General features: G+C 30.9%; 49 protein-coding genes, 2 long non-coding RNA genes and 2 other non-coding genes across 66 annotated transcripts; 30 read left to right on the top strand and 23 right to left on the bottom strand.

The window, feature by feature from the left end:
• Positions 1–314: 314 nt before the first annotated feature.
• Positions 315–7,970, bottom strand: LOC129908127 (protein nutcracker). The gene is made up of 2 exons (XM_055984442.1): positions 7,175–7,970; positions 315–1,155 (listed from the first exon to the last, which is right to left on the bottom strand). The coding sequence occupies exons 1-2, from the start codon at positions 7,302–7,304 to the stop codon at positions 383–385; spliced, it is 903 nt and encodes a 300-aa protein (XP_055840417.1). The 5' UTR covers positions 7,305–7,970; the 3' UTR covers positions 315–382.
• Positions 7,971–10,140: 2,170 nt separating this feature from the next.
• LOC129908141 (citron Rho-interacting kinase) lies at positions 10,141–20,050 on the bottom strand. Its single transcript, XM_055984461.1, has 5 exons — positions 19,673–20,050; positions 19,370–19,614; positions 17,228–17,578; positions 13,123–15,135; positions 10,141–13,064 (listed from the first exon to the last, which is right to left on the bottom strand). The coding sequence occupies exons 1-5, from the start codon at positions 19,884–19,886 to the stop codon at positions 10,476–10,478; spliced, it is 5,412 nt and encodes a 1,803-aa protein (XP_055840436.1). The 5' UTR covers positions 19,887–20,050; the 3' UTR covers positions 10,141–10,475.
• A 4,525-nt stretch (positions 20,051–24,575) lies between these two features.
• On the top strand, positions 24,576–55,203 carry LOC129908132 (uncharacterized). Its single transcript, XM_055984452.1, has 2 exons — positions 24,576–25,634; positions 54,417–55,203. The coding sequence occupies exons 1-2, from the start codon at positions 25,441–25,443 to the stop codon at positions 54,763–54,765; spliced, it is 543 nt and encodes a 180-aa protein (XP_055840427.1). The 5' UTR covers positions 24,576–25,440; the 3' UTR covers positions 54,766–55,203.
• Positions 55,204–63,472: 8,269 nt separating this feature from the next.
• Positions 63,473–65,109, top strand: LOC129908123 (uncharacterized). The gene is made up of 2 exons (XM_055984438.1): positions 63,473–63,799; positions 63,862–65,109. The coding sequence occupies exons 1-2, from the start codon at positions 63,754–63,756 to the stop codon at positions 64,950–64,952; spliced, it is 1,137 nt and encodes a 378-aa protein (XP_055840413.1). The 5' UTR covers positions 63,473–63,753; the 3' UTR covers positions 64,953–65,109.
• Positions 65,110–69,854: 4,745 nt separating this feature from the next.
• Positions 69,855–80,735, bottom strand: LOC129908115 (FACT complex subunit spt16). Of its 2 annotated transcripts, XM_055984414.1 has the most exons (10): positions 80,451–80,735; positions 80,184–80,288; positions 79,962–80,120; positions 79,602–79,901; positions 73,497–74,677; positions 71,372–72,238; positions 71,047–71,312; positions 70,819–70,987; positions 70,656–70,724; positions 69,855–70,509 (listed from the first exon to the last, which is right to left on the bottom strand). In XM_055984414.1, exons 1-10 carry the CDS (start codon positions 80,517–80,519, stop codon positions 70,341–70,343), a joined length of 3,354 nt encoding a protein of 1,117 aa, XP_055840389.1. In that variant the 5' UTR covers positions 80,520–80,735; the 3' UTR covers positions 69,855–70,340. The 2 variants fall into 2 exon arrangements, with proteins under 2 accessions (XP_055840389.1, XP_055840390.1); XM_055984415.1 differs by lacking the exon at positions 70,656–70,724 and having other exon boundaries at positions 80,451–80,734.
• Positions 80,736–82,734: 1,999 nt separating this feature from the next.
• On the top strand, positions 82,735–90,228 carry LOC129908117 (protein arginine N-methyltransferase 7). The gene is made up of 4 exons (XM_055984424.1): positions 82,735–83,492; positions 88,592–89,598; positions 89,660–89,811; positions 89,868–90,228. Exons 1-4 carry the CDS (start codon positions 82,790–82,792, stop codon positions 90,124–90,126), a joined length of 2,121 nt encoding a protein of 706 aa, XP_055840399.1. The 5' UTR covers positions 82,735–82,789; the 3' UTR covers positions 90,127–90,228.
• Positions 90,229–91,556: 1,328 nt separating this feature from the next.
• Positions 91,557–93,241, top strand: LOC129908122 (tektin-2). The gene is made up of 4 exons (XM_055984437.1): positions 91,557–91,869; positions 91,933–92,364; positions 92,429–92,651; positions 92,705–93,241. Exons 1-4 carry the CDS (start codon positions 91,655–91,657, stop codon positions 93,137–93,139), a joined length of 1,305 nt encoding a protein of 434 aa, XP_055840412.1. The 5' UTR covers positions 91,557–91,654; the 3' UTR covers positions 93,140–93,241.
• Positions 93,242–97,264: 4,023 nt separating this feature from the next.
• On the top strand, positions 97,265–102,827 carry LOC129908134 (ubiquitin-conjugating enzyme E2 variant 2). The gene is made up of 5 exons (XM_055984454.1): positions 97,265–97,391; positions 97,518–97,702; positions 102,123–102,265; positions 102,338–102,463; positions 102,527–102,827. Exons 2-5 carry the CDS (start codon positions 97,675–97,677, stop codon positions 102,665–102,667), a joined length of 438 nt encoding a protein of 145 aa, XP_055840429.1. The 5' UTR covers positions 97,265–97,391; positions 97,518–97,674; the 3' UTR covers positions 102,668–102,827.
• A 4,546-nt stretch (positions 102,828–107,373) lies between these two features.
• LOC129908133 (cytochrome c1, heme protein, mitochondrial) lies at positions 107,374–112,933 on the bottom strand. The gene is made up of 6 exons (XM_055984453.1): positions 112,713–112,933; positions 112,228–112,275; positions 111,944–112,092; positions 108,434–108,566; positions 108,075–108,368; positions 107,374–108,014 (listed from the first exon to the last, which is right to left on the bottom strand). The coding sequence occupies exons 1-6, from the start codon at positions 112,782–112,784 to the stop codon at positions 107,787–107,789; spliced, it is 924 nt and encodes a 307-aa protein (XP_055840428.1). The 5' UTR covers positions 112,785–112,933; the 3' UTR covers positions 107,374–107,786.
• A 2,668-nt stretch (positions 112,934–115,601) lies between these two features.
• On the top strand, positions 115,602–139,104 carry LOC129908121 (protein LSM14 homolog A). Of its 8 annotated transcripts, none has more exons than XM_055984436.1 (8): positions 115,602–115,735; positions 116,170–116,393; positions 129,105–129,326; positions 132,501–132,997; positions 133,074–133,235; positions 134,920–135,170; positions 135,239–135,477; positions 138,253–139,104. In XM_055984436.1, exons 2-8 carry the CDS (start codon positions 116,267–116,269, stop codon positions 138,258–138,260), a joined length of 1,506 nt encoding a protein of 501 aa, XP_055840411.1. In that variant the 5' UTR covers positions 115,602–115,735; positions 116,170–116,266; the 3' UTR covers positions 138,261–139,104. The 8 variants fall into 8 exon arrangements, with proteins under 8 accessions (XP_055840411.1, XP_055840410.1, XP_055840409.1 ...); XM_055984435.1 differs by having other exon boundaries at positions 132,489–132,997; XM_055984434.1 differs by having other exon boundaries at positions 129,105–129,443.
• Positions 139,105–142,977: 3,873 nt separating this feature from the next.
• Positions 142,978–144,525, bottom strand: LOC129908124 (mucin-4-like). The gene has a single exon (XM_055984440.1). It carries the CDS (start codon positions 144,229–144,231, stop codon positions 143,188–143,190), a length of 1,044 nt encoding a protein of 347 aa, XP_055840415.1. The 5' UTR covers positions 144,232–144,525; the 3' UTR covers positions 142,978–143,187.
• Positions 144,526–146,154: 1,629 nt separating this feature from the next.
• LOC129908126 (pupal cuticle protein-like) lies at positions 146,155–147,556 on the bottom strand. Its single transcript, XM_055984441.1, has one exon. The coding sequence runs from the start codon at positions 147,232–147,234 to the stop codon at positions 146,218–146,220; it is 1,017 nt and encodes a 338-aa protein (XP_055840416.1). The 5' UTR covers positions 147,235–147,556; the 3' UTR covers positions 146,155–146,217.
• A 993-nt stretch (positions 147,557–148,549) lies between these two features.
• On the bottom strand, positions 148,550–149,657 carry LOC129908129 (fat body protein 2-like). The gene is made up of 3 exons (XM_055984445.1): positions 149,244–149,657; positions 149,004–149,177; positions 148,550–148,942 (listed from the first exon to the last, which is right to left on the bottom strand). The coding sequence occupies exons 1-3, from the start codon at positions 149,565–149,567 to the stop codon at positions 148,670–148,672; spliced, it is 771 nt and encodes a 256-aa protein (XP_055840420.1). The 5' UTR covers positions 149,568–149,657; the 3' UTR covers positions 148,550–148,669.
• Positions 149,658–157,447: 7,790 nt separating this feature from the next.
• On the bottom strand, positions 157,448–168,323 carry LOC129909344 (calphotin-like). The gene is made up of 3 exons (XM_055986430.1): positions 167,292–168,323; positions 163,853–164,029; positions 157,448–158,284 (listed from the first exon to the last, which is right to left on the bottom strand). The coding sequence occupies exons 1-3, from the start codon at positions 168,132–168,134 to the stop codon at positions 157,520–157,522; spliced, it is 1,785 nt and encodes a 594-aa protein (XP_055842405.1). The 5' UTR covers positions 168,135–168,323; the 3' UTR covers positions 157,448–157,519.
• An 8,072-nt stretch (positions 168,324–176,395) lies between these two features.
• On the top strand, positions 176,396–188,862 carry LOC129908130 (tubulin polymerization-promoting protein homolog). 5 transcript variants are annotated; one of them, XM_055984449.1, is made up of 4 exons: positions 187,151–187,273; positions 187,390–187,777; positions 187,837–188,000; positions 188,584–188,862. In XM_055984449.1, exons 1-4 carry the CDS (start codon positions 187,248–187,250, stop codon positions 188,597–188,599), a joined length of 594 nt encoding a protein of 197 aa, XP_055840424.1. In that variant the 5' UTR covers positions 187,151–187,247; the 3' UTR covers positions 188,600–188,862. The 5 variants fall into 5 exon arrangements, with proteins under 5 accessions (XP_055840425.1, XP_055840423.1, XP_055840424.1 ...); XM_055984447.1 differs by having other exon boundaries at positions 188,581–188,852; XM_055984450.1 differs by lacking the exons at positions 187,151–187,273; positions 188,584–188,862 and adding an exon at positions 176,396–176,586 and having other exon boundaries at positions 187,837–188,223.
• Positions 188,863–191,651: 2,789 nt separating this feature from the next.
• Positions 191,652–192,897, top strand: LOC129908128 (alcohol dehydrogenase). The gene is made up of 5 exons (XM_055984443.1): positions 191,652–191,866; positions 191,939–192,166; positions 192,224–192,397; positions 192,461–192,615; positions 192,677–192,897. Exons 1-5 carry the CDS (start codon positions 191,774–191,776, stop codon positions 192,810–192,812), a joined length of 786 nt encoding a protein of 261 aa, XP_055840418.1. The 5' UTR covers positions 191,652–191,773; the 3' UTR covers positions 192,813–192,897.
• Positions 192,898–197,574: 4,677 nt separating this feature from the next.
• On the top strand, positions 197,575–211,426 carry LOC129908118 (double-strand break repair protein MRE11-like). Its single transcript, XM_055984425.1, has 6 exons — positions 197,575–197,761; positions 197,872–197,995; positions 209,038–209,980; positions 210,049–210,317; positions 210,801–211,191; positions 211,256–211,426. The coding sequence occupies exons 1-6, from the start codon at positions 197,662–197,664 to the stop codon at positions 211,364–211,366; spliced, it is 1,938 nt and encodes a 645-aa protein (XP_055840400.1). The 5' UTR covers positions 197,575–197,661; the 3' UTR covers positions 211,367–211,426.
• A 128-nt stretch (positions 211,427–211,554) lies between these two features.
• Positions 211,555–215,726, top strand: LOC129908119 (double-strand break repair protein MRE11-like). 2 transcript variants are annotated; one of them, XM_055984427.1, is made up of 7 exons: positions 211,555–211,838; positions 211,899–212,098; positions 213,456–213,579; positions 213,635–214,577; positions 214,635–214,903; positions 215,117–215,489; positions 215,553–215,726. In XM_055984427.1, exons 2-7 carry the CDS (start codon positions 212,071–212,073, stop codon positions 215,661–215,663), a joined length of 1,848 nt encoding a protein of 615 aa, XP_055840402.1. In that variant the 5' UTR covers positions 211,555–211,838; positions 211,899–212,070; the 3' UTR covers positions 215,664–215,726. The 2 variants fall into 2 exon arrangements, with proteins under 2 accessions (XP_055840402.1, XP_055840401.1); XM_055984426.1 differs by lacking the exons at positions 211,555–211,838; positions 211,899–212,098 and adding an exon at positions 212,790–213,357.
• A 2,048-nt stretch (positions 215,727–217,774) lies between these two features.
• On the bottom strand, positions 217,775–218,976 carry LOC129908131 (prenylated Rab acceptor protein 1). The gene is made up of 4 exons (XM_055984451.1): positions 218,745–218,976; positions 218,368–218,574; positions 218,113–218,306; positions 217,775–218,045 (listed from the first exon to the last, which is right to left on the bottom strand). The coding sequence occupies exons 1-4, from the start codon at positions 218,819–218,821 to the stop codon at positions 217,948–217,950; spliced, it is 576 nt and encodes a 191-aa protein (XP_055840426.1). The 5' UTR covers positions 218,822–218,976; the 3' UTR covers positions 217,775–217,947.
• A 2,464-nt stretch (positions 218,977–221,440) lies between these two features.
• Positions 221,441–232,494, bottom strand: LOC129910434 (probable tRNA N6-adenosine threonylcarbamoyltransferase). Its single transcript, XM_055987815.1, has 4 exons — positions 232,262–232,494; positions 231,720–232,199; positions 221,810–222,009; positions 221,441–221,750 (listed from the first exon to the last, which is right to left on the bottom strand). Exons 1-4 carry the CDS (start codon positions 232,374–232,376, stop codon positions 221,508–221,510), a joined length of 1,038 nt encoding a protein of 345 aa, XP_055843790.1. The 5' UTR covers positions 232,377–232,494; the 3' UTR covers positions 221,441–221,507.
• Positions 232,495–234,002: 1,508 nt separating this feature from the next.
• Positions 234,003–244,174, top strand: LOC129909343 (coiled-coil domain-containing protein 186). The gene is made up of 11 exons (XM_055986429.1): positions 234,003–234,884; positions 234,943–235,155; positions 236,339–236,458; positions 236,518–236,581; positions 236,641–236,795; positions 236,861–237,003; positions 237,077–237,257; positions 238,542–238,781; positions 238,837–239,058; positions 239,119–239,472; positions 243,999–244,174. The coding sequence occupies exons 1-11, from the start codon at positions 234,003–234,005 to the stop codon at positions 244,065–244,067; spliced, it is 2,643 nt and encodes an 880-aa protein (XP_055842404.1). The 3' UTR covers positions 244,068–244,174.
• On the bottom strand, positions 237,313–237,385 carry Trnam-cau (transfer RNA methionine (anticodon CAU)). Its single transcript has one exon. It is a non-coding gene; the product is annotated as a tRNA-Met (tRNA).
• Positions 244,175–244,203: 29 nt separating the features above from the next.
• On the bottom strand, positions 244,204–244,979 carry LOC129910529 (uncharacterized). The gene is made up of 2 exons (XM_055987947.1): positions 244,673–244,979; positions 244,204–244,607 (listed from the first exon to the last, which is right to left on the bottom strand). Exons 1-2 carry the CDS (start codon positions 244,850–244,852, stop codon positions 244,236–244,238), a joined length of 552 nt encoding a protein of 183 aa, XP_055843922.1. The 5' UTR covers positions 244,853–244,979; the 3' UTR covers positions 244,204–244,235.
• Positions 244,980–249,126: 4,147 nt separating this feature from the next.
• LOC129909342 (uncharacterized) lies at positions 249,127–250,130 on the top strand. Its single transcript, XM_055986428.1, has 2 exons — positions 249,127–249,160; positions 249,238–250,130. The coding sequence occupies exons 1-2, from the start codon at positions 249,127–249,129 to the stop codon at positions 250,128–250,130; spliced, it is 927 nt and encodes a 308-aa protein (XP_055842403.1).
• Positions 250,131–254,071: 3,941 nt separating this feature from the next.
• On the bottom strand, positions 254,072–262,669 carry LOC129912163 (uncharacterized). Its single transcript, XM_055990298.1, has 4 exons — positions 262,588–262,669; positions 256,555–258,366; positions 254,768–255,075; positions 254,072–254,706 (listed from the first exon to the last, which is right to left on the bottom strand). Exons 2-4 carry the CDS (start codon positions 258,349–258,351, stop codon positions 254,103–254,105), a joined length of 2,709 nt encoding a protein of 902 aa, XP_055846273.1. The 5' UTR covers positions 258,352–258,366; positions 262,588–262,669; the 3' UTR covers positions 254,072–254,102.
• A 17,426-nt stretch (positions 262,670–280,095) lies between these two features.
• On the bottom strand, positions 280,096–280,652 carry LOC129908669 (uncharacterized). Its single transcript, XM_055985331.1, has 3 exons — positions 280,600–280,652; positions 280,296–280,538; positions 280,096–280,214 (listed from the first exon to the last, which is right to left on the bottom strand). Exons 1-3 carry the CDS (start codon positions 280,609–280,611, stop codon positions 280,164–280,166), a joined length of 306 nt encoding a protein of 101 aa, XP_055841306.1. The 5' UTR covers positions 280,612–280,652; the 3' UTR covers positions 280,096–280,163.
• Positions 280,653–295,409: 14,757 nt separating this feature from the next.
• On the top strand, positions 295,410–296,744 carry LOC129910903 (uncharacterized). Its single transcript, XM_055988499.1, has 3 exons — positions 295,410–295,749; positions 295,995–296,160; positions 296,260–296,744. The coding sequence occupies exons 1-3, from the start codon at positions 295,537–295,539 to the stop codon at positions 296,718–296,720; spliced, it is 840 nt and encodes a 279-aa protein (XP_055844474.1). The 5' UTR covers positions 295,410–295,536; the 3' UTR covers positions 296,721–296,744.
• A 10,514-nt stretch (positions 296,745–307,258) lies between these two features.
• On the top strand, positions 307,259–308,785 carry LOC129911442 (cuticle protein 19.8). Its single transcript, XM_055989254.1, has 2 exons — positions 307,259–308,119; positions 308,191–308,785. The coding sequence occupies exons 1-2, from the start codon at positions 308,108–308,110 to the stop codon at positions 308,713–308,715; spliced, it is 537 nt and encodes a 178-aa protein (XP_055845229.1). The 5' UTR covers positions 307,259–308,107; the 3' UTR covers positions 308,716–308,785.
• A 4,504-nt stretch (positions 308,786–313,289) lies between these two features.
• On the top strand, positions 313,290–313,796 carry LOC129909341 (adipocyte plasma membrane-associated protein Hemomucin-like). The gene is made up of 2 exons (XM_055986427.1): positions 313,290–313,331; positions 313,386–313,796. The coding sequence occupies exons 1-2, from the start codon at positions 313,320–313,322 to the stop codon at positions 313,794–313,796; spliced, it is 423 nt and encodes a 140-aa protein (XP_055842402.1). The 5' UTR covers positions 313,290–313,319.
• A 2,863-nt stretch (positions 313,797–316,659) lies between these two features.
• Positions 316,660–317,603, top strand: LOC129912327 (retinin). Its single transcript, XM_055990539.1, has 2 exons — positions 316,660–316,797; positions 316,862–317,603. Exons 1-2 carry the CDS (start codon positions 316,786–316,788, stop codon positions 317,519–317,521), a joined length of 672 nt encoding a protein of 223 aa, XP_055846514.1. The 5' UTR covers positions 316,660–316,785; the 3' UTR covers positions 317,522–317,603.
• A 4,442-nt stretch (positions 317,604–322,045) lies between these two features.
• LOC129909340 (uncharacterized protein K02A2.6-like) lies at positions 322,046–326,461 on the bottom strand. Its single transcript, XM_055986426.1, has 2 exons — positions 326,452–326,461; positions 322,046–326,226 (listed from the first exon to the last, which is right to left on the bottom strand). The coding sequence occupies exons 1-2, from the start codon at positions 326,459–326,461 to the stop codon at positions 322,046–322,048; spliced, it is 4,191 nt and encodes a 1,396-aa protein (XP_055842401.1).
• An 11,181-nt stretch (positions 326,462–337,642) lies between these two features.
• On the top strand, positions 337,643–338,334 carry LOC129912338 (uncharacterized). Its single transcript, XM_055990552.1, has 2 exons — positions 337,643–337,922; positions 337,991–338,334. Exons 1-2 carry the CDS (start codon positions 337,908–337,910, stop codon positions 338,294–338,296), a joined length of 321 nt encoding a protein of 106 aa, XP_055846527.1. The 5' UTR covers positions 337,643–337,907; the 3' UTR covers positions 338,297–338,334.
• Positions 338,335–341,843: 3,509 nt separating this feature from the next.
• Trnav-aac (transfer RNA valine (anticodon AAC)) lies at positions 341,844–341,916 on the top strand. Its single transcript has one exon. It is a non-coding gene; the product is annotated as a tRNA-Val (tRNA).
• A 378-nt stretch (positions 341,917–342,294) lies between these two features.
• LOC129912329 (A-kinase anchor protein 14-like) lies at positions 342,295–343,135 on the bottom strand. Its single transcript, XM_055990541.1, has 2 exons — positions 342,836–343,135; positions 342,295–342,763 (listed from the first exon to the last, which is right to left on the bottom strand). The coding sequence occupies exons 1-2, from the start codon at positions 342,845–342,847 to the stop codon at positions 342,296–342,298; spliced, it is 480 nt and encodes a 159-aa protein (XP_055846516.1). The 5' UTR covers positions 342,848–343,135; the 3' UTR covers position 342,295.
• Positions 343,136–343,295: 160 nt separating this feature from the next.
• LOC129912330 (histidine-rich protein PFHRP-II-like) lies at positions 343,296–344,159 on the top strand. The gene is made up of 3 exons (XM_055990543.1): positions 343,296–343,334; positions 343,397–343,625; positions 343,698–344,159. Exons 2-3 carry the CDS (start codon positions 343,614–343,616, stop codon positions 344,157–344,159), a joined length of 474 nt encoding a protein of 157 aa, XP_055846518.1. The 5' UTR covers positions 343,296–343,334; positions 343,397–343,613.
• A 3,276-nt stretch (positions 344,160–347,435) lies between these two features.
• On the top strand, positions 347,436–348,003 carry LOC129912334 (A-kinase anchor protein 14-like). The gene is made up of 2 exons (XM_055990547.1): positions 347,436–347,476; positions 347,545–348,003. Exons 1-2 carry the CDS (start codon positions 347,465–347,467, stop codon positions 347,953–347,955), a joined length of 423 nt encoding a protein of 140 aa, XP_055846522.1. The 5' UTR covers positions 347,436–347,464; the 3' UTR covers positions 347,956–348,003.
• Positions 348,004–354,490: 6,487 nt separating this feature from the next.
• LOC129912325 (alcohol dehydrogenase 1-like) lies at positions 354,491–355,762 on the top strand. Its single transcript, XM_055990538.1, has 4 exons — positions 354,491–354,739; positions 354,801–355,028; positions 355,121–355,294; positions 355,357–355,762. Exons 1-4 carry the CDS (start codon positions 354,647–354,649, stop codon positions 355,633–355,635), a joined length of 774 nt encoding a protein of 257 aa, XP_055846513.1. The 5' UTR covers positions 354,491–354,646; the 3' UTR covers positions 355,636–355,762.
• Positions 355,763–361,062: 5,300 nt separating this feature from the next.
• LOC129912322 (alcohol dehydrogenase 2-like) lies at positions 361,063–362,271 on the bottom strand. The gene is made up of 4 exons (XM_055990535.1): positions 362,105–362,271; positions 361,813–362,040; positions 361,584–361,748; positions 361,063–361,518 (listed from the first exon to the last, which is right to left on the bottom strand). The coding sequence occupies exons 1-4, from the start codon at positions 362,195–362,197 to the stop codon at positions 361,225–361,227; spliced, it is 780 nt and encodes a 259-aa protein (XP_055846510.1). The 5' UTR covers positions 362,198–362,271; the 3' UTR covers positions 361,063–361,224.
• A 3,025-nt stretch (positions 362,272–365,296) lies between these two features.
• On the bottom strand, positions 365,297–366,366 carry LOC129912323 (alcohol dehydrogenase 1-like). The gene is made up of 4 exons (XM_055990536.1): positions 366,212–366,366; positions 365,922–366,149; positions 365,685–365,858; positions 365,297–365,625 (listed from the first exon to the last, which is right to left on the bottom strand). Exons 1-4 carry the CDS (start codon positions 366,302–366,304, stop codon positions 365,341–365,343), a joined length of 780 nt encoding a protein of 259 aa, XP_055846511.1. The 5' UTR covers positions 366,305–366,366; the 3' UTR covers positions 365,297–365,340.
• Positions 366,367–367,649: 1,283 nt separating this feature from the next.
• LOC129912331 (uncharacterized) lies at positions 367,650–368,380 on the top strand. The gene is made up of 2 exons (XM_055990544.1): positions 367,650–367,775; positions 367,838–368,380. The coding sequence occupies exons 1-2, from the start codon at positions 367,764–367,766 to the stop codon at positions 368,294–368,296; spliced, it is 471 nt and encodes a 156-aa protein (XP_055846519.1). The 5' UTR covers positions 367,650–367,763; the 3' UTR covers positions 368,297–368,380.
• A 1,557-nt stretch (positions 368,381–369,937) lies between these two features.
• On the bottom strand, positions 369,938–370,683 carry LOC129912332 (uncharacterized). The gene is made up of 2 exons (XM_055990545.1): positions 370,524–370,683; positions 369,938–370,455 (listed from the first exon to the last, which is right to left on the bottom strand). Exons 1-2 carry the CDS (start codon positions 370,665–370,667, stop codon positions 370,162–370,164), a joined length of 438 nt encoding a protein of 145 aa, XP_055846520.1. The 5' UTR covers positions 370,668–370,683; the 3' UTR covers positions 369,938–370,161.
• A 31,955-nt stretch (positions 370,684–402,638) lies between these two features.
• On the bottom strand, positions 402,639–407,885 carry LOC129909339 (uncharacterized). The gene is made up of 5 exons (XM_055986425.1): positions 407,766–407,885; positions 407,253–407,704; positions 406,281–406,302; positions 403,189–403,299; positions 402,639–403,125 (listed from the first exon to the last, which is right to left on the bottom strand). The coding sequence occupies exons 1-5, from the start codon at positions 407,775–407,777 to the stop codon at positions 402,742–402,744; spliced, it is 981 nt and encodes a 326-aa protein (XP_055842400.1). The 5' UTR covers positions 407,778–407,885; the 3' UTR covers positions 402,639–402,741.
• LOC129912340 (uncharacterized) lies at positions 403,322–403,822 on the top strand. Its single transcript, XR_008771803.1, has 3 exons — positions 403,322–403,518; positions 403,595–403,693; positions 403,761–403,822. It is a non-coding gene; the product is annotated as an uncharacterized LOC129912340 (long non-coding RNA).
• A 4,183-nt stretch (positions 407,886–412,068) lies between the features above and the next one.
• Positions 412,069–412,649, top strand: LOC129912337 (uncharacterized). The gene is made up of 2 exons (XM_055990551.1): positions 412,069–412,176; positions 412,264–412,649. The coding sequence occupies exons 1-2, from the start codon at positions 412,165–412,167 to the stop codon at positions 412,594–412,596; spliced, it is 345 nt and encodes a 114-aa protein (XP_055846526.1). The 5' UTR covers positions 412,069–412,164; the 3' UTR covers positions 412,597–412,649.
• Positions 412,650–417,844: 5,195 nt separating this feature from the next.
• On the bottom strand, positions 417,845–418,379 carry LOC129912335 (uncharacterized). Its single transcript, XM_055990548.1, has 2 exons — positions 418,313–418,379; positions 417,845–418,226 (listed from the first exon to the last, which is right to left on the bottom strand). The coding sequence occupies exons 1-2, from the start codon at positions 418,322–418,324 to the stop codon at positions 417,864–417,866; spliced, it is 375 nt and encodes a 124-aa protein (XP_055846523.1). The 5' UTR covers positions 418,325–418,379; the 3' UTR covers positions 417,845–417,863.
• A 3,036-nt stretch (positions 418,380–421,415) lies between these two features.
• LOC129912336 (uncharacterized) lies at positions 421,416–422,045 on the top strand. Its single transcript, XM_055990550.1, has 2 exons — positions 421,416–421,548; positions 421,638–422,045. The coding sequence occupies exons 1-2, from the start codon at positions 421,537–421,539 to the stop codon at positions 421,968–421,970; spliced, it is 345 nt and encodes a 114-aa protein (XP_055846525.1). The 5' UTR covers positions 421,416–421,536; the 3' UTR covers positions 421,971–422,045.
• LOC129912339 (uncharacterized) lies at positions 421,876–423,836 on the bottom strand. The gene is made up of 3 exons (XR_008771802.1): positions 423,273–423,836; positions 422,685–423,216; positions 421,876–422,027 (listed from the first exon to the last, which is right to left on the bottom strand). It is a non-coding gene; the product is annotated as an uncharacterized LOC129912339 (long non-coding RNA).
• Positions 423,837–430,089: 6,253 nt separating this feature from the next.
• Positions 430,090–430,817, top strand: LOC129912333 (pupal cuticle protein G1A-like). The gene is made up of 2 exons (XM_055990546.1): positions 430,090–430,195; positions 430,264–430,817. Exons 1-2 carry the CDS (start codon positions 430,184–430,186, stop codon positions 430,672–430,674), a joined length of 423 nt encoding a protein of 140 aa, XP_055846521.1. The 5' UTR covers positions 430,090–430,183; the 3' UTR covers positions 430,675–430,817.
• Positions 430,818–439,311: 8,494 nt separating this feature from the next.
• Positions 439,312–439,735, top strand: LOC129909338 (retinin-like). The gene is made up of 2 exons (XM_055986424.1): positions 439,312–439,323; positions 439,388–439,735. The coding sequence occupies exons 1-2, from the start codon at positions 439,312–439,314 to the stop codon at positions 439,733–439,735; spliced, it is 360 nt and encodes a 119-aa protein (XP_055842399.1).
• Positions 439,736–444,661: 4,926 nt separating this feature from the next.
• LOC129909337 (uncharacterized) lies at positions 444,662–445,070 on the top strand. The gene is made up of 2 exons (XM_055986423.1): positions 444,662–444,673; positions 444,735–445,070. Exons 1-2 carry the CDS (start codon positions 444,662–444,664, stop codon positions 445,068–445,070), a joined length of 348 nt encoding a protein of 115 aa, XP_055842398.1.
• A 3,969-nt stretch (positions 445,071–449,039) lies between these two features.
• On the bottom strand, positions 449,040–449,660 carry LOC129909336 (cuticle protein-like). The gene has a single exon (XM_055986422.1). The coding sequence runs from the start codon at positions 449,658–449,660 to the stop codon at positions 449,040–449,042; it is 621 nt and encodes a 206-aa protein (XP_055842397.1).
• Positions 449,661–450,032: 372 nt separating this feature from the next.
• LOC129909335 (cuticle protein-like) lies at positions 450,033–450,656 on the top strand. The gene has a single exon (XM_055986421.1). It carries the CDS (start codon positions 450,033–450,035, stop codon positions 450,654–450,656), a length of 624 nt encoding a protein of 207 aa, XP_055842396.1.
• A 34,247-nt stretch (positions 450,657–484,903) lies between these two features.
• Positions 484,904–485,674, top strand: LOC129912328 (cuticle protein 12.5-like). The gene is made up of 2 exons (XM_055990540.1): positions 484,904–484,972; positions 485,051–485,674. The coding sequence occupies exons 1-2, from the start codon at positions 484,961–484,963 to the stop codon at positions 485,615–485,617; spliced, it is 579 nt and encodes a 192-aa protein (XP_055846515.1). The 5' UTR covers positions 484,904–484,960; the 3' UTR covers positions 485,618–485,674.
• Positions 485,675–487,587: the final 1,913 nt, after the last annotated feature.

Raw genomic sequence — 487,587 nt, 5'->3', positions numbered from 1 at the left:
ATTTCACTTAAGTTCGTTTTTGGTTTTTCACAATTAAACTACAGAGTAAAATCGTTTGATTCAATTGTTTAGAAAATGTTGGATTTTTTTGACTCACCCTAATACATATATGTGCATAGGTATAATTTTGATACCGAGTTGTATTTCAATTTTTTTTTTCTGATACTTACCTATTGAATCATCCATTTCAGGCACTTCATCTAGTTTTTCCTTGGCATCTGAAATATTTTTTTAAACCAAAATAAGTAAAATTTATGAAAAAAAAAATGTTCTAAATAATCTTGAACAAAAAAAAAATAAAACAAAAATCAATTCCATGTACCAAAAATATTCTTCTATATTTATTCAAATAAGTGCATATATCAGTATTTTATTTCAAACTTTAACATTTCATTTTCATCATTTTCTTATTTCTTTGATAAATTTGATATCGTGTAACAGTACTTAAAAGTCTTTTACAAACACTTGCAGTTTTATTTAAATTATTTCTATTCAAATAACCAAACAAATATATATAAAGTTCTTCTGGCAAAGCCTCCAGACTTGGATACAGAATAACAATATCATCTCCCAGTATCAATTGTTTTCGAACTGGAACTAATACTTGTTCGTGTAGCTTATAAGAGAGTTCTGGTAGCTTTCTTAATCGAGTTGGAAATGGTTTGCCATTGGCATTGAGAACGTATCGACCAATTGATAGACAAATACTTTTCCCAATAGCATTTCCACAGTCTGGAGTGAGAGTTAGTATGAGAAAATCTCCAGTAACTACGCCAGTCATTAAACAGGCAGTTTCAGTCGGGTCTAAATAGAGTTGTAATCGTAGGGTATATGACATTTTGTTGGCATCATAGACACCAGATGGCATATTTGACAATAACCTTACATGTTTACTATGAAAAGCAGATGCAATTTGATTCTTCGAAACTCCTTGAAGTGATGTATGTTTTTGATGAACTTCATCAATTGCAGCAAAGGAACATTCTAAGGCAATACCATAAATTAAGCCAATCAGCAAGTCTGCAGGTGTTGATTTTTCAACATCGAATGAGCGCAAAAGATTCGCCAAATGAATTGGAATTTTTTCGAGTGTTGAATCTTCTATAGTTAACATATCAAGGTCGGTATTGGTTTGGTGGTCATCTTCTTCAAGTTCTGAAAGAAAAAATTTTTTAAAAAATTTGGGTGATTTTTCACTTCATTTATATTTTGTCAAATAAAAGAAGTGAAAATGATATATTAAAATTCAAAATTCAAAAAATAATGTGTTTAAAACAAACCTGGTGAAAATAATAATGTTGAAGTATTTTTTTTGTTCATGTTAACACAATTGTAGTTCTTTTTGTTAAAACAAAAAAAAAAAAAAAACACAAATAAAAACTGATAAACGTGCAACGAATAATAAAATGTTACTAAATTTATTAAAAGTTTAATAATTGTACTGGTGAATATTTAATAAACAATTTTATTGAGAACCGAAAATAACATTTCATAAGAAAAGATACATGGTTAAATACTTAAATTACTGAAACAGAAAAGTGAGTTCATAAAATAAATTAAATTGTGTAAAGTTGTTAACAAATAGAAAATATAGTTTTTTTTAATGTTTTTGAAAGTATGAATTTTTGAAAAGTTTTTTACTACTGTAGATTCTGACATTTTATTTTTAATGCAGTTTTAGTTGAAGACAGGGTTTGTAAAACTATCAATTGAAAAAAAAAAATGTATTTGAAATAAAAAAAAATATATTAATTGCAAAAAAAAATGTTGCATTAAAAAACTGAAAAAAAAATTTTTTTTTTAAATAAAAATAATTTTTGCAAATGAGAAATTTTCTGCATTGAAAAAAAAAACAAAATCAATGCAAAATGTGTGCATTAAATATTTTTTTTTTTAAATATTCGTCGAATATCTTACAATTTTGGCTATATGGCCAAAGCTATTTTAACTATAATATTGAACCTAATGTAAGGCCAAATAGCCAAAATTCAACAAAATTGATTTTTTTTTTTTCAATGCAGCAAATTTTTTATTTGCAATAATTTTTTTATAACAAAATATTTTATTTGCAATAAAAATTTTATTTTTAATGCAAATATTTTTCATCTGCAATAACTTTTTGTTTTAATGCAATTTTTTTTATTTTTTTTTTTGCAATAAATACACTGAGGGAAAAGCCAACATAAAACAACATAAAATCAATGAAAACCACATTGATTTAACTTTTATTCGGAATGATTTTGCGTTGAAGATGAACATTTTAAAATCAACGTGGAAAAAAAGTTAATTTTTGATGGTTTCGTATCTTAAAGTCACAAAGTAGTTCAACTTTGAAACAACTTCAATTTATTTTGTCCCTCAGTGTATGTACTTTTTTTTAATGTGTAATGGAAAACAAATGCATTAAAAAAATTGTTTTTTTTTTATAACCCTGGTTGAAGACTTCATTTTGCGTGAATAAACTAAAACTTGAGAAAACGTTTGTTTTTTTTTCTTGTCTTGATTCTACTTTTTCAACCCTCTCATCCTCTCAACACTCTAGCCCTTTCTTTGTCCCTCTCTTTCTTAAAAGAACAAACGAAACAAGAATAGAATGTTGTCTGATGACTTCAACTATGACGTTTGGAAGAAAAGGTCATAAAATTAAACAAAAAAAAAATAATTAAACAAGATTTTATTTATTGTTTATGTGCTATTAAATGTTTTCTTTTTACTTATTTAATAAGAAACAATAGAAAATCGTTCAAAAGAGTATATTTTTTACTTTGTTTGCCATTAATTTGAAAACCTGAAAATTTCCGGTGGAAACACATTTCATGTTTTTAAATTTGTTTTGGCGGAAAACCGCGTTTTGGGTTTGGTGGGAAAAGGGTGATTTTCCCTTAATGTTCTCTAAATTTTCATGGAATGAGGCTATAATCTCAAAGGACACTAATTTAATAAAAACCAACATTTTGTAGCGTAGAGACTTCTCCAATTAATCTAGTACAATCATCAATTTCTTCATCAACAGAAAAACAAAAAAACACGATTTTGATGTGTGATTTTTGTACATGGGAATTTTGACTCTAATCAGCAGCATACTGGTTTTTAGTTTGAAATTTACTTTTGTTTATCACGCTTAAAAAAATCTATTCCAATATTATTTTTTTTTTTTTTTTCTGATAACTGTGATGCTATTTTATTTTTGTCGAATAAATATATTTATAAGTACTCAGCCATTTTTGTTAATACTCTCCCATTTTACGTTCATTTGGAGGTGGTAGACTACTCATTAGTTGAAATCTAGTAGGTACCACCACTATTAATTCGAGCCGCAGATCATGTGCCGATTTGTAGTACTAATCTACAATATCCAAAGGAATGTGGCTATTATTAAATTTGAAGTGCTTACCAGCAAATATTCACAAGATGCGATATGTTCTTGTTCACTTCAACAAAAGTATGTAACTATCCTTAATCGGATTAGATCATGGCTATATTAGTTGCGTTCTTTTGGAGGTGGTAGACTACTCATGAGTAGATTTTCCTGAGATAGGTTCCGTAGTACTAAATTTCTACTCATGAAGAGTCTGCCTTCTGCCACCTCCAAAGGAACGAATCCATTAAAATATACTTTAGTATTAAAATCTATTACAGAGAAAACAGCACTGTTTAGTACATGGACGTATTATTATAATATATGGACTGCCAGTTGCTCTTCATTTTATAAAAGTTGCGAAAAAAATGGTTCAACGCATTTCTGGTTACACTAGCGACAAGTACCCCCCTTGTGACAATTACAAGAAAAGTTTTTAGAGCAATATGTTGCGAATCTGGTTGAGAGCCAAACTCAACTCAAAGAAACTGGTGCCATCTACAGGTATTTTGTTGAAATGAAAGCACCATTTGTTGTTATATGAAGAGGAACAGTTTAATGCAGTGTTGAGGTAAAGGGAAAATTATATTCTTGTGGAAAATTTGTTTTGATCTTATATTGCATAGCAGATTTTGGTTTAAGCAACAATTTCAATGCTTTTTTCCACAAACCAACTGCACAAGTGAGTAAAATATTGTAACAAAATACTTTCTTAACCCCTAACTATAGTGGTGGGTCCAGGGGACCCACATCTACTTTTAAAAAGTTAATAAAAACCGATGAAAATGAATTTTCTCTTTTTTTCTGTTTTTTCTTTACTTCTTCTAAAATTGTTATCTTTTAATGCTTAAAAAAAAAATTTATAAAAAAATTCAATTTTGTAGAACGGTCACTTTTTGCAAAAAAAAAAAAAAAAAGATTAACTGAACATTTTCAAATGCAAGTTGTGACAGTTTTTCTGACTAAAATAATGGCGCAGGAATCTTAGTTTTTTACTTCAGAAACAATTTTTGTAGTTTTTTTTTCCAAAAACAAATGGCGCTAGAAAGAAATAAAATTTTTTACTTTTGTAAATTTCCCACTTTTTACAAAAAGTGGCCATTGTAGTTATAGGTACCTTAGCTGCATTGCTCAAAAAGTGGAAAAGTACAGAAGTAAACATTTTTAAACGTACTTTCCGAATGGAAAACTTCAAAAATTATGCAGTAAGCTTAGTTTTTCGTCTAAAAAAATAATTTGTATACTCTTTTCCACCAAAAATTGAGTAAGTGAGAAAAAAAATATTATTTTTGTAATAGCTTGTTTTCACTCGAGTAGAAAAATGTCAAATCGTATAGAAAAAAATATTTAATTTGAAATTTGAACTAACCTAACTTGCAAAATTATCTTATTTGGGCTGTGGTGAAAACAGGCTATAAGCGTAATTTGCATATTGAATTGAATTTTAGCTCCCATACAAATTTCTCTCTAAAATTTAGCCAAGCTAAAATCCATAAATTTCAGCAAAGTTGTGTGACATTTCTGCTAAAAAATCATAATTTCGTTTCCTTAACATTTTCTATGTCGCAATGAAGAGAAGTAAAAAATAGATTTTAGAAATTCTTAATTAGTTAAAACAAAAACATAAAGGAAATTTTCGTTTTTACATTGGGAATTTTTGAAAATCATCCCTAGAACACTATTTGACAAAATTTCTCCTAAAAGAAACGTCAAAAATGTTTTCCGTAGTTCCCGATAGATGCGAACTTGGAGCTAGAGTCGTTTTGTATTTGATTGAACCATTTTTATAACGCAACTAACAGAACATATATAATACGTTCACGCAGCCATTAAAAATATACTTTAAGCCAGAACTATAATTAGGTCTGTTTGGGTACTGCCTAAAACAGAAATATTTCAACTTTTTTCAACATTTTCAGCCCAATTCCTGTTTGGGTACTCTGAAATTGTGCATTTTTTCACAAAAAAGATGGCCGCGAGAGAGAAAAAAATTTCCCCTTCTTGCGAATTTCTGCCCAGAAAATTTTATCGGACAAAAATCTGAAATCTGTCAAACGTAGTGCTTTCTCTGTTTTTCTTTATTTTTTCTTGTCGCACAACATAAACAAAACAAACTACAAACATGGCCGTGTGGCTTTTTTCTTGTTTTTCTTTTTATTTATCGCGTTTTAGTGGTGTAATATTCAAAATAAATTAATATTTTATGAACAAAAAATAAAAAAGTGTTTTAAAAACAATACAAAGTGGTGTACCTACCTAAGTATTTTTCATTTCTTTATTTTTTTTTTCAATCGTGTTTATATTTTTTGAGGAACAAAGCAAAGTACAAGCATGGCTATGTTTTGTGCTTTTATATTTATTTATTGCGGTTTAGTGGTTAAGTGCTTCATTTTATAAATATTTTATGAAAAATTAAATAAAAAAAAGTGTTTGAAAAACAATACAAAAAGTTTTGATATTTTTCGTTTCTATATTTTTGTTTCAATTGGTGTTGTTGTTTACATTTTTGTTGTTGTGGAAAAAGTAGCAGAAAATTTTGTGCTAAAAGCGTTTGGGTACTTTTACACAATTTTTTTTTCTCTGAGAGGATTTCATCCCCACTCCATAAAATTTGACAGGTTTCATATTTTTGTCCAAAAAGAACCCAAACAGACCTATTGTCGGATCGTCGGATGAAAACGGAGGGGAACAGCGCTCGCAACCGCACTCGACGGATGAAAACTTGTCGAAAATACAAAGAAAACAACAACAATTGACAGTAGCTTCCGACTCCATCCGCCAATTATGGTTCTGGCTTTATAGCCTTTTCACACCAAGTCAAAAACGCGGTTTTTGCGAAAAACCTATATCAAAAACACAAGTTTTTCCATACATTTTTCATAAACCACAAGTTTTCGTAAAACACAAGTTTTTGATTAAACTTGCCAAAAACCTGAAAATGAAAACATTCAACTCCAAACGAAATAACCAAACAAACCTTTTCAGGAATTCAGCAACAATCCAGCAGACAAAAAAAAAAAGAACTGACAGCAGACAAAAAAAAACAGAACTGACAAGCAAAGATAACTAATTGTTTTGCAAATGCGGTTTGTTTTTTTTTTTTGATAATATGAATCAAATTTCTTTTTTTATTTCTTTCATTAATTATAGAAAATAGCAGAGCAGAAAAAATAGACAAAAAAAATGTGTGGGACCGAAGATGAAGAGTTCCTATTGGAACTTTGGGCTGAAAAGGAGCCATAGCTCAATGGCCATATTTACATCAAAATGTCTAAAGAATTTGAGGGGTGGCCAATATATTATTCTCCGGAAGAAATTAAAATGAAACTACACAATTTAACGACCAAATAAATAAAATTATATTTAAATTACCAGAGTTCATTTTATTTCATCAATTTTGTGATCTCAAGCTGATTTAAACAACAAATATTAAATCCCATCGAAAACTTGACATTTGGATGTCAAAAAATTTTAAACGTCAAACAAAAACCTTTAAATTTGTGGTGTGAACGCTTTTCAGGTTTTTGAAAACTTTTTGCCATAAACCGCGTTTTTTGGGTCTGGTGTGAAAAGGCTATTAGTATGAAAATTTTTTAAAGAGAAAACAGCACTGTTTAGTATTAGATACACTGCACTCGGCAACGCTGAACCGGTTGACATAAAAGAAAAATGACAAATGACATTCCGAAAAAAGCACACAAAACCGCATCAACAAAAAAAAAATAATCTGTTGATTTTTTGTTGTGGTTTTTTTGAATGGATATCTTCGTTTTTTTTTTTTTTGGTTTTTTTTCTTTCAAATTTTCTCGAACGTACCTTTGAACTTTGAGTCCTCCTTGGACTCATCCAACTTTGGGGAGCTATTCCCTGGAATATTATAATTTCCAGCTCCTGGCGAAGAAGGCGAAGTTGCTGCAGTTTGCGATTGCACGTTTGATGCATCCATTTTGACAGATTTTTTTCTTCTTTTTTTTAGAGAAACAAAATTTCACAAACTACTACTTTTTTTATTTATATTTTATTCACTCGTTACAAATTAAATTGAAATAATTATAAACAGAAATTAAAATATAAAAAAATGCATTTTGAACAACAAAAAAAAAAAAACGAGGACAACGACGACTCATAGACTCACGCAATGGAATTTCAACTTTCAACTTGGAATCGGAATTTTTTGTAGGATTTTTCTTCTACAAACTAAAAACTGATATGCAAATTTATCTTGTTGAATTTTTTCCGACTCATTTCTACAGAAACGCAGATTTGGGAAATTAGATAAAACTAATTTAATACATTTGTTGTGTATTTACATTCAAATTGGCGGCAAGATGAAGAGATATAAAAATTAATAAAATTAAATTTACAAACAAAAAATGGGGAAAATTAACGCGACAGACTCACAAAATTCATAAATTTTTTGACAGTCAAGCGGCTGACTGGTCTTTTTTTTTTGTTGGTTGGATTTTGATGAAGGAAAGAAAGCGGTTGGGGCCGGTTGAGCTTTTTTTTTTTGTTGAAAGCACACGAATGACACATGCAAATGGATTACAAAATTTGAAAGCTTTTTGAAAATGGGTTTGAGAGTCTATGGATTTACTCAGAACACTTTAAATTTAAAAGGGTGATTCATGCAAAAAGTTTTATATCATTGAAATATTTATAATTTTTTTTTGTAATTAAACGGGTGCTTTGAGTCACATTGAATTGATTCTTCGTGTTTTCGTGCTAACAAAGCTAGTTACCCCCCTATTCTGGCAAACACCAAAAGTCACAAAAACCTCAAAAGGTTATCATAACTGAATTTTGTGAGGAATTATTTCTCACAAACTTCTTACTTAGCCTTATTTTGACATTCGCTTCCATGCGAAAGTTATTCGATTTCGAAAGATTCGCATTTTCAGTTCCGAACGATTCGAAAGTTCATTTATCTTTTGAAAACCAAGCAAACCTTGACTTTCTAATCATTAGAATCAAATGTCATTTATTTGACGTTAAAATTTTTGTGAGTTGTGACTTGTGACCTCCTTCAGAGCAGATCACAAACTCGTAAGTTTTTGTGACGCGAATACCTCACAAAATCAAATTCAGCTCGCCTTGTGAGGTTCTCATAACTTGTGAAGTTTGCCAGAATAGGGCTGTTAAGTTAAGCAAAATGTATGGATGTTCTTTAGCTTTAAATTGTTTCAATAGCTGCGTTTTATTATGAACAATATCATCCATATGGATCAATATTATAAAATAAAACGATCTGGACCAATATGAATGACGGTTTGTATATCATCTCTTTTTTTTTCTTATCGAATTCATGCTCCATCTCTTATTTGTCTCTCTACCCACGTACAAAAGCCATCTACTTATCAGAAAAGGAACTAATTTTGGGTTCGATGAAATTGATCCCGATAGAAAGCAGCTAAAATTGATCCCATACAAATTATCGATAACTTGTATGGGAATTTTATCTCGGCTAAAATTTAGCGCGAACAGCGTACCAGGCTTTACATGTTCCAGAATGAGTTTAAGCTCTATCTCACTTTCAGTACATTTTCTTGAGATCTTTCTCAAGTAAAGAGATAGATTTCAAGAAAATGTACCTACTGAAAAGTGAAATAAGAGATTAAGCTCATTTTTATTGTATACGACCCTCTGTGTTAGAAATTTACTGACTAGACTAGAAGACTCCCCACGAAAACACGGCTATTATCCATTGATTAAGTTGGATTTATAAGAGACGATTTGGACTCTACTCCACTTTAAAATTGTACTAAGTCCTTAACAAATCCTGTGGCCTTGGAACAATTTTGCTTTCCGCAGGCGATATGTGTAAAATGAAATTGGGGCTTGGTACCTACACTTATTATAAGATCCATCACTTGATAGCTCTTTTTATTTTTTATGGATGAAGACTTTGTTATTTTTCTTTAAGTCTAGTTTCAAACACTGGAATTTTTACCAATAAATTGGTTCATACTTTTGCGTAAATTGTAGAAAATTAAGTCAATTGCATGGAATTACACAAGTTCTATTATTTTTTATTTATTTTCATTAATTTTCGATTTCGTGTATTTTTTTGCTGTTCCGATTTGTTCCTCCTCCTTATAACCATATTTCGTTCCTTTGATTTGCATGGTCCATATTGCACTCGCATATAAAAGTTCATTAATACCCACCATGAATTTTGGTAAAATGGACTACGAACGAATTTAGAATACAGTACTTTTTCAAATATTTACTTTTTTTTAAAACAAGATTGAAAAAATTCTAAGTTTGAAGAAAAATATTGATTGAAAAAATTACAATAAGAAGTACATTTGGCTCGTGATAAAGGTCCATAACGAACCGAATAGTCGGAGAAGTGACGGTCGAGTTTTGATATTGGGGGATTCAGGGGGGAATACAAAGTTCTTATTTAAACCTTTATCCATTTTTTTTTTCTAATAAAAAGATGACATTATGTGACAATCTTTTTTTTTTCTTTTTGCATAATTCAGTACTTGCAAGCAAATCATTTGAGAAAAGTCGACCAACTATCAGTTTAGTGCGCACTCACTTCCAACCTGACAATTTAATTGGCCAATAGAAAGTCTGTAGTGTGCTCGAGCTTTAGGTAATTGTTTTGGTTTTTGAAAAAAAAAAAAAAAAATATATATATAAATCAAACGAACCAAACAATCGGATCACTAGTGTGAACCAATTATGTAGGAGTTACGATCCCTTCGATATTGAGGTCATAACATCGCCGAATAAAGAAAGATTTTCTAATATAAAATACATAACAATCTAAGTTAATATATAAAATTTCTCTTTATTAATATTATATGTTATTAATATATAACCATTAAAGAATTACAATAAGAAATGACAATTCATATAAACATATTACACACACGCGTGTAATTAAATTCAAATTCATAGAATATAGTACATCAAAGAAAATCATTAATATCCAACGTAAACATAGTAATCTATGAAATTTAGTGGACTTTAAGATAAATAAAATTATTATTCTAACAATTATGTTAAAAATGAAAATCAAATACATAAAATATAAATAAAAAAAGAAAAAGAGTAATCTAAGTACACAGAAAAACATACATTTTGTATAGAATATAAACTTTTTTTAAAACGAATCCACAGTTGTAGCCATTGATCCAAGTGTAACACATGTAGCTAACGATGATATTGTTTCAATAGAAACATTCAAATTTTCCTTGAATGCCTTAACTGCATCCAAATGATGGACTTCTTGATGTCCCGATTGTTTATCTATTGCAACAACATATGCATTATATTTTTCACTCTCAGCTACAAGAGTTGGCATGTAGAGTGTCAAATATGTTCGTTGGAATGGAGGTCCAGCTTCCTCATCAGTTGTGTCTTGTTCTCGATCACCAATCTCATTTGTGTATGATCGATGCAAACGAAGAATCTGAACAGTTTGGAAATGTGAAATATACAAAAATGGCGCCCGGTACATAAAACCAGTTGGTGTGTATTCCCAATTGACATCGTATGGGCGAGATCGACAGCCATATTCATCGACAAAAACTCCACATTCCATAAAACATAGTAGAAATTCTTGTTGACTCACACGAATGGCAACAACTGGCTGACAAGAGCGGGTATGACTGAGAGTCTGATCGGAGAGATCAACAAACTCTTCGGCTGTGTAAGTACCAAAGTCGATTTCGAAAAACTTATCCGAACTTACAATGGCAGTATGTCGTGTGAATAAAATCGACGACACCGAAGTGGCCGTATCCAAAGCCCTTACAGGCTTAAACTTCTGCATCTTCAGATCATATTTGAGAATCACAATGCGTGTTGAAGTTGCAGCAACAGCTACAGTCTCTACAGGATTTTCTGCTTCACCAGAGATCTTCACCAATTGCCACTTTTCATTTGCAGCACGATTAGCAAATGGGAGATCAAGAACAGACGATTCCAAGACTGGTTTCATGCAAGCATTCGACTGAGATCGGGTTTGCAAGTGTCGCAAATCACATTGATAGAGATATTCTCCTCCAGAACCAACAAGAATAGCTTTAGCTAGGCTAGTTGTAATGGCAATACAGTTGACACTATCAATTCCACCTATATGAACTAAATTCTTCGAATCGATGTGATATGTAAACAATCCATTACTGCATCCTAGAAGAAGTACATTATCAATCATTTCAAAGGCACAATTAACCTCCAAAGCTGGAGTATGGAATGTTCCATTCAAAATCAAAGTTCCTCCATAACCAGTTGAAAAATTCGATTCACTTTGCTCAGGAGCAGTGGGTTCATAAGAAAATTTACTAGCCAACGATAGAGAATCAGTGTTTTCAATTTTTTCATTATCTGCGTCTTTTTCTGCTGGTACAACAGATGATTCAATGCCATCGCATGAAGTGCTTACGTCACTCCTGCACTTTCTATGAGTTGCTCCTTTACATTCTTTGCATTTCCAGTAAGGAGAACCAGCCATGATAGGTTCCTTGCAAGCAATACAATCTCCATTTGTGCCATTTGTCTCCTGAAGACTCAACTCAAATCGATGAGTTTGATATGTCCTGCGTTTTCCAGTGCTCACTCGCTTAACAGATGCGTTTTCTGATTTGTCTGTCTTCTCTTTGAGTGGCGACTTGTTCTTCGTTGGTGTTCCACTTCCTCCGTTAGTTATTTTATTAATTTGTTCTTGCAATGATTTAGATTTCTGTTTCTCTCGCTTCAACTCTTCTTGCAAAGTTCTATATAGAATCGATGCCTCCACAGCATTTGGAGAGATGTTTTCTTTTTTCCCAGATGTGGTACTTGTACCAAAGATCTTATCAGCTAGTGTCTTCTTCTTTTTCTGCAACAAATCTTCAACTTTAAGTTGCAAATAGTCGATTAGTTTTTTGTGTTGTCCCAAAGTCGCCTCACTTTTGATATCTCGCTGTACATAGTAATTCTGTCGTTCGGCAAGTGTTCCATTAAGTTCTTCAATTTCTTGTCTTAACTCAGACACTTCATTGTGAGCTTCCTTCAATTCATTTTGAATTCGATGACAATCTTCTTTGGATCTAAAGAGCTCAGTTAGAATTCTAGCATTCTCTTCCTTCAAAATTTGAATCTCTTTATCATAGTTTTCATTCAGAATTTGCAAATTATTCGAATCAGTTGATAGAACTTCAACTTTTTCTTGAGTTTCAAACAATTGATTTGTCTGTTCAATCAATTGATTTTGTTGGGCAATTAGTTTCTTTTGAACTTGTTCCAAATTCAATCTTAAATCGTCAGACTCGCCAACCAAATGATTAATACGACCTTCAGCTCCCAGCTTATTGGCATGTTCTTCGTGGATAGTTTTTCTCAATTTAGTAATGGTCTCGTCTTTTTCACGAACACTCTTGTAGAGAGCATCAATCTTTTCTTGATTTGATTGATTGCGTTTTTGTTCGGCTTCCAACATTGCCTCGACTTCGGTCAATTGATTATCGGTTATGGTGCAGGCGTATTTCAATCGTTCGTAGTTATCTTCAAGATTCTTTAATTTGATTTGAATTTCAGATGCTGAATCGATAGCATTTGATGATTTTTCTCGTTCTTCGTTCACTTCACGGAGGAGTTTCTTATTTTCCAAACTGAGGAAGTCATGTTTCTGTTGTGTTTGTAAGAGTTTCTGACGAAGCTCAGAAACACGTTCTTCCAAACGATGAACGTTCGATATTTGCTCGACAACCTGAGAAAAAAAGGCAAGTTAAGTTAAGTTTGGAAAAAAGAATAAAATAAAATTTTACCTCTGATTTCTCCTTCATTCTTTCCTGTTCGGCCTTCTCCCACATTTTATGCTCCTTTTGAATTTCTCGCTTCAAACTACCAATTTCATCCTTCAACTCATTAATTCGAGTTTCTTTATGTTTAACTTCTGCCAAAGCGTCATTCATTTTTCTCTCCATATTGTCCTTTTCTCCGACAATCTTCTTCATTTTCTCTTCCGTGAGTTCCATTCTTCGTTGAGTCAATTTCTTTTCATGTAAAACATCTTCCAGTTGCTTCTCGACCTTCCACAAATTCAAATTGGCTGTTCTTGCCGATTGACGTTCCACAATCATCTGTTCTCGGGCTGCAGCCAACTTATCTTCCAATTTTTCATTTTGCTTCTCGAGCATATCACCAACGCTTTTTGGTTGTTCACTGAATTTGGCAACCATTTCTTCAAGCTTCTCAACAACTTCTTGTAAATTGTCAGCCCTTTGGCGTTGAGTGTCTTCATTCTCTTTGGCAACCTGCAAATCTGATCGGAGTTGCTCTTCAATGGCACGCAAATCGGTGAGACTGCCATGGGCCGTTTGATAGGGTGAGGAAGCTTTACTTTCAGAATCTTTTTGAGCTTGGGTCAAACTTCTACTACATTCGGAAACTTGCAACTCACGTTCAAGTTTCTCAACGGCTTGCTTGAGCTCCACGACTGCTTTTTCCTTCTCAGCACTCTCCTTCTGGATACGAGCATTTTCGGAACGAAGATTGTTATTTGCCTCAATTTCACGATTCAATCGACGTTTCATTTCATCAATATTTCTGTCAGCGGCTATCTTCACTTCCTGGTTGCTTCGTGAGGAGCAAATACTGTCATTAAGTTCACTGCGAACATCACGGAGTTCCATAGTAAGTCGGGACTTGTTATCCTTTTCCTGACGGAGCATAGCTCTGAATTCTATCATCTTCTGTTCATAAGTATCTGTGAGTGTTTTTTTATTCTTTTCAAATTCCTCTTGATCAGACAGAGCTTGCTCTTTGATTGTGTCAAGCATTTTCTTATAGTTTGCCATTTTTTCTTGCAAATGTTGACACTCTTCTACTTTGGCCATTAATTCATTATCACGAGCATCCAACTTCGATAGAACACTGACTATTTCATTCTTCTTTTCAGCAATTTGTTTCTCATATCGTTGTTCTGATTGAATCTTTGCCTCTTCGTATTTTTGTCGATTCAATCGAAGTAACTCGGTTATGGTAGCTTCCTTCTTTTGCCACATTTCTTCTTCGATTTTAACTGTACTTTGCAGAGTTTTCATTTGTGTTTTACAGGCAGCCAATTCCATGGTTTTTTCCTTTAAACGATTCTTCATTTTTGTAATTTCATCTTTAGCTTCATTTAGAATCTTTCCTTGAGAATCAGAGTGTTTGGCAATTTGTTCGGCTTTGAGAAGACCTTGCTTCAAAGAGTTAATCTCTTCCATTTGGTCTTTAATTTTTATTTGGAGTTCTTTAAGTTTTAAAGTTAGTTTTGTTATTCTAGCATCGTCGTTGATCTTCGATAAGTTATCGACTTCGTCATGCCTTTCCATATGAATGAAACTATAACCCAAGAATGGCAGATCTTTACCAGAGAATTCGTTTGTTTTTACATTAGTTGTGACAGGTCTCTTCGAATAAGTACTAAGGCGATCTTTGTATCGTTCGATATCATCGAAATTCGATGTATCATCTTCGCCATTAACATTTGGTATATGAGGTGGAACTTGATGACGCAAGGAATCCCATTTGATATTCTCGAAATATGGATGTTTTCGGATTTGAGTGTAGTCAATTCGATTGGAGGGATTTGTAACTAATGAGAGAATGAGATTTTTAAAGTTGGTGCTGATTTTTAAGTCACTCGGGAATGATATGATTTCTTTTGAATGACTTTCTTCGCAGTGGGTTAGGATTTTGGAATAAGTCTCGTGAACATTATCTTCATGAAATGGTGTAACTTCGCAAATAAGCTCGTAACCAATAATTCCCATGGACCAGAAATCACAACTTACCTAAAATCGAAACAAATTCAAAAATTCAATTATGTTTTTGATACAAATTAGAAAAAAAATAAAAATAAAATGTTTATTAAAATTTAAAGCGGAAAATACATAAGCGCGTCTGAAATTAACTTCGAACATTGTTTGGATCCAAAACTTGATCAAAATTATGTACATAAACTATAGATACTACATTCCTACTGAAGACAGCTGAACACACAGTTGTTGTTTATAATTACCACACCACGGCATTAGTCAAGATGTCTTTATCGTAGACTTTTAGTTGATTTATTGGGGAAATTAAATTTTCCTTCTTTTATTCTATTAAAAACTAGTTTTATATATTTTTATTACGTAAGTGCTTTTGTGTTACGTTTTAAGTGTAGTTACTGTCTATTAACTTCGTTTACAAAATTCAAAATTGTATTTAAAAAGAAACTTCCTTCTTTCTGTATGCGAAATTATTAAATTTAAAAGTGGAAACTCAGTTTATTCAAATAAGAGTCTGTAAGAATATCCCAATAGAATCAATTGATCCCGTTTTAAAACCGTCAACTGCAATATTTTAATATTGTTTTCATTTACATATACATATGTATGTAGATTTGAGAATTTTTGTAAAACGAACATCAAAAGTAGTTGGAATTCAAAAAATATTTCAAATCAACCGCATTTTTCGAAAGTGGTTAACTAACTACTACATAATATTAAACGCTTTACACAAATTTATTAACTATAGTTTACTAATAAAATGAATCTATTATAAAGGTGAATTGAAATTATATAATTGTTTTATGTTGGTTTTGAAATTTTTTTTTGGTTTAACTTTGATTTTTTGAATTAATACAATGTAAGAAAATACTTGAATTTGATTTTTTTAATTTGATTAGAATATCAAAGCTGTTAATGTAAAAAATGCACGAAAAAATATTAATTTTCAATAAGCAAAAAAAAAAAAAAATATATATATATAAAATTTGTTTTTAAAATAATGTTCCAAACGATATATGCCAACTTAAGTCGTGTTTAATTGGGTTAAATATTTAGCCCGTGAAATAGTGTCTATTGAGTTGAAATAATAAATGTTCACCCGTCAAAAATTTATCCTGTTCTGGGAGCAGGTTAAATTTGTACCTTCGTACCTTTATTAATGTATTTTTCAAGAAAAAAATATAAAAGTTTTCAAAGTTGAACTTAGAACGACACATATTATAATTTAAATTCAACAAAACAGGGGTCGAATCACGGCACACGATTACGATCATACGTTAACATTTTGAATATTTATGTCTCTATTTAATCAGTAGAAAAAGATAGGGACGAACGTACACCGTAATTCGACCGCAGTTTTCCGAAAAAAAAAGTAAACACACAACAAAATATCTGTTATTCGAGTAAATATGATAATTTTTGTTGTTTTGACAAAAAAAACCCTTTTTGTTGTGTTCAAATTACAATATCTTTTTGTGTAAGGCTCAAATTTGAAAATTACAATAGCAAAAAAAAAAAAATATACCAGTGTCAACCCATATGAATTTTTGTCATGGTGTTTTTCTAAAATCTGTGAACTAAACGCATGACAGCATAAATCCACTTATGTCAAAATTGATTTTTTTTTGCAAATCTGATGCACAATAAGTGATTCTGTCTGCCATATTTTTTCGATCAACTCTGGAGTTGAAAATCGAAATTTGAACCCATCAACTTGAAGTCAAGAAAATCAAATTCGAAAGTTGAAGATAAAAAATCTCAAGTTATGTTCAGCTTCGAGTAAAAAAATTATCATAATTATATTCTATACAATTTTGAAAAAAAAAATTAGCTCTTGACGATCAACGAGAACCGAGAAATTTTCTTTTAAAAAACCATTTATGAAAAATAAATCATATTTCCCTGTCATTAAGAATTTCTTATTTGAGAAGAACCATTTATTGTTATTGTTTTTTGTTGGGGATTTGTCATGTTATTCGTTGATAGTTACTCATTAATCCACCCTTATTGCATTCGACTTTTTTTCTTTACTTACCTGTTTATCTGTTGCATATAATTGATTTACTAGAAATTCAAAAAACAAAAAAAAAATTGAAAGGTACAATTAACTTACGCTATGTAAAGACTTGGTCAGTCTGCATGTAGAAATCGTCTCCAACAGTTCCGGAGCAATGTAATCCGGTGTACCAACTGGTGAAGAACTAAAAACATTTCCATCTCGATTTAAAGCAGCAGCATTTCCAAAATCAGCCAATTTAATGTGACCAAAACGATCTATCAGGATATTCTCAGGTTTAATATCTCTATGGACATATCCCATTGAATGAAGAGCATGTATGGCTAAAGTTAACTCTGCCAAATAGAATCGAGCCAAATCTTCATCAAATGGTCCGTTGCGACTCATCAAACTGAGCAAATCTCCACCCGGCAAATACTCCATAACCAAATAGAGATATTCATTGTCCTAAGAGATTAATGGGGTAATTAGAAGCGAATTCAATATAATTTTTTGTTAAACTTAAATAAATAATAGATAAAGAATATTTTCTTATACTTATATAAATGTTGTTTATTTAACAAACTTTTTCGATAATTCTTCTCATCTTCAGGTTTAAAGCAAATTAAAAAATATTATTTTAAATTTAAATTTACACAAAAATCAATTTATACAATTTATTAAATTTAAAAAAATTAAAGTAATTTTTTTTTTAATATCAAATAACAATGTATGAATTTTTGTTTAATTTGGTTTTAATACAAAATAAGATCAATGAATAAATGCGTTTTGTCTCAAATATGTCTTTATTTGTTAATGGTTTCAAAAATGTAGGTAATTAAGATCGTTCAAATAACTTGAATTTATGTCTTCCATTTTTAAACCTTATGGTAAAAAAGAGTTGAGAGTTATATAGAATAGCTGTAATGAATGGTTATAGCATAAAAATTGTCAATTCTTTATTGAAAAAAAACATAAAAGGAAAAAGGAGTTGGGAAACTTAACAACGTTACTTTCGAATAAAGAAAAAGTTATCAGTTATCGCTTACATGGGTGGTACGTTTGTAGAAGGGTTGGCATATTCTTTGATGAAATTGCTTAATAATTATTCAATTAAAATATCACGAACAGTACTGGTGTCGATGTTTTTTAGTGCATGTCGTAAAATTTCCCCCTTTCTTAAACATTAGCATTTTTTCATAGATGTATGTATGTTTTTTTCATTGTATACGCGCGCATAGCCTTCTGTCACAACGAAGCGCACATATGAGCATTATGGCTATCCCATAACAATTGTATATGTTCGACAATTCACTCATGCGTCATGCTATTTTAACATAAGCCCATGCAAGGGCCGTGTTCAATATTATCGATCAATTCCAGAAAGTCAAAGACACAACACGCTAGTTCATATTCATTTTTAACGATTTATTTATTAAGATTCTTTACAGGATTAAATTTATTTTTGTAATTCTGTTTTTGTTTTTTTTTTTGACCTCATGATTTTTTTAATTCATTTTTATAAATATGACATATTAAATAAATTTCATTAGTTAAATAAAAAAAAACAGAATAGGCAAAGGCATATTCAATTCAAAAATTGTATATACACTGCCGCTCATCTGAATAGATTCACATTTTAGTTCATTTTACATTTGGCCTGTCTTGGTATTTAATGCAATGGCACATCTTTTTTATGTATGTAACGAGAGAACATCTTTATACGCTTAGTTTAGGAGAAAAAAAATTGTCTTGGGGCCTACCGTTCTTCTCACACGGTAGCTAGACCAAATCTAGTCATAAAATCAAGCATATTTTTTAGCTCATCTGAATAGGTTCAAAAGCAAAAATGTTAATAAATGATGAGTTGCATGGGTCTGTTGGACTCAAAATTGTGTCTGTCAATAAATCTGATTGTGCATAACCTGTAAGGATGAAAACGGGTCGTGAAAAATCTTTAGGCGCGGAAAAAATGTGGAAAATAAAAGAAGAATTTGAATTAGACTGAAACCAACGATGCATTGGGACAAAAACAAACACAAGTTAAAATTTTTCCTAGACTAGGTAAGTTATAGAATGTCAAAACGAAGGTATTGAGCAAAAAAATTCTATTAGCATTCATTCCTAGGTTTACCCTTTTTTTCCCCTTATTTGACTGTACTATTTGTTAAATTAACAGCATTTATATGAGTATAACAAAATATTCTCTTTATCTATTATTTATTTAAAGAACTAATTATTCAATTTTTTTAAATTTACCTGAAAAGCATATTGAAGATTTGTTATCCATTCGGAACTCCTGCGAGACATTATATCGCGTTCTTCTTTCACTTGCGATGTTGTCACAACGGATTTTTTGATCTTCTTCATCGCATAAACATCTCCCGAAGTCTTTTCAACGGCAAGATGAACATTACCAAAGTAACCCTTGCCAATCAAGGTTTTCACAGTGAAATCACTTGCACTCACACGAAGTGCATTTGTTTCATCCACAATTGGTCGATCTACATTCAAAATGTGGGAATAAAGACAAATTGTAGAATTTCAAAGATTTTAACTTACATTTAGCAACAAATTCTGAAATGTTTTTATCCCTTTTCTTAAGAGCATCTTTATCACATTCGTTGTATAGCAAACAAAAGGCATCCAAAAGACCTTCTCGTGAAATTGCATCTGCTACAGCGCGACTGTTTTTTGTTGATGCTTTCCAGTTGCCCAAAATTAAATTATTCAATCGAGTTGTGCGAACACTAATCGGTTCACGATTATCAGACATTTTGTTAGAGATTTAATTGAAATTGTAAAAGTGCAAGAATTATTAAATAGAAATTGAAGAAATTAAACACAAAATTAAAAAGAAAAATTTGGAGGATTTTATTTTAAACGCGCCATTTTTGCAAACGTCTGAAAATTTAAAATGATGTTTTGTTGAGAAGACGTTGCCAGATGTGAAATGAAAGTGAGAATTTTTGTAGAATGACCACTTTTTTCGGAACATTTTTGTTCGGAACAATTGTAAGGTAAATTCACAATAGATATTTGCAATTTATTTTGTTATGGTACGATTTCACTGATTTGATTATAAATAATTTTAACTGCATTTCACTCAATCTAGATAAATTATAGTTCTTTCATAAGCTGCTTCTAAACTTGGTAATAACTTTATATTATGTTTCCACCTACCCTAAATCTGACATATAGCTGAGTACATTTAGAACAAACCTCGAGTTTTATTCTAAATCTACTTAGCTAAATTTCGGATTTAGGGTAGGTGGAAACGTAGTATTACACTTTTAAAATATGACTATGAATACCCGACTATCAAATTTGCTTCTATAAAGCTTTACAGGTGATAATGTAGCTCCTGTAAAGCTTTATAGAAGGGATATCGTTTGTTGGGTATCGCCCAGTCTTTTTCTAACAGTTAATTTAATGATACTAACCAAAATAGCCTCGAAATGAGATAAATAACATGAAATTAACTAGGAATTAGGTTAAAAATCTACAAACACTCCCAATAGTGGCGTTTTATTATGACCAAAGTCAAAGATCCATATAATGTCATGAATATAAAATAAAACAATCTGGATCAAAACAGAAACAGATTTATATATTCATCTCTTTTTCGCTGATATTAATTTGTATATTCTCGAAATAATGCTATTTCTTTTATTTTTTTCCCTAGTGCCAAACAAAAGCCATCTGTTGACCAGAATAGGAACTAATTTTTGGTTCAATAAAAATGATTCCGATGGAAAACCGGATCAAGTATTATTTTTGTTTCACGTGTAGGTATAATTGATCTAGATCCACCATGAATAATAAAACACGACTATTTGGTTCTTCTTTACGGTTCAATAGGGAGTGAAAAAAGTTGCCTTTTTGATTCTTACAAATCTTAAACGAGTTTTTCATGATGAGAAGTGACTTTTCATGGAGTAACTTGATTTTCTATCTCATTTTGTGATTATTAACTCATTTCAGTTTTTATATATTTCTATCAAAATCATGGGTTGAACTACGGCATTTAACGTATTGATGTTTTATATCTCTATCATTTTCTTTTGATTAAATCAAAAGTCAAAACGTTAACGAAAGTATGCCGTATAGTTCGACCTCATCTTATTAGTTGTAGTTGAAACAGGCTGATGTTGTCATGAATTCCAAGATTAGATTAGATTTGTTGGAATCCGTGATGCCTTATGATTATTTTTACAAGGTACATGTAATAGCCTGTTTTCACTAGAGCAAATGAGATGATTTCGATCAAATTTGCCAAATGAGGTTCGAAATGAGATAATTCCCCATACAAATTTCAAATTTGAAATGAGATAATTATCATCTCATTTCAACGAAATTAGCTAGGAAATTAAGTCAAATCGCCTGAACGCACATAAAACTTCATTGTGAATAGGCCACAATTGTGGCATTTTACGAAACGTCAATCTAAAAAAAAAAATCATAGCGGTAAAATTAAATTTAAATTTGTGTATTTCGCGTCGGTAAACAATAAATAAATAAAAAAATATTATAAAGCATAATACTTTGATTTCCATCATTAGTTTCTACCTCTATTTCATTCTATGAAGCAATTAAATGTTAGAGGTAAGTTTTTGAATAATAGAAATTTGATGATTGAATAGAATTGACTTTGTTTTTTTTTTTTAATAGATCTTTGTTAAAAAAGCTGGACGTGACCGAGCAATTAACTAGGAGTCGAGACTATCCAATATCATCCCAAGGATGTAAAACGTGTATATTTGTTTTTCGCGAAATTAAAACAGAAATATTTCATTACGAAAAACTGAAAAAATTGTTTGCCGACAACAGTCCTCAGCTGCAAGTACTGCGCCACGACAAACCACTGAAATTGATGAAGATTCATTCCCATTTGTCATATGTACCGAGTATATTATTTCAAAAGCATTGAAGCACTTGGCGTGCAAAACAATGTACAAATCAACGAAGCTCCAAGCAGTTCAAGGGTTTTTTATGCGTGTTAGATCAACATATGAAACCAGGAGAAACCATTGCTCTGTTTGGATACTGACTACACCAAGAATCGTGTAAAAATAAAATAAAATCTTTTCTTTTAATTAATTTTTTATTAGTTTCAATTTTATTTTGTCAAAAATTATACTACATTTCGTTGGGCCTCGATTATTTTAAAAAGATTATTTTGAGGACATGTCTTGCTGCTGCGTTCTTCCCTTGGTCATCGCCGTCGTCGAACGTCGCCTCATTAAAAGTGATATACCTAGATCTGCTGTATGCTTTTCTTGTGTTTCTTTCGCTTCTTTGTGATTGTTTGTAGATTATCCTTGAGTTGGGTCAGTGAATGTTCGAATACAGCATTACCCACTTCTGTTTGTACTGTCGTCTGGTTGGTGAGCATGGCATAATAGGTTATATGTAGCTTCGTCTTCATTACCTGATGCGAGTTTTAACTTCAGGAATAGCGATGATGTGTGTCCCACTGACTACGATTAGTTTCTTCGGTGGTGGTTTTTGGGCTGGAGTCTTTTTTTTAGTTTTCTTTTTTTATTTTACTTCCAAGGAGTCGTATTAGTTTTTATTCTGAAAAACAATTTGTTTGTATTGCAATTATTTTTAATAGATCATTATTTAACTTACCATTTTTTGCTGGCATTTTGATTTCCGTTTTATTTTAATATTTTTTTTTTTCATATGAATGACAGGCCTGTCAACAAAACTCATACTTCAGTGTTGACACTTGTCAGTCCAAATGAGATAATTTGTAGTGAAAACACTTTTTTGGAAATTTGCTAAATTACCTCATTTGGGCTGTAGTGAAAACAGGCTATAACTTAAATACCGCTACACACTGTCGGCATACATTTTTACTAGTTTTACTATTATGAGAACTAGATGGTGCTACTTGTTAAATCCCTTTGACATTTCTTTTCAAAAAGTAAATTTTCATACCCCAACGCCACAAAAGAAATATAATTATAGAAAGGATGGTGTCGCATTTTGATTGTCTCATAATACCATTACTTTTTCAGTAATTCAATGGTTTCGTATCTTTTTAAATTATGCCAAGCAAAATACGTAGGGTCAATGTGGGTAAATGTAAACAGGGGTAAATGAGAACATGGCTCATAACAAGCTTCAGTTAAATCTCTTTGACCCATACATAAGTACAAATCGCGGACGCATGTATCTTTTAACATATACGTCAAACTCATTGCTGTCAAGGGAGAATTCATTCGACGAGCGTATTTTTCGTGAAAGATAATTTTTTAAAATGCCAAACAAGTCGTTAGTCTTTCAGAAATTAATTAAATATTTTTGCAGATTCAATTAAGTCAGTATAATTTGCAAATACTTTTTAGTTTTGAATTTTGATGTATATTCTATATGAAACAAACAAATTTTAAAATACAGAACATTTATGTCCATTTGCATGTGTTTACATTTACCCCAGAATATTTTTCATAATGGGTAAATGTAAACAACGTATTCTAGGGGTAAATATAAACACATATTTTTGCTGAAATTATTGGTTTTAATAAAAATAAATTATTTTTAGTCAATTACTATTGCTAAAAAGTGCCGCGGAGTCACATTTTAAAGTAGCCAACATCCATCATTTTCAGTGGATGATGTTGCAAAATCGGTCTTTAACGTAAAATGACGTTCAGAGCTGCTCAGGATGCATATTGGGTGGTTATATAAAGAAGCAAAAGAAGAAAACAAAAACTTTTATTGGAATTTAAAAAAGTTTTTGTCAAATACCTTCGTGAACGTTTTTCAACTCGTTATCCATATGATAAAGAGGAAATTCTAAATTTTAAACCACCGTTTACATTTACCCCGAATTTGTAAAAAAAAAAACACAAACATGATGGGGTATTTGTAAACATGCCATATTTGACAGTAATTTCAACAATAGCCCCGTTCCATTGGAGGTGGTAGTTTACTCATGAGTAGATCTCGTACTAGAATTAACACATGATCTTCTACTCGAGGAGATAGGAATGTGTAGTTGTTGTACTAGATTTCTACTCAAGAGTAAACTACCACCTCCAATGGAACAGGGCTAATTTGGGAAATATTTGTTTATATTTATAAAGAAGAATTGCCATCATTTCATATTTGCATTTTAAGATACCTGTCAAGTTGTTCCGTGAAAACATATTAAAATCTAAAGTGAAAGAAAAAAAAGACATGAAATTGTTTACATTTACCCACATTGACCGACCCTACAATTTGAAAAAAAAAAATCTTGACTGCAAATGCAAAAAAAGTGTGTTATCCGCTTAAATCCACATAAAAAACAAAATACAAACTTCTACCTATTGTGAATAGATCTTACATATTTCCATTCCTTTTTTTCTCACATCAAACAAAGTGAGACAACCATACTACACCTTTTGACATTTTAATCTACTACAATAATAAAAAATGACAAATAAGAACGAAGTCCAAAAATAAAAACAAAAAAAAAAAAAACGAAAAAAAACTCCACCTTCTTCTTCTTTCTAGCTTCTCTACATGAAAATTTCATCAAAATATATAATTTCGAGATTCTCTCTGCCCGACGAAGAACAAACGGTCGCCGTTGTTGACGATCCCCAAGCAAACGAGCTAAAACAACCAACAAATTAAATTGATTAAAACCAGTGAAAGAAAGAAAATCCAACACAAAAAGGAATACATTTTTTTTTCCATTCTTTGTTTATTATCTATATTCATTGTAAAATTGTAAATTTAAAATAAAAATTTTGTTCAATAAAAAGAATAAAGCGCACTTGCTATAGGAAGAAACGAAAAAAAAAGCAATAATACACACAACACACGCCTTTGCCCCACGACTCTTCGTTGTCGTCGTTTTTGTGTGTTCTCTGCCAAATCGATTTGTCGTGTCTTCTGCATGTTCTTGGTGGAAGAAAACTTGATTTTATTTTTCTGTCGTGTTACCACAGAAATCGCAAAATAAATAAAATTCATTTTTATTACTCGATCAAGACCTAGAAAAAGAAAAAAAAATCCCAAAAAAAAAGTGGCTCGAAAAATGATGAAAAATCATGATAATTTATCGACATAAGGAAGATTCTTGCAATCGTGGAAAATAATTTTTTTTTTTATAAATTAGGACAAAGTTTGTGTCCCTCCTTCGACTAACAAAACTCTGAAACCACCACAAAAATCCAAACCACCACAAAGTTTATAGAAGAGCCTTGAAGAAGGCTTTACCTTTTTTTTTATTGCAATATTGATTAAAGATTTGAAATTATTTTGTCTTTTTGTGAATCTCTTTATTTTAAGTAAGTTTTTTTTTATTAAAAAGAAGCGACCGTGAAAAAATGTCGCGAAATTTAGTTAATGGCAGTAATAACAATTCGGGTCGCAATAAGGAGAAACGTTTCTCGATTCATGATGCTTTTGAGGAGGAAACGGACGAGGCAATTCGAGTTTATGGCTCGACAGTGATCTCGACCCCGATGCGGGCTAAAACTCGATCTATAGATGATGTAACTATTCGGATTCAGGATCCTAAGTAAGTTTTTATTTCTTGATGATGCTGCTACTGCAGTCGTTTGTCGTCATGCAAGAATTTTTTATTATAAACAAATAAAGCGAGAATGCATGAGAGAATGAAATTATTTAGAATTAAGTCGCAGGAGTTGTTCTGGGAATTTGATTTGTAAATAAACACAAAGATTTTTTGTAAATAAATTCAAATGTTTTGTTTATGTAGCAGCTATACATTTCATCATCATTATTAAATTATCCCACGCCTCTTTCCCCCCCAGATACCGCACGCGCTGGGGTCCATTTACACCGAGTATGATGGCACTTGCGGTGGCAAGTCATATCGGCACTTAAATTAGAGTTTTTTGAAGAAAAAAAATAAACACGAGATAAGAACGGGGCTGCTTATTACAAGCAGATACAAAATGTAAAAATAAATATGTAACTATATGGGAGCATGGGGAAACATACAACCATATAGAAAAAGAATTAAAATAAAGTATTAAATAAAGTTAAAATTTAAAAATAAGTAAAAAAATTAAAAAAGTGTAGAAAAAAAAACAATAAATAAAATAAAAAAGCATGCTTATGCACTTGTTAGATCAGTAAAAAAAAAAATAAAAAGTCCAGTTTCAGTTTCTCTTTTACTATTTCACTATTTACTAATCTTTACTAATCTTTAGGTCCAAGAGGGCTATGAAATACCATATAGTAGGTTTTTTTGTGTGATCTTGCTGTTATTACAATCAAAAATATTACAATTTTTATTAACATTCCTTAACATTCTCGTAATCGGTTCATTTTTGCCATAATCAGTTCTATGAAGAGCTTGATGAAATTGCGGGGTCGTTCTGAGAGAATAGGAACTTACGTTAAAACTAATTTGCTCGAGGAGGGTGGAGTTTTCAATTACATTACATAAAACTTGGTGTATGAAAATAACATCGGCAACTTCGCGACGTTTTTCTAAAGATTGTAAGTTAATGAGTTGCAAACGTTCTTGATAAGGGGGCAAGTTGAAATTATCAACCCACGGAAGTCCTCTTAAGGCAAAACGGAGGAATCTACGCTGTACTGCTTCAATTCTCTTGATGTGGACTTGGTGATAAGGGGACCAGACTTGGCTAGCATATTCAAGTAAAGGCCTCACAAACGTGGTATAAAGTGATTTCGTAACGTAAGGGTCAGAAAACTCTTTAGACCAGCGCTTGACGAAACCTAAAGCAGAATTAGCCCTAGATATAATATTGTCATAGTGGGATCTGAAGTTAAGTTCATTATCACAAATTACACCCAAATCCTTAATGGTTGTTACTCTTGAAACAATACATTCATTGATAAAATAGTCACGTGGTGGAGGACGGAGTCGTTTGCGGGAATATGTGATTGCTTGGCATTTTTCAACATTAAGATCTAAGTTATTCTTCTGACACCAAACAAAGAAATTGTCTAAATCAATTTGCAAAAGCAAAGGGTCGTTTGACGATGAAATTGTCCTAAAGATTTTCATATCATCTGCGTACGTAGAGACTTCACAATGCTGAATGACTGATTCTACGTCATTGATTGTCAAAATAAAAATTATGGGGCCTAAATGACTTCCTTGTGGGACGCCCGACTTTGCAATAAATGGATCTGAGATTGAAGATCTAAAAAGTACTTGATATTTACGATTATAAAGGTATGAATTCATCCATTGAATAAAACCGGGAGGAAATCCTAGAGCTTTAAGTTTAAACGATATAATTTTATGTGATATTCTATCAAACGCCTTGCTAAAGTCTGTAGCAATGACATCAACTTCGTTCTTATTTTCTAATGATTTCAAAGTGTACGATACAAACTCGGTTAAATTAGTGGTCGTAGATTTGCCTTTCAGAAAACCGTGTTGTCTGGCTGAAAACAATGATTTACAATTAAAATATAGTGTGTCGAAGATAATACTTTCAAAAAGTTTTGGGATGCACGATAATTTGGCAATTGGTCTATAGTTAGCAATATCACTTTTGCATCCCTTTTTGTGAATAGGGATGATGAATGAATCCTTCCAGATTGATGGAAAAAACCCTAGAGTTATGGATTTTTGAAACAGAGTGGCAATAGGTGAGGCTAAATGGGCTACACAATTTTTTAGTACAATCGCGGGCAAGCCATCAGGACCCGATGAGAAATCATTCTTAAGTTTATGAATTTTTTGTATCACGTCTTCAACAGTAATATTAATTGATACTAAAGATGTTTGGTTACAGTTATTCATGTAGGTGAAATAGTTACTATCAGGCACAAAGTTACTATCAGAAAACGCAAGACTGAAAAAATTGGCAAATAAATTAGTTATAACTTTAGAATCACTAGAAGAGTGATTTAAATAATTTAAGGTATTAGGATAACCGTCTGACTTTCTTTTTAGATTAATAAATTGCCAAAAACGCTTAGGGTTTGAAATTAAATCAATTTGCATTTGATTGATGTAGTCATCGTAGAGAAGTTTTGAAAGGCTCGAAAATTCATTGCTTACATCCATATAAAGAGAAAAATCCATGTCTGATCTAGATCTTAAATATTTCTTCCATAGAGCGTTTCGGGAGTTGCGTAGAGAACGAAGCTCCTTTGAATACCATGGGGGTGAAGAAGACATATTTTTCTTTTGTGAATATGGTACTGACTGGTAAAAACATTCGAAAATGGCTACGTAAAAATTGGTGGTTAAACTATCGATACTATCGTTGACACTATTTAAAATAAGATCAAAATTTATATTACTTAGAAGCTCATTCAGTTTGTTAAAGTTAGCCTTCCGGAAATTAAAACAATATTGTTTTTCAGACTCTACTTCTGAGTTACAATGTTCATAGGCGAAACTTAAGCATAGTGGTGGATGATACAGGTCAATAGTTGAGAGAATAAGGTTACTTTCCTTTACGATGCAGTTATGAGCATCATTGGAGAAGATCAGATCGAGTTGCCTATTCAAGTTATTTTTTATATCGCTAATCTGAAGTAAGCCGCAATCAGACAGATTATCAGTGAATAAAGTTTCTTTTTCGGTTGTTGCGTTAGTTGCAATAAAATGTGAGTCATCATCGGACTTTGACCACGACAGATTAGGAAGATTAAAATCACCTAGGACCAATAAGTTATCATGAACTTCAATAGTGTCATCCAAGAAGTCAACTGCATTAATGAGATTTTGATAAGTTTCGATGGGGCTGCAAGGTCGCAAATAGCAGCACATAATATAAATGTTTTTTCGCATAAGTTTAATTTTTACACAAATCATTTCAATGTTTTCGGTATTAGGAATTTCAATCAGAGAACTGTCGTAACTAGTGTTAACAGCAATAAGAACCCCTCTTCCAGACCTATTCCCTAATTCTAACTGACCATCTTTACGGTAAACATTATAGTCTGATGAAAAAAATTCATTACTATTAAAATCATTAGTTAAATTAGTTTCGCTTAAAGCAAAAACATCAAAAGGAAGCTCTTGCGACTTTAAGAATACATCAGAAGCTTTGGAGCGGAGTCCCCTTACATTTTGATAATAAAGGGACAAGCATATTAGTTTTTTGGAGCTGCATTTAAATGGATTTTTGACCCTTGTGTGTTTTTGTTTACAAATTCTTGAATAAATGTGTTATCAGGCCATGATGAAGGGTGCATCAACAAATTAAACATAGGTTCGGGAACTGAAACTTTAAATGATGCTACTCTTCCATTAGACCTAGTAATGTTTTTACATTTCACTAAGTTTAGGTCATTAGAAACGTTATTTTTAATAAGGACAGACTTAATGTGATCTAAAATGTCTGTATGAGATGTTGAAATATCAAATTTAGAGATAAATATATTTTTGGGACAGGGTACAACTCTAGGTTGAAATTATCATTCATTCATTATCATTCATTTACTTAACTATTTAAAATTTTCATTTCACTCAGTTTCAAATCAATATTTATTTATCAATGTACATATTCGAATCACTCTATTTAAATGCCAAATTTTTTTTACAAAAGTTTTGATAGTAGGCATAAACTTGAAAATGTGCTACCTATTTGAATTAAAAAAATTAAAGTTTGTTCGTTTTGCATTTCGAATCGAACAGTTCCGAAGAGTTCTAAGAATAACCAAACAATTCGTTGTGTGATTCGTTTGCTTTTGTTTAGGGTTTAGCCTTAAGTCTAACCAATTAAGACCATCTTGTCCTTAAAGTACAGTGTAATGTATAAAGATAGGATTTCATGCACTTAAAAACGAAAAATATTCGCTTTAAATATGCTCTTAAAAATAGAAAATATGCATTTAAGGCCACATGAATTTGTAAAATATCAATATTTCTTTAAAATTATAAAAATATTTTACGGGTTTTTTATGAAATCTATATACAAAAAAATTTTCGAGTTCAAAGATGTAACTTTTTGGAAATATTGGGGTTTTCTTTAAAAAAAAAATAAATAAAATTGCCGAAAATTTACTCTTACGGCCAATTTCTTCACAGAGTCCTAACGCTAGTACTGGTCCTAGTCCTAAAGTTAGTACTCAAATCGGTATCAACTCATTTCTTGACTCAGGTACTAAGCCTTAGAACTGTCAATTTAGGACCCAGTACTAGTCAGGACTCGGTACTAGCTATCTCCTCAAAATCAGCTAGGACCTGGTTATTATACCAATCGTTAGTACTCAAATCGGTACCAAGTGATTTCTTCACAAAAGTCCTAAGCCCTAGTACTGTCAAACTGGTACCGAGTATTAGTTAGGACTCGGTATAAGTTAGGACCTCAAAATCGGTAGTCTAGCGCTTAGTACTTGAATAAATGCAATCGATTTCATTCTTTTTTAGAGATATCTGACAGATTTTTTAATTTCTTGGTTTTCGCTCAACATGTGATTAAAATTTTATTGAATTATTTTTTTTTTAATTTACCATAAACACCTGAAGTGAGAAATGCAATGCCGAAACGGGAACAATGGACAAAAGAACACTTTTTCATGAACAAGTACCAACAAAATATTTCCATTTTGTTCGATCTTTCCAAAATCGACAACCAAGTCAAGAAAGATGGTCTTTATGTAGACGTTCTGCATTAGCATTCCTCGACGTCCGACTGAGCTGCAAGCCACTTACGAATAAATAACAATAAGACATAAAAAGCAGAAGCCTACGACTACCTCGAACTTGCCTAACTTGCCCGCAATGTAGTAAAAAAGACACAGGACATGTTTTTCTTAAATTTTAGTTTTTATAAAAATATATAGTATGTACATGTATGTTTTTTTTGAAACTGACACCAACCTAATGGCTTTGCTGCATAAAGGTCGGAGATCCGTTTATACCTCGAGTACTTGAATGACACTTTTGTCGTTTTTGGGGACCTGTATCTCTGCATTGTCTGTTTACCAAATCATACATTTCTTCACTCATCAATTTATTCTTGACTGAAAGTTCTTGATAAAAAATCAAATTTCTTTTGCTTCTTGGCTTCTTGTTAAGTTAAGCCACATTTTTTTTTATTATTTTTTCAATATTCTTTTTATTATTTTTTACTTTTTGTCTAAATTTGTTTTGTTAAATTCCTTTAAATATCAAAATAAATTATTTCAAACATCAAAATATTGTCAAAATGACAGTTAGACCAGTTTAGACGTATTAATTCTTAGTACTGCTTTGTGATTTTAGGTCAGGTTCTATAAATGTGAAGAAATGCTCAGGTACTAACTTTTCGTTAGGACCGAGTAGTTTAGTTTAGATTAGATTAGACTTTATTGAAGCATAAAAAAAAATAAATTTATAAATACAATATTTAAATACAAGTCGATTACGACCTGGTATATAACCGTCGGTCAGATTGACAGAATATAATTTAATATTTTATACAATGCGTTTTGTGTTAATTTTTCAAATAGAATATAATAGTTTACAATATTAAGAACATTTTTTTTTTTCTTTGAATTTCTTATTTTAAAAATCAAAACTGATAGATCAAAAGCTTTCTGTTTGTATTTTCTTTCTATAACTTAGAGCCAAACGAACAAATTTGTACAAATTTTCCCAACTTTTTGCCCCATTTAAAATTTGAATAACTTCCTCTGATGTCAAATGGTTTTTTCCAAAAATATTTCGTCTCATTTCTTGGAGAATTGGACATGATCCTAGAAAGTGTGCCACGTTTTCTCTGGCATGCATGTTGCAGATGTCGCACTCGAGAGGCAAATCAGGTCTATGTGGAATGAAATTAAGAGGAAGGATTTCCCCTCTAGCTCGTAGTATCAGCGATATCATTTCTGTAGGATTCTTATCATTAAAATAACTAAGAGGTCCAAGGTCATACTGCAGGTTGCTGTAAAAATCTCTATATTGCGATGATTTGGCCTGGTTGATGAAACTCTGGTGAGATTGTTCATCTAATTTGGTCACCAACTGATAAAGAGATTGTTTTAATGCTGAATGATCGTGTAAATTGATTACCAGTGTTTCATTCACGGAACTCGAAATTTGAAACCAAGCTGCGACAAAGTTCAGTTTGTTTGTGATCAGATAGTTTAAAACTCTAAAGATCAGCCTTGAGGAGCTCATTTTAAGTACTTTGAGCACATAGTCGAAGTGGGTTTTAAGAGTATCAATAAACAGCGGGGGTAGCCCTGTTTCAATATGAAGTTAGGACCGAGTACTAGTGCTAGGAGCTGGTCTAGTTAGACCGGGTACTAGGCTGACTTAGGCCGTTAAATAACCCAATTAATCATTTGATCGTGTTTTTTATGAGTTTGGACAACGTTGGTTTGTCAGTTTTGCACAGCATTGGCTTACGTTTTTGACTTTTTTTTTAAATTGACTTTCAGTCACTTTTAGTCAAAAATTTCAAGCGTGTTATTTCGTTATTTTTGCCAATTTTTGCGAAAATATGCATGAAAAACATGCATTTATTTCCAAAATATGTCAAAATATTTTAAAAAAAAATGCAAATAAATGCAAAATATGCACTTACAATTGAAATCATTTTTATTTAATAACACTGGTAACTTTCGAATTAATTGTCTTCCTAACCTCAGGCAAACGAGTCGCAAAGTTTTGCAAAAAAAAAATTGCATTTGAAAATGTAATTTTTTTAAAATTTTGTTTTAAAATTGTACGCGAATTTGCTTTTCCTTTAGGACGGACGAAAGGGTTACAGGCTTCAAATAAATACCTCTGTCAAAATAGTTAAGACAAAAAATTATTTTTGGCGTAACAGAAAATATTAAACAAAATTATGTATGCTAGTTTTAGGGTAGATAACTTTTTCGAAATTTCAAACGGCAATACTAATTAAAGAACTGCTTTAGATCACTTACTAAGGATTTTACAATGTTCGGCTCTGATTTCGTCAGCTTTCAAGTATTTATCAGCGGTTTAAAATATAAAACACATTGAGTTATATTTATTAGATTTTCTAAAATTGATTTTGAAGCTTATTTTAAGTGACCTAAGCTTGCTTAAATATTTAATTTGCCTTTAGACAAGGTTGCTTATATTCTTATCTATTATTTATCGGTTTAGTCAAAATTAAAAAGAATATTTGAATATTTCGGGGTCATGACCCTGTACTCGACGCTGTAATAAAGTCTACATAGCTAATGTCACTCGATGGTGTAATTCTTACAAAAGAATCAATAAACACCAAGTAATCGTTTGGTTTGTTTATCGATTTCTTATCAACATTTTAACTTTACTATTTACTTCCTTATCGGCCAACAAACTGTTTGTGATCATTAGAAAAAGCTATTATTAGATCTACTTGATCCCCCATTTACTTGATTAGTTTTGTGGGTTTTCTAGTTAAACCTGTTGTACCTATGTTATCCATTTCAACATTAAATTTATATTATTTAGTTAGCCTATTGACTTGTTTCAAAGTGTCAGACTCATATAATAGTCTTGATGAGAAGAGAAGGTCAATTGATGAAGATCCAAACGTGTTGTATTTTAAGACCTTGAAACTCTTAATTGAGTTTAATAAATTACACTGGTTTACAAGGGTTTTGTTGCCGAAACAAAAATATACTTTTCTGGGGGTTTTTAGTGTGTGCTAAACACGAATCCGAAGTCAGAAAAAACTAATGAGTACTTCGGACCTTATTCTTTTATATAAGGAAAATTGTTTGAGCATATTTAGTAACGGTTTGTATAAGAACTGTGTTACATCTTTCAATACCTGTTTAAATCTTTTGAATATCTTTTGTACTGCCCGAGATATCTAAAAATGAAGTAAGTGGTTTGTTTGGCTTCATATATACCACAAAGGAGATAATGACTATATAAAATTTATATGGTAGATATAAAATGCCAAACAACTGAGGATATTGCGGGCAGTAAAAAAGATATCGGAAAGATTTAAATAGGTTTTGAAAGGTGGAAAATAGTTCTTACAAAAACCGTTACTAAATATGTTTTGTGTCATATTTTCAGGCTGTTAAAAAAAAAGATAAGACAATAATGGCTTGAAATTAATTTATACATGCATTAATTTTTAAATTCAACGGAATCATTAATTTGAAAAAGGATATCAAAGAAGAGAGGTAACATTTTTGTCGTGCTTAAGTGTTTTCTCACTTTGCTAGAGAGAAAGTCCATTTGTTTTATATTGGCTAAATAATTATGTGCTTTTAAAAAAGGTGCCATAGCCATTGAAAAACAATTGCTCCAAATATTATTTTTGAGAAAGAAAGGCGTTTATAACGATGCACAGAAAGCAAATTAAATGAATTTATGTAAAATTTGTTAATTTTAGAAGGCCGATATACATTCTCCTAGGTAAAATATTAAGTGGCCCAATATCTTTAAATGAGGGTCATATATTGTATTTACAATCCAATTAATTTGATCCCTTTATCACAAACTGCACAATTATTTGTCATACTTTTACTTATGCACCTCACTCCTTCAAAATGTTAATTTGTATGAAAACTCAATGAAAAATTAAAGCAAGCTCTTTGAGTTTGTTATGAAAATTAAATATTCCATGGTAAAAATAATTAAATCTTTTTTTATTTGTGGTTCTCATACTATGTATGACATCTAGTTAAAAAAAATGCATACATTTTCTATGTGGTGCAGTGGTACCATTTGAAAAGTGTTCTTTATCGTTAAAAAAAATACACATTAACCTGAAATATTTTGATGGACATATTTTATTATTTTTTTTTCTATGGTATATGAAACGTCCTTGCAAAATTTTATCAGCCTACCACTTTTTTTTCAAAGAGCAATTGGTAATATTCTGATTTTTGTTCTTTAATTAAAAGACTATTTATAAAGAGTCCAATAGCTTTTTACATGATGGTCGAGACATTTTGGTATTAATTTTATTCGATGGGGCGTTAAAAAATACCATTATAGGAATTTTGTAGTGAACTCTTCAAATAGTATATATATGAAAAACTTTAATGCAGGCTCCAGGTCAAAGTATCATATCAATGAAAATGTTTCATTACCTATACTTTGATATGCAACAATGCGATTGCAACATAGAAAACCTCTTGTATCTACCCTTCCAGATGGAATATAATATCTCAAAATAACTCTTATATTAAGTACTACCAACGATGTAAAATTCATGCTTTTATCACAAAGTGCACGATTTTGTTGCTAAGCCGCCTCAATAATACTAACTTCATACTCATTTAAAAGCTGTGAAATGCCGAAAATAAATCCGCTTATTTTTTTGGCCAGTGCTTGCATTATGACAGCTATTTATCTATTTTGGCTTCTACAGTAAAAGGGCTGTATTGAAAAATGATTGGTTAATAATTTTGCCTTACCTATTCATGTTTGGGTTATTTTCTCTGACTTTTTCAATATTTTTGGGAATAATGTTCTTGTGAGGTTTGCCTTATAGGTTTCCTCTCAGAAGAGCACGTTCGTTGATCGGTCAAGATTTTTTAAGAAGAACGAATAATCGTCCCTTTGACACGTACGACAACATTGTTACAAATTCATTTCAAACAATATAATTTTTAACGCATGGAACATTTAATTTATTAGAAGCACATACGATCTTATGCCTGTGATTGTGAAGCAACAAATTTTTAATGCGTAACTTCTGGGGGCCTCGTTGTGATCCATGTACATATGTGCAACCCCTGAAAGGATCGTTATGTTAAATAAACGAAAGAAATCTTTGACTTCCTTAAAAAACCACTCCAAACACATACCTATTATGAGTTTCACGTAGAAATTTTCCACGCGAAAGGAATTATCATTTTTCTCTTAACTGTTTTTTTTTTTTTTAGTTCTTTATCAAATATGCAAAACTGGAGCGAACCTGCTCGTGTAACATGATTCAATGGTGACTCCTTTAAATCGATACTAAATGCTCCTTCACTAACAATGTCAATTATAAACATTGTTGACTTACTTTCGAAAAACTCGATATTCATCTGCTTTTGTTATATTTATATTCTCAGCATTATACGAGTACCCAATGATTATGACGATGAAGTACTTTTATCTGAACAAAAAATCAAGATTCAAGAAACAACGTTGTCTAAAAATAGTTTCTCTCCTCTGTGAGAACGACCACCGAACCGAAGAAGTCTTAGGCAAAGAAAAAAATAAAAAACCTTTCAAATTTATTCACCCCAACTGCAGCTGGACAACACATAATATAAAATTCCCTCAGAACTCCAACTGGATCATGATGATAGCATGGTTGTGGTGGCAACGAGTGTGATTTATATTATTTGTTCAAAATATTATTAACAAAAAAACAATGTAAACCAGAAACATATATTCTCGTACAAACATACGACGAATATGTGCAAGTACAAGGGCAACAAAACAAAACAAGCAAAATAACTGGCAGGCTTTTTAAATGAGTCTTCTTGCTTATAATAAGCGGTTTTTTTTAGGGGCTTCCTCTTCATTTTTTGGTTTCTTGATTGCATTCCCTGGGCTTAACATTATTATTATTATTATTTTTGAGGCAATTTGTTGTTTTTTCTTTTTTTTTTTTTTTGGTAAAGTTGGCTTTGCAATGACCACCAAAAAAGCCTCAGATTTCGTCCGATTTATCGTTATTATCAAAATTTATTTGTTGAATTTTTAATTTGTCGTTGTAGTTGTTGTTGTCATTGCCGGGAGGCTATTCTTTTGTACTTCGTTCAACATGAACGGTTTTTTTTTTTTTGCTTTTTGAGTAAACGACCTTTAATTTTAAATGAAATTTTTTGTTGGAAAACATTTTTTAAAAAGTTGAAGGAGAACTTCTGTACTCTTGGCTCTTGCGAGGCGTGTCTGCTTTTGCTTCTGCCTGTGCCTTTGGTGAGAACACAGTTGATTTTCTTGTTTAAATGTAAATTTAAAACAAAAGAAGGAAAACAGAGAATTTATTATCGGGTTAAGTGGAGTGGATTTGTATGCTTGGATGAGCTGGTATGATTGTTTGCGTGATTTGTTATGAAAACACAGCCAGCTCCTTCCCATATACACATGTTCCTATAGGTACCTACCGACTTTTGTGTTGGTATTGAGATTTAAGTTAACGTTCTACAAAAGGGATGTTGTGTTAACGTTAAGGAAGGTGCTGGAATTTTCAGATCTATTGAATATAGCTATATACACTTATCAACACATGAATTTGCTCTTAGTCTCTTGGTATTAATATTATTGTTTAATTAATGAATGTAGAGTCTTCAGTTCAGAGAATATGTACCTGTTCCTGCCTATAGGTATTGCGTACCTACCTTAACCACATGAAAATTCCGTGTGGTATTATTCAATACTTTCAAGTAGAATTAAGTTGATTAAAAAAGTTTTGAGTTTGCATTAAGGATAAGCATCCCAGACCTCAAGATGTTGGTGTGGTTTACTGAGTGTGCATGGTGTTTTAGTAGATAAGGAGTAAATCCTTATAATGAACCTTATTTTGTATCTACTCAGTTCCTACAGTTACGGTTACCCGAATGAGGTGTTATGAACAATAAGATTTGCGTATCTACTCTAAAAATTAAAAACAAAATAAGAATATAGAAAAATGAAAAAGTTTTAGAACTTGCATTCTGGCAAGATATATAAACAAATTAAACAAATATAAAGGACTACTTCTACGGGACCTTGGAATCAGAATTTTGATATTTACTGTGATCTCCTTATCATGTTGAGTTCATGGAGTCTATCTTTTAAAAACAAGTACAATGGTATTGTACTTGAAATACTTGATCCATTTTGCCTATAATTTTGTTTGAAATAAATTGTTCATTATTCAGTTGAGTTAGTAGTTCTGTTACAATGAAATATTTATAAACCTCTCAACTTAATTTTTATAGATTTCCTTTTGACCAAAAGTCTGTGAATTGCGAGTTGCTCGTTAATAGGATTCCATTAGTAATTTAAATAGCTTTAAGTAGTTAAGTAGTTAAGTAGTAGTAGTAGTTTGCTTAAACGAAACTTAAGGAAGTATGTTCACAAAACCTTATGTGACAGTTTGCTCAGAGAAAACAAATTAGGGAATAAGAGTTTATGTTCTACATATAAATATTTATAGGTTTCATTACAGCAAATGGCCCTTATTTTATTCTTTTATTTACAAAAATTTAACTAAAACAAAATAAAAAACAAAATAAAAAAAAAAAAAAAACAAAAAACAATTATATTTTTTTTATATATGTATGTACTTATGTATGTATGTATGTATATTAGGGCGTTCGTTACCTAAGAATCAAGTTCCTAAGTGGAAAAATCATTTCAAAATAATAAACAAAATCCCCTAATTTTTTCCGATTTTTATTTTGACACTAGATAGCGCCCCACGAGGGTTAAAATTTTTCTCATTTGAAATTGATATATGTTGACTTTTGCGGCCATTTTTACTTGCTCTATAGGGCAAGTATTGGTTTCGGGTAGAAAAAAAAAATCGAGGTTTTAATCAAAACCAACATTACGATGATGGAGAAGATCAAAAAAGTGGTTTTCGTCATGCCGTCCGTCGGTCTGTGCGTCTGTGCGTCCATCTGTACATCGAGCTAGGGCCTAAACGGATGGATGGATTTGCTTGAAACTTGGTACAGATGATTTTTACGTAATTCCCTAGATCCGTTTTTTTTTATTTTTTTAATATCTCCATTTTAAGGCATACCTCCCATATAACGTTTTCGAGGTATTGCAAATTTCTCGAAAACGGCTCTAACGATTTCGATCAAATTTGGTGTGCGGAATACTCTTATTGATTCCAACAAAACTGCGTTTTTAGTTTTTCTCATAAAATGCGTTTTTCAAAAATTGACATATTTTTTAAGTTCATATACTTTTGATTTTTTTTCTACAAAATCTTAAATTTCCAATAGATATTTAAGATAAAGATACTGTGAACTACAAGAGCAAGTATACTTGCGTATACGTGCGACCCAGTCGTGCATTTTATTTTAGATATACCTAGCCTTAAAGTAAAAATGTTTGATGAGGTTCTTGTCCACATTAAACACCGTTTTCAAAAAGACATATAAACCTCTTTTCTAGGACCAGGTGTTTAGTCAGGGCATGCATGTTTTTTTTTTTAAGTTTATTGAAGCAAGCATGTTTTATTAAAACAAGTACATATGCAATGGCATGAAAAATAAATTAAAATTAACTATTTTTTAAACAAAAAAATTGAAAAGAAAATATTAATCGATACATAAAAACAAACTTCGTTTACAAATTACTTATTCTTTTATTTTTTCTTAGTTTTGACCCCTAAAAGGTTTTTTCCACAAAACTGTTCATTGAAATTCGTTAGGTCGTTAACGAGAAAGTTAGAAATCAAGAATAATATCAATATGGGCTCAACAGATATTTTTTTTATTTCAAAAGTACATGCAATGTTAATTGCCAGAGAACAAAAAATCTTTAGACCTGTTTTTGAGAAATTTTTTTTTCCAAAAATAAAATTTCATTTTCACCTCTTACAATCTCACAAAACTCACAACTACCGAGTTTTAAGAAAATCGCTATAGTAGTTTATACTGCAGTTCAAGATAGATACAGACTAAGAGACAGAATTGCGGAACCTCTATTTTTGCATTCTCTGTGCTCTCAAAGTGACATGTCTGATTGTTATTTCGAGTTCGCTTTTTCTACGAATCCTAACGTGCTTTATATAACAAGTAAAAAATATTTAGTGATCTCTAATGTGTGAATGGTCAATAACATAGGTACATTCAATATTAATAATTTTTTTCCCTGAAATAGAGAACAGCTATATTTTTGAAAACAAACATTTATTTGTATACATACTTATCAATCATTTCGTGACATGCTTCTATCTCAAAGTATCATTAAATCAGCGTAGCAACTCAAGCAAGACCCCAACACTAAATACAAGTTATCAATCACAAAATAAAAACTTGTTCGAAAAAGACAACCAACAACTTATATTTCCTCCAAGTAGGTACATAATTATTATACTCATACGATGTGTTCTTAGCTTACACCCTACTTTGTGGTGCGGACAGCTTCTTCTAGTTTCGCTGACCACAAATGAGACAACACGAAACCGCAAAGAAAACCATATTTTTTTTTTTTATTTTCGTTCATATGTATAATTTGTGTGAATGAAAAATCTTTACAGCGCATCAGATTGTTAGTTTATAGAATTCAAAACCAGATAAGTTTTAGCCTCTGATTGACCTGCAAAAAATGAGGGCAACGCGTGAACATGATATTACAGTTTTTGTTTTGTTTTTATAAATTTAATTGCATTTAGTTGAAGTTTGCATAATTATTTTAGTTTTTTCCGTAACTTATCAAAAGGGGGTAAATATGCATTGACTCGCATTATAGATTGCAGCAAGGTCAATGACACCCAATAAATGATTGTCGTCTATATCGGATACACTTTGACATTTTCATGGAAGACTGCACACATATCTTATTCTATCAGTATAACCAAAGAAGCAAATTCCTACTTCCGTAGAAAAAGAAAAACAGACACAAAACGTGACTAACGCACAACTTCATGACATTTTGCTATACAACTTGTGAATCTCTTGTATATAGATGGTATGCAACCAAGTTCAACGGATCAAGTTTACAAAATAAGAACAAGTGTGTGTACAGTGTATACATCGAGAGAAGCTATTTCAAATCATTCGTCGTCGTAGTCTAACATGTCGAATCCAAATAAAAGCACCTCGACACCAATCTACAAATCAATTTGTTAGATGAATCAACTTGTTGCTTCGTTCACTAATCGAATCGTCGTCGTGCCCACATGAGCTTGAGAAAACGTTTAAATACAAAACGAAACTAAAAAAAAAGAAAGAAAAAGTGGATAGCAAAACACTAAACAGATATTGTCACCAATTAAAATAGCACAACGCAAACCGGCAAAAACACACGCCGCAAAACGGCCCACAGACGACAATGTTGATTCAAACCGAGAATTGCAGTAGAGAAATTAGATCCATTGTCTTGAGTAATGAAATCGAAAACAATAATAAAAATGTGTGCGTTGTTTGTGATATGAAGGCATAATGTTAGTGTTTATTGTTTTATTTTTTATTAAGGCTTTTAATTGCAATGCAAGTTATGAACTTATATATCAATGCACTTTCTTTATGTAAAAAGTTTCACAAATATAACCAAATGTAAAGATTTTGATCAAATATTATCAAAACGAAAACTAGTCATTTAGTTCTTTGTCTGTCTGTTAGTTTGTTTTTATCGTAATTAGCCACTAATAAGCTGATTAGCTTTTTGTAAGTTTTTTTTTAAAACAAAACTCGCAGTGAAAACTAGACATCCAGCCAAATATCTGCAAAAATGGGTTTTGATAGTTACAATAATATCCGTCTAATAGAAACTCACTAGACCATTTTTGGATACCTAATGACAAAGTATATGTATTTAGAAAAACGCCATTTTCACCAGATTGATTTTGATGTAGGTAACTATTTTTTGTACCTATTTTTTCAAAGAGATTACTGGTACTAGTTCGAAAATTGAACTTTTTTCTGAAAAAACACTCCTATTCAATATGTACCTACACACAGTACTGTGGCCAAAAAAATACTTTTTTTCGATTTTTGGTCGGGCCACCCCCTAAATCTGTTCCACTTATCTATAACATTAACGTTGTGAAATTTCAATTCGCTATCTTAACCGCAAGAGGGTGCTAGTAACAGTTCAATTTTTAGGTTTTGTAGATAATCTTGATTTTTTTTTGAAAAGCAAATATTTTAGTTAAGTTTTACTTGTCCTTATGAAACATAAAAATATATTTTTTTTTTCGAAAAAAAGTGAGCAAAAATTAATAATAATAAATAATAAGCAAAATGTGCAAATAGAAAATCTGTGTACTACCTGTTGACGAAATTTATTTGGAAGTGGCCCCAGAAATTATTATTTCGATAATTTTCGGAATAAGTACAACAACCACAACTTTTATTCAATTTTTAACTTAAAATAAAAAAAAATGAATATTTTTTTTTTACTTTTTTCCATAAATGAGTTTTTCATAAAAACTTGGTCTCCTAATATATCTACTTTAATAAAAATATAGATTTATGCAGCTAGATACATACACTCAAAACTAGATGGTACTAAAAAAAGTGTTGTATCTTAAATCTCTCGTAGCTCAGAACTTAATTTTGTGGCTTACGCCACTATTGTTCTCGTAGCCTCATATAAGATAGGAGGCTAAAAATTCAAAAGTATGATACCAATAGGATGTGAAACCAAACTAGGTGGTGGCCTAACGTTTATTTGAAAATTTTATTTTTCACATACAAGCGTGGACCATCTTAACACACAGTCTACACATATTTGCATGGACTTTTTTAACTCACAATTTTCATGAAAAATTAGATTAGATTACAATTTTCGTAGTTGTTTCAAGTTTTTATTCATTAAAGTCATTTGTCAAAATCTTATAAAATGTTTGACAAAAAAAAAATTAGGTACTCACGAAAATCAAAATTGCAATTTGTATTTGAAAAACACTTTTAGTTTCGCAATCCGCATGAATGATGAATGAATTCTGAAACATACATAAATAACACTGTCCAACAATGTTCAACTTTTTAAAATTTTCCAGAAAGATTTATATCGAATTGTATGGATTTGGGTTCAGTAAGCTCAAAAATCATATTGGTTTCTTTCTGACAGCTCTAGTTTTTGAAATATTAATTTAATATTGTTGGGCATGTTCATACTATTTTTTAAGTTTTCCAACAATTTTCAACTTTTTAAAATATCCCAGACAGATTTATATCGAATTGTATGGATAATTGTATGAGTGAGCTCAAAAATCATATTGGTTTCTTTCGAGCAGCTCTAGTTTTTGAAATATTAATTTAATATTTTTGGGCATGTTCATACTATTTTTTAAGTTTTCCAACAATTTTCAACTTTTTAAAATATCCCAGAAAGATTTATATGGAATTGTATGGATAATTGTATGAGTAAGCTCAAAAATCATATTGGTTTCTTTCTAGCAGCTCTAGTTTTTGAAATATTAATTTAATATTTTTGGGCATGTTCATACTATTTTTTAACTTTTCCTAATTTTGAGCGTTTATTAAAATTTTCCGGAAAAAATTATATTAAACTTAATGTATTTGGGGTCAGTAAGCCTATAACACATTACATTTGTTTCTTTCGAGGAGTTCTATTTTTTTTTTAAATATTTTAGTTTACCACATTTTGGGGGTAATTTTGTACTTATTTTAAAGTTAACTGTTTGTTAACATTTTCCCGAAAAATCTTTATCGAACCTAATGTATTTGGGTTCACTAAGCCTTAAAATAATACTGGTTCCTTTCTTGGAGGTCTAATTTTTTAGATATTTTCATTTTTCACATTTTGGATGTAATTTCATATTTTTTTTTTTTTTTTGCTGGAAAAAAACTTATTTTGAATGTAATGTATTTCAGTTCAGTAATTAAAATTAAAAAAAATTATATGAATTTGTATGCTTTTTTATGTATGAATAATTTAAAAAAACTAGAGCTGGGGGTCAATTCCCGATCTGTGAAACTGTGAAGTGATAAAAATAATATCATTTTAATTTTCACAGCGTTTTTTCCTTTTATCACTTCACAGGCACTCCCGATGCGAATCTCAAACTCAATGTGATAAATGTGTACTAAAAAGTACTAAATGAGAAAAACATATCCTAGCAGCTTATATGAACAAAAGTTTTCCTATTAAATAAATACGAATTAACCTCCTAGTGGATAAGGCAGTTGCCTTTTACTCCTACCGGCCTAGGTTCGAATCTGGGTTTAGTTGAGAGTGTTTTTTTTTTTTTTATTATTGTGTTTTTTATTTGTTTATTATTTTTCACAAAAATATTCGGTTGTGATAAATAATTTATCATGTGAAAAGGTTTAGATATTTGTTTTAATTTTTTCACAAATCAAGAATCGAATTTATTATGAAAACGTGATCGGGAACTAATGTTTTTTTTTTTGAGTTAGCACCCTCCATTTAGTACCTATAAAATCAAAATTGAGACATTAGTTAGTAACAAGTTAAATACTTTTCATTGATTAAACTTATATTTCAATATACACTTCAAGATTTTATCAAAACTAATAAATCAAAACATCAACCATCATTGTTACCCTACAACACATTCAAATGGTGTTGTTTACATTTGTTTTTTTATAAAATCAACTTCAACATTCCATTAAAATTTATTGTGCAACTTTCCCACATCAATATAATTTTGCATTTCCGAACGTATAACGTCTTTGGAGCACGCGTTCTATTTAAACTGTAAATTGTGTAGAATGGGACACCATCATTATTATCATGAGTACTAAAGCTGTCTTTTCGCCGTTTTGATGATAATTTATTACACATGGCGTTGTTGGTTGTTATAAGAAAATAATCCGGAAACTGTCCATAATTATTATTATTATACTCTACTCTTAGTGCTACTGCTTAGAATACGAGAGCAATGGCAAGAACCTTAACTGGAAAAGTAATATAAACAAACGCAAATCCGAATAATCCCTTCCTGACTAGTACGTGTATAGCCGTCATTTGTATGATTAGAATAATAAAATCTACGTTACACCAGCTTGGCGGGCTTTTTTAAACGACTCGACGACGACACCGGCAAGATATGTATTCTAAATTACCATAACTTGAAAGGCAGTTGTTGTTATATCTTTCTGGCTTTGGGACGCACATTCCATACATTCTAAACATTATTATCAACCAGATGACTAAGTTTGTCCGGTTGACTGACAATGACACAACAAAATACGAAATAGGTACAAAAAAAAAAAGATACCCTCTTAAGTGACCCACCTGTAATTATATATCTTTTAATGATTATTATCTATTTATTATTACACCACATTTATCTGCCACAAACAAGTATTTCGACATCTAATTACCTACATGTTTGTTTGTGTATATTTTCAAACTTTGATCTGGGAGGAGAGTCATTCATTTTTTTTTTAATTACGCAAAAATCTTTTGAATCACAACCACAATAACCTTAATTGACGCATTCATCAGAAAATAAAATAATGACGCTGGCTCTGGAAGCCACACATAGTATATTCATTTCCATCAACAAGTGAACAGGTTTATAATGTCTCGACAATCGAGTATCATCTCTTCTGCCACACTTTGATTTTTTTTTTTTATGTTTTTGTTGTTCTTTCAATTTTTCATTTCATTCATTTGTTTTTACATTTATTTATAATCGTATTGCTATTGCATGCAAGGCGCAAATCTATTTTTATACACAATAATTGCATTGTGTTTTGTTTTTTGTGGTGATGGCAACAAAAGAAAATGAAAATGGCCTTACTTTTTCATGAGACTGATAAAAGGCTATAGGTTCCAAAAACCGGAAATCACTTAAAAAAAATATTGTGTGTTATTTTATATAAAGACGTATTGATTTGTTAGCATAATGGTTTTGATCCATAATACCTGATAATGTTAGAAAAGGTAAATTTATTGAATGGGTGTCAAGTTATTGACATAATGGAAATACCCATCAACGATTGGAAGGTTACTAACTATAGAATTTGACGTTGTTACCTAAATTTGCTAATAATTAAAAGTGCAAATTGTTGAACAAAAATTGCAAATTAAATATAGACTTTTCTTACTATGGTTGTTTAACGTAATCAACAGTCTTCACAAAAAAAATTTCCGACATCAAAGTTCATTCAACACTTTAACTTATATTTAAAAAACAAATTTTGCACTCAAAAATTGAAATTCCCCTAAAATCCCTTAAAATATCGTTTGTGTACCTCGAGTTCTTTACGCATATCAAAAATTATCGTCTGTCTAACTTTCGTTTAGGAGACTAGCAAAATTTTTTTTTATAGCAACTCTCATATAAATTAACATTTTTTTCTAAATTCCCAAACAATTATTTTCTTTTTAAAAATTCAAAATTCCATAGTTTGTCCACCTGGAGAAATGGAAATAAACAAAAAATCATCGTTTTTCCCCCCTACGTTTAGAAGATATTAAAAAAAAATATACTGAAAAATTCAAAGTCCCCTAAAATCCCCAAAAGAATTCGCACAATTTTTTATTTTCACATCTAAAAATTGATTCTCCCGTGGGCAAATAGAAAATTTTGCTTTTTGCAAAGTTTAGTGAAGTGAAACGAAAACAAAAATTAAGATTCTCTCCATAGTTCGAATAAGAATTGTTGAAAGTTGTTAGCCATATTGCCTTGGTTCTTTGCGAGCAAACTTTGTTTAAATTAATTTAACGTTTTCAAAATTCTATCATAGAAGAGTAGCCAGAATACAATATCAACTAAGTATTGCAAATAATTTCGAAATCCAAACGCGATTTATAGCTGCAGTTTGTTAAAACGAAATAAAGGATTTATGTTCTACATAAAACCTTAACCTTTTGTGTTTACAGAATTTTAGAATAAAGAATTTTGAATTTACAGAATTTTAAAATACAGAATTTTGGAATCCAAATTTTGGCACATACAGAATTTTGACCCCAACCGTATAGTGACATAATAGTCTCCTCTCCTATTTTAATCAAAAATATATTTCCTTCTGAATCTCAGTTTACTGTGAATTCTAAATATCAAGATAATGTCAAGAAAAAATAATCTTTTTACAAAATTACCCAACAAAAATTCATTATTTATTCTTAAATCAATAAACATTGAAGGATTTTCATTGACATTATAATAAAATGCATATATTTCAGTGCTTAAAGTCACAGTCTATCAAAAAATAGTTGGCACGACCTATTGGCCTACACCTATTTTGTTTCGTAATAGGATTACCATTATAACCATCAAGCGACAATTTCATTAACGTTCAAACATAAATACATACTTCCCCGAAGACGAAGACCCTTGACTAACTCAACTATGTACTATGTTATGAGTGTTGTAGGTTAGGTTTTCTTGATAGCCTGATGGCTTAAACCTATAGATTTTCCATAAGTTGTGTTAAATCTATTGATTGTTGGTTGTATGTGTGGTATAATGCAATTAAAAAAAAAAAGAAGGGACTTGAGAACAAATTGGTTAAATGCACTTATAACGAGTTAGGTTTTACTGAAATAATTGATTTTGTCATTGGGCAATTACTATATAGCGTGTGTTGTCAGCAGATATAAGGTGACTTTGTTGAAGGTATTATTCAACACCTTGTTGACAGTTTTACCACTATAGGTAGTAATATTGACATTTTCTTTTTATATTCAAGGTTAAAACATCACTAGCTTACTAACTGTTTGGGACAAATACTTGTACATATTGATTTGTGGGTCCTATATATGTGTTATCGCTAAAGCCGTCAATAATGACTATTTAAAATAGTTATGCCGGTTTTAACTATTAAAATAGTATTTTTTTCTCTGTGTGTAGAAAATTTCGCCTCTAAAAAAAATCACCAAAACTCATAACATGCAAGTTTGAGGAAAATCGCTTCAGTAGTTTAGGTTGTAGTTTAAAATAGATTCACACTGACAGATTGACAGAATAGTCCATTGAAATGTTACATTAACCTTGCATTTTGGGTAGGACAAGATTTTTTTGTTTTGCTCTGTAGGGGAGGTTAATGTGAGTATACAATCCAGTTTTCGGGGTTGAAAGCCCCCCCCATTTGGCCGCCATTTTGGAAAAAGGGGTGTAAACTGTTTTTGTCGATATCTTGCGGACCGTAAGTCCCACAAAAAAAATGTCTAAAGCGATTTTGTAGATAATTTATTTCTCTACAATTTTGATTAAGCTACTTTTTTCTGTAAAATTGCAAATAAAAAAGTTATACTTGAAAATAGATGTACATTTTCAAGAAAAAATTATTTGAAGGGCCATAGCTTTTTTTCTACAACTTTTATTGAAAAAATACTCATGACAGTTTTTAAAGATCATTTAATTTCCAACAATTTGACAGAAAAAAGGTAACAATTTATTTTCGTACTTTTATGTTTATTTAATTTTTTTTTTATTTCAATACAGACTGATTCAAAAGGATATGTAGGTTGGGTTGAAACAAGAAAAAAATCAAAGTACGGGGGGTCCATTCCGTACCGTTTAGTCAGGAGGGCAATTTTCTAAAAAAATGTCTTACTTTTGAAAAAAAATTACTAAATCAACGGTAACACCCATTTTAACGTGTTATATTTTTTTGTGAAGCCGAAAACCTTTTCTTTTATATTATTTTTAATTACAAAATTTAACAACAAAAATATTTTGAACTAATTTTTTCCAAAATTGTATATAATTAAGTACTAATTAAGTTTTCAAAATATGCTGTAAATATGCTGTAATGTGTTTTCAAACAAAAACCGGATGCAAAAAAGTCTTGCCGTTTTCCAGAAATTAAAAATTGTAGAAAAAAAGCTACGGCCCTTCAAAGAATTTTTTCTTGAAAATGTACATCTATTTTCAAGTATAACTTTTTTATTTGCAATATTACAGAAAAAAGTAGCTTAATCAAAATTGTAGAGAAATAAATTATCTACAAAATCGCTTTAGACATTTTTTTTTGTGGTACTTACGGTTCGCAAGTTTACACCTCTTTTTCCAAGATGGCGCCCAAATGGGGGGGCTTTCAGCCCCGAAAACTGGATTGTATACTCACATTAACCTCCCCTACAGAGCAAAACAAAAAAATCTTGTCCTACCCAAAATGCAAGGTTCGGTCAAATTTTTGTAACATTTCAATGGACTAGAATTGCGAGCCACATTTTGTTTGCATTCTCTATCATCGTAATATCAAATCTGATTGTTATCTGGAGTTCGATAATTGTTCTATATCGGAAGTAAAAATTACTAGACCAAGCACCACACACAAAATGGAATAAAAGGAGTCTGATGATCGGATTGGCATCCTTGAAACAGTACTGTAACTCTAGCCATAAACACTTGGTGGTAGCACCTTCAAGATGTTGTTGTTGTTTAAAAATTATTATAAAAGAGATTCCAATTTCGAGCGAAATTTTGAAATTAAGGTCTGATAAAATAAAGGAACCCATTAAAGTATAGCTTAACCCTTTCGAACCCAAGCTATGAAAATCAATATTAAAAAATGTTTTTTTTTCACTATTATCGTGTCAAAAACATAACAACTAAGAAATATGAATAGTAAAAAGTTATTTTCCAAAATAATAAATAGCAAAACTAATGTGTTACTCACTTAAAGTAACATGCACTGCCTATGACCACCAAAAAAAGACGGACAACTGAGGAAATAATTTTTTATAGAACAATAATGTATGCTACTTTTTCTAAGCCAAAAAAACAAAACACTTTCTGGATTAACATTTTTTATAACTTTTTTTTTTCAAAATTATGACCATATATAAAAAAAAAATATTTAGCAAAAAAAAGAAGAAAACTATGAATTTCAGTCCATTTTTCGATAAAAAAAATTTAAAATATGATATTTGACTAATTTTTTGTACTAATCCAGTAACCAGGCATTATTATCTTTCAATTAAGCCATCGAAACCTAAAAAATTATTTAATGTAATATTTGTTTACGAATTTTTAAATATATGTTACATGAGAGTAACGCTGGTACCGAAAGGGTTAATAAAAACGACAAATTTAAGAAAAACAGCACATCAATCAAATAACACTTTATTCATATCAAATTGAAGGCTAAAATTTTTTAAAATAATTTTTCGTCTTTACCAGGAATGCAAAGTTCGACGTGCGGACAATAATAAATAAATGATTGTGATTTATTTACTTTACGAAAAAAAAAAACAATTTAAGATCTGATGACAATAACAATAAGTCATAGGTTTTATTACCAGTCAATAAACTAATATATTATGGTTAACAATTTGTCAAGCTTATCACACGTTCATCTTTTTTTTTAAGCGTGAGTTTCATGTAAAACAAAGCTATACTTATTATGACGCCACTCAACACATCAATAATGAAATATAATTGTTTGTCAAATTTTTAGTAAGAAACTTATCTTAACTGAAGTAATTCTACTGAATTCTATTCATGTCTGCTATTTCAAGGACATACACGTTGACAGCAAAAAAAATTCCTTACTCTGGTCTTTGGAATCAAAACAAATTCACTTTTTGCGCAGCACCAAGATTTATGTGAACAAGTCACGCAGCTACAAAGTGTTGACAGATTTCAGTTACCATCTTAATCTTTAGCAAATAAAAACAATTTTGCATCTCTCTACACGCCCAAAAAATCCAACAATCAATATTTGATCAATTCACACAATCCAGTCAAGTTGTCATTAAAGAAGTAAGATATCAGAGGCTTGTATATTTACTTGGCTAACATTAATTGAGTTCCGATTGCCATCATCGTGTGAATCGCCCAAGCTAATATGTGTTTCACCACATATCGCGTGAGAAACTAATTGTACACTGGCTAAAACCAGACGAATTTATCAGCACACTTCATAAAAATATAGTAAAAATAAAAAACAACAACATAATCAATTAACTTTAACGGCCTGTTGGGCTTTAATTTCATTGCCAAGTTCAATTGGAGGAGTAAGTAATTTATGTTTACAGTACGGTTCGCTTGGATATTAGCACTCAAAAACTTATCAATTTATTTGATTTTATCTAACCAATTAGAGTAGGTGAGAAAATGAAAATGTATCTAATTAAGTGGACCCGAGTGTGTTATCTCAATGATGGCAATAGAAGTGAAAACGGTAACGTTTAATGGCTTATCCAGGGAAAATTAAATAATTATATATTTTTGTTGGTTTTTATTCTTATCGAGACTTAAAGACAATGACTATATTAGATTATTTTTAGATTGGTTGACTAGAACTAGAAATCTTCTTAGTGTTATTATTATTGGTCATGTTTGTTTAGCTATTACTTGCTAATTATTTCATATTTTTTCTATATAATTAGCTTCTGACGATGGTAAGAATAAAATAAACATTATTCTCTGCCTATTTAGTACCTAAATATGACATCATTCTTTCCAACTTTAATCATCAAAATCAGTCTTTTATTCCTTTGTTTGGTAAAAAGTTTCACCATATCATGCGGCCGGGGCGATTATAGTTTTTTTTTTTTTGTATGAATAAGTTGATGTACATGCCAGACAACAATCAAATATTTGTCTGTTCAAAGTTCAATCATCATTTAACTCTTAAGCTATAAAGAACATCAACCTCGACGGAATAATATTATGAGTAATTGAATTAAAAAAAAAAGAAGCTATTTCATAAAGAAAGAAAAATCTGACAGATGAGTGGCGTGAGTTCAAAATGATTTCAGTTTAAGTCAAGGTTAAAACTCTGAATTGAAAAGAAAGGAAAAAAAAACATTAATTTTATTTAACAACTTAACAATTAGCTTTTTTTAGAACTAAAAGAAGAGCATTAACAGAAATGGTTTAGAACTTTTTTAAATCTAAATTTACAAATCAGAAATTTAACTTTATTTTGAAAACAAGTTGAATAACGTGGAATTCGAATCTGAAGCTTAACAAATAAAATGCACTACTGGGGTCACACGTACTTGCTCTTATGGTAAAAGTGACTCAAATGTTAAGGCTTTTTACTGAACAAAATTAGGGAAAATTTAAAATTTGTTATTTTTAAGTAATTTCATAAATCATAACATAAGTAATGAAAAAAATAATAAAATCTGGTTTTTAAACACCATTTTAAATGATCTTACATAAAGAAAAGAATTTTTTGAAAAAAAATCGAAAATCGTTAGAGCCGTTTAAAAAAAAATAATTTTTTATATACACAAATTTTCTAACATTTAAAAAAAAAAGTTGGTATGGCATTTTTAAAAAATATTATAAAACATTTATAATCCAGTCAAATAAGGGTTTAACCTCGGAATGAATGTTAGTAGAAATTTTTTTTGCTCAATATCTTCCTTTTGCCATTCTATAACATATCTCAAAAGTCTAGAAAAATCTCATGTCCGCTTGTCGCGATTTCAAGGTCAAATCGCGAAATGGAGATTTTCAATATTAGCAAAAATAGGCTATGGTATTATATACACATATGATACATGATTTCAAGGTATTTTTTAATGCTGATTCCAAAAAATCCAAAATCAAGACAATCTGACGTCTCTGCAAACAGTTATACCTGTTTTTCATCTGTCAACTCATATTATTATAACAGTTGCAAACTTACTGCCGAAAAACCCTTAAAAGTTATGGTAGATGAACCAAATTTTGCATTAAGATTTTAGAATCCATCATTATTAAAAATCAAAACAATCCATTACAAAATATATATATACCTACGAAATAATGGTATTTTTTGATGGATGGGCAAATTTTAGGATATGCACTAAAGAAGATTCTTGTTCATCTTAGGAATAAGTGCTAATAGGCTAATTTTTTCATTTTAATCTTTGTTTGGATATTCTTTAACTACCCTCAAAAATCTAAAAAAATCTCATGTCCGCAAGTCCTAATTTTCTTGGTTTGAAAATAAGGTGCAGATTTTAAAAAATTAATAAGAATAGTTTAAATTTGTATATGTATACCAACATAAGCGACATGATTTAAAAGTATTTTTTAACACTTATTCTAACAAAACTCACAAACAAGTCAACCTGACCATCCCTGAAAAGTAATGCACCTTATTCATGTTGATCTGACACAAATATCTGAAGTGTAGTTTTTCAATTTTTTAAAATCTGCACCTTATTTTCAAACCAAGAAAATTAGGACTTGCGGACATGAGATTTTTTTAGATTTTTGAGGGTAGTTAAAGAATATCCAAACAAAGATTAAAATGAAAAAATTAGCCTATTAGCACTTATTCCTAAGATGAACAAGAATCTTCTTTAGTGCATATCCTAAAATTTGCCCATCCATCAAAAAATACCATTATTTCGTAGGTATATATATATTTTGTAATGGATTGTTTTGATTTTTAATAATGATGGATTCTAAAATCTTAATGCAAAATTTCGTTCATCTACCATAACTTTTAAGGGTTTTTCGGCAGTAAGTTTGCAACTGTTATAATAATATGAGTTGACAGATGAAAAACAGGTATAACTGTTTGCAGAGACGTCAGATTGTCTTGATTTTGGATTTTTTGGAATCAGCATTAAAAAATACCTTGAAATCATGTATCATATGTGTATATAATACCATAGCCTATTTTTGCTAATATTGACAATCTCCATTTCGCGATTTGACCTTGAAATCGCGACAAGCGGACATGAGATTTTTCTAGACTTTTGAGATATGTTATAGAATGGCAAAAGGAAGATATTGAGCAAAAAAAATTTCTACTAACATTCATTCCGAGATTTACCCCTTTTGTCTCCTTATTTTACTGTATTATTATGTATATCAACCCTTTTTCAAAAAATCGATTGTTCAAAAAAAAATTGAAATATTTTTTTAAAAATTCAAAAATGTGTTTTTAAAAAAAATTTGGTTGAAATCTGCCTTGTCGTTTACAGAAATTCATAAATTAAACAAACCCTTCTATAACAGGTACCGTTAGTTTGGGTCCTAAAAAAATTTTAATTTGTCCTCTAGGGAGTCACCCAAAACTGTTTACTACCAAGTTTGAATAAAATCGCCCCAGTAGTTTTGGCTGTAGCTCGAGGTACTTGAAGACGGACAGACACGGTGGGCAGGAAGCATCAATAGGTTGCACAAAAATGTCGACAAAAACTGCAATTTGGGTTGTATTTGTTGATGATTATACGTGCAAAATCCGTTGGAATTGAAATCCTAGCTGCTCCTTTTCAAAATTTATTCATATTTTTGTATTTCTAATCGGGAAAATTTGGAATAAAAATCAAAAGTTCTTAGGCGACAAGAATTGATAACGGTATTTTGTAGAGGAGTTTAATACAATAATTTTTTTTTTACTATGGGAGGTGGGTCCATCTCCCCCCGTTTAGTCGGGAGGGGCAATTTTCTAAAATAGCACGGTAAATACAAAAAAAAATATTAAAAAACAACGGCAACACTTACAGTTATGAATAATACCTTTTTCAAAAGCTAGAATTGTACACTTGATTCTAATTTTGAAATCAAGTTATTGCAATTAATTGTTCTCGAAATAATCAACTTCAAAGTCAAAATTTGGGAAAAAAAGTAAACAAAAAAACACATTAAATACTATTTTAACCAAGACTATAAATTTAAATATGAAATTAATCAATGAAATAAACTGCATCAATCAATTTCTTATCAAATACTGAAAACCATATGCTTCTATGCCTTATAATATCCAAGAAAATTGAAAATAAAAAAATTACCTTTTTATCAGATTTTCATTTTCTTAACTATTTTCGCTTATATTCTGAAGAATTCTGAAGAATTCTGAAGAAAATTTGCCTTCACCCAAAACTTTTATAACTTTTTTTTTCCATTTTATTTTCTTTCAGAAATTACAAATATGCCGACGATACGACATCCCGAGACAGTGACTCTCTAATTCAAGAATACGGCAATCTCCCAACAGATGAAACAAACACATATTGCTGGCGACATCCGAAAGTTCGTGAAAATTGGCGAACAGTTTTAGCAGCCGTCACTCTGCTTATCGTCGGAACTGGTCTCTTTGTGATGGGAATTTTTGCCGTACTTGATCCAACAAAAACCTCCCAAGGTGTAGTCTTTTTTGTAGCGGGTCTAATATGCTTTATACCGGGAGCATACCACGTAGTATACATTTGGTTAGCGGCAAAAGGCTATCGAGGGTTTGACTTCTACCACCTACCGTTATTTACATAAAATGATGTTTCGAAACTTCGCAGCTAGATGATGCTGGACCCATCATCACAAAACGAAAATGTTCATGTTTTTTTTTTTTTCTAATTTTGAAAACGTTCTCGAAACTAAAAAAAGAAAAACAATTCAAACTATTGTCTGAACAGTGAATGAAGATTTTATTAAAAACAAATCGAATATTTTTTTTTATTTTACACTCAAAATGTTCCGTCGGTGTTTTTTTTTTTTCAATGTAATTAGTGCATTATTATTTTTTTATTAATCCCAAAATTAAAGACTTTTTTTATTTATATAATTATATTATTGTATATGTATTTAGGAATGAATAAGTGATTGTGAAAATTATTGTTATTATAATTTTCGTAAACCTGATAACTTAACTTGAAAAGACTTAAGTTGAAACTGATAAGAAAAGAAATGAAGAAAAAAATTAATAAAAAAAAAAAAACTCTTTATTTATGAACATAAGATAAATATCTAATTGTAAGAGTTTATATAGAAACTAAATTGTACTTTTTAGTGTGTAAATTATTTTATATATAAATGTATGTAACTTATAGAAATAATAAAAAAAAAAATATATAATACAAAATGTAATTTAAAAAAACAGAGAGAATGAAAAAATCAACAAAATAACAAAGACAAAATCGTTTGTTAAATAAAAATTATACATGATTTCAATTTTATTTTTGTTTTAATTTAAAAATAAAAAATTTGAGATATTGCATGAAATATTATGAAAGCGAACAAAAATAAAAAAACAGTTAGTAAATGGTTGTAAAATAAATTAATTAAATTGAATTAAGTAAAATCTAACATAAAGAAATATGTTTTTTTGTTTTAATTTTCTTGTGTTTTTTCCTTTTTTGGTTTTTTGCTTGGCTCCATTATTCTTTTTTAAAATCCTCTTCATATTTTTGGGTTCTTTTCCAACAATACTTTTAGATAGCATTTTTCCAGCAGCTATACCACAATTGGATTCTGGAATGAAAATAAAATACAAGTCTATTCTGAAAGCCCATGTAAAATAATTCAAATTACCTACCATGATCTGTACATTGCATTGTACGTATGCGTACGTATACCATTTCTAAAGTCAATATATAGTCAACAGATTACAAGAGGTGCTACTTTTTATCAGAGTTATAATATTTTTTTAAAAGCTTGTAAAGTTTAAAGCCAAATGATCACTGCGGCGTATACGTAACCTTTTTCTCTCATATACATTTTTATATCGCTTTACCAAATAATGAAACCAATTGATCTTAATCGACCATCTTCTAGAAGGTTGGGTGAAGAATTCATGACACCGCACGAACGAATTTTGCGTTTGAACCTGTGCGGTGGTTAAAGTATAAGCGAACAAATCTGGACAAATTTTCTGCGAACGAGTACCTCGATATTAGTGATTTAGCTAGTACGGAATTCACTCGAACAAGAGCTAAGACTTCGTGGATTCTGTTCGAAACATAATTGTAAAGTCAAGAAATATTGCGAAACTAAAGCATGTCTAAGCAGGCAAACAAATTCAAGAAATCTCTTGAAAGTCAAACCCAAAGATTATTTGACAACTCACGAAATGGAATTGATGGGTCATCCGACTAGCAGTTCCGATCGCACTAAAAAGCTTTTTCTTAAGCTTAAGCATAAAAGATTAAATTCGTGGACAACGACTGATGCCATATAATGAAGCCGTTGAGGCTTTTATAATCTACGTTTTAGAGCTATAATCTTAAAATTGGCCAAAAATGGCTTGGAAAATCTGCCAGAAAAGCTTTCAGCTATGTGATTCGTCCGGAAATGCTCCTTCCCTGACACAGACAGAGACTTATGCCTAGACTACACAAAATAAAAATATTACATTCATCGGAACCATTCCAATGATAGAGGTCACTTTCAAAAAGCAATGAGGACCGTAAAAACCGTGATCATAAAAAGCCAATATTTTTACTGCACCTCTCATCCTCTTGCATAGAGGAAGGAATACCTAGAGAGCCGACTCGTACCCCCCTTACCTAAAACACCCGCAAATTTAATTTCAGATAATCTCTCTTATTTTTCTCTTGTTTTCCTATCTGTGAATACGTGTGAAAAGTACAATTCGTTTAATACCTTCCTTTCACCAGTAGATGTCCTCACAAATTTTGAATTTAAACATGATTTTGGTTTGTACATGAACTTGAATAGCTCAAATAGCTCACTCCAGACACCCACCTTTCAATAAATATGTACAGAAATAAAAAAAAAAGGTTCGTGTTTTGAATTTATTATATTATTTTTTTATGAATTTATTTCCTACTGAGCACTTAAATTGTTTTTAATTGTTTTGAGCTCAACTCCACAGTTGAATGTGTTGGTGCCATTTAAAATGCACGGGAAAACTACCACATTTAAGCACTGTGGAGTTTTTCCTCTCATTGCAGCTTGTAGGGTGGAAGAGAAAAACCAACCGAAGTCGCGTCTCTAGGTATTCCTTCCTCTATGTCCTCTTGCATGCTACTTTTTAATTTGACAAAACCTATCAATTCATTTATACTTCACGAAGTTAAGTTTTGTGTCAAGACATTAAGGATTAATTGTTCAAAAGCGGTACACAAAATTTGTCTCGTGGAAATGTTCTGTTTATGTGTTCTAAGAAACCATTCAAAGTATAGAACATAGAGGAAGGAATACCTAGAGAGCCGACTCGTACCCCCCTTACCTTAAACACCCGCAAATTTAATTTCAGATAATCTCTCTTATTTTTCTCTTGTTTTCCTATCTGTGAATACGTGTGAAAAGTACAATTCGTTTAATACCTTCCTTTCACCAGTAGATGTCCTCACAAATTTTGCATTTAAACATGATTTTGGTTTGTACATGAACTTGAATAGCTCAAATAGCTCACTCCAGACACCCACCTTTCAATAAATATGTACAGAAATAAAAAAAAAAGGTTCATGTTTTGAATTTATTATATTATTTTTTTATGAATTTATTTCCTACTGAGCACTTAAATTGTTTTTAATTGTTTTGAGCTCAACTCCACAGTTGAATGTGTTGGTGCCATTTAAAATGCACGGGAAAACTACCACATATAAGCACTGTGGAGTTTTTCCTCTCATTGCAGCTTGTAGGGTGGAAGAGAAAAACCAACCGAAGTCGCGTCTCTAGGTATTCCTTCCTCTATGGTATAGAAATCGAACCGTTGAAATTCAAGATACCTGTGAAAATTTTTGTTTCTTATGTAACACAGCACTTTGCAAAAAATGATGATTACTTCTTTTTAAGTTTATAGTTTGAGACCCGGGTATAACCCCATAGTTGTCGAGACTGGCTTATTTACCTAATTGGGAGTAATAAGATACCTCTATTAACTTATTTTGATTTTATAATGACCCAAAACATTTTATATAACTTATCAAGAAAGCATTCAAAGTAAAAGCAGACACTGTTAACATTTTACTACTTACCTCCATGAGCAAGTCAATAACAAGCCGTCCCTACTTTGTGGTACATTTTAAAAGACCAATTTTCTTGTTTGTGTATCTATATATTCCTTTCTTTTGTATACAATTTTTTTTTTCAGAATGTCAACATTTTTCCTTTTATCTGAGAGTAAGTATTTTGTTTAAAAAATAAAGATTATATAAAAAAAGCTAAACATTAACACCATATTTTCAGCACGTAATTCCACAAAAAAGTTAAATGACAAAACACGGTATTAAACAATTTTAACACTTTACACTCAACAAAAAAAAAAAAAATAATTAAAATCAATAATTAAAACTTGTTAAATCACAAAAAGTCACGATTTTCACATAAACAATATGAACAAAAAAAGAAATCATCAGAAAAAAATTAAATAAAAATGATAAGAAAAGATTTTTATACCAAAAATTTATTTGTTCAATTAGTAAAAATATTATAAAGAAAAAAGACGAATTTTTATACGAATATTTTTTTATTACAAAATGAAAAAAAAAAATATTAAAAAAAAAAAAAGAAATATTAAAACTCTTCTTTCATGTCTTTTACCGAAGTGTTTTATTTATTTAATAGTTTTTTTTTTCATTTTAATTTTCATTTATCTTTGAACATGCTCAAACTGTTTCGGCAGTTTTTTTTTATGGAACATTTGAAAACTAATTTTGGAAAATCAATCATTGTTATAAGTATAAATGTAAAAAATTATAAAAAAAGAAATAAAAATAAACAAAAAAAAACTAAATGTTCAAGTGCCAAATTTAAGCTTTTTAATTAGTAAAAACAAAAATTAACATCAGCAAAAACATCAATATTTTGCAAATAATTACCTGTTATGCACTTTAATTTGTGTCTTGTAGAATCTTAAGGCTAAGTGTAAAATTTAAAAAAAAAAACACATAATTAAAAAAAAAATAATAAACATAATAAAATGCAATCAAGTAAAATAAAGAAAAATATTTTCGCAAGCACATTTCGCAATTGCAAAATAATAATTCTTAAATGAAACATCTAATAAAATGCTCAAAACATTTATGCAACAAAGATGATTTTAATTTCAGGAGACAGTTCAATAGAGGTTTTTGGTAACCTCTAGTGGCCGCTCTTTTTATGAGAGCTTTGTTTAACAGTCAACACTTTTCTTGAGCGTTGTTGATGTGGATACCTAGATATTGACGAATGACTGTCTGTTGTGGTTGTCCACGTGTGTGTCTAAAGCAAAGTACAGGCGATTGGAAGATCTTGCAATATTTTCTGATTTAGTGCTCTTACAATATGTAGCTGCCATTTAACTGACAACTGAATTCATTAACGCATCAAAAATTTGCACCAAAAATATTTCTGGTGCAAACGTGATGCTTTGAAGGTAATGCCCGTCGTACACTTAGCGTTTAACGCACTCAACGCGAATTTAAAAAAATAATTATAAAAAACCACGCCACTATACGTATACTTTTTAATTAATTCGTTTAGAAGCGATCTCCAACTGTCTAAAACTCTTTGTTTGAATGTAATTGAAAGCACCATCAATTAGAATGTAAGGTTTTAAATTTGCGTTGAATGCGTTGAGCGCTAAGTGTACGACGGGCATAAGGTAATGTTTTCTTTCCATACAAAAAGTTGTGATGCAAAAGCAGTGATGCGTTTGTGAATTAAGCAGACAATTTTCAATTGTCTAACAATGGTTTATTTTCTGGTGATACGGAAGATTTTGTGCTAAAGTATTACAATTCGTCCCGTTTCTGCCTGAACCACGTATCTACACAGCAAATTTTGTTCAGTTCTTAAAATAAATATACATTTTTCTCAAAATTAAAAATAAGAATTGAACAAAGGGAAATTAATTTATGTTTAAGACATATTGATTAAGTTATTTCTACACTTAAACCTTTGTTTCTATTCTATCTGTAAGTTTTAGAGCAATTTTAAACAGAAAAAAAAAAATCTTTTAAAAAAATGTACTTACGAGGTTCAAGCAGAAACGGGACGAATTGAAAATTTTTGAATACCTTGTATAACATTTTAAAACACTCGTGAAATAAATTTTTTTTTAATTTCCCACAAAATGTTAAATCGGACTTGCACCCTCAAAATTTCATTTTTGGACAATAAAGGACAATAAAGGACAATAAAGGAAGCAGTCCCAATTTAACTTTATTTGGGAAATTAAAAAAAAAATCCTTTGCAAAATTAATTATTACGACGGTTTATTGCTTTAATTTCTGTATTATTTGGCTCAGAAAATATAAATAAAGTCTACTGTTTTTCAAGTGCCATTTTCCAGAAGCCGCCGCGCCACCAATACATCGAAAAATTCATAATCAGTTTTTGTAAGTTCGATATGAACAATATTGTGCCTGAAAAATTTAAATTCAACTTGCTTATGTTTCTAAAATTCCCCATATTTTGAAAAATTTTTCAGCTGAAAGCGAAAAAGGTGGCAATTCTTTTAACGTAATTTTAGAGGTGAACAAGAAAACCAGGTACAATAGGAAAATGTAAATTTAACACGGCTGAACTAACAATACTGCGCTGCTAACAAAAAGGGTGTTAGTCCAGTCATTTTATATATTTGGAAATGCAAAATGACAGAGAAAGCTAAATTTTGGATATGTTGTAGGGGATGCTTAAAAAAGCTTAACTTGAAGTTGTCGACCACGATTTCCTATGAGCTTTTTCCGCCATTTTAAAAGAAAGGATATTATGAAATTAGTGCACAAGCTTTCCAAATGCATTATTATTTTTTTTTTATTTTCAAAGTTAGAAATAAATGCATTTTACTATTTAATAGTATAGGAGAGTAATTTTCTTATGCCCATCTTCATTGACGATTTTGAGTTAACACATAGGTAAATGAGGCATTGATTCAGGATTCTAAATTGCTTAAAATTCGGGGCCAACAAACAATCTCAGGTAGGTAGTAAATTTTCTTCGTGAAGCTCACAATAGTGCTGATGTTGATTTCCTAAATCCATCAGGATTATGGCATCTCGGTCTACATTAAATTAAAACACTTCTTCGATTGAAATCAAAACTTAAACGAACTCACTAATAGTCCGGTCAATTTAGACATCCGAGGTTACATTAATTCCCAGCAAGCTGAAAATTGGTAGGATTGTTGAAAACACCACCATAAATTAAATCTAAAAAGTCCTCATCGATCCGAGGTCTGGAAAAAAATTTACGGGGGGTCAAAGGTCACAAAAACTGGTTTTTCACGATTTTCAGCAAAACGGTAAGTCTTAACAAAAAAATTTTCAATTCAAGAATTGTAGACCAGGTCATTATATATAAAAAGTGTCATGACACTTTTTTTCCTGAAACCCACCGTTTCTTAGGTATATTTTTAAAAAGATTTTTAAGAAAGTTGGCCACTTAGGTTTCCATAGATTTATTTTATACCACAGGTGTTCAAAATTTTTCATAAAATACTTTTTTCACATTTTGCATCAAAAAACAGATTTCAAAATTTTTTTTACGAAAATGTGCAATAGCTTTGCAGTTTTTAAAGCGTTTATGTACTCATCCAATTATTGTAGAAAATTATAAAAAAAAAAATAAATAAAATTCATTCATTCGTGGTTGTAGTGAACGAAAACATAAAATGATACTATTTAAAATACACTGAAAGAAAAAAAGCCAATATTTTATGACCTGGTTGTGATAGGACTTTTTTCTATCTGTTTTTAGAACAGTCATAAGAGTGGCTATCAGCCGTCTTAGGGTTGTCCATTCTCTATCGGACACCCTGTATATGTTCAGACCTATTCTAAACAAAAATTCCCTGGGAAATTTGTTTCGGAAGAAGGGCCCCAATCGGGCAAATGGTAAAAATTTCCATTTTTTTTTTGCTTTCCCATATTCTTAACCATTGAAGAACGAAATTAAAGCAAAAAAACATAAAGAAATTTCAAGATCTTTTCAGTTGGGAGTTTTTTTCAGAATGGGCCTGATTATGAGGATTACAACTCAACTTCAACTTTTTGAATCGTTATACCTAAGAAACGGTGGGTCTCAGGAAAAAAAGTGTCATGACACTTTTTATATATAATGACCTGGTCTACAATTCTTGCATTGAAAATTTTTTGCTAAGACTTACCGTTTTGCTGAAAATCAGTTTTTGTGACCTTTGACCCCTCGTAAATTTTTTTCCAGACCTCGGATCGATGAGGACTTTTTAGATTTAATTTATGATGGTGTTTTCAACAATCCTACCAATTTTCAGCTTGCTGGGAATTAATGTAACCTCAACCCCTTATTTTAGTCTAATTTGACCGGACTATAAATGTATTTTTTTAGAAGTTTCCTAGGCAGACAAAATGAAGAGGCAGTTTAATTTTATTTTTTTTTTTTTTCAAAATCGATTACTGACGTTGAACTTTTCTGATAGAAAATTAGAAACACGGGGAAATCCCTAGACACAATACTAATGCCCTGAAGAATATTAAGTTTTACACTAATTTGAAGCTTTTCGTTTCGACATGTGATCTAGATTATGTAGTCAAAATACATTTGGCTAATAACCTGCAAAATAAAAGTTCAACCATCAACCCCTATAATATACTAATGACCTTGAAACCGGCATTTTGTACCTACATTATATGTCTCTTGTTTATAAATCCGTACCATCACCTTTTGAATACCCCTATTCAATGTAATAGCCTAAAATGCATGTCAACAAACAATAAATGACCTAGAAGATAGCTTTTACCTCCAAGAAAGAATGACAGGATATAAAACCCTTTTTTATTAGGCAAATCCTATCGATTTGTAAGCAATTGAATTCTTTTTTGTTTCTGCGATTAATCCATCGAATAACAACCAATTTTTTATTACAATAGCATGTTTGACTTTGGTATCAATTTGTTCAAGAATGTTATTCCAATTAACCACAAGAGTAAATAGGTGCCACCTTTTTACATCAAACTTATCGTGTTATACTTTCTTCGATGACAATAAGTCAAATATATTTCTTTAACTTAAAGCCTTTCAAAACCCCCCTAATTCAAAACAGATCCAAGTCATCTATTCGACTTCGTCGACTAGTCTTTATACATGTTCGAATTAAAAGAGTCTAAATTCTTCAAAATACACTGAACCCTTTTAAATAGGGGAACATTTTCGTCAGTCACCTAGCCAACCGACCTATTAATCGATCCAACTTTTATACTTAATCCACTTAGTAACCTTCTAGGTGCGTAGTATATCCAAATGCCTTTTCATGATGTTGTATCGAAGAAGCTTCAAGCTGTTAAACTTCTAGTCGATGCATCCAAAACTTAGCTAGTAGATGTATCGGGAAAAAAAGAAAAAAACTTCATCAAAACTTTGGAATTTGTTTTTGTATATTTTGTTGATTTCATGGTCGTGCAATGTGGCATAGTAAATAGGTTCTATGGCATTTTTGTCAGAGCCATAGTGAGGGTATAGTACCTAGTCCTGATGAAACTTAAATCTAAAAATAGCTAAGGATATTTTTTTTTTCTACCACAAATCGTTAAATAAAAAAATATAAACGCTACAAAAATGTTCGAACACGATTGCGATACAGATGAGGACTGTGAAGTGTACTGTAAGTTTGTCCTTTCCCCAATAAGCTCTTAAATTAAAAAAAAAAATATACCTATTTTTTAGTCCTTAAACCAGTTAACGAATATAACATTGTGGATAAAATCAAAGAAGCCAACAAGGAGCTCTTCGATGACGGAGGAGACTCCACTGATACACCAGATGAACAGCGAAGAAAGGTTAAATTCCATCCGAATCTGGAAGAATATGAGCCAATTTCTGGAGAAGACGAAGAATCGGGTGAGAACGAAGACGGTTCCCTTAATATGGTTACTCTAAATGAAGACGATGAGATTGTTGTCAATGATGACACTAGTCCAAGAACTATTGCAACAATGGAAGAATGTGCTGAAATGTTAGCACTAGAAGTTCAGAAGAAAATTGAAGCTATCGAAATCAAAATGGCGGAATCTGAGGAAGAAGCTGATGAGATAAGTGAAGAAATCGTAGTAATGGATATGGAAACTGGGAGAAAATTAGAAGAAGATACAAAAGAGATGAATGCAAACAAAAAGGATATCCCTTCTTCAGAAGTTCCCCAAAAGGATGTTAATGTATCAAAAGAAGAAGCAGATACTGATGAAGAAGTCCCTGAAGAGCACGAAGGAGATGATAATCTTTCCATCATTGTGGCATCATATCTTCCACAAGATACTCAAAAAACATGTTGTGATGATGAACCAGAAAGTCCTTCATTGACCAAAACTCATTCTTTCAAAAGGAATTTCTCATTTCGTCGTAAGAATTCAGCAAGAAGAAATAAGTGTCGTTCCCCGGAGATTACTAATTTGAAACTCAACTATAAGACTTGTTGTGAGTACAGGAATTCGGATTGTGCTAAGTTACCGAAATATACAGGGTACATGTCTGAGTATGGTTTAAGTCGTGATCAATTGGAAAAACGTGAGCAGTCTTTGCAAAGTAAACACAAAGTGGTTGTGGAAAAGAGCTTAAAGGCCACTGAAGCTGAGGTACAAAAGATGCAAGACAATGAAAGGGCTTTTACAACTTGGCTTAAAAATAAAATGAGATTTCCAATAAATAGAACGAAGAATATGTTTGATGTGAAAAAGGCTAATAATAATAATGGTAATAGTCGGGGAGGAGTTTTTAGACAAAAATTGTGTGGTAGCAATAAGAATGGTGGAGTTTTGTAAAGAATTATGAGTTGATGAGACGGTTTGTAGGTACTTGCACATTTGAAATTAAAAAAAATAAACATGCAAATTAATTGATTCTTGGGCTTTTAATTGATTGATCCAGAAGTATTTAGCAAAAGCACTACGAAATAACGGTGAAAGTTCTTTTTCACAGGTTACAATTATACTGCCCTGGTCTTGTGATTTTTTTTATTTTAATTCGCTTTAATTATTCTTTATATACATATCGTCCCGTTTCTGCCTGAACCACGTATCTACACAGCAAATTTTGTTCAGTTCTTAAAATAAATATACATTTTTCTCAAAGTTAAAAATATGAATTGAACAAAGGGAAATCATGTTATGTTTAAGACATATTGATTGAGTTGTTTCTACACTTAAACCTTTGTATCTATTATTTCTGTAAGTCTTAGAGCAATGTTAAACAGAAAATTAAATCTTTTAAAAAAATGTACTTACGAGGTTCAAGCAGAAACGGGACGATATGTCAATGTGAGACAAAGACAGCAACTTTGTGGCAACTCTGAGAAATTTTTGTATGGTGGCCGGATATACACTTAAGAGCAAAAAAACGGAATCAAAAAAGATAATTTTTATTTAAAACAAAAATCTCGGATTTGTTAGTTCGTCAAATTTACTGCTAGTTCTACTGCTCTTATGGGTCTTATGGTTCGAATTGCTTAAAGGCACGGCACCGCCTCTCACTAATTAACTGTAACTGGGGTGCAGTGCCGCCATTTCGAAATTTAAAAAAACATGATAAAAAAAATTATTTGAGTTCAAAAAACATGATTTATAAAAAATCATGCTAATCGAAATGAGCGAGGAACTAAACAAATAATTTTGAATTCATTTTATAAAATAGTATTAATAAAGTATCTAAATCACAAAGATGGCAGGAATAAAACATAAATAAGTCCATAATTTGTACTCATTAAGGCATAACTACAACGAGCACTTTTTGTAAAAAGTGGGAAATTTACATAAGTAAAAAAATTTTGTTTCTTCCTAGCGCAGTGATTCTGTAAAAAAAAAACTACAAAAATTGTGTTTGGAACCAAAAAATAAGTTTTCGGCATAATTGTTTTTCATTTTTCGGTCGGAAAACTCTCACAAAATGAATTTGAAAATGTTCACTTTTTGCTGAAAGTGCTCGTTATGCCTTTAAGGTTAATTTCATATAAACGGACTTCAGGTATGGAGTTATGGCTTACAAAATGATTGTTAAGCCTGAACTACATTGGCTCTTAAAGCGCAAAAGTACAAAAGTGAAAATTTCCAAACGCATTTTTGTATAGTTTTTCGGGCTGGAAAATTAAAACAAATGATGCAGAAATCTTATTTTTTGGTTTAAAAAAAAAAAATTGTATATTTTTCACAAAAAAATTGCACTAGCCAGAAAAAAAATATTTTCACTTTTGTACTTTTTCAAAAAGTGGTGTATGTAATGTAGTTAAGCCTTCAAACGTTTTTCCTTGAATTAAAAAAAACATGATTTTGTACACGAAAACATTAAAACATGATTTTAATTCAAAAAACATGAAAATCATGGGAAAACATGATTTCTGGCAGCCCTGCTGGGGTGCCAGCACGTAACTTTGATTATCTGTAAAGTGGTTTACGGACGATAATTTAAACTGATAACGTCATAAGAAAAACAGGTTATCAAAAAAATGGTTTCAAATTATTTGTTAGCAAAAAAATATAAAAGTCTTGGAATTCGAACCATAGACCTCTGATGGAAAAAATAAATTGATATGCACATAGCTGTCTTAAGTTGGATTTGGCGTCATATGACTTAACTTTCAACATGAAATTGAAATCTAAATCATACCACACTTCTAACAGGTTCAGGTGGAACGTGAGCATGAGTCACGGCTTTTTATGCATACAGCCAACGTTAATCGATTTATAAGACGTTATCTCGTCAAAAAAAAAAAATATTTTTTCCTCGTCTCAAGCTAAAATAAAAGATGATAGCTGAAAAATTTCCGTCATTCAAAGGACTCGGAGTTTCAAATTATGAGCTTACTAGTTCGTACTTACATTTATACATTAGGGTGGTACTCATCGGGGACATGTAGTTGGATAGCCGCCATTCTTTTGGAAATGTTGAAAAACAATTTCCCTACTTTTTTTGATTTTTATTTGACCTCCTTTCTTTCTCGGGTTTCCTTCGATTTTTTTTAAAGGTTATTTTATATGAGGATTCTATTAGACTCGCGGATTGTACCGGGAAATTAAGCATTAAAAAAAACCACAAAATTTTTTTCTACTATTTATAATTAATTGATGTCCATCGACCATAGAGTTTCGGAAAAAACTATAAAATAACATAAGAATCATTACATTTATGTATGTACATTGTACATACTTTCAAATGAATAATTATTTAGTTTTGACAATATTGTTGTTGTTGTTTAGTTAAGGATTAATGTTTATTTATTTATTTTCTGTGGTTTAACTTAAAGGGTCACTGTGGTGTATGTGTAATTTTATAGTGAAGCATGTTTACGGTTACTGAAAATTTAAGTGATCTTAACGAAAGAACCTTGTTAACAAAAAAGACTTTTGAAGTTTAAATAGAAATTCTGCATTAATAATAATTAAAAAACTTTGCGTGCTAATTTTTATCAGCAAAACAGGGACTATAATATCAAATTATGCTGCATTCATACAAAAAATTAACTAATTAAATTAATTAAATTAACAATCATATATGACATTACTATGATAGAGAAAGTCCGTAAGTCTGTCTATGTGTATAAGGAAGGTCTATCCCTTGAAGAGAAAAGTTCTTTGTTTTTTTTTTTTTATTTTTTTCATATTATACATTTACCAAATTTGTATACAAAAAGTTTCAAAAAACTAAACTACTCCAACAGCAAGTTCGTGCGACAAAGTCATGCATTTTATTTTAATTTTCAATCAGCCCTTTCGTGAGTTTCACGTGAACAAGATTCCAAAAAAAAAATCAATTTCACTTTTCCCCTATTGTGAGTTCCGGGCTAAAATTTTTTCACTTTCGGACATCTCCCTGTATTTCAAAATGTTTCTTAGGTAATTTGGAGGGTATTCGGCCGCTCTTCTCTCACTTAAATTTTGATGCCGAACAAGAAACAAGTTAAGCGGAAAATATAAATTCCCTTCGGGTGAAACTCATGATAGCTTTTAAAATTCCGGACGAACAACATTTCACTATATAGGGCTGAATTAGTACAAATGTTTTATAGTCCAATTTTTTCTTTTTTATTGCAAAATATTTTTTTTTAATCCAAACAAATTGAAAATATTGATAAAGATTTCACAAAGTTTAGGTTTTTTAAAATATTAGATTTAAATTTATTATCAGCCCTATTCTGCTATTGGATTCACGTGAATCGAATGATTCCCTTTCTTAATCATGTCAAATTGGCTTTGAAAAACTTCTAACTTTCGATTGCAAAGTGTTGTTCCCGCCTGTTTTAAAAATTCTAAAGAAAAAAAAATTGTCTAGATTTAGATTTAATTTTTACCACCTTTTAAACACTTCTTATTTTAGAATTTTACGTGAATTGAATAAAAGAATAGGGCCGTATATTAAAAGTGAGCGACAAGTTTCAGAAAACTGGGTCATGCCACTTGTTAAGGACCACTTTTATTTTTACCTTACCTTAACCATACAAATTTCACTTATTACCCACAGGTTTCATGAGTTTTAGTATCAAAACAGCGTAGTGCGCGATAATTGGCCCATCACAAAGACGTATGTGAATAGAATTCCATACATCATATAAAAAATAATACTAAACATGTTGGCCCAAGGTCGTATTGAAAGTTTTGGGCGACGCACATAGGGACATTTGACCCAAAAAGGTGATCAAAATTATTTGTTAACCCTAGTTCACAAATTGGGGTTCGTGCGAACCCCAACGCATGTTTAAATGGTTATAACTTTTTTCTAAATCGTTTTTTCGACTTGGGATGAAAACTCAGTGAACGAAATTCATTTTTGTTTACGTTTTTTGTCTTTTTTCCATAAAAGCGGTTTTATATAATTTTCTGGAATTTTTTTCTGAAAAAAAGTCACAAACCAAACTTGGGGTTCGTGCGAACCCCAACGCATGTTTAACTTTTTTCTAAATCGTTTTTTCGACCTGGGATGAAAACTCAGTGAACGGAATTCATTTTTGTTTACGTGTTTTGTCTTTTTTCCATAAAAGCGGTTTTATATAATTTTCTGGAATTTTTTTCTGAAAAAAAGTCACAAACCAAACTTGGGGTTCATGCGAACCCCAAGACTTTAAATGGACTATTTTCAACAATTTTTATTAGGTATATTTTGGCAAAAATATACCTGTTATATATACGTGTTATCATAAAAAGACACCGCAACTGTCACCTTAATCAATAAAGGAAAGAGACAATGCATCAAATTGTTGATAATGAACAATTAGAGGTGCATAAAAGCTTTGGGGTTCGCGCGAACCCCCAAGTTTGGTTATTGCATTATTTTGCGTGCGGTAAACTAGGGTTAATATGTATTTTTAAATCAAAAAGTTTCTTAAAAAGTGTAACTAATAAATACAAAAATTACTTATCATATTTTACAATTTTTATATTTATCTTAATATAAAAAAGTTACACATACGCCACAGTGACCCGTAGTTAGGACGCAAGCAAAATAATTAAAGCAAATTTATAGCTGACTTAACAATTACACTAGTTCACCTTTGCTGACCATTCATTAAATGTCAAAATTGAGACCGTTTTATATTTTTTTTTATATAAAACAGTAGCAGGTTCTTATTTTTTAGAACCACGTCTTATTTGAAAAGAGCTCCTGCTCTGAACACGTGTTCGTTTTTATTCAAATCACCCAGTATCTTCTTATTCTTTTCATAAAATTAAACAATAACATTTACAAAAGGATATTTTTTTTTATTGTTTCTTTGTAATAATTATGTTTTCACATATTTTCATTTTTTATCTCACATAACATTGGAATCGATTGGTTTTATTTTATGCATTGTTTTATTTTTTTTTTTTTTTTTTGTTAACAGAAATTTAAAATGAAATGAGCAAACCCTTCAATCTTCAAGTAAGAAAAAAAAAGAAAAACTTTTCTCATATATCCAATACTTTTTTTTTGTGATCGAAGAGAGAAATAACAAACAAACTTAAATGTAAAACACTGCTTTAGATTTTTTTTCGGTAATAAAAGAAGATAATAATACAAACTGACTCACAAAAACATAAAAAAAAAGTCTCAGAAAAGTTATATTTTGAATGTTTTTATCCTCACTTTGATAATTTTGATAAATATTTGATAAAACTTTGCGCCAATAGACTCGGATTTCCACAAGACGAAGTCCTTCATCAAGAGTTTTTTGTTTTGAAATTATTTCAGCGCCTTGATTTTTTTGATTTGTGGCCATGATCATTGCTGTCGTCACGTGAACGTTTCTTATCGCTATGATGATGACTACTACTACTTCGATTCTTATCTCGACTTTTATCGTGGTGTCTATCCTTGCTTCTGTCGTGATGTTTGTCTTTCGATGATTTTGAAGGGCTATTTGGTATAAAATCATTTAGTAAAGAATCATTAGTTAAGGTTTCTTATTAAATAAAAATAATATTTTTAATTTCGAACAAATTTGGAAAAAAAGAGAAAACAAAATCCAATCAAAAGAATCGTGCCAAACAACATTTACAAACCTATGCGATGACATGTGCTTGTCTTTTGAGGATTTGCTCTTTTTTTGCTGAGGCATATCGCGTTCCCTTCTTGAAATATAAAATTCAAGTAGAAACATAATTAAAATACAAAATACATATTTAAGACTAAAATGGAAACTACATTTCCATCTGGAAACCTTACCTGTGCTTAGAGCTTTTCGATGAGTGTTTTTTGTTAAATTCACGACTCTTGCCGTTTTCTTTACCACCACCGCTATAATGTTGGTCTTGTTGATTTCGATCCTCTTCCGCTGCTTCCCTCTCCAAATCTGACCAATCTTTACCAGATTCTTCATCTGTACCCAATTCCTCTGTACAAAAAAACAAAAAATTAGTAAGGAATCATCATTTCTAGGTTTCAAAGCTTTACCATCACTCTCATAACTGTCATCTTCTGATGCTTCTGAATACTCAGAATCATCATCAGACTCATCATCATCATCCACATCGGTTGGTTCATATGCATCATCTTCTTCAGACTCAGCACTTTCATGATTTTCTTCACCATCCGATTCGGGATCCAAGAAAGTCCATCCACCACTTTCGAAAAAGCCATCCGGATCGTCTGTGATGGTTTTCATAATCTTTGTCCAGTTCAACGATTGAATACCTTCCGAATAACGAATGTCACACGAGCTAAAAATAGACAAATTCCATGAATAAAACAAACCCCCAATTATGACTCCAAAACTTACTTCAACCATTCCTTGACGTGATCCAGCATATTCATTGGAATTGCATTTACCATTGCAACCTTCTTATTGTAGTCCTTGAACACAAAGATCATATCGAAATTCCTCAAATGGAATTGAACTCTCTCAAAGTGCACCAATTCCACATCTTCCAAACTAATAACAAATGGCGGCCACTCCGTCAAATTGACCAAACTTCCAGAAGTTGGTTGCAGGAGTACAGTACTACGGAATGGCGCCCCGGGGAAGCCCAACTCTCGGAATGGTGTATCATATTCAACTTGTTGTTTGGTCATTGCTTCAACCTTTTCGCAGAAACTCTTGAATGCCGTCTTGAGTTTGTGTCGTAGCTCTCGTTCGGCTTGTTCGGCAGCCAAATCATCACGATCATGCATGTGTTGGTGCTTGCCCAAATCTGTTGTGATTTCACCCACTTCTGTGTAGAATTGAACATCGACATGCTTTTTCTTGCCAAACATAATCGCGTGTTTCAGATGGAAATGGAGGAGAATAATCATTTCACCATCACAAGGCTGGAAGAAGGCGCTCTTGATGTTATTGTATAGAATGTCGACTTTGTCACCTCGCACTGAGACATAACGAAAACCGTTTGTGTGTGCTTCCAAACTGCCAGTCATACGTTTGGTAACAATATTTGGACGAATGTACAAATCTTTTAGCTTGGGATTACCTTTGTTCTGTGACATAACAAGGGTATCTTGCTTCACAAGATCTTCTTTTTCACGTTCTTCAGCTTCGCGTGTTTTGAAGCGTTTTTGTACCTCTTTGATGAGACGGAACGCATTGTTAAGATTCGATGATGGAGCTGAGATTTCACCTGGTTCTTTTGTATTGGCACTGCGATAGGTTCTAAAAAACAAAACAAACAAAAAATGTTAACTTCAATTACGACTGTTTCATGAGTGAGGGTGTTTTCATAAACGTCTGCGGTCTGCCTAACTTAGGCCTGCGTTAAACGTGTTCATAAAGTCAAATCTGTGATCGTATTAACTTAGTCCAACTGCATTAGCTGCTGGTCAAAAACGTCACTATGTCGTCAACGCGGTCGGGCAGATTGCGCAGCCAAAATTTGATTTGCAGAACTCACGAAGAAATTTATTTGGCTCTTGATTCGATGTTTTGATTGTTTATGAATGTAAATATTGTTAAAAAAAAATTGGTAAGCAAATATATTAATTAGGGTGCTACAAAATTTATTTGGATGACGATGGATAATATTTTGACCAAATTATCGAAGTAAAAAAAAATGCCATTAGGGTGGCTCAAATTTTTTAACTTCATAATTGAAAAAAAAAATGATTTTCACTTCAGAGAAAGTTTGTAAAACAGGATTTAAGAAATATTATGTAAAATTATTTATTTTCGCATTAGTTGACTCAGAAGAATGCTTTATTTTACATTTACCCTTGAAGCAAACATTATTAACTAGGGTGGTACAAAAAAATTTTTCATTTTTCGAAAAATTCGAAATCATGTTTTTTGAGATAGTGAGTTTAAATTGAATTTTTTCGTAATAGGGTGGCTTTAAAAAATGTTATCTTCTCTAGTTCCTTATTAAATTTCAAAAATTTCAACGTGGATATTATTTTGACCAAATTATCGAAGAAAAAAAATATTTCCATTAGGGTGGCTCAAAGTTTTTTTTTTTATGTAATCGAAAAAAAAATTATTTTCACTACAGAGAAAGTTTGTAAAACATGGTTCATGAAATACATATAATGTAAAATTGGTCATTTTCGCCTTAGGGGGCTCAAAGAATCCTATACTTTAATTCATTTTTGTTTTCAAACACAAAAAAAAAAACTTTTTGAACACCCTAATTAAAATATTTTTTCCATCGATAATTTATTTCAAATGTTAACCACGCGGTTATTTTTTATTCCACTATCAAAAGTCGAAGAAAGTTTTTTTGCGCCACCCCAATGCAATGTGTTATTAAAAACAATATTTTCGGGAACTGAAAAAGGAAATATTTGTTTGCTCAACCCTTATCAAACAAAACTCATTCTATCGTAATTTTTAATTTTTTTTTCTTACTTTATAAACACTCAGTGACTAACGCAGATTTCCGACGTTTATAAAAAAAACACCCTTATTCTTAACTTACACCTCTTTGACAAATGTGGCTTCAGGTTGTGGATAAATGCCACCTTCATTGCGTCCCATTGTCGCACCTGGATGGAAAAAGTTAATACGCAAATACGTATACTCTCCTTCCACCGATTGCGAAATATTCTTAATCGTTGATATATGGAACGGCACTGGCAGACCAAATATTGGCATAATCACCGTTTCGTATTTTTTGTCCACATAGAGTTTTAGTTCCTTGACTTCGGGTTCTCGTGGAATTTGGCTGACACTTTTGTACGAAACTGTATTCTTTCTAACCTTTTCAATCTCTTTCGATTCTCCTTGTTTGGCAAGACGCTCTTTGGCTTTTTCATTGAGCAATTGAGCCAATTCCTTTTGATGTTGTTTACGTTTTTCTTCCGTACTGTGTTCATTTCGGAGTTTGTTCTCTAAAACAGCATTTCTCTTACTGCGACCACCTAGAATTTGTGTGCCATTTTCTTCAGCTTCTTCTTTCTTATCTTCTTCCTCTTCATCGTCATCGTCTTCTTTAATAAAGATTCCAATATTTTTGATTTTCTTCTTTGAAGGAGTCATAATATTGGCTGGCGGTGTATCGGTCACCAGGACTGTGTCTCCAATGAAGAGCGAATATGTTTTGCCTTCTTTGTCGGATGCTTCACTGTTGGTCAAATTTGCCAATCCAACATTTACATTGAAAATCATTCCCTTCTTTACAACTGCCTGACATTTGGGTCCAATAATGATGGAATTCTCACGGAATTCAATTCCCATTGCAAAACCAAAAGTTTTTGTTAGATTATCCAATAGTTTTGGTTTTTCTTTTTTCACAAATTCAATTGTTGTATCGAAGATTTGATTGAGTTTGGCCCCAGGTTTGAGGTTTTTGAGAATTTCTTCTTGTACTGTGACAAGGAAATTGTATTGTTCTTGTGTTTTTTCTGTTGGATTTACCAGAAGGGTACGAGAAATATTGGAACAATAAGATTTGTAACGGGCACCTAAAGAACAAACAATTGCACCAAAGTGTAAATAGTTTTTATCACTGAGGGCAGAAAATTTTAATGAATAAACTCCTCCTGATTGAATGATTGGTGGATAACACATGTCCAATTGAGACGTATCAACGCCGGTAACATATTTTTTGTCAGTTAAGGCGCCTTCCACACCTTCAGCAAGTTTGGAGTGTTTTACTTTCTGGAAAAATAAAAAAAATTGAAAAATAAAAATGGAAACTTTTGAGCACAGATAACTTTAATTTATCAGCAAGTTCGTATTCTTATGCTAAAAGGACTTTAAATAACACAGATCTAAAAAATTAAACTTTTGTTTGGTGCCGAGACTAAACTATACTTTTCCAAAAAATTTGGTGCGTTGAACTCGAATTCTGACTCGAGTCAGAATGTACCGTTTTTGAAATATTAACGTCAGAAAATGCAAAAAAAAGGTTTTTGAATACTTTTTTGGTTATGATTTAAAGTGGAAAAATTTGTGTAGTTCGGTAAAATTGTAAAAGTTGATAAAACACCAAAATTAGCAAATACAACAATGTTTACCTAGTTTTAAAAAAAAACTCTTCAATTTCGTAGTTTTCATGATGTTGGAGATATTTTTTACTAGCTCAACTTTTATAGTTTAAGGGGGGAAATCCCTCTGAAATTTTTTATTTTTGCATTATTTTTTTGTCGCCAAATTAATTCATTTTTCAACCGAAGAAACTATTTTCAGTAGTCTTAGCCTTAAATGATGCCTCAAAAGTCCCAGATAGTCCCTAAGCCCATGCGCTCCGAACCTACCACACTACGAAAACAAAAACTTTAGACGCATTTTTCTAGAAACGCGTTTTTTTCCGCGCCGTGCAACGTAACTCAAAAACTAATGAAGCTATCGACTTGAAATAAATTGTAAATTACTCGTTAATTTATTGGCCATTGCATGAACCTAAAACTTCAACAACATTTTTACAATAAATATTTTTTTTAACTATTTGTTTATAAAAAAACACATTGTTTTTTCTTTTTTTTTTTGTCTCTAATTTTTATTTTACACTTTTGTTTACTCAATTTAGGTTCATGCAATGCGTATAAATATATATTATTGGAAAAAAATATTGTTTTTGATTATAAATAATTTTCTGAACCTGGGCATTGCACGGCGCAAACTCGAGGCGTCAACTTTAAAGAGCTGTAGAGCCGCCATTTTGTTTTTTTTTACTTCAAAAAAATTGTGTCAATTCATAATGTGAGTAATATCATATACCTACTTTTCCAAATTTCAATAAATACTTTCGGTTCTCAAAAAAAAAATTATTGAAAAAGCTGTCGTCCAGAGGGATTTCACCCCTTAAATGATTTTTAAGTATAGCATTTCAAAACTACGTGTATGATTGTTTTAATGGAAACAATTAAAATTATTTCGGCGCGGGTAAATATAATTAGGTTTTGGGCAATTTGTTTTTAATTTATTGAGAAACTTCAATTAAAAGGACACAGTTATGTACATATGTATGTACATGTACAAAAACAAATTCAAAAACGAATTTTGATTAAGGTAGTCCTTTTTTTCTAGTAATTATTCAATTCATTTTACCGTTTTAAATAAAGCTGTTTTAAGGAATAACTTTTAATAAATTTATTTTCAAAGTCAAAACTGAAAAGAAATTAGCAAACAAAAATTTTAAACTAATTTTTTCAAAATTTTGTTTTGAAAATAAATTTATCAAAAGCTCTGTTTAATGAAGAAAAACCGAAACAGAAAAAATCAGAACAGGGCCCTATTTCATAAAACTATTAGTGTTGTACTTGTAGACTTGTAGTTACAAGCACAAAATTTTCATTTATTTGTAGTCTGGCGAATTCAAACTATTTTGCTTCTAAAAAACTACAAGTGTAACTAGGAGTAACGAAAATAAACAAATAATAAACAAATATTCGAACTTTCTGTAGCAGCAGCGAGAGATGAAATATTATGATGAATATTTGTGAAATATAATAAACATTATTGGCTTTAAAAGCTAAAAGCTTGATTTTTAAAGATTGGTTTTTGGTAGATTATGGTCTTAACATTTAGTTTGAATAATAGGCTATAGAAAAGTCTATGTTTCTTGAGAAAAAAAGATACAAACAAATGAAATTGAGCTTTAAAGATGAATAAGTGTTGTTTTGTTCGATTTTTTAATGGCAAAATGTTGTTAAATTCCTTTGAAATAAAACATTGATGCACTAAATAACTTGGCAAAACACATCATCTATTGCAACTTTTGTCAAAAAAGCTTTAACTCATAAATTAACTAAATATTAATCTATAAGTAAATTAATCTCTAAAAAAAAAATAACCAAAAATCTTCATTTTTTTCCGCGTCAAGGGGTGGAAATCCCTCGGAAACTCTTTGCACTTTTTGTTTAAAAAATTCTTTACCATCTAAAAAACTATTTTCACTGATGTTAGCGTTGTATGAAGCATCAAAAGCTCATAGATAGTCTTCAAACCCATGCGCTCCAAATCTAATGCAGTAGGTTACGAAAAATTTAAACGCATTTTTCTCGAAACGAAATTTTTTCAGCGCCGTGCAACGCAACTCAAAAACTAATGAAACAATCGAAATTTGGTGGAAATTATTCGTTATTTTATTGCATTTTTAAAATTAGTTATTGGAATTTATTGAAAGATCTTTAAATTGTATGTTTCAGATGTCCAAGTTTTGTAGTCTCTATAGTTAGGTTATATGGAAATTCAAATGCAATAACAACTCATTATTTTTAAGTAATTGAGATTCCATTTTGTTGTTGTCTAATTTTGGCAAAACATATAAGTTAAACATAAAAGTTAAGTTCAACTTGTTTCACTTATCTATATCCTTTAAAACGCTAAAAGCTACACGGGAAAGCTCCTATTTTGAGTGGTAATTGCAGGTAGATGAATACATACAGATTTGTAAGCCAAGACTATTTGTCACTAGACAAGGAAGATTGATTTTAGTGCCAACCACTTTTTTGCATCATTCAAATTAAAAAGACTGCATTGTTATTTCACTTTTACTACCTAATGTCCTTCATTAAATGTCCACATAACTAGTACATTTTTTTCTATTACTAACACCAACAAATTTGTGAGGATTCTTGATTTTAAAGCTTGATCATTTAACTTTATAACCTTATCCATAAAGCACATTCAAAGAGCAAATTAGACTCCATATTTTTCTTTATTAGTCTTTCTACTCTTGTAAGAAATTCGCTTGTAGTTACAAGTCTATCACTAATAAATTTTTGCGCAAATACTTTTATGAAACAGAAACATTCGCCTCATTTGTAAATTTGCTTGTAGTTACAAGTCTACGAAACTTGTAGTTATTAGTCTATTCGAATTCTTTATGAAACAGAAATTTGCTGATAATTTACAAGCTACAAGTAAATTCACAGATAATTATTAGTCTTGTAGTTTTATGAAATAGGGCCCAGCACATTCTTGAAAACTGTCAGAACAAAAAAGATCAAAAAGTACACCTTCCTATTTTGTAGGGTTGACTTTTGCCTATCAGTTTTGAAACTTAAAATTAAAATAATTTTTTTTGTTATGACTTTTCATTCAAATAAATTATAATCAATCAGAATATTTGTTCACATTTTGAATTTTTCTTCATATTAAGAAGATTCTAAACAAATTTTCATTATTTTGAATTTATTTTTGTAAGAATAAAACAAATCAGTTGCTGTTTGACATTTCTCACTCGTTTGCTCTACCTCAAAAGTAGGAGCAGAAAAACTTGAACTAATCTGTGCTGGAAAACTTCATGGAACAAAAAATGACAGTTTGTAGAACAGTTTAGGGCAAGGTTTTTCCTTGTGAAACACATAAACCTGTACTTTTCGGATCTTTTCTGTGCGGATCAGATTCATTAAACAGACCTTAAAGCTATTCCTTAAAACAGCTTTATTTAAAACGGTACAGCACGTCATTTTTGATGTACCCGTTGGTTTTTAATATATTTTTTTCCAAATTAAGTCAATTTTTTTTTAGAAAATTGACTAAATGGGGAAGAATAGGAATCTTTTGCATATTCCTCCAGAGTCACCTTATATCGTTTTCTCTCAATTGTTGCCACTTCAGACACCAAGTTTTATAGCTTTGGTATTCACAACTTCACAACTTTCATATCAGTGAGGCGCATAACTCTGGTATTCTCTGAGCGTCTGTACGTCCATTTGGACACATTTAGACTGTCTTGACGGGTGGACGAATTTTTTTTTAAATTTGCTACAGATTTTTATTGAATTTTGAACTTCAAAAGCAAGTATGTGCGACCCAGTCGAGCATTTAATTTTGTATGTGATCTTTGTTCAAAGAAGTGTAATAAATGACATATTCACACGACATGTCCTATTTGCTTTTTAAGAACAGTGTGCTTAAATCAATTCTATTTCTATTCGCAGGTTTTTTCAGTTTATGAGTGTTTGTTGACTACCGCAAACTTTTTTTTTAGGAATATAATAAACTATCTTTTTCTTTATAGTATTTTTAATTTCGCAACATTGCAAAAGCCATTACTCATTTTTTGCGCATAACCTTAAAAAACTACATACGCTTGAAATGCTGTTTTCAGAATCGGTGTTTCTTTCTTTTAAAAATAAATTATTTTATATAATATACCTACTACATATTCAACAAAAATGAACGATCTTTTTCAGCAAGTTATCGATTTTCTGATTTTTTTTTATCCAGGTCCTTGTCATGCATACAGTTCATAGTTGCGCTTGCCTAGTAACCTCGGTGGAAATTTCAACTAATAGAAAACATTGAATTCTTTAATTCTTTTTGTTTAGTAATGAGCAGCATTTAAAGGAAATTATTTTAGAAGACTAGAATAACCAAGGAAGTAATGTAATATCTTCAAAAATTGGGACATTTTAAGTAAAGCTGTTACAAATGAGATTTTGAAATAATTTTAGTACATAACCTCAAAAGAAAAAAAAAGAAAATGTTCGAAAACTTGATAAATTATCCCAAATTATCAAAACCATTCCAATTGGAAGTTTTTATTAAACCTTTAAGCAACTTTTTTGTTCATATCCTAAAACTTTTTACCTGAAATACAACTATTAAAAGAAAGTCAAATAAAAATTACCTTATCCGAATCAATAATATCCATAATCTGATCCTTCAAATACTTATTGAACAAATCAACCGACACCAATGAAGCTTTACGAATACTATTAATCTCGGGCTCATCCTTCGGGCACATGATATAAGCCACAGCTGCTCCAATATCAACATTTTCGAATTTCTCCTGCTTCAATGCTGCTTTCCAAGATTCACAAAATTCCCCCGGGAATCCATCTTTAATGAAAACTCCCAAAGTTTTACCAGCTTTGGAATCTTTCATCGCATTGATAAGTTTTGTAAAGTTTGCTTTATCTTTGTCATTCTAGAAAATATGAAATTTAGGAAAAGCCAACTTTGGCGAGATAATCTCGAAGAAACTCACCCTGTCACGGACCAATAACTTAATTGGTGGTATATCATCTTCTTTGCTATTCTCAATTTGTTTCAAAAATTCAATTTTCTTTTTGCTCGTCAGAAAGTAGACTGCTTTTTCAGATAGAACGCAAATAGTATCTGTTAGCTCATAACCCAATAGCCACGACTGGAAAATAATCTCAAGACTTAATAAAAGACTTTAAAAAAAATAAGAAAGATTCTTCCTAACCTGTAGAGCTGTTGATTTGCTGTAAGCTACATCTTCGTCCACGCCGACACAGGACAACATACAATCGACTTTTTTTAATGAATCATCATGATCAAATGTTGGAGCCTAGAGATTGGATTAAATTTTAAGTAAATACAAAAAATCCTTCTTAAAGAAAACACATTTGTCCAGCCAAAGTCAAAGAAATCACATTTTTTTGTCCATATCAACTTTGACTCGACTTCGGCTGTACATAATTTTTTTTTTTTTTTTGTCTTTATTTTTTACCTTCCACTCTGAGTATAATCGTTTTATTCGGCGGAAAAATGTTTCTTTATCTAGCGCTATATTTGACATCTTTGCGAAAGATGGTTATTTTGTTTTAATAAAAATTAGATTTTAATTAAGCATATAAAAAAACACCGGTGAAATTGTTGAAAGAAATAGAAATTCCTTAGCACAAGAGTAGTTTACAAAAAGTAATCTGCAAAAAACCACAAGATTTTTTTCTTCTCTCTAGAAGCCCGTTGCGCTGTAAATAACAATATGGCGTAGGTTTTTGCATGCGAAAAGAGCGCGACAAGATTTTTTTTTAGAGGTAGCATATACAACTGGAAGGAAATGGGATATTTTTTTTTTTGTAGCTGGAATGCAGCGAAATCAAAGTGCTGAATTTGAGGATTAAAATTTATTATTAAGGTGGAGTCTACATTTGTTATTTTATTTGGTTTATAAATTGCTTAGAGGATATAATAGCCCCGTTCCATTGGAGGTGGTCCCAAGTAACAATTTAGCTTTCATAAGGGTCAATGCAAGCTATTTAATTTATAACAAGAAGGACAGGTCTTATGCAAATCATTTTGGCGCATTTTACCGAAATTGCATAGGATTTTCCTTCACAGGTAATCCACAAGCTAATAGCTTGTGACAAACAGCTTAAAATGCCCTTACGGAGATCTTCCTGTAGATGCACATACCGGATTACTTGCGTAACATGTTATAATAAAGCCTTATAGAAGTTGTTGTAGGTGTTGTAGAAAATGTTGAATTTATGCATAAAAAAAAGAATTAATTGAATTTTATTTCATTTTTTTTATTTAATTTAGATTTTTTCTGTTTTGCATTTTCTACATATTATTTTATTTATTTTAATTTTTTCCTATTTTGTTTCTTTTCCTTTTTTATAAATTCCACTGCTTTTTCTGTTGTTCTGAAATGATGAGAATATTATTTTAATTGAAAAAGAACACATTTTTTATTTTCATCACATGGCCCGGCCAGGGATCGATCATACGTACCTCTGCATACTAAGCCAGCACCTTACCAGTAGACCATGCTTGAATATTAAAGATGAGTGGAAAATTGGGAGCTAATTGAAACCTCAAATTGAAATGCAATGTTTTTTTTCTAATGCGTAACAAACATATTGCATATCTGCAGGATAAAAACTTTGCATACTTACAGGTGAAAACATTGCATACTTACAACAACCTCTTGGAACAGGTCTTAAAGAGGCCTTCTGTCACTTGAAAATACAAGGCTTCTTTAGAACGGTTCAAACAGGTCTTATAAAGGTCTTCTTTAACTGATATTTACAAGTCTTCTTCTTAACACTTCTAGATATCCTTAAGGAGACCTCCTTTCTTTCCAAAATGGATGACTTGCGTAAGTAAGCCTTAAACTAAACGTATACAAACTATAGCTTGTCGAATCGAACAAAATGGACCTTATGCAAGTAAAATTGTTACTTGGGAGTAGCTGACATTGGTCGCCAAATTGTCATGTTTTGACAATCTGGCGACAATTGTCATGTTTTGACAATCTGGCGACCAATGTCAGTTCAGGAGATATTACCTTTTTATGTGTACTGTGGATTGCAGTCACGCTACGAGCTGTCAAATTACATATAAAAAGAAGCATTCAAAAAATCATCGAGTCGATTCACGAGTCGATTTTAGCCACACGATATGTCGGTCGACTAGGATTTTTCTATGGGGAATGTCACTTTAGTCACGACGACGTTCACACGAGTCGAAAAGCTTCGCAGCACGGCAAAAATTGACTCGTGAAAAGTCCCCAAGCGCTGTTCCTTTGGAGGTGGTAGTCTACTAATAGTAGATGTTTTGGTTAATCTAGTACTTTTATCTACTTATGTGCTTCCCGAGTAGATACGATTTGTATTAGGTCAGTTCAAATTCCAAATAAATTTTGTTTCTATCCGATTTGACATTCGAAATGAGATAACTTACGAAATTCTCTCAATTGGGCTCTTTTTTACTATTTCTCTCTCTAATTAATCAGTAAAAAATGATAGGGACATATAGCAACCATACGTATGCAATAGTTCGACCCCAGGCTCTAACATAGGTCAAAGTTTCGTATACGTTTTTAATATTTCGTTTTTGGGAGACCCTCTAGAAGAAAATGTAAGTATACCTTAAATGACTAAAAGTGTAGTTGCACCCTAATTGAAGAGTGGGAAATTTCCTCTTCGCTCACTTTCCATTCAGCTAAAAATTCCCTTGTACTAGTGTAGTTGTCTCTTTTCATACAGTCTATCTCTTTCACCACTTTCAATTTTGACATTTCTCTCAAAAACAAAAAATAAAAAAACTCATCTCCTCCGAATGCGGCAAATTTTTAAAAATCTCCCCAATTTTGTCAACTCTCGCACAATGAGTTTATTTACCCAAATTCTTAATCCCATCACCGGAAAATCCGAATGGCAATCCCAAACCGAAGACTACGATTACCATCAAGAAGTGGCTAGAGCAGCTTTTGCTGACATGCTTCACGATACCGAACGTAATCAAAAATACTACTCTGCCTTGCAAAAAACCATTAAACAACTTCATGACTCCGGCAAAGAAGCACATGTCTTGGACATTGGCACTGGAACAGGTATCCTCTCAATGATGGCAGTCAAATCGGGAGCTGACACTGTCACTGCTTGTGAAGCCTTTATGCCAATGGCACATTGTGCTGAAAAAATCATGTCAGCCAATGGAATGGGTGAGAAAATTAAGCTAATTAAAAAACGTTCCACAGAAATTGAAGTTGGCGATGGAAAGGACATGAATCGAAGAGCTAATGTCCTTGTCACTGAAGTGTTAGACACTGAATTGATTGGTGAGGGTGCAATTGGAATTTACAATCATGCCCACAAGCATTTACTTACTGAAGATTGTATTCTGATACCATCCAGAGCGACAGTGTTCGCTCAAGTTGTTCAAAGCCCATTGGCAGTTGCATGGAATCGTACCAAGATTATTGCCAATCTTGATGGGAATATACTCCTCGAGACACCAGACTCGATAAACACCTGCAAAGGTTTGATTTGATTATTTATTTATAATAATAATAATTTTAACTATATACCTATTTTAACTATAAGAAAAAACTAATTTACTAAATTTTGTTAACTATAGTTAGTCTTAACATATAATAAAGTTTTTTTTTTAAATATTATCATATCACATTGTGTTCCTTTAAAACCTTTAAAAAATAGCATATTGTAAAATCTGGATATAAAAAAGAACGGTAATCTAAAATCTCCTCTATTTCTTAAATTAAAAGGTCGTACATTTCTCCTTTAAACTGAAGTTTTTTTTTTTTTAGATATTCGTTTATCTCTTCAAAAGTATTTGTTCTAAAATCATCTGTTTTTAGTTTTTGAATTTACATTGATAATATTACAAATTCAAATTTAGATTTATTGAGACTTATTTTTGATTACATTAAAGTACTTATGTTTGAAATACATTAGAATATTAAAAAAAACTGACTTAGAATTGGTCTAGCTTTAACATTTCAATAATTAAATTAATAGACTTGTTAATTCTATAATATGTTAAGGTAAGAAACTTATATAGTATTAGGAATAATTTTAGTGCTGCTCAAAGGCACTTACAAAATTTACAAAATGTGTAGGTTTTCTTAAAACTAGATATAAAGACAAACGTATATACAACTTAAAACTAACAAACAATAAAAAAAAAAAACTAAAAAGTAATTAAAATAAAAAAAGTGCTTGTGTATTCGTCAATTCATTAAGTGAAATGACTAAAGTTTGACAAAAGGAACATATAATAATTTATCAAAAAAAATGTTTAATATCAGCTATAGTTTTAATCTTTATATAACATTTTTAATAAGGTTGAAGATAAAAAAAAGTATTTACAAAATTTTATGAATTGTTATCCTCTATCTATGACATGGCTACTTCTCCTGAAGAAGTCAGAAAGGGATTCGTTATTATTGAGTTGCAAAAGTTGCAAAGAGTTGGGATTGGCTAAACTAATTGGAGAAGCGTAGTATCTCTCTTCTAAATTAAAATTAATATTTTCAGAATACAAATTTCTTATAAGTGGGTTTTCGTGGTAACGAAATGAATGTATTCTTTTGATTGCTAATTCGGAAAGATAAGATAGCAGCGGTTTGATTTCAGATTCGTCATATATAATTGAGTTTCTATACCATTTTCCTCCAGGTCTCCTATATTTATGGACACAATTTCGTAATATGTATCGTTCGAAAATTTGACACTCCTTGGCTACTGTAGGGGAGATTTTGAACCAAGAAGTAAAGCCATAAGCAAGTATAGGTCGAATAAGTGATTTATACAAAAGAAGCTTCGTATTTTTATCGACAAATCTAGATCGAAATAGAAATTTAAGTTGAGCAGCAGCGGCCTTACTCTTGTTAAGTGAAAGCCGAGCGTGAATGTTCATTTTTAATCTATGGTGAAGGTTTATGCCTAGGTATTTTATTTGATTTTTTAGTGGAATTGTGTTGCCTTGTATAGAAAGATTAAGTTGCTTACTCTCTCTTACTGCCAGGTAATGACCTCTGGGAGAAGCATTTCTGAAACATATTAATTCGCACTTTTGGAAGTTGAGTGAAATGCCCCATTTATCAAAATAAGTAATCGCTTGATTAAGGTGAGATTTAATTAATTCAAGGCCTTCATGAGGTCTTTCATGAGAGGCAAATATTATTGTGTCGTCTGCGTATTGAATACTCCGTGAAGCACCTATCGAAGATGGAAAGTCGTGAATAAAAATGTTGTAAAGAAAAGGGCCCAGAAAGGAACCCTGCGGGACACCAGAATGGACTTGAACTAGATTTGAAAAATTAGAACCAATTTTGATTCTAAGATAATGGTTTGATAAAAAGCTGATTAAAATTTTAATAACATTGACAGGGAAATTTAAGGAGATCATTTTAAAGATGAGACCGTCATGCCACATAGAATCAAATGCTTTCTTAAGATCTAACGCGCATGTGACAGTACATTCTCGTCTTCTCAAATTTTCTAAAATGTGGTTTTCTAAGATCATTATTGCATGCTCTGTAGAGTGACCTTTTTTAAACCCAAATTGAGTATTTGGGATAGTATTATTGTCATCACAGAAAGGTTCAATTTGTTTGTAAATAGCGCGTTCTAAAATTTTTCCCAGATTTGAAATTAGTGAGATCGGTCTAAAATTATCAATGTTATTGCAATTTCCTTTTTTTACTTGCGATATAGGTACTATAGGGCAAGTTTAGGATTCGTAAAAAAAATCGAACTCGAGATAACAATTTTACATGACATTACGATGATGGAGAATGCCAAAAAAGTGGGTCCGGCAATTCTGTCTGTCTGTCTGTCTGTCTGTCTGTCTGTCTGTCTGTCCGTCTGTCTCTATCTGGAGCTGCAGCCTAAACGAGTGAAGTGATTTTCTTCAAACTTGGTAGTTAGCAGTTTTTGGTGATTCCCTAGAGGGGAAATTGAAATTTTTTTTTTTATGACCAAAACTAACGGTACCTGCCATATAACGGAAATAGAAAAGTTAATTTTTTTCAAAAACGGCTCTAACGATTTTGATTAAAATTTTTGTGTGTAATACTACGCATAAGGGCCAACTTTTTAAATAAAAAAAATATTTTTTGTACCGTTATTAACGGTACCTGTCATAGAACGGTTTTTTTCGTTTCTGAATATCTCGTACAAAATTAACCCGATTTAAATGAAAATTTTTATACAAAAGTGTGTAAGTAAAGATAATATTAAAATTTTAGAAAATTTTCAAAAAACGCATTTTTGGTTTTTTAAAAAATATTTCAAAGTTTTTTTTTGAAAAATCAATTTTTTGAAAACGGATCAATGAAAAATGTTGAAATTTAGTTTTTATGTGTAAATTAATTATTTCTTCAAAATGGCATACCAACTTTTTTTTTGAAAAATGTTAAAAAAATTTTATATATAAAAAATTATTTTTTTAAAAAACGGCTCCTACAATTTTCAAAATTTTTTTTCTAAAAATACCTTTTTATACGAGAAATAAAATGGCATATTTGTTTTTTTTTTTAAGATATTTTAAAACGGAGTTTTATTAATTATAAAAACAGATTTAATTTTATAACTTATGAAATTTCTTCAAAATATCGAATTTTAAATTTCTTAAATAAAAAGCTTTAACATTATAGTTACTTTAAGCATAAGAGCAAGTACGTGCGACCCCAGTCGTGCAATTTATTTTAATTGGAATTGATAATATTACAGAAAATAAAAAAAAATACATAAGAGCGTTAAATTTCGAAAAAATTGGGTTGAATTTTTTTTTTAAATTTTGTGTTTGAAAATTAATTTTTCGTAAAATAACTTGATTTGAAACATTAAATACAGAAGAAGTTTTTGGCTTTACAAAAAGATATGTATGCCATGATATTGTAGGTGATTCCGTTAGTTTTTTTTAGACAGAAGAATTTTTGGTAAAAAAAAAAAACGATTTTATATAAAAAAGTTATTTTTTCCTTCATTTATTATTTCATAACTTCTTTATTAAATGTTCAATTTAAACAAAATAATACATGTTTTCTTAGAATTATCTTTTACGTAAAAGCCTAAATATTTAATATTTTTTTGTATCCAAACGGCGCAACTAAAAACAACGTACATATATTTCAAAAATTTCAAAAAATCCAAATTTCTTGGATTTCTTCCTATATTTTGAGTGATAAAAGCTATTACATTTGAAAATTCCATAGTTGAGCATTTTGACACACCATATTGTACATCAGATAGATAGGTTATTTAGCCCTGATTTTTCAATCTTCAGTTAGACTATCAGAAGAATAAATGTCAATATAAAAAAAAACTTTTATTCCTAGGAATAAGCTCTAACTGAAGTTTATCTGACTATTGAAAAATTCGCTCTTAATTAAATAAGTAATTAGGTAACATATTATTTTTAATTTTAAAGATAGAAATAAGTGCATTCATGATTGTTCTTTGGTTTATTGTTAGCCATTTTAGGGTATTTATCATAAATCAACAAAATGCACATCAAAATACATCTTATTTGTAAATTTGTCAATCTTTCTGACATTCAATTAGATCCTAAGAAAAGTGTTGTTGAACAGTATTCGAAATGCGATTTAATCATAACATTGTATATTTTAATTGCATAAACTATCGAAACTTTACTTCTTATTCTTTGAAAAAATCTTATTTTCTTTGCTATAATGTAATTAATGTGTTTTTCAAAACATTTTTTTTTTTTTATCTAAAATAATACCTTAATATTTAATTTCATCAACTATATCTATAACCTCATTATTAATTAAAATATCTTAATTACAATTGCAGATCCTTAAGGTACTCCCAGTTTTACTGACAAAACCTGCGAATATTCGCTACTTTTGTTCTTTGGGTTCTGTTGGATTAGTTACTTTTAAACTATTCTAGTTCCACTCCAACCAAATAATACCTTTTTAACTTCTCCACCAATTAATTACGGTTAATAGTCTCAAAAACCCTTTGTAAGTCCATAAAAACTGCAGCAATTACTTTTTTTTCATGAACATCAGTTTTCCATTGCGCTACTACCAGATTGAGAAGAGATCCACAGCTGTGGTGTGGCCTAGATCCAGATTGGTATTCCGAATTAAAATGGTTAGCTTCCATATAATTTTGCAACTGTTTATGTACAAGTTTTCCTAATATTTTATTTTCGGTCATAAGAATGTTGACCGGCCGAAATTCTGCAAGATTTGGCGTTTTTTTTTACCGACTTCCAAAACTAAGTGAGCCAATTTTGATAATTCTTATTGCATTGGAAAGCATTGGTCCCATTTCAATTTCGTTCAGTTATGGTTATAGAAACTATGAGAAAACCCATTTTGATAAAAATGGTTTCTTTCCAACGGTCAGGTAAAATGCCTCTTCTCAAATCTCGCTTGTTGTTCATTTTCATCATGATATTTTTTAATTCACTCATATTTACTAAATTAAACTTGAAAGTTGATTAGTTATCTTTATTAATTAAATTTGTATTGCATTTGTTGTATTCTATCATTTAATTCTTTTACACTTCTCACAAAAAACTTATTAAGATATCTCACTGTCTCACTCTCCTATATTATTTCTTTTATTTCACTTTCAGGTGAAGCTGGTGTTCATGATATGCAATTAAGTCAACTGCCAATGAATCAAATCTGTCCAATCAGTAAACCAGTACAAATCTTTGACTTTAATTTTAGTGACCCGAATGGAATGGCCACTGATAGATTCAATAACTTGAAACTTAAATCTGAATGTCAAGGGTCGGCCGATATGGTATTATTCTGGTGGTCAATAGATATGGATCAAGAAGGAGAGATTGTTCTAAGTTGTGCTCCTTATTGGGCACATCCTGATTTTTCAGATCTCTCCAGCAGAAAGGAATCACAACTTCCAATACAGAATGTTATTCCTTGGCGAGATCATTGGATGCAAGCTGTTTATTATATTCCCAAGCCATTCAATTTACAATCCCAGGAAGAGTATATTCTCAGTTCAAATCATGATGAATATTCTTTTTGGTTTGATGCCTGGAAAGCTGGGGAAGAAGAGCGAAGAGTCAGAAGACACGCTTGCTCATGTAGTCTTCATATGACATACTCGCGAAGTAGAATTGGACAAATGAATCAAATTATTCGAAATAAAAAATACATGAAATTCCTTGAAGAGAACATTGATAAGTCATCTTTTGTCTTGTCGATCTCAGATGGGTCGCTTTTGGGATTAGCTTCAGCGAAGCTAGGAGCAAAGTCTGTGACTTGTTTCGAACCACACAGGTTTTCGAAGACGTTAATAGATTCATATATTAAACAGAACAATATCGAGAATGTTTGTATTGTTGGGAATTTGGATGAAGTAGAGAATCTTGATCAAGTCACACATGTTTTTGCGGAGCCTTATTTTATTACATCGATTCTTCCATGGGATGGTTTTTACTTTGGCACTTTATTGTCGAAAATCAAAGATCGATTGGGTGAACAAGTGAAAATTTGTCCACATTCTGCTAAGATTATTGCAGTTCCTGTGGAATTTATTGATCTTCAAAAAATTCGAGCTCCTTTAAGTATATGTGAGGGATTTGATTTGACAATTTTTGATCAGATGGTCGATGTAAGTATACTTTACAGGATTTATTACATTTATCTGTTTAAACTTTTCTTGGTTATTTTAGACATCTTCTATTCTTGCCGATGCAGTTGTTGAAGCTCAACCGCTATGGGAATATCCATGTAGAGCATTGGCCAAGGAGACCGAGCTTCTAAGTGTTTCATTTGAGAACTTTAGCAAAGATAAAAGCTGTTCGGGGGTTTTGACGATCGAAGAGTGAGTTTTTCTTCTCTTTTCCGTACATTTTTTTTATGAAGGAATCTTCTTAATAGGAATGGATTGTGTAATGGAATAGCCCTATGGGTTGATTGGAATATTGATGGTAGCAACAATCCTAAATCAATTGTGACAACAGGACCAAGTCAACCTATAATTGTTGGGGATTATGTGCAATGGGATATGTTTGTAAGGCAAGGAGTTCATCTGATACCTGAAGCTGACATCAAAGCGAAACAAAGTAATCAAATTGAATGGAGTGTTGAATTTCGTCCAGTTTCGGGAGAAATTAAATTTAATTTTAAAAAGGTTTAGACAATATGTTAGAGTGTAAGTAAAATTATAAAAAAAAGGAAAAAAATATAAATTTTTGTTTTAAAGTGATAAAATGTAGATTATGCGGGATCAAAATTTCCTATTTTTTTTTTTTTTTTGTTATTTTAAGGACTTCTCCTGGAATTGAACTTATTCGGTCCCAAAATTATTACGATTCATATTTTCGAGAGCATCGATCGAATTGATGAGTTAAGTTAAGAGAAGCCCTTGAATATCAAAAATAGCGGTCCACTCTACGCTAGGTGTCCCAAAAGTAATGGATCAAACGAAATATGCTGATAGGACAATTTAAGGGCTCTCAGAATTTAGTAACTTGTTCATACCAAATTCTTACGCCTTTCAATTAAATTCAGTTCTTGTAAAATTTCTAAAATTTCTTATTTTGCAACAGTATTTTGCTTCCTCCCCTATAATTGATTTTTGTTTTTTACAATTCTCTCATTCAAAACATTGCGCATTTTGGACGCGTTTTGGGCGTGTTTCGGTCGCATTTCGGACGCGTTTTGAAAGCGTTTTAGACGCTTTTTGGACGCGTTTTGGACGCGTTTCGGAGGCGTTTTGGAAGCGTTACGGACGCGTTTTGGAAGCATTTTGGACGCGTTTCGAACGCGTTTTAGACGCGTTTCGGACGCGTTTTATACGCGTTTTTGACGCGTTTTGGACGTATTTTGGACTTGTTTTGGACGCATTTTTGACGCGTTTCGGATGCGTTTTGGACGCTTATGGGAGCTTTTTGGACCCATTTTAGGCTTGTTTTGGGACGGTTTTTGATGGGTTTTGCAGATTTCAACTGAACAATTGTACAATTTTTGATACTTTTATCAACAAATATCGTCTAGTTTATTGTTTTTTTTTTAAGTTAGCAATTATTTATCTTATCAATAGGCGTTCACTGTGGTGTATGTGTAGCTTTTTGTATCTACACATTTGATTTGTAAATGCAAACTGTTTCTATTCTCGAGCATTTAATTAGAGTTTGGTTATGTTCTTAGATACTTATAAAGTGCACAAGATACAGCATAATTTGTAAAGAAAGTAACTTCAGTTAGGGAAAAGTTCAGTTGTAAGTCTCAAGTGCACTAGCTTCCATCAGGAAAAATTGCATTTCACTTTTCCCTAACGCAAAAAGTTGTTCGTGGCCGAACTCATGGGGAATTCCAAGAACATGCTATTTTTTCTGGTGGAAACTTGTGGAACTCCACAATATGGCTCGTGAGTCGTGATTTTATCAAAATTCGTATTGAAAGTTTTTCAATAGATTATCATATTATGATCCATGGAAACAGCTTTCTGAAGAAAATAACACTTTTATTATGGTTTCTATAGAATCAGCCCCCATGAATACCATACATTTTGTTTTCTATGAAGTTTACGCCTATATTGAGTTTTATCAATAAATTCTACTCGAATACTTTCTTCAAGTCGAGTATTTGAAAAATTCGCAGTCAGTTCTGTATTTTCCTTAAAATAAATTTTTGGATTTTTAAATAGTTTAAACCAATCTAAAATGGATTCTTCTCACCTTGTTACTATAATGGAAAAACCCATTCAGCATATTGGCTTGGCTGATTGGCATTCTCGGGTAAATCAATTGAGAAATGTTGCAAATGCACGACGAAATGATGCCTTTGATATAAGACACTTATCACGAACACTTCGTAATGAAACTAGAATTGAGGCTGATTGGAGTAATTATGAAAGCAATGAAGCCCTCTCCTCAAGGTATTTCTAGCTGAGTTCTTTTAGGGTCATATAAATATCATGGTTTTATTTTGTTGATTAAAGGATTGCCGAACTCAATCGTTGGCGTATAACAATTCAGAAAGCTTATGATAGAATCGTTCAAGAAGTTAATTTATTGAAGGAAGAATGTGCTTCAACGGAACGTGAATTGGAAGCAATGACTACACCTTTAACTGTCGTTGCTGAATGTTTGACTATGCGTGATAGTCGACTTGGTTCTGAGCTTACGAATGATGATGCTGATACAGAGCTTAAGAAGGAACTATCAGTTGTTGAGAATAATCATAGACTTTTGAGAGAGCAATGTCATGCTGCATGGGAGAAACTTATTCGTCTGGAAGAGGTTCAGCAAAAAATAGCCAACGCATTGGATCATAAGATTGATGCTGAAAAGATTGATGCTACTCAACTTGAGTTGAATAAACTCTCTTCGAATATTACTTTTAAAACTGATCCGACAAGGCATCCAAGAAAGTAATTGAATTGAATTATTATTCTATCTTTATCAATTGTTAGGTAATAATTTACATAAATTTAGTTCTTGCACTTATCAAGCTTGGCTTGAGTCCACAAAAAATCTCAAGCAGATGGCTGAAAATGAGCTAACAGATACGTATTCTGTCCGAGAATCGTTGTTTGTTGCTCGGGAAAAAGCTAGAAATATCTTGATTTCGCAACAAGATAGAACTGAACATACTATTCGAAAGAGAATCTTTGAAACTCAGCGAGCTCGTAACGAGCTTGAATGGCAAAAGCTTAAGGTAGGTTATTATTTTTTCTATTTGTTATTATTATATTAAATTTTTATTCAAAGATGAAAGAGGAAATGCAAAAAGTTCATGGAGAAATAAGAAATCTTGAACAAGCTCTTCGAGATAAAACGGATGCTTTAAAATTAGCTGAAACTAGACTTGAAAACAGAACAGAGCGTTTAGGGATTGAAAAATGTCTAGATGAGCCATATGACAAGTTGTGTCTTGAGGTCTCAGCTATAAGAACGATTCGGAGAAATTTGGAAGATCAGATAGATGCTGCAAGAACTAGTTACAATATATTAGAAGAACATGAACATAAAATTGATGAGGATCTTAATAATAAACAACATTCTCTTATGACCGATATTAAAGCTTTGGATTTGAGAGCCCGTTTGAGGGGAGGTGAGTTTGTGGAGACGATGAGTGGTCCGTCTGCGCAAACGGAACGGAATATAAAATTGACTAGAATGGAAGATGAAGTACCAAAAAATTGAATCTTTTGTTCCATGTTTGTAATTTAGCAATGAAATTTTAATAACTGTCTTGAAATAATAAGAATCATATACTACATTAAAATCAAACTTATTAAACTTAAACTTATCAGTTTATTTTTCGGTTTCATTAAAAAATAAGCTCTTTTCAGAACCGCAGTTTTATACTGATTTTCAGGGACTAAAAAAGTTAAAATAAAGATCAAATAATTTTTATAGACCAATTGTGAACCCTTTGGTACAATTCATATAAGTTCTTAACCATTTAATTAAAGACCGAAAAAAATATATTTTTGCTGATAAATCGATTCAAAAACAACATAAGCCGTGTTTTATTGGTATTCAGTATTTTACTGAGTAAACATTTTATGCTTTTATTTAATATTAATAGTCCCTTTTTGTTGAAGGGTCAAAAATGTATAAGTTTAGAAAAAAATTTCTCTGTAAAGGTATAACTAAAAAAAACTCATTTTGATACAGTTCTTCCGACCACAAAATTAAAAACAATGATTCAGAAAGCTTATTTTTTGGTATACAGAATACTTTTTTATTTGTAAATTTCTCACTTTTTGCAAAAACTGGCAGTTGTAGTTAATAGACCAGGAAAAATAGATTTTTTCAAGGAAAAAATTTGTAACAGGCTGATTTTTGGTATACAGCTTGTTCGTCTATTCTTACTGGGCTATAAGCCTTAAACCAAAAAATAAAAAACTTTGTTTATCCTTAGCAATCTTCTGTTGTTGTTTCACGTGCAAAATTTTATTGAGCTAAGTACTGAGTTACCAAAGAACTGCTATTATTGGCTTTAAGCCTAGTACGTTAAAAATTGTATAATCTCATTTGTTTCCCCAAGACAAACTTTGTGTCTAATATAAAAACAACACGGAACCTACTTTCTATCGGGATCATATTGAGTGAACCAAAATTTAGTTCCTTTTTTGATAAACGTTTGTAGGGAGAAAAGTAAGAGATGGAGTATGGGTTGGAAAATATACAAATATGAGCGAAAAAGAGATGAATATACAAATCTTTTTCTATATTGATCTAGATTGCGTTTTATTTTATCTATATTTATGGGTACAGATCATTGGTTAAGCCTAGTACGCTGCTGATGCGAAACGTAAAATCCCATACAAAAATGACACAACAAAATCGTAGGTAAACGAAAAATTTCATTTATGTCGAATTCCTTTCAATGCAAAAATCGAATTTTCGGCGATCTCTAAGCGAATTTTTTCTGAAAATCATGTTCCATAGAAAAAAAAATTCGCCTCAAACGAAGCAGAATTCGAATTTTTTTTAATCCCTCTTTTTTGAGAGATTTACACGGATTTGCACACACACTTGGAACATTTGACATTTCTCAAACGTCAAGCTGAAAGATTCCTTCGTGTTGTTTGTTTATTTGGGAATACCAACTTCAAATAAGGAGTAAATTATAATGGAATATCGTGTTTTATTGCGGAAAATTATGAAATAAATAAAAAAAAAACAATGTGCGATCAAAATATAATTTTTCTTGGCATAGTTCTTGTGAAAAAGTCAAATTACTGTGACTTTTCTTCTCGTGATTATCTTCAGGAAATTCTTTTCCTTGTAAAACCACAGCATACGGCCAAATAATTAACCTTTTACTTCATCTTCATTCAGATCTTAATAATATCTGCAATTTCCTATTGATTTGGATTAAATTAAATTTATATTACCGAAGCAAATAAACAAAATTATTGATCAAAGGAACCTTTGGTTTTATTTTACAGAAATTGTTTTGATTTCAGCTTGACGTTCGTGTAAAAATTGTTGTCAAATGACACACACACAATCGCAAAAAGAATTCGGTTTGTTTTCATGTTCCTTTTTAACACCAAAAATTCCATTTTTTTGAGGCGATTCTAAAAATTGAAAGGAATTCGACATAACTTTTCGTTCGACATAGCGAAATTGAAAAGTCTTCATTTGAGTTTTTTTTGTTTGTTGTTCATTTTGTCATTGCATGCTTTTCTGATATGCGTGTTTGCTTTTTTTTTTGTTATTATTATTTATGTTTTGCAGTTTGTGAATATTTTTCCGTCGAGATTGCGGAAGCGTTTTGTTGTCCTCGTGGATACCGACGAAAAATTTCGTTTCGCATCAGCAGCGTACTAGGCTATATAAGCCCTATTCCATTGGAGGTGGTAGTTTACTACTAGTACATTTTTTGGTTAATCTAGTACTATCATCTACTCATGCTCTTCTTCCCGAGTAGATACGATTTGTATTGAATTCGTTGAAAGTGCGTTCCATTAAAAATCGCTAGTAAACTACTAGTAGTACTTTGCCACCTCCCAAAGGAACAGGGCTAATAAAACGCTATTGCGTTTGCGGATGGGTGATATTTAAATTCGGCACATTGTACATATATTCTTATAGTACTCTCATGAAGTAGAATTTTCTATTTTGCGTCGCCACCGCTGGGATCGCTAGTTTATTTTATGTTTGAACCTTATGCAGAAAATTGAAGTGCAGATCTACCAAAAGATGTCGCTAAAGTATTTTCATGGATTGATAGTACTATAGAAATATATATACAATGTTCGGCACCTGATCAAAGTTTGAATTAAAAGTCAAGTAGTAGTAGACATACCAGCGCCGCGTTGTCGTGAGAAATCTCTACACAAATGAGAAAATGGATTTGACATTTTGGATTTGTTTTTCTTATCTTTGTGAGACCGCCATTTTTGTACACAAGAAAATTTAAACAAAAAACTATGTTACAATTTTTAGAACTGGATGGCACTGAGGTATTAAATGCATAGAAGGATGCATAAATAAAGTAAAGTTAGCTTAAGTTGTCAGCTACCGGTGGTCAAAGTTGGAATTAAAAGTCATGTTTAGTTTCACATGACAAATTGATCCTCTATTTTTTTTTTTATTGTTTTACATACAAAAACGATTTAACAATTGTGAGAACTAGGCAGCGCTAAGGGCACTACTTTACTTTTACGTCAAACTCTGACAACTAGCAACGCCAAACGTTTTTCTTCCAATCCTCAATCAGTCTCCCATTACTTGACATTTCATTCATATCCAAAGGGGTACTTTCAACGTCTTCACTCATGAGAGAGTCTAGAATCATCCTATTAAATTTTACAATCCTTAAAAAAATCTCTCTTAAATGAAGTTGAGCTAAATGTTTATAAAGTAAAGCCTAGTACGCAGATCGCGCTAAAATTTATCTTTCATACAAATTTCCTCCAAAGATAAATTTTAGCGAGGATTTTTAGCCAGGTAGTACGCAGTTCACGCGCTAAATTCGAATTCTCATCTACTACTTTTGCAAAAAGTCTCCACTCAATTTAGCTCGCGAAATAATGCTCAGCGCATTTTTTCACAGATAAATTTAGACATTTTTGTGGTTGTTTTTGTTGCTGCAAGGAATAAGAGGCAAAAAAACCTTGGAATTTATAAAAGAAGAGGAATAAAACAAAATGAGAGCGTAAAAAAGGTATTCTGCAGGTAAAAAAAATATGTAATGTAATATTGAATGTAAGCTGGTATAAGTAAATGAAACTGTGATTCAGCCGTTATTTTTAAATTTAAATTTATCTTGGCTTTTAGCGAACGCGTGTAGAGATAAAAATTGTCGAGATAAAATTTAGTTTAGCGCGTTCTGCGTACTGGGCTTAAGCGACGAGTTAAAATATAAGTACTTTTTTAAAGTATAAAGCCTTAACTACATTGTCTCAAAAAGTGAAAAAGTACAAAGGTACTAACATTTTCAAACACATTTTTCGGACTGAAAAATTGATACAAATGATGCAAAAAGCTTATTTTTTGGTCTAGAAAACAGTTTGTGTACTCTTCTTTTCAAACCGCGCTAGCGGTAATTTTGTTTTTTTTTTTCTTTTGTACTTTTTCAAAAAGTGGCCAATGTAGCTAAGGCCTTACAATTATCAACTTCCGCCAACCGTTAGATCTTCAAATAATTTATTTCAACTCTCCAACCATTTCCGGTTGTCAAAACACAATTCCAGTGAAAAAAATTTATCAGCTCCACACCCAACTTCACTCGAAATGCGAAGAATTTGCAAACAAAATACGGCGAATTCACACACACACACATTACTTTCCAGTTGCGAAAATTCGAAACCAGTTGACGAGTTGAAGAAAAAAAAAACTCACACACATCCAACATCCAACCAACTAGTCCAGTGCTCTGTTTGCCGTTCAGATTTTTTTTTCGTTGAAAGCGTACAAAAAATTACGCCACTTCAAAGTAAAATACTTGCATTATTTTAATTATAATTTCTTCTATAAACATTCTAATCCAATAATAGTGCATTGGAAAACATTTAACATATGATTTCAAATTGAATTTATCAAATTTTAATTTCCTTTATAGAAAATCGAAGGTGTACACGGCGAATAAGAAAAAGGGAATATAATTTTTTTTTTTGATTTGAAGGGCCACCACAAATTTTGCCAAGAGCACACCAAACTGCATGTGCTAGAAAGAGACCCGTCACATCGGCGAACGGAACAAAAATAGCAAAACCACAATGGCGAACCAACCTTTCACCGGTGTTGGTAAGAAATAAAATTTAATTTTTTCATCTTTTAAACAAAATTTAATGAATAATTCATTTAAAAACATAAACTTTAAAGTGTTGAAAAATGATTGATATTGCAAATGCATGGGAAAACCTGAAAATTACTTGAGAAAATCGTTTTAATAAAATCGAGCCTTCGCCATCGCCATGAAGTAGTCTTTCGAACAAAAACCCTGCCTCAAAGTGCAAATGTCAATTTTTCGTTCGTTTTCGGGGAAGATGATGATTTTTTTTTTACTTTTTTTTTATTCGATATAATTCATATATTTTCTTCGCTTTTAGTTTTTGCATTTTAATTTGTTTAATGTTTATTAGGTTGGAATAGTTTTTAAACTTTTGTCGAAATTTTGGTTGGATTTGTTTTTTTGGTTATCTAAAGAATGTTTTTTTTTGTATGGTCAAGTGATTTTTTTTTTTTCATTTTAGTTTTATGACCGAACACAATAATTGATGCATAGGTATATAATTTTTTTTTTTAATTAGATTAGCATCACAAATCGAAGAATATAGCAATCTGATTGCATGGTGGAAAATATTTGTATTGATATGTTTGTCTTGGTTGAAAAATTATTTATTAGATGATCCCAAAAAAATGTCTTGGTTTTTTTTGGGTTTGTGAGGAACGGGGAGAGATTAGTAATCAATGGGCTTTTTTAGTCATGTTGTTTCTTGATGATGGTGAATGTTTATCGTGACCTGAGGCTTATGTCATAACACGGCACAAGAATTTAGGAATTTTTGTAGAGAAAAGGATAGTTAATTTTAAACTTGTGAAACAGGAAATTTAAACCACACATTTTAATAAGTCTAGTCCACATGTTTGCTTTGTTGCTCAAAAATTTTAGTAGTAACGAAGTATTAAACAATTAATTTGTTGGTGTTTTAGATGCCTGAAGTAAGATTTTACTTAGTTTTATAGAAAGTGCATGTTCCTGTTTAATAGCACAACCCCACAAAAAAAAGTTCTGACCTGGGGTTGCGACTATGTTTTTCATAGGATATTTCAAAAACCTGACGTGATACGGCAAAATAGACTTCGAATTCGGTTTTAGCGACCCAAAAAACATACGACTAACATACTCGCACCCCCGGATAAAAACTTTTCTTTTTTTGATTTTGACATTTTTTTAGGATAACCTGACGTGATAGGGCAAAATTGACTTCGAATCTGGATTTAGCAACCCAAAAACTATATGAGAATCATAGTCGCAACCCCAGATCAGAACTTTATTTTTTTGTGTGGCTGTGTAATGGGTACATTTCGTCATTAACTAAAAACTCTATCATTTCGTATTGTCAGTTCAGGCTGGAGTCGCTGATTTTAACACTTAATTTTGCAACTCTAGCTTTTTCCGTTTCGGGGGAGTATAAAGGAATTTATATTCAGCCCGATTCTGACTTGTGGGAAGAAAAAAAAAAATCAAAAAATTCCCAGAGTACCTATTGTTCCTATTCCGTTCTAATTTTGTTCTCTTTCCTTTAATAATGATGAATAAAAACCCCTTCTTCCGAACATAAATCCCGGGACTTTTCATTGAGAATAGGGCCGGTTTCTTCTTTGATTTTAGAGACGAAAAACAATTCAATTAATTCGATTCCAGTGAAACACGCAGTGGCTTATACAATTTCTAAAGTTCGCTGCATGATGAAGCTGAAGCTCTAGCTTGTAGAACTGTTTAAAATTTGTATAGTTGCTGTTTTAAAAGTGAAGTCAACATTTCAATTTAATTGGTGTTGATTTGAGTGCAACACTTCGTACTTGTAGACTATAGACAAAATTTAACAAAGTTGAGTCAACTAGATGAAGAATACTTTACTGGGCCAGATTAAAAAAATATGTTTTCAAACGCTCTCTTTCCCCCTTTCTCGAATAAAGATAAACTTTTCAAAAGAAACAAAAACACCTTTAGTCATTATAGAAAATCGAAAATATTAAAAGAGAATATCGCTCATTTATTTGGTAAACGAGTTTTAAATTTAGTATCGATCTATTTTTGTATATAAAAAGTTGGTTTCTAAAACGAAACTAGTGCTCCTTCTCCGTCAGTTTTAAAAGTTAAGAAATGACTGTAGGATTAAAGATTACTTTATTCCAATAACTTCGGCATTAATATCTAAAAATTCATAATTTTAAATGAGCGATATGTATTTTTTCTTATGATTTCAAGTTTTTATCTATTTCCAGAGATCGGTTTCCAGGGTTAATTATTGTTTTCATTAAACTTTAGGTAGTTAATTTTAGCTTTGGGCTTTGGAAAAAAAAACTGCATACTTATGCCGACTTTTCACGAGTCGATTTTAGCCGCACGATATGTCGCACGGCTTAAGTCGACTAGGATTATATCTATGCAGTTTGGTATGAACAGCATAAGTCCATTTTTTTCGAAAGTGAGATAAGTATGCAGAACCATGTATGTATTTAAAAAAAAATCAATTTTCGTTTGGTCTTAACAGCATAACTCTTAGTAAAGTAGTTCCAAAGATATTCAATGGCCCTAACCGCACATAACTCATTTTTCTAAAATTATGTTTGATCATAATGGCATAACTCAAACTTGTGCTGTTTTGACCAATCAATAATGTTTAAACTTTTAAATAAGTGTTTGGTCAAAACAGCAAGCTCAGTTTCATTGCTTTTTTGATCAATGACGGAAATTACGGGAAAATATTTTAATCGATTGATTAAAAAAAAAAAAAAGTAAATCGCGGTAAGTCCGAAAGTAAGTTGTTAATACTAAACGCCATAGATATTCAATTCAAGGAAAATTCCTACAGGAATGAAAAGTTTTTTTATAACTCTATACACTAAAATTGTGCTTCCGGTGTAAGTCACTTACATATTATATCCCCTAGACAATATGGGTTTCTAAGTGTAAATCCATTCCCACGAACCTTATTAAATTCTTTTTCTTTACCTTTTTAGCAGCTTGAGGCTGGTTCGGAAGTCGATGTTGTTTTTATTGATTTTTAGCAAGACCTTTGACAAAATTTCCTAAAATCTCATTCTCCACTTGGCTTTGAACCTATCTAATGGATATCTTCCTAGTTCCTACCTTAAAACCCGTTCCTATAAGTCATTCCACGATATTACCATATCCATAATTCTTTCTCCATACCAAGATCTTCTGAAACTAATTCATTTCATTTAAACGCCGACTACTCACCGGATCTGTTGACTGTCAAACTCTATAATTCCTTTTTTTTTAATACAAATCCCGCAATCTGAGAATCCAATCTAGCTCCAGTGAACCTCTTACTCGAATGTTGCGGAGAATAAAATCGAACTAAGACTATTTGGATCAGGAAACCACATAATGAAATGCATTATTCTTTACACAAAATCGTTACCATTTTTTTTTTTTTTTTTTGCAATTTTATACCTTGACAGTATTACGACCTGCAGCTTCATTATTCTGATCACTGATCTGAAAACTCAAACAATTGTTAAAAAAAGTGATACAATGGATCAGATGGATTACGAATGCTAAAAACAAGCATTGGATCCGAAATACTGCGAAAATTGAGTTAGGTATGTGTTGATGTGGGATTAGATTTATTTACATTGTACCATTATCCTCCGATTAGAATAAAGGTTAAATCCAGCCGCGGATACATTTGTGATAATTTTTTTTTAGTTTTTATTTTCTTTATATTGGAATGTGCACTGTTCAATGTTGTTTAAACTATTACTGCATACGGGAAAGCAAATTTTGTTAAGATGTGTTTCAAATAGGAAAGCGACCTTAAAACCTGCTAAAAAATGGGATAGCTTTTTTAATTTTCCATTTGGCTTGGTGATTTATTTCTGATTTTTGAATTACTAATAATGAAATAGATTGGCATAAATTATAAAAATCAGTAAAATTGTGTCTAGATAGTGGATTTGTACTTTAAGAGACCGTCACACAAAGATAGTTTTTAACACCACGTTGAGCATATTATAGGTTTCGGCGTGATTATTTCTTTGCACCGCATTTGAACTTTTTTTTATTGCTGAAATTTACCTGTTGAAGCTATTCAACGTTATAGTTCAAACGATGAGTGAATAATAATCTTACCGAAAAATATCCTCTGAGAGGCTAAACATACGTATTCTATGTAACGCATAGTTTATAATGTTTTGATGGGATCACAGAGTCCCCCGAAATAATGGGGCCGAATCGGCTACGGTAATTTTGGATTGTTGACAGTTAAATAGCATTTTTTGTATGCTGTACAGCCCATTAAACAAAAAGAAAATTGTGCGAAATTTTACGCCATTGTATTTAAAATAAATATTTGCTTTAACTCGTCCCCGACGCTTCACTTAAAGCAGTTGAAAGGCATGCTCCAGTTGAATTTTTGACGCGATTTATGATCAACAAATCAATGAGTTTTTATTCTCTTATCATGTTTAGTGGTTCCAAGAAATTTTCGTTTACTCGAAGAACTAGAACAAGGACAAAAAGGCGTGGGTGATGGAACGATCTCCTGGGGTCTAGAAAATGATGATGATATGACATTAACACACTGGACAGGCATGATAATTGGGCCTCCCAGAGTAAGTTTGATAAACTTGATAATTGCCTTACTTTGTTTATTTATAAAACATTATTTTTATCAATATAAACAGACACCCTACGAAAACCGAATATATTCATTGAAAATTGAATGCGGTGAACGCTACCCAGATGATCCTCCAACTCTTAGATTTTTATCAAAAATTAATATTAATTGTATTAATCAAAGTAATGGTGTGGTAAGTTAATAAATAAAAAAACAAAAAATAAGTTTGTACAATTATTGAACTTCTCTATTTTAGGTCGACCACAGATTAGTTCCCATGCTAGCCAGATGGAATCGCGAATACACTATAAAAACAATGCTTCAGGAAATTCGTAGGATTATGACTTGCAAAGAAAATTTAAAGTTGGCGCAACCACCAGAAGGCAGCTGTTTTTAGTTGAACGTTTTCTCTTAAATAATATAAAACAAAACAAAAAACAAAAATCACTTATCCCCCAACAACAAAAAGTCTAAAAAAAATCTAAACAATACAAAAAATGTTTAAAGAGTAAAAAATCAACAAAAAATAAATGAATATTATGTAAAAAAAAAAAAAACAGATGTAGGAGGAACAGTTACACCCTGTAACACAAAAAAATTAAACAAACACAGTAAATTACCAATAATTATAAAGTAAATAAAAGAAATTATTAATTTCAATCAAAAACAGAAAAACCAAGCTACATACTATTCTATTCTTCTTCTTTGTCTTCTTTAATAAGAACCAACCATCAAAAACAACAACAAAAACAGTAAGCAACGCAAAAAAAAACCATTCAAACTTGCGCGCGACACCCATGCAAAGTAATAATTAAACTTAAAAAAACAAAATAAACGAAATGCAAAACACATAAGGGTAGCAGAGCAGCCGATTTTATTTCATAATTATTATTATTACTATTATAATTATTATATTATTGAATTCTCCAATTAATAAGCAAAGAAAACAACAACAACAAAAGAAATGGTTTAAATAAAAACAAGCATTGAACTTATAAAACAAAATATATTTATTGAAATAAAAAAAAAGAAAAAAATGCGTAAAAGAAAATAAACATAATGAATAGCATTACATCATTTTAAATGATTAAAAACAATTATAATTATACATTTATTTAACAGTAAACTATTATAAAAAAATGAAACTAAACAAAACAAAAACGAGAAGAAATTGTATAAATTGATTTGTGTATTTTTTTATAGTTTTTATTTTGTGTAAGCTTTTTTTTTTAATTATTTGTTTATAATATACTAATGGCAGGGAATAATTAAAAAAAACCTTGTTGGTATATTATTAATATTGATTTATTTAATCCACACACATACACACATTATATAATCTCTCTCACGATTTCTCTCCTCCTGATACAAAAATGCATTTCTCTCTTTCTTTTGTAGTTATTTTGTCGTTAACTATGAATGTCTTAAATTTATTTTTATTTGTTTGTTTTTAATATTATAAATATACTTTTTTTTTCTTTTTCTAAATGATGAGATTAAAGAATAAAAATTAAAAGTGATAAAGCGCTTGAAAACGAAAAATAAAATCCAAATTTAACCTAACAAAAAAAAAAAAAAAATTGGTGTAAATAAATGGTTTATTATTTTATTGGAGATGGAATATGTTATAAGAGGAAAATGTTTAACCAGGCGAAGGTTCAAATTGTGAAGGTGAGTATTTAGTTGAATTAAAAGAAAAAATAATAGAATACGAAACGAATCATTTTAGGTGTCGAGTTTAAAGTTTGGTTTTAGTGTTTTCGTTTTCAAAAATGCATTTCTCCATTTCCATGGATTTTGATGGTTTGACGAATTTTTATTTCATAAGATACGATGACGTATTTCAAGGTTATTTTTCCGAAACGTGCACGGTGCACGTTTGATTTTTTTTTAAATTTTACTTCGAAGCCGTCGAAAGGGATAATATTGCTGAATAGATCCTTATGCGATAGTTGATAATCAAAATCGACCATTTATGAAAAAAAAATGTAGATTTTGCTCCATGTGTGTTTAGTAGACGGTTACATTTCAACCAACCTCTCTTGCTGAGCCTTCTTCGTTGTTTTTTTTTTTTTTTTAACATATCGTCGCCATAAAGCAAAATTGTTGTAAGTCACAAAAAGCAAATTTTACAGGGGAAGATTTTTAAGTTTCAAATTGGTTTAAAGCGACAATTTTCTGCTCGTTTGCCATTTAAGTTATGTTTTTTATTAAGTTTGTTCTTTTCTCTTGAATAAAATATAAAAGTTTACCTTATTAGTAGGTGCATACTATTTTTAAATATTTTTTAAAACTAAAAACCCAAAATTGGACATAGAACAATTCCTATACAAGTACGTTTTTTCCTTAAATAAAAAGTGGACTTAGAACAAAATATTATGGGAATTTAGAACAATCAAGAATACTCGGGCTCATTTTCAAAAAGCTACTTCCCTGTTTTTATTGTCCCATTAGACAAAAACGGTTGTCAAATTCTGAAAGAGCACCTCCAAATTAGTAAAACTGCATCATTAACTCATTTTCGGTAAAAAGTGGATTTAGAACAATTTTGCTTTACGCCGACGATATGTCGATTAAGGAAAATGTTTAAGCAAAATCTTTTGGTGTAGCTGCATATTGATAGCTTGATAAAATTATTGAAAGCTGCGATGTTCGAACTTTCGAGCTAAAATAATCATTTTGTATTCTTTCTGGGGAGGGAAATTACTACTTACTGCGTGTGAAAATGAATGCCACGTTATTAGAAGTAATAAAGAAAAAAAAGGAATTAAAAACTAAATTCTAAAGAAAATCATCGAAATCTCTGCACTTGTAGGGTTTTGGTGATCACTTTACTCAGAGCAAAGAATAGGGAAATTCCAAAAACTATCTTTGTCTTTTCCTTTTCTAATTTGACATTTCTGGGCAGGGAAAAGGTAAACAAAAAACATAATGGTCACACACACTTAAAACAAACACTGTATGTGTTCGAATTCATTTAACCAAATTTTAAGTTGTTATTTCCGATTAATTAAACACAATCATTAATTTTACATATTTATTTTAGAAAGCACGAACCAAATTCACAAATTAACACTCAATCACAATTCGAGCCTTCTATTGTTTGTTTATTCCTTCACCAGCCCAGCTTTGTGATTGGTGAAAGTCACAAGAACCAAATTTGTACTGCGTAAATCATATTTTTCAGAGCAAATTGGTCTTTTGTGATTATCACAAATCAGAAGGCCGAATGCAATTATTTGTTTAAAACTTCCACAAGTGTCTTAACATCAGCCCTATTCTGCTATTCACGTGAATCTCAGATCCGATTCACACATTCGATTCACTTTAACTCTACCTTGCCATTCTGCTATCCATCGGTTGAACTGCATAATCATATCTGTATTTTTCGTCCACGTGAACGTCAACTTAAAAAAAAATGGTGACGAAGTAAATTGAAAGAAAAAAGAAAATATTAAAAAAACCAAAAGTGACAGATCCGCAACATTTTTTATGCGGATTGCAAATGTATGGAGCAAGTTTATTCACGTGAATAGTGGAATTCCGAACAACATTATCGATATTACCGACGTGAGTTTGGATTCTCCCCGATGAATAGCAGAATGGTAATTGGTGAATATTTAGAGATTATCCCCCCCGATGAATAGAAGAATAGGGCTGCATGTTTTAATAAGGCATCCAAGCCTTATTGAAAAACAAAAAAAAATCAATTTTATAAATTATTATGTTTTCTCTAAAACTAAATATATGTATGTATACATACCTACAATCTACATCTGAGTATTAGCTCAGTCCAATTCTAAGTGCAAATGTGAAGAATGTTCCCTTTTCGATTTTATTTTATTTTTCATCGTTATTAATAAAAGGGAACAAAATTAAAACGGAAATGGAAATGATATTCTAGGAATTTTGCAATTGGAGGCCTTGCTCCCGAACACATTTCCGCGGAAGTTTTGATTCAGAATAGGACTGATAAAAAATATATAGCTCATTCAGCTAATTTCCTTTGTTACTAATCGCTAAATTCTTCGTAATGTAAAAACCTATACTCATGCTCAAATTTAACGCACACCCTATTAAATCTACATAAAACCTGTTATTACCTTTTATCTTAGTATAATGTTTCTTGTCTCAGATTGGACAATACATTGTGAGCATAAATTCAAGGGATGGAAAGAAATGTGTGTGGAGAGATTTGCTGAAGTCTGTGCGTCATAAATTTTTTTACAGAAACATTTGTGTTTCAGGTATGAAAAAAGCTTAGAGACCTTTTTTTCGATGTCTCACTCGGTTAACATAGAGGTTATTTTTTTCAAATAGGTACATTTTGAAAAAAAAAAAAATACATTTGTACCTAATTTTTTTACCTAACTAAATGCTTAGCCCTGCTCACTGTGAACTCATATCTGTAAACTATAACTTGTTTCGAGACTTTGGTCCGCAGATATCTTCCTTCGAATGGATTCAAATAAATCAGCAACCAGAAACTATTGGTTTTCAGTCATGGATAGAGCTTAAAAGACTTTTCTTTTGGTGTCTCACTTGATTAAGAGAAAACTCTCTGGTGTAAACTCTCAAATGTTAACTAATTATGTATTTTTGAGAAAAAGTTTCCATTCGAACCAACTAACAGAAATGAATGCAAACAAACTTCCGGTTAACAATCAATACATAGAATTATAAAATCTGAGCAGTACAAGCTGCAGAACACTTTGGCATTAGTTATTAGTAGGTTGGTAGACAGGCGAACAAAATATTGCTATAATTTAATCATCTTCCACTGCTAGAAACTCCAACGATATATTATTATTCAATAGAGAATTCAGCGAAAAAAAAAAAATAATTAAAAAAAGCAATTTAATTTATGTTGTTTATTGCGCTGGTTGTTAATCCAACTTGTTTATATCGCACCATTAACTGAATACTTAACATAGTGTTTTTTTAAATTTTTGTTTAATTGATTTAAATTTACATCATAGCACAATTTTAGATGTGTGTAATTTTTTTAATCTTTTCTATCTTTCATTCGTTCAACCATTAAAAGTATTATTTTTTTAAATTAAATTTTTACTAGAGCTCCATTAAGGATGTGGCAAAGGACTGAATAAATACATAAAGGACTAACTTGAGGCAGGCATTTAAAATAATAAAAATCTACACGAGAGAGATACGAGTATTTTTTTTTTACGAACTTTAGATCTTCTCGTTGTGTTTTTCTTTTTATTTTATATTTTATTTAAACAAAACTCTGAGTTGTTATTTTATTTTTTTGTCATTAATGTTTCGATCCATTAAACAATAACATATATCTTTTGTTTAAGACGAAGATAACCTTTATTAATATTCATCTTAGCAATATTTGGTTGTAGTTTTGTTTAACTGTAACAAAGTTGTTTCCTTTTTTTTTTGGGTTTTAATTTTAGGTGTGGTAGTTTTTTTGTTATTGTTGCTGCTGCTGTTGTTCTTAATTAGCTGGCGGTCAATTATTGATGGTAGTTATGTTGTTGTGGCTTAGTTTACTTCTTCTTTGGAGCGAATACTATCTTTCTGGATTTAATTGATGACCATTGATGCCTCTTGATGTAGTAAGAAATTACAATCAAGAAGGTGAAAATGCCAAAGGCCTTGATCACCATGCGTTTGCGTTCGTCGTGTTCTGGCTCTGATGTCCATTTCAAGAATGTAGCAACATCCTTGGCCAATTGACTGGCAGTTGCTGGTGTACCATCTTGGTATTCAATAACCTAGTAAATGAAAAAAATTCCTAGTATTTTTATATTTTTAATAAATAAATAATTTCATACCTCATTGTATAGGACTTGACCCATACCAATAGCTCCGCCTGCAAAGTAAGGATTGAAGTATTGTCCTTCACGAAGAACTACTCCCGCTGGTGCCTCATGGTAGCCAGTAAGTAACGAGAAGATATAATCTTCTCCACCATGGCGAGCAGATACAATGTAACTTAAATCTGGTGGGTAAGCTCCATTGTTTGCAGCACGAGCAGCCTCTTCATTTGGATATGGACCAGGGATGTAATCGGAAAGTTTACCAGGTCTTTCAAAGTAGTTTCCAGCATCATCAGGACCATCTTTCACCTAATTAGAATACATAAAATGTTTCCATATATTTGTAAGGTTTGCTTAAATATTTAAGAATTTACCATAATTCCTTCAGCTTCAGCCTTAGCTTCAGCTTCGGTATGGGTGACGCCAACCAAGTTACGGTAAGCGATGAAGCGCAACGAATGACAAGCTGAGCACACTTGTTTGTATACCTCATAACCACGGCGAACGCTGCAACAAAAAAAAAAAATGAAAATAAATTTATAATTTTTTTTTTGCAGTTGAGAATGCACGATCTGTAACATTGTGATAAAAACGCAATCGAATGGTATAATAAAACAGAATTGAAGGTTTTTGGGGGAAAAGGTCCAGTGATTTACTTTTAAATTTCGAGTCTTGATTTGTTTGGCAATCCTCTATCAATCGAAGGATGAACTAAAAGATATTCTACTATTCTGTATTTGTTTCAACCTCTGGCTATTGCGCATCATGAGTTTGATTTCACAATCATTTGAAAATCTGCATTCTTATTGCACTTTTTCTCGGAAACGGGGCCGATACATGCCGGCAGACATACATATGTTTGTTATAGCTATAAATGGACCTCCTTGTCATATTAATTTGAATCAGTTAGCTACCGCGCAATGCTCTCTTTCTATACATTTTTACAGAGGATTTTTGGGATTCAAAGTTTATATTGATGTTCAATAATTTTGTCTTCGATTTTGTCGGAAAAAAATAATCTAACATGTAATTTATAATTTAAAAAATGTTTTTTTTTTTTTCTCCTTGACATGTATTTTTATCATTATTTGCATTCTGCCTTCTAATGAGCATGGTTGTCTCTGATGTTGTGGATGGGAAAAAGTATTTTTATTTCTGTTTGATAATATCATATACATATATGTATTATATAAATGAAAACTCGATTCAAAACTGACATACTTCACTTTTTGAAACTGAACATAATATACATATGTACGTTCAGAGTTGACTTTAAAAATCTGTTTTACAATTTTTAAATTAATATATGAGAGCCTTAAATGAAATTTACTCATTTTGGGCTTTGTATGACGCCGAAGCACAGTGGTCCGTTTTGTTATTTTTTGGTTGCAAAAATCGTATCTATAAAAGTTTGAAAAGAAATCAATAAAAAGAGTGTCCAGTGTGTAACAAACACATCATTTCTGGAGAGAACTGATATTTCCGTGACTTCGCAATTTTCTGGAACTAGTTATTTTTCGCAACTGTTACTGAATTATAGGATAGGAAAACATCTGTGTTGGTTTTTTAAGGTTGCTTTCAATTTTTTTTTATCTGATAATAAGTATTGACTTCTTACGGCAGATATAAACTCTTTACAACTCCCAATGTTGACTAGTAATTTTAACAAAATATTGTGTGATATGTATATCCATTTTAAATGAGTTGGTGACGTTTCCTCGAGACATAATCCCAAACTAAAATTAGCGAACCCAAAACCCCCAAACTGAAATCTCCAGCGGCGAAATTTCCATAGAATACCCATGGAAAAAATATCCAAAAGCAAATAAAATATTTTTTCTATTACCTCAGTTCCAAGCTTTTGTTAATTCAGTAACGTTAAAATCTTCGCATTAAAGATCCACCCGAAACATGAATTTTGCAAGTACTTAAAAAAAAAAAACGGGCTGGGGAATCCTATTAGACGCCGCTGTGTAACTTAAATTTTAACAACCAAAGTCAGTAATAATTTAACATTGTGTCCAACAGCAAAAACTAAATGGGAATAACTTTCTTCCAGTAAAAATGAGTTACGATCAATGCGTCAGGATCCTAACTCATTTTTACTGGAAGAAAGTTATTAGGGCTAGAAGTCTGATAGGCTTTATAGCTTTTGTTAACGTTAAATGAACCATGCATATGCGCATTATAGCCAGACTAATGGGATTCCGTTTTCGCTTTCACATACTTGTCGTTTTAAGGCCAATGTAAGTGTATGTCTAGTTCAGCAAAGATAAAATTAGATACATACGTACAAATCGTCGCTTACAGTAAAACATTTTGTAAGTCGAAAATTTTACAAAAATTTTAAAATTGAAAAAAAACCAAAACAAGGTTTTCTTGAGTAAAGTAACGTTAATAGATTTTCATTCATACTGTAATGAAAATTAGAAAAAAGTCAAGTAAAGAATGTCCAATAATCTTATTGGATGATTTCGCTTTAATAAATTGAATATTAAGTAAAAGAATTGTAAAAACGTGTCCATATATAAAGGGAGTGTTAAACAAAAGAGGGTGGTTGTGAATGATGAGTTTGAAGTTGCGGGCAAGCAAAATTATTGATTTGTAAAACATATTGCAACTTTCAAACCGTTTTAGAAATCTAAATGGTTTTTTTTTAGTGTTAACACTAAGTTCATAGGCTGGAGTTAGAGCTAATTCTGGCTTCGGACTCCTTTAGTGGTGCTATGTCGGTTAATATTCAATTCTTTCAAATTCGAGTTGAACTAGCGATTGGGAGGTCGACGCACTACGCATCACACCACCCACCGCTGCCACTTGACAAACTTTAAACCAGATTTTTTTTCTAATTTATCAACTTAACCCGCCTTGCATTTTAATAGCCCACTCAAGTTTATTGTTGTTTATTCTGTTTCTTTCGCTATTTTTCCGAACTGCATTTCGCTCATTTGCTGCAACAACGACTTATGTATCATTTTTCATAGATTATGTAGTGAAAAATAATACATAAGCAAATGGAAAATCGGAACAGTTGTGCCGATTTCACAGACAGATAGGCAATTGTATATGTAATCGAATGGTAATACTAACTCAAATATAATGTTTTTTGAGATATTGCATTGTTGCCTCAAATGAGCGATTTGTAGGCCATATGAGCCCCGTTCCATTGTAGGTTGTAGTTTACTGAGGAGTAGATGATCTAGTACATTTTCTACTACAACAACACATACTAGTTGTTTATTCAAAAACCTACAATATAAATGGTTTTACAAATCTTCAACTTTGAGATAGATAGATAGTGAGTTCGTAATCGTCGGGCTAACGCCTTGTTTATTTGTAAATATTTATATAAAAAATACACCAAAATCAAGAACTAAAACCAAAATTAAACTTTTCTAATTGGAGAAATCGGGTGTGTGACAACTCATCCATACTCTGTTAGAAAGATAGGCTCTAGTAATAAAACCGAATTTAGCAAAATTCGATTATAAAGAAAAAAAAAATAATGGTAATAAAACATACAACTTCTAAACTTGGAATTGGCTTATAGGCAGTTCAGCTATAACTTAGTCGATTTTAAAATCCTAGCACTTTTTTTACTTGGAAGTCAGATGTATGTTTTATTTTTTGTTTAAATCGAGTTTTCGCTAAATTCGGTTTTATTACTAAGGGCCAGTGTTTGCCAAGATGGTTTATATGTTTAAAAGAAAAAACAAACAACAAATAGGTATCTAAAACGTAAATAAAGTATACTTAAATTTATCTAAAATATCCATCGATTATATATCTATAATGTATTATTATAAAGGATATTAAAACAAGGCCAGTAACAAGTTTCTTGTCATAAACGAAGCCTTATTGAAACTATTAGAACAAAAACATACCTAGCATGATCCAGCGATGAAATAACACCTTTGTGAGACCATGGCATTGATGGTGGATGTACCTCAGTACCGGATGCCTGCACCGATTGTTCCAATGCATAAATAAGGGCTCCAATACCTCCAGTAACAATTCCTGCAGATGCAAGTAGCTTAAAAAAAATATATCAAAATTACTATCAAATTCATAACCTTGGTATAAAAAGAAATATTTTTTTTTTTAGGTTAGAACAACTCTTTGAAGAAAGAGTCATTACACAAGATGACGTATTTAAAAGTTATAATACCTTCTTTTGGCCACTGGTCCATGCTTTGCTGGTTGCAAAGTTATTTACCTAAAAAAAATAAAAAAAAAAAATATGTATAAATTCAGAAATTTAAAAATCGGGGAATTTTTTTACGAATTGTAATCAAGGGAGTAATTTTCCATTTTTCTAATGTTCGAAAAAAAATATCATTCATACTGGATTACATAATAAAACATTTCAATGAATTTTTGCACCTAGACATTGGACTGAAAAATCATGTTATTTTATTGAATGAGAACATTTTGCAACAATGTTGTTTTTGGCAAAGTATTTTATTAAATAAAGTTAATAAATTATTAAATAGATTTGATTGAAATATTGTTTTATAATAAGTGATATTTCGATTTTCGAAAATGTTATGCACTCTCTTCATTGGAAGGGAACAAAATCAGGTTGTAAAATTTGCACACGTTTTTTTTTTTAAGTAAATGAATTTGTATAGTTTGTTTAAAATGTTTTAATACCTGCTGCCGGGATAAACAGGAATTAGTTTTTAATAAATTAGAGCCACAAATTCTGCCTATTGTTGCCGCCATGGTGGCTGTAGAAGGTACACGACTTTTTGAAGGATGAAAGAAAATTCGAAACTGTGGTTGGTGCAGTTTTTTTTTGACTTTTCGAAGATTTAAAAGATTTTTCGTCGTCGTTCGTCGAGAGAGGGGGATGATGGGAATTTTATTTCTGCACGAGTGACAGTATTTTTTTGGTGTTGGTCGCTGTCAGTTCAAGTGACAAGTGGAATGAAGGCGTTCAGAGATATATTTCTAGGGTAATATTTTGAGGAGCAGTGGTGTTTTAAGGCAAAATTACAGGGTGCTGTTACAAAACAAAAATAAAATAGGATCGTAGTCAGAATCATGCGCACTGGTCACAAAACATAAGTCGGGTTTTATTATTCATGTGGATCTAGACCAGGATCAATTTTACATTTTTATAAACAATAATTAATTCAGCTTTCTATCGGGATCATTTTAATTCACAGTACACATATTTATTTTTCATGTGAATCTGGATCAGGATCAATTTTACATTTTTAAATTTTTATAAACAACGCCATGTTGTCATGTCGCCTTGTCGCCATGTCGCACAGTGCGGCGACTAGTGGAAAAAAATCAAAAAAAAGAATTTGCCAAAAATGTGAAGCAAGTATGCCAAATTCAAGGTAATAAGTCTGAATGAATAAATCGACAGTTAAATTATGATAAAGTTCAATTTTCTGTTGTCAGAGATCCTCAGAAGACCAATTAAAAAAAAACAAACAATTAGAGTAAGATTTGTAGTTACCGGTTAAAAGACCATTTACTGAAGAAAAAAGGAACATATGATATTTTTTTTGCTAGGTACACATTCAGGAGAGAATATATAATTATTCTAACTGCATGTTTTTTTTCTACATGTAAATTTAAATTTTTTTTTGAGAGTCCAAATCAAAGCTTCTTTGTTCGTGGTAAGTTCTAACTTTGATAAGCCATATATTTTGAGAGGGGTCAGATGGGAAAAAGTGTTTTTATTTAAAGAAAGAAAACAATTATATCTTTTAAAAAAAGTAAGTTTTGTCTGCAGAAACTTGCGCTTTCTCTTGCAACAAGTGTTTGTTTACGATTATTTTTTACATAATAATAATAAGCTTTTTGATGTTTGTTTTTCCAACCCAACAGCCCGATTGCGTGGTGTTTTGCAGTTAATGAAGTCAAAACTAAATATGCAATCAAATTTAGAGCCTGAAAATCAAGAAATCTTAGCAACACTTGTTTTTTTTATTTTTTTCCCGAATTCCCATACATACAAGTTCCTGGATCGAATCATGTATACAAAAGTAGACGTGCCAGGGGGCGAATAGGGTCGACACTATTTTGTACTTTTGAAATCGCCTAGATAATCAAATTTCTTCAATTTTATTCAAATTGTGCAAGCCGTTTTCTAGATATAAATATGCACACTCAGAAGTGGGCGTGGAAATTTCGCTAAAGTTTGTAAAACGTGTTGTTATTACATTTAAAAACAATTTTTTTTCCAAACTCAACTTTTTTTTTTAAATTTGATTTTTTTCCAACATCTCCATACAATCAACGCACTGTGTGTCGTCTTGTCACCATGTCACCTTGTCGCCAAGTAGGAATATCACCATGTCAACATGTCGCAATGTCGCCATGTCGTCTTGTCACCATGTCACCTTGTCGCCATGTCGCCTTGTCACCTTGCGGCCATCCCGACAAACAATTTTGGTTTTATAAAGCTTTACAGATGCAATTGTTGCTTCCGTAAAGCATTGTAGAAGCAAAATTGTTAGTAGGGATGTCGCCTTGTCGCTAGTCGCCTTGTCGCTAGTCGCCTTGTCGCTAGTCGCCTTGTCGCTAGTCGCCTTGTCGCCATGTCGCCTTTTTGCCTTGTCGCCACGTCACCTTGAACCTACAGGGTTGTGTGCCAAAATTACTAGCAAGTTGCTAGTCGTGTAAATGGGGCATAATAGGTGTGTTTTTTATTACCACCGGGCTTAACTGGTTAAAAAAAACGCCTCGGGGCTTAGCGAGAAAAATTGGCAGCACTGCATACTAAATGTTCCGAAATCAGCTGACACAAAAAAATATAAAGTTGTCATATTTTTCACTTTTGGGATTTCTTGTGTGTTTTTGGAAAAAAAAAGTTCAACTATCTATTAAATAAATATTTAAAATAATAATTGTCCTTCCAAACATCAGTTTTGATGTTTTTAAACAAATTCTAAACAATTTACGAACAAGTTGAGTTGGTAGCACAGATTTAAATCTGTTGATAAAGTTAAGCCCAGAGAATTCTCCGGGCTTAACAGTTAAGAACAAGGGACTTAAGTGTTGTTGCATTTAACATGTAAATTCCTTAGCCCCGACTGCGTTTTTTTTTGTCCAGTTAAGACCGGTGGTAATAAAAAACACACCTAATAATGCGCACAATGCCTTAAATGTATGAAGCGATAGTAACCTATTACACGACACCTTGTAGCTCCGCCTTACCATTATGTGTTGTAACCTTAACACCAACAAAAAAAGTCCTCATGGGAATTTAATTTTTAATAAAAATGTATTGCATTTTCACAGTTTATTAGAAATTCTTTTATATTAAACAATATTCGTTGACTACATCAATTATTATTTTATATATTTTACATTCCTATTCCATGCAAATAAAACAATTTTAAATATTTTTCTCCAAATTAAATTTTCATTTTTAAATCTCCCGCCCCTAAATTTCCCTCCACCATCTTTTTTTGTTCCCCTAAAATATTTCCCATAAAATCAAATTCTATCGACATCTCACTCATCCTATCAGCTGTTTACCCGTTTTACCAAAAAAAAAAAATATCCCTCTGGCGAAAGTACGACGACAACGATTTCATGAAACGCCATCATCATTCTTCGTTTTTTTTCTTCGCTGTTGGACCGTACCGAGAAAAGTAGAGTGTGTGAACGTCGACGACAAGCAAAAAAAACCTAAAACCTAAAAAAAAAAGGTACGCCATTATTAAAACTGTGTGCGAGAAAGGAACAAAGAAGATTTTAGAATTTTTTCCAACAATTATTTTTTGTAATATAAAATCGAAAATAAATTTAAAATTACAAATAATTTCGTAGTTTAAATTAATGAGAAAAACAAAATAAAAAAAAAGAAACTTCCAATTCGAAATGGTGGTTTTATAAAGTCGTTTTCCCTTGAACAAAAGAAAAAAAAAATAATTAAATTTCCATCCATCTCTATAAAAAATCGAGTTTCGGAGTTGGTCTCTTTTTTTTTTTTATTTTCTTTTCAAGTTTTTATATATTTTTTTTTATTGTACCTTCACTTGGTGATTTTTTGAGAGAAAAAAAGAAGACGAAAAAAGTTTCATTTTGTTTTATTATTTTTCTTTTTTTTTCCAATTTTTTTTTTACAAAATTTGTGTAAAAGTGGAAAGCAGCAGCTAAAGTCGCTTTTTGGAGGAATTATAAAAACTGCCACCATCAGAGAAAGATTTTTTTGAAGGAAAGGAATCATTGTGGCGAATATGACCAGTGGCGGCGGAATGCCCGAATTGGGCTCAAAAATAAGCCTCATTTCGAAGGCGGACATTAGATACGAGGGCCGATTGTATACCGTCGATCCAAATGAATGTACAATTGCATTATCGAGCGGTAAGTTTTTTTTTTTTTGTCTTTTTTTCATTTCTATATACTTGTTATATTTCTTACATATATATAAAGTAGACGTGCATATACATATATATTAAGCAGCATTTATAAATGCCTAGTTGTCTGCTTTTTTTTTGTGCTCATTTCTGTCATCACACACATTTTGCAAATGCGTAAAAATTAACTAAAAAGAATGCCCAACGTTGGTTTGGAGGAGATTTGTTTTTTTGTTTCTTTTTTTAACTTAAATGAGCAACGTTCTGTTTTTCTTGATGGTCTTGATGGTCTTGATGGCCCTTTTACCCCACTTTGAAGAGTTTTTTTTTTTTTTGGGGTTGTAATAATTTATTGTTCATAATGTCGATATTACAACAAGTGGTCCAAGTTGTTTGGCAAACCCGAACTTCCTTATGTTTGTCTTTCAACGTGGTTAAAAAAGTTTCCTTATGTTTTAATTTGCGTGGGGGATTTAGGATGGTAGAGGGGGGGGGGGGGGGGGGGGGGAGAAGGGAACTTTAACAAATCAGCAGATTTGCTGTAAAAAAAAACAAAGCGGTTTCTCTTTTTTCCGATCCGTTATAATGATTATTACACAGAAGAGACACAAGAACAATGGTAGGGTTGCCATACGTCCGGGTTTTTCTGGACATGTACATAACTACTCTTGTTTAGTTGTGTGGGGATGTCCGGGGATAGTTTCTATTAATTGTCCGGGATTGAACTCTTTTCAAGCCTTTAAGTATCTTACTAGTGATGGGAACTATAGAATAAAAACTATCAAACTATGGATAGTTTTTAAATATTCATTCATTTGATAGTTTTAAATCATTCATTCATTTATTTATTTAGTTACTTTTTTCATTCGAATAGTTTTTTTTTTTTCAATTTTAATATAATTCCAATTTATTTAATAAGCAATGTAAAAATAAGACTTAGGTCCAATTTATTCACGTTCCATTAAATTAAAAGTCTCCATTAAAAAAGGGAAATTTTAAAATTTGTATGCGATTTGACAGTTTTCAATTTTTTAATGGAGATTTTAAATATAATGGAGAGTGAATAAATTGGGCCTTAGAGCGGAATTCAGAGTCGTTACTCAAGTACAAATTTTACTCAAGTGAACATTTGGTCTTGCGTTTGGTCCACTTCAGCTACTAATTACGTTAAGAAAACCTAGGAGTGTCTTTACTTTAGCTTATGAATTCCAACTGAGGAAATTTTGAAGTAAATAATTGGTGAAAATTCATCTCAGACTTGTGCTTGAGAAAAATTTTTACTTGAGTAACGACTCTGAATTACGCTCTTAGGTCCAATTTATTCACACTCCATTAAATTTAAAGTCGCCATTAAAAAAGGGAAATTTTAAAATTTGTATGCGATTTGACAGTTTTATAATTTTTAAAAATTATAAAACTGTCAAATCGCATACAAATTTTAAAATTTTTAAAAATTATAAAACTGTCAAATCGCATACAAATTTTAAAATTTCCCTTTTTTAATGGCGACTTTAAATTTAATGGAGTGTGAATAAATTGGACCTTAGTCTTTTATAGTACCTTAACAATACGGATAATAAGATACAATTTTGAAAAATAATTAAACCTATAAAATACATTTTCTTTTCTGTTTTTAATTCAAAAATTAAAGTTATTTACTTAGGGCCAATTTATTGAGCCTCCATTAAATTTTGAAATTTATCGCTTTAGTTAACGGCCTCGTTAAACTATTGTCGCCTTTAAGTATACATCATTAAAAATTCATTTAATTCACTCTTCTTTAGTTAAAGTACTTACTTTTAATGGAAACTTTAAATTTAAAACTCTGTTAAAAATATCCTACGGATTTTTTATTTTGTTTGAAAAATAATCTGTCAAAAGCTACAATTTTGTCAAATCAAATAGATTTGAATTGGAAGAAAAACCAAAAAACGCCAGAAAATGCAAGAGATTAACGATATACCAGTGGTAACCAAAGAATGCTACAACCTACAATTGAAACCATGAGAAGAAGAAGGAGTTAAGTGAAATTTTTAATTTTTTCCATCGGTGTCAAATAACAACTTAAATTTAAGTGTTATCGGCATTCATCTCGTGTCATTGGTTTAGAAGTAAGCTTTCTATCTCTTCTTCTCATGGCTTCAATTGCAATGTTATGTATGTATTATGCAGCATCTCAAAAATGATTAGTTTTTAAGTGGAGAATATAATCTAGTAGATCTAGTATTATCTGTGCGAAGTAGACAAGAAATTAATTTATGGTACAAATGCATGTGTGTATACCTACACAAAATTCTAGTATGGACTTTTTTCATAATTGTGATGTTTTTTTTAATAATTCTTTATTATTATTTAATACAGTCAAATAAGGAGAAAAAAGGGGTAAATCTCGGAATGAATGTTAGTAGAAATTTTTTTTGCTCAATATCTTCCTTTTGCCATTCTATAACATATCTCAAAAGTCTAGAAAAATCTCATGTCCGCTTGTCGCGATTTCAAGGTCAAATCGCGAAATGGAGATTTTCAAAATTAGCAAAAATAGGCTTTGGTAGTATATACACATATGATACATGATTTCAAGGTATTTTTTAATGCTGATTCCAAAAAATCTAAAATCAAGGCAATCTGACGTCTCTAGAAAAAGTTATACCTGTTTTTCATCTGTCAACTCATATTATTATAACAGTTGCAAACTTACTGCCGAAAAACCCTTAAAAGTTATGGTAGATGAACCAAATTTTGCATGAAGATTTTAGAATCCATTATTATTAAAAATCAAAACAATCCATTACAAAAAATATATATACCTACGATATAATGGTATTTTTTGATGGAGGGGCAAATTTTAGGATATGCACTAAAGAAGATTTTTGTTCATCTTAGGAATAAGTGCAAATAGGCTAATTTTTTCATTTTAATCTTTGTTTGGATATTCTTTAACTACCCTCAAAAATCTAAAAAAATTTCATGTCCGCAAGTCCTAATTTTCTTGGTTTGAAAATAAGGTACAGATTTTAAAAAATTAATAAGAAAAGTTTAAATTTTTATATGTATACCAACATAAGCGACATGATTTAAAGGTATTTTTTAACACTAATTCCAACAAAACTCACAAACAAGTCAACCTGACCATCCCTGAAAAGTAAAGCACCTTATTCATGTTGATCTGACACAAATATCTGAAGTGTAATTTTTCAATTTTTTAAAATCTGCACCTTATCTTCAAACCAAGAAAATTAGGACTTGCGGACATGAGATTTTTTTAGATTTTTGAGGGTAGTTAAAGAATATACAAACAAAGATTAAAATGAAAAAATTAGCCTATTAGCACTTATTCCTAAGATGAACAAAAATCTTCTGTAGTGCATATCCTAAAATTTGCCCCTCCATCAAAAAATACCATTATTTCGTAGGTATATATATTTTTTGTAATGGATTGTTTTGATTTTTAATAATAATGGATTCTAAAATCTTCATGCAAAATTTGGTTCATCTACCATAACTTTTAAGGGTTTTTCGGCAGTAAGTTTGCAACTGTTATAATAATATGAGTTGACAGATGAAAAACAGGTATAACTTTTTCCAGAGACGTCAGATTGTCTTGATTTTAGATTTTTTGGAATCAGCATTAAAAAAATACCTTGAAATCATGTATCATATGTGTATATACTACCAAAGCCTATTTTTGCTAATTTTGAAAATCTCCATTTCGCGATGTGACCTTGAAATCGCGACAAGCGGACATGAGATTTTTCTAGACTTTTGACATATGTTATAGAATGGCAAAAGGAAGATATTGAGCAAAAAAAATTTCTACTAACATTCATTCCGAGGTTAAACCCTTATTTGACTGGATTAATTATTTATTAGCTCATTTGACATTTTTCAAATAAAATAATAATTCAAATAAAAAAAAAAAATGAAATGACATTTGACACTAATGGAGAGTGAATAAATAGAAATTCTGTTTAAAACCTCCATTAGCTCTAAAAATCCCTCTTAAAAGGTCGAATTTGGTGTTTTAACTAAAACTACTTTTAAATTTAATGCTCAATTAGTTAATGATTCCAAACTTCAAAAAAATCCTTAAAAGAGACTGAATTAAACGAAATTGGTTTTTAATTTTAAAATTCCCTTTTTTAATGGCGATTTAAGTTTAATGGAGAGTCAATAAATTGGGCCTTACTCCTATAATTCTTTTTATTGTCTTTGGAAGTGTGCTCCATAACTTTTTTCATTTTTATTTGTTAAATTTGACCAAATTTTTTTAGTGTAAATATTCCACTGTTGTTAGGCTGTTTTGGAAAAAATTTGGAAAAAAATGCGAATAAAAACAAGTTCTATATCACATTTCTTTTTTATTCGATAGTTTTTTCATTCGATTGGTTTTTTTATTCTATAGTTTTTTCATTCAAATAGTTTTTTTTATACGAAAGTTTTCTCATTCGAATAGTTTTCTTTAAACGATTGTTTTTGCATTCGAATAGTTTTTTCATACGATAGTTTTCTCATTCGAATAGTTTTCTTAAACGATAGTTTTTTCATTCAAATAGTTTTTTCATACGATAGTTTTTTCATTCGAATAGTTTTTGACAATAGCTGTGTTTTATTTTCCTCGTGATCCAGATCATTGTTTTTGTTAGCTTTACAACAAAAGTAGGATTTTGTTTTGTTATTGTTTCGCAAATAAATTCATGATCTGATCTGGATCACGAGGAAAATAAAACACAGCTAATATTGAGGTGAATTGGGCTTTTAAGCAATCTGTCTTTGTGTTTTCCTTTCTATCATAACTGTTTATTAAAGCAGTACAAGATCAACCAATCAAATCAAGTCAATTCTGAGGAAAACATGCATAATACACGCAACTTTTCCTCAGAGTTGAAATGTCAAAAGTGTTTTTTTCTGTTTTCTTTTTTTTATTTTTTCTTCGACACTGACACACACTGGGCTTAAAAGTCCAATAAAAAAATTTTTAGCTGTCAAAAATTTACCATGGTTTGGGGCCCGGTAAAATTTGTATCTTCAAAGAATAAATTTTTTGCAGAAAGATTTATGTATTTTTTTTTTTAAATAAATAATCAAAAACTGAAAATTATTAAAGAAAATTGGGAAATCAGTACAACATTATGAGTGTGTATTAGGGAAAATCAATATTTTCAATATACATATTTCACTTTATTGATAATCAAAAAAAAATGTTAACGATATTTATAAACACCATTTATAAAGATCATTATGTATTGCAACTAAAAAAAATATTTAGCCACGTCGAAGATGTATCCCAATTCACACATCTAAATTTAGCCGAAGATAAATTTTTTATTCAACAGACATTTGTATGTAGAAAAAATTATCTAAATATTTAGCCCAATTTACACACGGCCTTAGTTTAAAGTTACAATATTTCTGGGGGTCTTCCAAATTTTTCATGTAACTTTAAGTTTAGAGCTACAAAATTAACACTAAAAGAAAACAATTGTAATGGTCCTGTATAGAATATGTTAACATTTGTTTTTGTGAGACATGAGAAGATTTACTTTTGCAGTTTTATTAGTAATTTAATTAACCCTTATTGTAAAACATATTGGCGCAAAATTTTAAAAGATAAAGGAAAATGCTTAAGCCATTTAAGTAAGTTGTTAAGTAAAAAAATACTGTTTCTTAACTTAGTAACTAATTAAAAAGGCTTAAGCATTTAACTAAATCGTTTAAAATGTTGCGTGATTGGTTTTAATTTTTTTACATTATTTTTTTTTTACTATAACACTCATATACTATACAGAAATTTCAAACTTTGTCTCAAGGTTCTTTTATTTTTTTTTTGTAACAAGGGTAAAAAAAATGTGATTATTACTTTAATTTTAATAAGATTGTTCCGTTTTCTTTATTTTTTTTTCATTAAGATTATGCATTCGTTTTGTCCTACTCTTTTTTTTTTTTGTCTGGGAAAGTCCGGAATTTTGCATCTCAATTTTTTCTATATTTCGCCAAAATATATTTGGCAACCCTACACAATGGTAAAATGGCAAAAAACGGGGGAAAACAACTTACTAGTAGTTAATCACCCCAGCAACTTTTTTTTAGCAGTTGTTGGAGGAGGAGGCTGATGGTGATGAATCTCGTGATGGTTGTGATCTTGTTATGCCAGTTTGATCCAATCTGTTTGAAAATAATAATAATAAAAAAGAAAAACATTGAAAAACAAAAACATTTATATACACACAATACAAAATATTGTGCAATTTTTATATAGGAGAAGCTTTAAAAACGATAATAAAGGTTATGATTAGTACACGCATGTCTGTGCTGTGTGCAATACATTTCATCTCAAGCTAAGAGTTGTTTTGTATTATGTATTTATTTTTTTTGCGACTAAATTTAAAAACAAGGAAAAGCAGCAGCAGCTCTGCTCTATCATGAGAACATAAGAACAAAAAAAAAAAACGTAATCAAATTGGTTTGTTTTCAATAAATTTTTGTTTTGCTTTGCTCTGTTATACTAGTATCTTCATTCTTTCTATGGGATGGATGCTAAAAGGGGGTTTGGAATAGGCAGTATAAATACACATTTATATAGTAAAGGACACTTCAACTACGCAGTTGATGAATATTTTGCTTTTGCAAAGGGAGTTTTAGGACTATTTAGGTTTAAATAGTTTTTTTTTTCTTTTCTTTTAGGTAGGTATTTTTATCAGGCGGCATTTCAGAGTTTTTTTTATTGAAATAAAACAAAACTTTTAATAGATTGAGCGAAAGCATCTTTTTTCGGGTAAATTTTTACACATATGAGTTGATATTAATAGTCTTTACATAGTTGTTTTAAACAACTTAAACTACCTACCTACAAAATAATTTTAGCATCCAATCGCATATGATTTAAACACCATACAACTCTCAGAACATTTTACAACTCTTGCAATTTTGTTTTATTATGTAGTCTGACAGCTGACAGCAAATGTTTTTGGGTGAGATTTAACAAATTCCAAGAGAAATTGCAATATGGGATTGGTTATGGTTATCACGTACTGTGATTCAACTATGGCATACGTACGTTAACGTATTGAAGCTTTATGTTTCTATCTTTTTCTTCTAATTAAATAGAGAAAGCAATAGTCAAAACGATAACGTATGATCGTAATCGTATGCTATAATTCGACCCCAGATTTATACTTTCCTTCAAATCGACCAAAGATACCTACATATATTTAATTTGAAAATAAAAAAAAATCTTCTTCTTCCTTTTTCTCGGCGCTGTTATGATTTCGATGGCGGCAAGCCTCCCGATTTTGTATTGTTCCATTTCAAAGGCCAACTGAATGCTGGTGTTTTTACATTTGGACCAGGAGTTTTTTTTGCCTACCTTTCTTTTTATTTCGTTTAGGAAGGTTATATGATATTGCCTTTTTAACGGGGTTCTCAGAATCTCTCCTTTGAACATCGCAATACCAACTGAGTCGGTCGTGTTCAATTTTTTGGGAGATGGTATTTTTAACACAAAGGCTTCCTCGGATCTTCGTACTTCTAATTCTATCAAACCAAAAATAACAATTTTTTGTTTTATTTTAACATGCCATGAATTCTATTTCCATAGTTAGGAAATGAGGCAAACATTTGTTATACATGATTTGGAAGTTCTGTGACAACTTAAAAGCGATGGATTTAAAGTCATTGCGACTTCAAATTGAAAATTGAAACCCCATCTTTTCGATATTCTTTTTCAAAGTTGTATTTACCACTCGGGGACTATCGCTTTCTATCGAAAGTTTGACAAACAAATGGAAATCAAAGCTATGTGGAAAATGTTTTTTTTTTTTTTAAGTTAAAGATGTTTTCAGATAATACATATTCTGTTAAGGGGAACCCGTCAAAAGTGTGAAAACAAAAAGTATTCACGACTTTTAGTATTAGGTAGGAAAGTATGAACAGATAAAAGTATTCAAGGAAAAAAGTATGCGCGACAAAAGTTCGAAAAATGGAAAACTATTATTTTGACTGGGTTTTGATCTGGCAATAGTTACAAAGAGAAATGAGAATTTGCGAAAACAAATGTGGCGATGGACAATTCTGATTGGTCAAGAAAGAATAAATAGACGAATTTATTGTTAGATAGGGCTGGGGTCTCAGAAAAAAGAGAGTACCTATACAGAAATATTTATTCATATAAGGATAGGATAGGAGGGGAACCCGTCAAAAGTGTGAAAACAAAAAGTATTCACGACTTTTAGTATTAGGTAGGAAAGTATGAAACAATAAATGTATTCAAGGAAAAAAGTATGCGCGACAAAAGTTCGAAAAATGGAAAACTATTATTTTGACCGGGTTTTGAGCTGGCAACAATTACAAAGAGAAAAGAGAATTTGCGAAAACAAAATTGGCGGTGGACAATTCTGATTGGTCAAGAAGGAAGAAATAGACGAATTTATTGTTAGATAGGGCTGGGGTCTCAGAAAAAAAGAGAGTATACAGAAATATTTATTCATAAGGATAGGAGGTCTAAATTTAATTTTCAGTCTCGCAGCTGCGATGAGCGAGGCAAGGTTAAGAGTGCGCTCGATTATTTTTTTTTATCCGTAACAAAAGTGTGAAAACAAAAAGTATTCTCGACTTTTAGTATTAGGTAGGAAAGTATGAACAGATAAAAGTATTCAAGGAAAAAAGTATGCGCGACAAAAGTTCGAAAAATGGAAAATTATTATTTTGACTGGGTTTTGTAAGAGTGAGAATAAATAGACGAATTTATTGTTAGATAGGGCTGGGGTCTCAGAAAAAAAGAGAGTATACAGAAATATTTATTCATAAGGATAGGAGGTCTTAATTTAATTTTCAGTCTCGCAGCTGCGATGAGCGAGTGCGGAGTGTTGGAGTGCGCGAGATTATTAGTCCTTTGAAATGTTGTAAAATTTTGACCGAACCTTGCATTTTAGGTAGGACAAGATTTTTTTGTTTTGATGTGTAGAGTAGGTTAATGGGAGTATACAATCTGGTTTTCGGGGTTGAAAACCCCGTTTAAACTGTTTTTTAATAATATCTTGCGAACCGTTAGTCCCACAAAAAAATGTTTAAGATGGTTTTTGTAGATAATTTAGTTCTCTACAATTTTGATTAAGGTACTTTTTTCTGTAAAATTGGAAATAAGAAAGTTGTACTTGAAAATAGATGTACATTTTAAAGAAAAAATACTTTGAAGGGCCACAACTTTTTTTCTACAACTTTTATTGAAAAAATTCTTATGACAATTTTTAAAGATCATTTAATTTCCAACAATTTGATGTGCTCATTTTGCAGATTTCGTTTACATAAAGGTGCTGCAATGGTTCTACAACAAAAGGTAACAATTTATTTTGGTACTTTTATAACATATATTTTATTTTTTTTACTTCAATACGAATGATTTCCAAGGAATATGTAAGCTGGGTCAAAGCAGGAAGAAAATCGTATAGTATAGGGGATTTCAGGTCCTGGGGGACCAGGGCAATTTTCTAAAAAATATTTAACTTTTGAAAAAAAAAATTGTTTAAAACCAACGATTATTTTATTTTTAACGATTATTCTATTTTTAATTAAACCTGTTTTATAAAATAGTTAATGAAAAAATAATTTTCAAAATCAAGACTTTGAAGAAAAATTACGAAAAAAATATTTAGAACTAATTTTGTTCAAAATGTTATGTAATTAAGTAATAATTTAGTTTTCAAAGTTCAATGCTGTTATGTGTTTTCAAACAAAAACAAAAAACCGGATGCAAAAGATTTTTGTCATTTTCGAGAAATTAAACTACTAGGAAACCCCATTATTTTTTGTTTTTTTTTTTGTGACTGGATAAGAATATTCAAATGGAAGAAATAATTTTCTTGAAACTTAAGGATCAGAAAACATGGTTTAAAATTCTTTTCATTATTATCAACTGCTTGCTTACATACTTTGTGTTGTTTTCATTTGAAAAACTGAGATTTTATTGCTCCAAAGTATTTATCTCAACTCATTTTTAGTGGGGGAAAAATGGTTAAAGTTGATGGATTTAAATACTGTGTTTCATTCGTACAGAATATCCTTTATAAGATATTTTCGTGAAATTTCAACTCAGATAAAGATTGAATTTAATGTGTGCACAAGACATTTTTTATTTATGATGGTTTTGATTAATTCAAGGTTAATCGTTCGAACAAAATCAGTTCTAAATATTTTTTTTTCGTAATTTTTCTTCAGTCTTGATTTTGAAAATAATTTTATCATTAACTATTTTATAAAACAGGTTTAATTAAAAATAGAATAATCGTTAAAAATAAAATAATCGTTGGTTTTAAACAATTTTTTTTTTCAAAAGTTAAATATTTTTTAGAAAATTGCCCTGGTCCCCCAGGACCTGAAATCCCCTATACTATACGATTTTCTTCCTGCTTTGACCCAGCTTACATATTCCTTGGAAATCATTCGTATTGAAGTAAAAAAAATAAAATATATGTTATAAAAGTACCAAAATAAATTGTTACCTTTTGTTGTAGAACCATTGCAGCACCTTTATGTAAACGAAATCTGCAAAATGAGCACATCAAATTGTTGGAAATTAAATGATCTTTAAAAATTGTCATAAGAATTTTTTCAATAAAAGTTGTAGAAAAAAAGTTGTGGCCCTTCAAAGTATTTTTTCTTTAAAATGTACATCTATTTTCAAGTACAACTTTCTTATTTCCAATTTTACAGAAAAAAGTACCTTAATCAAAATTGTAGAGAACTAAATTATCTACAAAAACCATCTTAAACATTTTTTTGTGGGACTAACGGTTCGCAAGATATTATTAAAAAACAGTTTAAACGGGGTTTTCAACCCCGAAAACCAGATTGTATACTCCCATTAACCTACTCTACACATCAAAACAAAAAAATCTTGTCCTACCTAAAATGCAAGGTTCGGTCAAAATTTTACAACATTTCAAAGGACTAATAATCTCGCGCACTCCAACACTCCGCACTCGCTCATCGCAGCTGCGAGACTGAAAATTAAATTAAGACCTCCTATCCTTATGAATAAATATTTCTGTATACTCTCTTTTTTTCTGAGACCCCAGCCCTATCTAACAATAAATTCGTCTATTTATTCTCACTCTTACAAAACCCAGTCAAAATAATAATTTTCCATTTTTCGAACTTTTGTCGCGCATACTTTTTTCCTTGAATACTTTTATCTGTTCATACTTTCCTACCTAATACTAAAAGTCGAGAATACTTTTTGTTTTCACACTTTTGTTACGGATAAAAAAAAATAATCGAGCGCACTCTTAACCTTGCCTCGCTCATCGCAGCTGCGAGACTGAAAATTAAATTTAGACCTCCTATCCTTATGAATAAATATTTCTGTATACTCTCTTTTTTTCTGAGACCCCAGCCCTATCTAACAATAAATTCGTCTATTTATTCTCACTCTTAACCTTGCCTCGCTCAACGCAGCTGCGACCTGCGAGACTGAAAATTAAATTTAGACCTCCTATCCTATCCTTATATGAATAAATATTTCTGTATAGGTACTCTCTTTTTTCTGAGACCCCAGCCCTATCTAACAATAAATTCGTCTATTTATTCTTTCTTGACCAATCAGAATTGTCCATCGCCACATTTGTTTTCGCAAATTCTCATTTCTCTTTGTAACTATTGCCAGATCAAAACCCAGTCAAAATAATAGTTTTCCATTTTTCGAACTTTTGTCGCGCATACTTTTTTCCTTGAATACTTTTATCTGTTCATACTTTCCTACCTAATACTAAAAGTCGTGAATACTTTTTGTTTTCACACTTTTGTTACGGATTCGTTCTAGTGTGCGCACACTCATAGATTTTCATACTGATTAAAGTTTCGGTCGATAGACGTAGTGCGCGGAGCTATTAAGGTCATACATTTCTTGATTTTACTGAAACATTAGAAAAGGCTCAACGCATTTACTATAACTAAAATGAAAGGACATTTTTTCAAAGAAAACAATTTTGTATTATTTTTTTAAGTTGATAATAATTTAACAATACAATTAAAATATAAATTTCTCTGAAAAAGGGTGATTGAACGAAGTTATTAGGAACAAATTAAAGAAAAATAAATTGGAGAAGAAACAAGATAAGAATCACTGTAAAAGTAATAATTTTACTATAAGTACGTCTACTTGCAAAAAAATACTTTAGATAAGAACAATATAATTATTGTTAGTGTAAACAAATTTTTTGGTACTTGAGAAGATTGGATGATTAATTGTAGACTTCTTTCTTCTTGTTTGCTTATTGATACACAATTCCAATGCATTTGTTTCCTTCAAACTAAGATTACAAACAAAATTATTACTTCCAGACAACAAAAAAGTCTCTAAAACAGAATCACTTAAAAAGTTAAAAACTTTAGTTCTGTTAATGGGATATTCAAGTTTTAAGAAAACGTTTACGCTAATTGGAAAATTCACGTTTTAAGCATCCAATAGACGCGTGGTGGGTAATATTAGGCCAACCCATTTTTTTTAAAAGCCTTTCAAATAAAAATTAGTACCTAGTCTTTTTAAGCTTTATTTTGGTTGCAAGAAAGACCTGATCATGATTTAGATTTTAATTTGGACAAAAAGTAGAATTGTCCCTTATTACGACTAAGACCCTTCATTATTAAAAACAAAAATTACAACTTCTTTTAATTAACTTTACAATTATTGATATTAATTAATTTCGTATTATTTTTTTTTTTTCAGTGCGTTCATTTGGAACGGAAGATCGTGAAACTCAATTCCAAATTGCACCACAAAGTCAAATTTATGATTACATTCTGTTCCGAGGATCTGATATTAAGGATATCCGTGTGGTCAACAATGGAATGCCACATCCAAATGATCCAGCTATTATGCAAGTGCAATTGCCAAATGGACAACACTTGATGCCGCATTTTCCAATGCAAGCGATGAATCCACCAATGGGTAATTATGGAAATCCTTTTGGAGCTATGGGTGGTCTGGGTGGTATTGGTGCATCATCCGCGACAGCGACAGGATTGGCGCCCGGTTCGTTTATGCTCAACAAGCCGAAACAACCAAGTGAGTTAAACGACGCCCTTCCTCAAGAATTTAATTTAATGGCGATAAACAATTCATCAACGGCTGCTCCTCCTAATGCCCCCTCGACCTCTGCGGCTGAACACAAAGACCAAGGTGTGATGGTAATTCTTTGGCGTAATTTAGCACAAACAAAAAAAAAAACTCAAAAGTTCTTTCTTTCTTTATTTTTTTTTTTATTAAATTAATAATTCATTTTTATAATTTTTTATTACTTATCATTTTTATTTTTTTTTAAACAAAAATTAACAGAAAATCAATATCACAATTACACAAACACACATTCACACAATCACAATTATTTACAATTATGGCGCTTTTTTCTTACACACATTTTGAATAAATTCTTATTAAAATATTTGCATGGCACATTCATAATCATAATCAAATCATAAGTAAATGATGCCCGCTCAATAATAACAATAATAAAATTATAGGGACGTTTTTTTTTTGAAAATGAAAACAATAACTTGAATAATATCCAAAAAAAAATTGAAAGAAGATATATTATAATTGATTCCGCCGCCAAAACATGCTAAAATCCTTGGTCTGCAGTGTCTGCTATAGATATTATTACATGTTATTTCTTGTAAAAAATGATTTGTTTTTGTCTGCCAAATGTAAATGTCTTATTAACAAAAAAAAAAAAAAAAAACTGGTATTTGTGGTTAATGTATGGTTTTGGATATGTTAAAAAGTTCTTAATATTTTTTCTTATTAATCCTATTCTGCTATCTTGTTCATCACCTGAAATTCTTAAGGATGTTATTTGCCTATATAATTATGTATTCTATTCTGATCGCAATTTAAATACCATTACATTTGATAACTTAACGTGGATTGACTGGCAAAATAAGGTTATATAATAAAATTTCAATAATTGAATTAATAAGCGTCTTCGAGAGCAAAATAATATTTAAGAATTTCTTCCACGAGATTAAGAGAAAGTACATAACACGAAACAATGCAATATCAAATTATCAGCAGTTTTTATTCAATTTCAATCGAAAATGTGGATTAAATTATCTAGTTTGTAACCAGTTTAATGTTAGAATTTAGTAGACTTTAGGTTTTTAACCAGTTAGAGTCATTTTTGGAAAATATTTATTGAAAAATATATTTATTTATATTTTATTGAAAAATATATATTAATAAAAAGGGCTCGATTTTCGTTTGGAGAAACTTGAAATTTAAAAAACTAGACATGAGAGTATAAACTTAAAGAGATCTCTGCCATGTTTGTGTTCGTAAGCAAAAATTCAAATCTTGATAACGCAAGCCTAGAAATCTTTTTCGGTTTGTAAATAATAACAAAATTGGTAGAAATTATGTAAAATAGAAAGAAAATACCGCCTGCGTGCAGAGCAAAAATTCTGCTTTGCTTGAGCCAATCATGTGGTCGTACTTTCGAAAGTTACTGCATTAACAAACTCGTCTTAAAAGCAATTTGATAAATTATTTTTTGGACTTAATCAATAATTATCTACGCTATATTTCCGTTGAATAGCTTTCTAATTTAAGGAAAAGTTTTTTACGTTTTCCTTAACTTTCAATATAATGGAGTTATCCGGTTCTTGCACTGGATGCTTCAATTGTTCCTTTATTGGGGGCTATCGTGAATAAAAATTTCCCTGGGAATGTTTCCCTTGTTTTAAACATGGGAACGAAAATGATCATAAAAAGTTTCCCTCGTAATTTATTGGTATCGGCAATTACTTTTCCAGGGGAATTTAGACGTCAGTTCATACGATTTTTTTCCCTGGAAATAAATTCCGAGGGAAAAAAATATTCCAAGGGAAACAAAATTTCCCTGGAGATTCACGATAGGGCCCATTAAAAGAAGTTCAAATTCACTATCATTGCAGACGATAACTTTTTTTTTTATTTCGTAACTCGATTATCACCATGAAAACGATTGTGCTCGGACAGCTAAATAGGTATCGTCCTGGGCAAAACTATTGTAAGCAAAATAAATCCTTTTTTGTGAATTTTATCAAATTATAGAAACTGTTAATGTAAATAAACACAAATAAAATTTTCTCAAAAAAAAAGTTACGAATGAAGAATAATAAAAAAAAAACAATATAGCAATATTATATTAAAATTGTTTTCATAATGCACCTTCCTTAACATTCGATTTATATTTGAAAGCTAAGAAATTATTTCACTCAATTTCTGAAACCTAGCTGATAACGACCAACACTTACATATCTCATACTTATAAGATTTACTTTCCTCATTCACACAGTAAATAAAATCACACCGTCCTAACACGCGACAAAACTCAAATATTTGAAAACATTTTGAAAAATTTTGCAGGTTTTACCCGAATGAATTTGTTCGCCTCGAAAATCTAAGAAAATAAGGTGTCAATTTCCATTTCATGCGAAAAAAAGTTAAGCTAAGAGGAATCTTACGAATAAGAACAACCCTCCAGAATTTATAAAAGGGGGAATGTGAAATAAAATTTGGGTGGTCAATTCATTTAAGAACTGCATAAAAATGAAAAACATAAAACTAAAAGTTTTTGTTGGTATTTGTGCTCTTGCTAAAATTTTACTGAACCATCAGTGAATTAAAGTTTTTTCATTCAAAAATAAGTCAAAGGGATAAGCATTGTGTGGGTATCTTTCATTTCAGGTTGACGATTTTTTTTTTCATTTTCATTTTATCTCAAACTTTGTAAGAAACTAAACATCTTGAAGCAGTAATAATTTTTTCGCACATTCCAATTAACAATTATATTTTTTTTTTTCATTCTTTAATTATTGTTTTGTGATTTTTGTGTTCGTTGCGTTGCGTTGCAATTCGTTTATATTCAAATCTGAGTACCTGCTGGTGAACAGTGATAGTTCACTTTCACCAAGTAGCTTCTCTATAAAATTATATTTTTTTATTTATGTTATCCCTCAACCTTGTCTACGTTTTCCCCGTTTTCATTTCATTTATATGTGTTAAAAATCCATTTTTTATTATAAAGTTTTAATAATTTTAACAATGCGAACGCATAATTTCAATATTGCATAGTTTCCGTCATAGATTTGCTTGCTGGTGCATCCCGATCAACAACACCAATAAGTTTAATATCGAGAAAAAGTCCATCCGCTGACATGGCCGTCCAGGTAAATCAACAACAACAACAGCAACAACAACCACATAACAATAACAACACTGGTAATAATCGTGATGCTGGTCATAAGCGACAAAACCATCAACAAAGAGGAGGTGGCAACAACAACCATAACAATGCCGGTAATGGTAGTAATGGTGGTAATAGAAGTGATGGCGGCGGTGGTGGCGGTATTGGTGGCGGCGGCGGTGGAGGCGGTGGTTATTTCCAAAGAGATCGTCGCGACTCTGGCAGATTAGACAACCAACACAATAACTACAATAATCACGACAACCGAAACCACTACAATAATCAACGAAATCAAAATCAGAATCAAAATAGCCGCGGCTGGACGATGAACCGTGGTAACCAGAACAACCAGAACAATAATATGAGGAATCGTGGTCGTGGTCGTTTGCCAAATCAGGTAACTAAAAAGAGCTATCCTTAAACTTTTAAGATTTTTATTAATCATTAAATGTATTTTGTTTTGTGTTTTGCAGGGATATAGACAAATGAGCGGAAATCCCAGCAAAAATAATCGCCCCAAGAACACAATCAAGTTCGAGCAAGATTTCGACTTTGAACAAGCTAACAATAAGTTTGAAGAGCTACGTTCACAGCTGGCAAAACTTAAGGTGGGCGATGAACCCAAAGCTGAGCAGGTATTTTGTTTTGTTGCTTTTTGTTTTATTTGTCCTTATTTATTTGTCTTTCCTTTTTTTTTCTTATCTTATTTCCAACCATGCATCTCATTTCCCTTTTATTTATTCTTTACTTTCCAAATGACTTAAAATCTTTGTGGTATTTCAAAAAAAAAAAAAAAAAACGTTAATGAGCAAGATTGCGATTGAAGTCAATTGAACAAAATCCTGGCATCAGCAGAAGCGGTAATCTTCTTTAGCATGAAATGAAATGAAAAATGAAGAGTTTATTCACTCTCGACCGTATTTCCACTTTTCACGTTTTCCATTTTTGTTGTTTTTAATGGAAACTGCTAAAAAGCCTTGTTTCTTATATAAAATTAACCTTCAAAAACTGAAAATCATACAAACCGGACATATTTGTCACAGTTTTTTGCTATTTCTGAATAATTTGTTTAGATGGAAATATGGCCTTGTTTTTATTCACCTTTCAAATTTCATTTGACGACAGCTTTGTTCTCAAATCTGTTTCAATAATATTTCAGAGCGCTCAGAACACGTTTATTTCAGAGAATGTTCAGAGTGTGCCCAAAATGTTCGGACTCAATTAAAAGCTTTGTTCCGAACTAAACAAAAAACATATAATAGGTCCTATAATCCCATCGTATGCATCCCTTTTTACCAAGCAACTGATTATCTTAAAGACTTTCACTCCAAGTACATTTGTGCAGGACATTAATGTCTCAGATAAGCCTGAGTGTCTCAGCATGTATTTTTGGTTAAGAAAAAATCGCCAAGTTGCTGTAATACAATTAAAATGTGCTTTCCTCAGTATTCTACGGATTACATCTACATTCTTTTGCGGAAGAAAGACGCGTTGTTTTTCTGTCTCAATCTTCAACAATATTTCTGGTTCTTAATTTTATCGGAGGCGTCTTTCTCATTAGTAGCTTTAAGATTTTAAGCAATCTTGTCTGTACTTTCTGGGGAAGCCTTTCTGAATTGTACCTTGAGAAGAGTACACGCTGATATGTTCTTCAGGTTTCTTTCGAAGCACAGGTGCGCTTTGGGTGCGCTGCGCTTCCTACGTTTCTAGATTACTTAATCACCAGATTAGGTAAGTCTGCCTGGGGTTAGGCAAGAAATATTCTGCCAAAGTGCCGGAAAGAGCTGGTGAATAGCTATCTATTTTTTCGGCATTAATTATGTAAATTAGTTCACAATTCCACTCAACAAATAAGGACCCCATATCTGTAGTCAAACGCATTGCTGGTAGCTAAACATAGCCATAGTTCAGCCTGTCCTTTGCTGTTCACGGCCTTGAAATCAGAAAGGTCTTAAAAGTATGATCAGATCAGAATGTTCGTAATTAATCATTTTGTTCAACTTCTTTTGTCGATTGATCACAAAATTAATAGAATGCCATAGTTTTAACCGAACTTCCTCTTTCACTTTCAAAATATGTGGAAACAGGCTTTTCTTCATTAGATCGTTAAATTTACAAACCCTATTTCCTTATTCCCATTTATTCTTTTCATTTTTAATAATAATTTATTAATTACACCCCAATACAAAATTTTTATATTTCTTTTTGCTTTAATTTATTTTATTATTTATTAAAATTAATTTGAAATAATATATTTTAAACATATCCAATAATGTATATCGAATCGTTCCATGATGATCACTTGTTACTTGATTCAAGTGTTCTTCTCCAACTTCTCAGATCAATGGTGAAACAGACAAAAAAGATGATTCTGGTAATGAGACTGGTGCCGGCGAACACGAGCCCGAAGATGAAGAAATTACCGTTGGCTATGACAAGACAAAATCGTTCTTTGATAATATCTCGTGTGAAGCTGCACAAGATCGTTCAAAAAATAAAAAAAATGATTGGCGTCAGGAGCGCAAATTGAATAATGAAACCTTTGGTATCGCGTATACAAGACACGGAAGGTATTATAAAAAAAAAAAATACATATCCAGTGTATTGATTAATTTGTTTGTTTATTTAATTATTTTAGCTATCGCGGACGAGGTAACTACTATAATCGCAATATGAACAATTATGGTGGATACAATAGAGGATATAGGGGAGGTAATTACAACAATCGCAACCGCAACAACAATAACAGAATGGGACAACAAAATATCCAAAATCATCCACAAAAGAACCAAAATATGCAACAGCCACAAAGTCAACCACAAACTAAGAATTCACAGGAGACTAACTCACAATCTCAAGTAGCGGCTGTAGTTGCAGGTAATTTTGTTATTCATTTTAATTAATTTCTTTTTATAAAATCTTTTTAAGTTTATTTTGTTTGCAATATTTTTTGACATTCATTGAGTAATTTTGTTTTGCTAAATCATCCGAAAGAAGTTTTAAGCGATATTTTTTTTTTCTATCAGCTGAACCGCGACGTGAACTCACAAATGCAATTTTAGTTTAACTTCAACGTTTTTTCTGCTCTACACATTTTTTGTTTTACTTATTTGCATTCCGTGAATATAATAAACAAAATCTATTATTTGGCTTTGAAAATGGCTTTATTGTTCTTCTCCATAATGACCAATGTATTTAAGCTAACTTTATTTAATTTTTCTGAAGGGGCGCAATCATGTGTGAATTTGTCTTTGAACCACAATTTCACAGTGCTCAAAATTATTATTGTTGAACAATTGCTAAAACAAATAAAGTGTGACTGATATCAATTTATTTGTATGTATATTCAATATTATGTATTTTATTGGCAGGCAATGTACTGTACATTCTGAAAAAAATTTTCTTTAGCTTTTCACATTATCATTGAAGACAGCGTTTATGAAAAAAAAAAAAAACAAATTTGAAAATTATTACGTTGAATGCCATAGTACAACTCGGCATTACATTAAAAATATTTATAATTTTTAGTGTTTTGGGAGCATGACCACCGGTGGGTCAGGTTTGGCACGAAATTCCATATTTTTGTAAAGATTGGCCTTGATTTTCCGTTTTCACGTGTAACTCTCGAAATGGCTTTTCAGCACGATAAGTCAGAACAGTTTCAAGTTTGGGCCTTAAAATTAATAAAAAAGGTTCGCAATAGCTTGAGCGTGAATTTTTTGACTCAAGATATCAATTTTAAAATAAAAAAAGTAAAATCCAATAAAAGAAACCTAAAAAAAGAAACTTGCATTACATTACTTCTAAAAATTAAACTACTCGAAACCAAACACAGATTTTGAGAAAGTCTTTTTTCAATATTAAGGGGTAATAACACTTTGTAGACACGAAATCGTTTCACCATTTTCATCAGCGTATAATACAAAGGGGAATAATTATTTTCTTTTGGAGTTCTTTTAGTTTGTTAAAGTATATCAATAGGTACCAGAATAGGATAATGTAAAATTTTGTTTTTGATGTGAAATTTTTTAAGTGGCTGTGTAGTTCAGGATGATCGCAAACTCCTGTGCTCCCATCGGCCGACCAACTAACTCCTACAGTTACGTAGGATTTTTTTGAAATATTGATTTTTAAAGAAATGGCATTAGTTTGAAAAAACTAATTTATTCCAAAAACAAAATTCGGTGAAAAAAAGACCATAAAATGGTTAAATTTTAATATTTCAAAAAAATCCTACGTACTTCACTGAAGAATAGTATTGTTCTTCTTCTTCCTTTTTCTCGGCGCTGTTATGATCTCGATGTCGAGGGGATCATAACCTTCCCACGTTACTGCTTCACACTAGTGATCCGCCTGTGGGGTTCGCCGGGTTGACCTCAGAAATCGGCGGCAAGCCTCCCGGTTTTGTATTGTTCCGTTTCTGAGGCCAACTGAATGCTGGTGTTTTTGCATTTGCTTGTACCAGGAGTTTTTAGGCCTACCTTTCTTTTTATTTCGTATTGTTAAGCCCAATCAGTTAAAAACTGTAGGAGTTAGTTGGACGCCCGATGGGAGCACAGGAAGTTTGCGATCATACTGAACTACGCCTGCCACCATTTAAAATATTTCACATCATTAAAAAATTTCACATTAGCCTATTATGTTACCTATTTATATAGGTACTTTATCAAACACCAAAAAAAATGTTTATCCTTTGTTCTATACGCTAATGAAAATGACACTCGATTTCGTGCTTACAAAGTGTTATTACCCCTTAATTCCGTAAAATAAAACCAATCCATAAGGGATAGAAAATATTTTACTTAAATAATTTGAGTCATTTTTTCTTATTTCTTCAAAGAAAACAAGTGACGGTTCATTATTGACAAACCGAACAAAGGTATTTTGGAAGCATTGCAATAAATTAAATTAATTTATTATTCTTATTAGAACATTTTTGTGGCATTAAGTAGAGGTTTACCCAGAGACACCTGAAAGACGTAGTCTAAATACTTACCAACTATTTTTACTATAAAAAAAAATGGAGAAAAAAGCAATAATAAATATTACTCGCTAATACCCCACTACAATAATGCAAGTTATTTAATATTTGATTACAAAAACTAATGATGTACACAAATTCACACATACAAAATTCGCTCGGTCTAAAAAGATTATTCAGCATGAGAATAAATAAAACATATTATGAAAACTTATTGGACATTGGTTCCCTCTTTTAAATAAATACTGTGCAATTTTCTTGTAATAGAACAAAAAAAAAAATCGAACAATCGTGTTTGTGAAAAAAATTCAGACCCCTAAAATATGATGCTTATTTTGATAGAGCTGTTATTTTTTACTCATTTCCATTTTCGCTTAAATTTTTGTGTACTTAAATCAAAACAATAATTAAGCTTTAAACTGTAAAACAAACAAAACAAATATGTTAACTATTTTTAAATGCAGCTAAAAAGACCGATGGTGATAGGCGGAAACTATCGGATACCTTCTTTGACCATTAACAATAAAATTTTTTGAACACATTAAAGATATAAAAAATTCACAAAGTAAATATTAAAAAATTTCTATTTAATATGTGTTTTATATATTCTTTTTATTTATAAATAAAATCCTAATTTATCTATTTTAATGAATAAAATTTTCTTTTTTCAGGCCAATAATAGTAAAAGTGGATTACAAACAAAATAAAAAAAAAGAAGAAAAAAATTAAATATTTTTTTTTTATCTGCTGACGTTGTCCTTCCCTCCCCACACATACGAACTGAAGATACAAAGAAATATATTTAATAAACAAAAAAAAAATTAAGAGAAAGAAATAAAATAATGGTAAAAAAAAGTAGTAGAAAAATGCGTGTACACAAAACAAGAAGATTGTAAGAATTATTAAAAAACAAAAAATGATTTTTTTTTTAGATAAATTACTTTTTTTTCCCAATTTATATATTAAAGAAAAATAATAATTATAACAAAAAAAATCATTCATTATGTGTGGATAAAATTACAACAATGCGATTTATATATGTAAAATTATATTTAGGAATTATAAAAAAAAGAAGAAATATTATTGAAATTCATAAGCAGCAGATTCTATCTCTAAAATAAAATGAAAATTTAAATAAAAAAATATGAAAACAAAAAATCGCCAAGAAGGAGAATTAAATAAAAAGTAAAAATATATATATTTTTTAAATAAAAAAAAAATAAAAAGAGATATGGGGGAAAGGCTCTAATAAAAAATAAGACTTGAAGGAATCAATTTTCAACAACTTTATATAGTGAAACACGCACGCAAGTTATTAACATTTAGTCATGAATACTATCTAATAAAAATAAATTTAATAAAAAATATTTGCGCGAAAAAACAACAAAACATAACAAGTTTATCAAAAGAAACATTTTAAAAAAAATAGTAATAAAAACAAAATAAGCAAATAAATACAAATCAAAGAAAGAAATAAAATAAAATAAACATATAAACTTTTTACCACGAATTATATATATATAATTAATAAACAAGATAATTACAAATAAAAACAATACATAAATGCTGCTGCAAGGAAAAAAATAAAAGAGATAAATTTAAATATGTACACATAAGAAACAAACTACTTATTTAAACAGAAACTAGAGAAAGAAATTGTGGTTAAGGAAACAATCTAGAAACTTAACACAGTTTTTAAGGAAATCAAATATATATAAATATGTAAATTTGAAAATAAAAACAAATACAGTTTCATTTAGTTTTTTTTTTTTCTTACAAAAAGAAAAGAGTATTTTTTGTCCATGCCTCGAAAACAAATCACAATTAAAAAACAAACTCCGATCATCAATTCTAATTAACATTAACTTAATAAAAAAATAAAATCGGACTGTGCGCGCGCTCTAATAAGCATAAATAATGGTAGTTTATATTATATTTGATTTAATTTTTTGTTGTTGCAAAAAAAACCACACAACATTTTCATTTTGTTTAAATTTACCCAAAAAAAAAACTTTTAATTATCATCATCGTTATCAGGAACAAAACAATACAACGCACATAAAAATAATTTATTTAAAAAACGCAGATAAAGTTATAGAGAACAAATTATTCAAATTAGTTATTATTTACCATTACCATTATAAATTTATATATGAATTGGATTCTAATTGTTGAAGCATGTTAATCAAAAAAACGCATAATACAAAATAATAAATAAAAAAAAAAAAATGATGATAAAAAGAAATTTATAGAGATGTTTATTTTTTTTCTTTTAGTTGATACATTTTTTTTAACATTTTTGGAACAAAGAAAAATACATATACTTGGTGTTTTATACTTTTTAAACTTGCACTCTATAAAACAATGCTTCAATTTGTCTTAACATTGTTGTTGTTGTTCAGAAAAAAAGATTTAAAAAAAAATATCCCAAATTGCGCGCTTATTTCTGTAAAAAAAAAAAACATAATAATTCTAACTTATTTTATAGTTAAAACAAAAATTATACAAAAAAATAAATACATAATAAAAAAATTTTCCACATGAAAACCAAGTTCAAATTAAGAAATTTATTGCAAAAATAAATTTAATAAAATTCTTTTTTTCTTACTTACACATTTTGTTTTGGTTCAATTCAAAGAAAAAAAGAATTTCTAAAAAAAAAAAATAATTAAATAAAAAAAAGTTGTATTATTAAAAAAAAAAATTACATAAACATTTATATATCCAGTTTTTGATTTGATTTTGCATTCTTCTTTGATGAGATTTAATACTTTATTAGAAGAAGAGTTTGTTTTTTTTTTAGAGTTTAAAGTTTATTATCATACAAAAAAACAAATAACATCAAAGGAAAAAACAACATATTTATGTAGTAATAATAAATATAATAATGAAATTGTGTATAGAAATCATACAACATGAAAGTATATAAAAAAAATCGAATTAATTAAAACAAAAGAAAAAAAACTTAATTTAACAAAACAGAACATATATAAGTAATAATGATATTGTATTTTTTTTTTTGTTTGGACTTTTTTTTAAATGAAAGTCAAGCAGAATGAAGAGTAAGTTTTATATAAAAGAAAACATTATGCATACAAATGAAATGAAAAGTTGTTTTTCTTTATAATTTTTCTTCGTTGAATTGGCGTTTAACTAAATTTTTTTGTCGTTTTTGTAGAAATGTCGTTTTATCAGTGGTTTCCTCTGAACATTACAAAATACACTCACCGAAATAATTATAAAGGCAGTCGATTTTTTTCGTTTTTAAACCATATAAAGGATATTTAATTTTTACTCCTTGCACGAATAAGATGACAAGTATATACTGGATTGTTTGCCACCCTTTATTTTTATTTAATTCGTTAAACTTAATTTTAAAAATTATTTTTTGAATTTCTGGTGCGAAATAATTATAAAGGCACAGCTGATTTTCATATTAAAAGTGTGGTTTAGCGAGATCAAATGCAACCAAAAGTAAGAAAAACAGTTGGAAAATGAATTTAACCCATTATGAACATTTTATAAGTAAAATTTTTCGGTTATTTTTAAATAAGGCGTGAAAAACTCTTGACGCAGGCAGAAATGGGCAAAATTAAGGCTTACCATGAAAATTGATTGTCCAACCGCGAAAAATCTGGAGGAGTAGAAAGGTCCGATTGTGTAATTGATAATTTAATTTACAAAGATAACAAGTATTGTTACCTAAAACGATAAGGACGGAAGCCTTTGGGTCGAGTGAAAATCAGCTGTGCCTTTCGCACCAGAAATTCAAAAAATAATTTTTAAAATTAAGTTTAACGAATTAAATAAAAATAAAGGGTGGCAAATAATCCAGTATATACTTGTCATCTTATTCGTGCAAGGAGTAAAAATTAAATATCCTTTATATGGTTTAAAAACAAAAAAATCGACTGCCTTTATAATTATTTCGGTGAGTGTACGATCTATCAAAACTGATTACAAATTGAAGAATTTAGTTTCTGATTTTTCTTAAGATTTTTAAAAAACGGATTAAAATGTATAACAAATAATCTAATCACACCGATTCTCCCTTACGCACAACCCGAAAAGTGTATAATCCAACATTATGTTCCAAATCGAAATAATGGTCTTATTCTAAAAAAGAACAATTGAATGATGGTCTTATTCTAAAAAAGAACAATTGAATGAAAATAATAAAAAAAAAATATAAAAAATGAGAGAAAAAAATGAAAAAAAAAATAAAAAATGAGAGAAAAAAATGAAAAAAAAAATAAAAAATGAGAGAAAAAAATGAAAAAAAAAATAAAAAATGAGAGAAAAAAAATCAAAAATGAACAAAAAAATGAAAAAAGAACAAAAAATTAAAAAAACGACAAAAAATGAAAAAAGAAAAAAAAAATTTAAATACAAAAAGCAACTCAAAAAAACAAAATAGGACAAATAAAAATTGAAATACAGAAAGACTTAAACTTCGAGGAACTTTTATAACATTTTTCATTATAATGGCGGGTTCGCATTGGTGATTTGTTACAAATCTCCTATTTGCATAAGATTTATCTTCTATATGGATTTCTTGATAGTTCGTAACAAAAAGCGCTAAACCTTTGAATGAAAAAAAAAAAAAAAAAATAGAATGTTACAGGGGTTTGGGGTCATAATTTTGTCGGGACCGAAGTTCTTTTTACCACAATTTATGATTTTCGACATTCGTTTTATTTTCGAAATCTGCTTTTTTCAAATTTCTGGGATGGAATGGGCTAACGACACATGTTGTAGGCCCCGTAATTCTGTATTTCTCCCTTCAACGTCAAAATGGATCGATTTATTGATTCACTTTCAACTTGTTATGAAGCGTTTTTTTCGTACTTTTTAGAGGGGTTTTTGGAACAATTTCCAATCATAGCTTATAATTTTTTTCCTAAACGGTTCCCGCGATTTTGCTTAAAATTAGCTTTGAAGTAAATTTTATTAATACAAAACAAACATTATTTTCAAATATTTAGAATTTTTTTTAGGTCCTTTCATATCGAAGTGTGTTTATGTATGTATGTCGAAAATGTTTCGGTGATAGAGCATTTCGAATTCATGACAAAAAATTCTTCGGAAAATTGGAGATTTCAAACTTCCTCTTATTTCTTGTTCATTATAAAACCAAGTTGTAATAAAACCAAAACATACACGAACTAGAAGCATTCCATTTTCAACATTTTTGTTTTAATAGATTTTGTGCCTTGTATAAAACATGAAATAAATACATAATATAAATGACAATTAAAGTACATAATGTTTTTTTTTTTACCATAAACCATTTACAATGAACAGAGATATATTATTTAAAGAATTCAAAGGAAGTCATAGCTTAGAAAAGGATGCAAGAGAGGATACAACAAAGAACTTATAACTTAAACATTGATTATAACAGGTACGTATACGAGAGTTGTTTTTTTTTGTTTTTCTTTTTATATTAAACAAACATGAGGCTTAAAGTTAAAAATATAATAATTAAAAAAATTGGCAAAAAATTAAAATTAAACGAGTATTTTTTATGTTTCCTAAAAACTAATTGATTTCACAATTCCTTTTGATCACTGGTCGTTTGTTTTTTGTATAATGCTTTTTATTTCTCAATGAAGTCCTTGAGTCAGAAATGACGAAGTCAAAGAAATAGGCAGCGTGCGGCTTATTGTTTGACTTGATGTAGCTCGAAGAGTTGGCACAGCGGTTAAAATTGAAGGCGAAATGATGCTGTATCCATGAGTTGGTGTCGAAACTCTCAGATATGATGTCGATGGTAGACGAAGTGATGTCAGTGATAGTGGACGCAATTGAGATGTAGTAGCTGGAGTGATTTCAGAGAAACGCATGGCATCGTTGCTTGAAAGGTCTCCATTTAATTGGAGACTCCTTAGAGAGCTCAAGTCGGATAGAGTAGGAAGAGATCCCAAACTAAGACCACTATTTAGGTTAAGACCATTGAGATTGCTTAATCCACTGCCAATGGAAGTGAGACCATTTGTGGAAAGTCGAGTAATTTCAGCATTGCCATTACCATTTCCATTTTCACTAGTACTCTCCGAAGATGATTGCTGAGCTGAGCCATTGCTAGATTCTGCGGGTTCATTGGTTCTTTCACTTGAGCTTTCCAATCGATTTGGACTTTCAGTTTCAGGCGATGTAGCTGCTTCCCGAGAGCTGGCTTCTTGGGAACCATTAGATGATTGTTCAGCCTGACCTTCACCTTCTTCAGGTTGTTCAGCGGCTCTTAATTCAGCTTCTCTGAAAGCAGCTAAATGTTCAGCCTTGGCCATGGCAACTTCGGGAGTGTCCTCAACTGGCTTTGGAGCAGTCTTATCATCAATCGGAGCTTTGGGCAAATTAGTAGCTGAAGCCTGGAATCCATTTGCACTATCAGCTGTGTACTCGACAGTCTGTAACTCTCCATCAGCATCCACATAGCTATAAGATCCACGAGTCACTCCATCTAGGGATTTGTATTCAGCCTTCGCCGAAGGACCTCCACTATATCCATATGAATACTGTCCTAGGCCATCTTGAGCATGGTATTGTGTGGTAATTGGAATGGCAGCAGTGTATAATGTCGGTGAGAATTGCACTACCGATGCACTACCAACTGCCAAAATGATGGTCAGGACAAGGAATATCTTCATCTTTTCAAAATGAGAATCTAGAATGGCTATAGTTTATCAATATGAAACAAACTCTGAACTGATTGTGAGATGAGATCACAAAGCCAACTGATGTCTTTTTTCCAAGAGCATCTGACTTTTTATATTCCATCACTCTCGAATGTGGTATACTGGCTTAAGCCATTGTTAGATGATAGTTTCATTAGAAGCAAACAACTGACCTCGAATTTGTGTCCAGAGCTATAATGCTGGACCTGCATCGCAGATGATGAAGGTATCAAATTTCCATTCTATCCGCAATGCAAAATATGTGTCGCCCTGGCCGGCAACAACTGCGTAAGACCATATCGAATGGCGCGAGCAGAGATTTGATGAAATCTTTTTTGCTGGACAACGCAATATTTTCGTCTGGGATTGTGCTGTAATAATTTTGTCTGTGAATGAATTTGATAGCTAAGGATTATTAAGAACTTAAAAACGCATTTGACCTAGTCAATTGACAAATTCCAAAAAATAGATAAGTCAACATTCACTTCCTGCGTACCTAAGTACCTTTATTCATTCAAAAGTGATTTAAATGTAATTCGATACCGATTTGTTTAGTAGAAGTGACCTGCCTACATCGTTGCTACTTGGAACTCATGAAAGAAGTGCTCTACGGAAGAATTATAAAACAATAAGATTGTGTCTTAAAATTAAGTAGGTACATAGTATACAAGAATGCATTAACGCCACCTTGTATTTCATAATAGTTTGTGTCAAAGCTGGATTTAGCTAATGTATACAAAGTAAAGGTATATCAGGTTGTTAAAATACATTGTGTCAGTGTTCTTGCTTTTGGCGGAATGGAATGCTTTTGAAATAGGTAATTATTTTACAAGATTTGCTCTAGTTACTTGTTTTTTTTTTTTTATTTTATATTAATTCTTGTATCTCTTCTCTGCTTTGAAGAATAATTCTCATCAATGACCAGTTGGAAGGTTGTTGTCATAATAAAACATGTACTTTGACACCGGTATTGCGGTTGTCGATTAGCTATCGGATGAACAACGACAACGATACAAAAAAAAAAAAAACAATATGATGTACTTTTAAAAATGTTTTTAAAATGTGGGTACAGTTGAGAAGCATGTTATTTTTTTGTTGTAAAATAATGCAATCCAAGGCCAAGACTGAATTTTACTATAATTAGGATTATCATACAATTTTACAAACCGACTTCTATGAATCTAAACTTATAATATTATGGTTTTTATCATGGACGTTATAGTCAAAACTGGATGAAATTGAAATGGGACCACATTACCATTACCAGCTTTAAAATACAAAAAGAATCATCAAATCATTATGTGATAAAAAATGAACGATTAACGATCTTAAAAACTCGCTTTCTTTCTTATTCATTTTTGTTATGCTCATGATGTAATGGAATAATTTTGTTTTTATATCTTGTTTCATTTAACTACTTGCTCCTAGCTCCATTTTACTCAGAATGAAATATGTAATTCCAATGTAATTGATGAAATGTTTTAAAACTGAATCTTACTGGAAGAAAATTTCGTTCATTTTTGCCAGTGACTAAACTTACCTTCACTTTAAGCATTTTCTTTCGGTGCTGTTAAGAAAAATACACTCTTTAATCAGTATGAAAGATTGTCTTAAAAAAAAATTTTCTTTTAGCTTTTACTTGATCTAAAAAGTGAATATTTTCAAATTTATTTTTTTGAGGATTTTTCCGACTGGAACATTTACAAAAATGATGCAAATAGCTTAAAAAAAACTTATTTATTTTTGCAATGATTGGTCAATATAGCTAAGACTTAGCACTGTTTTTTAATTGCCTATCTTAAACCAAAGGAAAAGCAAATGAATAGTTTTTTTTGGGAATTAGAGATCGAAAATTTGGCAAAAAAATATAAAACAAAAAAGCGTTTTTTTAATAACAAGTTTTTATTAATATGTATATAAAAACGAATGCAGAGCACAATTATTTATATCAGCTTCAACTTAATAGTTAACTTGACCATATTGCCTTGTTGGATTGCTGAAATAATTATTACGTGGAGCTGAATTCTCCTCCTCATCTTCGAAAGCAGCAGAACCTGCTGCTATTTGAGCTTGACGGAATGCCTCGAAATGTGCCTTTTTAGCAGCAGCAACCTCTGGGGTATCTTCAACATTAACTCCGAGTTTGTGTTGATTAGTTTGTGGATAAGTGACAACTGGAATCATCTCAATATGTTGACCATATTCGACATTCTGTTCATATGTTTGTGGAACATACATAACTGCATGAGCTCTTTGTCCATAATGTGGAACACTTGGTTCAATAAATCGTGGCCCACCACGAACAGCTGGTTGAGCGATTGGAACTGGAACAATTGGAGCGATCTTTTGATAACTTGGAACCATTAAGTATGTGTCTTCATATTCAATTGGACCAGATACAGATGCAGCCTGCTCAGCACGACGAAGGGCTTCAAAGTGAGCAGCTCTAGCTGCAGCAACTTCCGGAGTTTCATGTACATTTACTCCAAGTTTATGTTGGGTAGTTTGTTGAACAATTGGTACCGATTGATGATGATGGACTGGAGTTGGTTGGTATTGAACGGTAGCTGGGCGACGAGTTGGTGATGGTGTTGCAGGAGGACTGTAAACAGCTGGGACATGATGTTGCTGATGTTGATGATGAACACCCGAAAACGAATCAGGATATTTTGATGTTGAATTTGCAATAGCTGTTGCTTCTTCAGCATCACGAAGAGCCTTATAATGAGCCGATTTTGCTGCTGCAACTTCGGGAGTATCATGAACGTTTAATCCCAACTTGTGTTGAGTAGTTTCTTCAACTGGTCTTCGTGTTTGGTTAAATGGTCCAGGATTATTTGCAATAATTGTTTCGGCACGACGAACTGCTTCGAAATGTGCTGCTTTAGCTGCTTTAACAGCTGGTGAATCTTGGTATTGAGCCTGTGATATACCAAGAAGGGCACACATTACCAAACAAGAAATGAATAATTTCATTTTTAAAAAGTTGGTGATTGATTTATTGAAAGAAGTGTAACTTTTGAAGAGGCAATTGCAACTGATATCGATAGAGTGTTTCCTAATGGTTTATATAGGACGAGCTATTCAGAAAGAGGAACATTTTACTAATGAATTCTTAATTAGTTACATTTTGACTTTGTTTGAAACTTGTTTTTGAACAGAATCTAGGTAAAATTCTTTCGAAAGTAGTGTTTCTAGATGAGGTATAAATGGCAGACATGAAAAAAGGACAAAGAAAATATGTTAAACGAAAATTAGAAAGGTGCTATATCAATTTTTTTCTTAAATGGCGCCCGGGTTCGACACTTCCTCATTTAGAATTTGTTGTTGTTTTTTTTTTTTTTTTAGTAAAAATTAAGTGTTTTTTAAACAAAAACAATTTTTTATTTAAATTTTATAAAAAAAATGTATGGAAGTGAGGGAAAATCTTCCATCGTTTTATCGATATATGCAATTTTCTCACAAATTGACTTCAAACACAAAACAAATATTTTGAACAACACCTACAATATTAAAATAGGTACACATTTTAAAAAAGTTAGAAATTCATTTATATCTGTTAAATTTAAACCAAATAAATTTAAGTAAGAGTTTTTGAAAAAAAAAATGTTCCCTAAACTCAGAATTTTGAAAAAAAAAAAAAAAAAATACAAAAAATTTAAACGACTTTTTTAAACATCTTCGTACTAAAATATGAATTTATTTAAAAAAATTTTGTTTGTTCAAAAATATTGTTAGCTGAATTCAGAAGAAAAAGGTAATATACATACATAAAGGTGGAGCGATTTTATTTTATTTTTTTACTTTAAATTACTATGCCAATTCGAAAATAAAAAACAAAAATAAAGTCACTCTACCCTAACATACATATCTATAACAAAGTTTTGAAAAAAAAAAAAAAAAATCAAAAATTACTTCAATTTCATTGGAAATAACACTTTAACAAACAAGACCTTCAAACTTTCTCTACCTTCAACAATAAAAGCTGTTGAATGAAGACAAATTAACTTACAAAACTTGGGTTCTGAAAAAGAATAAGTTAAAACATTTTTCAAAAACTTCTATTAAAAAAAGTTCTTGAAAATTAAATACTTTTTGATATTTTTTATGAAACTTGATTTTTTTAATTCAAACAAGAATTAAAATATGGGCAAGAAATTAAATATTTTTTTTGTGTTTGAAGTGAATTTGTGAGAAAATTGCATCTATCGCATGAACGCCGGGATCCCTAATATTGCCATTTTTTGAGCTTTAGTTACTCCACTATATAATTATAACAGAAAACAAAAAATTATTTCAAGAACATTTTTATTAAATAAAAAACAATGAATTCAGTGAGATTAAGTCCAGAGAATTTTCAAATGCCAAAGTCATTTTAAATTGAGTTGTATCATGATATCACAAGTTTTTTTTACAATTGCCAATGGGTGTTCAATGAAACTTCCTTGAGGTTGCCCAAGTTTAGAATGTACAAAGCACCATTTTTGTTCATTTCAATAGCCTTCATTAGATTAAGTGCAACATCTTCAGGTTTTTGTTGTTTGGCAGCCAACATTTGTTCAACCAATTCCTTGGTGGTATCCAAAGTTGTCTTATCACGCAAGTTCATCATGAGTTCTGATTGAGTTAAGCCTGGAAGAGCAGCAATCATTGAGACTCCAGTGCGTCGTTGAATGGTTTCGTCCTAAATTGTTAAAAATACTCATTAAACTCACTCAAATTTATTGGACAATTCTAAAACTTACGCTCATTGAACGAGTGAACCCAATGACTCCATGTTTGGCAGCTGAGAATACAGCCAAAGCTCCATTTGGTTCCAAACCATAAACAGAAGCAAGGTTAACAATAAGTCCACCACGTCCCATTTGGGTTTTGTCCATCAATGGCAAGGCCATAAGGCAGGTATTGATCAATCCGGTCTTGAGAAACATTCATAAATTTTACATTAGATATCTTAAATAGGTTTTGAAATCACTAAGTTTTACCAAGTTAACAGCAATAGTTGTTTCAACATCACGATCCATCAGCACTCCAGCAGAATTGATCAAAAGATCGATTTGCTTAATTTGCAAAGCGATATCTTTCATACCCTTTTCGATGCTTTGACGGTTTGTGATATCCATTTGAACCGATAGTACGTTAACGTTGGAAGCTTCAGCTTGAAGTTTGCGTAAGTTTTCCATGTTTTCCAAACGGCTGACAATGACCAGATTGGCAATCTTCTTCTTTAAGAGAAGGCGAGCAGTGGCCATACCAATGCCACCATATCCTCCAACGAGAACAACATTCTTTCCAGCTAGATCCATCATGATGAATAAAGTGTTTTATTTGTTTAACAAGTTTAAGGATTTAAAGAAGAAGATTCACTTGACAGTGCAGGACTACAACTGATTTTGATACTTGATGGAAGCTGTATTTATACGTGATTTGCTTTTTGAATGCAAATTTTGAAAAGTATCCATTGTTGATGATAATAAATAATAATTGTTTCTGTGTACTGATAAAGATGATTGCATCAAAATATTGTTGAAATATTAAGGTTGCCATGGCCTTTGAATAACGGTTTATCAGAAAACTCAAAAATTTATGCAAAACAAATATAACGTTTTGTTTTCAACTGCACTGCATCTTCTATTGTTTTGGTTTGTGATAAGCCTCTTTTGGGGATCGATGTTAGTAACCTTGAGTGGCTTTGTCATAGGGGAATTTGTTTGGTAGGTGTCAATTTATTGTATACAAAAATTGAGATAGCAAGAAATAAAAAAAAAAGTAATATAATCTAATTGGAGAAATCGTATGTTAAATATGATTTTAAAACCTGTGCTATTAGGCCTTCTCAGAGATAGAGATTTTAGTACTTTGTGCACTTTTAAGCAATGTAAAAAGAACCGACATAAATCAAAATTAATGCAGAAATGCAAATGAAATGAAATAATTGCATACCTAATCCATTCAAATTCTAAAAATTAATACCTATACTGCCCATAATTTCGTAAAGGCCCTATCTACAAAATTTTCGATTTTGATTTTTTTACATATTTGGAGTTAGGGCATTGTCTCTGATTTATCCTCATTTATTTTTTTAGCCTAGGTCTTCAAATACGTCAGAAAATTGAAAATGAACTTTTGATTTTTTTCATTTTTATATGAAATTTGCGATATTACATTTACTATTTCCCTCTATAACTCAGAACTAAGAAAAGTGTAGTTAGGGCCTTTACGAGATTATGGGCAGTATAGGTATCTCAGATCTATTATACAACAATCGAGAAAGGCATTGTAAATTCTGTAATAGAGTGAAATATTATAAAAGGTGTTCTATTTAATAACATTTTTTATTAAATTTAGACGATGATTATGCTTTAAACTTAACAACTAAAACGGTTTTTACATGTACTTTTACGTTTTTGGAAGTAGATTTTGAGGTTGTCTTATATTTTAGAAAAAAGTTGCTCTTTTAGTGAACTATTTTAAACGCATAGTTTGGAAGTATTTAGAAAAAAAATTTACTATAAACCTTCCTACATACAAAAATTTACTTTTAAACTTTTAAACCTGATGAGAGGAAAAATGTTCGAACTGCTAAACGCTTAAAAATGCTGTCATAATTTTTAACATTACCTTTGGAATAAGGCTATAACAAGAAAGTTAGTTCAAAAGTATTTCGATATGTCTTTCGTATGTCACATAATTTGTTATATACAAATATGTGACGTTACCAAAAACCGTATAAAACCTTATTTTGAATACAAAAAACATTAAAATGTAATCAAAAGTATTAAAATATAAGAAATTTGTATTTAAAACTAATTCCTAAGCCACATAACTTTTAACTTTATCTTGGTAAACTCAGAGAAAAAAATAGTCATTTTTAACTATTTTTTAAAAACTATTTTCATTGTTAAAATCGGGATTACTATTTTTAACCCTAGTTTACATCCCCAAAAAACTTACTACTTTTCTTGCCTGGGGTGTGTTACACCCCAACAGTTTTAAGCGCATATATTTGTTTAAATTAATGTTCTGGTGCCTTATTTACGTTTTTTTATCAATCGAGTTGACATTAAAATTGTTTTTGTTTGTGAACACCTATATTATCGGCAAAAATTTAATCGATGTTGTAGAGAAGTGCAAAAAGCTTTGGAATTTACCAAAATTAAGTATGAAAATATTGTTTTTTAAAAGTTAAATAACATTGTAAATGTACCTATTTTTTGTTTTAGTGTCTAATTTAGATAAATTATTGAAATAATATAATAAGGGTGATGAAAAAGAAATTGCAACACCGTTGAGAGCAATGCTAGACTTGGGTTCCAAAACCCAGGAAACAAGTTGTGCTGCTTTCAACACAGCACATTGTTGAAAAAGCGGTTTGCGTACCTCAAAATAAACCTGCCATGATATTGGACTATAACAAAACAAAAGGAGTCGACGTGTTTGACCAAATGGTATATTTATAAATTCATGTTCTCAGCAAACCAATCGGTGGCCCATGGTTGTATTTTACAATTTGTTAGATGTTTCGGCTTTCATTTTTACCCTCATTCAAGTTATATAAAGTTATTTAGAAAAGAAAAGTTTATCCAACTTGCAGAAGAACTAATGGAAATGGAGTTGGACAGTGGCGTATTGAGGGGGGGGGCTCAGGGGGCTCAAGCCCCCCCCAAGCCTTCCAGATCATGTTATTTTTTACATAATTTCATTGTAATGTATATGCTTCACTGAAACTTGTTCGTAAATCTTATAGATTTAGAGGCAGCTCACATGCTCGAGCCCCCTCCAAGTTCTGAAACGGCTATTTGTGTTTGTTTGAGTAAGAGCCTTAGCTGTAGCTGGGGGTTGGGTGGTTTTTTTCGGATTTAAGTCCAATTCGAAATTCTTCAGATCACTTTTTAATATAATACGTACGTCGAATATCATCACCGTGTAATTTTGCAAAAGTTCTTATGCAATCTCGATAAACACTTTTTTCAAAAATTATATACTTCTCAAAGCTATTGGAAATAGAAATATTTGATATCTCAAAATCTTAGTGGTCAACATATGTAACTAATGGTTTCTTTCAGCAAATGCCAGTTTGGACTTCGAATTCGGATTATAAAAGCAACATATTACGAAAAAATATATATTTCGAATTAAACATCTAAAATAATTTAATGGAAAATTAGTTTCTAGGCTTTCACTTTCTGCATTTTTCACTCATTTAGATTTTCTGATCGAATTCAATTCACATTATTTCTGTTTGTAAATTTGGTGCCTTTTTTAATGAATCTATAATTTTTAGACAAAATATTATCATAACTTATTTGTGTCTCCTTATTTTTTCTCTTGAATTCTTCTTTTTTTTTTCATTAAAATTGCCGATAAAATTGCATCCAGCAGTAATAATTTAACTTCAGAAACAAAATTAAAAAGGATGATCCTTCAGCTATGACAGTTCGAAGCAATTTCGAAGTTTTTGAAATTGATCCAAATGAAGAATATGATATTTTATTTCACGTGAAATCTAAAAGTGATTTCAATTCACTTTCGGTCGAATTGCGGAACAAGAACTTTAAAAACAGGAGACAGCAGTACGAAGCTGTCGACGTCGAGAGCAGTTAAATGCTACTATACCACTTTCAGTATCGCAGCACAGCGCTTCACTCTCGATCAAAGGTGAATAAAATAGAGAGAAAAATTTTTCGTACCCCTCTAAAAAATGTTTGAAAAATTTTCTAGCCCCCTCCAAATTTTTTTCTGGATACGCCACTGGAGTTGGATGATTGTTTGCACCCTTCTATAAAAAAAAAGTTTAGCTAGTCTTTATGCTCACCGCACTATGAAAAGATAGTCGCAGGTTTTTCGTTTAGTTGATAAGAAGCTTCCACGAAAACAGGTATTGCTTGTTATAAAAACATCGTTCGTAAAAATGCCACCTTTGTCCCAGAGCAGATGACAGGAAATCGAGATGCGATGTTTGTGAAAAAACACTTGTCATCGCCACATCAATACAGTTTGTACTAAATTTCTCCCAGAACTTCGATCTATACCAGAATAAGTTTACGCATCGAAATGTTAATTATAATTTACTTATAGTTCATGAAAAATAAAATAAACACTAAAAAAAGTTGATTTAATTCACATTTCGATCATTGGGGTGCAACACACCCCAGGCAAGTGTGGACGACCTTTTTTCACACGAAATTTCCAAAAAATCAAGTTGAAGCTCTTTGATAAAATGGAGAAGAAAACTATTCACAAAAAAGAATTTTGTTCACTGATTTTTTATCCCAAGTCGAAAAACTGATTTTCAAAAAAGTTGCAAGCATTTAAAAGTCGTCTGGGGTGTATCACACCCCAGGATGTAAACTAGGGTTAATAGTTAAATCTAGTTATTTGTGACTATTTTAATAGTCAATCGAAGTATTTTTCAAATAGCCAATTTAAACTATTAAAATAGTTATTTATGACTATTTAAATAGTAAGATGGAGGGAGGGGCTATGGGACTATTCAGTGCATTTTTTAAATTATTTTTTAATTATTTTTTTTACTTTGACATTATAATAGTTATTTATAACTATAAACATACATAATAATTAAAAATGACTATTTAAATAGTACGTAATTACTACGGAATAGTCAATTTACACTTTTTTAATAGTTATTTTAAACAATTTTGTTTTGGCATGTGACTATTAATTAAAATAGTCATTTTTTGACTATTTCGTAACTATTTTCTGTTAAAAAACAGTTATTCGCATAGTTATTCGTACAAAGAAAACAAATACCGAAATCATCCAAAAATTCCAAAACAAAGTCCTTCGTGGAATAGTTAATGCACCTTGGTACATATGAAATAGCGATCTACATCGTGACTTACAAATAGAAACGGTTACAGAAGTTGTTAAAAAATACTCTGTATCGCATAATCAGAGACTGCAAAGTCATACCAATTCTGAAATGGTGTCCGTCTTGAATACAAGAAACCATGTTCGGAGATTAAGAACCAAGCCTTATGGTCTAAAAAAAACATGGGCAAGTATTAAAAGTTTAAACTTCCCCCAAAGTGATTTTACAAAGTTAAGAAAGAAAAATCTGATGTCGATCTCTCAAGATTGGTCCTGATAAAGAAGTGGTTTTAGTGGTTAAGAGTCCCACACTTTTGAAGATTTCCTCCCTTCAAAAAAAAAAAAAAAAAATTCAAGGTAACACTTCTTTATTTTTTCTCTGAATGTAAGAATTGAAATTGAATAATCGTCTTCTTTTTTTAATACAAGAATATTAAATTAAAATCAAATTGTTTTAAAAATATAAACGACAAAGGAAGTAATTTTTAAAATAGAAATGAAATTTCTTGTGTATGTTTTCATGGTTACAGTAACCTGAAAAAAGTACCTAGTATTTTGTAAAAAAAAATGCATTTGGTAAATTTGTACTAGTTCGAATTCGCTTTTTAATATTATTACTTGAGAGTAATATAACCTTTATTAAATTGTTTATAAAATTTGCTTATATTATAGCATTCGCACTTTTATTTAAACTAAACACAAATTATTTAACCTTTTCACAAATATATTTCACCTTTTAGCAAATATATTTCACCTTTTAGCAAATATAATTAAACTAAAAGCAAATTAATTAAACCCAAAAGCAAATTTAATAAAACTAAAGCAAACTATTTAAACTTTTAGCAAATCTATTTAAACTAAACGCAATCTGATTAAACCTTATCTAGAAAAATCATTTGGTATCCAGCTATGAACAAGGGATTAGGATTTAGAAGCTGTCCGTAGCACTAAAATCAACGAAACACCCCAAAAACCACAATAAAACCCTATAAACAAAATGTGCATTTCAGTTAATATGGGAAAAATCTATATATAGCATTCGCACTTTTATTTAAACTAAACACAAATTATTTAACCTTTTAACAAATATATTTCACCTTTTAGCAAATATATTTCACCTTTTAGCAAATATAATTAAACTAAAAGCAATTATAATTAAACTAAAGCAAACTATTTAAACTTTTAGCAATTCTATTTAACCAAAACACAAACTTATTTCACCTTCTAAATTCTTATCCCTTCTTCATAGCACGATATCAAAAGCCTTTTCTAAAAAAGGTTAAATCATTTTGCGTTTAGGTTTAATAGATTTGCGAAAAGTTTAAATAGTTTGCTTTAGTTTAATTATAATTGCTTTTAGTTTAATTATATTTGCTAAAAGGTGAAATATATTTGCTAAAAGGTGAAATATATTTGTGAAAGGTGAAACTAATTTGTGTTTAGTTTAAATAAAAGTGCGAATGCATTATATAACAACAAAAGAAACTCCACCTAGGATTTGATGCAGTTTTGAAGAGGGGTTTATTTTCAGTGTAAATCTCAGTTTACTTAATTTTTTGTTGGTAGGGACATCAGCTATTTAAAAAATTGCGTTACTCTCAATACCCGAAAGCGACTTGTTGCACAGAAAATTTGCTGATTTTTTCGGTTTGAAAATACAATAATTATATAGTATAGCCCATTAAAGAAAAAAAGACATTTTCTTTAATCGAAACATAAGCACGACGGACGACTTAAAAGAAAGATTAACAGGGACCATAACTTGGTTGCAGTTATTGAAGTAAAGTTGATAAAAGTAGATTGCCCTAGCAATGTTATTAACATTATTAAAATAGTAAATAAATAGTTTGATTAAGTTTAATTATATTTGCTTTTGGGTTTAATTGATTTGCTTTTAGTTTAATTATATTTGCTAAAAGATGAAATATATTTGCTAAAGGGTGAAATATATTTGTTAAAAGGTGAAACTAATTTGTGTTTAGGTTAATTAAAAGTGCAAATGCTATATTTATAATGAATAATTATTTTCAATAATGTTTTGTTCCATTTTTACTAAGAAGTAAGAAAGTAAATGCCTTAAATAATAAATTATAAAAAAAAAATATATTTAACAGAACAACCTTGTAGACCAAGAGCCCCACAGCAAATTTTGGAAGTGGAAGTATAACCAAAATGTGAGTATATGCAGTTTTATAGCCTTATGTGCTCTAATTACGTATTCAAGGTCTTGCAGCTTTAAATCGCGGCTTTATATGGTTTTTGGAGGGTTAAACAACGCGAGTTGTTTCGAGTTATATCGTTTTCGAGTTATATCGGTTCTTGGGTGCAGTTTTCTTCACATTTCTCTTTCTTTGCCAAACTTCAAGATTCCAATTTTGTTTAAACAAGTATTACTATCGCTAATCGTTGGTTCATACTTATTTCTGTTTCTTTAAACTTTTTTTTTACTTTGATATCATTTTATTTCTAACATTTTGTTCTTTTGACTTTGAAAGAGTAATTAACTCTCTAAAAACTACTTGTCAGTCTTATCCGTTTTTCATTGACAAAAAAGTGTTAGATAATATAGGAGTACAATCTAAATTAAACTAAAATGTACAACACCTTAATGTTTAAAAAAATGTTCCACATATGCCACAGTGACCGTTTAAGTTTGAAACTTTGAAAATCGATACAAATTTGTTGTCAAAATGACTATTTTGCGTGGTAAAGCGTCAAACCATTTTTAAAGAACTAATTGTAAATATAACCTTGTTTAAAAAATAGATGAGTAAATTTTTTTTCCTTCATTAGTCAATTTAGAATTATTGCTTTTCATCTCATTAATTTTAAAAAACTAGATAATGTTTTTAAAAAGACAACTTTTAATCCAATTAGTACAAGAAGATAAGAAGAAATTAAAAAATTATATTCATCTTCCTTGGCAACAGCAATAAATACAACATTTTTTGATAATCTCTTGAATTGGAAAGGTATGATGCAATAATGCATTTCGTTTTCGTAACCCATTGGATGAAGAAAATTTTTTTTTAAATTTTAAGAAAGTCGCAAATACTTGAACTTTTGTCAAAATTTATATGTAGGTACATAAATGTAGGTGAATGTGCATTATGTGAAGAGACTAAAATTTGTCTTTAATATTTTTGCGCATATACAGGGTGATTTGCATCAAAACTAACAAAGCAAAACTTTAGCTTAGTTTCAAACCTTCCAAGCACACATTTGACGAAAAAACCATCAAATGCTAAAATAACAATTTTCGCTTTAAAAAAATGTTATTAATAACCTATGTACATTATAAACTACTTTAAACAATTAAACAACAATTTTTTAACAGATCTGCATGAATAAATTTTTATTTAGAAACAATTCCAGTATACTTTAACATCACATAAAATCAAACTTCCCAACATCGTGTTTTTGTTTTTTTTTAGTGAATAACATGCGAAGTCACAAAATGCGTATTTGATAGCAGAGGAAGAGCACCACTCAGACCATAAGTGTAAGAGAATTGATTTTGAATTGGATTTGGTAACAAAGAACGATAGGCCAATTGCAGAGGAGCCAATAATGGAGTACTGCGAATGATTGACAACTCTTTGTCGATCTTCTCAATAGCAGCATTTCTAATTTTAGCCTCTTCGACAGCATTCAAATGTTCAGCCTTGGCCTGTGCCACTTCGGGAGTATCCTCAACTTGACGGGGCAATTCAACAGGAGCAGCAATCACTGGCACTGGGGCAGGTTCTTGTTCACGATTTCTCAATTTAGCCTCTTCAACAGCAGCCAAATGAGCAGATTTAGCAGCTGCAACTTCGGGAGTATCTTCAACTTGTTTGGGAATTTCTTGGACAGGAACTTCAAGAGCTTCAACTGGCTTAGGCAAATTGGTAGCGGCAACTCTAAAACCACCTGCATCAGCTGTATAATCGACTGTTTGAATAATTCCATCGGAATCTTTGTAGCTGTAAGATCCTCGTGTGACGCCATCCAAGGTTTTCACTTCCTGTTTGGCTGACAACGGTTCACTATATCCAAAGGCATACTGGCCGAATTCATCCTGAGCATGGTATTGATGCTTTGTGGCTGGTATAACCAGTCCAGCTGGGGCGTAATATGATACACTAGCTGAAGCAATTGCTAACAGAGCAGAAAATGCAACAAATGTTTTCATCATAATGTAAAAGGTAAGTTGTGTGTATGTTTAAAGGCTTGAAAAGGTAGAAGACGCTGCTAGTGATGTGAACTAGTACTCGCTTCTCAGAATTCTGATTCAAAAAATGATGGGCACTGGATTTTATACCGCACTTTGATGGTGGAATGTCATCAAAAGTGGCTCAGACTAAGACAACATTATTGAAATCTACCCTGATGCTGCATGAGAGTGCACCTACCACAAGATAAAAAAAATTCATCTCGATGTAGGTACGAGTATGGCAGAAGGGAAAACGACCTTGACAGAGGTAACGTGATGAACGCCATCCATCGTGTCGGCGACAATGTAGTTGTTTATACTTTCAAAAGGTTTCATAGTGAATTTTAAGTTTTAGGCTCCGTGTTGTTGTATTGAGTTAGGTGTTTTGTGGTAAACCTGTAAGTTAAGAATAGTTTTAGTGGTTTATTGAAATAAATCTTAAACTTTTAAAATGGGGCCAATAGTTTTACTAAAAATATCATGAATATTGTATGGGAACGATCATGTTTTTCTTTGTTTTTATTAGTTTGATTCGAGCTGAAGTTAAGATGTTGAAAATATATTGATTTGCAACAAGTTCAATGTCTTCATTTAAAGCTACTTACGAGTTTTGAAATGTTTTCATATACATACATAATTATATTAAACAAGGGAAAAAATTATGTTTTTTTTTTATTTACAATGGGTTCCTTGCGTACCTCTTTTTTTAAGGCTGAATGGAAAAAGACCCTAACTGTGTGGCATTGCATTATTAAAAACGTCCGAGAAACTGGAGAAACTATCACCAGTATTGACATGTTTTGGATTGTTAACTTTTTTTGTTTTTTTTTTTTTTTTTTGAAGTGAAAACTTCTTTAGTATCTTAGTGATTTGAAACAAGATGAAACGAAAACGCTACACGACTTCAACTTGTTATAACTTTTTTGTTTCAATAGATAGATGAATGAAATTTGTACTGTAGATAGGTAATTAAATAAATTATAATTGTACAAAATTTCAATTAATTTCATATTCAAAATTCGGAGATACCGGTAAAAAGATGTTCTTTTCCAACTTACGTTATATCTTTTGATCTAGTGCACATACAAATTTGATTTAACTTTGATACGCATGCTGATAACAAAACCTTTTATTTGATATATCACACAGCACGTTACGTGCTCTACAAGTTACAGAATCTTTAATTGAAAAAAATTTAAAAATACCTCAAAACACCTGTGGAGATCTGTTGGCGATGACCAGCTACCAGTGTAGGAAGTACCGTAATCTCAGTCTGGAAATTCGACATGGTTGCCTTTAAAAAATTCTTACTTCTCTTGTAGACATCTTTGAAATAAGATTTATACATCATTATACAAGGTGAAACAATAAGCTTTCACATGGTATAAAATTTTGTATAGGTTGTCAAACAAAAAAATTGATTTAATAGCATGAGAACATAAAAATAAATGTTTTTTTTTGCTTTTTGGATGAAATTTCATCGAGTTTAAAAATTTCTAGCTCTTTTTGTAGATGTCGCATACACCTGATCGATATTTTGAGCTAATACAATAAGCTTTCAGATGGTGTAAAAATTTGTATAGGTTGTTAGGGAAAAAAAATGGATTTAATAGCTTGAGAAGATAAAAATACGTGTTTTTTTCGCTTTTTTTGATGGAAATTGATCGAGTTCAAAAAATTCTAGCTCTTTTTGTAGATGTCTCATAGACCTGATCGGTATATATATTTTGAGCTCTTACAATAAGCTTTCAGATGGTATAACATTTTTCATAGGTTGTTAGGGAAAAAATGCATTTAATAGCGTGAGAAGATAAAATTACGTGTTTTTTCGCTTTTTTTTGATGAAAATTGATCGAGTTCAAAAAATTCTAACTTTTTTTTTAGATGTCTGATCGATATATATATTTTGAGCTTGGACAATAAGCTTCAGATGATATAAAATGTATATATGTAGGGTGTTATATAAAAAACATGGATTTGAAGGTGATAGAATAAAAATAGGTAGATTTTTTCTATTTTTTTTTTTTTTGCAAGAAAAATGATTTTTTAAGGTTTCACTTCTACCACGTGTGAATTGCACACATGATTTTTTTTTTCTTTTATTAAGAGCAGCGGAAAAGACTGATTATTGAATTTAACAAAATAATATTTAATATTTAAATCATTAATCAAAAACCAGTACAATTGTCTTCTTTATCTCAAAACTTGGTACTGTGCTAAATGTTCGCACTATTTTTGGCATCACTTATCTTCCGCGGTTTTGCTGTATGATTTATTTTACGGATGGAATAAAAACTACATATATTACTAGTTTCCATTTACGTTAAACATAATGTACTCAAAATAATTTTGGTATTTTATTAATTTCGCCGGTTTAACTTCGAAGGTCACGGTGGCGTATGCGTAACTTTTTGTTTATTGGAAAATTGTATGGACTAATGCAAATATTCAAACTTATTGAAATTTTATTTAGCACTTTCAGAACTTTCATTGGGTATGAGAAGATAAACATATTTGATGCAACAGTAAAGACATGATTTTTGAATTTTGTGTTTTTTTTTTTTTCAAAAAATAGGTTTTCATTTCCAAAGTATAAAGGCCAGTTTGTTCACAGTCGATAAATCTGTTAATTATGGATTATTCCATAGAAAAATCCTTGATTAAAAGAGGATTATTCCATAGAAAAATCCTTGATTAAAAGATAATCGAGTGTGAACAAACCGGCCCTAAGTCTTCCATTTAGTACGTGACAATTTTGGACTTTAAGGAACCCTTTAAATCAATGAATTAACTGTCTTTGTCAAAGCATTCAGTATAAACAACCTTTTTAATATGGAGAATTAGTTCGCAACCCATGTTATAAATGAAATTGTATACATATGTATCTTTTTTCAGCTATAAGAAAACTTATGAACTTAACCTCAAAATCGTTACTCTTATGTCTTATTAGATAAGACCTTTAGCAAAAAAAAAAACAGACATGTCAATTTTTTGTATCCTTAGTTTAAAGGTTTATGTTGCGATATTGCATTATAGTTATAAGAAAATATTATACCAAATACCATAGCAAAATTATTATTTCCGCATTTTTTTTTTGCGTTTGCTGTTCAACACCAAGATAGCTCTCAGTATCAGACCTAATTGCAACTAAGGCCCAATTTATTCACACTCCATTAAATTAAAAAAAAATTCGTATATTCGGCTTGACAGTTTTTTACTTGCTCAATAGGGCAAGTATTGGTTTCGTGTAAAAAAAAAAATTCGAGGTTTTAATCAAAACTAACATTACGATGATGGAGAAGCCCAAAAAAGTGGGTTTCGTCATGACGTCCGTCGGTCTGTGCGTCGGTGCGTCCGTTCGTCCATCTGTACAAGTAGCTACAGCCTAAACGAGTGGACGGATTTTCTTGAAATTTGGTATGGATGTTTTTTTCGTAATTTCCAAGGTTGGTTTTTTTTTTGTTTTTTAATATCTCGCTTAGAACCTATACCTCCCATACAAAATTTTCGAGTTATTGCAATTTTCTCGAAAACGGCTCTAACGATTTCGATTAAATTTAACACACGTAATGCTGTATATAGTTCTAACATAACTGCGTTTTTAGTTTTTCTCAAAAAAATACGGATAGTGGAAATATGGTCTTTACATTTTTTTAAATCGCGAATGTCGGCTCTTCCCGTACATCATTATGGAGTTATTGCAATTTTCTCAAAAATGGCTCTAAGGATTTTGATAAAATTTTGCATACGTCATATTCAAAGTAATTGCAGTAAAACTGCCTTTTTAGTTTTTCTCAAAAAAGTCAAGTAAAAAAAACTTAGTTTCATTCATATATAAAGAACATAGAGATTCCTTTTTTTTTGCCGTATCGATGGAGTAAACTTTTAAAAATGCATTTTTTTCGGCAAGGGGTTAACCTTGAATTTTTTCAAAAGTCTAAAAACTAAAGATTTTTAATTTTTGTGCCTAAATTAACTATGAACTCATATCTTTAAACAAATCTTGTTTCAAGACTTGGGTCCGAAGATATCTGCTTCCAAGATCCAAATGTAAGAAAAACTATTTTTGACTGCAAATAACTCAGCAGCCGGACCTCGAAGCAACTTCTGGTTTTCACTTAGTAATAGAGCCTAAAGAGACTTTTCTTTTGATATCTAATTTGATGGATTTGGAGGAAATTTTTTAAAATGCATTTTTTTTCGGCAAGGGGTTAACCTTGGATTTTTTTTTTTTTTTCAAAAATCAAAAAATGAAATTTATTTGTAATTTTGGTAACTTAATGCATTAGGCATCGACACTTTGAACTCATATATTAAATTAAAAACTTGTTTCGAGACTGTCCCAAAGATATCTGCTTCCAAGACACAACTGTAAGAAAAAACAAAAATTCCATCCCGTTCACTGCAGCGTATACGTAACAAAAAATATTATGTGTTACAAATAACACAGTCGAACATTTCTCCCAACTATCCTTATGACCCTAGGTCACTAGAAGCCTAAGGCCAGCCCGTGTGGTCTGTGGATGGCAGGGTATCGAAGTTCTCTCAGTGCTAGCCAAATATAAGCATATGACAGTGTATCATGTCTTTCACATGGTCTTGGGTAATATTTTACCTATTGTATTAAAAAAAACGAGCATCCCCGTTCTAAATCGCCAATAACTTTTTTAAGAGTCATCCTTGGTTGTCATCAGATTCAGTATTTAAAAATACCCTAAAAACATTATGTCACATGGTTATATTTTGTATCCTTGTTTTGTTGGTCATCACCTTCTCCCTCTAACCTAAGAAACACCGTTTCACCCAAACAAATTTTATAGACCCTTTTGACCCTTCATCTTATTGTAGCAGGTAACTCTTCGCCAAGTTTCATGAGGGTATTTTTTCTGTAATACGTAATACTGTAATACGATAATATGTACGTATGAACTTTATAAAAAGAATCCTTAATTTTCATCAAATGTACAACATTAAAATCCATAAGATTTAAGTCAGACTTTATTGACATTATCACTTTTATTTTTCTAGATTTTATTTCAATTTCCACATACAAGACTTGTTGTTAACATTTATCAAGCTGGGAAATGTCAAAAAGTGTCAACATAACCTGCTTCGAAGTAGAACATTTATTCACACTTGTAATTCAATATAGTTTCAGATAAGCAAATAAAAATTCCTGGGTTGTCTGAGGCATAAACCACAACTAGATCACGTATTATGACTATTGCCACAGTTTCCTGCGACCAATCAAGGTCTCCAACTAAATCCAGATTCCATGAGAATCATATCAGGGGTGAATGCTCCCCCATAATAATTCAGTCAGCACCAGCAGCAGTTACCAACTATTGCGGCATCAAAAAAGCCCATCACTTTCAAGCCACAGATTTATATATTTTTTCAACTTCTTTTACTAACATAGGGTAGGTAAGTTAGATAGTGAATACCTACATAATTTTGTGGATTATAAATACGTGCGTTACTTGCAATTGGATCAACAGTAGGTAATTCAACACTTCGTCAGACAGATCTAGACAGCTCCCCAAGTAGCGCAAAGATGATGAGATTTACAGCCTTTTTTGCAGTCATTGTATTAGCCAATGCCACAGGGCTATATTCATTGGGTGACTTGGCTACGTACGGATTGGGCGATGGTAGTTTATCACGACAGGAAATTCGTTCTCCGGATGGAATAATCCGTGGAACATTGACATACATTGACGGAGATGGTACAATCAAGTCGATATCCTATGGAGGTGATAATGATGCCGAACTTTTAAAAGCAGCATCAACTGAAGCTCCAATGAAAGCTGAAGAAGAAAAATCAGAACAAGAAGAACCACAACAAAGTGAAGATTCATCATCATCCTCAGAAAGGACTGAGGAAATGAAGGGAGAAACAGTTGATGAATCTTCAGGTGAAAATCAAAATAAAACATCTGCAGAAGAAAATGGAGCAGCACAAGCAGCTCTTCCTCAACCAGTGGCATATACACCAGAAGTTGCTGCAGCTCGTGCTGCACATTTTGCTGCCAGAGATCAAGCTATTCTATTGCAACAAATTGCTGCAAATCAAGAAAAATTGGAAGCCAATCAACAATTGCTTCTGAATCAACCACAAATTTTGGAGTATCCTCCAATTTTCAGGGAATATTATGGAGCTGCTAAGCCTTTAAAATCCCTGAATCCTTATTTATACTTGTAAAACCAAAAAATGATTGATGATACCTTATGTGTGAACAAATAAATGTAATGTGATAAATGCATGATTTGTTTTTTCGTTTTGTTTTCTATTTTATTTCTATACTTTAAGTTTGGGTAACTCTGTAATTAATTTATGCAAAATCGAATATTATATATTACAACATTTTTCTGGTGACAGTTGCACTCAAACTTGCAAAAAATAACAAGGAGTTGTGCGCTTTCGGCTCAAAATCAACTAATCGAATGTAATGAAATAAAATGTTGCATATGCCTAGCAACTTGTCGAAATTTTCAAATATATTTAATTTTTTTTAAATTTGAATTGAAACTAAATGTGTTGCTTGCAATAGAAAACGCAAACGCTGCTTTTAAAAAGTTGCTGGTGCCTTTGAAATGTTGCAGCAACAAAACTTTATTGAGCGTTGATATATATTTTGGAAGTTGAAAAGGTTTTAACCACAAATTCACAGCTGAGCTTTTAAAGATTTTTCAAAATAATGAAACAGTTTTATTTTGTAAGTTTGCTTGAAAATCGTTTAACTAAAAAGAAAACTTAACTGACCAAATTACGGTTTTAATAGGAAGAAAAATTCAAAATGTTGCTCAAGCTAAGGCCAACTTTAAAAAAAATGGAAATAAAAAAATTAAAGTTTGTTGTAAGAAAATGCAACTAAAATTACAAAACTGAGTAAGAACTACTAACTTAGAATAAATTTAATTCTAGGTATAGAAAATTGAAAATTTTACTAGTAACTTAGGAAATTGAAGAACTACAGCCTTAAATTTTTTACTGATCTAACTAATTGAGATAATTCATAGACCCTATAAAAGCTCAAAATGTTTCACTGATAAGTAATTAATTGAAATTGCGGTATGAACTGCTTGAAACAGTTTCTTTTTAAGAATATACAAAAATGGATCCACTTCCCGAAAAATTAGCTGGCAACTAAAGAAACAAAAAATGTTGCAGCAACAAAATGCCGAGAGTCAATTTTTTTTCTAAAGAACATTGAAAAGTGATTTTATTGCTTTTGTCAACTCAAGAAACAAAAAGCGAAAGCAGCAAAATTAAAAACCGAGGGTAATTTTATAATTAAAAAAAAGAATAGAAAAAAGAATAGAAAAAAGAAAAATGTTGTCACACACAAGCTGTAAGAAAATAAAATGTTTAAGTAACAACATTATAGATTCTTCACTTATTTAGAAAAATTTGGTTTAAGAGAGCAGTGGAAATATTGCAACATACATTTTAAATAAAAAATATTTAAATTTTCCAATCAACTTCAAAAGGAAAATGTTTTACTCAAAAACACACAGCACTGTTAATAAGGTTACTGGCTACAGATTTAATATTTCAGCAACAATATTTTTTATTTGGCCATATTTTCCTCATTATGTTCATGATGTTCATAAAATTAATTTGAAGCTCGAGTAAAAGTGTCGCAATAAAAGATAAAACATTTAAGACTTCGAAAAGCTTAGGGAAAAAAATCTGTGTTGAGGCTGCAAAAAAATTAAGATAGATATGAAAAAATTGAAACAATCATTGTTGGTAAAAATAAAGTTATTCCACAATTTTAAAAAATACAACATACATTTTAAGGTTATTGAGGTCTTCAGAACGTAAAATGTAGCTATTATTTCCGATTTGTATAGATAAAATACCAAGGACATTTTTTAATTTAATACAGATAAAAGATACCTGATTTTCCATATTATCAACAAAACGAAAATATTGCAGGCAGCTGAGGAAGATCAAATATTAAAGCAATAACATGCAAGGCGACCTGGTGACCTTACTATCTTCACACAGAAATAAAAAGTTGCTACATCTTTTGATAAATTTTAAGTCTTCAGTGAGTACCCCAATTAGAAAAAAATCAGTATTTTAAATTAAAATAGAAAATATTTCAGGAAATTAACCCTCTGTCGGCACACGGGTGTGAATTTGGCAGGACAAAAATAAAATGTGGTCACAAAAAGTGTCTTTATAAGGGTGAAAATACAATTTTTTGGAATTGTGAATACAATATTCGAATTCCTCGGAAAATTCTAAATCAATTTCATATATGATTCTTTATAAAACAGTGAGACCGAAAAAAGTTCTAGCGACATGAAAAAGTATAAGCCAAATTCGCAAAAAAGAGGTGTGCCTACAGAGGGTTAAGGAAAAACTAAATTTGCGGTTTGACATATGTATGTAGCATGTTTTTGCTTGAAAAATTTGTTACCAAAATTCAATAAAAAAGGTTGCAGCAACAAAAAAATTTAATGTTCGTATCAATTGATATAAATGACGGGTTGATAAATCTTAGATTTTTTCTGCAACTTTATGAGACAAAAAGTGGCAATTTCTGTAAATATTTTCCTTACCAACTGAGGAAAATTTGACTGTCTGATTAAAAGTAACCAAATTGGTAAGCAAATTGAAAATTTTGCCACCAACACAAGGAAATAAAAGTTGCAGCAACAAATGTAGTAAGTTTTGCATTATTATAAAATAAAAAGTGGAACACAAATATTTAGTTTGACATAAATAACTGGTCGGATGACCGATTGAGGTGAGGTGAAATTCTAATATTGTTAGTGTTGCAAAGATACCTAAGCTCTGAAACAAAAATGAGCAAAAATTGTCTTGCTTATGCCTTACCAAGAAAGGAACCATTAGAGTTAAGGAAAATAGTAAAAATTCATAAGTTTTATACACAAAAGTTTTTTTTTTATTATTTCGGTATTCAAATTCGTTATAACAATAATTTTGATTCAAACCATTTGAGAGTTAACTAGTTAAATAATTTTTTCATTGGTGGATAATTTGTGAGCTCAAAAACCGACTGGCTGGGAAGATTGAACCATCTTGAAGTCCGTATGAGTAGGCAAAGCCAGATGGTAAAATAGCTTGGCTATAGGGAAGTGCAAGTGGAACTTGCGCACTGCTAATGTAACGTAATGGAGCTGGAGCAGCAACTAATGGAGCAGCAACAATGGGTGCATTATAAACTGGAGCAGCTGATACTTCATTGGCTTCCTTGACAATGGCATTTCTCAATTTGGCATTTTCAATAGCCTTCAAGTGTTCCTTCTTGGCAAGAGCAACTTCAGGGGTATCTTCAACTTGTTGAGGCAAATCACGTGGATTGAAAATGGCTTGAACTGGAGCTGGCATTGAAGCTGGGATTGGAGCTGGAACTGGAGCTGCAGCAACTGAGACAGATGCTTCACGTGCCTTAGCTTCTTCAATGGCAGCCATATGAGCTGATCTGGCAGCTGCAACTTCTGGAGTTTCAACGACTGGCATTGGTGCTTCAGCTGGCTTAATTTCTGGAGCTTCAACTGGCTTGGGCAAATTGGTTGCAGAAACACGGAAACCACCAGCATCAGCGGTATAGTCGACGGTTTGCAATTTTCCTTCAGCATCCACATAGCTGTATGATCCACGAGTCACTCCATCCAAAGTCTTGACTTCTTGTTTGGCTGACAGAGGCTCGCTGTATCCATAAGTGTATTGACCGAATTCGTCCTGGGCATGGTATTGCTGTTGCACGGCTGGCTGGAAGGCAGCACGAGCAAGGAGTGGTCCTGGTGCATAATACAAGCCACCGGCTGAAGCTACTGCCAATAAAGCGGAGAATGCAACAAAGAATTTCATCTTGATAATATTGATTTTGATTGGTTTTGTGGGTTTGATTAGTTTAAAACTTAAAAACGCTGCTAGTGATGTGTACTAGTACTCGTTTCTGAGAACTCTGTCTGTTTTCGATTCGATGTGCTCCTTTTATACCCACAAAACGACACAGTTTATAGATTGCTAGGATCAAAGTTGTCCCATCAACTTGGGATACACTCAAAATCAAAACAATTCAATTCACACACAAAAGACCTTGATGATGGGAATGGGAACGAGTATAGTGGCAGCCAAGACCTGTGCGCCAAGTTTGACTTTCAATTTCGTGTGCATTCGTATCCTCGCACAACTTCATATTGGAATTCAATGATGTGGTGCTGTTGGGAGTATGCGGAAATCCCTTTCACTAATTGACAATTGTATACGCACGCGGTGCTCCGATCAGGTCAATGCAAGGTAACCGAAGGCCAAGGGCCGGCTTGCTTGGGGGCATCCTCCATCAGCCAAACTAGTTCCCACTTTTGTTGTTGTTATTGTTATTGCTGAACGTAACCTTGACGTTACTAACTACCTATTTCACAGAGCTGCCCCGAACAGCATCATGAATCGGTCGAGGCACAAGCAAAACTCGTCTTGTTTTTTTGTTCGTTTGTCGTCACCTTCGATGTTGCGGGTTTTGTGGAGCATCCTCTTTCTGATATACATACAATGGCCGGCTGCTGCGCAACGATGGCAACGTTTAATGTCTTTGGCTATCATGGATTTCGATTACTTGCAACTTTATTACAACGATAGTGTGGAGCCTTTAAAAGTGCATTATCATATACTTTGTTACAGAAGTTGAATGTAATGATGGTTCCTTTGCTAGGTCTTATAGGGTATTTTGCATTTTCTTCCATAAAAGTACTTATAGGAGTGCTAAAGAAGAAGAGTGGTAATATGTTTCATCTACTTACAATTGTATTGTTTTGTATTTTTCTTGTAAAGAGACATCCCCAGAGTAAACGATAAACAACTTAATACTTTAGTTGGTGGAATTTGTCGTAAAGGAAGAATGTTGCTTCTTTATTTTGATTTTATTTAGAAGTTACTCTTAGCGAAGAAGAGGATCATTGGTTATAGGTGTTTGGAAGATCATAAATCTTAGGATTAGGAGTCGAGTAAGGTATAATGTTGTTTTGAAATCTAAGTGGCTGGTATATCGTGTTGTTGGACTATTTGTTTGGAAAAATAAAATTGTTGAACTGATAATAATAAATTAGCTTTGTTGTTACTATTGAATGGGTTAAGATTTATGGGTGTTTTTGCACGGACTTGAAGAATATTAAGTACTGCATTTAAAGTGGAATGAAATCTTAAGAACCAAGGTCATATGAAATAATTCTTTTGAAAATATTGAAAATTGTTTTTAAAAAAATCAATTTTGTTTTGTAACGCTAACATTTTGGATCAGATTATAATTTATCAACTTGAAAACAGGCGTAACCCAAAATAGTTTTTTTTTATTCTTCATCAAATGGCAACGTTAAAGATACTGTTGGAAATTTAAAGACTCGGCCTTAATAAATGGGTTGATAAAGTTTATATTATTAAATTTTAATAATTTTACTATTTTTATTAGGTTTTCTTCGTTAAAGTTTATATTATGTAACAACTCTGGAAAACAACAAAGTACTAAAAAGTATGTAACATAAGTATCATAACCTGAAAAACACAAGACAATGAGATTTCCTAAGTTATTGACATAATTTGGCTTCTTTCTTTTATCAGACCCCACACATTTTTCTAAGCTTTTTTTTACCACTTCACCCAGACTTGAAGTTCAGTTTTTGAAGATTGGAAATGTTCTTGAAATGATTTTTTTGGGTATATTAGATAGAGTAGGTATATAAAAATAAAAACTCAATATTTTCAAACTAACACCCCTATTACGATTGTCAACTATCAATTGGTAGATGATAATTACTGAAATTTGGTGTTTTAAAACCTAATTTGGGGGGAAAACTGGTAATTTTTTAATGGAATTTTTCAATTAAATTTCAAATAATAACGGTTGGCATCATTCTTTGTTTTCAATTTTTTTTGCAAATTAGATAATAAGAGATCGAAATTTATTTTTTATCAACTATCAATTGATAGTTGACAATCGTAATAGGGGAGTAAACAGGGTCAGGAGGCCATTAGCAATACTTTCTATTTGTTTATATCTTCTCGCAATCAGGTTACTTTAAATTTAAATTCCCCCACATTAATTACTTACGAGTTATAACATATTCAATGTTGTTTAAATTTACAATTAATGTTGTTAATTATTGTTAGATAAACGCCATTAACTAAAATACTTTTAATTATATACAAGATTATTTTTGCCTTTCGTGTACTAAACATAATTGCCATGCACAAAACAATAATAAAAAAGAATCTTTTTAATTTTCCTAAAGTAATTTTCTGTCAGTCCGAGGTGTATATGACCTACTTTAGTCAAATCTTTTTCTTTATTTCCTGAGGTTAACAAAATATTCATGTCATACATGCATTCATCATTATTTTTATTTGAACAGGTACATTTATTAACTAAAAAGTGTTTAGTTTATGTGGTGACAAGATTTCGAAGTTTTTTTTGTTGTTCTCTGATTTTTGTCATATTAAAATAATTTTAAACTTCACACGATTCAAATGTTAAATACTATACAATTTATTTAAATCATTAAAATCAATAAAAAGTGAATAAGTCCACATAAATAATTTTTCTTTTGGCGTCCTTATAAAAATACCTAAATGAAAAAAATATGTTTTACGACAACATACATGTGTAATTATTTTACAAAAACAATTCAAATCTTAAGAAATTAAAAATTTTATAAAAAATATTAATTTAAAAATCTATAATATCTATCGATTCCAATATCAATCTTGTTTCTATCACTTTTTGTTAAAAAAATAGCTTCAAAACTATTCAAATCTTGAATTACCTCCGAAATAATATTTTTTTTTAAATAAAAATTTAAAATAATTGTTGTAACAAGATTTTAAATAAATATTATCTTTAACAACAAAGAAAAAACATTTTTAATTCTAACCTTTTTATGATTAAAGCAAAAAAAAAAATTGGCCTTAGGCTAGGCGCACACATGCGATTTTAGTCACGCGATTATTCAGTCGCAAAAATGGATCACAAGGATTTCAATGGCTGTGAACACACATGCTTCTCGCGATTAAAAATTTGAAAATTGTGTCTACAGTCATTGAAATTGTTGTCATCTAATTTGCGAATGAATAATCGCGCGATCAAAATCGCATGTGTGCGCTTAGCCTTAAAGTAAAAAATTATCATAAGTAAGAATAAAAGAACAGCCTTTAAAAATTAAAATCTGAGGTACAAAGGATATTATTTTCCTAAAAATTAAAATATTAACGAAGTTTCGATCATTTTTAGTAACGGAGAAAGTAGCATTATCATGAGTAAAGGCTCACCAAAGTGAGCTTTCTCTTAAATCATCGCTAGGTGGCATCAATTTTTCAGGAATTTGCTGTAAATAATTTTTTTTAGAACATACCCAAGAATCACACCCTAAAATGCTCATATCTTATTCCGTGACACCCTGTATACATATATAAAATTAATACAAAACTTGTAGACACTAAGGGCCAATTTATTGAGCTTCCATTAAATATTGAAATTTATCGTTTTAGTTAACGGAGTTTTTAAACTATTGACGCCTTTAAGTATAAATCATTAAAAATTAATTTAATTCACTCTTCTTTAGTTAAAGCCTTTACCTCTAATGGAAACTTTAAATTTAAACTTTGTTAAAAATACCCTGATTGTGGTTTTTTTAAGTGCAGAAGATAAATTTAGGAAATCTAGTACTATATGTGCTCTTCTGAGCTCGGGGAAGTAGGTAAGAAGTGCATTAATTTCTTTGGATTTTGTGACTATTAAAAATCTATAATGAAGTGTTGTCTCTCCCCTCTAAATAACAATGATAGAATTTTTGGTGAACTGTAGTCATTTTATTTATGCATTATGTATAGCTTATTTATGGAATAAATACATACATACTTTATACATAATGTATATCTAAACTAAAAAAAAGTTCCTATCTGATATTTTTTGAGGATATCTCAAAAACCTGGCGTGATACGGCAAAATAAACTTTCGATTCGGTTTCAGGGCCCAAAAAATATATGAAAAGCCTAGTCGCAACCCCAGATAAAAACTTTTGTTTTTTTGGTTTTGACATTTTTTTTAGGATATCTCAGAAACCAGACGTGATAGGGCGAAATTGACTTCGAATCTGGATTCAGCAATCCAAAAACTATATGATTAACATATTCGCAAATCCAGATCAAAGAAAACATTTTTTTTTCGTGACATTTTTTGAGGTAATCTCGAAAACCTGACGTGATGAGGCAAAACGGACTTCGGATTCGGTTTTAGCGACCCAAAAACTATATGAAAAACGTAGTCGCAACCCCAGGTCAGAACTTTTTTTTTTTGTGTGGCTGTGTTATTAGGTAGGTATTTCTTAGTCGTAGTCGAAACTTAGAAAAAAAACATACCTACATATTCTCAAAAAAAAAAAAAAAAACACCCTATATAAAAGTTTACCTTGGAACATCAACAAACCGTTAAATATGATATCACCATTTAGCTTTATAGCATGGAAATTATAATAAATTTAAGATAATTTTGCCAAGAATGAATGAATGAACCAAGTAGGTTGTTTTTGTAAAGGCCCGGCACACACAGTTCTAGTCGTCGCTGTGTAGATCTAGATATATTTGTTTTGATGTAAACAAAAATAACGAAAATCTTACACGCAAGAGTTCCGCATTTCGTGTATAATAATTAATTATGTTGTCACAACAATATTTTGAAAACGCTTTTTCTTTAAGGTGACGACGAAAATAGGCCGTAAAAAAAGATTGTGTCATAAAAGACTGAAAAAACATAAACTGAAACTCCATTGTTGTCTGACGTAGAGTCCTCATTCTTCTGTCGATGTAAAGAGGAAGCTACACACCTCTAGAGTCACTTTGTCTAGAACAGAAATATTAATAATTGGTCCATTTTTTGAGGTAGTTTTTTTTTACTCAAATTTAACATTGAGTTTGTTTTTCAAACTCAAAAAAGCTTTTTGGCGCTTTATTAACACCAATACCAAATACTAAAAATGATACCACCGAATAGGTTGATGTCATCCCTTGTTTTAGGTTGACCATTGGATACAGTATAGAGTATAAATCACTATTCCGATTTGATTATTTTTTTAATCATCAATTTATAATGATAAGCGATTTAATATTAAATAGAAAAACGAAGAACCACTCTTATCAAATATATAATTTTGGTTTGTTTTTTTTTACGATTGAATTTAAACAATATTTGAAAATTTGAGAAACTGCAATTTGTGTTTAAAAAAAAGTTAAAAAAGTGCTAAGCTTTCTGTTTCACATAAAAACCCCTAACAAGATTTATTGCTATAGCTTACGTCTAAAAGAACTCAATTAAAAATGATGACTAACAAGTTATAGCAAATATTAAGTTTTTTAGATAACTGAAAGTTCATTGTCCATGTTAAAAGAAACTTATCAAATTCATGCTTCTCCATTTTCATGATATACAAGAAATCTATTCACTATAATAAAATTTATAAAATTTTCACGGATAAATATTATGAAATATGAAAATGGCTGCAATTAGTCGGACGTGTCTCTGAAAAGAAGTAGAATTGCGGTGCCCGTCACAACTTGTTGCTAGATCATCTAAAATCAGTCTTCGTTAATAGTTTTGCCAAAGTAACGCTGGGATTTTTTTACTTGTGATGTACACACGTACCTACTATAGGGCAAGTTTAGGATTCGTAAAAAAAATCGAACTCGAGATAACAATTTTTCATGACATTACGACTATAAAGATTGCCAAAAAAGTGGGTCCGGCAGTTCTGTCTGTCTGTCTGTCTGTATATACTCGACCTACAGCCTAAACGAGTGAAGTGATTTTCTTCAAACTTGGTACTTAGCAGTTTTGGGTGATTCCCTACAGGGGAAATTGAAAGTTTTTTATAACCAAAACTAACGGTAACTGCCATATAATGGAAATTGAAAAGGTAATTTTTTTCAAAAACAGCTCTAACGATTTTGATTAAAATTCTTGTTGTAGTATGTAGTATAAGAGCCAACTTTTGAAATAAAAAAAATATGTTTTGTACCGTTATTAACGGTACCTGCCATAGAACGTTTTTTTTGGTTTCTGAATATCTCGTACCACATCAACCCGATTTTAATTAAAAATTTTTATGAAAAAGCGTTTATATTAAAGTTATATTAAAATTTAAGAAAATTTTCACAAAACACATTTTTGGATTAAAAAAAAATGTTTCAAATTTTTTTTTGAAAAATCAATTTTTTGAAAACGGTTTGTTGAAAAATTATAAAATTTAGTTTTTTTTATGTAAATTATTAATTATTTCTTCAAAATGGCATACCAACTATTTTTTGAAAAATGTTAGAAAATTTGTGTACACAAAAATTTATTTAAAAAAAAAACGACTCCAAGGACTTTCGAAATTTTTTTTTTTTAATTCTTTTTTAAACAAGAAATCAAATGGCATACTTGGTTTTGTGTAAAAGATCCTTTAAAACATCCTTAAGCCAATTATAAAAACAGACTTAATTTTTTTTCACTACTTATAAAATTCCATAAAAATATTAAATTTTAAATTTTCCCTAATTTTGTTAAATAAAAAGCTTTAACGTTAGAGTAACTTATACCATAAGAGAGAGTTGGACACCAGTAGTGCAATAAATTTTTTTTAATTTCAATTTTTCCTTTCAAAGTTTTTCAGAAAAATTGAAATTTCAAAAAAAAAACCCTCCCACCATTTTTTGACAGGAACTAATTTATTTCAATTAAGTCTATCATCGTTTTCGATTGGCAGTCCGGAAGCGTGCGTAATCATTCAGAAGCCTTCTGAAAGCGTTTTATTCGCACAAAACTGACAGACAGAACGCTTCTCAGAAGAGAAATTCTCTTCCCGATTTAAATTCAGAAGCACTAATAATACTCAATCATTCTTTTTTTGTTGTCATTAAAAATGTTTTTGTTTGTTGAAATTAAAATTAATTAGATACATATAATTAAAATGAGGACCTTAATGCAATTGAATGATTTGTAGACCTCTTCTTCTTCGCCGTCTTCAGATTTATAATTTATTTAATTTAATTTATTTAATTTATAATTAAATCAATATTTGACATTTGAAATTTCACAAACACAAAAAAAAACAGAATTGAGTAAAAGCGACTTGACCTGTTTTATTCGATTTCAGCATGAGTGAATTCTTGAGTGGAACCAATCGAAAACGACATATGAGTCCAAAAACATTCCTTAATTTGCCAACTATGTATGGGCATAAATTCATATTTCAAACAAAGATTATTCTATTGGATTGTGGATTACTCCTAAAATGGTATGTTTTTGGACTTGAAACTATGTGGAACATTATTTTGAAATAAACTTTTAATGATAAGCCTTAACTGCTGGAGCAATGATTCTCTGATTGAAATTTTATTTTTGGGACCAAAATTAACGGTAATTGGCATATGCCAAAAATGGAAAAGTATGTTTTCCTCAAAAACGGTCCTAACAATATTTTTTGAACCGTTACTAACGGTTTTCGTAATTTAAAAATCAAATTTTAATACTATATGACATTTATCATAAAATTAAAAAGCATACGTTTATAAAAAGCTTCAAAATTTTACACAACTTTAACCAAACCTATCAATAAAGAAATTAAAAATAATAAAATATCCATTAGCCTGGTACTTAATACATATAACCTAGGTTTATGACTTTATTGCGGTTGACTTAATTCCATGCTACCCTCAAAATCACCGATGGTATGACGCATCTTGAAAATGTAAATCTTGTGCATTAAAAAATCCATATTTTTTATTGTTACCCTTAACTTTTACCACCTACTGTTTCCTTTTCTACCAACTTTCTTCTACGTATTTCACATCTTACTTGGAGAAAAGCTTTCAATATGGGGAGAAAAATTCACAACTTAAGGGTGACACTGGATACCTTCACAGTAAACTTCATATACAATCTCACTCAATCCAAAATTTCGCTCAAGTTTAAAAAAGTAGACAGAAAAATACACACATACAACTACATCAAATAAAATTCAAATGCTTTCTCACTTTTAGTGCTAGCAAGCAAAAGTGTATAGTAAAAAAATAAACACCACTCGTAAATTTTTGTCTGAGTTAAAGTTTTTTGCTTTTCGCAGTTGGATTCCGTCAACTGTTTAGTACGTTGTGGTACAGTGGTTGTAGTGCGTTTGTTCTTTTTAAAACAAAATAAAAATAAAAACAAAAAACATTATAATACCAAACACATTTATTGGATACATTCCCCATCATCAATTTTTGGATAAATATCTCTCTTTTAAAACAAAAAAAGGTAAAATAAAAATATTCTTGATTAAAATTTATTGCCACGGAAATTTTTCAACCCCTTCGATATACATAATAAGTAACAGTTGAGTAGATTTGTTAGATACACAGATCATTTTGTTTACAAACAAAACAGGGGTTACTTTTACTTTACGACGAATGGGTAACCAGGGCGTATACGTTATATTTTTGTGTGTTTTTTCGTTTTACTTTTATTTGTTCACTCCATCGGATGAAAATCTTATGTTAACCTAAATGCAATTTCACAACCCCCTTCATAAAGTTTAGCGATGTTTTTTTTCGTTTCATTTTGTTTGATGGTGTTGTTATAAATAAGTTTTCCATGTCATGGCATCATATTCGTTTCATATATTTATCCGAGGGCATCTTCTTCCGGATGATGACGATATTTTATATGGCGGGATGATTAATGAATAATAAGAACATGCGCATATAGACATTGAGACGCGACTCTCTTCTCTGGCGGGTGGTGATGTGAATAGACTTTGTTTGCTTCCTTAAAAGACGCATATAGCCGCCGTAACTGCTTGTTTTATCAAGTGAAAGTTGTATTCCTGTATGAATGTTTGACAAAAAAAAAAATCATTATAAAAGGGAAATCATTTCCCACAAGGATTTCTCGTTCCTCCCCAATAAGAATTGGAACGACTACAATACGTTCAAAGTTAAGGAAAAAGTAGGACATATAAAAACAGGCTGTTTTTTAGATTTTAGGTCATGATTTTTTCATTGTTTTGTTTTTGAAAAAAAATTGTGTAGTTTTTGGAACAAATTATTTTGATAAAGTGGAAATATTTTTCATTTTTTTTTTTCAATTAAGAATAGTTAATTAACTACCACACCCTAAAGGGGGGAAAAAGATGCACGCAGTTCTATTATAGTCAGCAATAAATTATTTCTAAAGCTGATTAGCATATAATTAGGAAATGTTTTTAATGGACAGCACACAATTTAATTTAACATTGCATAATATCCATCTTATAGTCGTGCCCCCAAAGCATTTAAGCAGCTTTGGCATAAACACACAGGCCTGATATACTTGATTAGCCTCATTTATTTTGTTTGGAACAAAAAAAAAAAAAAAACTTATACCTTCCACTTCAAGCTCGATTTGTTTTTTTTTTCTGCTGTAGCGATAACACATTAATTATTATTTTTATGCTGTCATTATTTATTTTAAACAAAATTCAAAAAAGAACAAAGGTGAACAGTATTTCTAGAGAAGATTCTATGGTTAATTTATGGAAATTATAGATGGTCTCTCATCACACTATGATGTCATGTCGCATGTCTTTCGTGTTATTATTGGGTTGGGGAAACAAGTTTTTTAAAACTTTAAACTATATTTCATATTGATTTAATTTTTTAATAAGGTTTAAAAATACATTTTAGAACTTAATAGTTTTGTATGGAATTTATAATTAAAATTATGGTTGTGACATTGAAAATTTTTTACCTCTTTAAGACGTGACTTTTTTGATAATTGAAGTTAATTTTTGTTTGTGGATTTTGATGTGGATATATATTTGTGTTTAGGTTTTATCAGACAACAATGCATTTGAGATTGATTGAGTGCTGATAAAGGCTTTGGTAGAAAAAAAAAAACACCTGTTGATAAAAATTAAATATTAAATTCTATAGAAAACTCTAAAAAAGCTGATAAGCTAAAAATTTATTTAGCTCTACATTATTATTAGGTAGAAAATATAATTTAAAAAAAAAAAATTGGCAATGACATCATTGCAATTCAACTTAAATTAAAGCTAATTATCTCATTTGTTTTTATTATTTCTATATGTTTAGTAAATTTCCGGGAGAGGGAAGCCTAAAATTGTGTGCCACAATAATTTGTTGTTTGTCGAACATACATATTTCGCGACCTCAGAACAACAAGGTTTTAACCGACAATTTTGAAAAAAAAATGAGTTATATATCAAATCTATTTAAATTCGTGGTGCTCTTTCGATTCCCGCTATCTATTTTGCTCTATCTCTCTCCGTTTCGAAAATAACCAGGGCTACAGAGTTATATCTGCATAATTTTCATTTGAGATTTAAACAATATGGTTCTAACTTCCACTTAGAACTTTGTTTCACAAAATACCCAGAGATACAGAGTTCTATCTGCCTCTTTTTCGATTTGAGTTGCGAGCAACAGGGTTCTAACTCCAAAGTTGCAGTTAGAACTATGTTACGTGTTTAGACGCAAAAACTGAATGCTGAGCAATTAGACTTTGTTTATTATTTAGAAATAGAATTTATTATCAAAACAATAAATAATTGCTGTAATCCGCTACTCTTAAACAAAAAGAAAAAAATTATTTAAATCTTTTTATTTCAACGCATCCCAATTCTTCAATATCGAATAACTAAGGTCACAAGAATAAAAATTGTACATAGAACCTTATTGTTCTAAATTTAACTGTCGCATCGTTGAGCAACGAAGTCCTATATGGTTTTTTAAAGTCAAATTTAAGGGTTAAAAATGTGTTTTTATTAGTTTTTTAAGCTAAAATTTTTTTTTTAAGCCAAAAATTGTAAACAAAAAATCAAACTTTTCCTACACAGTGACGGTATAAAGGTGTTTCAATATTCAGATGCGTTTTTCTCAAAACACACTTAGGTGTACTTAGAACCTTGTTGTTCTAGGGTCGCGATTTGTTTATCTCCAAATTAATTTAATTTGAATTTATAATAACCTTGAAAAAAGGATAACTTTTAAATGTTTCTATAGTCGTTTTATGACCATAAAAAATTTTGCAGAAATCAATTAAATCTCAACAAAAAATTGTCAAAGTACACCGAAAAAAAAATTTTAATAATAACAGCACCTATCAAATTAACATTTTTCAGTGACAAAAGTCGTCCAACAATTAAAATATCAATTTTGATATTTTATCATATCATTTTGACATTTTTTAGTTTCAGGTGGGACAGTGAAAATTTCACTTTGACAATTAAAATATCATTTTGACATTTTTTTAAGTTAAAGTGGATAGTGAAAATTTCACTTTGACAGTTAAAATATCAATGTTGACTAGATTTTACGTTTTAGTTTATTATTTTTCCTTTTCTTTTTTATTATTTTTATTATTTTAAGAATTTTCTTTCTTTTTTCAAAACATTACTGAAAGGGAATATTCTTTACAAAATAGTGGTTATATTATTTTTTCTATTATAAGTGATATAATTGTTTTCTTATTTTCTCCCAAACTATGTGAAGTAAAATCTAAGTGCCGATCAAATTTTCTCAGTAAATCATACATTTTACTTTGAAAAAAAAAACAAAGCGCCTTTAAATTAGTACACATTAAGAATTTTTTATTTAATATTTTTCAATAATTTGGAATGAGAAATTGATATAAAAAAAATGATAATAAAATATTAAAAAAAATTCCAAAATGTGACATTTAAATATCATCCTGATAATAAAAATGTTGTTTTAACATTTTAAATATTATAAAACACATTTTATAGAGCATTTTTGGCTGATATTTAATAAATGTTAATTTGATATTTAAAAAATGTAAAATTGATATTGGTTTTTTTTTCGGTGTATCATATCAGATGATTTTCATTCGTGTTCTTTTTTTTTTTTTTCACTTCAGATTCTTTGATGTAGTAAGCTTAGAACAAGCTTTTATCTACGATCAGAGGCTCATCATAAGTGCATGTTAGTGGTTAGTAAACAAAAAATACAACCTCCCTCTTATTCTTTAAAAAAAAGGAACTCTAATCGTATAACTTTTTCCCGCAGCGAAGATAAACACAACGTAAATAACTTCTACAATTCGTTCGATTCCATTAAAAGCTATAAATGCTGTCATTGGCAATTATTTAAACCATTTACTACCGATTTAAATAAAAATAAAAAAAAAATAAAAATAAAATCGCACAATAACAACAACAACAATAAAATACAATGATTCCTAACAAGTTGGCGTTATTAAAATCACCTACTTACATTTTTGTATTTAATATCTACAACTATATTGTAAGGCTATAAAATCAGCAAGAGGCCAGGCCTCCCAATCACATGGGTCAAATAAATAATTATTTATTCTTGGAATTCATAAAGAAAAATGTCCTCACTATATTAACACACCTTGTTTTTTTGTTTAGCTAAGTTTAATACCCCATTCGGTCGTATGTTTTTGTTGTTATTGATAGAAGTGTATATATAAAGACTTTTTAAAAAGGGCATTGGTGTTTCAAAGCAATTCTAAAACGTAACGCAGGTTTCAACACAAGTTTATAGTAATAAATTTACCGGTACACAAAATTAAATTGGTTTTTGTTACAGAAAACAAATTATATTTTTCTAAAGGATGCTGGTGTCAGGAAAATTCAATCACATCATTAATTTATACTGGCTTACAAAAGAACTAATCCTAGTAAATTTTTTCAATATCTCTTTTGTTCTTCGAGAAATCTTAAGTTGAAGTCAACGTGTTTGGTTTATCTTAAGTTCATTTGCTTTTAATAGCAAATCTGAAAAGTTCTTTACCGATCGCTTTCAAATTTTGACATAGGTAGTAAATATAATTTTTTTCTTGTTCAAAACAATATAAAATTAATGAGAATGTAAATGAAACATTCTGAACTTTTGAAAGTGATCGATTAAGAGCTTTTTCGAGATTTGCTATTAAACCCAAATGAAAATGAGATATACTAAACATAAAGATGTTGTTCCAACTTAAGATTTCCCAAAGAAAAAAAAAGAATTAAAAAAAGAATTAAACGGATTTTAAATAAAAATATAGTTCTTTTAGAAACCGGTACAAGATAATTTAAAGCAAATTAACACGCTCCTTTGCGCGTAACCTCAAAAACTGTAAAGAAATGCAATTTTTTTTTACAAACGGAAATATCTCAATAACGTGTTCACGTGTTGTGTAAGAATTTTTCTGATTTTGAATTCGAGATCAGCATACAAAAAACCTATGGGAAGTATGAAAGAAGAAAGAACTCGGACACACAAAAAAAATGATGGATTTTCCAAGTTTATTATATCACATTTAAGTTTTAATGTCAATTCAAGTGAAAAGTTCTGTGAATGTATAATAATGTCAATTTCGCCCCATTTAATAAAGAGTTTTTAAAAATAAAAATAAAAGTTTGAGCTGATTTTTTGTAAAAATTTTACATAAAATGGGTGTATCTAAAGTATTGATATAAATTCACTTTTTCGTTCACTGTGGTGTATACGTACTTTTTTTAAGAAAAAAATCTGGGATGTTTGTAAAGTCAGTTTACGGAAATGTTATCACAAGACTTGGTCTTTAAGATGAAATTAAAATCTGTACCACTCCTGCTTTTAACTCATTTTAACTTTTCAAAACAAACGATTTTAAAGGAACGGTTCTCAAATTTCTATATGACCTTAATTCTATATCTGAATTAAAGATTCTGTATGACATTATTCTGTATTCCATTAATCTACCTTTTTATTATTTTGTATTTCAAAATTCTGCAAATACAAAATTTTTATAATCCATTATTCTCCTTTTTCGAAATTCTGTAATTAAAATCTTATGGATACTTTATTGTAACCAGTTTTAATACTTACAGTTATGAATAGGTTTTTCGATTTCCTGTTGAAATTTTTTGCACAATTTTAAAATAAAAAAATTTGGAATCCGAATCTTGGCACACACAGAACTTCGACACTGATTCAAAATATTTTTTTTCAGAGCAAATCCTGCTGGGTTATTTAAAAAATGATAGATAAAAATCTAACATTAAAAATGGGAGAGAAAAACTTTTAACCTTCTTTAAAACTAAACAAAAAAAAATTTTTTTTGTGTAAAAATATAGTTTTTCTCAAGTAAATTGAAGACAAGAAAAGAAATAGGAAAAACAAATATAATTAGTATTTCATCAATTGAGTATTTTGTTGTTCAAAAACTGAGTTAACTTATACACAAAACAATTTTAAAGGAATATTAAAAACAAATAACTTCTAGAACTAAAACCCTTTGCATCATTGAACATTTTTCTTAAAATAAAATTTTTAAGAAAGACATTCAAATAAAAAAAATTACAAAAACTTTACTTGACCGTTAAGTTATTCATATCAAGCAAGCAAAATATATGATTCGAATCCAATTGATTTAGAAGTAAAGAAGCTGCTATAAAACCCCAAGACAGGACCTACACCAAAGGTTAATGATACTCATAAGATTTTTTATACCTTCCTTTATCGTTGTAGTGGATATTAGCTTGGTCAAAACTCAATCAAATCCGGTTATAATTTTGTTATTATTAATGCGATCAAGGACACGGATATTTTGTTCACCTTTTATATTTTGGTATATAAAACTACTTACATCGAAGTTATAACCAGTTCTTGAGATAACGAACTTCTTTTCGGTGAATTAATGGCTTATCTGTAGCATGTCACGGTTAAGAGATGTTTATTTGGTTTACACTCGCATTCGATGTGGGCATAAAAAAGTTATATGATAGTTAACTATAGCATTAAGTGTTATGGATGTGCAGAGTTTGAGTAATTAATTAGTTTATCGTGTTAAATTTAATGAGAATTCGATTTGTTTTCATGTAAAATGGAGATTTTAAGTTATGATACTATTTTAACATTATTTGGTTTAAAAAAATGAAAAGTCTAAAATTGTTGTATTTTGAAATTTAGAGGGTAGCCAAGGCAAACTTTAATGCAAATATCTTGTTTGTAGTTTTAGAAACTATTGGCGGATTTCATAAAAATTTACCAGGCTTTTAAATTTTTAAATGATATTTTTTGTATGGAACAAATATTCGGATGTAAATATTTAAAAGGCTTCATGAAACTGGCCATAAGAGATTTAAAAAAAAAAATTTTAAAAATAAAATACTGAGAGGATTAAAAGATATAAATTTTATTTTAAGGCTTCATTTTCTCAAAAAGCTACAGAGCCCTGTTTCTATATTAAACATTTTCCACCTACGCCACTGTACTTCAGGGAATTATTCTTGTAAGAATGACGTACCTACACAATGTACATAGATATTTAAAAACGATTAATCATGCAAATAAAAATATACAAACAAAGTCCAGTAACTTTGTATATTTTATCACAATGATGAAAGCCTCATTATATTCACAAATGAATAATAAAATTCAACTTATTTTTGTATGTCCAATAGTTTGCAATAAAAAAAAAACAATGCTTTTTTTTGTTTTTATTTTCTTATCACAAATTTGAATTAAAGTGAATTTTATGAGTTATTCAACAAATCGTCAGTAAATTTCGTACAATCTAGCGGTAAAGTGTTCCTACTTGTCATTTCTCATTACAATTGTCACACCTATAAAAAGTGTATATCATTTGTCACGGTGTCAGACAATATTGTTACACTTGAAATCAATATTAAAATTAGTGTCTAAGTGTTAAAGTTTTTCTTATTGCTGCAAATTACAATCAAGATATTTTTTTAAGAGTCAAGTCATGATTGTTAAGGGAAATGCTAAGGGGTGTGTAATGATTTGTTTAGATCGTGCAGTGATATCCGTATTTGATTAAGTCATTATGGGTTTTAAAGCATTTTTGTTGTAAAAGCAAATATATTTTATGCCTCAAGTGACAATTGAAAACGAAACATTTTGTTAAATACTCTTCGGTCACAAAAGATTGTGAACTATTCAATTAGCCGGTCCTTATTTGCATTTTTTTTTTTTTTTTTTCAAAAGACATCTCTAATTTTTTCAGATTTTTTCTGTACCCCTTAACTCGCCCTATATCAAAGAGAAATTCTAGTGCTTGGATTATTCCCATATATCACCTTTGAGGGTTGATCGATTTTGTTCTAATTGTACACAATTATTCCAAAAACTATACTTAGTTATATTGCATTCCAAGATATTATTAAAAATATATTCTTGAATCCCAAAAATATCGAAAAAGAAATCCATTTTTTTAGTAAGTAAAAGCCATAAATAACCAGCCTAAATAAAAAATTCTCTCTCGAAAAAATTCACATAATACAGAAAACCGGTACAAATAACCTTTGAAGGGTGTTTCCTTAAAAACCATTTTTTTTTTGTTTGTTTTCCATAGTCTCTTCAAAAATAGCATTGCAAAAAATCAATAGTAACGATGAATGCCAGTTACGACTACGTGTGACACTTTAAAACTCATGTCAATAAAAACAAAGTCAGGGTGATGCTCACAACATAATAGAATGTAACATTCATCTTGTTGTTATCTGGGACGCACTATCAAGAGTTTGAGATTGTAGATATCTACATCTATGCTACATACCTTTTTAATATCTAATGAGAAAGGAACATGAAATGTTCGTGAAAGTTGTAGATAAATACAATTCGATACACAATAAGAAAAGAAACATTCACCCCGAACTATTTCATCTACATACATGTAGCTATGTGTTTGTATATTCATGTGTTGTGTAGATATTTAACCTTATCATAAACAGAAAAGCATCATCAAGGTTGCAGACATCAGCATTGCATTATTTGAAAAAGATAGAAATCATAAGGACCGATAATAAGTAGATGAATATTTCCTTATAAGAACAATTACTGAAACATTCGTAGATATTGAGAACTTATGAATTTTTGCTAAAAAAAAAATTCGTCATTCAACGAAAAAAAATTTTAATATCTTTTGAAACAATTGTCGGAATATTTTTAATATTTCACCTGGGTCAGGTCAGCGTCAATGACCTCAAATTATAATCACCGCCCCAAACGGAAACCATGGATTCCTGAGGTCATTTTAAGTCGAAAAACTTGAGAGGTAATTTTCTCGTTTTCGTCCCGTTTTCGAGTTATGACGGTTTTTATAATTTTTGCTCCCTTTTCCTTTAACTATCTTTATCTTTCCCAAACTACGTCTGATATGAAAGATTTTTTTTTACAACCAATCAAGAATTTATTACAGTTTAAGTTTGTTCCGAAGCTTTTTTTTTCTTCGAACAACCGTTTCTCCACAATTTTGCATCAAACCCAATTTTCTTTGTTTTTCAGTTGTTTTTTTTTCACTTTCATATCATTTCATTGAAAAAAAAAACAAGTAAATAAGTATTAATTTTGTTCACTTATTATTAAAGCCTAATTTATTTTCTTAAAAAAATAACTTTTTTTCCTAAAAAATTCTACTGAAAGTAATTTAAAAAAATAAACAAACTGAGTGAATTAAAAAAAAAAATTTTGAAATAACCTCCAAATACTTTAGCGCCTCTTTTTTTCACCAAGTTCATTTCATTGTTCAAAAATGCCTCTTTTTAATATTAACCCCGTTTCTCTTTTTTTTCCAGTTTTTTCATTTAACAAAGTTATGTTTTAATACCAAATTGGAAGAGGTATTGATGAGAAAGGGTCCATTTCGGGTGCTACTTGCTACACACACATGCTTAAAGATCTAATCTTTAGCCTTAATAGCGTGTTTTTATAAAATGGCCCATAAATTATGTTTGCATTATTTAATACTGCATTTAAAAATCTAAATCACTTTGATGACATTTTTGAAGTCAAAACGTCTGTATGTTGGACCAACATAGTTGGTTAATAACTCGAGCAGCAGAAAGTTCTTATGATAAATAAGCAAGATGTAAAAAGTTTCATAATAACGGTTTCTCCCCTAGAATCGTTTTCTTGATTTCTGATTTTCTCGTAAACGATTTCAACTAAAACATTTATTTAAAATAAATAATTTTGAGTTTTTAAAACAATTTTTTTTTTAATCAATTTCTTGAAAACGTGAAAATGTATTAAAGAATTTTTTTAAACTGCGTGTTTTTATGTGTCGATAAGTTTTTCTGAAAACTCGAGTTTATAAAAATCTATTGAAAAAAAATGATATTTTAAAATTATTTCCAATTATATACAAATATGCATTAAATGGCATACTTTGGAGGTCAAAACTATTCAAAATAGTTTTTTTTTTTATTTACTATTTTTGATTTAATTTTTTATAACATTAAATTAAAAATTTTCTATTTTTTTTACATAAAAAAGCTTCAATATTCTAAACATTTTTCATAAGAGCATGCATTTACGTGCGACCCAGTAGTATATTTTAATTTATTTTACTTTATTTAATGAAAACTAACTTACAAAGACAGCTTTTTGAGAAGAAAAAAAGTTCCCCGTGTGGCAAATGAGAAAAAAATTATTATTTCAGAAATGTTTCATAATCGTGGACAACAAAAATATTTTTAAAATATTTCAGAAATATTGCCGAAATATTTATTCAATATATGTACATTGTTGCTTAAGAACTTTATTTCGTATCTGAATTATTTCAGTAAAATGCATATTTTTTTTTTTGACAAATATTTTCTTTTTTATTTTGACTGGACTTCTTCTGTTTTAGATTAAAGAAGCAGTTAATTCTGTTAGACATCTATTGAGCAAATAAGATTTCAGTGGCTACATAATTTGTGAAACACGATATTGCTTAGAATTTCAAATGAATTATTTCCCCCTCCTTAATTGTTCGATAAATGGTTGATTTCAAGTTTAACAATATTATTTTTTAGTACAAGTGCATTGCAATTCTTATTATATTTCTAATCGATAATGATTAATTTTCATACTGTGTAATAGACATTCATCCATACAAAATATCAAATTGCTTTAAACTTTATCATATAAAACAAAAAACTAAATAGAATTTAAGCTAAAATGTGTGCACATGCTGTCATATACAGGTGAGACTACCAGAGTCTTCATTAGAAACAATACCTCCTGAATAAAAATCGCCAATCCATACAGACTATGTTTATGACCAAATACCTAATATGAATTTTTGTTGTTGTATTTTTAGATCAAGAATGGCCGAAAGCACTGAAACAAATGGCTCCAAACCCCCAGTGGAAGAAATCGCTCAATTAGCGATTGAAGATCCACCAAAACCTGCAGCTTCCCTCCGCGATAGTTTTAAGGCTTTTTCAAAGTTTGGTGATACCAAATCAGATGGCAAATTAATAACACTTTCTCAGTCAGACAAATGGATGAAACAAGCCAAAGTAATTGACAAAAAGATTACCACAACTGATACTGGAATACATTTCAAGAAATTCAAAGCAATGAAAATCTCCTACGATGATTACAACAAATATCTAGAAGATTTGGCTAAGGCCAAAAAAGTCGATTTAGACGAAATCAAGAAGAAACTCGCTGAATGTGGTGCACCTGGAGTATCACAAGTTTCAGTAAATTGAAAAATGTTATTTTTTGGAAAAGTTCAAATTTTTTAAAGTTTAAATTTTAGGCTGGAAAGGCAGCTGCGACAGTTGGTCGTTTAACTGATACTTCAAAGTATACCGGCTCCCACAAGGAACGTTTCGATGATTCGGGCAAAGGCAAGGGAATTGCTGGACGTAAGAATCTTGTAGATGATTCGGGATATGTTTCTGGATACCAACATAAGGACACGTACGATAAAAGCCATTAAACCCTGCCTTCTTTTTTTTTTACTGTTCTTAATCATTTTTTAATTTGCTTACTTAAGAGGAGGTATATTCTCTCGTCGCCCTTTATATTTATACTTCTTTTTCTTACAAAACCAAAAAAAAAAAACAAAACAATCAAATAGCTTTTCATCAATACTTTTGTAAAATAATTAATTATATATAAAAATATATATTTGTGATATTAATTTTCCTTTATATCTTTTCTTTACTTCTATTACTTTTTTCCTTTTAAACGAGCAACAAAAACAAAATGTACAGGCTATTACAATTGAATTAAAATTAATTTTACTTTATTATTTAATAATACTTCAATGGTTTATTGTTGCTTAATTTGGGGTTTTTAATTTAGATATTCTTAGGTGTTAGTTTATTTCTTTCTTTTGCTTCTTTTCCGCTTATAGTCTTCTTGATTATATAAATTAAAAATTATTACGACAATTATTTTCATATTATACATAATATTTATGTTTTATATATGTCTTCCCTTTTTTAAAAAAAAACACGCATGTTTTCATATCAATTTTAAATTCATATTATTGCAGCAGTTCGACCAACAATTAGACGTACAAAAATCAATACAAAAACAAACAAAATCATTTATATATGTAGGTGTGTTATAGAAAAAAAAAACTTAAAATAAAAGTGTTCATCCCGCCAGAGACGAATTTTTAACATCCTTATATAAATCACATATATAAACGAAATATATTTAAAAAAAAAACTTTTTAAAAATTTAATGCAATAATATAATGCAATGAAAATTGTATCTTATGCTTATCTACTGAAGTAATTTCAAACTCTAAAAAAAAGTAAAAAGATATTTTTTTTTGTCTTATACGAGTATATTATAATAATGATAAAAAAAAAATAAATTATATCAAGAAATCATAGTCAGTAATTTGTTTTATTTAAAAAAACAAAATTTAGATATACGTGACCGCTTTTGAAGCAATGTTTTTGAAGCAAATGGTGCAATATATAAATAAAATTAAAATACATATAAACAGGAAAGAATTATTTGCTAATAGGTTCAATGAATTAAGCAAAAGCATTGAATAATATTATTCAATGGCAAAAGATGAAATATTATCTCATATATAATTCTAAGGGCGGCCTCCGGTTTAAGCTTCGATATAAATTTAAGAGTGTTGCCTAAAGTGGGACTTGAACTAACACCAACAGTTAAGCAAGCATCAAGCAAGCACTATATTTAAGATTGGTCGAAAAAAAAAATAATTTGGTCAAAAGTCAAAATTTGCTATTTTTCGAATGTTATTTATTCTATTTCTACAAAAAAAACGTAAATTTTGTGCAGGCTATCGTTCAGAAAATATTTATTTTTTAAGTCGATTCTTAAATCCTGAATGCTTTTGAAAAGTGTTTTCTAAAACTATTTGGAAAGTTATTTTCCCTTAAAACTAATATCAGCCTTTTTTTCCTTATATCTATTGCCTCACACTCACTTGCAGTCGGTTGCTCAGAGGTCAAAACACTGTAGAGGAAACCGTCTAACAGTTCAAAAGCTCACAATTTAATGTCGTTTTCTATTGACTTTTGCGATTTTTGTGTAAAAATCTCTGATTTTCCACTGCAAATAGAATATGAAATCTAGTTTTGTAATTGTGTACGAAAATAAAACAACAACAAATGTTTAGACAAATGTCAAACAGAGGAGTGTGTGTGAAAGTGCGTGTATGCGTGAATCTTGATACAAATGCAGATTCAGATTTCTGATTCTCAGATTAATTTTTTTGTCATTTTTTTTCCCCCTCTTCACCCCCCCCCCTTTCAGCTGTCAGATTCACAAATCTCATTCTGAGATTCGTCAATAGAAAACGACATAAGTTTGTAATCTGATATGAGACGTTCAAAATAATGGTGGATCAAGTCCACTTCTACTAATATAAGAAATAAATGAATGCTTTTTTAAAATGTCTCTTTATTTTTTTTATCACGATTTTCAAAGTTGTGTATAATGCAAGCATTACAATAGAACTGACCCATTTATTTTTCTGAAAGCTTCATGAACATCTTCAGTATTGGCTTGATTGTGATACTATATAAGAATCGAAAATATCAAAATCCAGTACAACTTTTGTAAGGAAAAGTCTTTAAATTTATTACGTATTTTGTGAAAAGGGCACATCAAATTACTTTGCGGTTATAATTTCGAAATAAAACATTTTGAGAGCAAATTTACATTTTTTTAGTAAAGTTTTCTAAGTGAGAAATATTTTTGGAATGGCTACGCTACATGCAAGAAAAACAAGGTACAGCTATGAATTTAAATATTTTTAAAATGTGTTATTTAATCTCCTTTAGTAAAATATAGTACTCTAGAGGGCCCCATACCCGACTAACAATTTTGCTTCTGTAAAGCTTTATACATGCTTCTTTTGCTTCTATAAAGCTTTATAGAAGCAAAATTGTTAGTTGGGTATTCAACTAAATTTATGATCGCCCGACAAACAATTTTGGTTCTATAAAGCTTTACAGATGCAATTGTTGCTTCTGTAAAGCATTATAGAAGCAAAATTGTTAGTAGGGCGCATACGCGGACAACCAAGTTGCCTGCAATCGCTTACCATAATTGAAGAAAACAAAAGAATCTCTTTGGAATAAGGGGGCGTATACGTACTTTTTAATTATTTATTGTTTTAAGAAGAATATAGGCAAAATGTTTTTGAACAACAACAAAATAAAATAAAATTATTTCAAGAAGGGTTCCATTTTTGAGTAGTAAGACTTTGTTTCTGAAAATTTAGTGAATAATTTATTACGCTTTAAAAAATATGAAACAGTTTAATACCTCGAATAATCAGGCATTCTAACCGAATACTTTAAAAATTTCATACACAAAATGCCTACTTACCAGGTTTTTTTTTTAACAACTTTGGGATTAACTTGGCTTAAAATAATTGGCTATATCACGTTCTGGGTTTATTTTACCCAGTCTTAGCTCTAAATGTAATATGATACTAACCAAAATTGTACCTATGATCGTTTTACTATTTTGTCTGGACATTTTTCTTTCCATTCTTTAATTTTGTTGATCTACCCTTTACCTACCTCAAAAAATTATGCAATCAGAATTATTCCCAATCAATAAATATTTCGCCCTCTACTGATTTATCATTTTGTAAGATGTAAGCTCTATTTGGTTTGGAAAAATGATCTAGATGTAAATGATAAATACAATATTTTATGCTAGCACTTTTTAAAATTAAGAACAAAAAATGAGAAATTTTTGATTCCAAAATCCAATTAGGTACTGAAATACTGGGTGTAAAACACCTTTTTAATTAAATTATTGACAAATTTACACTCTATCAACTTTTGTTACAAGTGTGCTCCGAATAATCCCCCTATATGATTCCGAGTTCATTTTATAAACCAACTGCAGGTAGTTGTTGTACTTCTTACCTACTATTACCTATTTGAAATCAGATACCTCTGTATCGTAATCCCATATTAAACTACAAAAATATCGTAATACTTTGGAGAAATCATTATTGATTGTATACCACATTATTTTCTTTAAATGATATCAATTTCCATCTACAATCATTATTATCTCTTCCATCTGGACGATATAAAATCAGGTGCAACTTATAACCTAAAACTAGTCGGTTAACTGAGATAGTGTGACAAGTACTTGAGCTCTTAACTCAAACTTGCTCCATATAAATATTTTTTTAAATAAAACATCCTTAAGGAAGCTCTTGATCTCAAAAAATGGCTTTTGCTGGAAAGAATGCTGTAATAACAGGTGGAGCTGGAGGTATTGGCCTTCAAGTTTGTGTGGAACTATTGAAAAATAATATTGCGGTAGGTCCAAATTTTTTTTTTTATTCAAACCCTTGAAAAAAATGAACTTAAATGTGTTGAGCCCTTTTTCAGAACGTGGCTTTAATTGATGTCCAAGAGAACCTTGAAAAAATTGCCAAACTTCGAGCTGCTCATCCTTCGCAAACAATACTTTTGATCAAAATGGATGTAGCCAATAAGAAAGGAATCGATGCAGCTTTTGAAGAAATTATCAAAAACCTTGGAAGCATTCACTTGCTGGTTAATGTGGCTGGAATATTCAATGATCTTGATGTAGAAAGGACATTGCAGGTTAATTTGGTAAGAAAGAAACCAATTATCAACTGATAAAGAATGTTTAACTGACATCCTAAAAAGGGTGGCATTATTAACTCAACTTTAGCAGGTATGAAGCATATGAGTAAAGAAAATGGCGGTCAAGGAGGGCTTGTAGCTAATATGTCTTCAGTAGTTGGACTTGATCCTATGTTTCTGTTGCCAGTTTATTCCTCAACAAAACATGCCATTATTGGATTCACTCGGTGTTTAGGGGTAGAATACAACTTTTATCATAAATTTTGTCAATAACTTAACTAATAACCATCCTATTTTTAGAATGACTACTACCTTCAAAAGACTGGCATCAAATTCATAACACTTTGTCCTGGTGCAACTATAACAGACATGTTCACAAATTTCACAGAGAAAATTTTATTTAGTGATATGGCTGATGAGTCTTATAACATTCTCGATAGATTAAATAAGCAAAGGTGAGATAAGACAGGATGACATGATGTCTTTTTTAAATAATGTGGAGACTTTTTTTTCTAGTGCTGCTGATGTTTCCCGCTGTATTATTCAAGCTATGCAAAAAGAGGAAAATGGTAAAGTTTATATAATTGAAGGTAAAAAGCTATTTCCTGTAGAGATGACACGTTATTGGAGTGGTATTGAGGATCAGCTGTAGATGATGGATTGGAAAATTTCGTGTAAATGTTTTTTTTTTTTTTGCTTCTATGATTGCAGTGTATCTAGAATTTAAAACTTATAGAAGAAAACATTTTTAATAAAATTTTTTTTTGGTTTCATTTTTCGTATTTTTCCATAGGTACTTGCAGTTTATCTGCTGTTTTAAGTCAATTCCATTATAATCTTTTTTTGGTTTATTAAAATTAATTTGTTTTAAATTATCGATTGGAAACACCCTGGAGAATGGTTTCTTAGGCTTTCTTCTAGACCGATTATACATATTTCTTTCAGTATACATACGTTTATTTAAAAAAGTATAATGTAAAATACAGTCAAAACTCTAGAGCCCACACAGCGAATTTTGCGAGTGTAGGTATAAGGTGTATCCTAGAGTGACCGCAACTCCCATAGAAAAATTCTTTTGTCGAATTTTTTCGGGGGAACTGTATACTGATGTATATAACCAATATATGTGAGTATTATGCAGTTCTATAGCCTTACGCGTCCTGATAACGAATTCAAAAGTCTGTCAGCTTTAACGTTTTTTCGAGGGTTAAACAACGCACTTCACTCTTTTTCTGCGACTTACCTTTAATCTGAAGCCCTCGAAGATAATAAACTTGCGTCGTGTTTTTGCGGTAGCTCAGTACTTAGTTCAGTAAAATTTTGCACGGTAAGAAAAAAAAATTACTTATTCACATTCAAGGACTTCCCTCTTACTGATTTATTAAACAAGAAAAAAAAAAAAAAACAGTTTAACAACTACAATGTATTGCAATTTGCAATGCTCACAAAAAGAAACTTTTTTTCGATGAGTCAATAGAATATGCTTTAGCAAATGGTCAAATCAAGGTCAATCCTACCAAAATTACCCAAACCATTGAAAATTAAATGAAAATTAAATAAAAATCAAAGAATTCAGAATAAGCACTTCACAATCATTATAGTGTGACAGAACTATGTAGAACTCCAGAGAATATTTATACAATGTTTAGAGAGAATTTTTCATTGCACCTATAAGGACCCTATAGGAGACTCCAGAAAATATTCTTAGAAGAATTATATCAGCGTTTACTGTTAATTCTTACCGTAGATTATAGCAGCTTTATAGGTGCGAATAGCACTTTGGGTTCAAAATTCAGAAGCAAAATTGTGATTTGGGAAGGGTATAGGTACTTTGTAGTGGAAGATTTAAATTAAGATACTGACCCAAAAGAATTGAAAAAGATGATTTGGCTCTCTTTTAATTTTTAAGCTTTTTTCCGTCTTTCTTTAAAAATCTTTACTATAGTTTTCTCGTAATTTGATATGTTTTTTTTTTTAAATGCTTTTGGTTAATTTCATGAGAGCGTATAGGCATATTTTTGTATGTTGTTTGTTCTTATTTATTTACCTATTCACTAAATAAAGTACCTATATTTTAATATATACACTTAGTATATTAATTACACGGTGTAACACTCAAAATATACGCGGGCGGAGACCTATCAGGTTTTGTAGAGCTAGTCGCACTGAATACGAAACGGTATTTTAAAATCCCCTAACACCCCCAAAATCTGGAGTTACGGGCAAAAAACGGTTTTTTGGACCTTCACCCATTGAAAAAATTCTAGCTTCGACAATTTTTTACCCATTTTCGATTTTTTTACAGTTTCTGATAGAAGATAAATATACCTTTTTAACAATGTATAAAACATGTAACTCGGTTAAACCACTTAGAATTTATAAGATGTCTAAGTTCAAAAATTAAATTTTTTTTGTCATTTGCCCAACTTCGGCATCAATTTAAAGTATATGTTTTCAAAACAACATGCTATTTAAAAAATATATTCTAAAACTATATCTATTTCCCAATTGATCGAGGTATTTTTTATGAAAATCACTTCAAAATTGGCTTAGAAAAAAAAAATTTTCGATTTCAACCCAGATACAGAAATTCGAACTTTTAGGTATAGAACAAAAATGTTGTTTCGGCACGTAGTAGGATAGGTTGGGCGCCAGGATTTGATGAAAAGTGTTTGTGGAGGAGCGCAATACAAACATTTTTTTTCTTTGGGAGGGTGGTCTATCTCCCCCCGTTTAGGTGGGAGGGGCATTTTTCTAAAAAAAAAAAAAATTATTAAAAAACAACGGCAACACTTACAGTAATAAATGATACCATTTCCAAAAGGCAAAATTGTGCATTTGATTCTTATTTTTAAATCAATATAATATTACCAATAGTTTTTGAAACAATCGATTTCAAAGTTAAAAATAGGGGAAACATTTTTTTAAAAACTCATTTTATACTATTTTTGTCCAGACTGTGAATTTTAGTAAATAAATTACTTAGGCCCAATTTATTCACTCTCCATTATTTTTAAAGGCTCCATTAAAAATTATAAAACTGTCAAATCGCATACAAATTTTAAAATTTCCCTTTTTTAATGGCGACTTTAAATTTAATGGAGTGTGAATAAATTGGACCTTAGACAGAAAACTGCCTCAATTAATTCCTTATCAAACAGTGAAAACTGTATGTTTCTATGTCTTCTAGTTTTTGGGAAAATTGAAAAATTATTTTATCAGATTTTTCTTTTTTCAAAATATTTTTTGTTCTTATTTGTTTTTATTTTTCAATTTTCTCAAAAACTAGAAACGGGGGAGATAGACCACCCTCCCAAAGAAAAAAAATGTTTGTATCGAGCTCCTCCACAAAAACTTTTCATCAAATCCTGGCGCCCAACTTATCCTACTACGTGCCGAAACAACATTTTTGTTCTATACCTAAAAGTTCGAATTTCTGTATCTGGGTTGAAATCGGAAATTTTTTTTTTTCTTAGCCAATTTTGAAGTGATTTTCATAAAAAATACCTCGATCAATTGGGAAATAGATATAGTTTTAGAATATATTTTTTAAATAGCATGTTGTTTTGAAAACATATACTTTAAATTGATGCCGAAGTTGGGCAAATGACAAAAAAAATTTAATTTTTGAACTTTGACATCTTATAAATTCTAAGTGGTTTAACCGAGTTACATGTTTTATACATTGTTAAAAAGGTATATTTATCTTCTATCAGAAACTGTAAAAAAATCGAAAATGGGTAAAAAATTGTCGAAGCTAGAATTTTTTCAATGGGTGAAGGTCCAAAAAACCGTTTTTTGCCCGTAACTCCAGATTTTGGGGGTGTTAGGGGATTTTCAAATACCGTTTCGTATTCAGTGCGACTAGCTCTACAAAACCTGATGGGTCTCCGCCCGCGTATATTTTAAAACCTCATTTTTGTAACACCGTGTTATTGTTTCATTGCTTCTAAAATTAAAAGTATTATTAAGTATTGTGCTGTCTGAGAATATCTTCAAATAAGATGTAATGGATGTGACTTTCTTTCGTCATTAATTAAAAAGTGGATTTTTTCGGCCGCCAGACTATGACCAGATCCCTCTCCGGGGTTTTCAAACTTTGGACCTGTTATGCTCCATATAATTTGAATTAATAACCCAGATATGTTTTGCATTTATTTTTCCTTAGTTCACTGGACTGCTAAAAGAAAAAAATTTATGTATTTAACAGAGAAGTGATGGCTGTTTGAATCTATAGCCAGCCTTTACTGGTTAAAAAAGTGAATATTTTCAAAGTTATTTTTTGTTTTTCAGACATTCAGTAAAGCTTTCAAAAATTAATGGAGAAAGCTTATACATATTTTGGTTTAAACAAAATTGTCTTCTATTTTAACATAAAATCACGTTAGTGAAAAAAGTACAAAAGTATTTAAAAGTAAGAATGCGAATTGTTTTTTGTTTTTGCAAAAACAAAAACATTAGTTTTCTGCATCACTTTTGTAAGTTTCTGCAATCGGAAAAGTTATCACAAAATAAATTTGCTACACGTGATTTTTCAATTGCCTAAGCAGTCAGTTTGTAGGCAAGAGGGATGAGGAGTGAAGGGGGAAGATGCTCACGAAGGGAATTGAATTTTCTAAGGGTAGTACAGTTCCATTGCTAAATTGTTTCTCTTTTTGACGTTTGTTATTAGAAAATGTAAAAGTGGAACGTGATTGGGCACAACAGTGTGTAGCCACAGCATGTGATTTTTCAATCGATTGAAAAATTACTGTGTAGCCAGGTACAAACGCTTTACGTTTGTCTCTTCTCCCTTTTGGCAAAAAATAAACAAAGTGGTAAACTTTAACATTGAATTTACAAAAAATCATAACGGTCGTTAGCCACAAAATTGTGAAAGGGGTGTTTATTATTTTAAATTTTGTTTTATGCGTCTTTCCATTGTAACGCAAATTATTACAGCTTATAATTTCATAAAACTCATGAATTTCCACAATTCAAAATCTATTCTTTTCAACCGTTCTATCTATACCGGATATCACGTTAAATTTCAAAATAAATTTACGCCATCTATTGACGAACACTTATAACAACCAAACCAATGCAAAAAAGCATGTCAAACAGGTTTTCTTTTCAAAATCAACAGTTTGTTTTCATCTGATTGGGTGTGTTCAGATTTCGGTGTTCTAATTAACCTCTCACAAATAGAAATGCTACAAAATAGGAATTCGCAATCTGCAATAATTATTTATTTTATACAATCTAAACAAATGATTTTATTAATTTTATGATCTCAAAGAGAAATTTGCTTAGTTTTATACCAATTGATATTTCAGTCTCAGGTAAAACAACAAAAGAGACAGGTCCGAATTTTGAGTCCTTGCACTTTACCAACTGGAGACACAAACACAAACATTAATTCGAACAAACCTAAAATCCATTGATTTGTTTGTTTTGTATTTCTGTCTACATTTCGTAGTTCTTTATTTAATAATTTATTTATTTGTTAATAACACTTAAAAATGTCCACTCCATCCGATCAATATGAAAGAGAAAATATTATTAATATTATGATTGCCACAGATAATCATTTGGGTTATTGCGAAAAAGATCCCATAAGAGGTGAGCAATGAGCAACACACAAATTAAACACCCGGCTTATCGACTTATGACGCACATGTTTGTGATGAAATTTGCCACTTAAAAATGCTTTTGTTTATGTTCTTTTATAGGAAACGATAGTTTCATTGCATTCGAAGAAATTCTTGAACTTGCCGTCGAAAAAGATGTTGATTTCATTCTATTGGGTGGCGATTTGTTCCACGATGCTACTCCCAGTCAGAATTCTTTGCACAAGTAAGTACATACACTGCACGTCACTTGAATAGAAACAATAATTTTTCTTAAGAAAATTGCGATTAGTAAGGTAACAAACAATGTTGTACAAACAAATAAATCCAAAACAGAAACCGGATGGGTACTAGTTGTGTTATTTCGCATTACTTTACAAAATACAATGTTTATATTGCGTCACTTGAATAGAAACAAGATCTTTAATTAGATAAAATAAAAATGATGAAAAATCATTAACAACATTAATTTTAGTAAAGCAATGTTAAACTTTGACATAACCAATTTATGGGCTAAAAGCTTCTATGCATAAATAGGAGCTAGCATTGGAAATGGAATTGAAGTGTACACAATCGTTGACCTAATTGGAGAAAATGCTTAAATTATAATTGTTTGGTACCTTCTTAAAAATTGAGAAAAGTAACTGGGTGACCTAGCTTAGCTCGGTGTCTTTAAAAATGTTTTATTTTTATTTGCGGCATTCTAAGGCTAAGCGGGTAACAAAAGGCTTACGGCCGATTTCTTCACAGAGTCCTAGCGCTAGTACCGGTCCTAGTCCTAAAGTTAGTACTCAAATCGGTACCAAGTGATTTCTTCACAAAAGTCCTAAGCGCTAGTACTGTCAAATTGATACCGAGTATTAGTTAGGACTCAGTATTTGTTAGGACCTCGAAATCGGTAGTCTAGCGGTTAGTACTTGAATCAAAACAATGAATTTCATTCTTTTTAAGAGATATCTTACAGATTTTTTAATTTCTTGGGTGTTGTTTCATGATTTTTTGGTGATTTGAATGATTTTTAAAATTTACCAAGAACACCTGAAATGAGAAGTGCAATACCAGAACGTGAAGAATGCACAAAAGAACACTTCCTGATGAAAAAGTAACAAAAATTGATATCGAACTTTCTAAAAGTGAAACCCAAGTCAAAACAGATGGGCTTTGCGTAGAAATTCTGCATTTGCATTTTTATTTCTAGAAATATCTGGAAAAGAGTAGGCTACGACTACTTAAAGTATGACCTTTCGGGTCCATTTTTTGGGTGCAACAATTTTTGAACCATAGTATCACAGATGAATATCCAACATCAATCTTCTAGTTTTCAACACAAAATATATGTTTGTTCTATTTACAAATAGCTTTGATGGCTATGTTGTACAAGCCATGGTTAAAAAATAAATGCGCCTTTAAGAACTGTTATTTTTATTGAAATATGTATGTACATTTACACATCTATGTACATAAATGCAAACTGTTTTTGTTATTTCTTAACATATAATTATTCTTCCTGGTGGTTCATCCGTTTCTAGCCCAGAATATTGAAGAAATCTCTCGTTTTTTGTTGGTAATCTGGTTATTAGCTTTTCCAATTTGAACTTTCCATTTTTGATTTTGACACTTCTTGATTAAACTTTAATTTCTTTTCTTATTTGGCCTTTTATAATTTTGTTTAATATTTTCTCAACGGTGATATCATTAATCTTGTGTTTTTTGTCTATTTGTTTTGTTTTATTTCTTGAAATATCGAGATATAATAATTTCAAATAACAAAATATTGTCAAAATGACAGTTAGACCAGTTTTATACGAATTATTTCTTAGGACCACTTAGATCAGGTCCTAGGTATAAATGTGAAGAAATGCTTAGGTAGGTACTAACTTTTTGTTAGGACCGAGTACCAGAGCTAGGACCTGGGGTCGTATCACCGCACACGATTACGATCATACGTTAACGTTTTTACTATTTCTCTCTCTATTTAATCAATCTATGAATATCCAACATCAATCTTCTAGTTTTCAACACAAAATATATGTTTGTTCTATTAGGCTATTGATTATGTCGAAAAAAACAGGGCGATAAGGAACTAAGACGTTCACGGGTTTTTATTGCAGGAATCGTTCAATGGGTTATAAAAGAACATAAAACCGCGGAGTGCTATTAAATGAGAGGGTGGAAACTGAAGATAGGGGTGTAAAAGCCCCCTTTTTGTTTTTTTCAATATATCTCGTAAACCGAGCAAAATTTTAGTATATTGCTCTCAAAACTTTTTGTAGAGAATTGAATTTCCTATTAGAATAATGTTTTTTAAAAATTGAAAAAAAAAATTTCCATACCAAAATAGTCGAAACAATCATAAAAAAAATATCAAAAAAATCGATTTTTTGAGTTTTTTTGCTTTTTTAGTTGTACATTTTTTTTGGGTTGAGATAGACTTAAACATTGCTCCAAAGAAAAAAAAGAAGATTAAATTTCCTTCAAAACCCTGTACTCACTAAATTTTTTCATTGAAAGTTAACCGAAGTATGGCCATTTTAATCTATCTTTTTTTCGCATTTTTAGTTTTACTCAAGTAAAACAGAAACATTTGAGGGGAAAGTACGATAACTTAAGCACCAAGAACTGATAATGAGATTTTGTAGAGGGGTTAAATACAATCATTGTTTACTATGGGAGGGGGGATCTATGTCCCCCCGTTTTGGAGGGAGGGGCAATTTTCTAAAAAAAAATACTTAAAATAAAAAAAAATTATTAAAAAACAACGGCAACACTCACAGTTTTGATTGATACTTTTTTCAAAAGCTAGAATTATAAACTTAATATTAATTTTAAAATGAAGTTATTTTAATCAATTGTTTTTGAAATAAACGAGTGATTCAAATAATGAAAGTATTTTGTCTATTTTTCAATTTTCTCAAAAAGTAGAAGGCATAGGAACATTATGATTTTCATGATTTGATAAGAAATCAATTAAGACAGTTTACTTTGTCGATCAATTTCGTATTGAAGTCCACAGTCTTTGTGAAAATTGTACTCAATGTGCTTTTTAAACTTTTTTTTCACAAGTTTTGACTTTGAAATCGGGTATTTCAAAAACAATTGATTAAAATAACTTCATTTTAAAATTAATATTAAGTTTATAATTCTAGCTTTTGAAAAAAGTATCAATCAAAACTGTGAGTGTTGCCGTTGTTTTTTAATATTTTTTTTTTATTTTAAGTATTTTTTTTAGAAAATTGCCCCTCCCGCCAAAACGGGGGGACATAGATCCCCCTCCCATAGTAAACAATGATTGTATTTAACCCCTCTACAAAATCTCATTATCAGTTCTTGGTGCTTAAGTTATATTGGATGTAAATTCAAAATATAAATATTTCAGTTGAGTAGGCTTTGCTTTCAATTCAAATTTGTAACGATATCGGGTAATTCCCCGAAAAAGATTTTTCTAAGAAATATACCATTGTGTTTCATTCTCATTCAATCTCATTCATTCTTATATTCATTCGCTGTGTAAAATTCAAAGAAGCAACATTAAAATATCAATGTCCTGAATGAAGTTTGTGTTTTAATTCATTATTCTAATAGGTTATGGGTCCAAGTGCGTTTTATTGATAAAAGTTAACAAATTAAAATTTATTAAATCTTTTTGTGTTATAAACAATTGAATAATTTAAAACGTGTAAAAATGCAAAATCAAAAAATGAAAAGGAATATTACCCCATTCAACGGGGAAAACTATAGCATCTGGAAATTTCGATTAAGGGCTCTTGTTGCCGAGGAAAACTGTTTGCCAGCTTTGGAGGAGACTCCAGGGTTGAACAAGGACACAGGAGAATGGCGAAGGATGGAACGAATAGCGAAAGGCTGCATTATAGAGCACTTGAGCGACACGATGATTGGAATGATTACCGAGGAAAAGACAGCTCTCGATATTCTAAGGAAACTTGATGAGATCTATGAAAGGAAGAGTCTAGCTACGCAGTTATCTGTGCAAAAACGACTTTTAACTTTCAAGTTCAAAGGCGACATCTCTCTTATGGAACATTTCATAAAATTTGATGAAATGTTAACAGAACTTCAGGCGGCAGGAGCTCAGGTCAACGAAATGAATAAGGTGGCACAATTACTACTGACGTTGCCAACTTCTTACGACGGTATAGTCACAGCTATTCAAACTCTAGCTGAAAAGGATTTGACATTGGCGTTTGTGAAGACAAGATTGCTAGATTATGATACAAAAATCAAGCAAGAAAACCGCGATACATCATCTAAAGTGCTCCAAATTGAGCACCATGCAAATAATAGACCATCAAATAAATTAAATTATGATCGAAAAGTTTTTAAGAACTATAAAAGAAATAAATTTAACAATAAAACAAATCGTATGAAATGTGACCACTGTGGACGTACAAATCACATTAAAGCTAATTGCTACTTTTATAAAAAGTTTATTGGCTCTAATAATAAAAACACATTCTACAATAAAGGACATAAAGATGGTTTGGTTCAAACTGTGAATACAAACAAGAAATTTACATTTATGGTTGGTCGAAAACAACATTTCAACGAAACTTCCATCGGTTGCAATGAAATCAAGTTTATACTGGATTCGGGAGCAACTGACCACTTTGCAAACAAACGTGAATACTTTTCTACATTCAAACAACTGGATCAGCCTCTGGAGATTGGTGTAGCTAAGGAAAATATTACACTCGAAGTAAATGCGAAAGGAACAATCAATGTGATGACTAAAGAAGGCGTTCGTGGAGTGATAGATAATGTTTTATATGCACCGGACATTCCATACAATATTCTGTCCGTGGGCCGGATCCAAGAAGGAGGGATGTCTGTTCATTTTGAAGACGATGGAGATGTGGTAATTAAAAGGAACAATGAGGTATTGGTAAAGGGTGAGTCCGTTAACAAATTAATAATAATTAAATTTAATTATATAAAACTGATAAACTCAGAAATAAACACATGTAACAAAACCACAAATGATGGTTATAGGCTTTGGCATCAAAGGCTAGGCCACATAAGTAAAAATAAATTTTTAGAATTAAAAGCAGGAAACATGGCTGAAGATAGTAAAGTCATACAAAATCTAACTCCTACTGATTTACTCTGCGAATCTTGCATATATGGCAAGCAAGCGTGCTTACCTTTTTCTAAAAAGAAAGACAAGTCTCATGTTAAACGTCCTTTGTTCATTATTCATTCCGATATTTGCGGACCAATTAGCCCTCAAACAGTTAATAACAAAAATTATTTTGTTACGTTTATTGATGAATTTACCCATTATGTTGTCGTGTATTTACTTACACATAAATCAGAACTCTTTGATACATTTAAAGATTTTGTAGCTAAAAGTGAGGTTCATTTTAATCTTAAAATAGAATATTTTTACTGTGATAATGGAGGTGAATATATTTCAAATGATATGAAAACATTTTTCAAAGAGAAAGGCATATCATATCATTTAACCGTACCATATACTCCACAACAGAACTCGGTCGCAGAGAGAATGAATAGGACTTTAACTGAAAAAGCTCGCTCTATGATTAATAGTGCAAATTTGCAAAAATGTTTTTGGGGAGAAGCAATTTTAACTGCTACTTATTTATTAAATATTTCCCCAACAAAAGCATTGACAACAAATAAAACACCTTTTGAAATGTGGCATAATAAAAAACCAAAATTACAGAACTTGAGAGTTTTTGGATGTACTGTTTTCATTCATAATAAAAACAGAAAAAGTAAATTTGATGAAAAATCATTTAAAGGCATATTTGTTGGCTATGAACCAAATGGTTACAAAATTTTTAATCCAAAAACAAATAAATTTGCTATAGCTCGTGATGTCATTTTTGACGAATTTAGTTTTAATACATCAAGGCCAAATTTGAGTTTTGATGAAGGAGTTGATTCAGAAAACTTCAATGAATTAAAAATGCCTAAATTTACTAACACTGATGACAGTAAACCTGTTGATAGCAAAAAAGCAGGTAAATCCGGTAAAACAGAAAAATCTGTAAATGAAACGGATGATGGACATGTTCCAATAGAACACTTAAAAACTGCAGAGGGAAACTGCAGGAAAAGTGAAAGAATTAAAAATCTTCCAAAAGTCTCATATAATGAGGACGAAGGAGATATTGAAAATTATTTATTACATGTAGAATCTATAGTAAATTCTGCTCCAAAAGACTTCCAAGATATCAATGAAAGGGAAGATCAAAGTAAATGGTTAGAAGCCATAAAGGAGGAATTGAATTCTCTGGAAGTAAATAAAACTTGGTCGATTGTAAAAAGACCAGTCGACAAAAATATTATTGACTGTAAATGGGTTTTTAACATTAAAAACGACGTAAGTGGAAATCCATGTAGGTACAAAGCTAGATTAGTTGCCAAGGGGTTTAGCCAAAAATATTTACAAGATTATAGTGAAACCTTCGCGCCAGTAGTTCGAATTACAACATTTCGAATGATATTAGCCTTCGCAAATCAATTCAATTTATTGATCCATCAAATGGATGTCAAAACTGCATTTTTGAATGGCTGTTTGAAAGAAGAAATATACATGCGTATTCCAGAAGGTGTACCAAACAAAAACACTAATTTAGTTTGTAGATTACATAAGTCTATATACGGCTTAAAACAATCGGCTAGATGCTGGTTCGAAAGGTTCGATGCTGTACTTAAAGGTCATGGTTTCAAGAATTCTCCAAATGATCATTGTCTCTATCTTTTAGATAGAGGAAATCCAAATAAAAATATATACGTTGTGCTTTATGTAGATGACCTTTTAGTTGTAACAAGCGATATAGATACAATGTCAAACTTCAAACTATATTTAAAACAACAATTCGATATGATCGATATGAATGAGGTAAAGTTGTTTCTAGGCATACATGTCGAAAGGAAAGACAATGAAATTTCATTGAATCAAATCAATTATTTGAAAAGCGTATTGAATAAATTTAATATGTCGGATTGTAATCCAATAAGTACACCACTTCCTATAAAATTAGATTCAGAAGCTTTAAATTCAAATGAGGAGTTCGCAGCTCCATGTCGAAACCTTATCGGTTGTTTAATGTACGCAATGCAGTGTACTCGTCCTGATCTGTGTACAGCGATCAATTTTCTAAGTAGATATCAAAATAAAAATAACAAAGAACTATGGCAGAATTTGAAAAGAGTTTTAAGATATGTTAAAGGTACGATTAATTTTAAATTAACGTATAGAAAATTAGCCTACAAAGAATTATTGGTCGGATATGTCGACGCTGATTGGGGTGGAAGCGAAATTGACAGAAGAAGTACCACAGGTTACCTATTTAAATTATTTGGTAACAATTTAATTTGCTGGAATACCAAACGGCAAACTTCAGTAGCAGCTTCATCAACTGAGGCTGAATATATGGCACTTTTTGAGAGTGTCAGAGAAGCACTCTGGATCAAATCTTTATTAAAAAGTATTGATTTTAAAATAAATGAATCAATAACAATTTTTGAAGATAATCAAAGTTGTATTTCGCTTGCTAATAACCCTGTATCCCATAAACGCTCCAAACATATTGACATAAAGTACCACTTCACGAGAGAACAAATAGAAAACAATAATATAAATGTAAAATATATTTCAACAGATAACCAGCTTGCAGATATATTCACCAAACAACTACCAGCTCCTAAGTTTCGGGAAATCATCTTTAATCTTGGCTTAGAAGAATAAAAATCAACTCTGAAGTTTCATTATTTTATTATTTATTCATCACATATTTAAAACATTCATTTCCATAAACAAAAAGCAAATTTAATTTTATTTATTTATTAATGAAATCAATTTTTAGTTTGTATTCAACAATAACATTTGTATTGTAAATTTTATCATAACATAATATTTTGAATTAATACTAATTTTGTTTAAGTTGTATAAAGCTAAAATGTTTATATTTTGAGGGCGGCTATTGGATGTAAATTCAAAATATAAATATTTCAGTTGAGTAGGCTTTGCTTTCAATTCAAATTTGTAACGATATCGGGTAATTCCCCGAAAAAGATTTTTCTAAGAAATATACCATTGTGTTTCATTCTCATTCAATCTCATTCATTCTTATATTCATTCGCTGTGTAAAATTCAAAGAAGCAACATTAAAATATCAATGTCCTGAATGAAGTTTGTGTTTTAATTCATTATTCTAATAAGTTATCGTACTTTCCCCTCAAATGTTTCTGTTTTACTTGAGTAAAACTAAAAATGCGAAAAAAAGATAGATTAAAATGGCCATACTTCGGTTAACTTTCAATGAAAAAATTTAGTGAGTACAGGGTTTTGAAGGAAATTTAATCTTCTTTTTTTCTTTGGAGCAATGTTTAAGTCTATCTCAACCCAAAAAAAATGTACAACTAAAAAAGCAAAAAAACTCAAAAAATCGATTTTTTTGATATTTTTTTTATGATTGTTTCGACTATTTTGGTATGGAAATTTTTTTTTTTCAATTTTTAAAAAACATTATTCTAATAGGAAATTCAATTCTCTACAAAAAGTTTTGAGAGCAATATACTAAAATTTTGCTCGGTTTACGAGATATATTGAAAAAAACCAAAAAGGGGGCTTTTACACCCCTATCTTCAGTTTCCACCCTCTCATTTAATAGCACTCCGCGGTTTTATGTTCTTTTATAACCCATTGAACGATTCCTGCAATAAAAACCCGTGAACGTCTTAGTTCCTTTCTAAATGACATAATCAATAGCCTATATTTACAAATAGCTTTGTACTATGTTGTACAAGCCATGGTTAAAAAATAAATGCGCCTTTAAGAACTGTTATTTTTATTGAAATATGTATGTACACTACACATCTATGTACATAAATGCAAACTGTTTTTGTTATTTCTTAACATATAATTATTCTTCCTGGTGGTTCATCCGTTTCTAGCCCAGAATATTGAAGAAATCTCTCGTTTTTTGTTGGTAATCTGGTTATTAGCTTTTCCAATTTGAACTTTCCATTTTTGATTTTGACACTTCTTGATTAAACTTTAATTTCTTTTCTTATTTGGCCTTTTATAATTTTGTTTAATATTTTCTCAACGGTGATATCATTAATCTTGTGTTTTTTGTCTATTTGTTTTGTTTTATTTCTTGAAATATCGAGATATAATAATTTCAAATAACAAAATATTGTCAAAATGACAGTTAGACCAGTTTTATACGAATTATTTCTTAGGACCACTTAGATCAGGTCCTAGGTATAAATGTGAAGAAATGCTTACGGCCAATTTCTTCACATAAGTCCTAAGTCAGCTTAGTACCCGGTCTAGCTAGACCAGGTACTAGCACTAGTACTCGGTCCTAAGGAAAAGTTAGGACCCGGGCATTTCTTCACATATATAGGACCTGATCTAAGTTCACAACGCAGTCCTAAGAAATAATACGTATAAAACTGGTCTAACTGTCAGTCTGACAATATTTTGATGTGTGAAATAATTAATTTTGATATTTGAAATAATTTATTTTCATATTTAAGAGATTTTACCAAAATAAAGAAAGAAAAAACGTAGAAAATAATAAAAGGAATATCAAAAAAATTTTAAAACAAATGTGGTCAAACGTAACAAGAAACCAACAAGCAAAACAAATTCGATTCGTTTATCAAGAAATTTCACAGTCAAGAATTAATTCATGAATGCTGTGATCTGGGTAATGTAAGCAATTCTGAAATGCAGGTGACCAAAAACGAGGAAGGTTTCATACAAGTACTCCGAAGTATAAACGGATCGCCAACCTTAATGCAGCAGACCTATATTAAGTTAACGACGCTTTCATAGAAGTTTGTACCTACATACATGTGTATGTACATAAATAAAATAATTTTAATAAAAAGAATAATTTAAAAGAACGCAGTCCTTATATTGTCTTTTTTTTTTTAATAAAATGCAACTCGCAATATTTTATCATGATTTATAGACAAGTCCGAGGTGTATTAGTGAGAGTGTAATGTGGCTAACAGGTCGAGCAATTTAAAGACCATCTTGGTTGTCACTTTTAGGAACATCGAACTTTTTTGGAACTTCTTCACCAAGAAGTATTCTCTTGTTTATTCCTCCGGTTCCGGAATTGCATTCGTCATTTCAGGTAATTTTGGTAATATTTTAAAAATCGCTGAAATCATTAAAATGACCAAAAAATCACGTAACAAGCGAAACAGCACCCAAGATATTAATAAATCTGTCAGATTTCTCTTAAAAAGAATAAAATCCTTTGCTTTTATTCGAGTACTAACCGCTAGACTACCGATTTTTAGGTTCTAACTTTAACGAAGTCCTAAGTAAAAATCGGTACCAATTTGACAGTACTAGGGCATAGAACTTTTGTGAAGAAATCACTTGGTACCGATTTGAGTACTAACGATTGGTATAATAACCAAGTCTTAGCTGATTTTGAGGAGCTAGCTAGTACCGAGTCCTAACTAGTACTCGGTCCTAAACTGACAGTTTTAGGACTTAGTACTTGAGTGAAGAAATGAGTTGATACCGATTTGGGTACTAACTTTAGGACTAGGACCAGTATTAGCGCTAGGACTCTGTGAAGAAATCGGCCGTTAGGTAGGTACTAACTTTTTGTTAGGACCGAGTACCAGAGCTAGGACCTGGGGTCGTATCACCGCACACGATTACGATCATACGTTAACGTTTTTACTATTTCTCTCTCTATTTAATCAAAACAAAAAGATAGAGACACATAGCAACCATACGATAACGAACGTATGCCGTAGTTCGACCCCTGGTCTAGCTAGACCGGGTACTAAGCTGGCTTAGGACTAATGTGAAGAAATCGGCCGTTAGATTTTTAATAAACGAGCATTTTGTTTTATTATTTCTAAAGCCTTAATGCCCGTCGTACAACTACTTTTTTAGTAGATTTTAGCTAGCGACCAAGTGAAGGAATTTTTTTTATATTCAATCACTAGGATACGTTATTTTCAAAATATTGTCAACCGAATTTGGCAAATTTTCCTATATCTTTCGCGATTTTGCATAGTGCAAGTGCATTTTCAATGTTAGATTCTATTTATGCATTTTCTGTAATGCCTAATGGCAAAAGTTCCTCTTTGAAAATGCAAAATCAAAAATCTGCTGAATTACCCCACCAAAGCGCCAATCGCTATTTTCTTAGCAAAATTGTTGTTTCTATTCAAGTGACGCGCAGTGTTTATACTATCAGGTTCTTAGTATCAGAGTTTGTTATTCTCATTGTATAGATGTTTAAAGCTCCTGCGACAGTATACGCTAGGGGACAGACCAATATCTGTTGAGTTCCTATCCGATCAGTCTCTGGCGTTCCATGACGCTCTAAATCAAACTGTTAACTACGAAGATCCCAACATAAACGTATCCATTCCAGTATTTTCTATTCATGGCAATCATGATGATCCAATTGGTTTGGGGAATCTCAGTGCCCTAAACATTCTAGCTACTACAGGTCTTATCAACTACTTTGGTCGCTGGACCGATCTCAGTCAAGTTGATATCAATCCAATTTTGTTGAAAAAAGGCGAAACCCAAATAGCTCTCTATGGCCTTTCGCACATATCCGATGCCCGCTTATGCCGTCTCTTCCAATCGGGTAAAGTTATAATGGAACAGCCTGATGAATCCGCAGGAGAGTGGTTCAATCTGATGGTTATTCATCAGAATCGTGCCGATCGAGGAAGGAAAAACTATATTCCCGAAGAGATTCTTCCAGATTTTTTGGATTTGATACTTTGGGGTCATGAACATGATTGCCGCATTGAAGCCGAAGTTAATACAAAGAAGAATTTCTTTGTAACTCAACCAGGTTCTTCAGTAGCAACATCATTGGCAGAAGGTGAATCTTTACAGAAAAATGTAGCAATCCTTCAAATTCTGAATAAGCAATTCCAAATTAAACCATTGCCTTTGAAAACTGTGCGTCCATTTATTTTCGAATCGATAACTCTGAGTGATTTCTCGGAAGAACATGGATTCGATCAGGCTGATGCCGCTGAGAAGGTGCAGAATTTAGCAAAAGAGAAGATGGAAGAAATGATTAAGCGAGCAGGAGAACGTCTCACTGACCATCCAAAACAACCCAAACTACCTCTGATTCGTTTAAGAATTATTTATAATGATGAAGCCCAGATGTTTAATGCCATTCGGTTTGGCCAACAGTACAATGAAAGAGTAAGTACTTTATAGGAAGAATGGGTATGGGTACCTTTAATGCTTCTCTTCTATTTTTTCTTCCATAGATTGCCAATCCAGCTGATGCTGTAGTCTTTAAAAAAATTATCAAGAAAACAAAGTTTGAGACTAAAGATTTTGATAAAGATGCCATGTCGAATGCTTTCAAAAAGGAGGAAGTTGAAAGTGAGGCAAAGGTCGAGGATGTTGTTGATCGATATTTTGATGAAGTCGACGAAGATAAGAAACTTCAAGTAATTAGTTCGAAAGTTCTGTCTGAAATGTGCTTCAGGATGGTTGAGAAAAATGATGCAAATGCAGCGGATACTATTCTTCAGTAAGTACCAATTTTTAAATCAGCTCTAATTTAAAATTTAGAAAATAAATTAATCACTATGTTTGATTAAGTTGTTGTTTGAAGAGTCTAGTATTGTCTTCCATCTGTTTTCAATATCATTTCAATTCCGAATGAAAATTTTCGGAGAAATAGCTTTTGAAAAACCCAATTTAGTTAAGGTAACCACTTGAAATTTTTCGAAAACCAATGCCACCAACTCGTTGATAGAAAATATATTCAGAGCGGTTCCGAAAATTCCTTGGTTAAATTCTTGCGACTTTTCATTGGTGAAATCTTGGGTTTCGATAAAAATAAGCATTTGACTGAAATTGTATCTCCAGATGTTTAGCATTCTTTTTGTAATTACAATAGTATTACCTTTTCAATCATAAAATGGTCCAAGGAGGAGCTAGATTCAACGTTTATGTTATAAGCCCTATCGACAAAAGTACCAATAGCTCACTTACTTCACTTATTCGATAGATTATTCCAAGAAATGGCCGTTGATCATTTAATGACCAAACTTCCCAATGAAGATAACATTGACGATGAACTTAAAGCGTGTCGCGACAATGGAGCGGAAAACCACGAAAAAATTATAAAATTGCTCGAAGAACGTGGTACTACAAAGAAAGTTAGAAACGAAGATGTCGATTCGATTTTTGGTTTGTCGGAAAAACTGCCCGAAAAGAAAGCCCCAGCATCTCGCAAAACTAAAGCTACATTTGACATCATTGACGATGACGATGAAAGCACACCACCACCAACAACTTCAACAACACGAGGAAGAGGACGAGGCAGAGGAGCGGCACGAGGTGGTAGAGGAAGTAGGGGTGCTAGAACCATGCCTCAATTGGATATTTCAATGGGATCAGTAAGATTAGAACTAAAAATCTCTTTCAAGATTGTTGAAAAAAAATTAATATTGAATTTTCTAGAAAACAAATACATCTACAAGGCAACCAACATTGCTCGATGCTATGCAGAAGTCATCTAGAATAAGAGCTGCACCTAAAGTAGTCTATGATATTTCTTCAGATTCTGAATAAGTTTTGTTATTTTTTTGTTAAATAAATTCGTTAAATAAAAAAAGTTTTCATTCCATTAAATATATCTAAGTTATTACTCGAAGTTACTTCCAAATTCAATCAGATTCTTCTCATATTTACATTTAAAATCTAGATGTTCTTAAAATTAAAAAAAAAAAATTATCTGAACAGTTGTGTTTTTTGTCTGCATTTCGTAGTTTTATAGGTATTTTCTAATTTGCTACCAACTTTTTCAAATTTTCACACTACCTGGAAATATTGGTAATATAATGATTGCCATTGAAGGAACAACGGATTGGTACCCTATGTATCGACTACTGATTCAAATTCTTGAAAATGTAAGAAGTGATTAAACGAGTATAGAACCTCTTACAAGTCTCAACTACCTCTAATCCGTTTGAGAATTATTTTCAATAATATAAATAAACTGCAGATACCATTCGGTTTTGTCAATAATATAATGAAAAAATAAGTTATTTACCTAAACGAATGAAAGAATCTGTTTAATTTGATTGTTTTCTATTTTTCTTAGATTGCAAATCCAGGTGATGCTGTTGAGACTAAAAATGTTAATAAAGATGCTATGTCAAATGCTCTCAAAAAACAAGTATTACAGAGTGGTGTGGATGAAGTCGAGATAAGAAATTTCAAGTAATTAATTCAAAAGTTCTCCAAAGTGTTCTACAGGATGGTTAAGAAAAATAATGAACTCCCTGGACACACTATTTCTCAGTAAGTAAAAAAATAGTTATTCAGCATGATAATATGATTGCGAAAATAGCAAAATCGATTCAACCTGTCGACAATATCGGTTCAACTTAGAATGAAATTTTTGGAGAGTTAAATTTGAAGGAGCCCCCCAATTAAAAATTTACTTGTAAAGGGTGGTCCAACGGAAATACAGAAAATTATCTTAGAATTTGTTATTATGATAGAAGAAGCTATGGCAATTAATGCTCGCCACAGCTTCGGGAGTATACCCCTATCAGATGTGTTGGAAACACATATCTGCCATGTCCATATTATCAATTTCTGGTCACAAGAAGGCCGTTATCTCATCGCGATAGCGAACACCATTCGAATACCATAACTGCTTGGCCGACTTCATTTTCGAAGAAGTGCGATCCTAACTCATAAACCGCACCAAATATTCACTTTTTGTGGATGCATCGGCTTTTCATCAATAAATCGTACGTGAAGGTCAATAAGTCAAGAAAAATTCTTGAGCTAAAGGATGGGATAATTCGTCACATTAAAGTCATTGAGAATATGGACCATCTTAGAAAGGTATGCCACCGAAGCCGTGGCGAGCATTTGTCCGTTATTTGGTCCCACACATAATTGCCACAGATTCTTCTATCATAATAAAAAATATTAACATAATCCTATGAAAAATTTTTGTTTCATTAAACACCATGCGATTAAGTTGGACCACCCTTTATTTTCGGAAAAAAGGAGTTACTACTGTTTTTTGGATTGGGAAACTCTTTTTTTTTCTTTAAATATTCAATTCCCTGGGTCTAACAAATCTTGAGACCTGAGCAAGAATCGACCTAAACTCAAGAATTTCTACATTTCAAAACTCATTTATTTTTAACAGTTCTATACCGGAAATTGCATTAAATTTCAAAATAAATTCCCGCCATCTATTGGGGGAGACTTATAACTACCAAAGCAAAATGCATGTCAAACTCTCTTAAGATTTTGTTTCGTCTATAATCTGTCATCTGATGCCCAGACAGCATGCGCAATATATTACATTTATAATGTCTGTGTATTGCAATTGTTGACAATAGTTAACATTGGTGCATAATAGAACGCACTTCAGACCTAGTCTATGCAGTTTTGTTTTTTGTTACCTGCCTGCATTTCGTAGTTGTTTATTTATTTGTTCAAAATGTCCACTCCATCCGATCAATATGAAAATATTGTTAATATTATGATTGCCACGGATAACCATTTGGGTTATTGCGAAAAGGATCAAATAAGAGGTGAACAGAATAAATTAACACTCGGCTTAACGATTTATGACTCATATTTTTGTGCTGAAATTCGCTATTAAAATGCATTTGTTTATGTTGCACTATAGGAAACGATAGCTTTATTACATTCGAAGAAATTCTAGAACTTGCCGTTGAGAAAGATGTTGATTTCATTCTTTTGGGCGGAAATTTGTTCCATGATGCTACTCCCAGTCAAAATACCTTGAACAAGTAAGTTCGCATGTTACTAGGTTTATAGTGTCAGAGTTTGTTATCCATTTTATAGATGCTTTAAGCTCTTGCGACAATATACGCTTGGAGATAGACCAATATCTGTTGAGTTTCTGTCCGACCAGTCTCTGGCGTTCCATGACGCTCTAAATCAATCGGTAAACTACGAAGATCCCAATATTAATGTATCCATTCCAGTATTTTCAATTCATGGATATCGTGATGATCCAATTGGATTAGAGAATCTCAGTGCTCTTAATATTCTAGCCACTGCAGGTCTAATAAACTACTTTGGTCGCTGTACCGATCTCAGTCAAGTTGAAATCAAACCGATTTTGTTAAAGAAAGGCGAAACCCAAATTGCTCTTTATGGTCTTTCTCATATATCCGATCCACGTTTGTGTCGCCTTCTTCAAGCGGGCAAAGTTATAATGGAACAACCTGATGAATCCGCAGGAGAATGGTTCAATCTCATGGTTATTCATCAGAATCGTGTTGATCGAGGAAGGAAGGAATATATTCCCGAAGAGATTCTTCCAGATTTTTTGGATTTGATAATTTGGGGTCATGAACATGATTGTCGCATTGAAGCCGAAGTTAACACAAAGAAGAATTTCTTTGTTACTCAACCTGGATCTTCGGTGGTAACATCATTGAAAGAAGGTGAATCTTTGCAGAAAAATGTAGCAATCCTTCAAATTAGGAAAAAACAATTTCAAATCCAACCATTGCCTTTGAAAACTGTGCGTCCATTTATCTTTGAGTCGATAACTCTGAGTGATTTCTCGGAGGAATATGGATTAGATCAAGCTGATGCCGCTGAGAAGGTGCAGAATTTAGCAAAAGAGAAAATGGAGGAAATGATTAAGCGAGCAGAAGAACGTCTCACCAACCATCCAAAACAACCCAAATTACCTCTGATTCGTTTGAGAATTATTTATAATGATGAAGCCCAGATGTTTAATGCCATTCGATTTGGCCAACAGTACAATGAAAGAGTAAGTTTTTAATAGAAAAAAAGGTCACTCTAATGCGTTTATGTCTAACTTCCCCAGATTGCCAATCCAGCTGATGCTGTTGTCTTCAAAAAACTTGTCAAGAAAAAAAAATTTGAGGCAATGGATTGTGATAAAGATGCCATGTCGAATGCTTTTAATAGAGAGGAAGTCGAGAGTGAAACAAAAGTTGAGGATGTTGTTGATCGATATTTTGATGAAGTCGACGAAGACAAAAAACTTCAAGTAATTAGTCCGAAAGTTCTGTCTGAAATGTGCTTCAGGATGGTTGAGAAAAATGATGCAAATGCTGCAGACACTATTCTCCAGTAAGTAGTAACAAGTTTAACCCAGCAATAAATTAAAATTTAGAAAATAACAAAATCAATAGCATCCAGCGACAAAAACTAATATATTAAGGCTTCATCTGTTGTCACTATCATTCCGATTTCATCATCATCAGTATCACATAATTAATACCATTAATACTACCAATAAAAGTATCAATAGCTTACTTCTTACTTCTTGAACTTCATCGATAGGATATACCAAACAATGGCCGTTGATCATTTGATGTCCGAACTTGCCAGTGAAAATGACATTGATAATGAACTTAAAGTTTTTCGAGACAATCAAACGGAAAACTATGAGGAAATTATAAAATTATTCGATAAACTTGGTACTACTAATAAAGTTAGTTACGAAGATGGCTTGCATGAAAATTTATTCAAAAAGAGAACCCCTGGATCCCGCAAAACAAAGGCAACTGACATGATGACTGACGATGATGATGAAAGCACACCTGAACCAACAACATCACGAGGAAGAAAACAAGCAAGAGGATCGGGAAGAGGTGGTAGAGGTAGAGGTAGGGGTGCAAGAGCCATGCCTCAATTGGATATTTCAATGGAATCAGTAAGTTAAGAAAAAAAATATCTTTCAAGATTGTGGAATAAAAAACATTAATATATCTTATAGGAAACATCCGCGAGGCAACCAACACTACTCGATGCTATGAATCAACGGAAGTCATCTAGAACAAGAAGTGCACCTAAAGTAGTCTATGATATTTCTTCAGATTCTGAATAAGCTTTGCTATATTTTTTTTACTGTTTTTTAAACGTTAAATAAAAAAGTTTTCATATCATTAAATTGAACTAACTTATTCGTGCAAGCGATATCCAGAATCAATGTTCTCATATTTCTGCTTGAAATCTAGAAGTTATTGAACTTTATTCATAGAACACAAAAAACATAATTTTGAACACACAATATCTATTCAGTTGCGTTTTTTTTGTATTTCTGCCTGCTTTTCGTTGTTGGTTATTCCGTAATTTATTTATTTTTCGTTTAAAATTTTAAGTAAGAAAATATTGTTTATATTATAATTCAATTGAGTTATTGCGAGAAGGATCCCAGCTAAGAAGCACAAATCAGTACCCGGCGGCGCTGCGTATCGACTAGTGATTCAAATTATTGTGGTGAAATTGGCTAAGAAAATGCTTTTCTGAATGCATGTTTGTTATCAATTTTGTAGGTGTTTAACCTCATATGGCAGTTAACCCAAACAACACAAACTATCTCTGATACGTTTGAGAATTAATTTTAGTGATGAATCCCAAATGATCCAAGCCATTCGGTTTGGTCAACAGTACAATGAGAGAGTACATACTCGGTAAGATATTATCCCGAAATGGAAGAAAGGGATAACTTGAATTTATTTGTCTTCTATCTTCCTTAGAATACCAACCCAGTTGATGTTGTCTTCCAAAAACTTGTCAAGAAAACAAAATTCAAAACAAAAGATCTTGATAAAAATGGTCTTTCAAATAAATTCAAGAAGAGGAAATCGAGATTGAAACAAAAGTCTAGAATGTTGTTAATCGATATTTTGATGAAGTCGATGAAATTACGAAACTTCAAGTATTTAGTTTTTCTCTGAAATGTGCTTCAGGATGGTCAGAAAAACATGAGCGAATGTAGCAGACACTATTTTTCTGTAAGTACATATTTAAAAACAAAAATATTTACTCAGGATTTATATTTTATCTATTATCGATTCTCCGCCAATTTTCTTTTTTTTTTTAAGAAAGAGAGATTTTCCCGTTTTGTTAGGAATGAAGGATCAAAAGGGAACAAAATAAAAAAAAAGCGATTCCAAACAAGTTTCGCTTTAGAAAATTGGTCTAGCATACCGTTGAAAATTTTATGGGCTGGATTTGTCTATGTTCATTTGTTCTGAGTGAAACGCACAAATATTTGTAATTTGACAAAAATTTGCTCGATGTTTTGCTGATTATAAAAGAAAACGGAACATGTGTTGTACTAATCAGCCCCATTATAAATAAAAACTCCTAAAGAAATGTGTTCAGGAGAAGGGCTCCCAATCAAAAATCTTCGGGAAATTTCTCTCTCATTTTGCTTTTTCATCATTATAAACGAAAACTGAACAAAATTAAAACGAAAAACGAACGATTTTCTGGGAAATGTTTCGATTGGGAGCCATTCTCCCGAACACCATTTTCCATCTTCTTCTTCCTTTTATTCGGCGCTATTATTATCGCTATGTAGCTATGATGATCCCCTAGCTCTCCCATGTATCTGCTTTACACTAGTGATCCGCCTGTGGGGTTCGCCGGGTTGACTTCAGAAATCCGCGGCAAGACTCAAGGTTTTTGTACTGTTCAATTTCTGAGGCCAAATTAATGCTGGTGTTTTTGCATTCGCTTGTACCATGAGTTTTTAGGCCTACCTTTGTTCCTACTTCGGTGGAGCGTTGCATGATATAGCCTTTTTGACGGAGTTCTCAGGATATCTCCTATTACATACCAACAGTTCGTGTTCTATTTTTTTTTTCAATCATTGTTACTTAAAATATTACTAAACAAAATAGGCATAGGGTGTATCCATTTGTGACAGAAAACTAACTAATATCGTTAAGAGCATACAAAATCATTTGACACAAATATTCTATACTTCTTCTAAGTTTATTCAACTCTAATACCTTTTCGCAATATAACAAATATATAGTTTAAACTATTTTGAAATTGGCAATCTAGATCCGGCCCAGTCAAAGGAAACGTTTATCTTAAATGTTGCTTTGTTACAAGCACTCTTGATAAGAGATTTATGCTTCTTTTAAATTGTATTTTCACCGACAAAAAAAAAACGAAAAACATTATAAGAAAAAGCAAATTGTGAATTTCTGTGGTTCAAAAGTTTTTTTTTTTTAATACTAAATTCTAAAGATAAATTTTTTGGGTGATGTAAATATTATACAGATTTATAGAATATAATAGGTTAATAGACAAGTACTCGTATAAAGTACGAGTATCTACATATAGTTAATGGAGAAAAAGAAATAAATTAAAATCTAAACAACTTCCGATAAGAAACCTTCTGTGTCTTCGGTAACAATTGCGTCAATATTGTAGAATATTGCATGCAAGGAAATAACAAAACATGAAGCTCCTAAAAAGAAAAAAAATAAGAGCATTATTACAAAATTTTTGTACCAGAAACGTTAGAAAAATTATACCCAAAGTCCAAAACATAAGTTCACCTGCTCCAGCTAAATAAAGAACCGGCATCGAAGCTAAGCTGATGATGATGTATTGTTGTTTGGTTGTTAATGTTCTATCGAACACTGTAAATTGTGTTGCAGCTTTGCGCACTCTATGGCAAATATAAGCAGATGCAGCTAGAACAATTAGTACCAATGGCGAAGTGATTCTATAAAATGAAAAAGTCTTAAGAGTTGCCCCTAATTTTTAAAAAACATTCATATTCTTACAAACAGTATATCATCAAAATGATAAAAATCAGTATGTAATTGCTTTGAAAATAGGAAAGATTTCTTAAGAATCGTGTCGATAGACGTGGCATACTAGCCACTGTCTTGAAATTCTGTGTATGCAAGAATTCCGACCATGGTCTTATTGATTGGCGAATCGTTTGTATTAGCTCTCCAATACTTGGAACTTTGCTGAATTGTGTAAAACTATAAAAATAATCAAAAAAACAAAAATAAATTAAAATACGTTTTAGTTTGGTATTTTTGTATTGTTTGTTTTGTAGACAGTTGAGAGGGGAGATGACTAATTGCTGTTGCTGCAATTATTGTTTTTTTTTTTTGTTTAATTAATTGTTTTGTCTACATGAATATTATACCTTGAAAAGTCTATTTGTGATTTGGAATCTTGATTTGGGACATTCATGTCGCCACTCATATCAACTTTTGTGTCCATTATTTTTTGTGATTCTTTTAAAATTATTATGCCTTTTCTTTACACGAATAGGTATATTAAAAATAAAATATTTATTTATCGAATTTTTGTCGTCTTGTATATTTACAAATCGGAGTCGAATGTACTATAAATTTGTTGAGTTGTCAAATTGTTTTTATAATCAGCAACCGGTGACACTTTGACGTGATGATTATGATGCCAGAGTTGTTATAAGAAAATTTTATAATCCAAAAAGTATTATACCCGTGACACACTGCTAGATTCCATGGTATAAATCTATACATGTGTTTCAGAGAATACCATGCTAGTAACTATCATGCGAACACCATGGTTCTAATACTAGGGTAGGTATCCTACGGTAGCATTATTACCCGTGACACACTACTGGTATAGATACCATGGTAGAAGTTATTACGACATGTGTGTCAGGAATTACTATTCTAATAAAAGGTACCATGGTATAGAAAGATACTAGGATTTTTAGCGTAGTATAGTATCTATACTAGCAGTAGTGTGTCCCATACAATTTATAGCGTTTTCGTTTGGGAATTCTTAGAACTGTCCGGGACTGTCCGATCCGGAATGCCAAACGATCAGAGTTGTATACTATTTTTTGATTCTGAAGTTTGGGTTTCTTTGCATTTGTGAAACATCAAATGCGAACGTCTGATGAAAATTTTGTTTTTTTTTATTTTTTTTTTATTATTATTAAGTTATCTATTTTTTTTTTTTTGTTTTCTTCACTTTATTTTAATATAGTTTAAAGTTTGTGCATAGTTAAAAATCTAAAAATTGAGAAATGAACAACAGCGTGATTCTGGTTTTGATTCTGCCTCAAAATTCAGAATCGATTTTCTCTTCTTTTCAGAATTAGAACTGTCATTGAGTGCCAAACGAACAGTTTCAGAATCGTTCGGAAGAATTCCGGAGAGTCCCGGAAGACCAAACGAAAACGCTATTAGTTGAGTCATGACAAATGTAAGGCACTGTCATGTTCGGTTAGTATAATTAAAAAATTATTAACAGAGTTTACATTACTTTCGGTTTACTTTCCTTTAAAGTAGGCAGTAGAGTATATAATCTTAAAAAAGTGGGAAAAAACATTATCATAGCTTTTGAAAAAAAAAACGTATAATTGAAAGTCTCCATAAAATTGAAAACTCTTTCAAATATTCTAGCACAGGTAATTTCGTTAATCAAACTGCGTACTGTGCAACGAAAGGCATAATAAAATTTTCGGTTACGATTTCGTTGTGCTCTGGGGGTCATTCCATAACTCGATTAATGAAACACGATATCGCTTCGACGATCGTTTGATTTTCGTAACTTCAATAAAATCGCTATCATCTCAAACGATATGGTTTTTTTTTTTTTTTGCTTTCGGTAACTCGATTTTCATTATGACAACGTTTTGTGCTCAGACGAATTTATTGGACGATAGCTAAATAAGGTATCGTTCTGAATAAATTTGTAAACAAAATGAATCCTTTTTGTGAATTTTCTCAATTTATAGAAACTGTTTATGTAAATAACCACAAACAGCCATATCGGGAGTTTCACGTGAACAGGATTCCAGCCGCGAAAAATTTAATTTCACTATTCCTCTATTGTGATTTCCTGGCGAATAGTTGTTTGAGCTCGGACATCTCTCGGTATTTTTCAGTTTAGTGGAAAATGTAAGTTTCCCTTAGGGCTGATTATAATCACATTTTTTTTTCATCTCCACCTTTGCTTCCTTCTCTTTCACTTTCGGCTTATGTATATTCCAAAATAAAACATATTTTTTTCTTTTTCAATTCCAAATGAAATGTTTTTAATTATTTTGGGCAGATGCCATTTTATTTTTCTCAACCAAATCAATTATTGCTTCAATAAACACCCTAAAGTATGCAATTTCATGATGACAAAATGAGACGATAGCGATTGAGTTATGTAGAGCAAATCAAAGACGATCACGTTTTCGATTATCATTTTTGCGATTATCGTTTTGATAGTTATGGGATGACCCTGTAGAAATAAAAAAAAGGTGTTTGTAACTGGCCAAAATTAAGAGGACTGCTTTAAAGTTAGAATGGTGTAAACAAGTCTCACAAAATGTTTTATAATTCAAGCCTAGTACGCAGCTGAAGCGAAACATATAAAAATATCAAAACAAAATCTGGAATAAAAAATTTCGTTATGCTTTTAGTTTTTTAGTACGGAGCTGCATAGAAAAATGTGTATTCATCGACCACAATGTTTGCGTCATAGGGTACAACTGCATTTAACTGATGAGCTAAACAGTTGCAGAACACATTTGAACTAAAGGTCACATTAACTTTTAAAATTGAACTGTAATTACTTAGTTCAATGCTTTCAAAAGTTGTTTTAATAAACTTTTGAGAGCCTTAAATGGAAAATACCCTGATCATTGATGAAGATGAAAGTCCATCTCCTATGAGGTCAAAAACAACAAGCCGAGGAAGAGGACGAGTCAAAGGAGCAGCACGAGGTAGTAGAGATAGATCAGTCAGATTAGAAGAAAAGTCCCTTTCAAAGATTCTTAAAAACTAAAACAAACTTCTTTCAGAAACGAATAAATCCACAAGGTCTAAAAATTTCTCCGTCATTTATTTAGATTCTTCTGAATAATTTTTTTTTTAATTTTCGTATATTTCTTATTCGTTAAATAAAAAAAAAAAAGAACTTAGTCATCTCTCCAAGTGACCTCCACTTCATCTGTTCGAAATCTTTGCGTGACAGAGGAATCCTCAAATTTCATTCTTGATCCAGATCCAAATTCTTCGGCACCCGCATGAGCAATCATCAGACCATTGTCGATACAGTATCTTTCGTCGATAGCAAAGAGTTTTCCATTACGTTCTTTGCACATTATTTCCATCATTTCTTGCAGACGCAAATTGCAACCAACTCCACCAACAATAAGAACCTGAATTTAAATTCTCAAATATAATAATAATTGGTTTCTCGTGTTGTACAATGTTTTACTTCATTTGATCCACAATGTGCCATAGCTCTTTCAGTAATCTCCACTAACATAGCAAAGATAGTCTCTTGCAATGAGAAACAAAGATCCTCTTTTGTGTATTCCTCTTCGGGATCTTCTTTTTTACGTTTATTTTTCCGACGACTTGGATCCGCTATGTCTTCAATGTTAGACAGAATTCCAGAGAAACTGACATCCATTCCTAAAATCAAAATTTACAATTAGGAACTGGTTCAATATTAGGCCATTAAAAAAAAAATTGTTTGGTTTTCTCGGAACCAGGTTCAAAAGTTTCGTTTAGACGAAAAATAGGTCCCAGAAAATTTGAACCCTTAATATTAATGTTAAGTAAGTACTTCCGCATCGCAATTTTTACTATAGAGCAAGTTTAGGATTCGTCCGGCAATTCTGTCTGTCCGTCTGTAAGTAACTTGAGCTACTGCCTAAACTACTAGATAAATTTTCTTCAAACTTGGTAGTTAACATTTTTGGGTGATTTCCTAGAGGACAAACTGAAATTTTTTTATGGGACCAAAACTAACGGTACCTGTCATAATCACAAATAGAAAAGTTAATTTATTTCAAAAACGGCTTTAACGGTACCGGCCATAGAACGGTTTTTTTTATTTATGAATTTCTCGTTAACGACAAAGCAGATTTCAACAAAAATTTAATAAAATTTTCAAAAAACACATTTTTGGAATATTTTCTTAAAAATGGCATACCAAATTTAAAAAAAAGTTGGTTCTTATAACTAATGAAGGGTGAACTCCACTGTCATGCGGAAACACTGTGTTACAAAATAAAAATCATGTCAATTGTAAAAAAAAAAAACGGTTGAATTATAGATAAATTTACCATTGACCTCGAATAACTTATGACTGATTTGATTAAATGAAAAAAAAAACACTGTAGGGTCAATGTGGGTAAATGTAAACAGGGGTAAATGAGAACATGGCTCATAACAAGCTTCAGTTAAATCTTTTTGATGCATACATAAGTACAAATCGCGGACGCATGTATTTTTTAACTTATACATAAAACTCATTGCTGTCAAGAGATTCATTCGACGAGCGTATTTTCCGTGAAAGATAATTTTTTAAAGTGCCAAACAAGTCGTTAGTCTTTCAGAAGTATTAAAAATTTTTGCAGATTCAATTAAGTCAGTACAATTTGCAAATACTTTTTAGTTTCGAATTTTGATGTAGATTCTATGTGAAACAAACAAATTTTAAAATACAGGACATTTATGTCGATTTGCATGTGTTTATATTTACCCCAGAATATTTTTCATGATGGGAAAATGTAAACAACGTATTCTGGGGGTAAATGTAAACATATATTTTTGCTGAAATTATTGGTTTTAATAAAAATAAAGTAGTTTTAGTCAATTACTATTGCTAAAGTGCCACGGAGTAACACTTTAAAGTAGCCAAAACATCGTTTTCAGTGAATGATGTTGCAAAATCGGTCTTTGACGTAAAAAAAATAAAAATATGACGTTCAGAGCTGCTCAGGATGCATATTGGGTGCCTATATAAAGAATCAAAGGAAGAAAACAAAAACTTTTATTGGAATTTGAAAAAGTTTTTTTCAAATACCTTCTTGAACGTTTTTCAAGTCGTTATCCTACTTGATAAAGAGGAAATTCTAAATTTTAAACCACTGTTTACATTTACCCCGAATTTGTAAAAAAACACAAACATGGTGGGGTATTTGTAAACTTGCCATATTTGACAGCAATTTAAACACTTTGGTTAATATTTGTTTAAATTTATAAAGAAGAATTGCCATCATTTCATATTTGCATTTGAAGATACCTGTCAAGTTGTTCCGTAAAATCATATTAAAATCTAAAGTCAAAAGAAAAAAAAGACATGAAATTGTTTACATTTACCCACATTGACCCTATACCTTTTTTGTTGAGCATTAAATTCTCTACAAAAATTTTTCATCTGCATGGCAATGGAGTTTGTCCTTCATTAGTTATACGAATCAGAAATAAAAAAAAATCCTGTGTTATTCTTATGGGAAGTAAAAAAGTGCAATGCAGAAGTACTTAACATTAATATTAAGGGCTCAAATTTTCTGGGACCTATTTTTGGGTCTAAAATCTGTGCCCTATTTCATAAAACTATTACGGCCAATTTCTTCACAGAGTCCTAGCGCTAGAACCGGTCTTAGTCCTAAAGTTTGTACTCAAATCGGTATCAACTCATTTCTTCACTCAAGTACTAAGCCCTAGAACTGTCAATTTAGGACCGAGTACTAGTTAGGACTCGGTACTAGCTAGCTCTGCTAGTACCTGGTTATTATACCAATCGTTAGGACTCAAATCGGTACCAAGTGATTTCTTCACACGAGTACTAAGGCCTAGTACTGTCAAATTGGTACCGATTTTTACTTAGGACTTCTTAAAAGTTAGAACCTAAAAATCGACAGTCTAGCGACGATTTGGTTGAATTTTTTGTATTTATTTCAAAATTTAATTAGCAGTTACGAGATTTGGTGACTTTTCAAATAGATACTTTTTGCTTTTATTGATTTTTATTCTGATTTTGGCATTTTTATAGAAATTGTGCCTTTTATATATTTTTTTTTTTGAAGAAAATGGATTTAATTTTTGATGCACAGCTGGAAAATGACATCTATCCCGCAATTCAAAAAGTTGTGGGTAGACTTTTTAAACAAATTCAAAAAGTTGTGGGTAGACTTTTTAAACAAATTCAAAAAGTTGTGGGTAGACTTTTTAAACAAAAAAGTCATAGCCTTTTATTTCTTCAAGTTATAGTTAATAACCCGACTCGCAACAATGACTTCTATGAGACATAATGACACAAAAAAAGACTGCGCTTTTAAAAACTGTTATTTTTATTGATATATATAAGTACAAACGTCTTAAACGCAAACTATCTTTTTTTATTTCTTAACTTAATATAATTCTTCTTCCGGCAGGCGACCGTCATAATTAATAGATCATGACATCCCATTTTTGATGGTGACACTTCTTGATAGAACTTGAATCTTGAATTTTAACTTTTTTTTATTTGCATTTTTTCTTGTTAGGTCTTCTTGCGTCATTATAATTTTTTTAAAATTATTTTCTGAATGGTGATATCACTAAATTTAAACGTTTTTTGTCTATTTTCTTTTGTTTAATTTGCTGAATTATCAAAATAATATAATTAAAACATCAAAATATTGTCAAAATGACAGTTAGACCAGTTTTATACGAATTAATTCTTAGGACTGCGTTGTAATTTTAGATCAGGTCCTATAAATGTGAAGAAATGCTCAGGTCCTAACTTTTCGTTAGGACCGAGTACTAGTGCTAGGACCTGGTCTAGCTAGACCGGGTACTAGACTGACTTAGGACTCATGTGAAGAAATTGGCCGTTAGTGTTGTACTTGTAGACTTGTAGTTACAAGCACAAATAAAGTATGGAGTTGTAGCTTTCTGTTTCATACAAATTTTCATTCATTTGTAGTCTGGCGAATTCAAACTATTTTGCTTCTAAAAAACTACAAGTGTTACTAGGGGTAACAAAAATAAACAAATATTCGAACTTTTTGTAGCAGCAGCGAGAGACGAAATATTATGAGGAATATTTGTGAAATATAATAAACATTATTGGCTTTATAAGCTAAAAGTTTGATTTTTAAAGATTGGTTTTTGGTAGATTATGGTCTCAACATTTAGTTTAAATATTAGGCTATAGAAAAGTCTATGTTTCTTGCGAAAAAAACTACAAACAAATGAAATTGAGCTTTAAAGATGAATCAGTGTTGTTGTGTTCGATTTTTGAATGGAAAAATGTTGTGAAATTCCTTTGAACTTAAACATTGATGCACTAAATATTACTTGGCAAAACAAATCATCTTTTGCAACTTTCGTCAAAAAAGCTTAAACTCATAAATGAAGTAAATATTTATCTATAAGTAAATTAATCTTTAAGGATAAATAACCAAATTTAATCTTCATATTACTTCGGGAACTTTTTGCACTTTTTGTTTAAAAAATTCTTTACCATTTAAAAAAATATTTTAGTGGTCTTAGCGTTATATGAAGCATCAAAAGTTCCTAAATAGTCTTCAAACCCAAAAATTGCGCTCCAAATCTAATGCAGTAGGTAACGAAAAATCAAGGGGCACGGTAGTGCCCAGCCAAGTTCTCTAGCAACTTTGGCACTACACCCTTATTTACAGGAAACAACTCAGGCCATTTTCGACCCCCCTCTAACTTCCACACCAAAGATGCTAGAATATTCAAACTCGCTACATTTATTGAGCTTGTCAAAACCAAACTCCTCACAAAATTTAAGCCTTTTACGATGAGTAGTTTCTGAGATATAGGGCTTCAAAAATCGCAAAAACCGTAACTGACTGACTCACTCACTCACTCACTCACTCACTCACTCACTGACAGATCATCAAAATTATGGAGAACTTCCCGTTAACGTAGAAACTTGAAATTTTACACGGTGATAGGGCTTGTGGTGTATACAAAGGGAAAAATCGAAAATTTGAGATTTTCAATTCAGGGGGCGTGGCATCCGCCCATTTCCGCTGAATTATCATCAAATATTATAGAGCACTTCTGATTATCGTAGAATCTTGAAATTTGGTAGAATGGTAGAGCTGGTAGTTTGTACAAGGGAAAAAATTTAAAATTTGAGAATTTCAGCCAGGGGGCGTGGCATCCGCCCATTTCCGCTGAATTTTCATAAAATATTATAGAGCACTTCTGATTATCGTAGAATCTTGAAATTTGGTGGAATGGTAGAACTGGTAGTTTATACAATGAAAAAATTTTAAAATTTGAGAATTTCAGCCAGGGGGCGTGGTAACCGCCCATTTCCGCTGAATTATCATTAAATATTATAGAGCACTTCTGATTATTGTAGAATCTTGAAATTTGGTAGAACGGTAGAGCTGGTAGTTTATAAAAAGGAAAAAATTTAAAATTTGAGAATTTCAGCCAGGGGGCGTGGCAACCGCCCATTTCCGCTGAATTTTCATCATATATAGAGATCTTCAATTCTACAGCCATACCTTGCAAAAAGTAGTGAAATCACAACAAAAACATTACTGTTAAAAAAAGAGCCAAGTTCTCCTTTGTTGAAATTATGCTGGCACAAAAAGTACTGAGATGTAAAAGTGTACCAAGTTCTAAAGTTTGGGTTCAAATTCGTATCAATAAAATTTTGATTGTTTCCTTGGCAATTTTTGAAATAACTTTAAAAATCGGTAATGAAAAGAAAAATTGTCAAGAGAACAATCAAAATTTTACTGATACGAATTTGAACCCAAACTTTAGAACTTGGTACACTTTTACATCTCAGTACTTTTTGTGCCAGCATAATTTCAACAAAGGAGAACTTGGCTCTTTTTTTAACAGTAATGTTTTTGTTGTGATTTATTTTTCTCGAAACACATTTTTTCCGCGCCGCCGCCGTGCAAAGTAATTCAAAAACTAATGAAACTATCGAAATTTAGTGCAAATTAATCGTTAATTCATTGCATTTATAAAATTAGTTATTGGTATTTTTTGGAAAGATATTTAAATTGTATGTGTCAGATGCCCAAGTCTTGTAGTCTCTATAGTGAGGTTATATGGAAAAAATTGCAATAAAACGCATTATTTACTTATATCCTTTAAAACGCTTATAGCTACACTGGAAAGCTTCTATTTTGAGTGGTAATTGCATTTTGTTGAATACATACAGATTTGTAAGCCAAGACTATTTATCACTAGACAAAAAAGATTGATTTTAGTGCCAAACACTTTTTTGACATCATTCAAATTAAAAAGACTGCATTGTTATTTCACTCTAACTACCTTATGTCCTTCATTAAATGTCAACACAACTAGTACATTTTTTTCTATCACTAACACCCAAAAATTGGTGAGGATTCTTGATTATAATGCTTGATCATTTAACTTATAAAACCTTATCCATAAAGCACATTCAAAGAGCAAATGACCCAAAATTAGACTCCATATTTTTCTTTATTAGTCTTTCTACTCTTGTAAGAAATTCGCTTGTAGTTACAAGTCTATTACTAATAAATTTGTGCGCAAATACTTTTATGAAACAGAAACATTCGCCTCATTTGTAAATTTGCTTGTAGTTACAAGTCTACGATACTTGTAGTTATTAGTCTATTCGAATTCTTTATGAAACAGAAATTTGCTCATAATTTACAAGCTACAAGTAAATTCACAAATAATTATTAGTCTTGTACTTTTATGATATAGGGCCCTGGGCCCTATTTCATAAAACTATTAGTGTTGTACTTGTAGACTTGTAGTTACAAGCACAAATAAAGTATGGAGTTGTAGTTTTCTGTTTCATAAAAATTTTCATTTATTTGTAGTCTGGCGAATTCAAACTATTTTGCTTCTAAAAAACTACAAGTGTAACTAGGAGTAACGAAAATAAACAAATAATAAACAAATATTCGAACTTTCTGTAGCAGCAGCGAGAGATGAAATATTATGATGAATATTTGTGAAATATAATAAACATTATTGGCTTTAAAAGCTAAAAGCTTGATTTTTAAAGATTGGTTTTTGGTAGATTATGGTCTTAACATTTAGTTTAAATATTAGGCTATAGAAAAGTCTATGTTTCTTGAGAAAAAAGCTACAAACAAATGAAATCGAGCTTAAAAGATGAATCAGTGTTGTTGTGTTCGATTTTTGAATGGCAAAATGTTGTTAAATTCCTTTGAACTAAAACATTGATGCACTAAATAACTTGGCAAAACACATCATCTATTGCAACTTTCGTCAAAAAAGCTTTAACTCATAAATTAACTAAATATTAATCTATAAGTAAATTAATCTCTAAAAAAAAAATAACCAAAAATCTTCATTATTTTTCCGCGTCAAGGGGTGGAAATCCCTCGGAAACTCTTTGCACTTTTTGTTTAAAAAATTCTTTACCATCTAAAAAACTATTTTCACTGATCTTAGCGTTGTATGAAGCATCAAAAGCTCATAGAAAGTCTTCAAACCCATGCGCTCCAAATCTAATGCAGTAGGTTACGAAAAATGTAAACGCATTTTTCTCGAAACGAAATTTTTTCCGCGCCGTGCAACGCAACTCAAAACTAATGAAACTATCGAAATTTAGTAGAAATTATTCGTTATTTTATTGCATTTTTAAAATTAGGTATTGGAATTTATTGAAAGATCTTTAAATTGTATGTTTCAGATGTCCAAGTTTTGTAGTCTCTATAGTTAGGTTATATGGAAATTCAAATGCAATAACAACTCATTATTTTTAAGTAATTGAGATTCCATTTTTTTGTCGTATAATTTTGGCAAAACATATAAGTTAAACATAAAAGTTAACTTCACTTTTACTACCTAATGTCCTTCATTAAATGTCCACATAACTAGTACATTTTTTTCTATTACTAACACCAAAAAATTTGTGAGGATTCTTGATTTTAAAGCTTGATCATTAAACTTTATAACCTTATCCTGTTACGGTAAAATTTACCGCAACAATGACTGGTCTTTCTGTCCCTTTCATCCCGTTTGTTTTACAGGTGTTTCCTTCGATTTACTGAGAGAGACAAGGGCAGCCATGGGTCATCAGCCATTGGTAATCTCTTTCAGTAAATTTGTAGAAACAATAAACTTGATCTTAGCACCTAAATTGGATTGGTGTGCGAATCGACGAAGTGCACTCTGCTATTATACCGAGGGAGTGTGAAGTAGTAAAATCGGCCGACAGGTGGTTGAGCCTTAATTATGTAAATATGCCGACAGATGGTCGTGCCTTAACTTCAAAAATCGGCCCAGAGGGGGTCAAACCAAACACATAATTAAAACTGCAAAAGATGGCCTAACAAAAACTGGTTGATGCAGAAGACTGACCAAAAGATGGTCGACATAAAAGTATATTAGTATACGAGCAAAAGCACGGGTTACATTTGGTTCCCGATTGCTGAAGACACTCAAATTTGAGTATGGCCGAGGGCCCAACATACCTATATATATTTTTGTAAAAGATGGAACGCTAAGGTTATTTTTCTATTCCCCTAAATCTAACAAAAGTCCACTGGTATTAATTTTAGAATCGCGGTGAAAAACAAGTGATTGCCAACTTTCCTACAAAAGAAAAAATGAATGGGGTTGGGTGCCATCTTTGCCAAGTTTTTCTCATTAGTTATCCTGGTGGGGACAAATGCATTTTGTTAGCCGAAATTAGCCGAAATTAGATTGTTTTAACTTTAATTCTTTTCTTTCTTTTTATCTTGAAAAAAAAAAATGGGGATGAATGGCTGAATGCGTTCATGGAATTCCCGCCACTGGAAACGATTCAGCTGCCGGCGAATTCCATGATGATAACGCAAAACCATGGGAGAACGAGAGTGCGAGTAGGTAGGACCGTTTGATTCCGACATGGGCGCTCTGCAGCCAATGAGCTGAGAGTTGCTGAATGACGTGATCGGAATCGGCTGTTCCGGATTGGCCGAAAGCACTGGGGGTATGAGAGCGAAAAAGGATCGTCCAGGAAGAAAAATTTCTGGCGTTCACTTTTAAACTGGCAAGCTCAGAAGAAAGATTAAAAATTGGAAAATTGTGAAAAAGATAATTATTAGAAAAATTTTAAAGTGATAAAGAATTTAATTTCGGCAGTATAGTTTTGTTAAATAGTTTTCGAAAATAAAAATTTTAGTGGTTGTTAAAATTAATATTTTTGGAAAAGAAAAATTGGGAGGAAAATTGGCAGAGTGGTCAAGGGTGAAATTGGGGTGGAAAAGTTACATAGGATCGTTGGCAATCCAGAAAAAAAAGATAAGTAGAATTTGAATATATATTTGGTATTATAACTCGTTTTATTGTTGGTGAATTTTGATAACCTTTTCGTAAAAATCCGTTGGCTTTTGTTCCGATTTATTTTCCCGAAATTGCGGGACACGCGACCCAGTTAGTTTAAATATTTAACAGTTCGAAAAACTGAACTTAGCGTTCCATTTTAATACGTTAAAACTCTTTGTTGAATTGGTTGAAAAGATTTTGGGTTTTTGCCCTACTTAATTGCAAGGTTTCCCAAACAAATAAAAGCTTTCAAATCTCCACTAGAGAAAGTAAATTCGTTCTTTTTATTTTTAATTTTCCATCGTCGTTTTTCGCTCCAAAAGGTTTGTAATTTCCTTTCCAAAAAAAATTGCTGGCGCCCTTTTCATTTTTAAATTTCAGCTTGCGACGCCCCTGGTGAAAGTAAGTTGGAATTCAAAAATTTTATTATTACCTTTTATTTTATTTTAATTCGCTCATTAAATTATAATCATCAAATCATAATATTCGCTGAACCCATCCCTTGCTGATTTAGCCGTGGTGGCAGCATATAAATTTGCTGTGTGTGTTACACTTTTTTTTTGTTGCTTTGAATTCGCTGAACAAATTCAGCTCATAGTCATCATACCGTCGTCGTCGTCATCGTCATCGCCATCAAAGTTGTCAGTCGCGATTTTAAAATTTACTTTAATAAAAATAATAATTGTAGTCGGAAAAAGTGTAACAATCCATAAAGCACATTCAAAGAGCAAATTAGACTCCATATTTTTCTTTATTAGTCTTTCTACTCTTGTAAGAAATTCGCTTGTAGTTACAAGTCTATCACTAATAAATTTTTGCGCAAATACTTTTATGAAACAGAAACATTCGCCTCATTTGTAAATTTGCTTGTAGTTACAAGTCTACGAAACTTGTAGTTATTAGTCTATTCGAATTCTTTATGAAACAGAAATTTGCTGATAATTTACAAGCTACAAGTAAATTCACAAATAATTATTAGTCTTGTAGTTTTATGAAATAGGGCCCTGGTTGCGAGAAAATCAAAAACATTTTTTTTTTAACGCCCTATACACAATTATACAATATTTAAAAACCTTTAACAACATACGGAAGCTTTATAAACTTCTTTCCGTTTTTAGCCAACTGTTCAATATTATAACCCGGACTTGGATCATTCGATAGCTTGATTATTCGGGCAAATTTATCCAAGCAATTGCCAACAGCAATATCAATAGTTTCCCCAAAAATTCTATACCTTTTGTTGGAATAGGCAATGACTTGAGTATTCCCGCCACTTACATACAAAACAATTGGATTCTGTGCTTTTGTTATTAAACGTCCCATTTCAATGTGACCAATGCAATGATTTACTCCAAGGATTGGCTTCTTCCAAAGCAATGACAATGTACGAGCGGCTAATGCACCGACATGTAAGCAAGCTCCCATTCCGGGTCCTTTTGTATAACAAATGACATCGAGTTGGGAGGGATCAATTTTGGCTTCAGCCAATGCAGCTTTGACGAGACCAGTTATATTTTGGCGATGGTGGGTGGCAGTTTCACGAGGTTGAAAACCTTAAAATGATATTAGATATTAGAGAACATTATAGATATAATAGATAGGAGATGGAAGGTACCTTCGCCGGGTGGTGTTATGTATGTCTTTCGTACGTTTGCCAGTACTTCACCATCTCGTATTATGCCAACACCAATTTTGTTAGCACTACCTTCAATTCCTAGAGCACAAACCATAATTAGTTATTTTGTTACTAATTAATAGTTTAATAAATTGGAGGCAGGAAATGGATAAATAAAAAGAAACTGCAAAAAAATAACCAAAACAGCAAAACACTTTTCGGTGCCGACTGCCGAATGACATATGTCATAAGTCAGCTGGAAGCGTTCAGGTGTTTAGAAATAAAAAAACAGAATTAAACTTATAGATCTGTTTGTTAACTTTTTGTAAAAGTAAACATTTTTTCTCACTAGCTGATTCACGACATATTCTTATTCCTATATGCAGATATAGGAAGATTATGGCGAAGACCAACATGTTCGTCTTCATCAATGCCTCTCCTTCATACGTATGGATTGCACGTATTCACGTATTGTATCTATCCCCCTTTACTTTTCAGCATGCAGACGTATGTAAATCCAGCATTAAGCCTGGTACGCAGATCGAGCTAAATTTTAGCCGAGATAAAATTCCCACACAAGTTATCGATAATTTGTATGGGATCCATTTTAGCTCAGATAAAATTTTTCGATAATTTATATGGGAGCTAAAATTTAGCGCGAGCTGCGTACCTGGCTTTACGGTACACGATTACAATCATACATTTTGAAAATTAATTACTATTCTGGTCAACAGAAATGGCTTTTGTTTGTCGGGAAAATTCAATTAAATTCAATTTTATTGGGCCTTACTAATAATCAAACGCTAATGTCGACTATTAGCTAACCAGAAGGTTAGAACAAAATGCTGAGCTTTTACAAAATACTACTGATAAACAATTTAACCCTTTCACTAACTTAAGCCTTAACTACATTGGCTCATAAAGTACAAAAGTGAAAATTTTCGGCCTGAAAAATTAAAACAGAAAGCAGAAAGCTTATTTAAACAATTTGTATACCTACTCTTTTTCACAAAAAATTGCACTAGCCTGAAAAAAAAAATATTTTCACTTTTGTTTCTAATATTTATATCCTAGCAGCTTATATGAACAAAAGTTTTCACAAAATATAAAAATATATCGAAGCTCTACCAAAGCTTTGAGATTTGACAGATAGCTTCGGAAGAGCTTGTAAAGCTCTTTAATACATGTCTTATCGAAATAAAAAAAAAAAAAAAACAACTACAAAAACAAAAAACAATTTTCTTTTTTAATTGGTTTCGATTTTATTTTAAATAACGAATTTTATTTTCAAATCTACATTTGACTTCATGGACTTTTTTGTGAAGGAAATTATATTTATTTACAAAAAAATTCAATAAAGTATTGTAAAAAATCACTAAAAGTGAATTTAAAAGATTGTGTTATTATTCTATTCATTATTTCGTATTACAAACACATGCAAAGCAAACGTCAAATCACTCCACTTGTCAAATTCTTCGTAAACAAATTCCAAAATTGCACGAAAAAGGAGTGATTCACTCCCATAATTTTGGAAAACGACATTAGTGCACTGTGTATAAAAACACGACTAAAAAACTGTGTACTTCATGAACACACCCCTACTGTCACTTTCTGTCAAAAATGAACAAAAAAAAAAGAAAATAGTTTTTTTGACGTGTAAACATGTAGACGTGAAAAAAATTTCAACAAAAAACTATTTTTAATTTATTTATTCTTTAAAATTACATATATATTTCAAAAAATGGAAGAAATAGATAATAATGTTTCCAATGTACCAGGAAATTCCAATCCTGAAGAAAATTTATCAAAAGAAGCGAATTTATTAGAAATAAATCCAAATGAAAGTCCACATATTGTCAAAGATACACCTCAAAGTGAAAAAGAATTTTTGTTGGCTGATAAAGATGTAAACAAAGGTTTCCATTCAATTGAGTCTGAAAATCAGACAAATATTTTAAATACAAAAGAATCAGAATCACAAGATAAGTTAGTTGACATTGATTTATTAGACAATTCCGAAATAATTTGCATTAATGATCAAAGTTCACAAAAAGAAGAAGGAACTTTGGAATCAAATAAAAATTCACAAAATGACACAAGAATCGAAAAAGAGAAATCATCAGAAAATGATGATGTTTGTTTGGTGTCAAACAAAACCACTGAATCATTATTAAGTAAACAATCAAATGAAACAAATGATTCTATAGGCCTTTTGCAGCTTTCCGACACTCCGTCCACAAATAATCTGTCTTCTTCTAAGGTTGATATTCCAAAGAATCCACTTGTAGAACCTTCCACTACAAAAGACCTTTCGAAAGATAATTCTGCTCCTCAGACAATTGAAGAGGTTTCAAAACCCACTGAAGTCTCTTCCACTCCAATTCACAATGTACAAACTCATCCAATACCTGCGTCACCCAAAAGCCATCCACCCCATTTAAATGCTACCCCAACACCTCCCCCAACGCCACCAGAAGACTCTGAAAAGTACAAACGCCTCCAAAACCAACTTCAGAATTTCGAAATCGAAATTGAACAATTGAAGAAAGCTCTGTCACAAAAAGACAACACAATTACCTTGTACCAACGCGAGAATAATCTTCTTGAAAAAGAGAAATCCGCAGTAAGTTCTTAAGATTCTCAATTCTCACACATGTCTTTCATTATACTTCTCATTTTAGTTCCGAAAAGAAAAAGAATTGGCCATGAAGGAAAAAGAAAGCATCGTTATAACTTTTGCCACAAAAGAAAAATCACTTATTGATGCTAAAAAGCAAAAGGAAATAGTGGAGAAGCAACTTGCTGATTCTCGCAAAGAAGTTAAAAATATTTCAACTAAATTCCATGCTTTGAATGAAGAGAAGTCAAGAATTACTTATATGTTTGATGAGAAGGTAAATCATAACAATGGCCAAAAATTTTCAACCTTTTAACATTTTCCAGAAAATTTAGGTATATCAAATTTTATGGATTTGGGTTTAGTTAGCTCAAAAATCATATTGGTTTCTTTCTTGCAGCTCTTGTTTTTGAAATATTGCATTTTTCATGTTCATACTAATTTTTAAGTTTCTCTTATTTTGAGCGTTATTAAAATTTTCCAGGAAAATTTATATTAAACTTATTGTTTTTGGAGCAGGGTTGTAAAAAATCATTTTATTACTAATGTATTTGCTCTCCATTACAAATTTTTAAAATAATGTTAATTGCAAATAAAAAAAATGTTTATTGTAACTGAAAAATATTTTGCATTGAAAAAAAAATTTTCTGCATTGAAAAAAAATGTATGCATTAAATATTTTTTTTTAAATATTCGTCGAATTTCTTACAATTTTGACTGTTATTCAAAAATATAATGACCATATATTAGCTATTTCAACTATAACATTGAACCTAATGAATGTTCAAATATTCAAAATTGTAGGAAAACAAAAATATTTAATGTACACACTTTGCATTGATTTTTTTTTCAAGTCAAAAAATTCTTAATTGCAATAAAATTTTTTTTTCAATGCAAAATATTTTTATTCCCAATAAAAATTTTATTTTCAAAGCAAATTTTTTTCTTATGCAATACCTACAATTATTTTTTTAATGCAAAATATTTTTAGTTGCAATTTGTTTTTTAATGCAAATTTTTTTTATTTGCAATAAATATTTAAAAAAAATTTTTTTTTTGGATAATTTTACAACCCACATTTGGAGTTAGTAAGCCTTAAAATCACATTCATTTGTTTCTAGGAGCTCTATTTTTTAAAATATTTTAGTTTTAAAGTTATGCTTTTCCCTGATTTTCAATCTTCAATTAGACTACCAGAAGAATAAATGTCAATATAAAAAACTTTTATTCACTAGAATAAGCCTTAACTGGGGCTTATCTGCCTACTGAAAAATTGGCTCTAAGCCTAAAAATCACACTGGTAAATTTTAAGGAGCTCTAATTTTTTTTTTTTTAGATATTTTCATTTTTAACATTTTGGGTGGAAGTTCCATACTACTTTTTTCAGTTCTCCTTATCACATGTGTTAGGCAGTATTTATAAATAAGTTCTAAATAAGTTCAAATAATTTATGCTTTTAGTGCAACGAAGTAAAGAAATTCCAAAAAGAGCTCGAAAAACAAAAATCCGATTACAACAATCTGGAAATGAAGTTGAAGTGGAATTCAGTTAAATTGGCCCAAGAAACTGAAGCAAAATTGGTAATGATGATTGATATGATTTTTTCAAGCCATCATTACAATAATTCTCCTTTTTGCAGATTGCTGAAAAGAAACTCGAAGAAGAACGAACTGGTCCAAAGCCTCATGAGGAATTGGCCAAAGGTAAGCATTTTCTTCTTCAATTCCTATCTCCATTTTACCATAATTTTTTGATTTTATAGAAAAATTAAAAATGGAATACGAAGCAACAGCGATTCTACTTAAACACGAAATCGAAAGCAAAGACAAGGCAATTGAGTCCTTAACCAAAGAACAAAAACAAGCCACAGAGAAGATAAACCAACTCCAGGAGAGTCTTGATAAGAAATCGCTAGAAGTAACACACTTTAAACCCACAAACTCTAATATAAATTTTAATTATATATTTTTTAATTTTCTAAGAACACAAATATAACACGAGAATTAGAATGTTTGCGACAGGAACATGTTGTTGTTCAAGGTTCTTATAGTGAAGAAATGTTGAATTCAGCTAAACTTCGTGGTCAGCTAGAGGAACTGCAGGTGTTACGAACACAGCACACTTTGTAAGTTTTTTTCTTTATATTTTTTGAACCATTCAAAAACAAATATTATCACATTTTGTTTTTATTCTTTAAGAAATGAAGACAAAATCAATACTCTTAATGAAAATCTGCGTCAGGTGGAAGAAAAACTTGTTGATTCGACACAAGACATGGAACAGTTGCAAGCTAAGGAACAGGAGTTGCTTAGTATCAATAAGGAGATGAGTGAAATGATTGTTGGGTTGCAAAATGAAATTTGTTTACAAACATCAAGGGTAAGAATGATTTTCTAAGAATAAATATAAAAAAATAAAAATATAAAAAAATTAATGCCCCGGGTGAGGCTCGAACTCACGACCTTAAGATTATGAGACTTACGCGCTGCCTACTGCGCCACCGAGGCTATGAAAATGTCGAACAAAAGTTCTTACTTGATTCTTGTTAGAACAATTCTCGATTTAGTTTTATTTTTGGTGAAAAAAATAAAAAAAGTCGATGATTTTACTAGTGCCGTGAAGCACATTCAAATAAGATGAAAAAATTCGGGTAAATCAAAAAAATTATTAGATACTGGACTATTTTTTGCATTTTACTGTTTCTTGAAGTTTTATGCATTGAGATACCTCCCGTCCCCCCGACCCCGGATCAATGATTTTTTTTTTTGAAAATTTTATTTTATATTCATTAATATTCCCTTTTTATTGGTACACCATTTTTTTTGGAAAAAAATTGAATATTTTAATATAAGGCTTTAACGATTTTCAAAACAAAACAAAAATATTTTAGCAATTCTAAAAGATTGATATTACCTTTAAATTTTAATTAAATTTCTTAGAAATTTTACATTAAAAATATTCTTATATGAATTTTAGTATTGAAGCAATTTTTGAAAAAAACAAGTTTGTGCATTTTTTTGGATAAAGAAATTTTTGTCAAGTTTTGCACTTTAAGCCTTTTGGATGCAAAAGTTACTCGTCTTGAAATTGCTTTTAAAAAATTGACAAGTTTACAATTGCATTAAAAATTTTGTGAGGAACATAAAAAAAAAAGAAATTGGTTTTGACAAAGGCCTTAATTCGAGTTTTTTTTCCTTCTTCTAATTTTCTAAATCTTCAGTTCTATATCTCTTAGAAAATTGTACCTGTAACTAGAGTCGATTCAAAATTCAAAATGTGTTCTCAACAATTTTAAAATTGCTTTTGGCTTGTCCAACTGTCCAAATATACAGACATCAAGAAGATGAACTATTTTGAAAACATTTGCATCGGTTTCGAAATGATTGTTCTTTTAACTTAAGCGGTCTTAATATAATATCTGATTCACCTAGTTCGTTTATTTCAATTAAATAATTAGGTACTTCATGTTTTTGTTTGAAAATATTCAATTGTTAAAGTGCACACCGTTGTTTTTGTTTATTTTCCCAATTTTTCTACAAAACTAATTGGTTTGAATAACTATTTAAACACTTTATTTGAAACATTCAGGTGATTCGGATAGGAGACTTTACTCTCTACTATTTTAAGTTTTTATTTTTATAACGAATTAATATTTACTTCCAGGTCAAAGGTATCGAAGCAGAAAACGAGATTCTTAAAAAAGAAAAACTCAACTTTGACACAAAATATGAAGAAATAGAGTCACAATTAAAACAAGAAATTCAACAAAAGAATGATGATCGACTGTTGCTAACAAAACATCTCTCCGAGAAAACAAAAATGTACGAATTAGTTAAAGTGAAATTGGAAAATGTCCAAGGAGATTTGGAAGCAACCAAAAAGAAACATTCTCAAGTAGTTAAGGTAAATTTTGTTTATCACACATTTAAACTTTTTCAAAGAGCAATTCTCTCCTTAGGAACTGCAAAGAGAAATCCAAAAGTTCAAAAAAATTTCCGAAGAAAATTCAACCTCTCCAACGTCAGCTTCGTCGATGGGTGTCTTATGCAGAAATTGCCAATTAAAAAGTACAAGTCAAGAACAACTTGCTTCAAATCATTCCCGAGGTAGCAATAATAGCCGAAGTGATAGTGAATCTGAAGCTCAAAGCAATTCATCAACTATGAATCGAGATGTTCAAGTAATAATTTAACCCATTTAGCAAAGAGAACTTAATATAACTATTCATTTTTTTTTAAAGGGTCCTTCTAAGCAGCATTTAGTTGAGAGAATTCTCCGACTACAGCAGGCATCAGCTCGACAAACGGAAAAAATTGATTTCTTAGAAAATCACACACTGTCCCTGGTAGCTGAGCTACAGAAGAAATCTAAAGTAGTTCAATATTACATGATGCGAGATCAAGCTGGTGCCCTTACAACCTCCAAAAGTGACCAGCATAAAACTGAATTGGCAAAGTATGGTGGAGTAATGTCGGCCATTTATTCGGGAATCAAAGGCCCGAACCAGAGTATGACTTTGGAGTTATCGTTGGAAATTAATAAAAAACTTCAAGCTGTGTTGGAAGATACACTGCTAAAGAATATAACATTAAAGGTGAGATTAAATGACCATTCACTGATTAAAAAATGTCGTTACGTTCATAATTTTGAATTAAGAAAAGACAATACCTTTACGTCCCATGAACAACATTTGATACATAGAAATTTTCTTGTACCGTGTATACATGAATTATATTTTATTCAAATTCAAAAAATGTTTTAAATTGATTCAGAATTGTCTCTACGTTCAGTTTATTTTATTTTGACTCAGATTTAAAAATCGTTTTTCCACCTATTGGGGTAAAAAGAATTTCAACTTGTGTTTATTTATACATATTAAAATATACTCTCACTTCCAAAAGTAACAGAGCCTTCAACTGCTTTATTTTGTGCTCCATTGCGATAATAGCATATAATGTCAACTTAGGCGGTCGAATGCCATGTCATCTTTTAGGTAATTTTTTTCTTTCTGTTGCTTTTTCAGCTACTGTTAAAGTATTTAAACTGAAATACTTGTTATGTTAATACTCTTAAACAAATATACTGCACATTTGCGCATTTTCAGAAAAAAAAAAAAAAATCGTAGCGCTTGTAACTTTATTTAGTCAGCAAATGCAGGGAGCTATGTCATCTTATCCGACTATGGTAGTAAAATGACGTTATAAGAGAGATGTATTTGTATTATGCCATCAGTAGATTTTTCTAGACTTCTAGAGTATAGGTCATATTAAGTGTCTAAAAAAAGATATTTGCAAGACTTTTAGTCTAAGCATTCAGATAGATAGATAGATCTTTATTCAATATAATAATTTTTACATAAAGTCATTGAGAAAAAAAACTTGAATATTTAAAGGCATGACATATATGTCGTCTGCCCGAGTGGCAAAATTGCTTGAATCTATTACAGCATTTTTTTTTTTTTTTTTTTTTTTTTTTTTTTTTTTTTTTTCTTTAAGAGTTAATAGGACTTTTAGTTTAGTTAAAACAAAATTTAAATATAATTTTTACGCATCATAGTAGATTAATAGGACTTTTAGTTTAGTTAAAACAAAATTTAGAGATACTTTTCAGCTTGCCAGAATTGATTTTAAATTGATTTTTACTATTTTAAAAGACTTCATTAATTATTTTGGATCTGTAAGTGCTGGCTTCCGTGTAATAATCAAAAAGTAGCTTCCAATCACCACCATTCAGAAATTCACGCACCTCTTCCATCTCTAAAACATTGTAAGTTACACAAGTTGCAAAGACCTGGACCCTCGTTTCGGTGCGGCATGGCATTCAGCTTGATCAGCTCACCTCTGATTTTGAAAATCGCCCCAATGACATAACAGGAATAACGACTGTTGAAATAGTTACACTCATTTAGATTAAGGTTAGCCTTTGAGTAATACACTCTTTCTGTCGACGCACGAGCTTTTGCCATAAAGGCATACCTTTCATTTTCGTCAGTAAGCATGATGACTTCGTATAAATCCTTTTTCCAGTTAGCTATGTTACTCTCCTCCCAGTTCATCGTAACACCACAATCGGCCGCTATTTTTGTCCATTCCTTGACAAAAAGAGTTTTATTTTTTATTGCATGGCGCATTATCAGCTTTGGCAGCCTGGAATCACTCATTTTTACCACTCTTAATAGATAATCAGCATTCAATTTTAGAGTTGAAATGAACATTGTTGGGAGACCAGATTCTAGATTATACATATACTTTGGTGTATTAATTGGTAAGTAAAAAACTTTTCTTAGAAAAAAACGTAACAGATATTCAACGATTTCGAATTTCTGCGCACCCCACACCTGCGCTCCATAAAAGAGAATGGCCTGTGCCGTAGCATTAAAGACATTATACTTTGTACTAAAAGTTATCAGTTTGTTGCAAAAGATCCTTTTCCAATTGGAGCAGATTGCTATCTTAGCCTTTTCCAATTTAGTTTTAAGATGTTTTTCCATTTTCAAATTAAATGTCAGGTCCATACCAAGATATGAATATTTTTTAACAACTTCCAGTGTTTGTTCTCCAAATTTCCATTTTTCACCTCTTGCTAACCTGCCAGCTCCTTTTTGAAATATCATCACTTTCGATTTTGCGACATTAACTTCCAAACCCCATAGTTTGCAATACTCAAACAGTTTGTTGATCATTAGTTGAAGCGCGCATGGAGTCTCTGCGAGTATAACTATATCGTCTGCGTACATTATTGCTTTTATTTTTGAACTTCCAATTTCAACTCCACACGTTAACCAATCTACTATATCATCTAAAAATAGTGCAAATAAAAGGGGGCTCAGATTACAACCTTGTTTAAGCATCTAAGCATTCATTTCGAGGTTGAATCCTTATTTGATTGAACTATACAAAAATTCCAGGGAAAATGGTTTCGGGAGAAGGACTCCTAATCGCAAAAAATCTAGAACATTTCGGTTTCTTTTTACTTTCAAGCTAAAAGATAATGAAACGAGAATGGGCATTTTAAACGTTCGTAATCTATTAATGAATTTGGTATCAAATGACTTTTCCGTCATGTTGGATGCTTAGGAAAAACTTTTGCTATGGAGGTTTGGCTCCATTGCATTAAGAATAATAATAATATTGCAATATTAGTAATGTTAATGCATTGTTCTGTGTATGAAGGCCAAATTGAATTATATTTTTATTTTAAATATAAAATATGATGCTCTGCCATTTTCCCTGAGTTTTAACACATTAATCTTGAATATATACGACTAAAAGAACTCATAATATATATTTTAAGCCAACAACTTCGAGATTTAGTTCGAGAATTTTCAAACGATTCAAACTAACAGAAAATTGAATAACAAAACTCTCAAAATTGACTTGAAATTATTGTTTTAAAAAGTTTATAGTTTGGGTTCTATTGGTTGCATTGTCAAGACAAAGGTCTTTAGGCTCAGAGAAAATAATAGAGGATTATATTTTGTACTTAAAACACATATTTAAGTTATAATATTGCGACAATCTACATTAAGTGTTGAATGCAATAATGCATTTTATCCGTTTCTGAAGTACGTCACAGGGATAAAACTTCTGCGCAACATATTTAAGACTTAATTACATGTGGACGTAGAGAAAATTTTCTACAAATTAGTATTGGGACGTAGAATAATTTTCGTTCAGTAATTACACGGTGTAACACTCAAAATATACGCGGGCGGAGACCTATCAGGTTTTGTAGAGCTAGTCGCACTGATTACGAAACGGTATTTGAAAATCCCCTAACACCCCCAAAATCTGGAGTTACGGGCAAAAAACGGTTTTTTGGACCTTCACCCATTGAAAAAATTCTAGCTTCGTCAATTTTTTACCCATTTTCAAATTTTTTTTCAGTTTCTGATAGAAGATAAATATACCTTTTCAACAATGTATAAAAAATGTAACTCGGTTAAACCACTTAGAATTTATAAGCTGTCAAAGTTCAAAAATTACATTTTTTTCATCATTTGCCCAACTTCGGCATCAATTTAAAGTATATGTTTTCAAAACAACATGCTATTTCAAAAATATATTCTAAAACTATATCTATTTCCCAATCAATCCAGGTATTTTTTATGAAAATCACTTTAAAATTGGCTTAGAAAAAAAAATTTTCGATTTCAACCCAGATACAGAAATTCGAACTTTTAGGTATAGAACAAAAATGTTGTTTCGGCACGTAGTAGGATAACTTGGGCGCCAGGACTTGATAAGGGGTTTTTAAAGAGGAGCTCAATACAAACATTTTTTTCTTTGGGAGGGGGGTCTATCTCTCCCCGTTTAGGTGGGAGGGGCATTTTTCTAAAAAAAAATTATGAAAATAAAAAAAATTATTAAAAAACAACGGCAACACTTACAGTAGTAAATTATACCATTTCCGAAAGGCAAAATTGTACATTTGATTCTAACTTTTAAATCAATATAATATAACCAATATTTTTTGAAATAATCGATTTCAAAGTTAAAAATTGGCGAACAAATTTTTTTAAAACTCATTTTATACTATTTTTGTCCAGACTGTGAATTTTAGTAAAAAAAAATACTCACACAAAAAACTGCCTCAATTGATTCCTTATCGAACAGTGAAAACTATATGTTTCTATGTCTTCTAGTTTTCAGCAACTCCAGATTTTGGGGGTGTTAGGGGATTTTCAAATACCGTTTCGTAATCAGTGCGACTAGCTCTACAAAACCTGATAGGTCTCTGCCCGCGTATATTTTGAAACCTCATTTTTGTAACACCGTGTTATTTTCAATCATATCGCTTGAATACTGTCGTAACTACGCATTTTGAGTTAATAATGCACAAGTTATTGGAATAAAGTAATCTCTAATCCTAAAGAAAGTCATTTCTTAGCTTTAAAAATTGACGGAGAAGGAGCACTAGGTTTGTTTTAGAAACTTACTTTTAACATAGAAAAATAAATCGATACTAAAGCTTTCGTTTCCTGAAAAAAAAAAACAGTTTTTTTTAGTCATGACCATATTCAAGTAAATGAGCGAATGTGATTCATGGTCGTAGGAAACACGCCCTAAAATAGATTATTTCATGAAATTGCTAATCTTTTTGATGTATTTTTCTTTACAGGAAAACCTTGACGTTCTGGGTTTGGAAGTGGATAAGCTAACAAGGAAACTTGCTCAAATAAAGTCATAGCGTATTGGTGCCATTGTAAATATCATATTTATCGTATACATTCCTCCGGGGAACCTTTATTTAATTCAACTAATCAATCTTATGTAAAATATTTAAACAAAAACAAAAAAAAAAGAAATATAAAAAAGTGTACTCGTTTAACTTTTCATCTTCATTTATTCAACAATCTTACAAACAATTTTCATACAACTTAGGACTAGCTGGTTTACCCAAACCCATACTAATGTCAAGTGTTGGCTTCTCTTCAGGTTTGGCCAAACGTGCCATTTTATTCATGTTATTCTTGAAATGTACCTTCATCATTGGATTCTGATTGCCAGTTTCTTCACTTACAAATTCCCTCAACAAAGGTGGGAAATTTATTTCACGTGGGACAATTAATTGCTCTTTGGTAACATTACATTTGCAGTAATCTGCTTCTTCATCTTTGGGAATAAGTCGATAATCAGCTTTGTAGGTTGAACTATAAAGAACAACTGGTTTGGGTTGTGTTACACCACGGAAGGTGCGTTCGATGGTTACTCGGCATTTGCGAGTTTCCTAAACCAAGACATTTCTTTGAGAATAATTGTACAAGATAAGAAATATGTGTACTTTCAACTCACTTCATTTGGAACAGCTTCAACTTTAAGAATTTTCATATAAGATGGTTCGGGATAGCGTTCGAACATGCTGCGAACAACAATTCGACCGACACCATGATTTTTTAGATTGCCGAGAATTTCCCATAGGGGTTTTCCACGAAAATCTGTTTTACGACCTATGTATTTTATAACTTGTGCCATTATTTGGTTTTTATTTTTATTAAAGAAAAAGAGAAATTGTTATAAAATAAAAATATTTCTCGTTTTTTTTTTCAGTAGAAAAGGCAAACAAGAAAGGTTAAGCAGGTAGATGACAGATGAATTTCGAAATTATCAGCTGTAAAGTGACAGATGGGAAAAGATTTTCAGAGTTCGAAGAAAATATAGGGTGCATAGTGCTACTTTGGTTTTTCTTCTTTTTTTTTTAATAAACGTAGCAAAAAAAATTCTTTAATTCTGTGTGTAGTTCGACCAATGAAATTGATTTGAATAGGGTGGATTGATTTTATTTTTGATTTCAGTCATTGATAGACAGTTATCATAGTGTCAACGAACGAATTTAGTATCAAATGAAAAGGGATTTTGAGCTTGTTATGTGTGATAAATATTATGTGTGTTTTTTATTACCACCGGTCTTAACTGGCCAAAAAAAAAACACCTCGGGACTCAACTTGAAATCTTGGCAACACTGTGTATTGAATGTTCTGAAAACAGCAGACATAACAAAAATTGAGAATTGTCATATTCTTCGCTTTCGGGTTTTTCTTGTATTTTTCATGTTTTTCATGTATGTATCGGTTAAAAACTGTAGGAGTTAGTTGGTCGCCCGATGGGAGCACAGGATTTTACTATCATTCTGAACTACACCGCCATTTAAAAAATTTCACATCATTAAAAAATTTAACATTAGCCTATTCTGTTACCTATTAATATACTTAATTAAACTAAACAAACACCAAAAAAAAATAATATTTCTTCTTTGTTTTATACGCTGATGAAAATGACGCTCGATTTCGTGGTTTACAAGGTGTTATTACCCCTTAAATAAAATATTTAAGTATTTCTATTCTATACCTCGATCATTTTGCTATAAACAGCGTTGCCAACCCATTCAGTCAAAATTATGCCTCACTTGAAAAAAAAATATGCCTTTTCAAATAAATTATGCCTCAATTTAAATTTCTTAGTTTATGCTTAAAAAATTATTATATACGAAATGTTTATTTAATCAATTTATACATTAAGGGCTAATTTTTCAATAGTCATATAAACCTCAGATAGAGATTATTCCTAGGAATAAAATTTTTTATATTGAAATTTATTCTTCTGATAGTCTAACTGACGATTGAAAAATCGGGGCTAAGCCAACTTATTTCTCACGTAACGGAAATTTATTTTCTTCGAAAGGAATATTTCAAGACGTTGCTTCATATAATTGGAAGAAATTAGCGGTCAATTTTTTTCACCAATAAAAAATATTAGCCTATTTGCAAGCTTTTTAGACCTTTTTAAAGCAACAAAATTAGATTCTTTTCTAGTAAAAGTGATTAGAGTGAAAAAAAAATCTTCGAAAAAATAAACACTACCAAGAGTTAAATGGTAAAAACAAATTCTCCAGATAAAATTTCGAACAACCTTTATTTAAAAGATATCGAAAATATTAGTTTTTAGTCTTTTTATCAAAATATTTAAAAATTATAAGAAACCTTTAAAACATAAATCAAGAGTAGAATGAAAAAAATTATGCCTTTTTTTCAAAAAATAAGCCTCAATGCCTTGGCTAATAAAATTATGCCTAAAAGGCATAATTATGCCTCAGTTGGCATCGCTGGCTATAACAGACAAATACAACACCCATATTGATCAGTTCGTCCGTGACCTAGTGATGGGTAGGTACCGATTTTAAAATGAGTTTGTATGAGGTACTCATTTTTCGAAATGAGGTGGTACTTTGTCCTACCTCAAATGTCCCATAGGACAAAAAAAATAAAAAAATCAATTTTTCTATTCTGCTAAGCATGACATTTTAATAAAAAGCTAATTAAAAAAGAAATAATATTATAACCAATAAAATATGAGAGTGAATTGATATATAGATAAAAACTCCTTCAAACAACAACAAACATCCTAAAAAAAAAACTATAACAATAACAAACCTCCTCCAATTTTCTTTCCTCAAAAAAAAAAAAAAAAATAAATATACCTACTTCAAATGTCACATTACTATACGTCCTCATTACTTCTAATTTTCTCTCCTCAAAATAACGTACGTACCTCAAATTTCACATAACACAAAACCTCACACATTCATTTATTTTTCAATTTAAAGCAATGGTACGCCTGGTTCTACACGAAGATGTAGTCGCACAAGATGCACATGAGAACAAGGGAGAGGGAATGATCGATTTCTCCTTTACTCTTAAGTGCATCTTGTCTTAAGACAAGAGTAAAGAGATAATTTTTTGTTGTTTTTACTATGAAGTGTGAGGTAATACATTTTTTTGCTTTGAGGTGATGGGACATTTCTGAGTGTTCTATGGGACATTTGTATTGCCTCATGTATGAGGTACCCATCCCTACCGTGACCGTCATCGGGTCAACATCGTTGACCAGCTCCAGGAAATTGTTGAGTATATAAATTTTCTCATGGGATGTCTATCATGGGAATTGTCTTCTGGGACATGTCTCATGGGATATGTCTCATAGGCTATGTCTCATGGGACATGTCACATGTCTCATGGTACATGTCTCATGGTACATATCTCATGAGACATGCCCCATGAAACATGTCTCATGGTACATATCACATGAGACACGTCTCATGGTAAATGTCTCATGGTACATGTCTCATGGTATATAATTATATCTCATGGTACATGTCTCATGGTATATAATTGTGTCTCATGGTACCATTAGACATTTCTCATGAGACATGTACCATGGGACATGTCTCATAGTACAAATGTCTCATGGTACATACATATGTCTCATGGTACATATGTCTCATGGTACATAAGTCTCATGGTACAAATGTCTCATGGTACATAAGTCTCATGGTACATAAGTCTCATGGTGCAAATGTCTCATGGTACATATGTCTCATGGTACATTATGTCTCATGGTACAAATGTCTAATGGTACATAAGTGTCATGGTACAAATGTCTCATGGTATATATGTCTCATGGGACATGTCTCATGGGTCAATACTGGATTACTAAATTTAATTGTCCTAAATGTGCCCTTAATCAAGCCATAAAAACACCAAAGTCAAAAGCCATGTTCTGCTTACTTTGGTTGGCTAACGCTTTAAAAAGCAGCAGCAAAAGTAAAAATTCTGGGTTATTCTTAATATATAGATTACGAAGTAATCAGGTACGCTTCAAAAAGGTTATGCTATCATATGAAAGTGTGAGTAACTTGTTGGACTTTTAAACAAGTAACTATAACTATGCCCATTATTTTTTTTAAACACCTCCAATTTAAACTACAACATCTTTTTCGACCTCTAATGTTAAAAGTTTTAAGGTAAACGAACTCCTTCTGACTTTAAGTCTGTTTCCGTTTACCATCTTAAAAAAAAAACTGACCAAAGCGTTTAATCACTGAAACTAGTTTCAAGACATAAATAAATAAATCATTGTTTTCCCATTTTCAATTCTCTTAAACAATCAAATCAAAGATTTCAAGGTAACATCCATCACCAAACAAGTACAATATATTTTCCTGACAATTTCCACTTCATTCGAATCACTTTTTGTCTGCAAACTTTAAGCCCAATCATGTTCATTCCTTTAATCAATATTTGTCTTCAAACAAAAGACTCCTAAATTTGCACAACAAAAAAAACTTGAAACTGGTCATGGAGCACAATTTCATGTTTGTAAACTAATCCCTAGAAATTTCCATCCAATATTATAAGATTATTACCTAAAGCCAAGTCAGTATTATGAGAGTTATAACAATTCAAAACCTGAAGAGCTTCCTCCACTCCATAATCCATATACAGCAATCGATTACCTACCAACTTAACCAAAATACACTTCCTCCTGCCGTCATATCGACAGCTAAAAACTGGATCTTAACGTTTGAATATACCTAGTCAATCTCCGGTGACTATACAAACCTCTCCAAATAGTTTTGTTGCACGAATTTACTTTACCCTTGCACAAAGAAGCAAATGGATATATTGCAACAATGCGAGTGAGTGTTTTTAAATATTGTTTGCACTTTCGTTCGAAGAGGCCGAAGTCGAAGTCGAAACTATGAGGCCGGACAAAGCTATCGTGGAAATAAAAGCATGGTCTACTAGTTTCTTCTCCCATACGAGAGACGCCTCGAATCAGGTTCCGTCTTTTTGGTTATGTGTGCTTGTTACCTATAAATTGCGGTTTAGATGCAGGATTGTCAGCATTAGTAAAAGTTACTCCATCGCGCATATCACAACCTGACAATAAGCCATATGGACGTCTCTAAGATGCAAATATTGACAATAGCTTTGAGCCTTGTTGGTAAGTCGCTCTTTGGCGAACTTGAACCTGATTGTGCGACTAGAAATTTATTGGATTTTTTTATTTTCGTGTTTTAGCTTTCTGTTTTGTACCTATCGAGGGTGGTTTGAAAAAACGCCACGGATACGAATATAAGCAATCACCTTCTGTACATTTTGAAGCTCCCAAAGAGGAATCATCACAGGGGTATTATGAATATAGTCAAGCCTCTCATCCATCTGGATCTGGATCTGGATCTTCATCATCGTCATCTGGTTCTTCAAGCAAACCCAGTGGCTACAGCATTGGCAGTGGGTTAAGGTCAATAGCTCAAGGATCTGCAAATCAAGCCCACTCAGCTGTAGCCAATCAACATGCTGCCGCCAAACAAGCCGCATTCATTGCCAAAAATACTTTAGCTCAAGCTGCAGTTCAAGCTGCGGCCACAGCCCAAGCTGCATTGGCTGGCAAACAAGTTATTTTGCAGGAATTAGAGCAACAATCTTCAGAGGCACACAGGTCTTTGGCCAGAGAGTTGGAACAGTTGCAATCAGCGAAAGTTGCTGCAAAATTGTCCCAACATACCGCACAAGTAGCCAGTAATCATGTATCTATTTTGGTGTCGGCTGTGAACGATGCCAAGACTGTTGCCGAATATGCTGAAAAGGCATCCTCAGAGGTGGCTAATCAATTGGCATCACAATCGTCTATGGTGGGGCAGGCAAAACAACGTCTTGATGCTTTGCAGGAACAACTTAAAGATGCCCGGATTGATTATGAAGCAACTAAAGAGGCAGCTTTGAAGGCATCATCTTCGGCTTCGGAAGCACAGGCGAATGCCTCACAAGCTGGTGCTAGAGCAACAATAGAATTGCATGAAAGTGTAAGCAACACTGATCAGGGGGGTGGTGGTTCGTATGAAGAATCACATCCTCAACAAAATGAACACGAAGCAATTGAGGTACCGAGTGGTTATAGTGGTAGTCATTAATTTTGTGTTAATACAATCAATGGCATCTCTTTAAGAGTGTAACAGCTTTTTCCTAAGATCTTTTAAATTTAAGGTTTTTAAACATGAATAAAGTATTTTACTAACCAAATGGTTGTTCTTTTCCTTCAAAGGGTCTCTCATAACCAATTGAATTTATAAACAACAATCGGAAATGTTAATTTTATAGGAAATCAAATTTGAAAGAAATTCATTTAATTTTATCACAGTTTAATACGAAAATGATCGAACGTAAATATTTAAAAGTTTTGTTAACTGTTATCTCCATTTAAAGGAAAAATATCTATCGCCTATCGAGTTTATCTCCTGGGGGGGAAATAAAATTGTATCGTAATCTACGAAGTCTAAATTTAAGAGGACACCATTTTTTTAATAAAAAAAAAAAACTGTTATAAATTGATGTTATCAAACGTAAAAGTATTTAATTTCACTAGTAATTATACAATCTACATTCCTCGCCGAACGGCATCAGAGGCGACATTTTGCCTAAATAAATGTGTAAGATTATATTAAGAAATTTTATAAAACGGACTTATTTAACCCTCTACACGTGGCAGGGGGAATTTTTTTTTCAGAGAGAAGTTACGCATACACCACAGTGACCCAATCGCTTTCTTAATAATTAAACCACTTAACTGATCGAAAAGTGTATGTATTCAAAATTGAATAAAGTTATGGGTTGCTGTTGGGTGGAGCTGTTTAGTAACTTAATGGTGCAAAAATCTTGAATTATCAAATTTTGACTAGTTTAAGTCTCCGTTTCTTTAACTATTACATTGGAGATAAAAAAATCTGAAATATTTTAAAATCCATTTTATCTAAAAAAAAAGGAAAATATTTTCGTTTAAATTCAGAATAAAATAAAAATTGATTACCAATATAAAAACTATCACGAATGCGATAGATGCATGTATTAGACAACGAATTAATTTTGGAGCTTAAAATTATTGCATAAGGAGTACAGCTATCGAGTTGATTTCAGATTTATTTTGTTGAAAAATATCTAGGTTTAATATTTGGTAAGTATAAGAAAGTCAAAAACCACGAAAAATCTGTAAAATTACCAGTTTTTCAAAAATAATTGTTTTTAATTCAGTGATAATTAATACGTACCTAATTTTTTAATATTTATTCAAAAACTACTATTCTTAAGCTTTAAAATGCAATTTCAAACAAAAAGATATCTTTAATAGACGCCAAACTATAGTAACATGAAAATGACGTTTTTGTCGAGAGCGGTGAAGTTTTTTTTTAACCCCTTGTAGCCCCATGTGACATTTCTGTAACAAACTGAAAAAGATCGCACAAAAGCTGTAGGTACAAAATATATTTCTTTCCTTTTGAAGCTTCTAACATAATCTTTAAGTATTGCTATTGCCAGTAGTTTTTAATTGGCAGTTAATGTTGAAAATTGTGCTTTTTTTGAAAATAAGCAAATTTATGTAAAAACTACGAAATTCAGAAGAAATAGTTTTTCTGTATAACCCAACGGGGTTTAATGCTTGCATTTTTTGTTTGAATTTTTGCACTTGTATATAAAAATAAATTATTTAAAAATCGAAATAACTAACTAAATAACTAATGAATTTATTGAATTTTTAAAAAATACGTGTTTTATTATAAGTAAAGGCCAGTCGATTGACATTATTAATTTTAAAGTTTACGATCTCGGGTTACAAGACCTTATTGACCTTTTAATAATGCAGCCCTATACAAGTTTTACAGATTCATCGACTTTCCCTGGATTCCGAGGTATAAATCTAATATGAAAAATTATAAAAAAATATTTTTCTATTAGAATAATATCGATACCTTCCCGTAAGAATTTATTAAGCGACATTTTTTTCGAAAATTACTTTTTGATGTGGAAATATACTATGAGTTAAGTGTAAGTACAGAAGAGAAACTAGAGAGAAAATAAAACTGTGCATCACATACATTTCCTCATTGGAATAATGTTGTTTTTTGCGTTTTCTGAATAATTTTAGAAATGTCGTTTAATACATTCTTACGGGAAGGTATCGATATGTATCTTGAAAACAAACAAAATATTGACAATTATTCTACAGAGAATGCCGTTATTATGATTTGGTAGAATTTTTATAAAAAAAAACAAAAAGAGTTTTTTTCTTTAGCAAAAAAATGCTACTGAATAAATGGTTTCCATCAAATTAAAAAAAAAAAAAAAAATTACGGAAGCTTTGAAATAACTTTTTTTATTATAGCATATAATAAAACAATGGCATAATAATACCTACTTACTTTTTTTTTACTTGGAACTCAAAAAAATTTAATTTGTTTTGGTAAGAACAAAAAGGTTTAAAAAAAAACTACAGTGAACTCAAAAACCAAATATGTAATATGAGAATATGTATTTTTTTTTTATGAAAAACAATTTTAATAAAAGAAGAATTTGAACTGAACAGATATCTGAAATTGTAGAACAATGTTTTATAACATGGAAATTCACCGAAAAAGTAAAAAAATGGGGTTTTCATCTTCATCATAATCGTATCATCATAAGAATATCCAAATAACATTTTAAATCTGTATATTTTCCTACAAATCTTAATTAAAACTCTAAAGACTTCTCTAGTCCTTAAAATTTTGAAAATTCTTATTATTAGGTCAATGGAAAATTAAATTTAAATAACCTTATTTAGTTTCAAAGAAATTTTACAGCGAACTAAAAAACCTCTTACTAAAGCTTGTATAATTGTAGCTGCTTCATCTGGAGTAAGAAACCAAAAGTATGGATAAAAAGTTCGTTCCCTAACAAAAAAAGATTAAAGAATTGCAATAGTCAATACAAAAATATTCACCAACTTATTTTCAAAAATTCTATGAATAGATTTCCAATTTACTCGTCTTTCTTGAAAACGTTCATTTGTGTTGTATAAGTATTCCGCTAAAGCATCTAGAAAGTCAAAAAATCTAACTTGGTAGCAATGAGCACCTTTTATTATTGTAATAGCACAAATTCTTTCAAAAGCTGGTATCAACTGTGGAAAAAGTTCCCGTTTAAGATAATTTGAAGCACATTCAAAAGCTGGCAAGTTTTTAAGTTTGTCCTTTCGTAAGAAATTTTCAAATTCTCTATCTTCGTAAACAATATCATCCCAAATTGTTGGTTTGACAGTCAGATATTGAATCTTTTTTAAAGGCTTTTGACTGGGATTAGTTTTTTTGAGTAAACGTTTCTGTTTGAAGGTTTTAGATTCCTCTTGAATATGTTTAAATTTATGACTTCTACGGTCTTCCATATTTGTTTTCTTATATTGAAAAAAATAAAAAAAAAGAAAATTATCTTAGAAATGAAAAGAGGAAGTGATTACAGAAGAAAAGAGTTACTTTGAAGGTTTTGAATTAACAAAAACATCTCTGAAAATAGTAATCGCACATATGTACATAAAAACCCTGATTGAAACCTGATAAAAACTTAAGGTCAGGGTCAGGAGAGATGATGAAACGTTGTGATTTGTCTTAGAAAAATAATCAAGACACAAGCCTGATTTGCTTATATTGAACCTTGACTGAAAAAAAAAAAATGGTAACCAATGATATCAACCACCTGACAGAAACCTGACAGGAACCTGATCATAACCGATTACTCATGTAATTTCTATTAAAACAAAGATTTTTCTTTATAAAATGTATGTATAATGATTTTTATTAAGTGAAATAAATTAAGGATTTCCTTATAAGTTAAAACCTTACTAAGTTCACATAAATAAATTAAAATAAAAAAAAAAAACTTCGGCTTTAAAATATGGTGCCTCTCACTAGATCTTTTAAACTTAAATTTTATACAAAATATAGGTAGGTACACATATAAATAAATAATAATTTAATAAACAATGACACGACTGAACGCACTCTTAAGTAAATAACATTTTTTGTTTTTTTTGTTTGTTAATAATGAAATACAAAATGGAATTCATCCATCACACAAAATCATTTATAATATTGCGTAATCTGTCTAATCCAATCCAAATAATGTGAAACTCTCACATAAACTCCGGGTACATTAACCTCACCACATCCAATACCCCATGAAACAACACCTACAACATTCCAATAGCCATTACGTTCACAAACCAACGGACCACCGCCATCACCTTTGCAAGCGTCTTTGCCTTCTTCTCCGCCAGCGCACACAAATCCAGGATTCAATTTGTAATTGAATCCAAGACGGGTTTGTCTAAGTTGATTTTGACACTGTTGTTGTCCAAGAATTGGCACGTCGACTTCTTTGAGAATGTTTTGATATTTTCCATGATCACCGAAGGCGTCTTTACCCCAACCGGTGGTCCAGCACCGGGCGCCAGTAAAATCGGAGAATTTCTCTGGCATACATGCGGGACTGATGTGGGGATTCTTGGTAAAGTCAATAGGTTGGTCAAATTTGAGAACAGCAAGATCGTTATCTAAGGTTCCAGCATAGTATTCTGGATGAACATGGACAGAGACTACATCACGTTCAATGTAAGGGAAGAATTCAACATCATGGTTAACATCCCATTCACCCATTCGCACACGCAAATCAAAACCTTGGTATCTAGAATTGAAGAAAGTTGGTTAAAGGCCGATCTAAACTTTGCAGAACTTAGCGAACTTACGTCTTAATACAATGAGCAGCTGTAATAACATGTTGACCATCAATCAAGGTACCTCCACAAACGTAGACCGATTCTTTAGGATCCTTCTTCAAAATAGCTACATGCCATGGATATTCACCAAATTCACTGTCTCCATCAATGTAAACGGGGTTCTTGATACGACCGGTAATACCAGCTGCATTGCGAGTACCGCAGCGTCCCAATTGTTGTTGTTGTTGTTGTGGTGGACGGAATGGACGACGGCAGCAGACTTCATTGCCACGACATTGTTGATGTTGAACACCACCTGGACGTCCGTAATAAGCGCGCTAAAAATAAAAAAATTCCCAAGAGGTTAGAAATTTATCGATCAGAGTTGATCAATTAGAAAGGGATAAAGGGGGACTCTATTACTCTTGTTACCTCTTGGGCTTGCACACTCTCTCTACCTTCATCGGCGCTACGACGCCTTCGATCACGAGGGAAGGAAATTTTTGCACTACCTTCAGCAGCTCCAGGAGCTTGTGTAGGGATTGGTTTAAGGGGATCAGGGTAGTTAAGTTGCTTTCCGTAACGGTTTTTTACAGAATAAAGACCGCTATCGGCTTGAGCACCGTTAAAAGTGATAGGCTTGCTGGAACGACTAAAGTTCGAACTTCTGTCATAAGCGTTATAGTTTGAACTGTAAATATCATGATAGCCACTTCCAGATGGTAAGGGTTGATAAGACGGTCCAGAAGATGGATAAGACGGGCCTGTGGAAGGATAGGATGGGTATGATGGTCCGGAAGAGGGATATGATGGTCCGGAAGATGGGTAAGACGGTCCGGAAGAGGGATATGATGGTCCGGAAGGTGAATAAGGTCCAGTTGATGGATAATGATCATGAACAGGAGCACCATGACCATGGTAATGACTGCTATGATGAGGCCCAGGTCCACTTGGATAAAATGGTCCACTTGGTCCTGTTGGATGGTGATCAACATAATGCTCGGGATGATCATGGTGTACAATTGGACTATGATGCTGATATCCATCATAATGATCATGATGATGATAATGATGGTTATGTTGAACCTTCGGATGCTTAGCCTTAAAGAGATCTCCAACTTTTTGAATAATATTCTCATTCGGAGTCACATGAAGATTAACCAAAGGCTTGACAACTTTGTCACCGAATTCAGTCTTGCTAACTTGCAGCGATACCAATGGATTAACATTGATCAAGCCCAAATTAAGACCGTTCGGACTTATCGAACCAAAATGTTGATTTTGTGCTGGAACAAGCCCGTTCTGTCCGATAACATTAACCGGATAAGCACCAGCAGGTTGTGGTAGACCAAATGATACTCCAAAAGTTGGTAGAACTTTCCTCTGGGTTAGACCAAATGATGGTAATGGACGATTGAAAAAATCAACCTGTCGCTAGGATGATGGGGAGGGGGAGAAATTTTTTTTTCAAATTAGAGACCTCATTCTTAGAGAATACAGAGGTTATGAGCATGCTTTGGTGCGTTTATATATAAAACCAAAAAAAAAAAAAACTTTCCCGGAGGGTGCTGTTTGGGTTAGTTTTATGTTAGTTACGGTTTAGAGCAGCCTTCACATAAACTAACCAAACAGCTGGGGGCCCACCTTTTTTTAGTTTTGACGAAGCTGTTTTTAACTTTTGCTTTGGTTTAAATTTTCAATGCAAGCCGAGAGGTGTAGAAAGAGAGAGATTATGTGAAAGCTAGACTTAGGGCTGAGTTAGGACAAGGGTTTAACAAAATCTTTAGAAAAAAAGGGATAACAAGTGTTTTTCTTACCCCTTCGGCATCAGAAGCTTGTGTATCGATATCATCTTGAGACTGCTTATCTTCAGCTGGAGCTTCTCGTTTGGTCTTCTTTGACTTTTCTTCTGGTTTGGAGTCTTTTTTGTCAGCAGGAACAGCAGATGAAGTGATATTTAAAGCTGCTTCATCACTCAAAGCCTCAATATCTTTACCAATGTTACGAGGATCAATAGGAAGAATAAGGTCATCTTTACGTCCGATTCTGTCAGCAGCGGGACATTGGTTAAATGGCACACAAACACAATCAATATCTTGCTGTCTTGATGTATCATAATTGCCTCCAAATTGAGAAGCTGCATATTTATTATCGTTGTAGCCTCCATTGAAGTTATTGCTACCGAATTGAGATTGAGAACCGGAATGAAGTTCCTTCTTAAAGTAGTCAGGGTTTTGAGAATGATAGCTTCCTGAGAGTCCATTCGATGATCCAAATCCAGATCCACCATTTTGTGCAAATCCTTCATTTCCTGATGAGCCGAAACTTCCAAGACCACTAGGAGGCTTGTAAAATTCACCTGTGTTAGGCTTTTGAGGCGAATTGAAACCGTTTGAACCAAAACCATCTGAACCAAAACCGTTTGCATTGAAGCCATTTGAACCAGAAATTAGACTTCCTTGGGAAGCCCCATTAAAACCAGCAGCGAAAGCTGAAGATTCTGAGAATCCACCGCTAGAAACAGGAGCAAAACCAGCTGAAGACTGAGCTAAGGCCGAAAATCCAGTATTGATTGTGTTTCCTCCACCAATGGGGACCGTTACAGATGGAGCCTTAGCTGCAGCACCTTCTCCTTCTACATGATGGTAATGATGGTGGACATGTTGTTGTAAGGTCGAAGCAGAAGAAGCAAGTGATTCATCCTTCACAGAACTTCCAGATTGATGAGCATAGAAATTATTTTGTTGCGAACTGGCTACTTGGATCTTTTCTCCAACGGTTGCTGATTCAAAGTTGTAAGGGGCATCAACACCTTCAAAAACTGGACCTGGAGGTTTTGAACCATAAATAATAGCACCTGGTGGAGGTTTGGAGAATGATACCGAAGAATCAATAGCTGATGGGGGTGGTGATTCAAGGAAAGGTCCATTATAAACTGGTCCAATACCTTGGGGACGTCCATAGAAAGGCTTTGACATTGGTCCTTCATAGCCGACTTTCCTAGGAGGTCCGAATTTGTTGTTATTCGATGGTCCAAATGAATTAGATGGAGGTGGTCCAAATGAATTTGGTGGTGGTGGTCCAAATTTATTCCCAGGTGGTCCATAACGATTTCCTGGCGTTGGCATTGGTCGTGGTGGTCCATATGGTCCTCCAACTCTATTTGGTGGTGGAGGTCCTTGAGCATAGATCGTTGAATAGAATGGACGTTTTTCTTCAGGATCACAGCTCATTAGACCCAATACACACAATTTCTCTTTGACCAAGTTCCTAGCTTGTTGATCATCACCTTGTTGCAAAGCTTTTTCAACATTTCCATCGGCATAAACCTGATCATAATCACCCAATTCACGACCTTCTCTACGTCCCATTAGAATATGTTCAATAATATCATTAACTTCAGTTTCATTGCTAAAGACAGGCTCTTGAACAAGGTATCTTCCTTCGACAGCTTCTTCTTTGTCTGATTCTTTTGTATCAGCTTCTGTTGATCTTCTGGTAATTGTTGATTTGGCATCTTCAGTTTTTGCACCACTCCATGACCAAGATAGCTCATTGGCAGTTGTGATTGTCAAAAGTGCGGCTGTTATAACAGCCAATTGAAAGATCCTCATTGTGTTAAGATTCTCCTAAAAAAGGAAATACAAACAAAATTTTATTTTAAGGTCAGCTTACAAAGTTGTGAAGATATTATGTAAAAGATTACTTAAGTTAACCTACAAAGCTCTGATCTTAAAACGGTCATTGTGCCCATTTCAAGAAGATTGCCCCCTCTTTCTCATAATCATCTTTAGTAACAACTTAAGAAAGATAAACAAAAAAAAAAAAATGTGTATCTTGTCTCAGAAAGAAGAAAGATCACTTTTACTTTCATCATCATTGTCGTTCGTTCGTTCGACTCGATGGAAGATAAATATTGGAGGGAGATATACAACCAATTTAAGGTCGTTACCACATTATTACCTTTCGTGCAAGATGCGCGCCATAAGCCGGTAAAGAAAACCAAATATAAAACAAAAAAAGAGTGAGAAAGACTTGAAAAAAATGACGAAGAAGAAGATATTATCTAATAAATGTATCTGCGAGAAAAATGACGCGCCAAGAGTTGTATATTCGGATTATGTGGTTTTGGTCTCTGGGTATGATCTTGGTAGCTTTGGCATTGTGTGGTTCCGCACAACAGTTTTGCAGTTAATTTCAAGCTGAATGTTATGAAATAACGATAACAAGTCTATATACTTGTTACCTTTTTTTGTGTTGAACGAATTTTATTTGATTTTTGGGGAAAAATATATGTTCGACGAGACAAAAATGGAGTAAGTCATTATGAACTTGTTGGGAAATAATCTTATTTATGTATTTCAACTTTCCAACATTAAAGGTTTTTCAAGGTTTAACGCAAACAATAAAGTGGATACCTTTTTATGTAAAAGTGTGTGTATTGTGCATTGAGTTAGCAATTTTGCTTGCTGCGCTTCGGTAAATAAGAAAGTTTGCTATAAGGAAGACAATAAAAAAGGGAGTGGAGTTTTGCATAACATTTGCATAGGCGAGATGATGTTTAATATAAGGTAGGGTCGTTATAAGTCGTGGGATCGTTTATTTTCCTATAAAGAAAAGGTTTTTAAGATGAAAAGTTTGTGTGCGAGAAAGAGGAAAAAATGACTTCCGCTGTCTTTAAGGATGACTTTTTGGGTGTGTGAATGAAATAACTGTTAGAAAAGGTTTGAAAACTAGTTAAATTTCTGTTCCAGTTGAACAAATTTTTAAAGTAATCAGACCCTTGATTTCAAAAGGGAGATATGAGTATTAGTGAATTGTCTATTATTTTTTCTCAGATCAGAGGGTTGTTATTCCAAATTGCAAATATGAAGGTTTTTACTCCATTGCAACTTATTTCAGTCTCTCTTTCACTTAAGCAGCTTTTTCACTTAAACGAACTCGGTTTAAAATAAGAAAAGTTTTTCAGATAAGCGGGTTTTCTATTAAGCGGGTTTTTCTCTTAATCCGGTTGATGTAAACAGATTTGTTTTATATTTAATCATTTGAGGTTGTTAGATTTTTATGTATTAATTTTCAATCAAAAACTGCTTATTGAGTTAACTGAAGTAGGTCTAACTAAATATGAGTCTACACTGCACCAAAAAACTAGTTCTAAGGAAATGGAAAAAAATTATCCACACTTTTAATTGGGGTGTAATATTTTTCATCTTAAGAATCTTTTAATTCCAAAGTTCACTAATTTTCAAACCTGATTTTAATTAACTAATCAACTAATTAACTTTAGAAACAAGTCTTAATCCCTCAAATCAAAGGAATTTGACAAAGTCCTCAGTACTAGTTCTTTGCTAGCGATTTTCAATGGAAAGCACTTTCAACGAAATCAATACAATTTCCATCAACTCGCCCAGAAGAGCATGAGCAGTTCTAGTAGTAAATGTACTAGATCATCTGCTCATGATTAGTCTACATCCTCCAAAAGAACGAGGCTATTGAAGGAAAAACTTTTTCAGTCTATTGGTAGTTTCTGCCTTGTAATGTAATGCTACTAGATTTTGTATCAAACTTTTAAGTTAAGGAATGACCTAAAAACAACCGAATTCTGTACTAAATTAAGCGAATATCTGCATGTTTTTTGTCAAGATGACTTCCACCTTAAATTAAGCGGACAAATCTTCTTAATTTCTTGAATGTACTAATTTAAAAGAAATCCAATTAATTGAAGTGGAAAATTCTCTTAATTTCATATGAAAACATTTTAATTAAAAAAAAAAAAAAACTGCGTCAGTCCTACAATTGTTGGGTCACTAGGCAAGTGCTATCTCACCGTTGGAAATTAGTATGATAAACTGCAACTAACTGAAGTAATAATTTTTAAATTTTTTTTAAAGTTGTTTAAAAAGATTTCCACTTTAATTTTAAATGGTTTCCCTTTTCTAACAAAATCTTATAATATAAAGTCGTATGCCACATAGAATAAAGACGGTTTTTTTAAGATTAAAATTCTTATTAAAATGATATGAAGTTCACCTTATATTAAAATAGAATTTTAAGCGGACTCCAATTATTTTAAGCGGAAATCGTATTGTTTTAAGAATGTGATATTTAAGGTGGGCATCATCTTATTTTGAGGTGCCTTACAGTACCTTGCCATATTATTAGGCCCAAGCGAAAAAAATACAATTTTTCGGTTCAGTTTTTAAATTTTTTGTAGAAATATCTTGAATTTTTTTGTCCCATTTACTTGCACATTAATGAAGATACGGATTGACTTGAAAAAAGTTTAAAAATTCATACTTTTTGATAAAAATAACGTACAAAAGGGGATAAGCTCCAAAAAACGTACCCTGTGAAATTCACGCCCGGATAATTACCAGACCGGTTCAATACTTAATTTCTTGTACCGAGGAATAACGTGACATTCTTAACTTTATGTCAAGGACCCAATCTTGCATAAATATAGAAGCTCTGATCGTCTGGAAAGTAAAAAATGTTCTTAGATTTTTGGTAGTTTTTTTTCTTTTTTATAAGACCAGACGAGCACAGCTATTCAAAGTACATTATTCTAAATAATAATATCTCAGGGAAAGGATGAAGTTCTTTTTATATTGTGAAAAACGCCATAACTCCGGACCAACACAAAAAGGAGCTTGGGAACGTTTTGATTCTACGATTTCGGAATAGGCTCGAGGCTCTAAGCTTCTATATTTATAAGTTAATCCGTATCTACATGAAATGTGCAAGTAAATGGGACAAAAAAATTCAAGATATTTCGACAAAAACTTTAAAAACTGAACAAAAAATTAACCGAAAAATTGTATTTTTTTCGCTTGGGCCTAATAAAATGGCAAGGTACTGTATATATATTTGATTTCCTTTTTTTTCCTTCTCTACTTCTCGAAGTCCCTATTTTTTTTGTTAGCTCTTTTTTGAAATTAACTCGTATGTACATCGATGGTCCAAGTGCAGAAAGTCTTAAGTGATTTCCAAAAATGTTTAAAAAGAAATCACCAAATAACCTTTTTATAGTTTACATTCAACTGTGACAAGTGTGAATTTTGTTTCATGTAAGGTGTTGAGAATTAAGGAGTCGAGGGCAAACTTCTTGATAGCAATCCATGTTAAGGTCTTCATCAAGAGATAAATACGGTTATCTGTTTTGAACATTATATCATTTGAAAAGCACCGTTATAGAAATAAAAAGAATTGATAACAAAATAAAAGCGTGAATCTAGTACTTTTTTTAAAAATTTACTTTATTCATAAGATCAGTTTAGTGCCAAATATATTCAAAACTTTTCGTGGAAGTGGCCAAAATGCTATCCATTTGGTGAACTTTTGCAAAAGAAAAATCTGAAACTCGTTAAAAATGTACTAGATTTCAATGAGATATTGATGGAATAGCATGCTATTAACTTCTATCACAAAGGCACGAAACGATTAAATGTCTTTCATTTTTTAAATCACACTTCGTTAATTTCAAGAAATTTGAATTCTTTATTTAAAAAAGATATTTTCGTATAATTATTGTCTTATCGGTTCCACTGGTTAGTCAATTGAATAATCATAAACCATACAATTCAAACTAACCGTCGTCGCACATTTCTTTCTATCAACACAAACAAAGTACTAGTTTGTTGTTAAACTATGTAACTGATGAATAAATCTTTGAAACACTTTTCTTTATTTTGCCTTTTTTTCAAAATTTGTATTTGTTTTTTGCTTTTTTTTTCAAAAAGTCAATGTCTTATTGTTCACTTTCGTTTTCTACTTGGCTTTATAAATTTTTGCACAACACAAATACACTCCAAATAATTGTTGCTATACACTATCCAGTCTTTAACACTTACCTTTCTTGTTTGTATTTTTTTTTTTTTAATATTTATCCACAAGATACTCGGTGAGATAATAAGTATTCAATAATCCGTTTTGTTGCAATCCTTATGTAATCCAAAAAATGAAATTCGAAAAAAATGTATAAAAAAAATTATTCGAACAAAACAGACGTAATGTTGCGATTCGAATGGAATTGTTGAACTGGCTTGAATTTTGGTTGAACCTCATGTTATATAGGATCCCACCCCAAAGCCAAAAAATTTCAGCTTAAACTGAATGCGAATAGTGTCTTGAGATACTACGTCACTTTGCTATATAGTGTGTAAGTCCATCTTAAGCTTTGTGCAGACGCTTATGGAAGTGATGGAGGTGAGTAATACTCTTTTTTTTTTGTTGTGTTTTGGTTTTTGGTCTACCTTCGGGTTTTTTGTTTAGTTTGTATACAAATTTGAATATTGGGGGTATCTTGTGGATATTATTATTCGGACAGAGTATAGTTTTTCAAGCCGGCTGACTTTTGGGTATCAGTAGAAAGGGAAGGAAATGTGCTGTGGTGGTAAGCTGGAAGAAAGGGTAAATGAAGAACTTTATGGGAGATACAATAATAATAAAAAAAAAATAATAAAAATAACAACAAAAATAATAAAAACATTACAACTATCATGGCTGGAGGAACTTTCTCTTTCTACACAGCAGATTGGTTCCGATTCGTTTGAGTCTGGAAGCATCAAAAGGGGGAGACTTGTGTGAGGGATCTTTGTTTTTTAAGTTTGGTTATGATCTTACTTTGGAAATTTTGTCTCTGAGAGAGAGAATAACTATTGTGTCTTTTAAGGGCTTTTTGATTGTTTTTATTTGTATTTTGTCTTTGTTATAATGTTGGTCTGATATAGAGGTATTATGTGGTGCAAAATTTTTTTGAGGTCTTTAGTTGTTATGGTCATTTAGGGGAAATGATGTCCAATTAGTAGTGTTTTATGTACCAATATCAAACATAATAATATGTTATGTTGGATAATATGGAGTTTTACGAAAAAAACTTACCTACTAAACAACAAAGGTTGTTGAATGTTATAGTAAAAAATACAAAGATCAGTTTTTTTGTAATTAAGCTAAGTATGAATAAAACAATTTAGCCATTTACTAGAAAAGTTTAAAATAAAAAACTTTCTTGGGTATCAACCTACCAAAATTAGGTATTGTGTTTCTCCAAAAAGGAGTGTTTCATTTTTTTTTTTTTCGTAGATATAAATCTGTCATTGATAATGGGGGACCGAAAGGTGTCCGGAAACCGGAGACGGTTGAAAATTAGGCACGTCTTACCCATTTCGGGACTTTGAGGTATTCATCTCAGACGTTTTTAATCCAGATGCATTTTTCATAAAGAGCGCAAAACTCATACTCATGTTTGTTATTTAAAATGAAAGTAAAGTTCGTCAGATAAGAAAAATTATATACCTACATCAATTTCGGAAAATAAACCAATTTCTATTTTAAAAATGTTTGCAAGTTTTTTTAAAAATATTTTTTTTATGTATAAAAGATTTCAAAAAAAAAAAAATTGTAAGAAATTAACAATCTACACGTAGTAACAATGTTTCAAGAAAATTCATCGACTCGTTTTCAAAAAAATGTATAGGTATTTAAATTCGAAGTGTTTTGTGAAAAATTTATTCATTTTCATTTTACTTTTGCTAACAATGTATAAATTAAACGTGTAAATAAAGAAAAATTGCATTGAAAAAATTGTATTGCAAGTAAAAACAATTTGCACAGACTTAACTTCTAATCCCCAATAATGTTGACTATCCGAAATAATTGTAAAAAAAATTGTAAATATGTAATAAAGTTTCTAAAAACTGAATTTTTAGATTTTTGAAGTTATACTACCTACTTATATCAGAAAAAAATTTACTTTTTTACAAATGACATTTATTATTATGGTGTTGAAAGGCTTGTTCACCTAAGTTGAAAACAAAATTGTGATAAAAGGAGATTTTTGTGAAGGAGAAGTAAAATTCCGATCGCGTGGATATACACAATATTTGTTGAGTTTTTTGAGTCGAATCTTTTGCATATTAATTTTGAAATTTTTGTAACCAAGACGCAATGATTAGTGTCAGAGGGGTATGGGTTCGTATCCTGGCCTCCACCAGCTAAAAAAATATTTTCAGGGGTACAGAGCCTTCAAGAGTATTATTGTCACGAAAAAGTGCATCGCTTTTTAGCCGTTCAGACTCGGTGGTAAATTGAAGGTCCCTTCCATTCTTGAAAATTAAACACACGCACACAAAAACGGTTGAGAGTTGTAAGTCACTAGGCCCTTCTTTCTTCATGAATTTATGTACATATTTATTTATTATTTGAGATTTAAAGCTGAGCAACAAATTCTTTATAATCATTTGTATCAGAAAACGAACGAATCTTGGATTTATGGTTTAGTCGAGTAACTAAAGCTCAAAAATATTAGGGAACCCGGCCGAACAGCTTAGATTTTGATGATCTTTTTTTTCAAACGTCGGTAATTAAAAATACTTTAAAGTCTATAGATTAAAAATTGCCGGTGTTGCCGTTTTGATTTTTTAAATTTAATTGAAGATTTTTGTGAACAAAAACAAATTTTTTTTAAAAATTTTTCTTAAATTTCATAAATTAATTGATGCCAAAAGATTGTCTAGGAAATTCAAGGAAAAAAAATATATGGGAGTGAGGGACAATCTTCCATAGTTCAAGCGATAGATGCAATTTTCTTATTAATTGACTTCAAATACAAAAAAAAATATTTGAACACAACTGCAACACCTACATTATTTAAATGTACATTTTTAAAAAGCTAGAGGCTTAATCATATTTGTAAAATTAAAATTAAGTTAATTGAATTTGAAAGAATGGTAACTCAACTCAGATTTTTGAAAAAAAAAAATTATTGAAAAAATTTTAACATGTGGTTTTTAAAACTTTTTCGTAATATAAAATGTATTTTTTTTTCAATTTTTTTGGGCCACATTTATTATGATTTGAAATTATAAAAGGAAATGTCAATATGTATTACGGTTTATGAAAAAAATTAAAAAGTATTTCATTTTCGAAGAACTTTTTTGAATAGAAGTTTTGGAAAAAAATTTAACTTATTTTTTGTTTAAAGTTCAACTTTTAAATATAAAATTATTTTTTATTAATTTAATAACCCTTACTGTTGAAAGTTAAATAGCAAAAATTTAAAGTTCTTATTTACCAAAGTCTTTGAGAAAATCAATTATTTCAATGGAAAAATTCAGTTTTTATCAAAAAAACCCATTGAAATTGAAGTAATTTTTAATTTTTTTTTTTAAACTGTAATATATATTACCTTTTCCTCTTAGGAATTCAACTGATAATATTTATGGCCAAAAAATTTTTTAAAATAAATTCATATTTTATTACAAAAAGTTTGGAAAAAAGTCATTTAAAATTTTTTTTTTAAACATTTTTTTTAAATTCTGAGTTTGTGGACCATTTTTTCAAAAACTCTTTCTTAAATTTAGTGGATTTAAATTAAAGAGATACGAATGAGCTCCTGGCTTTTTAAAAATGTATTTTAAAATATTGTAGGTGTTGCCGTTGTTTTCAAAATATTTTTTTTGTGTTTGAAGTCAGAATGTTAGAAAATTTCATTTATCGCTTAAACGATGGAAGATTGTCCCTTACTCCTTTATACTTTTTTTTCTTAAGTTACCTAAAGAATGTTTTGCTATCATTTGTTTTATGAAATTTAAGCAAAAAAAAAAATGGTTTTGTTCAAAAAAAATTTAATTTTAATTTTAAAAAACAATACGGCAACATCGGCAATTTTTAATCTATAGACTTTAAAGTATTTTTAATTACCTACGTTTGAAAAAAAATCGTCAAAATCAGAGCTGTTCGGCCGGGTTCCCTAATAATTTGCTTTAGTTACTCTACTAGTTTTCTCATGGATTTATAGTCCGAACTGGATGAAATTGAAATGGGACTTCACTGCAGGCACCAGCTTTTGAATATAAAATTGGTTCACTCAGTCCAAATTTATGAGGTTAAAAAAAAAAAAAATACAGACGAATTGATAAACGACTCTATAATGTAAAGCAAACACTTTATTTGACTGTTCCATTTCTCGTAGTTAAGTTTGACTCTATTGTGCTCTTTATTCAACTCTGTACAATATCAATTAAAAATTATTTATTACTTTTAAAAAAGCGCCATCTAATAAACAATACAATTTTAAAAATTATGAATTTTGTATAATGTTTGCATAAAAAAAAAAATGAATTTTAATTTAATTCTCTGGAGAGCACCACCTTACAATATAGACAATAAACATCTGAGTAGATGGTTTGACGTTTTCGTTATGGCATTAAAATTTTTAGTACAATCCTTAATTTACTGGTGTATAAGGGAAGCCTTCATGCTTTTGTGATCCTGTGCCCTGTTCTCCCTAGTAGCTCATTAAAAACTTTTTTTTTTTACTTTTAGCTTAAGTATTGGATACTGACCAGGCATGGAAAAGTCGATACAATTGTATCGAATTCCATACAAATGAGTTTGAAACTCAGTTTCAAATTGATCTCAAAAATAAAAAATCGTTTTAAGTTTATTGAAAACCATACCCACTGTTGTCATAATTTCGATCTTTAAAACAAATACAAACATTGAGTACACTACAAAAGACAAACTTCAGCTAGCACTTAAGTGCACGACTCTTTTGTTTATCAAATTTAGCTTTTTTGTTTTTAAATGAGCTTATTGCATTAAGAAATAATGTCACACTGTGTTGGCGTTCACGATATATGGACTTTAAAACTTAAATTGCGAGAGCATACTCTTTTCTGTGTTTGATGTATTACTTAATACCAAAGACCAAAATTTATTTTTTCTTTTGTTGCTCTTTCCATCATTTTGGACATGGCTGTTTATTTTCTGTGTCTTTAACATTTCTCCATTTTCATTTCATTCACTTTATTCGAAAGAGATGAAAACATGTCTTGTTTTGATGTTAATTTTCATAACATTTTACCAACTTTATACAATTATCTTGTGATATTATAAAGTTCCTTATTTATTTACTACTTAAAAACCGGCAACCATATTATTGTAAGCTTACTCATATACTGGTAATTTGTCTCTTACACACATTTGTGTCAAAACTGACGTCACAATATTAATCATACCATTCGCCATGTCTCTCCGATGTTGCAACATACCGGATTTTGAGAGGATTGAATTCATATGATTTAAACAAAAAACGTCTAGCACGTTTAATGTCGTTCGTTCGCATCAATTTTACCCCCAATGTCAGTTTATTTTGATTTCGGAATAACCGAAGAGCACTAAAATTGGAGGTTGACCTTGCAATCGCGTGTGCGAAGCTATATGAATAACGATACAAGCAAATCAAAAAGGCTATTTGAATTTTTACTTAGAAATTGCTTGGGAAATTTCATCGGAATCGGAACTAAAAATTGAATGAGAAACGACAGCTTCAGGGAAGATATCATAAATAAATCATAAAAAATGCTGATAGTAGTTTTAAATCTATGATTCGTTGAACTCTTTTGTTTTGAATATTGGTTTCTTGAAAATGACACAGTTCGTTTGAAATTTGAAATTGAGTATAAAGTATCATCATTGAATGCTTTTTTTTTTTTTCAAAACATGATAAGTCCATTTTGAATATTTTTCTTAAACCCACAAAAAGGCTTATTTTATTAATTATTTTGAATTTAAACCTTAATTAACAGATACTTTAATATATATGGATAATATTTGCATCTAAAGTAAAGCTCACACTTGTTAAATGCAAACAAGTATGTAGTCAGAATTTTTTTTTTAAGCAAATAAACTTGTGCTGTTTTGCAAATAAACGATTCAATTAATGTATGCACCAATTGATTTCCTAACTGTTTTTATTTAATAAGTATTAATATGTTTTATTTTAATTGATATTTAATTTTACTATGAATCATAAGTGAGAAAAAAAGTTATTTTTTTTTTTATTTTTTGTGTACACTGTGGTGTATAACGTACTTTTTTATAGTAATATTTTTACATATAGTAATTTTTACGGATATAGTAATTTTAATCGATATTGGTACACAGACAATATAAAAAACACAGATTATATATAAGTTTTTTGTTTTTTTTTAAATAAAAAAAGTAAATGTTAAGGCGATAGTAATATAGTTGAAAGATAAGAGTTTGCTCAGTACAATCAGATACAAAAAGTAAAAAAAGCAAAAAAAAATTTGAAATTAAACTGTTCATTTCATCCGCATAATTAGACACTTCAGAATGCTCAATTGCAGAATCTACATCATTGAATGACAAAATGAAGATGATAGGTCCCAGATCCTTGGGGGACGCCGGATTTTGCAATGATTTTGGATCTCCATAGGAATTTTTGGAATTAATTTTTTTGGACCAAAATAACGGTAGGTACTTGATTTTAGGAAAGTTGAAATTTCTTGAAAATAGCTCCAACGATTTTGTTAAAAAAAAACAATAAAAAACATTTGCATTTTTTGCTCGTCTAAAAACACATTTTTAGGTAGACTTTTGACCAAATAATGGTTTTGGAGTAAAATATTCCAAAAATTGTCTCTGTTTAATGAAAATAAAACAGTTTCATTATGCCAAATTTGGTAACGTAGTTCTTGTTCAAAGCTCTTTAAACCTCTTTCATTTGCATTTTTTTTGCTCGCTACTATATGTTTTAAGACAAGGTCTATCTTTTTTGAAAAGTTAAATTTTTGGATTTAAAAAAAAAATTTTGAATTTTTTTTTGAAGAATCAAATTTTCGAAAACCGGACATTGATTTTTTTATTAGATGTTGATTGGTAATATCTTCAAAATGGCATCCAAATTTTATGAAAAAAAAAATGTTTTTAATGATTTATAAAATGTAACGATTTATAAAATCTAACGATTTTGAATTTTTTTTTTTAATGCTTCTTAATATAATAAATGAAATTGCACACATGTTTTGGAACTCAATTTGATTTCAGATGTTGTTTTTTTCCTTTGAAAAACCTACGTCAACCAAATTTTCATGTAAAAAGTTTTAAAAAATTTTAGCAACTTTTACTTTAGAGCAATTCGTGCGATAATATAAAAAAATTAAAAAAAAAAACACATATCTGAAATTCGAATCGCATGATTTTTCTTAATAATGCGCTACTTCTGAAACTTTTAGAATAAGTATTTTAAAGTTCTATATTTATTGATATTACATTTTACTGTAAATCATAAGTGAAAAAAAATATCACTTTAATTTTTTTTGTACACTGTGGCGTATACGTACTTTTTTTGTAGTAATATTTTACTTTACTTGTTTAGTCCAGTACAAATGAATATGGTAATTTTAATCTATATTGGTAAAAAATATACAAAACCTCGTGCTATATATTAACAATAAAATTAAGAATGTACAAATAAATAATTATCTTGAACACAATCCTTGAACTGTAAATTTCTTAGTAAGAATCCTATTAAAAGGTGGATATAAATTTAACTTTAATCATTTGTGCAAACTGATTCAATTTAGAAGCAACCTTCAACCTCTTATGCATAGAAAACTTGATGTCTACTTACTTATTGTCATACTTTTTAGAATCCTTCAAAACTAAAATAAATCAAATTAATTCCAAATATGACTAAATATTACCTGAAATCGGAACAATACTCTAATTACTGACCCTCCCTCAGAAAAAAAAAACTTAAGTTCAAGTTAAACAAAAACATAGTTTTTGTTTTGCATAAGTAAATAAAACAAACAAATCAATCTTATTTAGTATTCAATTTATGTGCTCGTCGAATCGATTGACCTCATTAATAAATCGGCTTCTTCGAATTCATGATTATTTAAAGTTTTTTTTTTATTCGCTTAGGGCTAACTACTACTGACCGGTGTGTTGTCTGAGTCACCAAAGTATTATGATTTGCCAAAACACAGTACAAAGAGTTTGCATAGTTGGTTAGCAGCACTGCGATAAATGTTGTTGGCATGTTATTATGTAACATTTAAAAAAGCCAGGGAATCCCCAAGGCTGAGCTACGTACACACACTTAGTGAGGAGACCGACCACTGAAATGCAGCTGAAGCAAATTTTTATTATTTTTTGTCTTTTCTGTGGCTTTTTGGTACGTTTCCTTCGGGTTTTTCTTCAATATTTTTTTGCTTTTTTTTTGTTCAGAGATGGATGAAAATTTTATTTCTTTATTCACTTTTGCTTTTCCACTCCAATTATTGCATCTACGAGGGTTTTTCCAGATTTTCTTCATAGCATAATTTAATCTGCTGTATATTGAAAAGTGAGAATTAAAAAATAAAAAAAAAGGGGAGCTAATGAACTCCTGTCATCCACCAAAAAAGTAGTTCCAGTGGGTTGAGCATTATTGCACAATTTTTTTCTTTGCAAGAGACTTAACACGATTCCATGACACCTCCTAGACACAACATGCGTGGATTTTCCCAGAATCGATTTTGTAACAGATTCCAATAAGAGTCTTGTATGTGTGGATGGACGTCTTGAGTAATAGCAGTTGATTTGACTTGCATTTTATACTTGTTTTGTTTATTTTTATTTATACTTTTTTTTTGCGTTTTAATCAAGTCAAATGCGAATGAAAATGAGTTTAACTGTAAGTTGAATGAAATTATTCATGGAAAGTGAGTCGTGCCTCTTGATGCGTGTTTGTCTCATGATACAAAGAAAAGAGGAGGATGGAATATATTTGTTTGACTTTATAATTTGCCTTAAGATAACCGGAACTAAAATATTTACATACAGGATCAGGAAACAAAAATTCAAAATATCAACATAATACTGGAAATTTCAAATGTTTTTCTAATGAGTTTTACTTGAGGCAATATTTATAATATACGGTATTTTTGTTTGAAGAAGGTGGGGTGTGGGGAAGTTAACGTCTTTTATTAAGCTATTAACATTATGAGATGATCCTTTATGTTTGACTCTTCATTAACTAAGCAATTAGTGATTTTCGATATACTGGTATTCGATGACGAAATATTCGTATGCATTTGTTTGACTTAATTATTCCATAACCAAATATTTTAACTTGCAATAAAGGTAATATGGGACAAATTCGTAAAAAAATTTGAGCTAAGGATAACAATGAGACACATCAATAGTAAGATAGTCTGATTGTTAAGCACTTGCCTAGTGCCCCAAATATTATAGGATCGATTCTTAGTAGCTGTAATATTTTTTTAATTTCGTGCTGTAAGTCTGTCAGTCTGTGTAAAAAGCTTCAGCCTAAAAGGTTAGGCCGATCCATCAAACTTGGTATGTAGCAGTTTTTGGATCCTATACAGAGGAATTAATTTTTTTTTGACGAAAAAATTACAGTAGATACCTGTCATTTACCAATTTTGAAAAAAGTTTTTTTTTGTCTCTAAAACGATTTCTATGATTTTGATCAAAAAATTCAAGTATGTATTAGATTTACGACAAGGCCTTACTTTTAATCAAAAAGGTTTTTTTTTTCAAAGATCGTTATAGAAATTTATTCCTCTGATAGTCTAACTGATGATTGAAAAATCAAGGGCTAAATAAAAAAAATTAAAAAAAAAATAATAATTTTTGGTTTTAATAAAATTTTCGAAAAAAGAAAATTGATTTTTTTTTGAAATTTTAGTTTTAGATGTTTATTATTTATTTCTACAAAATGGCATAATCAACATTATTACTTTTTTTTTCGTTTTTTAGGTACCTATTTAAAAAAAAAAAACAGCAATAACGATTCTGAAAATACAAATAAATAAAAAAATAAAAACACAAATTGCATATTTATTTTCAATCCCAAATTCATTTAAAACATTTTGTTTAGGTACTTACGAAAAAAAAAACTTTTTATACATGAAACATTTTTTTTTTTCATATAATTTATATTTTTGTACAAACATTTACCAAATTGGTATTTAAAAAGTTTTAAAAATTTTAGTAGCTTGAACTCTTAGAGTAAAACAAAATTAATTATACTTAAAAACTACGAGCTGGAACTGTATAAGTCTCAATAAAATTAATTAAAAGACAAACTTCTTATACTTATACAAGAATACTACTTATTAACCCTCTGTAGACACAACTCTTTTTTGCGAATTTGGTTTATACTTTTTCGTGTAGCTAGAACTTTTTTCGATCTCACTATTTTATAGAGAATCATCAATGAAATTGATGTAGAATATTCCGAGGAATTCGAATATTGTATTCACAATTCAAAAAAATTTATTTTCACCCTTATAAAGACACTTTTTTGTGACCACTTTTAATTTTTGTCCTGCCAAATTCGCACCCGTGTGCCGACAGAGGGTTAATAATGAACGTTTTCGAGAACAACATTTGCCATCTTCGGATTTATAAGCAATTTTGGATTTTGCTAATAATCTGAAGATGGGAATTGTTATTAACAAAAACCTTCATTATTAATAAATAATATTCTTGTATGAGTATAAGAAGTTTGTCTTTTAATTAATTTTTAAAACAAAAATGTTTTAATTTTTTTTTTTTCAGAAAAACGTGAATATAATATCAGTCATCAAACCAAAAACCATACTTTTGACTTTAACCATCAATGCAACGCATCAATGTAAAAGAAATAATAGTGGACTTGAAATCTTTATTAAATTTTCAACAAAGATGTTAAACTTATTTTGAAAAAAAAAACATTTGTTTCTTACATCTGAGAATTGTTAAAAAAAGTTTTTTAAAATAGTCCATTTAACGGTTTCTGTTTTAAAATTTACCGCTATTTCTAAATACTATTTTTAAAAACAAAGTAATTTATACTTTTGCTGATATTGTACCCCAAAGTCGGTACTTTGACCTATGAATTACCTTTTATTTTGAAGTTAATGGTAAACAAAAAGAATATTGTTCACGCAAAACCTGTAAAAATCCAATTTTAGCTGACAAGTAACAAATAAACGATATAATTTGCTATACATGCTATGTATTATAAAATGTTCAAATGCCAATCGAACGGCCTATATTTCTTCGCATATTCCGTTACCTTCCCCTTTACGAAAAAAAAACTTTATTTAACACAAAACTCAGAATGAATATTACAAAATTGTATTTGCCAACATCAAAAACGCACAAATTTATGAAATTAACCATTTAAAACATTAAACAATAAACTCAAAAATGGATCCCAAATTTGGCAAAAACCATATTTGGATTGGACTTACAACAAACTTTTGTTAGTAGAAAAGCAATTGTAAAAAAGTTCAACCTTCTGCGTTATGAATAATTTTTGCGTAGCGTAGGTGGGTGTTCCTTTGTAATTATTAAGTCATTGCGTGTCTTAACTTTGTTGACATTGAAAACAAATTGTCACTTTAACAAGGTTATTAATATATGAACCATTCCATATCGTATATTTCATATAAAAACATTATATACGACACGTGCAAAAATAAAAACATTGAAATAAATTATTGATATTTGCAACTTTATATGAGAAAAAAATAAATAAACATACTAAACAATAAACAGTTACAAAAAACAAAATAAAACAATGTTTGTATACATATTATATCAATAAATAAAATTTATTTTTATTTAATTTTCAATATTATTAGAAAAAATATGACCACTCATCATAAATGTATCTGTAAAAATATTTTTTTGTTTTTTTTTTTGTTTGAAGTTATTGAACTTGAAAAAAAAAAAAATATATTGAACAATTCATGTGGCTTTAAAATGAGCAGAGTACCTACATTATATTTAAAATTTGTTTGGCATTGACACAAAATTAAAAACAGTATTGATTAATGCAGTCACATGAAGAAAAAATATTGGAAATTAAAGATTTTCGTTAAATTTTGAAAAAAAAAAAAAAAAAATAAAAGTAAAAAAATTCCATTTAAACTTTTTTTTTTCAAAACATTTTAGATTTTTTTTACATTTTAAACGCAGTTTTGTTAGACCCATTAAGACTATAACGAATACCAAATTTAATCGAAATCGTTAGAGTCCTTTTCGAGAAAATTGCAATAACTCATTAACGATACACGGGAAGAGCCGACATTAGCGATTAAAAAAAAAGAAATTTTCATATTTCCACTATCCGTATTTTTTGAGAAAAACTAAAAACGCAGTTATATTAGATATACGTACAGCATTACTTGTGTCAAATTTAATCAAAATCGTTAGAGCCGTTTTCGTTTTCGAGAAAATTGCAATATTTTGAAAAGTTTGTATGGGAGGTATACGTTCTAGGCGAGATATTAAAAAACTGTTTAGGCTGCAGCTTCTTGTACGCACCGACGCACAGACCGACGGACGTCATGACGAAAACCACTTTTTCAGACTTCTCCATTATCGTAATGTTAGTTTTGATTAAAACCTCGAATTATTTTTTTGACACGAAACCAATACTTGCCCTATAGAGCAAGTAAAAATATTTAGGTACTGAAAATAAAAAAAAAATTTCCTATAAAAAAAAATATTTGTTGCAACTGAAAAAATTTGCATTAAAAAAAAAATTTTAATTTTAACTGAAAAATATCTGCATTAAAAAAATATTTGTTGCAACTTAAAATATTTTGCATTAAAAAAAATTTTATAGCAGCTGAAAAATATTTGCATTGAAAATATTTTTTTTTGTTGCAAATAAAAATATTTTTCATTTAAAAAAATTTCTGCATTGAAAAAAAAAAAAAAAAATTCAATGCAAAATGGGTGCATCAAATATATTTTTTTAATATTCGACGAATTCTTACTACACTGGTCGGCAAAAAACTAAAAAAAGTCGGGAGCAAGAACTTTATAAGGTGATTTTGATTGACTTTAGTGAGCTGAATTCAAAACTGTTTACAGATTTTTTCTATCACGTCTAGTTTTTGAGCTATACTCATCACTTAACTCAAACTAGTTTTTTAATTGAGTTTTTTTTTATGTTTAGTCAAAAATATATATTTTCCGTAATATGTTGCCCTTTATAAGTCAAAATCAGAAGACGCAAGATGGAATTTGATTCAAAAAACCATTCATTACTTTGCAAAAAAAAAATCAAGATTTTGAGATATCTATCATAAATTTCTTTTTTCAATATCTTTGAGAAAAAAAATAATTTTGAAAAAATATAAATACCTTTAGGACTTGTTAATATGGCGTTTTGAGATTGCATAAGTAGTTTTACAAAAAAAAAATTAACGGTGATGTAATTCGATGTCAAATGTACCCAAAAAAACGCCGAATGCCGAACATTTTTTATTTGCAATAATTTTATTTTTAATGCAAGATATTTTTATTTGCAATAAAAATTTTTTGTTTACCTAATGCATTTTTTTTAATTGATACAAGTTACAATCAACAATCTTCAGTCTGCTCTTAAGAGTCTGCAATGTAAAGTTTACATTTTTACACTAAAGCCTGGTACGCTGTTCGCGAGCTGCGTACCAGGCTTAAGGTCTAAAGATCCTGGGACCCCAAATAGTCTTTGTAGTAGTTATTCTTAAAACTGTCAAATAAATGAAGTATCAAGGACCCTTTCAAAATTTTAAGTTGAATACTTACAATCAAACAATTGAATCGATTTAAAATTTGTACATTTAATCTCAGGTTAATTATGGTTCAGCTTCATTGTCACGCCTTAAAAAATAGTATGCAAAAGGAAATCCCAAAAAGACAGCGTGAGAAATTAAAACATTTCACAGATTCACATTTGTTGTGTCTACTCGTAAATTGCAACCAACTGTGACGACTTAATTGTCTTAATTGCAATATATACCTACAATTCCATTCCATTATTCACTATTATATGGATATAATACTGCATTGTTCCTCTACAAGTGAAAGTCTAATGACGTCAAAAAGCTTGTTATAGTCCATTCCATATAACGAATCATCACTGAATACAAAAAAACATCTAAAAAAAAACCTTCGGACTTAATTTTCCCGACAATAGGAGTCTACAGTCTAGATATATTTTTGTTTTCAAAGACTCTTCTCCTGATTTATCACTCTAAACCCATTATACCTAATTTTATATCAACGCATTAAAAACAAAAACATTAAAAACGAAGCCTCTACTAATTGGACTATATTCATAAACATATTTACGGTACGCAGTAGATTCTGATACCTACATTATGAAAATATTCCACATACAAAAATAATGAGAGGAAAATTTCCTGTAAAACCTTCGCATATTCTAGATTCCACAACGAAAACATTATAGCCTGCTGGTTTTTTTGTGATCCTAGGTCATGTCAATTTGAAAATGTAACATGGATAATGCAAATCTAGATAGATGGATAGATAAATGTATAGATAAGTGCATCCATATCGCCTCCATACTGTTTCGGCATTAACAATCGATGGAAGTGATTAGATGATTATTTGATTTTAATCAGATGAGGCAAAGTGACCGCATGACAAAACAGACAGTGGGATGTTCCTGACAAGTACAAATTTACAGGGGCGGAGGCTGAGTTTTTTTCGGTTTAAGGGATCAGTTGGTTTAGTGAACTTTCGGTTTACGAAAATTTAATTCTATTTTTTTTTACAGTTTTTAATTCATTTTGACAAAAATTGCTTATTTATTTATTATTTATTTATAATTTATTTATTATTTATTTATTATTTAATTATTATTTAATTATTATTTATTTATTATTTATTTATTTTATTTATTTATTATTTATTTATTATTAATTTATTATTTATTTATTAATTTATTTATTATTATTTATAAAAACAAATCAAATATAAAAAATTGCTTAATTTTGATGAAAAAAACACCAATACTTAAGTATCTTTTTCGGAAAAATTTGGAACAATTTTCCACTTAACAGAGTTTAAATGAAAATGACTGAGAGCTTCTGGATAAAGATATTCCTTTTAATAAAATATCACAAAATCCGCTCATGTTTAAATCCGATTGCATACAATTACTTCGGACTGGCATAGAGAAAAGTCCTGCTCTTTACACACCCATACAAATAATAACAACGTAATGAACTAATATCTGTCTCCATATTATTATACTAACACAAACAATTTAGGACCTTTCTCTACCTCTCAATTGAATAGAAATCCAGTTTAGACAAATTATATCCAACTGTGAAAATTAGTATTGTCGAAAGGGAAGAAATGTTATGGAAGGGATTTTTGAGGACAAAATGGTAATTGCGATTGAGCCTTTGTAACCCTGTATTTGAAGAGAAGATTGTTAAATTGTTATTTCCTTTTCTGTTACATAAATTAAATAAAAGAAAAAAAAGAGGAAAGTGATTTAAATTGTCCAAGTCAGTTAAAAGATTTATTTAACAATTCGGCCCTTTGATAAGGGAGAACATTTTTTTAAAGTTGAAAAAAATATGAAAAGAAAATAATAAAAAAAAAATCATTTTAAGGATAATTGTTTGATTAGTGTCCTTTTATAAAACTGTGAACATAGATATAATAATGAAATGAGAGAAACCATGAAATTTATTGTGTAGTGCAACTTATTGTTTAATTGACTCAATTTGGTTCAAAGGCTTCAGAAAAAATCAAAATCGGTAAGAATTTACTTCAATGCCAATTAATAACATCAATCACAGACCCAAATGGAGATGCCATTTAATTCAACAGTTGTAGGCTTATTTAGAAGGTTGCACCCAAGATTCCTAGACGAAGTAGGCACAAATCCATTTAAAGTACCGAGTTATACCAGGAATGGGTATGGTTCAGCAGCAACAATACCGTCAGTCAGTAGACAGCATAGAGTTCACCTGAAAGAAATTAGGAAATTAGAAACGACAAACATTTTGGAGCGTTTAATTAAAAATTTTGGTTTGCAGGGTGTTTTGGTTTGTGGAAATACAATTTCGAATCAGAGAAGTTAATTTGAATTCCAATATAAAATAAGGACTGGGAATCCTACTGTTTTCATGTTAATATCTGCTATAGAAATACATAGTTGCATTGAAGATGTAGGATGGAACAAGGAAAAACCAGTTTTTATGGGCCAAAAGTTAAAAAAAAAAAATACTGGTTGAATATGAATGATCACGAAATTTAGAATTAATGGTATAAGTGTTTTTTTTTTTTTAGATTTCTGGCAAAAATATTTGTATCGAAAAATTAACTTTTATTTTGGTCATTTTCAAAAACATCAAAAATATTGATATTTTTTTTTTCCTTTTCGGACTTTTTGTGGCGGAATCAAACAAAATTAATTTCAGTAATTGTATCTAATTAAATGCAAATTTGTATTTTTGGTTTTCCGCCAAAATAAGTCTGAAGTTAGTGGATAAAATCTGAAATGATTAAAAAAAAAGTATGATTAAAAAAAAGGTTTAGCTAACCACCAAATTTGTAGCTTTTCAAATGCTTTTCAATTCCACAAACTTGGTTTAATAACCTCAACAGTTTTTTTTTGTAATTCAAAATTTCACTAAAATAAAATTTAAGGTAGAGGACGAAAATAGGGAAGTTATAATTTTTTTGATGACATTTTGAATAAATAACTTTTACCAGTTTTTTTTGCCAGTAATTGTAGTTTTTCAAAACAAAATTTTTGGTGAAAATCCCAATTTTGTACCTACCTCAAACACTTTTTTTTTTAAAATGTAGGTTTTGTTAATAAAAGTAAGCTCAAGTAAAAAACGAGCTTTCAACAAGATTTTGTAGCTCGATCAGTTTTCTTTTAATTCAAGATTCCGCTAAAATAAGACAAAACCTCATATTTAATGGTCCAAAATTTCAAAAAAGGTGCATTTGAAATTTGTTTATTTTCTCGAAATTGTAGCTTTAAGCCTGCTACTGGTACGCTGTTCGCACTAAATTTTAGCCGACATAAAATTCCCATACAAGTTATCGATAATTTGTATGGGATCCATTTTAGCTCAGATAATATTTTTCGATAATTTGTATGGGAGCTAAAATTTAGCGCGAGCTGCGTACCAGGCTTTACAAAACAAAATTTGTTGATCAAAAATTAATTTTGTAGCTCCTCTCACTCTTTCAGTCATTTTAGATTTTAAATTTGAAGTTAAAAAAGTGCACACTAAACAAATAGGATAAGCAAAAGCAGGTAGTATAAAAGTTATGATTGCACAGAGGAACAAACATCTTTTTGATTATGGCATATTCAGTTCTATTGTTTCTAATGATTTTCGAAAAAAGCTTTTTTAACTAAAAGATAGAAGTTGTATTGTATGCACCATTACTTTTTTTTCAAAAACAAAAAAAATTGATTCTAAAAATCCCTCTTTATTTCAATTCCTATTATAGATAATGGGGAAAAAAGTGAGAGCAACAAATAAATAGATAATGTAATTAAAATTTTAAGCTGAATATTTGTTGCTTTCACATCTAACCAACCAACAGATATCAGTTCAAAAAGGGTACAAAGGTTTTAAGTAAGTCTTAAAGCACTACAACTTCAAAAAAACGTTGACCTTTAACATTACACTAAAAATTCAAATGAAACAATTCAAATTTATTCACCAATCGACTTTTATTTTCCGTTAAATTAAAATTGTAATAAACTAGAGAATGCTATCATTTCCGTATCAAAAAAAACAGTTGGTATCAAAAAACAGTTGCTGACTTTTAGGCGGTTTTAATAGGAAATCCGGTAATGTGAGGCTTCAAGTGGAGCTGTGTATGCCACCTGTTGGACAAAGGATACAAAAACAAAAAAAAAACCATATTAGTTTAAAATATTTAAACCAGAGCTTTGTTTTTTACTCACATAATTGCTAGCGTATGCCAAAGGAATATGTTCAGCTGAGTATACTGCTGGGGCAAGACCGGAATAGGCTAATGGCAACGATACATATTGACGAGCAACTGGGGTCAATCCACTTACATAGCCAGCATGTTCAGTGTTGGCTGGTGCCAATGAAGGCTGTGGAATCAACTTGCCCAAAAGTGGAGTTGAAATAGCTGGAACTAATGCAGCAGAAGCGGCAGCAATCACAGCAAACAAAATCACCTATTTTTTAAGATGAAAATCTTAATAGAAAAATATTCCAAATGTTTTTATGAAAACTTACAAATTTCAACATATTGATTGTTACTTCTTTAGTTGACGAACAGAACTAATTTGATATCAGCTCTAGAATGGTGCTAACTATTTATACCATTTCTTGAAGACCAACCAAGACCAAAATTCTTTGTGTTCTTGGAAATACAGGTTCAAGGGCAAAATAGTAAAGAAAAATTCAACAAAAAACAATCTTAAAGAATTTTAAAAGAAGATTCACACAACAATATCAAGTAACTGCAGGGCAATAGATGCAAAAACTAGATATTTCCAATGCAGCTGGGCATGCCTCTTTTTTCTTATTCTTTTGCGCATCACAAACTTTTATGAAAGACAAAGGGCAAGGCTGATTCTATCATCATCTTCATATAAACTGGCTTCACCATCATAACCAAAGATTCCAATTCCATCCATCGACGGATAGCAGTAAGTTGGTAGCAATGCAACCAACCGGCAGACTATACGATATGACCTTGCACTCCAAATGAAGGAATTGCCCATAAAAAAAAAGAGTCTTCCCTTTCACTTTTGATCACGTTCAATGGTTAAATGTTGTTATATGATTCTGGATTCTTTTTATACTTGTTTGTGGATCTTCTAAAAATAAAAACAATCAAACCAACTACGAACGGTTTTTCAGGTTTAATGATCTGATTGCAACCTTCGTAATACCGTTGGTAACTTCCTGTGACGTAGATTTATCTTTTTTTTAACGTTAAGAAGGCCAAAAGATTTTACAAAGGTATTTGGAATATTTTCGGCTAAACAAAAACTTAATAAGAAAGAAGATCGTTGGTATGCGAACAAAAGACTTGAATTAATTTCGTGCACATCTGAAAGGAAAACAAAAAATGTTTCTGAGTTATTTATGGGAAAATTACAATTAACTATAAGCAATGATCTGAACTACCTATGAAAAAAAAAAAAACTAAAACTAAAAGTTTAATTTTCGACAGTTTTTTTTCGACTCTACTTGAGAGGAATTTATTCTAAGGCTTTCTTAAACTTCTTTAACTACCATTTGAATTAAGTATTTTTCAAAAAATTAAAACAATTTTTTGTTCCAAAACCTTTAAAACCTTTTCAATTTATGTGAAAAGAGTCTTTCATCATTCCTATATATAAAACTGGTTGTAAAACTGGTATTAAAGACCTATAGAAAAACTATTGAACATCCCAAAAATCTTCGCAGGTACTATTTTTGAAAAAATTTAAAGTATCATTGCGTGTCATTATTTTCGACAAAATAACACGGCTTGATAGATAGTTAGGAAATTAATGTATTTAAAATATAAACGAGAATCTTCGAGATCAGATGATCTATGTACGTGAAATGGGACCTTTTATCTTTATTTTGTCAATCAAACAAATGTTAAATAGATGTTGAGCATTTTAAAATTTCTGCTTTCGTGGAAAAGATGAAATTCTTAAGCGAGCGATTTCTGCACCTTATTCAAACGCTGGATAATAACGTCATGAAAACTCTTCATAAAAGATTATGCAATCCCTTCTTGATCGCTTTTTTTTAACATGCTAGGCAGTGTACGTTTTTAGTAACCCAACAAGTGTTTTAGCTAGTAGCTAGTTAGTCAACTAACTGTTTACCTGATGATTAACATTCTATTTTAATTGCCACCTACACTGGTCAACAAGGCTTTCGCCACAAGAACCAAAATATATTTTTATAGTAGTTTTTGGGGTGCTGAATCAGAATCTGAAGTCAGAAAAATTTGATTGGCCTTCGTTTTTGAAATATTACCGTTAGAAAATGTCAAAACACGTAATTTTGGCTGTTTTCGAGGTTATGTTTTTATGTGGAGTAATTAATTGTGAATACATTTGTAACGGTGCCTATAAGAGCTAGTTTTATTCTTTCAAAAAATGGAAACAAAATTTTATTTATGAGTTAAAAATTTCCCATACAAATTTGTATGGGGAAAGTATGACCTTAGAGGCACGGGTTAATGACCTCCAAAAAATTTGTTTTTGTTAATTTCCCCTTATTTAGGCCCTAAACTTTCGATCTGGGGGGTGTCACCCCCGAAAACATCACTTTGGGAAATAACGGACACCCTAATGACATATCGCGACCTTAGGACAACAAGGTTCTAACTGACATTTTTTCCAAAATTGAGTTATATATTGCATTACACTAAAAAGGCTACGCTCTTTCGATTGCAGCCATCCAAATTTGGCTATCTCTTTTCGTTGATGAAATAACTCATGAAATATAAGCAAAAAAGGTTCTATCTACAAACACTGAATATGAATTTAAGTTCACAAAGTTCTAATAGCCAGATAGATCCTTTTGCCTTAAAAACCAAAATATATTTCGTAGATAGAACCTTGTTGAATTTTACGTTGTAGATAGAACCTTATTGCTGTAAATTACTATTCAAACATACCATCATTAGAACCTAGTACTCCTTGGAATTGCTGTTATATTTGAATTCCATGAGTTTGTTTACCGTCTAATTTTATCGTATTTGGTGTAAAAATTCATTGTGTAAGATTGATAATAATAATTTATCTTGTGTAAAGTGATAAATACCTATTGTTTTTTCGAACTCTTATTAATTATTATTTATCTGCAACCGCCATATTATTCACTAGTTTAAAAATACATCTGGATGTAAAGAAATGTCAAATGTCAAAAATAAATCCGAATCCATAATATTCACTACTTAAATCCAATCTTAAATCCAATTTTTTAAATCCAATCTCGGTAAATCCAAACAAATTTAAACTGCTCTCTGGAGGTCTGTTTAACTTTATAAATCCAGATTTAAAATTAATTTTCACAGTATTCAGTTGTTTTGTTAAGTATTTTGTGAAGGAAAATAAAGATAAATGCAAATTATACAAAATTTATTGAATAATCACATATTTTTTTGTTTTTTGAGTGAACAATATGAACAAAAAATTAAATCCATGGATTAATGAAATTCAGATTTAATGGATTTAAATAAACTTTAATCCAAACTAAATATGGAAGTAAGCAAAGTAAACCTTGTAAGACCAAAAACACTTGCTATAATATTCGCATCTTCAAGATAATGAATTCAGAGATCCTTACTATGAAAGAAGGCGATATTATTGATTTAGATAATATGTCAGTGGTTATTGAAGAATTCGTCATTTTGGGTCCTGAAGTTGATGTTAAATCTGAATGCAAATGATCCACCACCACAGCAAGGTAATTCTGAAACAAACAAAAGTCAGGTAGGGGCAGATCAGGATGAGATGTTGATTGATTCAAAGGTTCACACAGACATTAAAGAAAAAACGTAAACGGTTACAATAGTCGGAGAGGCGACCGTCGAGTTACTTAGCTCATAAGGTTAGAGGTTAAAATTGGTGTCAAATGAAAGATAAATTGATACTGAAAATAAAAAAATAGGGTTGCCACTTCTAAAATGGGAACTTCCATGTGGCAACCCTATTTGAAAGGAAAAATTGTCACATAACTAATACATTCATATCTTTGTTATTTGGCCAGATAAAAGTTTTTTTTTAAATGCCAAACGAAAGTCAAAATATTAAAAAAAAATAATAAAATAATATAAAGAACGTAACCCTACAAATGTGGCAACCCCATTCAAATGAATACAACACTGACAAAAATCTTCTTTGCAGAAAACAGTATAACTTTTTATGCACTAGAAAGCTAAACTATACGCCATATTTTAGATAATACTCCCTTCTATCTAAAAAATGTCGGGTGCCACCTCGCAAATGCAGACAAGTACTCGGCAACCCTACTCAAATGCTAAAAAACCCAAAAATCACTTGTTTTTTGGCCAAAGTGTATAATATTTGACCGAGTTAAAGGCTGTAAAATACATCATGTTTAGCTAAGACTCTCTTCTATCTAAAAAATGTCGGGTGCCACCCCGCAAATGTAGACAAGTACTCGGCAACCCTACTCAAATGCTAAAAAACCCAAAAATCACTTGTTTTTTGGCCAAAGTGTATAATATTGGCTAGAGTTAAAGGCTATAAAATACATCCTGTATAGCTTAGACTCTCTTCTATCTAAAAAATGTCGGGTGCCACCCCGCAAATGTAGACAAGTACTCGGCAACCCTACTCAAATGCTAAAAAACCCAAAAATCACTTGTTTTTTGGGCAAAGTGTATAATATTTGATCGAGTTAAAGGCTGTAAAATACATTATGTTTAGCTTAGACTCTCTTCTATCTAAAAAATGTCGGGTGCCATCCCGCAAATGTAGACAAGTACTCGGCAACCCTACTCAAATGCTAAAAAACCCAAAAATCACTTGTTTTTTGGGCAAAGTGTATAATATTTGATCGAGTTAAAGACTATAAAATACATCATGTTTAGCTAAGACTCCCTTCTATCTAAAAAATGTCGGGTGCCACCTCGCAAATGCAGACAAGTACTCGGCAACCCTACTCAAATGCTAAAAAACCCAAAAATCACTTGTTTTTTGGGCAAAGTGTATAATATTTGATCGAGTTAAAGGCTGTAAAATACATTATGTTTAGCTTAGACTCTCTTCTATCCAGTGGCGTACGTTGAGTCGCCGGGGCCCCGGGGTAAGACGAAATTTTGGGGCCCCTTTGATATTTGGGGGCCCCTTAGTTAAAAAAAAAATTACGTATACGCCATAGGTTTTTTTTTGTATGGCTTATTTATTTTTGATTTATTTTTATGTTTTAATATGTTCGTAATGCACTTTGCTATACTTACTTAAAATGGCTCTCATAAAAGTAGTTAACTCTTGTACTAGGGGCCCCCAAAATTAAATATTTAGAGACCCCTAAAATAAAAATTTTTTTAGCTTAGAATTGATAGTTCTTGGGGCCTCTTTTCTGAAGTAATAAATACATATTTTATTTTCCATCATTAGACATAATTTTTTTTATTTTGGGGCCCCTGAAAAATTATTTTTAGAGCCTCAAAATTAAGTGCTTAGAGGCCCCTAAAATATAATATAATTTTCTTGGAGCCAAGAATCTGTTCTGAAGTAATATTCGGAATGCCATCAATAACGTAATGTTTTTACTTTGGGCCCTGATGTATTTATGTTGGGGCCCCTGAATTTATATTTAATTTTCCATTTGATTGTTTTGAACCACTTTTGAAGATCCTCAAATAATATTTTTTTGCTTTTTTGGGGCCCCTAATGTATTATTTGTGGTGGCAAAGATTTTTCAAGTAATTTTTTTTTGGGGCCCTAAGATAAAATTATAGTTTTTTTCTTTTAAAAAAGCAGTTTATTTTTTTTTTTGGGGCCCCTGGGGTAACTTTTTTTAAAATCAATATACATATATTGTGTGGCTACCAATGAATTATACATTACACTGAATGACATAATTTGTCTCCCTGGTTACTTCGTAACTCAATTTATGCTAACAGTTTTTTTTCCCTGCATTGTCTCCAGTGGGGGCCCTGGGGTCGGTCGGGGGCCCCGGGGCACCGCCCCGCTTGCCCCAAGGGAGTGTACGCCCCTGCACCCAGAGAAAAAGTCGGTGTAAAATTGCCTTAGACGCCTAAGGCAAAATTTTTTCTATGAATGTTAGTTTTCGAGCATAACTTGCCTTAGTTCTAAGGCAATTTATGCTCGAAAATCCTAAGCTAAATTTACCTAGAATAGGCTAATTTGCCTTAGATAGATAAGGTGAATTTTTTTCTATAGATGTTATTTTTCGAGCATAACTTGCCTTAGGACTAAGGCAATTTTTGTTAGTTTTTTAACCTAGAACTAAGGTAATTTTACCTTAGGCCTAACAAAATTTTACCTAGGGCTTCAAATGTTAGTTTTCTAACACAATTTTGCTTAGGACTAAGGCAATTTATGTTAGACTTTTACCTAGGACTAAGGTAATTTTACCTTAGGCCTAAGCTAATTTTTTTTTTTGGGGAAAATTTTCCTCAAATGTTAGTTTTCTAACACAATTTTGCCTAGGACTAAGGCAATTTAAGTTAGACTTTTACCTAGGACTAAGGTAATTTTACCTTAGGCCTAAGCTAATTTTTTTTTTGGGGAAAATTTTCCTCAAATGTTAGTTTTCTAACACAATTTTGCCTAGGACTAAGGCAATTTAAGTTAGACTTTTACCTAGGACTAAGGTAATATTACCTTAGGCCTAAGCTAGTTTTTTTTTTTTTTGGGAAAATTGCTTTTTGCGCCAAAAAGAATGAAATGTTTTCCTTTTTTCTTCAATTAAAAAAAAAAGAAAACACTTCAATGACTAAAACGATTATTGAAAAACAATAATAAATTTGTGTTTTTTTTTTTCCTTTGTAGGTATAACGAAAACACACATATTTTGTTCGTTTTTTAATAATTATCAAAAAATGTTTTTTTTTTCACTTTCAACGAAATTTCGTTATTGTTGTTGATCGGCCATCATGGTTTGATTGAAAGAATTTTTAACCTAGGGCCTAAGCAAATTTTACCTAGGCCTAACGTAATTTTCCCGGCAAAAATTTCAAAATTTCTTGGTTACCTTAGGCCTAAGCTAATTTTACCTAGAACTAAGGCAATTTTCCCTCCAAAAGTGCGAAAATAAATAAATGTCTGTAATTAATTAAATTATTTAGAAATACAAATTTTTCTTTAAATAAATAATTTGTTTGATATGAATAAATCAAATAAATATATAGTTACACATTTGTATTTTAATTTCCGACAGAATATATTAAATAAGTTTTTTTGATTTTCGCTTTCGTTTTGAAGTTATAGCGACTTTTGTGAAAAAAAACATCTCTCAAACAAAGACATGAATTTTTTACTTTTTTCGTCATATCTTTTCTATTTTTGCTTTTTTTGAAAAATTGTCAGATATAAAAGTTGTAGATTTTTTAATTTCCGACAGAATATATTAAATAAGTTTTTTTGATTTTCGCTTTCGTTTAGAAGTTATAGCGACTTTTGTGAAAAAAAACATCTCTCAAACAAAAAGACATGAAATTTTTTCTTTTTTCGTCATCTTTTCTATTTTCTATCTCGCAAACAAAAAGACATGAAATTTTTTCTTTTTTCGTCATATCTTTTCTATTTTTGCTTTTTTTGAAAAATTGTCAGATATAAAAGTTGTAGATTTTTTGATTTCCGACAGAATATATTAAATAAGTTTTTTTGATTTTCGCTTTCGTTTAGAAGTTATAGCGACTTTTGTGAAAAAAAACATCTCTCAAACAAAAAGACATGAAATTTTTTCTTTTTTCGTCATCTTTTCTATTTTCTATCTCGCAAACAAAAAGACATGAAATTTTTTCTTTTTTCGTCATATCTTTTCTATTTTTGCTTTTTTTGAAAAATTGTCAGATATAAAAGTTGTAGATTTTTTGATTTCCGACAGAATATATTAAATAAGTTTTTTTGATTTTCGCTTTCGTTTTGAAGTTATAGCGACTTTTGTGAAAAAAAACATCTCTCAAACAAAGACATGAATTTTTTACTTTTTTCGTCATATCTTTTCTATTTTTGCTTTTTTTGAAAAATTGTCAGATATAAAAGTTGTAGATTTTTTAATTTCCGACAGAATATATTAAATAAGTTTTTTTGATTTTCGCTTTCGTTTTGAAGTTATAGCGACTTTTGTGAAAAAAACATCTCTCAAACAAAAAGACATGAATTTTTTACTTTTTTCGTCATATCTTTTCTATTTTTGCTTTTTTTGAAAAATTGTCAGATATAAAAGTTGTAGATTTTTTAATTTCCGACAGAATATATTAAATAAGTTTTTTTGATTTTCGCTTTCGTTTAGAAGTTATAGCGACTTTTGAAAAATAAAATATCTCACAAACATTGAATTAATGAATGGTTCATAGATTTTAGAGTGACTCAAGCTTTGGAACGATAGAGACATAACTAAATGAAACAGCGCATAATGTGTGCTTTTTGGTAATAAATAATGTGTTTTAAATAAATACGAAAATTGTATAATATTCCATAATATTCATCAAATCAGATGTTTGGGATCACCAAAATGTAACTAGGAAAACTTGAAAATATAATTTTTGAGAAATTTTGTTCACTCTAATTTTAACAAAGTCAAATAATAGTTCTAGTTAAAAGTCGCGTAAACTTTATGAATAATAAAGAAAACCAAAACAAAAATCAAGAATACATGTATTGAAAAATTGATTGTCAGAAATAAGATTTATGTGACAAATGCAGTAAAAATGTAAAATGATTATAATGATTTACTTTTTTCAATTATTGCCCCAAATACCCCTTAAGGATGCGCCCGTGTCTGATTTTCCCGCCACTATTATTCTATTATAACTTTTACCAAATCAAATTTTACCTAGGCCTAAGCTAATTTTACCAAGGCCTAAGCTAATTTTACCAAGGCCTAAGCTAATTTTACCAAGGCCTAAGCTAAGTTTACCAAGGCCTTAGGTAATTTTGCCTAGGCCTAACCTAATTTTACTTATGGATCTAAGGTAAATTCACCTTAAACTATTAAATTCATTTATCTGTTAATTAAAAGTAATTTACATTATTAGTTGACTATTTGACGCCTTTGTCCTACTTTTCGCAATGTAAATATAAACGAACGAAAATAACCAAAATATGCATTTGTTACCCTGCTTCACTTGCTTTTATTCTTCTTCACTTTATACCCAAAATGCCCCTTAAAGATACGCTCATGTCTTGTTTTCCCTCCAAAATTATTAGTTATAATTTTTACCCAAGCTAATTTTACCTAGGCCTAAACCAATTTTACCTTAGGATCTAACATAAATTTACCTAGATCTAAGCTAAATTTACCTAGGTTCTAAGCTAAATTTACCTTAGGCCTAAGCTAATTTTTTAGTGACGCCATCAAATCACCTTAGAACTAAGGTGATTTTGTGTTAGTTTTGTTAGAATTGCCTTAGTCCTAAGGTAAATTCTCGCTTTTTACCTAGGACCTAAGGTGATTTTGTGTTAGATTTTTGGAATTGCCTTAGGCCTAAGGTAAATTCGTTCTCAGATTCCGTTAGAAAGCGTGCTTGCACATGATTCTCTTCGTAAATTCATGGCGTGCAGTTCAGTTTAGTGCTAAGAAATATTAAACGTGTAAAAATTGTTTTAAAAAGTGAATTATAATATCAATAACCAAGGAAAAACAAAGAAAAGAAGACATAAATACTGTGAACCAGTTAATTAAAACAAGCGTTTTGGAAAATATATCAAAGTAAGTAAGTAAGTAAAGCAACAATCTTTTTTACAATTTTATCATTATATATTTGCATTTTTATTTCACTCGGAGTAAAGTACTTATTCAACATTTCTTTTTTATTTATTTATTAATACAAATCGTGTGAACTACTCCGTTAAATTAAATTTATCTTACAAAATAAGTTTTATTTTGGGCAAGTTTCCTTTTTTATTTGATCTTTGCTTCTGTCCATAAAGATAATTCTGTGATTTAAAATTATAGCTATGAATATTGCATTAAAGCAGCGCGGCAGCCGGCATGATTATACCTTATTTAAATAAAACGAAATCGAAAAAAAAAACTAACCAAAAAATCAAGAGGCAACGCACTGTTGTCCAAAATGACTTATCTCGTTGCAAAAATCATAACTTTTGAACGGATTGAGGTAGCGGTACAGTTTTTTTTTTAATTTGAAGGAAATTTCCAGGGCTGTTACACCAATGAATTTCAAGAAAATTGTTTTACAGGGTGTTTAGGAATCATCGGCCGAAAACCGATTTTCTTAAAAAAAAAATATTTAAATTAAAATTGGTATGCCATTTTGTAGAAATCACTAATTCACATCTAAAAAAAGTTCAGATTACACTTTTCCATGATATTACGATTATAGAGAATGCCAAAAAAGTTGGTCCCGGAAGTCCGTCTGTCTTTCTGTCTGTATAAGGATCTACATCCTAAACGGATGGACCGATTGACTTCAAATTTGGTATGTAGCATTTTTTGGAGACCCTCCAGAGGTGTTTTTGGAATTAATTTTTTTGGGCCAAAAATAACGGTACTTGTCATACACCAATTTCAGTAAAGCTGTAATTGCTCAAAAACGGCTCCAACGATTTTGTTTAAAAAATTCAAATGTAAGTTTGAAAACAAGGTCTATCTTCTAATGAAAAAAATTTTTTTGGAAAATCATTATTAACGGTACCTGCCATAGAACGGTTTTTTTTAAATCCGATATTCTCCGAAACGGCTTATTCGATTTCAACGAAACTTTTTTTGAAGAAGCACTTATATAACTCAAATATAAGCCAAAAATAAAATTTCAAAAAAAATAATTTTTGGATTTTTAAAAAAATTTTGAAATTTTTTTTTTGAAAAATAAAATTTTCGAAAACGGGACATTGTATTTTTTTGAAATTTTGTTTTTAGATGTGGATTAGTGATTTCTACAAAATGGCATACCAATTTTAATTTAAACATTTTTTTTAAAGAAAATCTGTTCCTTCTGCCTTCATTTTTTTTCAAAGTACAAAATCTCGGCAGTGCGCAAGCATGCGCAGCTAAATATTTTTATTTTGAATCAACAATTGATTGGTACACATACCCTATTCGGCTTAATGAATGGAACCGAATGGATTTTTTACGGTACCTGCCATAAAACCGTTTTTTTTCAAATCCGATATTCTCCAAAACGGCTTATTCGATTTCAACGAAACTTTTTGTGAAGAAGCACTTATATAACTCAAATATAAGCCAAAAATAAAATTTCAAAAAAAATAATTTTTGGATTTTTAAAAAAATTTTGAAATTTTTTTTTGAAAAATAAAATTTTCGAAAACGGGACGTTGTATTTTTTTGAAATTTTGTTTTTAAATGTGGATTAGTGATTTCTACAAAATGGCATACCAATTTTAATTTAAACTTTTTTTTTAAAGAAAATCTGTTTTTGGCCGATGATTCCGAAACACCCTGTGAAATAATTTTATTGAAATTCATTGGTATAACAGCCCTAGAAATGTCCTTCAAATAAAAAAAAAAATTGTACCGCTAACTCAATCCGTTCAAAAGTTATGATTTTTGCAACGAGATAAGTCATTTTGGACAACCGTGCAACGCTTGAAAATTGGAACAAAAGGTATGCTTTGTACATAATTACATATCATTATTTTGCCATTTAAGTACCAGGCATTTATAATTTTATGCCCACAGAAAGTATTTGCTCTGAATTTTGAATCTATATACTTATATGTTTGAATTCAATGAGTTTCTGGCTTCATTTTGTTCAATTTTAAAATACTTATTTTTTTCTTATCTATTAAAATTGTTTTTCTTACATATAGACTCATTAAAGCCGATCAACAATTCAAAAATCACCATTCCTTGACATAGAATAAGACCCAAAACTAGAGCTGATAGAAGAAACGTGAAAAAACGAAAACAAGATTGGTCAGGAGTCAAAGAAATAGGTATGATTTCAATCAATGATTAGATTTTTAAGTACTAGCCCTGTATATGTATATCTATGCCGCCGGGTACAAAGTGATTAAGTCAAAAAGTTGTAATCTTCGGGTTTTGAACAATAAACACTTTATTCTCTTTCATTGCGCATCAAAAACATAAAGCTAGAGCAAATCATTTCTATAAAAATAAACCGATCAGTACTGAAAACCCCTTTGTACCCAGCGGAAAAGTCATAAAAATTTGTCCACCGAAAAGTTTTAATTGTTTTTTTTTTACTTTTGGGAGCTGATAACTCAGCAGCTTCACAAAGTCCAAACTCATTTTACATGAACTCAATTCGAAGACCAATTTGACCCAGTTACTTACTTACGTGGTTCATTTTGTTCAATTTTAAAATACTAGTTTTTTTTTTAACTCTATTAAAATTTTTTCCCTATACTTTACATATAGACTCATTAAAGCGGATCAACAATTTAAAAATCACCATTCCTTCACGTAAAATAAGACCCAAAACAAAGCTGATAGAAGAAACGTGAAAAAACTTTAACAAGATTGGTCAGGAGTCAAAGGAGTCAAAAGGTATGATTTTCAATCAATGATTAGGTATTTAAGTACTATCGATATAGAAGAATATGTCCACAGAAAGTTTTTATTGCTTTTTTAAGTTTTGTTAGCTGATTGCTTTGCAGCTTAACAAAATCCAACCCCATTAAACATAATTTTTTGAATTTCATATCTAAATTTGTAACAAAACTTAGTTAAATTTGCAATCTACAATTTTATCTTTAACTTTAATCGCAATCGATTTTTTTGTATAATTAAAAATTACAAAGTTTGATTTGAAACAATTTAAAAGTAAGAAACTTTCTCACTTCTACTCGGCAGCTACTGAGTCAAGTTTGAAAACTTAATCATTTTGAATTAAACATTTCAGTTCTTCAAATCATTCTTATTCTTGATCTAAGGATTATTCTACTTTTTTTTCTATGAGCGATAATAATTTTTCAATTGGCACCGAACTATTAAATAGTGATGGGAACTATCCAATAAAAAGAAAAACTATGAATTTAAAATATAAATTTAAAACATTCATTCATTCGATAAATAATTCATTTATTCATTCATTCATTTAGTTATTATTTTCATTCGAATAATTTTTCATTTGATAGTTTTTTATTCGATAGTTTTTTCATTTGAATAGTTTTCTTAAACGATAGTTTTTTCATTCGAATAGTTTTTTCAAATGATAGTTTTTTCATTTGAATAGTTTTTCAAACGATAGTTTTTTTCATTTGAATAGTTTTTTCAAACGATAGTTTTTTCATTCGAATAGTTTTTTCAAACGATAGTTTTTTCATTTGAATAGTTTTTCAAACGATAGTTTTTTCATTTGAATAGTTTTTTCATTTGAATAGTTTTCTTAAACGATAGTTTTTTCATTCGAATAGTTTTTTCAAACGATAGTTTTTTCATTTGAATAGTTTTTTCAAACGATAGTTTTTTCATTCGAATAGTTTTTTCAAAACCGATAGTTTTTTCATTTGAATAGTTTTTCAAACGATAGTTTTTTTCATTTGAATAGTTTTTTCAAACGATAGTTTTTTCATTCGAATAGTTTTTTCAAACGATAGTTTTTTCATTTGAATAGTTTTTCAAACGATAGTTTTTTCATTTGAATAGTTTTTTCAAACGATAGTTTTTTCATTTGAATAGTTTTCTTAAACGATAGTTTTTTCATTCGAATAGTTTTTTCAAACGATAGTTTTTTCGTTTGAATAGTTTTTTCAACCGATAGTTTTTTCATTTGAATAGTTTTTTCAAACGATAGTTTTTTCATTCGAATAGTGTTTTCAAACGATAGTTTTTTCATTCGAATAGTTTTTTCAAACAATAGTTTTTTCATTCGAATAGTTTTTTCAACCGATAGTTTTTTCATTTGAATAGTTTTCTTAAACGATAGTTTTTTCATTCGAATAGTGTTTTCAAACGATAGTTTTTTCATTTGAATAGTTTTCTTAAACGATAGTTTTTTCATTCGAATAGTTTTCTTAAACGATAGTTTTTTCATTCGAATAGTTTTTTCAAACGATAGTTTTTTCATTCGAATAGTTTTTTCAAACGATAGTTTTTTCATTTGAATAGTTTTTCAAACGATAGTTTTTTCATTTGAATAGTTTTTTCAAACGATAGTTTTTTCATTTGAATAGTTTTCTTAAACGATAGTTTTTTCATTCGAATAGTTTTTTCAAACGATAGTTTTTTCATTTGAATAGTTTTTTCAAACGATAGTTTTTTCATTCGAATAGTTTTTTCAAACGATAGTTTTTTCATTCGAATAGTTTTTTCAACCGATAGTTTTTTCATTTGAATAGTTTTTTCAAATGATAGTTTTTTCATTTGAATAGTTTTTCAAACGATAGTTTTTTCATTTGAATAGTTTTTTCAAACGATAGTTTTTTCATTCGAATAGTGTTTTCAAACGATAGTTTTTTCATTCGAATAGTTTTTTCAAACGATAGTTTTTTCATTCGAATAGTTTTTTCAACCGATAGTTTTTTCATTTGAATAGTTTTCTTAAACGATAGTTTTTTCATTCGAATAGTTTTTTCAAACGATAGTTTTTTCGTTTGAATAGTTTTTTCAACCGATAGAGTTTTTTCATTTGAATAGTTTTTTCAAACGATAGTTTTTTCATTCGAATAGTGTTTTCAAACGATAGTTTTTTCATTTGAATAGTTTTTTCAAACGATAGTTTTTTCATTCGAATAGTTTTTTCAAACGATAGTTTTTTCATTTGAATAGTTTTTCAAACGATAGTTTTTTCATTTGAATAGTTTTTTCAAACGATAGTTTTTTCATTTGAATAGTTTTCTTAAACGATAGTTTTTTCATTCGAATAGTTTTCTTAAACGATAGTTTTTTCATTCGAATAGTTTTTTCAAACGATAGTTTTTTCATTCGAATAGTTTTTTCAAACGATAGTTTTTTCATTCGAATAGTTTTTTCAACCGATAGTTTTTTCATTTGAATAGTTTTCTTAAACGATAGTTTTTTCATTCGAATAGTTTTTTCAACCGATAGTTTTTTCATTTGAATAGTTTTTTCAAACGATAGTTTTTTCATTTGAATAGTTTTCTTCAACGATAGTTTTTTCATTCGAATGATTTTTTTTATGTGATAGTTTATTTGATAGTTTTTATCCGAATTAATAAATGAATGAATGGATGAATGAACTATCCGATAGTTCAAATCATTCAGTTCCTAACTATCGATAGTTCAAATCATTCGATAGTTTCCATCACTACTATTAAATGACTAAGATAATTCTTTTTGAAATTAAAATACTTAATAGATTTAGTTCCGAAATAAAAAAAAAAAAAACAATTCTTATTCTTATTACAGTCAACAAGTTGAAAATGCATTGCGTTATCTGCTCAGAAGAATTTAATTGCTTAGAAAAATTATTCATGCATTTGAAAATTCTACATAGTTGTGATAAAAAAAGCAATTTGAAATGCTTTGAAAAATCATGTCAACAAATATTTAATGGATTATCTTCATACAAAAGACATTTAGGGGTCGTACATGGCAGAGGTCGTAAAAATGTTTCCTACAGAAACCGAGATGCAAAGGGTTTGCGACGAGCTGAAACATAACCGGGACTGGGAAACAGTTACTAAACAATTGATACACACTATGCCATTCAGGAGGGATATAATTTCCCAAAGCTCTGACATTGACCTCCAGACAGTCCTTCAGGAGTGGCCGCTTTACAAATATTCACGAGCGCCAGAACTGGTAAGAACATTTAATAGGTTTTTATAAGATCAAGAGCGCATTTTGTTAAAACGCTCGACGCTTTCTGATGTAACCATTTTTGATATTAGCCAATTAAATTGGGATAAAAGAGTATTTTCAGTTATATAAACTGTGTATATATTTTATATCACTAAAAAATTTCTTTAACTTTAATTAATTACATTGATGTACACAATATCTATAATCTTCTACATAATAGTATGTTTTATTCTGTCTATTAACAGATTGCCATGGATTACAATTTTATAAAACCGAATAATGGGTTCGACTTCACCAAATGGGAACAATTTTCGAAAATAGCCCTAGAATTGTTCACAGCGAGGATCAAGTGCAGCGCTCTTAAATCATTCCTCAATGAATTCAGGGAGAATATTGACGACCTTGACATAGGTAGAACCTTGTTTTTATTTAAACTCTTTTTTTTTTAAATTCTGTTTTATTTTAATTTTTTAATTATTTTTTACTTATGACGTATTAATTTATTTTCAGATAACGTCAATATTGGCTATGCAACTCTGTTACATGGAGTGTTGCCTCCATCATCGCAGCAGTTTAATGGTAAATTGAAGAAATTTACAATTGAAGATTCAAAATCATCTTTCACTCTGGAAGTGGAATGTGCAGGCCAGGTCGAACCTATGCTAAAAATAAAAAGGGAGGAATGTTTAAAATCGAAAACAAAACTTCAGCCCCTAATAATTGTTGTTGGTGAGAGATTTCATTATAATAATTTTTATGTATCCTTGGACAATATTATGTTTAAATTAGATACTTATTTGGACTGCATTATTTTTTATTTAAAGCTCGTTTATGTATTAAATATTCAATACCCTCCACAGTGTTTTTCGGTATGGGTTTTTATACAAATGTTTTTCTTTAATATTCAAGACGGTAAAGAAATACCTTCTGTTTCAACTTTACTAAATGATATCAATGCATTAATTAATTAATTTATATCAATGTATTATTTTGTACAGTCCATGTTCTACATATACAGTACTGGACAAAATAAAATACGCACTATCCGAACTTTCTTATTTATGCTTTTCTCGCTCCCCAAGTCATCAATAAAATATTCTAAAGTAGTGATTAAGAAAGTCTAATACTATTCTTATACGGTTCTGTCGAAATAATGTAAAAAATGCTTGAAACGAGAGAGAAAATAATTTAAGTTCTTAATTTAAGTTCTCACTAAAGATTATTTTATTGATAACTTGGGGAGCGAGAATAGCATAAATGTGAAAGTTCGGATAGTGCGCATTTTATTTTGTCCAGTACTGTATTTAATGTATTGCTGAAGTGAGTTTGTAAAAAGAAAGCATGTTCTTCCATTAAAAAATCTAAGAGTAATTTATATTTAATCTAAGAGTAATTTATGTTTAAACAAACAAAACGAAAATAAATTATATTTATAATTATAAAATTACATGATTTTTTTCTTTTTATCAAAAAGGATTTTTTTCAGCTATGGATTCACCTAAGGAAATAGGTAAAAATTACCTAGGAATAAGGTAATTCACCTAAGGAAATAGGTAAAGATTACCTAGGAATAAGGTAAAATCTGCCTAGGAATAAGGTAATTCACCTTAGGAAATAGGTAAAATCTGCCTAGGAATAAGGTAATTCACCTAAGGAAATAGGTAAAAATTACCTAGGAATAAGGTAAAATCTGCCTAGGAATAAGGTAATTCACCTTAGGAAATAGGTAAAATTAGCCTAGGAATAAGCTAATTCACCTTAGGAAATAGGTAAAATCTGCCTAGGAATAAGCTAAATCACCTTAGAAACTAGGTAAAATCTGCCTAGGAATAAGCTAAATCACCTTAGAAACTAGGTAAAATCAGCCTAGGACTAAGGTAATTCACCTTAGGAAATAGGTAAAATTGAATTCCGAAAATGTAATTCACCTTAGGAAATAGGTAAAATCTGCCTAGGAATAAGCTAAATCACCTTAGAAACTAGGTAAAATCTGCCTAGGAATAAGCTAAATCAGCCTAGAAACTAGGTAAAATCTGCCTAGGCCTAAGCTAAATCACCTTAGAAACTAGGTAAAATCAGCCTAGGACTAAGGTAATTCACCTTAGGAAATAGGTAAAATTGAATTCGGAAAATGTAATTCACCTTAGGAAATAGGTAAAATCTGCCTAGGCCTAAGCTAAATCACCTTAGAAACTAGGTAAAATCTGCCTAGGCCTAAGCTAAATCACCTTAGAAACTAGGTAAAATCTGCCTAGGCCTAAGCTAAATCACCTTAGAAAATACGTAAAATCAACCTAGGACTAAGCTAATTCACCTTAGGAAATAGGTAAAACTTCGGAGGGGAAATTTTAAATCACCTTAGGAAATAGGTAAGATAGGTAAATTTTATGTTAGGATTTAGGTAAATTTGAAAATTTTCGATTTGCCTTAGGAAAATAGGCAGAATTAGCCTAGGACTAAGCTACCCCAAAATTGCCTTAGTCCTAAGCAGAGTTAGCCCCCGAAATAGGCTAATTTTACACCGACTTTTCTCTGGGTGTGCTTCTATCTAAAAAATGTCGGGTGCCATCCCGCAAATGTAGACAAGTACTCGGCAACCCTACTCAAATGCTAAAAAACCCAAAAATCACTTGTTTTTTGGGCAAAGTGTATAATATTTGATCGAGTTAAAGACTATAAAATACATCATGTTTAGCTAAGACTCCCTTCTATCTAAAAAATGTCGGGTGCCACCTCGCAAATGCAGACAAGTACTCGGCAACCCTACTCAAATGCTAAAAAACCCAAAAATCACTTGTTTTTTGGGCAAAGTGTATAATATTTGATCGAGTTAAAGGCTGTAAAATACATTATGTTTAGCTTAGACTCTCTTCTATCTAAAAAATGTCGGGTGCCACCCCACAAATGCAGACAAGTACTCGGCAACCCGAGTACTTGTCTGCATTTGCGGGGAGGCACCCGACATTTTTTAGATAGAAGAGAGTCTTAGCTAAACATGATGTATTTTACAGCCTTTAACTCGATCAAATATTATACACTTTGGCAAAAAAACAAGTGGTTTCTGCGTTTTTTAGCATTTGAGTAGGGTTGCCGAGTACTTGTCTACATTTGCGGGGTGGCACCCGACATTTTTTAGATAGAAGAGAGTCTAAGCTATACAGGATGTATTTTATAGCCTTTAACTCTATCCAATATTATACACTTTGGCCAAAAAACAAGTGATTTTTGGGTTTTTTAGCATTTGAGTAGGGTTGCCGAGTACTTGTATACATTTGCGGGGTGGCACCCGACATTTTTTAGATAGAAGAGAGTCTAAGCTAAACATGATGTATTTTACAGCCTTTAACTCGATCAAATATTATACACTTTGGCCAAAAAACAAGTGATTTTTGGGTTTTTTAGCATTTGAGTAGGGTTGCCGAGTACTTGTCTACATTTGCGGGGTGGCACCCGACATTTTTTAGATAGAAGAGAGTCTAAGCTAAACATAATGTATTTTACAGCCTTTAACTCGATCAAATATTATACACTTTGGCCAAAAAACAAGTGGTTTCTGCGTTTTTTAGCATTTGAGTAGGGTTGCCGAGTACTTGTCTACATTTGCGGGCTGGCACCCGACATTTTTTAGATAGAAGAGAGTCTAAGCTATACAGGATGTATTTTATAGCCTTTAACTCGATCAAATATTATACACTTTGGCCAAAAAACAAGTGGTTTCTGCGTTTTTTAGCATTTGAGTAGGGTTGCCGAGTACTTGTCTACATTTGCGGGCTGGCACCCGACATTTTTTAGATAGAAGAGAGTCTAAGCTATACAGGATGTATTTTATAGCCTTTAACTCGATCAAATATTATACACTTTGCCCAAAAAACAAGTGATTTTTGGGTTTTTTAGCATTTGAGTAGGGTTGCCGAGTACTTGTCTACATTTGCGGGGTGGCACCCGACATTTTTTAGATAGAAGAGAGTCTAAGCTAAACATAATGTATTTTACAGCCTTTAACTCGATCAAATATTATACACTTTGGCCAAAAAACAAGTGATTTTTGCGTTTTTTAGCATTTGAGTAGGGTTGCCGAGTACTTGTCTGCATTTGCGAGGTGGCACCCGACATTTTTTAAATAGAAGGGAGTATTATCTAAAATATGGTGTTTAGTTTAGCTTTCTAGTGCATAAAAAGTTATACTGTTTTGTTCAAAGAAGATTTTTGTCAGTGTTGTTTTCATTTGGATGGGGTTGCCACATTTGTAGGGTCACGTCCTTTATATTATTTTATTATTTTTTTTTAATATTTTGACTTTCGTTTGGCATTTAAAAAAAAACTTTTATCTGGCCAAATAACAAAGATATGAATGTATTAGTTATGTGACAATTTTTCCTTTCAAATAGGGTTGCCACATGGAAGTTCCCATTTTAGAAGTGGCAACCCTATTTTTTTATTTTCAGTATCAATTTATCTTTCATTTGACACTAATTTTAACCTCTAACCTTATGAGCTAAGTAACTCGACGGTCGCCGCTTGGACTACAAGGAAACAACCTAGAAGAGGAACGTTAGACAGAAAAAACATCTTCAGGAAAAGCAGTACCCAAAAAAGAAATAAAATCAAACAAGAATTGTCTTTTACATTGTAAATTTTATTGTGAATATGAAATTAATGCTGTGAATTCAATATAAATTGTTAAAAAATGCTGTGAACTTATTTAATTTTTTACTTATGTACATGAAACTTCATACTTTCTGTTTTTTTCTTTTATAATTGAATCATTTATTTGCAAAACATGATAAGTCCATGATTTTTAATTTTTTAGGATATGAAAAAAAACGTTCTATTTTCTTTTGATATGCGTAGCAAAATTTATAAAAAATATATTCTGTTCTGTAGAACTCTTGCCTAGCTACAAAATACCGTTCGTTTTTAATTTTTGGAGCTTTAGTTCAAAAGATAAAAAATAAAAACGCTTTTGGACTTATCATGCTTTGAAAATAAACGGATGTGAAATTAGTTTTAAAATGGATATACAATTTTGCTTTTAGCCCCAGTCTATCAAACAATTGTATTTCAGATTAAAATACAATGTCCGGACTTCTTTTTTAACTTTAAAGTAGCTTTAAACATAAGATTTTCAATCATAAGTCGAATATAGCATTTACACAAAAAGAACTGTTGTTTATTTTCAAAAGATGATAAGTCCGGGACTTATTCTGTTTTTGATACTAAAAAAATATTTCGCGTAGCTGTAAAATCTGATATAGTTGGAGTAGATACTTCATATTTTGAAGACAGACGTGGTTATCCCTGGAGTACAAATTTTTGAAAATCATGTTTTGAAAATAAATGATTCAATTATTATAAATAAAGATTCAAAAGAACGAAACAAAAGCATATTTCCTTACTGAATTATTTTTTTTGTATCTTAATCCATGCACTTTTTACCTTTACAAAAAAAGAAACATGGTTCTATCTGAAAAACTAAATTCCTTACCGTGACACAAAGTTCTATCTGGTAATTAGAACCTTCTTGTCCTACGTTTATTTACCTTATCGTTGAGCAACAAAGCTCTATCGATTTTTTTAATTATAAATTATTGATTAACTATTCTATAATACAAGTTTTGCACTTATGATTTGGGCATTTAAAACTTACATAAGTAAGTACAATAACAATTTAGTTTGGGAGTAAAATATAAACCAAAATTCGAACACTTTTTGATATCAACATTCGGAAGCAGATATCTGGAAACAAATTTCGGTTCACAGCAGAGTTGTAAAATTGAATGAATTGAAAAAAAAAAAAAATGCAATTGAAAAATAAATAAATTAAAAAAATATTTATTGCAACTGAAAAAAATTTGCATTAAAAAAAATTACTGCAACAGAAAAATATTTGCTATAGAAAAAAATATTTATTGCATTTAAAAAAAAATTTGCATTAAAAAAAAAAATGTTATTACAACTGAAAAATATTTGCATTGAAAATAAAATTCTTGTTGCAAATGAGATTATTAAAAAAAAAAATTTAATGCACACATTTTGCTTTTTGCATTGATTTTTTTTTCAATCTGGAAATTCAGGTAAAAAATTACAAATCTGGGGTCGAATTACCGCATACGTTCGTTAACGAATGGTTGCTATGTGTCCCTATCGTTTTCTAATAATTAAATAGAGACAGAAATAGTCAAAACGTTTTTACATAAAGGTCTCTTTAAGCTCTATTCATAACTGAAAACTAAAAGCTTTTTCGAGGTCTGGTTCTTGAGATATTTACAACCAAACCTTTTTTTTTTTCTTACATTCCGAAACCGAAATGTTTTGACCAAAGTCTCGAAATAGGTTTTTTAATTAAAGATATGAGAGTTCAGATTTCTTTACCACATTATTTCTTGAGGGGCCCTGGCATCCGTTGGGGGCCCAGGACACCATTTTTGGACCATTTGAAGCCGCCATTTAGAATTTGAAAAATGTTACCAAATTTCGTTACTTCGAGGCAAGAATGGGCCATGAAAATCCATGCTAATGATTTTTAACGTTAAAATGCGTGAAAAGCACTACTGTGCGGTGTTAACAATTAGTAAAAAAAATTATATTAAAACTCTAACTCTAACAATAAAAGCAAGTGCGAAAACTCATCAGTCGAGTATCAAATTTTATTGCAATTTAACTACTAAAAGTCGTTTATGAAAGAGAGAAGCAGTTTTTCTAAGAAAAAAAAATAAGTCATAAAATGCCTCAATCCTTGTCCTAGCCTGTTGAAAGTCAAACATTTAAGCTAAAGACACGAGTCTCTTCTTATTCCTAAGATTTGTCGAATAAAAAAAAAAAAAAAATCAATTCAATATTTTTGTGGCTCCTAATTGTATACATAGCTCTTTTTTCTATGAAAAGGAAGCTATCTCAATGCACAATTTGGTGTCCTCTTGATAGCCTTGAAAGAGATAAGAATATACACATGTGTTTCAGATCAAAAAATATTTATTTATTTATTTCTGAGTATTTATTGATATATCCGCAGACATTACGCAAAAAAATGGCATCCCTTCCAAAAAAAAAAAAAACATGAATATGAATATGACTTTTATTTTTAAGCATCGATTATCTCCATGGTTAAGGAATAAAATCTTGACAATTTTAAATTGCGTCTATTTTTTGATAAATTCTCAATATCAAACACACTTTTTGGCTTAAAAACTTGATGCAAGTAGTGAGTGACACAAGTACAGCTGCGTCATAAGTGTTCACAATATTATGCCACTCATATCTAATCGATAGAAATTTCATGAGAGCATCCTCTTATACCCTTGTCTGGTTGAATGTTTTTCAAAAAAAAAAAAAAAAATCACAACAACAAAATTATATTCATGAATGAAGTAATTGAAATTATTGTATAATAACAAAAGATCAATCGTAATAATTTCTAATAAACTAGAGCAAATATTCAATGTTCTTATACCCGTAAACTGACATTTTCTCTCAATTCAATTTCACAAATCGCCTACACAAAAGGACATACGGCATACCTACACCCTTCTCTCAGGATAAATTCAATCAAATAATTTCAAAATACAAGTATAAGATAGAGAGATAAGATGGTACAATTTTGTTGTCTTTTCTTTAATGAATGACCGACCTTTCTGCTACTGGACTGGAATTACAGCCTCAATTCAGTTGTCAAGTGCACTTTTGATAAGTCTCGAATAGGTTTTGTCTTTAAGCAAGGCATTTGCCTTTATTCGTTAAATTCAATAAGACACTATACAAAAGCAATTGTATATCTGATGGTGGAACGATTATTCAATGTAAACGAACATCTGTCTCCAGAAGAATAATAACAATAATATGAAGATCTGGTATCCGTTTTAAATGCGTAATAAGGACAAATTGTTGAAATTGTTGTGGTACAGGATTAATCTTTTAAATGGAAATAAGAGACAACCAGCAAGGGGATGATGATTCTTCAATGTGAATTAGTAATTGGTATTAAAAAATTTTGAATTGAGAGAAACTGTAGGAAGAACAATTTGGAAACATTTAAATTTAATAAATATTATTATTAACTGACTTGTAATCAACCAGCTTTAAGGAAGTGGCAAGTATTTGATGAAAATTTGATGGAAAATTGCATTTTGAGGGACGGATTGGCAAAATAATCAGCAATAACAGTAAGAAATAAAGTGAAGTATCATACGACTGACTGACAAGCAGCGAATTTTAACGACGCACAGTGCGGTATTTTGATCTAAAACCTGGCCAAAAATATTTGAGCACATTTTCCACATCAAAAAGGTACCAAATGACAAAAAGTTATTCCCAAGGAAAAATTTTCAGTTTTTTGGTACAGTAAAAGCCACTTAAGTGCTAACCCACTTACCTACCTCCCGATTAACCGGGAGAAAAAAAATATTAAAAATCATAAAATACTCGTACAACCCTGTGCTATAACTTTTCTTAAAGTTAGTTATTTATCCTTTATTTTATTTTTTGACTCAAGTTGTTTCATTCAATAGTTTTTGAGAAATTAAGTTTTAAAGATGAAATTTAGAAAAAAAAAAAAATGTTTTCGTTTTTTAATTGATTTTGGTATAAAATTTTGCAATATTATGGACATATTTGTACCATTATTTAATGACCTGGTAGTTTTTAGTCAAATACTAAAGACTACATTCTAATAAACATTAAAGTTCCTAAGAATAAAAAAACTGAAACATACTTTTTTCCCGGGAAACCCAGTTTTTTTTTTATTTGCATTAAAATGTTTTTATATCTCGAAAATATTGTGTTCAAATTGTAGGTCTAGTGGAGCCAAATTGACCAAGTTATGAGTATTTTAATATTTCGCTTACGAACGTTTCAGTGCGAGTTCAAAACTTTAAATCGTTCTCCCCACAACTAATGTTTTCAAAGCCGGTTCACCTCATCACTTCAAAGCTACTGCACCGATTCTTTTGAAATTTGGAATAATATTTCTTTCCATGATTTTAAAGGTACCCCTGGAGAAATTTTCACAAAAACATAATATTTATAAAAATCTATAAGTAAGGGTCGCTTTTGAGGAGTTTTTTTTCAAGGGGGTCTTTATTTTCGAGGGTGCAAACTTGGCCAACAAAACTTTTTTGGATTAAAAAATCTGATAATGACAATAAAATGTGAGTGAAAACTCTCCAGATAATCTAGTAAAGTTAAGAATATTGTTTGACGAGCTGCATATTATGAAGGTTTTGGGTTTTTATCCCAAATTAAACGCTATTTATTACCAAATTACAGTAGGGTTCACTATTGGTTTTTTTTTCAAATAAAAAGAAAAAAACACCCTTTTAACCATTATATTTTTAAGGGTACATATAAATATATTCATTCCATTAATTTTTTGGAATTTATCCCAAAAAACTGCCTTTTTGGAATATGTATTTTTGATATGACGTTTTTGATGGTAGGTAATAATTGTGAATTTTATCTTAAAAAAAAAAAAACATTTCACTCAAGATAATTTTATAGAGTCCTAAAATTTTAAGTTCTTAAACGAACTTTTTCACCAAGTTTAAAAAATAAACAAAATGTATGCCAGCTGCCTTTCTAACAAAAAAGTCAACCTGTTAAAAAAACACCCTTTCACCAAAAATATTGTTATGGTGAAATATGTGGAGTTTAGTTATACAGGGTGTCCCACAGTCACCGCCCCAAATGAAAACCATAGATTCCTGAGGTCATTTTAAGTCGAAAAACTTAAGAGGCAATTTTCTCGTTTTCGTCCCGTTTTCGAGTTACCACGGTTTTTATGATTTTTGCTCTCTTGTCCTTTAACTGGCCTTATCTTTGCCAAACTACGTTTGATTTGAAAGATTTTTTTTACAACCAATCAGGAATTCATTACAGTTTAAGTTTGTCTCAAAACTTTTTTTTCTGCGGATAACCGTTTCTCCGCCATTTTGCATCAAACACAATTTTCTTCGTTTTTTAAGTTGTTGTTTACACTTTCATATCAATTAAGTAAAAAAAAACACGTTAATAAGTATTAATTTTTTGTGCTTTTTATTAAAGCCCAGTTTATTTCCATAAAAAAAAATAAGTTTCATTTCATAAAAAAGGCTACTGAAAGTAATTAAAAAAAAATAAAAAAACTGAGTGAATAAAAAAAAATTATTTTTAAATAAAAAATTTATTTAAATGAATTAAAAACTTTTTCTGAGCTATTGTGGTTAAGAAAAGAACAAATAGACAAAGCTCAGAAAAAGTTTTAATTCATTTAAATTATTTTTTTATTTAAAAATAATTTTTTTTTATTCACTCAGTTTGTTTATTTTTTTTTTTTTATTACTTTCAGTAGCCTTTTTTATGAAATAAAACTTATTTTTTTTATGGAAATAAACTGGGCTTTAATAAAAAGCACAAAAAAGTAATACTTATTAACGTGTTTTTTTTACTTAATTGATATGAAAGTGTAAACAACAACTTAAAAAACGAAGAAAATTGTGTTTGATGCAAAATGGCGGAGAAACGGTTATCCGCAGAAAAAAAAGTTTTGAGACAAACTTAAACTGTAATGAATTCCTGATTGGTTGTAAAAAAAATCTTTCAAATCAAACGTAGTTTGGCAAAGATAAGGCCAGTTAAAGGACAAGAGAGCAAAAATCATAAAAACCGTGGTAACTCGAAAACGGGACGAAAACGAGAAAATTGCCTCTTAAGTTTTTCGACTTAAAATGACCTCAGGAATCTATGGTTTTCATTTGGGGCGGTGACTGTGGGACACCCTGTATATTAAAGTGAGCTTTAAATTTGATTATTAATAGGATATCTATAATATCTCCCGAAGGTTAACTAGCTTATATTCTTGATACTTTTAAAAATTGTCTGATAGTTCTGTCACAAAAAAAAAAATGTCCCACTGAATCTTTTTTTATAGCTGAGAGTTGAAAATGCTCAAAGATTTATTATCTATAATAACAATGCCAATGGTATGGTTTGAAAAAATAAAAATAAAAAAATCAATTAAAGTAAATAGTCAATAAATTTTAGCGGACCTTAAACAAAAAAAGTATACATTTTGGTTTACTAAGAAAATATCCCCATTTTCAAACGATATGCTAATCTATCCATATGTTCCACTCTTTACACTTTTGACCAATTTCAAAGGCCCAACAGGCAAAACATACATCTTCCAAATACATTCATATAATTTTTCCAAATGTCCTCATCTTTCAACGCCACACTTAATAAACAACCTAATGTCCAACCACAATCCAACCACAAACCACACAATGTATAACGTAACAAGATCCCAATCAGGACCTCAATCAACGCCACCATTAACAACTCAGTAAAAATATCATCATGAATGCACAATATCATCTTGATTCAATTTTTTCACTCTTTGCACTTTGCTTTATTCAAATGTTTCCATAGGACAGCTTTATACTAAAACCCAAAGAAAGGCTTAAAGGTTCTTGTATGTCTGTCTGCCCGCATGTTACATTTTTTGTTTGTCTACACAAAATGCAATTTCTGTGTAGGCTGATGAGATGCTGGATATTCTAGAGAAGTAGAACTATTCGATTACAACTTGAAATCCAAGACGACCGACGACGACACTATAAATCGATGTCAGTGACCCTACAAACCACACCTTTGGTCACAATTGAAGTGTAAGAGGCTTTTTGCAACCCTCGACAAATTCACATCTCACCCACCATTTGTGTATAGCAACAAAAGCCACTCTCAACAACGTCGTAAGCCATCGCCATCAGAGATAACAACTATACCTTTAAAAGTGTTCCCTCTCAAGAAACACATTAATTGTCACATTGTTGCCTACGAACTCGAACTATGAGTTGAAGCTGATGCGTGAATCTAATTGGACACGACTATCATCAACTCCTAAGTGGAAAGGGAACTCTCATTTAAACTAGATTTACGCACTCGGTAATGACACTTAACTTATAACGACATTGCATTTGTAAGGTGAGCTGAAAAGGGGGACCCTTAAAATGACCACAAAACGTGGTCTGGTCTAGAGATGAAGCTGAAACATCAGGCGAAAGTAAAATCTTGTTCATGGCCACCAAGACGATGCACGAAGTGGTGTAAACGATCGTCGTAAAACCATCGTATAGACATGTTCCTTTTTTTTGCCTACGAAGAGGATATAGAAAAGGAATAACAAGAAACTCACAAAAAAGAGAGAGGCAAACTTGGAGGGCTCCATAATCATCAGGGTTCTGATGGACAACAAAGTTAATAATGGTCCGAAACTGGAGTATATAAGAATCGATGCAAATCCATTGAAAGGCATCAGTCAGAATTGATAGTTCTATCAGAGTTCAACACAGACCTTCCAAGAAACCCTTTAAATAAAAATTTCAATATGTTCAAGTTGGTAAGTCTTCAAGATGTCACAAGATCCAAAAGTTTCAAATAACTAAAAAGCAACTTTTAATTTTTTTCTAGGTGGTGTTGTCTGCTCTCCTCGTTGTTGCCGCTGCTAAGCCAGGTGCAATCATCGAAGCTGTTTCAGCTCCTCTTCTCAAGACAGCCATTGTCCATGAGCCAGCTTCAATTGAAGTCCATGAACCGACTATTGCCAAGGTTGGTGATATTGTTGAGAGTGTCCCAACAGCTGTTTCCCATCAAAGCTCAACTATTGTCCATAGCCGGGCTAACCAAATTACACCAATTGTTGCTCCAGCTGTCCGCACCTACTCGACTCCAATTGTCAAGACTTATGCTGCTCCAATTGTTGAAAGTGCACCATTGTTGAAGACTTATGCTGCTGGTTCAATTGTTGAAAGTGCACCTTTGTTGAAGACTTATGCTGCTACACCAGCTTCAGCTGCTATTGTTCAGGGACCTTACTTGCGTAGCTTGGATGGCAGTTTGGCAAGTTATGGTTATGCTTATGCTCATGGATCACCATTGTTGTATTCGGCTCCTTATGGTTATGCTGCTGGTGGTGCCATCTACAGAAGTTATTAAGAGAGAGAGAGAGAGAGATTGGTGGAAATGATTGGGTGAACAAAATATTTGGCAACGATTAACTGACTGATGCGAGATGGTATCTATTGTTCCTAAATGAATTCAGGCTTTTGGAAAGATTAGAACCGTTTTTGATTGTTTGGAATAAATAAATTGAATAATTTTATTGAAACATTTTGTGGTTTTCATTTGACTTGGTCAAGCGTCAAGTTAGTAAGTAAAACTTTAAGCCCGATTGAAATAGTTAAAATTAAAAAGTGTTGGTACTAACAAGGGGTGTACTAAAGAACAGTTCTTAAAAAGCTGTGATAGCAGTGAGCAGGGTATAAAAAGAGCAGCCTTAAATAGCTGCTATTTAATCACTCTTTAAATAGCAGTTAACGCCGCAAATTATCCTCAAATTTCTTCCTGATTTGAAATATGAATGAAAATATAAAATACAAAATAAATAAAAGGAAAGTGAGCATTTTCGAATTTTTATAATAAGAAATAACTCTGTGAATAACTGACACAATTATATTGTAGTTCAAATTGATGTTCTCTGTTCTTCATCATCATGGTAATATTTTTTTATTTGCATCTCTGCTGTGAAACTTTAATAGTGGAGAACATTTTCTGAGCAGAACATTAAAGTTACAAAGAACAGAGAGCAGTTTTGCTTAAAGGATGCAGTGAGAGCAGTATAAAACATTTTTACTGTTCTCACTGTTCACTTTTGATGGCTTCATATTCATAATTGTGTATAAAAAAAAAGAACACAGCAAATTCGATTGGGTTGGATGCTTTAAGGCTGAGCAGGTATATTAGAGAGCAATCTCAACTGTTCTCTGCTCAGTGGAAGAGAATATAGAGATTGAAAGCAGCTATCGCAATAGCAGCCTCAGCACTAGTTACTAATTACGACCTTGCAGGTTGACAATTACTTGAACTCTCCATTAAAAACAAAAAAAGCTATTAAATCCCCCGAAAAACTGGTCAACACTTGCTGACACTTATAATTATGTCGCAACTTGGCTATACATACTTTACTTATACCATGTTAGCTTACAGTCAATCTTAATTTGAAGGGTTTAACCTTCAATGCATATTAATTTATCGTTGTCGTTGTAACTTTTAAGTTAAAATAAATAACTTTGAGGTAATCTTCATTATTACTTAATTTACACGAACGACGACAGCAACACTGCACCAACGGTAGCAGCAAAAAAAAGCAGTTTATCAAGTGCGACACAGTATAAGAAATATATATATAAATTGCATGTGTGGAGCTATCAGTCTTGATAATTAAAAGCTTTTCGGTATGACGTCAATTGAATTGAATAGTAGTATCTACCTTTTTCATTGATGGATAAGTTGATAAGCCACCCACCACAAGTGGAACTTGTATGAATAACGTAAGTGTTAGGTACTATATTTTTCTCACTGAGATTTAAAGGAACATTGTAATGGAAAAAATATAATATAAAACCTGTTTCACAAAGTTGTACCCATGCATGAGCAGATTGCTTTTGTTAAATTGATTTGGTTGATCAATCAAGAGAAAACGAAAATTAATCATTTAATTAAATTTATACAAGAGTCAGAAGTGAGGATTCATTTAGAGCTTTTAAAGGCCTTTATTTATGTTAAATAATAACACTGGTTTACAAAATTAAACTTTTTTTTTGTTGCCGGAATAAAAATATACTTTTCTGAAGGTTTTCGGTGTGCTGAACTTGAATCCGAAGTCAAAAAAATTCTAGCAGCTCCCGTTTTTGAGATATTACCGTTAGAAAGTGCAGCACTTCGGACCTTATTCTTTTATATAAGGAAAATTGTTTGACCATATTTAGTAACGTTTTTTATAAGAACTATTTACCACCTTTTTAAATCTGTTTAAATCTCTCCTATATCTTTTTTACTTCCCTAGATATCCTCAGTTGTTTGATATTTTTAAAAATTTTATAATGTCATTATCTTCTTTATGATATATGAAGCCAAACCCACTGACTTCAGTTTGAGATATCTCGGGCAATACATAAGATATTGAAAAGATTTAAACAGGTACCGAAAGATGGGAAATAGTTCTTATAGCAACCGTTACTAAATATGCTCAAACAATTTTCCTTATACAATAGAATAAGGTCCGAAAAACTCAAAAAAACGTTTTTTTGCATTTTCTAACGGTAATATCTCAAAAACGGGAGCTGCTAGAATTTTTTTGACTTCGGATTCGAGTTCAGCACACCAAAAACCTTCAGAAAAGTATATTTTTGTTCCGGCAACAGAACCCTTGTTAACCAGTGTAATAATTACATATAGAGCGATAGTGTTGGAAATGGGATATTATTTAATGTGATACACGAGAGAGTGTATTTGTTTTTAATGCTGATATAATTTATAACGGAAAAGATAGTTGAGTTTCTTATAACTTATAAAGTTATAAAGCCTGAACTACATTTAAACAAAAAATGAAAAAGATACAGCCAGTTTTCAAGTTTTTTCAAATAATTTTTATCTTTTTGTACTTTTTTACTTTTATTTTTCGATGTAGGTATATAGTTCAGAGTTAGAAGAAGAAGAAGAAGAAGAAGAGAGTTATTTGGTGTTTTACAGTCGTCGCCATTGTTTCAATACTTCAGTAAGTCTTAAACCCGGCTCTGTTCAACTAAATGTAAAGCAAAATGAAAGTAATTTTGCGAGGAAAAGGCTCTTGAAAGCTGGACTTACAGCACTCAGGCCGGTGCTGAAACCGAATATTCCATAAAGAGTCAGATAAATAAGATTGCTCATGGGCTCAGCTTTATTTTATTTGAACTCAAGACATGTGGAACAATATAAGAGGATTCAATCAAAGTTTAAGCTACATGAAATGGTACGATTGTTGTGCGAAGATAACCAAAGGAAAGACTGAGCTCTGAATGCATCTTGCATGTTTTTTAAAACTGAAGGTGGTCTGGGTAAATTTTGTTTTGCATTTATATGTTGGAAAAAAGGTACTTTGAAGAATAGTTTCGATATATTTCAATGGCCTCCCTACAGTCCAGATCTCAATCCAATTAAACAGATCTGCACTTTTCGCCTAGGAAAAAAGCTAGATTTAGTATGAAGAATTTTTCGGCATTTTTTCCAAAAATAAATTCTGGCGTAATTTCATCTGATGTAATTTCTGAGACCCATCTAGATAGTTATGAAATTTAATGTTGCGAAGAAGAGTGCAGAGTTGATAAAAAAAACCAAAAAAAAAAAAAAAAAAAATGTATCCGGACCTAAAACATGCATCTACAAGGAAAAACCTCTCTTAGTCAATGTTTCGAAGAGCCGCAGCTGTAATTTAAACAAGAGGAGGTCCAACAAAGTACGAATTAGATAAAGAATGTTTTTAATCTTTTGGTTAGCTTATGGTTTATGCACCATATAATATATGTAGTAAATTAAGTTTAAAAAAATCTTAAAATTATAATTTTCGAGTTGTAGATGACTCATCGGGTGATCAAATTACGAACTAAATGCTCTGATCTACTCACAAAAGTAAAAGTCGGAGGGAATATTCATGTTTAGAAAAAATGACTAAGATTAGATCTCGTAAGAAAAGCTTGCTCTAAATCTTCCCAATCAAAAGAGGATCTTAGTTAGGCGATCTTTTATCTCGAGAGGATAGAGAGTAGTTGAAAGATTGACCCAAATGGAAAATGAAAATCAAGGCCTTAGATTTTTAGAGTTCACATTAAATTAATTTTAAGCCTTTTGATGCTGGTTTGTACTTGCTGTAAATGTAATGTGTTTTTTCATGTAAAAATAACTCCGATAAAAAATTAAAATATATTTGGTAATCTTGGAAAAACAATTCGAAAGGTGCTTACACCAAATGATATGGTATTTCACGGACTATCAGACTCTTTTAATTTATTTATTTGTTGGTGTTTAATCAAGTAATTTTTCATTTTAATTAAAAAACTTTCTTAAATCACACTTTAACCAGACCAAGCGATTTCATGATTTTTAAGTCTAAATAAGTTGTTATCTTCATGCCATCTATCGTGCTGTATACATTTTTAGTGTCTTAACGAGTGGATAGAAAATGGTAACCAGAAAGCTATATATGTAGTAGATATGTACAGCGCTATGGAAATATTTTTGTTTTATTTTGGTTATTGTGGATTCACTCTGAGAGTTTAATGTCTTAATTGTATAACCGTCTGGATAAGTTGTTAAAGTATTTGCGGGAATATTTTGATACCGCCAGGTTTATGTGAGATTTTTAGTGAAAAATTTAAAATTAGGTATAGACTATTTAAAAAAAAAACATGCAACCGCTAATGTCTTTTCGATTTACACAATACGATAGGTGTCTTTCAATGCACTCAAATACAGAGGAATGCATTTATGTTTAATCCGTAATAATGACCAAACTGGTATTATTATCTATAACATAAAACCTAATCATGTAATTACCATTTCCATTTACACTTAGCATTATCTTGAAATCTTCAAAAAAATTTAGGCTATATAACGCAGGGTAAATTGGGAATTACCCATCATTCTTGTTAAAAATTCTTTTGTTCGCAGTTCTTTTGTTCGCAGTTCTTTTGTTCGCAGTTGTCAGATATACCTGTTTTGAAAAAATGACGAAGATAGTAAGTTATATTGTATTTATGTCAAGTAAAGTTATAAATCAATTCATCATGTAGGTGATTTTTCTAGCAATGCTATCAGTTATTGTTCCTATTGATGGTTTGTTCGGGTCATTTTTGCTGAACAGCCTTGGCTTGCCATCACAATTATCAAGAATTATATCTGAGAAGACTGGATTACCAGAAGGTACTGAGCCATCGACTGAAAAGCCTAAACCAACAACAACCACAACAAGCACATCAACAACCACAACAACAACAACGACAACTCCAGCACCAACTACAACAAAACCAACCAATTCCGTTCGTCCGGTATTCCAATCTGCAATTCCCTATTATTTTGTACCAATATCATCTAATTCAGCTGGAAGAACTAATAACTATGTAAATTATTATCCTTATCAATCTAATATTCAAACTAGCTCTTATCCTGAATCAAGTTATTTTTATAATTCTAATTTCTTGTAAACTATTTACAATTACAACCTTTATATGTAATTGGTTTTGAAAATAAACAATTTGTTTAAAAGAGTAATGTAAATTGTGTTTAATTTGAAATCAGTTTCAGGGAATGGTCACTTCTTCAACGAACTAGTGTTTCCGGTAGAACGGAAACTGCTATTGCGATGGCTGCTTTCAATCACTCTGTTATTTAACTGACCAGAGAACATTAGCGATTGCTCTTCAATATACCTGCTTACTGCTCTCTAATCAGTCTTACGAAAATCTAACCCAATCAAATTTGCTTTAATTTGTCTGTTTACAATGATGAACATGAAGTAGAGCTGTAGCAAATCGTATGTATTCGTTACTAAAATGCGGGTATTCACTTCAGTAACGAGTAACGAAACGTTACTTTCTAAACAGTATCGTTACTCGTATGTTTCGTTACTGGGTACTGAAGTAACGAAACATACGAAACGTACGAGATACGAAACATACGAGGTGATTCCAGTTCCAATACTAAATCCGATGAAAGAGATACGAAATGAAGTGATACACTCAATTTGTCGCATTTCGCATCTCGTGTCGGTATCGTAAAGATAGTCAGAATGCTGACTGCAGATAATTATCTGGAGTTTACTTTTGTGTCGATTAAAACAGTAGTGACAAGGTTCAATAATCATTGTGTTATCGATAATTTATACAGAAATATCAAAAGAGACGTTTTTGTATTTTCTCTAGGTATTTGGCCGAAATATGTATATCCACGACGCAACCAATCTGTTTATGGCCTTGGTGTTAATGGTATTGATATTTAGCTTAAGAATGTTCAAAAGTTTTTTGGTTTTTCAAAAAATTAGTTTATTTTCGGTGCAAAATTTTCAACACAAAAAAAAGCAGAGAAAACGAGGTTTGAAAATCACTCTCAATAGAAAAAATAAATGAAAAATTGTTCGACATGGTTGTATTGAAGTGTTAATATTTCGAGATCTGCGCGTTGCACTTTTGAAATAAAGGTCTCTAAAGAATTGTGATAAGATTACTGAAAGAATATAAACAAAAAATTACAAAAGTGTTGTCTAAAAATTTGGAAAAAAATCAAAAAAGTTTCCACGTTTGATTAAAAAAAAAACGAAAAAAATTCAATATAGCTACCTTTAAACTCTTATTACTTGAAAATGCCGCAACTAATTTTAATGTTTATGACCTTAAAATGTAGCTTAGATTATAGAAATTGTTTTTGGTTTTTTTCAAAAAAAAATTTTTTGCACCCTTATACCAATGTACGAAACATACTTAAAATACCAAACATACGAAACGTATCAAATACATGAAATATACGAAATGTACGAAACACACGAAGCATGCGAAAGTAACGAAAGTAACGAAACATGCGAAACACACGAAACATACGAAATATGCGAAAAATGCGAAACATACGAAAGTAACGAGTAACGATATTATTGATGCGGGTACTAGTATCAAAAGTAACGTATACATGCGGGTACTCATTTTGTCGTTACTTTTACAGCCCTAACATGAAGCGATCAAGTGAGTAGGGAGAGCAGAAAAAATCCTCTTAAAGATATTACTGCTTTTATGAGTAAAATTGCTCTCTGTTCTTTCTAACTTCGCTACTCTTTTTCAAAAAATTTTCTAGGGTCTTTTGTGAGCACTGCTTTTTTGTGAGCATTCTGTTTTTCATATCTTATGATTTGATTAACAATGAAAAACTCAAAAATGTGGACAAAAGTTTACAATGATGAGAAGTTCAATTTGAAATACCATTTTTTCAATGCAGGCGTTTAAGGGTTATTAATTTTATTAAACATTTTTGAAATAATAACTTTCTTTATATTTAATTTTTATTTGATAATCAAATTATGAAGAAATGTTAAGAGTAATTTGCGGCATTAACCGCAATTAAATAGCAGCGATTAATAGCTGCTCTTATTAAATGCTGTTCAGTGCTATCACTGCTTTTTCAAAATCACTCTTTTGCTCTATTAAAGAGAAATTAAATAGCAGCTATTAATAGCTGCTATTTTTAAATGCTACTCACTTTTATCACTGCTCTTTCAAAATCACTCAAAATCACGCATTTGTATCAGTGAAAAATTTGAAAAAAAAAATGTTGACGTCTGCAAAATCTAGATAAGCAGTTTTGAAGAGGCGTTAATTCTGAGTACAAAATTTAGTTCAGTATAGGTACAATAAAAAAATATTACCCTCACATTATGTTGTCTCTCAGCCGGAAGGAACGACATTAATCCACAATCTGGCAGCCAAAGCAAAGTGATACCTTCATCTAATGCCACAATTTCATCACAACAGACACGGAGACTTCCACATTTCACGATCGATTATTACATTTGCTATAAACACACTCGAAATTCCAGCACAGTGCCCTCAATGTGGGCGCCTGCCTTGCATATCGAATTCCCTATTTCAAGTTGGCTCTCTCGCAAAATCTAGCTGAGATTTGAGCAATAAGGTCTGACAAGAGGGTAACCTTTGTGGCACGGTGTAGAGTAATCGAAGCAACATCATCATCATCATCATCACCTCCATCAAACGATCGATGGCGGTAACGACGCGACGCGAAACATCGTTGTCATCATTGTCGTTTGGTTAATATAACATCGCAATATTACCTTTAGACTTGTCAATCTTGTTAGGGAGAAGGGAATAAAGAAAGAAAATCTGAGCATTGAATTTCACAATAAATGCACTCGCATCTAAACTAAACTAAAGTTGCGATTTTTTTTTTTTGCATTAAGGTTGATTTTGCATCTGGATGATTTCTAGAGATCTAGATTTTTTTTCATGGTTAATACAATCGTATAAAAACAAGATATTGACAGAAGTTAGGCATCAGTAACGCACTGAATCTTGCATTGGATTAATCATATACACAGGTTGAATTTTATATTCTTTACTTTATTGCAATCTGTCACGAGTTTCAAATAAGCTCTAAAGGAATTTTAAGACTTTTTTTTTAAACCACTGGAAAATGTTCAAATTGGTAAACTTATTGGATTAGATTTGTGTGGATATGAGCTTCTTCCAAGTTTAATCTTTCTTCACAGCTCATCGTCTCATCTGTGCTGATGGTAGTTGCTGCAAGTCCCTCATTTCAGCTGCTATCATCTCTACCACCGGAGGAAACCATTTCATTAACTTCATTGCTTCAGCCTGAACCGCCATCCGCTGGAATAACTTCTGCTTCTTCATCATCTGAGGAATCACCAGAGCCTCCAGCGTCAACTAGGGAAACTCCAGTTCCAACACAATCACCTCCGACGCCAAGTGAGACATCAACAACCACGACCGCTGCTCCAGAGCCACCAGCGCTCGAGTCCTTATCAGCAGACGAACTCGATCTGCTTTCGGCTGCTGCATTGGGAAGTTCTTCCCTCGGGCCAGCATCAATTCAACATCAAATATTGCCACCTGAGACAATCTCGCTGCCAATTAGAATTACCACAAGCCCAGGTCTGAGAACGGTCCTAGCACCAGAGACCATACGCATCCATCAGCCCACTGTAACTAAAGTCGGTGAGTTGGTACAAAAAATTCCCACAGCTGTGTCACATCAAAGCCAAACTGTTGTCCATAAACATGCCGAGATTATTACGCCAATTGTTGCTCCAGCTATTCGGACAATCACATCACAAGTGGTGCGGGCCTATCACACTCCGTTGGTATATGCTGCACATGCACCGGTTATTAAACTCATTCAGCATTGATTTTGATAACGATGAATTGCCAAAGGCTTAAAAATACTAAAATATCCTTTTTCAAAGACTTTCTGCATCATTGACTCGATAACTTAATATTTTTCTTCTTTTTTTTTATATATATGTAGTTTACTAACGTAAATGATTTTTGATGGTTTCATTCAATATTTGTTTTTGTTTTAAATAATTTTTAATGCTTAAAATTTGTATAATACTCGTATAAGATCGCTTTGTAATTGATTGGAAAAAAAAGAAAGAAAAACAATAAATGAGATTGAATGTGTGATAAAGATTTAAATTTAAACGATTTTACAATAAAAAATTACATCAAAAATGATGGTAAGAGAAAATACAAGTCTTAATTTATTTGAAAGTTTGTCAGTTTTGATGTATACAACATCTTGTTATTTTGATTTGAAATTTGAAACTATTTTTCAAGCTTCACAGACTATTCATATTAGCACGCTTTACTATTAAAATCGAATTGTGACCAGGGTTGCAAAATATCAATTAAAGAAAATTGCAATTGAAATGAATAATAAAATGCACGATTGGGTCGCACATACTTGCTCTTATGGTAAAAGTAGCTCTTATCTTAAGGTTTTTATGGAAATAAAAAATTAGGGAAGATTATTTTTTGATTTTATTAAAGAAAAATAAAAAGGTAAAATAATTAATTAATATACATTAAATCTGTTTTTTATGGTTTTAATCACAAAATGAAGTATCCCATTTGATTTTTTTTATGAAAAGGAATTTTTAGAAAACAAAATTTGAAAATCGTTAGAAACGTTTAAAAAAAATTATATATACAAATTTTCTAAAATTATCAACAAAAAATTTGGTATGCCATTTTGATAAAAATAATTAATTTGCACTTGAAAACGAAATTTTGAAATATTTCACTAGCCCGTTTTCCAAAAATTGATTTTTCAAAAAAAAAAAAAAATTTAAATATTTTTAAAAAATCCAAAAATGTGTTTTGGGATTTTAAAATAACTGCATCCCTTTCTTTATTTTTGCAACAGTAAATGGCAGGTAACATAAATTACTAAATTAAATTTTACCTAAATATTTTCAAATTTTTCCTCGAAATATTGAACAAATGTTTGGTAGCAGATTTTTTACATTTTTGGTTTGTATGTGTGGCTTATATAATTTAACAATATCTATCGATTCCAGTATCAATCTTTTTTCTACCACTTTTTGTTAAGGATATAGGTTTTTGACCTTTTTCTAAATTTACCTCAGTTTTCCCTTCTTAAATGTCAAATTTCTAAAAATCCTGAATATGCAAATTTTTAAATTTAATTTTCCTCTAATTACACCTCTAACACTTACCATATAAGCAGGGTGGCGTTGTCGAAAAAACTCAAAATATGAACTTTAAAGCGTGGCAACCCTATGCCTTGACAGGATGTCGCCAGGCAACCCATGTGCAAACTGTTTCTTTAGACACTACCCTTAGGAAAATATAGCTTTCAACTGGTTTAACGAGGTGGATAGGTCGTCCTATGACGGGATTTTTTCCTTTAATATATTAAAATACGAAAATAAGGACTTTTTCAAAAAATCCCTCCGCAAAAACGGTAAGTTAAATTAAAAATTTGACAGATACGTGTCAAGTTATTTTATTTTTTCTAACTTATAAAATAAAAATTATTTAAAAAAAACTTCTTTCTGATTTTTCGTGAATTATTTCTCAAATATCGAATTAGAGTGTCAAGATTTTAAAAGACTATATCTCGAGTTGTAGATTTTTTACATTTTTTATTTGTGTGTGTGGCTTTCATATTTTTATAATATCTATCGATTCCAATTTCAAATTTATTTCTATCACGTTTTGTTTAGAAAATAGATTTTTGCCCATTTTCTAAACTCACCTTTGTTTACCCTACTAAAACTTCAAATTTTAAAAAATCCTGAAAATTAAAATTTTCAAATGAAGTTTCCTATGACATAATATTTTTTTTATAACTCTTTGGCCTTCCATATAAGCAGGGTCGCGTATTCAAAAATACGGAAAAATAAACTTTAAGGCCTGGCAACCCTATGCCTTGACAGGATATCGCTAGGCAACCCATTTGCAATTTATTTCCTTAGACACTACCTTTCAGAAAATATAACTCTCGACTGGTATAACCATGAAGGTAGGTCGTGTTATGGCGGGATCTCCTACTATTTATAATGTCGGACTCTTAAGACTAGTGTCCAAATTATTGTAACGTGAGTTACCAACAGACATTTATTTTTTCTTATCAAATGCTAAAAATAAAGAAAGACATTCATAGTATTTTCGTATCAATTTATTTTAAAATAGACAAAAAAAATATATATTTGGAAATTTTTGTGAATTTAACGTGAGTTACCATGAAATTGCCCTGGTAGAAATTTTTACCCAAATTTTAAAGAAATTCACACACTCTTAAATCCGAAATTAAATAAAATGAAAAAAAAATTAAATTTCTCAAAAATGACTCCAACGATTTTGTTTAAAATTTGTATGTGATCTGTTAAAATTAATTCCTACCTTTCAAATAAAAAAATCTTTTTGAACTTTACTAACAGCACCTGTCATATAACCATTTTCTTCATTTATGAATTTTTCGTAAACGATTCAACTAATTTCAACAAAAAAATTTATGCAAAATTGTTATAGAAACCCTCAAATTAAAATAAATAATATAAATTTTTTTTTTTTTTTTTGAAAACAGGATTATATGAATTTTTTGAAACTTGTTGAAGTGAAAACTTCTTTAGTATCGTAGTGATTTGAAACAACATGAAACGAAAACGCGACACGAACATTCAACTTTTTATAATTTTTTTGTTTTAATAGATGAAATTTGTACTGTAGATAGGTAATTAAATAAACTATAATAGTACAAAATTTCAATTAATTTCATATTCAAAATTTTGAGATAAGGGTACAAAGATGTTCTTTTTCTACACACATTATATCTTTTGATCTAGAGCACATACAAATTTGATTTAAATTTAATACGCATGCTGATAACATAACCTTTTATTTGATATATTACACATAACGGTACGTGCTCTACAAGTTACACAATCTTTAACTGAAAAACATGAAAAATACCTCAAAACACCTGTGGAGATCTGTTGCCGATGGCCAGCCACCAGTGTAGGAAGTACCGTAATCTCAGTTTCAAATTTCGACATAGTTGGCTTTAAAAAATTCTTACTTTTTTTGTAGGCATGGTAGAAATATGATTGATACCTACGTCATATAAAAAGTGAAATAAGCTTTCAAATAGGGTTGCCAGATATATTTTGACGAAACTAGTAATCGAGATGTAAAATGCCGGACTTTCCCGGACAAATAAGGACACAAAAAAGAGTACAAATCTAGGACAAAAGGAATGCATAGTTTTATAAAAACAAAAAAAAGCGGAACAATCTTTTCAAAATTTAACTAAAAATCACATTTTTAACCCTTTTTTTCCGGTGCATTTTTTTCTTATTTTTTTCACAAAAAAAAATAAAAGCAAAAATTTTAGCTAATATTACAAAAGTTGGAATGTACATAGTTACAGTAAAAAAAAATTTAAAATTCCATTAAAATGCAATTGCTCAAAATTTTAAACGATTAAGAGCCAATTTTTCAATTTTCTTATAAACAGTCAGTTAACTGTTCGATGAATAAAGTTTAGGTTCATAAACAATCAGATAAAATCATTGAATTTTTCAATCAAGAATAATTTATTCTACAGAATAACAAAAAAAAAATTGTCAAATTCAAAAATATTTAAAATTAAACGTCATTTTTATTCATGATTGTTTTTGTTTTCTTGTGTTCCACTGTATTTTTTTCAAAATTCTTTCAAAACAGGTTTGACAACTGACACAATATTTTTGTTAAGATTATTCCTTAGAATAATTTTTATTCGTCTCTGAAAGAAGCAGATAGTTTTATTCTAAGGAATAAGCTATATTTGCTTGTTGAAAAATTGATTTTTTCTCTATCCTTAGGAATAAGTACTAAATGACTGTTTAACTGACTATTACAAAATTGGCCCTTAGTTAAATGCTAATAGAATTTTTAGTAAGTTACTATTTAAGTTAAGAAATGGTCTTTTTGACTTAGCAACTGTTATATTTTAAGTAAAAGGCAGAGAGATGTTCTTAAGTAAGAATGAGTTTATTAACTAACTTTATTTAATCAAGTTTCTATTCAATGACATTCGTTTTAGTGTAAGCATATATAAAGTATGATCACAAGAGAGAGAGAGATATATGGTATTTCATGTGTGTATAAGACATTACATTAGATATACAACATGCCCCTTTTTATGGTAAAATATAATTTCAGTAATTCAGATTTTTTTATTTTATTTTACTTAATACATGTATCTGGGCAAGTTTAATTAATATAATAACATTATATACCTATATATATATATATACTTAGATTCTAAGTTTCAATTACAATTATTTTTTTCAGATTTCAGGTTTAAATAAATATTTGTATTTGAGTTGTACACGAGATTGGAAACATTAATAAAAAGCAATTCAATTTTTTACTACTCGTTTACCGGATCTCAATGTCAATGTATCTTTGGGTTGTTCCGATTCGATCGCTGTTTGGCTCTTACTATTACTTACATCATCTGTTTTATCAATGATTATGTCTCTTTTATTGCGGCGATACTTCTTACCGTCTGCATCCTTTACTATGACAGATCTTGGCATATCCATGATCTCCACTACCTTGCCCTTTTTCCACGGTTCGTTAGGCATTTTTTTGAAATATACTGGTACTTTTTCCATAATTTCAGGACGTTCTTTGGCGTGTCTATCATATGCTAATTTCATTTTTTGTTGGTATTGTTGAGTTTGCTGTCTATACAGAATGTCATCTGTAAGCGATTGTTTGAGTTCCGATTTGTTCAATGGAATTCTGGTTCTGAGCTTACGTGCCATTAATAGCTGTGACGGTGAATACATAAGATGTTGTGTTGTTCGGAGGTTGAGGAGACCTAGGTACGGGTCCGTATTTGTTTCCCTACATTTAGTTAGGAGCTTTTTTACGGTTTGTATAGACCTCTCAACTAATCCGTTCGATTTCGGATAGTATGGACTGCTTGTCGTGTGATCAAATTTCCAATCATCTGCGAAATCCTTGAACTCAGCCGAATTAAAGGGTGGACCATTGTCTGATATGACTTGGGATGGTATTCCATGTCTTGCAAATATTGATTTGAGATTTACAATAATTTCACTGGCTTTGTATGACTTGAGTTTTGCAATTTCAATGTATTTCGAATAGTAATCAACTAATAAGAAATACAACTCTTTTTTCCATTCAAAGAGGTCAAGGCCTACCTTCTGAAATGGAAGATCTGGCAATTCGTGCGGTATTAGTGATTCTTTACGATTGTTGTTTAGATATTTAGTGCAGGTCTTACAGTTTTCGACAGATTTCTGTATGTCTGCATTCATGCCCGGCCAAAATACTAAACCTCTGGCACGGCGTTTACTTTTTTCGATTCCAGGGTGACCATCATGAATGTATTTCAAAATCACATCGATGAGTGCTGATGGAATCATCAGTGCTTGGCCTTTAAATATCATTTCATCGATAACTGATAATTCATATCGATAACCCCATAACGCTTGAATTTCAGGACTTAACTTTTTTCTATTTTCGGGCCACTGACTTTGAATTAATATTCGTACCTGCTGCATTGTTTTGTCTCGCGCTGTTTCATTTACAATTTGTTTCAACATTGGTTGTGATATGGCTAGACTCGATTTTATCAATCCGACGTGGATTTTAATTTCTCTATCCATCTGACTTTCCTCTTTGTGACACAGTGGTGCCCGCGACAACATGTCGGCTACTAATAATTTTCTTCCAGGCTTATATACCACTTCCAGATCATAGAATTGTAAGCGGAGCATCATTCTTTGTAACCTAGCCGGTACATGAGCTAGTGCCTTTTTGAAAAGTGGAATCAGTGGTTTATGGTCGGTTTCCACCAATGTTGTTTGTCCATATATGAACTGATGATATTTTTCGCAGCTAAAGAGAATAGCATATAGCTCCTTCTCAATTTGCGCATAATTTCTCTGACACTCTGTTAGAGTTTTAGATGCGAAGGCTAACGGACGGTTATCTTGTAAAATACATCCACCGACTGCAAATTGCGAGGCATCCGCTGATATAACAATTGGCTTAGACGTGTCATAGTATGCCAGGACAGGTGGCTCTGTGACTAAAGACTTGAGTTTAGAGAAGACTTTTTCCAAGGATTCATTCCATTGGAAGACTATATTTTTCTTGAGCAATTGTCTTAAAGGCTCAGTTTCGTTAGACAAATTTTGAATGAAAGATCCGAAGTATGTTATCATTCCCAAAAATCGATGTACATCTTTGACACAGGTGGGTGACGGCATGTTCAAGATTGCTTCGACTTTTTGCGGATCTGCATGAATACCAAGTTCATTGAAGACATGCCCAAAATATTTCACTTCAGTCAAGCCAAACCTACATTTGTCTTGATTAAGTTTAAGACCAGCTTTATCCATTCGTTCTAGCACCCTCATAAGTTTTTCATTGTGTTCTTGAATACTGTTGCCGTAGACAAGTATGTCGTCAACATAGACAATAACATCCATACCAATAAACATTTCGGTCATCACACGGTGAAAAATTTCTTGGGCTACTTTCACCCCGTACGGCATTCTAAGAAATCGATACCTCCCAAAAGGTGTGTTAAAGGTACACAGTTCAGAGCTTTTATTATTCAGTTTAAGCATCCAATACGCTTTACTAGCATCCAATGTAGAGTAATATTTTGAACCAGATAATTTCGACTTGATATATTCAATACTGGGGATGGGATAGTGTTCCCGCTGAAGGGCTTTATTGAGGTTTCGCGGATCTAAACAAAGCCGTAGTGAGCCATCTGCTTTTTCTACCAAAACTATTGAACTGACCCATGACGTTGGGCAATTGACTCTAGCTATGACTTCGTTTTGTTCCATTCTATCTAACTCCGTCTTCAGTTTATCGTGTAACTGAAATGGAATTTTTCTCGGAGCATCAATAACTGGCATCACTTCTGTATCAATTTTTAAATTAAACTCTCCTTCCAAACAACCTAACCCCTTGAACAATTTATTAAATTCTTTAGGAATACTTTTGATGATATGATCTGATTCATCTTGAATTTGATTGACGGTTCCTACGTTCCGATGTACCAATCCTAATCTGACGCAATCAAACTTTCCAAGCACAGTTGCGACATTTTCTTTTACGATAAGAAAATCTATGTATGTGCTTTTCTCCTCCATCTCGCTCAAAATGGCGTTGACAGAACATTGACCCAAAACATTGACAGTTGACCCTCCAAATGCTCTCAAGTTTCCAAAGCATTTGTTAAGAATTATTTGTTTGTTATAATTGATTGAACTAAATGTGCATAAAGACATCACATTTGCTTCTGCACCCGTGTCTAACTCTACTTTGATTTGCTTTTCATTAATTTGAATAAACTCTGTAAAATTTGTGTTAGTTTTACTGTTATCTACATTAGACTTAAATGATTCTTGTAAATTAAGTGTGCCTATAAAAAAATCAATATCTTCATTTACATCAACACTACTTTCTGATTTGTTATCAATATTAAGAGATTGGACTTTATTTGACTTACAATACTTAGCGAAATGATTTAAACCTTTACATATATGACATCGTTGACCAAGGGCTGGACATTTGGTGCGGTGGTACCAGTTTCCACATCGCTCACATCTCTTGCCTGATGACTCGTTTTCTTTCACGTTAGATTTGGTTTTGTTGCTGTGGTAACTGTTGCTCTTTCCGCTATTCCCCTGCTTGGACTGTTGCTGCTTGTTGTTGCCTTTGGATATTTGTGGCCTTGGACTGCTGCTGCTGTGTTTTTGTACGTAATTTATGTTGCTTTCCGAATGAACTGTGACTGTGGACATCTCTTGTGACTGTGATTGACTAAGAATGTACGATTTCGCACGTTTTTCTGTTTTTTCCAGAGTAAGATCATCTATATCGAGTAAAAGACGTCTTAACTTGTCATCAGTTAAACCAATTATGAACACATCTCTGACCATGCTATCTTGGAGTGTGTCATATTCACATGCTAGAACTAATTCCTTTAAATGAGTTAGGAATTGATCTATTGTTTCGGCTGTCTTTTGTCTCGCAGACAAAAACTTATAGCGCTCAAATACTATATTTGTTCTTGGATCACAATGACTTCCAAACTTCTTGACTACTTCGTCAAACGTTATACTTTTTGGAAACGTGTTGTATATACGCAGGCCATCATCTCCGATGTAAGAAAGAATAGCAGTTACTTTCCTTGCATCTTCTTTTATGCCCACTAGATCCAGAAAAATCTCCAACTTTTGTATCCAGAACTTCCACGCTGCACTCAAGTTTGGCTGATTGAAATTCATTTCTTTCGGTGGTTTTGCACCAAAAGAAAACTCCATTTTGTTTTGTGTCGTGTGGCTATTCGATGAATTTGCACTTCTTGGTGGAAGCGGCGGTGGCGTTGCTGGTGGTGGTGGTGACGGTGACGGTGGCTGTGGCGACGGGCTTTCTTCTTGCTCCCCTGGGGACTCCAGACTTTCGTCTATAATTTGGATGCTGGAATCCAATGATATCCCAGAGCCAGCTTCAGGATCTTTGACGATTTTATCCAGCTTTACTATTCAATGCACAAGCACATGTGGTTTTTGACAATTTTTTTTTTTTTTTTTTTTTTTTTTTGGTTAGGCTATCGAAATGGACTTTGTAAAACTGCTTGACTATTTGCTTTTACTTTACTTAATTTTTTTTTTTTTTTTTTTTTTTTTTATAGACACTTATTTTATTGTTTGACTATTTGACTTTTATATTTTTTTTTTTTTAGATTATCATTTCAGATTCACACCTGACACCATGTTATATTTTAAGTAAAAGGCAGAGAGATGTTCTTAAGTAAGAATGAGTTTATTAACTAACTTTATTTAATCAAGTTTCTATTCAATGACATTCGTTTTAGTGTAAGCATATATAAAGTATGATCACAAGAGAGAGAGAGATATATGGTATTTCATGTGTGTATAAGACATTACATTAGATATACAACAGCAACTTACTTAAGCGGCCTTATATTTTTCTTAATCGTTTAAAATTTTGCACCTTGAGTCTTACAATAAGGCACCTACTGTAATAAATAATAAAATTTAAATAAATTATTAAAATAAATTTTTGTTGGTCAGAGAATTCACTAACCAGTACCTCATACGCACATTTTTGAGTTTTGATTATATTGGAACAGAACACAAAAAAGAATTGAGCAGATAATACACCAAAATAAAAACTCCTCGCTTTTAATGAACTCGATTCGTTTTTTGAATAAGGAATGAATTAAGAGTAGCATACAAAAAGTGAGATTTTTAAAGGCTTCAAAAGAGTACAATCCCGGACAATTGATAGAAACTATCCCGGACGTCCCCCACACAGCCAAAAAAGAGTACATGTCCGGGAAAACCCGGGTGCATGGCAACCCTACCTTCAAATGACATAAAATTTATCATAGGTTGTCATTTAAAAAAATAGATTTATTGAGAGAAAAAAGATTGATTTTTGTAATTTTTTGATGGAAAAATTGATTGGGTTCAAAAAATTCTAGCTCTTTTTGTAGATGTTGTATAGACATGGTCGATATAAATATTTTGAGCTGAAACAATAAGCTTTTGGGTGATATAAAATTTATTACAGGTGATAGAATAAAAAAAGGTAGACTTTTCAATTTTGTTTGCAAGAAAAATGATTTTTTAATTTTTCACTTCTACCACGTGTGAATTGCACACATGATTTTTTTTATGTAACAAATTTAATTATCTGATTTGAATGGCATATTCAATTATTTTTTGAAAAATGTTTGAAAATCCCACTTGAACATTTTATTAAAAAAGTCTTACCGAAATTCAAATTCTACTATTGCATTAGTAAAATAAAGGGTCAAGTGCTTCGGTAAATTTTTTTGAGAATTTTAAAACAACTTTATTGAGCAATTATGTAAGGTAATTTTTTCCAAGATAGATTAGAAAAATTTATTTTTTAATGTTTGCCATACTTTACTTAGTACCAATAATGTGCGATTTATGTACCTGTTATAAATCACTTCATCAGCCTCTGTATGACTTGTAATAAATTGCTAAAAAAATCTAAGCGAAGCAAAGTCAAACTCAGAGCTTAAAAGAGCATTGTCAAACAGACCTTAAACTTATAAAACGTTTTCTTGAACAAAAACGTAATCAAGCCTTTCACTGAGTAAAAAAGGTTTGATCTACCTACTTTAGAAAAAAAAAAAATTGTTAAAAAAATGTAATTAAAGTTTATTAATTGAGTTGGTAAGGAAAATTTCGGCCTTCTGTGACTCTACCATAACTCAAATCTTTTATTCGAAATAGCTTTTTCCAGTAAGTACTTTCCAGAAATATCTTCTTTTTTTCCAAGCGACAATTAAATAAAAATAAATAAAGTGAAATTTAAAAATTGTTAATTTGATTCGTTCATCATTCTACGACCACTGATGGCAAAAATATATATAAAACACAATTTACTTTTACTTAAATAAGAGCACATTTCAATGATTTTTATAGGTTAAGAAGGCAACTGCTTGTATAATTCTTTATGATCGGTAGGAAAAGAACACTTCACACAAATGCGAACGCAATGAAATGAAAATTACTCATTTAACATATATGAGTATGTGCAGTAAGGTGGAAATATGATCTCAAATAATTTCCAATAGATTTTAGCTAAACAACTTTTTTATGTAACAAAAAACGGACTAATACTTTGACCAAGCCCAAGTAAGCAATAGTGAGTGCATTTTTAAAAGTCTAACTTTCAAGATCTTTTAATATAAAAGACAATAACCTACCCCAATCATTCATTAGTATTTTCTTATACAACGTATTCATCAAAACCTTTGAATAACGCAGAAAACAATGTTGAAAATTGTAAGTTAATTTAAAATTCATTTCCAACATAAAAATTAAGTGTATTTTCCCTTTTTTTAAAGGCTTTTCTTGTTGCCACTATTTTTGCAACAGTTGCAACTCAGCCAATGATGCAAGAAAACCAAACTCTTTCTAAACCAACCATATTAGTAAAGTTGGGACATTTAATTCAACGCATTCCAACAGCAGTTTCTCATCAAAGTCAAACAATCGTCCACAATCATGCAAACGTTATCCGAGACATTGTTGCTCCTGCAACAATTGTTAAAAATATTCAAGTTCCTGAACATGTTACTGTGCCCAATCAGCCTGAAACTGAAACCTACAATCCAATCAATCTTGAAAGAATTATTTGTTTGAATTGTTACTAAAAACGTATTTTACTGTAATCCTTTGACTGCTCTTAATAAATTAAAATATCTGTAGCAACATTTAACAATCATTTTTTACCTTTTTTTCTACCACGAAAAAGATTATAAACATTTAAGAGTAAATCTTCTTCGGTGGTGTTTTTTTTAATAATAAAAAATGCGTATGATCAGTTCTCGCAATCATTCAACTTTGCTCTTATTTTTTTTTCAATGTCGTGAATTTTATTGACAGCGTACTTAAATTTGTTCCATATTTTATATCCATCAAAGGTCCAAACGCATGTCACACAGAAAGAAAGATGTAATTGAGATTTGTTTATGTTTTAGCTATGAACTCGTACCTTTAGGTTCAAGACCAATTAACCAAAGTCGTTCCAATTTTGTTGGTTTATTACAAAAATAATTCATCTTTTTAATTAGGTATAAAGAGGGCTCAAAGCATCTTTAATTACATCAGTTGTATTAGGTTTGAGTTGACAGCAACATGAACATTTTAGTAAGAAAAAAAAAACAAAATAAGTCTTCTTTAAATTTTTTTACGTGACTTTTATTGTCTTTTAGATTATTCTTTTTGTACTTTTGGGAATTACTTTAGCCCAAAGAAATGAAAGAGATTGTGATCATGGTTCAGCATCAGGACGTGAATTTCAAGATATTTACCAAAGACCATCAGCTTATGACTCGCAGGTGGATTATACACCACAAACATCATATGGTCCTCCTGATCCAGTGAGACCTCCACTTCCTCGTCGTAACTATCCCCAGGATAATTCCGAAGGAGAAAATAATCCTCGAGCAACATATGTCCAACCTCCGTCGTATAATAATGATATTCGTCCAGCTACTGTTTATGGTCCTCCTCCATCACGATCTCGAGTTGCTGCATCAGCTGGTGTCTATGATGATTACGAAGACATCATCTATGCACAACCTGCCTCTCAACCACCTCGTCGTTATAATGTTAACTATGCCCAAAGAGAACCCTACTACCCCAGATACGAGGTCTATCCTCATGGTCGTCGTCCAGAATATCGTGTTCCAGTTTATTATTCTCCACTTCTTCCTGATGGTTTTATTCCAGTTCACTCACATTTACCAACTCCACCTGCGACAACTGAAAAATCTTCTACCACCGAGGAAACTAAATCTCCATCTCCATCAGCTCCTGAAGCATACCATAGTGAAACGCATCAACACAGCTCATCATCATCTGGAGAGCAGGAGAGTTATGATGAAGGACCAGTTAGGAGACAACAACCAGCAATTATTGCAGTTTCAGGTTCACAATTGCAAAATGACATTAAGAGGCATTTGTTTTGGAAGCCACTTCGAATTGTTAAAAATTTATTCCGAGGATCGATTCTTGCAAAAAGGAATACAATCGGATTGATTCCTTCATTAATTCAGGGATCAACGAATAATTTTTAAGAAATTTTGAGTATAAATATGATAATCAAGTACAAGTACCTAAATAAATAAATTAGAATTTAATGCTAAAGAATACATTTGTTTCTTTAATTTACAATTAACCTGAACTAAAAATTCCGAAAATTCGAAAGGGATATTGAAAAAGATATCACAACAAAAACCTTACTGTTAAAAAAAGAGCCAAGTTCTCTTATATTGAAATTATGCTGGCACAAAAAGTACTGAGATGTAAAAGTGTACCAAGTTCTAAAGTTTGGGTTCAAATTCGTATCAATAAAATTTTGATTGTTCTCTTGACAATTTTTTTTAATTATCGATTTTTAAAGTTATTTCAAAAATTGCCAAGTAAACAATCAAAATTTTATTGATACGAATTTGAACCCAAACTTTAGAACTTGGTACACTTTTACATCTCAGTACTTTTTGTGCCAGCATAATTTCAATATAAGAGAACTTGGCTCTTTTTTTAACAGTAAGGTTTTTGTTGTGATTTCACTACTTTTTGCAAGGTATGGCTGTAGAATATAAAATCTCTATATTTGATGAAAATTCAGTGAAAATGGGTGGTTGCCACGCCCCCTGCCTGAAATTCTCAAACTTTAAATTTTTTCCTTTGTGTAAACTACCAGCTCCACCATTCTACCAAATTTCAAGATTCTACGACAATCAGAAGTGCTCTATAATATTTGATGAAAATTCAGCGGTTGCCACGCCCCCTGGCTGAAATTCTCAAATTTAAAATTTTTTCCTTTGTATAAACTACCAGCTCTACCATTCTACCAAATTTCAAGATTCTACGACAATCAGAAGTGCTCTATAATAATTTATGAAAACTCAGCGGAAATGGGCGGTTGCCACGCCCCCTGGCTGAAATTCTCAAGTTTTAAATTTTTTCCTTTGTATGAACTACCAGCTCTACTATTCTACCAAATTTCAAGATTCTACGACAATCAGAAGTGCTCTATAATAATTTATGAAAATTCAGCGGAAATGGGCGGTTGCCACGCCCCCTGGCTGAAATTCTCAAATTTTAAATTTATTCCTTTGTATAAACTACCAGCTCTACTATTCTACCAAATTTCAAGATTCTACGACAATCAGAAGTGCTCTATAATAATTTATGAAAATTCAGCGGAAATGGGCGGTTTCCACGCCCCCTGGCTGAAATTCTCAAATTTTAAATTTTTTCCTTTGTATAAACTACCAGCTCTACCATTCTACCAAATTTCAAGATTCTACGACAATCAGAAGTGCTCTATAATAATTTATGAAAATTCAGCGGAAATGGGCGGTTGCCACGCCCCCTGCCTGAAATTCTCAAGTTTTAAATTTTTTCCTTTGTATAAACTACTAGCTCTACTATTCTACCAAATTTCAAGATTCTACGACATTCAGAAGTGCTCTATAATAATTTATGAAAATTCAGCGGAAATGGGCGGTTGCCACGCCCCCTGGCTGAAATTCTCAAGTTTTAAATTTTTTCCTTTGTATTAACTACCAGCTCTACTATTCTACCAAATTTCAAGATTCTACGATAATCAGAAGTGCTCTATAATATATGATGAAAATTCAGCGGAAATGGGCGGATGCCACGCCCCCTGAATTGAAAATCTCAAATTTTCGATTTTTTCCTTTGTATACACCACAAGTCCTATCACCGTGTAAAATTTCAAGTTTCCACGATATCGGGAAGTTCTCCATAATTTTGATGATCTGTCAGTGAGTCAGTGAGTCAGTGAGTCAGTGAGTCAGTGAGTCAGTTACGGTTTTTGCGATTTTTGAAGACCTATATCTCAGAAACTACTCATCGTAGGAGGCTGAAATTTTGTGAGGAGTTTGGTTTTTACGAGCTCAACAAATGTAGTGAGTTTGAAATTTCTAGCATCTTTGGTGTGGAAGTTAGAGGGGGGTCGAAAATGGCCTGAGTTGTTTCCTGTAAATAAGGGTGTAGTGCCAAAGTTGCTAGAGAACTTGGCTGGGCACTACCGTGCCCCTTCAGTGGCGTATTGAGGGGGGGGCTCAGGGGGCTCAAGCCCCCCCCAAGCCTTCAAGATCATGTTTTTATTTAGCTGATTTCATCATAATTTACATGATTAACTGAAACTTGTTCGTAAATCTTAGAGATTTAGAGGCAGCACAGATGCTCGAGCCCCCTCCAAATTCTGAAACAGCTGTTTGGGTTTGTTTGAGTAAGAGCCTAAGCTGACGATGAGGGTTGGGATAATTTTTGTTTTTCGGATTTTAGTCCAATTCAGAATTCTTTAGATCATTTTTTTAGTATTTTGACTTCCAATTACATCACTGTTAAATTATTAGGGGTATTCACAATTCGATGCAAATGGTCTTGTATCGTTGTAAAAGTGCAAAAGTGTAACATTTTGTTTACACATTTACACTTTTGCTATACCCCAACCCTATTGCAAAATTTGTCTATTGTGTTGTGGTAGTAGAAAACAAAATTTTGCATTTTTACACCTTTTTGTTAAACCGGGTCGTGAATACCCCTATTGCAAAACTTCTTATTCAATCTCAAAACGCCGTATTTGATCGTCTTAAGTATATTTACATTTTTTTTTTTAATAATATTTTTCTCAAAGAAATTGGAAATAGAAATTTTTGATATCTCAAAATCTAAGGCCCAATTTATTGACTCTCCATTAAACTTAAATCGCCATTAAAAAAGGGAATTTTAAAATTAAAAACCAAATTCGTTTAATTCAGTCTCTTTTAAGGACTTTTTTGAAGTTTGGCATCATTAACTAATTGATCATTAAATTTAAAAGTCGTTTTAGTTAAAACACCAAATTCGACCTTTTAAGAGGGATTTTTAGAGCAAATGGAGGTTTTAGACAGGGTTTCTATTTATTCACTCTCCATTAGCGTCAAATGTCATTTCATTTATTATTTTATTAAAAAAAGCTTCATTGTCAATTGACAATTAAAAATAAATAAAATATGCATAAATATGGAAATATTGAGATGGTGAAAAAGTGTTCAATCAATATCATAAGACCAACGTTTGGTAATTGTAATTGGTAAAAGTACCTACCTCAAATTATTCTAAAACTTTATTTTAAATTTTGTGATGTGATTTTAATGGAGCTAAAGCTGGGGTGAGATTCTGTATGGCGAAAACGAACAAACGTTTTCGTGTGTGCGAAAGGTTTGATTCACACAACTTGAAAAACGAAAGAATTTGTTCTGTATCTGTCGCAAATTTTCTTTCGTTTTTCAAAAACGAACGATCGTTTGCGTTTCGTTTTTTATAGAATGTACCCCCTGTTCAATAGGGCAAATCTTCATGGATTTATGCTTCTATGCACTTGCAAATATGCGAATCTTTTGCCTATTATATATTGGTATTATCATGCGAGCCGTTGCTAACTAAGAATTGGTTTATATTCAAAATAATGCCATAAAGGTAATATTATTTTAAATAACTGCGAGTCGAGGCTCTATTAAGGGAAGGTATGCGGGTTAAACAAACGAAAATTCACTTATTATAATTAGTCAATAGTCATGTACGTGGTCAATTGTCACATATACTATATCAACTGCTTCACCTCCAAAAAACACGGTTGTCGTGCTGCAAAATACATATTTTCAGTTTATGCTCAGCCTTTTGTTATAAGTTCTATTCGTGATATTGCATATCGTAACACAGTCTGTGGGTTTTTGCTTGGCGTTTTAGCTGCAAAATACTTAAGGGCCATCTTTTTTGAGTTTTTATATTGTTTATCCTTCAAATTTAAACATATTTTATTTGACAAAAATGTAGCTTTTGACAGTTTAATTTTTCAAAAAATAAAAAAATCCCTGGGATATTTTTAATGGAGTTTTAAATATAAAGTTTCCATTAAAAGTAAAGACTTTAACTAAAGCAGAGTGAATTAAAATGAATTTTTAATTATGGAAACTTAAAGACGTCAATAGATTAACAAAGCTTTTAACTAAAACGACAAATTTAAAAATTTAATGGAGGCTCAATAAATTGGCCCTAAGTGGCCAACAGGTTTCTTTAAGTAAATTGCAGTTTGCGCTTCCGATTTGGATTGAAACAGCAACATATTACGAAAAAACATACATATGTATATATTTCGGATTAAACATCAAAAAGAATTTCATTCAAAATTAGTTTTTGAGACTTTCACGTTCTGCATTCCACTTTTTGCGTATTCACTTGCCGAAAGTGAAATAGGCGTTCTGCATTTTTTTACTCATTTAGATTTTCTGATCGAATTCAATTCACTATGTTACTGTTCGTGAATTTGGGGGCCTTTTTCAATGAATCTGCAATTGCAGTAATTTCACTTTAGAAACAAAATAAAAATGGAAGATCCTTCAGTTTTGACAGTTAGAAGCAATTTCGAAGTTTTCGAAACCGATCGAAATGAAGAATATTGATATTTAATTTCACGTGAAATTGAAAAGTGATTTGAATTCACTGTCGATCGAATTGTGGAACATGGGCGTATATAACTAAAATATTGAAGAGTATAGCTCAAAAACTCTTGACGTGATAGGGATAAATCTGTAAACAGTTTTGGATTCAGCACATGACAAAGTTCGAACGAAATAAAGTATTTTTTTTTTTTAAGGATGACTCAACTCCTTGCTGTTTGTGTAAAATGTTTGGGACACGAGAACTTTGAAAAAACACTAGGTACTCTGAATGTGAAAGGAGGAGACAGTAGTACGGATCTGTCGAGAGCAGTATAATGCTACTATACCACTTTCAGTACCGCAGCACAGCGTTTAACTCTCGATCAAAGATTAATAAAAAGAAATGAAAATTTTTTCGCAAATTTACCCTCTAAAAAATTTTAGTAAAATTTTCCAGCCCCCTCCAAAATTTTTTCTGGATACGCCACTGTGCCCCTTGATTTATAAAAAACGGTTGAAAATGGTAAACAAACTTAGGAGAAACAAAACTGTTTTTGTCGTTATTCGCAAGTGTATTAGTAATACCTAAAAAATTTTTAAAATTATTAAAAAAAAAAAAATCAAAAAAAAAAATATGGGTTTTTCAAAAAGTCATAATTTCGAAATCTGGGGACTTTAAAACAAAATCCCTATTAGACGCCTAACTGTTTTTGTATTGTGTTTCATTTGGCATCTTTCAAATTGTAGAAAAAAATCCCTATCTATTATGTATAATTACAAACTTTGTCGAAAGTACGATAACTTAGGCGACAAGCATTGATAACGGTATTTTGTAGAGTTCAATACAATTATTTTTTACTATGGAAGCGGGGGGGGGGGGGGGGTTTCTATCTCCCCTCGTTTAGGCGGAAGGGCAATTTTCTAAAATTTGGCGAAACATAAAAAAAAATTATTTAAAAACAACGGCAACACTTACAGTTATGAATGATACCTTTTTCAAAAGCCAGAATTGTACACTTAATTCTAATTTTTAAATCAGATTATTTAAAAATTATTGTTCTCCAAATAATCAACTTTAAAATCAAAATTTGGGAAAAAATGTAAAAAAAAACACATTAAATACTATTTTGATAAGACTGAATTTAAATATGAGATTAATCGATGAAATAAATTGCATATTGAAGTAAATTGCCCCTCCCGCCTAAACGGGGGGAGATAGACTCCCCCCCTCACATAGTAAAAAATGATTGTATTGAACTCAACAAAATAACGTTATCAATTCTTGTCGCCTAAGTTATCGTACTCTTCCCAAGAACTCAGCTAAATTTCAAAACTTTTAAGGACATATTAAAAATTGAATTAAAATAAAACTAAAATGCTAAAAAAAACAGTTCTCACAATTTTGATTAAAAAAATATTTTTTAAGAAGTTTTTAATAGTAGCTATTATAAAACAATTTTCTTGATTTCTGACTCATGAAAACTCATTTCATTCTAACTTTTTTTTTCAAAAAAACAATGTGTTCAAAACGATTCAACAAATTTTGTATTTGTCCCGGATTTCGCTTCTAGAAATATGGTCACCGTAGCTATAGCAGATTCTTGTATCTCAAATATTTTATTTTTAATTTAGAATTGCAATCTATACCGCAATGCTAAAAATCTAAAAAATGACGTCACTTTTTCGTGATAGCAACCGAGGTTTATCGATTTATCACGTTATCACGTCAAAAAATTGAATTCTGATTGTTTTTTGTTTCGTTATTCGAAGTCTAGAATTCCCAAGAAACTTACGAAAAGTGCTAAAGGCTCAAAGATCGAAATTTGAAACCTTAAATTTCAAAAAACGTTTTCTTTTGAAATCTCGAAAACAAAGAATCCCATAATAAAACAAAAAAATTGAAAAGCAAAAATTGCGAGATTTAATAATTTCCAAAGTACTAGAGTTAAAAACATCTTCACAAAAAGCTTATTATCCAGAAAATAATTAAATACAAAAAAAAAAAAAAAACAGCGAAACCCCATTATCAAAAAAAAAAAAAAACGCGAAGACTAGAATCTAATAATCGTTAACTCCAAAACCTGAAAGCCTTAAATCTCCAGAAATGTTTAAGTAAAGAAAAACTATAAATGCCTCATGCTTTTAAAACTTTAAGCCCAGAAAAACTCAGAGCCCAAATAATAATCAGCACTTTCAAATCCAAAAAAATGATTTTTCCCGAAGGAATTGGAATTGCAAAGTTTTGCAACCTTAATTCCAATAAATCATTATAACTCCAAAACTAGAAAACACAAAATCAATAAAACAAAAAATGATTTTCGAAAAACTCGTAATAGTGGAAGTCGGGAATGCTCAAAACTCAAAAATTCAGAATTAAAAAAATAAACGAAATCATGGATTTCTCAAATTTAGAAAACCATTAGATATGTAGGTATTTAATTTAATATTGGAGTTTTTTAAATAATGCCAAGTTTGAAGGGTTTTTAATTCTATTTGCCGAGTGCCCTAAAGTACCGACACACGTTAACACATCAATCGCAGGTCGCAAGAATGTAATTGTTTAATTTTTTAATTAAATTAATATTTTATCATTTGATCTAAGCCGGTTTCAAGAAATTTCAATCTCATTTAAATCAGTTTTCTTTCTGCGACTTATTTGATTTAAAAGATTTCTGATATTATTTGTTTAAAAATATTCATAAACCACAATAAATAATTAAAAATCCATAATAAGACTCGAATCGATCGACGACCGACCGACACGGGGGCTTGCCGATTGGTGTCTTTTGCATATCATATCCTGTTACCAAAGTCTAGCAAAGTCACTCAACTGAAATGACTCACCGGTTTGTGTTGTTGTATATTATTTTTTTTTTTTAAATAATAAAGTTGGCAAAAAGTACAAACAAACTACCATGACCAGCAGACAACCCCACCGTCCTTCAGTCAATATTTTTCATTACGAACCATTCGAATGTAGGTATACACGCCAACTTCGAGCAAGTGCCAGCTTCGCACTGGTCCACAGTCGAGATTGTGGAGCGTTTCTGGTTTGTTTGCTTGGTGTCGCTGGTTTTTGCATAAAATTACATAAAAATATTCCATATTTACACCCAACATCATTTTTTTTTAATTAAACCGTGGAACGATCTTGTTTAGTTGACCTATATTCGAAAAAATAGAAATAAACCATGTTAATGTATTTAGTGAGTGTTATTTATCCATAAACTATTTCTGAATGAATTTTATATCTTTTTTTTCTATAATTTTATAGATTTATTGTGTGACACTATTATTAATTACAACAACAACTGCACGATCTAGTTACTTGGGAAATCTCAAGGTCATTGAACCATTAGATGCCAAAGCTGGCGTTGTGATAGATACAGCACCTTCAGTCGTCTACCATCAAAGCTATTCACAGTTGAATGGCAAAGTTGTAGTAACCCCATCTAGAGGGTCTGGACGTTCGTATAATGCCCCTGCAGTTATACCGGCTGTTAGAGATTTTCAAACTGTATCTGTGGGACATGAATATGCGGCACCATCTTATGGACCAGTATACCGGCCGGGCTTATGATGTTGATTTTGTTTAAAAATAAAATAGATGACTAATAAAATGTGATTGAAAAATATTTTAATCAAATGTTTTCGGTGTCCAAAGGCAAAAACATGAATTAATTATAAAAAAAAAATAATGTGTGCAATTCACACGTGGTAGAAGTGAAACCTTAAAAAAATAATATTTCTTGGCAAAAAAAAAACGATTAAATTTACCTCTTTTTACTAAATCAATTCATATTTTTTAAACGACAACCTATAATTAATTGTATATCATCTGAAAGCTTATTATTTTACCTATTATGTAACGCTTCAATCATATTTCTATACCATGGCTACAAAAAAAGTACGAATTTTGTAAGCCAACCATGTCGAAATTTTAAACTAAAATTAGGGTACTTCCTACACTGGTGGCTGCTCTTCGGCAACACATCTCCACAGATATTTTGAGGTTTTTTTTTCAAATTTTTCAATTTAAGATTGTGTAATGTAGAGCACGTACCGTTATGTGTGACATATCAAATGAAAAGTATTATTAACAGCATGCGTATTAAAGTTAAATAAAATTTGTATGTAAGATGAAAAGATATAAGGTGTTTAGAAAAAGAAACATCTTTTTACCGTTATCTCAGAATTTTGGAAATGAAATTAATTAAAATTCTGCACAATTATTTAATTACCTATCTTAGACTGGGCCAAAAAAATAAAATATTTTTTTTTTTGAAAGTTACTTCGAAAATCTTGTTCAGGATGATGAAAAAAAATTTGGTGAAAATTTGAGCCGTTAAAAAAAATTTTAAGAGGTCTATCATCGGTGTTTTTTATTTTTATACATGATATGATGTTTTACAACAGAACTGCTAGACGATCAAAGTAAAAAAAATTTCTGTTAATTTTTTCTTATATAAAATTAAATTTCCTACAAAAAAGATCTAAGTGAACATTTTCGTCAGACGAGCCGTATTCGAGTAATTAAGCTTTTAAAATCGAAGTGTTTTTTCAATTTGCCTGTTTCACTTTGGAATTTTGTGATGAGCAAATAAGTGAATAGAAAAATAAAACCTCGACAGATTCTTATAGGAAATTTAATTCTCTACAAAAAAGGTCTTGTAGTAATTTTCCCTAAATTGAGTTTTGAAGAAGTTATTCACGATTTAAATCGAGAAAAAAATTAAAAAATCAATTTTCAATTTCAAAATTTTCAAATTCACTGAAAATTCAATATTTTCAAATTAGCAAGATGTTTTCTTGTAGGGAATTAAACGTTCTATAAAAAGTTCCTTGGCAGCAAATTAATTGCTTTAACCGTTAAGAAGATATTCGTATCAAAACCAATGCCCACTGATTTCAATAGTTTTCTTATGACAAGTATGCATTTGCGATTTGAATACGATCCTATCTACAGCATACATTTCATTCATTTACCTATTAAAACAAAAAAGTGTCGCTTTTTCGTTTCATCTTGTTTCAAATACTACGATATCACTTTTTGACGTGATAAAGTCTTATAAATAGATGAACCATGGCAGCCACCACAAAAAAGTGACACCATTTTCTAACGTTACACTCTCGCACTTTCGCAGTGCGGCATAAAATTTCAATTCAAAATTAAAAAAAATATATTAGAGATACAAAGATCTTCTATAGCTTATTTGAAAGATAATAACCTAAAGCTTAATCCAAATGAAGGATTTTTAAAAATTCGGAAAGATAAAATTTGGGCTAGAATCTAAACGCAAAGTTGTAGAGAGTTGATTTTTGCTATAGATAGATGAGACTAATTTAAAAATAACTGCATTTAAGAAAAAATTCTAAAAAATTTTGAAACTAAGTTATAACGTTTTGTTTGAACGTTGTACACGTGATTGGGCTATGACAAAATGATGATCTTGGGTGAAGGAAATTTTTTTTTTACAATTCTAAAGATGACAGGTGAAAGATGAGGGAAAAAAATTAGGCGTCTGATACGGATTTTTTTCCAAAACTCTGCGTTTCGAAAATGAATTTTTGAAAAACACCTTGTTTTTTAGGGGTATTTTTGGGTAATTTTTGATTTTTAGCTTTTTTTTGGAGCGTTCAAAAAATCTCAAACTTATAGGACATGTAGGTTTTGAAAAACATGCATACATGTGCAAAAACTTGGAATCGTTTAGTGAGTTTTGACTGAGTAACGGAAGAAACAAGTTTTAAAAAAACACGTTTTTTGACTGTTTTTAAGCGATTTTCATGGTTTTTTATTTTTATCTTTTTTTCTTTAATAGATACAGGAATAAAGTATATGCAGTAATGATAGACCATGACTACGACTATATGTGTGCGAAGTTTAAATCATTATTGTAAACACAATTTTGAGATAACGGTAAAATAAAATTTTAGAATTCAACTTTATAACTTTTGACCAAGAGCAGATAGAAATTTTATTAAACTTTTATGAGCATTCTGATACAATTACCTTTCATTTGGTGTATCACACATAACGGTAAACTAACTAAAAGCTACTCAATGTTAAATCAAGAAACTTGCGAAAAACCTGAAAACACCAGTGGAGATCTGTTGCCCCCCCCGAACAGCCACCAGTGTGGGAAGTACCGTAATCTCAGTCTGGAAATCCGACATGGTTGACTTTAAAAAATTCTAACTTCTCTTGTAGGCATCTTTGAAATGAGATTGATACGTCATATGAAAGGTGAAATAATAAGCTTTCACACGGTATACATTTTTTATAGGTTGTCAAATAAAAAAAATTGATTCCATAGCCTGAGAACATAAAAATTAATGTTTTTTTTCTTTTTTTTTTATGAAATTTGATCGAGTTCAAAAAATTCTAGCTCTTTTTGTAGATGTCTCATAGACCTGATCGATGTATATATTTTGAGCTAAGACAATAAGCTTTCAGATGATATAAAATTTTGTATAGGTTGTTAGGGAAAAAATTTGAAAATGGTTTTTTTTTTAGCTTTTTCTTGTAAATTATGATTGTTTGAAAAAAGTAAACGCTTCAATTGACTCATTTTAAACAAAAGCACACAACCTGTTTTCTGACGACGTTATCACGTAAAATCATCGGCCGTAAACCGGCTTTACAGACAACCTCTTTTTTTTTTTCATTAGACTTATAACCAACGAACAGGATGTCCAATCGACTAAGACGATTTCAATCAAATTTGGTGTACATAATACTAATAATGTTATTATGAAAAGAGTGCATTTTAGTTTATCTCAAAAATATCTTATAGTGAAAATATGGTGTTGCCTTTTTTTTATTTTTATATATATATACATATATCGTGCAATATATTTTTTAAAATTTTGGATTTGATTTTGAACATTTTTGATTTGAAAAAAAAGTCAAAATATTAAATATTTCTATTTATTTGGTGTGAATTTGAATACTTGTGTGCAACCGATATTCAAAACTTTAAAGCAAAAAATGTCAAAGACGGTACTTTATTAATATTAATAAAAAAGTGAAAATTCGAATAGCACAGAAACTCGAAGAATATCGAGAAAAGTTAATTCAACTTTTAGAATTTTGTATGGAATAGCTTGTAAGTCATAAATCATGTGTTTCCGTGGTGTAGTGGTTATCACATCCGCCTAACACGCGGAAGGCCCCCGGTTCGATCCCGGGCGGAAACAGATATTTTTTTTTATCTTTTGATGAAAACGGTTTGGTTAATATTATTTTTAAGCTAATTTTTTTTTAATTACTGAAAATTTAAGTTGTTAAAATTTCTTTTTTTTGAGAGGAACAAAAGTATAATAACTTAGGTGATGAAAAAAAATTTAGGATTCTTTTCCTGATGGATTAAATACAATTTTTGTTTTTCAGTCTGTGTTGGAAAATATTTAACCTTTTTTTGTCTCAAGCTTTGAATCCATTATCGAAACTTGGTCTTGGTTCTGCAAAACTGCTGCGTTAAATAAAATGCTGTTAAATAATAAAATCAAAAGTTTTTTATCACATGCCGAGATTTATTAAATTTAATTTTTGTTTTCTTTTATATAAAAGTGTAATTTAATGATGGAGGGTGTAAGAATGAGGAACAGCATGAACTGAATGAACAACTGGAGCAGAGTGAACAGCGTGAACAACTGGAGCAGAGTGAACAGCTTGAACGATAGGAGCAGCATGAACGGCATGAACAGAATGAACAGCTGGAGCAGCATGTACAACTGACGAAGAGTGAACAAGTGGAGCAGAGTGAACTACAGCTGGGGCAGCATGATGAACGGAGTGAACAACTGGAGCTGAATGAACAACTGGAGCTGAATGAACGACTGGTGCAGCAACATATGATTTAACAACTGGAGCAACAACTGGTGATACTACAGCTGAATTGTGCACCCTCGTAAATGTTTGCGTTGATACTGCTGATGGCACTGAATGAACAACTGATCCCACATGAGCTGATTCAACTGTACTGTGTGTAGCCAGATGTCCTGGTTTGGCAGCAGCAACAGCGATCAAAGCAAGAAGTGCGACCTTAAATTAAAAAGAAAAATAAGAATAATAAGTTAAAATGTTCTAATTTGGTAGTCAATTAAAGAAACTTACGAATTTGAACATTTTGAATTGAATAGATTTGGTTTTGACTGCCTGATGACAAGAATTGACTGAGTTCAACTGATGTCTAATTCAAATGCCAACAGCAGTATTTATACCCGCCTCCATAATTAACCAACAATCAACACTCGAAGACAAAAAATAAATTTAAATCCCATTCATAACACTATCGCCAAGAGACACACCCATCAAAAAGATACTCACGAAAAAGTAAAAGAAAACAAAAAAAAAAAATAATTGACAAAGTACCAAAGTACAGATCCGAAAATAAAATTTCATTGACATTTAATTCCTTGTTAAACATTAGACAGAAATTTTGATGTGTGTTATGCAATACAAACGATCCTACATCTGATTTTGACAATAAACCTTAATCCGTCCTTCAAGCGAAAACAAAACATAAAAAAAATCTTTTTTCTTGTATTTTTTTTGTATTACTTTTTTTTTTTTTTTTTTGTTAATTTGATGGAACATTGAGGTAGCATTCAAGGTAAGTCGCAAGTTATGTACCACAATTGTTTAACTGACACTTTATGATTTTTACTGATGGAGGTGGTGGTACAGCAGTGTTGAAGCCGATTGCATGAGTGATATGGTCAAAATGAGAAGTTTGGTAAGATAATAATTTGAAAATTGTAAAAAAAAATCCATTATGCAGCTCAAATGTAGTATAAAAGTAACTGATTTCGATGAAGTCAGCATCAGTTATCTGTCAATTCGCTTTCAAGCAACTTTGTGCCTTTAACAAAAAACCTCAAACCACTTCAAAATGTTCAAATTCGTAAGTTAAAAAATTTGAATAGTGATAAGGATTTTTATTAACTTCTTCCTTTTTTTGTTTGTAATTTTGTAGATTGCCATCTTTGCTTTTGCCACTGTTGCTGTTGCAGCTCCAGGTCATCTTGCTACTCACTCTGTTGTTGAAAATGTTGTTGTTGGAGCATCAGTTCACTCAGCTCCAAGTGCTGTTTCTCACCAAAGCCAAACTCAATACCACAGCAAATCGGTTGTGACTCCAGTTCTTGCTCCAGTCGTTAAGTCTTATGTTGCTGCACCAGTTGTTCATGCTGCTCCAGTTGTACACTCTGCTCAAGTATTGTCTGCTGCTCCAGTTGTTCACTCTGTTCATCATGCTGCTCCAGTTGTTCATTCTGCTCAAGTTTTGTCAGCTCCAGTTGTCCACTCTGTCCACCACAGTGCTCCAGTCGTACACACTGTCCACCATTCCGCTCCAGTCGTTCACACTGTTCATCATGCTGCTCCAGTTGTACACTCTGTTCATGCTGTTCCTCATGCCATCAGTGTGCATCATTAAGTTGCCAATTGAATTTGTTGATTTTTTTGAAAAATTTTATTAAAGTTAAAAGCTAAAGAAAAAAATTTGTGCCTGCTTTTTTTTTTAACCGAAGAACTCTTTATCAGGAATACTTGATATGGATTGGTGAATAACTAAAGAAAACATCCCTTAGTTAAAAAAATCTTTTAACATAAACAAACTAGCAGCAACAAGGACTTTATTGATTTAGTTTTTCCTAAACAAAAGAGTTGATGGACGAACCTTTTTTTTTCAACTGAGTTTCATAAAAGACAAATGTAAGAAATAAAATGTATTCGTGATATATATTTCTTTTTAAAACAAGAATTTTAATAATGTGATCAAAACAAAAGACCTGATACTAGAACTCCACATTTTACAAAAATTCAAACAGTAATTTTAGCATAGTTTTTTTTTTTTTTATATTTGCATAATTTATTTAATGGTTTATCTGAACCACTTGAGCCATTTGAATTAAGTAGTTCATAAATCATTATTTATAAAATAAAATTGGAGTAGTACTTTCATTTGATCGCTTATCTTATAATTAAATGATTTTTAATTACTCGTACGTAGCAACAATTTAACTAAAATTTGTTTACAGTTATAATTGAGTGCAAGAACATAAAACTTGGTTTCCATTGTAGATAGTAAAACTCAACAATAAAATTGATATTATATTTACAAAACTAGGAACTGAACTATTATTAGAATACCTAACAATAAAAATAAAGGCTTGTCTTAGTTAACACTTGTAACTTTCTGTTTATACTCTGGAAATAATTTATCAGTTGTTCGATATCAGATTTTTTTTACTATGTATTGCTACATAGAATAACACCATTTAGTTTTAATTTTTTATCGAAAAATTGCCCACAATTTTGTCCCGATTGCTTAAAATGATTAGCTGAATACAAAATGTATCTTTTATAAATTTTGGGTTCATAGTTTTAATTGGATGGGATTTGTTATTTTGCAAAGTTTGACCCCAAAAATTTTGATGTCTATAAGTAACAAAAAAAAAATTGAATCCATTTAAAAAATGATTACTATTTAACTTTAAGAAACACCTACAATTATTTAACTTCTTAACTATCGGAAAGTATTTTGGGCGTCACTAATTTTCAATAAAGTATTTATTGAAGGGAAGTGTTTAAAGATTTAAACTGTTGTCAAAATAGAAATTGTTTGTCAATAAATTTTTTTTTTTAATTATAAATTGTTCGAATACAATTGGATTAGTTTTTTCATTACTTCCGATTTTAGTGGAGTAAAATATTAATATTAAAGTATGGCCATTGAACTTTTATTGTTATCAACTTTTTTGTCTGTTGTTGTTGGGGTATGCTTTGTTAGACAACCTTCACCTCGCAAAATAACTTGCGGTTATTAAAGCTTAGACGTAAAACGTGTCTATTGTTACTATATTATGCTTAAGGCACCTTAAATTGCTTTTGTGGTTCAATTGAAAGAATTGTATGAAAGTTGGAGTTTAAATGATGTTCATTACCAAACGAATTTTGTCACATCTGCAAACCAAAACCAAAAATGTTGAATTAATATGTTCAATTCGGTAAGTGATGGTCTTTGAAATAAAAAAAAACAAAGATGTCTTTTTATAATTCTTTTTTCAATTAAAATAAGTGAAAAACTAAATTTTAAGTCATGTTTAGGTATTTCTTCTCTGAGCAACCACTTAAACACAATATTCTTCTCGATTTAACATGTCTTGCCAAAAAATTTGTTTTTTTTAGTTGACGTTAAAAAGATTTACCATTTCAAACCCATAAAATTAAAATAAATTAAATTTATGCAACAAGTGTGCTTAAGTTTTATTGATAAGGAGCGATCATCAAATACATAATCGTTATTTCAGGAATGCTTGTTTTGGGATAGATTTAGATATAAATATATTTTTTGATGATACTATTATTAACAATCGAGACCATTTAAGAATAAAATTTGTATCATAAAAGAAAGTTAAATTTTTTTATAATTCAAACATCGAAATTTTTCACGCAGTTGATTTTAACCCTTCAAAAAGAAGAAAATACGAGCCGTATTTTAAAAAATAATCTTTTATGAATAATTCTTTGAAAAATAAAACTTTTTAAATAAAATTGCTATTCCATTTCCTAGTAATTTGTTAATAAAAATCTAAACTTATTATTTGCATTACAATACGCACATTTCAAAATTAATAATGTTTTATAAAAAATTCAATATTCATAATTATTTATTTTGAATTTTATGGATTAACAAGATTAAACAATTTATTTTTGAATATAGATAAGTGTGAAAAAAAACTATACAATATTTATTTTTAGTACTTTCCTAGAATCCAAAAATAAACCCCAATTAGTTTAGCGAGAAACAATTTTTTTCTGAATATCGTAGTTCTTACACAAATTTGTTTTTTTTTTCATTAAATTCGTGGACATTTTTTTTTTTGAAAAAGATAACAATAAAAAACCAAAAAACTCAGTTATTTGAATTTTTCACATAAATTTTGAGATTATGTGAAAAAATTTATAAGACAAAAGTTGTAGATATTTTTATTACCTACTAATTTGCCATAAAACATTTTTCCATAAGACTTGTAGTTTTGCCGGTAATTGAGATATACCATATTTTACCATTAAAAACATAACCCACCCACTTCCCGAACTCGGCTCGCCCTTTATAAAATTTTTTTTTGGTTTCAAAAATTATATAATAAATAAGTTACTTCACAATTCGGAAATTAGTTTCATTTTTAAAACTGTGCATATTATTAAAAAAAAGAATGTTAACTAAAATTTTCTTAGATAAATTTTATAAACTTTTGATGACAATATAATTACAATTTATTTTTAGAACTATCTTAACAAGTTTTATCACCTCGAAAATTCTTCTATAAGCTCAAACAAAAATAAAAGTGTTTGCTTGAAGGACAGAGAGTCTGGGTGGCTTAATGTCCAATGATCAATCAATAATATTTTTTTTCTATTCATTTGTCATCAACATACGGTAGGTACTTAGGTGATTAAAAATGATTATGCTTGGACCATAATCTCTGCTCACGACCGAAGCATAGGTGTATACACAGAAACCTATCATCTTAGAAGTGCGAGTATAATAGAGGTGTGTCTAGAGCATTTTGATTGATGGTTTTTTGGATTTCTCTTGAACTTGAAAATTTAAACTTTCGAAGGATGATTAGTAAGCATATCATCTACATATATAAATACTGATAGTTTGGAAATAATCACTCATCAGTTGAATTCTATTATTCAAACAGACAAAACCAATCAACCAAGAAAAAAATGTTCAAATTCGTAAGACCTTATCATTTTGATATTCGATTTCTTCTTCTCTTTAAATTTATAATTTATTTTCCAAACAGATTGTATTTTTTGCTTTAATTGCTGTTGCTATCGCCAAGCCAGGACATTTGGCTACCCACAGTGTAGTTGAACCAGCTCATGTTGGATCTGTTGTACACTCAATACCATCAGCTATATCACATCAGTCTATCACTAGAGTTCACAATTCAGCTCATGTTGCTCCAATTGTAGCTCCAGTTGTTAAGACTTATCATGTCGAGCCAGTTGTTCATGCTGCACCTGTAGTTCATGCAGCTCCAATTGTTCAAGCTCCTGTTGTTCATTCAGCACAAGTTCTTCATACAAGTGTACATTCGGCTCCAGTTGTACATACAGCTCAGGCTTATCATGCTGCTCCAGTTGTTCATGCCGCTCCAGTACTTCATTCATCAGTACTTCATGCTGCTCCTGCTTACCATCATCATCATTGAAAGTTAAAATTTGTATCAAATTTTTGGGCCATATTGAAAATAAATTGTATAAAACACTGTGATAAAACCAACAGTTATTAAAAATTTTGTTGTTTTTTTTGTTTTGGAGGATAATTAGGATAGTGCAAAATATACAGGTCCCACTTAACTGAAAAGTATACTACAAATTGAATCATTTATTTGCAAAACATGATAAGTCCATGATTTTAAATTTTTTAGGAGAAGAAAAAAACGTTCTATTTTCTTTTGATATGCGTAGAAAAATTTATAAAAAATATATTCTGTAGAACTCTTGCCTAGCTACAAAATACCGTTTCGTTTTTAATTTTTGGAGCCATAGTTCAAAAGATAAAAAATAAAATCGCTTTTGGACTTATCATACTTTGAAAATAAACAGATGTGAAATTAGTTTTAAAATGGATTTACAATTTTGCTTTTAGCCCCAGTCTATCAAACAATTGTATTTGAGATTAAAATACAATGTCCGGCCTGCTTATTTAACTTTAAAGTAGCTTTAAACTTAAGATTTTCAGCCATTAATCTAATATACCATTTACACAAAAAGAAGCTGTTGTTTATTTTCAAAAGATGATAAGTCCGGGACTTATTCTGTTTTTGATACTAAAAAAATATTTCGCGTACCTGTAAAATCGGATATAGATGGAGTAGATACTTCATATTTTAAAGACAGACGTGGTCATCCCTGGAGTACAAATTTAGTCAAAAAAACGAATTTTGAAAAAAAGTGGACTTATCATGTTTTGCAAATAAATGATTCAATTATAGGTAGGAAAAAAATTGATTACCTTTTCGATTTTTTTGTGGTTCAAGAATGTATTTTAAAAAAATATCTTAGAATGCAATATTACTAAGGATCATTGTAAGTATTATTGTACAAAATTAGAACAAAATCAAGTCGTCAAGTCAATCAAGTCGTAAAGGAGTTTTATGGAAATAATCCAAAAATCAGACGCAAAGTCCATGTACAAGAATTTCACCTTGTTGCAGGGCCAGTATAGATAAAAATCTGAAAAAAAATTAGAGGATTTTTACTTGCGATATAGGTACTATAGGTTTAGGTTTAGGATTCGTAAAAAAAATCGAACTCGAGATAACAATTTTACATGACATTACTATGATGGAGAATGCCAAAAAAGTGGGTCCGGCAATTCTGTCTGTCTGTATGTACCTCGAGCTATAGCCTAAAATGTTCAAGTGATTTTGTTCAAACTTGGTAGTTAACAGTTTTGGGTGATTCCCTAGAGGACAAATTGAAGTTTTTTTTTAGGACCAAAACTAACGGTACCTGTCATATAACGGAAATAGAAAACTAATTTTTTTTCAAAAACGGCTCAAACGATTTTGATTAAAATTTTTGAGTGTAGTATTACACATAAGAGCGAACTTTTTAAATAAAAAAAAATATTTTTATTTTTTTATTTTTATTTGTATATTAGTTATTAACTGTAACTGTCATAGAACGTTTTTGAATTTATGAATATCTCGTTGAAGACTGCAACGATTTCAACGAAAATTTTTATACAAAAGAGTTTAAGTAAAGGTAATATTAAAATTTTAGAAAATTTTCAAAAAACTCATTTTTGGATTTTTAAAAAATATTTCAATTTTTTTTTTTGTTGAAAAATCAATTTTTTGAAAACCGGCTTATGAAAAATTTTGAAGTTTCGTTTTTACGTGTAAATAAATTATTTCTGCAAAATGGCATACCAACTTTTTTTTTGAAAAATGTTAGAAAATTTGTATATTCGAAAGTTTTTTTTCTTAAAATTCCTTTTTATACAAGAAGTAAACTGGCATACTTGTTTTTTGTGAAAAATCATTTAAAACGGTATTTAATTAATTGTAAAAATAGATTTTATTTTTTTTAATTTCTTGAAAATATCAAATTTTAAATTTTCTTAATTTTCTTAAATAAAAGCTATAATATTAGAGTAACTTTAAGCATAAGAGCAAGTACGTGCGACCCCAGTCGTGCATTTTATTTTTATTTATTTGGAGACGATTGAGCGGATGTCTTCAATTATTTTCGAAAAAAAGCAAATAAGGACCGGCCTAGTACCTATATACCTACATATATGGAATTCTGAAAGACTTTTTTTCTTGTTAAAATGACAATAACAGCAATAACTTTCTTTGTCTAAAGCCAGAACTATAACTGTCGGATGCGTCGGATGAAACGGAGGGGAACAGCGCTCGCAACCGCACTCGACGAAAGAAAACTTATCGAAAAATCAAAGAAAACAACAACAATTGATATTAGCTTCCGACTCTATCCTCCAATTATAGTTCTGGCTTAAGAGTCATCGAAAATCTCATGAACAGAGCAGATCAGAACTTCACAATGCTATAAAGTTATTCTGAAAAAAAAAAAAATGTATATCTATATAAGATATATGTATACCTAACCTAACAATTAGAAATTTATATATCGACATATTGTCGAGTTATAGTCCAATTTGGACATTATGACTCATTGTCAATCAAATGATACCATCGAACAAATTGTTTTATTTACTATTGAATACTCTTGTACCAAACCTTCAAGTTACCGGTGGATGTGCTGAAATATTGGCGTTGTTAGCTAAATTAGAAAAATTTCTTTCCCTTCACTAGATTTGCGAATCATTCAAATCACGTTTTAAGGAATATTTTGAACAAAACTCTTGACTTTTATTAATTTAAAATCGTTGTCTCCAAAAGTTCTGAGATTGGACGCAACCACAATTTGAATTTCATCGAAAAATTATTTTATACCTGATATAGACTTAGTTAACGTCGAGCACATTCAAATTTACCATATTCAACGTATTTTGCCAACATATTTATTCTTGCATACTTTTAGGGAAACAGTTTAGCCACAATTTATGCAATGGTTAACAAAATAAAGGTGACTTCAAACGATCGTGAAAAAAAAAAAAATAAAATAATTCAATTTCTCTAAATACAACAATATTGGATTTTATACTAGTAATTTTTTTTAATGGGTATACGCCACAGTGTCAGATGTAATCTTTTTGCAATTTCTATAAAATGTTATGTTTTTGGTTCTGAGTATTATTTTTCGTACAAATTTATGTAGGGAAAATTGATTTGAAAGCTTTTTGTATATTTAGAGCGGATTTTTCAATCTTCTAATAAACAGTCAGTTAACTGTTCCACAAATAAAGTTATTAGGCTCATAAACAATCAGATAACAAAATTGAATTTTTCAATCAAGAAAAGTCTATTCTACAGAATGGGCACGTTCAGGAAATATTAGGGACTAGATATTTAGGCAACGTCATTTTCTGAACGAAAATTTGAGTAAATTGACTAAATTAGTTTGAATGTGATGCTATTGTCAAATTTCGAAATTTATTTAAGAATTTTACCGGTCGCATGGGTAAGACACCAAATTTAACTTAACTGTAATGAATAAATAAAATTAATTATAACCGATAATGCACTTTTTAGTTGTTTTTCACACTAATAAATTTAATTTTGCTAAATTAATTCTTTAATTTAAAACAATCTGCTGTCATGTTGACAAAAAAAACTTTCCTAAATTTTTAGGCAAAATTTTCTTGCCTAACTTTCCAGTTAGCTTTCCAATAAAATTACCTGAATTGGAAAGATATTTTTTGACAGCTGACCAATCAGAGACCGAGAAATTACTTAAATATTTAGTCCCTAACGTTTCTGAACCTGCCCAGGCAAGAAAATTTTCCCTAAATATTTAGGAAATTTTTTTTTGTCAACACGACAGATGATTGTTTTTAATTTTAACAGAATTAAATCTATTTGTGTGAAAAATGAGTAAAAAGTGCGTTATCGGTTTTAATTAATAATATTTATTTATTAAAGTAAAGTGAAATTTGCTGTCTGCCCACGCGATCTGTAACATTCTCAAGTAAATTTCGGAAATTGACAATAATGGTGTATCCAAACAAATTTAGTCAATTTACTCAAATTTCCGTTCAAAAAATTACGTTGCCTTAATATTTAGTCCCTAATATTTCCCGAACGTGCCCAATAACAAAAAAATGTCAAATTCAAAAATATTCAAAATTTAACGTCGCTTTTATTCACAATAGTTTTTGTTTTCTTGTGTCCCCTTGTAATTTTTTAAACGAATTGCGGCCTTTAAATTTGTGAAAAAAAGCATTTTTATAATTTATAATCTGAAAAAAATCGATTTTATTAATATTTTCTTAAAAACAGCTTTGACAATTGACACAATTTTTTGGGGTGCCTATTGTTTCGCCCTTTTTACTTCGATTTCTGTTATTTCGTTTTTGACACAATTATTTTTGATTATTTCGCCATCCTTTATTTGGTTTTTCGTTTACTTCGTATTTCGATCACTTCGCCCAACTATAACTTCGCCTTGTGTCTTCTTGATTTTTATTTATTTCGCATTTTCATTACAAGTCCAATGAGTTGTTTCGCCAAGGTTTATTTCGCTTTTAGTTTATTTTGGCATCTGGTTATTCCGTCTTCAGTTTTGTGGATTGTTTTGGGTTTTGAACACTTTTGGATTAAAGATAAGCAAATCGTTTTAATATAAGAGATCTGTTACCTAAAATTGTAACGAATTCGTTGTTTTTTTTATTTTTTGGGCATTTTTAAAATTAACAGGCACTAAAAATGACGCGAATTATTCGCCACCATTTGTTTCGCCATTTTTTTGTGGATGTTAATAGCCTAATGGCGTTAAAATTCGCGCGAATTTTAACGCCCTTAGGCTATTAACATCCACAAAAAAATGGGCGAAACAATTGGTGGCGAAATAATAAAAGTCCAAGTGAACTAAAGGCGACTTAATTCCAAAACGAAATAATGAAAAAACGAAGTAATCAATAACAAAATAAACTAAAAACGAAGTCATAAGAAAACGGAGTATAAGTTTGTCGAAATAAGGAAAAACGAAATAAATAAAAAAACTAAACAACAAAAATACGAAACAATAAAATAGCGAATCGACTAAAACGAAACAACCAAAAACCGAAATAAGAAAAGCGAAACAAACCATACCCAATTTTTTGTTGAGATTATTTCTAAGAATAAATTTTATTCGTCTCTGAAAGAAGCAGATAGTTTTATTCCTTTATTAAATGTTTTATTCTAGGAATAAGCTATACCTGACTGTTGAAAAATTGATTTTCTCTCTATTTGGGGAATAAGTACTAACTGACTGTTTAACTGACTGTTGGAAAATTGGCCCTTAATCAATTTTTGAAACAATTTTTATCTGGAGTTAGTTAGTTGAAAAGGTGGCAGTTGGCAGGATTACACTCTTAGCTGGACTATATTATTTATTAGTTACATTATGTATGAATTTCATTTTAAATTAATAAAAATAAAAATTTATTAAAAATCAGAAACGAATTGCTCGCTCATGACAAAGTACTAAACTTGTAGGTGCATTGCGGGCTGTAAAAGATTGAGAACTACTTTTGAAATCGATTAAGTTTATACAATTTTTTTTTGAATAATTTTGTTAATTTAGAATAAAATGCTAAAACATTTGGCGAAATTTTTAGAGTGTAAAACTATTGTCTTTCTATGTTTACTTGATTAGAATTTCTTCGAAGCTATATCAATTATTTGGCAAAACAATTTTCACTTTAAATAGGTTAAAACAATTCTCGTAACTTTTAGATTTTTTTTTATCTTTCTGAAGGCCAAATTTGAATTTCACAATATAAATGTAATATATAAAATCAATACCTTCTAAATCTAAACAAAACCACGATAATTAATTATAATTAATTGAGCTCCTGAATATGCCTTACCAGGTTGTTTATAATTTGTTTTTTTTTTTTTTTTTTTTTTTAATAAATTTTCAAATAAATGAATAACAACTAATAACGGAAGAAACAAGAAAGTAATTTTCAGTTGACCATCCTTGTTCAAAACAAAAATAAACAAAACACACTGATAAATCAGTTTCACAGATAAATTAGAAACACTATTAAGGGTCTCTGTGCACGAATTGTGATTTCATCAAAGTTTAAAAAAACTATCATTGAATTGCGTAAAGTAGCTATTCTGAATCCATGTTTTTTTTTTTGTAATTTACTGGAAATTATAAACAAATAGTTTGTTCTCCATCTTCATTTTTATAATACTCTGACACCTCGTCCGAATCTATTTGATAGAATATGCAACAAAAAATATTAAAAAACGGTTTCATTATTTTTAAAAAACTATATCTTCTTCTTCACATTGATTCTCAAAGTTTTGAATAATTTTTTTATTTAATTTTTATTTGGCTTGTAAAAAAAAGTATCGATTTTTTCACAAATCCATAAATAACGGAACAGGTACTTTATATATGTAAAAATGCACTGTCATGATATCAACAAGATATCCCCCCAATTGCACATTCAAATACTCAAAGTTGAAAAACTGATTAAGTTTTTATTAATAAATTTATTGTTATTTCCTGAACTATCTACAAACTTTAGACACTTCAAACTACATTTACTTGATAAGATATTTTTATATAAATACTTCTATCGCATTGTTAAGCCGGTCGGTCAGTATTGTGTAGCATTCAATAGTCGTCTTTATTCAAATTAAGTCATAGAAAAAATTCTAATCTAAGTTTGATTGATAGCTCTTAGTTGACTTTGAAATATCATCCGAACAAGTTCGTTACAAAATTTCAATAGAATATTTAGAAAACATGGATTTAAATGGAAAGAATGTCGTTTACGTCGGAGGCTGTGGAGGAATAGGTTCCGAAACTTGCAAAATTCTTGTTCAAAAGAAAGTTGCGGTAATACAAATATGAAAATAGTTAATTCAAAAGTATTTCTTAAAATGTTTCATTTAAACAGAATTTAGCAGTATTGGATGTTGTAGAAAATGCTGCTTTAATTAAACAAATTGCATCAATTAACCCTTCTTCCAAGGTCTTCTTCATGAAGATAGACCTTTTAGATCGAGAAAATATTGTCAAAGTTTTCGGTGAGGTTATCTCTAAAATGAAAACCATCGATGTTTTAGTCAATGGAAGTGGAATATGCAACGAATTTCGTGCAGAAATGCCTATCGGTGTTAATTTGGTAAGCAATTCACGTATTTGTCAGACTTATTGACAACACTTCAAGGTCAAGTTCAATCTGTTGTAACTTTTCATCTGTTTTGTACTTTTCAGTTGGGATTAATAAATAGTACCCAAATTGCTGTAGATTTGATGACCAAGACACAGACTAAACGTGGAGGACTAATTGTCAATATTGCTTCCACAGCTGGATTAGATCCATTTCCATTAGCTCCAGTTTATGGTGCTACAAAAGCTGGTGTAGTTTCATTTACTAGAGCAATGGCTGTAAGTTTCTTTAAAATAAAATTTTTCAAGACATAACATTTTTGTATCAAACAATTTTTTAGGATGAAGTGAATTTCTCTCGACATGGTATCTCATTTATTAACATTTGTCCTGGTATTACGACAACAACTTTCATGAATCAATTTACCACCGAAAAAAACACTCCAAATTCGAAGGCAACTCAAAAGGAATTCGATGAGGCTAAGAATCAAACCCCACAAGATTGTGCTAAGAATATTGTTGAAGCTATTGAAATATGCAAGAATGGTGCTTCGTATTTGTGTGATCTTGGTAAAATGACAGAGGTGAAATTTCCAGTCTTCTGGGACGTGCAAAAGTAGAACAATGCAGAATATCAAATTAATAGAAATGTATGTTGTTTATCTTTGTATGAACATCGAAATTTTGTATATAGGCTATTGAATGTAACGGAATTAAAGAGATGGAAAATAAAATGGAGTTTAGTAATTTTATTGTTCGATCATTTTTGAACCTTAATATAAAGTGAAACTAATATGAGAAATTGGCCACCATGCGATGGGAATTATTTAATAAGAAGGACGAGAAGATTATTTTCCTTTTAAAATGATCTTAATTCAACGTTTTAACATTATTTGAAGTAATGCCAAAATTTTGTTTAAAAAAAACTGCTATGGATATCCAAGACAAGTCAGCAATGCATCGTATGTTTTTTTTTAAATATAAAATCAACTTAATTATTTATTTTTTCTATATGAAAAACCATTACAATTACATAAATATTTAAAATTCAATATTTTACAGAATTGCCAATTAAAAAACAAAACACGTGAACTAGTCAATTTATTTGCTACACTTGGTGTGTAGAGACAATCTCTTTGCATACAAATATAAAAAAAATTGATAATAACAGCTATCAAATTAACATTTTTGAGTGACAAAAGTCGTCCAACAATTAAAATATCAATTTTGATATTATATCATATCATTTTGACATTTTTTAATTTTAGGGTATAGTAAAAATTTCACTTTCACAATAAAAATATCATTTTGACATTTTTTAAAGTTTAAGTGGATAGTGGAAATTTCACTTTGACAATTAAAATATCAGTGTTGACTAGATTTTAAGTTTTAGTTTATTATACACGGTTAAAAATTCTGGAGTATTTTTGAATACTTTTTGGGTTACATATAGGTCTACACCAGAAATGTATTAAAATTTAATACAAGACAAAAATAAAAAAATTTTAGTTAATAAAAAATGTATTAAAATGTAATATAGTTGTATTAAAAAATAATAGAGTTTATATTAGAATTTAATACCAAATGTATTAAATTTCAATTATTGCATATTAAAATTTAATCTTTTCATATTAATTTCTAATAAGAATTTTATTAAAAGATAATACGAAAATATTTCAATTCAATACCAAATGTATTAAAAGTTAATAATATGTATTCTTTTCCTAAATTCATTACTGAAAATAAAAATTAATCATAAATAATATAATAATGGTGATATTATTGTCTCTATTTTATCTGTTTCACAAACTGTGGCATGTAAAATCTTATTGCCGATCAAAATTCATCTGCAATGTATGTATCTTGCTTCGAAAAAACACAAAGCGCTTTCAAATTAGTACAAATTTACAAATATTAATTAATTTTTTTTTTTTAGAAAAGGTACCTCAAACAATGGATTTTTTTCATTTTTTTTTCCAAACTGACATTGGTCGCCAAATTGTCAAAACATGACAATTTGGCGACCAATGTCAGCTACCGTAATTTTTCTTTTATTTACCGACAAAAAACGCACAAAAACCGAAAAACCACGCACACCACTTATTTGTTAACAATTATTCACCATTTTCCGCGAAGAAACACAATTAAATTTGTTATTTTTTAATTTATAATTTTTTCCTGTTTACTGCGATTGAAATATAAAAATTAAAGGCCGACCTGACAGATTGGTTCCCATTTTTGACAAACAAATTTTGACAACGTTCGGAATATATGTATTACCTTATTATGAGTACTGTGGCTGCTGACGTTTGATTAAAATTTAATATTCTCGTATTACAATTTAATACTTTTTATATTAGTTTTTAATAAATTTGTGTTATATTTTAATACAATAATATTAAAATGTAATACAGTGGTATTAGAATTCAATACAAGATTAGAATTTAACCCACGGAGATTATTTTCTAATAATTTTTGTATTACAAGTAGTGAACTTAATACTTAAATATTGAAATTTTATACAAAAAAAAATTAAAAATAATTTTAATATTTTGGAAGTATTAAAATGTAATATGTTTTGTATTGAAAATTGCTTTAATACAAGAGCTGTATTTAAAAATACTCCAGAATTTTTAACCGTGTAAACCGTGAAACCTATTTCTTTCTTTTTCTTTTTTATTATTTTTATTATTTTAAGTATTTTCTTTCTTTTTTTCAAAACATTACTGAAAGTGAATATTCTTTAAAAAATAGTGGTGATATTATTTTTCTATTATAGGTGATATAATTGTTTTGTTATTTTCTCCCAAACTAAAGTAAAATCTTATTGCCGATCAAATTTTCTCAGTAAATCATACATTTTACTTCGAAAAAACACAAAGCGCCTTTAAATTAGTACACATTAACAATTTTTTATTTTATTTTTTTCAATAATTTGGAATGAGAAATTGATATGAAAAAATGATAATAAAATATCAAAAAAAATTTCCAAAATGTGACGTTTAAATATCATCCTGATAATAAAAATATTGTTTTAACATTTTAAATATCATTAAACACATTTTATAGAGCATTTTTGGCTGATATTTAAAAAATGTTAAATTGATATTGTTTTTTTTTTTCGGTGTACTTTGTTGCATTTCTTTTGTTAGTTTATTTAATAGAAGAAGAACGTAGAATACTTCTAGTATGTAGCTCAGTCATTTAGTAGTTTTACCTGGAAAGTTTTCTTAATTTGTGCGCTAGTTTTCGGTTAATTTAACAAAGAAAATTTAATGCAAAATAAAGCTCGAAAAAATGTCCTACAAATTATGTCTAGGCCATTTTTATTATAAAACCAAAAGAATTAGAATTAGGGGACTGCTAGAGTCTTGACGAAATGTATAAAAAATTTCCCAAAAAGACGCTATAGTTGAAAAATGATAGTAGCATGAAACATCAAACTTTACTGTAGTGTGGCATCGTTTAGTATTGCCACCTACGGTTTTTTTATACTTTTAAATTTTTTTTTGATTTTTTTTATTCAATTTTTTTTGATTGCTTTTAACGTCAATGTTTAATTTCTTACCAAAAAAAAAAAAAAAAAAAATTGTTGAAATCAGTAGAGTGGTTTACTAGAATTCAGAAATCATGAAAACGTTTTCATGACAGGTAGCCGTAATAAGGGTTAAAAAAAACATTGTTTTATGTTATGTACTTCTTTCATTATCAAAGAAAAAAAATTTGTTTGTTTTTACTGCTCAAACACATTATCTTAAGAAGCTTTAAAATTTACTTTAGACTTAAAATTTTGCATTATCTTTGTCATTATCTTTTTTTAACATACCACTAGCAACAGAATCCATGTTAATTATTTTTAAAATCGCCAAAAAAAATTAAATAAAAAATAAAGCAAACTACTTCTTATAAGAAACCAACCTTGCTACTGCACTCGTTAATTAAAATGTTCTACTTTGAAAGCATCTACTGATTAAACAGTTACAATTTGCATCGCATGATCAATCAGGTTCTAAGCTTATGTTATTTGTAAACAACTTGGCATTAAAAAAAAACAACAAATCGCAAAATTTTTTTTTGTAGTTTTGGCCATGAATTTGGGAAAATTTACCTGTGTGCGCGGGTTTGTGAAAATTAACTTTTTGACAAATAATGTTAAAGGGATTAACTAGTTACCTTAGCACTATCTAAATGTCATAATTGTAAAACAGTTTTTTTTTTTATTGTGTGAACTGTGAACCTTCTAAATTTTAAAAGTCATGATCACACGTGTACGAAAAAAGTTTTGAATAAAGTGAATTTGTGTGAGAGTGAAGTATAACTTCAATCACGTGTAGATACATTATGTACAACACACACTTTTTTATTTCAAAAGTTTTATAGAAATTGCCACAGTACATACAAAAATTTAATCCAAATCGTTAGAACCATAAAATTAAAATTTTTGTGGACAAAAACAATTATTTTCTAAAATTTTGAATAGATTTCATAAATGATATCCAAATTTTTTCAAGATAATCAAACAAACAAATTTTACAGAAGTGAGTAACAATTTTACAATTTTCCATCGTTAAAGTGAAAGAAGCATTTTTCTAAAAAATTGACATCAAACATAAAAAAAAAATATTTAAACAGAACGGCAACACCTACACTAAAAAAGTATACATTAAAAAAAAAGCCAGAAGTTTATTATAGCTGCGTTTTCCTTTGAAATATTTATCTACTTCTTAGTAGGGGAAGTGGGGGCAAGGCCGCCCACTCAGTGTTTGACTGTCTTAAAAACCAATAAAAAACATCTTTTAAATAGAATAGAGTTTTTATTCATTAAGTTTAATGTTTTTTTTTGCAAAAACTCTCATTATTATAAAAAAAAATTAAAAAATACTGAACAAAAGATAATACGTTTTAAAATAACATCAAACAAAAAACCGTCTTGCCCCACATGGGGGTAAGACCGCCCTATCAAATTTTGTTGGAAGAAAGACCGTTTCTATTGTTTTAAATGCAGCCTATTTGTAATAATAACACAATTATGCTATATTTTCATAAGTTCTCACTCCAGCACAAGCTTTTTCGTACCATTTGGTACACATTTTGCACTTAATACAACAATACTTTGGATTGGATCAAGACAACAGTTGCAGATAGAGGGTATAAATAAAATCTGCAAAGTCCTCTTCATCAGAATCATCAATTATAGTATTGTTTGGGGCCTGTTGCTTAGCTTTTTGGATGATTTAACGGTGAACTTCTTTTTTCACTTTGTTTAAGCTACCAGAGCTTCCAATTTCGCCCATGGGTGGTCTTGCCCCAGTCATATCATATTTGATGTTCTGTATTATTTTTTTTTTAATTCATCTTTATGACTATTTCTTTCGCAGAAAATACTTTTAAATATGTATTCACTTTCTGTTATAAAAAAAGGAAAAGTTAAAAATTTTAATTATTTCAGTGTCAAAAATACAAATGACTTTTCACATGAACAATAACAATTTGATGAAAAATCACAAAATTTACCGTACCTAACTCTTCGGGGTCTTAACCGAAATTGCTAAAACTTACAGACGTGATCGATCGTACCAAAGGGCACCTATTTTATATTGCAAGTGTTGCCAATTTTACCTTTTTTTCATACAACATAGTACGAAAACCGTCTTGCCCCCATAGGGGGTCTTGCCCCCACTTCCCCTACTTAAAGCAGCTTTGAACTACTTTTTCAATACAGCAAAAGTAGTTCAAAGTACAATAATACCTACCGAACTGTCTTTCACTGTCATGGTTAAATAATACCAAATGTCGAAATGCGTTATAATTTCACTTTTGTAAAGTGAATTTTGAAAAAATTCTTTTAAGATCTAAGTTATTCGGAATTCGTTAAAATTTGAATATTAGAAGACTTTCAGAACTATTATCTTCTTCTTTAAATATTTCTGTGCTACATTTATGGTTTTTAATAAGTCTATATGGATAGCTAGAATTTATTTTCAGACATTTTGATAACGATCTTGAGTTTGTGTAAAAACTAAAAAAATTAATTGAAAAACTCTGAGTGTTGTAATAATGATTTATTTTATCTTTAAAAATATAAAAAAACTCTCTTTAATTTTTTTACATTATCTTATCATTTGAGTACTCTTCAACTTCAAAATGATAACACTTTACACTATCAATATTTACTCTTAACAAGTTAAACTTGTTTCATATGATTAAATCTATTCAGGCTTTTGGAATACAGAAAATTGTTCAGCTCCTGGAAATGAAACCTCACTTCGTTTACCATAACGACACAAGTAAACGGTTCCATTTTTATTCTCTTCGACAGCTTCGATAACATTTTCAGCCAATTGATCACAAGTCTGAGCTGTTGTTTCCACAAAATTCTTCTTAATAGCAGCTGAATTTGGTGTCAAATCGTCAGAAGTAAATTGATCGATAAGTCCTGTTGGAGTCATTCCAGGACAAATGCAAATGAATGAAATGCCATGACGATTGAAATTTAATTCATCCTGAAATAATTTTTTAAAATCTATCAGAAATGTCCTTTTTTTATAAAATGAAAGTAAACACTTACTGCTAATGCCCTTGAGTATGAAACAAGACCAGCTTTTGTTGCACTGTAAATTGGAGTTGGTGGATAAGGTTCTAAGCCACCTGTCGAAGCAATATTCACAACCATTCCACCTTTTTTGCCTTTTGATTTTTCCATAAATGCCATTGTACAGAACATAACTCCTAGCTATTGAAAAATAAAGAGTTAAGGTATTCCAACTTTGAAAAATAGAATCTAAAATGGAACTTACTAAATTGACACCAACAGTAATTTCAGGCTTAAACTCATTGCATAATCCACTTCCATTAAACAAAATATCGATGTGTTTCAATTTGGCAAAAAGATCATCAAAACATTTGACTACTTTTTCTTTGTTGCTAATGTCGAGCTTGACAAAGAAAACATTCGTCGAAGGATTGCATGCTTTCATGGCTTTTATTAGCTCAGGTTTTTCAACTACATCAAGAACAGCTAAATTCTTAAATCATGTATAGAAATAGTCAAATATTTATCACACATAGGCTTCACTAAAAACGACTTACGGAAATTTTCTTTTGAACAAGATGCCTGCAAATAGCTTCACCAATTCCACCACAACCTCCTACGTAAACTACATTTTTATTTGTTAAATCCATTTTTAAGGTTAAATTTTTAGTAGAGGTAGTTTGCTCAAAGCGATATCAATTAAAACTGAGGCACAAGACTGTACATAGAGTTTTTTTATAGTGGACAATATTCTTATCTCTCTGTTTTCATAAAGTGCTTCTTATGTAGATCGCGAGTATCAATTGAAAATTATTTTGAAAACAAAGTTACTACGCATGTGTGTTGCACTTAAAATTTTAAATCGTCACTTTTTTGTTATCTTGTTTATAATTCCACCGGCCGGCTTGAACATTGAATATAAGATAAACATGGTTGTTTTTGTTCGAATAATAATTTCTGTGGAATAGTCTGAGATGTAGGGTTTCATTTCGATGAATGATCTTTTAAATCGTTTTTTTAAGATTTATTGTTGTCAAGTTAAATAAAAATAAAATACAAGTACTAATGGTAAAAGTAGGTTCGAATTTAAAAATTTTTATAACATTCACTCAAGAATAATTATAACACCTTCTCCAAACGAAGTACCATTTGCCATTTGATTTTTCGGAAAATTTTTGGTTTCATTAAAAATAAAAATAGAAATAATTTTTTTGTGTTACAAATTATAAATTAAAAAAAAAGTTAATCTGAAATTGATATTTTTGAATGCGTTTTCGTAACTGAAATAGTTGAAATCATGAATCGATACCTAAAAGTCGGTTAAAAAATATTTTTAGGTACATATTTTTGGTATTACCTACACGTATTTTTTTAAGGCAAATTCTTTATAGCCGTTTTTGAGAGAAATAACTTTTTACCAAATTGAGGAGTGAGTTTTCAAAAGGGTGTATAGTGAAGTTTATATATTTTTTTTTCAAACTAAACATGAAAAATCAAAAATGACCAAGAAAGCCTGATTTAACAAAAACATTCAAAGTAGGAAAACAAAAATAAAAGGAAGACAACAAAGTGATAAATCAATTTGAGCTCTGGAAATATAGTTATAAACTTGATTTATTGATGTGTTTTCAGGAAATAATTCTAAATTGTAAGACACGTTTTGTAAAAAAGGATTATTTTTTTGGCATCCCATTTTAAGTTAATGTTCAAAACCACCTTAAACAAAAATTTAAAAAAAATCTTCTTTATTTTTGGACAAATTGATTTTTCCACAAAAAAGCAGTTTTTTTTATGCAAAAATGTATTTTGTGAAAATTTGTATTTTAATTGTATTATGGCTATAAAAAGTACCTTTGTATTAATAAATCTTTAAAATAGACTAAGCCATTTGGGAAATCGTCAAATAAAAAAAGCGTTTTTTGACACGCAGTTAAATTAAGGTTGCTAAAAAATTTTTGAAACAAAATTCGTTGAAATTGGCTAAGTCCTTTACGAGAAAGTTATAAAAAGAAGGGTTCAAAACCTGTTTTTTTTTAAGTGAAAACTTCTTTAGTATCGTAGTGATTTGAAACAAAATGAAACGAAAAAGCGACACGAAAAATCAATTGATCATAACTTTTTTGTTTTTATGATAAATGAAATTTATACAGTAGGTAGGTAATTAAATAAATTATTATTGTGCAAAATTTCAATTAATTTCATATAAAAAATTTTGAGATAACGTTGAAAAGATGTTCTCTTTTTAATCACGTTATATCTTTTGATCTAGAGCACATAACAAATTTGTATAACTTTAATACACATACTGATAATATTACCTTTCATTTAATATATCACACATAACGGTACGTGCTCTACAAGTTATATAATCTTTAATTGAAAAACTTAAAAAATACCTCAAAATACCTGTGAAGATTTGTTACCGATGACCTTGACCAGCCAGCAGTAGAGGAAGTACCGTAATCTCAGTTTGAATTTTCGACATGGTTGGCTTTAAAAAATTCTTACTTTTTTTGTAGGCATGGTATAAATATGATTGAAGCGTCATATAGAAGGTGAAAAAATAATGATATAAAATTTATTATAGGTTGTCTTTTAAAAAATGGATTTCATGGCGTTAGAAGAGAAAATATATTGATTGTTTTGCTTTTTTTATGAAAACTAATTGGGTTAAAAAAATTCTAGCTTTTTTTGTAGATGTTGTATAGACATGGTCGATATAAATATTTTGAGCTGAAACAATAAGCTTTCAGATGGTATAAAATTTGTTGTCATATAAAAAAAGTGATGTAATACAAAAAAATTATATTTTTTTCAAATTTTTTTTAAATGATTTTTAAGGTTTCACTCAACCACGTGTGAATTGCAAACATGTTTTTTTTTTGTTTTGTATTAAGTGAACTCAAACCCAAATTTGATACCTCAACCCCTTGTACAACCCAAGTTATGGCACACTTTTCTCTATGCTTGTTTTTCGTAAACGGTGTGTAACCGATTTGTATAAAATGTTCAGACTTTGTTTTTGTTAAAAAATAAGTATTTGAACATAAACCGCCCAGTTTAAATGTTTTAAAAACTACTCGAACGATTTCGCCTGAAATACCCAAGGTGCATTGCTTTTGGAGAAAGAAATGTTTTTATTTTAATAATGCCAATTTTTCGGAAATTGTGTTCAAGATGAAATTTTCAGGATTTATTCAAAAAAGCTTAAAATACAGTTTTGTTAGAATAACTTAGACATTAACTTACATCAAATTCAATTGAAATCGTTAGACGCGTTTTCAAGAATATTGTAATACCATATCACGTATGAAAGGTGACACAAAAAACTGCAGAAGATGTAAAAAGAAAAACAAATTAAATATGTACACAAATCTGATATTAAATTCATGGAATCTCATAAAAATAAAGTTTTTCTTATTTTTCAGTGCATATATCCTTTATATGTAGCTAGCTTACCCCAAGAAATTGACATATGAATTTCTTCATTGTGGTTAAATGATTTTGTAGTAGGTATAAAAATTGCTAGTCGCAATTAATAAATAAATTGCATTACATCGCAGACCGCAGCTATGGCAGTCTTTCGTCTTTTTATTAGCACATATACAATTTCATTTAAAGATGTTGCTATGAGAAAAAATCTTCAAATAACTTTTAAAATAAATTTAAACTTTATAAAACAGTTGTTGAGATTTATATCAATCAATTTATCTTTAAAATATTATACATTTCATATACGTATACTCGTAGGTAGTGTTATTAAGAAAATATTTATTCGAACAATAAAAATAGTCTACAAACTTTGAGGGACCCAATATTCTGGAAAAGTGATTTCCTCAATTTCCCCAACATCACAAACATATACAGCACCATTTTTATTGAATGTTTCAATTGCTTTCATAATACTCTGAGCACATTCATCAGGAGTTTGTTTCTTAATTTGACTGAAAATGTTCTCAATAATATATGCAAATGAACTGTTGCTATCTGCAGTAAATTGATTTAGCATTGGAGTTTCTGTAAGTCCAGGACAAATTGTTAAAAATGATACACCATTTTTCTTCAAATTAGATTGTTCCTGAAAAAAAATAAAAAAGGTTAATTCTAATTTTTGAACAAAGACAAATTGGAACTTACTGCCATTGAACGTGTAAATAAAACAACCCCTGATTTACATGCACCATAAACTGGTGTTGTGCTGAGAGGACTGAGTCCAGCAACAGACGAAATATTTACAATCAATCCACCTTGATGTCCTTGTAAAACGTCCATTAGATTCATAGCTGCCATTGTGGTGGCAATAACTCCCAACTAAAAATAGAATTTTCAAAATATTTCAGAATTTTGAATTCATTAATAAAAATAAAATGTTACCAAATTGACTGCAACAGTAAGTTCGACATCATTTTCGTTAAACAGACCACTTCCATTGATGAAAATGTCGATGTGACCAATTTTAGACACTACCTCATCTAAGGAAGTTTTAATAGATTCCTTGCAACGAAGATCGATTTTTAAATAAAATACATTTATTGATGGATTGATAACTTTGATCTCTTCAATTAGATTGACACATTCGACCAAATCCAGAATTGCAAGATTCTTTTTAAAAAGAATACAAAATTTAAATAAAAACTAATTTTTTTTCAATTTATGCGACCTACAGCGACTTTCTTCCGGGCAAAAAGCTTACACATAGCCGAACCAATTCCGCCACTACCGCCAATGTAAGCTACATTTTTTCTAGCGATTTCCATCGATATCAGAGACTAATTGAGTTTACAAAAAGAAGATTCAAATAAGACTGATCCTCTTGTATTCTATTTAAGTCTATGTTACCTTCTTATTGTAATCAAGTTTACTGAATTAAAATTATTGAAATTTATCAGATCACTTGTGGTTTATAAATATTTAACGCAATTGGGTTGATATTATAAAATACACTGAAAGAAAAGGAAATTATTGGTCGAAAAAATAAAAAAAATATAATTAAAATTAAAATGAAAATGCAAAATGCAAAATCAAAATGCAAAATGCAAAATGCAAAATGCAAATGCAAATGCAAAGTGCAAAATGCAAAATCAAAATGCAAATGCAAAATGCAAAATGCAAATGCAACTGCAAATGCAAAACGCAAAATTCAAAATGCAAAATGCAAATGCAAATGCAAATGCAAATGTAACATGCAAATGCAAATGCAAATGCAAATTCGAATTCAAATGCAAATGCAAAATCCAAAATGCAAAATCCAAAATCCAAAATCCAAAATGGAAAACGCTAAATGCAAAATTCTAAAAATATAAAATGCAAAATCAAAATGCAAAATGCAAATGCAAAATGCAAAATGCAAATGCAAATGCAAATGCAAATGCAAATGCAAATGCAAATGCAAATGCAAATGCAAATGCAAATGCAAATGCAAATGCAAATGCAAATGCAAAATGCAAAATGCAAAAGCAAATGCAAAATGCAAAATGCAAAATGCAAAATCAAAATTCAAAATTCAAATTTCAAAATGCAAAATGAAAAATCAAAATTCAAAATTTAAAATCCAAAATTTTACATGTTAAATGCAAAATGCAAAATGAAAATAATCAAAAATGGATAGAACTGTAGCTGGCTAAGCTTTTTGAAATTTAAAATCTTAACTGTCAATTATTCATTAATGGCTTTTAAAACGCATCCCATCGCATACATTGTTGCAACATTAAGTTCTACTTTGATGAATCAAAATGCACTTTTTAATTCTGACTCATATACCAAAGTCATCGACGCACGACAGACATCAGCTTAAATGTTCTGCAATAAGCTTTATTGCAAAAGCGGTTTCTTTTTGAAACCAAAAACGCTCTTTAAGATGTCAACAACACTTGAGAACTTACATACGCAATTGTGGTTTTATATTGCATCAACTTAAGACACACTGCACCATAATATAGGAGTTAGACAAGTCTATGCGAAGTGGTACAGTGACCTTCTGGCAAGTGTCTCACAAAAGGTATCCAGTTCCATATGCAGCATATGGCGGAAGAGAAAGAAAGATTATGACGTTAGTGACGACAAATATGAAGCAAATATGAAGAAAGGGTGCAATACGCACTGTTTTGATTTGGTTTTATAATTTTTGTATAAAAGCAACCATTTGAGACATAATAGACATCAAACAATCTTCAAGCCTTGACAATTCAACAAGTCAACTAATCAAACTTTGCAAAAATGTTCAAATTGGTAAGGAACTTATAAAAAGAGTCCTTAATTAGAAAAGCCTTTTAACGAAAATCTTCTTTTAGATTGTATTGTCCGCTGTTCTTGCTGTTGCTGCTGCTCGTCCAGGTCTTCTAGGTCTAGGAGCTACTTCAATCCTTGAACCATCAGTTCAAGTTGGTTCGATTGTACGCACCATTCCAACAGCCATCTCACACTCTAGTCAAACCCAAGTTCACAGCAGCCCAATTGTTACTCCAGTTTTGCAGCCAGTCATTAGAACTATTGCAGCTCCAACCATCATTCGTAGTGCTCCCATCTTGACCGCTGCACCAGCCCAAACCATCATTCGAAGCGCTCCAATTCTTACCGCTGCACCAGCTCAAACCATCATTAAGAGTGCACCAATTCTGTCTGCTGCACCAGCTTCCATCCTTGGATCATCAACCCTTTTGTCAACTGGTGGACAAATCCTTACTGCCGGTTCTCCACTTTTGGGAAGTGATTTGGGTTTGGGCTTGGGTTTGGGATTGAAATTGCATTAGATTTCAAAGTAACACCGCCCATTCGGAGTTGTTGTGAGTGTGTTCTTAAGTAAAAAAAATAAAAGCGCCATGCAATAGATTTTGAACGAATTTGATAAAAAAAAATAATGTCTTTTAAATTTTTGTTTGTAACTTGCGACTTTCTTGAAGAAACTTGTTTTTCTCTTTCTGGAATTACTTCTGGGTGCAAACTTGTATAAACCAGAAGCAACCTTTCACTGAAAGTTAATTATTTGCATAAATGAGTGTAATTGATTTCCATAATCATATCGTTCGCTGGTAATTGCTTTGAATTTATGTGACTCTCGAAAAAAAACCTTGAAATATGTGTGTCATCCTTGGGAAAATAAATGAGAATGAAAGAGTTTTTGAATTTTACTTTATGAACTTTAATCGAAACCGATATTAAAACTGACAGAGTTAAAGATTTTTGCAGAAGGAATTATTAAATAAGGTTAGGCCTTGTTTTACATACAAATAGGAATGATAGTCTTCCGTTAGCCGTGTCCCTTTTTAACCCACCGATAGTTGCGTTCAACCTGATGAGTATAGTGTTTTAAAATTGTTCATTATTAAGAACCATTTTAAAAGCTTCTTGGCGTGTAATAAGCCTATAAATAAAATAGAAAACAAACTTACACATTTGTGTAATCTTTATTGCATTTTAGAATAATAATTACTGTAATTAAAAAATAAAACAAAATTTACTGGCAAAACTATAGAAAAAAGATATTTTTGATGCGTTTTGGACGCGTTTTAGACGCGTTTTGGGCGCGTTTTGGACGCGTTTTGGACGCGTTTCAGACGCGTTTTGGACGCGATTTGGACGCGTTTCGAACGCGTTTCAGACACGTTTTGGACGCGTTTCAGACGTGTTTTGGACGCGTTTCGGACGCGTTTTAGACGTGTTATGGACGCGTTTCAGATGTGTTTTAGAGGCGTTTTTTACGCGTTTTGGACGCCTTTCGCGCGCTTCTTTGACGCGTTTCAGACGCGTTTTGGTTGCGTTTTGGACGCGTTTCAGATGCGTTTCAGGCGCGTTTTGGACGCGTTTTGAATGCGTTTCATTCGCGCTTCAGACGCGTTTTGGACGCGTTTTGGATGCTTTTTAGACGCTTTTTTGACGCGTTTCAGACGCGTCTTGGACACGTTCTAGATGCGTTTTGTTTTCTACAAAATCGGTATAGGTTACTTAAAAATCTGCAAACAATTTTTTTAAAATTTTGAATTTTTTCTTACTTTGAATGCTAAATTTTGAGCTAACTTGCATTTACAAAACATTGAATATTTCAAAAAGTGTTGAGCTACTAATACTAACAGCCAAAAAAACTACAACTTGTGACAGAATAAAAAAAAAATTAATAAATCAAAACAGAATTTTTTCAATATTTTTCCACTTTCCGAGAAATGTATTCAATTCAAAATAAAAAAAAAACAAACATCTACAAATTCATTTTGTACCACTACAAATAAGCATTTAACTATCTACTATCTTCTGCCTCTGCGTTGCATGCTTGTGTCTTTATCCCAACACAGTTTTTAGTTAAACATACAGTTAAATAATAGTCTTTTTTTAAAGTTTTAATAAACTTACTTCTTTTTTAACAAAAAAAAAAAAAATACAATAAAAAGTCATTTAAATATTATTCACTTTGGAAAAACACATTTTTAATAGAACAACAAAAAAATAAAATATACAAAAAAATTATAAAAACAAATTTTTCAAATAAGAAACTGTACAAAAAATTTATAATAAATTGATCCCTTTCCTCTTTGCCAAGCTCAAAATCTCCCTTTCGATATTCTTCTTTATTCCTCACACCTTTCCTCATCTCTCGCTCACTCACATTGAAACACTACTCAATTTAATGATAATGTGGTCCCAAATGCAGACCATGATATGGGCTCAACAATGGAGCTGGATGATAAGCTGGAGCAATGATAGTTTTCACAGCTGGAATAACTGGTGCGTGAATAATAGTTGGATGGCCATGGACAATTGTTGAGCTCGAGTGCGAGATGGCTGGCGGAAGAACCTTGATGATGGGAGCTGGATGCACCACTGGAGCGTAGCTTAATAGAGGAGCATGCAGAGGTGCGCCATGCAGGTATCCAGGACGAGCTGCAGCCAAAGCGCAAAGTGTTGATATCGCCACGAACTACAAAAAGGGTTTTTAATTTTTATAAAAATCCAAAAAAAGGTTTTGTAATATATCCATTTCCTTACCAATTTGAACATTTTTGTTGTTTTTGTTTGTATTAGAAGCACGAACTTGAGGTAAGACAAAAGTGAACTGATGTCGTTGCATATCGAATGCAGCTCTTTTATATATTTTTTCAGATTCGCACAAATTACTGCAATGCGACTCATTAATCATTGCTCCACAATCAGATGCTGAGAGTTTACAAATCCACAGCTTCCATCCTCCAGAATTGCACCAGCATCTGTTTCTTGTTATTTTAGTTTTTTTTTTTCAATTTTTTTCTGTCCAAAGACCTGGTGACTTAGATTCAATGTTGCACAATGCTAATGCCAATATTACTATAGAGCTGGCCTATTAACAGCTAGCTCCGTTGCTCCTTTGTTAGATGACATATGGTGGCAATAAGGTGGTGCAGTGCAGAGCGGTTGCACGGAATGGTGTGGATAGCGCCGCCACTCGGCGGTGTAGGTGACTTCTTTGGCGCACGACCTTCAGGGAAAATTAAAACAAATATAAAACGATTTCCATGCCGTCGTCGAAGTTTTCCCAAACCAAATCAGTTCAAAAATACAGACAGACTTGCTGCACCAAAACATATCACATGCATACTTTTTATACATGCACAACATCATGACCGACTGGGCCACGAATATGCGGTGCAAGTCGAAGTAAACTCACACACATGGTGCAGCAGACCATAGTTAATTGTGTGATCTTTTGTATAAAGCTTATAAGTTTTTGGTCTGGGATAGACCCCCAAAGCAGCTACAAAAATCGTGAGCTCAAAATGTGACACGGAAAGAACTCCAGGAGGTTCAACTCTATCGTTCGACTTAAGTAGATATTGGTAATAATATGATTGCAAAGTGCAAAAGAATGTTCACCAGTTGTATAGTATTTTCTGTCTTCCTCTGGAGCATAGAATTTATGAGTTGAACTCTGTTTATGTTGCATAATTAGATCCGCTTATAAGTTGGAATTATATTGTATACGCGTGCAGCAACTTCCACCTGTTCACACCACTTTTTTTTTATTCATGATGATTGTTTAAGTTGACAGAAAAAATCTATATAAATAGCAATTATTTGTGAGATTCTGGCTTAGACCATTGGATTAGTTAGCTGAAAGCGTTTCGTTGCTGGTATTTTTAAGTTTTATTTTTTGTTTATTTTCTTTTTAAATTTTTTTAACTAAACCGGAAAAATAAATCAATTAACCCGACCAATAAAATTAAAAATAATTTGACTTTTATTTCCTCGAGGCTCATTGGTATGTGGTTGGATATAAAGTGATGGTAGCAACTTTTTTGTTTTGGTGACGCGAATCCATGAGAATTAATAGGAGGATTCATAAATAACAAAAAAAAAAAATTGTATTGCAAATGAAAAATTTTTGCATTGAAGTAAATTATTATTGCAAATACAAAATTTGCATTGAAAAAATGTTATTGCACTTGAAAAATATTTGCATTGAAAATAAAATGTTTAAAATAAAATTTATTGCAAATAAAAAATTGTCTGCATTGAAAAAAAAAAAAAAAAAAATCAATGTAAAATGTGTGCACTAAATTTTTTTTTTATACTCGTGGAATTTCATACAATTTTTACTATTTCAATAGTTATTTCAGTATTATAGTTGAAATAGCTAATGTATGGTCAAAAAACAAATATTAATCAAAATATTAATGCACATACTTTGCATTGAATTTTTTTTTTCAATGTATAAAATTTTTTATTTGCAATAAATGTTTTTTTAATTCCAATATTTTTCAGTTACTGTACAATTTTTTTTTAATGCAAATTTTGTTTCAGTTGCAATAAATCCAAAAATTTTTTCGTTGCAAAAAAAATATTTTTTTAAATTTGCAATGGAAAACAAATGCATTAAAAACTGATTTTTTACAACCCTGTTTTCAGCGTCTCCAAGCTGAAGATTTCGGAAATGAGTAATTCCATGTGAAAAGAATATACGAAAAATACCTATGTCATAAAATCTATTTGTGTCATTTTTTACCGGTTCCTGAGCTCAAAATATGAACTTCTGTATATAAATAATCCCCCAAAAAAATTAGCAAGTGAGTAGAATGAATTAATTCCCTAAGTCACTCAATTTTTGAGAGTAAAAAAAACCATGATCTTAAATTACTTTTTTGCATATTTCTTGCGACTTTAAACATAATTGAATGAATGTTTTTTTGCATTTGTAGGGTGATGTTTAGACCTTTCCAAAACCGTTATTAAAAATGAAATTAGTCCATTTTAAGCTGATCTATAACAAAAAAGGTGAAAAACACATTTTATTTTTTTTCTAAAAAACCCATTTTTTAATTTTTTTTTTTCAAAACTGTTTTTGAAGTAAAAAATTATGATCTTTTCAATAAAAATAGTTTCGTGATGATTTTTTGACTTTTAAGCTGTTTTTTTGCAATTTTTTATTTTGATGATTCAAATTTTTACATAAAACGATAATGAGCCTCGGCACGAGTACGATAACTTAGGCGACAAGAATTGATAACGGTATTTTGTAGAGGAGTTCAATAAAATTATTTTTTACTATGGGAGGGGGGGTCTATCTCCCCTCGTTTAGGCGGGAGGGGCAATTTTCTAAAATATGACGTAAAATACTAAAAAAATTATTAAAAATCAACGGCATTACTTACAGTTATAATTGATATTTTTCTGAAAAGCCAGAATTGTACACTTAATTTTAGTTTTTAAATCATATTATTTCAATTAATTTTTCTCGAAATAATCAACTTCAAAGTAAAAATTTGGGGAAAAAAGTTTTAAAAAAACACATTAAATACTATTTTTGCCAAGACTGTCATTTTAAATATGAAATTAATCAATGAAATAAACTGCCTCAATCAACTTCTTATCAAATACTGAAAACCAGATGCTTCTATGCCTTCTAGTTTTTGAGAAAATTGAAAATAAGAAAATTATCTTTTTTTTCATTTTTAGCTGTTTTCGTGTTTACACAAATATAATGCATGCAAGCAGTATGCCCCCTTGCAACCCCCGGCTTGGGCTCACTATTATAGGATTTGGGGTGGGTGCAAGTTTGGGTGTAGGCAAATTTTCTTCAGAATTTAACCCTAGTTTACGGATTGGGGTTCGTGCGAACCCCAACGCATGTTTAAATGGTTATAACTTTTTTTAAATCGTTTTTTCGACCTGGGATGAAAACTGAGTGAACGAAATTCATTTTTGTTTATGTTTTTTGTCTTTTTTCATAAAAGCGGTTTTATATAATTTTCTGGAATTTTTTTCTGAAAAAAAGTCACAAACCAAACTTGCGAACCCCAAGACTTAAAATGGACTATTTTCAACAATTTTTATTATATTTTGGCAACACCAAACACGTGTTATCATAAAAAGACACCGCAACTGTCACCTTAATCAATAACAGAAAGAGACAATGCATCAAATTGTTGATAATGTACAATTAGAGGTGCATAAAAGTTTTGGAGTTCGGGCGAACCCCAAGTTTGGTTATTGCATTATTTTGCGTGCCGTAAACTAGGGTTAAAAGTTTTTTCGAATCCAAAAGCAACTTTGTACTTACCCAAAACCCAACCTTGACCCCACCCCAAATCCTATAGTGTGCCCAAGCAGGGGCGTTGCACCCATCTCACTTTGATACGCCTTGAACTTCATACCTTTACCATTTTTATAAAAAAAAAATCCGAAGATTCTAAGAACCAATTTCAAATGGCCTAAGAGAAGCGGGACAGAGGACCCAAAAAGGAAGTTAAAATCCTGAGAACCCGCGAAGGGGGACAGGCATGATACTTTTAATTTAAAAAGCTGTTAATATTGGCGAAAATAGTCAAAAAAATGAAAATCTGATAAAAAGATAATTTTCTTATTTTCAATTTTCTCAAAAACTAGAGGGCATAGAAGCATCTGGTTTTCAGTATTTGATAAGAAATTAATTGAGGCAGTTTATTTCATTGATTAATTTCATATTTAAAATGACAGTCTTGGCAAAAATAGTATTTATGTGTTTTTTTAAAACTTTTTTCCCCAAATTTTTACTTTGAAGTTGATTATTTCGAGAAAAATTAATTGAAATAATTTGATTTAAAAACTAAAATTAAGTGTACAATTCTGGCTTTTCAGAAAAATATCAATTATAACTGTAAGTAATGCCGTTGATTTTTAATAATTTTTTTAGTATTTTACGTCATATTTTAGAAAATTGCCCCTCCCGCCTAAACGAGGGGAGATAGACCCCCCCTCCCATAGTAAAAAATAATTGTATTGAACTCCTCTACAAAATACCGTTATCAATTCTTGTCGCCTAAGTTATCGTACTCGTGCCGAGGCTCATTATCGTTTTATGTAAAAATTTGAATCATCAAAATAAAAAATTGCAAAAAAACAGCTTAAAAGTCAAAAAATCATCACGAAACTATTTTTATTGAAAAGATCATAATTTTTTACTTCAAAAACAGTTTTGAAAAAAAAAATTAAAAAATGGGTTTTTTAGAAAAAAAATAAAATGTGTTTTTCACCTTTTTTGTTATAGATCAGCTTAAAATGGACTAATTTCATTTTTAATAACGGTTTTGGAAAGGTCTAAACATCACCCTACAAATGCAAAAAAACATTCATTCAATTATGTTTAAAGTCGCAAGAAATATGCAAAAAAGTAATTTAAGATCATGGTTTTTTTTACTCTCAAAAATTGAGTGACTTAGGGAATTAATTCATTCTACTCACTTGCTAATTTTTTTGGGGGATTATTTATATACAGAAGTTCATATTTTGAGCTCAGGAACCGGTAAAAAATGACACAAATAGATTTTATGACATAGGTATTTTTCGTATATTCTTTTCACATGGAATTACTCAAATAATTTTTCATCTCTCTCAGTGGTGGCTTGGATGAAGCTGCGGAGCCAGTGGACGCTTATTCATTCTTGCAAAAGTATGACAACTTGAGTTGCTTCCAATTGCGTGGTATATTCTTTCTGCAAAATTATTGAACAAAAATGTTTCAGCAGAAATATAGCTGAGAAAACAAATAAATCAATGACTACGACTATGACACTGCTAATAGAAATTATTTTAAACTCCAAATGTAGTCCGTTTCCTACTTAAAGTCAAGAATATTTAATTTAAAGCAGTTTTCTACTCTAAAATATTATTGTTTAGTTTTTTTTTTTTGACGTGATAACGTCTTATAAATCGATGAACCATGCCAGCCACCACAAAAAAGTGACGCCATTTTCTAACGTTACACTCTCGCACTTTCGCAGTGCTGCAAAAAATTTCAATTCAAAATTAAAAAAAAACTATAGAGATACAAAAATCTTCTATAGCTTATTTGAAAGATAATAACCTAAAGCTTAATCCAAATGAAGGATTTTTAAAACTTCCGTCATTTAATAGGGTAAACAATGGTAAAACGGAAAGATGAAATTTGGGCTAAAATCTAAACGCGAAGTTGTAGAGAATTGAGTTTTTTGCTATAGATAGATGAGACTAGATTAAGAATACTGCATTTAAGAAAAAATTCTAAAAAAAATTAAAACTAAGCTATAACGTTTTGTTTGAACGTTGTACACGTGTTGGGGCTATGACAAAATGATGATTTTGGGTAAAGGAAATTTCTTTTGACAATTCTAAAGATGCCAGGTGAAAGATGAGGGAAAAAAAATTAGGCTTCTACTACGGATTTTTTTCCAACACTCTGGGTTTCGAAATATGAATATTTGAAAAACACCTTGTTTTTTAGGAGTATTTTTGGGTAATTTTTGATTTTTAGCTTTTTTTGGAGCGTTCAAAAAATCAAACTTATAGGATATGTAGGTTTATGGCTTAATGCATACATGTGCAAAAACTTGGAATCATTTAATGAATTTTGACTGAATAACGGAAGAAACAAGTTTAAAAAAAAACACGTTTTTTGACCGTTTTTAACCGATTTTCATCGTTTTTTATTTGTATCTTTTTTTCTTTAATAAAAACAGGAATAAAATATGTGGTGTAATGATAGACCATGACTGCGACTATATGTGTGCGAAGTTTCAATCATTTTCGTAAACACAATTTTGAGATAACCGTGAAATAAAATTTTAGAATTCAATAGGTTATAACTTTTGACCAAGAGCAGATAGAAATTTTATTAAACTCTTATGAGCATCCTGATAAAATTACCTTTCATTCAGTATATCACACATAGCTACAAGCTACACAATGTTAAATCAAGAAACTTGCGAAAAACCTCAAAACACCAGAAGAGATCTGTTGCCCCCCGAACAGCCACCAGTGTGGGAAGTACCGTAATCTCAGTCTGGAAATTCGACATGGTTGATTTTAAAAAATTCTAACTTCTCTTGTAGGCATCTTTGAAATGAGATTGATACGTCATATGAAAGGTGAAATAATAAGCTTACACATGGTATACAATTTTTTATAGGTTGTCAAACAAAAAACTTGATTCCACAGCCTGAGAACATACAAAAAATGTTTTTTTTTGCTTTTTTTAATGAAATTTGATCGAGTTCAAAAATTCTAGCTCTTTTTGTAGATGTCTCATGGACCTGATCGATATTTATATTTTGAGCTAAGATAATAAGCTTACAGATGGTATAAAATTTTGTATAGGTTGTTAGGGGAAAAAATGGAATTAATGACGTGAGAAGATAAAAATTCATGTTTTTTTTGCTTTTTTTGATGAAAATGATTATTTTCAATAAATTATTTTTATACTTTTTACGCATTGTAAAAATTTAAAAATGTTTTAATTCTTAAGAAGAAATACTTGGCTTTTAAATTGCATAATTTTTTTCGTAAGCTTTCAAAATAAAAAAAATAATATAATGAGAAAATAAAAAAGGTATTTTTTTTTAGCTTTTTCTTGTAAATTATGGTTGTTTGAAAATTCAATTGACTCATTTTAAACTAAAGCACACAACCTGTTTTCTGACGACGTTATCACGTAAAATCATCGTCCGTAAACCGGCTTTACAGACAACCTCTTTTTTTTAAATTAATTTTTGAGACAAACAGGCCTTAATTTCATAAGCCTTTTTATCTTCTTTACAGTAGGTAGAATTTTTGAGCTCTTGTTAATCCGCTACAAAAAAAAGTAAAATTACCAAAAATATCGAAATTTTATGGAAGAAAAATTTAGTTTATTCAGGAAGTTATCTTTCAAATAATCAAATCGGTGATTTAAAAAAAAAAAAAAATACAAAAGTAATATTTATTGATTTAGCCCTGATTTTTCAATCGTCAGTTAGACTATCAGAAGAATAAAAACTGCCAAATGTCAATATAAAAAAAACTTTTATTCCTAGAAATAAGCTCTAACTGAGGTTTATCTGACTATTGAAAAATTGGCCCTTATTGATATAGGATCAAAATCATTTATTTCTGATGAATAAAAACAACTTAACTTTTTTCTTAACTTAAAATAATATCATCTATTTAATCAGCGTATCTAATAGGCAAAAGGCTTATGCCTAGGCGTCTGTTGATTGTTTGATTCAAATTTACTATGTATATTTTTATCTTATCAAGAACAATTTTTTTAAAATGAGTTTTATTCAATTCATGTTCTTCGACAAAAATAATAAAAAAATTCGTTAAGGAGCCACTTGAAAATATGTGCTAACGTTTAATTATCAAAATATGAAACAATTAGAAAAGTACTTGACAATTTTGAATTTCGTGCGAATGCGAAATGACTTTGTTGTTTATGTTTTCTTGTTGTTGTTGCAATAGGATTTATTTTTTGATTATAGAGATTTTTAGTGTAAGCTGGGGTAACTTTTTGATTGGGAGCTTTTTGTCAAATTTTGTCTTGGTGTCCGTTTTCTATATTTTATTATTAATACAGATTTTTAAGTAGGAAAATGTGGGTCATTGGGGCGAATGGGTAACATTTCATAATGGACATATATTTAGAGTTAAAAAATTTCTGTGCCTAACGCGGAATATTCTGTTCTCTAGATATTTTCTAAGAATTGGGTAGAGTCTATTGGTAGTATTCTAGGAACACGGTAGTTAAATCATATCCTAGAAGGGGAGGAGAGAGGTGAAAAATTGTTGAAAATCAATGCATATGACTAAGTGAATCATAAAAAAAAACTAAATTTGCAAGAGTTACAAAATCGTAACTGCTGTAACTAATTACAGAAATGTTCTTTCCTAGGTTAATGATAATTTTTGATAATGCTGATCTGATTATGTTTAAAATTACCCAGTTCAGTTTTAGTTTTTATTTTGAAGGGACAAAAAATCCAATTTAAAAATTTTTTAAGATGTTTTGATTAGGAATAAATTAAAACTGATTTCATGAGATATACATACATAATGGCAATAACAGAAAAAAAATTACAAAATTTGAGTAAACGAAATACAAGACCAACAAAATCATTTCGCATTCGCACGAAATTCAAAATTGTCAAGTACTTTTTCTATAATTGCTTAATGTTTTGCACTTATTTTCAAGTGCCGCTCTGAGCTTTATTTTTATCATGAATTGTGATTAAATCTTAAATAAAACATTCTCGATAAGATATAAATATAAAAAATTAATATGATTTAAAGAATCGATAGACGCCATGACACATGTCTATCCGAAATATACGCTGCCTAAAGCTTTGATATGATGAAAAGTTAAGTTTTTTCGTTTACGGAAATAAGCGATAATTTTCAATCTTCTCTTATATTTCATAATGTGTATTGAATTAATATCGATAAATTTATTTTGATGATTTTATTTTTCAAAGATCATGGATAATTTCAAACAAAAGTGTCCCAAAAAATATAGGTAATTTGTGTTTAGCGCAGTCAAATTTATTTCTATGGAATGTTTCGAATACATTGAGTGCCTAGAGGCAAAATTGAAATTTAATGTGGCCAATACTGCCAAGGTCATACAAAGAAATTTTTTTTGAACTATTCTATAGACGGTACCTACTGTCATTCAACTGATTTCAATTTCAACCAAAATTTTATACAAAAGAAAACTGGTGGGTGAATTCTCTTGAAATCTTTAATTTATGTGATGTTTGGAATGTTCAACAGTTTTTTAGTACCTTTACAAATTTTTTTTATATTTAAATATAATTTCGTTAGTTTTCTTTAAAAACAAAAATGCGTTAAATATAAATCTTTTATAATTATTATAAAACGTCTTAAATAATAAAAAACCTTTGCTCAATGAAATATGAAACAAGAGTGATTTGTTTTTAATAAAGCTCTGCCTTTAATATGATTTTTGAATTAATTTTAAACCATAATAAAATCTATGATTACAAACATAAATTATTTTATAGTGATTAAACATAAAGTATTAATTTTGAGTAAACAATGATTTGAATGATTAATATTTACAATATTGAACACAGAAATGAAAATTATATGAATTAAAAGTATATGGATGTCTTATAACTGACCTTTTTTTCGATTTTATTTATAATATGAAATGAGTCATTCACCAAAAAATTTACCGATTCAATTTTAGATTATACTAGGTCAAAGTTTATGTTTTGCATTTCTTAATTCTTTATCATTTTAATAAAATTATTTAAAAATATTTAGCCCTAAATGTTGATAGAAATAAAATGCACGACTGGGTCGCACGAACTTGCTCAAGTTGCTTAATTTTATATATAGAAATTTGGAAAATGTAGGTACCTACTATATGGGTACCTACAACAAAAAAAAAAAAAAATAAATAAAATTCGTTTTTTAAAAAAATAAAATAAAATCTGAAATCAAATTGCCCTCCAAAACAAGTATGCAGTTTTGATTGATATATTAACATGCTTTTTTAGAAAAAAAATTTTCAAAATCGTTAGACCCGTTTCTTAAAAAACTAATTTTTTATAAATAATTTTTTGGAAAAAAAATTTTAAAATAAATTGGTATGCCATTTTGTAGAAATCACTAATCAACATCTAAAAACAAAATTTCAAACAAATTCAATGTCCCGTTTTCGAAAATTTGATTTTTCAAAAAAAAAAAAAAAAAATTTTTTTAAAATCCAAAAATTATTTTATTTTTCGCTTATACTAAAATCATATAAATGCTTCTTTACAAAAAGTTTCGTTGAAATCGAATAAGCACTTTCGGAGATAATCGGATTTGGTACCGTTAATAATGATTTTCAAAAAAAAATTTTTTATTAGAAGATAGACCTTGTCTTAAAACTAACATTTGAATTTTTTTAAACAAAATCGTTGGATCCGTTTTTGAGCAATTTCAATTTTACTAAAATCGGTATATGACAAGTACCGTTACTTTTGGTCCAAAAAAATTTATTTAAAAAACACCTCTGTAGAGTCGCCAAATAATGCCACATACCAAGTTTGACATCAATCGGTTCATCTGTTTAGGCTGTAGCTTCGTTTACAGAGAGACAGACTGACAGTTTAAAAAAAAACTTTTTTCGTCAAAAAAAATTATAATCTAACAGTAAATTTTCTCATCAAAAACTTTTCCAATATTCGTGTAATATGGTCCTTTGCAAAATAATTCCAAAAATCCGCCGGAGAGTCTCAAAAAATATATACCAAGTTTTAAATCCATTCCATTGCTTTGTCAAAAAAAAAAAAAAACAAATTCATTTTAGATCATTGTCACACCTCATTAAATAAATCAGGGTTCATTTAAATTCATATTGTTATGCATCTTTATGACATTAAATTCATCCATCTTTTACATTTCATCCACAAAAACAGCCACAAGAAAAAAAAAATTCATATCCAAGTTACCACAGCTACCTACTTAACATAGGTTAAAAAATATACCTACAATTTATCTGATACAGGAAGTACAAAATCTGAAAAAAAAATCTTATATTTTTTTTCTCTAGCGCTATTAACCTAAAAACCAACTTTATTTCCAACAGATCGCGCACAGCAGACAATATACCTTGTGTTATTATTATTGCCTTATGGCAAACAATTTACCGTGCAAATTGCCCCACACCATATTCCAATCATTTTCCCATTTAATTTACCATAAAGTCAAACACCCTGAGCTACCGCATATTCACAATCACAACATATCTTTCTTACCCAGCAGCGCCAGCAGCACTTTATATGGAGGCGCGGAATGGCAACTTAAAGTCTCATGCAAATCATGTTGCATACCACATTCATGGTGCATACACCATTAGGCCAAATGAATTGCTACTTTTCTGAAAAAATAATAGAATAATAACAAAAGGTTATGTGGAAAATTGTATATGAGGAGGGGAGAACGGGGTTAGTGTTGACTTAAACCCTTTTCCATCAGTCCCCACCAAATGTCCCATTGTAAACATAATTGAGAAATCTCCAGCTGCCGTCACTATATACAACAAGACTGGCAGTCAACAAAAATAACTCCCAACCAAAAAAAAATTGTAACTGTCTAATGCAAGATATCTGGGGCTATAACGTGATGCCCGTAAAGCCCCCTGTGGCGTTATGGCTTGGCGCATGCATGCTGCACAATCGAATTATGAAATCTCACATCGAATAGAATATGACCAAAAATGGTCGCTCGACATGCGAGACATGCCTAAACAACATGCTTTGAAATATTCAAATTTGTTACTGCAATGACCTTTAACAGGACGACAAGAGAAATAAGGGGGAGGGGCTTTTACATGAAAACACCTCAAATCCTACCGTGTAATCTGTGGATTTTCACAAAAAAATGTGTGTTGATTCATTTTTAGTGCGCGGTTAAAATTACGGTATTCGGTTAATTGGCACAAATGAATTTTGTTATTTTTTTTCTGGCTGTCGACATACGATTTTTAAAGGTGGTAAAAAACATGTTGTTAATAGCATTCCATTGGAAAATCCCGGAAATACTATACTGTCCCAATTCAGACGCGTGTGTCGCCTAAATCGAGTTCACTAAAAACTACCTACGTCACATTTAGACCCGACAAAAAATTCCTCGTGACCACAGATGTGGAACCGCAAAACATAATAAAATTTATTTGATTTTGTTGCATGTGCTATGATTAAATCGCCAAAAAACACTGCAGCAATATAAAATCTAAGTTCATTTGTGGCAGACCGCATGCAGCATGCTGCTGCACCAGCAGCAGCCAGCAGCAAATAACAATGACTGTTGTTGACTGCCCACGTCGCAATAAAACGTTTTTCTTTTGTATCTTTTTTTTTAATAGAAAAGTGCTGGGTAATAATGACACTATCAGTCAATTATCTGTGGTATGGCAGTGGCGGCGGTAACTATTCGATGGACGGTCCAATGTCCAACGGTAAAGGGTCGATATCGTAAATCTCATTAGTATGATGTCAGATGTGGACTGGATTATGTATAGAAGCTGCAATACGGGGAAATGGTAACATTCAGTTTCATTTGAGCAATCGCTAGCAGCTATATAGGGCCAGTTTTATGATCCCGAACGACGACGACGGCGACGTTCGTTCGGGTGTGATCGTTTTAATTCAGATGGATTTGTATAGCTCATTGTATAGAGATGTAGGTTGAAATTGCATAATTAGGTCAAGTAGAGTTGATATGACTTTATGTAAAAATGTGTCAGTATGTTAGTACCTCGATAACAGTAGATACACTTTCGTAATAAAGTAGATTTTATCAACAGGTTATTGTATTGTTTTTTTTTTTTTTGCTCCAAATAGAAGGCAAAGGGCAAACACTAACCTAAATATTTTTATCAAAATTGATGGAGCACCACATTTTCGAAAAAAAGGTTAACAACTTGCCGAAAAAACGTGCACTTTATAAAATTTCCTCCAGTTCCATCAAATGAGACATTAAAAGAAAGTACTCTTTGAGTCGATTACAAATCTATTATTTTTTGTCGATTTTCGAAAAAAATCCTAGGTTTAACCCCTTGCCGAAAAAAAGTGCATTTTATAAAATTTCCTCCAATTCCATCAAATGAGACATTAAAAGAAAGTACTCTTTGAGCCGATTACAAATCTATTTTTTTTGTCGATTTTCGAAAAAAAATCCTAGGTTAACCCCTTGCCGAAAAAAAGTGAATTTTATAAAATTTCCTCCAATTCCATCAAATGAGACATTAAAAGAAAGTACTCTTTGAGTCGATTACAAATCTATTATTTTTTGTCGATTTTCGAAAAAAATCCTAGGTTTAACCCCTTGCCGAAAAAAAGTGCATTTTATAAAATTTCCTCCAATTCCATCAAATGAGACATTAAAAGAAAGTACTCTTTGAGCCGATTACAAATCTATTTTTTTTGTCGATTTTCGAAAAAAAATCCTAGGTTAACCCCTTGCCGAAAAAAAGTGCATTTTATAAAATTTCCTCCAATTCCATCAAATGAGACATTAAAAGAAAGTACTCTTTGAGCCGATTACAAATCTATTTTTTTTGTCGATTTTCGAAAAAAAATCCTAGGTTAACCCCTTGCCGAAAAAAAGTGAATTTTATAAAATTTCCTCCAATTCCATCAAATGAGACATTAAAAGAAAGTACTCTTTGAGCCGATTACAAATCTATTATTTTTTTGTCGATTTTCGAAAAAAATCCTAGGTAAACCCCTTGCCGAAAAAAAGTGAATTTTATAACATTTCCTCCAATTTCATCATATGAGACATTAAAAGAAAGTACTCTTTGAGCCGATTACAAATCTATTATTTTTTTTTGTCGATTTTCGAAAAAAATCCTAGGTTTAACCCCTTGCCGAAAAAAAGTGCATTTTATAAAATTTCCTCCAATTCCATCAAATGAGACATTAAAAGAAAGTACTCTTTGAGCCGATTACAAATCTACTATTTTTTTGTCGATTTTCGAAAAAAATCCTAGGTAAACCCCTTGCCGAAAAAAAGTGAATTTTATAACATTTCCTCCAATTTCATCATATGAGACATTAAAAGAAAGTACTCTTTGAGCCGATTACAAATCTATTATTTTTTTGTCGATTTTCGAAAAAAATCCTAGGTAAACCAGTTGCCGAGAAAAAGTGAATTTTATAACATTTCCTCCAATTTCATCAAATGAGACATTAAAAGAAAGTACTCTTTGAGTCGATTACAAATCTATTATTTTTTGTCGATTTTCGAAAAAAATCCTAGGTTTAACCCCTTGCCGAAAAAAAGTGCATTTTATAAAATTTCCTCCAATTCCATCAAATGAGACATTAAAAGAAAGTACTCTTTGAGCCGATTACAAATCTATTTTTTTTGTCGATTTTCGAAAAAAAATCCTAGGTTAACCCCTTGCCGAAAAAAAGTGCATTTTATAAAATTTCCTCCAATTCCATCAAATGAGACATTAAAAGAAAGTACTCTTTGAGCCGATTACAAATCTATTTTTTTTGTCGATTTTCGAAAAAAAATCCTAGGTTAACCCCTTGCCGAAAAAAAGTGAATTTTATAAAATTTCCTCCAATTCCATCAAATGAGACATTAAAAGAAAGTACTCTTTGAGCCGATTACAAATCTATTATTTTTTTGTCGATTTTCGAAAAAAATCCTAGGTAAACCCCTTGCCGAAAAAAAGTGAATTTTATAACATTTCCTCCAATTTCATCATATGAGACATTAAAAGAAAGTACTCTTTGAGCCGATTACAAATCTATTATTTTTTTTTGTCGATTTTCGAAAAAAATCCTAGGTTTAACCCCTTGCCGAAAAAAAGTGCATTTTATAAAATTTCCTCCAATTCCATCAAATGAGACATTAAAAGAAAGTACTCTTTGAGCCGATTACAAATCTACTATTTTTTTGTCGATTTTCGAAAAAAATCCTAGGTAAACCCCTTGCCGAAAAAAAGTGAATTTTATAACATTTCCTCCAATTTCATCATATGAGACATTAAAAGAAAGTACTCTTTGAGCCGATTACAAATCTATTATTTTTTTTTGTCGATTTTCGAAAAAAATCCTAGGTTTAACCCCTTGCCGAAAAAAAGTGAATTTTATAAAATTTCCTCCAATTCCATCAAATGAGACATTAAAAGAAAGTACTCTTTGAGCCGATTACAAATCTACTATTTTTTTGTCGATTTTCGAAAAAAATCCTAGGTAAACCCCTTGCCGAAAAAAGTGAATTTTATAAGATTAAGATTAAGATTAAGATTAGGGTGAGAGGTGGGAATAATTCGCCTTATCACTGCGGCCTCTGATGGGCCTATTGTGATGTCCTCTTTTTAGAGTTCACGTAGAAATCCTGAGTTTAGAAAACTTAGTATGTTTTTGGGTGAACTAGCGGCAATGTTTTCCGCTTCGAGATAATACCCTCCGAGGTGACGTCGACGTGTATTGATTAAGCAATTACAGTGACACAATATGTGTTCTGCTGTTTCTTCGTCTTCGTTACACATTCTGCAGGTATCGTCTTGTGTGATGCCCATGGTCTTGAGATGTTTTTTTACTGAGCAGTGTCCAGTAAGGAAGCCTGTGGTTATGCGAATCTGACTCCTGGTGAGTGTGAGGAGTTGTTTCGTTCTGGCGTGGGAGATGTTTGGTATAAATTTTTTGGCTTGTCTGTTACCTTCCGTATGCGTCCAGTAATGATTAGCCATATCTCTTAGCCATTTATTAATGTAATGTTTTGCAGTGCTTGTTGGTATGCCACAGAATGGTCTTGGCATCATGAATGTAGATGCGGAACCTTTTCTGGCTAGTGTGTCTGCTATTTCATTCCCAACGTGACCGCTGTGACCAGGTATCCAAATGAGTTGAACTCTGTTTGTACTGGCAAGCTGGTGTAGAAGTTGTATACAGTCCCATACCAGCTTTGAGGTGACTTCATTGCTCCTAAGAGCTTGGAGTGCCGCCTTGCTGTCAGAGAGAATATAAATTTTTTTGTTTATTACAGCTCTGTTTAAGTTTTCTCTGAGGCAGAGTTCAATTGCGAATATCTCTGCTTGGAATACGGAATTGAAGCTGTCCATGCTCTGGTGCAGATAAGTTTTGGTGTTCATTCCGAATACTCCGGCCCCAACACCTTCATTTGTTTTGGAGCCGTCTGTGTACCATACATGAGACTCGCTATTGAAGATGGGTCTGTTCTGTTCCCATTCATGTCGTGAGGGGAATGTGACCTTATAGTTTTGGGTGAAGTTATATCTTGGGAGACAATTGTCTACTAGACATATTTTAAGTAATTCTTCCCTATTTAATTCAGTGAGAATATCAGAGTGGATTATCTTGGAATTAGAGTTATCTTCTGCGATGAGCCTGTAGCCGTTGACCATGGCTTCTTTCTTTAGTAGGAGATGGAGTGGTGGTAGATCTGTGATAACTTCTAACGCTGCTGTGGGGGCTGTTCTCATTGCTCCTGTAATATTTATACAAGCTAGTCTTTGTAGTTTATTGAGCTTGGCTTGTACTGTTTTTTGTTTTGTTTTATGCCACCAGACCGGTGCAGCGTATGTTATAATTGGTCTGGCAATGGCTGTATAGAGCCAGCGAGAGATTTTGGGGTTGGCACCCCAGTTTTTACCAGTTAGACATTTGCTGGTCCATAAGGCAGTCCTGGCTTTGTCAATGGTTTTCTGTATATGAGAGTTCCAGTTGAGTTTTTCGTCTAGGGTAATCCCTAGATATTTAACTTCCTTTGAGAATTCTATCGCTTCACCGAAAAGAGTAGGCTTTATAAGTTTGTGTTTATTTCTTTTTCTGGTGAAGGCGACTATGGTACTTTTTTTAGGGTTGACATTAAGTCCAACTTTTAGGCACCAGTTTGCGACTATATTGAGTGCTCTTTGTAGAAGATTCGAGATCGTGTCTTCGAATTTACCTTTAATGAGGATCACAATGTCGTCAGCATAGCCCTGAACATAAAATCCAGCATTGCTAAGTATGACAATCAGTTCATTAACTACAATGGACCACAGAAGTGGGGAGAGAACCCCGCCTTGAGGGCATCCTTTTGCAGCTGTGATTCTGATTTTGTCATTGCCCAATGTGGCATTAATTTTTCTGTGACTGAGCATATGTTGAATCCATCTGCATGTGGTAGGATCTACCCCTGTGCTGAGGATGCAGCGTTGTATTTGAGCATAATCAGTGTTATCGAAAGCACCCTCAATGTCTAGGAAGCAACCTATTGCAGTCTCTTTGTCGTTAAGGGATTTATCAATCCGCATTGTTAATTCCTGAAGAGCAAGCGTGGTTGATTTTCCTGGCTGGTAGGCATATTGGTTGTTGTGAAGAGGTGTTGTTTTCAATGGCCCGTCCCTGATATGCCTGTCTAGTATCTTTTCCATTGTTTTCAGGAAGAATGAGGTAAGACTAATTGGTCTGAAGGATTTAGCTTGGTCAGTTGGTCTTCGTCCTGATTTAGGAATGAATTTGACCGTTACTTCTTTCCAACTTGTTGGTAAGTAACCCCATGCGTAGCTTGTTCTAAATATGTTTATTAGCATAGGTGTAATTAACTCATTTCCTTTCTGAAGGAGTGCTGGAAAGATTCCATCTTCTCCGGGAGATTTATATGGGTCGAAGGAATTTATTGCCCATTTTATATTTCCCTCATAGAACATATCCCTTGCTCTTTTCCAATCCTCTCTGTTTGGTCTGGTAAGCCTGAACTGGGGAGAAGGACTAGATAGATCTGAGGGTATGACTACAGAGTTTGGAAAGTGAGTGTCCGTAAGGATTTGTAACGTATCTGGACCATTTTCCGCACGCGTGCCATCCGTGTTTTTTAAGAGACCAATATGATTAGTGTGCTCTTTAGCGAGAATTCTGTGGATGCGAGCGCTGCTTTGTATATCAGATAGATCATTGCAGAACTTTTTCCATGATTCTCTTTTGGCTCTTCTAATCTCTGTATTGTAGTTGGTTAGAGAAGTGCGGTATGAGGTCCAGTCTCCATTGCGCTTGGCTTTGTTGAATAGTTTTCTGGTCAGCGTTCTTAGCTTTGAGAGCTTGGCATTCCACCATGGTGTTTTTCGTGTGCCTGATTTCGTTTTCTCTGGGCATGCGTTATGGTAGGCAGTAGTGATTGTTGCATTAAGACTGTTGCAGCTTATTTCTAGGCTGTCAATGTCTCTGATGCTGTTTGGACAGTTTCTGATCGTTTGCGAGATTTCTAGGCAGTAGTCGTCCCAGTTCGTCGCTCTCGGTTGTCTGTACGTTAAGGGGAGTTTTGATTCTATACATATATCAAAGCAAATTTGCCGGTGATCTGACATTGATGTTTCAGTCGAAACATGCCAGTTTTGTATAGCATTACCTATGAATGAAGTGGATAGGGTGAGATCAAGGACTTCTTCCCTGATTCTGTTCATGAAGGTAGGGCTATTCCCATAGTTTAAGATTTCAAGATTATTTTTAAAAATGAATTCTAGAAGGTACTCACCCCTTTTGTTTATGTTGGAGCTGCCCCATACAGTGTGATGGGCGTTAGCATCACAACTAATGATGATTTGCCGGCCTGTTCTGCCACAGTAGTCTATAAGATCCTGCAGTGGTGTGAAGCTTAGGTCGGCAGAATCCCCTGCCAGGTAGGCTGAGCAGATGACAGCTTCTGACCTACCCTCCGAGGTCTGCAGCTGGATGATAGCTGCTACCATGTCCTTGTTGGTGTACTGTGGAATAGGAATGGTTATTATAGATTTATTTATCATAATGCAAGCTCTAGGTCTACCTTCACTACTAGAATCATAAATTAGCTCACCTGATAGGCCTTTTATCTGGTCTTTCACTATGTAAGGTTCCTGGATAAAGGCTATATCAAGGTGTTCCTTATTGAATCTGTGGCTTAGTACTGCCGAGGCAGCCTTCGCATGCTGCAGATTAATTTGGATACACCTCAATCCCATGTTATTGTTGAGCGGGTTTACTGGCAGGAGCGCCAGTATCAGTTCCAGGTGCCGCGATAGAGTTATCCCCAGGGGTCTCGTCGGTCTGAGATAAGTCTTCAGACGTCTTAGACTTCCTGGGGTTGGCAACTTCTACCGTTGACCCACTGATTGTAGGAGCATCTGTTTTTGCTTCCTCTGTTGTTGCAAGGTCCTTAGAACTATCGCCCTTGTTGTTTCCTTGCGTGCCAGTGCCTTCCTGTCTTGAGTTTGCCTTGATCCTAATTTGGATCTGAGAGAAATTCAAGAACAGTTTGCACTTTGACTTCAGAATGGAGTCCTTGGATTTCTCATCGACAGAGAAAGTGACGTGATGACCGCCACTTTTTTCTTTGATGATCCTGAGGACTCTCCATCCTTTGGTGTTTAAATCGGTGTTTTGTTTTCCAAGCCGATTTAGAAAAATGTCTTTGGTGAGATTTTCATCTTCCGGGACATAAGTAACGCAAACGTGTTGCTTGGGTATATCGTTGCCCTGAGTGACACGTAGTTTTGCGTCCTTCCATGGCTTTATTTTTTCTGCCGTAGACATGAGCCATTTTTTGGTCTCTGTGTCGTGACAGGTAAACGAGAGCCATCCGTCTCTGTCCGAGACGGCTACAAACTTAATTGCTGGACAGTTTTTGTCTGCTTTGTCCATTTCTTCCAGAACGCTTTTTCTGACCAGTTTGGTTTCGCGCTCCGTAAGTGTTTGTAAAGGATGGAGAAAGTGCATAATCGCGACCTTACATTGGGCTGTGGCATCCCGATAGGAGCCCCCTGATGTGCTTGGTCGTGATTGATTACCTTCTTTTCCATGGTTGGATCCAGTTTTGGCGGCACTGCTGGGCTTGTCTTTGCTGGTATTAGGGCTGAATCTGGTCTTCTCGTGAGCACGATGTTTTTCGAGGCTGCTCCTGCAGGGGAGTTGTCAGCTGACCGTTCCCTTTTGCCCTTGTTAGTTGGTTGCACCGATGTGCCAGCCTGCTTGTCTGCTAGTATTTTAGCATATCTAGCCTTTTCTCTGCGCCTGGCTTCTTCGGGCTCAATGCCGTCTCTTATCTGCGCAGCTATACGTCGCTTCTGAGCCCCAGTGAAATAATCTTTCTGCTGGGGCTTGTTGACGTGTTCGTTACCCTCAATCATAGAGCTTGGACCTTGTGGTGCCTGAGCATCTAGATTGCCCTTTGCATTGGGAACGGGCACGGCTCCTGTATATGGCGGTTGTTCGACGAAATCCACGTCCATATCAGTCCCTGGTGAGCGGAGTAGAGCTTCTTCATCTGACTCCGTTATTGCGTTGTCAACCAGTAAATGATTTTTGTTTTTGTTTTTATTTTGGTTTGTGTTTTTTTGTTTGTTTGTTTCCATTTGAATCCCACGAGTATGGCGAGAAATATAAGGTCAACTATCTACAGAGCTCCCATGTAGACGTAAGGCTAGTTACTATGCGAGGTCGCCCGGTATCGCATAGGGACAGTACGTTCGCGATGCACATGTTTTGTTCCCTGCACCATTCAGTCCTCGGCACGTATTCCAACTACCTTGACTTGGGAATTTTTGTTTGTGGAGGGTAAGGGAAGGTAAGTTGAGTAGGGAAATAGGAAAGAAGGGGGGAGGGGTAGAGGAGGGGAGGGGATGGCTGCATCTTAGCTTCGAATCTCCTCATAGGGAATGTTTTAGTCCCAAGAGTCATTGACCTCTACTAAGCCTCCGCACCGCGACAAGGTGTACAGCCCCGCCGAGGTGAATTTTATAACATTTCCTCCAATTTCATCATATGAGACATTAAAAGAAAGTACTCGTTGAGCCGATTACAAATCTATTATTTTTTTTTGTCGATTTTCGAAAAAAATCCTAGGTTTAACCCCTTGCCGAAAAAAAGTGCATTTTATAAAATTTCCTCCAATTCCATCAAATGAGACATTAAAAGAAAGTACTCTTTGAGCCGATTACAAATCTATTTTTTTTGTCGATTTTCGAAAAAAAATCCTAGGTTAACCCCTTGCCGAAAAAAAGTGAATTTTATAAAATTTCCTCCAATTCCATCAAATGAGACATTAAAAGAAAGTACTCTTTGAGCCGATTACAAATCTATTATTTTTTTGTCGATTTTCGAAAAAAATCCTAGGTAAACCCCTTGCCGAAAAAAAGTGAATTTTATAACATTTCCTCCAATTTCATCATATGAGACATTAAAAGAAAGTACTCTTTGAGCCGATTACAAATCTATTATTTTTTTTTGTCGATTTTCGAAAAAAATCCTAGGTTTAACCCCTTGCCGAAAAAAAGTGCATTTTATAAAATTTCCTCCAATTCCATCAAATGAGACATGTTCAAATGCTTTAGAAAAAGGAAGTGAAGTTGATTGCATATACACTGATTTTTCTAAAGCGTTTGATCAATTAAATCATAAAATTATTTCTTTCAAGCTAAAAGCTTTTGGTTTTCCGCCTTTTTTTATAGCCTGGATAGAATCATACCTTGAGAATAGATCCTATCAAGTTAAATTCAGGAACTGTCTTTCTGACCCCTTTATTGCTCGCTCAGGTGTACCCCAGGGAAGCCATCTGGGTCCATTTCTTTTTATACTTGCTATAAATGATGTAACTTCATGCATTAATTCAAGTGAAATTCTTATATTCGCCGATGATATGAAGATTTTTAAGACAATAAAAAACAACCATGACCGGATTCTTCTACAAGCTGACATTGACAGTTTTAGTGTTTGGTGTGGGAAAAACGGTCTCTCTCTCAACCCAGTCAAATGTCAAACAATTACTTTCTCTCGAAAACGAGTCCCGAATGCCTTCGATTATTGTATATCGCAACACAAGCTCTGTCGAGTATTTAGTTTTAAGGACTTGGGTGTCCAATTCAGTTCAAATTTAGAATTCACCGAACACATTAATTTCATAGTAAACAAAGCGAGCTCAATGCTTGGATTTGTAAAACGCTGGGCAAAGGAGTTTGACGATCCATTTGTCACACTTTCTTTATACAACTGCTACGTTCGACCCCACCTCGAGTACGCTTCCCAAGTATGGAGTCCTTTTTATGAGGTTCATAAGAATCGTATAGAATCAATCCAACATAATTTCATACGCTTTGCTCTGAAGGGTCTACCTTGGACAGATCCTTACAACTTACCACATTACGATCAGCGGATTCAACTTTTAAACATGCAAACTTTGCAACAAAGGCGTGTCAATAACGATATTATATTCTTTCATCAATTAATTAATGGCCAACTTGACGCTCCTGACTTATTAGGTTGCCTTGGCTTTAACTATCCGGGAGGATCTCACCACCTACGAAGATTTGAACTCTTACATATTGACTTTCATAGAACAAACTATGGTATAAACGAGCCTCTTAACCGAATGAGCAAACTTTATAATTTAAACGATATTGACTTTAATATGAGCAAGATGAAATTAAAAAATTTATTTCGAACCAGTGCTCCACAGACGTGATTGTCAGTTAATGTTTTAATTAGATTTTTAAATTGTAAATATGTTAGTATATTATTTTTAGCTAATATTAATTGTATATTGTGCATGTGGATAGTATTTAATTGTTTTTGTCCTACTAACTACTAACACATGCACTAATGATGAACCCTCTGATAGTAGTATACAGCTTGCTCTAAGCTGACTACATCAAAGAATCTGAAGTGAAAAAAAAAAAAAAAAAAAAAAAGAAAGTACTCTTTGAGCCGATTACAAATCTATTATTTTTTTTTGTCGATTTTCGAAAAAAATCCTAGGTTTAACCCCTTGCCGAAAAAAAGTGCATTTTATAAAATTTCCTCCAATTCCAACAAATTAGACATTTAAAGAAAGTACTCTTTGAGCCGATTACAAATCTATTATTTTTTTGTCGATTTTCTAAAAAAATCCTAGGTAAACCCCTTGCCGAAAAAAAGTGAATTTTATAAAATTTCCTCCAATTCCATCATATGAGACATTAAAAGAAAGTACTCTTTGAGCCGATTACAAATCTATTTTTTTTTCAATTTTCGAAAAAAATCCTAGGTTTAACCCCTTGCCGAAAAAAAGTGAATTTTATAAAATTTCCTCCAATTCCAACAAATTAGACATTTAAAGAAAGTACTCTTTGAGCCGATTACAAATCTATTATTTTTTTGTCGATTTTCTAAAAAAATCCTAGGTAAACCCCTTGCCGAAAAAAAGTGAATTTTATAAAATTTCCTCCAATTCCATCATATGAGACATTAAAAGAAAGTACTCTTTGAGCCGATTACAAATCTATTTTTTTTTCGATTTTCGAAAAAAATCCTAGGTTAACCCCTTGTCGAAAAAAAAGTGAATTTTATAAAATTTCCTCCAATTCCATCAAATGAGACACTAAAAGAAAGTAGGTACTCTTTGAGCCGATTACAAATCTATTTTTTTTTCGATTTTCGAAAAAAATCCTAGGTTAACCCCTTGTCGAAAAAAAAGTGAATTTTATAAAATTTCCTCCAATTAAATCAAATGAGACACTAAAAGAAAGTACTCTTTGAGCCGATTACAAATCTATTTTTTTTCGATTTTCGAGAAAAATCCTAGGTTAACCCCTTGTCGAAAAAAAAGTGAATTTTATAAAATTTCCTCCAATTCCATCAAATGAGACACTAAAAGAAAGTACTCTTTGAGCCGATTACAAATCTATTTTTTTTTTCGATTTTCGAAAAAAATCCTAGGTTTACCCCTTGTCGAAAAAAAGTGAATTTTATAAAATTTCCTCCAATTCCATCAAATGAGACACTAAAAGAAAGTACTCTTTGAGCCGATTACAAATCTATTTTTTTTTCGATTTTCGACAAAAATCCTAGGTTAACATCTTGCCGAAAAATTTCAAATTTATCAAATTTCCTCCAATTCCATCAAATGAGACACTAAAAGAAAGTACTCTTTGAGCCGATTACAAATCTATTTTTTTTTCGATTTTCGAAAAAAATCCTAGGTTAACCCCTTGTCGAAAAAAAAGTGAATTTTATAAAATTTCCTCCAATTCCATCAAATGAGACACTAAAAGAAAGTACTCTTTGAGCCGATTACAAATCTATTTTTTTTTTCGATTTTCGAAAAAAATCCTAGGTTTACCCCTTGTCGAAAAAAAGTGAATTTTATAAAATTTCCTCCAATTCCATCAAATGAGACACTAAAAGAAAGTACTCTTTGAGCCGATTACAAATCTATTTTTTTTTTTCGATTTTCGACAAAAATCCTAGGTTAACATCTTGCCGAAAAATTTCAAATTTATCAAATTTCCTCCAATTCCATCAAATGAGACACTAAAAGAAAGTACTCTTTCGATTTTCGAAAAAAATCCTAGGTTAACCCCTTGTCGAAAAAAAAGTGAATTTTATAAAATTTCCTCCAATTCCATCAAATGAGACACTAAAAGAAAGTACTCTTTGAGCGGATTACAAATCTATTATTTTTTTTGTCGATTTTCGAAAAAAAATCCTAGGTAATAAAATTTCATCCAATTCCATCAAATGAGACATTAAAAGAAAGTACTTTAGAGCCAGTTACAAACCTTTTTTCGATTTTCGAAAAAAAAATGTAGGTTAATTCCGTGCCAAAAAAAAGGAAATATGTAGGTCCTTTATTTAGCTCTATTATTTAGTGAAAACCGGAAGTTCCTTTGAGGTCTGGCTACTGAGTTATTTGTAATCAAAATTGTTATTTTTTAAGTTGTTATTTAATCTTACATTTGGATTTTGGGAGCAGATATCTTCGGACCAAAGTCTGGAAACAAGTTTTTCATTGAAGTTATTAGTTCATATCGAAAAGGCCTAAACATTTAGACAGTAAATAAGATTTTCGAAAAAATCCAAGGTCCCTTGCCGAAAAAAAAATGCATTTTAAAAAATATCCTCCAAATCCATCGAATTAAATATCAAAAACAAGGTCTTCTTAGGCTCTATTATTGAGTGAAAACCAGAAGTTTCTTTGATTTTTTCTTCCATTTGGAAACAAGTTCTGAAGTTCATACAATTAAAAGTTATATATGGTAATCTGTTAAAAAGTTTCAACCCTAAGGCCAAAATGTTAAAATTTCAAAAATAGAATCTTTTGTACAATCATCATTCCCTTAAAAAGGTGCCAACAATATACCACATGAAACCTTTTTATTGAACTCAAGATTCTATTTCAAGAACACCAAAAAGACATACTTTTTATTTTTTTTTGTTTTCATTATTTTTTTTTTATTCAATTCATATTTATCACAACGCTAAGTATCCCTGAATAAACAATTCTCAGTCCAATCTCTAGCCGTCCGGTAACGTCGTCGTTGTTGTCAGTTCCAATTTTTTTACCAAGCTTGATGATAAGCAAGTGGAGCATTGTAAAGGGTCTGTACCAAAGGTGATAGATGTGCCCTGGCAAGACCATTCAATGGAGCACTGACAGAAACATGGTTGGTATAGTCTGGAGCCTGGATTGTGTGAGTGTACTCGTAACCACTTGATGGCAATTCAGCGGAATAGACTAATGGAGAACCCAAGCTAAGATGTCCGGCGGCAGCAATGGCAAGAAGAGCAAAAAACACCACCTTTAAAAAAACACAAACAAAATAAAAAGAAGAATTAATTTTATCTTTTCAAAGTACAAGTTGAGATAGTTTTTTAAATTTTTTCTTGAACTTTGTGATACTTACAAACTTGAACATTTTGATATAAGTTTTTTTTTTGTTGTTGTTCTAGTGAGTCTGTGTTACTTGAACAGGGAACTTGGAGCGTATGATTCAGTTCCGAGAGCCTTCGTTCGTTTTATACCTCTCAGAAAATTGTAAGAATTACAAAATTGGATCAACCCACAGGGTGGACGTGCAATACCCACCTGTGTTTTGTTTTTCTTTTTTTTTCTCCCCACTTGAATGTATCTTGCAGAAATTTTGTGTATAACTTTGTGGTTTAGAATGTCATGGAAAATACAATAAGCAGTTACTAAAAGTTGCTCGTATAGACGCACTGAGCTACGACCACGACCTTCATTTTGTATACAACTTGCGTGTTGTTTGTTTACATACAAAAAAAGTCTGATGTTGAAGTTGATGTCGATGACGATGAAAAACAAAATTTTACTCGCTAGTTTTTTAGTGCCGGTTATTTCTTTTCAATTAAAAACAAAAAAAAAAAACAAAATGAAAAATAAAATTGATTCCTTGGTAAAGCTTAGTCATTGAGTTGTGAGGTTGAAGTACTCAAGTAGTTTGCTTTTGGTTCACAGTTTAATTTGAATAGATACAGTTCTAATTAGCAATCGAACTTGATCTCCCCCGAAAACCAGTTAAAACTATTTACCGACACCAAGTTGTAGATAATGTATCTATAGCTTGGTAATACAAAAATTCCTACCGGTCTGTCTTTAAGCCGGAGTTCATACTTTTAATCCGATTAAAAGGTGGAGATTTGATTTATTTTTTTTTTTTTTTTGGCTGACGTTTTGATTGAATTTCTATTGTTCATTTAACGTGACGGTGGTTCTTTTAGATTTTTGTTTGTTTCTTTTTTCCGGATCTAAATTTTTATTGTCAATTAAATATGATTGATAGTGCAGGGCATGTAATTGAAATTTATTTGTGGTTTGGTTAAATTGGAGGTGATTCTATTATTAGAACATTTAAACTTAAACTTTTTTTTTACCAAATCAATAGAAATAGAAATTTCAAAGTCAAATGAATAACATTATTTCTTACTTTTGTTTTTTGGTCTTCATTCATGTTACCTTAGGAATCCCTTAAAATTTGAATTCTGATGCTAATTTAAGCTTAGAAATAATACCAAAAAAGATAAAAAGAATGTAAAAGTCAAGGCATAAGTCATTTAGCAAATATAGGTCTTTTCGCAATTTAACATTTTTTTTAAATTCAAGACATTCTGTTAACCAACTTCTTTTAGGCATTCATATTTTGAAGTTATAATTCTTAATTAGCGTTTGTGTCAGAGTGAAATTTACTTTTTGACAAATGTTAAAATAAAATTTACCTATGTATATATTAACTAACCAAGCGTGCATCGGGAGTACGAAAAATTTTTTGATTAAAGTGAATTTATGTGAGTTAAAAGTATAACAAAATGTACTCACACACTATTTTTTTTTTTTTAAGAAAATCGCATTGCCACAAACATTTTCACAAATCATTTTTTCATCCTTTAAGAGTTAAGTACGAAAGACCAATATTTTGGACATTTAACTTTTTTGGAAGATGTGATTTTCGTTGCAAAAACTTCTCAAAATTACGTACCTAATAAAAAAAATTAAAGTTATTTTTCTCTGTAAATATTTATTATTTGATATTATTATTGGAAAATAATCCTATTTATTCTATTTTTTCATACATTTTAGATCAAAACGAAACGGGCAAAACGGACTTGAAATTCGGATTCAGCGGGTCCAAAAGCATATAGAAAGATAGGTCTGGTTCCTGCCTGGTACATGAAATTTTTTTTTTGTGTGTCGGGAATGACAGCGACATGTCGCGACAGTGCCAGCACACAAAAAAAAAGTTTGTATGTACCAGGAACCAGGCCTATCTTTCTATATGTTTTTGGACCCGCTGAATCCGAATTTCAAGCCCGTTTTGCCCGGTCACCCTTCAGTTTTGAGAAAATTCTAAAAAAGACCCAAAAAAAAGGCAAAAAACTTCCTTTTTTGAGTTTTTTGCATTTTACTCAAAACTGGAGGATGACCGGACAAAACGGACTTGAAATTCGGATTCAACGTGCCCAAAAACATATAGAAAGATAGGTCTGGTTCCTGGTACATGACAATTTTTTTTTGTGTGTCGGTGTTATTGAAGCTTTATATACCTAAAATAATTTTGCAAATTCAAAGATTTATTTAATAATAGTTTTTCTGTTTTGAGGAATCGAACTTTTGAGAGGAAAAAAACACCACATTTTACAGTTCTAAATGACATAGTGCTAATAACTAGTACATGGACAAAATCAAATAATCTGGAGTTTATTTGAGCATTTTATTAATAAATATCGTTCTAATTTTTGATAAACCAAAGAAAAATTATGTTTACGCCATTAAAAAAAAATATTTAGTAAATTTGTATAATTAGAATAATGTAGCTTTCACATGCACTTTGTTGTAGATTAGATTAGATTAGATTCTTCCTTTATTCATTAGATAAATTACAATTTTTTTCTATTGGAAATACGGACATGACAATGCTGCCGTCTGCCGGAAATGACATTTCAGTAAAATAAATAAAATTATATTAAGAGAAGATGTATCAAAAAGATTTACAATAAATTTGAAATAATAAATTACATAAATAAATATTATACAAAATATTAGACAAAAGCTTATATTAACATAGATATGAGGAATAAATTTGTATATAATTTTAAATTTTAAGTATTAAATATTTAATTTTAAAATTTTAATTTTTTTAAATTTTCAATTATTTTAAATTTTTAATATTTTTTAAAATTTTTTAAGTTTTTTTTTTTTTTTAATTTAAAAAATTTTTTTTTTTAAATTATGGAAGAGTGAGAAACGTTTGAGCAATTTTAATGATTTGCAACATAAAAACTAGTAATTTTAATGATTTAAAACATAAAAAAAATATAAAAAGAATATCAATTTTAATGATTTGAAACATAAAGATTTGATTAAAAGCAATAATTTGCAGCCCTTAAATTGAATAGAGACTTGTTGTAAGAACTAATTTAACAAAAAACTATTACGATAAGTCATAGCATGATTGCAATATTTATACAAGGTGAGCCAACCACGGGCGCCATTATTTAATATTTCGTAAAGACTATTTACGGACAGAAAACTTTCTTGGAAATGCAATCTTCGGATTTCTTGTAGAATTGGGCATACAGCAATGAAGTGGTAACTTTGTTGTATCATTATACGATAATTTTTTACTGAGATAGAGCCTATAGAAATTCAACAAATAAAAAAATAATATTTTTGTTTTTGGTCTATTGTATTTTAAATCGCCATTAAAAATGAGAAAACTGTCAAATTGCGTAAAAATTTTAAAATCACCTATTATTGAATGGCGATATTAAATTTAATGGAATTTGAGTTTGAATAAATTGAGCCTAAGTTTGATGTAAAACAATGGTTCTGAAATATATACACTGAGGTAAAAGCCACCATAAATTAACGTGAAACCAATATTATACCACATTGATTTAATTTATTATTCGGAATGATTTTGAGTTGAAGATGAACATTTTAAAATCAACGTGATAAAAGGGTTAATTTTTATGTCACATAAATCAAAGTAGCTCATCTTTGAAACAAAGACGTTTCAACTTCAATTTATTTTTTCCCTCAGTGTACCAATAATATAGCTGGTTGAGATTTTCAAAAAAATAGACATTTTCTGCCAGGCCAGGAGTTTATACGACGACGACAAGATAACGAACCCTGCAAACGGAATAGCTGGTAGAGCACCGAATCTTCCTGATCACGATCAGTCAGGAGAACGATATTCAGACTTTAAATAAATTCTGTACCCCAAGGTAGAGTGATAGGTCCCATTTTTTACCCACTTATACTAAAAAAATAGTTGATAGAAACAGAAAGACTCATTAGTTTGCTTTTGACACCTCAACACTTTTCAGTGAGTAAAGCGATTAACGAATCTTTTTAAAATTGTAGTACTAAGATGATGAAAGTGCTAAGTTATATTTTTGGTATTTTGCTTTTTTGTTAAAAATTATGGCCCACATGTTTACTTAAATCTTTGTCCAGTAAAAATTTAATTTATGCAACAAATATTTGGGTGAACTTTTAGTGGATTAGGGCTAAGTGTATAATTTTGAAGCATTTTTTTCAACTTTTCATGTTTCATTTTACTAATAGGGTAACTACAGTCGAGACCGTTTTAAGCGAAATGAATAAAACAACAACAATTTTTTTTTAAATCGAAATCGTTAGAACTGTTTTTCGAAAAAACAAGCTTTTCTATATTGGCTATATGGCAGATTAATTTTGGCTCTAAAATTTAAGTTTTATTTTGCCCCTCTGCTGAATCTATCTACAATTCTAATAATTAATCACGGTGACCATTATTTTTAATTTTCAAATAATAAACTAAAACAAAAAGTTAAAAGAGTTTCTAAGTATTATTTTTTTTATTTCAAAAAGTAACACCAAAACAAATTTTGCCGAAAATCCAAGTCAAATTCCACTTTTTTTTTAAATGTTGAAATTTTTGTTTGAAACTTCCCGTCCAACTAGCTACTGTTGTCCTTTGACTTTTTTCCCATAGTGCAAATTTCACAAAAAAAAAAAAAAAACCATTTTGAATGGTCGAATATTTGTCAAAAGCTTCAGGGTCACAAGAATTAAAATCGTTTCTCTTTTTCATAATGTAAATTACATTACGATTTTTGCACATTCAGAAAACTAGAACTCACATCCGCATAGTTATATTTAGCTCCAAAAATTAGTTTTTGCTTCAGCAAAATTATAAATGCTGAACAAAAAATTAACAACTTTTGAAATAATGAACATTTTTATGTTTATCCAAAATAATTTATAATGAACATGTCCTTCAAATAATGAACAGTTTATTATTATAATGAACGGATAGTCACGGTAATTATAATAGATTGAGAGAGACAGACAAAATTGCGGGGCACACTTTTTTTGCATTGTCTATCATCTTAATGTCATGTCTGATTGTTATCTCAAGTTCTATATGTCTTTACGGAAATGGCAACGGAGGCTCGAATAACAGAGTTACAAGCGACAGAGTTACGGCCGTCAAAATAACGCGAAACCGAAGTTACGAAAAACTAGAGTTACGAATTCTAAAGTTATGTTAAGCTATGACATGTGATTTTTGGGTTGGCAACAATTGCGAGGAACGGTATGGAATTATGGAAACATAAATAAGAGAATATCGATTCTCATTGGTTATTTTAATAGATTTTAATCTTTTTATGCAAAAAACAACCCTATTCCTTGTTTATTTATTTGAAACAGGATAAGTTAAAAATAAAACAAAAACCCCACCTAATAAAAAGAATTCTAATATACCTATATATTTGCCATATAGGCAGGTCTTTTGTGTCATATTTATGTACCTGCCCAACTATCAGAATTTTATGTTTTTTTTTTTGGTTCGTTAGAAGATTGTCACCCCAATTGCTATTGTCAACTATAGTTGATGTATATTAAAATTTAATAGTTGAGTTTAAAAAGACAACGAATTTCAGTATTTATTATCAATTAATACCTGACAATTGCAATATGGATGACCTATCCAATCAAAATTTTACAAGATTAAATAACACCCATTTTCGCTTTACTCATTTAGTTCTGACCAATGAGAAAAATGTTAATCTCTTGTTTGTATTTCCATAATTCTATATCGTTCCTCGCAATTGTTGCCAACCCAAAAATCACATGTTATAGCTTAACATAACTTTAGAATTCGTAACTCTAGTTTTTCGTAACTTCGGTTTCGCGTAACTTTGACGATCGTAACTCTGTAGCCCGTAACTCTGGTATTCGTAACTTCGTCGGTTTCCCGTCTTTACGAATTCTAAATTTGCCCTTCAGAGGAAAAAATTCCAATTCATATTTGTGTATATTTAGGAATATCAAATCAAAGTTATTTTTATTTTAAGGCTATAGTATTTTTTATTTAATCTTCTTCTTCTCCATTATCGACGATAGTCATGATCTCGGATGGGGTCACAACTCTCCCACTCTACTGCTTCACACTACGGCTCCGCATGTGGGGTTCGCCGGGTTGACCTCAGGAAACGTCGGCAGGCTTCTCGATTTTGAATTGTTCCATGTCTAAGGCCAACTGAATGCAGTTGTCGTTGCATTTGTCTTCTCCATGAGTTCTTAGGCCTGCCTCTTCTGCGCGATTGCGTTGGAACGTCGTATGCGATCGCCTTTTGAACTGGGTTCTCAGGGTTTCTTCTTTGTACATGACAGTACCAGCTTAAACGGTCATGCTGTATTTTATCCAAGACGGTATTTTTGACTTGAAGACTTCCTCGGATTTTCTTGCTTCTTATTCGATCAAGCTTTGTTACTCCTGCTGTATTTTTTATTTAATCAACAACAAAATATATTTTTTTCATAAAAAAATGTATTTGCGGATTCAGTAATTTACTCAATCTTATAGTTTGAAATATATTATCTTCAAGTCCTTATTTTCATTCGATCTGCAACATAAATGTTTCCATAATGGATGGCAGAAAACTCAAAGAATTTTTTTATAAAAAAATGTTAAATTATAACTATTTTTTTAAAATAAAAATGCACTTGTTGATTTTCTTGATGCAAATTAATTTTTCCAGCCAGCATAATCCATCCCAAAATTAAAAAACAAAATTATATTTTTTTCGTTTCTTTCAATGCAATATATTTTTTTTTTTTCTAAATAACTCTCATTCGTTTAACAAAAATAAATAAATTTAACTGTCCAACTACCCGTTTTCATCGTCAAAAATTACCATCCATGACCATAAGCTACTGGAGCCGAATGCAAAGAAATTGGAGCTGAATGCAGAGCATATGGAGATGCAGCAGCATAGCTTAAGTGAGCTGGAGCAGCCAAAGCAGAGTATGTCTGTACCAATGGAGCACTGTGAATGACAGGAGCAGCAGCATAAGTCTTCACAACTGGAGCAACAATTGGTTGAACAACATGAGCTGAGTTATGGACAACAGTGGAGCTTTGGTGAGACACAGCTGTTGGTACACTCTTGACGATGGCGCCAACCTTGGCCAATGAGTGCTCTTGCACAATTGGAGCTGAATAAACAACTGGGCTAGCTTCATGGTAAAGTCCTGGACGGGCAGCAGCTACAGCGAGAAAAGCAAACAACACCACCTGTTGATGAAAAAAGGAAATAAATAACAAAATTAATTTAGATGAAATTGACCAAAAACTTACCAACTTGAACATTTTGAAGATTTTTTGGTTTTGTTTTGGTTTGTTTAAGGAGGTCTGTGTTGACAGAAGAACAAATGAGTTGCTAATGCTTTTTACCACGGAGGTGCTTAGCTTTTATACTCAAATCTTTCAGTGTCAAAAAATTTACTTTTGCTTTCAAACTCAAGGAAATGGTTTTGTTACTAACGGAGGGGCTGATTCACAATTGATAATAATATTGTCCAAGTGCACAGAGGCACTGGCACAAAACACATGTGGTCCAATTTCTTGCGTCACAATACTCATAAAAAATACATTTATACCTACTCGACAACCTGAACTCTATTATGGGTAATTGTAATAATACCAACTTTATAATGACTTAATACTTGTTTTTTACTTTTTTTTTTCTCTGTGTATATTTCAGCTACCGGCAACAAACGGAGCGGGTTACGGCAATATGGTAACATTATTTTATTGGCCTTATATCAGGTGTGGAAGGGGATTTCGTGCGGTTTTCTTTGTGGTGACCGTGAAAAAGTTTTATTTTGTTTTTTTCGTTGAGATTTTCTCAATTGTCTTGCTTTTTTGAGATACGAACGTGCGGAGATGCAGGGCGTTTATTCAATTTTGATATAGTGTTGAATCCCAGGTGTTCTCTGTTTATAATCGCTTTATTGGATTTCCTTCAACATTTCAATTGAATTTGCTTGAATTTGGGACTTTAACGAGATTATGGAAAAAAATATCTTTATTTAATTGAGGATAATGGACGGTATGTTTGTGCATATAGATCTGCATGCATGTTAAATGGTTTGATGCAATTCTTTCATTTGAATGAAATACTGCAGTTTTGTTTTAACTTATAAATCACATTGACCTGATTGACATAAACATTTTCTTATTAGCTTTAGAGCGTTAGGGTTTAAATTCAGTCTTATTTATTTGAAACTCACTGCCTCAAGCGAGGAATTCACAAAGCTTACAAAAATCATCTCTTTTTAACAGAAAATTTTAAATTTATTGGTTGTGCTATGACGGAAGTGAAAAATTACTAAACCACTTTTTTTTGAACGAATGAACTTATAGCCAGATCAGATGCGAAAAAAAGTTTTTTGCACCCACAGTATTTTTTATCACTTTTGCATTTTTTGCGCCGTTTCTTGGCTTTTTGACATCAATTTAGTAAAATTTCTAATCTGAGGGCTAGTACGATGATCGACCTAAAATTTAGCATAAAATTTTTTACAAAATTAAGCAGAGCTAAAATTAGATCAAGAATTTCAGACCAGCTGTGCAAAGCTCCAGCATTAAAACACATTTTCGTTTCCAACAGTACATTTTTTTATGTGTCACAATTAAGAGTACGAAGAGTAAGAAGTGAAGACAAACGGCGATAAAAAATGTTAGTTAAATATTTGTGTGAATATCTTTAAATTATCCAAAAATGTTTTTGTGAACATTTTAATATTACGGTCGTTGACATCGGTTCAGCCATTTTAAGGAAAGTACAAATTCAACATAACGGTTCTATGAGAGATAATATTGTTCACGCATTGTGCGACAGAAACCGAATTTTTGGAAAATACTTTTATCTTTTGTGCGGTTTGTAGGTAGAACGTAGGTAGGTAGTCGAACCTCATATTTAGTTTTTTTTTTATATATACCTACGATATACCTACAAAATCTGGATTTAGGGACAAAAATCTTATCAATTTTTGAAAAAAAAAAAAAAAAAAAAAAAAATCAAAAGGTATCAACGCCTTCAAAATTTTAGGAAAAGACACATACAATCTTCTATAACGTCTTTGTCTCTGAATAATTTGGATACATAGTCTAATTCGTTTTTCGTGAAACTTCTAGGAAATCAACTTTATGATGAGCGCCTTTAAGACTCACCAGGTTTTTTTAATGAGATAAACTGGATAGCAAGCATCTATATGGTCCTCTACGGTATTTTGGAATTTCCGCCATTTAGAAATTCAAATATTTGGGAACAAAGGAATAAATGTTTTTCATTGGCTCGTTGAATTTGTAAAAAATTATATTTAAAACATATGATTTTAAAATAACGATTCTAGGATGTTTGCAATGGCTGAAGGTCGATATTTTGAGGGTTGAGTTCGACAAGCCTACAAATCCTACGCGCAAGTATTATTTGAGTGTTAAACAGTGTACCTAATGAACTTGAACTTTTTATTTTGTATTAAATATTACAAAAGATTAACTTTTATTACCAACGCTCTCAGATAAAATTTTGATAAAACTGTTTGAGGCGTTTTTAGAGAAGAACAAGCTTTTCCATATTGGTCGTATTGGCAGGTTCCGTTAATTTTGGTCGTTTCAATTTTCATCTAGTAAATGTCCCAAAACTACCGAGTTTTAAAAGTAGCTTGAGAGACAGACATAGTTGCTTGTTTGACTTTTTACTTTTGATAAAGGTACTACATAAAGGGTAAGTTTGGGACTCGTTTAAAAATGGAACAACAATGGACATCCAGGGCACATTCATTAATACGATGGAGAATGCCTAAAATTTTTTTTTTCAAACATTGAACATTTTGAAAACATGACCATGATTTTTTTTCGTTTTTTTTATGTTTGAATTAATATTTTCTTTTGATAGGCATATCATTTTTTTTTAAACACATCCATCAATCAATAATAAATCTTAAAAAACTTTTATTATGGAAGAGGTCCTAATAGTATATGAAGGTTAAGAATATTCGAAAATGTGTTTTTAAAGTTTTAAAAATAACTTTTTTTTATTTATTTTTTTTTTCATTTCTTATAAAAAATATGAAGCCCCGATAAATAAGGTTTCAACCTTGATATGTTTTTGCTCAATATCTTCATTATGTCATTCAATAACTTACCTCAAAAGACAAGAAAAATCTCATCGCCTTAAGTCGCGATTTTCAAAGTCAATGGAGATTTACAAACTTCGAAAAAATAGAAAATGGTATTAAAGACGCATAAACACAATACACCAGTTTAAGGAACTTTTTAATGCTGATTCCAAGAAAATCAAAAATCGAGGCACTCTGACGTCTCTGAAAAAATAGTATTTTTTTAGAGAGGGGGAAATTTTAGGATTGCACTAAAATACATACTTGTACAACTTCGGAACTAGTGCTAATAGGCTAATTTCCTATTTTAATAATTGTTTAGATATTCTATAACTTGTCAAAGAAATCTAAAAAATCAAATGCCATTTTCCAGTTCAAAAAGGTTAGGTGCACATTTAAGAAATTGAAAAACAATACTTCAAATTTTCGCTAGTTCAACAGAATTAATCGCTTAAAAAAGAACTGATTGAAAGTCAATATTTTCTTTTTCAAGGCTTGATAATAAACAAACAAAAAATTAAACACATCTTGGTCTATTTTAATGTACATATTTTCATGTGTATTGAATTTAATTTGAAGAATTGCAGTTCTGAAAAAAATTATGAACTGTTTATTTTTCAAAAAATGTTGTCAACAATTTATTTTCAGATCTTACAGATATTTTGAAAAAAAAAAAAAAAATGTTGAGCAGCAATTTTCTATTCACAACTGTGTAATATATTTGTAGTGAACAAATTTTAGACAAGCTCTAAAATTTAGAAACAAACTACAATGTATTTTAATTATAACAACATGTCAAATAAGAAAAACATAAATAATACAAAACAAACAAAAACGTGAGGATATTTCGTTCCACATCGTTATGCTTCAGTAAAATTTACGACCAAATATTTCACAATAGAATCAATATGACTTTCATTTATTTTACTTTGAAGATTAATAGATTATTATTATTTTATTGCAGTTGAGTGAAGCGTGGTATTTTTAAGTAAACAAAAACATATTGTCAGTTATTTTAAATTAAAATTCAAAAAAACTCTGTATTTCACCTTAATCTTCGATTTGATGTATTGCTAAGTGAATAGAGGCTAATTGATTGTGCCACTGTATTCAGGTGTTCATAAACTTTTTTAAAAAAATGCGCAGTTTAATTTTCGAGTTATTTATTTTTTCTATTAAAATTTGTACAAACGATTTACCTAATTACATTCCAACTATACCATTCAACTTCCTTACCATGAAGAAGCATACGAGAATGGTGAAGAATGTCCATAAGAATAATGAGATGGAGTTGATCCATGGAGTGAATAATGAGGTGCCGATTCGAGGTATTCATAGTGAGCTGGAGCTGAATAACTGTGATGAATTGGAGAACCATATGATGAAATTGGACTGTACACTGACTTCACAATGGGAGAAGCATAAGACTTAACAATTGGAGATGCGTAGGTCTTAACGACTGGGGCAACAATTGGTTCAACGTAATGAGTTGAATCGTGGATGACGCTTGAGCTGTGATGAGAGATTGTGCTGGGCAAAGCCTTGACATAAGATCCATAGCTGTGATCATGGACGATTGGAGATGAGTACGAATGACCATGGACAATTGGAGATGAGTACACAACAGGAGATGATTCGAGGTATCCTGGACGAGCAGCAGCTACGGTTAAAAGAACAGACAACACCACCTGTTTGGAAAAAATTGTATTTATGTCCACTGTAAAATTTGGGATTTTAGAAGCTACTTACCAACTTGAACATTTTGATTTGATTTGGTTTTTTGTCTTGGAGGTCTGTGTTGACTGAAAGATGCTAAAACTTTATTTGATGCCTCTTCTAAAATTGTTAAGATCTTATATAGTTAATTTCTATGAATTTCAATTCCTCTATAACTCTACAAGTCATTGAATTTCAATTTCATCTGAAAATTGTAAAGCTTCTTCGGATGTCGTTGGTAATGACCCTGAATTAAGAGCCATTGTTTTTTTGGGAGGCTTGTTTGCATTTTTTTTGTATTCGGTTTTGCTTTGTTTTTATTTTTTTTGTCAGAAATTGTGGCACGCAGCTTCATCAAGTTCATGGTTTTTCGGCATAAATATATCTCTGCTTAGGTTGAATGCGATTTTTTTCTTTTGTTATTATTATTAATCTTTTTAAAATTGAATTAACTTAATCATTTTTTTTTTTTTTTCATTCAATTTCAAAGAGATTTCTATAATGACTAAAGCTATAAATGACTTTTGTTTTTGTTTGTAAAAAGGCGTTTTTTGTGGGTTGTTCGCAATTTTAATTGCAAAGTAATTTGATCTTTTCAAGCGATTAATGTGTGGGCAAGGCGGTATTTATTTTTAAATTTAGTAATTTTCTTATAAAAAATTAAACATAATTTAAGTATCGTTGACCTCAAGCAAAATGTAAACAAGACAAATTTATAAATACTGATACATGGGCTAGTTTTACATGAATTTTCATCTTGCCTTTTAAGTAAGTTGTATAGGTTTTGATAAAGAATTTAAAATTAAGTTCAAATATTAGTTTTTGACTAGTTGTCAATTAGATTCTTACAAAAATGACTAGAGAATTTAATTTTTGTTAACTTTAAGTATGTATACAATATTTTAAAGAAATACGAATAAAATACCCGTTCATTTCTTTTCACTTCCACAGTTTCTTACAAAATCAGGTTCGCAAGTCAGCTCTTTTGTTTTAATTTTTAAAATCATTTTATCAAAAGAAAAGAAAGATACAACCATGTTCCTATTGAATAATTAACAATTATTCTTTAAAAAAAATTAACAAAATAAATAAAATTCTTGTTCTTTAAGACTTTTTAGGTTATGTCAATAGGAAAAACCACAAAAATATATTTAAGGAATTTCCAATTAGTATATAATATGTGCATTATTATAGCAGTTCGAAATAAGTCATATTATTTTTTCATTGAAAAAGAAACCAGATCAATGTTAGATCTAGTGAATATAATTCAGCTTCGAATTTTAATGACATTATGATTGACGATTTTTAATTGTGGGAAATTCAATCTTAAATAAAATTGCCAATTAAAATTTGCATATTTGATCAATGTTTGTTTCTTTTCCAAAAAGTCATTAGAGTGTTATAACTGTTATTATTAAAAATAATTTTAATTTTTTTTATTAGAGAACGTTAACCGTGATTTATGACCGTTAGTAGGTTAGGTTAATGTGACAGGAAGCAGGAAAGCTGATACACTTAGACCATGATTGGTCCGTTGTAATGACCGTAAGAATGAAGATCTGTAAAAATAAAGAAGTGAAGCTTCATGTTTAGTTTTCAATGCTGTATTAATTCTTAAACCTATAATTTACAATATACAGGGTGTCCCAAAAGTTACCCTGTGCAGGGACGGGTTAGAATATTCCTGTTAGAATATTCCTGCGAAATAGAAAGAAAGGTAGGCCTAAAAACTCCTGGTACAAGCAAATGCAAAACCACCAGCATTCAGTTGGCCTTAGAAATGGAACAATACAAAACCGGGAGGCTTGCCGCCGATTTCTGAGGTCAACCCGGCGAACCCCACAGGCGGATCACTAGTGTGAAGCAGTTACGTGGGATAGTTATGATCCCCTCGACATCGAGATCATAACAGCGCCGAGAAAAAGGAAGAAGAAGAAGACAGGGTGTCCCAAAAGTTAACGTCGAAACGAAAACGGTAGATAGAAAAATAAAAAATTCAATCAAAAAAATGGTCACCCTGTGACGGTTTTTCATGTGCCGTGACTACAAATCTTAAGTTTTCTCATTTTTTTCTTTAGCATTGGAACCTTGAATAACCTTGTTAACAAGTGCAATGAAAAATTTTAACTCAGCTGCATCAGATTTACAGCTAATATTGACCAACTAAAAATTCAAAAATTTTACATGACCCTCATTCAATGAACCGTAGTGTAAAAAAATGCACTACGATATTTCGGCAAGTTACCTTGAAAGTTGGTGTGTTCAAAATGCCATAACATTGTTGAAAATATTTCATAAATAACGGAAATAAAAATGTTTTACTTTAGAAATCCGACGTTTTTTATTGTGTAATTTTTCCATATTATTTAATTTTTGTGCCCTTTCGGAACTGAATTTGCATTTAGTAGTTTCAAAAACATTATTTGCTCCGTTTTTAAATTTCAAAAAAAAAATTGTATTTATGTTTTCAATTTTGACCTTAAAGCATCAAACTTTAAATGCAAGAAGAAAAACTTTTGTTAGCGCCTCTGCATTTTCCAGTCCATTTCTTTTTACTTTTTTTTGCAATGATTTCAATTTTCGAAGCAATACTTTTTATATACATACAATAAGCTACAAGACATCAAATGGAATAGTTAGAGATCATAATCATTTTAAAAAATGTTCTTATAATTTAAAAAAAACCCGTTTTTAATATATTTTTTTACATTTTTTAAATATATTTATTTTTTAAATTAAATATAAATTACTTTGTATACATTTTTCAAATAAAAACAAGAAATTTGGAACAAATTTCATTAAAAAAGCAAGTAGGTACATACGAGTAAATGCAACCGAATCGTGTATTTTACGTTTAATAAATTGTTATTTTTTTTTTTGTATAAAAAAACTATACCTTGTGGTTATTTTATTCACTGGTCTTTTTTTCTGGGAACCAACTTAATAGATTCATTATGCTTTTAATTACTTTCCCTTATTCTATTGTGGAAAGGGGGTTTAATAATACATTTAAGAAAAAAAGTTTTTGTTCGTTAAAAGGAGTGAACTTTAATAAAAATGTATAGGTTTTAAAACATGTGCTTAAGCAATACACATTTAGGTGCCTATTCGGCAGATATATTAAACTTTTTCATCGAAAACTTGAATACATACATGTGTTTATTTTAGTGATAAAATTTTACTCAAGACTTAGGGTATAATGAGTTAATGAGTTTTTCCATGTAAAAATTTATTAAAACATCTAAATAACCCCAATTAAAGAAAACTCACTTATGATTTTATGTATTGAAAAAAACACCGAAGTCAACATTTGGATAGAGCTTGCATTAAAAATGTAAGCTAACAAAAAAACACAACAGTTTTAGCGCAATTGGTAAGTCATCTCAAAGTAAGGTATGTTGCTCAGCTCTTTTGTTTAAACAAGAACAATTATGATTATTTATCTATTATAAATTTTGAAATTATTGATAATAACGTCGGTTAGGTGCAAATAATAGTGGTTATTTATATTTATTATTATTATTGTTTCTTAATTTTTTTCAAAAAACGTTATAAACATATTATTTATAAAAGCGTGGCTTCATGGGTAGTTATTGGGAATCCCACATTTTCCATTTATTCGCTTCACACTGAACAATAGTAAAAAAAATCAAACTCTGTACTACTTTCAGAAATTTCACCAATTTTAATTCCCATTATAAAAATATGATTCTCTTGCATCATATATTTTATGTTTAATTTTTATTAAATACATATAAAAACACATAGGTAGTATAAAAATGTCAAGTAAAGTCATTTAAAACACTATACAAACAAAAATGTTCAACTATTTACCTACCTAGTTGTATAGTAAAACCTAAATAATCCAAATTTATCTAAAAATCAAATTGATTTTACTCGAGATAAACCACAAATTTATCCAAGCCTTACGCATTAAAATTTACGTGATATTGAAAAAAGCATTAACCTTTAGCTCTCACATACATTCATGCCTCTCACTCGAAATTTCATTTATGTCTTCGGCAGCAAAATTATGGTTACTTTCTTGCATCATACGTGCAATGTCCGCAAAGATTGAACCAGAATGTACTTTTTTCACGGTCAGTAATGCTGTTACAACGCGTCGTGATGTCGACAAACTGTTTTTTATTTTTATTATTTTACTTGGTAGACACCTGGCTAACCAGAAAAGACCATTTTGTATATGGTAAATCTCTTGATACAATTTCAGAGTTTATGACTCAGCAAAACAAAATTGATGGATATTTCTTTTAAATTGAGTGGTGGTGTACTTCTTTTACTTGTTTTTTGGGTCATTTTACTTCAAACTAGTATAAAAGACTTTGTGCAGCTGCAAAATGGTATCAATTGAATTCAAACCTCATTCAACACAGACCTCCTTAAACAAACCAAAAACACAAACTAAATCAAAATGTTCAAGTTGGTAAGTGTTACACCGTCCACAACCGAAAGTTATATAAAAAAGACTTTTTATTGACATTGCATTTTTTTCTGTTTTGAAATTTTACAGGTGGTGTTGTCTGTTCTCTTCGCTGTAGCTGCTGCCCGTCCAGGACTCTATTCATCCTCCCCTCTGGTCTACTCTGCTCCCATTGTCCAGGAGCACAGTTATGCCAAAGTTGGAGCCATCGTCAAGAGTATACCGACCGCTGTTTCGCATCAAAGCTCAACTGTAGTGCATGACCAAGCCCACTATGTGCAACCCATTGTTGCACCTGTGGTAAAGACCTATGCTGCTCCTCTGGTGCAAACCTATCATGCTGCTCCAGTGCTCAAGACTTATGCTGCTCCAGCTCATTATTCATATGCTACTGCTCCATTAGCTTATGCTTCCGCGTGGTAAAAATTCCTGAGACGGGTTGTTGGACCGAACAATTGTTGTTAAATATTTTTTCTGACTGAAATTTATAAAAAAAAATAAAATAAAAATGTGTACATATATAAACATAAAACCTTTGTTTTTTGTTACTTTCTGGATGAAAATGTTCTTTTAAGTTTTAAAGTCGCTTTACAATATGTTTTAGAGAAAACTGGACAGAATCGAGATACACGTTTTCAAAAAAAGAAAGTTTTCAATGAAAGAAAGTCCAAAGTTTACTTTGGGTTGTTCCGTTAACTATCCTCTAAAAAATAAGCAAAAATAGGACTCTTTATATTTAAGTATTGAAAAAATTAGTTTATTTTTTTTTTTTCAAAAAATTCTATTAAAAAATGTTCTTTCAAAATGAAATATGTACCTACTTTTTAATTTTTTTTTTTCATAAATTATGATAGGTACAAATTGATAATTTCTTTTATGAATTCAAATAATTAATATGAACAGGAAATTTTGAAAAATAAATGCATATTTTATTACGAAAAGTTTTAAAAACGTCATGTTAAAATTTTTTCAATACCTACATTTTTTCAAAATTCTGAGTTTGAGGACCAGTTTTACAAAAACACTTCATTCAATTTACTTAGGCCCATTTGCTCATACTAGTCATAAATTCTCATCTTAGCTAGGTCGAACATAACTCTTGTGTTTTACTTAGTTTATTCTAAGTTGCTAAAAAATATTTATGTTTAACCTAGCAATGATTTACTTTCATGATATAAATCGCTGAGAACTTCAAATTCAAAAGTCAAATCAATAGAAACGTCAAATAATTTAAATAGATTTTGAGCAATTTAGCAATTAATATACAACAACATTGTTAAATTTTCAAGTTTGTGTCTTTATCTTGCGGAATAAAAGTGTAAAAAAGTATATTTGAGCCAAAAATAAGTGTTAATTGGTTAAACAAAAATTATTCGTGTGTGTGTGTAAATGTGCTGGTGTGTCAAAATTAGTCAATGAAATATGAAAGCAAAATAGTGCCTCATACAAAAAACTGTGGTGTAAATTGTACCATCTGTGGATGGTTTAAGTTAATGAATGTAAGTTTATTTTTATTAAATTGATAATAATTCATGTCCTTTGTACTACCGACATCAATTTTTGAGCGACATTCTTGCTTTTTTCATAAAATAAAAGTGCCTAGGTAGAACATAACAGCTTAAGTTCTACTATTTCTTCCCCCTAAGTTATGTTAAACTTAGAGGAATTTATGACACAGTTTGAAGTTCGTGCAAACCGTAATGTAGAACTTAAGGGTTTAGGTTTCACATAAATATTTAAGACTCGTTTCAGCAAATGGGCCTTAGTTTTAATTTTACAAATAGGAATAAGTTTCTGTTTTTTTAAAATGTATATTTAAATATTGTAGGTGTTGCCGTTGTGTTCAAATGTTTTTTTTTTTTGTGTTTGAAGTCAATTTTGTTCTTCCTCTAATTGCTTAGAAAATCTTTTAGCATTCATTAATTTATGAAATTTAAGCAAAATTTGTTTGTTAAAATAAAATAAAAATAAAATCAATAAAATTTCAAAAATAAAACCATACAGCGGCAAATCTTAACCTAGAAAGGTAAAAGTTTTTTTAATTACCGACGCACGTATGAAAAAAAAAGATAATCAAAATCGGAGTTGTTCGGCCGGGTTGCCTAAGATTGCCGTTTTTTTGAGCTTTAGTTACTCCATTATTAAACAAAATGAGTAGGTAAAAATTTGATTTTTTTTTTTGAAAAATCAAATTTTCGAATATTTTTACAATTTTGGTTTAAGTTGTTGGTTAAAAATTCCAACAAAATGGCGTATACTTATATTATTTTTACTTGCGATAAAGGTACTATAGGGCAAGTTTAGGATTCGTAAAAAAAATCGAACTCGAGATAACAATTTTACATGACATTGCGATGATGGAGAATGCCAAAAAAGTGGGTCCGGCAATTCTGTCTGTCTGTCTGTCTGTCTGTCTGTCTGTCTGTCTGTCCGTCTGTCTCTATCTGGAGCTGCAGCCTAAACGAGTGAAGTGATTTTCTTCAAACTTGGTAGTTAGCAGTTTTTGGTGATTCCCTAGAGGGGAAATTGAAATTTTTTTTTTATGATCAAAACTAACGGTACCTGCCATATAACGGAAATAGAAAAGTTAATTTTTTTCAAAAACGGCTCTAACGATTTTGATTAAAATTTTTGTGTGTAATACTACACATAAGGGCCAACTTTTTAAATAAAAAAATATTTTTTGTACCGTTATTAACGGTACCTGTCATAGAACGGTTTTTTTCGTTTCTGAATATCTCGTACAAAATTAACCCGATTTAAATGAAAATTTTTATACAAAAGTGTGTAAGTAAAGATAATATTAAAATTTTAGAAAATTTTCAAAAAACGCATTTTTGGTTTTTTAAAAAATATTTCAAAATTTTTTTGTTGAAAAATCAATTTTTTGAAAACGGATCAATGAAAAATTTTGAAATTTAGGTTTTATGTGTAAATTAATTATTTCTTCAAAATGGCATACCAACTTTTTTTTTGAAAAATGTTAAAAAAATTTTATATATAAAAAATTATTTTTTTAAAAAACGGCTCCTACAATTTTCAAAATTTTTTTTCTAAAAATACCTTTTTATACGAGAAATAAAATGGCATATTTGTTTTTTTTTTTTAAGATATTTTAAAACGGAGTTTTATTAATTATAAAAACAGATTTAATTTTTTTATACTACTTATGAAATTTCTTGAAAATATCGAATTTTAAATTTCTTGAATAAAAAGTTTTAACATTATAGTTACTTTAAGCATAAGAGCAAGTACGTGCGACCCCAGTCGTGCAATTTATTTTTTTAATGAATTTATTGTTTAAAAAATAAACGACTCAAGAGATTTTGAAAATATTTTTTGTAAATATTCGTCTCAATAAAAGAAATAAAATTACTTATTTATTTTGGAGATTAATTTGAAGTGTTATTTTATCCTTTGAAAAATAAGTTTTATTTATTTTTATGTTTTGTCCATGTCCTGGAACAGTCTTTACCATATCGAAAACAATCATTTTTGAAAAACAAGTACCTATCATGCTAAAAACTCATCATTTTACAATTTATGACTATTTTTCTACCTAAAAATTAGCTGCTTTGTAGTGTCCCGTCAGTAACGCATCTAAATTGGGTACTGAAATTTAATCAAGAACATATGTTTTGATTAAGTAGTACTTGTTGTTATAAAGAACGTCATACTTTTACTCAGTGGCGTACGTTGAGTCGCCGTGGCCCCGGGGCAATACTACATTTTGGGGCCCCTTTGATATTCGGGTGCCCCTAAGATCCAAAAAAAGTACGTATTCACCATAAATTTTTTTTGTATGGATTATTTATTTTAAGGTTTATTTTAATGTTTTAATATGCACTTTGCTATACTTACTTAAAATTAATTTTGGGACCCCCAAAAATTAAATATTTAGAGGTCCCTAAAATAAATTTTTTTTAGCTTAAAATTGATAGTTCTTGGAGCCTCTGTTCTGAAATAAAATGTACTCCTTTGATTTTCCATCATCGAACATAGTTTATTTCTTTTGGGGCCCCTGAAAAATTATTTTTTGGGCCTCAAAATTAAGTAATATAATTTTTTTGGAGGCAAGAATTAATAGGTGGGGCCTCTGTTCTGAAGTAATATTCGGAATGCCACCAATAACGTAATGTTTTGTTTTGGGCCCTGATTGTTTTGAACCACTGAAGTAATAGCTTTTGAGGATCCTCAAATAATATTTGTCATGCCATCAGAAATTTTAATGAATATTTTTGGGCTCCTTAGTAATAGATTTTGGGGCCCCCAAATTAATATATGATTGCCTCTCAACTAACGGGGTTCCTGAAAAATTGTTTTTTGGGACACTTCAAATAATATTTTTAGGGCCCCGAAGTCATATTTTTTGGGGCTCTTAAGTAATATTTAGTAGTCCATCAACAAATATAATTTAATTCAAAAAACATTTTTTTTAATTTAATTTTTTTTTTGACGCCCTGAAGTAAACGCTTTTGGGGGCCCTGGCCCGAAGTTGTTTGCTTTTTTGGGCCCCATAATGTATTGACTTGAAGTAATATTTGGTATGAGACTAACAAAACTTTTTTTGCTTTTTTGTATTATTTGTGGTTGCAAGGATTTTTCAAGAAATATTTTTGGGGGCATTAAGATAAAATAATAATTTTTCTTTTAAAAAAGCAGTTTATTTTTTTGGGGCCCCTGGGGTAACTTTTTTTTAAATCAATATATATTGATTTAAAAACAATGACAATGACATAATGTGTCTCCCTTGTATCCGAAATGATTCAAATACATTTTAATTTACTTCGTAACTCAATTTATGCTAACAGTTTCCTTCTCTGCATTGTCTCCAGTGGGGGCCCTGGGGTCGGTCGGGGGCCCCGGGGCGCCGCCCCGCTTGCCCCAAGGGAGTGTGAGTCCCTGCTTTTACTGAATATCGGCTAAATAATTGATAAAATTATGAGTATAACTGACACACCCACAACCACAAAAATCACCTAATCAATTTTTACTTGAAAATACCAAGTTTGGAGTTGTTGGCAACTCCATTAAAAATATAGCAAATGTACTATTAAAATATCATCTGTGATCTAGAGAAGATAGGAGACATGAGGTCTATTATAGGTCACAGTTCTAATATTCAATCTTATTAGAGGTAATCTAGTGCATAATCACATTCATTAAGTTACATTAAGTTACATGCAGAAACTATTCTAAAAATTACTTAAGTTACAGTATTATGTTATCAAATTAGGACTAATTTTTTCAGAGCAGGTGACGACGCGACGCACGGTGACGTCCAAAAACCGGCCTTTTTGACTTCTAAATTACCTACTTAGATAAGTTTATTGCAACTTGCAAGTCTTGGACTTGGAACTATTATACAATATAATATATGCAATCGTGGCTATTGTTTGTCGATACAAACATACTATACTGAAGGATAAAAATAAAAATTGTGTCATAAATTCCAAAATTTAACCACTAACGAAGATTTCTTCGCCAAACCTTTACTTTAATGAAAATACACATACTTTCCCTAACATTAAGTAAAATTTAATGAATTTTGTCTGTACAAAAACTAAAACACAGCTAAATGAAAAAACAACTTTGTTAATTTAAATATTTTTTGTTTTATTGTTTTCAGTCAGGAAAAAAAAAAAAATTTAACAACAATTGTTCGGTCCAACAACCCGTCTCAGGAATTTTTACCACGCGGAAGCATAAGCTAATGGAGCAGCAGCATAAGAGTAATGAGATGGATAAGCAGCAGCATAAGTCTTAATGATTGGAGCTGAAATGGTCTTCAGCACTGGAGCAGCATGATAAGTTTGCACCAGAGGAGCAGCATAGGTCTTTACCACAGGTGCAACAATGGGTTGCACATAGTGGGCTTGGTCATGCACTACAGTTGAGCTTTGATGCGAAACAGCGGTCGGTATACTCTTGACGATTGCTCCAACTTTGGCATAACTGTGCTCCTGGATAATGGGAGCAGAGTAGACCAGAGGGGAGGATGAATAGAGTCCTGGACGGGCAGCAGCTACAGCGAAGAGAACAGACAACACCACCTGTAAAATTTCAAAACATAGAAAAATGCAATTTCAATAAATAGTGTCTTATTTAACTTTCGGATGTGGGCGGTTGTAACACTTACCAACTTGAACATTTTGATTTAGCTTGTTTTTTGTTTGTTAAAGGAGGTCTGTGTTGAATGAGGTTGGAATTCAATTGATAACATTTTGCAGCTGCACAAAGTCTTTTATACTTATTTGAACTAAAATGGCTCAGAGTACATACTCCTTTTTGGGTCTCCGAAGACAAAATTCAACCACATTTTACCGTTGAGTCATAAAAGTTGAAAAATAGTGCAAGTAAAACATGAAAAAGTCTTTTCGTATACGAAGTTCGTGCTGTACACTCACATACACACATAACTTTATTAATCTCTTGGCCTAAAGAAAATCGAAAAGGCCGGCGACGCACGATGACGACCGACGACGACATGTTTAGTCAACGCATGGTCTATTACTTTCATTACGGCATAGGTGACCATGAAAAAAAGTCTTTTCAGGTACAAGTTCTCTGCAGACATTGCACGCACAATGTTAGTTGGTACACTTATTTTTCTATTACGGTGACCGGCAGTAAATGAAAAGTGAGAGGAATGTAACAAACTAAGGTTAATGTTTGGTTTTCATTATCACACGCATTTAATTCGATGCGTGTGTATAAGAACAAATTGTAGTAAACGTAATACGAGGGGCACTGACTTTAAATATTTTGATATCGTATAATAAGAAATGAGAAGAAGAAGGAAACTAAAATTTTTGTTGATAAAGTTTTTTTGTTACTTTTGACCTAATTTTATGTCGTTTTAATATAAGTTCGATACGTGCTTGTTTAAAATAGGTAGTATAATTCATTCATTGAAGAATAAAACCAAAAATTAAACAATTAGATTTAGTAGTTTAGCGAGTAATAGTTTGCTGAATGAACTTAAAGGTATTTTTGAATGGATACTAGACTAGTATTCATTCACATAGTATTACCAGCCGTAACTCAGAATAAAAAAAAAACATGTGTGCAATTCACACGTGGTAGAAGTGAAACCCTAAAAAATCAATGTTCTTGCAAAAAATCTACCTACACAGAGAAAAATAGACCACATAAAATAGAACAAAAACAATAAGATTTCTCTATGGTTTTCATCCAAGAAGGAAACCTTATTAAAACAATCGGGTTTTCCTTATTGTTTTAAAATCTGCAAAAAAATAAAAAAAAAGATGACCAGGCTGGGAATCGAACTGGAGACTTCAAATCATTAGTCGCCCACCTTACCACCTGAACCAACCTGCCATGAAAATATTGATCGCGATTTTTGTTCTAGTGCTAAGTTGCAAAAAAAAATCAACTTTTCAGTCAAATTTTAATAAGATTTTCTCTATAAAAATAATAAGAAATCTCCTTAAAAAAACCTTATTAATCGTTGACTTTAATAAGATTTCCTTATGAAATGTATGGACGGTAAAACAATATGGCAATCTATTAGTTTTTAGCGGGTCATATTTTTCTCTGTGTACCGTTATGTGTGATATATCAAATGAAAGGTTATATTATCAGGATGCATATTAAAATTAAATATAATTTTTATGTGATCTAGATCAAAAGATATAACGTGTTTAGAAAAAACGTTATCCCAAGTTTTTTTTATATAAAATTATTTGAAACAATTGAACAATTAAGAGTTTATTTAACTACCCATCTACAGAATAAATTTCATTTATCTATCTATTAAAACAAAAAAGTTTTAATCAATTGATTTTTCCTGTCGCTTATTTTTTTCATCTTGTTTCAAATCACTACGATACTAAAGAAATTTTCACTTCAAAAACTTTGATTCAAAATAAGTTCAATAGGTTTTTTAATAAATTTGGACTTTAAGTTGATAACAAGTTTACAAAAAAATAAAATTTTTGGACACCAAGTGCCGTTATACTTTTCGTATAGAAAACTCGAAAATCTTATTTAAAAAAATATTTATGAATAGGTTTTCGAGATATGGTCTTTCAAAGTTTTTTGTCGTTGTTTTTTCCAGCCTACTTAGTATTCGGGCTATATCTTGAGTAATAAACAACTAATCTGAACAGAATAGCGGGCGCCTGAAAGCTGAGTATATAAGCAACAAACACTAGAACAACTTTTCTGGGTCACTCCAGATGTTTAAGTGCAATGTAGTAAAAAATTTTGTAAACATTTTTTTATTAAAGAAAATTTTGCAAAAATTTTGAGAAAAAAAAAATCTTTCGAATCCTCATAGTACACTTTCTGGCAAGGATAACAAAATAATTTTCTTCAAAATCTATGGATAAATTATAAAGATATGAACATTTTTGTAACGATCAATATTTTCGATTTTTTCTCTTACTTTTTGAGTTTTTGTCTATACCTAATTTGAAAAGAAGGCCGAATTTGAAAATTTTTATAATTTATTTTTGACCCGATACATTATAGGTATTATTAAATTGCGGAAGTCTAAAGCAAGTCTGAAGTGATGACTCTTGTAAAACAAAAATCATCCTTTCGTATGTCTCGTTAATAATAATAATAATTGGCCTGATTGTGTTAGGATTCAGAATTCCATAGAAGAATATCTAAAAATGCTAAAAATTGTTCTTTCGTAAAAAGGACTAATGCTATAAAAACACCGTCGAAGAACTCGGTCAACGAGTTAACTTTCTCACGTTCCCAAAATCCTTAATTCTCTCACGCGCCGTCGAAAGGTATTGTTTTCAAACATTAAAAATTATAACTGAAATTCCCAAAAAAAGTGTTCGCAATTTAACTTAATAAGATAACGATTATCTCAATAAATAATACATTTTAATAATAAATAAAAAAAAGTCACATTCCAGCATCCATATTGCCCCACATTATCAATAGAAATGATAGCAACTAAAAGCATTATAACCTTTGATCTCGATAAAATCGTTTTACTTATATCATTTATGAATGTCTATAACGGATAGGCTTCTGCATTATTTTTGTGTCCAATGTCCGCAACTTTGTAAGTAAATGAACTTTTCACGGTCACCTATATGCTGTAATTTTGGTAATAGACCATGCATCTGGTTGGTTAGATTTCTTCATGTGTAAACCATCATGCAGACCAAAATACTTTGTATCTCGTTTTATTTTCCCCTGATAGTTTTGTATCTTATATGACTCAGCACACACAAAAAAAGTACTCATTGTTTGGGCTTTTTTTCGAGTCGATTAAGTATAAAAGACTTCATGCAGCTGCAAAATGGTATCAATTGAATTCCAACCTCATTCAACACAGACCTCCTTAACAATCCAAAAAACCAAAACTAAATCAAAATGTTCAAGTTGGTAAGTATTTTACCGCCCACAACCGAGAGTTACATAAAAAGACTTTTTTTATTGACATTGCATTTTTTTTCTATTTTGAAATTTTACAGGTGGTGTTGTCTGTTCTCTTCGCTGTAGCTGCTGCCCGTCCAGGACTCTACGAATCCTCCCCTCTGGTTTACTCTGCTCCCATTGTCCAGGAGCACAGTTATGCCAAAGTTGGAGCCATCGTCAAGAGTATACCGACCGCTGTTTCGCATCAAAGCTCAACTGTAGTGCATGACCAAGCCCACTATGTGCAACCCATTGTTGCACCTGTGGTAAAGACCTATGCTGCTCCTCTGGTGCAAACTTATCATGCTGCTCCAGTGCTCAAGACTTATGCTGCTCCAGCTCATTATTCATATGCTGCTGCTCCATTAGCTTATGCTTCCGCGTGGTAAAAAAATTCCTGAGACAGGTTGTTGGACCGAACAAAAATAATGTTGTAAATAAATTGACTGAAATAAAATAAAAAAAATGTTAAGAAATTTAAACAAAATGTTTAACTCATTAATAAATTTGGTTAGGAAAACTAGATTTTTGTACGATTTGATCAAAATCGACTAAGTGGTTAACAAGAAAATAAGAAATAGAAAATAATTTTACCTTGTTTTTTCGGAACTATAATGATAAGTGACCTTTTGGTAATAATTCACCAAATAGTTAGCAAACGAGCAACAAAATTTAGCCTAAAATTATATTTCCGCTTGCAAGGTTGAGGTTATTGGTGCGTGTAAAGTTCATAACTTCCACATCAATTAGATATTTAAAATGATTAAAAAACAATAATATAATTATTTTTCCCACTAATTCACATCTAATAGAGCTTAACATTATTTGCACGAATCTAATAACATTTAGAATGCTTTTCAAACACTGTCCAGAAGTACTGATTCATATTTCCTTGTTATTAATTCAAATTCCAAACTATGCAAAGGGTGGAAACAATTTCATTTGGCCGTGGAATATTTTTAAGAAAAAAGTTGATCATTATGATCGAGAAGTTGAAAATAAAGCTAAATTAAAAACTGTAAGTAATCTTTTTTCGTTAAGTTTTTTTGTTGTAAATTTTTGACATTTCTGTCAGGACGAATGGATTAAAAAGGCTAATTTACCATGTGAAACTTATGAAGTTCAAACTGAGGATGGTTATATTTTGGTTTTATACAGAATTCCAAAGCCAGGACATCAACCAGTTCTTCTGGTTCATGGTTTGTTCACTTCTTCGTTAAGTTTTGTAATGCTTGGACCTGAGAACAGTTTGGGTAAGAAAGGCCCGTTTTTTCTAACGTAGCTGTAAAATTTTTTAGCAATTCTTCAGCTTTTCAGCTAGCATCGAGCAACTATGACGTTTGGTTAATCAATACCCGTGGAACTATTCAAAGTCGAAATCACACAAAGTTAACGATTAAAGATCCACAATTTTGGCAATTTAGCTTTCATGAAATCGGAGTTTATGATATTTCAGCAACAATTGATAAAATTCGTGATGTCACAGCATTTCATCAAATAATCTACATTGGACATTCACAAGGTGCCACAGCACTTCTAGCACTTTGTACCACACGACCGGAATACGAAGATCGGATTTTGTTCTTTCAGGCCTTGGCGCCATTGGTTTTTCTGAGAAACCTTACAAAATTCTCTCTGGAAACAATGAATTTAGTTAAGCGGTTTGTAAAGGATAAAGTCAAAACTAATACATTTGAGGCTTTTCCACAAGGACAACTTTTGCAGAAATGTTCAATCAATTCAGAGAATAATCTAAAGTGTTTGGAAATTGTGTCGGATATTTTCGGTGTGGGGCAATACAATCAGGTATTATGATCTTTCCTTCGTCAAATTTAATATTTACTCTTGTTTGTCAATTTTTTTAACAGTCCATGGACCCTTTAGCCTTGGGAGCAATTATTGCTGGAGGTTCTGTTCAAGAAATTGAACATTTTCTACAAATTTTAAAATCTGGTGATTTTGTTTCTTATGATCGTGGTTTAGAAGGAAATTTACAATTTTATCACCGAGTTGAACCTGATGGATATAATTTAACAAAAATTACTATGCCAATTATTTTACATTATGGTCGTACTGATGCTTTAGCTACGCCAAAGGCTGTACATGAGCTTTATAAAAATTTACCATCGACAATCGGTGTTTATGGAATATCAGCGGACAAATTTAATCATTTTGATTTTATTTGGTCGCCATCTTTGAAAAATTTGTTAAATACAAATATTGTTAGATTGTGTGATGAATATTTAAATGGAACTTTGAAATATAGAATTGAGTAGAAATTTAAATTTTTTAATTGATTGTCTTTAATATTCTTAATTGGGTAGATTTCTTCAATCAAGATTAGAATTTATTTTCTTATAAAGTTCGTTTTGTATTGTTTGAACTACTAATTGGACAGCATGATTGTCGGTCTTTGCTTAGTGAAATTATCATGATCGTGATCAATTTGTGTCCGAAAATTTCATTCAATTGTCTTAAAATTGTCTTTTCTATTCTTTTCATAACTGAATAGAAATAATAGTGTTATCAGAATTATGTACAATTCTTATAAAACAAATTTAAAACAGAACAAAAAAACAGCAAATTGTACTTTTTGTATAGATTTAAGCCCAGAAAACTTGAAAATATTATCTAAAAAGATGTTTATGGAAAGGTTTTCGAGATATGATTTTTCAAATTTTTTCTTGGGTAATAAACAATCTGAACAAAAGAAAAGTGAACCGGCACCTGAAAGCTGAAATAATAAGCAAGAAATTCTTAAATTTTTTGTACTAAATGTACTAAAATATTTAAAAAATCGATTTTTAAAGGAAATTTTTGACAACTGAAAGAAAAATTCAAAATCTTTCGAATCCTCGCAGTTTTAAATTTAGTATATGTAGTACATTTTCTAGCAAAAAAAAAACAAGATACTTTGCTTAAAAATGTATACATAATTTATAAAAATATGGCTATTTTGGTAACGATCAAAACTTTAGACTGTTTTTGTTACTTTTCGAGTTTTTAGTTGGTTACTTGAAAAGCAAGCCGATTGTCAAAATTTTTAGTAAGAAACCTTTTGCAGATAATTACATTTCCTATCGATATGGACTCTTATAAAAAATTTTAAAATTAAAATATTATTAAAAAACTAATAATAAACTATCAAAAAATAAGAGAAAAACTACATTTTCAACGTTTTTACTAAATATGTAGTTTAATTTTACGCTTTGAGCATTAATAAATATTGAGCATGTGAAGGAGAAAATTAGATACTTTATGTTTTTTGGTCTTTCTGAACCAATTTTCTTTGACATATTTTACAAGTGGCAGTTAGTAGTTTTTAATTTTTTTTTATCGTTAGTGATTTAACCTCTGTTTTCGGGGAAAAAACTAATATTATATAGTTTATGCTTAATCCCAAAACTATTTTTTAATTTAATTAAATATTGCAAATAAATATAATTTAACTATTTGTAAAATATATTTATTTTGAAGTGAAATCTTCTTTAGTATCGTAGTGATTTGAAACACTATGAAACGGAAAAGCGACAGGAAAAATTAATTGATTATAACTTTTTTGTTTTGATAGATACATAGGTAAATGAATAGATATACTGTACTCAAGTAGCACAAAAATCTAAAATACACCAAAATATTTGGTGTATTTTTTGCACTTTCGTGATATACATTTTTAATATAAAAAATACACCATTTTCTCGTATATAATAAACTCCGGTGGTTAAAAAAATATACCGATTTTTGTGTATAAATGGCGCTAGTGGTATATTAAATGATCTGGTTTTTGGTGAAAATTATCTCTTTGAAATTGAAAAAATACACAATAAATCTATATATAAAATACACCATTTAAATTATTCTGATTTAAAATTTGAGCCAAAGTTTATTTTTTACCTCAAACAGTTTGATGAATTCTAATTCAAACCATTTCTTATGAAATAAATGAAAACGAATTTTTATTCACTTTCATAATATTGCCATAAGAAACTAATGGTTAAATATGAATTTGTTTGCCAAATTCTAAAACGAAACACATTTTGTCTACTAATTTTAGATTCTACCCCCTCTAAAATCGATCGCCTCAAAAATGTCAGTGAATTAATGATTTTTTTTTTCGATTTTAAAAATCAGTTTTTCAAAAATTATAATTTTTTTGTTGTTTTTACATTTTTTTAGAAGAGTTCTTTTATAATATAATATACCGAATCGAAAAAACCAAGAATGCGGGGTAATTAGGTCGATAAATATACTATTATAGTAAAATAATTAGTCGCTGTCTTCTTTTTTTAAATGGCGGCCATTGAAAAATATGTCGTCTCCCACTTTTGCATTCTGGTGAATTTTATGTCCACAGGGTGTACTTCCTACACCAAAGAGTGTGTACAAAATATACCGTTTTGGTTGATTTCAGAATCGAATAATTTTATGCACCATTAATGGTATATTATAAAAACAACTGAATATAGGTGTATTTTTTGCACTGAATCTTAAAAAAATGTTTAAATTTTTTACAGAAAAGACAGTGGTATAATTTTTATACCAATAATTTTGAGAAATACACCATATTTTTTCAATTTCCTCAATTTTACACCAAAATTATTGAATTTACACCAATTTATACACCAGTGTGCTACTTGAGTAGACAGGTTATTAAATAAACTATAATTGTGCAAAATTTCAATTAATTTAATATTCAAAATTCTGAGATAACGGTGAAAATGTGTTCTTTTTCTAAACACGTAATATCTTTTCATCTAGAGCACATAAATTTATGATTTAAATTTAATACGCATGCTGATAATATTTCCTTTCATTTGATATATCAAACATAACGGTACGTGCTCTACAAGTTCTACAGTCTTCAATTGAAAAACTTGAAAAATACCTCAAAACACCAGAAATTTCGACATGGTTGGCTTTAAAAAATTCTAACTTTCTTTTTAGGCATGGTAAAAATACGATTCAAGCTACATACAAAAGGTGAAATAATGAGCTTTCAGATGATATAAAATTTATTATAGGTTTTTATATAAGAAAAATCGATTTGAAGGTGATGGAATAAAAGTTAGGTTTTTTCGATTTTTGTTCAAGAACAATGATTTTTTAAGGTTTCACTTCTACCACGAAATTCACACATGATTTTTTTTATACATACTATCTTCAGTTTTATATTTTAAATTTATGAAAAAAAAATTAAATAACAAATGCATACAAAATACAATAACCCTGCTCACTATTTGTTAAAATATGCGTTAAAGGAAAATGGTTCAAAAAGACCAAGTAAAAGAAAATTTTGAAAGTCCATATATATTATCCAATTTTAGCCGAAGTACGTTAGAAAATAATAGTGTCTATTTTGACCGTTTACCAGTGTTATATAACAAAATTTTGGGCGTTGGAACCGTTTGCAGAGTTCCCTCTTTACACTTCAGAAAAAAAGCTCGAGAACGTCTTATCAGGAACCTACTTATTGGATACTGTAATTGATGGAAATTTGTCAATGCAAATGACCTCCAACTCATGGTCTATAGGGAGATAAATCCTTTAGTTTAATTTCAACTATAACAATGGTTAATTGTATTGATAAGCAACAAAATCAAAACTTACTATGGCCATTCATAAGATCCAGTTTAAGCTTTATAAAAATAACAATATTTTATCCAAATGAACCAAATTTATCAAGTTGTATGGCCGTGAAAAAATAAAAAAACTGAAGTGACTTGAAGTTTAAATTGATATCACTCTTTGTTATAATTGATTTGAGTTAACAACAAAAAAACGTGTTGATGGCTTTATTATATCCCTTCATTGGCAATTTGACATTCATTACAATTAAAATAATAGGTTTTTTATATATTATTTTAAATGAGGTCTAAATTGCGTATAGCTACCTACATCAATGCACAATATACAGCGATGTCTTAATTCAAGATAAACTCACTTAAGTGGAAAATGGATTGATGACCATTCAATTAGTTTAATATTTACTTGCTTGTGTAGGATATAGTGAATTGTTAACTTAATTAGCAAGTTGATTTGAAAGGTACTCTGGGGAATAAAAATTGGTGTGGGTTAGTAGTTACATGCATATAATGCAGGGTTTTATTGTTTTAGAAAGTGCATTATTTGCTTGAAAGTTGTTGAGGTTTTTGGTGATTTATGGGAAAGCCCTGGGAGTGGTTTTTATTTTTACAGACTATGCAATTATTTAATTAACTAGTGGATAAAATTGAGGGAAAGGTAAGGCAAAAATATAAAGGTCTCTATTTTGAAATGATTTTTGTTCTTAATGAAATCAAAATGCAAGAATAAAATGTTTTTTTTTTTCAGTTTATTTTTTGATGCATTTTTGATAAAAATGTTTGAATTTAAGGAAAATAATATAAAAAAAATAACATAATTTTTTGTTTTTTCAAAAAATTTGTTTTTCTTTTTTAATTTATCCAAAATATAAGGAACAATTTTTGAAATTTTAAACACTATTCTGGCGGAAGTTTACATAAATGTTTAATTTGTTTTGGAGTTATTTGAAAAAATGTCAAAGTTTCTGAATTTGTGTTTCTTAATTTTTAAAAATTATTTTCCCCCCATAAATGCCTAAAAGACGCCTGAAACTGAAAAAAAAATTTGTTTTTTCATGAAAAAACATGAAAACGCCTCGATGGATTGAATCGAAACTTTGTAGGTTTTTTGTGGCCATATACAGGGTTTCCACGTATTTCTTACTAAGCGCCTGATTATCCCAAAAGCTTTTTTTTTAATCACTCGCAATGTAAAGAAAAACAAATCGTACATGATTTTTGTGGAAAATTTATTCAAGATTTCAAAACCATCCTAAATTTTCTTGTGCAATCAGTGCAGCGGTTACTGAGATATTGATGGTTTTGGACAAAAAGATCATTTTCCATTCAAATTTCGATATCTCAACAAGAAGTGGTCGTATTCAACTTGAAAAAAGCAAATTTTATCTGAAAAAAAAAAACAAGCTATCCGATCTCTTTAAAGGTTATAATGTTGGTAAAAATTTGTTCAAGATCGTAAAACCAAAAAAGAACCGAATTAAAGCTTTTTGTACTAAATCAATAATAAAATTTATTTTCCATCCTTTTTTTTATAAACAATTTTAAGGCCATTGACTTGTAGGAAAATAATTATTATATTTGACTTAGTTGCAGTTAGGGAGCAAAAATCTGCTTTAGTACGTTGTAATTAAGACCCGGTAAATATCTTGAGTTCAAACTTTTTAAGACATGTTACCTATTAAGTATTAAGGAAAAAAAAAAATTAACCATAGGTGGCTTGGATACTGAATTATTTAACATTTTTTTTTATGAATGAAATATACGATAAAATCTATAAACCTACTCAAATGTTAAACGTCACATCGACAATCATTAAACCAAACCGGAGGCTTGCGAACTTCATGCGTTCAATATACTCTCATATGCCATATTTATACATAGGGTAAATTAGGGCATTATGGCATACCTAAGCACAAACTCAAATAACTTTACTACGGACTACAATTTTTACTTCAATCATTTTTTTTAATTAAATTTTATAAAAACGTAACATAAATAAATTATTTAAGAATAAAAATTCAAGCTTTTTAACAAAAAATAAATTAAATTAAAAATAGTCCAAAAAAAACCATATTGCCCTATGTACGGGCAATATGGCGAACCCCATTTACTTCGGAACCCTTTACTTTTTTTACGTATATTCAGCATTTCTGAAATATAATTGTAAATAAGTTTCATAAAATTAACGTTAAATTGAGGTTATTTTCAAATTTAAAAAAATGCAGAGTTACTTTTGAAATTAGTTTTACATAAGGGCATTATGGCGCAGTCGGGTATAATATAGAGCCATAATGCCCTTATTACATCTGCGCCATATTGCAAAATATGCACCTATTCACAAAACTCCAAAAACTAAACACAATTCTTACTTCATTTAAAATATAAAAAGTGATATAACCAAACCAAAACTGTACTCTGCATTTCACTCTTTACAACAAACACGTGTACTGTATACTTACCGAGATACACACAAACAAAAACAAAGCGATATTATATAGGAACCCAGAACCGGTATATTTTTTTTGTTTTCTTTTTTGTTTGGCACAAAAATAATAGCAATGACCTGCGGTCCTCACAAGGCTAGTGTTCGACGAAGGCCAAAGTTTCTGCATTGGTTTTATTTAAATGCGAGTATTGGAAGTATGGTAGTTGAGAGGTGCGCCATAATGCCCGGTGCGCCATAATGCCCGAAGTTACCCTACACTACACATGTCAAAGAAAAATGAGAAAAAAATAATAAATCATGGTCAATTGATATACTTATTCACAACAATCCACGCCCCATAACCAGAAACACCAAATCTTGTTTTTTTTTTTTTGTCAAATACAAAAGCAATTGTAGATTTCAACACAAGACTTCATAGACAGTAATGAGATTATGTAAAGTACGCAAGCGTAAGTACTTAACTCAGGGGTCTTTTTTTTGTATAAATAGCAACATTTCTCAAGAAATTGGTATCAGTTCATTCTCTTTGAATTTCAAGTCAACACAGACCTCCTTTTCAAAAAAATCAATCAAAATGTTCAAGTTGGTAAGTTTTGCCTACAAAATATCCCACCTTAACACAATTTTGACAATTTCATCTTACTTTAATTTTAGGTGGTGTTGTCTGTTCTCCTTGCTGTAGCTGCTGCCCGTCCAGGACTCATTGGATCCCCAGTTGTATACTCTTCTCCAATTGTCCAAGAACATGGTGTAGCTCATGTCGGTAACGTGGTCAAGAGTGTCCCAACTGCTGTCTCCCATCAAAGCTCAACTGTTGTCCACAACTCAGCCAATGTTGTTGAACCAATTGTTGCCCCAGTTGTCAAGACCTACGCTGCTGCTCCAGTCCATGCTCCATTGGTCCAAACCTATGCTGCTGCTGCCCCAGTTGTGAGCTCTTATTCTGCTGTTGCTCCAGCACACATCAGTTATGCCGCTGCTCCAGCTCATATCAGCTATGCCGCTGCTCCAGCTCACATCAGTTACGCTGCTGCTGCTCCAGTTGCATACGCCAGCGCATGGTAATTCCAATAATGTTCCTGATCGGGTAGTTGGACATGAAATCTACTTCCCTTTTACCCAATATTCCTACAAGCATTATGTACATAATAAAACCGTATCTTAGCTGCAATGATTTAAATAAAAACCAGAACTGTCTCCAATAAAATTTTGATGCTAATTATACCTATTCTGTGTATTTCCGGCTTTTTATTCTAATGACTTTTCGATTTGAATAGGTAGTTGAGACGGTGAAAATAAAAAAAGACTTATTGGTGTTAGCCTTCAATTGTAGTACTGTAGCACTTGCGATACGGAATTACAATTCGTGATTAGAACAAAGAAAAAAAAAAATTCATTGTGAATGCGTAGGTACATTTTAAGAACAACGACGCGGATGTAAATTCTTTGTCGAATACGACAATTTTTTATAATTCGGTTGGTAGATATAATATGAACATATTTTTAGTAGCTATCTATATTAGCTAATTTAAAAGCCAACAATTGACAATTGTATCTTTTTTTTTTAAGAACGGCTACTAGATAAAAAGACATATTTCAAAATAAAGTTCGTTTGTCAACTCTTTTGTTTGAAAAAAAGCGAGCGAATACATTATCAATGTGTAAGCAAAATAATGAATTTACATTGTTAAGCATAACTTGGTACATTGGTTTGTATTTGTTAAAAAATTTAAACAATTGAAAAATATATAGAGAATTACTGTTGACTTCCGTAAGTGTATAAGACAAATAATTACGGAATGTGTTTGGGTAAGAAGATTAAATTGATTTTTTTTATCGTGGTACATATTGCTTCCATATTGATTTTTTCTGATCAAAAAAATTGAGGAAGTGCAAATAAAAAGTCTATTTTATTATAATATTTTATTATTTACCATTTTAATGTTTGATGACCGATCATTTTAAAAGAAATAACACGTAGGCCATGTTTTAAATTGGAATTTTAAAAAATAACACTTACACCATGTTTTAAATTGGCATTACATTTTTTTTTTTTCCAAACTTTAATTTATCAAATGTCGTAATGGTTAGTTTTACTGTCAAGAGATTTTATCTTTAAATTCAGCATCTATCAGGCGGACAAGTTTTCATGCAACAATCATAAATAACGGTACCTCTCATAGAACGGTTTTTTAATTTCTGATTATCTCTCAAATGACTATAGTTCAATTTTAATGAAATCTATTTTACAACTACATTTAACCCTCTGTCGGCACACGGGAGCAATTTGGCAGGACAAAAATAAAAAAAATTGCGATTTTTCAAAAAAAGTTCTAGCGACATGAAAAAGTATAAACCAAATTCGCACCTGTGTGCCTATCGCGTCACAAAAAAGAGGTTTGCCTACAGAGGGTTAATAAAGCAAAATGAAAGTTTTCAAAAAAAAAAAATATTTTTAGATTAAAATAAATAAATATTTTTTTTTTTTTTTTTTGAAAAATCAATTTTTGGAAAAGGCGATATTGATTTTTTTTTTCAATTTTGGACACATATGTATAATAATAATTTTTATTAAAAAAACAAAACCGACTTCTATGGATCGTAATATGGGATTTATAGTTTTTCATGGATTCTATATTCCGAACGTTCAGTTCAAAGCGATGAGGTAACAAACATAAAAAAAATACTGACGTATTGACAATCTTCTCCTTTTTGGAAGTCGGTTGAAAACTACTTTAAATTCATTTTTAAAATGAAAAAAAAAAAAAAAATAAACGAATTAAAGCGTCAAATTTTATTTTAGAGGTTTTTAAATTGAGTTAAAAAAAAAAAAAACAATTTTGTATGACTCCAAGATTAAAAAAATGTTTTATTCATATTAATGTTTAGAAAACAAACGAGTTTCACATTTTTTTAATATAACATCATTGAACATTTTGTTAAAAAAAATTAATTTAAAAGAAAAGCAACTAACTTTATATTAATATTATTAATATTAGTTGAGTGGTTTAAAACATTAATTTAATATTAACAAACAGCCGTTTATAGTGAATGTTGAAAATAAAAATCCACCATCAAGAAAATATAAATGATTTTTCTTACTGAAATCTTTGTTTATATCTAAAATGCTCTTCGTAAATGGAAGTTCACCTTTAACTTTGATATTAAAAGACTTCCTTAAACCAGCCTGTGCAATTTTCAAAAAATTGTTTATACAAAATTAATTTCTATTCGTAGCCAAAAACTTAAAATATTAACGCCCTTTTTCCCAAGATAAAAGCCAAATCACAAATGCAATTGTTATTTTTAGCTTTGAAATAAAGACAAATTTATCAATTCCTGTTCTGTTATATTTAAAAGTATCAAAGAATAAGAATTCAAAATGGTGAAATTTAATTATATTGAAAAAAAAAAAAAAAAATCATCATTGTAAGTAAATAAAGATATAAGACACCATTAATATTATTATATTTGGTTCATTGGACCACTTCATATAAAGAAAGGTTTGAAAAGGTTGACTACCGGACAACTTTACGTCTTATAGTTCGTCCAATAATAAAAACCCAGTCAACTGTTTTCCAACAGATCACAAGCTAAATGATGGTTTAATAGTTATCAATTTACATATTCAAGACTTGCTACTCATATAAAATTATTAAAGTGAATAAATTTAAATTTCATTCGTTGACCATTCTTCTCGAAAAATGTAATTATAATTTTCTTTTCATAAAACCAGGAAATCATTTTATGAACAAAACAAAAGAATCAATTATGACATTGAATAAAATGACAATAAAAGAATAAAAACAAAACAAATTATTAATTTTTTTATGAACCGAAGAGAAGATCTTCATAAATTTAACAGAAAGCCATAAAGCAAAATCCAAAAGAATATTCATAAATCTTCAACTTTTTTTTTTTAACTGCAACCAACAGGTGAGAATTTAATTCTTACCAACTAGTTGTGGCGGTGTAGGTCAATAATGACGAAGCAGCAACATGTAATAGGGCAGCAGCAGTAGCAGCGTATGTAAGAGGCGCGGCATAAGTCAGTGGAACCGAATGAGCAATAACTGGACCAGCTGAGTAGGTTTGGACAAGAGGTGCGCCAGCAGCAGCATAAGTCTTAACCACTTGGGCAACGATCGGTTGCACAATTGACCTTGACCATGAACGATAGTCTGACTTTGGTTTGATACAGCTGTTGGTACACTCTTGACCACTCAACCAACATTGGCGAGAACTGATTCTTGAACACAGAAAAAATCGAATATAAGAAAAAAATAGATTTGGAAGCAAATAACTTAGCAACCAGACCTTAAGGAAACTTTTGGTTTTCAGTTATGAAAAGAGGTTAAAAAGACCTTTCTTTTGATGTCTCACTCTTTGAATTTGGAGGAAGTTTTGTAAAATGTATTTTTTTTTGTCAAGGGGTTAACCTTGATTTTTTCTCGAAAATCCAAAAAAAAATTATAGTTTTTTTTTTTAACGTGAATGCATAGGCGTGTTGACTGTGAACTCATATCTGTAAACCAAAACTTGTGTCGAGACTTTAGTCTGCAGATATCTGCCTTCGAACGTCCACATAGGACAAAATATGACCCATGAGATAAAAAAAAACGTGCCAGGGGACAATAAATAGCCCATGAGACATAAAACGCTATTTGGGATAAGAATTCCCATTGGGACAAAAAAATCCCATGGGACAAAAAATTCTCTCTGTGATAAAATTCCAAATTCAAAAAAAAAAAAAAAACAAAAAATGAGATAAAAAATGCGACATGGACAAAAATGCTCTTTCGCATAAAAATGCCCCCTGGGACTAACGAAAAATGCCCCTGAGAAAAAAAAAAAAAAAAGAGTGTGTGTACACATGTACACGCGACTGAAGTTATACTTCTCATTCAGTATATGTAAATGAATTTCATTTGATATTTTTTATTTCTATTATTAAATTAATTAATCGACACTTCGTTTTTTTACAATTTTATCAAGTGAACAATAAATTAATTTTTTCATCCTCCTTGCGTCCATGTAGTTTTCAATTTATTCTGTGAAATTTACTCATGTTGTGCGGTTCAGAACGTACGGTATATGCTTAACGAAAGTAAATGAATTGCGCATAAAATGTGCGATATGGTAATTTTATGAGAATTGTGTGTGCTTCAGCACTAGTAGTAGCAATATGGAACTTGCAGGGTTGCTACAAAGCTCAAAAGTTATCTGAGCTCAGCTCACAGCTCAGCTCAAATTTTGAGCTAGCTCACTTTTGAGCTATGTACCATAGCTCAGCTCATTTGAGCTGAGCTGAAAGTGAGCTGAGCTGATGGTTGAGCTGAGCTGTCGGTGAGCTGAGCTGAGCTGAGCTGTTGGGTGAGCTAAGGTAAAATGAGCTGAGCTGAGCTGTGATGGATGAGAGGATACATTGATTTTTATTTGGAAAGTATAATGACATATGAAGATATTTTAAACTTTTATAAAACACCATAGCCTAGGATGTTTGGTTCTAGTTATTAATGGAATTATTTTAACACATGGATATTTTTATAAATAAAACCGATAATTTTTCGTGATCTTTTCTCTTGGTTTTTTAATAGTAAATATATTTCTATTTTTTTAGTAAAATATTTCTTTTTTTATCATAAAAAAAATTCCGGTACAATCCGGTTTTTCGACTTTTTTCAAAATTCCGGGAAAATCGCGTTTGAAAGTTGGTTTCAATTTATTTTGTGGAAAAATCCCCGAGTCTTTGAACGCTTCTGGAAGCTAAACCGCTTGAGAGCAATTTTTGGGAGTGATGCCAAATGATAGCTTGTGTCATGGGCCTACGCTTTGCACATTGTCAGATTTTTAAAAAATCGCCTTCCATGTTAAACCGCCACATCATGCCTATTTTTTCAGAATCGTGCCTATTATTTTTTTACTTTTAAGTTCTCCCGGTTTGAGAACGCGTGGACCTACAGGGATGAGAGTTGTACCCAAATGTAGGTTAGATTCCCCGCTACCTTTTGGCATCAAACAATTTTTTTCATTTTCTTCAAAATTCCGAGATATAGGCGTTGGAAGTTGGGGGCGCGAAAAAACTTCTGGGAGCTGAACGCTTTGATCTAGAGACAGGGGAGTGGTGCCATATGAAAGCTTATATTCTCAGCTACCAGATAGTGGTATAATTCGGTTTTTCGATTTTTTTCAAAATTCCGAGAAAATCGCGTTTGAAAGTTGGGGTGAAATTTTTTTTTGAAAAATCCCCGAATCTTTGAACGCTCCTGTAAGCTAAACCGCTTGACAGTAATTTTTGGGAGTGATTCCAAATGATAGCTTGTGTCATGGGCCTACGCTTTGCACATTGTCAGATTTTTAAAAAATCGCCTTCCATGTTAAACCGCCACATCATGCCTATTTTTTCAGAATCGTGCCTATTTTTTTTTTACTTTTAAGTTCTCCCGGTTTGAGAACGCGTGGACCTACAGGGATGAGAGTTGTACCCAAATGTAGGTTAGATTCCCCGCTACCTTTTGGCATCAAACAATTTTTTTCATTTTCTTCAAAATTCCGAGATATAGGCGTTGGAAGTTGGGGGCGCGAAAAAACTTCTGGGAGCTGAACGCTTTGATCTAGAGACAGGGGAGTGGTGCCATATGAAAGCTTATATTCTCAGCTACCAGATAGTGGTATAATTCGGTTTTTCGATTTTTTTCAAAATTCCGAGAAAATCGCGTTTGAAAGTTGGGGTGAAATTTTTTTTTGAAAAATCCCCGAATCTTTGAACGCTCCTGTAAGCTAAACCGCTTGACAGTAATTTTTGGGAGTGATGCCAAATGATAGCTTGTGTCATGGGCCTACGCTTTGCACATTGTCAGATTTTTAAAAAATCGCCTTCCATGTTAAACCGCCACATCATGCCTATTTTTTCAGAATCGTGCCTATTTTTTTTTTTCTTTTAAGTTCTCCCGGTTTGAGAACGCGTGGACCTACAGGGATGGGAGTTGTACCCAAATGTAGATTAGAGTCCCCGCTACCTTTTGGCATCAAAAATTTTATTTTCATTTTCTTAAAAATTCCGCGATATAGGCGTCGGAACGCTTTGATCTAGAGAGAGGAAAGGGGTGCCATATGAAAGCTTATATTCTCAGCTACCCGATAGTGGTATAATCCGGTTTTTCGATTTTTTTTCACAATTCCGAGAAAATGGCGTTTGAAAGTTGGGGTAAATTTTTTTTTTGAAAAATCCCCGAATCTTTGAACGCTCCTGGAAGCTAAACCGCTTTAGAGCAATTTTTGGGAGTGATGCCAAATGATAGCTTGTGTCATGGGCCTACGCTTTGCACATTGTCAGATTTTTAAAAAATCGCCTTCCATGTTAAACCGCCACATCATGCCTATTTTTTCAGAATCGTGCCTATTTTTTTTTTACTTTTAAGTTCTTCCCGTTTGAGAACGCGTGGACCTACAGGGATGAGAGTTGTACCCAAATGTAGGTTAGATTCCCCGCTACCTTTTGGCATCAAAAAATTTTTTTTCATTTTCTTCAAAATTCCGAGATATAGGCGTTGGAAGTTGGGGGCGCTCACTTTCAGCTCAGCTCAAATGAGCTGAGCTATGGTACCTAGCTCAAATTTGAGCTGAGCTGAAATGTGAGCTTTATGCAACCCTGGCAACTTGCCACAAGCAACTTGCGACACGCAACTTGCCACATACAACTTGCCACATACAACTTGCCACATGCAACTTGCCACATACAACTTGCCACGTGCAACTTGCCACATGAAACATGTAACTTGCAACTTGTTGTGTGTTTTATGTTTGCCGTACTGCGGCGTACTGCATTTTTAAAGTACTGCCTACTCTAAAGGTGAAACGACAGCCCTGCTACCCAGGGTGATCGCGTCATAATCCCTTTGACATTCTTGTCAAAAAGTGCATTTTCATACCCACCCTCCCATAAGAAGTATAACTTAAAAAAAAACTTCATGGGAGAAAAAATGCGACAGGTCCCATGCTTCATGGCCCATGACACTAAAAATGCTCTCTGATAGGTTAAAAACGCTAAATGGGAAAAAATGAGACAAAAATCTAACATGGGAAAAAAAAGGGAAATGGGACCAAACATTCTTCTTGGCATTAAAATTATATAAAAAAAAGCCCAATGGAAAAGAAATACGGCATGGGACTAAAAATGGGTTACGAGATAAAATGTGCCTCATTGGACTAAAAATGAGTCATTGTACAAAAAATGTCCCATGATACAGAAATTTTACATTGGGACAGAAACAATTCATAAGATAAAAAATGCCCCAGGCATAAAAATGTTTCAAACCATAAATATGTCCAATGGCATAAAAATTTAAAAATGGACAAAAAATGTTGCATCAAAAAAAAAAAAATACTCATTGCAAAAATGCGCCATAGTAAAAAGAGGGTGTTTTTAGAAACGTCTTGTCTGATGCCTAACTAAGGCAGAACTCACGAAGAAATTTACTTGGTTCTTGATTGGATGTTTTTTTATTGTTAATAATTGTTAGTATTGAAAAAAAAAATGGAAAGTAAAAATGTTAATTAGGGTGGTGCAAAAAATGTTTCATTTTTCTTATTAGGATATTTTTCGTATTAGTTTTAAACAAATGTTATCTTCTACAGTTGCTTGTGAAACAAAAAAAAAAAAAAAAAATCAACATGGTTATTAATTTAACCAAATTATGGAAAAAAAATGCCATTAGGGTGGGTCAAATTTTTTTTTTTTTATTACCTAATTGAAAAAAAAAAAAAATGATTTTCACTATAGAGAAAGTTTGTAAAACGTTGTTTTTGAAATAATGTAAAATTGAATGCTTTTGCATTAAGGGGCTCAGAAAAATGCTATTTTTGTACCTTTACTCTTGAAATTCAATCAAAATCGATTTATTTAATTTGATTTAAATTTTATATTACTACCCAAAATCGCAATTTTTAAACTTTCTCTGCACTAAAACTATTTTTTTTTGTTTCAAATACGAAAAAAACACCTGATTTTTTGTTTTACTCATTTTGCAAAGAACAATAAAATCTGGCTTATTACAGCTGGAGGTTATATTCGAAAATTAAGTAAACTTCTTCACCGCAATTATACCTTCTACCATGTGTGTCCAATCTTCGTCTAAATATAGCTTCTGCCATCCATAATGTTATTTGTTGGTCAAACCCAAAAAATGGTTGTGGGTTACACAAAAGATTTCTTACCACAAAATGCCACACAATAAAAAATAAAACTCGACCATTTTCAGGGTTACAATCACAATTCACACAAAAATTAACTGACTTTTGATGATATTGAATTGAAAGTAATTTCGTTGGTAATAAAAATAATAATTAATTTTAATTGGATAGAGTGAGAGGCTTTACTCGATGGCTATGGTATGTATAATATGTTTTAAACTTGGAGCTACTCATGCGGATCGCCTTTGACCACAGATTGTTTCGATAATACCCAAGGCATGCAGAGAACGGAACAGATTACACACAAACTAAAGCCCCTCTCTGATGCATTATTATGAGTTTGGTCTTGATAATATGCCTATACAAATTCGAGCTTTGAAATGAATTAATTTGCTTTTGATTAGGCTTTAACTTTAGTATAAAAGAAGTTGTGTTCTTTGATCAAGACATTCAGTTCGTTAGTTCTTCAAACAATACAGACCTTTTTTTTACAAAACAAACAAAACCAAAATGTTCAAATTGGTAAAGAACATCTTTTGGCGTATTTTTGGAATTGTCTGTAATTTCTTGTTTTTAATTTTTATAGGTGGTATTGTCTGCTCTTCTTGCTGTAGCTGCTGCTCGTCCCGGTCTATTACATTCATCCCCAGTTGTGTATTCATCACCTCTCGTCCATGAACATGGTCTAGCTAGTGTTGGAACAATTGTCAAAACTATCCCAACTGCTGTATCACATCAAAGCTCATCGGTTGTTCATAGTTCCGGACATATTGTTCAACCAATTGTTGCTCCAGTTTTGAAGACCTATTCAGCTCCAGTTTTGCACACTTCTTATGTTAGCTCTCCATTGGCTTATTCTGCACCACATTTGTCTTATGCTTCATCTCCACTTCATTATGCATCTCCTTATGGATACGCCTCAGGGGGATGGTAAATTCTTAAAAAAAAAAAAACGATCGACGACGGATAGTTGGACGGAATGTATATATTATGTAAATAAATAAAAAGAAAAATATTAAAAAAAAATTTGGTTATATTTGCTGAGTCGATCGTAATTATTAAGCATTCAAAAAATATTTAAACTTCATTTGGCGAAAGGGTGTTTTTTTTTTTTTTTTGGGAAATAAGAAAAATCTGTGATATGGTCCCAAAAGATAATTAGTATAAATGCAACCTACTCTTACAAATTTTACCTCAAATGCTATCTTTGTCATGAGAATCACGAATAAAATAAGCCCATAACTTTTTTCTTTAATGTGAAAGGGTGTTTTTTTAAGGGGTAGAAAAAAATATGGGCTTATTGCAAAAACTAAGTAGAAGTAATGGTAGCCTATTGAAATCTAGCAATTAAAAAATATTTGAGATAGGAAGACAGAATTAAAAGTGTCTATAAGAATAACATGAAAAATAAAATGCACGACTGGGTCGCACGTACCTGCTCTTGCAGTTCAAAGTCCTTTTATGTTAGTTTACTATACTTGTAGAATTTAAGAGCTGCCTCTATAAATTTTAAGGAAATTTTGTTGATATTTGGGAAGAGCCGACATTTAGGGAACAAATTTTGTTATATGAAAATTATTTTTGTTATTTGACTTTTTTGAGACTAAAAATTCAATTGCTTTTAATATTGCGTCTGCAAAGTTTAATCAAAATCCTTAGAGCCGTTTTCGAGTAATTAGCTATAACTTAAAAAAAATTGTATTTCTAAGAAAACAAAAACAAAAAACTTTCAGAATTCTATAAAAATCATTAGTACCAAATTTGAAGAAAATTCGTTCACCCGTTTAGATGGTGGAAATTTGTACACAATGGAGCCTCTCGATAGAGAGTAATGATAAAAAAGAGTGTGTGTACACATGTACACGCGACTGAAGTTATACTTCTCATTCAGTATATGTAAATGAATTTCATTTGATATTTTTAACATCTATTATTAAATTAATTAATCCACAATTCGTTTTTTTACATTTTTATCAAGTGAACAATAAATTAATTCTTTCATCCTCCTTGCGTCCATGTAGTTTTCAATTTATTCTGTGAAATTTACTCATGTTGTGCGGTTCAGAACGTACGGTATATGCTCAACGAAAGTAAACAAATTGCGCATAAAATATGCTATATGGTAATTTTATGAGGATTGTGTGTGCTTCAGCATTAGTAGTAGCAATATGCAACTTGCAGGGTTGCTATAAAGCTCAAAAGTGAGCTGAGCTCAGCTCGCTAGCTTGAGCTAGCTCACTTTTGAGCTATGTACCATAGCTCAGCTCATTTGAGCTGAGCTGATAGTTGAGCTGAGCTGTTGGGTGAGCTAACGTAAAGTAAGCTGAGCTGAGCTGTGATGGGTGAGAGGATACATTGATTTTTATTTGGAAAGTATAATGAAATATGAAGATATTTTAAACTTTTATAAAACACCATAGCTTAAGATGTTTGGTTCTAGTTATTAATGGAATTATTTTAACACATGGATATTTTTAAAAATAAGACAGATAATTTTTCGTGATCTTTTCTCTTGGTTTTTTTAATAGTAAATATATTTCTATTTTTTTAGTAAAATATTTCTTTTTTTATCATAAAAAAAAATTCCGGTACAATCCGGTTTTTCGATTTTTTTCAAAATTCCGAGAAAATCACGTTTGAAAGTTGGGGTAAAATTTTTTTTCGAAAAATCCCAGTATCTTTGAACGCTCCTGGAAGCTAAACCGCTTCAGAGCAATTTTTAGGAGTGATGCTAAATGATAGCTTGTGTCATGGGCCTACGCTTTGCACATTGTCAGATTTTTAAAAAATCGCCTTCCATGTTAAACCGCCACATCATGCCTATTTTTTCACAATCGTGCCAATTTTTTTTTTTACTTTTAAGCTCTCCCGGTTTGAGAACGCGTGGACCTACAGGGATGGGAGTTGAACCCAAATGTAGGCTAGAGTCCCCGCTACCTTTTGGCATCAAAACATTTTTTTCACTTTCTTCAAAATTCCGATATATAGGCGTTGGAAGTTGGGGCGCTCACTTTCAGCTCAGCTCAAATGAGCTAAGCTATGGTACCTAGCTCAAATTTGAGCTGAGCTGTGAGCTGAGCTGAAAAGTGAGCTTTTTGCAACCCTGGCAACTTGCCACATGCAACTTGCCACATGTAACTTGCCACATGCAACTTGCCACAGGCAACTTGCTACAGGCAACTTGCCACAGGCAACTTGCCACATACAACTTGCCACACGCAACTTGCCACATGCAACTTACCACATACAACTTGCCACATGCAACTTGCCACATGAAACATGTTACTTGCAACGTGTTGTGTGTTTTATGTTTGCCGTACTGCGGCGTACTGCATTTTTAAATACTATAGTACTGCCTACTCTAAAGGTGAAACGACAGCCCTGCTACCCAGGGTGATCGCGTCATAATCCCTTTGACATTCTTGTCAAAAAGTAAATTTTCATACCCACCCTCCCATAAGAAGTATAACTTCAAAAAGGTCATTTTTAAATATTGAATTTAAGGGAAACATTTTTTTCTTGTCTCAAAGTTTACTGTTTTTTGGATAAGGAAATGTAAAAATTTTTTTTTTTGACACTTGTGCTAACTTCACCACACATTCAAAGTCGAAGAAGTTGGCGAAAAAAAAACTTAAGTGAAAATTTTTAAATCTTAATTCATTGTGTGAAAATTTATTTATGTAGTTAAATGCCAAGTGATATTATTGAGAATGGTAAAAATGTGTATTTTAAGTTTCAAAAATATAAAGTTAAAAAAAAAAAATAAATAGGTACACAAATATAAGTTGAATATACTGACTATTTTTTTTATGGTCATATTAAATTTTTGCTTATAAATTCTGTTGATGCAAATATTAAGCAGGTCTGTAAATGGGGCATAATAAACAAAAATCCTTCAAAAATATGAACCTAAAAGCAGAAGTGCTATTTTGCCTCAAATATTTTTGAGAAATTTTGAACTTCAAAAAACGATTTTTTCTGAGAAATTGTTTTTTTTTTTTTGTTTTTATTAAAATAAATTTCAAAACCATTCTTTTTTGATAATCATGCTATATTTTTTTTTTCCATAAGAAGTTTCTGACGGAGAAATTGCGAGACCCATTTTTTCAGACTTCCCCATCATCGTAATGTTAGTTTTGATTAAAACCTCGAATTTTGTTTTCGACATGAAACCAATATTTGCCCTATACAGAGCAAGTAAAAAATAAATTGATGGAGTACCGTAAAATGGGGTTAATTTCCTACAGTTTTTTTTTAGCTTTGTTTTTAATAATAATTTGATTTTTTTTCTTTACTTCTTATTAAGAACGTATCGCTCATTTACTTTCATACTGTCATAACTCAAAAACCTGTTTTTTTCAGGAAACGAGTTTTTGAAATTTAGTATCGATCTATTTTTACCGACTTCCAAAAAGGAGGAGGTATTCAATTTGTCTTTTTTTTTATGTTTGTTACCTCATAACTTTGGACTGAGGGAACCAATTTTGATAATTCTTGTATTGGAAAGCTGGATAACGTTTTAAAGCTATACCTAACAGTTTTTATGCTTTTTTCCCTTTAATGGGCTTTATATAGGGGAAGTGGGAGCAAAACCGCCCCTTTAGTGTTTAACCGTCTTAAAAACCAATAAAAAACATCTTTTAATTAAAATTAAGTGTTATCATTAATTTTGATCTTTTTTGTAGGAAATATCATCATCATCATTAACAAAATCATGAACAAAAGATAATAAGTTTTTAAAAAACATTTAACAAAAAAACAGTCTTGCCCCCATGTGCCCCCTATCAACTCCTATTGACAATAAAGCCGTCCACTTCCCCTTTGATTTGTATGATGTTTTTTTTTTTTTTTTTTTTATTTTTGATAATGTACCTACCTATTATTTTTTTACTTTATAAGGTACTTCATTTCGGTCCTAAACACTCCACTTCAACCCTATCTAGGCATGTTCTATTTGAATTTTAATGAAGAATTTAACTAGATGGTCAGTCCAGAGTGGGTATACCAATGAACGTCTTGAAGATATTTTGAAACCACTGTAGTACACTATGAGCTCGTCCATTACCTTGCATCAAAACAATTTGTGGGTGGACCAATAGGTGTGATTGGCACCATAAACTGACCGTCACGTATCACGCAGGTATGGAAAATCTCACAAACTCCGTACGTTTTGTGAAGTAGACTCCACGGTTATTCAAGCGACAAATTGTTGGCCAAAGCGGAAGAAAAAGTCTATACCTTAACCCTTCTTTCATGTAAATAGGTATAAAGTATAACATCACAGTGAAGATAAAATTATTATAGCTTCGTCATTTTATGCAATGATAGCTATTTAGATCCCAAAAGAGATTCAAACCCCTCCTATACTTTATGACGTAATACTGTTTGTTTATTTTGAGATGAAAACATGGTTGTTAGTCGCTGTCACGGTCCGATTCAACAATCGGAACGAGTCTAACTCCAAGAAACAAGCATTTATGTAAATTTCAGTCAAATTGTGATTTGGAAGCGTTTAGGTCGATAAAGTCCATCATCATGATGAAGCCAAAAAAGTTCCATGTTATTTTGTTATATACAAAATACAAGAAAGAGTTAGAACAACGCAAGGCTGCGGGAAAATCGCAAAACGTTTTGCGAACAACTATGCGTTTATTTTTTTTTTCTTGTCGTATAAGTTAGTCGGATTAAAACTCTGAGTTATTGTCCAATTGTTTGGAAGAATTCATGAGGAAAAATCAACAAAAATTCACTTTGAATTCTTGAGAAGGTGCGGTTAGGTCGCGTCTTATAAAAGAGGTTAGTAGTGGCCAATTTTGGCACAGTTTCGAATCGTGGATTCATAAAGAAACACACTGTGATTATGTTAAGAATTGTGAGTTAGTTAAGAACAAAATTCAAGAACTTTGAATACAAAAAAAAAATCATCCTTTTAGGTCGTTCTCGTCCTGGCAGTTGCGGCCTTTGCATCAGGTCGCCCAAGCTACTTGCATTCTTCTGTGGTTCCTTATGGATATGAAATAGAACCCACTGTTATTGGACATACTTTACATTCTATTCCAACGGCAGTGTCACATCAAAGTCAAACGATTGTACATGAGAAGCGACCATATTTGCGACCAATCGTTGAACATATCTCGGTTCCGGTGGTAAAGACGTATGCTGTACCGGAAATTATTGCATCGCCATACTACAGTGGAGGATACAGTGGTTGGGATAATGGTTATGGGGGATTGAAGACCGCATCATACGGTGGATGGAATCGGTGGTAGATGTTAGATGTGACGAGTAATTCAAATTTTTCGTACAAATTTTGTGATTTAAGTGTGGAATTTTAAAGTGTTTGTATTTTTTTTTTCATAAAAAATATACTCAGTCAATGAATCTTTAAAAAAAATGTAGTTTTTTGTTCTGCTGAAAAAATATTTCATAAATGCTGTAACTGATGTAAAGTTTACCTAATTCTGGCCAATATTTTAAATCCCTTAATAACGCCAAATTCACGTCCTTTCGCTGTTCCACAACACTATGTGTCCTTATCGTGCATTTTATTTAATAAACATTTTCAAGATAACTGACAATTTTTTCGAATATTTTATTTAAAAAAAAATCACGTGCAGTTTTTTGAAAACTTCGAACTTTACCGGGAGCAAGAACTTTGTTACAGATTTATTCTATCACGTCTAGTTTTTGAGCTACACTCATCACTATTTTCGCTTTAAAATCACAAAAACTATTTTTTAAAGTTTTTTCTGATATAGTCAAAAATGTAGGTACATTTTTCCGTAATTATGTTGCTTTTTTAGATCCAAATCAGAAGACTCAAACTGGAATTTGATTCAAAAAACCATTCATTACTTTCACAAAAAAAAAAAAAACAAGCAACATTTTGAGATATTTATCATAAATTTCTTTTTTTAATTAGTCCAGTAATTTTAGGTTTTATCTGCGGAAAAATTCCTACTGGGCTGAATTTTGGTATACAGCTTAATGACGGCGATGTTATGAAGATGTGAAAAATCGACATTGATATCGTGTCCGCGTTAAGAGTTATAGGGGTCAAAAGGTCACAAAAACTGGTTTTTCACGATTTTCAGCAAAACGGTAAGTCTTATCAAAAAATTTTCAATGCAAGAATTGTAGACCAGATTATTATATATAAAAAGTGTCATGACACTTTTTTTCCTAAGACCCACCGTTTCTTAGGTATAACGATTCAAAAAGTTGAAGTTTAGTTGTAATCGTCATAATCCTATTCCTGAAAAAAAAACTCCTAACTGAAAAGTTCCTGAAATTTCATTATTTTTTTAGCTTGAATTTCGTTCCTCAACTGTTAAGAATATGGGGAAACCAAAAAAAAAATGGAAATTTTCGCCATTTTTCCGATTGGGGCCCTTCTCCCGAAACCATTTCCCTGGGAATTTTTGTTTAGAATATGTCTGAAAATATACAGGGTGTGCAATAGAGCATGGACAACCCTAAAACGGCTTATAGCTACACTTATGATTGTTCTAAAAACAGATAGAAAAAAGTTCTATCGCAACCAGTTCATAAAATATGGACTTTTTTTCGTTCAGTGTATTTTAAATTTTATCATCTTATGTTTTCGTTCACTACAACCACGAATGAATGAATTTTATTTATTTCTTTTTTTTATAATTTTCTACAATAATTGGATGAGTACATAAACACTTTAAAAATTTCATAGCTATTGCACATTTTCGTAAAAAAAATTTTGAAATCTGTTTTTTGATGCAAAATGTAAAAAAAGTATTTTATGAAAAATTTTAAACACCTGTGGTATAAAATAAATCTATAGAAACCTAGGTGGCCATCTTTCTTAAAAATATTCTCCTTATACCAGAATATTTTTAAGAAAGATGGCCACCTAGGTTTCTATAGATTTATTTTATACCACAGGTGTTTAAAATTTTTCATAAAATACTTTTTTTACATTTTGCATCAAAAAACAGATTTCAAAATTTTTTTTACGAAAATGTGCAATAGCTATGAAATTTTTAAAGTGTTTATGTACTCATCCAATTATTGTAGAAAATTATAAAAAAAAGAAATAAATAAAATTCATTCATTCGTGGTTGTAGTGAACGAAAACATAAGATGATAAAATTTAAAATACACTGAACGAAAAAAAGTCCATATTTTATGAACTGGTTGCGATAGAACTTTTTTCTATCTGTTTTTAGAACAATCATAAGTGTAGCTATAAGCCGTTTTAGGGTTGTCCATGCTCTATTGCACACCCTGTATATTTTCAGACATATTCTAAACAAAAATTCCCAGGGAAATGGTTTCGGGAGAAGGGCCCCAATCGGAAAAATGGCGAAAATTTCCATTTTTTTTTTGGTTTCCCCATATTCTTAACAGTTGAGGAACGAAATTCAAGCTAAAAAAATAATGAAATTTCAGGAACTTTTCAGTTAGGAGTTTTTTTTTCAGGAATAGGATTATGACGATTACAACTAAACTTCAACTTTTTGAATCGTTATACCTAAGAAACGGTGGGTCTTAGGAAAAAAAGTGTCATGACACTTTTTATATATAATAATCTGGTCTACAATTCTTGCATTGAAAATTTTTTGATAAGACTTACCGTTTTGCTGAAAATCGTGAAAAACCAGTTTTTGTGACCTTTTGACCCCTATAACTCTTAACGCGGACACGATATCAATGTCGATTTTTCACATCTTCATAACAACGCCGTAACGAAGGTCTATACCAAAATCGAGCCCAGTAGGAATTTTTCCGCAGATTGGGGTAAAAAATGTCTAAAATTACTGGGCTAAATATCTTAGAGAAAAAAAAATAATTTTGAAATGAAAAAAATATATGTACATACCTTAAGGACGTTTAAATATGGTGTTTTGATATTTTTATAAGTAGTTTTGCAAAAAAAAATAACTTAACGGTGATACGTCAAATGTACCCAAAAACGCGTTTTCGACCTGTTAATATTCAAGTAGGTATGTATTTCAAAAAAGCATTTCTGTATGATTCGATCTTTTGTAATTTTTGGTTCTTTGGTTTATAAAGAAATGTGCATGCAGACATTTTTGAAGAAAAATATCAAAATTTCGGAATTTGTCCATTATGTAAATTTGCTAAATTTAGATTTTCACTTGGTTTTTGTATAATTTTTACAAATAACATTGATCTCGGTCATTCTGCAGATAATGGAAAGAATGGAATCTGAGTGCATTGTTGTCTTATAAGCGAATACTGATTTAGAGTAGTTTTGTCAAAAAAAATTATAGAATTTGTGTTAAAGTTACAAACATGTTTTTATATGGTTTTGATCTTCAATCCAAAAATGAGTTTTTGGAATTTATTTTTTTCTTAATTTTAACAATTTAGTTACTAAAACGTTTTTGTACCAAATTTTTTAATAAAATCAGTCGGGTCGCTTATACGAGAAAGCCAGACATCAAGAAAATGGTTTTGTGTACGCGTTAATTACGGTCCAAAATATATTTTTTTTTTTATTTCAAAATGTAGCCCTATGTGCCACATTTTATATATTTTTTAATCAAAATCGTAGGAGCTATTTTTGAGAAAAACAACTTTTTCAATTTGGGTCATATGGCAAGTACCGTCAATTTTGGTCCTAAGAAATATTTTTTAACTTCCATTCTAGGAAATGACCAAAAACCCTTACAAACGAAGTTTGAAAGAATTTTCAGTAGTTTAGACCACAGCAGTCAGAACTGCGAGTTGCAATTTTTTTGCATTCTCTATTATGGTAATGTCACATGTCTGATTGTTATCTCGAGTTAAATTTTTTTTTCGAATCTTAAACTTTCCATATAATATCGCAAGTAAAAAGCAGAAGAAAAGTCATAATAACCCAGAAAGACGAGTCCAAGAATTGGCAATGTTTATAGTTATTTTTAAATAACTTTCGACCATTTATGCGTCCGTGTAATGCTAATTTTCAAGTATTTAAGTATTTATAGTATTTATAGGTCCCTATACAATTTACCACCAAGTCCAAACGGTACAAAAGTTGCACACACTTTTTAATGGCAATCATACGTTTAAAGGCTTTGTTAATTCCTCGAAAGAAGAAGTACCTGCCCCTAAAAAGTGACCATATTATGGAGTAACCATTGAACCACAGAGTGCAACAACTATTTTCGTAATTTATAAAACATTTACATTGTGAATTCTTTCTTCAAAATATATTAAAATTAATATTTAACAACAAACAAATGGAAAAAAATCTCTTACAAAGCAGCATAAGGCAAATAATCTGGATGATATTGAGCTCCTGGAATCACATACTGAACAGCTGGCTGACTAGCATACGTGATTGGATAGTAATTTCCACTACGCAAATATTCCTGATTGAGTGCATTTATGTGTTGTGCACGAGCTGCAGCAACCTCTGGAGTGTACTGCACCTGAACGGGAAGACTCTGACCAATTATATTTCCTCCATTAAGAGCTACTCTATGAGCTTCCAAGTGTGCTGCTCTTGCCTCTCTAACTTCGGGAGTATCTTCAACAATAACACCAGCTGGAGCTATTTTAATACTATCTCCACTTTCTGGAATGCGACCAATTTTTGGAATATTTGATCCAGAAGCTAAGAATCCATTATGTTTATCAGCTGTGTAAGTAACAGTTTGAACTTCTCCATTAGCATCGATATAACGATAAGCTCCACGAACAACTCCTTCAGCAGAACGTTCTTCCTGCCTCGCTTGATGTCCATCATTAAAACCAAAATGATATTCTCCTTGATCGTTGATGTGAGAGAAGTCATTTTCTCTAAGTTTGAGAGAAATATCAGCTGAACATGAAGCAAATGCAGCGAATAATAAAATTGCAGTGAAAGTCTTCATGATTTTTTTTTTGGAAATTTCTTTGTGAAAATTGAAGACTGTGTTAATAGAGGAGCTAATTTTAGTTGACTGATGACATTTTGATGATTTGATTGACATTTTATAGTGGAAAAATCAAATAGATACTAGTTTAGTAATTAGCGATCTAAGAACTTGTAATACCTTTTAAAAAACATTCGAAACACGATTGCATTAAACTTGCTCTAGTTTTTGTTTTTATCATTCTGTTTTTTAGACTAGTTTTCATTATCTTGACAGGCTTTTAGAAATTTTACCTATAAAACATTTGATGTTCATCCAAAAGTCATCAGTCAATTGGTATTCTTCCATTAATAAAGTCTCCAATACTCTCCAATAAAATATATCAAAACCATGAGAACTTTCACTGCAATTTTATTATTCGCTGCATTTGCTTTTTGCTCAGCTGATATTTCCCTCAAACTAAGAGAAAATGATTTTTCTCACATCAACGATCAAGGAGAATATCATTTTGGTTTCAATGATGGACATCAAGCGAGACATGAAGAACGTTCTGCTGAAGGAGTAGTTCGTGGAGCTTATCGTTATATCGATGCTAATGGAGAAGTTCAAACTGTGACCTATACAGCTGATAAACATAATGGATTCTTAGCTTCTGGATCAAGTATTCCAAAAATTGGTCGCATTCCAGAAACTGGTCAGAATGGAGATATCATCGAAGAGGCTCCCGCAGTTGTTGAAGAAACTCCTGAAGTTAGAGCAGCAAGAGCTGCTCATTTGGAAGCACACAGAATAGCTATTATTGGAGGCACCATTATTCCCCAGGAACTTCCCGTTCAGGTGCAGTACACTCCAGAAGTTGCTGCAGCTCGTGCAGAACACATTAATGCTCTAAATCAGGAACGTTTGAGAAGTTTGAATTATTCTCCAATAACTTATGCAAGTCAGCCAGAAGTCCAGTATTATATTCCAAGTCCTCAATACCATCCAGATTATTTACCCTATGCTGGTTTGTAAAAAATGTATTTTTGTTTTTTAAATAAACATCTTTTAAACAAAATTGAGTTATTTTTTCTGTTGACCATGACTCTGGTGTAATAAATGAACCTCAATCTGATCTCGTTAAAATAAATTGTCCATTAGCACTTTGCCAGTTATTTCAACAGCTCTTGTTTTAGTTTTTTTTTGTAGTTGTTGAAATGATAAGATCATTAAACTTAAACTGGACGTTAATGATAATGTCTTTTTGAGAAACCACAGAGTTTCATTGAAGAAGTTTTAATAATATCTTTGGGTTGTGGTTTAAGTAAACAAAATGAGAAAAAAAAAACACAAACAAACAAATAAAAGTAACCGCGCACTTCTGGTATTATGTTTCCGACAGTTAATGTAATTTAAGTCGTTTAGTAGCCGAATAATTTGTAAATTATCACCCAAAATTTGTAACATATAACAGATTACAGTTGTTGTGGAATGACATTTCAAGAGATCCGGAAAGAAGAAATCCATTAGTGTTTTTTTTTTTTTAGAGGGAAGTACTATTTTAACTTGTAGTAACTATAGGGCAAGTTTAGGATTCGTTAAAAAATCGAACTCGAGATAACAATCAGACATGATTGATAGGAAAACGGTTATAGGTATGACAAGTACCGTGTCATGTACCTTCTTTATAAATTTTGTGAAACTTGGAAAAAAGAAATTATAACGGTCAGGGGCGGATCCAGGATTTTTTTCTGGGGGGGGGCACAAGGGACGGGTTGGCAAAAAAAACAGCAATAACAGTTAGAAATAAAGTGAAGTACCATACGACTGACTAACAAGCAGAAAATTTTAACGACCCACAGTGTGCAGTGGTCTAAAACCTGGCCAAAAATATTTAGGCACATTTCCCACATCAAATAGTTACCAAATGACCAAAAAGTTATTCGGAAGGAAAAATTTTCATTTTCTTGTTACAGTAAAAGCCACTTAAGTGCTAACCCTCTTACTCCTGGACTAGCCGGAAGAAAAAAAATATAAAAAATCAGAAAATGCACGTACAATTCTTTATTTAATTTTTTGACTTAAGTTGTTTCACCAAATAGTTTTTGAGAAATTAAGTTTTAAAGATGAAATTTTGAAAAAAAAATGTTTACGTTTTTTAATTGATTTTGTATAAAATTTTGCAATATTATGGACATAATTATACCATTAGTTAATGACCTAGTAGTTTTTAGTCAAATACTAAAGACTTCATTCTAATAAATATTAAAGTTCCTAAGAATAACAAAAAAACTGAATCATACTTTTTTGCCGGGAAACCCAGTTTTGTTTTTTTTATTTGCATTAACCTTTTGTAACCCAAGGTCGTAAATTTAAAAATTAATAAGTCAATCGATTGGTATTTATCTTTAATAAAACACGTATTTTTTTAAAATTCAATAAAGTCATTATTTACTTAGTTATTTCGATATTTTGGGAGTAAAAAAAAAGTTTAAATAATTTATTATTATATAAAAATGCAAAAATTCAAGCAAAAAACTATCTAATATTAATTTTTAGGCACTTTCCTAAAATCCAAAAATAAAACCCCGTGGGGTTTACTAACAAAAACTATTTTTTTTTCTGAATTTCGTAGTTTTTACACAAATTTGCTTATTTTCAAAAAAAGCCCAACTTTCAACATTAACTGTCAATTAAAAACTATTGGTTAGAAAAAACTATTTATTAGAAATTTGAAGTACTATTTCGATAAAGCAATACTTAAAGATTATAATATTAGAAGCTTCAAAAGAAAAAAAATTGTTTGTAGAGCTTTTATGCAATCTTTTTCGGTTTGTTACAGAAATGTCACATGGGGCTACAAGGGGTTAAATTGTTTTATACCTCAAGAATGTTGTGTTCAAATTGTAGGTCTCTTGGAGCCAAATTGACCAAGTTATGAGTATTTTAATACTTCCCTTAGGAACGTTTTAGTCTTTTAGTCCAGAGTTCAAAACTTTAAATCGTTATCCCCACAACAAATGTTTTCAACGCCGGTGCTCCTCATAACTTCAAAACTACTGCACTGATTCTTTTGAAATTTGGAACACTATTTTTTTTACATATTTTTAGAGGTATCCCTGGAGAAATTTTCTCAATAAAATAATATTTATAAAAATCTATAAGTAAGGGTCGCTTTTGAGGAGTTTTTTTTTCAAGGGGTCTTTATTTTCGGGGTGCAAACTTGGGCAAACTTCTGAAATGCAAGTTTGTTCTACATATCCAGCAGTTCTATAATATATAGTTTATGCAATTTTGTGACGTGTTCCGCTATTTTAAAAACACTAATGTTAAAAAAAAAAACAACGAAAAAAGTGCAAATTTTTTGACCCCTCTGTATGAAAAAATAGAGTTGCATATACAATTATTTTTTTTATATCATTCAATGTCATTCGATGTCCATATCAAAATTTTTCACCAAAATCACTTTGAAAATTCACTTTTTTTTAAATCGAAAAAAAATTCGTGTGTACCCAACAAATAGCCGTTTATTTATTTGTGAGGTGGAGCTATTCATGGGAAAGGGATGCAACAATCAACAAAATTCGCATTTTCAGCCAGAAATAGACAAGAGTTTCACTCAAGTTCTTTCTGTTATTATTCATATATTTTTAAAACTCTTATAGTTTGATTTCCTTTAAGTATGAACTTTAAGTTCTGGGGGGGGGGGGCACGTACCCCCGTGCCCCCCCCTGGATCCGCCTATGATAACGGTAAAGGTAAAAAAATCGTCAAGTGGAGTACGAACTATTGAAGAATAACAAAGAGCAAGCTATATAAATCACCTATACATGAGTCGAAAGTTAAAACCAAAGTGCGTTTTCCACCATTTTGAAAACAGACATGAAGTAGGTTTTGTAACAATTCGTCGCTTGGATGCTATCTTGTTCAATGTCCATTTTTCAAAATTTTGGGAAGTTGTTTTTTAAAGTTCAGACTGAAAATTTTTCTTGATATCGGAAAATTTTTGTTTTAAAATGATTTTTTTCTGCAACCCTTGACAATTTTATTTTTAAAACAAGTAATAGAAATAGTTTTTTTTAAATTATTTTGAATTGTATTATAAATTAAAATCAAACAGAAGTCATTTTGGATATTGGACAATGGCATATGGAGTGACAAAAAGTTTTCAAAATATGTTGGATATTGAACAAAAAAACTCAATATTGAACAAAATAGAAGAAAACACAAACAAAAAAGTTCATACGCATATTGAACAAATCATCCAAAAAAGTGGATATTGGACAAGATAGAAATTATGAAATTCTTTTTTTAAATATATACTTCCATTTGTTCAATGTAATAAAAAAAAGATAAAAAGGAGTTTATTGGACAAAAATGACATGATAAACCGTTAAAAAAATGTCCTATTGAACAAAAAAGTTCTCTGTAACTTGAAAACTAAAAGAGATACAGCAAAATAGTTTGCGTCAAACGAAAGAGCGTCCCAAAATTATAAAGACTGCGTACTTAACTCAATTTCGTAAAAAATGGCCAAAGAACAAGATAGCATCCAAGCGACGAATTACTCGCCTATAGGACGCGATACGATATATTTGAATATCATATTTTTTTGTGAATGAAATGAGATGAAACTTGTAGAGTAGAATGTATTTAAACTAACAATTATTACATTTTATTATTATTATTATAATTTTTTTTGACAAAAATTACGACCTCCAGCTTGAATTCTCTGAACTCATATTTTTTTGCACTCCAGAAAATGTTTGGTAAAGAGGGGCAATTTTCTAAAAATTTGACTTAATTTTGGAAAAATAATTACATATGTAAAATCAACTCCTACTAAGGTAAAGGTATTTTATCTTCTTTTGAAACAAATTAATTTTCAAAATTTTGAAAAAAGATACGAACTAATTTTGTTTATTTATTTTTTTTAAATAAAACTTTTAATGATAACAAATCATTAACTAATGGTAGAGATTGTATAATTAAAACAAAAAAGTAGTATACAAAGGGTATCATATTAAAATTTAAAATAGCATACAAAAAGTTCACCTTTCTTCTTCAAGACCTTCAGCAGTTGTGGTTCGCTTTATTTAAATATACTTAAAAGATGGGGTTCTTGTCATAAAATTAAGAATGTCACGTTATTCCTCGATAAAAATATTCAATGTATAAGAAAAAAATATTTTCAAAACCAAACTCATTTTTTGATAAAAAAAAATTGATGACACATCATTTTTGCTTATATTTATAATTTGAATACTATTTGATATGTTTAGAAAACACAGTTTAGAAAAATTGGATTTTTAATTCGCTTAGTCATATGTTCGCTGTCAAAAAAGTCTGTTGCAAGTATCTCAGTTTTTGGACTACACCTCCAAACCAAAAATAAGCATTCGTATTTTTTTGAAAATAATGCACTGAAATTATATTGAACAAGATAAAATATAAGCTTTATAACATATTACTGACATGAATCACGATACTGACATAAGAATTCAAAATTCTCACCGAATTTCATGGTAAAAACCGCTGTTTCCAGTATTTAACGTATTCAAATTATGATGTAGTGGTTCTATTGAGTTTCTGTTACAATCCAAGAGGAGGCAATTAAAAATGGCATTAAAATTGCCAAAAAAAAATTGATATTTACGGTGGTAACTTTGATCAGTAATTTTGAAAGATATTTAAGAACAACTGATGATAAAAAAAATATTGAGTAGAAAATAAGTTACAATATTGATTATTTTCATTCAGCAATTTTAAAACAAATTACTAAAGTACGTTTTAAATTAATCTGTTAACATAATGGCAGTGAAATTAAAGTTCGTATTTTTTTTGCTTTTCAAGTTTCTGTTTTTTCTTAGACGAATTTTAAAGAAATATCTAATAAATATAACTAATGTTTATGAAAATTAATAAAGTCACAACAGAAATTAAAATTTCCAGTTTTTTAATACCTAAATCCACCATCAGGTAGGCCTTACATACCTTGAATTTAATTTATAATATTTATTAGGCCTAATTTTTTTTTGTAAGTTTTATGTGATTTGTGGCTCAAAATGTTTTCCGGAAGTTTTGTGTTTCCAAGCGTAAAATAATTTTAAATAATCCGTAAACTCCCAAATTAAGTCATTATTTTACGTCTCCACCTTTAATACAAAAAAATAAATACAAAAGAGATTTATATCTTTTTTTTTGCATACCAATTTAAATCTTTTTAGAATTGCACTAAAGGCAATCCCTCCATCATCATCTCAAATGCGTCGTCGTCATAAACTAATAATAAAACAATAAATTATTAATCTCTTCGTTTAAATCTTCGAAAATTAACATAATCTAGCCTATTAGAGACACACGGATGGTCTTTAGCCATTGTTTAACTCAGCAAGTGTTCAAATCACCAATTAGCAACCTTTTGGATTACAAAATGCTTTTGTTCTTCCAAGAAAAGCTATAGAAAAGATCAAACAACACAGTCTGTCAAGTTGCACTTGTGCGGCTACTTTTCTATTGACTTATGGAGCTGGAGCTATAACTATTTATTTTTTTTTTTGTGAGCTATTAAATCAGAAGTCAAGATTTTCAGCAAGCACATGTGCGCAAAAATCAATCGTGAGCATTATGCTCCAATCAAAGGTCACAACTTCTAGCCACGATTATTGGATTATTGTTGTCTGATCAACTGCAAGAGATATCAATTTTTCAATTGAATATATTTTTTTTTTGCTTAGTTTGTTACCACTCCATAAACAACACAGAGGTAATTCAAGTTTGGTTATAATCTTACTTATTTTTATAATAATGTAGTAGGTGTTAAACAATGTGACAAAAGAATATATAGGAACTTAAAACTGAAAAGAAAATACCTCACAAAATCGAAACATAATAAAAATACGTCACTGTCAGACCACCTACCTGAAATAAAATAATATATAAACCTCGCCTATGCTTAAAGAATAAACATTTTTATTCAATCCATACCTCCAGGATATCATTTTGACTGCATCTGAAGATATTTAGCGGAAAGTGGAGGTGCGTTTGACATTAATATAGTCATCGTTTGTATGCGTCAAATGTGGGTTGATAAAGTATGTAGGTATCTTGTAGGTACATATAGGAGGAAGAACAAAGTATTTTCGTCATATCATTATTGTTTTTGAAATGACATTTTTATAAACGTAAATGATAACAAAATATAATGGAATTCTATAAAATGACCGAAAATAAAGACAAGAGTTCGGAGGAAAAAAATGTGTAACAGAAGCTTAGTGCATCACAGACGGATTGCTTATGAAAGATGCAGATTTAAATAAAACAAATGACTTCAATCCATGTATTAGATAGATTGATAGATGAAAATGGAGACAAAAGTTTAAGTTTTGATTCAATTACGTTTACAATAATAACACTGGTCTGCAAGGAAATCTTCCTTTAAATAAAACTATACTTTTCTAAAGGATTTTTATTTGCTGATATTTCCGTTAGTAAATCTCAAAAACCCATTTTTTTTTGCTGTTTTCGAAGAAATATTTTGGTATAATATAATCTTTTTCAACTAAAATTGTTACGGTTTATGAAAGAACTTATTATTTTCTTTCAAATTCAATTTCAATCTTCTCAATATCTCTTTTCTTCTCCGAGATATCTTAATTTAAGTAAGTTTAGTAGGTTTTGGCATATCTTACCAATAAGAAACTGATCTATAAAAATTAATATATCTTTTTCCCTAGAACAAAAGTATACTTTTCTAATGGACTTTAGTGTGCTGATTTTGAATCCGAACTCAAAAAAATTCCGTCAGCTCTGGTTTTTGAGATATAGTAGTTTTTTTGAGATTTTCTAAAAAAAAAACTTGATTTTGTGGTACTTTAATGCGAATATCTTAAAATCCTGACGTGATAGAATTTTTTTGACTTCGGATTCTAACTCAGCACATCAAAAACTATAAGAAAAGAAACAAATCTGAAGCTTTACAAGGCAGTTTATCGAATGGTTTATTACAAATAAGATATTTCTAAATAGAAAAATAGTATATAAAATTACAAAACACGTAAAAATTTTGTTTAATGTATTTTATTTTACATATTTGACTTTTTAAATATAATGGGCATTGATATTTTACATTTTCCTTAATTAATGTGCTTTTGTTCATGTAGGATTTACTAAAAAGTGAAGGATTTCGAAATGTCTGTTTTTTTTCTCAATCAGTATTTTAAAAAATGAGTAAACATGAATGTAAAAGAACATATTTGGTGTCAATCGTCATATTATGAAGAATAAGTCCTTTAAATTTGAGCTCAATGCGACAAATAGTTTTAATTTTATACAAGTTCAAGTGAATCTAAAAGGGTGATTTTTTAGAAACTACTCACATTTTTTCAAAAATCATTTTTACAAAAATGGTACCTGATAGAATTTTTCTGAAATCAGACTTATGGCGTTTTCGATTGGCAGTCCGGAAGCGTCCGGAATCATTCTGAAAAAATTATATTCATACAAAACTGTCAGTTTTGTGCGAATAAAACGCTTTCAGAATGATTCCGGACTGCCAATCGAAATTACTATTAGATTCAGGAAAGTCTAATTTTTCATAATATCAAAAAATTTTTTGAAGGAGAAAAAAATAGTTAAATTTTACAGACCAGTGTAATTAATTATTATTATTTTGCATTCATAAAAAAAAATTTTAAATTTATTTTTAGACATGTTTTTATTTAAGTACCTAAATAAAAACATATACCTACATATTTAAAATTGTTTTCAAAATAACGAAAACAGCTTTTAAAATGGGTTTAAACTTGAAATAAAGTATGTAGTAAGTAGTATGACAAAAAATTATTAAGAATTTTGTTTGAAAGCTTTAGGAGAGGTTTTTTTAAAAAAAAGTTTTTCAAACAAAATTGATATGCCATTCTGAACAAATTATTAATCCTTATATGAAAACAAAGTTTTTAGTAAATTAAATCATACGTTTAAGAAGAAGGTGATTTTTCAAAAAAAAAAAAACTTGCTTTTAAATCAAAAATTCATATTTTTGAAAATTTTTCTATTTTTTAAATTAAGACTACTGAAACTCAAAATACAAAAGTTTTTGTTAAAATAGGCTAAGTCGTTTCCGAAAAATCAGAAACCAAGAAAACGGTTTCATTATAAGCACCGTTAATATCTTGCATTACCTACTACATAAAATTTAGTCAAAATCATTAAGGCCCAATTTACTCACTCTCCATTATAAATTTAAAGACCCCATTAAAAATTAAAAATCTGTCAAATTACATACAAATTTTAAAATTTCCCTTTTTTAATGGAGACTTTAAATTTAATGGAGTGTGAATAAATTGGGCCTAAAATTAATATTGACAAAAGATTATGGGAAGTAACGTAATTTTGTTGTTAAATTTCCTTCAATGAAAATGCCTGAAACCTTACTCAATACTAAATTTAAAGCAAATCTCTTCGGTTCTTGGGCTGAAGATTCAGATTAAGATAAATAGACAACGACAGGCAGATATAATAACGGAACACATGACTTTCGCATATTGTTAATATTGTTTTTTTAATTTTGTTTAAATATAAAATAAGTACCAAAAATAAGTACCTTTTTGTATGTTTCTACTTTTTACAAAATACAATAAAACTAACTTCTACAGCAACACTGGCAAATAAAGCTTTTTAAAATAATTACACACATATCTTAAGGCGCATGCATAATAATATATCTTTGCGTAGTAACTGCTATGAAGTATACTTTTTGGAACAGTTGTTAGAAAAGTTTAATCAATTTAATATACACTTAGGTATAATTGGTGAAGTATTAATTTGAGCTTTGTATTGTTGAAAAATAGGTTCAAAAGTTATTCAAAAGTGATTTTGTTTTTTTTTTTTTTTATTAAATTGTGTGATTTGTTTAAACTTGATGCGTACTTATAAAGCAGTTATTATTGAAGTTATACTTCTTATGGGAGGGTGGGTATGAAAATTTACTTTTTGACAAGAATGTCAAAGGGATTATGACGCGATCACCCTGGGTAGCAGGGCTGTCGTTTCACCTTTATAGTAGGCAGTACTTTAGTATTTAAAAATGCAGTACGCCGCAGTACGGCAAACATAAAACACACAACACGTTGCAAGTTACATGGGTAATGTGGCAAGTTGCATGTGGCAAGTTGTATGTTTCAAGTTGCATGTGGCAAGTTGCATGTGGCAAGTTGTATGTGGCAAGTTGCGTGTGGCAAGTTGCATGTGGCAAGTTGCATGTGGCAAGTTACATGTGGCAAGTTGCATGTGGCAAGTTGCATGTTGTAATTTCCATGTGGCAAGTTGCATGTGGCAAGTTGCATGTTGTAATTTCCATGTGGCAAGTTGCCAGGGTTGCTCATTTGACCTGAGCTGAAAGTGAGCGCCCCAACTTCCAACGCCTATATCTCGGAATTTTGAAGAAAATGAAAAAAAATTTTTGATGCCAAAAGGTAGCGGGGACTCTAACCTACATTTGGGTATAACTCCCATTCCTGTAGGTCCACGCGTTCTCAAACCGGGAGAACTTAAAAGTAAAAAAAAAAAATAGGCACGATTCTGAAAAAATAGGCATGATGTGGCGGTTTAACATGGAAGGCGATTTTTTAAAAATCTGACAATGTGCAAAGCGTAGGCCCATGACACAAGCTATCATTTGGCATCACTCCCAAAAATTGCTCTCAAGCGGTTTAGCTTCCAGGAGCGTTCAAAGATTGGGGGATTTTTCGAAAAAAAAAATTTGCCCCAACTTTCAAACGCGATTTTCTCGGAATTTTGAAAAAAGTCAAAAACCGGATTGTACCGGATTTTTTTTTATGATAAAAAATTAAACATTTTACTAAAAAAATAGAAATATATTAACTATTAAAAAAACCAAGAGAAAAGATCATGAAAAATTATCTGTTTTATTTATAAAAATATCCATGTGTTAAAATAATTCCATTAATAACTAGAACCAAACATCTTAAGCTATGGTGTTTTATAAAAGTTTAAAATATCTTCATATTTTATTATACTTTCCAAATAAAAATCAATGTATCCTCTCACCTATCACAGCTCAGCTCAGCTCACTTTACCTAAGCTCACCCAACAGCTCAGCTCAGCTCACCGACAGCTCAGCTCACCCAACAGCTCAGCTCAACCATCAGCTCAGCTCACTTTCAGCTCAGGTCAAATGAGCTGAGCTATGGTACATAGCTCAAAAGTGAGCTAGCTCAAAATTTGAGCTGAGCTGTGAGCTGAGCTCAGCTCACTTTTGAGCTATGTAGCAACCCTGCAAGTTCCATTTTACTACTACTAGCGCTGAAGCACACACAATTCTCATAAAATGACCATATCGCACATTTTATGCGCAATTCATTTACTTTCGTTAACCATATACCGTACGTTTTGAACCGCACAACATGAGTAAATTTCACAGAATAAATTGAAAACTACATGGACGCAAGGAGGATGAAAGAATTAATTTATTGTTCACTTGATAAAAATGTAAAAAAACGAAGTGTGGATTAATTAATTTAATAATAGAAATTAAAAATGTCAAATGAAATTCATTTACATTTACTGAATGAGAAGTATAACTTCAGTCGCGTGTACATGTGTACACACATTCTTTTTTTCTGCAATAAATTTGTGTGAATGCATTACTTACAAACTATTGGTAGATTTAACAGATGGGTGAAGTAAGCTCCTTGAGTTAAGGAGTTGTAAAATTGTGTTCACATGAAAATCATCTTTTGGTAGTCAATTATTTAAAATCAATTTTAAGATTGATTGTTTAACATAATTTTTTTCCCAATTTTTTTTTTGTTTAAAAAAATGAAGAGTTTTTGAGTAAAAAATGGGAAAATATTAGGTACCACTATAAAAATTTTTCAAAGCAAACAATATTTTAAAGACACTAGATTCAATTGTATTGTCGTTGGATGGCTATTTTTGTCCGAAAGTGAAATAATTTGCTTACAAAAATCTCAAGTCAATTATTCTGATGATCACTCAAATTCTGACCCCAAAAAAATAAGGCTTTTAAAATTGATCGAAGCAGACTGAATTGATTTTGTAGTGTCACACCCGTTGCACCAAATAATAAGAGATTGCGATGGGGAAACAAAACATAATTGAAATAAAATGCACGACTGGGTCGCACGAACTTGCTCTTAGAGTTCAAGTTGCTTACATTTTTGAAACTTTTTATATGGAAATTTGGGAAATGAAGAAACATACCTATATAAAAACAAAAACAAAAAATTTAAAAAAAAAACATAAAATTCGTTTTTTAAAGGAATAAAACAAAATCTGAAATCAAATTGCCCTCCAAAACAAGAATGCAGTTTTATTTGTTATATCAAGGTGCATTTTAAAAAAAAAAAATTTCAAAATCGTTAGAGCCGTTTTTTAAAAAACTAATTTTTTATAAATAATTTTTTTTTAAAAAAGTTTTAAAATAAAATTGGTATGCCATTTTAAAAGATCACTAATCAACATTTAAAACCAAAATTTCAAAAAAAATTAAATGTCCCGTTTTCGAAAATTTGATTTTTCAAAAAAAAAAATCCAAAAATTATTTTTTTGAAAATTTTATTTTCTTATATTGAATTTATATTGAAATTATATATATGCTTTTTTACAAAAAGTTTCGTTGAAATAGAGTAATTTCGGAGTAAATTGGATTTAAAAAAAAAACGGTTCTATGGCAGACACCGTTAATAGTGATTTTCAAAATAAATTTTTTTTTTGGACCTTATCTTAAAACTGTTATATGATTTTTTTAATCAAAATGGTTTGAGTCGTTTTCGACGACTTTCATCGGTATATGACAAGTACCGTTATTTTTGGTCCAAAAAAATTAATTCTAAAAACCACTCTGGAGAGTGGCCCAATAATGCTACATACCAAGTTTGACATCAATCGGTCAATCCGTTGAGGCTGTAGCTTCGTTTAAAGACAGAAACAAATAAATTGCACGAATGGGGTCGCACGTACTTGCTCTTATGGTAAAAGTTAGTCTAATGTTAAAGCTTTTCATTCATAAAAATAAAGGAAAATTTAAAATTTGATATTTTCACGGAATTTCATAAGTGGTGAAAAAAGAAATAAAATCTGATTTTATAAATAATTAAATACCGTTTTATATGATCTTTTACAAAAAAATAAGTATGCCATTTTATTTCTTGTATAAAAAGGAATTTTCAGAAAATGATTTTCGAAAATCGTTAGAGCGGTTTTTTTAAAAAATAATTTTTTATATATAAAAATTTTCTAACATTTTTCAAAAAAAAACTTGGTATGCCATTTCGAAGAAATAATTAATTTACACCTAAAAACGGAATTTCAAAATTTTCACCGACCCGTTTTCAAAAAATTGAATTTTCAAAAAAAAAAAATTGAAATATTTTTTAAAAATCCAAAAATGTGTTTTTTGAAAAATTAAAATTTTTTTTAAAAAATAATTGCTTAAACTTTTCTGTATAAAAAGTTTGGTCGAAATCTGTTTTGTAGTTTACGAGAAATTCATAAATCAAAAAAACGGTTCTATGGCAGGTACAGCTGTAGAAAAAATATTTTTTTTATTTCCAAAGAAAGCTTCTATGTGCTTTACTACACACAAAAAATTTAATCAAAATCGTTAGAGCCGTTTTTGGAAAAAACTAACTTTTGTATTTCCGTTACATGACAGGTACCGTTAGTTTTGGTCCTAAAAAAAAAATTCAATTTCTCCTCTAGGGAATCACCAAAAACTGATAACTACCAAGTTTGAAGAAAATAGCTCCAGTAGTTTAGGCTGTAGCTCGAGGTTCTTACAGACAGACAGACAGCCAGACAGACAGACAGACAGAATTGCCGGACCCACTTTTTTGGCATTCTCCATCATCATAATGTCATGTAAAATTGTTATCTCGAGTTCGATTTTTTTTACGAATCCTAAACTTGCCCTATAGTACCTATATCGCAAGTAAAAATGAAGCAACTGTGTTACACCCTTTACAATGGAAATACCCGAAAATAAATTTTAGCGTGACAAAAATTAGCAGAAATATTTTTTTATATTCTCCAAAACCGCATATTTGGAAAGTGATTCTTACACTTCTAATAGAAGACAGTTTTCCAATATAGGTAGGTAGATAGGTATTGCATTATATAAAAAAAAATGTCTGTTTTGTAGTTATTAATTTATTATTTGGACTTATAAAATATAATAGTATAAATCTCGCGTACTATATGAAGGTGGTATGCCTACATTACTCTGGTCTGTTTTTCCTTTAAAAAATTTTTTTTAATACACAGATACTTTATATACCAAATTTAACCAATATCACGCTTAAAATAACTGAAACATGTAGTGGACCTAACTCATATCATAACCCTTAAGTGCCCGTAGACTATGAAAAAAATATTTTTGAAAATTACCAAAACGTCATAAAAATCAAATTGTTCACATTGATCTTTTAAATGGTATTTCTGCATTCATTTACACACATCGATTAAATTTGACATCCCAAAGCGAAAACATTAAAAGTGCTGCCAAAAGCATATACTGACATGTAGCAAATTTATTCGCCCAACCTGGTTTTTTTTTCCTTTAACCAAAATTATAATAATCAGTGGCTTATTGCTCAGGGTACGCCCGCCATGTGAATAAAAATGTTGGTGCCGATGTCTGTTACCGACAGGTGGCGGTAGTGGTGGTGGATTGATATACTGTTTGATTCGAACGAGTTTAACCGCCTCATCATAAATCACCGGCGGCAACAATGGGTGGATATTGGATACTTCATATTACTTCGTGTTCGTTTAACTGTAGTCAGAGTGTAATTATCACCAACAAACTTGCCCCCAAGCGAAAATATCATTTCTCACGATCATCTACCGCACTATCCAGCAGCAAAAGCATTTAGTTGAGTCATGTCAGAGTGAATGGGAAAAAAATATGTGTCTCTGCTTGGAATATTATAATCAGAATATTAATTTAGACAATTTAAGCTGGATTAAGATCCCCTGGGCTCTTTAATCTATCTTGTACTCGCAAAAAAGTGCGTAGTAATAGTCTACGAAGTACTGTTGTATTAAAAAAAAAACAAGAGGAAGTTAAAACAGCTGCAGACATTTCTTTCTTAATCGAAATATATTTTAGGTTGATTGAAATAAGGAGAGGCACTTTAAAAAAAAAAATTAGAGACAGTCTTCTATTTTTTTTTAACCCATTTCCTCAACACTTGGGTCTAGACTATTAAATTGTAATTAATTGTTGGCAAAAGAACAAGTCGAGGGATAATCGCCCGAAGGAAAATTCGGACGCAATCGCAACAAGTTTCGCCAAACATGTTTTTTTTTTTTTACTTTTCCTTCATTATTATTGGTATTATCTTTTAAATGCTCAGCTCACTCATACTGGTATGTTCTTTATTTTTATCTTTTTTTTTTCGTAGGCAGTAAACAAAAAATAGGTGGTCAAAGTGCTGTATGAATTGGAAAAGTGAATGTTGCTTTATTTTTATTTTGGCCAAAGAAAAGCGAAAGTGCGTGCTGTTTATTGTGCAATTTTCATTTATTAGTAGGTAATAATGAGCTTTTGTCATTTTCATAGGAATCAAAGTAAATTACTAAAACAAAACTTCAGTAATTCATTTTTAAGCTACTAACATACGCATACCAGGAAGTATTAGATGTCTCAATTAAATGCAATGAACACTTTTGAACAAAGGAAAAAAAAGGGGTAATTTGACATAAAAAAAATCACGCAGTTAAAAATTGTTATCTGATTGGAGTACTTCGATAAGAATAAACATGCTATTAGAAAAAGCGGGAACTTATTTGACTTTGACCTTTGCAAACCCTTAACTTACCTACTTGAATAAAAAAAGTAGTTTTCTATAAAGTCGGTTTTCGGAAGATAATTTTATTTAATAACGTCTTGACATAAGAAAACAGGTTGTGTGCCTTAGATAAAAAAAACTGATTTAAAAATTATTTTTTTTGTCAACTTTCAAAACAACAAAAATGAACAAAATTTATAAGATAATAATACCATCTTATAGTAGTATAATATTTCGGTTAAAAAAAAACTTTCTTCTTTATTCCTTTGTCAAATATTTTATGTGAAAAGTTTACAAAAAAAAGTTATACCATACACAAGCCTGATATTTTTCTAAAGAAAAAAACAATAGTTCTGTAAAAATTATAATAATAATTTTTTTTTTAAACATTAATTTTTGAAAAAAAAAAAGAAAAAATAAATTACTTTTTTTCTTTGCACATCATTTTGTCAGTGTTTTTACCTGATAACCTACTAAAAATGTTATACTATCTGAAAACTTATTAGGTATTTCATACAAAAATATTCACCACAATCATGTTTGTACGACATTTAAAAATCAATTCATTCAATTTTCATATAAAAAACAAAAAAAATTTTGTATCACCGAAAAACTTTTTATTTCAGATATCTGCCTACAAAACAAGTTAAAAATTTTTAAAACCAACCATGTAAACGATCTCCACAGTTATTTTGTGGTAATTTTAATAATTACTATCACAATGCGAAAAAAATGTTACACCAAAAAGCTCTAGATAAAAAGATATCAAGTGTAAAAAAAAGGTTATCCTTCATACGTCAGTTGTCAGAAGAGGGGTTTATCCTGAGTATTAGTATCAGTTTGCGTATTGTTTGGTCTTTTCCGACATTTGGAAAAACGCATTAGTCTCAATATCTCTATAACGACTGGTCGGATAGAAAATTTCCAAGTACTTTTTAGATAGGAAATATAACTATCTTTCTTTCTCTAGGATATATTCATTCAGAGTTATAGTAACGCAAATAGTGCATTTTAAACAACCCTTATAGTAAATTGAAATGTTACAAAAATTTGACCGAACCTTGCATTTTGGGTAGGACAAGATTTTTTTGTTTTGATCTATAGGGGAGGTTAATGTGAGTATACAATCCAATTTTCGGGGTTGAAAGCCCCCCCATTTGGCCGCTATCTTGGAAAAAGGGGTGTAAACTGTTTTTTATTGATATCTTGCGAACCGTTAGTCCCACAAAAAAAAAATGTCCAAAGCGATTTTGTAGATAATTTATTTCTCTACAATTTTGATTAAGGTACTTTTTTCTGTAAAATTGAAAATAAGAAAGTTATACTTGAAAATAGATGTATGTACATTTTCAAGAAAAAATTCTTTGAAGGGCCATAGCTTTTTTTCTACGACTTTTATTGAAAAAATACTCATGACCGTTGTTAAAGATCATTTAATTTCCAACAATTTTATGTGCTCATTTTGCAGATTTCGTTTATATAAAGCTGCTGCAATAGTTTTACAAAAAAAGGTAACAATTTATTTTATTATTTTTTTACTTCAATACAGGCTGATTCAAAAGAATATGTAGGTTGGGTTGAAACAAGAAAAAAATCATAAAGTATACCGTTTGGTCAAGAGAGCAATATTCTTAAAAAAATTGTCTTACTTTTGAAAAAAAATTACTAAAAATCAACGGTTACACCTATTTTAACGTGTTATATTTTTTTGTAAAGCTAAAAACCTTTTCTTTTATATTATTTTCAATTAAACCTGTTTTATAGAATAGCTTTTTCGAACTAATTTTTTTCAAAATTTTATATAATTAAGTACTAATTAAATTTTCAACATTCAATGCTGTTATGTGTTTTCCAACAAAATCAGAAAACCGGATGCAAGAGTCAAAAACTACAAAACTACTTTTTTCTAAGAACCCCCATTATTTTTAGTTTTTAAGTGGCTGGATATGTTGGTTAATTAATTTATGAAAAATTAACCTTTCTTCTATTATATTCTGAAACAATTTTCGATGAAACTTGAACTAACCAAAACCATTATTGATCAAAAATGTCTTGTGCACACAATGTCAATGTTTATCTGTTTAAATTTGTGCAAAAATATCTTACGGCCGTATTATTCACTAGTTAGTACTTAATAATATAAGATTTTGAAAAAAATTAGTTCAAAATATTTTTGTATTTTTTTCAAAGTTTTTATTTTGAAATTTATTTTTTCAAAAGCTGTTCTATAAAACAGGTTTAATTAAAAATAATATAAAAGAAAAGGTTTTCGGCTTTACAAAAAAGATATAACACGTTAAAATGGGTGTAACCGTTGATTTTAAGTAAATTTTTTTCAAAAGTAAGACATTTTTTTTTAGAAAATTGCCCTCTTGACTAAATGGTACGGACTAAACGTACTTTATGATTTTTGTCTTGTTTCAACCCAACCTACAAATCCTTTTAAATCAGTCTGCATTCAAGTAAAAAAAATAAAATAAACATAAAAGTACAAAAATAAGCTGTTACCTTTTTTTGTAAAACCATTGCAGCAGGTTTATATAAACGAAATCTGCAAAACGAGCACATCAAACTGTTGGAAATTAAATGATCTTTAAAAACGGTCATGAGTATTTTTTCAATAAAAGTTGTAGAAAAAAAGCTATGGCCCTTCAAAGAATTTTTTCTTGAAAATGTACATACATCTATTTTCAAGTATAAATTTCTTATTTTCAATTTTACAGAAAAAAGTACCTTAATCAAAATTGTAGAGAAATAAATTACCTACAAAATCGCTTTAGACATTTTTTTGTGGGACTTACGGTTCGCAAGATATCGATAAAAAACAGTTTACACCCCTTTTTCCAAGATGGCGGCCAAATGGGGGGGGGGGGGGCTTTCAACCCCGAAAACTGGATTGTATACTCACATTAACCTCCCCTACAGATCAAAACAAAAAAATCTTGTCCTACCCAAAATGCAAGGTTAATGTAACATTTCAATGGACTATTAGAGTTAAGTGGGAAATAACTGAAAATGAGATGCTTTGCGGTTCTCTTACTCTGATAGTATAAATCCTAGCGAAAATTGATGTACTCGAGAAAGAAACTTAATTATATTAACTATCTAAAAAGTTCTTGCAAATTTTCTGTCGTTCTCGAGATATTAAGCCTTATACGTTTTTCAAAATGACGTTTTTCAATACAGCATTCAAACTTAGTTGACGGCACAACTTTTTTCGGATCACCTCATTGACTGAATCATAATGCCTAAGTCCCCTAAGTTTTTTAATGCTTTGGATTCTTAAAAATAAAATAAAAACGCTCAAAAGTAGGAGTTTTTCAAAAAAAACATATTTCAATATCGAGCTCCTAAGAAATTAAAATGCACAATACACGAAAATAGCTCTATAAAAAAAAAATTAAAGACAATTTTAATTTAACTAAATAAAGGAATTTTACCAGTAATGTAAAAAATACAGTCGACTCCCTCTTAGTCCAACTTTCACGGGACTCAAAAAATCTGTTCGAGTTAGAGGGAATTTTTGAGTTAGAGGAATTTATTTTATATTTTTTCTTCAAAATTGTTCATTAAAAAGGTTGAAAAAGTTCGACTTAGAGGGAGTTCGACTTAGAGGGAGTCGACTGTATATAAAATCTGTTTTTTAATTAATGAAACACAGTCTTAAATGATTTTGAATTTTGATCACAAAACAAAGTATGCCATCTGATTTCTTGTATAAAGAGGAATTTTTAGAAAAAAATTGATATTCGTTTAGAAAAAAAATAATTTTTTATAACATAAAAATTTTCGAACATTTTTCAAAAAAGTTGGTATTTCATTCTGAAGAAGTAATAATTAACTAAAGCTTGAAAACGAAATTTCGAAATATTTCATTGATCAATTTTGAAAAATTGGTTTTTCAAAAAAAAATTTTTTAATTTTTTTTTTAAATCCAAAAATGTGATTTTTGAAAATTTTTTAAATCTGTTTAGTCGTGAAATCTGTTTAGTCGTGTACGAGAAGTTCAGAAACCAAAAAACATTCTATGGCAGGCTGGTACCTACTGTTAATAATAGTTCAACAAAACTTTTTTCAAAAGTTGTGTCCTCTGTCCTATTTGTTAAATTCAACTCTAACAAATTACCGTTTAGAAAATAATTTTTTGTACCTCTTATTTTACCACAATTTAATTAATTTTTTTTAATTTTTAATTCTGAATTGAATCTACACCACATTGCTAACAGGCTCAGGTGGAACGGGAGAAATGAGTCACTTTTTTTTTCATGGATGCTGCTGAGATTCATATAGACGTTATCACGTCAATAATAATTAAAAACATATCTATTTTTTTTTGTCGAATAGGTATTACTTATATTTTTTTTTCCTGTTGACTAACAAATTTACAACATCATCATTTATTATGTTGAGTGTTAACACCATGTCAAAGACCACCCCATAATTATATATCTCAACCTACCTCTTGGTCGGCATCCAATGGCAATAATAACAACGATTATTTTCAATCTTTTCCATAGAAACTTTAAATGCAAGGTATCTCACTTTTATAAGGAGAACTACGTCAAGGCAATTTAAAATCTACAAACATTGTTTAGTTGTGTACTAAAGCATGTAAATTGCTTGACAGGTGTTTGTCTGAAAGAATGAATCAGTCCAAACCATGGTCCATTAAAGTGCGGTTTAATTGAACTCTAATTATCTGCTAGTTGATCTAATTTCCTTGGCAGTTCCGACATATTTTTTTTTTTTAAGAGTAATCTCATTCAATCTTCAATAAGAATGGTTAATTAAATTAATTGAAATTGCAAAAAAAAATAAAGGAACCTTGGATTTTTATTTAAGCAGATTGTGATTATTTTGCAATTAATTGATTGTTCTTATATTTTTTTTTTTTCATGCAAAACACTATTGAATTTTGCGTAAATAGGAAATATAAATCAGATTTGAAAAGACTTTTTTACAAATTAATAAATCCCTACTTCACTGTCGGACTCTATTACTTCGAACCAAAAGAACCTCTTTTAATGATTGTCTGCATCCGGTAGATAGGTAAAGATTTTATGCCCACTTGACTTTAAGAATAACAAACTATAATAATGTCATCATCAGATTATTTTCTAGACCAATTGGCCAATTTCCTGCAATCAATTGGTACGCACCCTTTTTTTTCTTAAGAACTCAAAAGACTTAAACTTAAAATGCATCACCTGTCTTGTGTCACATAATGATCATCATAAATTGTATAAGATATGGTTGTATTTTTTTTTTTTAAAGATGACTTCATAGAATAGTGTGAACGTTAAGCGATCTGATGGTGATAATTTATCTAATTTATTATGAAAAATTAAACATTATAGGTGCTATTAATCTGTCAACGTTGATTGCACATAAATCAATAAGTTTTTGTTAATTGAATTTTAATTTATACGTATTTTATGTTTTGAGGTTTTTTGTGAGCCTTGTTCGAATGTGATATAACACAGTTTTTGAATAATGTTTGTTTAAATAATAATTTTTAGCTTTCAACATATCTCACCCTCAGTGCAAAAGAGCGATAAGTCAAAAAATGACATTTTTGAGATAATGATGAGGAAATGTTGCTTTTTAAATTACCTTTCTTTTGAAGGGCTTGTTGTTAACGTAAACGAAAAATTCGATAGATTATGACTGTTTTTATCCAATTACTACTATATTAAAAGTCAAACTCTTTCCTAATTTAAACAATTTAAAAAATTAATTTATTAAAACTATAAAATAAACATAATGGTTCTTGTAATAGAGCTTTGACATTATGGAAATTGTTGAAAGTTATAGGGGAAAGTTTAGAGTCAGTATGTATTTTGCAGAAGCGTTTTCTCCAAATGAACTTTTTTTAATTCTCGCTCTTTTGTACTGAGGGTGCGATATGTACATAGAGTAAATTCACAGTAAAAAAACTAAACTAACCTCAAAAGAATCCAAGACGTAAAAGTTTTTAGGTTTCCCTTTAATGGGCAAATGACCTATAAACGTGTCCCGAACGTGTCCCAGACGTGTCCTGAATGTGTCCCGAATGTGTCCCGGACGTGTCTCGAACGTATCCCGAATGTGTCCCAAACATGTCCCGAATGTGTCCCGAACATGTCCCGAATGTGTCCCGAACGTGTCCCAAACGTGTCCCGAACATATCCCGAACTCCCTAATGCTTATTCCCTTACCTACTTTTGTATTTTTACTTGCGATATAGGTACTATAGGGCAAGTTTAGGATTCGTACAAAAAATCGAACTCGAGATAACAATTTTACATGACATTACGATGATGGAGAATGCCAAAAAAGTGGATCCGGCAATTCTGTCTGTCTGTCTGTCTGTCTGTCTGTCTGTCCGTCTGTCTCTATCTGGAGCTGCAGCCTAAACGAGTGAAGTGATTTTCTTCAAACTTGGTAGTTAGCAGTTTTTGGTGATTCCCTAGAGGGGAAATTGAAATTTTTTTTTTATGACCAAAACTAACGGTACCTGCCATATAACGGAAATAGAAAAGTTAATTTTTTTCAAAAACGGCTCTAACGATTTTGATTAAAATTTTTGTGTGTAATACTACACATAAGGGCCAACTTTTCAAATAAAAAAAATATTTTTTGTACCGTTATTAACGGTACCTGTCGTAGAACGGTTTTTTTCGTTTCTGAATATCTCGTACAAAATTAACCCGATTTAAATCAAAATTTTTATACAAAAGTGTGTAAGTAAAGATAATATTAATATTTTAGAAAATTTTCAAAAAACGCATTTTTGGTTTTTTAAAAAATATTTCAAAATTTTTTTTTTGAAAAATCAATTTTTTGAAAACGGATCAATGAAAAATTTTGAAATTTAGTTTTTATGTGTAAATTAATTATTTCTTCAAAATGGCATACCAACTTTTTTTTTGAAAAATGTTAAAAAAATTTTATATATAAAAAATTATTTTTTTAAAAAACGGCTCCTACAATTTTCAAAATTTTTTTTCTAAAAATACCTTTTTATACGAGAAATAAAATGGCATATTTGTTTTTTTTTTAAGATATTTTAAAACGGAGTTTTATTAATTATAAAAACAGATTTAATTTTTTTATACTACTTATGAAATTTCTTCAAAATATCGAATTTTAAATTTCTTGAATAAAAAGCTTTAACATTATAGTTACTTTAAGCATAAGAGCAAGTACGTGCGACCCCAGTCGTGCAATTTATTTGTTTTAAAAACGGCTCTAACGATTTTCGAAATTTTTTTTCTAAAAATTCCTTTTAATACTAGAAATAAAATGGCATACTTAGTTTTTTGTAAAAGATCATTTAAAACGGCATTTAATTATTTATAAAAACAGATTTTATTTATTTTGCACCACTAACGAAATTCCGTGAAAATATCAAATTTTGAATTTTTCCTTATTTTGTTCAATGAAAAACTTTAACATTAGAGTAACTTTTACCATAAGAGCAAGTACGTGCGACCCCAGTCGTGCAATTTATTTTTCTCTTTTTTCATAACGAGCACCTTAAGACAATTTATTTATTATATTTACCTCCAAACCCACAAAAACAGACCAATCCCCCAGTTAAACACTTTAGTGTCTACAACATAACCTACAAATTATCTCCACCCACTCTAATTTAATCAATTCCCAACTCAAAAAGTCTTGTAAAAAAAAGTAAAGTTACATGAAAATATAGCCGCCGTATAGCCTCTGGGTAATAATTTTTCGAACTACGATTAATGTCCATCTGTGGTCGTGGCTTTACAAATATGGAGCTAGAGATATTTTGAACCTTCAATCTACACCGCCAACATAATTTTCCTAGTTATAATCTTATAGAAAGAAACTTACCTACTAAAGTGGTAAGTTAAAGGAAAGAAGGTGTGCCCTACACTGCGCCATCTATCGTGTAAAAAAAAAACACACCTGAATCTTTTCATTAAGGTTATTTATAGGTATTTGGAAAAAAAAAATAGGTAATTGGTCCCTGTTGGGAATTATAAGGAAGTTTTTAAACTTTAACAAAAAAAAAACTCCTATAAAACTCCTATAAAACTCCTATAGCAACATAGAAACAAATACGTACGACCATGTGCGGTACTTTTTCTCTAATCTCACTTCTTTTAGTATACCAAATTGAGCTTATAGAAGGCAGCGTAGATCACGACTTACATCAAACTAAATTTTTTCTTTATCCAAAAAAAAAAAAAAAGAATAATTCGTTCCCAAGTGATTATGCTCTGTATATAAATGCATCACGTCTTAACTGATCCAATGATATCACAATTGACAACCATAATTATCACAAGATTTGGAGATAATAATAAGATCGGCGGCCAAGTTCCACAGTTGCGTTCATGTCACGTTGTCACTTTGATTGAAATCTTAGAGTCGAAATATCTTTCGCAACAACCAGCAAAGTGTTAAGATATGTAATTCATTATTGCAAAGAAATATCTCGTCAACAAGTGGATTGCTATCTTTGGTACCAAAAAAAAAAAAAAGTCTAATGAGAACCTCTCGATCTAACAACTTTTAAGCTCAAAAAATGTTGTTCAAAACCAAAAAAAAGATAACCTTATGTGATAGTTTAAAAATTTTGACATCTTTTGTACAAGCTCACTGAGAAAAATTGCCTCCATGTAAAAGGTTTACGTTTACGTGTCGTTTTAGTCGTAGTCGATATTTGCACGATTTTTGATGGAATGCATTCTCTAAAAGTTAGCCAAATATAAAAATCAAACATTAAAATTATGCCTAAGGCTTTACACACAGTTGTAGTCAAATAAGTACTAGGCTCGATCGGTCGATATCAATCGAGATTATGCTCACGAGATAAGCCACCAAAGGCAGTTGATTTATGCAAATCCGGAGGTGTATAACTACGGTGACCATCCGTCCTGGTTTACCCGGGACTGTCCCGTATTTCTACAGCTTGTCCCGGGTTTTTATTTAAGAAACACGGGACGTATAAGTGTCCCGTATTTTGTAATTTGTCCCGTGATTGTCCCGTATGTGCACATTCTCTGATTTTTGTATTCAATATTTTAAATACTTTGTACGGAAAACAAGGAAACAAGTGCAGTGGTTGGAAATTAAAATTTTTCGTTGTTCGTCAATTATTTAGTTCCAGCTTCTGTTCTGGTAGCTACACCAGGAAAAATGTATTCGAATAAAGAACAACATACCCTGGAAGAGTAAATAACCCAGATAAGTTTCAAGGCTTTCAAGGATATGTTAAAAGTTGTGTTGAAAATCATACAATTTCAAAATCATTTAAAATAAAATTAAAATGTTAAAAAGCAGCCCTCCCGATTTTGATTAAAAAAATATTTTTTTAGAAGTTATTAGCAGACATTATTATAAAACCATTTTCTTGATTTTTGATTTCGTAAACGATCAAATGATTTCAACAAAAACGCTTCAAAAAAAAATCGTTCTTGATATCAAAATAAGGAAAAATTATGAAAAATCATTTAAAAAAAATTGAAATTTTTTTTGAAAAATCAATATTTTCAAAACGATCCAATGAATTTTGTATCCGTCCCGGGTTTGGCTTCCAGAAATATGGTCACCGTATGTATAACCCAAAATGCAACTCAAAAAATGATTCATTTGCCTATACTCGTAGGTAAATATGCAGGCTTTAAACAAAAAGGTGGTTTTAGGCTTTTTTTGTGTTATTTATGGACCACGTGTTGAAAAGTGAGTGGCATTTATTAAACATCTGTCACTGATAATTAACTATAAAAAAAAATGACACAAATGAATAAACATTTTGATCAAGGTGATCTTTGAAATTATAGTAATAACCAAAATTTTAGAAAAGTTGTATACCGTTTAGTAATTTTTGCAATTGCAATCAAAACTTATCACTCAGTTGGTTCGAGTATTATTTTTGGCATGTGTCGCATGTTTTTTTTTTTTTACAGAAGCTTTGGGGCATTTAATTTGAATAAAAAAAATGTAGACTTTCATTTTTATTTTTTGGTATTTTTTGGTTCATGAATATTTTAAACTATCGTAAATCAAATAAATTTGACTTTAAATTAATTTGAAAGTGATTTAAATAAACCAGTGAACACAAATTTGTTTAAAAATTATAAAGACAAAAATGGAAAAATAGTGGGAGACTTTAATTTGTTTAAATATGTTTAATTTACATATTATAATGCTTTATATGGTTTAGAGTTTTAATTAAAATTTATGACTTTCGAATATGATTAGCTACCATTTAAAGATATAATTATTAAATATTATCATAGAAGAATATGTTAAAGGGCTTTGAAAGGGCATAATATATGACTTGAAATGGTTATTAATGGTTTGTATATATAAATAATAGGGTGGTTCTTATTTAGAAAAATTTGGAACCTGTTTTTGTCGGCCCTTAAAGATTTAATATAAACTTATATAATAGTTAATAAGAACCATTATGAAATTAATAAGCAAAATTATTTTTTTTTGGTTATATGTATTTAATTTTGTGGACTAAATATTGTGCACTTTAAGTTGAAAAACTATAATTTTCAAAATGCATTTTTTCAAAAAATATAGGTAATTTTTTTTTTCAATTCAAAACATTTTTCGAGAATTTGGCTTAAATGTTAGAAAAAAAATATATTTCGACTGCAAATAACTCAGCAAGCATAAAACAAAAGTACTTGTTGTTTTCATTCATTAATAAAGCTTAAAGAAACTTGTCTTTTGACGGGTAACTCGATGGATTTGGAGGAAATATTTAAAATGAATTTTGTTTGGATTTTTGTCAAAAATCTGAAAAATATAAATTTTTATTTATTTTATGGTTTTTATGGTTTTTTGAATTTGTTATCTACTATTGAAGCGCTTTCAGGGAATATAGGTCTCATTCGTATCGATGCGGGTTTGTTTTTGGGCATTCTCCTTTGGAGTTTTAAGTAATTTCAACAACTACGTTCTTATGTCGTTTTCGATTGGACGTCCAGAAGCATTCAGAAGCTTTTGGCGTAAAAATGACGGCTAGAAGGCTTCTCAGAATAGAGAAATTCTCTTCTCGATTTCAAATCAGATTCCACTCATAGTTTTTCAGTTGCCCTTTTTTTTTCCGAAAATTGCATTAAAGTCTAAACAAATTTCTGACAGACAGATATTTTGTATCATTGTATCATCTTCTAAACGGATAAAGCAACCAATTTGATGCCAAGGACTTTTTTGTAGAACATTTAAGCCCTTACAATAATCCATCTTACTAATTTAATAATAATGACTTTTCAGTGAAGTAGAAAATTTTGAAAAGTAAAAAAAGTTTTTATATTTTTGTTTATCTTTGACCTCGAATATCTTTCAAATGGTTAGATAAATAAAAAAAGTTATTAAGACCTTTTTTGTGAAGCAATCTGTTTCCGAAAAGAATATGTCATGCGCGTTTGATTATTATAATTTTTCAATTTGTTAAAAAATTAAGAACAAAAAAACGATTTTTTAAAGATTTTCTCTATTTTTGGACCTCAAATATCTACTTAACGGTTAGATAATTCAAAAATGTGTCTTTAACCTTTTTTGTAGAGCGTTCAATTTTCTACAAGAATATGTAAAAAATTGGCTAAAAATTCAATTAATAAAAAAAATATTTTTTTTTGTAGAAGCTTGATGTAAAAATGGAAAATTGAAAAGCGAAGGACCTTCCCATTAAGATAAAGAGCTCATATTTGGTGAGTATATTCTAGAGGTGTCTAGCAATCGAGTTTTCGAAGTACCAAATAAAAAAAAAACGAATTTCCATTTTTTTGGCCCACCCTAATGTACAAATAAAAAATAAAAATGTTTTTCTTAATCGATTTTTTTCTTCTGTTATAATATTATATATTAAACCAAAAGCTTATAGTAAACTTAAAAATTGAACTACAAGAACATGTTCGTGCGAATCAATCGTGAATTTTTTTTTCATTTTCAAAAACTAAAAATTAAAACTTCATAACCATGTTCAACTGCCGGAAATTCTTTAAATTTTGTAAACTTGGCTAAAGTGGTTCTAAGACACAAATAGCATTCTATTCTAAATGGGAACATTTTATTATTTTATAATTATTATAAAATCAAATTCCAAGGTCAATCTACTTTAACCGTTGCTTAATATTTCATTGTTAATTAGTTATTACTATTTGAATGCATATCTAGTTTTTTTTTATTTATATTTTTCTGTTTAACAAAGTTGATTCATATTCCAGAAAAGTAATAAAATTAAAAATTACTTCTATATTACTTCTTTTTTTTTTTTGTGTAATTCAAACAATCCAAGAACTTATTCAAGCTTGCAATGAAAGACTATGTCTGTGGGTCAAGGTACCAATATAAAACCATGTTGAATAGTATGTAGTTGCTTATTAATGTTATAATTGTGTGATACATTAATTAGACAAAAAACAAACAACAAAACAAACAGGTTAATTAGTCACGGAAAACAAAAAACAAAAAAAAACTTTAAATTTCCTCTCCCTCACCGGTTAATAATAATGACAAAATGTAACTTAAATACCAACTAACCGTAAAGACTCTGCATTTAGTTAGTGAATTTAAAAAAGATAAAACACAAAACATATTCGTTAAAAGAACTATTAACAAACTCATGAATAAAAATGTCACACATATGGTAAATATGTGTGGTTAAACAGTAGCTCCTTCAACTGTTACTTACAAGATCGGAAATATAAGAAAAACCTTGCTGTAATGGTTGCCAAGTATTATAATTGACTCAAAATGATTTGCAATTTATTTGCGATTTTATAAATATCATCTTCTTCTATTTTTGTTTTAAATAAATAACTTTTAAGTAACTATAAACCAATTAGAAAAAATGCAAAAAAGTCAAATTTTATTTAAGAACACAAAAGAATTTTTTAATTTCAATTTTTTGAATTTTTAAGATAAGAATTCACCTAAGTAGGCAATAATATTTTCACTCATTGTGGAATTGTAAAATTCAAAAATACGAAAGACACATCGATGTCGGCGATCGTTTGCATGTTATTTCCACGGTTTACTAGCTTTAGATTCGCATGAATTCGTGCAGAGGCGTCGAAACCATATCGAAATGGAAATCAACCTTTTGAAGGTCGTATAAAAAAAATCATGCCTGTTGATTGTTTTGATATAAGGTTAAAGTTGCAGAGAAGTAATTGTTAAAATCAGCAGTGGCGGTGCAGAGCTCTCTTACGTAATATTTATGGAAGTTGAAGGAACTTTATTATTTTCCCGTTGAGATAAAATGAATGTAAAATGATTATGCGATTGATAGAAGGGGAGAGGGTTAAAAAAGATAAAGACAAGATGAAGAGTGAGACATACCTTAATTTCTGTAAAACTGTGGGGGCAAAGATACAGTTAAGTTTGATGTGAGAAAATGCGAGTAGGTGAGTTTTTTGTGGGTGAGGTAAATTATTAATTCTAGACTTGAAAGTCTTAATAATTTAAAGAATAATAAACCTCATAACAAATAAGGATTTATGCCCAAAATAAAATACATTTAATTTTTTAAATTTCAAATGCTTAAAGTAAATTCTATTTCATTAACATTACTATCTTTCTGCCTAGATTTTATTTTAAGTATTTCTTAAGCTTAATCTTCCAAATGCTTCGTCATGGTGATTATTCAATTAACGCTCTTAATTAGCCTCAGTAAAATAAAAATAAGTTACAAGCTGCAGTTCAATAATAGATACCTAAACTTAATGATTTCTTACATCATTTATAACACCATATAAACAATTTCGTGTTCATTTGTTTGACCTAATTTTTAAAATGTAACTATATCGTCCATTAGTTTATTTAAATCCTAGTTAGTTCCCATTTTTGGTTGAAATATTTTTTAAGTTGTATAAATATCAATTTGCAAGTCGTCTCTTATACTTGTTTAACCAAATTTAAATTAACTACAGATACAATGTGCTTTTTAGTTAATCTATATATAAACTTGCAATCCTGTAGTAACCAAAATTAAATACTTCGTAATTGAATGGGAAAAGAAGTTGATTCTGATACAAGCAAAAAAAAGGCAATCAATTAGATATGTAAATTTTTTCTTTGAGAAATTATTTTAGTTTAATTTAATTTTTCTTGGTCCAATCGATAAGTGAAATGGCCTTTATTTTTGACTGATTTCCATAAACAAGTTGAATACTTACTAGAATTTTCATTTTAGGCAGCAAAAGGTTTTTCTTCAATTAAAAATCAATGAAACGAAAGAGCTGATGTACGAACTTTAAAAAAATTAATTTTATTTTTAATGCAGAGAATTCATTGGAAAAAAAATATTTTTAATATAAAATATAATTTGATAAAGTTCAAGAGTCTTTTAGTTAACTAAAGAAAATTGATAAAAAAACCCTTTGGTGAGAAAATGCGAAATTAGATACCTCCCTATGTAAATTTTTTTTTGAGAAATATTTTAGCTTTATTTACCCGTGTCGAAACGTTGGGAAAAGCTAATGTTTACTTGATTGTTTCATTGCTACAACCATTGCGACCAAAAAAGGAAAACAAGATTTTAATCTTCTCCACTTTTTCGATTACTAACTCTAAATTGGTCAATAAATCATCTTTAATTTATTTTATTCTTGGTCCAACGGTATTTCTAAAAATATTACAGTTCCGTTATTTTTGTTGAATACTTACTAAAAATTTAATTTTATGCAGCAAAAAGTTCATATTCCAATTAAATATCAGTGAAACGAAAGAGCTGATGTCCGAACTTGAAAAAAGTAATTTTGTTTTTAATACATTATTAATAGGAAAAAAATTAAGTATTTTTAATAAAATATGGTTTGATAAGGAGCAACTGTCTTTAATTAAATTATGGTAGTTTGAAACAAGAAAATTGTGATGAAATTTAATTTTTTTTGTTATTTCTAAGAATTTTTCATTTTTAGTTGTTTTCGTCTTCCAACTGAAAGTTCGACCTATTTATCCATTTTTTTGTTTCCATTTCCATACCATTTGTCAATACAAAAAGAAACAAAACAATTTTCTAATTTGAATACAAATTTATGAACTAACTGAATCACAAACTAATCTGTCAGTCTGGATCATACAGACGAATTAAAATAAATATTTATTTTTTCCAATATAATTGCCCGCAAGTCATTCAGTCAGTAAGTTTATAGAGTAGTTTTTTTTTTTTATTCCGAACATCAAGATGCCAAGATATCTATGAGTAGGTATACCTTTCACAAGAAAAAACCCGCGGAAATGCATCTACATTGCATCGACCCGGACTCTCACGAAATCAAAGCGCTACCAATTTGCCTGGAGAATACAATTTTTTATTAATGTTCTATTGAAGGTCTAGTGACCGCCTTTTATTTTGTTTTGTTGTTGTTCAAATGCAATATGGACTTCAAAAAAATCATTTCGAACACAAAATCTACTTATAAAGGTATCTCAATCAGTTGTTATGTGTTGGCAAGTCAGTATACCAACCTACAAACAATGTAATGTACTATAAGTTAAAATATCTTCTCTTCGGCATCTGTGTTTTTTTTTCTTGTTCGCAGTATAGCGTGCGAAAATTAATCTAAACGTATCCACTTTCGATAATTGTTTGTATAGTTGTAGTTTGGTAGTTGGCATATATAGGCCGTGCTGTGACTGATCGCTGATGTAATGCGTTTTTTTTTTTTTTCTTTATTTAATTCGTTGTACCTACTTTAGCTTAATGTTCATTGCAGTAAGTTGTGGACGACCAGATGGTAGTTTGATAGAAACTATTAAGAGTTGATTGCTCTTCATCTACTTGTGGATTATGATATGATAGCTGGAATCTGATTGTAGGAATTATATTTAAGATTTTTGAAAGTCATTTTGGTTTAAGTGTAATGACAAGAACCATTTAAATGTTCTTTTGAAATTGAAACACTTCGGCCTATTAAATAAAATGAAAAATCAAACAACATAATTTTTGTTGGCTTATTGAGTCATAACATTGTATTGAAAAAGAAGTTTAAACATTCAAATGAATTATTAATTGAATGCCCGACTAGATCGCATGTTTCAAAAGTTATGTGTGTGCGCACGTACAAGAATGCTTTATAACATATTTAATGTTAATTTCTTAAAAAAATTTAAGTAAGGCTTCCTACAAATAGTTGTTTATTCATGCAACTATTTCTGTGTAGACGAAATTATGTATATAACGCTTCGAGTATTGATGGCAACGGTTCAAGTAAATTTTTAAAATTCTTAAAAAAAATTATTTAAAACAAAAAAATCTCTAATTAAGTTGTTGTACAAATATATTTGTTTTAAATTCCAAATTAAATTTGTTCATCTTTTCAATTTGAGAATGAAAATAAATTGGTGATGGCTTATGACTTAATGATTTCCAATTACAAAATAGGTTTTGTAGGTGCTGCCTTAAACAAATATTTCTACTTTTTAACCGACTTCCAAAAAGGAGGAGGTTATCAATTCTTCTGTATTTTTTGTTTGTATGTTTGTTACCTCATACTTTGGACTGAGTGGACCAATTTTTATAATTCCTTTTCTATTCGAAAGCTGGTGCCATTTCAAAATCGTTTATTTTAGACTGTAGAATCTGTGAGAAAACCATTAATCCAAGTATCGGTAAATAGAAGTCGGTTTTGTTTTTTTTTTTTTGAGAAAAAGGATTATTTCAAAAATAATGTACAAAACTACACAGTTCCCTAGTACCTAAACAGGAATTGGGTTAAAAGTGTTAAAAAAAAATATTGTCAAAAATTGAAGCTGTATGCAAAGTGCACAGATATTAATTTTAAATCTAAACACTTTATATAACACTGGTCAGCAAAATTTAACTTTTTTTTTGCCACAAGAACCAAAATATACTTTTCTAGTAGTTTTTGGGGTCCGAATCTGAAGTCAGAAAAATTTGATTGGCCTCCTTTTTTGAAATATTACCGTTAGAAATTGTCAAAAAACGTTATTTTGGCTGTTTTCGAGGTTCTGTTTTTATGTGGGGTGGACAATAGAGGCACGGGTTAATGACCTCCAAAAAATGTTTTTTTGCTAAATTCCCCTTTTTTAGGTACTAAACTTTCGATCTGGGGGTGTCTACCCCGAAAACATCACTTTGGGAAATAACGGACACCTATACTATACGTACAGATGGGTTTTTGGAACCAATTTTTTTTTTTTACTAAAAATGAAAATTTTAAAAATCGTTATTAACGGAAGCTTTCTTACCGGTCTTACAAACTTCTGACTATCTACCTAATTTCAATTTAAAGAAATAAATTGTATACTGCGTAAATAAAAATTAACAATAAAATTTTGAAAAAAAAAAAAATATTTTTGGATTTTTAAAAAAACTTGTTTTTTTTCTGAAAAATCTAATTTTTTTTCATATGTGTGTGTATGTTCTACATTTAACAAATTTGTATGTGAAAAGTCTTAAAAATTTAGCAACTTCAGTTCTAAGAGCAAGTTCGTGCATTTTATTTTTTTATCCATTCCATTCTCATTTTGATTAATATCTGAAAAAAGATGCGATATATATTATAGCTTTTATTTTAATACATACATGTAGTCATTAATGGGTATCACGTAGTTGCTCATTTAGTAAAAGATTCGTAGATTCTAAATATTATTTTATATTAGAAAATATAATTATCGTTACAAAATTGTCTAGAGAAAGTTTATTTATGACAAAATGCATACCTATTTAAAAAACTAAAATCAAAAATTGTTAGTGTTTTTTTTTTTCATTTTTGAAGGTATGTGCCTATGTTAAATTTATGTTTTGATCTTTTAAAAATCATCACCTGAAAAATTAAATGTCCAACCCAATTTCTAAAAATAATATAATTAAACAATATTTCTTTAACTAAAAAGTTCAAAATCACGATTCAAAAATAATAATATTTTTAGCTTTGAATCAAAATATTTTTAAATTCGAAACCAATTGCAATTACAAATTATAAATGAATAAAACTGTTTTCCATTAATATCTAACAAAAATAATTGTTTTGTAACCTCTATGTAAATTAAATATTTCATATTTTTTTAAAAGTGGGCATTCTCTCTCTTCACTAATTCAAAAAAATACTTTAATATAAAACAAGTTAACTAAAAGAATTGAGCTACAAATTTTTATTTTTGAACCAGTTACAATTTCAACAAATGCTGCAAAATTTTCGTTTTAACATTTTTTTAAATTAAAATTGAAAGTGAATAAAAACTTTTAAGTTTAACTTTAACCCCAAAAATGAAAATAAAACTGATTTCAAAAATTTACTAAGCCTTATTTTAAAATATGCATAAGAAACTTAATGAAAAAGAAAAATTTAAAAATAATGCAAAAATTAAATAAGGATCAAATTTAAATATGTTTTTGTATTGAATTAACATCGTTTTTTTTTATCTGGAATGACTAAAAATTAGGTCATCTACCTAAAAAGTCACTTTTTATTATTTTATAATGTTACATAATTTTTCACTTCACAAAAGGCAACGAAATAAAATATATTTATAAAAATAAATGATCACAAAATTCCTTTGAATCACAATTTAATTCCCACAAAAGGAGCTTCACTCCCTATTTATCAAAACAAAAACTACAAAAAGAAAAAAATTTTATAATTTTTAGCCGACTTAATTTATTTCAAAATCTTAGTTTTATATTTTTTTTTTCAATTCATCTAAAAATTATAAATTTTTCCAACATAAATTAACCATAACTGATTTTTTTTATAAATTCCTCGTCCATATTTTGCTCGCATCGCAAATCACAAAACCAAAAACATAATCGATCACAGATCACACACAAGGGCGTCGTCGTCGTCGTCGTTTTTGTCATTTTCTAACCAAAGAGACTATACTGATCTAAAAGTCCAACTAAAAGCAATTGAAATAAAAATAAAATAAAGCGATCACTTAACAAAAATGCCAAACAACTATTAAAATTGCCAACTATTCGAGTTACCAATTCAACCATCATGTGAAGTCAATTGATCAACAGAATCACCATCACCACACCGTTCCCCACCGACAATCACCAACTGAATAACTTCTTGAAAGCTTTTTCCCTTCCGGTCTTAATACCAACATCAGCACCAGCAAAAAGCAACAAGTTGCTACCAAACAAAGCTTACAAACTCGCAATAATTCGGTGCATGCGTTGAATGTGAGTCAACTTCCCAACGGGGCCAGAAGGGGACAATCTGAAGAACGGTTTTCCCGCCAATTTGGCTTGAACTATTTGTGACTGGCTTTAGGCTGCCGATGTCGATTTTCCGACTTGGAGGCTTGACTTTTTTTTTTTCTTTTTTTGTCAAGACAAAACTTCAATATGATTGCGCTGCTGCTGCAGCGCCAACCCACCGCCTCCTCCTTCTTCGTATATGCGTTAGCATCGATGTTAGCCGCCACTCATGACGAAGAGAATTCGCAAGTTGTATAAATACGTGCATCGGTTACCGAATCGGAATCATTCCAACTTCAACTCTAGATCTCCAACTAGTAACAGTTAACCAAAAGAACTCTCTTAGCAAAATGTTCAAATTGGTAAGTTATTAAGCGATTCTAGAAGGATACAATCAAAAAGGATACTCACAAAGGATTATTTTTTTTTATTATTTCCAGTTCGTTGTATTGTCCGCTCTCTTCGCTGCTGCCTCAGCTGGATACCTTGGAGGTGGATACGGTCTTGGCGGAGGACATGGATACGGATTAGGAAGTGGAATTGGAATCAGCTATGCCGCTGCTGCCCCAGCTGTTGCCTACCATGCTGCCCCAGCAGTTGCCGTTGCAGCCGCTCCAGTTGTCAAGGCTATTGCCGCCCCAGCTGTCTCATACGCTGCTCCAGCTGTTGCCACCTCTTACGCCAACACCTACAAGGTCTCCCTATCAGCTGCTCCAGTTGCTGTTAAGGCTATCGCTGCTGCCCCTGCTATCTCATACGCCGCTCCAGCTGTATCCTATGCCGCTCCAGCTGTCTCTTACGCTGCTCCAGCTGTTTCTTATGCCGCTGCTCCAGCTGTCTCATATGCCGCTCCAGCTGTCTCCTATGCCGCTCCAGCTGTTTCATACGCTGCTGCCCCAGCTATCAGTGTAGGATACGGTGGTGGTTACGGATATGGTGGTGGATACGGACACGGTTTGGGAGGACTCTCAGCCATCTCCTTGGGACATGGATACGGACACCATTAAGTGCTTTACTCCTGCTAAGACCCAATCAAAATACTCAGTTACCAGAAAAAAAAAGAATAGGAGAAAAACATCGAAAAAAAAATATAGAACGAAAAAACAGCGAAATCCCAAAATTCAGTGAACATTTTTTTATGCAATGAGGGTTGTGTAATGATAATTTTACTGTAACTTTTGTTTATTTCTTTATAAATTATGTTGTTTTGTAAATAATATTTAATTATTTTTTTTTTTATAATTATTTAATTTGCTTGTTTTGTTTTGCAATTTAATTTATGTTTTTTTTTTAATTAATTTTTTTGCGAATACATACATTCTATTTAATTAAAAATAACCATAATTATTTTCTGTTTGATGGAAGAAGTTGAAATAAGAGTGTGAAGTGAGAAAAGTTATATAAAGCAAAATAAAATAATAGTTTCAAAATGACTCAAAAGTTTATAAACGTTTTTATTGTGTTTTGATCGTTTTTTAGTTCCGCTAATTTTATAAAAAAAAAAGTTAAATTTTCAAATTTTTATATATTCTTGATTGTTCGAAGTGATAAACAGTTTAACGGGCTGGTTTTTGAACATAATTTAATCTCAAGAATCCATAAATTTTTTCATACGGTTTTGAATTGATTTCAATTCATTATTTAGCTGGTCTTTGCAAGCTATTTTCTACACTACTGGAAAAAATTAAGGGATCAACAAAAATTCCAAATTTTTGGGCTAATTTCAACAGGCCGTAACTTCGAAAGAAATGGTCGCACAAGAAATCGATAAAGAAGGAAATTGTAGCTCCAAGTGTCTTGTTTTTGGATTAGAACTTTAAACATTTTTAACCTCTGCGGTTTTTGAGTAATCGTAGAAAAACCAGCAACAAAAAAATTTTCAAATTTTTTTTATTTTTTTTTTTTGGTCTACGGTCTACATTCCACATTTTTGCTCCAGAAAAAGATTAAATTTAAAAAAAAAAAAAAAATTAAAAAAATAAAATTTTTTGAATTTTTTTCTCTTGAAAAGTTTAGAGAAAAAAAATTTTATTTTTTGAAATTTTTTTTTTTAATATTTTTTTGTTTTAAATTTAAGCTTTTTCTGGAGCAAAAATGTGGAATGTTAAAAAGCTAGGAAAAACAATTTCTTTTTCTCATTAAAAAATGAGAAAAAAAATTGAGCTTCTCAGAGCAAAAAACGTGATCCTTTAATTTTTTAAAAAATTCGATCGAGTGAAACAAAAAAACGGCTGGCTGGATTAATTTGATTTTTTGTAGGGTTTTTGTGGACTTATTGAACTGTAAAAGGCACACTTAACATTAGTGGTTTCCTCAATATTTTCGATCTAGAGCTCGATTTTCCAAAAAACCACCAAAAACCCTTTTTTTGTTGCATTTTCAAATTCATGCGAAAATAAGAAATTTTTTTTTTTGGAAAAGGAATGGCTAGCCGTTAAGGAGAATTCATTCAAGTTCTTGAAACCCACCTTTAACTTTCTGTGCGATCATTGGTTGCTGAGATATCGATAATCAAACACAAAAGGATCCTTTTCCATTTGAAGACCGATATTTTGGCGAGAAGTGGACGTATCGAGGTGTTCAAAAAACCAAATTAAAGCTAAATGAACAAAGTATCCGATCCTTATAGTGGTTAGGCTAAAAACAATTTTTCCACTCCCGTAGACCAAAAAAAAAAAAAAATAAAAAAATTTTGAAAATTTGTTTGTTGCTGGTTTTTCTACGATTACTCAAAAACCAAAGAGGTTAAAAATTTTTAAAGTTCTAATCCAAAAACAAGACACTTGGAGCTACAATTTCCTTCTTTATCGATTTCTTGTACGACCATTTCTTTCGAAGTTACGGCCTGTTGAAATTTGCCCAAAAATTTGGAATTTTTTTTTGATCCCTTAATTTTTTCCAGTAGTGTACACAACATCAATAATGAAGATTTTAACCAAAGAAGCCCCGAAATGTGTGTTTTCACAAACTTTTTTCA

Source organism: Episyrphus balteatus, chromosome 2, assembly GCF_945859705.1.
Source record: "Episyrphus balteatus chromosome 2, idEpiBalt1.1, whole genome shotgun sequence".
Classification (NCBI taxonomy): Eukaryota; Metazoa; Arthropoda; class Insecta; order Diptera; family Syrphidae; genus Episyrphus; species Episyrphus balteatus.
This window is presented reverse-complemented; position numbering and strand designations above follow the sequence as displayed.

What these genes read in the sequence shown, in the direction of transcription:
- LOC129908127 (XM_055984442.1), bottom strand. Translation starts at nt 7,304, where the DNA reads ATGGATGCATCAAACGTGCAATCGCAAACTGCAGCAACTTCGCCTTCT. An exon ending in GGAGGACTCAAAGTTCAAAG is followed by an intron (nt 1,156 to 7,174) that starts GTACGTTCGAGA and finishes TTTTTCTTTCAG; the next exon opens with AACTTGAAGAAGATGACCAC.
- LOC129908141 (XM_055984461.1), bottom strand. Translation starts at nt 19,886, where the DNA reads ATGTCTGATAATCGTGAACCGATTAGTGTTCGCACAACTCGATTGAAT. An exon ending in TTCAGAATTTGTTGCTAAAT is followed by an intron (nt 19,615 to 19,672) that starts GTAAGTTAAAAT and finishes TTTTGAATGTAG; the next exon opens with ATCGACCAATTGTGGATGAA. An exon ending in ATCTTCAATATGCTTTTCAG is followed by an intron (nt 17,579 to 19,369) that starts GTAAATTTAAAA and finishes TTAATCTCTTAG; the next exon opens with GACAATGAATATCTCTATTT.
- LOC129908132 (XM_055984452.1), top strand. Translation starts at nt 25,441, where the DNA reads ATGTCGCGAAATTTAGTTAATGGCAGTAATAACAATTCGGGTCGCAAT. An exon ending in ATTCGGATTCAGGATCCTAA is followed by an intron (nt 25,635 to 54,416) that starts GTAAGTTTTTAT and finishes ATTTTCTTTCAG; the next exon opens with AAATTACAAATATGCCGACG.
- LOC129908123 (XM_055984438.1), top strand. Translation starts at nt 63,754, where the DNA reads ATGTTCGAACACGATTGCGATACAGATGAGGACTGTGAAGTGTACT. An exon ending in TGAGGACTGTGAAGTGTACT is followed by an intron (nt 63,800 to 63,861) that starts GTAAGTTTGTCC and finishes CCTATTTTTTAG; the next exon opens with TCCTTAAACCAGTTAACGAA.
- LOC129908115 (XM_055984414.1), bottom strand. Translation starts at nt 80,519, where the DNA reads ATGTCAAATATAGCGCTAGATAAAGAAACATTTTTCCGCCGAATAAAA. An exon ending in ATATTATTGATTCGGATAAG is followed by an intron (nt 74,678 to 79,601) that starts GTAATTTTTATT and finishes TTATTTTTCCAG; the next exon opens with AAAGTAAAACACTCCAAACT. An exon ending in TGACAGTTATGAGAGTGATG is followed by an intron (nt 70,988 to 71,046) that starts GTAAAGCTTTGA and finishes TTTTTTGTACAG; the next exon opens with AGGAATTGGGTACAGATGAA.
- LOC129908117 (XM_055984424.1), top strand. Translation starts at nt 82,790, where the DNA reads ATGCGGCAAATTTTTAAAAATCTCCCCAATTTTGTCAACTCTCGCACA. An exon ending in CTCGATAAACACCTGCAAAG is followed by an intron (nt 83,493 to 88,591) that starts GTTTGATTTGAT and finishes TTTCACTTTCAG; the next exon opens with GTGAAGCTGGTGTTCATGAT. An exon ending in TTTTTGATCAGATGGTCGAT is followed by an intron (nt 89,599 to 89,659) that starts GTAAGTATACTT and finishes TGGTTATTTTAG; the next exon opens with ACATCTTCTATTCTTGCCGA.
- LOC129908122 (XM_055984437.1), top strand. Translation starts at nt 91,655, where the DNA reads ATGGATTCTTCTCACCTTGTTACTATAATGGAAAAACCCATTCAGCAT. An exon ending in AATGAAGCCCTCTCCTCAAG is followed by an intron (nt 91,870 to 91,932) that starts GTATTTCTAGCT and finishes TGTTGATTAAAG; the next exon opens with GATTGCCGAACTCAATCGTT. An exon ending in CCGACAAGGCATCCAAGAAA is followed by an intron (nt 92,365 to 92,428) that starts GTAATTGAATTG and finishes ACATAAATTTAG; the next exon opens with TTCTTGCACTTATCAAGCTT.
- LOC129908134 (XM_055984454.1), top strand. Translation starts at nt 97,675, where the DNA reads ATGGCGAACCAACCTTTCACCGGTGTTG. An exon ending in TGATAATTGGGCCTCCCAGA is followed by an intron (nt 102,266 to 102,337) that starts GTAAGTTTGATA and finishes CAATATAAACAG; the next exon opens with ACACCCTACGAAAACCGAAT. An exon ending in TTAATCAAAGTAATGGTGTG is followed by an intron (nt 102,464 to 102,526) that starts GTAAGTTAATAA and finishes TCTCTATTTTAG; the next exon opens with GTCGACCACAGATTAGTTCC.
- LOC129908133 (XM_055984453.1), bottom strand. Translation starts at nt 112,784, where the DNA reads ATGGCGGCAACAATAGGCAGAATTTGTGGCTCTAATTTATTAAAAACT. An exon ending in TCATCGCTGGATCATGCTAG is followed by an intron (nt 108,567 to 111,943) that starts GTATGTTTTTGT and finishes TTTTTGTTGCAG; the next exon opens with CGTTCGCCGTGGTTATGAGG. An exon ending in CTGAAGCTGAAGGAATTATG is followed by an intron (nt 108,369 to 108,433) that starts GTAAATTCTTAA and finishes TATTCTAATTAG; the next exon opens with GTGAAAGATGGTCCTGATGA.
- LOC129908121 (XM_055984428.1), top strand. Translation starts at nt 116,267, where the DNA reads ATGACCAGTGGCGGCGGAATGCCCGAATTGGGCTCAAAAATAAGCCTC. An exon ending in TACAATTGCATTATCGAGCG is followed by an intron (nt 116,394 to 129,104) that starts GTAAGTTTTTTT and finishes TTTTTTTTTCAG; the next exon opens with TGCGTTCATTTGGAACGGAA. An exon ending in GTGGTCGTTTGCCAAATCAG is followed by an intron (nt 132,998 to 133,073) that starts GTAACTAAAAAG and finishes TGTGTTTTGCAG; the next exon opens with GGATATAGACAAATGAGCGG.
- LOC129908124 (XM_055984440.1), bottom strand. Translation starts at nt 144,231, where the DNA reads ATGAAGATATTCCTTGTCCTGACCATCATTTTGGCAGTTGGTAGTGCA.
- LOC129908126 (XM_055984441.1), bottom strand. Translation starts at nt 147,234, where the DNA reads ATGAAATTATTCATTTCTTGTTTGGTAATGTGTGCCCTTCTTGGTATA.
- LOC129908129 (XM_055984445.1), bottom strand. Translation starts at nt 149,567, where the DNA reads ATGATGGATCTAGCTGGAAAGAATGTTGTTCTCGTTGGAGGATATGGT. An exon ending in CAACTATTGCTGTTAACTTG is followed by an intron (nt 149,178 to 149,243) that starts GTAAAACTTAGT and finishes ATGTTTCTCAAG; the next exon opens with ACCGGATTGATCAATACCTG. An exon ending in GGTTCACTCGTTCAATGAGC is followed by an intron (nt 148,943 to 149,003) that starts GTAAGTTTTAGA and finishes TTAACAATTTAG; the next exon opens with GACGAAACCATTCAACGACG.
- LOC129909344 (XM_055986430.1), bottom strand. Translation starts at nt 168,134, where the DNA reads ATGAAATTCTTTGTTGCATTCTCCGCTTTATTGGCAGTAGCTTCAGCC. An exon ending in TGAGCTCACAAATTATCCAC is followed by an intron (nt 164,030 to 167,291) that starts CAATGAAAAAAT and finishes TCACCTCCATAG; the next exon opens with GATATCGACTTGATTGTACC. An exon ending in CAATGACTGCAAAAAAGGCT is followed by an intron (nt 158,285 to 163,852) that starts GTAAATCTCATC and finishes TAAACATACACA; the next exon opens with CAACTTACCTTTTACATTAT.
- LOC129908130 (XM_055984447.1), top strand. Translation starts at nt 187,248, where the DNA reads ATGTGTGCACATGCTGTCATATACAG. An exon ending in GCACATGCTGTCATATACAG is followed by an intron (nt 187,274 to 187,389) that starts GTGAGACTACCA and finishes TTGTATTTTTAG; the next exon opens with ATCAAGAATGGCCGAAAGCA. An exon ending in CTGGAGTATCACAAGTTTCA is followed by an intron (nt 187,778 to 187,836) that starts GTAAATTGAAAA and finishes TTTAAATTTTAG; the next exon opens with GCTGGAAAGGCAGCTGCGAC.
- LOC129908128 (XM_055984443.1), top strand. Translation starts at nt 191,774, where the DNA reads ATGGCTTTTGCTGGAAAGAATGCTGTAATAACAGGTGGAGCTGGAGGT. An exon ending in GGACATTGCAGGTTAATTTG is followed by an intron (nt 192,167 to 192,223) that starts GTAAGAAAGAAA and finishes CATCCTAAAAAG; the next exon opens with GGTGGCATTATTAACTCAAC. An exon ending in GATTCACTCGGTGTTTAGGG is followed by an intron (nt 192,398 to 192,460) that starts GTAGAATACAAC and finishes TCCTATTTTTAG; the next exon opens with AATGACTACTACCTTCAAAA.
- LOC129908118 (XM_055984425.1), top strand. Translation starts at nt 197,662, where the DNA reads ATGTCCACTCCATCCGATCAATATGAAAGAGAAAATATTATTAATATT. An exon ending in GCCAACAGTACAATGAAAGA is followed by an intron (nt 209,981 to 210,048) that starts GTAAGTACTTTA and finishes TTTCTTCCATAG; the next exon opens with ATTGCCAATCCAGCTGATGC. An exon ending in TGGATATTTCAATGGGATCA is followed by an intron (nt 211,192 to 211,255) that starts GTAAGATTAGAA and finishes TGAATTTTCTAG; the next exon opens with AAAACAAATACATCTACAAG.
- LOC129908119 (XM_055984426.1), top strand. Translation starts at nt 213,264, where the DNA reads ATGTCCACTCCATCCGATCAATATGAAAATATTGTTAATATTATGATT. An exon ending in CGAAAAGGATCAAATAAGAG is followed by an intron (nt 213,358 to 213,455) that starts GTGAACAGAATA and finishes GTTGCACTATAG; the next exon opens with GAAACGATAGCTTTATTACA. An exon ending in GCTGCAGACACTATTCTCCA is followed by an intron (nt 214,904 to 215,116) that starts GTAAGTAGTAAC and finishes CTTCATCGATAG; the next exon opens with GATATACCAAACAATGGCCG.
- LOC129908131 (XM_055984451.1), bottom strand. Translation starts at nt 218,821, where the DNA reads ATGGACACAAAAGTTGATATGAGTGGCGACATGAATGTCCCAAATCAA. An exon ending in TCACAAATAGACTTTTCAAG is followed by an intron (nt 218,575 to 218,744) that starts GTATAATATTCA and finishes TTATTTTTATAG; the next exon opens with TTTTACACAATTCAGCAAAG. An exon ending in ATTTTGATGATATACTGTTT is followed by an intron (nt 218,307 to 218,367) that starts GTAAGAATATGA and finishes TTCATTTTATAG; the next exon opens with AATCACTTCGCCATTGGTAC.
- LOC129910434 (XM_055987815.1), bottom strand. Translation starts at nt 232,376, where the DNA reads ATGGTTTGTGCTCTAGGAATTGAAGGTAGTGCTAACAAAATTGGTGTT. An exon ending in CATAACACCACCCGGCGAAG is followed by an intron (nt 232,200 to 232,261) that starts GTACCTTCCATC and finishes TATCATTTTAAG; the next exon opens with GTTTTCAACCTCGTGAAACT. An exon ending in CACATTGTGGATCAAATGAA is followed by an intron (nt 221,751 to 221,809) that starts GTAAAACATTGT and finishes ATTTAAATTCAG; the next exon opens with GTTCTTATTGTTGGTGGAGT.
- LOC129909343 (XM_055986429.1), top strand. Translation starts at nt 234,003, where the DNA reads ATGGAAGAAATAGATAATAATGTTTCCAATGTACCAGGAAATTCCAAT. An exon ending in TTGAAAAAGAGAAATCCGCA is followed by an intron (nt 234,885 to 234,942) that starts GTAAGTTCTTAA and finishes TTCTCATTTTAG; the next exon opens with TTCCGAAAAGAAAAAGAATT. An exon ending in TCATGAGGAATTGGCCAAAG is followed by an intron (nt 236,582 to 236,640) that starts GTAAGCATTTTC and finishes TTGATTTTATAG; the next exon opens with AAAAATTAAAAATGGAATAC.
- LOC129910529 (XM_055987947.1), bottom strand. Translation starts at nt 244,852, where the DNA reads ATGGCACAAGTTATAAAATACATAGGTCGTAAAACAGATTTTCGTGGA. An exon ending in TTGAAGCTGTTCCAAATGAA is followed by an intron (nt 244,608 to 244,672) that starts GTGAGTTGAAAG and finishes GTCTTGGTTTAG; the next exon opens with GAAACTCGCAAATGCCGAGT.
- LOC129909342 (XM_055986428.1), top strand. Translation starts at nt 249,127, where the DNA reads ATGCAAATATTGACAATAGCTTTGAGCCTTGTTG. An exon ending in AATAGCTTTGAGCCTTGTTG is followed by an intron (nt 249,161 to 249,237) that starts GTAAGTCGCTCT and finishes TTCGTGTTTTAG; the next exon opens with CTTTCTGTTTTGTACCTATC.
- LOC129912163 (XM_055990298.1), bottom strand. Translation starts at nt 258,351, where the DNA reads ATGAGGATCTTTCAATTGGCTGTTATAACAGCCGCACTTTTGACAATC. An exon ending in AAGCTTCTGATGCCGAAGGG is followed by an intron (nt 255,076 to 256,554) that starts GTAAGAAAAACA and finishes TTTTATTTTTAG; the next exon opens with CGCGCTTATTACGGACGTCC. An exon ending in GCTGCTCATTGTATTAAGAC is followed by an intron (nt 254,707 to 254,767) that starts GTAAGTTCGCTA and finishes CTTCAATTCTAG; the next exon opens with ATACCAAGGTTTTGATTTGC.
- LOC129908669 (XM_055985331.1), bottom strand. An exon ending in TGGCATACGCTAGCAATTAT is followed by an intron (nt 280,215 to 280,295) that starts GTGAGTAAAAAA and finishes TTTGTCCAACAG; the next exon opens with GTGGCATACACAGCTCCACT.
- LOC129910903 (XM_055988499.1), top strand. Translation starts at nt 295,537, where the DNA reads ATGGCAGAGGTCGTAAAAATGTTTCCTACAGAAACCGAGATGCAAAGG. An exon ending in ATTCACGAGCGCCAGAACTG is followed by an intron (nt 295,750 to 295,994) that starts GTAAGAACATTT and finishes GTCTATTAACAG; the next exon opens with ATTGCCATGGATTACAATTT. An exon ending in TATTGACGACCTTGACATAG is followed by an intron (nt 296,161 to 296,259) that starts GTAGAACCTTGT and finishes ATTTATTTTCAG; the next exon opens with ATAACGTCAATATTGGCTAT.
- LOC129912325 (XM_055990538.1), top strand. Translation starts at nt 354,647, where the DNA reads ATGGATTTAAATGGAAAGAATGTCGTTTACGTCGGAGGCTGTGGAGGA. An exon ending in TTGTTCAAAAGAAAGTTGCG is followed by an intron (nt 354,740 to 354,800) that starts GTAATACAAATA and finishes TCATTTAAACAG; the next exon opens with AATTTAGCAGTATTGGATGT. An exon ending in CATTTACTAGAGCAATGGCT is followed by an intron (nt 355,295 to 355,356) that starts GTAAGTTTCTTT and finishes ACAATTTTTTAG; the next exon opens with GATGAAGTGAATTTCTCTCG.
- LOC129912322 (XM_055990535.1), bottom strand. Translation starts at nt 362,197, where the DNA reads ATGGATTTAACAAATAAAAATGTAGTTTACGTAGGAGGTTGTGGTGGA. An exon ending in TTGTTCAAAAGAAAATTTCC is followed by an intron (nt 362,041 to 362,104) that starts GTAAGTCGTTTT and finishes ACATGATTTAAG; the next exon opens with AATTTAGCTGTTCTTGATGT. An exon ending in TTACTGTTGGTGTCAATTTA is followed by an intron (nt 361,749 to 361,812) that starts GTAAGTTCCATT and finishes ATTTTTCAATAG; the next exon opens with CTAGGAGTTATGTTCTGTAC.
- LOC129912323 (XM_055990536.1), bottom strand. Translation starts at nt 366,304, where the DNA reads ATGGAAATCGCTAGAAAAAATGTAGCTTACATTGGCGGTAGTGGCGGA. An exon ending in TTGCCCGGAAGAAAGTCGCT is followed by an intron (nt 366,150 to 366,211) that starts GTAGGTCGCATA and finishes CTTTTTAAAAAG; the next exon opens with AATCTTGCAATTCTGGATTT. An exon ending in TATTTACACGTTCAATGGCA is followed by an intron (nt 365,626 to 365,684) that starts GTAAGTTCCAAT and finishes ATTTTTTTTCAG; the next exon opens with GAACAATCTAATTTGAAGAA.
- LOC129912332 (XM_055990545.1), bottom strand. Translation starts at nt 370,667, where the DNA reads ATGAGTCGCATTGCAGTAATTTGTGCGAATCTGAAAAAATATATAAAA. An exon ending in CAACAAAAATGTTCAAATTG is followed by an intron (nt 370,456 to 370,523) that starts GTAAGGAAATGG and finishes CCCTTTTTGTAG; the next exon opens with TTCGTGGCGATATCAACACT.
- LOC129909339 (XM_055986425.1), bottom strand. An exon ending in CTAGTTCCGAAGTTGTACAA is followed by an intron (nt 403,300 to 406,280) that starts GTATGTATTTTA and finishes TGAGTATAAAAG; the next exon opens with CTAAGCACCTCCGTGGTAAA. An exon ending in TCTTCAAAATGTTCAAGTTG is followed by an intron (nt 403,126 to 403,188) that starts GTAAGTTTTTGG and finishes TTTCATCAACAG; the next exon opens with GTGGTGTTGTTTGCTTTTCT.
- LOC129909336 (XM_055986422.1), bottom strand. Translation starts at nt 449,660, where the DNA reads ATGAAGACTTTCACTGCAATTTTATTATTCGCTGCATTTGCTTCATGT.
- LOC129909335 (XM_055986421.1), top strand. Translation starts at nt 450,033, where the DNA reads ATGAGAACTTTCACTGCAATTTTATTATTCGCTGCATTTGCTTTTTGC.